Source organism: Lithobates pipiens, unplaced genomic scaffold, assembly GCF_037356315.1.
Source record: "Lithobates pipiens isolate NorthernLeopardFrog02 unplaced genomic scaffold, aLitPip1_a1.2 Scaffold_35, whole genome shotgun sequence".
Taxonomy (NCBI): domain Eukaryota; kingdom Metazoa; phylum Chordata; class Amphibia; order Anura; family Ranidae; genus Lithobates; species Lithobates pipiens.
In genome coordinates, this window is record NW_027507811.1 from 27,204,568 (window position 1) to 27,781,283 (window position 576,716).

The 576,716-nt window shown below is 46.8% G+C and overlaps 9 protein-coding genes and 2 long non-coding RNA genes across 14 annotated transcripts; 6 read left to right on the forward strand and 5 right to left on the reverse strand.

The window, feature by feature from the left end:
* Nucleotides 1–126,884: 126,884 nt before the first annotated feature.
* LOC143955253 (uncharacterized) lies at nucleotides 126,885–140,152 on the reverse strand. Its single transcript, XR_013269793.1, has 4 exons — nucleotides 139,510–140,152; nucleotides 138,126–138,181; nucleotides 135,066–135,146; nucleotides 126,885–127,114 (listed from the first exon to the last, which is right to left on the reverse strand). It is a non-coding gene; the product is annotated as an uncharacterized LOC143955253 (long non-coding RNA).
* A 250-nt stretch (nucleotides 140,153–140,402) lies between these two features.
* LOC143955255 (brevinin-2HS2A-like) lies at nucleotides 140,403–418,941 on the forward strand. Of its 4 annotated transcripts, XR_013269795.1 has the most exons (5): nucleotides 140,403–140,532; nucleotides 148,487–149,046; nucleotides 409,392–409,468; nucleotides 411,360–411,453; nucleotides 418,701–418,941. XR_013269795.1 is itself a non-coding variant. In XM_077465336.1 (4 exons), exons 1-4 carry the CDS (start codon nucleotides 148,517–148,519, stop codon nucleotides 418,867–418,869), a joined length of 378 nt encoding a protein of 125 aa, XP_077321462.1. In that variant the 5' UTR covers nucleotides 148,502–148,516; the 3' UTR covers nucleotides 418,870–418,941. The 4 variants fall into 4 exon arrangements, 1 of the variants encoding a protein (XP_077321462.1); XR_013269796.1 differs by lacking the exon at nucleotides 148,487–149,046 and having other exon boundaries at nucleotides 140,518–140,532; XM_077465336.1 differs by lacking the exon at nucleotides 140,403–140,532 and having other exon boundaries at nucleotides 148,502–148,554.
* LOC143955254 (uncharacterized) lies at nucleotides 246,141–251,906 on the forward strand. Its single transcript, XR_013269794.1, has 3 exons — nucleotides 246,141–246,400; nucleotides 248,976–249,068; nucleotides 250,057–251,906. It is a non-coding gene; the product is annotated as an uncharacterized LOC143955254 (long non-coding RNA).
* A 46,364-nt stretch (nucleotides 418,942–465,305) lies between the features above and the next one.
* On the reverse strand, nucleotides 465,306–466,802 carry LOC143955258 (histone H2A.J). Its single transcript, XM_077465339.1, has one exon. The coding sequence runs from the start codon at nucleotides 466,690–466,692 to the stop codon at nucleotides 466,297–466,299; it is 396 nt and encodes a 131-aa protein (XP_077321465.1). The 5' UTR covers nucleotides 466,693–466,802; the 3' UTR covers nucleotides 465,306–466,296.
* A 156-nt stretch (nucleotides 466,803–466,958) lies between these two features.
* Nucleotides 466,959–467,607, forward strand: LOC143955260 (histone H2B 1.1). Its single transcript, XM_077465340.1, has one exon. The coding sequence runs from the start codon at nucleotides 467,014–467,016 to the stop codon at nucleotides 467,392–467,394; it is 381 nt and encodes a 126-aa protein (XP_077321466.1). The 5' UTR covers nucleotides 466,959–467,013; the 3' UTR covers nucleotides 467,395–467,607.
* Nucleotides 467,608–469,405: 1,798 nt separating this feature from the next.
* On the forward strand, nucleotides 469,406–470,200 carry LOC143955257 (histone H3). The gene has a single exon (XM_077465338.1). The coding sequence runs from the start codon at nucleotides 469,456–469,458 to the stop codon at nucleotides 469,864–469,866; it is 411 nt and encodes a 136-aa protein (XP_077321464.1). The 5' UTR covers nucleotides 469,406–469,455; the 3' UTR covers nucleotides 469,867–470,200.
* Nucleotides 470,201–470,631: 431 nt separating this feature from the next.
* Nucleotides 470,632–471,716, reverse strand: LOC143955256 (uncharacterized). The gene has a single exon (XM_077465337.1). It carries the CDS (start codon nucleotides 471,676–471,678, stop codon nucleotides 471,019–471,021), a length of 660 nt encoding a protein of 219 aa, XP_077321463.1. The 5' UTR covers nucleotides 471,679–471,716; the 3' UTR covers nucleotides 470,632–471,018.
* Nucleotides 471,717–553,050: 81,334 nt separating this feature from the next.
* On the reverse strand, nucleotides 553,051–553,624 carry LOC143955263 (histone H2A.J). The gene has a single exon (XM_077465343.1). The coding sequence runs from the start codon at nucleotides 553,515–553,517 to the stop codon at nucleotides 553,122–553,124; it is 396 nt and encodes a 131-aa protein (XP_077321469.1). The 5' UTR covers nucleotides 553,518–553,624; the 3' UTR covers nucleotides 553,051–553,121.
* A 159-nt stretch (nucleotides 553,625–553,783) lies between these two features.
* LOC143955264 (histone H2B 1.1) lies at nucleotides 553,784–554,284 on the forward strand. The gene has a single exon (XM_077465344.1). It carries the CDS (start codon nucleotides 553,839–553,841, stop codon nucleotides 554,217–554,219), a length of 381 nt encoding a protein of 126 aa, XP_077321470.1. The 5' UTR covers nucleotides 553,784–553,838; the 3' UTR covers nucleotides 554,220–554,284.
* Nucleotides 554,285–556,249: 1,965 nt separating this feature from the next.
* Nucleotides 556,250–558,548, forward strand: LOC143955262 (histone H3). The gene has a single exon (XM_077465342.1). The coding sequence runs from the start codon at nucleotides 556,250–556,252 to the stop codon at nucleotides 556,658–556,660; it is 411 nt and encodes a 136-aa protein (XP_077321468.1). The 3' UTR covers nucleotides 556,661–558,548.
* Nucleotides 558,007–558,740, reverse strand: LOC143955261 (uncharacterized). Its single transcript, XM_077465341.1, has one exon. It carries the CDS (start codon nucleotides 558,714–558,716, stop codon nucleotides 558,057–558,059), a length of 660 nt encoding a protein of 219 aa, XP_077321467.1. The 5' UTR covers nucleotides 558,717–558,740; the 3' UTR covers nucleotides 558,007–558,056.
* Between the last annotated feature and the right edge of the window lie 17,976 nt (nucleotides 558,741–576,716).

Sequence of the window (576,716 nt, forward strand, 5' to 3'; positions counted from 1 at the left end):
TCTTTTTTGAGGCTGAAAGTGCCCCCCTCGGCTTATACTCGAGTCATCGCTGTCTGCCCGCTCGATCAGCGTGTCGAGCAGACAGACAGCGGCCATTCTATCATTCAAAAGCCGCGCCTCCGGCTCCGCCTTCGCCTGTGATAGGCGGAACATTGAATTTCCCAGCAGCCTGTGTTCCGCCTATCACGGACATCGTATCATCCTCGTACTACGGACGAGGATGATACGATGTCCGTGATAGGTGGAACACAGGCTGCTGGGAAATTCAGTGTTCCGCCTATCACAGGCGAAGGCGGAGGCTTTTGAATTTTACAATGGCCGCCGAGGCGCCGACGAAGAGGGCACGGGACGGAGGCAAGGCAAGGCACGGCACGGGACGGGATGGGACGGAGGCAAGGCAAGGCACGACACGGGACGGAGGCAAGGCACGGCGGCAAGGCACGGGACGGAGGCAAGGAGGCAAGGCACGGGACGGAGGCTCGGGACAAAGGCTCGGGACACAGGTAGGCTGGACACACACACACACACACACACACACACACACGGATGGATGGATGGAGACACACACACACAGGGATGGATGGAGACACACACACACAGGGATGGATGGATGGAGACACACACACACAGGGATGGATGGATGGATGGATGGAGACACACACACACAGGGATGGATGGATGGATGGACACACACACACACAGGGATGGATGGACGGACACACAGGGATGGACGGACACACAGGGATGGACGGACACACAGGGATGGACGGACACACACACAGGGATGGACAGGCATGTCTCACCCTCGGCTTATACACGAGTCAATAAGTTTGCCAGTTTTTTTGGGGGTAAATTGGGGGCCTCGGCTTATATTCGGGTCGGCCTATACTCGAGTATATACGGTATGTGTGTGTGTGTGTGTGTGTGTGTGTGTATATATATATGAGTTGTGAGGTATTAGGCTGGATTCACACTTATGCATTTTTAGTACATTTTGCAGATTTGCACTACAGAACGTGTTCTATAGGGAACCATGTTAAATGGACTGTGGTGCAAATCTGCAAATTGCACCAAAACTGCACAGGTGTGAATCCAGCCTTGGAGGGCGGTGACCTTCAAATCCGCATTCATTGGGTGCTCCTTCCTTCCTTCCTTCCTTCCTGACTAGTTCTTCAACACCTTGTGGTAAGTCTGTGTTGAATTTGATTGCTCTCAATACCCTGCAAACTTGCATCTCCACAATAATAAATTATAAATAATAATAATTTTGAAGCTGTAGTATATTGAGCCCGCCTTCATTTCCTGTCTAACTTTAAAGAGGAACTGCAGTCTGCTCACATAATTTGTAATAAAACCATCTTTGCCATTCTGAAGCTTCCCTCCAACCACTTTGCATATTATTTTATATATACTATACTGTGATTCTGTATTTGCCAGATATGCTGCAGAAATCTCCCTCCAGTGAGTCTGGCTGCAACCATTTTAACTGTGGGCAGCCGAAGCTGCTGCCTGTTCACTTCCTGGATTTACAGAGGCACACCTCCAGCTTTGCAGCTCTTATTGGCCCTCTTATGACTCATTCCCCTCCCTTCTTGGCAAATTCATGAGAACGAGAGCGAAAGCTGTGCATGATGTCATAAGCCTAGGCGTTTTTACCAGACAAGAAAGAGGAAGTGGGCTGTATAAGGTATTTACTGGCAGAAAAAAAAAGTTTTACTACCCAAAGTTAAAACAAGAAAGGCAGAAGATTTAATAGATGGAAAGATGAAAAAATGACTGAAGTTCCACTTTAAACACCATTCAGTTTTACGTCCCTGAAGTTCCGGTCCTCGCAGAAATTAGTTAATGGTGGACAGTGCAGTCTCCAGCCAGTCTGCTAGCTGAGAGACGGGAGGGTAGGAAGAAAAGAGAGAAGCTGAGGAGTGCCTTGCCATCCCAGGCTATTGTGTTTCTATTGTTGCACACAGTGTAGGGGAACACAACCCTAGTCCCTCTATGCCCCTGGAGTCCCACCTGCAGCCCTTTGGTATGTGATGTGTGGCCCTTGGACCTCAGCACTCTGTAGTTGGAACATTGATTAGACTAACAGCATTGATCTGCAATACTAATCTTTCTCCAACCCCCCCAAAGAGGTACTCTGATACTCCTAACTAAAATCTAGTGGATCCAATTGCCTTCGGAAGTCACTTAATTTAGTAAATAGAGTCCGCCTGTGTGTAATATAATCTCAGTATAAATACAGCTGTTCTACGAAGACCTCAAAGGTTTGTTAGAGAACCTTTGTATTCAGCCTCCATGAGTCTGTACTTTGTACAACCACCTTTCGCTGCAAGTCTTTTTGGGGGATGTTTCTACCAGATTTGCACATCTAGAAACATTTTTGCCCATTCTTTGCAAAATAGCTCAAGCTCTGTCAGATTGGATGGAGAACGTCCTTGAACAGCAATTTTCAAGTCTTGCCACAGATTCTCAATTGGATTTAGGTCTGGGCCATACTAATACATGAATATGCTTTGATCTAAACGATTCCCATTGTAGCTCTGGCTGTATGTTTAGGGTCGTTGTCCTGCTGGAAGGTGAACCTCGACCCCAGTCTCAAGTTTTTTTGCAGACTCCAAAAGGTTTTCTTCTAAGATTGCCCTGTATTTGGCTCCATCCATCTTCCAATGAACTCTGACCAGCTTCACTGTCCTCGCTGAACAAAAGAATCCACACAACATGATGCTGCCACCACCATGTTTCACGGTGGGGATGGTGTATGCAGTGTTAGTTTTCTGCCACATGTAGCGTTTTGCTTTTAGGTCACAAAGTTCAATTTTGGTCTCATCTGACCAGAGCACCTTCTTCCACATGTTTGCTGTGTCCTCCACATGTCTTCTCGCAAACTGCAAACATGACTTCTTATGACTTTCTTTCAACAATGGCTTTCTTTTTGCCCCTCTTCCATAAAGGCCAGATTTGTGGAGAGCACGACTAATAGTTATCCTGTGGACAGATTCTCCCACCTGAGCTGTGGATCTCTGCAGCTCATAGTTACATAGGTTGAAAAAAAGAGACAAGTCCATCTAGTTCAACCAAAAAAATAAATACAATCCCATATACACAATCCATCACCCACAGTTGATCCAAAACAAGTCGAAAAACCCCAGCATAGCAATTTGCTACAGCAGGGGAAAAAATTCCTTCCTGATCCCCCGAGAGGCAATCGGATTTTCCCCCGGATGCACTTTACCTATAAATGTCAGGACCCAGTTATATTATGTACATTTAGGAAAGAATTCAGGCCTTTATTAATGCAATCTACTGAGCTGGCCAGATACACCTCTGGAGGGAGTCTATTCCACATTTTCACAGCTCTTACTGTGAAGAAAGAAACCTTTCCGTATTTGGAGATGAAATCTTTTTCCTCTAGACTTAGAGTGCCCCCTTGTCCTCTGTGATGACCTTTTAAAGTGAATAACTCAGCACCAAGTTCACTACATGGACCACTTATTTATTTGTACATGTTGATCATATCCCCCCTTGATCTCCTCTTAAGTGGGAATACATTCAGTTCCTCTAATCTTTCCTCATAGCTGAGTTCCTCCATGCCTCTTATCAGTTTGGTTGCCCTTCTCTGCACTTTCTCCAGTTCCTGATATCCCTTTTGAGAACTGGTTCCCAAAACTAAACTGCATATTCCAGATGAGGTCTTACTAATGATTTGTACGGGGGGCAAAATTATCTCTCTCTCTCTGGAGTCCATATTTTTCTCTTAATACAAGAAAGGACTTTGCTCGCTTTGGAAACGGCAGCTTGGCATTGCAAGTTATTATTGAGCTTATGATCTACCAAAACCCACAGATCCTTCTCCACCATTTATTACTCCAGTTGTACTCCCCCTAGTATGTATGATGCATGCATATTTTTAGCCCCCAAGTGCAGAACTTTACATTTATCAATATTAAACCACATTTTCCACATAGTCGCCCAATTAGACATGCATTGAAGTCGGCTTGTAAATTGGAGACATCCTGTAAGGACGTTACTGCGCTGCATAGCTTAGTGTCATCCACAACAACAGAAATGTTAACTCCCCCAGAGTTACTTGGCTGCTTCTCTGATTAATGCTCTCTTTACTTGGCCTGTCAGTTTAGGTGGACGGCCATGTCTTGGTAGGTTTGCAGTTGTGCCATACTCTTTCCATTTTCGGATGATGGATTGAGCAATGCTCATCAGATGGCCAAAGCTTGGATATTTTTTTTATAACCTAAACTTCTCCATAACTTTTATCCCTGACCTGTCTGGTCGTCTGTTCCTTGGCCTTCATTATGCTATTTGTTTACTAAGTTTCTCTAACAGACCTCTGAGGTCTTCAAAGAACAGCTGAATTTATACTGAGATTAAATTACACACATGTGGACTCTATTTACAAATTGGGTGACTTCTGAAGGCAATTGCTTCCACTAGAGTTTAGTTAGGGGTATCAGAGTAAAGGGGGCTGAATACATATGCACGCCACACTTTTCACATATTTATTTGTAAAAAAAAAAAAAATTGAAACCATTTATCATTTTCCTTCCACTTCACAATTCTGTGCCACTTTGTGTTGGTCTATCACATAAAATCCCAATAAAATACATAATTATATTTTTGGCTGCAACATGACAAAATGTGGAAAATTTCAAGGGGGATGAATACTTTTTCAATGTATGATATATATATTAGCAGAAAGGACAGATGGAGCAAAACCAACATATTAGAGCAGTGATTCTCAACCAGGGTTCCTCCAGAGCTTGCTAGGGGTTCCTTCAGCATTGGGCAATTTCTGCCTCTCAGATAAGTTCCAACTGACACCATTGATCTTTTTAGCTATCTGTAAGGAAATAATTCTTCCCAATGACCACAAGTGTGAGAACCATTCCTCTCACTGACCATCACACTAATGTATCATGACTTGTAGATTTTAAATTTTTAGCAGGGGTTCCTCAAGACCGGAGAACTATTTCAAGGGTTCCTCTGTGTTGAAAAGGTTGAGAAAGGCTGTATTAGAGCATCTCCAGTAATAATTGTGGCAATCCTCATCAATAGTACTGGCCAAAATCATCCCATAAAATGGGCAAAGAAATTCAGATAGACACGAGAAACGCAAAAATGTATACAGACGTTCAACCAGACCCACCACCTGTATAACAAGCATAAGAGAGTCTCTCACATTACATGCTGCATGGTGTCCAATATACAAGATTTTTTGGTTTCTCTGTCCCTCTGGATTTCTGTGGCCATTGTATGGTGTTTTATGGGATAGTATTGGACTGTACTATTAATAAAGACTACCAGGATTTTGTATACTTCCAACCCTATTACCGGAGAAGCTCTAACATGTTGGTTTCGCTCCGTTTGCCCTTTCTCCTATATTTGATTGAGCCATATCTTAGGTTTGTAGGAGAGCATAGGTCCTGAGGAAGCAAGGTCCTGAGGAAGCAAAAACATGAAACAAATCAGTCTAATGCCATTTGGAATCGAAAATACTTGAGTATACTGCATGAGATATGGCACCCGTAAAAATTGTTTTGTACGCTTGTATCTTCTTAGGATGTTGACCACTTGTAGGACGTTATGTGACGTCCTCAATTTGCAGTGGCTATAGTTGGATGATCCCTGCAGCTACAGGCATCATCTCGGTATTAAAATTTGAAGCCAGAGATTCCCTGCCACGCAGAAGTGATATGAGTGGCTGAATAACGATCACTTCCATGGGCATTGGGGCTCCCTCCTCTTAGTTGGAAGGTCTGTTTGGCTGCTATAATCATATGCTTGCCCCAGTGAGAGGAACATTGCACCCCCTTCTGTGACATTCCTCCATCTCTGCTGCACCCTTGACTGGTAGATGAAATATTACCTGCAGTCAACAAGACGGGATGCCAGAGATTTCCTTTTAACCTCTGTGACTGCTTCCAGGAGAAGCAGTAAACTAGATACATGAACAGGGGTATGAGAATTTCAGTAAGACCCGACCGCAAAGGTGTACCCCTAAATGAGACGTGATTTTTTTAAAATTTTTTGCCAGTTCTAAAAATTCATCATGGTTGTAGATTTTAATAGGTCATTTTTATTATGAGTTTACCAATTGACTTGCTTGACAATTGTGTACAGTAGCTTAAAAATAAGATTATAACGTCCAACTTCGAGTGCCTATACAGGTAGCAGAGCCCACTTACGTAATAAGACGGTTACCCCGTGTACATATAAATTATAGAGAGTTTTTTAAAAATCTTAATCAACGTTGACCTTCATTACGACAAGCTGAACACAATCAGGTATGTCTACAAATACCAAATAAGGCGATGGATTTCTTTTATGGGAAAATGCGAAATCTTTTGGTGCCAAATGAATTTGTATTCTGTTTCAAGAATTTGCGTTTACACGATTTTCGGATGTAAATAAAGCATGTCTTGACACAAAAACCGAAACGTGTTTTGGCTTCTTTGTATGATGATGCAATAACCTTGTTTGAAGGACCACTCTGTCTACCTTCTGCTTATGTTGGAAGTTGTAGGTCTGCCTTTTGAAGTCTAACTTTTCTGAGGGACCAGAATAACGTGTAATGAGTGGGAGTTATGAGGCTCCTGTTCCAGGGGTGAGGATCCATGCTATTGTGTGATGAGGTTCCTTTGGGGAGATGTCCCCTGATTTCCTGTTCAGCAGCTAGTAAGGAGGTACCTCCTGTTGGCATGTGAAGATCACACAGACCCAGTACTGTATCTTTAAAGAGGAAGTAAACCCTGATGAGTTTACTTCCTCTTTCATTCCCTGCAAAGGCAAAGCATAATGGACTACTATGCATCGCATAGTAGTCCATTATGTGTCACTTACCTGACACAGGAGCCAGCAAAGTCACCGCTGTCCCCTGTAGTCCGGCGCATCCATCTTCTTGGTGGGGTCTCGCAGCTCCGCCGCTGTCATTCGGCGAAGCCACGATGACGTCACTCCCGCGCATGCGTGCGGGAGCCGACGCGCACGGCAGCTCCGTCGTTGAGAATGCCGCGCTCAGTGCGCCTGCACGCTGCTGTCTACGGCGCATGCGCCATAGACAGCGGTGCCTGTCTTCGGGCAAATATCTAAACCGTATAGGTTTAGGAGATATTTCTTGGACCTACAGGTAAGCCTTAATCTAGGCTTACTTGTAGGTCAAAGTGTGTTGTAAGGGTTTACAACCACTTTAAGAGAGAAAACAAAAAGCTGCCAACCCAGTAATTGGCTGAAGATGATCCGCAACTCCATAAAATATCTAAATGTATTCATGCTCCATAAAAGAGAAAAAGGTACAGCAAAGTTTAACGCATTTCACCCATAATGGCCTTGTTCACCTAATAATGAACATGGCCATTAGTGCTAATAAAAAAAAAAAAAAAAAAACTGGTGTACTGTTTTTATTTTTGACAATTTTTTTTTGGTGAATGAGTAGGAGTACAATGTACCCCATACTCATTCACATGGGGGGTAATCTGGAACCCCCTTGTTAAAGGGGGCTTTCAGATTCTGATAAGCCCCCTACCCGCAGATCCCCACCACCCAGGGTTGCCCCCATCAACATGGGGAAAAGGTGCTTGGGGGGGGGGGGGGGGAGACGCAGAGCTTGTTGCCGTCTTTTCCTGGCCTGCCAGGCTGCCTGCTGGGATAAGGGTCTGGTATGGATTTTGGGGGGGACCCCACGCCAGTTTAAAGAAAAAAAATTGGTATTGAGTTCCCCTTAAAATCCATACCAGACCTAAAGGGCCTGGTATGGATTCGGGGGACCCCCACGCCAGTTTTTTTACATTTTCTATTGCAGGCAATGCTTTTCTTTTTTCATTCAGCTGTAACAGGTAAGCCCGCTGACAGCTGATGACTCGTCCATTGTTAAGGACATGGCAACCAGCTTCCCGCCCCCGCTCCTTTACAACCTATTGACTGTGCGCTTAGCAGGATATCTAGTTTGCTGATCCTCTTCTCTCTTCAGTCCCCGCTCACCTCCAGCTATATTGCTCCCATGCTGCTCACCATGTGACACATCTACTAGTTTATCCTGCTCCGGTCCCCCAGCTCTGCTGATCCTCTGCCGCTCCGCCCTCTCTGATTCCCGCTCACATTTTGCTATAGTGTTCCCATGTTGCAGTCCACATGTGCCATCTGCTAGTGGCTCTGCTCCACTCTGGACACCGCTCACCTTCCTGCTGCTCCACGCTGCACACCAGATGTGACGTCTGCACCAGAAACTTCCAGAATATATACACCTGAACCGGAAGTGACTGCTGACCATGTCTTTTAGGTTTGCTTGTTGGTTTCCCAGTGCATCTTGGGATATCTCATAACTGCAATACCTCCAAAATAAAGCGAAGCTAACGCTGAATTAAAAGCCTCTCAAAATCTTTAGCTGCTGTTAGCGAGCTTTGTCATAGACTTCTATGGAGGCTTTGGAGACACTTTGAAGCACCAAGAAAGCGACATGTTATTTCTGACGCAAAGCAAATACGTGTGATCAGGACTGTATGGTTACATAGTTGGTACGGTTGAATAAAGACAACAGTCCATTCAGTTCAACCTGTGTAAGTGTGTGTAGAAAAATCATTTCCTATATCCCTGTATATTGTTTTTGCTAAGATGCATGTCGAAGAGTCTTTTAAAACTACCCGTACTGCCTGCCGACACCACCGATTGTGGAAGAGAGTTCCACATCCTAGCCGTCCTGAAAGTGAAAAACCCCCTATCCATTTTGTTTAGTGACAGGAGCTTTGATTGCCATTCAGAGTGCTTTAACCCCTTCAATACCGTGCACTTTCACCCCCTTCCTGTCCAGGGCAGTTTCAGCACTGTCACATTTTGACAATTGCGCGGTCATACAACACTGTACCCAAAGTAATGTTTTATCATTTAAATAATAAACACAAATAGAGCTTTCTTTTGGTGGTATTTAATCATCACTGTTTTTTTTTTGCTAAATAAACTAAAAAAAAAAAAACAGAAAATTTAGAAAATGTTTCTGTTTCTGTTATAGAGATACAGGAGAGGGTGGGGACAAGGGGACAGTGGCTGATGCTGACCCCATAAAATTCCCATCCTAAGAAAAGCAGAACTATCTCAGTACTGATAAAAACAACATACATGTTTTGTAGAAAAGGGGGTTTATTACATATAGAAAAATATATAGTATACATTTTACCCCTTTCTTGACTAGAGCACTTTTTGCGATTTGGCACTGCGACGCTTTAACTGACAATTTTGCGGTCGTGCGACGTGGCTCCCAAAGAAAACTGACGTCCTTTTTTTCCCACAAATAGAGCTTTCTTTTGGAGGTATTTGATCACCTGCAGTTTTTTATTTTTTGCACTATAAACAAAAAAATAATGTGTTTTTTTCAAAATTGTCACTCTATTTTTTACTTTTTGCTATAATAAATGTCCCCAAAAAATATATAAAATTTTTTTTTCCCCTCAGTTTAGGCTGATATGTATTCTACTACATATTTTTGGTAAATAAATCGCAATAAGCGTTTATTGATTGGTTTGTGCAAAAGTTATAGCGTGTACAAAATAGGGGATAGTTTTATGGCATTGTTATTGATAATTTTTTTTTTTTACTGGTAATGGCGGTGATTTTTATCCTGACTGCAACATTATGGCGGACACATCGGACAATTTTGACACATTTTTGGGACCATTGGCATTAATACAGCGATCGATGCTAAAAAATTGCATTGATTACTGTAAAAATGTCACTGGCAGTGAAGGGGTTAACCACAAGGTGGTGCTGTAAGTGTGTCCTAGGGAGTGATTCTAACTGGGGAGGAGGGGCTGTGTGTGACACGTCAGTGATCAGTGCTCCCGATTACAGGGAGAGCTGATCAGTGACAGTGTCATTAGGCAGAACGGGGAGATGCTTGTTTACATTGGCTTCTCCCTGTTCTTCCTCACTGTGAGACAATGGCGGGTATCCCCATGGACATCAAGTCCTCAGGACCCGCGATCATGGCCACGGAGCTTCCAGCAGACAAGGGGGGTTGTGCGGAGATCTCTAAATGAAAGGCATTATACAGGTGAGTGACCTAATAAGTTGGCTAGTTTTAAGATAAGGAGAAGAATGCGAATCACGTAATAAAAGGGCAGAAGAAAGAGGGGCAGAAAGGAAGAAAAAGGGAGGGGGTGGGAAGAGAAGGGCAAAAGGGGAGAATGAAAGGAGAGGAAGAGAGAGGGAAGGGGAAAGGAAGGTATAGGGGAGAAGAAAAAAGGTGGGGGAAGAGGGGAAAGAAGACGAGGGAGGTAGGTTAGGGGGAAGAGGAGGGGAAAAGGGGGTGGAAAGGAGTCGGGCGGCAAAGGAGAGGGATTCCTGATTCCTTTTCACCCCCTTTACCTCTCCTCTTCCCCCTAACCTACTTCCTTTGTTGTTTTTCCCCTCTCTCCCCCCTTTTCCCTTGCCCCTATCCCTTCTTCTTCCACCCTCCCTTCCCTCCCATTCCTTCCCTTGCCTCCCATTCCCTCCCTTCCTCTTCTCCTCCCCCCTTACCTCTTTTTTCCTCTCCTTTCATTCCCCCCTTTTCCCCTTGTCTTCCCTTACCCCTTTCTTCATTTCTACCCCCTTTCTTTTGCCTTATTACGTGATTCACATTCTTCTCCTTATCTTGAAACTAGCCAACTTATTAGGCCCCTCACCTGTATATGCCTTTCATTTAGAGATCTCTGCACAACCCCCCTTGTCAGCCACGGGGGGTGACGACTTGGGCGCCTGGATGCCGCACATGACCACCTATTCATTGGCTAAGCTATTTCATCATTATTATTATCTTTTCATATTCACTGTTATTACGATCATTGAACCTTATTATGTTTGTGTTTTATTGTATTATTTGTTTCATAGATTGATCCTCCTGAGGAAGAGGTAATACCGCGAAACTTGTCAAGACCCAGACCATTCTATATCTTGTAACAACAGATATCCCTTGGGGGAATCATGAGTTTCTGTTTTTTTTTCAATTTTAAAATGTATACTATATATTTTTCTATATGTAATAACCTCCCCTTTTTCTACAAAACATGTATGTTGTTTTTTATCAGTACTGAGATAGTCCAGCTTTTCTTAGGATGGGTATTTTATGGGGTCAGCATCAGCCACTGTCCCCACCCTCTCCTGTTTCTCTATACTAATTTGGATGATGGTACTAAGGCTAGTTATCCTTGATCACGTGAGGCTATACTAGAAATATTTGTTTCTGTTATAAAAGTTTGCAAATAAATAATCTTTCTTCATAAATTTAGGCCAAAATTTGTTCTGCTACAGTGCCTTGCGAAAGTATACGGCCCCCTTGAACTTTTCAACCTTTTGCCGCATTTCAGGCTTCAAACATAAAGATATAAAATTTTAATTTTTTGTGAAGAATCACCAACAAGTGGGACACAATTGTGAAGTGGAACGAAATCTATTGGATATTTTAAACTTTTTTAGAAAATAAAAAACTGAAAAGTGGTGCGTGCAAAATTATGCGGCCCCTTTACTTTCAGTGCAACAAACTCACTCCAGAAGTTCAGCGAGGATCTCTGAATGATCCAATGTTGTCCTAAATGACTGATGGTGATAAATAGAATCCACCTGTGTGTAATCAAGTCTCTGTATAAATGCACCTGCTCTGTGATAGTCTCAGGGTTCTGTTGAAAGCGCAGAGAGCATCATGAAGACCAAGGAACACACCAGGCAGGTCCGTAATACTGTTGTGGAGAAGTTTAAAGCTGGATTTGGATACAAAAAGATTTCATGAGCTTTAAACATCCCAAGGAGCACAGACAAACGATCATTTTGAAATGGAAGGAGTATCAGACCACTGCAAATCTACCAAGACCTGGCCGTCCCTCTAAACTTTCAGCTCAGACAAGGAGAAGACTGATCAGAGATGCAGCCAAGAGGCCCATGATCACTCTGGATGAACTGCAGAGAACTACAGCTGAGGTGGGAGAGTCTGTCCATAGGACAACAATCAGTCGTACACTGCACAAATCTGGCCTTTATGGAAGAGTGGCAAGAAGAAAGCCATTTCTCAAAGATATCCATAAAAAGTCTTGTCTAAAGTTTGCCACAAGCCACCTGGGAGACACACCAAACATGTGGAAGAAGGTGCTCTGGTCAGATGAAACCAAAATCCAACTTTTTGCCCACAATGCAAAACGATATGTTTGGCGTAAAAGCAACACAGCTCATCACCCTCAACACACCATCCCCACTGTCAAACATGGTGGTGGCAGCATCATGGTTTGGGCCTGCTTTTCTTCAGCAGGGACAGGGAAGATGGTTAAAATTGAGGGGAAGATGGATGCAGCCAAATACAGGACCATTCTGAATGAAAACCTGTTGGAGTCTGCAAAAGACCTGAAACTGGGACGGAGATTTATCTTCCAAGAAGACAATGATCCCAAACATACAGCAAAATCTACAAAGGAATGGTTCACAAATAAACGTATCCAGGTGTTAGAATGGCCAAGTCAAAGTCCAGACCTGAATCCAATCGAGAATCTGTGGAAAGAGCTGAAAACTGCTGTTCACAAACGCTCTCCATCCAACCTCACTGAGCTCGATCTGTTTTGCAAGGAAGAATGGGCAAGAATTTCAGTCTCTCGATGTGCAAAACTGATAGACATACCCCAAGCGACTTGCAGCTGTAATCGCAGCAAAAGGTGACTCTACAAAGTATTAACGCAAGGGGGCCGAATAATTTTGCACGCCCCACTTTTCATTTTTTTATTAGTTAAAAAAGTTTCAAAAATCCAATAGATTTCGTTCCACTTCACAATTGTGTCCCACTTGTTCAAAAAAAATAAAAATTTTATATCTTTATGTTTGAAGCCTGAAATGTGGCAAAAGGTTGAAAAGTTCAAGGGGGCCGAATACTTTCGCAAGGCACTGTACATTCCTTTGGTGAAAATAACCCAAATCAGTGTATATTATTTAGTCTCTAATTTTTAGATTCCACAAACTATGGTATATGTCTGAAAATGTATCATTCCTGATGTACTGATGGATCTCATTACTTGTTGCCCAAATAATGTCACAACATTAGTAATATCCCCCAAATGACCCCGTTTTGGAAAGCAGACAATCCATGGTATTTAGTAAGAGGAATGGCAAGTTTTTTGAAGTTGTAATTTTTTGTCATAATTTTTTTGAAAAATGAAGAAAAAAATAAATATTCTTACATATTGTCATCAGTGCAGTACAGCTCTCTCATATAACGGGTGTGGCGGTGATCAGGGACACTGGTGACAGTACAAAAAAAAAAGTTTACATTTTTATTATATTTTTTCTTTTCTTTCGTTTTTTTTCTTTTTAAAAAAACAAAACAAAAACAATTTGACATGAGCAATATAATGGCACCATAGTAATATTGTACTACTCTGGGGAAGAGATCGGTTTTTATTTATTTTTGCACATTATGTTTGCGTATAGCAATGAATTTCATTGCTATTTGCAAGCATTTCATTGAATGAAATTGATTCATCCAGTTTGTTTAGTTGGGATTAGATGTGATTGGCCACAGCTGATCACATGGCACAGATGGGCTGAGATTGGCCCAGTCTGTACCATGTGATCACTGTGACCAATCATAGCTAGCAACACAATTGTACACAAAAGGAAGCCATCCATTGCTTACAACTGCCATGTGACCTGCTGTGATTGGTTAAAGTGGTCACATGATACCAGCTGATCAGTTATCGGCTGTGTCCAGTGGATGCAGTCGGTGACAGATAACGGCGCTGAGCAGCCCCATCCAGGAGGACATCATATGACGTCCATCCGGGTTAGGGTTGCCACCTCATCCCTTTAAAACCGAACACATATTAATTGCACAGTTACTGTAGCTGATTAAGGTGATAATTAAACTCACTTGGGGCCTTATCTGCATGAAATTAGACTCAGAACCTGTGTAATTCATATGTGTTCGGGTTTAAAGGGATGAGGTGGCAACTCTAATCCGGATTAACAATGGGCTGGCCCCCAAGTGTAAACGAGTCCTAAGTGTAGTTTCAGTCTAGAACAGGGGTCTCCATACTTTCTAAACAAAGGACCAGTTTACCACTCTTCAGGCTTTAGGGGGGCCAGATTGTGCTCATTGGGAGAAGCAATTGTCCTAGCATCAGTGGAAGTATACAGTGCATCTTTGGTGTCAGTGGGAGGAATAATGCCCATCACTAGTATCAGTGGCAGGAATAATGCCCCATGGTGTCTATGGAAGGAATAATACCCCATCAATGGTGTCAGTGGAAGGAATAGTGCTCCATCATTGGTATCAGTGGAAGGAATAGTGCTCCATCATCGGTATCAGAAGCAGGAATAGTGCCCATCACTGGTGTCAGTGGAAGGAATAGTGACCCATCTTTGTTATCAGTGGGAGGAATAGTGCCCCATCATTGTTATCAGTGGAAGAAATAGTGCCACATTATCGTCATCAGTGGGAGGAATAGTGCCCCATCATTGGTATCAGTGGGAGAAATAGTGCCCCATCATTGTTATCAGCGGGAAAAATAGTGCTCCATCATTGGTGTCAGTGGAAGGAATAGTGCCTATCATTGGTGTCAGTGGAAGGAATAGTGCCTATCATTGGTGTCAGTGGAAGGAATAGTGTCCCATCATAGGTACCATTGGCAGGAATAGTGCTCCATCATTGGTGTCAGTGTAAGGAATAGTGCCTATCATTGGTGTCAGTGGAAGGAATAGTGTCCCATCATAGGTACCATTGGCAGGAATAGTGCTCCATCATTGCTGTCAGTTGGATAAAATAGTGTCCCATCATTGGTGTCAGTGGGAGAAATAGTTCTCCATTGTTGTCACTAGCAGGAATTATTCCCCATTGTTGGTGTCAGTGGAAGGAATAGTGCCTATCATTGGTGTCAGTGGAAGGAATAGTGTCCCATCATAGGTACCATTGGCAGGAATAGTGCTCCATCATTGGTGTCAGTGTAAGGAATAGTGCCTATCATTGGTGTCAGTGGAAGGAATAGTGTCCCATCATAGGTACCATTGGCAGGAATAGTGCTCCATCATTGCTGTCAGTTGGATAAAATAGTGTCCCATCATTGGTGTCAGTGGGAGAAATAGTTCTCCATTGTTGTCACTAGCAGGAATTATTCCCCATTGTTGGTGTCGGTGGGAGGAATAGTGCCTTGTATCAGTGGGAAGAATAGTGCTCCAAGGCCCGGGTAAAGGTGAGCAAAGGGCCACATCTGGCCCTGAGCCACAGTTTGGAGGCCACTGGTAGAACGTCAGTTGCAAAGGAGACTTTAGGATGTGGCTAAAGTCACAGTTTGGAGATCACTGGTCTAGAACGTTAGTTGCAATGGAGGAGACTTTAGGATTTGGCGCAAGTCACAGATCCTCCTTTCTATTTGTGTGTAGCAAACAGGATTTGTTCTGACCTAACTTTACCCACCCTCCCTCTCCACAGATGCTCACTTACCTTAATCTAATGACAGTGGCACCCAGTGTTTGCTTACATCCATTGGCATCACCTGCATGCTACAGCCCCATAGACTCCTAGAAATCGATGGGGCTTCAATGCACAGGCATGGCCAGGACAGTAAGACTTGTGCTACTGGATGTAAACAAATGTCAGAGGTCATTGGATTGAGGTAAGGGAGGGAGAGGGTTAGGTTAGGCCAGGGCAAAGGGGGAAGAAAAGGAAAAGGACACTTCCAGATACTACTGAGTTTTTCATGGGGAGGATCCACCAATATTTTGCTGTGGGACCTTATGACTTGTAGTTCCATCCTGGTGGCCTGCCTCAACAACCTGCTCAATCTGCATTCAATCAGGCAGACTCTTTACCTACATAGTTTGTAGATCTATGGACAATGTCTAATCACAATGTGATAGGTAAGGTCAAACATGGTGGCCTCACATTCAGCGTTGTGTTTTTGCTCAAAGGTCAAAGCTGAGATGTAAAGACCATCTATAGTAGTTCTGTAACTTTGGTCAAGCCCCTTTGTTTGCAAAACTGACTTTTAGCTCCTGTTCCACAATCCAGCACCCCCATCCTCCTTACAAAAGACAACCAATAAAAAGAAACCAACAACTTGGTCATTCGAGTTAAACACTTTCCCCATCAGTATTGTCATCTGGACTCATTTCTTCATGTGTATTCAGATTAATCTCCTGCCGACCACTCACAGTAACTATACTGCGAGTGGACAGCAGGTGTAGGCTCTGAAACAATCATGTACGTCACCGGCTTACTTCTGGGTTCGTGCCCCCTGTTGACCTGTACTGTGATTGGACAAAGCAGGAGGTTGGCAGCAGATTTCAGCCAATGATTTCCGCTGAAACCTGCTGATCAACTGTGTCCAATTACACACAGAGCTCTGTGTTTACAAACACACAGAACTCCGTGTGCAGAGAACAACGATCTGGCTGTTTCTTCTCCCTGAAAAGCAGGAAGAAAAAAACAGATAGATCAGTAAGAAAAAGCAGCACACATTACACATTGTTAGGCACATGTTTAATGCCTTGATTGCCCCTAGATGTTAACCCCTTCCCTGCCAGTGTCATTAGTAAATTGTCAGTGTACAGTATTATCACTGATCACTGTATTAGTATCTCAAGCGATGTCAGTGTCAGTTAGTGACCCTCCCAGCCAGTGTCTGTTAGCGTCAGATTGGCTGCCACACTATCCCAGTCCCACTATAAGTCGCTGGTCACCAGTACAGTATAACATCTATAGCTGGTTAAATTCCAGTGTGCATACCATAGTTTGTAGATGATAAAAAAACTTTCACACAAAACCAATTAACGACTTGCCCACCAGGCTTTTTTCTGGCAATTTTTGTTTACAAGTTTAAATTTGTATTTTTTTGCTAGAAAATTGCTTATAACCCCAAAACATTATACATTTTTTTTTTTAGCAGAGACCCTAGGGAATAAAATGGCGATCGTTGCAATTTTTTATTTCACACGCTATTTGGGCAGCAGTTTTTGCATTTTCTTTTGGAAAAAATACACTTTATGGAATTCAAAAATATATATATATTTACCCCAATTTTTAATGTGAAAGATGTTACGCCGAGTAAATAGATAACCAACATGTCACGCTTTAAAATTACGCCCACTCATAGAAAACAGCGACACTTAAAACTCTCCATAGACGATGTTTTAAAATGTGTTATAGATTATCAGTTTAGAGTTACAGAGGAGGTCTAGCAATAGAATTATTGCTCTCATTCTAATGTTCACGGCCATACCTCACATGTGTGGTTAAAATACTGTTGATATATGCGTGTGCCACTTGCCTATGCGTTTGCTTCTGTGCATGAGCACGGAGGATGGGGGCACTTTAAAATATTATTATTATTTATTTTATTTCTTTTTTTTTTACACTGTCTCTTTTGATCTTTTGGTTTTTTTTATCACTTTTATTCCTATTACAAGGTATGCAAACATCCCTTGTAATAGAAATAAGGATCACAGGTCCTCTTTATGGAGAGATCTTGGGTCAAAAAAGACCCTAAAACTCTTCTTTACCTTAACCTCTAGAGATCCGCGCTATAGCCGAATGATGGCTACAGCGTGGACCTGCTTTGCCGTCTATTGACCTCGTCCTGTGCACGAGCGGCCTGCCCGCCCCCTGAGGGGCACACGCGGCGCGCTCTGTGATCAGCGATTCTATGAGACTCGCCTGATCACAGATCGGAGCAAGGGGTCGATCCCGACCCCTTACCCCATGATCAGCTGTCAGCCAATGACAGTTGATCATGTGATCACAACAGAGCTGGTAATCGGCTACTTTTCCTCCTCACGCTGACAGCGCGAGGAGAAAAAAAAAGCCGATCACAGCCAGCTCATCAGTGCCCACCTGCCCCCTGCCAGTGCCACCTAAATATGGAAAAAAGTGCCACCCATTAGTGCCACCCATTAGTGCCCATAGTGCCACCCATCAGTGCCCACAGTGCCACCTATCAGTGCCCACAATCTGCCTCAATAACAGTGCTGCACCTCAGTACCACATATCCGTGCCCATCAGTGTCACCTACCAGTGCCCATCAGTCCCATCTATCAGTGGTACCTATCAGTGCCCATTGGTGCCACCCATCCGTGCCACTCATCAGTGCCATCTTATCTGTGCCCATCTTTGCCCATCAGTCCCGCCTTATCTGTGCCCATCAGTACTGCCTTATCGGTGCCACCTTATCTGTGCCTATTAGTGCCGCCTTAACTGTGCCTATCAGTGCAGCCTATCAGTGCCCACCAGTGCCGCCTCATCAGCGCATTTCAATGAAGGAGAAAAATTACCTGTTTGCAAAATTTTATAACAAACTATTAAACATGATTTATTTATTTTTATTTTGCATTTTTTTTTGTTTGTTTAACAAAAAGTAAAACTCCCAGCTGTAATTAAATACCACCAAAAGAAAGCTCTATTTGTGGGAAAAAAATGATAAAAATGTCATTTGGGTACGGTGTTGTATGACTGCGCAATTGTCATTCAAAGTGCATCAGCGCTGAAAGCTGAAAATTGGTCTAGGCAGGAGGGGGGTTTAAGTGCCCAGTAAGCAAGTGGTTAAAGTGTAACTAAAGGCAAAACTTTTTTTTTTAGTTTTGGATGGAGTGGCGATGGATTAGAACCCCCTGTCAGTTTTTATTGCAGTCTGTGTCCCCCGTTAAGGAGATTCCCCTCTCTATTTGTCCTGTATACATACCATTATCATTGAAAGTCAAAGTAAAAGAAAATCCCAAATTTTGGGTTGTCCCCAGAAAAGTAATAGAGGGGAAATCTTCCAATGGGGACACTAGTTCTGGTGACCTGGGGTCCCCAAGGAATTCCCTTAATTTGCAGTGATTTCCACTCACTTTCTGTTTGGCTATGGGACAGGAAGTGAAGGGAAATCTCTGCAATGGGACACAGATGGCGAAAAAAAAAAAATCTGACGGGGTTATAAGCCTCCCCTTACTTTATCCTATACTTTAAAAGCAAAATAAAAAATCTTTCACTTAAAAAATAAATAAAATTCTTCCAACCTGGTCTGGAAGTGATGTCATGACGTGGCTCCGGTCCTCCAAGGCCATAGAGGCGATCAAAAAGTGTTAACACTCTGGTCGCCTATGGGAGCAGACGGCTGCACCGCCGGATCGTTTCTCGGGTGGACCGGCGGAAACTCATGAGCCGCTCGGACCAGTTTCATGAGAATCCCGGTGTTCTGTCAAAAGAAACAACCCATCAAAATTTCCAATTACGTCACTTCTAGTGGCTCTTCAGCCGCAGTAATGGGAGATTTCGGCGACTTGGCTATTTTCACAGAACACCGGCAGCGTATACACTACGGTACACGACGAGTTGGCTGTTTTTACAGAACACTGGTTAAGGAGAAAAAACAGTTGTCGCCGCCTTGGAGGCGGCCATGTTCTTGGTTACTAGCGGGCGGAGTAACAATGTCCACTTATATTGTGTACTGTAGAGTATACGCTGCTGGTAATGGGGTTATGGCTGATATCTTCAGCCATAATCCAGGTAAACCACTTGCAAACGGCAACATACATACAGTTGTGCTCATAAGTTTACATACCCTGGCAGAATTTATGATTTTTTGGCCATTTTTCAGAGAATATGAATGATAACACAAAAACTTCTCTTTCTTTCATGGTTAGTGTTTGGCTGAAGCCATTTATTATCAGTCAACTGTGTTTACTCTTTTTAAATCATAATCACAACAAAAACTACCCAAATGCCCCCTTTAACATCAATGACTGCTTTGAGTCTTTTGTGGATGAGGCTCTTTATCTTCTCAGATGGTAAAGCTGGCAAAAAGCCTCCAGTTTCTGTAAATTCTTGGGCTGTTTTGCATGAACTGCACATTTGAGATCTCCCCAGAGTGGCTCAATGATATTGAGGTCAGGAGACTGAGATGGCCACTCCAGAACCTTCACTTTATTCTGCTGTAGCCAATGACAGGTCGACTTGGCCTTGTGTTTTGGATCATTGTCATGTTGGAATGTCCAAATACGTCCCATGCGCAGCTTCCTGGCTGATGAATGCAAATGTTCCTCCAGTATTTATTGATAACATACTGCATTCATCTTACCAACAATTTTGACCAAATTCCCTGTGCCTTTGTAGCTCATACATCCCCAAAACATCAGCGATCCACCTCCGTGTTTCTCAGTAGGAATGGTGTACCTTTCATCATAGGCCTTGTTGACTCCTCTCCAAATGCAGCGTTTATGGTTGTTGCTAAAAAGCTCAATTTTGGTCTCATCACTCCAAGTGACTTTGTGCCAGAAGGTTTGAGGCTTGTCTCTGTGCTGTTTGGCGTTTTGTAAGCGGAATACTTTGTGGCATTTGCGTAGTAATGGCTTTCTTCTTGGGACTCGACCATGCAGCTCATCTTTCTTCCAGTGCCTCCTTATTGTGCATCTTGAAACCCACACCACATGTTTTCAGAGAGTCCTGTATTTTGCCTGAAGTTATTTGTGGGTTTTTCTTTGCATCCCGAACAATTTTACTGGCAGTTGTGGTTGAAATTTTTGTTGGTTTACCTGACCGTGGTTTGGTTTCAACAGAACCCCTCATTTTCCACTTCTTGATTAGAGTTTGAACACTGCTGATTGGAATTCTCAATTCCTTGGATATCCTTTTATATCTCTTTCCTGTTTTATAAAGTTCAACTACCTTTTCCTGCAGATCCCTTTCCCATGACTCAGAATCCAGAAACGTCAGTGCAGCACTGGATGAAAGATGCAAAGTGCCGGCCAAGATTCCAGAAACTCATTGACTTTTTATAGACACGCACTAATTACAAGCAAACAGATTGCAGGTGAGGATGGTTACCTTTAATAGCCATTCAAACCCCTTTGTGTGAACTTCTGTGCATGTTATCAGGCCAAAATCACCAGGGTATGTAAACTTTTTATCGGGGTCATTTGGGTAGTTTCTGTTATTATGATTTAAAAAGAGTAAACACAGTTGATTCATAATAAATGGCTTCAGCCAAACACTAACCATGAGTGAAAGAAAAGTTTTTGTGTTATCATTCATATTCTCTGAAAAATATAAAAATAAATTCTGCCAGGGTATGTAAACTTATGAGCACAACTGTATATACGCATTGCGGTTGGCAAGTGGTTAATATATACATATTGGGATTTTTTTTTACCTACCGTGAGGGAAAAGAATATTTGATCCCCTGCTGATTTTGTACGTTTGCCCACTGACAACGAAATGATCAGTCTAAAATTTTAATGGTAGGTTTATTTCAACAGTGAGAGACAGAACAACAACAAAATATCCAGAAAAATGCATTTCAAAAAAGTTATAAATTGATTTGCATTATAATGAGTGAAATAAATATTTGATCCCCTATCAATCAGCAAGATTTCTGGCTCCCAGGTTTTTTTCTATACAGGTTACGAGCTGAGATTAGGAGCACTCTCCTAAAAGGAGTGCTACCTTGTTACCTATAAAAGACACCTATTCACAGATGCAATCAATCTATCAGATTCCAATCTCTCCACCATGGCCAAGACCAAAGAGCTGTCCAAGGATATCGGGGACAAGATTTTAGACCTACACAAGGCTGGAATGGGCTACAAGACCATCGCCAAACAGCTTGGTGAGAGGGTGACAACAGATGGTGCGATTATTCGTAAAATGGAAGAAACACAAAATAACCGTCAATCAAGCTCGGTCTGAGGCTCTATGCAAGATCTCACCTTGTGGTGTTTCAATGATAATGACAACGGTGAGGAATCAGCCCAGAACTACACGGGAGAATCTTTTCAATGATCTTAAGGCAGCTGGGGTCACTAAGAAAACAATTGGTAACACAATACGCCACGAAGGACCGAAATCCTGCAGTGCCCGCAAGGTCTCCCTGCTCAAGAAAGCACATGTACAGACCCGTATGAAGTTTGCTAATGAACATCTGAATGATTCAGAGGAAAACTGTGTGAAAGTGTTGTGGTCAGATGAGACCAAAATTGAGCTCTTTGGTATCAACTCAACTTGCCGTGTTTGGAGGAGGAGGAGGAATGCTGCCTATGACCCCAAGAACATCATCCCCACCATCAAACATGGAGGTGGAGACATTATGCTTTGGGAGTGTTTTTCTGCTAAGGGGACAGGACAAATTCACCGCATCAAAGAGACGATGGACGGGGCCATGTACCATCAAATCTCCTTCCCTTAGCCAGGGCATTGAAAATGGGTGGTGAATGGATATTCCAGCATGGCAATAACCCCAAAAAACACACGGCCAAGGCAACAAAGGAGTGGCGCAAGAAGAAGCGCATTAAGGTCCTAGGCCTAGCCATGGACATTTTTAACCACTTCAGCCCCGGACCAATTAACAGCCTAAGGACCAGAGGTCTTTTTACAATTTCGCACTGCACTGCTTTAACTGGTAATTGTGCGGTCATGCAATGTTGTACCCAAACGAAATTTGCGTCCTTTTCTTCCCACAAATAGAGCTTTTTTTTAATGGTATTTTATTGCCTCTGCGATTTTTATTTTTTGCGATATAAATGGAAAAAGACCGAAAATTTGGAGAAAAAAAATGATATTTTCTACTTTTTGTTATAAGAAAAATCAAATAAACTCAATTTTAGTCATACATTTAGGGCAAAATTTATTCAGCCACATGTCTTTAAAAATGTCAATAAGCGTATATTTATTGGTTTGCGCAAAAGTTATAGCGTCTACAAACTAGAGTACATTTTCTGGAATTTACACAGCTTTTAATTTACGACTGCCTATCTCATTTCTTGAGGTGCTAAAATGGCAGGGCAGTACAAACCCCCCCCAAATGACCCCATTTTGGAAAGTAGACACCCCAAGGAAGTTGTGGAGAGGCATGTTGAGCCCATTGAATATTTTTTCTTTTTTTTGTCCCAAGTGATTGAATAATGACACAAAAAAAAAAAAAAAAAAAAAAAAAAAAGTTTACAAAAAGTTGTCACTAAATGATATATTGCTCACACATGCCATAGTTATATGTGGAATTGCACCCCAAAATATATTCTGCTGCTTCTCCTGAGTACGGGGATATCACATATGTGGGACTTTTTGGGAGTCTAGCTGTGTACAGCACCCCGAAAACCAATCACTGCCTTCAGGATTTCTAAGGGTGCAAATTTTTGATTTCACTCCTCACTACCTATCACAGTTTCGAAGGCCATAAAATACCAAAATAGCACAAAACCCCCCCAAATTACCCCATTTTTGAAAGTAGACACCCCAAGCTATTTACTGAGAGGCATGTTGAGTCCATGAAATATTTTATATTTTGCCACAAGTTGCAGGAATTTTACAATTTTTTTTTTTTTTGCACAAAGTTGTCACTAAATGATATATTGCTCACACATGCTATGGGCATAAGTCAAATTACACCCCAAAATAAATTCTGCTGCTTCTCCCGAGTACGGGGATTCCACATCTGGGGGACTTTTTGGGAGCCTAGCCACGTACGGGACCGGGAAATCCAAGCACTGCCTTCCGGATTTAAATATAAAATGCTACCAAAAAAAACTGTTAGCGATCGCAGGGATCAGGCCTGACTCTGCGATCGCTGCAGTTATGTGTTTAGTGTTTTGTAAGTGACAGTGATCAATCGATACTGCACTTGGGTGGGCTGGGCAGAGGGGCAAAACGCAGGTGCCAGCAGGTATCTGGGCTGATCCCGCTAACAATGTGTTTTTTTGGAACCCTAAACTGCTGGGGATGCTTGTATAGATCAGATCAGATATTGATCTGTTCAGATTCTATACCACTACGGGAGGTTTATGCTTTGCGTGTGGGTGTTAGCGGTACTGGCACTAACCTAGCGCTGCCTGGTTAATTGATATCACCCGCCGGGTGATCAGGGGGTTAAACCTTTATTGGGTAATAAATGGCGGGTGCCCTGATGCTATAAAAAGCAAACTAACCAGAGTCACCCGTAACACTTATACGGTGATCACTGGTGAAAGGGTTAACTAGGGGCAATCAGGGGGTTCAAATTTTTATTAGGTAGTATATGGGGGTCCCTGGCGCTATATAAAAACCTGACGGGGAACCTAAATAACTAACTGGCTAACCAGCGTCACCAGTGACGCTTATACTGTGATCGCTGGTGAAAGGGTTAACTAGGGGCAATCAGGGGGTTAAAACCATTATTGGGTAGTATATCGGGGTACCTAGCGCTATAAAAACCTGGCGGTGAACCTAAAAAAATAACTAGCTACCTAGCGAAACTAGTGACACTAATGCAGCAATCAGAAAAATGATCGCTTAGTGACACTGGCAAAAGGGGGTGAAAGGGTTAACTAGGGGCAATCAGGGGGTTAAAACCATTATTGGGTAGTATATCGGGGTACCTAGCGCTACAAAAACCTGGCGGTGAACCTAAAAAAATAACTAGCTACCTAGCGACACTAGCGACACTAATGCAGCGATCAGAAAAATGATCGCTTAGTGACACTGTTAAAAGGGGGTGAAAGGGTTAACTCTAGGGGCAATCAGGGGGTTAAACCTTTATTGGGGGGTGGTAGGGGGCTACCCTGGACCTAACACTAACTGCCCTGACAGTTTTTACTTTTACAACTGACACTGAATGCAGTGATCAGTAAATAAATGATCACTGCAATCAGTGACACTGACTGGGGGGGATCGGGGGGAGATCGGGGGGGGGGGGGGTGTGCCTGTGTGTGCCTACATGTCAGTGTAGTGTTGGTGCACACTTACTTTGTGTCTTCTCCTCATAGTCCAGTCAAAAAGACCGCCCGAGGAGAATGACATCACTTCCTCCCTGCCTGTGTATACAATACACAGTGGGAGGAAGCTTCTCATTCGCCAGGAGCGATCGAGAGGGGATGGCCAGAAACCAACGGCCATCCCCTCATCCCGGATCGCTCCTGAAGCGAACTGGACCGCCGTATCCAGCGGGAGGGGGTCCGATCTGACCCCCCACCCGCTGGAAGGCAGGCACATACATGCTTGTGCCTGCCGGTGCCATTGCGATGACGTACAATGGCAATACGGCAGTCCTTAAGTGGTTAAGTAACGTAGTTTGTCGCAATTCCATGAGCATGTGCAATTTTAAGGCATGACATGTTGGGTATCTATTTACTGAGCGTAATATCATCTTTCACATTTTACAAACCGAATTGGGGTATATATTGTGTTTTGTTTTTTCTTAATTGATTTAGGCCACATATGCTGCGGCCTCGGTTCACAGCATGGGGTCTGGTGCATTCTTTTTCCCTGATTCAGTTGTGAATCAGGTCTGAATTTTGTCCTGAATTAGCGCCTGAATCGGAAACGAAAGATGCATAGGTCCCTTTTTATATGAAGGCTGCGGCCACCCTGGGGCTATGCAGACCGGCTAGATTCAGAGCCGATCACATTCTCCTGTCATGTGAATTTAAATGTGGGGAAACCCTCATCCAATTCATATATGTATGAACCTGACCTAAAGTGTCTTGTTCCCCAAAAAAATTACTTTTGCAAAACCACTGCACAAATACTGCGTGACATAAAAAATTACAATGATCGCCATTTTATTCCCTAGAATCTCTGTTATATAAATAAATATAATGTATGTATGTGTGTAGCGCCTATGCGCTATGTGTTTTTGTCATTTAATATTCCTGGAACCACAGTTTGGTTTTGGGTTCAATTACACCAAATTTTGGTCTTAGTACCAGTCTGGCTGGATTGCATTGTGTTCTGCTTGACCATAGGTGGCGCTGTCATCCCTGGCAGGTGCTAGAACGCAGTCCAGTTAGGTGCATTAAGTGCCAATTCTTTCTCGGAAACAGCCCAGTGGGAGTGTCCTCTTGCTGTGCATTCTGTGAGAGGGTATTTAAGGTGCTGACGTCACGTGCTTCGGGGTTTCCGGTCCAGAGGTGCTTTCTGTCTGTTTGGTCCTGGTCCTCCTGACCAGCCCCCAGAGCTCCCATGGCCTGGGGTGTGGACCCACCCAATTCTGAGTCTCGGGGCTGGCTAGCCCGAGGCAAAGTAACTAAAAGGAGGATTCGGAGGTGGTCCGGTGCCGTCTCGGTTTGTGGAGAGGCCCAGCAACTGGAGGACTCTTCGGGAGAAGGCCACGCAAAGGCAGAGACTTTGTTCAAGTGTTCTACAACAAGTCTGTGGCAGAGACTTTGTTCAAGGGTCCTATAGCAAGTCTGTGGCAGAGACTTTGCTTTGCTTGAGCACTCTATCGGCTGCTAGGCCTGGTGAGAGAAGGACTATCCGATAAGGGTGAGGATCCAGTTGGGAATGGCTATTCTCTGGATTTTCTAATGTGAGGTCGCGTACACACGCGGGGACTGTTCGCTCAACTTTGTTTGTCAAACAGTTTCAGCGGACAGTCCGCTCAAACTTAGCATGGACGGACTTGCCCACACACGATGAACGAACAGTCCGCTGAAACCGTGCGCGATGACGTGAACGGCACATACGACGGGACTAGAAAACGACGTCCTATACACTGCAATGCAACCTTCGGCGTGTAAATCCTTTCTGAGCATGCGCGGAACTTAGTTTGACGAACAAGCCTACACACGAGGGGACTGTTCGCTGAAACAAAGTTTCAGCGGACAGTTTTTCGGAAATTCCGAAAAACTTTGTTCAGCAGACTGTTCGCTGAAACTGTCCGCTGAAAGCCCACACACGGGCGGACTGTCCGCTGAAACACTGTTCAGCGGACAAAGTTGAGCGAACAGTCCCCGCGTGTGTACGCGGCCTGAGAGACTTTTTTCTACTTGACTAAGTTCCAAGAGTACCTGGACTTTCTACCTAAACCCTACTTTGAGAAACTGTGTTACGTTTATTTTTCTATGCAAATAAAAATCCCTAGAATGGATCTGGTGTCAGTCTCTGCAGTTCTTGGGCCATCTACCTCGGGAAACCCCTAGACATACATGAGGTCAAGAAGGTAACGGTAAGCCCAATCAAATCAGCCGCTCCTTCGGGAGTCAGTGCTATTATATATATATATATATATATATATAGTGAAGTTTGGGGATACTAGCTCCACGGGATTAAGTGCATAAACCGTTGTCAGGTGAAACCAAAATATATTTATAATTAAATCAAAAATAAAGCTTTTCTTCAGCATATAAAACCCGTAAATTAAAGTCCACTTATCTTCAGCACAAAATAATACAAAAAGAAAAGCACCTACAGTTCTGTAGACAGGTCTTCACCAAAAAGAGTCCTTGCAGAGATCTTTTTGCAACCTCCAAAACAGCAAACAGCAAACAGCAAACAGCAAACAGCAAACAGCAAACAGCAAACAGCAAACAGCAAACAGCAAACAGCAAACAGCAAACAGCAAACAGCAAACAGCAAATACATCAACACAGCCAGACAGCTCCTCAGACAGGTGTTCATCTCCTTCTCCTCCTCACCACCACCACTCTATTACTTCCTGTCTTATAGGCTGTCTGTCTTCCTGGAGGCCGTTAACCCCCTGTGGTCAGGGAGGGAGGCTCTTTCCCACCCAAATGTCACTTTAGAGCCTCCCAAATTCCGGGTCCCAACTATCTCTCTTAAAATATAGAGAGGACTGCGAATCAGTCTTCTCCCGAAAACTATCCCCGGAATCTGTCACCCATTTTTGGGTGACCCCCTTGAGGCCTACCATGATTCCCTTAAAGGGACCACATCCCGAATATAGGCGCCACATAGTACCTGTCCAGGACCCAACCTTGGCGTCCTGTACAATATATATATATATATATATATATATATATATATATATATATATGTTAGAAGGCTGGCTGTAGGCCAGCCTGTATTTGTGGGAGGAGTCGGAGACTATATAACCCTCCTCCTCTGTCAGGGCCAGGGTTGGGGTTTTCTAGGTGGAGGCAGCCGGCGTCCATGAGGGGAAGCCGGTCAAGCTATCCTTCACTACGCGCCTCTCTTCGTCCCTGCCGGCTTCCAGGGTGTGGGTGATCCTGCGCGGCGTTTTTTCCGGTATGGGAGGAGGGGAGAGTGTGATCGGCTACCCCCAGCGCCTCTCTCTCCCCATGTGCATCGCTCCGTCAGCCTGTCCGCCGTTCCTCCTGGCGTGGGGGAGAGGGGGGTGATCGGCCAGCTCCTCTCTCACTCATGGGCATTGTGCTGTCCGCCCACATTCTTGCTTCTTTCTCTCCCCGCCCACCCTCTCCACAGGTAAAGGGCTCCTCGTGGCTTTCTCCCATTGGGGGTGAGGTGGGTCGGCTGGCTCCGGCTGCTCTCTCCCAATCTGTGCCTTTTGCTCCACCCGCCGATTCTCCTGGGGAGGAGAGGTGGAGGTAGCCGGCCGCCGCCGGCTCCCCTTCTCCTCTCGCAGGTACGGAGCGCTCGCTGTTTCTCCTCGTGGGGGGGGGGGGGAGATGATCGGCTGCCGCCGCCGCCCCCCCCCCCCCACACACACACATGCAGTGCACTCGCCGATTCTCCTGGGGAGGGGGAGGTAATCGGCCGCCGCCGGTTTGCGCCCCCCCCCCCCTCCCCTTGCATGAGCATTTTCGTTCCTAAGTACTCCTTGCTTTACAACAAAGCTGCATCTTTTTCTTATCTTTGTGGAGACTGTTGCAGAATGAATACTATAGGCATCCTACGTACAGTATCCCCCCTCACGTAAAAAATGACAATGATGATGATGATCGGCCGATTCTGGGGGGGGGGGGGGGGTATTCGGCCCCTCACATATGCCGGGGGGAGGGGGGTTGATCGGCCGTCCTTCGCCCACATTCTCCCCTCCCTCAGCTCTCCTGCGTGCAGTCCGCCCTTCCCACCGGTTTTTCCCGTGGGGGGGGGGAGGTAATTGTAGCTTCCATCAGCAATTTTCTGTCATAGCATTCTGTTATAGTGTTTTGCCAGCGGTTTCTGTCATAGCGTTCTGCCAGCGTTTTCCGTCATATCGTTCTGCCAGCGTTTTCTGTCATAGCGTTCTGCCAGCGTTTTCTGTCATAGCGTTCTGCCGGCGTTTTCTGTCATAGCGTTCTGCCAGCGTTTTCTGTCATAGCGTTCTGCCAGCGTTTCTGTCATAGTGTTCTGCCAGCGTTTTCTGTCATAGCGTTCTGCCAGCGTTTTCTGTCATAGCGTTCTGCCAGCGTTTTCTGTCATAGCGTTCTGCCAGCGTTTTCTGTCATAGCGTTCTGCCAGCGTTTTTTCTGTCACAGCGTTCTGCCAGCGTTTTTCTGTCACAGCGTTCTGCCTGCGATTTTCTGTCACAGCGTTCTGCCTGCGATTTTCTGTCACAGCGTTCTGCCTGCGATTTTCTGTCACAGCGGGCTATCCAGCATTTCTGTCACAACGTTCTGTCACAGCGTTCTGCCCTGCATTTTCTGTCACAGCGTTCTGCCCAGCTTTTTTCTGTCACAGCGTTCTGCCCAGCATTTTTCTGTCACAGCGTTCTGCCCAGCATTTTTCTGTCACAGCGTTCTGCCCAGCATTTTTCTGTCACAGCGTTCTGCCCAGCATTTTCTGTCACAGCGTTCTGCCCAGCATTTTCTGTCACAGCGTTCTGCCCAGCATTTTCTGTCACAGCGTTCTGCCCAGCATTTTCTGTCACAGCGTTCTGCCCAGCATTTTCTGTCACAGCGTTCGGCCCAGCATTTTCTGTCATAACGTTCGGCCCAGCTTTCCTGTCATAGCGTTCTGTCAAGCATTTCGGTCACAGCGTTCTGTCCAGGTTTCGGTCATAGCATTCAGTCCAGGTTTTGTCACAGCATTCTGTTCAGCATTTTCTGTCATAGCGTTCGGCCCAGCATTTCTGTCATAGCGTTCCGTCTAGCTTTCCTGTCATAGCGTTCTGTCCAGCATTTCTGTCACAGCGTTCTGTCCAGGTTTCGGTCATAGCATTCAGTCCAGTTTTTGTCACAGCGTTCTGTTCAGCATTTTCTGTCATAGCGTTCGGCCTAGCATTTCTGTCATAAGCGTTTCATCTAGCTTTCCTGTCACAGCGTTCTGTCCAGGTTTCGGTCAGCATTCAGTCCAGTTTTTCTGTCACAGCGTTCTGTTCAGCATTTTCTGTCATAGTGTTCGGTCCAGCATTTCTGTCACAGCGTTCGGTCCAGCATTTCTGTCACAGCGTTCGGTCCAGCATTTCTGTCACAGCGTTCGGTCCAGCATTTCTGTCACAGCGTTCGGTCCAGCATTTCTGTCACAGCATTCGATCTAGCTTTCCTGTCATAGCGTTCTGTCCAGGTTTTGGTTATAGCATTAGTCCAGTTTTCTGTCACAGCGTTCTGTTCAGCATTTTCTGTCATTACGTTCGGCTCAGCATTTTTTGTCATTACGTTCGGCCCAGCATTTTCTGTCATTACGTTCGGCCCAGCATTTTCTGTCATTACGTTCGGCCCAGCTTTTTCTGTCATACGTTCGGCCCAGCTTTTTCTGTCATACGTTCGGCCCAGCATTTTCTGTTATACGTTCGGCCCAGCATTTTCTGTCATACGTTCGGCCCAGCATTTTCTGTCATACGTTCGGCCCAGCATTTTCTGTCATAAGGTTCGGCCCAGCAATTCTGTCATAGCGATTGGTCCAGCATTCTCGGTCATAGCATTCTTTCTAGCTTTCCTGTCATAGCGTTCTGTCCAGGTTCGGTCACAGCATTTAGTCCAGTATTCCCGTCATAGCGTTCGGTCCAGTATTTCCGTCATAGCGTTCGGTCCAGTATTTCCGTCATAGCGCTCTGTCCAGCATGGCGGTCATAGTGGTTTGCCCCTGGGTTCCTGTCATATCATTCTGCCCGGCATGTCTGTCATAGTGTTCCGCCCCAGGTTATCTGTCAGTGTTCTGCCCCTGGAGTTCTGTCATAGTGTCCTGCCAGCATGTCTGTCATAGCGTTCTGCCCCGGGATTTCAGTCATTGTTCTACCTAGGTTAACTTTTAGCATTTCTGTCATGGTATTGTCGTGACATTTTTCTGTCAGTATTTCTGTCAGAGTGTTTCTGTTCAGTGGTTCTGTCATGGTGTTTCAACCTCTGTGTTTGGCTTCAGAGTTCGCAGAAGGGCGTTCACTTATGACATATTCTGGTTAGGTTTGTCTGCATTCATTGTCATGTCTTATCGTATCTGTGTTCATGTTTGTACCGGGGTCAGTTAGCTAGGGCTCGCACATCGGGATCTGTCACGTCTACAGATCCATACGGGCTGAGGTTTCGTTATTAATGATTGTTGACCACAATCTTCTCGCCTGTATACCATACGTCATACGATGCATGTTCATTCACCACACCTGTACGTCTACCCACCACGGTCTGTGGGTACTCTAGGCCTGAGTTTCTGTTAATTACCTGTCTCTGCGCTGCAGGTTACTCGGGTTAACTCACCATTTCTCAACTCACACACGGGGGGGGGGGGGGGTTCACCATTAGGTTCATTCATGCGCTGTGGTCTTGACTTTTCTGCCATGTTCTCATTCTTAGGTAGGCAGAGGGGCGTTGTTGTTGTTCTCATGTCTGGTTGTCTGTCTTTCCTTCTAGTTACGTTTTCAGGTTGGGCCGTCTTGGCATCCATACCAATATCAACCATGCCTGCACTCACGTACAGATGTCTTTTCGCCACTGGGCGCACCCTCAGGTTGGAAGCAGACAACAATTTTCTTTAGTGGACATCCTGTTGCATAGAGGCCCTGGTTACCGCCCTGGGATTCATACTCTCAGGGTGTGTCCAAGGGTGTGTCCAAGCCACGGTCCTTAGGTGGTAGGTTGGGCGACGTCGTCACCATTCTGGATTCCACTCTCAGCTCCGATCTCTTGTCTAGGAGGTTGCCTGGAGTACTGCTCAGGGACGTCGGTCCAGTCATCTTTGCTCCTCCCCGGTTTGTTCCAGGTGGGGAGGGGGGTGCTTTAGTCACCTTGGGCATGGCTGGTTCATGCTGTGGGACTTATTCCCCTGGGTTGGAGTTCTCCTTCCTCGGTTCAGGATTCGGTCTCGGTTGGGAGGTCTCGGGCAGTAGCATGACCTGCTCACATCCGGTGGGACCAGTTTGTCTTGGTGTCGCCATGTTGATGATGCTTGCCATGGCATCTACTCCATCACATCCATCAGGCAGCCAGGTTTCCTCTCCTATCACTGGTATTTTTGCCACTCACCCTCTCACATCCTCTTACCAGGTATGGGAAGGGGTGTTTTCACGGTGCTTCTTCTGGTGTGTGTTGTAGGGGTTCTTCGGGTCAGCCCTTGCTCTCTTTTCCCTACGTATCCTCTCATTCATAGCAGTTCATTCTCATGTCCGGGTCACCTTGGGCATCAGGCTCATCCTATCCTTCACGGGACGTTCAATTGGGTTTGCGTAGCTTGCAGGCTCTAAGGAGGTTCCTTCTCATCTCCAGGTCTGGAGTCGATGGGTTCTACTCTCACAGCGGATACTTACCGGTTACTTACGGTTGGCGTTTGGGCATACGTCATTTTAGGGATGGGATCTCTACCTTCCCTCTCCCACCTAAACTGGTGTCTTTTTGCCCTCTTTTCAGGCATACTGACCATCCAGGCCATGGCACACCTCAGGCCTTGTTTCTTATGTAATATTGCATTTCCCACTTGAAGACTCCGATTACAAGTTAGAAGGCTGGCTGTAGGCCAGCCTGTATTTGTGGGAGGAGTCGGAGACTATATAACCCTCCTCCTCTGTCAGGGCCAGGGTTGGGGTTTTCTAGGTGCCCACCCACCCGTTTCCCCCAGGTTATTCACTCATACTCATAGTATTTTTCTTATTCTTACATTCAGGGTATGCCCTCTGGCATACTGACCATCCAGGCCATGGCACACCTCAGGCCTTGTTTCTTATGTAATATTGCATTTCCCACTTGAAGACTCCGATTACAAATATATATATATGTATATGTTTAGGGGTTAGAAGTAACTATCTAGCAAAAACTAGTGATTTAAACTTGTAAAAAAAGGTCCAGAAAAAGCCTGGTCTTCTTGTTGGATCAGGGTTGGAATCTAGGTTGGAAAAAAGGTTTCATATTTAGTGTCGGTGTCTTTAGGTTGGAGTTGGATAAAAAATACAAACTGTGCACTATTGTTTCTGGGCCGTACTACAGGTACAAACAGCAAATAATGTACTCTGTATGCTTTTATATTGACTGGAGAAAGTGAAGGATCTATCCTGAGCAGTGGGGCGGGTGGATTCCAACTGAAAGTTGATAAGTGATTACATTCCCTGGAAAGTTATCTAAGGACTATATTTTACCCAAACTAAAGTACCGTATTTATCGGCGTATAACACGCACTTTTTCCCCCCTTAAAATCGGGGGAAAGTCGTGGGTGCGTGTTATACGCCGATCCTCACTGTCTGCGAGTCCAAAATACCGAGCGCGGCCAAAAAATACCGAGCGCTGCCGAAAAATACAGAGTGTCGCCGAAAAATACCGAGCCGACTTGCTCGGCTCCGCTCGTAGTCCCACCTCCCTGCTGTTTCTCTAGCGATCGCTGCCGAAAAAGACCGAGCCGTCTGTACTGTGTATTCGGCTGGGCTCCGCTCGCAGTCCCGCCCAGTATGGGCGGGACTGCAAGCCGAGCCGAGTCGAGTACACAGTACAGACGGCTCGGTCTTTTTCAGCAGCGATCGCTAGAGAAACAGCAGGGAGGCGGGACTATGAGCGGAGCCGAGCAAGTCGGCTCGGTCTTTTTCGGCGGCGCTCGCTCGGTCTGTCTCGGCGGCGGGAAATTTAAACATGGCCAAGCTGCAAATGACACTGCAAAGCTGCAAATGACACTGCAAAGCTGCAAACAGCGTGGGGCAAGCTGCAAATGACACTGATCATTCTGCAATGATGGACAAGGCTGCAGATGCACACTGATAAGGCTGCATTGACGGGCATTTAAATGTAAGTTTTTTTTTTTCCTTAAACTTTCCTCCTAAAACTTTTTTCCTTAAAATGCCCTCCTAAACTTGGGGTGCGTGTTATACGCCGGTGCGTGTTATACCCCGTTAAATACGGTAAGTTCATCATATAATAATAATAAAGAAGAAAATAGTGTCTGTGACATATATATATATATTTCTATGAAACATTTTACATTTAGCTAAATGATATCCCACATCAGATAACTTCCAAATCACTTTCTACATCCTCCAGTAACTTTACATTTTATGGTATCTATCACAGTCCCTGCCACATTGGTAGCCAAATTCTTGACCGTAGAAAGGAAACCTCTTTTTACTTCTTGCTGTACTTCCCCTTGGTCGTCATCGGCTTCCCTCCTGAGAAAAGACACAGTTACCATAATTACACAAAAACTGTATTTCATGGGGACTAAAAATGTGTATTTTTAGGACACATTAACTACTATCAGTGGCGACCCATCCATAGGGGGCGCCTGGGCGCAGCCCCCCCTCCAGGCAGTCGTAAAGAAAAAAAAAATGTAAAAAAAAATTTTTTTTTTTTAAAGCTGGCCCTTTTAAAATAAATCCAAAAAAAGGCCCTTAAGTGCACTGTGTTCGGACGCCGGACACAGTGCACCTATGGGAAGCGCCACGTCTATGCAATCATGAGATTGCAGATGTGGCGCAGACGTGGTGCTTTATTTGCGTTTAGCCTGCCTTGCGGCGCTTTCTGAGGTGCCGAGTAGCTTCGCCCATTTGTAGTATATATTACTACGGCCGGGCGGTTTGATTGACATCTGAGTTTGATGTCACTTCCTGTTTTCTCTCTCCAATTGCGCCCAGGAGAGAGGAAACAGGAAGTATGAGAGGACGGACCTCTCCACAGAAGACACTGCTGGAGAGGACAACACGCAGCAAGGTAAGTAACAGGGGAGGGGGGTTTGATGGGACACAGGTAGGCTGCTGCAATTTGGTGGGACACATACTGCTGCAATTTGGTGGGACACATGCTGCTGCAATTTGGTGGCACACATGCTGCTGCAATTTGGTGGCACACATGCTGCTGCAATTTGGTGGTGGCACATGCTGCTGCAATTTGGTGGGATACATGCTGCTGCAATTGATGGTGACACATGGTGCTGCAATTTGGTGGTGACACATGCTGCTGCAATTTGGTGGTGACACATGCTGCTGCAATTTGGTGGTGACACATGCTGCTGCAATTTGGTGGTGACACATGCTGCTGCAATTTGGTGGGATACATGCTGCTGCAATTGATGGTGACACATGGTGCTGCAATTTGGTGGGACACATGCTGCTGCAATTTGGTGGTGACACATGCTGCTGCAATTGATGGGGACACATGCTGCTGCAATTTATGGTGACACATGCTGCTGCAATTGATGGTGACATAGGCTGCTGCATTTGGTGGGACACAGGCTACATTTTATGTGATGCAGGCTGCCTGTAAGGAGGGACTCCGCTGGGGGCACCCGATGTAAGGACGGACTCCACTGGGGACACCTGATGGCATCTGGTGGCAGGCAACGTGGCTAGTGACACGCTCAGGGCTCCCACTGATTCTGCATTATGGTGAGTTGAATGATTTCATTTTATATTACAATGTTATAAGAAATAATGTGCTTCAATCATCCTGACACCATAACAACCATGGTGCCAGGATGATTGAAGTGCTAACACCAGGTGTTTGGAATATCTGCTGATTGTTAAACTTTCTAGAATACACATATTTCTATTGTTGTGTAGGATCTGGGCCTGCTGTCCCTCCATCCCTCTCTCCCTCTCCCTCTGTCCCTCGTTCATCTCAGACACTAACCACACCACCTTAGAGCCACGCCCACTATTTCACTGAAGGGTCAAAACGGAAGGGTGGGGTCTGTAGCCTCCCCATCCTAAAACTTCACCAGCTGCCACTGACTACTATTCTATGACCACAATAACATGCTAAAGCAGGGATATGCAATTAGCGGACCTCCAGCTGTTGAAAAACTACAAGTCCCATCATGCCTCTGCCTCTGGGTGTCATGCTTGTGGCTGTCAGTCTTGCTATGCCTCATGGGAATTGTAGTTCTGCAACAGCTGGAGGTCTGCTAATTGCATATCCCTGTGCTAAAGGAATATCACATAGTGGGATGCTGAAAATTTGAATCCATTATTGAATAGCCACCAGGAACATTCTGATGTGTTTCATGCTATGGCATGGAGCTTTCTCATCAGTAAGTGGATACAGATAAAGCTGCCCATACACCAGTACAATTTTATTCATTCCCAAAAATCTTTCACCAGAGCATTCCATCTTGCCATCATTGAATCAACTAATATTTTTCATAAGCCCTTCAAATTTCACCCAAAAATCATAAAGTGCTGTGCTAAATAAACATCAAGATGATCATACATGTATGCATATGTCATAATCCAAGTGAAAACAAACTGAAGAAAGGGAACAAAAGTAAATATCTATAAATATCCTAAGAACCTAATGTGAAAAAGTTCATAAAATAAAAGTCCACAGAGGGCCACCAATGATGTACCCATATAGATTCAAAATTCACAAGGGTGTTGGAAATGATGATCCAATGACAATGACGGCCACCAGCGTGACAATCCCACCACCATGGATAATGACGGTACGCTTACCAGAGGTTGTGGACTCAAACACCTTATGTTAGTGAGTCACTCAAGCAGGGGTAAATAGACATCAACCAGGGAAGTCAGATTGCTCAGGTGGCTTAAGAGGGAAGGTGTAGATCACGCTGGACTGACTCGATCAGTCACTGCTGTATGGTATGCAAAGATGTGGGCAGATAGGACGGGTTTTTCCCAAAGGTTGGTGCCTGGTTTGAGGAAAAGGTGGTGGTGGGCTCTGTTAGGGCCTGGGCTGCTACCTCGGGGTATGGCCTTGTGGTCGATTCCACGTATGCTTGAGAAGAAGTGAAAGTAAAGGAGCATGTGCACCAGACCCCATGTGCGGAATAGGAATTATGAGATCTATGATGAGATCTCTTAAATATATACATGACTTATCTTTAACTCTCTATATCTTTGCAGACACTTGTTTCTGATTTAGGCAAAACATTGCCTGGCCTCATTTATAGGCTTTCTTAATTGGGACACTTGCCATAGCTAGGTGGGTGTTTTCCTTCATTAGCTGATTTATCAATGTCCTTAACACTCAATATACCTATAATGATTGACCATGCGCTTAGAGGTTTTCTATACCTTTTCTTCTTAGATCTTGCCCCGTCTTCCATGGTTTGGAGAACCTTCTGTATTTTTTTGATACATTTTTGTAATATCCTAGGGCTGAGAGATTACCTTGATGGTAAACTCCATTCATAAATACTATTCCACTCTTTATAAATTTTATGAATGGATAGGTAATACTGCATATACTTTCAGGTGTTCCGCTCCTTGATGGCTGACCTGTTACCTTATGATACTATACCCCTATTTTTGGCATGGATCCTTACTTTATTACTCTGTTGCCCATATGCCTAATATATACCAGGTAAGAATTATCTTATTATTGGTATGATTTATGGGGACTTGATGTATATACATGGTTTTTCCTCTCCTGTCCTGGAGATTATGCTTACATAGATATTTATCCTTTTATAGGTATACGTGTGACAGTGCTCTTCCTCATAGTGGTATACAACTGTTTATTTACCAGCTTGTATGCAACAGCTAAACTTATACTTATGTACATGCATCGATCTGATACACATATACATCAGATTCGAGGTTCATTTTGATTGTCTGTCTAGTCTCGTGGCATGTTCCTATATATCTGTATACAGGTCCACCAGGCAAACATACACGTTTTCCTTGTATATGTTTTTATGTATTTGTATGTCCTTATATACTTCTGGATATGTTTGAAATTATTACTTTTGTGCATATACAGATGTTTACTGAATGAAATATTTATATACGTTTTTCTGTTTTGTTTTTAATCATATCAGCACCTAACCAGTACGGTCCTGAGGAAGCCATTATTTAGCGAAACGCGTCGACAAGCAAGTGTGGAGGCGATGTGGGATCAAACCTTTTTTATTAGATATTTACATACCTATGGGTATTAACTCTTAAGCCTTGTACACACGGTCGGAGAATCCGTCGGAATGCGTCTTATCGGACCGTGTCGTCAGATAATCCAACTGTGTGTGGTATGCATCGGACTGATTCCGTCCGAATCTCCGTCGGACCCAATTTTCCAACATGTTGGAAATATTTTCCGACCAACTGGTTTGATTGGACATACTCCGATCATGTGTAGAGAATTTTGATCGGACCAAGTGCCACGCATGCTCAGATCAAATTCCTACATCAAAGCTATTGGCTACTAGTCCCATCGTAACGAAATTACGTCATCACGTTCTGAATGATTTGATTTTTCGACAACTTAGTCCGACCGTGTGTATGCAACAGTTTCGGACAAGATCCGACGGGCAAAATCCGACGGACAAAATCCGACGGATTTGGTTGGCAGAATGTCCGACCGTGTGCACAGGGGCTTATACCTAAGATCCAACCTCTATGTTTGCATTATTGGGTAATTGGTAACCGTGTCCATATAGGGTGTTGCTTGTATGTGTCATGGATCCACATTAATGTTTGTCAGCTTACCTCTCCATGTGTTCAGCTTGAGAGACCAGCCGCCCTTCACTTAGCTGCTTAAGTAATCTCTCCTCAAAGCATGGCTCCACCCCAGGCCCTATCAGAGAACTCTATAGTAACCTGTGCACTGCAAGCCAGCCCTGCTGATCACAGACATCCCAAGTCTTCCGCTAGGTGCGGGAGCCTCCCGCATTTAGGGGGTGGCTCCCTGACACCTGCAAGTGCTGCTCAGTATCCCGGCTGCTGGGCTGATCCTGGATGGTCCCCTGGTTCACAGCTGGGGATGACCGGTGCAGCGGGAGGGACAGCTGTGATCACCGATCTTCCTGTATAGCTGACAGCCGCTTCTCCTTCTCTCCCTCCCGCAGCTGTTGGCAAAAAGGCTATACAGGGAGATCGTGTTCACAGCTGTCCCTCCTGCTGCACCGATCATCCCCGACTGTTCCTCCAGATCCCCTCCGTGTCCTTCTCCCTCCATTCTTCTATGGCTCCCTTCTGTGTCCTACACCCCCTTCTTCTCTGGCTCCTTGTCGTCCTCCTCCTCGTCCCCCACAGCCGGATTCCCTCCTCTCCTCTCCTGCCGGTTGTGGGAATCTGTCAGGGTGGAGAGCGGAGGAAGAAACTGGTCATTTACCAGCCCCCTCCTTTTCTGATCTGGACACAGTGAGCGTGATCGCTCCTGTATCCTGTGAAAACTGAGCAGAGTAACCTGTATGTTTACTCTGCTCAGTTTATGAATGGACAGGAGCCCCTGTCTTCTGTCCATTCATCTTCAATGCTGAGAAAGGGACTGGGGAATCAATGTCCTCAGTCCCTTTTCCTGTCTCAAAGAGATGTCAGGGGTCTGTTTAGACCCCTGATATCTCCCCAAAGCCCCCCCCCCCCCCCCGCCCAACAGGGTTGATTTAAAAAAAAATGCAAAAAATATTAAAAAAAATGAAATTTTAAATAAAAATGATAAATAATTAAATTATTTAAAAAAAAACTACTGACACCACCCCCCTGCCCTACCAACACTGTCCACTGCCCCAACCCGCTCCCCCCACAAAGCGTTGTGAATTAAAAAAAAAAAAAAAATTGTAAAAAAACAATATGTAAAAATAAAAACTAAAAATAAAAACTGACACCGTCTACTGCCCTACTGACCCCATCCTGCACATACTACTCATCGCACATATTACCCACTGCACTGTATATTCCCTATTTAACATTACTACATTCTGCACTATGTAAGTCATCTCAGACTCTATTAAACCACACCCCATTTAAGCCACGCCCAATATGTAGCATGGCTTAAGCCACGCCTACCTCCCTGAAATGAGTTTTTGCAGGTTGGGATGTCTGAGATCAATATTGTGTCTTTGGCTTCCATATGCTCCTTGCTGTGTGTTCTACGTCTGATTCTAGTTACCAATCTTGGCTTGTTCTTGACTGTCCTTGTCTGCTTCATATCCTGACCTTGGCGTGTTCCTTGACTATGCTTACCTGCTTGTTGCCCCAACCTTGGCGTGTTCCTTGACTATGCTTACCCTTACCTACTTGTTGCTCCGACCTAGGCGTGTTCCTTGACTATACTTAACTGCTTGTTGCCCTGACCTTGGCTATGCTCACCTGCTTGTTGCCCCGACCTTGGCGTGTTCCTTGACTGTGCTTACCTCGCTTGTTGCCCCGACCTTGGCATGTTCCTTGACTATGCTTAACTGCTTGTTGCCCCAACCTTGGAGTGTTCCTTGACTATGCTTACCTGCTGGTTGCCTCGACCTTGGCGTGTTCCTTGACTATCCTTACCTGCTTGTTGCCCTGACCTTGGTGTTTTCCTTGACTATCCTTACCTGCTTGTTGTCCTGACCTTTGGCTATCTCCTGACTATCCTTTGTTGTCGCAGTCTGCTGCATCCCCTCTACCATCCTGTACTCTACCATGAGAGTGAGCTGGGGGGCCCTGGGGGTCGCCCTCTGGAGCCAGACTGCCAGACTGCAGTCTAAATACTCCACATAAGCCCCTGCTGGTCTTCTCATGCCCTTGCCCATTCCAGTAAGATAAATTTGTTTTCAAAGTAATACTAAAGTCTCGTCTTTTTTTGTTATGTTACATTATGTATTTCACCTTTATGTTTAGTAGGTTGCCCAGAATTAAAGTTTAGTAGTCTATACCTTTATTTAAAAAAAAAAAACCTCTTATACATACTTACTGACAGAGCGATAAGGAGATGGTCCCAAGAAAGAAGAGGAGTAACAGGGATTTCTTCAAGGTGAACATCTTTGGGCTCTGTGGATCATTTGGATTCATGAAAAGAAAAAGAAGATGAAATAAAAAATATGTCTTGAAACATGAGGCCCCCTAATATTAGGCACCCATAAAATGTTTATTTCAATACAATAAAGGATCCAATGTTTGCTATAAACCATGACTTCTTAATTGGAGTTCCATGTTGATCTACCTGTCAGTCACAGGCAGCTGATGGGTAGACGGCATCCCCTCTGCTGACTTACACACAGCAGCTCTGCTCTCCATCCGCCCCTTCTCCTCTCCTGTCCATCCCGGGTGCTTGTATGTGACATCTCTAGCAGGGACATGAAGGGAGAATTAGAGGCGGGGCCAGTGGGAAACAGCACAGCAGAAGAGGACTCCTCAGAGCCGCTTCACTGCTTAGCTCTGCAAATTAAATAAAAGCTGCCCTGCCATTTGCCCTGAGCTCATGTAAGGTACTCTGACCCCATGTGCCCCGATCCCATGTGCTCTGATCCCATGTGCCCTGATTTGTAAGGTACTCTGATCCCATGTGCCCTGATTCCATATGCTCCAATCCTATGTGCTCTGATCCCATGTGCACTGATCCCATGTGCCCCAATCCCATGTGCTCTGATCCCATGTGCTCCGATTCCATGTGCCCTGATCCCATATGCTTTGATCCCATGTGCTCTGATCCCATGTGCCCTGATCCCATATGCCCTGATCCCATGTGCCCCAATCCCATGTGCTCTGATCCCATGTGCCCTGATCTCATGTGTTTTGATCCATCTGCCCTGATCCCCTGTGCTCGGATCCCATGTGTTCTGATGCCATGTGCTTTGAACCCATGTGCCCTGATCTCATGCGCTTTGATCCATGTGCCCTGATCCAATGTACTCTGATACCATGTGCCTTGACTTGTGCTCTGATCCCATGTGCCCTGGTCCTATGTGCTTTGATCCATGTGCTCTTATCCCATGTGCTTTGAACCCACGTGCCATGATCTCATGTGCTTTGATCCATGTGCCCTGATTCCATGTACTCTGATCCCATGTGCCTTGACTTGTGCTCTGATCCCACATGCCCTGATCCCATGTGCTCTATTCCTATGTGCTCTGATCTCATGTGCCCCGATCCCATGTGCTCTGACCCATGTGCCCTTACCTCACGTGCTCTGATTCCATGTGCTCTGACCCATGTGCCCTGATCCCATGTGCTCTGATTCCATGTGCCTTGATCCAGGTGCCCTGATTCATGTGCCCCGATCCCATGTCCTCTGATCCTATGTGCTCTGATCCCATGTGCCCTGATTCCATGTGCTCTGATGTCATGTGACCTGATTCCATGTGCTTTGAACCCATGTGCCTGATCCCATGTACTTTGACTCGTGCTCTGATCCCATGTACCCTGATCCCTGATTCCATGTGCTCTGACCCATGTGCCTGGATCCTATGTGCTATGATTCCATGTACTTTGATCCAGGTGCCCTGATCCTATGTGCTCTGATCCTATGTGCCCTTATCCTGTGTGCCCTGATCCCATGTGCCTCGATCCCATGTGCTCTGACCCATGTGCCCTTATCTCATGTGCTCTGATTCCATGTGCCCTGATCCCATGTGCCCTGATCCCATGTGCTCTGATTCTATGTGCCTTGATCCAGGTGCCCTGATTTATGTGCCCTGATCCCATGTCCTCTGATCCTATGTGATCTTATCGCATGTGCCCTGATTCCATGTGCTCTGATGTCATGTGCTCTGTTCCCATGTGCTCTGTTCCCACGTGCCCTGATTCCATGTGCTCTAAACCCATGTGCCCTGATTCCATGTGCTCTGATGTCATGTGCCCTGATTCCCTGTGCTTTGAACCCATGTGCCCTGATCCCATGTACTTTGACTCGTGCTCTGATCCCATGTGCCCTGATCCCTGATCCCATGTGTTCTGACCCATGTGCCTTGATCCTATGTGCTATGATTCCATGCACTTTGATCCAGGTGTCCTGATCCTATGTGCCCCGATCCCATGTTCTCTGACCCATGTGCCCTTATCTCATGTGCTCTGACCCATGTGCCCTGATCCCATGTGCTCTGATTCCATGTGCTTTGATTCAGGTGCCCTGATTCATGTGCCCTGATCCCATGTCCTCTGATCCTAAGTGCTCTGATCCCATGTGCTCTGATGTCATGTTCCCTGATTCCATGTGCTCTAATCCATGTGCCCTTGTCCCGTGTGCTTTGTTCCCATGTGCCCTGATCCCAGGTGCTCTAATCCATGTGCCCTGATCCCATGTGCTCTGACTAATGTACCCTGATCTCATCTGCCTGATCCCATGTGTCCTGACTCATGTGCTCTGATCCATGTGATCTGGTCCTGATCCTGCCCCGGCTCATCCTTACTCGCCAGCATTGAGAATCAAAATAAAACAGAGAAGTTATGTAAACTTTACCTGAAAGCTGAACACCAAGGATTCTTTCCTTATAAATAATTATAATACGATTAATAATAATGATATTCCAGCATATACTTACCGGGTAGTTCAGTGCTGAGAATGTAGACAGCTGGAAGAGTTCAATGGAGGTCTACCCTACAGAGAACGGGGTTAGCTTATATAATAAAATACAAACAAGTTGAGTACACAGAAATTTTCATTTAAGTTTACAGTAAAAGTCACATCTTTCTCAGGAACACAAAACTGACACCATTTGAATTTATTAAAATATTTACCTGCTAGCTTTCAGGTGGGACAAATAGCACCTAGTAAGCATTCTAAATATCTCCTGATCTGCTATTTAGACAGTTTTATTCTAAGTGGAACTCCAGCCCAAATGTTCATTTAATTTTTATAAATACATTTTATAATATTATATGAGAGGAGAGAACAGAATTGGGACTTTAAATGAAGCACACATCAGTAAGAGAATAAGTCAAGTGACTGCAATAAATATTTATTTTGTATAGTCCATGATATGTCATACAAACATTTTGGGCATCAACCTCTAAAATGCTCTGGGCATACAGCCTCCATGCAATGAATCATGGACTAATATTTCATAATAATTTACAATCCAAAAAACATTCTCATAAAACACAAAAAACAGTATGCATGTATATACGTTATTTTGCTGTGGTTGAACCCAAAATGGCCAAGATAACCATGGTAACTAAAAAATAAATAGATCGGTTAAAAATGCCTAAATAATAATATATAAATCAGAAAGGATCATATGAATCTTGATTTTCCATGATTGGGATAGAGGATAATGGCTAAAAGCTCTACGCGTTTCGCGGTATTCCAACCGCTCATCAGGAGCATACATCATGGCATAATTCTACAAAATGTATGAAAATAATTTTTTTTTAAATGTAATATATAAATTAGGTAAAAATTAACAAAATAATTTAATGGTTATAATTAATTTGAAGGCTAGGCGTCCAACTCACGTCTGCATCAGCGGGCCAGTAAAACAGCATCAGGGTCCGCAGAAAGAGCCGCAGTGCATAGCCTCCAAGCACCGGGGCAGCCTGCAGAACAGGTAACCACCAACATGAGCACTCCCAGGGTGGGTAGAGGGTGCAAGGTCTGTGAAATGAATGAAGATATCTATGTGAGAGATCTATGAGAAACAGACCACATATGGATCTGTGTATGTGTTGTGTATAGGATATGTGTGTTAGAAATAAATGTGGTGAAGTGACAAGGGGGCAAAAAGGGAAAACTTGATGAAACTATCAAACTAACTAAGAACAATGACCACCATAACAAGAGAAAAAAAGGGGGAAAAAGGAATAGGGAGTGAGAACTAAGGGGAAACCTAATGTGATTAGGTAAGTGAAGTCAGTGTCAAAGTGTTATGTGAATGTGCTGGGAAGGGGAGGGAAAGGTGTATAGCCCAACCTGTGAAGTGCCCACAATGGAGAACCATCCTGGTTCCACACGGGCGTCACGCTGGCGACCATACTACTGGAGAGTAGGACCGCCTTCACCTGGGCGGCTCAGCCGTCTGGCGATTAGCGCCGGTCCATCTCCCCAGTGTATTCGCTAAGGGGTGGCAATCCGACGGCACCAGCGCGCCACGAGGACGCCTAGTGCCCAGCACATATAGCATGACGTCCATGAAAAGAAACCAAGTATCTGCCCCCTCCACGTGACCAACAGGCGGGGAGAGGGGAAGAAATCCACAAAGCATACCTCCGCACATGGAGGCCGGCAATGGCGGACAGGTCTGCGAGACCCGAATCACCGCCAAGGGCCCACGGATGCAGTCCAAGCGGGACGCATTTGCCTAGATATAACTAAATAAATAGTAACAATAGGACCATTTATCACAACAGCCCATACATACTAGTAAAAATTATATGCAAACTACTGATGTGTGCTTCCATCCCGAGTATTTGATAATCATTAAAGGAAAATAGAAGGAGGATTTTCGGGACTTTGAATGAGGCTGGCACTAAAGGAATGCCTGCCTCCATCCCTATTAATATTATATATATATTTTTTTATAATATATTTTATAATATTATAACATTTCGGGCTGTTATTATTACTGTTTTTTGCTGTTAGGTTTTCAGTTAGCTTAAATTAAAATAGATGGACCAGATATCTTAGGTATCCAATGACAGAGCCTGTTTTCAGGGGGCTGTCTTTGGATAAAAAGTGTCCCCATTTCTGTCCCCAGCAGGGGCGGTGCTCAGGACACCATTCAGAAATCTATTAACCTCAACTGAAGTCACTCAAAGCAAATATTCCGGTAGACTTGTGCAGAAAGAAAAAAAAATGTTTTGTTTCGATTCGTTATTTACATACAGTTGTTTAGTTAAATTAGTTAATTTAATTACTTTTCAAAATGTATTTTGTTAATTGGTTTCTATTTCAAATTCGAATCTTGGATGGCTATATTCTTTCTATTCCATTCTATTCTATTGTTTTTTTCTATTCTATTTTTTTTTATTTTCTATTATATTCTATTATTTTCTATTCTATTCAAATTCAAATTTATTCTATTCAAAATTTGAATTTTGGAAAACAGTTATATTGTTATATTCTCTATTTATTTCTATTATTTTCTATTGTTTATTCTATTCTATTTTTTTCTATTCTATTTTTTTTTCTATTCTATTCTTTTCTATTCTATACTATTCTTTTCTATTATATTCAAATTTATTCTATTCGAAATTTGAATTTCAGAAGATGGTTATATTGTCTCTATTTTATTCTATTGAATTCTATTATATTCTATTTTTTACTCTTTTCTATTCTATTCCTTTATTTTCTATTAAATTTTATTTTAATCTGTTCTTTTATTTTATATTGTAGTTTGTTCTGTTTTACTATTCTTTTATTTTCTGTTTTGTCCTTTTTTTTTTTTTCTATTCTATTTTTTTTTATTGTTTTAACATGCGCACAAGTAGACACAAAGGGCTTTGAATGGCTATTAAATGTAACCATCCTCACCTGTGATCTGTTTGCTTGTAATTAGTGTGTTTGTATATGAGTTTCTGTACTCCTGACATACCCTTGCATCTTTTATCCAGTGCTGCACTGATGTTTCTGGATTGTGAGTCATGGGGAAAGCGAATTGTCAAAGGATCGGTGGGAAAAGGTAGTTGAACTGTATAAAACAGGAAAATTATATAAAAAAGATATCCAAGGAATTGTGAATGCCAATCAGCAGTGTTCAAACTCTAATCAAGAAGTGGAAAATGAGGGATTCTGTTGAAAGTGAATCTCGGTCAGTAGTGATGGCCGAACGGTTCGCCCGGCGGTCGTTTCGCGGCGAATTTCCGACTTTCGCCGTCCGCGGGTTCGAACGCCTTTTTCCGTCGTTCGCCCCGGCGGACTTACGTGTTTAATGTATACAAGAACTTTAACCTTTCGTGACACGTTTATCATGTGTTACAGGACAACCAATTGAGACATGACAGCTCATGGACACTTGGACATTCCCCCTAACCTATAAATACACCCGATCCGGTGGCCATTTTACATTCTTTCTTCTGTCACTGTAGGGAAAGGATCCTGTGTGGAGTAGGGACAGAGAAAACGCTAGCTATTTGGTACACAAAAGTTCTTTTCAGGACTGGTATAGGTGTTAGGTCAGCAGCCTGAGTTTCTTTTGTCAGTTTAGATAAAGGGACAGAGCGCTGTATGCTGCTATTTTAGGGACAGCTCAGCCAGATTAGTCTTTCTTCATCATCATCATCATCATCATCATTAGCTGTTACTATCAGGTCCACAAAAGAGCTGTTCCAGCTAATCGTTCCAGCCTACTCTTTTTTGCCAATTTGTATAGGGACAGGCAGGAAGCAGTGTGTCAGGCAGTGAGGATAATTTTAAAGACTTGCTGTTACTATTAGTTCCACAAAGGTTCTTTTCAGGACTGGTATCAGTGGTACGGTAATAGGCTTGTACACGTATAATATTCTTTCTTCCAAATATAGAAAGAATATTATACTTGACTGCTGCCCTTCTGCTGCAGTCTGCTAATCATTCACAACTCACTTGTTCCACAAAGCTCTTTATCAGGACTGGTAACTTGGTCTGTCTAGGGTGCTACGGTACATAGGCTTGGGTGCGGTACAGTCTGCTGTTCTGTAAGGACCGCTATCGGTCCACAATACATAGGGTTGCCGTGCACTACTGCTGACCGCTGCCCTATACTGCAGCAGTCCTTCAGCGGTATAGGGACTGACGCACAGTCTGCTAAACACTAATACACAACCTGCTTGGTCCACAAAAGTTCTTATAAGGACTGGTAACTTGGTATAGGGTGCTACGGTACATAGGCCTGAGTGCAGTACAGTCTGCTGTTCTGTAAGGACCGCTATCGGTCCACAATACATAGGGTTGCCGTGCACTACTGCTGACCGCTGCCCTATACTGCAGCAGTCCTTCATTGGTATAGGGACTGACGTACAGTCTGCTAATCACTAACACACAACCTGCTTGGTCCACAAAAGTTCTTATAAGGACTGGTAACTTGGTATAGGGTGCTACGGTACATAGGCCTGAGTGCAGTACAGTCTGCTGTTCTGTAAGGACCGCTATCGGTCCACAATACATAGGGTTGCCGTGCACTACTGCTGACCGCTGCCCTATACTGCAGCAGTCCTTCATTGGTATAGGGACTGACGTACAGTCTGCTAATCACTAACACACAACCTGCTTGGTCCACAAAAGTTCTTATAAGGACTGGTAACTTGGTATAGGGTGCTACGGTACATAGGCCTGAGTGCGTTACAGTCTGCTGTTCTGTAAGGACCGCTATCGGTCCACAATACATAGGGTTGCCGTGCACTACTGCTGACCGCTGCCCTATACTGCAGCAGTCCTTCAGCGGTATAGGGACTGACGCACAGTCTGCTAAACACTAACACACAACCTGCTTGGTCCACAAAAGTTTTTATAAGGACTGGTAACTTGGTATAGGGTGCTACGGTACATAGGCCTGAGTGCAGTACAGTCTGCTGTTCTGTAAGGACCGCTATCGGTCCACAATACATAGGGTTGCCGTGCACTACTGCTGACCGCTGCCCTATACTGCAGCAGTCCTTCATTGGTATAGGGACTGACGTACAGTCTGCTAATCACTAACACACAACCTGCTTGGTCCACAAAAGTTCTTATAAGGACTGGTAACTTGGTATAGGGTGCTACGGTACATAGGCCTGAGTGCGTTACAGTCTGCTGTTCTGTAAGGACCGCTATCGGTCCACAATACATAGGGTTGCCGTGCACTACTGCTGACCGCTGCCCTATACTGCAGCAGTCCTTCATTGGTATAGGGACTGACGTACAGTCTGCTAATCACTAACACACAACCTGCTTGTTCCACAAAAGTTCTTATAAGGACTGGTAACTTGGTATAGGGTGCTACGGTACATAGGCTTGAGTGCGGTACAGTCTGCTGTTCTGTAAGGACCGCTATCGGTCCACAATAGATAGGGTTGACGTGCACCACTGCTGACCGCTGCCCTATACTGCAGCAGTCCTTCAGCGGTATAGGGACTGACGTACAGTCTGCTAAACACTAATACACAACCTGCTTGGTCCACAAAAGTTCTTATAAGGACTGGTAACTTGGTATAGGGTGCTACGGTACATAGGCTTGAGTGCGGTACAGTCTGCTGTTCTGTAAGGACCGCTATCGGTCCACAATAGATAGGGTTGACGTGCACCACTGCTGACCGCTGCCCTATACTGCAGCAGTCCTTCAGCGGTATAGGGACTGACGTACAGTCTGCTAAACACTAATACACAACCTGCTTGGTCCACAAAAGTTCTTATAAGGACTGGTAACTTGGTATAGGGTGCTACGGTACATAGGCTTGAGTGCGGTACAGTCTGCTGTTCTGTAAGGACCGCTATCGGTCCACAATAGATAGGGTTGACGTGCACCACTGCTGACCGCTGCCCTATACTGCAGCAGTCCTTCAGCGGTATAGGGACTGACGTACAGTCTGCTAAACACTAATACACAACCTGCTTGGTCCACAAAAGTTCTTATAAGGACTGGTAACTTGGTATAGGGTGCTACGGTACATAGGCTTGAGTGCGGTACAGTCTGCTGTTCTGTAAGGACCGCTATCGGTCCACAATAGATAGGGTTGACGTGCACCACTGCTGACCGCTCACCTATACTGCAGCAGTCCTTCAGCGGTATAGGGACTGACGTACAGTCTGCTAATCACTAACACACAACCTGCTTGTTCCACAAAAGTTCTTATAAGGACTGGTAACTTGGTATAGGGTGCTACGGTACATAGGCTTGAGTGCGGTACAGTCTGCTGTTCTGTAAGGACCGCTATCGGTCCACAATAGATAGGGTTGACGTGCACCACTGCTGACCGCTGCCCTATACTGCAGCAGTCCTTCAGCGGTATAGGGACTGACGTACAGTCTGCTAAACACTAATACACAACCTGCTTGGTCCACAAAAGTTCTTATAAGGACTGGTAACTTGGTATAGGGTGCTACGGTACATAGGCTTGAGTGCGGTACAGTCTGCTGTTCTGTAAGGACCGCTATCGGTCCACAATAGATAGGGTTGACGTGCACCACTGCTGACCGCTGCCCTATACTGCAGCAGTCCTTCAGCGGTATAGGGACTGACGTACAGTCTGCTAAACACTAATACACAACCTGCTTGGTCCACAAAAGTTCTTATAAGGACTGGTAACTTGGTATAGGGTGCTACGGTACATAGGCTTGAGTGCGGTACAGTCTGCTGTTCTGTAAGGACCGCTATCGGTCCACAATAGATAGGGTTGACGTGCACCACTGCTGACCGCTCACCTATACTGCAGCAGTCCTTCAGCGGTATAGGGACTAAGAGTTTTGTCACAGGGTCATTTAAAAAATGACATGCAGAGGAAGAGGCAGGCCCTTCCGCAGGGGTGGTAGGGGTAGGGCAGGAGCAACAGGCTTGAGCCAAAGTGGGAAGTTGCAGAAGGTGCGTTCAATTACTTTAAAGGATGCACCAGACTTGGTTGAGTGGCTCGCTCAGCCTTACTCTTCTGCACCCTCCTCATCCTCTCGATCTGCACCCTCTTCTTCACTCTCTGCTATGTGCACCCCCAAAGACACTACCACCAACAACACGACCACCACCACCACCACCACATACCTTCCGCTTGAGTCACTGGAATTATTTTCCGATCCATATCAAGAGGACATTTCTGATGCGCAGCCACTCTTGGTATTGGATCAGGAAGAGGAGGTAGCAACAAGCGCTACTCAGCAGTCTGACGCCAGTACCCAGATCAGCCCAAGGAGGAGGTTGGTCCCCGGTGTTGCTGCCTACTCTACTTATAGCGGTGGGGAAGGTGACGTTGATGATGACGTGTCTAGTGATGTCACGTGGGTGCCCACAAGAGAGGAAGAGGAGGGGAGTTCAGAGGGAGATATGGACCAGCAGATAGGGAGGAGAAGCAGCAATGACTTACATTGCACAGCAGGGACAAAGCAGACTGCAAATGTATCAGGAGCGAGTCATCGACCATGTACGGTCACATCTGGCGCTCCCAGGACACCGGCACATGGCTCCGCAGTGTGGGCTTTTTTTAACGTGTCCGCTGCTGACAATAGCGTTGCCATCTGCAATCTTTGCAGTCAACGCGTTAGTCGCGGTAAGCCCAATACTCACCTAGGGACGACCGCCTTAAGAAGGCACATGAGCAGCCATCACCGAGCCCAGTGGGAGCAACGGAACACACAAAGCCACACTGCAGGCTCTCACCGTCCAGCCTCGTCTTCTACTTCTCCTTCTCCTCTCTCCTCACAATTGTCCTCCACTCCACCTTCCATCACGCCAAGCTCACATTTTTCTGCAAAAAGGCAGGCTTCCGTGGGCCTAATGTTTGAGCGTAAAAAAATGATGACGCCGGATAACCCTCTTGCCCAACGGTTGGCGGCTGGCTTGTCAGAACTCATAGCCCGCCAACTACTGCCATATAAACTGGTGGACTCGGAGGCCTTTCGCAAATTTGTGGCCATTGGAACACCACAATGGAAGGTCCCAGGAAGGAAGTATTTCTCAGAGAAGGGCATCCCAGAGCTATATGGCCATGTTCAGCGGCAAGTGAATGTATCTCTGGCACACAGTGTCGGTGCCAAGATACATCTGACCACAGACACGTGGTCTAGCAAACACGGGCAGGGAAGGTATATCAGTTTTACTGCCCACTGGGTGAACCTTCTGACGGCCGTCAAGCATGTAACCCGTGGCACCCGTGTAGATTTGGTTTTACCGCCACGGATTGCATGCAGGCCTGACTCTTCTTCTCCTCCTCCTACTCCATCCTCCTCCCTCTCCTCCTCAGCTGCCTCCTCCTTTTCCGCTGCTAGCGTCTCTTCCACTGCACCGCCCAAGCTCCCCAGAACCTATTCCACATGCCAGGTGAGACGTTGCCATGCCGTGCTGCGTCTGTTGTGCCTGGAAGCAAAGAGCCACACTGGCCCGGCACTCCTTTCAGCTTTGCGTTCACAGGCAGATGAGTGGCTAACACCGCTCAATTTGACAGTTGGTAAAGTGGTGTGTGACAACGGTGCCAATCTGCTTAGCGCATTGAAACAGGGCAAAATCACGCACGTGCCGTGCATGGCACACGTCTTAAACTTGGTCGTGCAGCGATTCCTTGTCAAATACCCTGGGGTCCAGGACATCTTGCGGCAGGCAAGGAAAATCTCGGCCCATTTCAGAAGATCTTACACGGCCATGGCTCGCCTTGCTGACATTCAGCGGCGACACCATCTGCCGGTCAGACGTCTTATTTGCGATTGCCCGACGCGATGGAACTCAACCTTCTATATGCTTGATAGGCTGCTCCAGCAGAAACGTGCAGTTAACGTCTACCTGTATGAACTCTGCGAAAGAAACGGTTCTGGGGAGCTGGGTTTTTTTTCACCGCGCCAGTGGCTGCTCATGCGCGACACATGCAGACTTCTGCGGCCATTTGAGGAGATCACCAAACTGGTCAGTCGCAGCCATGGCGCCATCAGTGACATGGTACCTTATGCCTTCTTTCTGGAGCGTGCATTGCGTCGTGTCATTGATCAGGCTGTGGAGGAGCAGGAGCGGGAAGATGAGGAAGTCGCAATGCTGGATGAATTCCCAGGGGGGGCTACTCTATCTGAGACAAGTCAACAACAGGAGTCTGATGAGGAGTCAGAGGAGGATGGTGCCGGGGCGGATGAGCAGGAGCAAGAAGAGCATGCTTTAAACCTTTCTGGGATCCCTGTTGTGCGAGGATGGGGAGAGGAGAATGAAGAGGACGACATTATCCTGGATGATGAGCAGGAGCCAGGCCACCACACCGCTTCCACTTTAGTGCAAATGGGGGCCTTCATGCTCCAGTGTTTTAATAGGGACCCCCGTATAAAAAGCATGAGGGTCAAGGACCAGTACTGGGTGGCAACGTACTTAGACCCCCGGTACAAACACAAAATGGCGGAAATGTTACCGCCGTCGCAGAGGGCTGTCAGAATGCAGCACTTCCAGGCCTTGCTTCGAGAAATGCTGCATTCTGCTTTTGCGTGCGCTGGCAGAGGAGCAATTCCCACTCCCAGAGAAGGATTTGCGGGTACCAATCCAACAGCGCCTGCAAGAAGAGGCCGGTTTGAAGATGTGTTGGTGACTTCGGATATGAGGTCATTCTTTCAGCCGACCCATCGACAGGTGTCATCCGGATCCAGCATCAGGGAACGCCTAGACCGTCAGGTGTCCGACTACATTGGGTTAACGGCCGATGTGGACGCTCTGAGGAGTGATGAACCCCTAGACTACTGGGTGGGCAGGCTTGACCTCTGGCCAGAGCTTGCCCAATTTGCAATCGAACTGTTGGCTTGCCCCTCATCCAGTGTCCTGTCCGAAAGGACGTTCAGCGCAGCAGGGGGGATTGTGACCGATAAGCGTACTCGCCTAGCTCACCACAGTGTTAACTACCTCACATTTCTAAAAATGAATGAGGCATGGATCTCGGAGGAATTCAACACATGTGATCAGTAGACCATGTATATGTCTATAAACAATTTTTGGAATCAAGCACACAGACCTTCTTAATTCATTTGGCTCACTTCCCTGACCCAAAAAAGCACACCGTACTATATGCCCCTACCCTCCTCTTTGAAGAGGTTGAGCGGTGTCATATTTCTACTGGGGCTGCTTATTATGAGGGGTTCCCACCATCCCTGTGCTGTGCTGACTTCCTCCTGGGTGTTCTTATTATGAGGGGCTCCCACCATCCCTGTGCTGTGCTGACTTCCTCCTGGGGGTTCTTATTATGAGGGGATCACACCATCCCTGTGCTGTGCTGACTTCCTCCTGGGGCTGCTTACGGTGCTGCTGTCAGCGCTGTATGTCACGGAGCTGCTGTCAGCGCTGTATGTCACGGAGCTGCTGTCAGCGCTGTATGTCACGGAGCTGCTGTCAGCGCTGTATGTCACGGAGCTGCTGTCAGCGCTGTATGTCACGGAGCTGCTGTCAGCGCTGTATGTCACGGAGCTGCTGTCAGCGCTGTATGTCACGGAGCTGCTGTCAGCGCTGTATGTCACGGAGCTGCTGTCAGCGCTGTATGTCACGGAGCTGCTGTCAGCGCTGTATGTCACGGAGCTGCTGTCAGCGCTGTATGTCACGGTGCTGCTGTCAGCGCTGTATGTCACGGAGCTGCTGTCAGCGCTGTATGTCACGGAGCTGCTGTCAGTGCTGTATGTCACGGAGCTGCTGTCAGCGCTGTATGTCACGGAGCTGCTGTCAGCGCTGTATGTCACGGAGCTGCTGTCAGCGCTGTATGTCACGGTGCTGCTGTCAGCGCTGTATGTCACGGAGCTGCTGTCAGCGCTGTATGTCACGGAGCTGCTGTCAGCGCTGTATGTCACGGAGCTGCTGTCAGCGCTGTATGTCACGGAGCTGCTGTCAGCGCTGTATGTCACGGAGCTGCTGTCAGCGCTGTATGTCACGGTGCTGATGTCAGTGCTCTGTATTACGGTGCTGCTGTCAGTGCTCTGTATCTCCTGCACCCTCTTGTTTGCCTACCCTGGTCCCTGACCTTCCCTCTCCTCCATTGCCTTCATTAGCTCCATAGTCCTGAATTGTCAGAACAATTTCCCAAATAAAAAAAAAATGCTTGTAGTTATCGATCCCAAATTCACCTCATACATGTATTATGCTATTGTCCAGGTGGTGGGACTACGTGCTACCCCCTAATAATTACCCCGTGGCCGCAAATTCGACCTAAAGGTTTGCGAAATTCGCCTCCCATTGAAGTCAATGGAGCCCGCGGCGAACGGTCGTTTTCGCGAACGTTTGTGTCCGTTCGCGTTTCGCGTTCGCGAAACGTCCCGTCGGAAGTTCGTCCATCACTATCGGTCAGGTAAACCAACTAAAATTTCAGCCATCACTGCAAGTAAAATTTTTTGGGATGCAAAGAAAAACCCACAAATAAGTTCAGGTGAAATACAGGCCTCTCTGAAAACATGTGGTGTGGCTGTTTCAAGATGCACAATAAGGAGACACTTGAAGAAAGATGGGCTGCATGGTCAAATCACCAGAAGAAAGCCATTAATACGCAAATGCCACAAAGTATCCCGCTTACTATACACCAAACAGCACAGAGACAAGCCTCAAAACTTGTTGCACAAAGTCCTTTGGAGTGATGAGACCAAAATTTAGCTTTTTGGCCACAACCATAAGCTCTACACTGAGGAGTCAACAAGGCCTATGATGAAAGGTACACCATTCCTACTGTGAAACACGGGGGTGGATCGCTGATGTTTTGGGGATATGGGAGCTACAAAGGGACAGGAAATTTAGTCAAAATTGATGGCAAGATGAATGCAGGATGTTACCAAACAATAACAAACCAAAAGGTCCCTGCCCCCACCTATAACTGGCCTTCACAGCAAAGAGCCCATGGAAGGGCAGACACATGAAAAACAAAGACAGGACATATCATAGCTCAACTCAACAACCAGTCTGCTAACTGACCAAATGAACCTGCCCAACAGTCTGCATTAAAAACAGGGGTTTAGTTAGCACACATTTGCAAACACATGCATAAGCTGCAAGGCCTTTTCACGGTACCCTGTGTATGCTTGCAGTCCTAACGTTAATGAATTAATGTTTATAAGCGTCTCCACAATGGAAACATATGCTGGGTGTCCAGTGTTCTCCTGGTCCTTTAAGGGGGATTGGGCTTCCTCCAGGTCCACCTGCCCCTCATCTATCCATTCAAGCATGTGCTTCCATTGTAGAGACTAGGGATGAGCTCAGTGTTCGAGTTGAATGCATGTTCCACTCGAACACCGGCTGTTTGCTTGTTCGTCGAAAGCCAGAACTCTGTGGGCCATTCACGCCATATTCGCGTGGCGCTTACGGCCCACAATGCACTGCGCCATTGCAGTGCATTGCTGGCTAATGATTGGCCAAGCATGCACTGTGACCCCGCATGCATGGCCAATCACAGCACCGGCAGCGAGGTGAGCCATAATTGGCCACAGGCAGGATGCCTCTGTGGCCAATTATAGCTCAGGCGGTTAAGTACACTCCCCAGAGCAGCGGCCTTGTGTAGTGTGTTGCGGCGGTCAGGGAAAGAGCAGGATAGGCAGGGAAGTGTCTTTGTGGCTTTAAAACCTAGCCCTGTTAAAGTGGGTGTTGTGTGCCTCAAACACAGTATACACCTGAAGCTACCCTTTATTGCTGGTGTTCTGTTTCTGTAATACAGGCATCTGCAGCAGTTAAAGTGGGTGTTGTTTTCCTCCAGCACAGTATACACCTGAAGATACCCCTTATTGCTGGTGTTCTGTTTCTGTAATACAGGCATCTGCAGCAGTTAAAGTGGGTGTTGTGTGCCTCCAGCACAGTATACACCTGAAGATACCCCTTATTGCTGGGGTTCTGTAATACAGGCATCTTCAGCAGTTAAAGTAGGTGTTGTGTGCCTCCAGCACAGTATACACCTGAAGATACCCCTTATTGCTGATGTTCTGTAATGCAGGCATCTGCAGCAGTTAAAGTGGGTGTTGTGTGCCTCCAGCACAGTATACACCTGAAGATACCCCTTATTGCTGGTGTTGTTCTGTTTCTGTAACAGGCAGGCAGCAGCAGTAATTACAGTGTGTGTACTGTGTCATCTGCTCAGTGTGCACCTAAAGCTAGTAGTTGCTGGTTTTCCCATCTCCCTGCAGGCCACTACTATGTCTGGAAGGCCAAAAAGAAGAGGCAGACAGTCACGAGCCAACAGTGCTGGTCGTCTAGAGACAACAGTGCTGGTCGTGGACGTGGTGCAACGTCATCAGCACGTGGCCATGGGACATGCTTGTCCTTATTTTCGGCAGCTGGACGTGTTGAGCCACATCATGCCGAAGACTTGGTAGAGTGGATGACCAAGCCCTCCTCATCCTCCTCATCCTCTCTCACCCAGTTTCAGGGTACTAGCAAAGCAGCTGCCAACGCGTCCTCTTCCCTCGTCTCAATGTCATCAGTCACTCTTTACTTAGACCCACCATGTCCTCCTGAGGAATCCCCCGAACTGTTTAATTACAGTGTTGGGTACATGCTCCAGGAGGATGCCCAGCATTTTCAAGGCTCTGATGATGATACACAGCTAGAGGAAGGCAGTAGCATGAGCGCAGAGAGAGGGGATGCTCAAGAAGGAAAGCAATCTGGCAGTCATGTTCCATCAGCTGCAGCATACTGCCAGGTTTGCTCCAGTGATGAAGAGGGAGGGGATGATGAGGTCACTGACTCCACATGGGTGCCTGATAGGAGAGAGGAGGAGGAGGCACATCTCCAACAAGGCAGGATGCCCTCTGGGGGCCAGCTTAGGGCTAGCACACCGACTGAATCACACCGCAGAGCTCCGCCTGTGCAGGGCGCTGACTCTGCGCGTTATTCCAAAAGTTCTTTGGTGTGGGCCTTTTTTGAGATGAGTGCATCAGATCGCACTGCTGCTATCTGCAACATATGTCTCAAGCGTATCTCGCGTGGCCAAAATATCAGCCGCTTGGGCACCACATGCTTGACCAGACATATGTTGACCTGCCATGCAGCTCGTTGGCAAGCGTACCTCAAAGACACACACCAAAGAACAAAGCGGACCTCTCCTTGCTCCTCATCAGCTGGGATCACCAACCCCACTAGACCTTCATTCCTCTCTAAAACCTGCACTGAGAGGAATGAAGGTGTAGAATTAGGTGTGTCACAGCCAAGTACTTGCGGGCACTCTGCTAGCAGTACACCGACATCCGATTGTACCAGCCAAATTTCCCTGCCCCAGCTCCTGGACCGTCGAAAGAAGTTCACTCCCAGCCATCCACATGCCCAGTGGTTCAATGCTAGCTCGCTAAATTGCTAGCACTTCAACTACTGCCTTTTCAGTTGGTAGACTTGGCCCCCTTCCATAAGTTTGTGCAATGTGCGGTTCCTCAGTGGCAGGTCCCCAAACGCCACTTTTACTCATGGAAGGCAATTCTGGCTCTCTACCGGCGGAAGGCAATGTCCATGCCTCGATGGACAGGGCGGTCAGCGGTAAGGTGCATATTACCACTGACTCATGGTCTAGCAGGCATGGACAGGGACATTACCTATCTTTTACGGCCCATTGGATGACTCTTCTGGCAGCTGGGAAGGATGCAGGACAAGGTGCAGTAGTGTTGGAGGCTGTTCCGCCACCAAGCCTCCAAAATGCTACTACTGGTTGTGACACACCTTTCTCCTCCACCCCCTCCTCTTCTTCCTCCATGGCCTCTTCCAGTGCTTTGTCCTCGGAACCAGCGGTGCTCCGTAGGCCTTCAAGGGGCTACGCAAGTACACAGGCAAAAATATGCCATGCCGTGCTTGCGCTGGTTTGTTTGGGGGACAGGAGCCACACTGGGGCAGATATTTTATCAGCTCTGCAGGGGCAGGCCTAGAGGTGGTTGACGCCATGCCAGCTTAAGCCAGGAATGGTGGTTTGCAACAATGGCAACGTTGGCCATGCTGCAGCGGCTGCACATGCAGCAGAGGGCCATCAATGAGTACCTGTGCGACTACGGCACCAGGACAGGGTCAGGGGAGCTCGGTTTTTTCTCACCACGCCAGTGGGGCATGATCAGGGATGCATGCACTGTCCTGTCACCATTTGAGGAGGCCACAAGGATGGTGAGCAGTGACAGTGCATGCATCAGTGACACTGTACCTCTTGTCCACCTCTTGGAGCATAACTGCGTGGAATAATGGACAGGGCACTTGAGGCAGAACAGAGGCAGGAAGAGGAGGACTTCCTTGCCTCTCAAGGCCCCCTTTATCCAGACAGTGTTCCTGCTGTGCCACCCATCACACAGGAAGAGGAGGGGGAGGGGGATTGTGTCAGCATGGAGGTGGAGCCTGGAACTCAGCATCAGCAGCAGCAGTCTTTTAGGGATTATTTACAGTCCCAAGAAACCAGTGGACTTGTACGTGGCTGGGAGGAGGTGGCTGCGGATCATGTTGTCCTTAGTGACCCAGAGGACTTCGGACTGAATGCCTCAGCTAACCTACGCTGCATGGCCTCCCTGATCCTGCAAAGCCTGCAGAAGGATCCTCGTATTCTTCGGATCAAGGAGAGGGGCCATTACTGGCAGGCCACTCTCCTTGATCCACGGTACAAGGGTAAGGTTGCGGACCTTATCTTGCCGTCACAGAAGGAGCAGAGGATGAGATATCTCCGGGAGGCCTTGCAGAAAGGTCTGTGTAACGTGTTCCCAGAGACTGGGAGGTTAAAAACTCCTGGTCCTGCATAACATGTTGCTGAGGCTTCGTTCAGTCACAGAAGGAGCGGTGGAGAAGGTGGCCGTCTGACCGATGCGTTCAGACAATTTTTTAGTCCGCAGCCCCAAGGTATGATTGGTTCCAGCAACCAGCATCTGATTTACATGGTGCAGGAATACCTAGGGGCAAGGTCAGACTTGGACACCTTTCCCACCGAAAATCCTCTGGCTTACTGGGTCTTGAGGATGGATCACTGGCCAGAGCTTTCACAGTATGTAATTAAGCTACTGGCCTGTCCTGCATCCAGCGTTCTTTTGGAATGCACTTTCAGTGCTGCTGGAGGCTTTGTAACAAATCACAGGGTGCGCCTGTCCAGCGACTTGGTTGATCGACTGTCCTTCATAAAGATGAATCAGTCTTGGATCACCACCAGCTACCAAGCACCTGAAGCTGATGTAACCGAATATTTTTTTTTTAAATGTCACATCCCTTCAAGACTATGCTGATGCTGAGTAACTGTCCTGCTATGTTGACTGACTATCCTCTTCCTCCTCAATGATCCTGCTGATAGCTTGGAAGAACATTTTTGGTTCGGGGTGATGCCACCAGTGGCTAAGTTCCAATTTGTTGGCCCCTGTTTAACAATTTTTGATGCAATGCTTTTCAGCAGGGCTCATTCCTGCACTCCAACTAGAGTATATGGGAGTGGTTGCAGTGTCGGGGCACCAGCACCAGTGCCTAAGGCCCAATTTTTCAGCCCCTGTTTAACAGGGGTGTGTAATTACAATTTTTGATGCAATGCTTTGCAGTAGGGCTCATTCCTGCACTCCAACTAGAGTATATGGGAGAGGTTGCAGTGTCATGGCATCAGTGCCTAAGGCCCAATTTTTAAGCCCCTGTTTAATAGGGGCATGTAATACAATTTTGATGCAATGCTTTGCAGTAGGGCTCATGCCTGCACTCCAACTAGAGTATCTGGGAGAGGTTGCAGTGTAGTGGCACCAGCACCAGTGCCTAAGGCACAATTTTTACGCCTCTGTTTAACAGGGGCATGTAATTACAATTCTTGATATAATATTTCACAGCAGGGCCCGTTCCTGCGCCCACCGAGAGTAACTGTGAGGACTTATAGTGTTGTGGCACCAGCACCACCACCACAATCACCAAAAGCCCAATTTTTCTACCACTGTTCAACAATGGCATGTAATTACAATTATTGATATAATCGTTCACAGCAGGGCGCTCCAGCGCCCACCAAGAGTCACTTTGAGAGCGTACAGTGTTGTGGCAACACCAACACCTTAGGCCCACATTTCTGCAGAGCATATAGGGCAGGCCCCTACTTTCAAGCATCCAACTTACAAATGTCTCCTACTTGCAAACAGAAGGAGACAACAGGAAGGGAGATGAAAAATGACGGACGGACAAAAAAATTATATTGAGGTGATAACCCTTCCCTAAGTTTTCCAAAAAGCTGAAAAATTTTTTTTTTGACTGGAGCTACACTTTAAAAATGTACCAGTTGAAAATTACAAACAGATTCTACTTAACACAACAAACCTACACAGTCCCTGTCTTGTTTGCACCGCCTGTATACTGCTGTTCTGAGTATATAGGGCCTGGAACCAGACATGACATTAAAACCGCAAGCAGTTTTAAATTACTTTTTTTCCGTTAAATGTCATTTTGTGCAAGGACTGTTCTAAACACAGTTAACACATGCCACTTCACAGCATACTATAGACACCCCCCAGGCACGATATTTAAAGGAATATTTCACTTTTTTGTTTCCACTTTAATCGTCATTAAAATCAGTGCTCCTAAAAAAAAAGGGCGTTTAAAAAATTTTTTTGGCCATTGATCCATGTCCCCTGGGGCAGGAGCCAGGTCACCAAACCCTTTTTAGGACAATATCTTGCATATTAGCCATTAAAATAAGAACTTTTTATTTCAAATGTTCCTCCTAGTATGTGCATCTCAAATGTGTTTCATGTTTCCTAATTGAAACCGTTGGTCTGTAACTGATATACCACCTTGGTGCCACTCCCTCACCCTGTTCAGGTTGAGAACCATGTATGAGGTACAGGTATGAGGTACAATCCATTGTTGACTCCCGTAGGTTCCGTGGGCGCATTCAATACCTGGTGCATTGGAAGGGGTACGGTCCAGAGGAACGCTCCTGGGTTTCATCCTCAGACGTACATGCCCCTGTCCTCCTCCGTGAGTTCCATAGACGCTTCCCCTCAAGCCCGGTGGCCCTCCGAGGGAGAGGGGTCATTGAGGAGGGGGTACTGTCAGAGCTGGCTTAGCCCTTCCTTCTCTGGGCTGGCTGCTCAGCTGTTGGCTAATTGCCAGCTCTCATCTCTCTCCACAGTTACCAGCTGTTCCTGATCATGTTCGTCTGACCTGCCTACTTTAAGCTGTCCAGATCACTTCACCTCTGCCTTCGCCTTGGTCACATCACAAGAAACCATCTCCTGCGGTTCTGTTTAAAGACTGGCTTGCTGACATCCCTTCTGGCTCTTTATCCTACTTGATGTTGCTCTACTTCATCCCTGACTTTTGGCCTGGCTGATTACCTGATCTGGTTATTGTACTCTGGCCTGGCTGACTACTCTATCCGGTCACTGGACTCGGGCTATGCTTTGACTACGCTTTTTCTATTTACCTTTTTATTTTTATTTAATAAACAAGTGTGATTTAATTGTACTTCTGTCTTGGTCTGATTCATGGTTTCTGACAACAATACACCCACTGTAACTGTTGCAGATGCCTGTGGCATAGAAACAGACCAACACCAGCAATTGGGGGTAGCTTCAGGTGTATACAGTGCAAGAGGCCCAATACACCCACGGTAACTGCTGCAGCTGCCTGTGGTATAGGAACAGAACAATGCTAGCAATTGGGGGTAACTTCAGGTGTATACTGTGCAGGAGGCACAATACACCAACTCTAACTGCTGCTGCTGCCTGTGGTATAGGAACAGAACAACACTAGCAATTGGGGGTAGCTTCAGGTGTATACTGTGCAGGAGGCACTATACACCCACTGTAACTGCTGAAGATGCCTGTGGTATAGGAACAGAACAACACCAGCAATTGGGGGTAGCTTCAGGTGTATATGGTGCAGGAGGCCCAATACACCCACTGTAACTGCTGCAGCTGCCTGTGGTATAGGAACAGAACAATGCTAGCAATTGGGGGTAACTTCAGGTGTATACTGTGCAGGAGGCACAATACACCAACTCTAACTGCTGCTGCTGCCTGTGGTATAGGAACAGAACAACACTAGCAATTGGGGGTAGCTTCAGGTGTATACTGTGCAGGAGGCACTATACACCCACTGTAACTGCTGAAGATGCCTGTGGTATAGGAACAGAACAACACCAGCAATTGGGGGTAGCTTCAGGTGTATATGGTGCAGGAGGCCCAATACACCCACTGTAACTGCTGCAGCTGCCTATGGTATAGAAACAGAACAACACCAGCAGTTGGGGGTAGCTTCAGGTGTATACTGTGCAGGAGGCACAATACACCCACTGTAACTGTGCTAGATTCACAAGAAAAGAACACACTGTCCCTGCCTATCCTGCTCTCTCCCTGAACACCGCAACACACTATACAAGGCTGCCGCGCCGGTGGCCTTATATAGTTTGGGGCGTGTACTAAATCCCCTGAGCCCTAAGGGGGTATAAGGCAGGATGCCTGTGGCCAATGCCTGTGGCCAATTATGGCTCTCCTCGCTGCCGGCACTGTGATTGGCCAAGCATGCGGGGTCACAGTGCATGCTTGGTAATTCATCAGCCAGCAATGCACTGCGATGGCGCAGTGTATTACGGGCCATAAGCACCACACGAACTTGGCGCGAACGGCCCACAAAGTTCTGTATTCACTAAACGGGCGAACAGCTGGTGTTCGTGTCAAGTTCATCCCTAATCACCACCATAGCGGTACAATGCCACTATGTCACAAGGTCAGTTCCCTTTCACTGTATTTGCTCTGGTGACAGCGTTAAAATAATTTTTTACATACTGCCACCAGATCAAGTGCAGTGTCACAAAATTGTACTGCTATGGCAGTGATTAGCAGTGGAATCTTCAGCTTTCATACTTAGGGGGGGCACATGGGGGGACAGAGACAAAAGTAGGGGGGCAAACTATAAAACACAATTTTATATATATATATATATATATATATATACAGGTATATAACTTTATATATCCTGACAATGGGTATAAAATATAAACAATGGCCCAATACATACAATAAAAAACAAAGGAGAAAGTTACCTGCACACTATCCCAAATCCCTCTGCTATTTACATAAATGGATGTTTTTTTTAGTATCGCTCCAGTGGCCATTAAAGTGTAAGCTCACCTGCCCCTCTGTTCCTGTCCGTCTTCCTCTGCGGCATTGTGTCCACCATGCAGCCTTGTGCCCAGTGCCCACCATTGCAGCCTTGTGCCTAGTGTCCACCAATGCAGCCTTGTGCCCAGTGTCCACCAATTCAGCCTTGTGCCCACCAATGCAGCCTTGTGCCCAGTGCCAACCAATGCAGCCTTGTGCCCACCAATGCAGCATTGTGCCCAGTCCCCACCAATTCAGCCTTGTGCCCAGTCCCCACCAATGCTGCCTTCTGCTCACCAATACAGCCTTGTGCCCACCAATGCAGCCTTGTGCTCACCAATGCAGTTTTGTGTCCATCATGCAGCCTTGTGCCCAGTGCCCACATGCAGCCTTGTGCCCACCATTGCAGATTTGTGCCCACCAATGCAGTCTTGTGTCCACCATGCAGCCCAGTGCCCACTGATGCAGCCTTGTGTCTACCATGCAGCCTACCTGTGCAGGTGAGGAGAGGAACAGGAGAGCCACCCAGGTGTTCAGAGTGCAGCACAGGGAACACAGCGATAACAGCTTTCATTTCAATTGCCGTGTTCCCACCGTGCAACGTCATATACAGCCCCTTCCCCTGGCCGGGGAAATTTGACAGATCACCCATCACTAGGATTGGATGGGTGATCTGTTAATGTCCCGGGACCAGCAGGCGGGGCTGTATCTGATAGTGAGCGGCGAGGAACACGGCAATTTAAATTAAAGCTGTTATCACTGTGTTCCCCGCGTTGCGCTCTGAACACCTGGGCGGCTCTCTCTCTCAGATTGCAGAGTGTCAGCATGGATGGAGAGTGAGGGAGTGAAGGGGGGATCTCCTGCAGATGTGACAGAACGCTCTCCTCAGGAGAACTTGTGTTATTCTGACGGCGACCCGAGCAAGATGCAGGCCGGAGGGCACCTGCAACAAAAGGCATTTTAATTGGGCACATAAGGGGACACAGCATAATGTTGGGGGGTCAGGGCCCACTCTGGCCCCACGTTAGTGATGCCACTGGTGATTAGCGACAATGGCTGGCTGCACTGACATAGAGGGGTAGATTTACTAAAGCTGGAGAGTGCAAAATCTGGTGCAGCTCTGCATAAAAACCAATCAGCTTCCATTTTTTGTCAAAGTTCTTTGAACAAGCTGAAGTTAGAAGCTAATTGGATACCCTGTACAGGTGCACCCGATTCTGAGTGCTTCTATCATGTACCTGGTAAGAGACTGAAATGATGAGGTCGGCCTCTCTTGTATCTCCAGCCCAGGCCTCACTGAGAGATGAACAGATGGTGCCAAGTGACAGGAAGAACATGAGTACCTGTAAGTGTTGATAGCAGAGCTTGTGGCTGGAGTTGCAGGCTTGGTGAGTCAAGCAGAAAATCAGGTCAGGAACCAGCCTTTGTTTACATGTGTGTGATAGCTGTGATTGGTCTCAGGGATCACATGGTACAGGACCAATACTACTGTATGCCCAACAGAATTGACTCTTGTCCCATCTGGCTGTTTCAGTCCAATGATAAGTGGTTAATAAAGGTGTATTGGTAGGAATTCAGTTTCATCAAAAAACTTTTAGATGCTGATTACCTGTCAGAACACATGGCTTTAAGCAAATTTACAAATAAAAGCAGCTTACTCTGTGTCAGACTGAAATCACATGCGTTCTTAAGAAAGGAATGACTTCAGATACAAATAATATGTGAGAATAATAAACCACCGGAATAAATTTAAAGTCTTTTTTCTTCTAAATTACAGCTCCGCTATGTACCAATATAGAATTCATGTACTTTTTTTGCAAAAATATCAAAGCTTTCCAAAAAAATCTACAGACACGTACTTTACTGTCCTTAATCCATGTTTCCAGACCTATCTATTGCATCTGTCTTTCTTCCTTACAGACTGTAGGTAATGACAAAGGAAGGCGTTGACCAGCTGACCTCATTAGCACACACCCTGCATCGTCTACCCGTCCACTCCCAGCTGCACATTTTTTTGTGAACAGAGCTTGACAGCTAAGTGTTTCTGTCCACTTACTCCTATGTACTTGTATAAAGATGACCATACACTATGCATTCTGATTGTATATTGTGTATTCAGTGAGAAGGGTGATCACTGATTGATTGCATCTCATTTAAAAAACATGCAGCTGGGAATGGGAGGGTAGATGATGCAGGGTTTGTGCTAATGAGGTCAGCTGGTAAACTCCTTCCTGTGTTATGACCTACAGTCTCTAAGGAAGTAAGACAACAATAGATACGTTGGTAAACATGGATTAAGTAGAGTAAGTCTTACGTTTCTGTAGATTTTATGAAAAGCTTTGATATTTTTGCAAAAAAAGTACATGAATGCTATATTGATACATAGGGGAGCTGGAATTTAGAAGAAAAAAAAAGGAGAACAAAGGTGAACTTATCCTTTAAAGAAGTCCTGTGCTGTATAATGTAGGGGTTATTGTTGACAGACCATTAGCATGGGGACAAGGTGCTATGGGAGTGGGCACCCTCATACCCCAAAGCTCCCCCCATGTTGAGGGCATGTGGCCTGGTATGGTTCAGGAGGGGGGGGGCACTTGCTTGCCCTCCCCATTTCCTGGCATGCCGGGCTGCCTGTTTGGATCTGGATATGGATTTTGGGGGGGACTCCACGCCGAAGGGCCTGGTATGGATAGGGGGAGGACCCTCATGTCGTGAGTCATGTGAGTCATCAGTTGTTAAGGGCTCAGCGGCCAACTTCCTTGCTTGCTCTTTAACAACCCGCTATTTTTTACACAGCATTCGAATCTGTCGATCATTTTTTTAAAGAGCAGCTATAGTAATCCTATATCACTACTCATACTGGGCTGGCCTGGGGTTAGGGCACTGGAATATTTGTTTTGAATGATATCAGTTGAAGCTGGCTTTCTCTATTCTTTGTCTATTCATGCTATTCTTGTGTTGAAAGAGTGGGATCCGTATTCAGATGAGATTGCTGTTGTGATGTGGAGAACATTCACCTCCCAGGCTCTCCCATTTCTGCCCTCCATGGGTTTCTATATATTAGAGTTCCTTTGTTCATTATTTGAATTTGATAAAGTAGCTTTTTGCTTTGAAATGCGTTATCCATCAGGTTGCCTTTTTTGGGTCTTCTCAGCCACCATCTACACCCTGGTCCCATGGACGTCACATGAAGGCCGAGTGGTGACATTACTTCTGGTCACGGACATCGTGGCCCTGGAGAGCTGCCATACCGTTGGCCACCTGTCGGTCACCTTGCGTACAGCATCTGCATACAAAAGTGGCTTTGACTGGAGAACCCTGCTGGTCGAGTACTAGCACCACCTTGTTGCTCAGTCTGGGACCACCGAGTAGGAAGTCTACAACCACACCGTGTTCTCCACATCCCACCAGGAGATATTACATTGGGTCCGGTGAGAAAGTATTGATATACCCATGAGCATACACCACCACATATCGTTTTTTTTTACACACTTTGTAACTATTAAAAACGTACTTTTATTCTTCTTTTTATCCTCTTCTTGGACTCGATTTTCCTACATCATTGGCTACTAACGATTACTCAATTTCAGTGCGCTGTTTTCATTTTTGTTGCATTTCAGGCAAAACTGGTTGAATACTTAAACAAGGGTAAGAAACTGCCCAAAATGCCTCCATGTCTCCTCCTATATAAAACAAAATAAAAATTTGGGCTGGAGTTCCACTTAAATTGATTTTTTTTTTTTGTAAAATCTTTTTTATTTAATTTTTTGATGGCATACAAAATTGCCCACGCAGGGGCCAAACATTTCCCACACAGGTGCAAACTTCCAAAAGTGGCAACAGGCCACAAAAGGACACATTACATACAGGGCAAATCAACACAAACATAACCTTATCTATCTATACCCCACTGTGGGGAGAGGATATTGTAGGATAATTCGTGCTAAGTGTTAAAATGACCGGATAAGGCGTCATAAGAGCAGGTGGGTCAGCCTATAACCGTACTACATCTATAACGATGAACTATGGGTTATTCACTACATCCGTTGCCGTAGTGTTATCATCCAACCAGCAGTTCCACACCTTCTCAAATTTCTGTGGGCAACCCCTGCTCGAGTAGGTGGCCCTATAGAGGGGCAAGCTAGCGTTCACCAGGTTTTTCCAGAATTTGATAGAGGGGGGAGACGATTGTTTCCAGGTCATGGTGATGGCCTTGCGTGCATAGTAGAGTAACAGGGATATGAGTGTTTTCCTAGCCCTGAGGATCAACATTTGCTCCACTAGCCCCAGCAGACAATATTTAGGATCGTAAGGAATACTAATCTCAGTGGTCTTAACTATCACCAGGAGAACCTCTTTCCAAAAGCATACAATCGCTGGACAAGCCCAGAAAATGTGAATGAAGTCTCCCGGCTGATAGGAGCAGCGCCGGGGAGTGCGTCGGCGACATCTGGTGCAGTCTGTGGGGCGTGTAGTGGGCTCTGTGTACAATTTTGTATTGGACCAATTTGTCCCTGGCTGAAACCAAAGGGGAGAAAGGAAAATCCCAGATCTCCCTCCATCATCCAGCCCCGGTATGTCCACCACCCATTTCCTGCGGAGGGAGGACAGCTCGGGGACGGCCGCAACCAGTAGGGACCCGTAAATCTGAGACATGGGTTTCTCCAAGTCTTTTACCCGAAGGACAGATTTGAGCTCAGAGTATTCCAGTACGACCGGTTGTCCCAAAAATTGACAGCGATAAGCATGCGCCATTTGAAGATAGCGGAAATGGGCCCATGTAGGTACATTAAATTTATCATGCAGGATATGAAAGGGAGTGAGTTCCCCGTTGGTAACAACATGCTTGAGCGTCAGTATTTTATACTTGGCCCAGGCCTGAGGGTCCGGGATGGTATTAAACTGTGGAAGGCTAGGATTCAGCCACAGGGGGGTGTGAGGAGACCAGGAGTTCGGCAGGGACGCCCCCAGTGCCTCTCCCACCCTCCACGCCCTTAAAGTGGTGCGCATAGAAGGGGTGAGGCAGTGAGGTGTTTTCGGCCCCATGAATACCAACCCCCTTAAGGCCTCCAAAGACCCCACTATAGCTGCCTCCAGGACCGTTGCAGCATTGGTCAAGTCCGGCCGCAGCCACCAGTGGACGGTTACAAGCTGAGTGGCTAGGAAATATTTGTGACAGCCAGGAAGAGCTAACCCTCCACTACCCACAGGCCTGGTGAGCGTGGTGTATTTGAATCTAGGGGACTTGGATCCCCAGATGAAGGAGAGGAAAAGTTGTTTCAGAGAGTTAAAGAAGGTTTTAGTCAGCCACTGTGGGGAGTTCCTAAATATGTACGTAAGTTTGGGAAGGACCTTCATTTTAAGAAGGTTTATGCGGCCAATAAGAGAGAGGGGGAGATTGCCCCACGCCTTTAATTTGGACTTGATTTCTATCAGAACAGGTTCAAGATTGAGCTGGACAAAGTCCTTGTTCTCTCTTGAAATGACAATACCCAAATAGGTAAACCTATCCACCCATTGAAGCGTGGTGGAGGATGGTGAGGTCTTGGCCCCCTCGTCCACCGGAAAGAGCTGAGATTTATGCCAATTCACCTTCAACCCGGTGAAGGCAGAGAAGGCATCCATGATTCCAAGTGCGCCCCGCAGAGAGTCACCAGGATCATTTAAAAAAAGCAGAAGATCATCCGCATAGAGGGCCACTCTCTCCCCCAGCCAGCCCACCCGAAGACCACGGACCTCGGCCGAACAAGGCCGGGGAGAGAGGGCACCCCTGCCTGGTGCCCCTCTGCAGGGGGAACGAGGGCGACAGGGAACCATTCAGTTTAATGCATGCCATGGGACCGGTGTATAGTGTGCGTATCCAGGCAATAAACCGCAGTGGAAAACCCATTCTTCTAAGGACCTCCCACAGATACACCCATTCCACTGTATCAAATGCTTTCTCCATATCAAGGGTGGCAACGGTCCTAGTGCCTTGATTATCATGGGGGGCATGAATGTTAGAAAACAATCTACGGATATTGATGTCAGTCGACCTACCTGGCATAAAGCCTGTTTGATCGGAGTCAATCAGAGATTTGATTACTGTATTGAGCCTAGTGGCCAGAATTTTGGTCAATATTTTTAAATCACAATTCAGGAGTGCTATTGGCCTGTAAGAGGCGCACTGCTTGTGATCCTTATTAGGTTTCAGAATGAGAACAATATGGGCCTCTCTCATAGAGGCCGGCAGGGAGCCCTGTTGAAGACTGGCTCGGTACATCTGAGCCAGCCTGGGGGCAAGCAGCTCCGCGTGGGCTCTATAATACTCAATGGGTAGTCCATCCGGCCCCGGGGTCTTCCCTGCTGGGAAAGACCCGATGGCCGTCATGACCTCTTCTGGTGTGAGCTCCGAGACAAGGAGTAGTCGCTCCGTGTCAGAGAGCCATCCCAGTGCCAGCGTATCTAACAACGAGGTCATTGGTGTGGGGTCAAAGCTTTCAGGGAGTGAGGAGACATACAGAGAGGAGTAAAACCTGGCGAAGGCAGTCAAAATATCCTCCGGAGAGCTAACCAGTATCCCTTCTGCCACGAGTATTTCTGGTATAACCGCTAAAGGCCTGTCCTGCTGCGCCAGCATAGCTAGCAGTTTGCTGTTCTTATCACCATATATAAAGTATTTCTGTCTGCTGTCTTGTAGACCTGGTAGTGTCTGAGACATGGAGGTGTAATACTCGCCTAAGTGATGAAAGGCGCTCGAAGTTGGGGACCGTTGCCGAGGCCGAGTACTGATTCAGAGCCTCCTCAACTTTGTGCTGCAAATCAGACACTTTGTCCCCAAGTTCTGCTCTAACAGCCGCCACTGCAGAGATATACTGCCCCCTACCATAAGCTTTGGAGGCATCCCATGTAACCCCCAAGGAGGCTGACCCTGCATTGCTCACCCAGTAGTCCTACAAGGAGGGAGAATCTCTATCATGGACTGCTGTGTTGTTGATCCAATGGGGCTGTAGCCTCCAGAGGGCTTTATTCTTAGTCTTGGTGGCCCTAACAATCAATTTAAGGGGGTGGTGATCCGATAAGCCAGGAGGAGGTCATTAGCAAAAGCCAGATCAATATGGGAGTATGTTTTAAACGTGGATGAAAAACAGGAGTAGGTTCTATCCTGGGGATGAAGCCATCTCCACACCTCCCGAAAGTCCGTTGCCTGGGCCCACACACTAAGATCAGGATTAAATGTCGATTGTGGGGAGGGCCTATCTGGATCACGGGACAATGTGGCGTTGAAGTCTCCCATAAACAGGACACACGCCGGGCAATGCGGAGCCAACCTCTCCTATAAGCTATACAGGACGTGGATCTGGCTCGGAGGAGGCAGATAGATGTTAACAATGACATATTTCTTATTATAAATGCTCAGTACCACCATGGCAAATTTCCCCTGGGGGTCCAGATGAACCTCATGGAGCACGCAAGGCACTCGCTTAATAATCAGTACTGATACCCCTCGAGAGTACAAGGAGTAGGTCGCATGCAGCGCCCTTTGCACCCAGGGTTTTTTCAGAGCTAGAACCTTGCTGCCAGTTAAGTGTGTTTCCTGCAGCAGGACTATGTGAGGGTTATGTAGTTTTAAATATTGAAATAACAGAGACCGCTTGTATTTGGAGTTGAGTCCCCTGACGTTCCATGATATAATAGTCAGTGACTCGGTATCTGAGGGAGCCATCATGGAACCTCAGGGGGGAACAAAATCAGGATGATCTTAGATAACCAGTAGGTGCAGGCCAACCCAAATTCAGTACACATATTCATCCATATTCGAGCAGCACTAAATGCAAACTTAGCTTTTGAGTAAGAAAACCCCTCCCGACAAAACATATAAAACCCTACCCCAACATCATACGAACCAAGGTCAATGACCAAAACATTAGGCCATCAAGCCATACAAACCGATGCAGGGTTTCTTCCCAAAACTTCAGAATCTTCAGATTAGTGATGGACGAACTTCCGACGGGACGTTTCGCGAACGCGAAATGCGAACGGACCCAAACGTTCGCGAAACAGAACGTTCGCCGCGGGCCCCATTGACTTCAATGGGAGGCGAACTTTGCAAACCTTCATGTCGAATTTGCGGCCACGTGGTAATTATTAGGGGGTAAAACGTAGTCCCACCATCTGGACAATGACATAATACATGTATGAGGTGAATTTGGGATCGATAACTACAAGCATTTTTATTTTATTTGGGAAATTGTTCTAACAATTCAGGACTATGGAGCTAATGAAGGCAATGGAGGAGAGGGAAGGTCAGGGACCAGGGTAGGCAAAGAAGAGGGTGCAGGAGATGATCACCAGCAGCGTGACATACCGGAATGACACATGCACCGTGATAGAGGCATCTGACAGCAGCACCGTAATACAGAGCACTGACAGCAGCACCGTGACATACAGCGCTGACAGCAGCACCGTGACATACAGCGCTGACAGCAGCACCGTGACATACAGCGCTGACAGCAGCACCGTGACATACAGCGCTGACAGCAGCACCGTGACATACAGCGCTGACAGCAGCACCGTGACATACAGCGCTGACAGCAGCACCGTGACATACAGCGCTGACAGCAGCACCGTGACATACAGCGCTGACAGCAGCACCGTGACATACAGCGCTGACAGCAGCACCGTGACATACAGCGCTGACAGCAGCACCGTGACATACAGCACTGACAGCAGCACCGTAAGCAGCCCCAGGAGGAAGTCAGCACAGCACAGGGATGGTGTGATCCCCTCATAATAAGAACCCCCAGGAGGAAGTCAGCACAGCACAGGGATAGTGTGATCCCTTCATAATAAGAACCCCCAGGAGGAAGTCAGCACAGCACAGGGATATCATAAGCAGCCCCAGTAGAAATATGACACCGCTCAACCTCTTCAAAGAGGAGGGTAGGGGCATATAGTACGGTGTGCTTTTTTGGGTCAAGGAAGTGAGCCAAATGAATTAAGAAGGTCTGTGTGCTTGATTAAAAAAATAGTTTATAGACATATACATGGTCTACTGGTCACATGTGTTGAATTCCTCCGAGATCCATGCCTCATTCATTTTTAGAAATGTGAGGTAGTTAACACTGTGGTGAGCTAGGCGAGTACGCTTATCGGTCACAATCCCCCCTGCTGCGCTGAACGTCCTTTCGGACAGGACACTGGATGAGGGGCAAGCCAACAGTTCGATTGCAAATTGGGCAAGCTCTGGCCAGAGGTCAAGCCTGCCCACCCAGTAGTCTAGGGGTTCATCACTCCTCAGAGCGTCCACATCGGCCGTTAACCCAATGTAGTCGGACACCTGACGGTCTAGGCGTTCCCTGATGCTGGATCCGGATGACACCTGTCGATGGGTCGGCTGAAAGAATGACCTCATATCCGAAGTCACCAACACATCTTCAAACCGGCCTCTTCTTGCAGGCGCTGTTGGATTGGTACCCGCAAATCCTTCTCTGGGAGTGGGAATTGCTCCTCTGCCAGCGCACGCAAAAGCAGAATGCAGCATTTCTCGAAGCAAGGCCTGGAAGTGCTGCATTCTGACAGCCCTCTGCGACGGCGGTAACATTTCCGCCATTTTGTGTTTGTACCGGGGGTCTAAGTACGTTGCCACCCAGTACTGGTCCTTGACCCTCATGCTTTTTATACGGGGGTCCCTATTAAAACACTGGAGCATGAAGGCCCCCATTTGCACTAAAGTGGAAGCGGTGTGGTGGCCTGGCTCCTGCTCATCATCCAGGATAATGTCGTCCTCTTCATTCTCCTCTCCCCATCCACGCACAACAGGGATCCCAGAAAGGTTTAAAGCATGCTCTTCTTGCTCCTGCTCATCCGCCCCGGCACCATCCTCCTCTGACTCCTCATCAGACTCCTGTTGTTGACTTGTCTCAGATAGAGTAGCCCCCCCTGGGAATTCATCCAGCATTGCGACTTCCTCATCTTCCCGCTCCTGCTCCTCCACAGCCTGATCAATGACACGACGCAATGCACGCTCCAGAAAGAAGGCATAAGGTACCATGTCACTGATGGCGCCATGGCTGCGACTGACCAGTTTGGTGATCTCCTCAAATGGCCGCAGAAGTCTGCATGTGTCGCGCATGAGCAGCCACTGGCGCGGTGAAAAAAAACCCAGCTCCCCAGAACCGTTTCTTTCGCAGAGTTCATACAGGTAGACGTTAACTGCACGTTTCTGCTGGAGCAGCCTATCAAGCATATAGAAGGTTGAGTTCCATCGCGTCGGGCAATCGCAAATAAGACGTCTGACCGGCAGATGGTGTCGCCGCTGAATGTCAGCAAGGCGAGCCATGGCCGTGTAAGATCTTCTGAAATGGGCCGAGATTTTCCTTGCCTGCCGCAAGATGTCCTGGACCCCAGGGTATTTGACAAGGAATCGCTGCACGACCAAGTTTAAGACGTGTGCCATGCACGGCACGTGCGTGATTTTGCCCTGTTTCAATGCGCTAAGCAGATTGGCACCGTTGTCACACACCACTTTACCAACTGTCAAATTGAGCGGTGTTAGCCACTCATCTGCCTGTGAACGCAAAGCTGAAAGGAGTGCCGGGCCAGTGTGGCTCTTTGCTTCCAGGCACAACAGACGCAGCACGGCATGGCAACGTCTCACCTGGCATGTGGAATAGGTTCTGGGGAGCTTGGGCGGTGCAGTGGAAGAGACGCTAGCAGCGGAAAAGGAGGAGGCAGCTGAGGAGGAGAGGGAGGAGGATGGAGTAGGAGGAGGAGAAGAAGAGTCAGGCCTGCATGCAATCCGTGGCGGTAAAACCAAATCTACACGGGTGCCACGGGTTACATGCTTGACGGCCGTCAGAAGGTTCACCCAGTGGGCAGTAAAACTGATATACCTTCCCTGCCCGTGTTTGCTAGACCACGTGTCTGTGGTCAGATGTATCTTGGCACCGACACTGTGTGCCAGAGATACATTCACTTGCCGCTGAACATGGCCATATAGCTCTGGGATGCCCTTCTCTGAGAAATACTTCCTTCCTGGGACCTTCCATTGTGGTGTTCCAATGGCCACAAATTTGCGAAAGGCCTCCGAGTCCACCAGTTTATATGGCAGTAGTTGGCGGGCTATGAGTTCTGACAAGCCAGCCGCCAACCGTTGGGCAAGAGGGTTATCCGGCATCATCATTTTTTTACGCTCAAACATTAGGCCCACGGAAGCCTGCCTTTTTGCAGAAAAATGTGAGCTTGGCGTGATGGAAGGTGGAGTGGAGGACAATTGTGAGGAGAGAGGAGAAGGAGAAGTAGAAGACGAGGCTGGACGGTGAGAGCCTGCAGTGTGGCTTTGTGTGTTCCGTTGCTCCCACTGGGCTCGGTGATGGCTGCTCATGTGCCTTCTTAAGGCGGTCGTCCCTAGGTGAGTATTGGGCTTACCGCGACTAACGCGTTGACTGCAAAGATTGCAGATGGCAACGCTATTGTCAGCAGCGGACACGTTAAAAAAAGCCCACACTGCGGAGCCATGTGCCGGTGTCCTGGGAGCGCCAGATGTGACCGTACATGGTCGATGACTCGCTCCTGATACATTTGCAGTCTGCTTTGTCCCTGCTGTGCAATGTAAGTCATTGCTGCTTCTCCTCCCTATCTGCTGGTCCATATCTCCCTCTGAACTCCCCTCCTCTTCCTCTCTTGTGGGCACCCACGTGACATCACTAGACACGTCATCATCAACGTCACCTTCCCCACCGCTATAAGTAGAGATCTCGGAGTAGGCAGCAACACCGGGGACCAACCTCCTCCTTGGGCTGATCTGGGTACTGGCGTCAGACTGCTGAGTAGCGCTTGTTGCTACCTCCTCTTCCTGATCCAATACCAAGAGTGGCTGCGCATCAGAAATGTCCTCTTGATATGGATCGGAAAATAATTCCAGTGACTCAAGCGGAAGGTATGTGGTGGTGGTGGTGGTGGTCGTGTTGTTGGTGGTAGTGTCTTTGGGGGTGCACATAGCAGAGAGTGAAGAAGAGGGTGCAGATCGAGAGGATGAGGAGGGTGCAGAAGAGTAAGGCTGAGCGAGCCACTCAACCAAGTCTGGTGCATCCTTTAAAGTAATTGAACGCACCTTCTGCAACTTCCCACTTTGGCTCAAGCCTGTTGCTCCTGCCCTACCCCTACCACCCCTGCGGAAGGGCCTGCCTCTTCCTCTGCATGTCATTTTTTAAATGACCCTGTGACAAAACTCTTAGTCCCTATACCGCTGAAGGACTGCTGCAGTATAGGTGAGCGGTCAGCAGTGGTGCACGTCAACCCTATCTATTGTGGACCTATAGCGGTCCTTACAGAACAGCAGACTGTACCGCACTCAAGCCTATGTACCGTAGCACCCTATACCAAGTTACCAGTCCTTATAAGAACTTTTGTGGAACAAGCAGGTTGTGTGTTAGTGATTAGCAGACTGTACGTCAGTCCCTATACCGCTGAAGGACTGCTGCAGTATAGGGCAGCGGTCAGCAGTGGTGCACGTCAACCCTATCTATTGTGGACCGATAGCGGTCCTTACAGAACAGCAGACTGTACCGCACTCAAGCCTATGTACCGTAGCACCCTATACCAAGTTACCAGTCCTTATAAGAACTTTTGTGGAACAAGCAGGTTGTGTGTTAGTGATTAGCAGACTGTACGTCAGTCCCTATACCGCTGAAGGACTGCTGCAGTATAGGGCAGCGGTCAGCAGTGGTGCACGTCAACCCTATCTATTGTGGACCGATAGCGGTCCTTACAGAACAGCAGACTGTACCGCACTCAAGCCTATGTACCGTAGCACCCTATACCAAGTTACCAGTCCTTATAAGAACTTTTGTGGAACAAGCAGGTTGTGTGTTAGTGATTAGCAGACTGTACGTCAGTCCCTATACCGCTGAAGGACTGCTGCAGTATAGGTGAGCGGTCAGCAGTGGTGCACGTCAACCCTATCTATTGTGGACCTATAGCGGTCCTTACAGAACAGCAGACTGTACCGCACTCAAGCCTATGTACCGTAGCACCCTATACCAAGTTACCAGTCCTTATAAGAACTTTTGTGGACCAAGCAGGTTGTGTATTAGTGTTTAGCAGACTGTACGTCAGTCCCTATACCGCTGAAGGACTGCTGCAGTATAGGGCAGCGGTCAGCAGTGGTGCACGTCAACCCTATCTATTGTGGACCGATAGCGGTCCTTACAGAACAGCAGACTGTACCGCACTCAAGCCTATGTACCGTAGCACCCTATACCAAGTTACCAGTCCTTATAAGAACTTTTGTGGAACAAGCAGGTTGTGTGTTAGTGATTAGCAGACTGTACGTCAGTCCCTATACCGCTGAAGGACTGCTGCAGTATAGGGCAGCGGTCAGCAGTGGTGCACGTCAACCCTATCTATTGTGGACCGATAGCGGTCCTTACAGAACAGCAGACTGTACCGCACTCAAGCCTATGTACCGTAGCACCCTATACCAAGTTACCAGTCCTTATAAGAACTTTTGTGGAACAAGCAGGTTGTGTGTTAGTGATTAGCAGACTGTACGTCAGTCCCTATACCGCTGAAGGACTGCTGCAGTATAGGGCAGCGGTCAGCAGTGGTGCACGTCAACCCTATCTATTGTGGACCGATAGCGGTCCTTACAGAACAGCAGACTGTACCGCACTCAAGCCTATGTACCGTAGCACCCTATACCAAGTTACCAGTCCTTATAAGAACTTTTGTGGAACAAGCAGGTTATGTGTTAGTGATTAGCAGACTGTACGTCAGTCCCTATACCGCTGAAGGACTGCTGCAGTATAGGTGAGCGGTCAGCAGTGGTGCACGTCAACCCTATCTATTGTGGACCGATAGCGGTCCTTACAGAACAGCAGACTGTACCGCACTCAAGCCTATGTACCGTAGCACCCTATACCAAGTTACCAGTCCTTATAAGAACTTTTGTGGACCAAGCAGGTTGTGTATTAGTGTTTAGCAGACTGTACGTCAGTCCCTATACCGCTGAAGGACTGCTGCAGTATAGGGCAGCGGTCAGCAGTGGTGCACGTCAACCCTATCTATTGTGGACCGATAGCGGTCCTTACAGAACAGCAGACTGTACCGCACTCAAGCCTATGTACCGTAGCACCCTATACCAAGTTACCAGTCCTTATAAGAACTTTTGTGGACCAAGCAGGTTGTGTATTAGTGTTTAGCAGACTGTACGTCAGTCCCTATACCGCTGAAGGACTGCTGCAGTATAGGGCAGCGGTCAGCAGTGGTGCACGTCAACCCTATCTATTGTGGACCGATAGCGGTCCTTACAGAACAGCAGACTGTACCGCACTCAAGCCTATGTACCGTAGCACCCTATACCAAGTTACCAGTCCTTATAAGAACTTTTGTGGAACAAGCAGGTTGTGTGTTAGTGATTAGCAGACTGTACGTCAGTCCCTATACCGCTGAAGGACTGCTGCAGTATAGGGCAGCGGTCAGCAGTGGTGCACGTCAACCCTATCTATTGTGGACCGATAGCGGTCCTTACAGAACAGCAGACTGTACCGCACTCAAGCCTATGTACCGTAGCACCCTATACCAAGTTACCAGTCCTTATAAGAACTTTTGTGGAACAAGTGAGTTGTGAATGTTTAGCAGACTGCAGCAGAAGGGCAGCAGTCAAGTATAATATCCTTTCTATATTTGGAAGAAAGAATATTATACATGTACAAGCCTATTACTGTACCACTGATACCAGTCCTGAAAAGAACCTTTGTGGAACTAATAATAACAGCAAGTCTTTAAAATTACCCTCACTGCCTGACAACACTGCTTCCTTCCTGTCCCTATACAAATTGGCAAAAAAAGAGAACGATTAGTGGTTACTGGAACAGCTCTTTTGTGGACCTTGATAGTAACAGCTAATGATGATGATGATGATGATGATGATGAAAGACTAATCTGGCTGTCCCTGTAGCATACACCGTCCTTTCCCTTTCTCTAAACTAACAAAAGACACTCAGGCTGCTGCAAGAATCAGCAGCACAGCAAACCTATCAACACCTAACACCTATACCAGTCCTGAAAAGAACTTTTGTGTACCAAATAGCTAGTGGTTTATCTCTCCCTACTCCACACAGGAACCTGTCCCTATCGTAACAGAAGAAAGAATGTAAAATGGCCACCGGATCGGGTGTATTTATAGGTTAGGGGGAATGTACAAGTGTCCATGTGCTGTCATGTCTCAATTGGCTGTCCTGTATCACATGATAAACGTGTCACCAAAGGTTAAAGTTCTTGTATACATTAAACACGTAAGTCCGCCGCGGCGAACGACGGAAAAAGGCGTTCGAACGTGCGGACCGCGAATGTCGGAAATTCGCCGCGAAACGACCGCCGGGCGAACCGTTCGGCCATCACTACTTCAGATCACTGAGACCCCTGTATGGTGGGCCACAGAAGAGTACGGTCCTTCCCGGTAGAGTCCATATCAGTTCCGGAAGGGGGAATCCAATCGTGGGGGGGGGGGAACTGAGGGGGGGGAGTAAACAGGGGGTGCGTCTAACCAAAAAGTGGGATAAGTCAGTGGCCTGCAGCGGAGCTCCTCAGGCAGGAGTAACAGCAGATTATCCCGCAATGCAAGACAAATGGGTAATCAGTAAGGGCAAAGTAGGACCCAATGGGGAGGAAATGGCTGGGGACAAAGAGCAAATGATGCCAGGGGTCCACGCGGGTCAATTTTGTAATGAAGAAGAGGAAGATTTGGCTACCTCCCGTCGATCAGACTCAGCTACTCCATCCTCCCGACCACACATGGTCAACGGGCATCCAGCCACGCCACTGCAGCCTCCGGAGTGTCAAAAAAGCGGGTGTTATCACCATCAGAGATTCGTAACCTGCTGGGATACAGAAGACCAAAACGAATTCCTCTTTCTCTGAGCCGGCGTCTCACATCAGTGAAGGACTTGCGTCTTTGCTGTATTTTCTGAGAGAAATATGGTGTTCTCATATTTGATTTCGGGCATGGTACGAGCCGCCGCCAGGATGCGGTCCCTGTCATGGTAATTTAACAGCCGTAGCAGAAAGGGAAGCGGAGGTGCCCCAGGCCTCGGAGGGAGTGGTGGAACCCTGTGAGCTCTCTCCACCACAAAGGTGGGCGGCATCTCCCCCAGGTTGAACAGGGTGGACAGGAGTCTCTCAGCAAACTCAGCGGGTCTAGGGCCCTCAGCCCTTTCAGGCAGTCCAAGTATGCGGATAATATTTCGCCGGAGGCGATTTTCAGTATCTATCGCACGGTCTTGTAGCTCTTTCACTTTTGATCTGCAAGGCCTTTACCTCTCTGGAATCTGAGCGGACTGTATACTCCACCGCGGAGAGCCTATCCTCCACCTCAGGTACACGCGAGAGGACCTTTTCCATGTCCTGGCGGAGGAGACCAACATCTACACTCAAGAGGTCGATCTTTGCTGTCAGAGTTTCTTTACAGGACGTTATGGCTGCTAGGATCTCTGCACCTGTGGGGGCCCCCATCTCCCCCGAGTCCGCGACCACCTGCGAGCCGGACGCCATCACCGCGGTGGACCGCCTTGAAGATGAGACAGTAGTCGGCGGGGGGGGGGGCACGAGGGGAGCTGGAGCCGGACTTGGAGCAGCGGGTCTTAGGGCGGCCCATCCGAGGCTCACCCCAAGATGCAAGAGGGTCCTGGTGAGTCTTCAAGCCGAAAGCTGAGAGCCTGCACCACAGCAACAAAGTGGGGGCTGTAGTGGTGGTGGTGGGCCGGGTCAGGAGCAATGGCTCTCCACCAAGGGGCAGCAGTCCAGTGCCCGGACGCCAGTCTCAGGGTAGCTTACAGAGGGGTAGTCCACTTCCCACACCGGAATGGGGTCTTCAGCAAAGCACAGCCTTAATGGGGGGGACACAGGGAGGGAGAGGGGTATTTTCAGGGCACAGGATGATACTCAGGAGGACACAACAGTATCTCAGCCCTGATCCTGAGGGTGGATGATGAAACCGGGGGAGCAGGCCTCAAGATGGCACCTGTGAACAGTTACAATAAGTCCCCCCAGTCCCAGACCAACCTTGTCCCAGGGTCCCCCGACAGAGGTACAGTAATCCGATGCCTCGTCACCCACAGATGGGAGCTCCGGAGCTCAAGGATGGGGAAGACAGAGCAGGCCTCAAGATGGTGGTAGGCCCTGGAAGTGTAGATCTGGCCGTGACCCCGACTTAAATTGATTTTACATGAAAACTGTTTAAACAGCAGATCAGGAGATATTTGGAATGCTTATTGGGTGCTGATAATTGTTCCACCTAGGGGCTAGCAGGTAAATATTTTATTAAATTCATGTGGTACCATTTATGTGCTCCTAAGAAAGATGTGACTTTTACCTTAAACTTTAATTAAAACGTCTGTGTAGTCCATTTGTTTACCTTCCATTATATAAGCCAACTCCGGACTTTGTAGTATAGAACTCCACTCAAGTCTGCTAGCTGACTACATTCTCAGCACCAACTTTACTATCTGGTAAGTATGTGCTGGAATATCGTAATTATATTATTAACTATATTATAATTATTTATAAGGAAAAAATCCTTGGTATTCAGCTATCGGGTAAAGTTGAGCCTCATACACACGATCTGACTTTGTACAAACTTTCCCGTTGACTTTTGTACAGAGGGCGTTGGCCGTAAATTTGTATTGCATACACACGATCAGACTTTTTAGGCAACAAACACGAACGTAGTGACGTTTCAACGTACTGACGACACTTCAAAAGAGGACGTTCAATTACTCCGGCACCACCCTTTAGCCAACTTCTGTATTGTTGTCTGATCTTTTGCAGTGGTTCTGAGCTTGCGTGTTTGTACTTTGTACAAAAGTCCGATGGTTTTGTGTACACACGATCGGACTTTGCTCCATCGGACTTATGTTGTCAAAAAGTTTGTCTGTTGGCACAGCCAACAAAAGTCAGATGAAAACTGAAAAAGTTTGTCCGATGGAGCGTACACATGGTTGGATGTTGCCTTAAAACAGCTAATTTGCATGTTTGTTGTCAAAAAATCAGATCGTGTGTACGGGCTCCTATGTTTTATTTTGATTTTAAATGCTGGCAAGGTTCCTCATAGTATTTTTCTCATAAATGGTTTATTTTGCACAATTAACGTGGAAATTCAAATTAATTCACACAATTCAATGCAGAAAATACTAACATTGTGTAACCTAGAATTAAACCAGCTATTGTACATGATTCACAATATTATTTGTACACTTATTAAAAACATTATAATGCGGATCACATAGTTTTATTTTTGTGTCCTGAATGGGAGTTTTTTGCTTTTTACAATTTAGATGAAACATTTGTGTAGCACTGACCCCCGAAGGATCTGCTGGTTTTGATGGGCTTACCGTTACCCTCTTGACCTTGTGCGTGTCTAGGGATTTCCCGTGGTAGATGGCCCAAAGAATTGTAGAAATTGACACTGGATCTGCTTTTGAGATTTTAAAAAATATTATCAAGTTTATTAAAAAACCTTTTAATAATATTTTAATCTACTACACTATGGTGGACTCTATCTATTCCTTGAGTGTATATGCTGATAGTATCCACGGAGGAATTTGATGGATCACGGTGACGCTAGAGAAGTGTAAAGCTCCCCCTGTCTATCTCCTGAATTCAAGTGTCCCCCATTAGAGGCTATTCTGCTGTATACCTTACAGCAGTAAGGTAATTACCTGGTGTGGCCAGTACTAACACGTGGAGATCACCCAAACGGAGAGAGTTGGCTTGGCACTGTGAACACACAACTGCACTATTTTACTTGGTTGTGATATTTCACTATACTATTCACGATTGGACTATCTATGGGTCACTTTGATTAAACCCAATTGGTTTCGAAGCTGTTTTGCTACATGCACTTTATTACTTTATATTATATGTTTTACCACAGCACTATTGCCGTTGATATATGAATTACTCGTTTATTATCTTTAGGTCTAATTTCAATATTTAGACATGTTATGCACATACGCACTTTGCTTTATTTGCTCCTGACCTCAGTATTTCAGATATATTATGCACGTTTGCACTTTGTTTTTTTTTTCTTAGTTTTTATTGACACCATTATTTATACTATTATATTTACGATACCTACTTTTAAGATATAGGTTGGGTATTTAGTAGTTGCTTAGTTCTATTTAGGAGCGCAACACCATTTTTTACTTATTCCTATCTAGATGAGAGCCAACTCATAAAGTGTTTGCTGCACCTATTGGATAGAATTTTGCTTTCCATTCTCTATATACAGCGCAGGAGCCCTTATATATACAGCCTTATGCATGGCCTTCTCCCGAAGAGTCCTCCCCTGGTTGCTTCTCCAGTTTCTGGGCCTCTCCACAGATGAGAAGGCACCGGACCACCTTTGAATCCTCCTCTCAGTTACGTTGCCTCGGGCTAGCCAGCCCAGAGACTTGAAATTGAATGGATCCGAACCCCAGGCGATGAGGGCCACGGGGGCTGGTCAGGAGGACTAGGACCAAGCAGACAGGAAAATCTTCTGGACCAGAACGCAGAAGCACGTGATGTCAGTACCTTAAGTACCCTCTCCCAAAATGCACAGCAAGATGACACTCCCACTGGGCTGGTTCTGAGAAAGAATGGCACTCAATACGCTTAGCTAAACTGCATTCTCACTCTTGCCAGTGGTGACAGCGACACCTCTGGCCAAGCAGAACCCAGTGCAATCCAGCTAGACTGGTACCAAAACCATAATTTGGTATAATTAACCCTAAAACCCAACTGTGGTTTTAAGAACGTTAAAAAGAAAAAAACACATAGTGCGTGCTCTTCAGGAGCCAGCACTACATTTGTAAAGCTCTAATTCCTATATATCTTGCCATTATTAAGAAATATTACAGTAGAAATCTAGCATTCATGAATTAGATTCCTTATAAAGATTAATTATTTTCTCAGTAGCCTCATTCTCCTTCTCTTCAAACCTGGAACAAATGACAGATTCAGAATTCAGATACAGAATGTTTTATTAATCCCAATGGGAAATGAATGAATTCCAGAGACCATTATCTGGGGACTCTTCTCTTTTATACAAGAAAACTCTCTAGAAACCATTAATTCAGTTAGAAAAGCAGATAAGTCTAAACTGATTTTCAATCTAAAGCCCGCCAGACTGTCGGTCGGACTTTCCGAACGGGCTACTTGTCCACACACGGCACTTTTTCAGCGGACTAATACGGCGCACTAAGTCCGCCGTACTATCCGGCCTACTTTTGAAATGAACGGACTCGCCCACACACGCGGAGGAAAGTCCGCTCATTTCGAGCGCGTCTCCAGGTAGGCGGGGCCCACGAAGGATATGTCCCTGGCCCCGCCGCCTGGTATGGACTTAAAGGGGAACCCCAACGCCGAAAAAAATCGGCATGGGGGTCCCCCCAGGCCCACATCAGACCCTTGTCCAAGCACGCTACCCTGCCGGCCAGGAAAGGGGGGGACGAGCGAGCGCCCCCCCTCCTGAGCCATACCAGGCCGCGTGCCCTCAACATGGGGAGTGCCTTGGGGAAGGGGGGGCCGCGGCCGCGGTGCCTGGATGTCCACCCTGAATCAGAAGTCATCTGATGCGGAATATCACTTGGCTAAATCTTTAATGTCTTATTAAAAAATAAAAATATCACATACACTGCGTTTTCTTCTTTTTTTTTTTATATTCTGTATATATTTTTATGTGATGATCCTATTGTAGTTGGAGGAAATATAGTCCTTAGAGAACTTCCCAGGGAATGTAATCACTTCTCATCTTTCGGTTGGATCCAACAGCCCCACCGATCCAGATAGAGCCTCCACTTTATCCAATCAAGATAAAAGCATACAGAATACACAATGTTATCAAAAGTATTGGGACACCTGCCTTTACACGTACATGAAGTTTAATGGCATCCTAGTCTTAGCCCTTGTACACACGGTCGGACATTTCGACAACCAAATCCGTCGGATTTTGTCCGTCGGATTCTGTCCGTCGGATCTTGTACGAAACTGTTGCATACACACGGTCGGACAAAGTTGTCAAAAAATCCGATCTTTCAGATTGTGATGACGTAATTTCGTTACGATGGGACTACATTCAGGCTAGTAGCCAATAGCTTTGATGTAGGAATTTGATCTGAGCATGCGTGGCACTTTGTCCGATCGAAATTCTCTACACATGATCGGAGTATGTCCTATCGGACCAGTTGGTCGGAAAATATTTCCAACATGTTGTAAAATTTGGTCCGACGGATATTCCGATGGAAACAGTCCGATGCATACCACACACAGTCGGATTATCCGACAACACGGTGCGATAGGACACATTCCGACGGATTCTCCGACCGTATGTACAAGGGCTAAATCTGTAGGGTTCAATATTGAATTGGCCCACCCTTTGCAACTACAACAGCTTCAACTCTTCTGGGAAGATTTAGGAATTTTAGGAATGTTTGACCATTCCTCAAGAAGCGCATTTCTGAGGTCAAGCACTGATGTTGGACGACAAGGTCTGGCTCGCAGTCTCCGTTCAAATTCATCCCAGGCCAGTCAAGTTCCTCCATCGCAAACTTGCTCATACACACTATATTGACAAAAATTTTGGGCCACCCCTTCAAATCATTTGCCGGAGGGGGGATTGTGGTAGGGTTGCCCCCCCACTGACCGCTGAATATAAAAACAAAATTGCCAGAAAAAAAAGGGAAATAAATGGCGTGGGGACAAAGAAGGCCTGGCTCGCAGTCTCCACTTTAAATTATCCCAAAGGTGAATTCCTCCACACCAAACTCACTCATCCATGTCTTTATGGACCTTGCTTTGTGCACTGCTGCACAGTCATGTTGGAACAGGAAGGGCCATCCCCAAACTGTTTCCACAAAGGAAGGAGCATGAAAGTGTCCAAAATCTCTTAGTATGCTGACACCTTAAGAGTTCTCTTCACTGGAACTAAGGGTCCAATCCCAACCCCTGAAAAACAACCCCACACCATTATCCCCCCTCCACCAAATCATTTGGACCAGTGCACAAATCAAGGTCCATAAAGACATGGATGAGCGAGTTTGGGGTGGAGGAACTTGATTGGCCTGCACAGAGTCATAACCTCAACTTGTAAAATACCTTTGGGATGAATTAGAGCTGAGACTGCAAGCCAGGGTTACTGATCCACATCCCCCCAATTCTGAGACATACAAAAAAATAGCAAAATCAGTTTACTGCAACAGATCACGCAGCAATTGGAATTGTTTGCCAGAGGTTACAGCCTATCCTTACCGCTCACTGGCTGGTTGCTAGAGGTTACAACACATAATTTATGCTCGACGATTGGTTGCTAGAGGGTACTGCACATTATTAGCGTTCACTGATTGGTTACTATAGGTTAATGCCCATTATTACCAATCCCAAGTGGAGCAATCCCAAATAATTGAGCAAGTAAAGCGGCAAATTAATACACATACTACAGGAGAGGGTCAGGGAATGCAGACATACTGCAGGAGATTACCAGAGACTGTGGATATACTGCCCGAGATTATAAGAGACTGCGGACATACTGCACAAGATTACAAGAGACTACGGATATACTGCATGAGATTACCTGTGATTTGGGGCCCCGATGACGGCTTTGCAGAGTGCACTGCACAGAGGACACAGGAGGCTGTATTGACACGCTACCTAGCAGAGAGGGGGCGGGGCCGGAAGCTCCACTCGGAACAGAGCGACTGTACTTAGAGCAGTGATCAGAGTGGGCGTGTCAGTGGAGCTTCTGGCCCCACCCCCGGGTCTCTGTATTCCCCAGCCAAAATAGAGGGGGCAGAGCCGGGAGCTCCGCTGATGCGCCATCTCCGATCCCTGCTCTAACTACGGCCATTCTTTTCTCAGCATACAGGCTACATGGGGTGTAGTCAGTGCGTCAGTGGAGCTTCTGCCCCCGCCCCCTCACTTCTGGCTAGATCAGGAATACAGCCTCCCATGTCCTCTGTGCACTCTGCAAAACCGTCATCATGGCCCCAATTCACGTGTAGCATGAGCCGCCCCGGCACCACTGCCACCCCGAGGCCTGGCCTTGGTGGCTTTGTGGGAAATCCGGCCCTGTTCCTCCCCCGCAGCAAATTACATTTCTCAAGGAAAAAAATCAACTCTATCTCCATCCTTTCATGTCTGTCTTCTTGGGGAGGCTGACCAGCAAGTAGCACTGGGTGCCAGCCTGCCTTTTTCTTCTTTCATGACTCTCTGGCTAGATTCTTTTGTTTGTTCAAATGTGGTGGGCTAGTGGTAGTAGAATAGATGGGGTACTGGGGGGTTCAGTCATGCCAGTCCCAATTAGTTGAAGCAGTGAAATGAGAGGCAGAGCAGCTATACTAATCCTATGTCACTACTCATACTGGGCTGGCCTGGGGTTAGGGCACTGGAATATTTGTTTTGAATGATATCAGTTGAAGCTGACTTTCTCTATTCTCTGTCTATTCATGCTATTCTCGTGTTGAAAGAGTGGGATCGGTGTTCAGGTGAGATCGCTGGTGTGATGTGGAGAACAGTCACCTCCCAGGCTCTCCCATTTCTGCCCTCCATGGGTTTCTATATATTAGACTTCCTTTGTTCATTATTTGAATTTGATAAAGTAGCTTTTTGCTTTGAAACGCATTATCCATCAGGTTGGCTTTTTTGGGTCTTCTCAGCCGCCATCTACACCCTGGTCCCATGGACGTCACATGTAGGCCGAATGGTGACATTACTTCCGGTCACGGACATCATGGCCCTGGAGAGCTGCCATACTGTTGGCCACCTGTCGGTCAACTTGCATACAACATCCGCATACAACAGTGGCTTTGACTGGAGAACCCTGCTGGTTGAGTACTAGCACCACCTTGTTGCTCAGTCTGGGACCACCGAGCAGGAAGTCTACAACCACACCGTGTTCTCCACATCCCACCAGGAGATATTACCTTGGGTCTGGTAAGAAAGTATTGATATACCCATGAACCTACACCACCACATATCGTTTTTTTTTATATATTGTTACACACTTTGTAACTATTAAAAACTTACTTTTATTCTTCTTTTTATCCTCTTCTTGGACACGATTTTCCTACATCTTTGGCTACTATTACTCAATTTCAGTGCACTGTTTTCATTTTTGTTCCATTTCAGCCAAAACTGGTTGAATACTTAAACAGGAGTAAGTAACTACCCAAAATGCCTCCATGCCTCCTCCTATATAAAACAAAATAAAAATTTGGGCTGGAATTCCACTTAAATAGATTTTTACATTAAACTGTATAACAGCAGATCAGGAGATATTTGGAATGGTTATTGGGTGCTGATATTTGTTCAACCTGGAGGCTAGCAGGTAAATATTTTAATAATTTCATAATTTCATGTGGTACCAGTTATGTGCTCCTAAGAAAGATGTGACTTTTACCTTAAACTTTAATTAAAACGTCTGTGTACTCCATTTGTTTACCTTTTATTATATAAGCCGACTCAGGACTTTGTAGTATAGAACTCCACTCAAGTCTGCTAGCTGACTACATTCTCAGCACCAACTGAACTATCTGGTAAGTATGTGCTGGAATATCGTAATTATATTATTAATAATATTATAATTATTTATAAGGAAAAAATCCTTGGTATTCAGCTTTCAGGTAAAGTTGAAATGACTCCTTTTGTTTTATTTTAATTTTAAATGCTGGCAAGGTTCCTCGTATTATTTTTCTCATAAATGGTTTATTTTGCACAATTAATGTGAAAATTCAAATGAATGCACAAAATCCAATGCAGAAAATACTAACATTGCCTAACCTAAACTTAAACCAGCGATTGTACATGATTTACAATATTATTTGTATGCTTATTAAAAACATTAAGATGCGGATCACATACAGGTTTATTTTTGTGTCCTGAATGGGAGTTTTTTTTTACAATTTTGATGAAACATTTGTAAAGCTCTAATTCCTACATATCTACCATGTCAACCTGTGGTCCTCCAGCTGTTGCAGAACTACAACTCCCATTATGGCTCTGCCTTTGGGAGTCATGCTTGAAACTGTCAGCAGCTTGCAATGCCTCATGGGACTTGTAGTTCTGCAGCAGCTGTAGGTCCTCAGGTTGAGCACCCATGCCATAGACAATGGGGATCAGAACTTCATTTCTTGTGATCCAGCTCCTATGGCATCTAAGAACCTGCTGTGGTCTTCCTTTTGTTGGATTGAGGAACAAGATAGATGAAGACCCCTTAAAGAGGAAGTAAACAGTGGTGGGTTTTACTTCCTCTTTATTTCCTTGAAAAGGTAAAGCATAATGGGCCACTATGCATTGCATAGTAGTCCATTATGTGTCACTTACCTGAAACCAAAACCCGCAATGTCCCTGTTGTCCCCAATAGCAGGGAGCATCCATCTTCGCCCCTCTTCCTTCCAGGGGCCGCGAAGTCCAGCTTTGTGACTGGCCAGAGTCATGTGACATCACTCCCGGGCTTGCGTGCGGGAGCCACCAGTAACGGCATGACCAATATTAGAAACGGCATGATGTTCCCTTTCTAAACTGCCCATGCGCAGTACTCATTAGTGCTCATCTTTTTCATAAATATCTCCTAAACCGTGGAGGTTTATGAGATATTTCAAGCACCTACAGATAAGCCTTAATATGGGCTTTCATGTAGATAAAAATGGTTATACAAGGTGCACAACCACTTTAATCATTGTTTTATTCATCTCTCGGATTTATATTTACGTTTAAGATTTCTGACTTGCTTGGGTTAATTTTAAAGTTAGATAATTCCCCGTATTCCTGTAAAGCCTTTAACAAGTTTGGCATGGAGATTCGTGGGCTAGATACATAGAACAGAATATCATCCGCAAATGCGGCTGTCTTATGTATTCCCCCCTCTATCTCAACCCCCTTTATATCTGGGTTTCTCCTTATCGTCTCCAGGAGTGGCTCCAATGCCAGAACGAACAATAGGGGGGACAGCGGACACCCCTGTCTAGTCCCATTGTTCATTCTGAAGGCTGTTGATAGTACCCCATTAACTCTTACCACTGCCTTGGGGCTGTTATATAGTGCCTTTATCCACTTCAAAATTTTGGGTCCAAACCCCATTCCCCTTAGGGTGCCCATCATGAATCCCCAGTCTACTCGATCAAAAGCTTTCTCAGCATCTATTGATAGGAGTAGACTGGGGATTCTACTCTCCTTCATCCTCTGAAGCAGTAATATTGACCTTACTCCATTATCTTTTCCTTCTCGCCCCTCGATGAATCCCACCTGATCTGCGTGGACTAAGCTAGGCATTAACTTCTTTATTCTAGCGGCCAATATTTTTGCGAACAATTTAACGTCCGTATTGAGTAGTGAGATCGGTCTATAGTTTGAGCATATTGTATTCTCTTTTCCCTCTTTCAATATCGTGGAGATTGTCGCAGTGGAGGCCTCCTCGCTCAGTCCATATTTTGTACCTAGTCCATTATAATATGCACATAAAATTGGGGCTAGTATGTCTCCAAACTTTTTTAGATATTCTATTATATAGCCATCAGGCCCTGGGCTCTTTCCTCCTTTGGTCTCTTTTATTGCCTGTATTACTTCTTGGACTGAGATTGGATTCTCCAGTTCCAGCGCCAATTCCCCCGGTATTTTAGGGATATTTGCTTGAAGTATATAGTCTTTAATTTTTCCCCTTCTCTTCATCTCTTGTTTTCCTGTCTCTTTTTTTCTCACGGAATATAACTGCTCATAATATTCTCTAAAAACTTCTGCTATTTCCTTAGTTTTATAGACCGGCTCTCCCTCCTTATTTAGTATTTTCTCTATATAATTCTTCGATCTTTTTTTCCTCAATATCTTTGCTAAGATCTTACTATTTTTAATGCCGCTATAATATCTCTCTTTAGTAATCCTATTATATGTTGTCCTTATTTCCTGTTCCATTAATTCCCCGAGTTCCTCTCTTTTCATAGCCAGTTTATGTAATAGGTCCACTACCTGTCCACTTTCCCTGCCATTTGCCTTTTTATGTTCTTGCTCTAATCCGTGGATTTCCTCCCTCAACCCCCTACTCTTTTTAATACCTTCTCTCTTCCTATTTGTACCTAATGAAATATATATCCCTCTTATATAAGCTTTATGTGTCTCCCAAATAATATTTTCCATATTCTCTTCATTTAAATTAATGGTAAAAAAAAACTCCAATTCTTTTCTAATTATTTCCTCTCCCTTCTCGTCCAGCAGTTCCCTATTCAATTTCCAGGAAAAAGGAGATTTCTGAAATCCTGGGATTTTGATCTTCAGGCATATTGGAGAATGATCAGACAATGTTCTAATTCCTATATCTGTGGATATCACCTCGTCCAGAACCCTATGTTCCACTAACCAGTAGTCGATCCTTGTGTACGTCCCGTGTACAGGGGAATAGAACAAGTAGTCTCGTGTCCTTGGGTGCATAGTTCTCCACGCATCCATAAGCTGATACTGATATAGCCTGTGTTTTAGTATTCTCCTCTGCTCTTTCCCAATCCCCTGCACACGGGACGAACTATCCATTTGTGGATTCATACAAAAGTTCATATCTCCAGCTATAATTACTCTTCCTCTTTTAAAATCCCATAATTTCTCCAATATTCCTTTCAGAAAAACCGTTGGACTTCTATTTGGGCAGTATATGTTAGCGAGGGTATAGTCTACTCCCCATAGTTTCCCCTTCAGAAAGAGGAATCTACCCTCCGGGTCGACTAATCTTTCTTCTATTTTATAATATACCTCCCGTCCTATACCGATAGCTACCCCTTTTGAGTTCCTTGATTAAGAATCTCCATAAAACCACACCGGGAACCTAGGGGAATATATTCTAATCTTGCTTTCGTATGATAGATGGGTTTCCTGTAAGAACACTATACCCGCTTCATATTGTTCTATTTCTTTCAAAATTTTAAACCGCTTTGCTGATTCATTTAGCCCCCTAAAGTTATATGACAAACAATTAACTATAGACATAGATTTTAGTCAGGCTGGTTTTTTCTCTTTTCTCACTTAACAAGGTTTTCTGCTGTCGGGTCTTCTTTCTCCCCCCGCCCCTCCCACCCCCCCTCCCAACCTCCTCCCAACCTTCCCAGACCCCTCTTTGGTCATTGTACCTATATCCAGAATATATCCCCATCCTGGAATATGTACCTCACCCCTTGGGGTGAAGCTCCAAGCCCGGCATTCCGTGTCCCTCCACTCCCCCCCGGCCATGAAGGCCCAGTAGTCATAGGGGGGGAGAGGAGGGAGCAGATAGTCCAGGGAGGCTCTTCCCGTTTCCACCCATACCCGCATTAACTTTTATTTACTTTACCTCTCCCATCTCGTTTCTTTTGTAATAAATTACACCAGCCCCCCCTCCCCCCTCTCCCCCTACCCCCCCCCCCCACATGAAGCTCTCTGCCCTATTCCCTCTTCAATTAGTCTTTCTTCTCTTTCCGTTCGCTTAGGTATACTAATGGTTGGAATCTGTAACTCTGTACAGAAGTCCTGTACTTCTTCCGGAAATTTCAATCTAACCGTCTTTCCGTCCCTATATACTATCAAAGCTGCAGGGAACCCCCAACTATATTTAATATTAGCTTGTCTTAAATGTTCTAGTAATGGTTTTAGTTGTCTTCTTCTGGATAATGTTTCACTTGACAAGTCCGCAAATACTTGCAAAGTTGTTTGCTCGTATTGCAGCGGGTGTCTCTCTCTGAGGTTCCTCCATATTTCCTCCTTCATTCCTAGAGGCTTTCTAATTCTATGTACTCTATCGATCTTTAACTCCTTGTCCTCTTCTCGTCCTAGTAGGGGGTTAAATATTTTCCTTATTTTTTCCTCCAGTCTCTCTCCGTTTTGCTCTGGGAGGGCTCTTATCCTTAGATTTTGGCGTCTATTTTGGTTTTCCTATGCTTCCATTTTATAAAAGGTATTTCTTTGGTTTATTTGCAGTGCTTTCACTTGCGATTTAAATTCTGCGATTTCTTGTGTTTGTTTCTCAGTTCTCTCCTCAGCCTCTTCTACTCTCCGCAGCAAATGGCCCAGATCCATCCGGACATTTGTAATCTCACTCTTGATTAATCTTTCCATCCTTTCAAACATTGCCATCATCTCGATCTTTGTGGGCATTTGAGCTATACTTCGCTGTTCTTCCCCTTCCCCCTCGTAAGTTTCCATCACTCTCTCTGTTTGTGTTTCTTCTCTTGTTTTATCTCCTTGGGCTCCTTTTAACTTAGCCGTTTCCTTTTTTGCGTTTTTGGTTGGCAAGGATGTTTTTTTTTTTACATCTGGGCTTTTTTGGTTACCCTCTTTAGTTGTCAAATATTTTTGTATTGAACTAGCGGTTACACTAGTATTTAAACTCTCCCTCTGGGTTTTAGGTTCTGTTGTTTTATGTGATCTTCCCCTCATCATGTATCTTGTTCACTTATCTTGTTTGACAAAATAGTTGTCCTGTATGGAGGGGAGTACCTCTCGGTTCCAATCTTTGCTTTTATTAATTTGAAAGGAAGGGTAAGGGGAGAGAAGAATATCCTGCCTTTTCACCTCTCAGGCTCCCAGTTTAGATGAAATACTTCTCTTCACTTTTGCTTTAAGAATTGAAAATTCTGCGACTTGATGGATTTTTTATTTTTTTTCCTTTACTTATTTTATTAGGGCACCTGTAAAGATCCTGTACAGGGCCTATAAAAAGCGTACCCTTCGTCCCTTTTTTCCGATCTCTATATATAGCGTAAGCGGGGCGAGAGGACACGTAGAGAGAGAGAGGAAGAGAAAAAAAAAAAAACGCATAAGGGAAAAAAAAAAAAAAAGGGGAATGTCCTTATACTTTTGCAGCTCTATTTCAGCTTGACCCAATTGTCTAATCAGCTGCTATCCACCACAGAGTGGAAAGTTGCTCTCCAGTAGATATCGCTTCGAGCTTATCGCATAGTTGAATCGCAGAGTTCATCACTTAATTCCCAGCATTAGTTCGTAACATAGTTCATAACCTTTCAAATCAGTACTACGCTGTATCAATACATAGTCCTTAAGTAAACTAAGAACTCAATACTAGTTTCAGCTATCAGTTTAGTAATTCCAGCGTTTAATCAATTGAGCCGCTCCTAGGGTTATTAGGTAGTCATTTCAATAGGTCTTCTCGTTAATACAGTTCATGCAAAATTCCATAGATCTCATGGGTTCATAGTTTTCAGACAAAATCATTACTCCATTAAGACCTCTCTTATGTCTCCAGTCACTTAACCCTCTCAGGCCCCCTAGTTTAGATGGAATTGAAAATTCTGCGACTTGATGGATTTTTTTTTTTTTTTGTATTTTATTTTGCTGGAGCACCTATGAAAAACGTACCATTCATCCCTCTTTCCCGGTCTCTATATAGCGTAAGAGAGGCGGGAGGAAAGAAAAAGAAAACCACTTGACATTAAGAGAGAATTCCCATTTCTATGGCAAAAAGAAATTAAATATTTAGGGATTAAACTGACTGCATCAATAGAAAAAATATACCAAATAAACTATATCCCCCTTCTAGAAGAATTGAGAGAAGAAATAAGGAGAATGAGAACAAAGCCCCTGTCATGGTTAGGAAGAATTAATGCCTTAAAAATGATTATTCAACCTAAAATCCTTTATAAATTTCAGCTATTACCAATATATATCCCCCCCTATATTTTAAAATGATAAATTCTTTAATTTCTAAATTTATCTGGAACAACAAGAAACCTAGAATTCCACTGAAGACTTTGCAAAAGGGAAAAGATGAGGGGGGTCTGAATGTCCCAGACTTTAGAAAATATTACGAAGCAGCAGTGTTAACACGGGTGGTGGAATGGGCAAAATTAGAAAGTAAAAAAAGATGGGGAAAAATAGAACACAGTTTATCAGGCACAAATCTAGGTAGAGAAATCTGGACTCCTTTAAAATATAGATCACTAGGGAAGACAACACCTTTGGTCACAAAAAATGTGTTTAGAGTATGGGAGGGAATACACAAACATAACAAGTGGAAATATAATTCCCCTTTAATTTATCTAAAAGATAATGATTTTTTTGCACCTGGTAAAAGTACAATAGGAGGGAAATGGATAAAACAAGATAATATGCAATTACGACACATAATTAAAGAGGGGAAATTGAAAACACTAGCAATATTACAGAAAGAAAATGACTGGATGGAGTTGAATGAGTGGCGATACCTGCAGCTTAGACATTTCGTCTCAAGACTACCACAACCGCTTAGAGATGGAGAAAATTTGACTGCCTTGGAGCGGATATGTGAGGGGAAATCCCCAAGGGCAGGTATTGCCCAGTTTTATAAGGTCTTGAGACGGGAACATGCAGCGGAGGTACCAATCTTCATTAAAAAATGGGAAGAAGAGATAGGAGCACGGGGTGAAAACCAAAATATAGAAAAAATATTGAAGATGGTGCACAGATCCACAGAAAATTGTAAGACGATAGAAACAAATTATAAAATTTTAGTAAGATGGTATAGGACCCCAGATATAATGGCAAAGTACCAGGAGGGACAATCTGGGAAATGTTGGAGGAATTGTGGACAAACGGGAAGTTTGGCCCATATATGGTGGGATTGTCCCAAGATTAAAGAATATTGGAGAGAAATAATAAGATATATAGAAGTAATAGCTAAAATACAGCTACCTGAGAACCCATGGGTATGCCTATTCCATGCAGTAGATACCCCAATTAAGGAGTATAGGAATTCCCTTACAAGCTCATTAATAAACGCGGCAAAAAGTCTGATTCCGAAAAAATGGAAAGAAATAGAAGCACCCAAAGTAAAGGAATGGTTAGGAAAAGTTGAGGAAATGTACAGCATTGAAGGGCTGGGAATGAAGGAAGAAAGAGAAAGAAAGAGATTCCATGTGAAATGGAAATACTGGAAAATCTTTAGACAATCTATGATCTTCAACGAGGTAATGGGTCGGTAGGGGTGGGAAGAGGGGTGGGAGGGAGATATTTTAGAAGAACTCGAGAAGTAAAGAAAGAAAACCAGGATAATGTGAAAAATTGAAAGGCATGAATGTATATTGGTTCTATGGTTTTCTTTTAATACCTGATTATGTTTTGTACGCAACTTAAATGAAAAATTTAAATAAAGAATAAAAAAAAATAAAAAATCATTGTTTTATTCATGGGTAACCAGATCCAGTAAGGTCTGGAATGAATCAAGCAAATCCGTGTCATTAAAAACACTCATCCTAACTATAATGGGTTCCTGGTGTTCAGGATCTTTTGTGATGGTTTTGCAGGGGGTCTCCAAACTACGGCCCTTCAGTTGTTCAGGAACTACAATTCCCATCATGCCTAGTCTTGTTTGTGAATGTCAAAATTTCACAATGTCTCATGGGACATGTAGTACCGCAACAGCTGGCGGGCCGTAGTTTGGAGATCCTTGGTTTAGAGCAGGCATATGCAATTAGCGGACCTTCAGCTGTTGCAGAACTACAAGTCCCATGAGGCATAGCAAGAGTCTGACAGCCACAAGCATGACACCCAGAGGCAGAGGCATGATGGGACTTGTAGTCTTGCAACAGCTGGAGGTCCACTAATTGCATATCTCTGGTTTAGGGAAAACAAACATTTGACCTTTTATTATGTTAGAACAACCATTTTATATGTTAAATGAATGCAAAAAGTGAAGCGCAACACTTCTCAAAAATGATCCACCTCCAAATGTGTACTTACAGTATAAAACCATCTAGAACATCAAAGAAATATATAAGTCCATACAAAATAGCATCAAATGATTTGCAGTGTTCATCAAGTGTATTCATCTATTGGTCGATGGTGGGGTGAAATCAATGCTTTGTGCCAGAGCTCGCAACACAATTTTGAGTTACTTATAAGTCATTTATAATTTTGAGCTTTTTTATTTAGTAGTTAATAATTGCGCTTATTGCTTTACAAACTGTTCAAACCATTTTACGTGTGCCTAACATTAGGGGGCCTCTTATTATTTCTGAGTTATTTTTTCAATTTTGTCTTCTTTTTCCTTTGATGAATTCAAATTATCCACAGAGCCTAAAAATGTTCACCTTGAAAAAAACCCTGTTACTCCTTTTCTTTCTTGGGACCATCTCCTTATCTCTCTGTGAGCAAGAGTAAGTATATATAAGACGTTTTTTGTATAGACTTTTAAGGCTTCATGCACACTAGAAAGTTAAAAATTGCCTTAAAAAGTTGGATAAAAAATGCTGTTTTAGCGTTTTTTCGTCGGCGTTGAGCACAGTGTGTAAGTTTTTAGTCGTTTTAGTAGTGTTACTGTTGAGGAACGGTGCAGCTGGCATCTTTAAAGCGGAGTTCCAGATGTTTTTGTGTTTATTAAGGATCAGCAGCTACAAAAAGTGTATGATGACTTTTAATAAACACACACTCACCTGTCCCAGACCCAGCGATGTGGCCCCATGAACCCTCGGTTCTCTCCCTCTCCTCTCCCCGGCATTACAAGTGTGGGCACCGGACTTTGACAGCTGCACCTCCTCAATGGTCACGCAATCTTTTGGGACCTGGGACGTGCCCCAGAAGATTGCAGGGAAGGAGGGGGAGAGGAGAACTTCTGCTTAGATTGTCTGGGCGGCCCGACCGGAAGTGGAGCTCCGCTTTAACAACCAAAGAATAGCTGGTTGTTAGGCAGAGGATGAGTAGTCAGCTGTCAGGGGGCTTCCCCGCTGACAGCTGAATGAAAAAAAACCATTGCTGGCAATAAAAAAGTGTGTATTTGTAAATTTGAATATTTGAACATTCGTAAATTTGTAAATTCGAAAATCTGAAAACCCGAAAATCTGAAATAATAACAAACTAATAATAACCTAACTATTACTAACTATTCAATTATAAGTATTGGAATTTCCTTTCAAATTTAGCTGTTAGTGAACGTAACAAATATGAATTTATCCGAAGTTACGAATTATCTGAAATAATGAATGCCGTATCTTAAAGAGGGATTTCACTGGGAAAAATATTAAAATACTACAGCTGCTGACTTTTAATAAATGGACACTCACCTGTCTCAGGGTCCAGCGATGTCGGCAGCCGAGGTCAATCGATCGCTCGGCTCTCGGCTGCTGCCGCCGCCATTCTAGGTGAGGGAATCAGGAAGTGAAGCGTTGCAGCTTCACTTCCCGTCCCCTACTGTGCATGCGTGAGTCATGCAGCGCAATAGGAATGATCCGCGCTGGCTCTGGGACCCGTGTTTGTCCTAGCAGACAGTGCGCCGGGGCAGGAAGAGGCATAGACTCCCCTGGGAGTCTATGCCCGTAAGTGGGTGCAAATACCTGTCTTGGACAGGTATTTGCACCCCCTCCCACCTGATAGGTGCAAACTGTGACACCGGGGGGGGGGGGGTTCCGATGAGCGCAAGTTTCATCTTAGGGTGGAACCCCGCTTTAAGGAATGTAATGTAATGAATTATTATTAATAAATAACAATAATAATAATAAAAACTTTGTATCATTGATATTATTTTTATTAATTATCAATTTGTTCCATTTCATTTGTTTATTCGTTATTTTGGATAATTTGTAACTTTGGATAAATTTGTGTTTATTGCGTTCACTTACCGCCAAATTTGAAAGGAAATTTCAATACCTATAATTTATTAGTTAGTTAATCTTTCGAATTTTCAGATTTTCTTAGCTTTTTTTTGGATTTGCAAATTTTTTACGAATTGCGAATGACCCAAAAAAAAATAAAAACAAAAAGAAACAAAAAAACAAAGAGGAACACATTTTTCGGCAGTGAACAATGTCTAGTGTCCACTTACTGATGAGAATGTTCTGTTCCAAAGCATGAAACACATCAGAATGCTTCCGCTGGATATTCTATAAGTGATTCAACTTCGTGGCCCCCAGTTGTGCGATTTTCCTACAGCATGTTATTGTGGTCATAGAATAATAGTCACTGTGTCCTAAAAATACACATTTTTGTTACCAGTCAAATACAGTTTTTGTGTAATAATCAATGTTTTTTATGTAACGATAACCGTGTCTTCTCCCAGGAGAGATGCTAATGAATATGAAGGGGAAGTTGTAGAAGAAGTAAAAAGACAAAGAGGTCGCTTTGATAGATCCCTGGTTAGCGATATCCAGGATAGATGGGGGCCGATTGCTCTGAATAGATAAAGAAACATGTAAAATGCCTGGATGTCCACCCTGAATCAGAAGTCATCTGATGCGGAATATCACTTGGCTAAATCTTTAATGTCTTATTAAAAAATAAAAATATCACATACACTGTGTTTTCTTCTTTTTTATATATATATACTGTATATATTTTTATGTGATGATCCTATTGTAGTTGGAGGAAATATAGTCCTTAGAGAACTTCCCAGGGAATGTAATCACTTCTCAGCTTTCAGTTGGATCCATCAGCCCCACAGATCCAGATAGATCCTCCACTTTATCCAATCAAGATAAAAGCATACAGAATACACTGTATTACCAAAAGTATTGGGACACCTGCCTTTACATGTACATGAAGTTTAATGGCTTCCCAGTCTTCGTCTGTAGGCTTTAATATTGAGTTGACCCACCCTTTGCAAGTACAACAGCTTCAACTCTTCTGGGAAGGCTATCCAGAAGGTTTAGGAGTTTTGGGAATGTTTGACCATTCCTCAAGAAGCGCAGTTCTGACAAGGCCTGGCTCGCAGTCTCCGTTTAAATTCATCCCAGGCCAGTCAAGTTTCTCCACCCCAAACTTGCTCATACACACTATATTGACCAAAAATTTGGGCCAACCCTTCAAAATCATTTGCTGGAGGGGGGATTGGGGTGTAGGGTTGTCCCCCCACTGACAGCTGAATTTAAAAACAAAATTAAAAGGAAAAAAAAAGGGAAAAAAATGGCATGGGGACAAGAAGGCATGGCTCTCAGTCTCCACTTTAAATGATCCCAAAGGTGTTCTATCAGGTTGAGGTCAGGCCAGTCAAATTCCTCCACCCCAAACTCGCTCATCTTTATTGAACTTGCTTTGTGCACTGCTGCACAGTCAAGTTGGAACAGGAACGGGCCGTCCCCAAACTTTTCCTACAAAGGAAGGAGCATGAAATTGTCCAAAATCTCTTAGTATGCTGACACCTTAAGAGTTAATTTCACTGGAACTATGGGTCCAATCCCAACCCTTGAAAAACAACCCCACACCATAATCCCCTCTCCACCAAATGGTTTGGATCAGTACACAAAGCAAGGTCCATAAATACATGGATGAGCGAGTTTAGGGTGGAGGCACTTGACTGGCCTGCACAGAGTCCTGACCTCAACCCATAAAACACCTTTGGGGTGAATTAGAGCTGAGACTGCGAGCCAAGCTTTCTGATCCACATCAGTGCCTGACCTCACAAATGTGCTTCTGGAAGAATGGTCAAACATTCCTATAGACACATTCCTAAACCTTGTAGACAGCCTTCCCAGAAGAGTTGAAGCCACCTTTGCCATGCGGTCCTCAACAAAATGGGTACAACACTAATCTGTCACTACCAGCCTATTTAACCACTTGACCACTGGGCACTTAAACCCCCTTAATAACCAGACCAATTTTCAGCTTTCGGTGCGCTCACATTTTGAATGACAATTACTCAGTCATGCAACACTGTACCCATTTGAAAATGTTGTCCTTTTTTCACACAAATAGAGCTTTCTTTTGGTGGTATTTAATCACCGCTCGTTTTTTTATTTTTTGTGCTATAAAGGAAAAAATACAGAAAATTCTGTAAAAAAATGATTTTTTCTTTGTTTCTGTTATAAAATTTAGCAGATTAGTAATTTTTTCTTCATAAATTTTAGCCAAAATGTATACTACTACATATCTTTGGTAAAAATAAGTACAAATTGGTGGATATTATTTGGTCTTTGTGAAAGTTATAGAGTCCACAAGCTATGGGGCCAATATCTGAAAATTGATCACACCTGAAGTACTGATGGCCTATCTTATTTCTTGAGACCCTAACATGCCATAAAAGTACAAATACCCCCCAAATGACCCCTTTTTGAAAAGAAGACATTCCAATGTATTTAGTAAGAGGCATGGTGAGTTTTTTTGAAGTTGTCATTTTTTCCCACAATTCTTTGCAAAATCAAGATCTTTTTTTCCTTTTTTTTTCACAAAATTGTCATATTAGCAGGTTATTTCTCACATACGGCATATGCATACCACAAATTACAACCCAAAACACATTCTGCTATTACTCCCGAGTATGTCGATACCACATGTGTGAGACTTTTACACAGTGTGGCCACATACAGAGGCCCAACATGCAGGGAGCACCATCAGGCGTTCTGGAGCACCAAGGACAATTCTGACATTTCTCTCCTACATGTAAAAATCATCATTTATTTGCTAGAAAATTACATAGAACCCCAAAACATTATATATTTTTTTTTAACAAAGACCCTAGAGAATATAATGGTGATCGTTGCAACTTTTTATCTCGCACAGTATTTGCGCAGCAATTTTTCTAACGCTTTTTTGGGGGAAAAAACAAAACAGTAAAGTTAGCCCAATGTTTTTGCATAATGTGAAAGATGAAGTTACGGAGAGTAAATAGATACCTAACATGTCACCCTTCAAAATTGCACACACCCGTGGAATGGCGCCAAACGTCGCTACTTACAAATCCCCATAGGCTACGCTTACATTTTTTTTTTACTGGTTACAAGTTACAGAGAAGGTCTAGAGCCAAAATGATTGCTCTTGCTCTAACGTTCGCAGCGATAACTCACATATGTGGTTTGAACACCGTTTTCATATGTTGGCGGGACTTACGTATGCGTTTGCTTCTGCATGCGAGCACATGGGGACAGGGGCGCTTCAAAAAAATATATTTTTTTATTGTTCATTTTACTTTATTTATTTTTGGTTTGACACTTTTTTCCCCAAAAATAAATTTTTTAATCACTTTTATTCCTATTACAAGGAATGTAAACATCCCTTGTAATAGGAAAATGGCATGACAGGTCCTCTTTACAGTGAGATATGGGGTCAATAAGACCCCACATCTCACCTCTAGGCTGGGAAGCCTGAAATAAAAAAATAAAAAAAACGATTCTGGCTTTTGGCGAGTCGGTAGAAGCAGCTCCTGTAAGAATGATCAAGCAGCGGAACAGCCGCTATGATCATTCTTATGCTGTAGGGAATCGCCAGCTGAAAAAGCTGATATCTGAATGATGCCTGTAGCTACAGGCATCATTCAGATATTCCCACACAAATTCAAGGACGTCATATGATGGCCGGCGGGCGGGAAGTGGTTAAAATGCATTTTTTTTTAACACAAAGTTGTCCATTTATACAATATTTCTAACACATAGCATGTACATACCAAAAATGTCACCCCAAAGTAAATTCTCCTACTCCTCCTGAGTATGGCTACGTGTGTGAGACTTCCACAGCCTGGCAACATACAGAGGCTGAGTACAACCACGCATGGTCGAGCATGGCTGGGTATTGCAGGGTATCTTGAGTATGGCTGACCATGGTCGAGTATGGCTGGGTATTGGAGAGTATCACCGGGTATGGCTGGGTATTGCAGGGCATCACCAACTATGGCTGGGTATTGCTGGATATGGCAATTTATGGCAGAGTATTGGCAGGGTATTGCATGACTAGTGTAGTCTAGATATCCCCAACCTTCTTTTACTGTCTTTGGACCACACATACTACCCCAATCCCCTTTTCTTTTACCCCTATCAAATGATGAGACCACACAGGAGTTTGGAGTATAAATGGCCATAGCAGCCTTTTTATTAACCAAATATTAAATATTTTACAATTTTACCATATAACCTTTGTAACGACAACTTTTTAAATCACAGTCTGTTGGTCTATGATGGCACCCCGAATTTAACACTTTCCACCACTACACTGCGGGACCTTTTTCACCATACCAGGCCTCCAGCCGTATCATCAGCTCGGAGACAACCCCCTTCCCGCAGTGCAACTATTACCGTATTCCAGCAGACACCGTTCCACTGGAATACGCCAGAGGGGCACATACCACCGATGAGCCCCCCACCACTTCCATCACGTATGATTTTGCCACCATCAAAGACCAAAGCTGTGTAAAGGCTGTTACACAGCTGTTATGACGACCCAAGTCCATGGTTCCTGAAATAAAAGAAAACAGACAACACACAACAAAAAAACACAGGGAGGGTGGGTGGGAAAACAGCCTCCTTCTGTCTCTCTCACCGACTGTTCCCGGAAGTCCCCGCCTCCCCTTTAAATAAACTCTCTTCCCACTCAGATTCCTTTATTTCCTAAATCCTCCCCCTAAGACCTCTCACACTTTTAACCCCATGTTGTCTCGCTTTCCACATAGTCATGCCCGGCCCTGCACTATTTTGTTTCTCTTTTTTCCGTTCCGGGCCTCACTGGCTATTGCAGAGTATTGCTGGGTATTGCAGAGTATTGGCAGGGCATTGCTGGATATTGCAGAGTATTGGCAGGGCATTGCTGGGTTTTTCTGGGCATTGCAGAGTATTGGCAGGGCATTGCATGGAATTGCAGGGTTAATTGTTGGTGAGCAGCGCTGTGGGCCACGTCATTTGACAGAGCGATCACGTGGTAAACGGCCACGATGAGCAACCGTGATCCGTGATCCACAGGACCCGGCGATCACGGATGCTCTTGCGTGCATGCCCTAGGGGGCACGTGTGAGCGGAATTCTGGGAGGAAGTACTATAAAGTCCTCCCAGATTTAAGCAACTGCTCTGTAGCTGTCATTCAGCTATGGGCCGATTTTTAAGTGGTTAAAGGGGTTGTAAAGGTAAATGTTTTTTCACCTTAATGCATTCTATGCATTAAGGTGAAAAAACATCTCACACTGCCGGCACCCCCAGTCCCCCGTTTTACTTACCTGACCCCTCGAAAGTCCCGCGCTCACCCCCGCCGTCCTCTTCGCCGCTCAGCCTGGCCGCTGATTGGCTGGAGTGGATGGATTGAAAGCAGCGCACCTTTGGCTCGCACTGAAGTCAATCACATCCAATGACGCGGTGCAACAGGGGCCATGTGATACAGCAAGCGGCTATAGCCGCCGGCTGTATGACGGGAGCACGCATGCAAGGGAGCTCGCATGAACTTGAGAAGTACCTGCGGGAGGAAGCAGAGACAGCCGCCGAGGGAACCCAGAAGAGCAGGTTCAGGGCCACTCTGTGCAAAACAAGCTGCAAAGTGGAGGTAAGTATAACATGTTTGTTATTTAAGAAAAACATTTTTTTACTTTACAATCCCTTTAAGGACACTTCACTTGTTAGCATATACCCCCTGATGAAGTCACGTGACCCGTGAAGATACGCTTTGGGATTGGCTGACAAACGCAACCGGAAGTGACACTGGTGACAAGCTCGGCACTCGTGGAGTTTTTACTTGCCTTACTACAAACAAATGTGACTGTTACCTTTACTGTGTTTTTATGAAATAAAACTTTTTACAAGATATACTACATCATCTGGGTATTCCTCTCCCACAGCAAAATGACATTTCTAAAGGAAAAAATGTCATTTAAAATTGATTGTGGCTGTAATGTATTGCTGGATTCCGGCAATATACATAAAAAATCATTGAAAAAAATGCGTGGGTTTATTCCCCCAGTCCAAAAAATTCAAATGTAACTGAGTGACTCCGTCCCCTTCTGACATCATGTTATGTCAGAGGGGGTGGGCCACCCATTTACCGCACCGGGTGGCCCTGCCCTCGACTATAAAAGAGCTGTCAAAGCAAAAAGACAGCAGTGGCGGGATGCCTCCCATGGAGGCGGAATTTTTCCGTATTTTATTTTGGGACTGTCGGCGCTGTGATTGAAAATGGATGGAAATCGCAGGACACTTTTTTTTATAAAGGAATTTTTTTTTTACACCTTGCTTGGTGAGGGTAGGGGTACAATGTACCCCATACTCATTCACATGGGGGGGATCTTGGGGCACCCTTGTTAAAGGTTCCCAAATGCCACTTTTTCGCATGGAAGATGATTCCGGCTCTCTACCGACATGTGGAAGGCAAAGTCTTGGTATCGCTGAACAGGGCGGTCAGCGGTAAGGTGCATATTACCGCTGACTCATGCTCCAGCAGGCATGGACAGGTACGTTACCTATCTTTCACGGTGCATTGGGTGACTCTGCTGGCAGCTGGGAAGGATGCAGGACAAGGTGCAGTAGTGTTGGAGGTTGTTCTGCCACCACGCCTCAAAAAATGCTATTACTGGTGATTGTGACACACCTCTCTCCTCCACTCCCTCCTCTTCTTCTTCCTCCATGGCCTCTTCCTGTGCTTTGTCCTCGGAACCAGCGGTGCTCCATAGGCGTTCAAGGGGCTACGCAAGTACGCAGGCAAAAAGATGCCATGCGGTGCTTGCACTGGTGTGCTTGTGGGACAGGAGCCACACTGGGGCAAATATTCTGTTAGCTCTGCAGGGGCAGGCTGAGAGGTGGTTGACGCCACTCCAGCTTAAGCCAGAAATGGTGGTTTGTGACAATGGCACCAACTTCCTCTCCGCCCTCCGACAGGGACAACTGACCCATGTGCCCTGTTTGGCTCACGTCCTTAACTTGGTGGTGCAGCGGGTCTTGGGCAGGTACCCGGGCTTACAGGATGTCCTGAGGCATGCCAGGAAAGTCTATGTGCATTTCTACTGGTCATATAATGCCAGTGCTTGGCTAGCTGACCACCGAAAATAATTTAACGTGCCCAAGAACCGCCTAATCTGCGACATGCCCACCAGGTGGAACTCAACGTTGGCCATGCTGCAGTGGCTGCACACACAGCAGAGGGCTATTAATGAGTACCTGTGCAACTATGGCACCAGGACAGGGTCAGGGGAGCTTGTTTTTTTCCCCCACGCCAGTGGGCCATGATCAGGGATGCATGCACTGTCCTGTCACCATTTGAAGAGGCCACGAGGGTGGTGAGCAGTGACAGTGCATGAATCAGTGACACTGTCCCTCTTGTCCGCCTGTTGGAGCGCACACTGCGTGGAATAATGGACAGGGCACTTGAGGCAGAACAGAGGCAGGAAGAGGAGGACTTCCTTACCTTTAAAAGCCCCCTTTATCCAGACAGTGTTCCTGCTGGCCCAAGGATCACACAGGAAGAGGAGGAGGAGGAGGAGGAGGATTGTGTCAGCATGGTGGTGGAGCCTGGCACTCAGCATCAGCAGCTGTCTTTTAGGGATAATTTACAGTCCCAAGAAACCAGTGGACTTGTACGTAGCTGGGAGGAGGTGGCTGCGGATCATGTCGTCCTTAGTGACCCAGAGGACTTCGGACTGAATGCCTCAGCTAACCTATGCTGCATGGCCTTCCTGATCCTGCAAGCCTGCAGAAGGATCATCGTATTCGTCGGATCAAGGAGAGGGATCATTACTGGCTAGCAACCCTCCAGGATCCACATTACAGGGGTAAGGTTGCGGACCTTATCTTGCCATCACAGAGGGAGCAGAGTATGAAACATCTTTGAGGGGCCTTGCAGAAAGGTCTGTGCGTTCCCAGAGACTGGGAGGTTACAAATTCCTGGTCCTTGACAACGTGTTCCTGAGACTTCAGTCAGTCACAGAAGGAGGGGTGGGGAAGGTGGCTGTCTGACCGATGTGTTCAGACAATTTTTTAGTCCGCGGCCCCAAGGTATGATCGGTTCCAGCAACCATCGCCAGCGTCTGATTTACATGCAGGAATGCAGGAATACCTAGGGGCAAGATCAAACTTGGACACCTTTCCCACCGAAAAACCTCTGGGTTACTGGCTCTTGAGGATGGATCACTGGCCAGAGCTTCTACAGTATGCAATTGAGCTACCGGCCTGTCCTGTCCTTTCGGAACGCACATTCAGTGCTGCTGGAGGCTTTGTAACTGATCACAGGGTGCGCCTGTCCACCGAGTCGGTTGATCGACTGACCTTCATAAAAATGAATCAGTCTTGGATCACCACCAGCTACCAAGCACCTGAAGCTGATGTAACCAAATAATTTTTTTTGAAATGTCAGATCCCTTCAAGACTGCCTATGCTGATGCTGAGTGACTATCCTGTTATGCTGAGTGACTATCCTCTTCCTCCTCAATGATCATGCTGATAGCTTGTAAGAACATTTTTGGTTCTGGGCGCCGCCACCAGTGGCTAAGGCCCAATTTTTTCATTTTTTTGATGCAATATTTTGCAGGAGGGTTCATTGCTGCGCTCAACTACAATATCTGTGAGTGATTGCAGTGTTGTGGCTCCAGCACCAGTGCCTAAGGCCCAATTTGTGAGCCCCTGTTTAACAGGGGTGTGTAATTACAATGTTTGATGCAATACTCTGCAGCAGGGCTAATTCCTGCGCTCCAACTAGAGTTTCTGTGAGTGGTTGTTGTGCTGTGGCACCAGCACCAGTGCCTAAGGCCCAATTTTTCAGCCCCTGTTTAACAGGGGAGTGTAATTACAATTTTTGATGCAATACTTTGCAGCAGGGCTCATTCTTGCGCTCAAACTAGAGTATCTGTGAGGGGTTGTAGTGTTGTGGCACCAGTGCCTAAAGCTCAATTTTTCTGCCCCGTTCAACAGGGACATGTATTTACACTTCTTGATATAATAGTTCACAGCAGGGCGTTCCAGCGCCCACCAAGAGTAATTGTGAGGGCTTACAGTGTTGTGGCAACACCAACACCTTAGGCCCAAATTTCTGCAGAGCATATAGGGCAGGCCCCTACTTTCAAACATCCAACTTACAAACAACTCCTACTTGCAAACGGAAGAAGGAGACAATAGGAAGTGAGATGAAATCTACCCCAGGAAGGGAAATTCTCTCCTGTAAGAGTTGATATGGGAAAAACGTGTCTCTTCTCCACTGATGCTTTATCACCAATCCTTGTTTCACTAAAAAACCCACATTTTTAAAAAACCTTTGTCATTGGGACAGAAAGTGAGGTGAAATCTTCTGAAGAGGTGCACAGACAGCAAAAAATGTTACAGGGATTATAACCCTTCCCTATGTTTTCCAAAAAGCTTAAAAATAGATTTTTGGACTGGAGCTACAATTTAAAAATGTACCAGTTCAAGATTACAAACAGATTCTACTTAACAACAAACCTACACAGTCCCTGTCTTGTTTGCACCGCCTGTATACTGCTGTTCAGCGTTTATAGGGCCTGGGGGCCCCACGCCTTTCCTTTTTTTTATTTGGGTGCAGGGTTCCCCTTAATATCCATACAAGACCCAAAGGGCCTGGTAATGGACTGGGGGGACGGCACCCGTGACGTTTGTCTCACTGATTTTCATCCATATTGCCAGGACCAGACATTACATTAAAGCTGCAAGCAGTTTTAAATGACTTTTATTCCTTTAAAAATGTAATTTTGTGCAGGGACTGTTCTAAGCATGGGAAACACGTGCCACTTTATAGGCATACTATAGACACCCCCCAAGTATGATATTTAAAGGAATATTTCACTTTTTTTTCACTTTAAGCTTCATTAAAATCAGTTCCCCCGAAAAACTTTTTTTTGCATTGATACATGTCCCCTGCAGCAGGACCCGAGTCCCCAAACCCTTTTTAGGACAATAACTTGCATATTAGCCTTTAAAATTAGCACTTTTGATTTTGAACGTTCGAGTCCCATAGACTTTAACAGGGTTCTAAAGTTCGTCCAAATTTTCGGTCCATTCCCAGGTTCTGGTGCGAACCGAACCGAGGGTATTCAGCTCATCCCTAATTGTCACTGTCCCAGCCCTTACAGCCCTTTCCATCTGTGCAATGAGCTGAGTCTCCACCTCCTCACTAACACTGGGATGTCTATACTAAACTCCAATGATAACCTTTGTAGTACGCACACCCATGCACAGTTCCACCCATAAAGCTTCAGACTCATCACACTCTTTCTCAACTAGGTCCTCTTTCACACTAGTTTTGAGATCACTTCTCACATAGAGACAGACACCACCACCCCTCCATTTTCCACTCTCTTTCCGAAAGAGCATAGCCAGGAATATTAATAGCCTAGTCATAAGAACAACGAAGCCAAGATTCAGTAATACCAATACCAACTCACCTATTTTGCTTGGCAGTCTTCTGGCATTGGTGAACAAATTTGCCTTTCCATGATTTGCCTTTTCATGATAATTAATACTTTATTAATTAATATTTTAATAATAATTAATACTTTGTCTGGCTTTCAGAGGTGACCGGTGACAGTGTGGCTCTGCAGTGTGAGACAGATTCAGCAGCAGATATCCAGTGGCAGCTGTTTTTTTTGGGGGGTGCGGCAAACAACCACCCACCACCCCCGTTGTTTGATGGTCGGTCCAGCACTTTCCCCATCATAGCGGGTGTCAGGCAGTGTGGTGCAGCGGCTTGGCTCCGAGTTCTCTCCTCCATGGCAGCTTCCAGCTCTTCCCCCCCTCCTCCTAGGCATCCAATATAATCGCCTGTCCTTTCAGCCAATCAGGTGACCAGTGTCAAAACCCGCTTCCTGATTGGCCAGGAGGAGGATCAGTGTTACAACAGCTAATATTCATTCGCTGTTGTAACACACCTGGGTGGGCTCGGAGTGTACTCTCTGCCATCTTGAAAAAGAAGAACACGATCAGAGAAATAAAAAACAGAAAAAATATAATGGAGACATCAATGATTATAAAACAAATTCTGCTTTTAATTGGCAGAAGAAAGTGTCCCCTCCTACAGATATGGGAGGTACAGTCTCCTCCATGGATGTTTCTGAGCCATTAACACAGAATGCAGACAGGAGATTTGTTTATGAACCAAATTGATTTGAAAACCCCAGACCCCCTGGAAGTGCTGATAATGTCTACACCCCTAGACGAGGGTCCTATGCGGTACCCCATCAAGGTGACCCAAACCATGGGAGACATTTCTCCAACTCCAAAGTTAGAGGTCCTAAAACTAGGTATAGAGGACCGCAGTATGGAGGTACTAGAGACCAATACCATGGAGATTTATATGAAAGTTCACCAAGGAATTGGCACAATAGATCTGGATACAGCAGAGAGAATGATTATCCCCAAAGTACCCCGATTCATACATATAATCGTTTTGCATCCTTACATGATGATGGGTAGGGATGAGCCGAACACCCCCCGGTTCGGTTCGCACCAGAACTTTCGAACGGACCCCAAATTCGAACGAACTTTAGGACCCCATTGAAGTCTATGGGACTCGAACGTTCGAAATTAAAAGTGCTAATTTTAACGGCTAATATGCAAGATACTGTCCTAAAAAGGGTTTGGGGACCTGGCTCCTGCCCCAGGGGACATGGGTCAATGCCTAAAATGTTTTTAAAAATGGCCGTTTTGGCGGGAGCACTGATTTTAATGACGATTAAAGTGAAAAAAAAAGTGAAATATTCCTTTAAATATGGTGCCTGGGGGGTGTCTGTAGTATGCCTGTGAAGTGCCACAAAATGACATTAAACGGAAATAACACCATTTAAAACTGCTTGCGGTTTTAATGTTATATCTGGTTCCTGCAATATGGTTGAAAATCATTGAGAAAAATGGCATGGGTAGCTCTCCCTGCCCATTACCAGCCTATTTGGGTCTTGTACGCATATTAAGGGGAACCCTGTACCCATATTAAAAAAAGGAAATGCGGGTGGCCCCCAGGCCCTATATACTCAGAACAGCAGTATACAGGCGGTGCAAACAAGACAGGGACTGTGTAGGTTTGTTGTGTTAAGTTGAATCTGTTTGTAATTTTCAACTGGTACATTTTTAAAGTGTAGCTCCAGTCAAAAAAACTATTTTTAAGCTTTTTGGAAAACATAGGGAAGGGTTATCACCCCTGTATAATTTGTTTTGTCGTCCATCTTTTTTCATCTCACTTGCTGTTGTCTCCTTCTGTTTGCAAGTAGGAGATGTTTGTAAATTGGATGTTTGAAAGTAGGGGCCTGCCCTATATGCTCTGCAGAAATGGCGGAACAAGGTGTTGGTTTTGCCACAACATTGTAAGCCCTCAAAGTGACTCTTGGTGGGCGCTGGAGCGCCCTGCTGTGAACGATTATATCAAGAATTGTAATTACATGCCATTGTTGAACAGTGGTAGAAAAATTGACCTTTGGTGGTTGTGGTGCTGGTGCCACAACACTATAAGTCCTCACCGTTACTCTGGGTGGGCACAGGAAGAGGCCCTCCTGTGAAATATTATATCAAGAATTGTAATTACATGTCCCTGTTAAACAGGGGCAGAAAAATTTGGCCTTAGGCACTGCTGCTGGTGCCACCACACTGCAACCTCTGCCATATACTCTAGTTTTATTGCAGGAATTAGCCCTGCTGCAAAGCATTGCATCAAAAATTGTACTTAAACGCCCCTGTTAAACAGGGGCAGAAAAATTGGGCCTTAGGCACTGGTGCCGGTGCCACCACACTGCAACCTCTGCCATATACTCTAGTTTTATTGCAGGAATTAGCCCTGCTGCAAAGCATTGCATCAAAAATTGTACTTAAACGCCCCTGTTAAACAAGGGCAGAAAAATTGGGCCTTAGGCACTGGTGCTGGTGCCACCACACTGCAACCTCTTCCATATACTCTAGTTTTATTGCAGGAATTAGCCCTGCTGCAAAGCATTGCATCAAAAATTGTAATTAAACGCCCCTGTTAAACAGGGGCAGAAAAATTGGGCTGATGGCATCACCCAGAACCAGAAATGTTCTTCCAACATATCAGCGGAGGAGGAAGAGGATAGACAATCAACATAACAGGACAGTCACTCAGCATCAGCATAGGCAGTCTTGAAGGGATGTGATATTTCAAAAAAAATTATTCTGTTACATCAGCTTCAGGTGCTTGGTAGCTGTGGGTGATCCAAGACTGATTCATCTTGATGAAGGTCAGTCGATCAACTGATTCGGTGGACAGGCGCACCCTGTGATCGGTAACAAAGCCACCAGCAGCACTGAAGGTGCGTTCCGAAAGAACGCTGGATGCAGGACAGGCCAGTAGCTCAATTGCATACTGTGCAAGCTCTGGCCAGTGATCCATCCTCAAGACCCAGTAAGCTAGAGGATTTTCGGTGGGAAAGGTGTCCAAGTCTGACCTTGCCCCTAGGTATTTCTGCAGCATGTAAATCAGACGCTGGTGATGGGTGCTGGAACCGATCATACCTTGGGGCTGCGGACTAAAAAGTTGTCTGAAAGCATCAGTCAGACGGCCACCTTATCCACCGCTCCTTCTGACCGATGCCTCAGCAACGCGTTGTCCAGGACCAGGAGTTTTTAACCTCCCAGTCTCTGGGAACGCGTTGCACAGACCTTTCTGCAAGGCCTCCCGGAGATGTCTCATCCTCTGCTCCCTCTGCGATGGCAAGATAAGGTCGGCAACCTTACCCTTGTACCGTGGATCAAGGAGAGTGGCCAGCCAGTAATGGTCCCTCTCCTTGACCTGAAGAATACGAGGATCCTTCCGCAGGCTTTGCAGGATCAGGGAGGCCATGCAGCGTAGGTTAGCTGAGGCATTCGGTCCGGAGTCCTGTGGGTCACTAAGGACAACATGATCCGCAGCTACCTCCTCCCAGACACGTGCAAGTCCACGTGTTTCTTGGGACTGTAAATCATCCCTACAAGACTGCTGCTGCTGCTGATGCTGAGTGCCAGCCTCCACCTCCATGCTGACACAATCATCCTCCTCCTCCTCTTCCTCCTCCTCATCTTCTTCCTGTGTGATGGGTGGCACAGCAGGAACACTGTCTGGATAAAGGGGGCCTTAAGAGGCAAGGAAGTCCTCCTCTTCCTGCCTCTGTTCTGCCTCAAGTGCCCTGTCCATTATTCCACGCAGCGTATGCTCCAAGAGGTGGACAAGAGGTACAGTGTCACTGATGCATGCACTGTCACTGCTCACCATCCTTGTGGCCTCCTCAAACGGTGACAGGACAGTGCATGCATCCCTGATCATGCCCCACTGGCGTGGTGAGAAAAAATCGAGCTCCCCTGACCCTGTCCTGGTGCCGTAGTCGCACAGGTACTCATTGATGGCCCTCTGCTGCGTGTGCAGCCGCTGCAGCATGCCCAACGTTGAGTTCCATCTGGTGGGCATGTCACATATAAGGCGGTTCTTGGGCAGGTTCAACTCATTTTGGAGCTCAGCCAGCCGAGCACAGGCATTAAATGATCGGCGGAAATGCACACAGACCTTCCTGGCCTGCTTCAGGACATCCTGTAAGCCGGGGTACCTGCCCAAGAACCGCTGCACCACCAGGTTAAGGACGTGAGCTACACAGGGCACATGGGTCAGTTGTCCCTGTCGGAGGGCGGAGAGGAGGTTGGTGCCATTGTCACAAACCACCATTCCTGGCTTAAGCTGGCATGGCGTCAACCACCTCTCGGCCTGCCCCTGCAGAGCTGATAAAACATCTGCCCCAATGTGGCTCCTGTCCCCCAAACAAACCAGCGCAAGCACGGCATGGCATCGTTTTGCCTGCGTACTTGCGTAGCCCCTGGAACGCCTACGAAGCACCGCTGGTTCTGAGGACAGAGCACTGGAAGAGGCCATGGAGGAAGAAGAAGAGGAGGGGGTGGAGGAGAGAGGTGTGTCACAACCAATAGTAGCATTTTGGAGGCGTGGTGGCGGAACAACCTCCAACACTACTGCACCTTGTCCTGCATCCTTCCCAGCTGCCAGAAGAGTGACCCAATGGGCCGTGAAAGACAGGTAACGTCCCTGTCCATGCCTGCTGGACCATGAGTCAGCGGTAATATGCACCTTACCGCTGACCGCCCTGTCCAGCGAGGCAAGGACATTGCCTTCCATGTGCCGGTAGAGAGCCGGAATCGCCTTCCGTGAGAAAAAGTGGCGTTTGGGGACCTGCCACTGAGGAACCGCACATTGTACAAACTCACGGAAGGGGGCCGAGTCTACCAACTGAAAAGGCAGCAGTTGAAGTGCTAGCAATTTAGCCAAGCTAGCATTCAACCGCTGGGCATGTGGATGGCTGGGAGTGAACTTCTTTCGCCGGTCCAGCAGCTGGGGCAGGGACATTTGCCTGCTATAATTGGACGTGGGTGTACCGCTAGCAGAGTTCCCGGAAGCACTTGGCTGTGACACACCTAATTCTACACCTTCATTCCTCTCAGAGCAGGTTTCAGAGAGGACTGAAGGTCTAGTGGGGTTGGAGATGCCAGCTGATGAGGAGCAGGGAGAGGTCCGCTTTGTTCTTTGGTGTGGGTCTTTGAGGTACGCTTGCCAACGAGCTGCATGGCAGGTCAACATATGTCTGGTCAAGCATGTGGTGCCCAAGCGGCTGATGTTTTGGCCACGCGAGATACGCTTGAGACATATGTTGCAAATAGCAGCGGTGCGATCTGATGCACTCGTCTCAAAAAAGGCCCACACCAAAGAACTTTTAGAATAACGCGCAGAGGCAGCGCCCTGCACAGGCGGAGCTCTGCGGTTTGATTCAGTCGGTGTGCTGTCCCTAAGCTGGCCCCCAGAGGGCATCCTGCCTCGTTGGACATGTGCCTCCTCCTCCTCCTCTCTCCTTCCAGGCACCCACGTGGAGTCAGTGCCCTCATCATCCCCTCCCTCTTCATCGCTGTAGCAAACCTGGTAGTATGCTGCAGCTTGTGGAACATGACTGCCAGATTGCTGTCCTTCTTGAGCATCCCCTCTCTCTGCGCTCACGTTACTGCCTTCCTCTAGCTGAGTGTCATCATCAGAGCCCACAAAACACTGGGCATCCTCCTGGAGCATGTACCCAACACTGTGCTCAAAGAATTCAGGAGACTCCTCAGGAGGACGTGGTGGGTCTAGGGAAGGAGTCACTGATGATGACATTGAGAGGAGGGAAGACAATGCGTTGGCAGCTGCTTTGCTAGTACCCTGAGACTGGGTGAGAGAGGATGAGGAGGATGAAGAGGGCTTGGTCATCCACTCTACCAAGTCGTTGGCATGTTGCAGCTCAACATGTCCAGCTGCTGAAAAGAAGGACAAGCTTGTCCCATGGCCACATACTGATGACAATGCACCGTGTCCACGACCAGCACTGTTGTCTCTAGACACAGAGCCTGCTTGCCCTCTTTTATCGGCTCACGCCTGTCTGCCTCTCCTTGCTGGCCTTCCAGACATGGTAATGGCCTGAAGGGAGTTGGGTAAAAAAGCAGTTGGGTAGTGTATATTGTGCTAGAGGCACACAACACCCACTAACTCCTGCAGATGCCTTTATTATAAAACACCAGAGATAAAGGGGTATATACAGATGTATACTGTGCTGTGCTGGAGGCACACACAACTTCCAATAACTCCTGCAGATGGCAAGTGGTCTCAAATAGAGAAGAGCTATGTAGGTGGATATAGCGGTATGTACTGGGTACAGAGCACGCAGACAGCACGCACAAGCTCCTAACACTACTGACTGCAAGCTCTATTATAAAAGATATATCACTAGCTATATAGGTGAGGTGAATATAGCGGTGTATACTGCAGTCAGGGCACGCAGACAACAACCACTACACAACAGCAAGATCGAAAATCGTCCGAAAACGATCGGTGTGTACTGTGTTGAAGGTACACAGAACACCCACTAACTCCTGCAGATGCCTTTATTATAGAACACCAGAGATAAAGGGGTATATACAGATGTATACTGTGCTGTGCTGGAGGCACACACAACTTCCAATAACTCCTGCAGATGGCAAGTGGTCTCAAATAGAGAAGAGCTATGTAGGTGGATATAGCGGTATGTACTGGGTACAGAGCACTCAGACAGCACGCACAAGCTCCTAACACTACTGACTGCAAGCTCTATTATAAAAGATAGATCACTAGCTATATAGGTGAGGTGAATATAGCGGTGTATACTGCGGTCAGGGCACGCAGACAACAACCACTACACAACAGCAAGATCGAAAATCGGGCGAAAACGATCGGTGTGTACTGTGTTGAAGGTACACAGAACACCCACTGCTTCAGACGCCAACACACTACACAAGGCCGCCGTGCTGGCGGCCTTATATAGTGTGGGGCGTGCACTACACAGCCTGAGCTATGATTGGCCACAGGCATCCTGCCTGTGGCCAATCATGGCTCTCCTCGCTGCTGGCACTGCGATTGGCCAAGCATGCGGGGTCACAGTGCATGCTTGGCCAATCATGAGCCAGCAATGTACTGCGACATCGCAGTGCATTGTTGGCCGTGAGCGCCACACGAATTTGGTACGAACGGACCAAAATGTTCGGACTTCGCCGAACGGACGAACAGCCGATGTTCGAGTTGAACGTATGTTCGACTCGAACACGAAGCTCATCCCTAATGATGGGTCACGGGACATGCATCAAAATCCATATCCATATATGAATAGGGAGAATGAGGAATTTTATAGATCTCCTTATAGTTATAATCAAAATCATTCTGGCCTACCCCAGTATATGGGTTTTCACAGAACCACTGGGAACCATCCCAGAAGTCCAAAACCAAGCGAGGTTGCAGAGGGGGGTGGCGCCTACAAAGAAAAAAATAAAAAGAACCCAATAGGTGCAGGAATTTTTAATTTAAGTAAATTGTAACTTACCAATGCAGAAAAATCTGTACTTGATAAGGGACTTAAATATGTCCCTCCTAGAAAATTGAACAAATGTTCTACTTTTATAGACATCCAGAAGTACATTCGCAGGTTAAGTGTACAAAAGATTTTTTCCTTTCACAACCACCTATAACCTTAAGAGTAACACACAAGATAGCAATCTTCATTCGGGTTTGTCTAACCTCTCTTTATTTAATCCCCCTGGCAACCTGGCTCCAATTTTGAATGTGTTTCGAAGTCTGGTCCTCAAGGACCTAGACCCATTACCTAACAAAAAAGTTCATACCAATCCTACCATCACCAGTGGATCAAAATCACTGTGTGAAATGAAAAATGTGATTATTCGCCTTGCCGATAAAGGCGCAGGTATTGTTGTATTAGATATCCAAACTTAGACTATATGAGAGCCCTGGTAGAACTAATCGACAAAGGTTCAGCTCTGGGTATTCTGGATAAAAAAGAAAAGGAATTCTTAGTACCTCTCGCCCCCAGAATCCCAGTGAAATATTACCTTCCCAAGGTACATAAAAATGCAGCCAATCCCCGTGGACTTCCCCTCGTCAGTGGGATTGACTTTGTTACATCCAGAATTGGACGATACATAGATTTCCATTTGCAACCGTTGGTATAACTGATCCCCTCATACATCAAGAACACTAGAGATACTATTAGACTTCTAGAATCAACAGAATACCATACCAATATGATTCTGGTGATAGCAGACGTTGCGGCTTTGTATACCTGTATACCTCAGGATTTGGGGCTAGCGGCAGTTGAATATTTTCTATCTGGGGATTCAACTCTTCCCATCTTACAGCAAAATAATATCATGGAACTACTTAGGTTCGCCACTCGGCACAATGACTTTTGGTTTCAGTCAATTTTATATACAGAAGTGCGGTGTGGTCATAAGTGGAAAATGAGGGGTTCTGTTAACTAACTAAAATTTCAGCCACAACTGCCAGGAAAATTGATTGGGATGCAAAGAAAAACCCACAAATAACTTCAGGTGAAATACAGGACTCTCTTAAAACATGTGGTGTGGCTGTTTTAAGATGCACAATAAGGAGGCACTTGAAGAAAAATGGTCTGCATGGTCGAATCACCACAAGAAAGCCATTAAAGAGGAAGTAAACTCTCCCACTCTGATGCTTCTTTTCATTTAGTCCATTATAATAAGTAATTATCAAACTATAGCCACTGTAATCCAGCCCAAATTGAAAATTACTTACTGTTTAAAGAAACTTTAAAAAAATAGTTTCCAGGGGTTAGGCAGCGCCATCTTAAGTATTGTTTTCTGAGTCCGCAGTAGAGTGTATTTCTGTGCTTACATTGAGCACTTTCTGTACTGTTATCCAACGTTCCTATGGCAACCCTGCTTCCCTGCTCATAGCTGACTTGTTTTATTTCATAGTATTTACTTGTGCCGATTATCTAGTGTTTGCTTATGTCATTCTTATCAGCTGATAAGACTACAGCAATGCTGTCCAATGCCTTTTTTCCCCCTCCATGTGATGTCACATGGTCACATGGAGTATAGGAGGAAGCTCTGAGTGATTATGCAGTCTCGTGGCATTGTGCCATAAGAAGTCCTGATAATAGAGAGACAAGTACACAGAGTGTGCCGTAAATCAGGGGAGATCTGAACGTGCTCAGTGACATCATTCTAAAGAACAAAAAGGATTACAACAATACTATGCAAGTAAGGAGATATCTGCAAGCCGTGTTCATTAGGGGTTTTTTATGCTGATTCACATGGGACAAAGTTGTGGGGGAGAGTTTACAACCACTTTAATATGCAAATGCAACAAAGTATCCCGATTACAATATGCCAAACAGCACAGAGACAAGCCTCAAACCTTCTGGCACAAAGTCATTTGGAGTGTTGAGACCAAAATTGAGCTTTTTGGCCTCAACTATAAACGCTACATTTGTAGAGGAGTCAACAAGGCCTATGATACATCATTCCTACTGTGAAACACGGAGGTGGATCGCTGATGTATGTGTAAGCTACAAAGGCACAGGAAATGTTGTCAAAATTATTGGCAAGATGAATGCAGTATGTTATCAAACAATACTCGAGGAACATTTGCATTCATCAGCCAGGAAGCTGGGACGTACTTGGACATTCCAACATGACAATGATCCAAAACACAAGGCCAAGTCGACCTGTCATTGGCTACAGCAGAATAAAGTGAAGGTTCTGAAGTGGCCATCTCAGTCTCCTGATCTCAATATCATTGAGCCACTGTGGGGAAAACGTGCAGTTCATGCAACACAGCCCAAGAATTTACAGGAACTGGAGACTTTTTGCCAAGAGAAATGGGCAGCTTTACCACCTGAGAAGATAAAGAGCCTCATCCACAAATACCACAAAAGACTTCAAGCTGTCATTGATGTTAAAGGGGGCAATACACGGTATTAAGAACTGGAGTATGTAAAATTTTGATCAGGGTCATTTGGGTAGTTTCTGTGGTCATTATGATTTAAAAAGAGTAAACACAATTGATTGATAATAAACACTAACCATGAACAATATAATGTGAACACAATATGATCCTCGTATTGCCTTTTTTTTTTATTGTGATCACATTTTATTGTTCATTGTTTTTTTATGGAAATAAAAAACCCATTGTTTTTTACCTGCACTATTGGAATTGCTTTCCTTCTTTTTTTGCATACATATGTCCATTTTTTCTGCTTGACTGCTCTACCCCAGTCTCCCTGGTCTGCGTGCCGTCTCTGCCAACATGATTCCATCCAGAGTTCCCTGGCTTCTGAAGGCTGCTGAAGACCCCCTGGAACATCCTTGTTGAACCGCTCATCCATGCCTGTGTGACCTGGTGCCGCTGGCACTCAGGTCCCTGGGATCTGGAAAGAGTAACCATTTCTACTATTCTTGGATATTATCAGTCTACGGATGTCAAATTGTTTCAGTTGTCATCGCATTTCCAGGTTGGGTAGAACCCCCACTTGGTTGGACTGATCTTTTCAGGAATTTTATCCACTGTCTTCACATTTATTTTGTTGGGACTTGTTCACTTAACTGTTTACATTTTCACACAGTTTATTCTCATTTGATATCTTTTAGTGCTACATTTTTTACTCACTGTTTATATGAATGTTTGTCACATTTGAGTGTAGCAGCTTTTTTCTTTTTCATGGACTAGCGTAATATTTCTTCACATAATATCTTCATACTTAGTATGAACACACAATCTGTCTCCTCTCCTCTGTTTACACACACAGATCCCGGTTCTTGGACTGTCATAAGCGATCGCGGGAGCCCAGCGGTCATCGCACCAGCTGGGCACTAGCATTAGCTCCGGGCACATGCTGCAGGCACCCACGCGCCTTTGTCTCCAGTGGCACGCCCCTAGTGGCCGAAGAGCGAAGCGACGTAAGGCAACGTAGTTTCACCCAGCTGTGCCATTCTGCCGCAGTAAAACTGTGGTGGCTGGTCGGTAAGCGGTTAAAGAAAACAACAAACCTTTAATGTCACTTTAAGGACACTGTTACTGGCTGCATTTTTCTGGTGACATTGTACTGCTGTGGCAGTGATCAGAGACAATGGCTGGCTGCTCTGATGACTCTGTAAGTCAGTGTAGCAGCCAGCCATTGTCTCTGTTCACCACCATAGGTGTACAATGCCACTATGTCACAAGGTCAGTTCCCTCTCATTGTACTTGCTCTGGTGACAGTATGTTAAAATAATTCTTTACATACTGCCACCAGATCAAGTGCAGTGTCACAATATTGTACTGCTATGGCGGTGATTAGCAGTGGCTTCTCTAGCTTTTTAATATTTAGGGGGGCACATGGGGGGACAGGGACAAAAGTAGGGGGGGGCAACTATAAAACGCAATTTTATATATATATATATATATATATATATATATATATATATATATATATATATATATATAATAAAACTTTATATATCCTGACAATGGGTATAAAATACATACAAATATACAATATTAAGCCCTGTACTCCTGCAACAATGCCCCGATACATAAAAAAACAAGGAGAAAGTTACCTGCACACTATCCCAAATCCCTCTGCCTAGTTAAATAAATGGATGTTTTTTTTAGTAACGCTCCAGTGGCCATTAAAGTGTAAGCTCACCTGCCCCTCTCGTCCTGTCCATCTTCCTCTGTGGCTTTGTGTCCACCATGCATGCCTTGTGCCCAGTGCCCACCAATGCAGCCTTGTGCCCACCAATGCAGCCTTGTGCCTAGTGTCCACCAATGCAGCCTTGTGCCCAGTGCCCACCAATGCAGCCTTGTGCCCACCAATGCAGCCTTGTTTCCACCATGCTGCCTCATGTCCACCAATGCAGCCTCGTGCCTAGTGCCCACCATGCAGCCTTGTGCTCATCAACACAAACTTGTGCCCACCAATGTAGCCTTGTGCCCACCATGCAGTCTTGTGCCCACCAATACAGCCTTGTGCCCACCAATGCAGCCTTGTGCCGAAGGTCCACCAATGCAGCCTTGTGCCCAGTGCCCGCCAATGCAGCACTGTGCCCACCAATGCAGCCTTGTGCCCACCAATGCAACCTTGTGTCGAGTGCCCACCAATGCAGCCTTGTGTCCAGTGCCAGCCAATGCAGCTTTGTGTCCATCATGCAGCTTTGTGCCCAGTTCCCACATGCAAGTGAAAACAACAAGAAATAGTGAATATAGAAACATAAAAAACTTATATATTGAAAAAGGGATATAGAAGACTCAATACTGTGTATTCCTAAAGCTATGAATTTTTGTGAAACATGACCCCAAATATGAGGATATAAACTTCAAAAGAGAAATATATAAACATATATGATGACAATAAAGTCCATATTTTGTAAAAATAAATGTGTCTAGACGTGAGTCCCAACAAATATTGGTGAAAAACAAGGATCCCAATCTGATGTGACCATAAGAAATTCCACCGCGGTGTAACTCCCACCACCTTAAGAAGCGCAGGTTTACCGGATGAAAATGACCCGAATAGACATATATCTAAGGGGTCGGCAATAGCTTATGGTTCCAATTACTGAGGCACTGGTTCAGCGTTTCATGGTTGTGTGGATCCCAGGACAAGTGGTTCTTTCAATATAATAGACTGTATATAGTCACCGCTTTTAGAGAGACAACTCCGGCATCAACCCAGACATAAAATGGAAGGATAGAGCCAAGATGGTGTAATAACGTTTAAAATAAAAACATTTTTAATAAAAATAAAGTATCAAACTCACATTCCCACAGTTGCTAACAAGCATATCAGAAACAATAGGCAGTGGTAGAGTCTTCCCAATCTTTGGAGAAACAAAAATCTGACGGGGTTATAACCCCCCCCCCCCCCCCCCCCTTACTGTATCCTATACTTTAAAAGCAAAAATAAATGAAAATCTTTCACTTAAAAAAATTCTTCCAACCTGGTCTGGAAGTGATGTCATGACGTGGCTCCGGTCCTCCAAGGCCATAGAGGCGATCAAAAAGTGTTAACTCTCTGATCACCTATGGGAGCAGCCGGCTGCACCGCCGGATCGCTTCTCGGGTGGACCGGCGGAACCCGTTCCAGTGGCTCTTCATCAGCAGTAATTGGAGATTTCGGCGACTTGGCTATTTTCACAGAACACCGGCAGCGTATACACTACGGTACACGACGAGTTGGCTGTTTTTACGGAACACCGACTAAGGAGAAAAAACAGTTGTCGCCACCATGTTCTTGGTTACTAGCAGGCGGACTAACAATGTCCACTTATATTGTGTACTGTAGTGTATACGCTGCTGGTACTGGGGTTATGGCTGATATTTTCAGCCATAATCCAGGTAAACCACTTGCAAACGGCAACATACATACAGTTGTGCTCATAAGTTTACATTCCCTGGCAGAATTTATGATTTCTTGGGCATTTTTCAGAGAATATGAATGATAACACAAAAACTTTTCTCTTTCTTTCATGGTTAGTGTTTGGCTGAAGCCATTTATTATCAGTCAACTGTGTTTACTCTTTTTAAATCATAATCACAACAAAAACTACCCAAATGCCCCCTTTAACATCAATGACTTCTTCGAGTCTTTTGTGGATGAGGCTCTTTATCTTCTCAGATGGTAAAGCTGGCAAAAAAACTCTTGGGCTGTCTTGCATGAACTGCACATTTGAGATCTTCTCAGAGTGGATCAATGATATTGAGGTCAGGAGACTGAGATGGCCACTCCAGAACCTTCACTTTATTCTGCTGTAGCCAAGGTCGACTTGGCCTTGTGTTTTGGATCATTGTTATGTTGGAATGTCCAAATACGTCCCATGCGCAGCTTCCTGGCTGATGAATGCAAATGTTCCTCCAGTATTTTTTGATAACATACTGCATTCATCTTACCAACAATTTTGACCAAATTTCCTGTGCCTTTGTAGCTCACACATCCCCAAAACATCAGCGATCCACCTCCGTGTTTCATAGTAGGATTGGTGTACCTTTCATCATAGGCCTTGTTGACTCCTCTCCAAATCCAGCGTTTATGGTTGTTGCTAAAAAGCTCAATTTTGGTCTCATCACTCCAAGTGACTTTGTGCCAGAAGGTTTGAGGCTTGTCTCTGTGCTGTTTGGCGTATTGTAAGCGGAATACTTTGTGGCATTTGCGTAGTAATGGCTTTCTTCTTGGGACTCGACCATGCAGCTCATCTTTCTTCCAGTGCCTCCTTATTGTGCATCTTGAAACCCACACCACTTGAAGCCACACCACATGTTTTCAGAGAGTCCTGAATTTTGCCTGAAGTTATTTGTGGGTTTTTCTTTGCATCCCAAACAATTTTACTGGCAGTTGTGGTTGAAATTTTAGTTGGTTTACCTGACCGTGGTTTGGTTTCAACAGAACCCTTCATTTTCCACTTCTTGATTAGAGTTTGAACACTGCTGATTGGAATTCTCAATTCCTTGGATATCCTTTTATATCCCTTTCCTGTTTTATAAAGTTCAACTACCTTTTCCTGCAAATCCCTTTCCCATGACTCAGAATCCAGAAACGTCAGTGCAGCACTGGATGAAAGATGCAAAGTGCCGGCCAAGATTCCAGAAACTCATTGACTTTTTATAGACACACACTAATTACAAGCAAACAGATCGCAGGTGAGGATGGTTACCTTTAATAGCCATTCAAACCCCTTTGTGTGAACTTCTGTGCATGTTATCAGGCCAAAATCACCAGGGTATGTAAACTTTTTATCGGGGTCGTTTGGGTAGTTTCTGTTATTATGATTTAAAAAGAGTAAACACAATTGATTGATAATAAACACTAACCATGAACAATATGATGTGAACACAATATGATCCTCGTGTTGCCTTTTTTTTTATTGTGATCACATTTTATTGTTCATTGGTTTTTATGGAAATAAAAAACCCATTGTTTTTTACCTGCACTATTGGAAGTGCTTTCCTTCTTTTTTTGCATACATACCGTATGTCCATTTTTTCTGCTTGACTGCTCTACCCCGGTCTCCCTGGTCTGTGTGCCGTCCCTGCCAACATGATTCCATCCAGAGTTCCCTGGCTTCTGAAGGCTGCTGAAGGCCCCCTGGAACATCCTTGTTGAACCGCTGATCCATGCCTGTGTGACCTGGTGCCGCTGGCACTCAGGTCCCTGGGATCTGGAAAGAGTAACCATTTCTACTATTCTTGGATATTATCAGTCTACGGATTGATAATAAATGGCTTCAGCCAAACACTAACCATGAGTGAAAGAAAAGTTTTTGTGTTATCGTTCATATTATCTGAAAAAAAAAAAAAAAATTCTGCCAGGGTATGTAAACTTATGAGCACAACTGTATATACGCATTGCAGTTGGCAAGTGGTTAATATATACATATTGAGATTTTTTTTAGCTTGAGGGGAAAAAATATTTGATCCCCTGCTGATTTTGTACGTTTGCCCACTGAAACCGAAATGATCAGTCTAAAATTTTAATTGTAGGTTTATTTCAACAGTGAGAGACAGAATAACAACAAAATATCCAGAAAAATGCATTTCAAAAAGTTATAAATTGATTTGCATTATAATGAGTGAAATAAGTATTTGATCCCCTATCAATCAGCAAGATTTCTGGCTCCCAGGTTTTTTCTATACAGGTTACGAGCTGAGATTAGGAGCACTCTCCTAAAGGGAATAATCGCATAAAAGACACCTATCCACAGAAGCAATCAATCTATCAGATTCCAATCTCTCCACCATGGCCAAGACCAAAGAGCTGTCCAAGGATATCGGGGACAAGATTTTAGACCTACACAAGGCTGGAATAGGCTACAAGACCATTGCCAAACAGCTTGGTGAGAGGGTGACAACAGTTAGTGCGATTATTCGTAAAATGGAAGAAACACAAAATAACCGTCAATCAAGCTCGGTCTGGGGCTCTATGCAAGATCTCACCTTGTGGCGTTTCAATGATAATGACAACGGTGAGGAATCAGCCCAGAACTACACAGGAGAATCTTGTCAATGATCTCAAGGCAGCTGGGACCATAGTCACCAAAAAAACTATTGGTAACACAATACGCCATGATGGACCGAAATCCTGCAGCACCCGCAAGGTCTCCCTGCTCAAGAAAGCACATGTACAGACCCATATGAAGTTTGCTAATGAACTTCTGAATGATTCAGAGGAGAACTGTGTGAAAGTGTTGTGGTCAGATGAGACCAAAATTGAGCTCTTTGGTATCAACTCAACTTGCCGTGTTTGGAGAAGGAGGAATGCTGCCTATGACCCCAAGAACATCATCCCCACCATCAAACATGGAGGTGGAGACATTATGCTTTGGGAGTGTTTTTCTGCTAAGGGGACAGGACAACTTCACCGCATCAAAGGGGCGATAGACAGGACCATGTACCATCAAATCTTGGGTGAGAACCTCCTTCCCTCAGCCAGGGCATTGAAAATGGGTCGTGAATGGATATTTCAGCATGACAATGACCCAATAAAACACACGGCCAAGGCAACAAAGGAGTGGCTCAAGAAGAAGCACATTAAGGTCCTAGGCCTAGCCATGGACATTTTTAAGTACCATAGTTTGTCGCAATTCCATGAGCATATGCAATTTTAAGGCATGACATGTTGGGTATCTATTTACTGAGCGTAATATCATCTTTCACATTTTACAAACCGAATTGGGGTATATATTGTGTTTTGTTTTTTCTTAATTGATTTAGGCCACATATGCTGCAGCCTCGGTTCACAGCATGGGGTCTGGTGCATTCTTTTTCCCTGATTCAGTTGTGAATCAGGTCCGAATTTTGTCCTGAATTAGCGCCTGAATCGGAAACGAAAGATGCACAGGTCCCTTTTTATATCAGGGCTGCGGCCACCCTGGGGCTATGCAGACCGGCTAGATTTAGAGCCGATCACACTCTCCTGTCATGCAAATTTAAATGTGGGGAAACCCTCATCCAATTCATATATGTATGAACCTGGCCTAACGTGTCTTGTTCCCCCAAAAAATTACTTTTGCAAAACCACTGCACAAATACTGCGTGACATAAAAATGACAATGATCGCCATTTTATTCCCTAGCATCTCTGTTATATACATAAATATAATAAATATAATATATGTATGTGTGTAGCGCCTATGCGCTATGTGTTTTTGTCATTTAATATTCCTGGAACCACAGTTTGGTTTTGGGTCAATTACACTACATTTTGGTCTAAGTACCAGTCTGGCTGGATTGCATTGTGTTCTGCTTGACCATAGGTGGCAGTGTCATCCCTGGCAGGTGCTAGAACGCAGTCCAGTTAGGTGCATTAAGTGCCAATACTTTCTCGGAAACAGCCCAGTGGGAGTGTCCTCTTGCTGTGCATTCTGTGAGAGGGTACTTAAGGTGCTGATGTCACGTGCTTCGGGGTTCCAGTCCAGAGGTGCTTTCTGTCTGTTTGGTCCTGGTCCTCCTGACCAGCCCCCAGAGCTCCCATGGCCTGGGGTGTGGATCCACCCAATTCTGAGTCTCGGGCTGGCTGGCCCGAGGCAAAGTAACTGAAAGGAGGATTCAGAGGTGGTGCGGTGCTGTCTCGGTTTGTGGAGAGGCCTAGCAACTGGAGAAACATCCAGGGGAGAACTCTTTGGGAGAAGGCCACGCAAAGGCTGGCTTCTCAGAAGGAGCCTGGAGGGTTGGTTGAAAGCCCCCATGCGAATCTGATCTTGCATGGTATCGCCGGACCGGCTGAAAGATACTGGTGCCGTACGAGGGTTCTCTAAGTTTGTCTACATCTTTCAGTTATTCAAGTGTTCTACAACAAGTCTGTGGCAGAGACTTTATTCAAGTGTTCTACAACAAGTCTGTGGCTGAGACTTTATTCAAGTGTCCTATAGCAAGTCTGTGGGAGAGACTTTGCTTTGCTTGAGCACTCTATCGGCTGCTAGGCCTGGTGAGAGAAGGACTATCCGATAAGGGGGAGGATCCAGTTGGGAATGGCTATTCTCTGGATTTTCTAATGTGAGAGACTTTTTGCTACTTGACTAAGTTCCGAGAGTACCTGGACTTTCTACCTAAACCCTCTAACCCTATATGAGAGACTGTTTCTTTTATTCTTCTATCCAAATAAAAATCCCTAGAATGGATCTGGTGTCAGTCTCCGCAGTTCTTGGGCCATCTACCTCGGAAAACCCCTAGACATACACGAGGTCAAGAAGGTAACGGTAAGCCCAACCAAATCAGCCGCTCCTTCGGGAGTCAGTGCTATATATATATATATATATATATATATATGTATATATGTTTAGGGGTTAGAAGTAACTATCTAACAAAAACTAGTGATTTAAACTTGTAAAAAAAAAAGGTCCAGAAAAAGCCTGGTCTTCTTGTTGGATCAGGGTTGGAATCTAGGTTGGAAAAAAGGTTTCATGTTTAGTGTCGGTGTCTTTAGGTTGGAGTTGGATAAAAAATACAAACTGTGCACTATTGTTTCTGGGCCGTACTACAGGTACAAACAGCAAATAATGTACTCTATATGCTTTTATATTGACTGGAGAAAGTGGAGGATCTATCTTAAGCAGTGGGATGGGTGGATTCCAACTGAAAGTTGATAAGTGATTACATTCCCTTGAAAGTTATCTAAGGACTATATTTTACCCCAACTAAAGTTCATCATAAAATAATAGTAAAGAAGAAAATAGTGTCTGAGACATATATATATTTATATATATATATTCTATGAAACATTTTACATTTAAATGATATCCCACATCAGATAACTTCCAATTCACGTTCTACATCCTCCAGTAACTTTACATTTTATGGTATCTATCACAGTCCCTGCCAGTGCTGCCAGATTGGTAACCAACTTCTTGACTGTAGTAAGGAAACTTCTTTTTACTTCTTGCTGTACTTCCCCTTGGTCGTCATCGGCTTCTCTCCTGAGAAAAGACACAGTTACCATTACATAAAGCAACATAATTACACAAAAACTGTATTTCATGGGGACTAAAAATGTGTATTTTTAGGACACATTGACTACTATCAGTGGCGGCCCATCCATAGGGGGCGCCTTGGTGTGGCCCCCCCTCCAGGCAGTCGTAAAGAAAAAAAAAAGTAAAAAAAAAAACACATTTTTTTAAAGCTGGCCCTTTTAAAAAAAAATACAAAAAAAGGCCCTTAAGTGCACTGTGTTCGGACGCCGGACACAGTCCGACGCCGGACACAGTGCACCTATGGGAAGCACCATGTCTATGCAATCACGAGATTGCAGACGTGCCACTTTATTTGTGGGCGTTTAGCCTGCCATGTGGCCAGGGCAGGACTTACCATTGGGCTTGACTGGGCTCAAGCCCATGGGCCCCACCCAATTGGGGACCCCGCCAAGATACATAGCCGAGTGTACCCGTCTGGGCTCCGCTCACAGTTATGCCCAGTCCCGCCCTATGATGGACATAACACAGGGACTGGGCGTGACTGTCAGCCGAGCCGAGTACTCTCGGCTCCGCTCGGGACTGCGAGAGGGCCCAAGAGCCGCCGAGATACACAGGAATCTGTATCTCGGCGGCGCCATTTTTAAACTTCAAGACTGCAATGACAAGCCTGCAAATGACACTGGACAAGGCTGCAGATGGATGGGCAAGGCTGCAGATGGACACTGATAAGGCTGCATTGATGGGCATTTAAATGTAAGTTTTTTTCCTTAAACTTCCCTCCTAAAAGTTTTTTTTACTTAAAATTCCCTCCTAAACTTCGGGTGCGTGTTATACACCGATAAATATGGTAATGTATAGAAGGTAGGGCCCGAAAGTGACTCAAGCCCAGGGGCCCTCACCACCCTAAGTCCTGCCCTGCATGTGGCGCTTTCTGAGGCGCCGAGTAGCTTCCGCCCGTTTGTAGTATATATTACTACGGCCGGGCGGTTTGATTGACATCTGAGTTTGATGTCACTTCCTGTTTTCTCTCTCCAATTGTGCCCAGGAAAGAGGAAACAGGAAGTATGAGAGGATGGACCTCTCCACAGGAGACACTGCTGGAGAGGACAACACACAGCAAGGTAAGTAACGGGGGAGGGGTTTTGATGGGACACAAGCAGGCTGTTGCAATTTGGTGGGACACATGCTGCTGCAATTTGGTGGGACACATGCTGCTGCAATTTGATGGTGACACATGCTGCTGCAATTGATGGTGACACATGCTGCTGCAATTGATGGTGACACATGCTGCTGCAATTTGGTGGGACACATACTGCTTTAATTTGGTGGTTATACATGCTGCTGCAATTTGGCGGTGACACATGCTGCTGCAATTGATGGTGACACATGCTGCAATTTGGTGGGACACATGCTGCTGCAATTTGGTGGGACACATGCTGCTGCAATTTGGTGGTGACACATGCTGCTGCAATTGATGGTGACACATGCTGCAATTTGGTGGGACACATGCTGCAATTTGGTGGGACACATGCTGCTGCAATTTGGTGGGACACATGCTGCTGCAATTGATGGTGATACATGCTGCTGCAATTTGGTGGGACACATGCTGCTGCAATTTGGTGGGACACATGCTGCTGCAATTTGGTGTGACACACACTTCTGCAATTTGGTGGTTATACATGCTGCTGCAATTTGATGGTGACACATAATGCTGCAATTTCATGGGATACATGCTACTGCAATTTGATGGGACACATGCTGCTACAATCTGGTGGTGACACATGCTGCTGCAATTGATGGTAACACATGCTGCGGCAATTGATAATGACATAGGCTGCTGCATTTGGTGGGACACAGGCTACATTTTATGTGACACAGGCTGCATGTAAGGAGGGACTCCGCTGGGGGCACCCGATGTAAGGACAGACTCCACTGGGGACACCTGATGGCATCTGGTGGCAGGCCTCGGGGCTAGTGACACACTCAGGGCTCCCACTGATTCTGCATTATGGTGAGTTGAATGATTTAATTTTATATTACAATGTTATAATAGAAATAATGCGCTTCAATCATCCTGACACCATAACAATCATGGTGCCAGGATGATTGAAGTGCTAACACCAGGTGTTTGGAATATCTTTATCTGCTGATTGTTCAACTTTCTAGAATATTTCTATTGTTGTGTAGGATCTGGGCCTGCTGTCCCTCCATCCCTCTCTCCCTCTCCCTCCGTCCCTCATTCATCTCAGACACTAACCACACCACCTTAGAGCCACGCCCACTATTTCACTGAAGGGTCAAAAAGGAAGGGCGGGGTCTGGCGCCCCCCCATCCTAAAACTTCACCAGCCACCACTGACTACTATTCTATGACCACAATAACATGCTAAAGCAGGGATATGCAATTAGCGGACCTCCAGCTGTTGAAAAACTACAAGTCCCATCATGCCTCTGCCTCTGGGTGTCATGCTTGTGGCTGTCAGTCTTGCTATGCCTCATGGGAATTGTAGTTCTGCAACAGCTGGAGGTCCGCTAATTGCATATCCCTGTGCTAAAGGAATATCACATAAGGGGATGCCAAAAAGTTGAATCCATTATTGAATAGCCACCAGGAACATTCTGATGTGTTTCATGCTATGGCATGGAGCTTTCTCATCAGTGAGTGGATACAGCTAAAGCTGCCCATACACCAGTACAATTTTATTCATTCCGAAAAATCTTTCACCAGAGCATTCCATCTTGCCATCATTGAATCAACTAATTGATTCATAAGCCCTTCAAATTTCACCCAAAAATCATAAAGTGTTGTGCTAAATAAACATTAAGATGATCATACATGTATGCATATGTCATAATTTAAGTGAAAACAAACTGAAGAAAGGGAACAAAAGTAAATATCTATAAATATCCTAAGAACCTAATGTGAAAAAGTTCATAAAATAAAAGTCCACGGAGGGCCACCAATGATGTATCCATATAGATTCAAAGTCCTGGAAATGATGATCCAATGACAATGACGGCCACCAGCGTGACAATCCCACCACCATGGATAATGACGGTACGCTTACCAGAGGTTGTGGACTCAAACACCTTATGTTAGTGAGTCACTCAAGCAGGGGTAAATAGTAGACATGTGCATTCATTTTCGTCCGAATTTCAGCTATTTTCGTTTGACAAACGATAACAAAAGCACAGAATCCGAAAAACTAAAGATCCGACATAAATAAATGCTTTATTTTCATTTTAGTTGTTACAACAGCTCGATATAGAATAGGAGATTCGACGTGACTCTGACAATAACGATCTGTGTCTATAGAACCTGTGGTCGAATGTGCCTAACCTTACCTCTATTAGTCCAAGATTATATAGAGAAAATATTCAACAGAGAAAAAAGATTTGACAGAGAGAAAAGATTATGCAAGTTATTGTCCTAAAAAGTGTTTGGGGACCCGGGTCCTGCCCCAGGGCACATGGATCAATGCAAAAAAAAAGTTTTAAAAACTGACGTTTTTTCGGGAGCAGTGATTTTAATAATGATTAAAGTGAAACAATAAAAGTGTAATATTCCTTTAAATTTCGTAGGGGGGGTGTCTATAGTACAGTGCCTTGCGAAAGTATTCGGCCCCCTTGAACTTTTCAACCTTTTGCCACATTTCAGGCTTCAAAAATAAAGATATAAAATTTTAATTTTTTGTGAAGAATCACCAACAAGTGGGACACAATTGTGAAGTGGAACGAAATCTATTGGATATTTTAAACTTTTTTAGCAAATAAAAAACTGAAAAGTGGTGCGTGAAAAATTATTCGGCCCCTTTACTTTCAGTGCAGCAAACTCACTCCAGAAGTTCAGCGAGGATCTCTGAATGATCCAATGTTGTCCTAAATGACTGATGGTGATAAATAGAATCCACCTGTGTGTAATCAAGTCTCTGTATAAATGCACCTGCTCTGTGATAGTCTCAGGGTTCTGTTGAAAGCGCAGAGAGCATCATGAAGACCAAGGAACACACCAGGCAGGTCCGTAATACTGTTGTGGAGAAGTTTAAAGCCGGATTTGGATACAAAAAGATTTCCCAAGCTTTAAACATCCCAAGGAGCACTGTGCAAGCGATCATTTTGAAATGGAAGGAGTATCAGACCACTGCAAATCTACCAAGACCTGGCCGCCCCTCTAAACTTTCAGCTCAGACAAGGAGAAGACTGATCAGAGATGCAGCCAAGAGGCCCATAATCACTCTGGATGAACTGCAGAGAACTACAGCTGAGGTGGGAGAGTCTGTCCATAGGACAACAATCAGTCGTACACTGCACAAATCTCGCCTTTATGGAAGAGTGGCAAGAAGAAAGCCATTTCTCAAAGATATCCATAAAAAGTCTCGTCTAAAGTTTGCCACAAGCCACCTGGGAGACACACCAAACATGTGGAAGAAGGTGCTCTGGTCAGATGAAACCAAAATCCAACTTTTTGCCCACAAAACGATATGTTTGGCGTAAAAGCAACACAGCTCATCACCCTCAACACACCATCCCCACTGTCAAACATGGTGGTGGCAGCATCATGGTTTGGGCCTGCTTTTCTTCAGCAGGGACAGGGAAGATGGTTAAAATTGAGGGGAAGATGGATGCAGCCAAATACAGGACCATTCTGGATGAAAACATGTTGGAGTCTGCAAAAGACCTGAAACTGGGACAGAGATTTATCTTCCAACAAGACAATGATCCCAAGCATACAGCAAAATCTACAAAGGAATGGTTCACAAATAAACGTATCCAGGTGTTAGAATGGCCAAGTCAAAGTCCAGACCTGAATCCAATCGAGAATCTGTGGTAAGAGCTGAAAACTGCTGTTCACAAATGCTCTCCATCCAACCTCACTGAGCTCAAGCTGTTTTGCAAGGAAGAATGGGCAAGAATTTCAGTCTCTCGATGTGCAAAACTGATAGAGACATACCCCAAGCGACTTGCAGCTGTAATCGCAGCAAAAGGTGACTCTACAAAGTATTAACGCAAGGGGGCCGAATAATTTTGCACGCCCCACTTTTCATTTTTTTATTAGTTAAAAAAGTTTCAAAAATCCAATAGATTTCGTTCCACTTCACAATTGTGTCCCACTTGTTGGTGATTCTTCACAAAAAATTAAAATTTTATATCTTTATGTTTGAAGACTGAAATGTGGCAAAAGGTTGAAAAATTCAAGGGGGCCGAATACTTTCGCAAGGCACTGTATGCCTGTGAAGGGGCGCATGTTTCTGGTGCTTAGAGCTGTCCCTGCACAAAGTGTCATTTATGCAGGAAAAAAAGTCCTTTAAAATCACTTGCAACTATTATGAATTGTCGGCTCCGTAATACAGAGAACACTTATTGAAAGTCATTGATAAAATAAAGAAATAAATAAATAAAAAACGTGGGAGTCCCCCAAATTCAATTACCAGGCCCTTCAGGTCTGGTATGGATATTAAGGGGAATCCTGCGTCAAATTTAAAAAAAAAATTGACGTGGGGTTCCCCCTAAATATCCATACCAGACCCTTTATCCGAGCACGCAACCTGGCAGGCCGCAGGAAAAGAGGGGGGGGACGAGAGAGCGGCCCCCCTCCCTCCTGAACCGTACCAGGCCACATGCCCTCAACATTGGGAGGATGCTTTGGGGGTCTTCGACCCCTCAAAGCACCTTGTCCCCATGTTGATGTGGACAAGGGCCTCATCCCCACAACCGTGGCCGGTGGTTGTAGGGGTCTGCAGGCGGGGGGCTTATCAGAATCTGGAAGCCCCCTTTAACAAGGGGACCCCCAGATCCCAGCCCCCCCATTTGAAATGGTAAGGGGGTACAAAAGTACCCCTACCCAGGCCCCATCAGAGAACTCTATAGAACCTGTGCACTGCAAGCCAGCCCTGCTGATCACAGACACTCCAAATCTCGGGCGAGGTGCGGGAGCCTCCTGCATTTAGGGGGCGGCTTCCGGACACCTGCAAGTGCTGCACTATATCCCGGCTGCGGGGCTGATCCTGGATGGTCCCCTGGTTCACAGCTGGGGATGATCGGTGCAGCGGGAGGGACAGCTGTGATCACCGATCTTCCTGTATAGCTGACAGACGCTTCTCCTTCTCTACCTCTTGCAGCTGTTGGCAAAAAGGCTATACAGGGAGATCGTGTTCACAGCTGTCCCTCCTGCTGCACCGATCATCCCCGACTGTTCCCTGTATCCTCCTCCTCCAGATCCCCTCCGTGTCCTTCTCCCCCCATTCTTCTATGGCTCCCTTCTGTGTCCTACACCCCCTTCTTCTTCGGCTCCTTGTCGTCTTCCTCTTCGTCCCCCACAGCCGGCTTCCCTCCTCTCCTCTCCTGCCGGTTGTGGGAATCTGTCAGGGTGGAGAGCGGAGGAAGAAACTGGTCATTTACCGGCCCCCTCCTTTTCTGATCTGGACACAGTGAGCGCGATCGCTCCTGTATCCAGTGAAAACTGAGCAGAGTAACCTGTATGTTTACTCTGCTCAGTTTATGAATGGACAGGAGCCCCTGTCTTCTGTCCATTCATCTTCAATGCTGAAAAAGGGACTGGGGAATCAATGTCCTCAGTCCCTTTTCCTGTCTCAAAGAGATGTCAGGGGTCTGTTTAGACCTCTGATATCTCCCCAAAGCCCCCCCTCCCCCCCCGCCCAACAGGGTTGATTTAGAAAAAAATTCAAAAAATATTTGAAAAAAACAAAAATTGTAAACAAAAATGATAAATAATTAAATTATAAAATAAAAAACTACTGACACCACCCCCCTGCCCTACCAACACTGTCCACTGCCCCAACCCGCTCCCCCCACAAAGCGCTGTGAATTAAAAAAATAAAAATAAATTGTAAAAAAACAATATGTAAAAATAAAAACTAAAACTAAAAACTGACAACGTTTACTGCCCTACTGACCCCATCCTGCACATACTACTCATCGCACATATTACCCACTGCACTGTATATTCCCTATTTAACATTACTACATTCTGCACTATGTAAGTCATCTCAGACTCTATTAAACCACACCCCATTTAAGCCACGCCCAATATGTAGCATGGCTTAAGCCACGCCTACCTCCCTGAAATGAGTTTTTGCAGGTTGGGATGTCTGAGATCAATATTGTGTCTTTGGCTTCCATATGCTCCTTGCTGTGTGTTCTACGTCTGATTCTGGTTACCAATCTTGGCTTGTTCTTGACTGTCCTTGTCTGCTTCATATCCTGACCTTGGCGTGTTCCTTGACTATGCTTACCTGCTTGTTGCCCCAACCTTGGCGTGTTCCTTGACTATGCTTACCCTTACCTGCTTGTTGCCCCGACCTAGGCGTGTTCCTTGACTATACTTAACTGCTTGTTGCCCTGACCTTGGCTATGCTCACCTGCTTGTTGCCCCGACCTTGGCGTGTTCCTTGACTGTGCTTACCTCGCTTGTTTCCCCCGACCTTGGCATGTTCCTTGACTATGCTTAACTGCTTGTTGCCCCAACCTTGGAGTGTTCCTTGACTATGCTTACCTGCTTGTTGCCTCGACCTTGGCGTTTTCCTTGACTATCCTTACCTGCTTGTTGCCCCAACCTTGGTGTTTTCCTTGACTATCCTTACCTGCTTGTTGTCCTGACCTTTGGCTATCTCCTGACTATCCTTTGTTGTCACAGTCTGCTGCATCCTCTCTACCATCCTGTACTCTACCATGAGAGTGAGCTGGGGGGCCCTGGGGGTCGCCCCCTGGAGCCAGACTGCCAGACTGCAGTCTAAATACTCCACATAAGCCCATGCTTGTCTTCTCATGCCCTTGCCCATTCCAGTAAGATAAATTTGTTTTCAAAGTAATACTAAAGTCTCGTCTTTTTTTTGTTATGTTACATTATGTATTTCACCTTTATGTTTAGTAGGTTGCCCAGAATTAAACTTTAGTAGTCTATACCTTTATTTAAAAAAAAAAAAAACTCTTATACATACTTACTGACAGAGAGATAAGGAGATGGTCCCAAGAAAGAAGAGGAGTAACAGGGATTTCTTCAAGGTGAACATCTTTGGGCTCTGTGGATCATTTGGATTCATGAAAAGAAAAAGAAGATGAAATAAAAAATATGTCTTGAAACATGAGGCCCCCTAATATTAGGCACCCATAAAATGTTTATTTCAATACAATAAAGGATCCAATGTTTGCTATAAATCATGACTTCTTAATTGTTCCATGTTGATCTATCTGTCAGTCACAGGCAGCTGATGGGTAGACGGCATCCCCTCTGCTGACTTACACACAGCAGCTCTGCTCTCCATCCGCCCCTTCTCCTCTCCTGTCCATCCCGGGTGCTTGTATGTGACATCTCTAGCAGGGACATGAAGGGAGAATTAGAGGCGGGGCCAGTGGGAAACAGCACAGCAGAAAAGGACTCCTCAGAGCCGCTTCACTGCTTAGCTCTGTAAATTAAATAAAAGCTGCCCTGCCATTTGCCCTGAGCTCATGTAAGGTACTCTGACCCCATGTGCCCCGATCCCATGTGCTCTGATCCCATGTGCCCTGATTCATAAGGTACTCTGATCCCATGTGCCCTGATCCCATGTGCTCTGATCCCATGTGCCCTGATTTCATGTGCTCCAATCCTATGTGCTCTGATCCCATGTGCATTGATCCCATGTGCCCCAATCCCATGTGCCCCGATCCCATGTGCTCTGATCCCATGTGCTCTGATTCCATGTGCCCTGATCCCATATGCTCTGATCCCATGTGCTCTGATCCCATGTGCCCTGATCCCAAACGCACTGATCCCATGTGCCCCAATCCCATGTGCTGTGATCCCATGTGCCCTGATCTCATGTGTTTTGATCCATCTGCCCTGATCCCATGTGCTCGGATCCCATGTGCTCTGATTACATGTGCCCTGATCCCATGTGCTCCTATCCTATGTGCTCTGATCCCATGTGCCCTGATCCCATGTACTCTGATCACGTGTCCCAATCCCATGTGCTCTGATCCCATGTGCTCCGATTCCATGTGCCCTGATCCCATATGCTCTGATCCCATGTGCTCTGATCCCATGTGCCCTGATCCCAAACGCACTGATCCCATGTGCCCCAATCTCATGTGCTGTGATCCCATGTGCCCTGATCTCATGTGTTTTGATCCATCTGCCCTGATCCCATGTGCTCGGATCCCACGTGCTCTGATTACATGTGCCCTGATCCCATGTGCTCCTATCCTATGTGCTCTGATCCCATGTGCCCTGATCCCATGTACTCTGATCACGTGTCCCAATCCCATGTGCTCTGATCCCATGTGCCCTGATTTAATGTGTTTTGATCCATCTGTCCTGATCCCATGTGCTCTTATCCCATGTGCCCTGATCCCATGTGCCCTGATCTCATGCGCTTTGATCCATGTGCCCTGATCCAATGTACTCTGATACCATGTGCCTTGACTTGTGCTCTGATCCCATGTGCCCTGGCCCTATGTGCTTTGATCCATGTGCTCTTATCCCATATGCTTTGAACCCACGTGCATGATCTCATGTGCTTTGATCCATGTGCCCTGATTCCATGTACTCTGAATCCCATGTGCCTTGACTCGTGCTCTGATCCCACGTGCCCTGATCCCATGTGCTCTATTCCTATGTGCTCTGATCTCATGTGCCCTGATTCCATGTGTTTTGATCCAGGTGCTATTATCCTGTGTGCCCTAATCCCATGTGCCCCGATCCCATGTGCTCTGACCCATGTGCCCTTACCTCATGTGCTCTGATTCCATGTGCTCTGACCCATGTGCCCTGATTCCATGTGCTCTGATTCCATGTGCCTTGATCCAGGTGCTCTGATTCATGTGCCCCGATCCCATGTCCTCTGATCCTATGTGCTCTGATCCCATGTGCCCTGATTCCATGTGCTCTGATGTCGTGTGCCCTGATTTCATGTGCTCTGATGTCGTGTGCCCTGATTCCATGTGCTTTGAACTCATGTGCCCTGATTCCATGTGCTCTGATGTCATGTGCCCTGATTCCATGTGCCCTGATCCCATGTACTTTGACTCGTGCTCTGATCCCATGGGCCCCGATCCCTGATTCCATGTGCTCTGACCCATGTGCCTGGATCCTATGTGCTATGATTCCATGTGCTTTGATCCAGGTGCCCTGATCCTATGTGCTCTGATCCCATGTGCCCTTATCCTGTGTGCCCTGATCCCATGTGCTCTGACCCATGTGCCCTTATCTCATGTGCTCTGATTCCATTTGCCCTGATCCCATGTGCCCTGATCCCATGTGCTCTGATTCCATGTGCTCTGATGTCATGTGCCCTGATTCCCTGTGTTTTGAACCCATGTGCCCTGATTCCATGTGCTCTGATCCCATGTGCCCTGATTCCATGTGCTCTGATGTCATGTGCCCTGATTCCCTGTGTTTTGAACCCATGTGCCCTGATCCCATGTACTTTGACTCGTGCTCTGATCCCATGTGCCCTGATCCCTGATCCCATGTGTTCTGACCCATGTGCCTTGATCCTATGTGCTATGATTCCATGCACTTTGATCCAGGTACCCTAATCCTATGTGCCCCGATACCATGTGCCCTTATCTGATGTGCTCTGACCCATGTTCCCTGATCCCATGTGCTTTGATTCAGGTGCCCTGATTCATGTGCCCTTATCCCATGTGCTCTGATGTCATGTTCCCTGATTCCATGTGCTCTAATCCATGTGCCCTGGTCCCGTGTGCTTTGATCCCATGTGCCCTGATCCCAGGTGCTCTGACTAATGTACCCTGATCTCATGTGTCTGATCCCATGTGTCCTGACTCATGTACTCTGATCCCATGTGCTCTGATTCATGTGATCTGATCCCATGTGCTCTGATTCCGTGTGCCCTGGTCCTGATCCTGCCCCGTCTCATCCTTACTTGCCAGCATTGAGAATAAAAATAAAACAGAGAAGTTATGTAAACTTTACCTGAAAGATGAATACCAAGGATTCTTTCCTTATAAATAATTATAATACGATTAATAATAATGATATTCCAGCATATACTTACCGGGTAGTTCAGTGCTGAGAATGTAGACAGCTGGAAGACTTCAATGGAGGTCTACCCTACAGAGAACAGGGTTAGCTTATATAATAAAATACAAACAAGTTGAGTACACAGAAATTTTCATTTAAGTTTACAGTAAAAGTCACATCTTTCTCAGGAACACAAACCTGACACCACTTGAATTTATTAAAATATTTACCTGCTAGCTTTCAGGTGGGACAAATAGCACCTAGTAAGCATTCTAAATATCTCCTGATCTGCTATTTAGACAGTTTTATTCTAAGTGGAACTCCAGCCCAAATGTTCATTTAATTTTTATAAATACATTTTATAATATATTTTATAATATTATATATTATTTATTTCGGGCTGTTATTATTACTGTTATATATTATTTCGGGCTGTTATTATTACTGTTATATATTATTTCGGGCTGTTATTATTACTGTTTTTTGCTGTTAGGTTTTCAGTTAGCTTCACTTAAAATAGAGGGACCAGGTATCTTAGGTATCCAGTGACAGAGCCTGTTTTCAGGGGGCTGTCTTTGGATAAAAAGTGCCCCCATTTCTGTCCCCAGCAGGGGCGGTGCTCAGGACACCATTCAGAAATCTATTAACCTCAACTGAAGTCACTCAAAGCAAATATTCCGGTAGACTTGTGCAGAAAAAAAAAAAAATGTTTTGTTTCGATTCATTATTTACATACAATTGTTTAGTTAAATTAGTTCATTTAATTAGTTTTCAAAATGTATTTTGTTAATTTGTTTCTATTTCAAATTCGAATCTTGGATGGTTATATTCTTTCTATACAAAAGAGGGGAAGGCGCACTGACCTAGTGCATTACCATAGAAGAGCTTTATTTAAAAACAAATCAAATAGCAAAATGGCTACTCACAAACGAGTATTGATCAAAGGCAAAATCAATACAAATAAATCCATCGCACCGAACGTTGGCAGACGTCAGTGGAAATCCAGATCAGATGTCAGTGGAATTGGTAAATACCTCAACGAAAATGGCTAACGTGTTTCGGGAGTGACCCCCTTTCTTCAGAGCCAAAATGGGCAATGGTCTCTCGCTGGAGGCTACCGGATATATATATATATATATATATATATATATATATATATATATATATATATGGAAGTTTCTAAACACATGTGGTCGGAAGGGTCATGAAGCTCCACCCACAAAAAAAAAAAAATAATAATAATTTTTTTTTAAATAAAATTCTATAAAATAATATACTATAAAATAATTGACTACCCATTCACATATAGGGAAACATTTTCTAGTAAACACCTCCATGTAAAAAAGGACGACCGCTCTATTTTACTTATTTTACTCCTATCTGTATACTCATGTGGGAAAGGGGGACTAGGATTTTACCTTAGATTTACGCCAGTGACCACTCCGGCATTCTATTAGTTGATTCAATATATTGGTACATGAAAACCGCACCTGTACATGCACCTGTACGTGCAGGGAGGAAGTACTCGGTGATCACTCTCATGTACGCTCCACAAGTTGGCTGGAGCACACCTAGTCCCATATAACAGGAAGTGCGGGTGGATGTGCGTTCCACCCGCAACTTCCGGCCGCCCCAGCATGGACACTTCCGCTCAGGCGCACATCGAGGACGCCCGAGCACAGGCATCCGTCCGCCTATCGTGCTCCACTTCTGCTCCTGCGTGTAACCAGACCGCTGGAGCGCAAGCTGGAGCCAGGACCCGGAAGCGCGGGTGGAGAGAAACCCGCCCATACGTGCACCAGCCTAGTCCCTGGGCCTGGGGGCAGCAAAGTTAATTAATTCAATTAATTAATTAATTCAATTAATCCTCTAAAGAAATTTTGAATTATGATCTTCGGTTCTTTCGTATAGATTGTCTGCCCATTCACGTGCTTTCCATTTTTCCACTATTTAGATGGAATGCCGCCCCCTTTCCCCTACACTTTAGCATAGTTTATAGTGTCACTTTGCTGCCCCCAGGCCCAGGGACTAGGCTGGTGCACGTATGGGCGGTTGGTTCGGGTCTGGTAGCCTAAAGTTGTGGGCGGGTTTCTCTCCGCCCGCGCTTCCGGGCCCTGGCTCCAGCTTGCGCTCCAGCGGTCTGGTTACACGCAGGAGCGGAAGTGGAGCACGATAGGCGGACGGACGCCTGTGCTCGGGCGTCCTCGATGTGCGCCTGAGCGGAAGTGTCCATGCTGGGGCGGCCGGAAGTTTGCGGGTGGAACGCACATCCACCCGCACTTCCTGTTATACGGGACTAGGTGCTCTCCAGCCAACTTGTGGAGTGCACATGAGAGTGATCACCGAGTACTTCCTCCCTGCACGTACAGGTGCGGTTTTCATGTACCAATATATTGAATCAACTAATAGAATGCCGGAGTGGTCACTGGCGTAAATCTAAGGTAAAAGCCTAGTCCCCCTTTCCCACATGAGTATACAGATAGGAGTAAAATAAGTAAAATAGAGCGATCTATGTGTGTATGTACACCCATATATGTGTGTGTGTATGTGCACACGCGTGTGTTTTTGGGTATCTATGGGTGTACACATGGATATGTTTAGTCGTCCTTTTTTACATGGAGGTGTTTACTAGAAAATGTTTCCCTATATGTGAATGGGTAGTCAATTATTTTATAGTATATTATTTTATAGAATTTTATTTAAAAAAAAATTTTTTTTTTTTTTTTTTTTTTTGTGGGTGGCCCTTCCGACCACATGTGTTTAGAAACTTACATATATATATATATATATATATATATATATATATATATATATATATACCGGTAGCCTCCAGCGAGAGACCATTGCCCATTTTGGCTCTGAAGAAAGGGGGTCACTCCCGAAACGCGTTAGCCATTTTCGTTGAGGTATTTACCAATTCCACTGATATCTGATCTGGATTCGCCAACGTTCGGTGCAATGGATTTATTTGTATTGATTGTATTGATTTTGCCTTTGATCAATACTCGTTTGTTAGTAGCCATTTTGCTATTTGATTTGTTTTTATATAAAGCTCTTCTATGGTAATGCACTAGGTCAGTGCGCCTTCCCCTCTTTTGTATTGTTTTTCTCTAGTATCTGAACGAATGTTCTAAAGGAGGGCTGCAAGTAGGGATGAGCCGAACACCCCTCGGTTCGGTTCGCGCCAGAACTTTCGAACGGACCCCAAATTCGAACGAACTTTAGAACCCCATTGAAGTCTATGGGACTCGAACGTTCGAAATGAAAAGTGCTAATTTTAACGGCTAATATGCAAGATACTGTCCTAAAAAGGGTTTGGGGACCTGGCTCCTGCCCCAGGGGACATGGGTCAATGCCTAAAATGTTTTTAAAAATGGCCGTTTTGGCGGGAGCACTGATTTTAATGACGATTAAAGTGAAAAAAAAAGTGAAATATTCCTTTAAATATGGTGCCTGGGGGGTGTCTGTAGTATGCCTGTGAAGTGCCACGTGTTTCCCGTGTTTAGAACAGTCCCTGCACAAAATGACATTAAACGGAAATAACACCATTTAAAACTGTTTGCGGTTTTAATGTTATATCTGGTTCCTGCAATATGGTTGAAAATCATTGAGAAAAATGCCATGGGTATCCCTCCCTGCCCATTATCAGCCCCTTTAGGTCTTGTACGCATATTAAGGGGAACCCCGTACCCATATTAAAAAAAGGAAATGCGTGTGGCCCCCAGGCCCTATATACTCAGAACAGCAGTATACAGGCGGTGCAAACAAGACAGGGACTGTGTAGGTTTGTTGTGTTAAGTTGAATCTGTTTGTAATTTTCAACTGGTACATTTTTAAAGTGTAGCTCCAGTCAAAAAAATTATTTTTAAGCTTTTTGGAAAACATAGGGAAGGGTTATCACCCCTGTATAATTTGTTTTGTCATCCATCTTTTTTCATCTCACTTGCTGTTGTCTCCTTACGTTTGCGAGTAGGAGATGTTTGTAAGTTGGATGTTTGAAAGTAGGGGCCTGCCCTATATGCTCTGCAGAAATGGCGGAACAAGGTGCTGGTTTTGCCACAACATTGTAAGCCCTCAAAGTGACTCTTGGTGGGCGCTGGAGCGCCCTGCTGTGAACGATTATATCAAGAATTGTAATTACATGCCATTGTTGAACAGTGGTAGAAAAATTGACCTTTGGTGGTTGTGGTGCTGGTGCCACAACACTATAAGTCCTCACCGTTACTCTGGGTGGGCACAGGAAGGGGCCCTCCTGTGAAATATTATATCAAGAATTGTAATTACATGTCCCTGTTAAACAGGGGCAGAAAAATTGGGCCTTAGGCACTGCTGCTGGTGCCACCACACTGCAACCTCTCCCATATACTCTAGTTTTATTGCAGGAATTAGCCCTGCTGCAAAGCATTGCATCAAAAATTATAATTAAATGCCCCTGTTAAACAGGGGCAGAAAAATTGGGCCTTAGGCACTGGTGCTGGTGCCACCACACTGCAACCTCTGCCATATACTCTAGTTTTATTGCAGGAATTAGCCCTGCTGCAAAGCATTGCATCAAAAATTGTAATTAAACGCCCCTGTTAAACAGGGGCAGAAAAATTGGGCCTTAGGCACTGGTGCTGGTGCCACCACACTGCAACCTCTGCCATATACTCTAGTTTTATTGCAGGAATTAGCCCTGCTGCAAAGCATTGCATCAAAAATTGTAATTAAACGCCCCTGTTAAACAGGGGCAGAAAAATTGGGCCTTAGGCACTGGTGCTGGTGCCACCACACTGCAACCTCTGCCATATACTCTAGTTTTATTGCAGGAATTAGCCCTGCTGCAAAGCATTGCATCAAAAATTGTAATTAAACGCCCCTGTTAAACAGGGGCAGAAAAATTGGGCCTTAGGCACTGGTGCTGGTGCCACCACACTGCAACCTCTCCCATATACTCATGTTTGATTGCAGGAATTGGCCCTGCTGCAAAGCATTGCATCAAAAATTGTATTTAAACGCCCCTGTTAAACAGGGGCAGAAAAATTGGGCTGATGGCATCAACCAGAACCAGAAATGTTCTTCCAACATATCAGCGGAGAAGGAAGAGGATACACAATCAACATAACAGGACAGTCACTCAGCATCAGCATAGGCAGTCTTGAAGGGATGTGATATTTCAAAAAAAAATTATTCTGTTACATCAGCTTCAGGTGCTTGGTAGCTGTGGGTGATCCAAGACTGATTCATCTTGATGAAGGTCAGTCGATCAACTGATTCGGTGGACAGGCGCACCCTGTGATTGGTAACAAAGCCACCAGCAGCACTGAAGGTGCGTTCCGAAAGAACGCTGGATGCAGGACAGGCCAGTAGCTCAATTGCATACTGTGCAAGCTCTGGCCAGTGATCCATCCTCAAGACCCGGTAAGCCAGAGGATTTTCGGTGGGAAAGGTGTCCAAGTCTGACCTTGCCCCTAGGTATTCCTGCACCATGTAAATCAGACGCTGGCGATGGGTGCTGGAACCGATCATACCTTGGGGCTGCGGACTAAAAAATTGTCTGAAAGCATCAGTCAGACGGCCACCTTCTCCACCGCTCCTTCTGACCGATGCCTCAGCAACACGTTGTCCAGGACCAGGAGTTTGTAACCTCCCAGTCTCTGGGAACGCGTTGCACAGACCTTTCTGCAAGGACTCCCGGAGATGTCTCATCCTCTGCTCCCTCTACGATGGCAAGATAAGGTCGGCAACCTTACCCTTGTACCGTGGATCAAGGAGAGTGGCCAGCCAGTAATGGTCCCTCTCCTTGATCCGAAGAATACGTGGATCCTTCCGCAGGCTTTGCAGGATCAGGGAGGCCATGCAGCATAGGTTAGCTGAGGCATTTGGTCCGGAGTCCTCTGGGTCACTAAGGACAACCTCCTCCCAGCCACGTACAAGTCCACGTGTTTCTTGGGACTGTAAATCATCCCTACAAGACTGCTGCTGCTGCTGATGCTGATGCTGAGTGCCAGCCTCCACCTCCATGCTGACACAATCATCCTCCTCCTCCTCTTCCTCCTCCTCATCCTCTTCCTGTGTGATGGGTGGCACAGCAGGAACACTGTCTGGATAAAGGGGGCCTTGAGAGGCAAGGAAGTCCTCCTCTTCCTGCCTCTGTTCTGCCTCAAGTGCCCTGTCCATTATTCCACGCAGCGTATGCTCCAAGAGGTGGACAAGAGGTACAGTGTCACTGATGCATGCACTGTCACTGCTCACCATCCTTGTGGCCTCCTCAAACGGTGACAGGACAGTGCATGCATCCCTGATCATGCCCCACTGGCGTGGTGAGAAAAAACCAAGCTCCCCTGACCCTGTCCTGGTGCCGTAGTCGCACAGGTACTCATTGATGGCCCTCTGCTGCGTGTGCAGCCGCTGCAGCATGGCCAATGTTGAGTTCCATCTGGTGGGCATGTCACATATAAGGCGGTTCTTGGGCAGGTTCAACTCCTTTTGGAGCTCAGCCAGCCGAGCACAGGCATTAAATGATCGGCGGAAATGCACACAGACTTTCCTGGCCTGGTTCAGGACATCCTGTAAGCCGGGGTACCTGCCCAAGAACCGCTGCACCACCAGGTTAAGGACGTGAGCTACACAGGGCACATGGGTCAGTTGTCCCTGTCGGAGGGCGGAGAGGAGGTTGGTGCCATTGTCGCAAACCACCATTCCTGGCTTAAGCTGGCGTGGCGTCAACCACCTCTCGGCCTGCCCCTGCAGAGCTGACAAAACATCCGCCCCAGTGTGGCTCCTGTCCCCCAAACAAACCAGCGCAAGTACGGCATGGCATTGTTTTGCCTGCGTACTTGCGTAGCCCCTGGAACGCCTACGGAGCACCGCTGGTTCTGAGGACAGAGCACTGGAAGAGGCCATGGAGGAAGAAGAAGAGGAGGGGGTGGAGGAGAGAGGTGTCTGACAACCAATAGTAGCATTTTGGAGGCGTGGTGGCGGAACAACCTCCAAAACTACTGCACCTTGTCCTGCATCCTTCCCAGCTGCCAGAAGAGTGACCCAATGGGCCGTGAAAGACAGGTAACGTCCCTGTCCATGCCTGCTGGACCATGAGTCAGCGGTAATATGCACCTTACCGCTGACCGCCCTGTCCAGCGAGGCAAGGACATTGCCTTCCACATGCCGGTAGAGAGCCGGAATCGCCTTCCGTTAAAGAAAAAGTGGCGTTTGGGGACCTGCCACTGAGGAACTGCACATTGTACAAACTCACGGAAGGGAGCCGAGTCTACCAACTGAAAAGGCAGCAGTTGAAGTGCTAGCAATTTAGCCAAGCTAGCATTCAACCGCTGGGCATGTGAATGGCTGGGAGTGAACTTCTTTCGCCGGTCCAGCAGCTGGGGCAGGGACATTTGCCTGCTATAATCGGACGTGGGTGTACCGCTAGCAGAGTTCCCGGAAGCACTTGGCTGTGACACACCTAATTCTACACCTTCATTCCTCTCAGAGCAGGTTTCAGAGAGGACTGAAGGTCTAGTGGGGTTGGAGATGCCAGCTGATGAGGAGCAAGGAGAGGTCCGCTTTGTTCTTTGGTGTGGGTCTTTGAGGTACGCTTGCCAACGAGCTGCATGGCAGGTCAACATATGTCTGGTCAAGCATGTGGTGCCCAAGCGGCTGATGTTTTGGCCACGTGAGATACGCTTGAGACATATGTTGCAAATAGCATCGGTGCAATCTGATGCACTCATCTCAAAAAAGGCCCACACCAAAGAACTTTTAGAATAACGTGCAGAGGCAGCGCTCTGCACAGGCGGAGCTCTGCGGTGTGATTCAGTCGGTGTGCTGCCCCTAAGCTGGCCCCCGGAGGGCATCCTGCCTCGTTGGACATGTGCCTCCTCCTCCTCCTCCTCCTCCTCTCTCCTTCCAGGCACCCACGTGGAGTCAGTGCCCTCATCATCCCCTCCCTCTTCATCGCTGTAGCAAACCTGGCAGTATGCTGCAGCTTGTGGAACATGACTGCCAGATTGCTGTCCTTCTTGAGCATCCCCTCTCTCTGCGCTCATGCTACTGCCTTCCTCTAGCTGAGTGTCATCATCAGAGCCCACAAAACACTGGGCATCCTCCTGGAGCATGTACCCAACACTGTGCTCAAAGAGTTCAGGAGACTCCTCAGGAGGACGTGGTGGGTCTAGGGAAGGAGTCACTGAGGATGACATTGACAGGAGGGAAGACGATGCGTTGGCAGCTGCTTTGCTAGTACCCTGAGCCTGGGTGAGAGAGGATGAGGAGGATGAAGAGGGCTTGGTCATCCACTCTACCAAGTCGTTGGCATGTTGCGGCTCAACATGTCCAGCTGCCGAAAAGAAGGACAAGCGTGTCCCATGGCCACGTGCTGATGACAATGCACCGCGTCCACGACCAGCACTGTTGTCTCTAGACACAGAGCCTGCTTGCCCTCTTTTATCGGCTCGCGCCTGTCTGCCACTCCTTGCTGGCCTTCCAGACATGGCAATGGCCTGAAGGGAGTTGGGTAAAAAAGCAGTTGGGTAGTGTATATTGTGCTAGAGGCACACAACACCCACTAACTCCTGCAGATGCCTTTATTATAGAACACCAGAGATAAAGGGGTATATACAGATGTATACTGTGCTGTGCTGGAGGCACACACAACTTCCAATAACTCCTGCAGATGGCAAGTGGTCTCAAATAGAGAAGAGCTATGTAGGTGGATATAGCGGTATGTACTGGGTACAGAGCGCGCAGACTGCACGCACTAGCTCCTAACACTACTGACTGCAAGCTCTATTATAAAAGATAGATCACTAGCTATATAGGTGAGGTGAATATAGCGGTGTATACTGCGGTCAGGGCACTCAGACAACAACCACTACACAACAGCAAGATCGAAAATCGTCCGAAAACGATCGGTGTGTACTGTGTTGAAGGTACACAGAACACCCACTAACTCCTGCAGATGCCTTTATTATAGAACACCAGAGATAAAGGGGTATATACAGATGTATACTGTGCTGTGCTGGAGGCACACACAACTTCCAATAACTCCTGCAGATGGCAAGTGGGCTCAAATAGAGAAGAGCTATGTAGGTGGATATAGCGGTATGTACTGGGTACAGAGCACGCAGACAGCACGCACTATCTCCTAACACTACTGACTGCAAGCTCTATTATAAAAGATAGATCACTAGCTATATAGGTGAGGTGAATATAGCGGTGTATACTGCGGTCAGGGCACGCAGACAATAACCACTACACAACAGCAAGATCGAAAATCGGGCGAAAACGATCGGTGTGTACTGTGTTGAAGGTACACAGAACACCCACTGCTTCAGACGCCAACACACTACACAAGGCCGCCGCGCTGGCGGCCTTATATAATGTGGGGCCTGCACTACACAGCCTGAGCTATGATTGGCCACAGGCATCCTGCCTGTGGCCAATCATGGCTCTCCTCGCTGCTGGCGCTGCGATTGGCCAAGCATGCGGGGTCACAGTGCATGCTTGGCCAATCATGAGCCAGCAATGAACTGCGCCATCGCAGTGCATTGTGGGCCGTGAGCGCCACATGAATTTGGCGCGAACGGACCAAAATGTTCGGACTTCGCCGAACGGACGAACAGCCGATGTTCGAGTCGAACGTATGTTCGACTCGAACACGAAGCTCATCCCTAGCTGCAAGACCTTTTGACAAAACCATCTTAAACTATCTATATCACATTTCAAAGACCGAGACACCAGAGCGCAGGAGAATTTGTTGTTTTTGTATATTCTTTCTATTCCATTCTATTCTATTGTTTTTTTCTATTCTATTTTTTTTATTTTCTATTCTGTTCTTTTATTTTCTATTATATTCTATTATTTTCTATACTATTCAAATTCAAATTTATTCTATTCAAAATTAGAATTTTGGAAAACAGTTATATTGTTATATTCTCTATTTTATTCTATTATTTTCTATTGTTTATTCTATTCTATTCTTTTCTATTCTATTCTTTTTTCTATTCTATTATTTTCTATTCTATACTATTCTTTTCCATTATATTCAAATTTATTCTATTCGAAATTTGAATTTCAGAAGATGGTTATATTGTCCCTATTTTATTCTATTGAATTCTATTATATTCTATTTTTTACTCTTTTCTATTCTATTCCTTTATTTTCTATTAAATTTTGTTTTAATCTGTTCTTTTATTTTATATTGTAATTTGTTCTGTTTTACTATTCTTTTATTTTCTGTTTTGTCCTTTTTTTTCGATTCTATTGTTTCTATTCTTTTAACATGCACACAAGTTGACACAAAGGGCTTTGAATGGCTATTAAATGTAACCATCCTCACCTCAGATCTGTTTGCTTGTAATTAGTGTGTGTGTATATGAGTTTCTGTACTCCTGACTTACCCTTGCATCTTTTATCCAGTGCTGCACTGATGTTTCTGGATTCTGAGTCATGGGGAAAGCGAATTGTCAAAGGATCTGCGGGAAAAGGTAGTTGAACTGTATAAAACAGGAAAATTATATAAAAAAAGATAGCCAAGGAATTGTGACGGCCAATCAGCAGTGTTCAAACTCTAATCAAGAAGTGAAAAACAAGGGATTCTGTTGAAAGCGAATCTCGGTCAGGTAAACCAACTAAAATTTCAGCCATCACTGTCAGTAAAATTTTTCAGGATGCAAAGAAAAACCCACAAATAACTTCAGGTGAAATACAGGCCTCTCTGAAAACATGTGGTGTGGCTGTTTCAAGATGCACAATAAGGAGACACTTGAAGAAAGATGGGCTGCATGGTCAAATCACCAGAAGAAATTAATTAATATGCAAATGCCACAAAGTATCCCGCTTACTATACACCACATAGCACAGAGACAAGCCTCAAAACTTCTGGCACAAAGTCATTTGGAGTGATGAGACCAAAATTTTGCTGTTTGGCCACAACCATAAACTCTACACTGAGGAGTCAACAAGGCCTATGATGAAAGGTACACCATTCCTACTGTGAAACACGGGGGTGGATTGCTGATGTTTTGGGGATATGGGAGCTACAAAGGCACAGGAAATTTAGTCAAAATTGATGGCAAGATGAATGCAGTATGTTATCAAACAATAACAAACCAAAAGTTCCCTGCCCCCACCTATAACTTGCCTTCACAGCAAGGAGCACATGGAAGGGCAGACACATGAAAAACAAAGTATATGAAAAACAAACAAACTCTGGACAGCCGCACTCCGGATTAGATGAAAAATGAGTGAAAAAACTCCATATCACACGAATCACCACAGCAAAGGGAAAAAACATAAACCAAATAACTGACGCGTTTCACGCTAAAACCAGCGCTTACTCATAGCTAGCTTACGGCGCCATCGCAGTGCATTGCTGGCTAATGATTGGCCAAGCATGCACTGTGACCTCGCATGCATGGCCAATCACAGCACCGACAGCGAGGAGAGCCATAATTGGCCACAGGCAGAATGCCTCTGTGGCCAATTATAGCTCAGGGGGTTAAGTACACTCCCCACACTATATAAGGCCGCCAGCGCGGCGGCCTTGTGTAGTGTGTTGCGGCGGTCAGGGAAAGAGCAGGATAGGCAGGGAAGTGTCTTTGTGGCTTTAAAACTTAGCGCTGTTAAAGTGGGTGTTGTGTGCCTCAAGCACAGTATACACCTGAAGCTACCCTTTATTGCTGGTGTTCTGTTTCTGTAATACATTCATCTGCAGCAGTTAAAGTGGGTGTTGTGTGCCACCAGCACAGTATACACCTGAAGATACCCCTTATTGCTGGTGTTCTGTAATACAGGCATCTGCAGTAGGGATGAGCTTCGTGTTCGAGTCGAACGCATGTTCGACTCGAACATCGGTCGTTCGTGCGTTCGCCGAATTCCGAACGTTTGGGCCGTTCGCGGCAAAATTCGTGTGGCCCACAATGCACTGCGATGGCGCAATGCATTGCTGTCTCACGATTGGCCAAGCATGCACTGTGACCCTGCATGCTTGGCCAATCGCAGCGCCAGTAGCGGGAAGAGCAATGGTTGGCCACAGGCATCCTGCCTGTGGCCAATCATAGCTCAGACTGTGTAGTGCACGCCCCACACTATATAAAGCTGCCTTTCAGGCGGCCTCGTGTAGTGTTTGTTAGCATCTGAAGCAGTGGGTGTTCTGTGTACCTTCAACACAGTTACACACCAATCGTTTTTGGCTGATTTACTATTTTGCTCTTGTGTAGTGGTTACTGTCTGTGCCCTGACCGCAGTATACACCGCTATATTCACCTCACCTATATAGCTAGTGATCTAGCTTTAATAATAGAGCTTGCAGTCAGTAGTGTTAGTGCGTGCTGTGTGCCTGCTCTGTACCCAGTACATACCACTATATACACCTACATAGCTGTTCTCTATTTGAGCCCGATTGTCATTTGCTGGAGTTATTGGAAGTTGTGTGTGCCTCCAGCACAGCACAGTATACATCTGTATATACCCCTTTAACTCTGCTGTTTTCTTGTTATTGTCTGCGTTAGTGATGGACGAACTTCCGACGGGACGTTTCGCGAACGCGAAACGCGAACGGACACAAACGTTCGCGAAAACGACCGTTCGCCGCGGGCTCCATTGACTTCAATGGGAGGCGAATTTCGCAAACCTTTAGGTCGAATTTGCGGCCACGGGGTAATTATTAGGGGGTAGCACGTAGTCCCACCACCTGGACAATAGCATAATACATGTATGAGGTGAATTTGGGATCGATAACTACAAGCATTTTTTTTTTATTTGGGAAATTGTTCTGACAATTCAGGACTATGGAGCTAATGAAGGCAATGGAGGAGAGGGAAGGTCAGGGACCAGGGTAGGCAAACAAGAGGGTGCAGGAGATACAGAGCACTGACAGCAGCACCGTAATACAGAGCACTGACATCAGCACCGTGACATACAGCGCTGACAGCAGCTCCGTGACATACAGCGCTGACAGCAGCTCCGTGACATACAGCGCTGACAGCAGCTCCGTGACATACAGCGCTGACAGCAGCTCCGTGACATACAGCGCTGACAGCAGCTCCGTGACATACAGCGCTGACAGCAGCTCCGTGACATACAGCGCTGACAGCAGCACCGTGACATACAGCGCTGACAGCAGCTCCGTGACATACAGCGCTGACAGCAGCTCCGTGACATACAGCGCTGACAGCAGCTCCGTGACATACAGCGCTGACAGCAGCTCCGTGACATACAGCGCTGACAGCAGCACCGTGACATACAGCGCTGACAGCAGCTCCGTGACATACAGCGCTGACAGCAGCTCCGTGACATACAGCGCTGACAGCAGCTCCGTGACATACAGCGCTGACAGCAGCTCCGTGACATACAGCGCTGACAGCAGCTCCGTGACATACAGCGCTGACAGCAGCTCCGTGACATACAGCGCTGACAGCAGCTCCGTGACATACAGCGCTGACAGCAGCACCGTAAGCAGCCCCAGGAGGAAGTCAGCACAGCACAGGGATGGTGTGATCCCCTCATAATAAGAACCCCCAGGAGGAAGTCAGCACAGCACAGGGATGGTGGGAGCCCCTCATAATAAGAACACCCAGGAGGAAGTCAGCACAGCACAGGGATGGTGGGAACCCCTCATAATAAGCAGCCCCAGTAGAAATATGACACCGCTCAACCTCTTCAAAGAGGAGGGTAGGGGCATATAGTACGGTGTGCTTTTTTGGGTCAGGGAAGTGAGCCAAATGAATTAAGAAGGTCTGTGTGCTTGATTCCAAAAATTGTTTATAGACATATACATGGTCTACTGATCACATGTGTTGAATTCCTCCGAGATCCATGCCTCATTCATTTTTAGAAATGTGAGGTAGTTAACACTGTCGTGAGCTAGGCGAGTACGCTTATCGGTCACAATCCCCCCTGCTGCGCTGAACGTCCTTTCGGACAGGACACTGGATGAGGGGCAAGCCAACAGTTCGATTGCAAATTGGGCAAGCTCTGGCCAGAGGTCAAGCCTGCCCACCCAGTAGTCTAGGGGTTCATCACTCCTCAGAGCGTCCACATCGGCCGTTAACCCAATGTAGTCGGACACCTGACGGTCTAGGCGTTCCCTGATGCTGGATCCGGATGACACCTGTCGATGGGTCGGCTGAAAGAATGACCTCATATCCGAAGTCACCAACACATCTTCAAACCGGCCTCTTCTTGCAGGCGCTGTTGGATTGGTACCCGCAAATCCTTCTCTGGGAGTGGGAATTGCTCCTCTGCCAGCGCACGCAAAAGCAGAATGCAGCATTTCTCGAAGCAAGGCCTGGAAGTGCTGCATTCTGACAGCCCTCTGCGACGGCGGTAACATTTCCGCCATTTTGTGTTTGTACCGGGGATCTAAGTACGTTGCCACCCAGTACTGGTCCTTGACCCTCATGCTTTTTATACGGGGGTCCCTATTAAAACACTGGAGCATGAAGGCCCCCATTTGCACTCAAGCGGAAGGTATGTGGTGGTGGTGGTGTTGTTGGTGGTAGTGTCTTTGGGGGTGCACATAGCAGAGAGTGAAGAAGAGGGTGCAGATCGAGAGGATGAGGAGGGTGCAGAAGAATAAGGCTGAGTGAGCCACTCAACCAAGTCTGGTGCGTCCTTTAAAGTAATTGAACGCACCTTCTGCAACTTCCCACTTTGGCTCAAGGCTGTTGCTCCTGCCCTACCCCTACCACCCCTGCGGAAGGGCCTGCCTCTTCCTCTGCCTGTCATTTTTTAAATCACCCTGTGACAAAACTCTTAGTCCCTATACCGCTGAAGGACTGCTGCAGTATAGGGCAGCGGTCAGCAGTAGTGCACGTCAACCCTATGTATTGTGGACCGATAGCGGTCCTTACAGAACAGCAGACTGTACTGCACTCAGGCCTATGTACCGTAGCACCCTATACCAAGTTACCAGTCCTTATAAAAACTTTTGTGGACCAAGCAGGTTGTGTGTTAGTGTTTAGCAGACTGTGCGTCAGTCCCTATACCGCTGAAGGACTGCTGCAGTATAGGGCAGCGGTCAGCAGTAGTGCACGGCAACCCTATGTATTGTGGACCGATAGCGGTCCTTACAGAACAGCAGACTGTAACGCACTCAGGCCTATGTACCGTAGCACCCTATACCAAGTTACCAGTCCTTATAAGAACTTTTGTGGACCAAGCAGGTTGTGTGTTAGTGATTAGCAGACTGTACGTCAGTCCCTATACCAATGAAGGACTGCTGCAGTATAGGGCAGCGGTCAGCAGTAGTGCACGGCAACCCTATGTATTGTGGACCGATAGCGGTCCTTACAGAACAGCAGACTGTACTGCACTCAGGCCTATGTACCGTAGCACCCTATACCAAGTTACCAGTCCTTATAAAAACTTTTGTGGACCAAGCAGGTTGTGTGTTAGTGTTTAGCAGACTGTGCGTCAGTCCCTATACCGCTGAAGGACTGCTGCAGTATAGGGCAGCGGTCAGCAGTAGTGCACGGCAACCCTATGTATTGTGGACCGATAGCGGTCCTTACAGAACAGCAGACTGTAACGCACTCAGGCCTATGTACCGTAGCACCCTATACCAAGTTACCAGTCCTTATAAGAACTTTTGTGGACCAAGCAGGTTGTGTATTAGTGTTTAGCAGACTGTGCGTCAGTCCCTATACCGCTGAAGGACTGCTGCAGTATAGGGCAGCGGTCAGCAGTAGTGCACGGCAACCCTATGTATTGTGGACCGATAGCAGTCCTTACAGAACAGCAGACTGTACTGCACTCAGGCCTATGTACCGTAGCACCCTATACCAAGTTACCAGTCCTTATAAGAACTTTTGTGGACCAAGCAGGTTGTGTGTTAGTGTTTAGCAGACTGTGCGTCAGTCCCTATACCGCTGAAGGACTGCTGCAGTATAGGGCAGCGGTCAGCAGTAGTGCACGTCAACCCTATGTATTGTGGACCGATAGCGGTCCTTACAGAACAGCAGACTGTAACGCACTCAGGCCTATGTACCGTAGCACCCTATACCAAGTTACCAGTCCTTATAAGAACTTTTGTGGACCAAGCAGGTTGTGTATTAGTGTTTAGCAGACTGTGCGTCAGTCCCTATACCGCTGAAGGACTGCTGCAGTATAGGGCAGCGGTCAGCAGTAGTGCACGGCAACCCTATGTATTGTGGACCGATAGCGGTCCTTACAGAACAGCAGACTGTACCGCACCCAAGCCTATGTACCGTAGCACCCTAGACAGACCAAGTTACCAGTCCTGATAAAGAGCTTTGTGGAACAAGTGAGTTGTGAATGATTAGCAGACTGCAGCAGAAGGGCAGCAGTCAAGTATAATATTCTTTCTATATTTGGAAGAAAGAATATTATACGTGTACAAGCCTATTACCGTACCACTGATACCAGTCCTGAAAAGAACCTTTGTGGAACTAATAGTAACAGCAAGTCTTTAAAATTATCCTCACTGCCTGACACACTGCTTCCTGCCTGTCCCTATACAAATTGGCAAAAAAGAGTAGGCTGGAACGATTAGCTGGAACAGCTCTTTTGTGGACCTGATAGTAACAGCTAATGATGATGATGATGATGATGATGAAGAAAGACTAATCTGGCTGAGCTGTCCCTAAAATAGCAGCATACAGCGCTCTGTCCCTTTATCTAAACTGACAAAAGAAACTCAGGCTGCTGACCTAACACCTATACCAGTCCTGAAAAGAACTTTTGTGTACCAAATAGCTAGCGTTTTCTCTGTCCCTACTCCACACAGGATCCTTTCCCTACAGTGACAGAAGAAAGAATGTAAAATGGCCACCGGATCGGGTGTATTTATAGGTTAGGGGGAATGTCCAAGTGTCCATGAGCTGTCATGTCTCAATTGGTTGTCCTGTAACACATGATAAACGTGTCACGAAAGGTTAAAGTTCTTGTATACATTAAACACGTAAGTCCGCCGGGGCGAACGACGGAAAAAGGCGTTCGAACCCGCGGACGGCGAAAGTCGGAAATTCGCCGCGAAACGACCGCCGGGCGAAACGTTCGTCCATCACTAGTCTGCGTGCCCTGACCGCAGTATACACCGTGATATTCACCTCACCTATATAGCTAGTGGTCCATCTTTAACAATAGAGCTTGCAGTCAGCAGTGTCACTCAGGAGATAGTGCGTGCTGTGTGCCTGCTCTGTACCCAGTACATACCGCTATTATCCACCTACATAGCTGTTCTCTATTTGGGCCCGATTGGCATCTGCTGGAGTTATTGGAAGTTGTGTGTGCTTCCAGCACAGCACAGTATACATCTGTATATACCCCTTTAACTCTGCTGTTTTCTGGTTATTGTCTGCGTGCCCTGACCGCAGTATACACCGTGATATTCACCTCACCTATATAGCTAGTGGTCCATCTTTAACAATAGAGCTTGCAGTCAGCAGTGTCACTCAGGAGATAGTGCGTGCTGTGTGCCTGCTCTGTACCCAGTACATACCGCTATTATCCACCTACATAGCTGTTCTCTATTTGGGCCCGATTGACATCTGCTGGAGTTATTGGAAGTTGTGTGTGCTTCCAGCACAGCACAGTATACATCTGTATATACCCCTTTAACTCTGCTGTTTTCTGGTTATTGTCTGCGTGCCCTGACCGCAGTATACACCGTGATATTCACCTCACCTATATAGCTAGTGGTCCATCTTTAACAATAGAGCTTGCAGTCAGCAGTGTCACTCAGGAGATAGTGCGTGCTGTGTGCCTGCTCTGTACCCAGTACATACCGCTATTATCCACCTACATAGCTGTTCTCTATTTGGGCCCGATTGACATCTGCTGGAGTTATTGGAAGTTGTGTGTGCTTCCAGCACAGCACAGTATACATCTGTATATACCCCTTTAACTCTGCTGTTTTCTGGTTATTGTCTGCGTGCCCTGACCGCAGTATACACCGTGATATTCACCTCACCTATATAGCTAGTGGTCCATCTTTAACAATAGAGCTTGCAGTCAGCAGTGTCACTCAGGAGATAGTGCGTGCTGTGTGCCTGCTCTGTACCCAGTACATACCGCTATTATCCACCTACATAGCTGTTCTCTATTTGGGCCCGATTGACATCTGCTGGAGTTATTGGAAGTTGTGTGTGCTTCCAGCACAGCACAGTATACATCTGTATATACCCCTTTAACTCTGCTGTTTTCTGGTTATTGTCTGCGTGCCCTGACCGCAGTATACACCGTGATATTCACCTCACCTATATAGCTAGTGGTCCATCTTTAACAATAGAGCTTGCAGTCAGCAGTGTCACTCAGGAGATAGTGCGTGCTGTGTGCCTGCTCTGTACCCAGTACATACCGCTATTATCCACCTACATAGCTGTTCTCTATTTGGGCCCGATTGACATCTGCTGGAGTTATTGGAAGTTGTGTGTGCTTCCAGCACAGCACAGTATACATCTGTATATACCCCTTTAACTCTGCTGTTTTCTGGTTATTGTCTGCGTGCCCTGACCGCAGTATACACCGTGATATTCACCTCACCTATATAGCTAGTGGTCCATCTTTAACAATAGAGCTTGCAGTCAGCAGTGTCACTCAGGAGATAGTGCGTGCTGTGTGCCTGCTCTGTACCCAGTACATACCGCTATTATCCACCTACATAGCTGTTCTCTATTTGGGCCCGATTGACATCTGCTGGAGTTATTGGAAGTTGTGTGTGCTTCCAGCACAGCACAGTATACATCTGTATATACCCCTTTAACTCTGCTGTTTTCTGGTTATTGTCTGCGTGCCCTGACCGCAGTATACACCGTGATATTCACCTCACCTATATAGCTAGTGGTCCATCTTTAACAATAGAGCTTGCAGTCAGCAGTGTCACTCAGGAGATAGTGCGTGCTGTGTGCCTGCTCTGTACCCAGTACATACCGCTATTATCCACCTACATAGCTGTTCTCTATTTGGGCCCGATTGACATCTGCTGGAGTTATTGGAAGTTGTGTGTGCTTCCAGCACAGCACAGTATACATCTGTATATACCCCTTTAACTCTGCTGTTCTATAAAAAAGGCATCTGCAGGAGTTAGTGGGTGTTGTGTGCCTCCAGCACAATATAAACTACCCAACTACTGTTTTACCCAACTCCCTTCAGGCCATTACCATGTCTGGAAGGCCAGCAAGGAGAGGCAGACAGGCGCGAGCCGATAAAAGAGGGCAAGCAGGCTCTGTGTCTAGAGACAACAGTGCTGGTCGGGGACGCGGTGCATTGTCATCAGCACGTGGCCATGGGACATGCTTGTCCTTCTTTTCTGCAGCTGGACATGTTGAACCGCAACATGCCAACGACTTGGTAGAGTGGATGACCAAGCCCTCTTCATCCTCCTCATCCTCTCTCACCCAGTCTCAGGGTAGTAGAAAAGCAGCTGCTAACACATCGTCGTCCCTCCTCTCAATGTCATCATCAGTGACTCCTTCCCTAGACCCACCACGTCCTCCTGAGGAGTCTCCTGAACTCTTTGAGCACAGTGTTGGGTACATGCTCCAGGAGGATGCCCAGTGTTTGGTGGGCTCTGATGATGACACTCAGCTAGAGGAAGGCAGTAGCGTGAGCACAGAGAGAGGGGATGCTCAAGAAGGACAGCAATCTGGCAGTCATGTTCCACAAGCTGCAGCATACTGCCAGGTTTGCTACAGCGATGAAGAGGGAGGGGATGATGAGGGCACTGACTCCACGTGGGTGCCTGGAAGGAGGGAGGAGGAGGAGGAGGAGGAGGAGGCACATGTCCAACGAGGCAGGATGCCCTCCGGGGGCCAGCTTAGGGGCAGCACACCGACTGAATCACACCGCAGAGCTCCGCCTGCGCAGAGCGCTTCCTCTGCGCGTTATTCTAAAAGTTCTTTGGTGTGGGCCTTTTTTGAGACGAGTGCATCAGATCGCACCGCTGCTATTTGCAACATATGTCTCAAGCGTATCTCACGTGGCCAAAACATCAGCCGCTTGGGCACCACATGCTTGACCAGACATATGTTGACCTGCCATGCAGCTCGTTGGCAAGCATACCTCAAAGACCCACACCAAAGAACAAAGCGGACCTCTCCTTGCTCCTCATCAGCTGGCATCTCCAACCCCACTAGACCTTCAGTCCTCTCTGAAACCTGCTCTGAGAGGAATGAAGGTGTAGAATTAGGTGTGTCACAGCCAAGTGCTTCCGGGAACTCTGCTAGTGGTACATCCACGTCCGATTATAGCAGACAAATGTCCCTGCCCCAGCTGCTGGACCGGCGGAAGAAATTTACTCCCAGCCATCCACATGCCCAGCGGTTGAATGCTAGCTTGGCTAAATTGCTAGCACTTCAACTGCTGCCTTTTCAGTTGGTAGACTCGGCCCCCTTCCGTGAGTTTGTACAATGTGCGGTTCCTCAGTGGCAGGTCCCCAAACGCCACTTTTTCTCACGGAAGGCAATTCCGGCTCTCTACCGGCATGTGGAAGGCAATGTCCTTGCCTCGCTGGACAGGGCGGTCAGCGGTAAGGTGCATATTACCACTGACTCATGGTCCAGCAGGCATGGACAGGGACGTTACCTGTCTTTCACGGCCCATTGGGTCACTCTTCTGGCTGCTGGGAAGGATGCAGGACAAGGTGCAGTAGTATTGGAGGTTGTTCCGCCACCACGCCTCCAAAATGCTACTATTGGTTGTGACACACCTCTCTCCTCCACCCCCTCCTCTTCTTCTTCCTCCATGGCCTCTTCCAGTGCTCTGTCCTCAGAACCAGCGGTGCTCCGTAGGCGTTGCAGGGGCTACGCAAGTACGCAGGCAAAACGATGCCATGCCGTGCTTGCGCTGGTTTGTTTGGGGGACAGGAGCCACACTGGGGCGGATGTTTTGTCAGCTCTGCAGGGGCAGGCCGAGAGGTGGTTGACGCCACGCCAGCTTAAGCCAGGAATGGTGGTTTGCGACAATGGCACCAACCTCCTCTCCGCCCTCCGACAGGGACAACTGACCCATGTGCCCTGTGTAGCTCACGTCCTTAACCTGGTGGTGCAGCGGTTCTTGGGCAGGTACCCCGGCTTACAGGATGTCCTGAAACAGGCCAGGAGAGTCTGTGTGCATTTTCGCCGATCATTTAATGCCTGTGCTCGGCTGGCTGAGCTCCAAAAGGAGTTGAACCTGCCCAAGAACCGCCTTATATGTGACATGCCCACCAGATGGAACTCAACATTGGCCATGCTGCAGCGGCTGCACACGCAGCAGAGGGCCATCAATGAGTACCTGTGCGACTACGGCACCAGGACAGGGTCAGGAGAGCTTGGTTTTTTCTCACCACGCCAGTGGGGCATGATCAGGGATGCATGCACTGTCCTGTCACCGTTTGAGGAGGCCACAAGGATGGTGAGCAGTGACAGTGCATGCATCAGTGACACTATACCTCTTGTCCACCTCTTGGAGCATACGCTGCGTGGAATAATGGACAGGGCACTTGAGGCAGAACAGAGGCAGGAAGAGGAGGACTTCCTTGCCTCTCAAGGCCCCCTTTATCCAGACAGTGTTCCTGCTGTGCCACCCATCACACAGGAAGAGGGTGAGGAGGAGGAAGAGGAGGAGGAGGATGATTGTGTCAGCATGGAGGTGGAGGCTGGCACTCAGCATCAGCAGCAGCAGTCTTATAGGGATGATTTACAGTCCCAAGAAACACGTGGACTTGTACGTGGCTGGGAGGAGGTAGCTGCGGATCATGTTGTCCTTAGTGACCCAGAGGACTCCGGACCGAATGCCTCAGCTAACCTACGCTGCATGGCCTCCCTGATCCTGCAAAGCCTGCGGAAGGATCCTCGTATTCTTCGGATCAAGGAGAGGGACCATTACTGGCTGGCCACTCTCCTTGATCCACGGTACAAGGGTAAGGTTGCCGACCTTATCTTGCCATCGCAGAGGGAGCAGAGGATGAGACATCTCCGGGAGGCCTTGCAGAAAGCTCTGTGCAACGCGTTCCCAGAGACTGGGAGGTCACAAACTCCTGGTCCTGGACAACGTGTTGCTGAGGCATCAGTCAGAAGGAGCGGTGGAGAAGGTGGCCGTCTGACTGATGCTTTCAGACAATTTTTTAGTCCGCAGCCCCAAGGTATGATTGGTTCCAGCACCCATCGCCAGCGTCTAATTTACATGGTGCAGGAATACCTAGGGGCAAGGTCAGACTTGGACACCTTTCCCACTGAAAATCCTCTGGCTTACTGGGTCTTGAGGATGGATCACTGGCCAGAGCTTGCACAGTATGCAATTGAGCTACTGGCCTGTCCTGCATCCAGCGTTCTTTCGGAACGCACCTTCAGTGCTGCTGGTGGCTTCGTTACCGATCACAGGGTGCGCCTGTCCACCGAATCAGTTGATCGACTGACCTTCATCAAGATGAATCAGTCTTGGATCACCCACAGCTACCAAGCACCTGAAGCTGATGTAACCGAATAATTTTTTTTGAAATACCACATCCCTTCAAGACTGCCTATGCTGATGCTGAGTGACTGTCCTGTTATGTTGATTGTCTATCCTCTTCCTCCTCCGCTGATATGTTGGAAGAACATTTTTGGTTCTGGGTGATGCCAGCAGCCCAATTTTTCTGCCCCTGTTTAACAGGGGCGTTTAAGTACAATTTTTGATGCAATGCTTTGCAGCAGGGCTAATTCCTGCAAAAAAACTAGAGTATATGGCAGAGGTTGCAGTGTGATGGCACCAGTGCCTAAGGCCCAATTTTTCTGCCCCTGTTTAACAGGGGCGTTTAAGTAAAATTTTTGATGCAATGCTTTGCAGCAGGGCTAATTCCTGCAATAAAACTAGAGTGTATGGCAGAGGTTGCAGTGTGATGGCACCAGTGCCTAAGGCCCAATTTTTCTGCCCCTGTTTAACAGGGGCGTTTAAGTAAAATTTTTGATGCAATGCTTTGCAGCAGGGCTAATTCCTGCAAAAAAACTAGAGTGTATGGCAGAGGTTGCAGTGTGATGGCACCAGTGCCTAAGGCCCAATTTTTCTGCCCCTGTTTAACAGGGGCGTTTAAGTAAAATTTTTGATGCAATGCTTTGCAGCAGGGCTAATTCCTGCAAAAAAACTAGAGTGTATGGCAGAGGTTGCAGTGTGATGGCACCAGTGCCTAAGGCCCAATTTTTCTGCCCCTGTTTAACAGGGACATGTAATTACAATTCTTGATATAATATTTCACAGGAGGGCCCCTTCCTGTGCCCACCCAGAGTAACTGTGAGGACTTATAGTGTTGTGGCACCAGCACCACAACCACCAAAGGTAAATTTTTCTACCACTGTTCAACAATGGCATGTAATTACAATTCTTGATATAATCGTTCACAGCAGGGCGCTCCAGCGGCCACTAAGAGTCACTTTGAGGGCTTACAATGTTGTTGCAAAACCAACACCTTGTTCCGCCATTTCTGCAGAGCATATAGGGCAGGCCCCTACTTTCAAACATCCAATTTACAAACATCTCCTACTTGCAAACGGAAGGAGACAACAGCAAGTGAGATGAAAAAAGATGGACGACAAAACAAATTATACAGGGGTGATAACCCTTCCCTATGTTTTCCAAAAAGCTTAAAGATATTTTTTTTGACTGGAGCTACACTTTAAAAATGTACCGGTTGAAAATGACAAACAGATTCAACTTAACACAACAAACCTACACAGTCCCTGTCTTGTTTGCACTGCCTGTATACTGGTGTTCTGAGTATATAGGGCCTGGGGGCCACACGCATTTCCTTTTTTTTAATATGGGTACAGGGTTCCCCTTAATGTGCGTACAAGACCCAAATAGGCTGGTAATGGGCAGGGAGGGCTACCCATGCCATTTTTCTGAATGATTTTCAACCATATTGCAGGAACCAGATATAACATTAAAACCGCAAGCAGTTTTAAATGGTGTTATTTCCGTTTAATGTCATTTTGTGCAGGGACTGTTCTAAACACGGGAAACACGTGGCACTTCACAGGCATACTATATAGACACCCCCCAGGCACCATATTTAAAGGAATATTTCACTTTTTTTTTTCACTTTAATCGTCATTAAAATCAGTGCTCCCGCCAAAACGGTAGTTTTTAAAACTTTTTTTTGCAGTGACCCATGTCCCCTGAGGCAGGAGGCAGATCGCCAAACCCTTTTTAGCATACTATCTTGCATATTAGCCATTAAAATTAGCACTTTCCAATTCGAACGTTCGAGTCCCATAGACTTCAATGGGGTTCTAACGTTCGTGCCGAACGCGGGGGTCGTTCGCAAGTTCTGGTGCGAACCGAACCGGGGGGTGTTCGGCTCATCCCTAATCTGCAGCAGTTAAAGTAGGCGTTGTGTGCCTCCAGCACAGTATACACCTGAAGATACCCCTTATTGCTGATGTTCTGTAATGCAGGCATCTGCAGCAGTTAAAGTGGGTGTTGTGTGCCTCCAGCACAGTATACACCTGAAGATACCCCTTATTACTGGTGTTGTTCTGTTTCTGTAACACAGGCAGGCAGCAGCAGTAATTGCAGTGTGTGTACTGTGTCATCTGCTCAGTGTGCACCAAAAGCTAGTAGTTGCTGGTTTTCCCATCTCCCTTCAGGCCACTACTATGTCTGGAAGGCCAACAAGGAGAGGCAGACAGTCACGAGCCAATAAAAGAGGGCAAGCAGGCTCTGTGTCTAGAGACAACAGTGCTGGTCGTGGACGTGGTGCATCGTCATCAGCACGTGGCCATGGGGCATGCTTGTCCTTATTTTCGGCAGCTGGACATGTTGAGCCGCATCATGCCGAAGACTTGGTAGAGTGGATGACCAAGCCCTCCTCATCCTCTCTCACCCAGGCGCAGGGTACTAGCAAAGCAGCTGCCAACGGGTCCTCTTCCCTCGTCTCAATGTCATCAGTCACTCTTTCCTTAGACCCACCATGTCCTCCTGAGGAATCCCCGAACTGTTTGATTACAGTGTTGGGTACATACTCCAGGAGGATGCCCAGCATTTTCAAGGCTCTGATGATGATACACAGCTAGAGGAAGGCAGTAGCATGAGCGCAGAGAGAGGGGATGCTCAAGAAGGACAGCAATCTGGCAGTCATGTTCCATCAGCTGCAGCATACTGCCAGGTTTGCTCCAGTGAATGAAGAGGGAGGGGATGATGAGGTCACTGACTCCACGTGGGTGCCTGATAGGAGAGAGGAGGAAGAGGCACATCTCCAACAAGGCAGGATGCCCTCCGGGGGCCAGTTTAGGGGCAGCACACCGACTGAATCACACCGCAGAGCTCCGCCTGTGCAGGGTGCTGACTCTGCACGTTATTCCAAAAGTTCTTTGGTGTGGGCCTTTTTTGAGATGAGTGCATCAGATCGCACTGCTGCTATCTGCAACATATGTCTCAAGCGTATCTCACGTGGCCAAAACATCAGCCGCTTGGGCACCACATGCTTGACCAGACATATGTCGACCTGCCATGCAGCTCGTTGGCAAGCGTACCTTAAAGACCCACACCAAAGAACAAAGCGGACCTCTCCTTGCTCCTCATCAGCTGGGATCTTCAACCCCACTAGACCTTCAGTCCTCTCTAAAACCTGCACTGAGAGGAATGAAGGTGTAGAATTAGGTGTGTCACAGCCAAGTACTTGCGGGCACTCTGCTAGCAGTACACCGACATCCGATTGTACCAGGCAAATTTCCCTGCCCCAGCTCCTGGACCATCGAAAGAAGTTCACTCCCAGCCATCCACATGCCCAGTGGTTGAATGCTAGCTTGCTAAATTGCTTGCACTTCAACTACTGCCTTTTCTGTTGGTAGACTCGGCCCCCTTCCGTGAGTTTATGCAATGTGCGGTTCCTCAGTGGCAGGTCCCCAAACGCCACTTTTACTCACGGAAGGCGATTCTGGCTCTCTACCGGCATGTGGAAGGCAATGTTCATGCCTTGATGGACAGGACGGTCAGCGGTAAGGTGTATATCACCACTGACTCATGGTCTAGCAGGCATGGACAGGGACATTACCTATCTTTCATGGCCCATTGGGTGACTCTTCTGGCAGCTGGGAAGGATGCAGGACAAGGTGCAGTAGTGTTGGAGGCTGTTCCACCACCAAGCCTCCAAAATGCTACTACTGGTTGTGACACACCTTTCTCCTCCACCCCCTCCTCTTCTTCCTCCATGGCCTCTTCCAGTGCTTTGTCCTCGGAACCAGCGGTGCTCCGTAGGCCTTCAAGGGGCTACGCAAGTACGCAGGAAAAAATATGCCATACCGTGCTTGCGCTGGTTTGTTTGAGGGACAAGAGTCACACTGGGGCAGATATTTTGTCAGCTTTGAAGGGGCAGGCCTAGAGGTGGTTGACGCCATGCCGGCTTAAGCTAGGAATGGTGGTTTGCGACAATGGCACCAACCTCCTCTCCACCCTCCGACAGGGACAACTGACCCATGTGCCCTTTGTGGCTCACGTCCTTAACCTGGTGGTGCAGCGGTTCTTGGGCAGGTACCCAGGCTTACAGGATGATCTGAAGCAGGCCAGGAACGTCGGTGTGCATTTCCGCCGATCATTTAATGCCAGTGCTCGGCTGGCTGAACTCCAAAAGGAGTTGAACCTGCCCAAGAACCGCCTTATATGTGACATGCTCACCAGGTGGAACTCAACGTTGGTCATGCTGCAGCAGCTGCACAGGCAGCAGAGGGCCATCAATGAGTACCTGTGTGACTACGGCACCAGGACAGGGTCAGGGGAGCTTGGTTTTTTTTCGCCACGCCAGTGGAGCATGATCAGGGATGCATGCACTGTCCTGTCACTATTTGAGGAGGCCACGAGGATGGTGAGCAGTGACAGTGCATGCATCAGTGACACTGTACCTCTTGTCCACCTGTTGGAGCATACGCTGCGTGGAATAATGGACAGGGCACTTGAGGCAGAACAGAGGCAGGAAGAGGAGGACTTCCTTGCTACTCAAGGCCCCCTTTATCCAGACAGTGTTCCTGCTGTCCCACTCATCACACAGGAAGAGGAGGAGGAGGGGGAGGAGGATTGTGTCAGCATGGAGGTGGAGCCTGGCACTCAGCATCAGCAGCAGCAGTCTTTTAGGGATTATTTACAGTCCCAAGAAACCAGTGGACTTGTACGTGGCTGGGGGGAGGTGGCTGCGGATCATGTTGTCCTTAGTGACCCAGAGGACTCCGGACTGAATGCCTCAGCTAACCTACGCTGCATGGCCTCCCTGATCCTGCAAAGCCTGCGGAAGGATCCTCATATTCTTTGGATCAAGGAGAGGGACCATTACTGACAGGCCACTCTCCTTGATCCACGGTACAAGGGTAAGGTTGCGGACTTTATCTTGCCATCACAGAAGGAGCAGAGGATTAGACATCTCCGGGAGGCCTTGCAGAAAGGTCTGTGTAACGTGTTCCCAGAGACTGGGAGGTTAAAAACTCCTGGTCCTGGACAACATGTTGCTGAGGCTTCGTTCAGTCACAGAAGGAGCAGTGGAGAAGGTGGCCGTCTGACCGATGCGTTCAGACAATTTTTTAGTCCGCAGCCCCAAGGTATGATCGGTTCCTGCAACCAGCATCTGATTTACATGGTGCAGGAATACCTAGGGGCAAGGTCAGACTTGGACACCTTTCCCACCGAAAATCCTCTGGCTTACTGGGTCTTGAGGATGGATCACTGGCCAGAGCTTGCACAGTATGCAATTGAGCTACTGGCCTGTCCTACATCCAGCGTTCTTTTGGAACGCACCTTCAGTGCTGCTGGAGGCTTTGTAACAAATCACAGGGTGCGCCTGTCCACCGACTTAGTTGATCGACTGTCCTTCATAAAGATGAATCAGTCTTGGATCACCACCAGCTACCAAGCACCTGAAGCTGATGTAACCGAATAATTTTTTTTAAAATGTCACATCCCTTCAAGACTGCCTATGCTGATGCTGAGTAACTGTCCTGCTATGTTGACTGACTATCCTCTTCCTCCGCAATGATCCTGCTGATAGCTTGGAAGAACATTTTTGGTTCGGGGTGACAAGTCCCAATTTGTTGGCCCCTGTTTAACACATAATTACAATTTTTGATGCAATGTTTTGCAGCAGGGCTCATTCCTGCACTCCAACTAGAGTATATGGGAGTGGTTGCAGTGTCGGGGCACCAGCACCAGTGCCTAAGGCCCAATTTTAAAAGCCCCTGTTTAACAGGGGCATGTAATACAATTTTTGATGCAATGCTTTGCAGTACGGCTCATTCCTGCACTCCAACTAGAGTATCTGGGAGAGATTGCAGTGTAGTGGCACCAGCACCAGTGCCTAAGGCCCAATTTTTACGCCCCTGTTTAACAGGGGCATGTAATTACAATTCTTGATATAATTTTTCACAGCAGGGCCCGTTCCTGCGCCCACCGAGAGTAACTGTGAGGACTTATAGTGTTGTGGCACCAACACCACCACCACAACCACCAAAGGCCCAATTTTTCTACCACTGTTCAACAATGGCATGTAATTACAATTATTGATATAATCGTTCACAGCAGGGCGCTCCAGCGCCCACCAAGAGTCACTTTGAGAGCGTACAGTGTTGTGGCAACACCAACACCTTAGGCCCACATTTCTGCAGAGCATATAGGGCAGGCCCCTACTTTCAAGCATCCAACTTACAAACGTCTCCTACTTGCAAACAGAAGGAGACAACAGGAAGGGAGATGAAAAAAGATGGACGGCCAAAAAAATTATATTGAGGTTAAAAACCTTCCCTAAGTTTTCCAAAAAGCTGAAAAATTGATTTTTTGACTGGAGCTACACTTTAAAAATGTACCAGTTCAAAATTACAAACAGATTCTACTTAACACAACAAGCCTACACAGTCCCTGTCTTGTTTGCACCGCCTGTATACTGCTGTTCTGAGTATATAGGGCCTGGAACCAGACATGACATTAAAACCGCAAGCAGTTTTAAATTACCTTTTTTCTGTTAAATGTCATTTTGTGCAAGGACTGTTCTAAACACAGTTAACACATGCCACTTCACAGGCATACTATAGACACCCCCCAGGCACGATATTTAAAGGAATATTTCACTTTTTTGTTTTCACTTTAATCGTCATTAAAATCAGTGCTCCCGAAAAAATGGCCGTTTTAAAAAAAAAATGTTGCCATTGATCCAATGCCCCCGGGGCATGAGCCAGGTCACCAAACCCTTTTTAGGACAATATCTTGCATATTAGCCATTAAAATAAGCACTTTTTATTTCAAACGTTCCTCCTAGTATGTGCATCTCAAATGTGTTTCATGTTTCCTTATTGAAACCGTTGGTCTGTAACTGATTTACCACCTTGGTGCCACGCCCTCACCCTGTTCAGGTTGAGAACCATGTATGAGGTACAGGTATGAGGTACAATCCATTGTTGACTCCCGTAGGTTCCGTGGGCGCATTCAGTACCTGGTGCATTGGAAGGGGTATGGTCCAGAGGAATGCTCCTGGGTTTCATCCTCAGACGTACATGCCCCTGTCCTCCTCCGCGAGTTCCATAGACGCTTTCCCCTCAAGCCCGGTGGCCCTCTGAGGGAGAGTGGTCATTGAGGAGGGGGTACTGTCAGAGCTGGCTTAGCCCTTCCTTCTCTGGGCTGGCTGCTCAGCTGTCGGCTAATTGCCAGCTCTCATCTCTCTCCACAGTTACCAGCTGTTCCTGATCATGTTCGTCTGACCTGCCTACTTTAAGCTGTCCAGATCACTTCACATCTGCCTTCGCCTTGGTCACATCACAAGAAATCATCTCCTGCGGTTCTGTTTAAAGACTGGCTTGCTGACATCCCTTCTGGCTCTTTATCCTACTTGATGTTGCTCTACTTCATCCCTGACTTTTGGCCTGGCTGATTACCTGATCTGGTTATTGTACTCTGGCCTGGCTGACTACTCTATCCGGTTACTGGACTCGGGCTATGCTTTGACTACGCTTTTTCTATTTAGCGTTTTATTTTTATTTAATAAACAAGTGTGATTTAATTGTACTTCTGTCTTGGTCTGATTCATAGTTTCTGACAACAATACACCCACTGTAACTGTTGCAGATGCCTGTGGCATAGAAACAAACCAGCAATTGGGGGTAACTTCAGGTGTATACTGTGCAGGAGGCACAATACACCAACTCTAACTGCTGCAGCTGCCTGTGGTATAGGAACAGAACAATGCTAGCAATTGGGGGTAACTTCAGGTGTATACTGTGCAGGAGGCACAATACACCAACTCTAACTGCTGCTGCTGCCTGTGGTATAGGAACAGAACAACACTAGCAATTGGGGGTAGCTTCAGGTGTATACTGTGCAGGAGGCACTATACACCCACTGTAACTGCTGCAGCTGCCTATGGTATAGAAACAGAACAACACCAGCAGTTGGGGGTAGCTTCAGGTGTATACTGTGCAGGAGGCACAATACACCCACTGTAACTGTGCTAGATTCACAAGAAAAGAACACACTGTCCCTGCCTATCCTGCTCTCTCCCTGAACACCGCAACACACTATACAAGGCTGCCGCGCCGGTGGCCTTATATAGTTTGGGGCGTGTACTAAATCCCCTGAGCCCTAAGGGGGTATAAGGCAGGATGCCTGTGGCCAATGCCTGTGGCCAATTATGGCTCTCCTCGCTGCCGGAACTGTGATTGGCCAAGCATGCGGGGTCACAGTGCATGCTTGGCCATTCATCAGCCAGCAATGCACTGCGATGGCGCAGTGTATTACGGGCCATAAGCGCCACACGAACTTGGCGCGAACGCCCCACAAAGTTCTGTATTTACTAAACGGGCGAACAGCTGGTGTTCGTGTCAAGCTCATCCCTAATCACCACCATAGCGGTACAATGCCACTATGTCATAAGGTCAGTTCCCTTTCACTGTATTTGCTCTGGTGACAGCGTTAAAATCATTTTTTACATACTGTCACCAGATTAAGTGCAGTGTCACAAAATTGTACTGCTATGGCAGTGATTAGCAGTGGCGTCTTCAGCTTTCATACTTAGGGGGGGCACATGGGGGGACAGAGACAAAAGTAGGGGGGCAAACTATAAAACACAATTTATATATATATATATATATATATATATATATTTATAATTTTATATATATTGTGAGGGGTTAGCTCGGCAGCGGGTGTGTGTGACCCCCTGGATGGGTTCACAACACAAAATCAGGCACAGCAGACAGCGTTGGAGGGGCAAAAAACAAAAGATGCGGTTTATTTATGCTACATGCAGTGATACATATAACAGCCAAACAAAAATAAAACATGAAAATAAATCCTGGTCAGCTTGACCTCTAACTACACACTTAGATTCCCTGTCTAACAACTGAGTGCAGCCTTGTGCTGCACCAGTCCCTGTCTCTGTTGTAGAGGTTTGCCACACAGGCGTTAACTCACCGCACAGAACAGATATCACACTCCCCAGTCTATACAACACAAAACTGGTTCCAGGATGGAGCATCTCCCTAAGCATGCTGGGGTTTTTTTGTAGAGGTCTTAATGAGCCCACTTACTTCAGCTGGGCTCATTAACTCTTCCCCTCTAGTTGTACAAGTCTGCATAAAGCCTGAATCTAGGGCACACATATTTCCCATCCTGGATACAACCAGGTGACTTTACCTGCGTGCTGCCACAATATATATATATATATATATATATATATATATATATATATATATATATATATATATATATATATATACAGGTATATAACTTTATATATCCTGACAATGGGTATAAAATATAAACAATGGCCCAATATATACAATAAAAAACAAAGGAGAAAGTTACCTGCACACTATCCCAAATCCCTCTGCTATTTACATAAATGGATGTTTTTTTAGTATCGCTCCAGTGGACATTAAAGTGTAAGCTCACCTGCCCCTCTGTTCCTGTCCGTCTTCCTCTGCGGCATTGTGTCCACCATGCAGCCTTGTGCCCAGTGCCCACCAATGCAGCCTTGTGCCTAGTGTCCACCAATGCAGCCTTGTGCCCAGTGTCCACCAATTCAGCCTTGTGCCCACCAATGCAGCCTTGTGCCCAGTGCCAACCAATGCAGCCTTGTGCCCACCAATGCAGCATTGTGCCCAGTCCCCACCAATGCAGCCTTGTGCCCAGTCCCCACCAATGCTGCCTTCTGCTCACCAATACAGCCTTGTGCCCACCAATGCAGCCTTGTGCTCACCAATGCAGTTTTGTGTCCATCATGCAGCCTTGTGCCCAGTGCCCACATGCAGCCTTGTGCCGACCATTGCAGATTTGTGCCCACCAATGCAGTCTTGTGTCCACCATGCAGCCCAGTGCCCACTGATGCAGCCTTGTGTCCACCATGCAGCCTACCTGTGCAGGTGAGGAGAGGAACAGGAGAGCCACCCAGGTGTTCAGAGTGCAGCACAGGGAACACAGCGATAACAGCTTTCATTTCAATTGCCGTGTTCCCACCGTGCAACGTCATATACAGCCCCTTCCCCTGGCCGGGGAAATTTGACAGATCACCCATCACTAGGATTGGATGGGTGATCTGTTAATGTCCCGGGACCAGCAGGAGGGGCTGTATCTGATAGTGAGCAGCGAGGAACACGGCAATTTAAATTAAAGCTGTTATCACTGTGTTCCCCGCGTTGCGCTCTGAACACCTGGGCGGCTCTCTCTCTCAGATTGCAGAGTGTCAGCATGGATGGAGAGGGAGGGAGTGAAGGGGGGATCTCCTGCAGATGTGACAGAACGCTCTCCTCAGGAGAACCTGTGTTATTCTGACGGCGACCCGAGCAAGATGCAGGCCGGAGGGCACCTGCAACAAAAGGCATTTTAATTGGGCACATAAGGGGACACAGCATAATGTTGGGGGGTCAGGGCCCACTCTGGCCCCACGTTAGTGATGCCACTGGTGATTAGCGACAATGGCTGGCTGCACTGACATAGAGGGGTAGATTTACTAAAGCTGGAGAGTGCAAAATCTGGTGCAGCTCTGCATAAAAACCAATCAGCTTCCATTTTTTGTCAAAGTTCTTTGAACAAGCTGAAGTTAGAAGCTAATTGGATACCCTGTACAGGTGCACCCGATTCTGAGTGCTTCTATCATGTACCTGGTAGGAGACTGAAATGATGAGGTCGGCCTCTCTTGTATCTCCAGCCCAGGCCTCACTGAGAGATGAACAGATGGTGCCAAGTGACAGGAAGAACATGAGTACCTGTAAGTGTTGATAGCAGAGCTTGTGGCTGGAGTTGCAGGCTTGGTGAGTCAAACAGAAAATCAGGTCAGGAACCAGCCTTTGTTTACATGTGTGTGATAGCTGTGATTGGTCTCAGGGATCACATTGTACAGGACCAATACTACTGTATGCCCAACAGAATTGACTCTTGTCCCGTCTGGCTGTTTCAGTCCAATGATAAGTGGTTAATAAAGGTGTATTGGTAGGAATTCAGTTTCATCAAAAAACTTTTAGATGCTGATTACCTGTCAGAACACATGGCTTTAAGCAAATTTACAAATAAAAGCAGCTTACTCTGTGTCAGACTGAAATCACATGCGTTCTTAAGAAAGGAATGACTTCAGATACAAATAATATGTGAGAATAATAAACCATCGGAATAAATTTAAAGTCTAAGGTCACCATTTTTTTCTTCTAAATTACAGCTCCGCTATGTATCAATATAGAATTCATGTACTTTTTTTGCAAAAATATCAAAGCTTTCCATAAAATCTACAGACACGTACCTTACTATCCTTAATCCATGTTTCCAGACCTATCTATTGCATCTGTCTTTCTTCCTTACAGACTGTAGGTAATGACAAAGGAAGGCGTTGACCAGCTGACCTCATTAGCACACACCCTGCATCGTCTACCCGCCCCCCAACTCCCAGCTGCACATTTTTTTGTGAACAGGGCTTGACAGCTAAGTGTTTCTGTCCACTTACTCCTTATGTACTTGTATAAAGATGACCATACACTATGCAATCTGATTGTATATTGTGTATTCAGTGAGAAGGGTGATCACTGATCGATTGCATCTCATTTAAAAAACATGCAGCTGGGAATGGAAGGGTAGATGATGCAAGGTTTGTGCTAATGAGGTCAGCTGGTAAACTCCTTCCTGTGTTATGACCTACAGTCTCTAAGGAAGTAAGACAACAATAGATACGTTGGTAAACATGGATTAAGGAGAGTAACTCTTACGTGTCTGTAGATTTTATGGAAAGCTTTGATATTTTTGCCAAAAAAGTACATGAATGCTATATTGGTACATAGGGGAGCTGGAATTTAGAAGAAAAAAAAAGGAGAACAAAGGTGAACTTATCCTTTAAAGAAGTCCTGTGCTGTATAATGTAGGGGTTATTGTTGACAGACGATTAGCATGGGGACAAGGTGCTATGGGAGTGGGCACCCTCATACCCCAAAGCTCCCCCCATGTTGAGGGCATGTGGCCTGGTATGGTTCAGGAGGGGGGGGGCGCTTGCTTGCTCTCCCCATTTCCTGGCATGCCAGGCTGCCTGTTTGGATCTGGATATGGATTTTGGGGGGGGGGGGGGGGGGGACTCCATGCCGAAGGGTCTGGTATGGATAGGGGGAGGACCCTCATGTTGTTCTTCTTTTTTTAATTTTTATTTGCCTGCAACTCTGTTTACATTTAGCTGTCAGCCAGGAAACCCGCTGACAGCTGATGAGTCATCGGTTGTTAAGGGCTCAGCGGCCAACTTCCTTGCTTGCTCTTTAACAACCCGCTATTTTTTACACAGCATTCAAATCTGTCGATCATTTTTTAAAGAGCAGCTATAGTAATCCTATATCACTACTCATACTTGGGCTGGCCTGGGGTTAGGGCACTGGAATATTTGTTTTGAATGATATCAGTTGAAGCTGACATTCTCTATTCTCTGTCTATTCATGCTATTCTTGTGTTGAAAGAGTGGGATCCGTGTTCAGATGAGATTGCTGTTGTGATGTGGAGAGCATTCACCTCCCAGGCTCTCCCATTTCTGCCCTCCATGGGTTTCTATATATTAGAGTTCCTTTGTTCATTATTTGAATTTGAGTAGCTTTTTGCTTTGAAACGCGTTATCCATCAGGTTGCCTTTTTTGGGTCTTCTCAGCCGCCATCTACACCCTGGTCCCATGGACGTCACATGAAGGCCGAGTGGTGATATTACTTCCGGTCACGGACATCGTGGCCAATGGAGTGCTGCCATACTGTTGGCCATCTGTCGGTCACCTTGTGTACAGCATCCGCATACAAAAGTGGCTTTGACTGGAGAACCCTGCTGGTCAAAGGACTAGCACCACCTTGTTGCTCAGTCTGGAACCACCGAGTAGGAAGTCTACAACCACACCGTGTTCTCCACATCCCACCAGGAGATATTACATTGGGTCCGGTGAGAAAGTATTGATATACCCATGAGCATACACCAACACATATCGTTTTTTTAATATATTGTTACACCTCTTCTTGGACTCGATTTTCCTACATCATTGGCTACTAACGATTACTCAATTTCAGTGTGCTGTTTTCATTTTTGTTCCATTTCAGGCAAAACTGGTTGAATACTTAAACAAGGGTAAGAAACTGCCCAAAATGCCTCCATGTCTCCTCCTATATAAAACAAAATAAAAATTTGGGCTGGAGTTCCACTTAAATTGTTTTTTTTTTTTGTAAAATCTTTTTTATTGAATTTTTTGATGGCATACAAAATTGCCCAGGCAGGGGCCAAACATTTCCCACACAGGGGCAAACTTCCAAATGTGGCAACAGGCCACAAAAGGACACATTACATAACATACATTCTGCCTCTGATGCAGCAACCGACCACAACAGGGCAAATCAACACAAACATAACCTTATCTATCTATACCCCACTGTGGGGAGAGAATATTGTAGGATAATTCGTGCTAAGTGTTAAAATGACCGGATAAGGCGTCATAAGAGCAGGTGGGTCAGCCTATAACCGTACTACATCTATAACGATGAACTATGGGTTATTCACAACATCCGTTGCCGTAGTGTTATCATCCAACCAGCAGTTCCACACCTTCTCAAATTTCTGTGGGCAACCCCTGCTCGAGTAGGTGGCCCTATAGAGGGGCAAGCTAGCGTTCACCAGGTTTTTCCAGAATTTGATAGAGGGGGGAGACGATTGTTTCCAGGTCATGGTGATGGCCTTGCGTGCATAGTAGAGTAACATGGATATGAGTGTTTTCCTAGCCCTGAGGATCGACATTTGCTCCACTAGCCCCAGCAGGCAATATTTAGGATCGTAAGGAATACTAATCTCAGTGGTCTTAACTATCACCAGGAGAACCTCTTTCCAAAAGCATACAATCGCTGGACAAGCCCAGAAAATGTGAATGAAGTCTCCCGGCTGATAGGAGCAGCGGCAGCACGCTGGGGAGTGCGTCGGCGACATCTGGTGCAGTCTGTGGGGCGTGTAGTGGGCTCTGTGTACAATTTTGTATTGGACCAATTTGTCCCTGGCTGAAACCAAAGGGGAGAACGGAAAATCCCAGATCTCCCTCCAGTCATCATCATCCAGCCCCGGTATGTCCACCACCCATTTCCTGCGGAGGGAGGACAGCTCAGGGATGGCCGCAACCGGTAGGGACCCGTAAATCTGAGACATGGGTTTCTCCAAGTCTTTTACCCGAAGGACGGATTCAAGCTCAGAGTATTCCAGTACGACCGGTTGTCCCAAAAATTGACAGCGATAAGCATGTGCGATTTGAAGATAGCGGAAATGGGCCCATGTAGGTACATTAAATTTATCACACAGGATATGAAAGGGAGTGAGTTCCCTGTTGGTAACAACATGTTCGAGCGTCAGTATTTTACACTTGGCCCAGGCCTGAGGGTCCGGGATGGTATTAAACTGCGGAAGGCTAGGATTCAGCCACAGGGGGGTGTGAGGAGACCAGGAGTTTGTCAGGGACGCCCTCAGTGCCTCTCCCACCCTCCACGCCCTTAAAGTGGTGCGCATAGAAGGGGTGAGGCAGTGAGGTATTTTCGGCCCCCTGAATACCAACCCCCTTAAGGCCTCCAGAGACCCCACTATAGCTGCCTTCAGGACCGTTGCAGCATTGGTCAAGTGCGGCCGCAGCCACCAGCGGATGGTTACAAGCTGAGTGGCTAGGAAATATTTGTGACAGTCAGGAAGAGCTAACCCTCCACTACCCACAGGCCTGGTGAGCGTGGTGTATTTGAATCTAGGGGACTTGGGTCCCCAGATGAAGGAGAGGAAAAGTTGTTTCAAAGAGTTAAAGAAGGTTTTAGTCAGCCACTGTGGGGAGTTCCTAAATATGTACGTAAGTTTGGGAAGGACCTTCATTTTAAGAAGGTTTATGCGGCCAATAAGAGAGAGGGGGAGATTGCCCCATGCCTTTAATTTGGACTTGATTTCTATCAGAACAGGTTCAAGATTGAGCTGGACAAAGTCCTTGTTCTCTCTTGAAATGACAATACCCAAATAGGTAAACCTATCCACCCATTGAAGCGTGGTGGAGGATGGTGAGGTCTTGGCCCCCTCGTCCACCGGAAAGAGCTGAGATTTATGCCAATTCACCTTCAACCCGGTGAAGGCAGAGAAGGCATCCATGATTCCAAGTGCGCCCCGCAGAGAGTCAGCAGGATCATTTAAAAAAAGCAGAAGATCATCCGCATAGAGGGCCACTTTCTCCTCCAGCCAGTCCACCCGAAGACCACGGACCTCGGCCGAACTCCGAAGAGCCTCAGCAATAGGTTCCATGGCTAGGGCGAACAAGGCCGGGGAGAGAGGGCACCCCTGCCTGGTGCCCCTCTGCAGGGGGAACGAGGGCGACAGGGAGCCATTCAGTTTAATGCATGCCATGGGACCGGTGTATAGTGTGCATATCCAGGCAATAAACCGCAGTGGAAAACCCATTCTTCTAAGGACCTCCCACAGATACACCCATTCCACTGTATCAAATGCTTTCTCCATATCAAGGGTGGCAATGGTCCTAGTGCCTTGATTATCATGGGGGGCATGAATGTTAGAAAACAATCTACGGATATTGATGTCAGTGGACCTACCTGGCATAAAGCCTGTTTGATTGGAGTCAATCAGAGATTTGATTACTGTATTGAGCTTAGTGGCCAGAATTTTGGTCAATATTTTTTAAATCACAATTCAGGAGTGCTATTGGCCTGTAAGAGGCGCACTGCTTGGGATCCTTATTAGGTTTCGGAATGAGAACAATATGGGCCCCTCTCATAGAGGCCGGCAGAGAGCCCTGTTGAAGACAGGCTCGGTACATCTGAGCCAGCCTGGGGGCAAGCAGCTCCGCGTGGGCTCTATAATACTCAATGGGTAGTCCATCCGGCACCAGGGTCTTCCCTGCTGGGAAAGACCCGATGGCCCTCATGACCTCTTCTGGTGTGATCTCCGAGACAAGGAGTAGTCGCTCCGTGTCAGAGAGCCATCCCAGTGCCAGCGTATCTAACAACGAGGTCATTGGTGTGGGGTCAAAGCTTTCAGGGAGTGAGGAGACATACAGAGAGGAGTAAAACCTGATGAAGGCAGTCAAAATATCCTCCGGATAGGTAACCAGTGTCCCTTCTGCCGCGAGTATTTCTGGTATAACCGCTAAAGGCCTGTCCTGCTGCGCCAGCATAGCTAGCAGTTTGCTGTTCTTATCACCATATTCAAAGTATTTCTGTCTGCTGTCTTGTAGACCAAGCCTGGTAGTGTCTGAGACATGGAGGTGTAATTCCCGCCTAAGTAATGAAAGGCGCTCGAAGTTAGGGACCGTTGCCGAGGCCGAGTACTGATTCAGAGCCTCCTCAACTTTGTGCTGCAAATCAGACACTTTGTCCCCAAGTTCTGCTCTAACAGCCGCCACTGCAGAGATATACTGCCCCCTACCATAAGCTTTGGAGGCATCCCATGTAACCCCCAAGGAGGCTGACCCCGCATTGCGCATCCAGTAGTCCTGCAAGGAGGGAGAATCTCTATCATGGACTGCTGTGTTGTTGATCCAATGGGGCTGTAGCCTCCAGAGGGCTTTATTCTTAGGCCGCGTACACACGGGCGGATTGTCTGCCCAACTAAGTTCGTCAGACAATCCGACAGACAGTCCGTCCAAATTTTGAATGAACGGACTTGACCACACACGATGAACAGACAGTCCGTTGAAAACTTGCGCGATGACGTGTACAGCACGTACGACGGGACTAGAAAAACGACGTCCAATACACTGCAATGCAACCTTCGGCCGTGTAAATCCTTTCTGAGCATGCACCATACTTAGTCCGTCCAACTTGCCTACACACGAGCGGACTGTCCGCTGAAACCAAGTTTGGACGGACAAAACCAAGTTTGGACGGACAAAATTACGGAAATTCCGAAAGACAAAGTCCGTCAGACTGTCAGCTGAAAAAGTCCGCTGAAGCCCACACACGAGCGGATTGTCCGCTGAAACACGGTTCAGCGGACTAAGTTGGGCAGACAATCCGCCCGTGTGTACGCGGCCTTAGTCTTGGTGTTCCTAACAATCAATTTAAGGGGGTGGTGATCCGATAAGCCGGAGGGAAGGTAGCTAGCCTCCTGGACGTTAGCCAGGAGGAGGTCATTAGCAAATGCCAGATCAATACGGGAGGATGTTTTAAACGTGGATGAAAAACAGGAGTGGGTTCTATCCTGGGGATGAAGCCATCTCCACACCTCCCGAAAGTCCATTGCCTGGGCCCACACACTAAGATCAGGATTAAAAGTCGATTGTGGGGAGGGCCTATCTGGATCATGGGACAATGTGGCGTTGAAGTCTCCCATAAACAGGACACACGCCGGGCAATGCGGAGCCAACCTCTCATATAAGCTATACAGGACGTGGATCTGGCTCGGAGGAGGCAGATAGACATTAACAATGACATATTTCTTATTATAAATGCTCAGTACCACCATGGCAAATTTCCCTTGGGGGTCCAGATGAACCTCATGGAGCACGCAAGGCACTCGCTTACTATTCAGTACTGATACCCCTCGAGAGTACGAGGAGTAGGTCGCATGCAGCGCCCTTTGCACCCAGGGTTTTTTCAGAGTTAGAACCTTGCTGCCGGTTAAGTGTGTTTCCTGCAGCAGGACTATGTGAGGGTTATGTAGTTTTAAATATTGAAATAACAGAGACCGCTTGTATTTGGAGTTGAGTCCCCTGACGTTCCATGATATAATAGTCAGTGACTCGGTATCTGAGGGAGCCATCATGGAACCTCAGGGGGGAACAAAATCAGGATGATCTTAGATAACCAGTAGGTGCAGGCCAACCCAAATTCAGTACACATATTCATCCATATTCGAGCAGCACTAAATGCAAACTTAGCTTTTAAGTAAGAAAACCCCTCCCCACAAAACATATAAAACCCTACCCCAACATCATACGAACTAAGGTCAATGACCAAAACATTAGGCCATCGAGCCATACAAACCGATGCGGGTTTTTTCCCAAAACTTCAGAATCTTCAGATCACTGAGACCCCTGTATGGTGGGCCACAGAAGAGTACAGTCCTTCCCGGTAGAGTCCGTATCAGTTCCGGAAGAGGGAATCCAATCGTGGGGGGGGAGTGAACAGGGGGTGCGTCTAACCAAAAAGTGGGATAAGTCAGTGGCCTGTAGCGGAGCTCCTCAGGCAGGAGTAACAGCAGATTATCCCACAATGCAAGACAAATGGGTGATCAGTAAGGGCAAAGTAGGACCCAATGGGGAGGAAATGGCTGGGGACAAAGAGCAAATGATGCCAGGGGTCCACTCGGATCAATTTTGTAATGAAGAAGAGGAAGATTTGGCTACCTCCCGTCGATCACGCTCAGCTACTCCATCCTCCCGACCACACATGGTCAACGGGCATCCAGCCACGCCGCTGCAGCCTCCGGAGTGTCAAAAAAGCGGGTGTTATCACCATCAGAGATTCGTAACCTGCTGGGATACAGAAGACCAAAACGAATTCCTCTTTCTCTGAGCCGGCGTTTCACATCAGTGAAGGACTTGCGTCTTTGCTGTATTTCTTGAGAGAAATCCAGAAAAAGAGAGGTTTGGTGTTCTCATATTTGATTTCAGGCATGGTACGAGCCGCCGCCAGGATGCGGTCCCTATCACGGTAATTTAACAGCCGTAGCAGAAAGGGGCGCGGAGGTGCCCCAGGCCTCGGAGGGAGTGGTGGAACCCTGTGAGCTCTCTCCACCACAAAGGTGGGCGGCATCTCCCCCAGGTTAAACAGGGTGGACAGGAGTCTCTCAGCAAACTCAGCGGGTCTAGGGCCCTCAGCCCTTTCAGGCATTCCAATATGCGGATATTATTTCGCCGGAGGCGATTTTCAGTATCTATCACACGGTCTTGTAGCGCTTTCACTTGGATCTGCAAGGCCTTTACCTCTCTGGAATCTGAGCGGACTGTATCCTCCACTGCGGAGAGCCTATCCTCCACCTCAGCGACACGCGAGAGGAACTTATCCATGTCCTGGCGGAGGAGACCAACATCTACACTCAAGAAGTCGATCTTTGCTGTCAGAGTTTCTTTACAGGACATTATGGCTGCTAGGATCTCTGCACCCATCTCCCCTGAGTCCACGACCACCCACGAGCCGGACGCCATCAACGCGGTAGACCGCCTTGAAGATGAGACAGTAGTCGGCGGGGGGGGCACGAGGGGAGCTGGAGCCGGACTTGGAGCAGCGGGTCTTAGGGCGGCCCATCCAAGGCTCACCCCGAGATGCAAGAGGGTCCTTGTGAGTCTTCAAGCCGAGAGCTGAGAGCCTGCACCACAGCAACAAAGTGGGGGCTGTAGTGGGGGTGGTGGGCCGGGTCAGGAGCAATGGCTCTCCACCAAGGGGCAGCAGTCCAGTGCCCGGGCGCCAGTCTTGGGGTAGCTTACAGAGGGGTAGTCCACTTCCCACACCGGAATGGGGTCTTCAGCAAAGCACAGCCTTAATGGGGGGGACACAGGGAGGGAGAGGGGTATTTTCAGGGCACAGGATGATACTCAGGAGGACACAACAGTATCTCAGAGGGTGGATGATGAAACCGGGGGAGCAGGCCTCAAGATGGCACCTGTGAACAGTTACAATAAGGCCGCGTACACACGGGCGGACTGTTCGCCCAACTTTGTCCGCTGAACAGTGTTTCAGCGGACAGTCCGCTCGTGTGTGGGCTTCAGCGGACAGTTTCAGCGGACTGTCTGACGAACAAAGTCTTACGGAATTTCCGTAAAACTGTCCGCTGAAACTTGGTTTGAGCGGACAGTCCGCCCGTGTGTGGGCCAGTCCGCTGTACTTTCGAAATGAGCGAACTGTTCCCGCCCGGAGAAAAGTCCACTCATTTCGAGCGCGTCTCCAGGTAGGCGGGGCCCGCAAAGGAGACTTAGTGGGCCCCGCCGCCTGGTATGGACTTAAAGGGGAACCCCAACGCCGGCCAGGAAAGGGGGGCGAGCGAGCGCCCCCCCCCCCCTCCTTAGCCGTACCACCCCAAAGCACCCAAAGCACCACCCCAGAGCGGCCCCCCCACCCCAATGCACCTTGTCCCCATGTTGATGAGGACAAGGGCCTCTTCCCGACAACCCTGGCCGTTGGTTGTCGGGGTCTGCGGGCGGCTCAGGACGCGCTCGCTCGCCCCCCTTTCCTGGCCGGCCGGGTAGCGTGCTCGGACAAGGCTCTGTTGTGGACTTTGGGGGGGACCCCCACGCCGATTTTTTTTCGGCGTTGGGGTTCCCCTTTAAGTACATTCCAGGCGGCGGAGCCCGCTACGTCTCCGTCGCGGGCCCCGCCTACCTTGACACGCGCTCGAAATGAGCGGACTGTCCTCCGCGTGTGTGGGCGAGTCCGTTCATTTCAAAAGTTGCGCGGACTTAGTACGACGAACTTAGTTTGCCGTATTAGTCCGCTCAAAAAGTGCCGTGTGTGGGCAAGTTCGTTCATTCAAAAGTTTGAGCGGACTGTTTGACGAACTTAGTTTGGGCAGACAGTCCGCCCGTGTGTACGCCGCCTAAGTCCCCCCAGTCCCAGACCAACCTTGTCCCAGGGTCCCCCGACAGAGGTACAGGAATCCGATGCCTCGTCACCCACAGATGGGAGCTCTGGAGCTCAAGGATGGGGAAGACAGAGCAGGCCTCAAGATGGTGGTAGGCCCCGGAAGTGTAGATCCGGCCGCGACCCCGACTTAAATTGATTTTACATGAAAACTGTTTAAACAACAGATCAGGAGATATTTGGAATGCTTATTGGGTGCTGATAATTGTTCCACCTGGGGGCTAGCAGGTAAATATTTGATTAAATTCATGTGGTACCATTTATGTGCTCCTAAGAAAGATGTGACTTTTACCTTAAACTTTAATTAAAACATCTGTGTACTCCATTTGTTTACCTTCCATTATATAAGCCAACTCCGGACTTTGTAGTATAGAACTCCACTCAAGTCGGCTAGCTGACTACATTCTCAGCACCAACTTTACTATCTGGTAAGTATGTGCTGGAATATCGTAATTATATTATTAACTATATTATAATTATTTATAAGGAAAAAATCCTTGGTATTCAGCTATCGGGTAAAGTTGAGCCTCATACACACGATCTGACTTTGTACAAACTTTCCCGTGGACTTTTGTACAGAGGGCGTTGGCCGTAAATTTGTATTGCATACACACGATCAGACTTTTTAGGCAACAAACACGAACGTAGTGACGTTTCAACGTACTGACGACACTTCAAAAGAGGACGTTCAATTACTCCGGCACCACCCTTTGGCCAACTTCTGTATTGTTGTCTGATCTTTTGCAGTGGTTCTGAGCTTGCGTGTTTGTACTTTGTACAAAAGACCGATGATTTTGTGTACACACGATCGGACTTTGCTCCATCGGACTTATGTTGTCAAAAAGTTTGTCTGTTGGCACAGCCAACAAAAGTCAGATGAAAACTGAAAAAGTTTGTCCGATGGAGCGTACACATGGTTGGATGTTGCCTTAAAACAGCTAATTTGCATGTTTGTTGTCAAAAAATCAGATCGTGTGTACGGGCTCCTATGTTTTATTTTGATTTTAAATGCTGGCAAGGTTCCTCATAGTATTTTTCTCATAAATGGTTTATTTTGCACAATTAACGTGGAAATTCAAATTAATTCACACAATTCAATGCAGAAAATACTAACATTGTGTAACCTAGAATTAAACCAGCTATTGTACATGATTCACAATATTATTTGTACACTTATTAAAAACATTATAATGCGGATCACATAGTTTTATTTTTGTGTCCTGAATGGGAGTTTTTTGCTTTTTACAATTTTGATGAAACATTTGTGTAGCACTGACCCCCGAAGGATCTGCTGGTTTTGATGGGCTTACCGTTACCCTCTTGACCTTGAGCGTGTCTAGGGGTTTCCCGTGGTAGATGGCCCACAGAATTGTAGAAATTTACACTGGATCTGCTTTTGAGATATTAAAAAATATTATCAAGTTTATTAAAAAACCTTTTAATAATATTTTAATCTACTACACTATGGTGGACTCTATCTATTCCTTGAGTGTATATGCTGATAGTATCCACGGAAAGGAATTTGATGGATGACGGTGAGGCTAGAGAAGTGTGAAGCTCCCCCTGTCTATCTCCTGAATTCAAGTGTCCCCCATTAGAGGCTATTCTGCTGTATACCTTACAGCAGTAAGGTAATTACCTGGTGTGGCCAGTACTAACACGTGGAGATCACCCAAACGGAGAGAGTTGGCTTGGCACTGTGAACACACAACTGCACTATTTTACTTGGTTGTGATATTTCACTATACTATTCACGATTGGACTATCTATGGGTCACTTTGATTAAACCCAATTGGTTTCGAAGCTGTTTTGCTACATGCACTTTATCACTTTATATTATATGTTTTACCACAGCACTATTGCCTTTGATATATGAATTACTCGTTTATTATCTTTAGGTCTAATTTCAATATTTAGACATGTTATGCACATATGCACTTTGCTTTATTTGCTCCTGACCTCAGTATTTCAGATATATTATGCACGTTTGCACTTTGTTTTTTTGTTCTTAGTTTTTGACACCATTATTTATACTATTATATTTACGATACCTACTTTTAAGATATAGGTTGGGTATTTAGTAGTTGCTTAGTTCTATTTAGGAGCGCAACACCATTTTTTACTTATTCCTATCTAGATGAGAGCCAACTCATAAAGTGTTTGCTGCACCTATTGGATAGAATTTTGCTTTCCATTCTCTATATACAGCGCAGGAGCCCTTATATATACAGCCTTATGCATGGCCTTCTCCCGAAGAGTCCTCCCCTGGTTGCTTCTCCAGTTTCTGGGCCTCTCCACAGATGAGAAGGCACCGGACCACCTTTAAATCCTCCTCTCAGTTACGTTGCCTCGGGCTAGCCAGCCCAGAGACTTGAAATTGAATGGATCCGAACACCAGGCCATGAGGGCCACGGGGGCTGGTCAGGAGGACTAGGACCAGGCAAAAAGGAAAATCTTCTGGACCGGAACCCAGAAGCACGTGATGTCAGTACCTTAAGTACCCTCTCCCAAAATGCACAGCAAGATGACACTCCCACTGGGCTGGTTCTGAGAAAGAATGGCACTCAATACGCTTAGCTAAACTGCATTCTCACTCTTGCCAGTGGTGACAGCGACACCTCTGGCCAAGCAGAACCCAGTGCAATCCAGCTAGACTGGTACCAAAACCATAATTTGGTATAATTAACCCTAAAACCCAACTGTGGTTTTAAGAACGTTAAAAAGAAAAAAACACATAGTGCGTGCTCTTCAGGAGCCAGCACTACATTTGTAAAGCTTTAATTCCTATATATCTTGCCATTATTAAGAAATATTACAGTAGAAATCTAGCATTCATGAATTAGATTCCTTATAAAGATGAATTATTTTCTCAGTAGCCTCATTCTCCTTCTCTTCAAACCTGGAACAAATGACAGATTCAGAATTCAGATACAGAATGTTTTATTAATCCCAATGGGAAATGAATGAATTCCAGAGACCATTATCTGGGGACTCTTCTCTTTTATACAAGAAAATTCTCTAGAAACCATTAATTCAGTTAGAAAAGCAGATAAGTCTAAACTGATTTTCAATCTAAAGCCGCGTACACACGTAGCCGTCTGTCCGACGGACTTAGTCTGGCGGACTTCCCGCCAGACTGTCCGTCGGACTTTCCGAACGGGCTACTTGCCCACACACGGCATCCGCCCTACTTTTGAAATGAACGGACTCGCCCACACACGCGGAGGAAAGTCCACTCATTTAGAGCGCGTCTTCAGGTAGGCGGGGCCCGCGAAGGATATGTCGCTGGCCCCGCCGCCTGGTATGGACTTAAAGGGGAACCCCAACGCCGAAAAAAATCGGCGTGGGGGTCCCCCCAGGTCCACATCAGACCCTTGTCCAATCACGCTACCCTGCCGGCCAGGAAAGGGGGGGACGAGCGAGCGCCCCCCTCCTGAGCCGTACCAGGCCGCGTGCCCTCAACATGGGGGGTGCCTTGGGAAAGGGGGGACCGCGGGCCCCCACACCCCAAAGCACCTTGTCCCCATGTTGATGAGGACAAGGGCCTCTTCCCGACAACCCTGGCCGTTGGTTGTCGGGGTCTGCGGGCGGGGGGCTTATCGGAATCCGGGAGCCCCCTTTAATAAGGGGGCCCCCGGATACCGGCCCCCCACCCTATGTGAATGAGTATGGGGTACAATGTACCCCTACCCATTCACCTGTAAAATAAAGCACAAAAAAAAAACACAACACACAAGATAAAATAGTTTATTGCACAGCTCCGGGGGTCTTCCGTCTTCGGGGGTCTTCTCGCCGGACTCCTCCGCTATCTTCTTGTAGCTCTTTTGCTAGCGGAGGAGCCCGGCTTTCTTCCTCGCCGCCGGCCTCTTCTTCCGACTTTGGGGGTCTTGTCCCCCTCTTCGGTTCTTCTGCTGGGCCACCGCGCCTTCTTCTAGCTCTTTTACAGGCGGTGGCCCGGTCTTCTGTCGCCGCCGCCGCCACCTTCTGTTCTTCTGTTTTCTTCTTCTTCAGATGTTGCCTCGCCGAGTCCTCCGCTCACAATGACGGGGACCGGGCGCGCGGCGACTTATATAGGGACAAGGGGCGGGGTCTTCGGTTGATGTCACATGGGTTGATGTCACATAGGTTGATGTCACATGGCGACAGTCCCAGCATCCTTCGGGACTGTGACATCGTAAGGGGGCGGGGTCACCATGTGACATCAACCCATGTGACATCAACCGAAGACCCTGCCCCTTGTCCCTATATAAGTCGCCGCGTGCCCGGTCCCCGTCATTGTGAGCGGAGGACTCGGCGAGGCAACATCTGAAGAAGAAGAAAACAGAAGAACAGAAGGCGGCGGCGGCGGTGGCGACAGAAGACCGGGCCACCGCCTGTAAAAGAACTAGAAGATGGCGCGGTGGCCCGGCAGAAAACTATTTTATCTTGTGTGTTGTGTTTTTTTTGTACTTTATTTTACAGGTGAATGGGTAGGGGTACATTGTACCCCATACTCATTCACATAGGGTGGGGGGCCCTATTAAAGGGGGCTCCCGGATTCCGATAAGTCCCCCGCCCGCAGACCCCGACAACCAACGGCCAGGGTTGTCAGGAAGAGGCCCTTGTCCTCATCAACATGGGGACAAGGTGCTTTGGGGTGGGGGGGCCGTGCGGCCCCCCCTTCCCCAAGGCACCCCCCCATGCTGAGGGCACGCGGCCTGGTACGGCTCAGGAGGGGGGGCACTCGCTCGCCCCTCCTTTCCTGGCCGGCCGGGTAGCGTGCTCGAACAAGGGTCTGTTGTGGACTTAGGGGGGACCCCCACGCCGATTTTTTTTTTTCGTGGGCCTCACCTACCTGGAGACGCGCTCGAAATGAGCGGACTTTCCTCCGCGTGTGTGGGCGAGTCCGTTCATTTCAAAAGTAGGGCGGATAGTACGGCGGACTTAGTGCGCCGTATTAGTCCACTGAAAAAGTGCCGTGTGTGGGCAAGTAGCCTGTTCGGAAAGTCCAACGGACAGTCTGGCAGGAAGTCCACCAGTCTAAGACCGTCGGATAGTCGGCTACGTGTGTACGCGGCATTACTGATGAGAATGTTCTGTTCTGTAGCATGAAACACATCAGAAAGCTTCCGCTGGATATTCTATAAGTGATTCAACTTTGTGGCCCCCTGTTGTGCGATTTTCCTATAGCATGTTATTGTGGTCATGGGACAATAGTCATTGTCCCCTATAAATACACATTTTTGTTACCAGTCAAATACAGTTTTTGTGTAATAATCAATGTTTTTTTATGTAACGATAACCGTGTCTTCTCCCAGGAGAGATGTCAATGAAGATGAAGGGGAAGTTGTAGAAGAAGTAAAAAGAGGTCTATAGCGAAGAGAATATAGCGAAGCAGGCTGCTCTGAAAGGATAAGGTAACATTTAAATGCCTGGATGTCCACCCTGAATCAGAAGTCATCTGATGCGGAATATCACTTGGCTAAATCTTTAATGTCTTATTAAAAAATAAAAATATCACATACACTGCGTTTTCTTCTTTTTTTTTATATTCTGTATATATTTTTATGTGATGATCCTATTGTAGTTGGAGGAAATATAGTCCTTAGAGAACTTCCCAGGGAATGTAATCACTTCTCATCTTTCGGTTGGATCCAACAGCCCCACCGATCCAGATAGAGCCTCCACTTTATCCAATCAAGATAAAAGCATACAGAATACACAATGTTATCAAAAGTATTGGGACACCTGCCTTTACACGTACATGAAGTTTAATGGCATCCTAGTCTTAGCCCTTGTACACACGGTCGGACATTTCGACAACCAAATCCATCGGATTTTGTCCGTCGGATTCTGTCCGTCGGATCTTGTACGAAACTGTTGCATACACACGGTCGGACAAAGTTGTCAAAAAATCCGATCTTTCAGAACGTGATGACGTAATTTCGTTACGATGGGACTACATTCAGGCTAGTAGCCAATAGCTTTGATGTAGTAATTTGATCTGAGCATGCGTGGCACTTTGTCCGATCGAAATTCTCTACACATGATCGGAGTATGTCCTATCGGACCAGTTGGTCGGAAAATATTTCCAACATGTTGTAAAATTTGGTCCGACGGATATTCCGATGGAAACAGTCCGATGCATACCACACACAGTCGGATTATCCGACAACACGGTCCGATAGGACACATTCCGATGGATTCTCCGACCGTGTGTACAAGGGCTAAATCTGTAGGGTTCAATATTGAGTTGGCCCACCCTTTGCAACTACAACAGCTTCAACTCTTCTGAGAAGGTTTAGGAATTTTAGGAATGTTTGACCATTCCTCAAGAAGCGCATTTCTGAGGTCAAGCACTGATGTTGGACGACAAGGCCTGGCTCGCAGTCTCCGTTCAAATTCATCCCAGGCCAGTCAAGTTCCTCCATCGCAAACTTGCTCATACACACTATATTGACAAAAATTTTGGGCCACCCCTTCAAATCATTTGCCGGAGGGGGGATTGTGGTAGGGTTGCCCCCCCACTGACCGCTGAATATTAAAACAAAATTGCCAGAAAAAAAAGGGAAATAAATGGCGTGGGGACAAAGAAGGCCTGGCTCGCAGTCTCCACTTTAAATTATCCCAAAGGTGAATTCCTCCACACAAAACTCACTCATCCATGTCTTTATGGACCTTGCTTTGTGCACTGCTGCACAGTCATGTTGGAACAGGAAGGGCCATCCCCAAACTGTTTCCACAAAGGAAGGAGCATGAAAGTGTCCAAAATCTCTTAGTGTGCTGACACCTTAAGAGTTCTCTTCACTGGAACTAAGGGTCCAATCCCAACCCCTGAAAAACAACCCCACACCATTATCCCCCCTCCACCAAATCATTTGGACCAGTGCACAAATAAAGGTCCATAAAGACATGGATGAGCGAGTTTGGGGTGGAGGAACTTGATTGGCCTGCACAGAGTCATGACCTCAACTTGTAAAATACCTTTGGGATGAATTAGAGCTGAGACTGCAAGCCAGGGTTACTGATCCACATCCCCCCAATTCTGAGACATACAAAAAAATAGCAGATAGACTCAAAATCAGTTTACTGCAACAGATCACGCAGCAATTGGAATTGTTTGCCAGAGGTTACAGCCTATCCTTACCGCTCACTGGCTGGTTGCTAGAGGTTACAACACATAATTTATGCTCGACGATTGGTTGCTAGAGGGTACTGCACATTATTAGCACTTACTGATTGGTTACTATAGGTTAATGCCCATTATTACCAATCCCAAGTGGAGCAATCCCAAATAATTGAGCAAGTAAAGCGGCACATTAATACACATACTACAGGAGAGGGTCAGGGAATGCAGACATACTGCAGGAGATTACCAGAGACTGTGGATATACTGCCCGAGATTATAAGAGACTGCGGACATACTGCACAAGATTACAAGAGACTACGGATATACTGCATGAGATTACCTGTGAATTGGGGCCCCGATGACGGCTTTGCAGAGTGCACTGCACAGAGGACACAGGAGGCTGTATTCACATGCTACCTAGCAGAGAGGGGGCGGGGCCGGAAGCTCCACTCGGAACAGAGCGACTGTACTTAGAGCAGTGATCAGAGTGGGCGTGTCAGTGGAGCTTCTGGCCCCACCCCCGGGCCTCTGTATTCCCCAGCCAAAATAGAGGGGGCAGAGCCGGGAGCTCCGTTGATGCGCCCACTCCGATCACTGCTCTAACTACGGCCATTCTTTTCTCAGCATACAGGCTACATGGGGCGTAGTCAGTGTGTCAGTGGAGCTTCTGCCCCCGCCCCCTCACTTCTGGCTAGATCGGGAATACAGCCTCCCATGTCCTCTGTGCACTCTGCAAAACCGTCATCATGGCCCCAATTCACGTGTAGCATGAGCCGCCCCGGCACCACTGCCACCCCGAGGCCTGGCCTTGGTGGCTTTGTGGGAAATCCGGCCCTGTTCCTCCCCCGCAGCAAATTACATTTCTAAAGGAAAAAAATCAACTCTATCTCCATCCTTTCATGTCTGTCTTCTTGGGGAGGCTGACCAGCAAGTAGCACTGGGTGCCAGCCTGCCTTTTTCTTCTTTCATGACTCTCTGGCTAGATTCTTTTGTTTGTTCAAATGTGGTGGGCTAGTGGTAGTAGAATAGATGGGGTACTGGGGGGTTCAGTCATGCCAGTCCCAATTAGTTGAAGCAGTGAAATGAGAGGCAGAGCAGCTATACTAATCCTATGTCACTACTCATACTGGGCTGGCCTGGGGTTAGGGCATTGGAATATTTGTTTTGAGTGATATCAGTTGAAGCTGACTTTCTCTATTCTCTGTCTATTCATGCTATTCTCGTGTTGAAAGAGTGGGATCGGTGTTCAGGTGAGATCGCTGGTGTGATGTGGAGAACAGTCACCTCCCAGGCTCTCCCATTTCTGCCCTCCATGGGTTTCTATATATTAGACTTCCTTTGTTCATTATTTGAATTTGATAAAGTAGCTTTTTGCTTTGAAACGCATTATCCATCAGGTTGGCTTTTTTGGGTCTTCTCAGCCGCCATCTACACCCTGGTCCCATGGACGTCACATGTAGGCCGAATGGTGACATTACTTCCGGTCACGGACATCGTGGCCCTGGAGAGCTGCCATACTGTTGGCCACCTGTCGGTCAACTTGCGTACAACATCCGCATACAACAGTGGCTTTGACTGGAGAACCCTGCTGGTTGAGTACTAGCACCACCTTGTTGCTCAGTCTGGGACCACCGAGCAGGAAGTCTACAACCACACCGTGTTCTCCACATCCCACCAGGAGATATTACCTTGGGTCTGGTGAGAAAGTATTGATATACCCATGAACCTACACCACCACATATCGTTTTTTTAAATATATTGTTACACACTTTGTAACTATTAAAAACGTACTTTTATTCTTCTTTTTATCCTCTTCTTGGACACGATTTTCCTACATCTTTGGCTACTATTACTCAATTTCAGTGCGCTGTTTTCATTTTTGTTCCATTTCAGCCAAAACTGGTTGAATACTTAAACAGGAGTAAGTAACTACCCAAAATGCCTCCATGCCTCCTCCTATATAAAACAAAATAAAAATTTGGGCTGGAATTCCACTTAAATTGATTTTTACATTAAACTGTATAACAGCAGATCAGGAGATATTTGGAATGGTTATTGGGTGCTGATATTTGTTCAACCTGGAGGCTAGCAGGTAAATATTTTAATAATTTCATAATTTCATGTGGTACCAGTTATGTGCTCCTAAGAAAGATGTGACTTTTACCTTAAACTTTAATTAAAACGTCTGTGTACTCCATTTGTTTACCTTTTATTATATAAGCCGACTCCGGACTTTGTAGTATAGAACTCCACTCAAGTCTGCTAGCTGACTACATTCTCAGCACCAACTGAACTATCTGGTAAGTATGTGCTGGAATATCGTTATTATATTATTAATAATATTATAATTATTTATAAGGAAAAAATCCTTGGTATTCAGCTTTCAGGTAAAGTTGAAATGACTCCTTTTGTTTTATTTTAATTTTAAATGCTGGCAAGGTTCCTCGTATTATTTTTCTCATAAATGGTTTATTTTGCACAATTAATGTGAAAATTCAAATGAATGCACAAAATCCAATGCAGAAAATACTAACATTGCCTAACCTAAACTTAAACCAGCGATTGTACATGATTTACAATATTATTTGTATGCTTATTAAAAACATTAAGATGCGGATCACATACAGGTTTATTTTTGTGTCCTGAATGGGAGTTTTTTTTTACAATTTTGATGAAACATTTGTAAAGCTCTAATTCCTACATATCTACCATGTCAACCTGTGGTCCTCCAGCTGTTGCAGAACTACAACTCCCATTATGGCTCTGCCTTTGGGAGTCATGCTTGAAACTGTCAGCAGCTTGCAATGCCTCATGGGACTTGTAGTTCTGCAGCAGCTGTAGGTCCACAGGTTGAGCACCCATGCCATAGACAATGGGGATCAGAACTTAATTTCTTGTGATCCAGCTCCTATGGCATCTAAGAACCTGCTGTGGTCTTCCTTTTGTTGGATTGAGGAACAAGATAGATGAAGACCAGTGGCGGAACTACCACCATAGCGACACACGCGGCCGCTATGGGGCCCGCAGCTGAGAGGGGCCCGCGCCCGTGGGAAGGATGAGGAATGCATATTGCGGGGGGGGGGGGGCGAGCACCGCCCGCACGGTACCCCAGACAGCGGAAGTGAGGAGAGGAAGAGGCAAGCTGTCTGTACGAGCAGAGAGCTGTAATAGCTTTCATTTGAATGTCCTGTGTTCCCGGGGCTCACCGTCACATAGCCCCACCTCTTGGCCCGGAGCCTTTGATAGACAGAACACCGGTCCAATGCGGGACATGTGATGTCATCAAAGGCTCCGGGCCAAGAGGTGGGGCTATGTGACGGTGAGCCCCGGGAACACAGGACATTCAAATGAAAGCTATTACAGCTCTCTGCTCGTACAGACAGCTTGCCTCTTCCTCTCCTCACTTCCCCTGGCTGGGGGACCGTGCGGGCGGTGCTCGCCCCCCCACTCTGAGGCAGTCCCACGCTTGCCAGCAGCCATTTGAGGGCTCCAGTATGCATTCCTCATCCTCTGCACAGGTGAGTTTGCATTGTGACTGCACATTCATTCAGCATTTCTCTAGTTGTTAAATTCTAACATTAGTCATTGGTTACATAAAGGAAAATTACCAGATCATTTAGATCTTTACAAATGCTGATCTTTTAATTCGTGCTATATGGTAATTTTTTGAATTGGCAAAGAAACCAATGTTTGAAAAAAATGTTATATCTAAAGAACATGTAATGTACAGTGCATTTTTGCATGTAGGAATTATCTTCACTACATATTTCTGATTGTTAGGTTGCTCGTCTTCTTAATAATACCAGTTACAGTGGTGTGAAAAAGTGTTTGCCCCCTTCCTCATTTCCTGTTCCTTTGCATGTTTGTCACACTTAAGTGTTTCGGAACATCAAACCAATTTAAACAATAGTCAAGGACAACACAAGTAAACACAAAATGCAATTTGTAAATGAAGGTGTTTATTATTAAAGGTGAAAAAAAAATCCAAACCATCATGGCCCTGTGTGAAAAAGTGATTGCCCCCCTTGTTAAAACATACTATAACTGTGGTTGTCCACACCTGAGTTCAATTTCTCTAGCCACACCCAGGCCTGATTATTGCCACACCTGTTCACAATCAAGGCATCACTTAAATAGGAGCTGCTTGACACAGTAAGGTCCACCAGAAGATCCTTAAAAGCTACACATCATGCCGAGATCCAATTCAGGAACAATTGAGAAAGAAAGTAATTGAGATCTATCAGTCTGGAAAGGGTTATAAAGCCATTTCCAAAGCTTTGGGAATCCAGCGAAACACAGTGAGAGCCATTATCCACAAATGGCGAAGACATGGAACAGTGGTGAACCTTCCCAGGAGTGGCCGGCCGCCCAAAATTACCCCAAGAGCGCAGCGACGACTCATCCAAGAGGTCACAAAAGACCCCACAACAACGTCCAAGGAACTGCAGGCCTCACTTGCCTCAGTTAAGGTCAGCGTTCATGCCTCCACCATCAGGAAAAGACTGGGCAAAAATGGCCTGCATGGCAGAGTTCCAAGGAGTAGTGATGGCCGAACGGTTCGCCCGGCGGTCGTTTCGCGGCGAATTTCCGACTTTCGCCGTCCGCGGGTTCGAACGCCTTTTTCCGTCGTTCGCCCCGGCGGACTTACGTGTTTAATGTATACAAGAACTTTAACCTTTCGTGACACGTTTATCATGTGTTACAGGACAACCAATTGAGACATGACAGCTCATGGACACTTGGACATTCCCCCTAACCTATAAATACACCCGATCCGGTGGCCATTTTACATTCTTTCTTCTGTCACTGTAGGGAAAGGATCCTGTGTGGAGTAGGGACAGAGAAAACGCTAGCTATTTGGTACACAAAAGTTCTTTTCAGGACTGGTATAGGTGTTAGGTCAGCAGCCTGAGTTTCTTTTGTCAGTTTAGATAAAGGGACAGAGCGCTGTATGCTGCTATTTTAGGGACAGCTCAGCCAGATTAGTCTTTCTTCATCATCATCATCATCATCATCATTAGCTGTTACTATCAGGTCCACAAAAGAGCTGTTCCAGCTAATCGTTCCAGCCTACTCTTTTTTGCCAATTTGTATAGGGACAGGCAGGAAGCAGTGTTGTCAGGCAGTGAGGATAATTTTAAAGACTTGCTGTTACTATTAGTTCCACAAAGGTTCTTTTCAGGACTGGTATCAGTGGTACGGTAATAGGCTTGTACACGTATAATATTCTTTCTTCCAAATATAGAAAGAATATTATACTTGACTGCTGCCCTTCTGCTGCAGTCTGCTAATCATTCACAACTCACTTGTTCCACAAAGCTCTTTATCAGGACTGGTAACTTGGTCTGTCTAGGGTGCTACGGTACATAGGCTTGGGTGCGGTACAGTCTGCTGTTCTGTAAGGACCGCTATCGGTCCACAATACATAGGGTTGCCGTGCACTACTGCTGACCGCTGCCCTATACTGCAGCAGTCCTTCATTGGTATAGGGACTGACGTACAGTCTGCTAATCACTAACACACAACCTGCTTGGTCCACAAAAGTTCTTATAAGGACTGGTAACTTGGTATAGGGTGCTACGGTACATAGGCCTGAGTGCAGTACAGTCTGCTGTTCTGTAAGGACCGCTATCGGTCCACAATACATAGGGTTGCCGTGCACTACTGCTGACCGCTGCCCTATACTGCAGCAGTCCTTCAGCGGTATAGGGACTGACGCACAGTCTGCTAAACACTAACACACAACCTGCTTGGTCCACAAAAGTTCTTATAAGGACTGGTAACTTGGTATAGGGTGCTACGGTACATAGGCCTGAGTGCAGTACAGTCTGCTGTTCTGTAAGGACCGCTATCGGTCCACAATACATAGGGTTGACGTGCACTACTGCTGACCGCTGCCCTATACTGCAGCAGTCCTTCAGCGGTATAGGGACTGACGCACAGTCTGCTAAACACTAACACACAACCTGCTTGGTCCACAAAAGTTCTTATAAGGACTGGTAACTTGGTATAGGGTGCTACGGTACATAGGCCTGAGTGCAGTACAGTCTGCTGTTCTGTAAGGACCGCTATCGGTCCACAATACATAGGGTTGCCGTGCACTACTGCTGACCGCTGCCCTATACTGCAGCAGTCCTTCATTGGTATAGGGACTGACGTACAGTCTGCTAATCACTAACACACAACCTGCTTGGTCCACAAAAGTTCTTATAAGGACTGGTAACTTGGTATAGGGTGCTACGGTACATAGGCCTGAGTGCGTTACAGTCTGCTGTTCTGTAAGGACCGCTATCGGTCCACAATACACAGGGTTGCCGTGCACTACTGCTGACCGCTGCCCTATACTGCAGCAGTCCTTCATTGGTATAGGGACTGACGTACAGTCTGCTAATCACTAACACACAACCTGCTTGGTCCACAAAAGTTCTTATAAGGACTGGTAACTTGGTATAGGGTGCTACGGTACATAGGCCTGAGTGCGTTACAGTCTGCTGTTCTGTAAGGACCGCTATCGGTCCACAATACATAGGGTTGCCGTGCACTACTGCTGACCGCTGCCCTATACTGCAGCAGTCCTTCATTGGTATAGGGACTGACGTACAGTCTGCTAATCACTAACACACAACCTGCTTGGTCCACAAAAGTTCTTATAAGGACTGGTAACTTGGTATAGGGTGCTACGGTACATAGGCCTGAGTGCAGTACAGTCTGCTGTTCTGTAAGGACCGCTATCGGTCCACAATACATAGGGTTGCCGTGCACTACTGCTGACCGCTGCCCTATACTGCAGCAGTCCTTCAGCGGTATAGGGACTGACGCACAGTCTGCTAAACACTAACACACAACCTGCTTGGTCCACAAAAGTTCTTATAAGGACTGGTAACTTGGTATAGGGTGCTACGGTACATAGGCCTGAGTGCAGTACAGTCTGCTGTTCTGTAAGGACCGCTATCGGTCCACAATACATAGGGTTGACGTGCACTACTGCTGACCGCTGCCCTATACTGCAGCAGTCCTTCAGCGGTATAGGGACTGACGCACAGTCTGCTAAACACTAACACACAACCTGCTTGGTCCACAAAAGTTCTTATAAGGACTGGTAACTTGGTATAGGGTGCTACGGTACATAGGCCTGAGTGCAGTACAGTCTGCTGTTCTGTAAGGACCGCTATCGGTCCACAATACATAGGGTTGCCGTGCACTACTGCTGACCGCTGCCCTATACTGCAGCAGTCCTTCATTGGTATAGGGACTGACGTACAGTCTGCTAATCACTAACACACAACCTGCTTGGTCCACAAAAGTTCTTATAAGGACTGGTAACTTGGTATAGGGTGCTACGGTACATAGGCCTGAGTGCGTTACAGTCTGCTGTTCTGTAAGGACCGCTATCGGTCCACAATACATAGGGTTGCCGTGCACTACTGCTGACCGCTGCCCTATACTGCAGCAGTCCTTCATTGGTATAGGGACTGACGTACAGTCTGCTAATCACTAACACACAACCTGCTTGGTCCACAAAAGTTCTTATAAGGACTGGTAACTTGGTATAGGGTGCTACGGTACATAGGCCTGAGTGCGTTACAGTCTGCTGTTCTGTAAGGACCGCTATCGGTCCACAATACATAGGGTTGCCGTGCACTACTGCTGACCGCTGCCCTATACTGCAGCAGTCCTTCATTGGTATAGGGACTGACGTACAGTCTGCTAATCACTAACACACAACCTGCTTGGTCCACAAAAGTTCTTATAAGGACTGGTAACTTGGTATAGGGTGCTACGGTACATAGGCCTGAGTGCAGTACAGTCTGCTGTTCTGTAAGGACCGCTATCGGTCCACAATACATAGGGTTGCCGTGCACTACTGCTGACCGCTGCCCTATACTGCAGCAGTCCTTCAGCGGTATAGGGACTGACGCACAGTCTGCTAAACACTAACACACAACCTGCTTGGTCCACAAAAGTTCTTATAAGGACTGGTAACTTGGTATAGGGTGCTACGGTACATAGGCCTGAGTGCAGTACAGTCTGCTGTTCTGTAAGGACCGCTATCGGTCCACAATACATAGGGTTGCCGTGCACTACTGCTGACCGCTGCCCTATACTGCAGCAGTCCTTCAGCGGTATAGGGACTGACGCACAGTCTGCTAAACACTAACACACAACCTGCTTGGTCCACAAAAGTTCTTATAAGGACTGGTAACTTGGTATAGGGTGCTACGGTACATAGGCCTGAGTGCAGTACAGTCTGCTGTTCTGTAAGGACCGCTATCGGTCCACAATACATAGGGTTGCCGTGCACTACTGCTGACCGCTGCCCTATACTGCAGCAGTCCTTCATTGGTATAGGGACTGACGTACAGTCTGCTAATCACTAACACACAACCTGCTTGGTCCACAAAAGTTCTTATAAGGACTGGTAACTTGGTATAGGGTGCTACGGTACATAGGCCTGAGTGCAGTACAGTCTGCTGTTCTGTAAGGACCGCTATCGGTCCACAATACATAGGGTTGCCGTGCACTACTGCTGACCGCTGCCCTATACTGCAGCAGTCCTTCAGCGGTATAGGGACTGACGCACAGTCTGCTAAACACTAACACACAACCTGCTTGGTCCACAAAAGTTCTTATAAGGACTGGTAACTTGGTATAGGGTGCTACGGTACATAGGCCTGAGTGCAGTACAGTCTGCTGTTCTGTAAGGACCGCTATCGGTCCACAATACATAGGGTTGCCGTGCACTACTGCTGACCGCTGCCCTATACTGCAGCAGTCCTTCATTGGTATAGGGACTGACGTACAGTCTGCTAATCACTAACACACAACCTGCTTGGTCCACAAAAGTTCTTATAAGGACTGGTAACTTGGTATAGGGTGCTACGGTACATAGGCCTGAGTGCGTTACAGTCTGCTGTTCTGTAAGGACCGCTATCGGTCCACAATACATAGGGTTGCCGTGCACTACTGCTGACCGCTGCCCTATACTGCAGCAGTCCTTCATTGGTATAGGGACTGACGTACAGTCTGCTAATCACTAACACACAACCTGCTTGGTCCACAAAAGTTCTTATAAGGACTGGTAACTTGGTATAGGGTGCTACGGTACATAGGCCTGAGTGCAGTACAGTCTGCTGTTCTGTAAGGACCGCTATCGGTCCACAATACATAGGGTTGACGTGCACTACTGCTGACCGCTGCCCTATACTGCAGCAGTCCTTCAGCGGTATAGGGACTGACGCACAGTCTGCTAAACACTAACACACAACCTGCTTGGTCCACAAAAGTTCTTATAAGGACTGGTAACTTGGTATAGGGTGCTACGGTACATAGGCCTGAGTGCAGTACAGTCTGCTGTTCTGTAAGGACCGCTATCGGTCCACAATACATAGGGTTGCCGTGCACTACTGCTGACCGCTGCCCTATACTGCAGCAGTCCTTCAGCGGTATAGGGACTGACGCACAGTCTGCTAAACACTAACACACAACCTGCTTGGTCCACAAAAGTTCTTATAAGGACTGGTAACTTGGTATAGGGTGCTACGGTACATAGGCCTGAGTGCAGTACAGTCTGCTGTTCTGTAAGGACCGCTATCGGTCCACAATACATAGGGTTGCCGTGCACTACTGCTGACCGCTGCCCTATACTGCAGCAGTCCTTCATTGGTATAGGGACTGACGTACAGTCTGCTAATCACTAACACACAACCTGCTTGGTCCACAAAAGTTCTTATAAGGACTGGTAACTTGGTATAGGGTGCTACGGTACATAGGCCTGAGTGCAGTACAGTCTGCTGTTCTGTAAGGACCGCTATCGGTCCACAATACATAGGGTTGCCGTGCACTACTGCTGACCGCTGCCCTATACTGCAGCAGTCCTTCAGCGGTATAGGGACTGACGCACAGTCTGCTAAACACTAACACACAACCTGCTTGGTCCACAAAAGTTCTTATAAGGACTGGTAACTTGGTATAGGGTGCTACGGTACATAGGCCTGAGTGCAGTACAGTCTGCTGTTCTGTAAGGACCGCTATCGGTCCACAATACATAGGGTTGCCGTGCACTACTGCTGACCGCTGCCCTATACTGCAGCAGTCCTTCATTGGTATAGGGACTGACGTACAGTCTGCTAATCACTAACACACAACCTGCTTGGTCCACAAAAGTTCTTATAAGGACTGGTAACTTGGTATAGGGTGCTACGGTACATAGGCCTGAGTGCGTTACAGTCTGCTGTTCTGTAAGGACCGCTATCGGTCCACAATACATAGGGTTGCCGTGCACTACTGCTGACCGCTGCCCTATACTGCAGCAGTCCTTCATTGGTATAGGGACTGACGTACAGTCTGCTAATCACTAACACACAACCTGCTTGGTCCACAAAAGTTCTTATAAGGACTGGTAACTTGGTATAGGGTGCTACGGTACATAGGCCTGAGTGCAGTACAGTCTGCTGTTCTGTAAGGACCGCTATCGGTCCACAATACATAGGGTTGACGTGCACTACTGCTGACCGCTGCCCTATACTGCAGCAGTCCTTCAGCGGTATAGGGACTGACGCACAGTCTGCTAAACACTAACACACAACCTGCTTGGTCCACAAAAGTTCTTATAAGGACTGGTAACTTGGTATAGGGTGCTACGGTACATAGGCCTGAGTGCAGTACAGTCTGCTGTTCTGTAAGGACCGCTATCGGTCCACAATACATAGGGTTGCCGTGCACTACTGCTGACCGCTGCCCTATACTGCAGCAGTCCTTCATTGGTATAGGGACTGACGTACAGTCTGCTAATCACTAACACACAACCTGCTTGGTCCACAAAAGTTTTTATAAGGACTGGTAACTTGGTATAGGGTGCTACGGTACATAGGCCTGAGTGCAGTACAGTCTGCTGTTCTGTAAGGACCGCTATCGGTCCACAATACATAGGGTTGCCGTGCACTACTGCTGACCGCTGCCCTATACTGCAGCAGTCCTTCATTGGTATAGGGACTGACGTACAGTCTGCTAATCACTAACACACAACCTGCTTGGTCCACAAAAGTTTTTATAAGGACTGGTAACTTGGTATAGGGTGCTACGGTACATAGGCCTGAGTGCAGTACAGTCTGCTGTTCTGTAAGGACCGCTATCGGTCCACAATACATAGGGTTGCCGTGCACTACTGCTGACCGCTGCCCTATACTGCAGCAGTCCTTCATTGGTATAGGGACTGACGTACAGTCTGCTAATCACTAACACACAACCTGCTTGGTCCACAAAAGTTTTTATAAGGACTGGTAACTTGGTATAGGGTGCTACGGTACATAGGCCTGAGTGCAGTACAGTCTGCTGTTCTGTAAGGACCGCTATCGGTCCACAATACATAGGGTTGCCGTGCACTACTGCTGACCGCTGCCCTATACTGCAGCAGTCCTTCATTGGTATAGGGACTGACGTACAGTCTGCTAATCACTAACACACAACCTGCTTGGTCCACAAAAGTTTTTATAAGGACTGGTAACTTGGTATAGGGTGCTACGGTACATAGGCCTGAGTGCAGTACAGTCTGCTGTTCTGTAAGGACCGCTATCGGTCCACAATACATAGGGTTGACGTGCACTACTGCTGACCGCTGCCCTATACTGCAGCAGTCCTTCAGCGGTATAGGGACTAAGAGTTTTGTCACAGGGTGATTTAAAAAATGACAGGCAGAGGAAGAGGCAGGCCCTTCCGCAGGGGTGGTAGGGGTAGGGCAGGAGCAACAGCCTTGAGCCAAAGTGGGAAGTTGCAGAAGGTGCGTTCAATTACTTTAAAGGACGCACCAGACTTGGTTGAGTGGCTCACTCAGCCTTATTCTTCTGCACCCTCCTCATCCTCTCGATCTGCACCCTCTTCTTCACTCTCTGCTATGTGCACCCCCAAAGACACTACCACCAACAACACGACCACCACCACCACCACCACATACCTTCCGCTTGAGTCACTGGAATTATTTTCCGATCCATATCAAGAGGACATTTCTGATGCGCAGCCACTCTTGGTATTGGATCAGGAAGAGGAGGTAGCAACAAGCGCTACTCAGCAGTCTGACGCCAGTACCCAGATCAGCCCAAGGAGGAGGTTGGTCCCCGGTGTTGCTGCCTACTCTACTTATAGCGGTGGGGAAGGTGACGTTGATGATGACGTGTCTAGTGATGTCACGTGGGTGCCCACAAGAGAGGAAGAGGAGGGGAGTTCAGAGGGAGATATGGACCAGCAGATAGGGAGGAGAAGCAGCAATGACTTACATTGCACAGCAGGGACAAAGCAGACTGCAAATGTATCAGGAGCGAGTCATCGACCATGTACGGTCACATCTGGCGCTCCCAGGACACCGGCACATGGCTCCGCAGTGTGGGCTTTTTTTAACGTGTCCGCTGCTGACAATAGCGTTGCCATCTGCAATCTTTGCAGTCAACGCGTTAGTCGCGGTAAGCCCAATACTCACCTAGGGACGACCGCCTTAAGAAGGCACATGAGCAGCCATCACCGAGCCCAGTGGGAGCAACGGAACACACAAAGCCACACTGCAGGCTCTCACCGTCCAGCCTCGTCTTCTACTTCTCCTTCTCCTCTCTCCTCACAATTGTCCTCCACTCCACCTTCCATCACGCCAAGCTCACATTTTTCTGCAAAAAGGCAGGCTTCCGTGGGCCTAATGTTTGAGCGTAAAAAAATGATGACGCCGGATAACCCTCTTGCCCAACGGTTGGCGGCTGGCTTGTCAGAACTCATAGCCCGCCAACTACTGCCATATAAACTGGTGGACTCGGAGGCCTTTCGCAAATTTGTGGCCATTGGAACACCACAATGGAAGGTCCCAGGAAGGAAGTATTTCTCAGAGAAGGGCATCCCAGAGCTATATGGCCATGTTCAGCGGCAAGTGAATGTATCTCTGGCACACAGTGTCGGTGCCAAGATACATCTGACCACAGACACGTGGTCTAGCAAACACGGGCAGGGAAGGTATATCAGTTTTACTGCCCACTGGGTGAACCTTCTGACGGCCGTCAAGCATGTAACCCGTGGCACCCGTGTAGATTTGGTTTTACCGCCACGGATTGCATGCAGGCCTGACTCTTCTTCTCCTCCTCCTACTCCATCCTCCTCCCTCTCCTCCTCAGCTGCCTCCTCCTTTTCCGCTGCTAGCGTCTCTTCCACTGCACCGCCCAAGCTCCCCAGAACCTATTCCACATGCCAGGTGAGACGTTGCCATGCCGTGCTGCGTCTGTTGTGCCTGGAAGCAAAGAGCCACACTGGCCCGGCACTCCTTTCAGCTTTGCGTTCACAGGCAGATGAGTGGCTAACACCGCTCAATTTGACAGTTGGTAAAGTGGTGTGTGACAACGGTGCCAATCTGCTTAGCGCATTGAAACAGGGCAAAATCACGCACGTGCCGTGCATGGCACACGTCTTAAACTTGGTCGTGCAGCGATTCCTTGTCAAATACCCTGGGGTCCAGGACATCTTGCGGCAGGCAAGGAAAATCTCGGCCCATTTCAGAAGATCTTACACGGCCATGGCTCGCCTTGCTGACATTCAGCGGCGACACCATCTGCCGGTCAGACGTCTTATTTGCGATTGCCCGACGCGATGGAACTCAACCTTCTATATGCTTGATAGGCTGCTCCAGCAGAAACGTGCAGTTAACGTCTACCTGTATGAACTCTGCGAAAGAAACGGTTCTGGGGAGCTGGGTTTTTTTTCACCGCGCCAGTGGCTGCTCATGCGCGACACATGCAGACTTCTGCGGCCATTTGAGGAGATCACCAAACTGGTCAGTCGCAGCCATGGCGCCATCAGTGACATGGTACCTTATGCCTTCTTTCTGGAGCGTGCATTGCGTCGTGTCATTGATCAGGCTGTGGAGGAGCAGGAGCGGGAAGATGAGGAAGTCGCAATGCTGGATGAATTCCCAGGGGGGGCTACTCTATCTGAGACAAGTCAACAACAGGAGTCTGATGAGGAGTCAGAGGAGGATGGTGCCGGGGCGGATGAGCAGGAGCAAGAAGAGCATGCTTTAAACCTTTCTGGGATCCCTGTTGTGCGAGGATGGGGAGAGGAGAATGAAGAGGACGACATTATCCTGGATGATGAGCAGGAGCCAGGCCACCACACCGCTTCCACTTTAGTGCAAATGGGGGCCTTCATGCTCCAGTGTTTTAATAGGGACCCCCGTATAAAAAGCATGAGGGTCAAGGACCAGTACTGGGTGGCAACGTACTTAGACCCCCGGTACAAACACAAAATGGCGGAAATGTTACCGCCGTCGCAGAGGGCTGTCAGAATGCAGCACTTCCAGGCCTTGCTTCGAGAAATGCTGCATTCTGCTTTTGCGTGCGCTGGCAGAGGAGCAATTCCCACTCCCAGAGAAGGATTTGCGGGTACCAATCCAACAGCGCCTGCAAGAAGAGGCCGGTTTGAAGATGTGTTGGTGACTTCGGATATGAGGTCATTCTTTCAGCCGACCCATCGACAGGTGTCATCCGGATCCAGCATCAGGGAACGCCTAGACCGTCAGGTGTCCGACTACATTGGGTTAACGGCCGATGTGGACGCTCTGAGGAGTGATGAACCCCTAGACTACTGGGTGGGCAGGCTTGACCTCTGGCCAGAGCTTGCCCAATTTGCAATCGAACTGTTGGCTTGCCCCTCATCCAGTGTCCTGTCCGAAAGGACGTTCAGCGCAGCAGGGGGGATTGTGACCGATAAGCGTACTCGCCTAGCTCACCACAGTGTTAACTACCTCACATTTCTAAAAATGAATGAGGCATGGATCTCGGAGGAATTCAACACATGTGATCAGTAGACCATGTATATGTCTATAAACAATTTTTGGAATCAAGCACACAGACCTTCTTAATTCATTTGGCTCACTTCCCTGACCCAAAAAAGCACACCGTACTATATGCCCCTACCCTCCTCTTTGAAGAGGTTGAGCGGTGTCATATTTCTACTGGGGCTGCTTATTATGAGGGGTTCCCACCATCCCTGTGCTGTGCTGACTTCCTCCTGGGTGTTCTTATTATGAGGGGCTCCCACCATCCCTGTGCTGTGCTGACTTCCTCCTGGGGGTTCTTATTATGAGGGGATCACACCATCCCTGTGCTGTGCTGACTTCCTCCTGGGGGTTCTTATTATGAGGGGATCACACCATCCCTGTGCTGTGCTGACTTCCTCCTGGGGGTTCTTATTATGAGGGGATCACACCATCCCTGTGCTGTGCTGACTTCCTCCTGGGGCTGCTTACGGTGCTGCTGTCAGCGCTGTATGTCACGGAGCTGCTGTCAGCGCTGTATGTCACGGAGCTGCTGTCAGCGCTGTATGTCACGGAGCTGCTGTCAGCGCTGTATGTCACGGAGCTGCTGTCAGCGCTGTATGTCACGGAGCTGCTGTCAGCGCTGTATGTCACGGAGCTGCTGTCAGCGCTGTATGTCACGGAGCTGCTGTCAGCGCTGTATGTCACGGTGCTGCTGTCAGCGCTGTATGTCACGGAGCTGCTGTCAGCGCTGTATGTCACGGAGCTGCTGTCAGCGCTGTATGTCACGGAGCTGCTGTCAGCGCTGTATGTCACGGAGCTGCTGTCAGCGCTGTATGTCACGGAGCTGCTGTCAGCGCTGTATGTCACGGTGCTGCTGTCAGCGCTGTATGTCACGGAGCTGCTGTCAGCGCTGTATGTCACGGAGCTGCTGTCAGCGCTGTATGTCACGGTGCTGCTGTCAGCGCTGTATGTCACGGAGCTGCTGTCAGCGCTGTATGTCACGGTGCTGCTGTCAGCGCTGTATGTCACGGAGCTGCTGTCAGCGCTGTATGTCACGGAGCTGCTGTCAGTGCTGTATGTCACGGAGCTGCTGTCAGCGCTGTATGTCACGGAGCTGCTGTCAGCGCTGTATGTCACGGAGCTGCTGTCAGCGCTGTATGTCACGGTGCTGCTGTCAGCGCTGTATGTCACGGAGCTGCTGTCAGCGCTGTATGTCACGGAGCTGCTGTCAGTGCTGTATGTCACGGAGCTGCTGTCAGCGCTGTATGTCACGGAGCTGCTGTCAGCGCTGTATGTCACGGAGCTGCTGTCAGCGCTGTATGTCACGGTGCTGCTGTCAGCGCTGTATGTCACGGAGCTGCTGTCAGCGCTGTATGTCACGGAGCTGCTGTCAGCGCTGTATGTCACGGAGCTGCTGTCAGCGCTGTATGTCACGGAGCTGCTGTCAGCGCTGTATGTCACGGAGCTGCTGTCAGCGCTGTATGTCACGGTGCTGATGTCAGTGCTCTGTATTACGGTGCTGCTGTCAGTGCTCTGTATCTCCTGCACCCTCTTGTTTGCCTACCCTGGTCCCTGACCTTCCCTCTCCTCCATTGCCTTCATTAGCTCCATAGTCCTGAATTGTCAGAACAATTTCCCAAATAAAAAAAAAATGCTTGTAGTTATCGATCCCAAATTCACCTCATACATGTATTATGCTATTGTCCAGGTGGTGGGACTACGTGCTACCCCCTAATAATTACCCCGTGGCCGCAAATTCGACCTAAAGGTTTGCGAAATTCGCCTCCCATTGAAGTCAATGGAGCCCGCGGCGAACGGTCGTTTTCGCGAACGTTTGTGCCCGTTCGCGTTTCGCGTTCGCGAAACGTCCCGTCGGAAGTTCGTCCATCACTACCAAGGAGAAAACCACTGCTGAGCAAAAAGAACATCAAAGCTCGTCTCAATTTCTCCACAACACATCTTGATGATCCCCAAGACTTTTGGGACAACATTCTGTGGACCGATGAGACAAAAGTGGAACTCTTTGGAAGGTGTGTGTCCAAGTATATCTGGCGTAGAAGGAACACTGCATTTCATAAAAAGAACATTATACCAACAGTAAAATATGGTGGTGGTAGTGTGATGGTCTGGGGCTGTTTTGCTGCTTCAGGACCTGGAAGACTTGCCGTGATAAAAGGAACTATGAATTCTGCTGTCTACCAAGAGATCCTGAAGGAGAATGTCCGACCATCTGTTCGTGTACTCAAGCTGAAACGAACTTGGGTTCTGCAGCAGGACAATGATCCTAAACACACCAGCAAGTCCACCACCGAATGGCTGAAGAAAAACAAAATGAAGACTTTGGAGTGGCCTAGCCAAAGTCCTGACCTGAATCCTATTGAGATGTTGTGGTATGACCTTAAAAAGGCTGTTCATGCTCGAAAACCCTCTAATGTAACTGAATTAGGACAATTCTGCAAAGATGAGTGGGCCAAAATTCCTCCAGGACGCTGTAAAAGCCTCATTGCACGTTATCGCAAACGCTTGGTTGCAGTTGTTGCTGCTAAGGGTGGCCCAACCAGTTATTAGGTTTAGGGGGCAATCACTTTTTCACACAGGGCCATGATGGTTTGGATTTTTTTTCACCTTTAATAATAAACACCTTCATTTACAAATTGCATTTTGTGTTTACTTGTGTTGTCCTTGACTATTGTTTAAATTGGTTTGATGTTCCGAAACACTTAAGTGTGACAAACATGCAAAGGAACAGGAAATGAGGAAGGGGGCAAACACTTTTTCACACCACTGTACCCCTGGTTGCCTAGGCTAGGATGGAGGAGCGGAGGTCCCGATCACCGGTGGACAGACACCACACATACTCGATTTGTACGTGAATAATGACTGCGAGGTTTATTAACTCACACATAGCCTTTTATGCAGTAGGAGAAAAAGACCCTGCCCCTTAGAAGTCATTACACATAAACATACGTCAGCATTATACTTCCTCAAACAATAGTCCTTGTTAATAAATATAGACCAAAGGTTAGTTAGCTCGTTACGCTTTGCACATCAGTGTCTGCTGACTGACCCCAAATATGTCAAGAGTTCAGCAAAACCATTCTCAACCAGCATTACCTCACCATGCAGTTGGTATCACAAGTTGAAACAGACAATTGATGCTTGTATAGAAACTTGAGACTGACCTTCTGGTCAGACTTGAGTAATCATCTTCTTTTTGTCACGCTACTAATTATCACGTTATCAGTAGTTTGTTACGTACACATAACACAGGCTTTATAAAATAAAAGTAAAGCATAAATAGAAAAGGTACCTTATACCTTATAATCCTCCCTTTGGCCATTCTGTACTATACAGAATGGTCAAAACCTAATCAAGGTTCATGTTCCTGATTCTCATACCAAATATTTGAACTATTGGGAATGGCGGTTAACTTTAGGGTCTCCTGATTTGATACAGTCCCCTTAGCAGAACAAAGACATCCTACAATTCTATAGCAAGCGTATAAAAATAAAATAAAAAACAATATGATCACAATAGTCATGGCTGTGTTTTTTAACCAAGAGGTTATATTTCCAAGACTAAAATTGGCTAGAGGGTCCCATGTTATTGCAATATTCCTAGCCTCGTCTTGGAGTTTATTTACTTCTTTTCTGTGTTGTGCAATTATATTATAGTAATCAGGTATTTCAATGCTAGTATTATGAATCCAGGTACAGCACTCATAGTCTTCCGTAACTTCACAAAGCCCTGTGAGTGCTGCACTCATACTTTCTATGGCCAGTTCATGTAGTTCTAGCTGTTTCCTTATTGCCCTAGTTTCTATGTTTAATTTAGTGATATCGTCGGAATTCTTTTCCAAGATCTCATCAATAATTCCAGTATAATTATTCAGTCTCTTCATTAAATCTATTCCCCATCCTGTCCAGGATGGGAACCAGGCCCATGCCATATCTTTTTCTAGGAATATCTTTCTCTTATTACGATGTTTAAGGGGATATCTGGGATGAACACTGGCTTCAAGAAGGTGACTCCCTTCTTTATCCCCCAACACACCCATAATGGGGGCTAGTGCTGCGAGATAACACCATCCCTGGGGTTTTGTGGGGATCCAAGGGTGACAAAGCTTCCCACAACAGATATAAGTATTATTCCCCAAGGCTATGGGGCGTTTGAGGAACACTTTATACAATTTGTCAGAATAGCCAGAAAATGTAAGAGTTGATAAGAGTTGAGCCATAGGGGAAGTGGTGCTGGTATTTAAGAATTGGTATAATGTGGTGTTTAAGGTGGTGTCTTGAGTTCTATAAAAGGTCTCGTTTAATGCTGTCATTGAAATATTAAGCTTTGATTGCTTACAAATTTCGGCTCCCTTGGTAGTATTTCCCAACCTAAAACACCAATCTGGATAATGGCTTCTACCTATGATCTGAAAAGTGAGGGTTTTGTTAGAAGCTTTTCTTGTAACATCGGTAAGAACTATTGGGGGTGTGCCTTTAAGGAGAAGGGTGAAATTTAAAGGTATGGCCATCAAAGGAATCCTAGCAGTACTAGGGTGAAGCTTACTACATATCCAGCATTTATCAAAACCTGATTTTTGGGCATAACTGTATTTAAATTTTAATAACAACATTTTATCAGTGAACTCTTGGGGAGGTTCACTTCTTTTGTGTCTAACAGCGGGTGTGTTATTTGTCTTGGGGGAGGGAGTCCCACAAATCCCTTTTAATGGTCCCAAATCTTCTGGGTGGTATATACAATTAGCTATCAACCAGGTTGGTAAAAACACTACTAGGGTAATACAGCATAAGAGGCACAAGGCCTTCCCTGACACTGATGGAGAAAGCATCTTTGTTTTTTAAAGTTCTGATTATTTGTTATCTAAGAGTTCTGTTCTTCTTCTTCGTTTCTCATCCCGGCAGTTGTTGGCTCTGTTTTGTCCTTCTGAGGGGGTGTGGGATCTTCCAGGGAAATTTGTTCTATGCCTCTCTGAACTTCTTGTAGATCTTGTTCTTGGGAGTTGCTGCTCTCTGTCACTGCCAGGGGCTCTGGAGTCGAGGGAAGCTGGGGACACTTCTTAAGACGGCTGGCGTGGATCCAGGTGTTTCCTAGGTCTGTTAACACTGCGGTCCTGGATACCTTTTCCACCTTCCATGGTCCTGAGAAAGCCGGTCCGACACTCTTTCTTTGTGCTAATTGTTTGATCAGCACTTTATCCCCAGGGATGAAGGGATGCGTTGGTTCTGTGGGAAGAGGGAAAAAGGTGACAGAAACTTGTTCGTTCATTTCATGAAGCATACTTACCAGGTTTTTCACGTACATTTCCTGTTGGGAATAAATGTCAATATCAGTGTCTTGGTCTAATGGGGGTAATTCTATGTTTGCGGGGATTCCCATGAGGACCTCAAAGGGTGATAATTTTGTTCTTGCATGTGGTGTGGTCCTAATTTGGAACAATACAGCAGGCAGATGGTCAAGCCATCCTTTCAACGTGCCTCCTGTGGCCTTTTTTAGTTTATCTTTGATATTCCTATTCATTCTTTCCACTACTCCTGCACTTTGTGGGTGATAGGGGATGTGCAATTTCCATTGCAACCCCAAAAGTTTGGCTACAGTCTGGGTCACAGAGGAACTGAATGCGGGTCCTCTGTCTGACCAAATGGATGTAGGTATGCCGAACCTACAAATCCAGTGATTGAGCAAACACTTTGCTGCTATGTTGGCCGTCTCACCTGTACAGGGGATCGCCTCAACCCATCCTGACCATTTATCCACGATAACGCAGAGGCATTTCAGATTGCCTTTCTGCTTGGGCATGTGAGTGAAATCTATTTGCAAATCCGTCAGGGGGCCCAAGGGTGGGGGTAGGTGACCATGCAAACCATGTCTCTTCCCCTGGACATTGTTTTGGGCACAGGTTAGACAACTCCTAGTCAGGAGCTTGACCTGTTTGTTCAGATTATTTGTACAAAAGGATTTATTATACAGGTTGGTTAAAGGGGCAGCTCCTATGTGTCCTGGGCCATGGAGATATGAGAGTATAAGTACACAGTTTGTTTCGGGTATGCCCAGGATCTTCCCCTCTTTTGACCAAAGACCTTCAGGGTCTTTGGTCAATCCTTCCTGTGTCCAAAAATGGACATCATCTTCTGTGGCCATTGATTGCATCTGTGCTATGACAGTTTTAAAGTTAGGTGCTGCGAAGTGTTCCTTGAAAAACATTGTTGTGGGGGCAGGTGGGTTAGGGGAAAAGGCAGCAGCTCTTTTAGCTTCTCTGTCAGCAAGAGCATTCCCTTTTGAAACACGACTGCTGTCAGAGGAGTGTGCCTTTACTTTAATTATGGCTACCTTTTTTGGAAGAAGAATGGCTTGGAGGAGAGCACTAATCTGTGTGGAGTTGGCAATTATTTTGTTGTCTGCTGTTTTAAAACCTCTATTGGCCCATATCACACCAAAATCATGCACCACTCCAAAAGCATATCTACTGTCTGTGTAGACGTTCACCTCTTTACCGGTGAATAGAATGCAGGCCCTAGTGAGGGCTTCTAACTCTGCTACCTGGGCTGAAGAAGGAGGTAATGATTTTGCCTCTAGTACGATGTCTGGTAGTTGAACAACTGCATAACCGGTTAAAAAGGTGGAGTCAGAGGGACGTGAGCAGCTACCGTCAACGAAAACATCCTCTGCACCTGAGATAGGGGTGTCAGTGAGATCCGGTCTGGGACTGGTAATAGCAGCAACCTTTTTCGAACAGTCATGTATAATGTCTGGGTCATGTGGTAAACGCAACATGGAATGCAAAAGGCGCACAGCGGGGTTGCTGGCAGGCACATATTTGAGTGTGAGGTTATCAGTGTTCATCAGTGTTATCTCATAACCACTAAGTCTTTGCGAGGTCATATGTTGGGTATTCATGTTCTGAATAAGATGCGTGACTGAATGAGTGGTATAGAGAGTCAATGGGTGACCTAGCACTAATTTGTTTGCATCTTGTACAGCCATTGCACAGGCAGCAAGATTTTGGAGACAGGATGGCATTCCCTGTACTTGGATGGGGAGTTTTTTTGATAGATATGAGACAGGGCGATACCCTGATCCATGTTGTTGTGTTAGCACGGCGGCAAAAGAGCTTCCTGAAACTACACAGTAAAGTTGAAAAGGTTTACCGTAGTTCCCCAACCCTAGGGCGGGGGTACTTGACAGGCTGTATAGTAAAGCTTTAAAAGCTTTCAGTCTGTCTTCTGTCCAATCTATCAATTTGGGGGCGTTTGACCCAGTAGCCTCTCGTAGGATGCTATCATAGTGAGAACAGTCGGGGATCCACTGGCGACAATATACAATTGCGCCCAAAAATGAGAGTAGGGCGGCCTTGTCTTTTGGCGGACTGAGAGCTTGTAGGGCTGCGGCACGTTTAGGTGACACCAGCCTTGTTCCTTCTCTAAGGATACAACCTAAGTATTCAACCTGGGATTGGCACCATTGCACCTTCTTCCTGGAGGCGAGGTGTCCAGCTCGGGCTAGGTGTCCCAACAGTGATGTTGAATCGACCGCACAATCTTCAGCAGTTCGACTGCACAGGAGCAAGTCGTCCACATACTGTATCAGTACCGACCCTCGCTCAGATGTCCAAGACTTGACAGTCTCATTGAGCACCATTGAGAAGGCGGCTGGGCTGTCTACATACCCTTGCGGTAAACGCGTCCAGGTTAGTTGGCCCCCGGCCCAGGAGAAGGCGTAGATTGGTTGCGCCTCCTCAGCAATAGGAACGCTAAAGAAAGCATTCGCTAGATCAATTACCGTATAACAGAGGGAGCCTGCCGGTATGCGTGAGAAAATAAATGTGATATCTGACACTAAGGGCGGGAGTGGAACCACTTGTTTGTTTACTGCTCTGAGGTCTTGGACTAATCTCCACTCGCCACTGGCCTTCTTTACAGGGTAAATGGGTGTGTTCCAGGGGCTAATAATTGGTTTTAGGATACCTTTAGATATGTAATCATTGATCTGGGGGGAAATGCCTTGGGTTTTTTCGGGGGGCAAGGGGTATTGTTTGTGATATTGTGTCTCTGCATCAGGGCGCATCTGTGGGGAGTAAGGTGTACAGTTGATGAAACCCACGCTCTCCCCTTATTTTCTGCCCAGATGGCATGTGTTTCAAGGGGGGCGGGTAAGATCATGAAGAAGCCTCTGTGTGTATGTCGTTTCGGGGCATGCAAGTCACAAAGTGGGGAGCTGGCTGTGAGGGAACCTTTCTTGTCAAATTTTATCGTAATGTTAAGTTTGGACAGTAGATCCCTGCCCATGAGAGACACGGGACAGGAGGGCAAGATTGCAAAACTCTGGGTGCATAGTTCTTGTCCTTCTGGAGTGGCTACAGATAACGGTGGTGTGATGGGGTGGGTGACAGATGTCCCATTTATACCAATAGAGTTTCCCTCAGTACATTGTGGTGTGTCAAAAATAACATCCTTCACTGAACTGAATGTGGCCCCGGAATCCAGTAGAAAACACACTAGGTGATTGTCTACTCGCAATACAACTTGAGGAAGGCTTTTCCATGAGGGGTTGTAACACACTAGGCTGAGGGAAGGGACATACTCTAGGCATCCCTATTGGGGTGATTGTTGTTGGCGAGATGGCCATTGCATGGGAATTCGAGGGGGAGGTCTGTTAGAGGTTGGGGTGTAGGGTGGCTGTGCAAGCGCATGGTTTTGAGATGGTGTTTGGGGAGGTGGCGGATATTGGGGGTACCTTGTAGTGTGAGGGGGGGGCGATTAGCAGCATTGTACCCCCTTCCCCTGCCCCTTGGATAGCTCGCCCTCTGTCTATATGGGCACTGCGATTTCCAATGTCCCTGTTCCCCACAATTAAAACATCCTTGGTCAGGTGGGTAGGGCTGCATGGTCATGAGGTGCGGTGGTGAGGATGAGGTTTCAGGTGTGACTAGGGTTTGTGTTTGTGTCAAGGAGGGGAAAATTCCCCCTTTTTGTTCAAAGACTCCTGAAGTCTCTCTGGACCTAGCGTCCTTCATGAATTCATCTGGTGCTTGCTCTGCCCATTTGGGGTTTGTGAATTTGAGCAAGTGCGTCACTTTGGGATCGCCTCCCGACATGATGGTAGTAGTAAATAATTGTGGTGTGTCCCCATCTACAGCTTTCCATAGGGAGTATACTCTGGTACAGTAATCATAGAATTTCTCTTTAGGTCCCTGCTTGGCTAGGATCAGTTCTTGGAGTGCAGATGATCCTTTGTATAATTTGGACCAATGACCTCCCATGCTTTTCCAAAAGGATATCCAATCCTTATCGGTCTGGATATGGGCTGTCCATAGGTCGTCTACAGGGGCTACTTCTGGGCTGTCTGGGTCTACAATGCTAAGAATACTTTTTATGTCATCTTTGTCAAGCCCTGTGCCTGCACTATATTTTGCCAGAAAGGTACCTGCATCTCGTGGATACTTCTTGGGATTGGGACATAGTTCTTTTATTTTGGAGAGTGTACCCAAAGGTAATGGTATATGCACCTCGGTGTTCCCCATGGTCATCAAAGGTGCTTTGAGTGAAGCCCCTACTGCTTCTCTCTCAGTTTCCTCTTCTATGGATAATGTCCCTGTTTTACTAATTGGGCCTGACTCCTCAGTTTTGGGAATAGGTGTCTCTTTTGTATGGCTTCTTGTAGTGGTGGGGGGCAGCGCTATAATCCTATCCTGCGCTTCTTTCAACATTTCCTCCTTCTTCCCTAATTGCTTTCTTAACTTTTCTAGTTCCTTTTGTAAGTCCTCCATCCTATGTACCTCTCTCTCTTTTCCCTCCTGAAATTCCTTCTCCCTTTCTTCCAAGTTTTTCTGATACATTTCTAACTCTATTTTCTTATCCACTTGTACCTTTTCTGCCTCATTGAGGACTATTTCTTTTTGTTTTAGGTCTTCCATAAGTGTTTCTAACTCAGTTCTCCTTTTCCCTATTCTCTCTTCTTCCTCCGTTTTCCTCTCTTCAAACTCTTTTATTTTTGCCTCTAATTCCTGCATTTCGGGACTACCCACTTCTTCTTGTCCTGTAACTTCTTCCTGTCTCCCCTCTTCCTCTCTGCCCCTACTTATTTGTTCCCATTGGGCCACTTGTTGTGGTGTTGCTGTGGTGTGTGCTATGGCGGCTAGGACTACAGGATCCAGTGTAGGATATAATTGAAGGTATGGACCTAGCGTCCCATCCTCGTTTTTTACCATAACATAAGGTGGGGGTGGACATTGAGGCGGGGGAGGGGGAGGTGAAGGGGGTGCAGGGGCTTCAGCCATAGCACTGGGTCCTATATTTGGAGTAAGCTTTGTAGTTTTATTAATATGCTTCTTTTTATATTTGTGTAGACATTTATCCCATGCATGGTAACAATCTTTTATATATTGAATATTTTCCCACTTCCCTGGAGGGTACGAATTTTTGTGGATTTGGCATATTTTACTTACTTCCTGCCAGTCTTCCTCAGTACAAGGACCATATGGCCCTGGGTCATGTATCCCCAATTGCTGACACCTTTCTCGGATTTGTGTCCAAAATGGTTCTACCTGGGGGCCAGGGATCATATTACTGAGAAATTCATAGGGTGATGGGGTGGCCATGGCTTGGGTTGCTGCAGAATTCCCCCTCTAGTAGTCTGGGCAGTGCGTGTCTAGTGGCAGGACACAGGTGATAACACCCGGTTTGTCCAACAATCCGGTCTCTGGTCTGGGAGTAGGATCCCTGATCTTTTTTGGGCAGATGGACTTATATAAAACTATGAAGATTTACCCTTAATATACGATGAAGGGTAAATCTTTCCTGGTGGCGGGATATACCCCTCTTACACCAAGTCTGCAAGAGAACCCCCCTGGTCTGGTGGTCAGTAAAATCCACTTGTCATCTATTCTTAGGAAGAGTAGACCTAACGTGCAATGGGGGCAGGCGGATGCTATGTCACTACAAGAGGGCTCCTCATACTCTGCACTCATTTAAACAACAACAATTATTTTCCTTATACTCTATATTAAAACTTATACTCTATATACTTACACACGTACCTAGAGAGAAACAGACATATTCTTAATATACTTTAAGACATGAAATAACCGTATTGCAATACATTTATCAATTTATAGTGCACTTTTTAAAAAAAAATATTTTTTTTTTTTCAAATGGGCGTCCACTCCACCAATCCCTTTGTCACGGGCGTAATCTACTACTTCCCGTGTTAAAAATACTATCACCAATAGTTTTAAGTCAGACCAACCTAGTCGGACTCCCCTAAACCTATAAATTCCTTGCGAGCCCTTTTAACCTCCCGAGGGACCAGCCTAGTCCGCCGCGAAGGCACAGTTACTTCTTTTAAATTTAAACTAAGTTCGTAGCGGCCGCCCGGACAGAGTAAGTGTTTACACCATTCACCAATCAGGTAAAAAGAGTAAAGTGACTTACCTGTCGCAAGACGAACCCCACTCCTGGTACCAAAACTGTTAGGTTGCTCGTCTTCTTAATAATACCAGTTACCCCTGGTTGCCTAGGCTAGGATGGAGGAGCGGAGGTCCCGATCACCGGTGGACAGACACCACACATACTCGATTTGTACGTGAATAATGACTGCGAGGTTTATTAACTCACACATAGCCTTTTATGCAGTAGGAGAAAAAGACCCTGCCCCTTAGAAGTCATTACACATAAACATACGTCAGCATTATACTTCCTCAAACAATAGTCCTTGTTAATAAATATAGACCAAAGGTTAGTTAGCTCGTTACGCTTTGCACATCAGTGTCTGCTGACTGACCCCAAATATGTCAAGAGTTCAGCAAAACCATTCTCAACCAGCATTACCTCACCATGCAGTTGGTATCACAAGTTGAAACAGACAATTGATGCTTGTATAGAAACTTGAGACTGACCTTCTGGTCAGACTTGAGTAATCATCTTCTTTTTGTCACGCTACTAATTATCACGTTATCAGTAGTTTGTTACGTACACATAACACAGGCTTTATAAAATAAAAGTAAAGCATAAATAGAAAAGGTACCTTATACCTTATACTGATTATTTTTTTTTACAGCTATAAAGGTAGCAGTATTAGCGTTTGCGTTTTTAAACGATAACTTAAAGCGGGAGTCCACCGTTTTTTTTTTGTTTTTTTTTTAAAAGCCAGCAGCTACAAATACTGCAGCTGCTGACTTTTAAAATAATGACACTTACCCGCCCAGCACGCCTGCGATGTCGGCACCCGAAGCCGATCTCTCGATCGTCTCTTGGGTGCTGCCGCCGCCATCTTGGGTATGGGAATCAGGAAGTGGAGCCTTGCGGCTTCATTTCCCGGTTCCCTACTGCGCATGCGCGAGTCACGCTGCGCAATAAGGATGGTCCCCGCTGTCTCTGGGATCCATGTGTTTCTCAGCAGGCAGCGGGGGACCTTCGGAAAGGGGCGTAGATTCTGCAGAAAGGGGCGTTGCTTCTGCAGAATCTACGCCGGAAGTGGGTGCAGATACCTGTACTGTACCTGCACCCCCCTCCCCCCTGAAAGGTGCCAATTGTGGCGCCGGTGGGGGGGAGGGTTCCAATGAGCGGAAGCTCCACTTTAGGGTGGAGCTCCGCTCTAATTTTTCACTTAGAATGAAAATGAGGGAAAGAAAAAAATCGCTAGGTTGATTGGTTAAAAAGGGATAGTTGGTAGATTCAACCCTATAATGAAAAATCTCACTTTTATTCTATCCAAGTAAAGGTATAAACCTCTGCCAAATGCAATGGGGCTGATTTACTAAATGAGTAGAGAATGTTTACTCTCAAAAGTGGTTATGCTAAGCCAGCCTTTCTCAGCCTTTTCAACACAAAGGAACCCCTTAAATAACTTTTCAGTTTCAGAGAACCCCTGCTAAAAAAGGACTATATCTACAACTCATGATATACTAGTATGATGGTCAGTGGGAAGAACGCTCCTTACACTTGTGGTCATTGGGAAGAATTCCCACCTTACAGATAGCTAAAAAGATCAATGGTGTCAGTGGGAACTTATCTGAGACAGAAATTAATCAAGGAACCCATAGCAACCTCTGGAGAAACCCTAGTTGATAAACCCTGTGCTAGGCTACGGTTTAGTAATTCCTTTATTAATATTATAGTGTAGCACCCTCTACCTTAGGTAGGCACGTGCTAGGTGTAGGTTTTGTGTAAGCTGCCAGCGCAGGTAAATTTAAGAAGGCCTATGCTGTGAGCTAGGTCTGTTTGTTTTGATCTGGGGGCAGGGGAGGGGTTTAGTATAGCAGCAGGTGACTGATATGTGCCTCAGTTCTTGGGTGCCTTCTCTGTTTCCAGGGAGAAGGTTATGGAAAAGGGGCATGGCAGAGAGCTGGAGTGCCATGAGGTGCATGTGGGAGCTCCGACCAATCCCCAACTAGGACTCCTTCATATACCCATGGTCAACCTGCTGAGGGAGGAGTTGTCGGCTGGATAAACTGGATGATGGAGTGTTAGACTGTTGTGTCTGAGGGAACCCCCTTTCTTGGGGGGGGGGGGGGTGTACCTCAGGCAGGGTGCTCGGGGCTGGGAGGGAGCCTCTCCTTACACGGTTATGGAGAGGTGTCTGGGAACAGGAGCCAGAAAGGACAGCTGGTCAGCACGTCCTGAGTAAAGTCATTCAGGAGGGATCCAGGCCAGGTATCGGTGAGTGGAAATCACAGTGGAAAGCTCTGGAAGAGACATGCCAGAAGTTGGATGTAGAGCCAGAGCCCCCCACTCTGAGGCAGTCCCACGCTTGCCAGCAGCCATTTGAGGGCTCCAGTATGCATTCCTCATCCTCCCCGGTAGTTCCGCCACTGGCTCGCCTCTTCCTCTGCACAGGTGAGGCTGCATTGTGCACCGGTCACGCTGCATTGGGCACAGGTGAGGCTGCATTGGGCACAGGTGGGCACAAGTGAGACTGCATTGGGCACAGATGAGGCTGCAATGGGCACAGGTGAGGCTGTATTGGGCATGGATCACGATGCATTGGGCACAGGTGGGCACAGGTGAGGCTGTATTGGGCACAGGTGAGATCACATTGGGCACAGGTGAGGCTGCATTGGGCATGGGACATTCTGCATTGGGCACAGACAGGTCATGCTGCATTGGGCACAGGTGAGGCCGCATTGGGCACAGGTCACATTACAATGGGCACAGGTGATGCTGCATTGGGCACAAGCCACACTGCATTGGGCACAGGTGAGGCTGTATTGGGCACTGGACACGCTGCATTGGGCACAAGTGGGCACAGGTGAGGCAGTATTGGGCACGGGCAGGCCACGCTGCATTGGGAACAGGCAGGCCACATTGGGTACAGGTGAGGATTATTGAAGCGCTAACACCAGCTGTTTGGAGTATCTTTATCTGTTGATTGTTAAACTTTCTGGAATACGTATATTGCTATTGTGGTGTAGGATCTGGGCCTGTTGTCCCTCCATCCCTTTTCTTTGCTTCCTTCCTTCCTTCCTCATTCATCTCAGACTCGAACCACACCCCCTTTTAGCCACGCATTTTAAACCACGCCCACTATTTAATTTAAGCCCCGCCATTTTTTGTGGGGGGGGGGGGGGGCCCATACAACATTTTGCTATGGGGCCCTGTGATTTCTAGTTATGCCCCTGATGAAGACCCCTTAAAGAGGAAGTAAACAGTGGTGGGTTACTTCCTCTTTATTTCCTTGAAAAGGTAAAGCATAATGGGCCACTATGCATTGCATAGTAGTCCATTATGTGTCACTTACCTGAAACCAAAACCCGCAATGTCCCTGTTGTCCCCAATAGCAGGGAGCATCCATCTTCGCCCCTCTTCCTTCCAGGGGCCGCAAAGTCCAGCTTTGTGACTGGCCAGAGTCATGTGACATCACTCCCGGGCTTGCGTGCGGGAGCCACCAGTAACGGCATGACCAATATTAGAAACGGCATGATGTTCCCTTTCTAAACTGCCCATGCGCAGTACTCATTAGTGCTCATCTTTTTCGTAAATATCTCCTAAACCGTGGAGGTTTATGAGATATTTCAAGCACCTACAGATAAGCCTTAATATGGGCTTTCATGTAGATAAAAATGGTTATACAGGGTGCACAACCACTTTAATCATTGTTTTATTCATGGGTAACCAGATCCAGTAAGGTCTGGAATGCATCAAGCAAATCCGTGTCATTAAAAACACTCATCCTAACTATAATGGGTTCCTGGTGTTCAGGATCTTTTGTGATGGTTTTGCAGGGGGTCTCCAAACTACGGCCCTTCAGTTGTTCAGGAACTACAATTCCCATCATGCCTAGTCTTGTTTGTGAATGGCAAAATTTCACAATGTCTCATGGGACATGTAGTACCGCAACAGCTGGAGGGTCTTAGTTTGGAGATCCTTGGTTTAGAGCAGGCATATGCAATTAGCGGACCTTCAGCTGTTGCAGAACTACAAGTCCCATGAGGCATAGCAAGAGTCTGACAGTCACAAGCATGACACCCAGAGGCAGAGGCATGATGGGACTTGTAGTCTTGCAACAGCTGGAGGTCCACTAATTGCATATCCCTGGTTTAGGGAAAACAAACATTTGACCTTTTATTATGTTAGAACAACCATTTTATATGTTAAATGAATGCAAAAAGTGAAGCGCAACACTTCTCAAAAATGATCCACCTCCACATGTGTACTTACAGTATAAAACCATCTAGAACATCAAAGAAATATATAAGTCCATACAAAATAGCATCAAATGATTTGTAGTGTTCATCAAGTGTATTCACCTATTGGTCGATGGTGGGGTGAAATCACTGCTTTGTGCCAGAGCTCGCAACACAATTTTGAGTTACTTATAAGTCATTTATAATTTTGAGCTTTTTTATTTAGTAGTTAATAATTGCGCTTATTGCTTTACAAACCGTTCAAACCATTTTACGTGTGCCTAACATTAGGGGGCCTCTTATTATTTCTGAGTTATCTTTTCAATTTTGTCTTCTTTTTCCTTTGATGAATTCAAATTATCCACAGAGCCTAAAAATGTTCACCTTGAAGAAATCCCTGTTACTCCTTTTCTTTCTTGGGACTAGGGATGAGCTTCGTGTTCGAGTCGAACATACGTTCGACTCGAACATCGGCTGTTCGCCCGTTCGGCGAATTCCGAACGTTATGGGCCGTTCGCGTCACATCCGTGTGGCGCTCACGGCCCACAATGCACTGCGTCATCGCAGTGCATTCCTGGCTCATGATTGGCCAAGCATGCACTGTGACCCCGCATGCTTGGCCAATCACAGCTCCAGCAGCGAGGAGAGCCATGATTGGCCACAGGCAGGATGCCTGTGACCAATCATAGCTCAGGCTGTGTAGTACACGCCCCACACTATATAAGGCCGCCAGCGCGGCGGCCTAGTGTAGTGTGTTGGCGTCTGAAGCAGTTAGTGGGTGTTCTGTGTACCTTCAACACAGTACACACCGATCGTTTTCGGCCGATTTTCGATCTTGCTGTTGTGTAGTGGTTGTTGTCTGTGTGCCCTGACCGCAGTATACACCGCTATATTCACCTCACCTATATAGCTAGTGATCTATCTTTTATAATAGAGCTTGCAGTCAGTAGTGTTAGGAGCTTGTGCGTGCTGTCTGCGTGCTCTGTACCCAGTACACACCGCTATATCCACCTACATAGCTCTTATCTATTTGAGCCCACTTGCCATCTGCAGGAGTTATTGGAAGTTGTGTGTGCCTCAAGCACAGCACAGTATACATCTGTATATACCCCTTTATCTCTGGTGTTCTATAAAAAAGGCATCTGCAGGAGTTAGTGGGTTTTTTGTGCCTCCAGCACAATATACACCTGTATCTACCCTTTATTGCTGTTCTCTAATAAAGCCATCTGCAGGGCTTACTGGGTGTTGTGTGACTCAATTACAGTATACCCCTTTATCTCTGGTGTTCTATAATAAAGGCATCTGCAGGAGTTAGTGGGTGTTGTGTGACTCCAGCACAATATACACCTGTATCTACCGTTTATTGCTGCTCTCTAATAGAGCCATCTGCAGGGCTCAGTGGGTGTTGTGTGACTCCATTACACTGCTGTTTTACCCAACTCCCTTCAGGCCATTACCATGTCTGGAAAGCCAGAAAGGAGAGGCAGACAGGCGCGAGCCGATAAAAGAGGGCAAGCAGGCTCTGTGTCTAGAGACAACAGTGCTGGTCGTGGACGCGGTGCATCGTCATCAGCACGTGGCCATGGGACACGCTTGTCCTTCTTTTCGGCAGCTGGACATGTTGAACCGCAACATGCCAACGACTTGGTAGAGTGGATGACCAAGCCCTCTTCATCCTCCTCATCCTCTCTCACCCAGTCTCAGGGTACTAGCAAAGCAGCTGCCAACGCATCGTCTTCCCTCCTCTCAATGTCATCATCAGTGACTCCTTCCCTAGACCCACCACGTCCTCCTGAGGAGTCTCCTGAACTCTTTGAGCACAGTGTTGGGTACATGCTCCAGGAGGATGCCCAGTGTTTTGTGGGCTCTGATGATGACACTCAGCTAGAGGAAGGCAGTAGCGTGAGTGCAGAGAGAGGGGATGCTCAAGAAGGACAGCAATCTGGCAGTCATGTTCCACAAGCTGCAGCATACTGCCAGGTTTGCTACAGCGATGAAGAGGGAGGGGATGATGAGGGCACTGACTCCACGTGGATGCCTGGAAGGAGAGAGGAGGAGGAGGAGGAGGCACATGTCCAATGAGGCAGGATGCCCTCCGGGGGCCAGCTTAGGGGCAGCACACCGACTGAATCACACCGCAGAGCTCCGCCTGTGCAGGGCGCTGCCTCTGCGCGTTATTCTAAAAGTTCTTTGGTGTGGGCCTTTTTTGAGACGAGTGCATCAGATCGCACCGCTGCTATTTGCAACATATGTCTCAAGCGTATCTCGCGTGGCCAAAACATCAGCCGCTTGGGCACCACATGCTTGACCAGACATATGTTGACCTGCCATGCAGCTCGTTGGCAAGCGTACCTCAAAGACTCACACCAAAGAACAAAGCGGACCTCTCCTTGCTCCTCATCAGCTGGCATCTCCAACCCCACTAGACCTTCAGTCCTCTCTGAAACCTGCTCTGAGAGGAATGAAGGTGTAGAATTAGGCGTGTCACAGCCAAGTGCTTCCGGGAACTCTGCTAGCGGTACACCCACGTCCGATTATAGCAGGCAAATGTCCCTGCCCCAGCTGCTGGACCGGCGAAAGAAGTTCACTCCCAGCCATCCACATGCCCAGTGGTTGAATGCTAGCTTGGCTAAATTGCTAGCACTTCAACTGCTGCCTTTTCAGTTGGTAGACTCGGCCCCCTTCCGTGAGTTTGTACAATGTGCGGTTCCTCAGTGGCAGGTCCCCAAACGCCACTTTTTCTCACGGAAGGCGATTCCGGCTCTCTACCGGCATGTGGAAGGCAATGTCCTTGCCTCGCTGGACAGAGCGGTCAGCGGTAAGGTGCATATTACCGCTGACTCATGGTCCAGCAGGCATGGACAGGGACGTTACCTGTCTTTCACGGCCCATTGGGTCACTCTCCTGGCAGCTGGGAAGGATGCAGGACAAGGTGCAGTAGTGTTGGAGGTTGTTCCGCCACCACTCCTCCAAAATGCTACTATTGGTTGTGACACACCTCTCTCCTCCACCCCCTCCTCTTCTTCTTCCTCCATGGCCTCTTCCAGTGCTCTGTCCTCAGAACCAGCGGTGCTTCGTAGGCGTTCCAGGGGCTACGCAAGTACGCAGGCAAAACGATGCCATGCCGTGCTTGCGCTGGTTTGTTTGGGGGACAGGAGCCACACTGGGGCGGATGTTTTGTCAGCTCTGCAGGGGCAGGCCGAGAGGTGGTTGACGCCACGCCAGCTTAAGCCAGGAATGGTGGTTTGTGACAATGGCACCAACCTCCTCTCCGCCCTCCGACAGGGACAACTGACCCATGTGCCCTGTGTAGCTCACGTCCTTAACCTGGTGGTGCAGCGGTTCTTGGGCAGGTACCCCGGCTTACAGGATGTCCTGAAGCAGGCCAGGAAAGTCTGTGTGCATTTCCGTCGATCATTTAATGCCTGTGCTCGGCTGGCTGAGCTCCAAAAGGAGTTGAACCTGCCCAAGAACTGCCTTATATGTGACATGCCCACCAGGTGGAACTCAACGTTGGCCATGCTGCAGCGGCTGCACACGCAGCAGAGGGCCATCAATGAGTACCTGTGCGACTACGGCACCAGGACAGGGTCAGGGGAGCTCGGTTTTTTCTCACCACGCCAGTGGGGCATGATCAGGGATGCATGCACTGTCCTGTCACCGTTTGAGGAGGCCACAAGGATGGTGAGCAGTGACAGTGCATGCATCAGTGACACTGTACCTCTTGTCCACCTCTTGGAGCATACGCTGCGTGGAATAATGGACAGGGCACTTGAGGCAGAACAGAGGCAAGAAGAGGAGGACTTCCTTGCCTCTCAAGGCCCCCTTTATCCAGACAGTGTTCCTGCTGTGCCACCCATCACACAGGAAGAGGATGAGGAGGAGGAAGAGGAGGAGGAGGATGATTGCGTCAGCATGGAGGTGGAGGCTGGCACTCAGCATCAGCAGCAGCAGCAGCAGCAGCAGCAGCAGCAGCAGTCTTGTAGGGATGATTTACAGTCCCAAGAAACACGTGGACTTGTACATGGCTGGGAGGAGGTAGCTGGGGATCATGTTGCCCTTAGTGACCCAGAGGACTCCGGACCGAATGCCTTAGCTAACCTACGCTGCATGGCCTCCCTGATCCTGCAAAGCCTGCAGAAGGATCCTCGTATTCTTCGGATCAAGGAGAGGGACCATTACTGGCTCTCCACTCTCCTTGATCCACGGTACAAGGGTAAGGTTGCCGACCTTATCTTGCAATCGCAGAGGGAGCAGAGGATGAGACATCTCCGGGAGGCCTTGCAGAAAGGTCTGTGCAACGCGTTCCCAGAGACTGGGAGGTTACAAACTCCTGGTCCTGGACAACGTGTTGCTGAGGCATTGGTCAGAAGGAGCGGTGGAGAAGGTGGCCGTCTGACTGATGCTTTCAGACAATTTTTTAGTCCGCAGCCCCAAGGTATGATCGGTTCCAGCACCCATCGCCAGCGTCTGATTTACATGGTGCAGGAATACCTAGGGGCAAGGTCAGACTTGGACACCTTTCCCACCGAAAATCCTCTGGCTTACTGGGTCTTGAGGATGGATCACTGGCCAGAGCTTGCACAGTATGCAATTGAGCTACTGGCCTGTCCTGCATCCAGCGTTCTTTCGGAACGCACCTTCAGTGCTGCTGGTGGCTTTGTTACTGATCACAGGGTGCGCCTGTCCACCGAATCAGTTGATCGACTGACCTTCATCAAGATGAATCAGTCTTGGATCATCCACAGCTACCAAGCACCTGAAGCTGATGTAACAGAATAATTTTTTTTTAAATATCACATCCCTTCAAGACTGCCTATGCTGATGCTGAGTGACTGTCCTGTTATGTTGATTGTCTATCCTCTTCCTCCTCCGCTGATATGTTGGAAGAACATTTCTGGTTCTGGGTGATGCCTAAGGCCCAATTTTTCTGCCCCTGTTTAACAGGGGCGTTTAAGTACAATTTTTGATGCAATGCTTTGCAGCAGGGCTAATTCCTGCAATAAAACAAGAGTATATGGCAGAGGTTGCAGTGTGGTGGCACCAGCACCAGTGCCTAAGGCCCAATTTTTCTGCCCCTGTTTAACAGGGGCGTTTAATTACAATTTTTGATGCAATGCTTTGCAGCAGGGCTAATTCCTGCAATAAAACTAGAGTATATGGAAGAGGTTGCAATGTAGTGGCACCAGCACCAGTGCCTAAGGCCCAATTTTTATGCCCCTGTTTAACAGGGGCGTTTAATTACAATTTTTGATGCAATGCTTTGCAGCAGGGCTAATTCCTGCAATACAACTAGAGTATATGGCAGAGGTTGCAGTGTGGTGGCACCAGCACCAGTGCCTAAGGCCCAATTTTTCTGCCCCTGTTTAACAGGGCGTTTAATTACAATTTTTGATGCAATGCTTTGCTGCAGGGCTAATTCCTGCAATAAAACTAGAGTATATGGCAGAGGTTGCAGTGTGGTGGCACCAGCAGCAGTGCCTAAGGCCAAATTTTTCTGCCCCTGTTTAACAGGGACATGTAATTACAATTCTTGATATAATATTTCACAGGAGGGCCCCTTCCTGTGCCCACCCAGAGTAACGGTGAGGACTTATAGTGTTGTGGCACCAGCACCACAACCACCAAAGGTCAATTTTTCTACCACTGTTCAACAATGTCATGTAATTACAATTCTTTTTTTTTTTTTTAAGTTTAAAAGAGTTTTATTGAAATATTGAGGTCATAACAGAGTTGAAACTCCCACGCAGGGGAGATCTTAAAAATGAAAACATAACACGCTGTACATAAGACAAAGAGATGTTCCGTGCCAAAGCATCTAATAAAAATCTTTAGAAGTAACAGCAAGGAGATCCTAGTACCTGAGAGGATCAGGAGTATGGTTTAACATAAACATCTAGGATTAAAATTTAACTCCTGAAGAAAATCAGAGTGGAGAAAAAAGGAAAGGAGTACTAGGGGAACCATGAAGGAGAGACAGAGTATAAAATAATAAGCATAAATGAACCCTCTCTCCCGGCGGCCTAAAGCCCCGACACCCCGACAGGGAACTTACTGTGTCGGAGCCCCGTGGCCCACCCGGATCCGAGGACCAGCTGATTTCAAATCACATAATACCCTGCTTAGCGTATTCTGAGAACGAAACTATCTAAAAAAAAACAAAACTAAAAGGTAGAGCCTGGCAGAGACCCCAGGGGGTCCTAAACAAAGGCTTGGCTCCCAGCTAGACGTGGGGACTAGCCCCTGGGAAGGTGTAGCAAACAATAGATATTGCGAATAGTTCAGGCCTAGAAGCACCTAAGGAGCCAAAGCCTGTTCAGAAAAACGTCAGCCGCCCTCCCTCAGCCTGTGCCGGGGGGAGGAAGGGAGGAGACAAGAGGGGGAAAGTGAGAAGAAGAAAAGAAAGGGTGGAAGAAGAGGGGGGAGGACAGTACGGAGCGGAAGGTGCCTGGGCCAAGGAGAGTGGGAGGTAGTCAGGGGAGAGTTCAGCTCCCGGGGCGGAGCAAACGAGGAACCCGAGTACTAAAGAGAGACTAAAGGCTAAAGGAGGGTCCCAATGTGACTAGCCCAGGGTTCCCACACCCTTTTAAATTTGTCCATTTTGTCAAGAATGGCATAGGAAGTTTTTTCTTGAAACATAATCCAGGTGATTTTTTGTTTCAGGTTCGGGAAGGAAACCCTAGGGGATTTCCAGGACCTGGCTATAGTCAACTTAGCACCCAGTAGAATAAAGTGAATCAAAAATTGAGTGTGTTTGGGGATGTGGGGGATTCTATCATTTAGGAGGGCAAATGCTGGGGATTGAGGGGCTGCATGGCCAGTGACCTTGCGGATCAGAGCAAAAGTCTTATTCCAGAAGTTTCTGATCCTGGGACATTCCCATAAAATGTGAATGAGCGATCCTAGGTGCCCACACCCTCTAAAGCATAAGGGAGAGGACTGAGGGTAAAATTTAGCAAGGCGGGTGGGGACCAGGTACCAGCGGGTAAGGACTTTGACATCCGCCTCCACTAAGGATGTGCTAAGGATCCCCTTGAAGGCAGTATTGAAATGGGTGTGCCAGGAGTCCAGGTCCCACTCAAGTCCTAGGTCATGTTCCCAGCTCAGCATGTATTGCGCTTTATCCATTGGCTCGGCAAGCGCGGAATAGATCAGAGAAATCCCTCCCCTCATGTCTATGGCTGAAGAACACCAGAGTTCGTAAGATGAAACTGTGAGGGGGAGGGGGTGTTGGGAAGTTAGCTTGTGCAAAAAATTGGATATTTGATGGAACCGGAACCTTTCTGTGGGAGGCATCTCCAGCTTAGAGATGCATTGACTCAGCTTGAGTGGCCCTGCTGGGTTGAGAAAATGTCCTATTCTGTAAAGGCCTTTGTCTATCCACCATTGGAATGCTCTGATATTCTGCCCCCGCTGAAATGAAGGGTTGTTGAAAATATGTGCGAGAGGTTGCCACTTGGAAGTAAGGGTGTTGGACTTATATATCTTATCACAAAGAGCGAGGGAGTGAGAAAGGGTAGGGGACATGACCGGGGGTCTAGATTTTGGGGGGCGCCATAGAAGAAAATAGATGGTGTGTTTAGGGATAGCCTGTCTTTCCATCTCTATCCAATCGGGTTTAGGTCCTCTCGAATAAACATTAGATATCTGGCAGAGTTGTGCTGCCTGATAGTACCACCAGAGATTGGGCAGACCTAGACCGCCTTTCCGTCTGGGTCTGAATAGTGTTTTCTTGGGGGGTCTATGGTTGGATTTGCCCCAGGTAAATTTAATAATTGCCGACTGAAGGTTCTGTACGAGAGACTTAGGGACCGGAATTGGTAGAGAGCGGAAGAGATACAGTAACCTAGGGAGAAGGGTCATTTTAACAGCATTAATCTTCCCTATCCAGGACATCTTGTGGAGGGACCATTGTTCGAGATCATTTTTAAGTTTTTTAAACATGGGTGGGTAATTGTGATGGAATAATCGACCAAAATTGGATGTAAGGTGGACCCCTAAATAGGGGATGGAGGAGGAGCTCCAGGCGAAAGGGAAGTGCTCTTTTAGCCTATTTACTAGGTCGGGGAAACGTTGAGGGCTGTTGACTTGGCCATATTAACTTGGAGTCCCGAGATTTGTCCAAATTTTTGGAGGAGTTGAAGGACATGAGGGGTCGAGATTAGGGGGGAAGTGATAAAGAGAAGGACGTCATCCGCGAACAGAGCGCATTTATGGGTCGTGTCGCCACATTTCACTCCCGGAATGTCTGGGTGATTCCTGATGGAAATAGCTAATGTTTCGATACCAATGGCAAAGAGAAGGGGGGAGAGTGGGCAGCCCTGTCTGGTTCCTTTACTAATTAAGAAGGGGTCTGAGAGGTGGCCCTGGAGTCTAACCTGTGCTCGGGGGTGGGAGTAAAGGGCTTCAAGGAGGTGGATGAAGTGGGGACCAAAGCCCCACTTTCCTAGGACGCCAAATAAGTAGGGCCAAGTGATAGTGTCGAATGCTTTCTGCAAATCTATGGAGAGGAGGAAGCCCTCCTGAGGAGGCCCTCCGTCCCACCCCGAGTTAAGAAGGGAAATAATATCCACCGCTCTCCTTATCTGGTCCGGTCCCTGTCTTCCAGGGATGAAGCCCACTTGGTCCTTGTGGATATAAGTGCCAATGAAAGATCCCAGTCGGTTAGAGAGAATTTTGGTCATTATTTTCAGGTCATTGTTGATTAATGAGATAGGCCTGTAGTTGCTAACTAGACTCTGATCTTTCCCCGGTTTAGGAATGACCGAGATATATGCCAAATTGGCTGCATAGTCAAGGGGTGAGGCTTGGGACAAGGAGTTGAAAAATTGGGCCAGATAAGGAGACAGAATGTCAGAGAAGGTCTTATAGTAGTGTGTCGGAAACCCGTCCGGGCCCGGAGCAGACCCTTTCCTAAGGTCCTTAATAACTGCTCTGACTTCTGCTTCTGAAATGGGGGCATCCATGATTGAACGATGAGAGTCCGATATCTTGGGGAGGGGAACGCTGTCGAGGTAGGTTTCGGTAGACTGAGAGCTGGTAGGGTTCGGGCTAGAGTAAAGCTTAGCATAGAATTCGTGGAAGGCATTCAGGATATGTTTGGGGTTTTGTGTAAGGGTACCAGAAGATGATTTGATTTTTGGAAGTTAAGTTAAGTTAAGATAAAGATAAAGATAAAATCTACCACTCACCCATTGGGTATATTTTTCGGCACTGGAGGTGAGGGCGGTGTTAAGAGCGATCTTGGCTGCATCAAGGCGAGCAAGAGAGGAAGCAGAGGGGTGCTTTTTATGCACTTTGCATAAGATCCGGAAATTTTTCTCCAATTTGATGATGTCTGCTTGTTTTTCCCGTTTAAGGCGGGAGGAGAGCTGGATGAGCTTGCCCCTCATAACTGCCTTATGAGCCCCCCACAGTACACTGGGAGAAATGTCCTCAGTGTCATTATTATGGAAATATTCCTTAAGGTCATTTTCAAGGCTAGTGCGATGTGCCGGGTGGGAAAGTAGACTCTTTCAGCCGCCATTGTGGTGGAGTTGTTCGGTTTAGGCAGCCGGAAATTTTCAGGGAGACTAGTGCGTGGTCAGACCAAGGGACTTGGCGGCGTGGGAGGCTAGAGGAATGTCAGTGGAATTAATGAAAATGTGGTCTATGCGGGCGTAGGTCCTGTGGGGTGCAGAGAAGTGTGTATAGTCCTGGGCTGAGGGATTAAGTTCCCTCCAGGAGTCTATCATACCCAAGGCGTGAAAGAGCCGTGCAATGCGAAGACTCTGCTTGGGAGGTCTTTTCAGGAGAGACTTTTTTGGAGAAGACTTGTCTAACACGTGATCAAAGGCGACGTTAGAGTCGCCGCCCATGATCACCTTACCCTCCAAATGAGGGGAAAGGGAGGTTAGCATGGAAGAAAAGAACCGAGTTTGGCCTTTGTTGGGGGCGTAAAATGAGATGAGGGAGAAGAGTGACCCATTTATATGTCCCTTGACAAGAATGTAACGGCCTTCCCCATCCCTAATAGTTTGAGACAGGGTAAAAGATGTGCGTTTGGAAATGAGGACTGCGACCCCTCTTTTCTTATCATCGGCACTGGCAAGGTAAAAGGTAGGGTAGTGACGGTGAAGGAAGGAGGGATTAAAGCTTTTCGGGAAGTGTGTTTCTTGTAGAAGAACAATGTCAAAATTCTTAGAGTGGTAGCTATGTAGGGCCTTGCGCCTTTTGATGGGGGAGTTTAGGCCTTGGGTGTTATGGGATGCTACTTTGAGAGATTGTACTTGGGATGTGTCGTCAGCCATAGACATGAGGTGTGGGGTGCGAGCATGTGCCGGCTTTGATTACCTGTCCCGAGCGGGCCCTGGTCTCGAGGTTGAGGATGCGTTGTGTTCCCAGGAACCGGGATGGCTTATGACGACCCACTCTCCTTGGAGGCACCTGAAGGGGAGAAGACATGTGAGTAGAGAGAAGAAGGGAAGACCAGAAAAGGAGAGAAAAGAGAGGAGAAAAGGGGGGAGGACCCAGGAGGAAGAGAAACCTGGGTTCCCCAGGGTATGGGGTGGCAGGGTGGAGCCTGCTCCGAGTCCCTTTGGATTGCAGGGATCGGTTGAAGAGCAACCCGTTAAGGGGTTGCATTCCTGGTGCTACCATGGGGAAATGAATCCCCAGGGTCACAACAGGTGGAGTGGCAAGCAGACCCGCTCCGGTCGAGCGGCACTCCGCAACAATTAGATAACACCTAAACAAGATAACATTAGAAATTTGTTAACCAAAACTTCAATTAACGTATAAAAACCAAAACGCCCACAGGGGGAGGCACCTGGGAAACAGAACGTGACACGTTGAAGAAACACGGCTCTTAGGCTGTGTGTGCTTGACTCTGATAGGAGGTCAGCTAGCGGGGAAAAAAAAAGAAAAATAAAAAAAAAATAAAAAAAAAATAAAAAAAAGGGGGGAAAAGAGGGAGAGAAAAAAAAAGGGGGGGGGGGAGAGGGGAAAAAATTAATAATTAAAGGGGGTGATGGATGAATGTTCCGGGAGGACTCAGTGGTCGAGGAAAACAGTCCTGCGCCCCAAAAAGATCTGGCGAGGGCGAAGAATTAGGGTCAGACCCCAGGGGGTCGGGAAGGGAAGGTGTTCATCTTGGTGGGACGGTGTCCCTCTGTCTCTTTGGTTGCTGCTTAACCCATAGGGGGGTCAGAGGGCTAGTCGCGGTGGCCTCTTGGCGGAGCTCGGGCGGGTCTCCATTTGTTGGGGGGAAAGTTCCTGAGAGATGACCCCCAGGTGAAGGAGTAAATGTTCGCCATTCTGGAAATTCGTGATGTTATACGATTTCTCTTTGTAGTTGAACTTCAGGCGGAAAGGGAAGGCCCATCTATATTTGATCATCTTCTGTGAAAGGATATCCAGTAAGGGTTTGAGGGCTCTCCGTTTTTGGATTGTAGTAGGAGATATGTCCGCAAAGATTTGAATCTTGGCGCCGTTGAGGGAGATGTCTTCCCTGTTACGGGATCTTTTCATTATTTCCTCTTTGACGCTGTAAAAGTGCGGCTTGACCACGATGTCCCGAGGAAGGCCATCTTGGCGAGGGGGTTGTAAAACTCTGTGGGCTCTGTCCAACTCAAGCCTGTTATCAGGGATGTCAGGAATAAGATCCTTAATCAGAGCTCGGACAATCGCCTGTGTATCTGCTTGCGATTCTGGAATGCCTCTGATGCGAAAGTTGTATCGTCTGCTCCTGTTCTCTAAATCGTCGATTTTAGAGAGGGCAGTATCAAGCTGGTCCTGTAGGGTCTGAAAACAGGCCGTGTTCTGGTTCGTGCGGGCAGCTGCGTCATCCACTGTCTGTTCAATGGCATCCATTCTGGCTCCCAGACTCTGGATGTCAGCTTTAATAGCAGAGGTAATCTGTGCAGCGTTTTGGGCTAGACCGACAGCTAGCATATCAGAAAAGCTGCTCAGAAGCTGGGTCATGTCAGGGGGGTGATCAGGCTGAATGGGGGAGGTTAGCAGAGAGTCATCAACACTGTTAGGTGTGCCAGACAGTGGGGAGAATGGATTCTCAGTTTGCATTCTGCCCAAAAGTGATTCTGTGGAAGCTGGAGAAGGGAAGGGGTTCTGCTGGTTGATCACAGGCGTAGATGCGATCATAGCATAGGTAGCTGTGTTAGTCATAGTCACGTTCTCACCGCATGTAGAGATGGCGGCCGCCATCTTGGGAGGCTGTGGGGCCTTCAGGCCGAAGTCCAGCTGACGGTTAACGTCCTTCTTTGCGGTCTTTGCCGGCATATGGGCTGGTGCCCGGGGTCTTCTGCTGTACGGGGGGGGTCTCCCCAGAGGTGTCCGCTAGTGATAGCTCGTGTGAGGTGCCGCGGATGACCGGAGCGGTGCGGAGCTCCCGGCTAGTGCGTCGTTCCGGAAGTCCCGCACATGCGCACCTCCGTAATTACAATTCTTGATATAATCGTTCACAGCAGGGCGCTCCAGCGCCCACCAAGAGTCACTTTGAGGGCTTACAATGTTGTGGCAAAACCAACACCTTGTTCCGCCATTTCTGCAGAGCATATAGGGCAGGCCCCTACTTTCAAACATCCAATTTACAAACATCTCCTACTTGCAAACGGAAGGAGACAACAGCAAGTGAGATGAAAAAAGATGGACGACAAAACAAATTATACAGGGGTGATAACCCTTCCCTATGTTTCCCAAAAAGCTTAAAAATAGTTTTTTTGACTGGAGCTACACTTTAAAAATGTACCAGTTGAAAATTACAAACAGATTCAACTTAACACAACAAACCTACACAGTCCCTGACTTGTTTGCACCGCCTGTATACTGCTGTTCTGAGTATATAGGGCCTGGGGGCCACACGCATTTCCTTTTTTTAATATGGGTACAGGATTCCCCTTAATATGTGTACAAGACCCAAATAGGCTGGTAATGGGCAGGGAGGGCTACCCATGCCATTTTTCTCAATGATTTTCAACCATATTGCAGGAACCAGATATAACATTAAAACCGCAAGCAGTTTTAAATAGTGTTATTTCCATTTAATGTCATTTTGTGCAGGGACTGTTCTAAACACGGGAAACACATGGCACTTCACAGGCATACTACAGACACCCCCCAGGCACCATATTTAAAGGAATATTTCACTTTTTTTTTCACTTTAATCGTCATTAAAATCAGTGCTCCCGCCAAAACGGCCATTTTTAAAAACATTTTATGCATTGACCCATGTCCCCTGGGGCAGGAGCCAGGTCCCCAAACCCTTTTTAGGACAGTATCTTGCATATTAGCCGTTAAAATTAGCACTTTTAATTTCGAACGTTCGAGTCCCATAGACTTCAATGGGGTTCTAAAGTTTGTTCGAATTTGGGGTCCGTTCAAAAGTTCTGGTGCGAACCGAACCGGGGGGTGTTCGTCTCATCCCTTCTTGGGACCATCTCCTTATCTCTCTGTGAGCAAGAGTAAGTATATCTAAGACTTTTTTTGTATAGACTTTTAAGGCTTCATGCACACTAGAAAGTTAAAAATTGCCTTAAAACGTTGGATAAAAAATGCTGTTTTAGCGTTTTTTGTCGGCGTTGAGCACAGTGTGTACGTTTTTAGTTGTTTTAGTAGTGTTACTGTTGAGGAACGGTGCAGCTGGCATCTTTAAAGCGGAGTTCCAGATGTTTTTGTGTTTATTAAGGATCAGCAGCTACAAAAAGTGTATGATGACTTTTAATAAACACACACTCACCTGTCCCAGGACCCAGCGATGTGGCCCCATGAACCCTCGGTTCTCTCCCTCTCCTCTCCCCGGCATTACAAGTGTGGGCACTGGACTTTGACAGCTGCACCTCCTCAATGGTCACGCAATCTTTTGGGACCTGGGACGTGCCCCAGAAGATTGCAGGGAGGGAGGGAGGGGGAGAAGAGAACTTCTGCTCAGATTGCCTGGACGGCCTGACCGGTAGTGTAAACGGGTACCTGTCAAACCTTTTCAGTGGAGCTCCGCTTTAACAACCAAAGAATAGCTGGTTGTTAGGCAGAGGATGAGTAGTCAACTGTCAGGGGGCTTCCCCGCTGACAGCTGAATGAAAAAAACCCATTGCCGGCAATAAAAAAGTGTGTATTTGTAAATTTGAATATTTGAACATTCGTAAATTTGTAAATTCGAAAATCTGAAAACCCGAAAATCTGAAATAATAACAAACGAATGATAACCTAACTATTACTAACTATTCAATTATAAGTATTGGAATTTCCTTTCAAATTTAGCTGTTAGTGAACTTAACAAATATGAATTTATCCGAAGTTATGAATTATCTGAAATAATGAATGCCGTTTCTTAAAGAGGGATTTCACTGGGAAAAATATTAAAAGCCAGCAGCTATAAATACTACAGCTGCTGACTTTTAATAAATGGACACTCACCTGTCCCAGGGTCCAGCGATGTCAGCAGCTGAGACTGATCGATCGCTCGGCTCTCGACTGCTGCCGCCGCCATTCTAGGTGGGGGAATCAGGAAGTGAAGCGTTGCAGCTTCACTTCCCGTCCCCTACTGCGCACGCGTGAGTCATGCAGCACAATAGGAATGATCCGTGCTGTCTCTGGGACCCGTGTTTGTCCTAGCAGACAGCGCGCCGGGACAGGAAGAGGCCTAGACTCCCGTGGGAGTCTATGCCCGTAAGTGGGTGCAAATACCTGTGACACCGGAGGGGGGGGGGTTCCGATGAGCGCAAGTTCCATCTTAGGGTGGAACCCCCGCTTTAAAGAATGGAATGTAATGAATTATTATTAATAAATAACAATAATAATAATAAAAACTTTTTATCATTGATATTATTTTTATTAATTATCAATTTGTTCCATTCCATTTGTTTATTTGTTATTTTGGATAATTTGTAACTGAATAAATTTGTGTTTATTGCGTTCACTTACCGCCAAATTTGAAAGGAAATTTCAATACCTATAATTTAATAGTTAATTAATCTTTTGAATTTTCAGATTTTCCTTTGCTTTTTTTTGAATTTCCAAATTTTTTACAAATTGCGAATGACCCAAAAAAAAAAGAGGAACACATTTTTCGGCAGTGAACATGTCTAGTGTCCACTTACTGATGAGAATGTTCTGTTCCAAAGCATGAAACACATCAGAATGCTTCCGCTGGATATTCTATAAGTGATTCAACTTCGTGGCCCCCAGTTGTGCGATTTTCCTACAGCATGTTATTGTGGTCATAGAATAATAGTCACTGTGTCCTAAAAATACACATTTTTGTTACCAGTCAAATACAGTTTTTGTATAATAATCAATGTTTTTTATGTAACGATAACCGTGTCTTCTCCCAGGAGAGATGCTAATGAATATGAAGGGGAAGTTGTAGAAGAAGTAAAAAGACAAAGAGGTCGCTTTGATAGATCCCTGGTTAGCGATATCCAGGATAGATGGGGGCCGATTGCTCTGAATAGATAAAGAAACATGTAAAATGCCTGGATGTCCACCCTGAATCAGAAGTCATCTGATGCGGAATATCACTTGGCTAAATCTTTAATGTCTTATTAAAAAATAAAAATATCACATACACTGTGTTTTCTTCTTTTTTATATATATATACTGTATATATTTTTATGTGATGATCCTATTGTAGTTGGAGGAAATATAGTCCTTAGAGAACTTCCCAGGGAATGTAATCACTTCTCAGCTTTCAGTTGGATCCATCAGCCCCACAGATCCAGATAGATCCTCCACTTTATCCAATCAAGATAAAAGCATACAGAATACACTGTATTACCAAAAGTATTGGGACACCTGCCTTTACATGTATATGAAGTTTAATGGCTTCCCAGTCTTCGTCTGTAGGCTTTAATATTGAGTTGGCCCACCCTTTGCAACTACAACAGCTTCAACTCTTCCGGGAAGGCTTTCCAGAAGGTTTAGGAGGTTTGGGAATGTTTGACCATTCCTCAAGAAGCGCATTTGTGAGGTCAGGCACTGATGTTGGATGACAAGGCCTGGCTCGCAGTCTCCGTTCAAATTCATCCCAGGCCAATCAAGTTCCTCTACCCCAAACTTGCTCATACACTATATTGACAAAAATTTTGGGCCACCCCTTCAAATCATTTGCTGGAGGGGGGATTGGGGTGTAGGGTTGTCCCCCCCACTGACAGCTGAATGTAAAAACAAAATTGCCGGGCAAAAAAAAAAGGGAAATAAATGGCATGGGCACTAGAAGGTCTGGCTTTCAGTCTCCACTTTAAATTATCCCAAAGGTGTTTTATCGGGTTGAGGTCAGGCCAGTCAAATTCCTCCACCCCAAACTAGCTCATTCATGTCTTTATGGAACTTGCTTTGTGCACTGCTGCACAGTCATGTTGCAACAGGAAGGGGCCGTCCCCAAACTTTTCCTACAAAGGAAGGAGCATGCAATTGTCCAAAATCTCTTCGTATACTGACACCTTAAGAGTTAATTTCACTGGAACTAAGGGTCCAATCCCAACCCCTGAAAAACAACCCCACACCATAATCCCCCCACCACCAAATGGTTTGAACCAGTACACAAAGCAAGGTCCATAAATACATGGATGAGCGAGTTTGGGGTGGAGGAACCTGACTGGCCTGCACAGAGTCCTGATCTCAACTCATAAAACACCTTTGGGATGAATTAGAGCTGAGACTGCGAGCCAGACTTTCTGATCCACATCAGTGCCTGACCTAACAAATGCGCTTGTGGAAGAATGGTCAAACATTCCTATAGACACATTCCTAAACCTTGTGGACAGCCTTCCCAGAAGAGTTGAAGCCACTTTTGCCATGCGGTCCTCAACAAAATGGCCGCAACACTAATCTGTCACTACTAGCCTATTTAAGGACACCTCACTTGTTAGCCTATATCCCCTGATGAAGTCACATGACCCATGACGATGCGCTTTGGGATTGGCTGACCCTGGTGACAAGCTCGGCGCTCGTAGTGTTTTTACTTGTCTTACTACAAACAAATGTGAGTGTTACCTTGTGTGTTTTTATGAAATAAAACTTTTTGCAAGATATACTACACTATCTGGGCATTCCTCCCCCGCAGCAAAATTAAATTTCTAAAGGAAAAAATGTCATTCAAAATTAATTGTGGCTGTAATATACTGCGGGATCCTGGCAATATACATAAAAAATCCTTGAAAAATCATTGAAAAATCGGCGCCGTGATTGAAAGTGGATGGAAATCGTGGGCCATTTCTTTTTATAAAGGAATTTCTTTGGACACTTTGTTTGGTGAATGGGTAGGGGTACAATGTACCCCATACCCATTCACATGGGGGGAGCGGGATCCTCCAGATTCTGATAAGCCCCTGCCTGCAGACCCCCACAACCACCAGGCAAGGGTTGTGGGGATGAGTCCCTTTTCCCCATCAACATGGGGACAAGGAGTGTTTGGGGGGACCATGTGGCCTAGTATGGTTCAGGAGGGGGGCACTCTCTCATCCCCCTCCTTTTCCTGCTGCCTGCTCAGATAAGGGTCTGGTATGGATTTTGGGGGGACTCCCACGCCATTTTTTTTTTACATTTTGGTGCAGGGTTCCCCTTAAAATCCATACCAAACCTGAAGGGCCTTTTTTTTTTAATTTTGGCCCGAGATTCACTTAAAAATCCATACCAGACAAATTGGCACAGGGTTCCCCTTAACCACTTCAATACACTATATTATATTTATTACACTGCCTGAATATAGATTCTACACTGAATATTTAATCTACACCAAATGCAGAGTATATACTAAGCTGTATATATATATATATATATATATATATATATATATATATATATATATATATATACTAGAATGTATCTATCTTCATTTATTACACGTTATGCACACCTCCACCTTTTTGATGGGAATGAGGGAAATCTATCAGCAAAAGTATGCAGGCATAGAACACACCCCTATCAATGCCCCCCCCCCCCCTTAAAGGAGAATTGTATAAAAAAAAAACAAGATTGGTTAAACCCACAAGTGCTTTTTATACCACTACTATTCCTTTATATTGGCTTTTAGAATTTACAAATGCAGCAATTTAAAAATCCGATGAAAGGTTCAGCACCGGGAAACACTTTTTGATAGATAAAAAGTGCATTTTATATACATCTATATGGATCAGACCAAAATGAGGGACAAATGAGGGGGAATGAGGTACAGAGGGACATTGCTCCAAATCAGGGACAGTCCCTCCAAATCAGGGACAGTTGGGAGCTATGACGTTATGGCCGCCATGTAAGCAGCAGCCTTATATAGTGTGGGGTGTGGACTTAGCCCCCTGAGCCATGATTGACCAAAGGAACCCAAAGGAACCCTGCCTTTGGCCAATTATGGGTCTCTCAGTAGAGCACACCGTGTTTGGCCAAAGCATGCAGGTCAGGTGCATGCTTTGGCCAATCAGTATACAGCAATACACTGCGATCTTGCAGTGCATTATGGGGCGTTCTGTGGTACTCAAATTTGCCGCAGACGCCACATATGTTGCTTTGGAATAAATGAACACGCAATGTTTGAGTTGAACTTAGGATCGACTCGATCCATGGGCTCATCCCTTTGGAACAACAACAGCATCATGGTCTTTGGGACAGCAGCACTACTCACATAAGTATATGGCTCTTTCCTCTGGTTGCTGCAGCCAGCAGCTCTTAGCACAGAAGCAGCCTGATCCCTGCATACAGCTCAGCAGACACATGGTCTTTCCTGTAGCATCATCTGTCTGGGCTCTTGGTACATGCTGGGCAGCTCAGCATTCCACATATCACAGTTCGGGTTATTCTAAACCTGGGCCAAATGCCGTCGACAACCAGTCCAACAGAAGCCAGCCATTTGGCAGTTTTGTCAGATGAGCATGCTGGAAAACCAGCAGCCGACTGGCTCCCTCTATCATTTATAAAGATATTAAAAAGTAAGGGTCCCAGCACTGAACCTTGGGGTACACCACTGATAACCTCAGACCATTCAGAGTAAGAGTCATTAACCACTACCCTTTTAGCCAGTTTTCTATCCATTTACAAACTGATATTTCCAAGCCTGTAGACTTTACCTCACACATGAGCCGTGTGTGGGGAACTGTATCCAATGCTTTTGCAAAATCCAAGTATACCACGTCCACAGCCACCCCTCTGTCCAAGGTTTTACTTACCTCCTCATAAAAAGAAATTAGATTTGTTTGACAACTTTCATGAATCCATGCTGTCTGTTGCTTAAAATATTTTTTTCCAGAAGAACTCATCTATGTGGTCTTTTATTAAACTCTCCAGTATCTTCCCGACTATAGAAGTTACACTAACAGGTCTATAGTTACTTGGTAAAGACTTTGATCCCCTTTTAAATATGGGCACTACATTGGCCCAGCGCCATTCCAGTGGTACCATTCCTGTCATTAATGAGTCCCTAAATATTAGAAAACATTACTTTGAAATAACAGAGCTCAATTCTTTTAGAATCCGTGGGTGGACACCAGCTGGTCCCAGGTGCTTTATCCACCTTTATTCTATCTAAATATTTCTGGACCATATCACTTTTGAGCCACTGTGGATCGTTTGGAGCTGTGTCAATACCACCCCCATTATGGACATGAGCTCCCTCATGTTCCTTTGTGTACACAGAGTTGAAGAATGCATTTAATAAATTGACCTTCTTTTTGTCCTCAGTCACTCACTCTAGATTATTTTGTAAAGAGCCTACATGCTCAGGCCTGACCTTTTTACTATTAATATATTTGAAGAATTGTATAGGGTTTGTCCTACTATCTTTTGCAATCCGTCGTTCGTTTTGAATTTTTGCGTTCTTGATTTCCCTTTTACATATTCTGTTATATATTTTGCAACACTTAAATGATGATAGTGTTCCTTCGTTTTTATATTTTTAAAAGCTCTTTTTTCATTATTTATAGTCATTTTAACTTTGGCCATGAGCCACATAGGTTTAATTTCTAACCTCCTAAACCTATTTCCCATGGGAATATACTTTGCAGTGAGTTTACATAAAGTCCCTTTGAAAAAGCGTCCATTGATGCCAATATTCCTTCCCAGTCTAATTCCTATAGAGCAGCCCTCATCCTTGGAAAATTTGCTCTGTTAAAGTTAAGTGTTTTTATCTTACCTGTATGTGTTTGTTGCTTACAGCTAACATTAACCACTTGAACCCCCGGAAGAATTTGCCCCCTTCCTGACCAGGCCATTTTTTGCTATACGGCACTGTGTCGCTTTAACTGACAATTGCGCGGTTGTGCAAAATTGTACCCAAACTAAATTTGTGTTTTTTTCCCACAAATAGAGCTTTCTTTCGGTGATATTTGATCACCTCTTCGGTTTTTATTTTTTGAGATATAAACAAAAAAAGACAGACAATTTTGATAAAAACACTATATATATATATATATATATATATATATATATATATATATATATATATATATATATATATATAGAGAGAGAGAGAGAGAGAGAGAGAGATATATAATTTATTTTCTTTCCCCTATGTGTATAACTAATATTGATCATTATACATGAAACTACATTAAGGTGTTACATTTAAAATATTGCTACACCAGAAAGGTATTGCTCATACATTTGGCAATTACCAGATCACCTAAAACTATATATTTTAGATACTATTGTGTGGTCACACTTGTTTTAGTGGGATATTAATCAATCCGATAACAGATTATTTTAGATGTTTTTAATTGAGAGTAGACACTCCTTGTCCCAGAGTGCTACCCAATGGCCGAGGGTGGTAATGCTTAAATAAACATATAGTTGTTGATTATCCTGTCCACCAATGAAAATGAAAATTACACTTTCTGGGTGGGATTTTTTTAATGTATTGTTCGAAACTGAATATATGTCAGGTTGGGTAGATAGATCAGAGGTCACAGCATCTGAGCAATATCTGAACACGAGGGAGAAACATCTACGTACATCATCTGACACCTCAGTGGCACCAGAACACAGCCCCAGCACGGCTAGACACAATTTTTGGAAGCTCAACTCCACCCATTAACTGACAGCCATCTTTGGGTCTGATTATCAGTTATCTAAAAGGTTACCTGATACTTGGAGGGTAACAATGGTATATCATCTGTTGATCTGCTTGCTTAGATTATTAAGCCAACTGACATATTTATTTTGAGTAACCTAATCGCTCTCCCCACGATAACAACCATTCAAATACATTTTTATATTTTTTATTTAGTACTTTTCTGTTTTTGGGCCATAATGGAGTAAAGATTTGCATAATACAGAATACTTTATTAATCCCAAAGGGAAATTGGGAAATTATAGTTGGACACTTATTCCTTTCTGCAGGGGAATAATGATTGAATTCTGTAAAATGCAGGCTGTTGCCTGATAGTTAGGGAGAAAGATAGTTTGGGGAGAAATTAATTATATAAAATTAATCTGCTCTATACATTGTGGAGAGTCAGCCTGGGGCAGGGTTAAGAAGGGGTCAATTGAAGAGGGCAGGTACTTCCCCTTCAGACCTGCTTATTGCCAGCTGAGTTGAAAATGTCAAAGAGGAGAAATGTGTTTGGAGAGAGATGGCTGTTGAGCTATCAGAGCTGAGAGGAGCTTGAAGCTCGAAAGACCCCTGTTACCTATGTATGACTTGATCCTGCTGGTTGAGAGTTCCTGAACTGGGACTTTGCTATGTTATATGCTGTGGCTGGGATGCTGAGCATTATTTAAAAGAACTGCCTTATACGGCTAAGAGTTTTTGTGTTGCTTGAACTGTCTATAAAGACAAAGCTTGTCAATTTACTGTTGCTTTTTGCTAAATGAAGCCTTTTAAGTTGACTGAACTGCTTGAACTGGCTTGTCGCCCCCTGATCCCTTACAACTTAGATATCTGATCATAGATATACTTTTGAACTATGGTGTTGGAGAAGACTCTTGAAAGTCCTTTGTACAGAAAGTCAAACCAGTCAATCCTGAAGGAAATCGACCCCCAATATTCACTGGAAGGACAGATCCTGAAGCTGAAACTCAAATACTTTGGCCATCTAATGCGAAGGGAGGACTTATTGGAAAATACCCTGATGCTGGGGAACATGGAAGGAAAAAGGGGAAGAGGACAACAGAAAACAAGTTGGATGGATAGCATCATCGAAACAATGAACATGAAGTTAAGCAAGCTCTGGGAGGCAGTAGAGAACAGAAAAGCCAGACGTCCCTATGGTCCATAAGGTGTGGTCACAAAGAGTTGGACACGACTAAACTACTGAACAACAACAATACATAGATATATGCGTGTATATATATATATATATTTTGTTTGGGAGCCACGTCGCACGACCACGCAATTGTCAGTTAAAGCGACACAGTGCCGAATCGCAAAAAGGGGCCTGGTCCTTTGGCTGCAAATTGGTCCAGGGCTTAGGTGGTTAAAGGGCAATGTACAGGTACGTTAATATGCCTGTACGTGCCCTACTGCCGAAGTATATATCGGCGTTAGCCGGTCGGCAAGTGGTCAAAAGGCATATCTGGCATAGACTGGACTCACTGGTGAGTGCTACATTTCAGCTAAATAAGCCCCATATTTCAGAGTTTTTCCCTTCAGTATTGTCATCTGGACTCATTTCTTCGTGTGTGTGTGAAGGTTTATTGGTAGGCATTCAATTTTATAAAAATGTTTACAGGCCTTGATTACATGTCAACACACTGCTTTATGCAAATAATTGAACTAATAAAGGCATCTTGTTATGCGTCAGGCTGAAATCACATGAAGAAAGGCACATCTTCAACAAAAATAAATGGTGAGAATAATAAACATCACCGGTGTAACATTAACCACTTCAGCCCCGGAAGGATTTACCCCGTTCCTGACCAGAGCATTTTTTGCGATTCTGTATTGCGTCGCTTTAGCTGACAATTGTGCGGTCGTGCGATGTTGTACCTAATGGACATGTGCAGAGTAAAATATTTCGTTTCGGAATTTAGTTTTCATCCGAAAAATTAATTTATTTAGTTACTCCCGAAAATTAGTTTTTATTTATTTTGTTTTTCGTTCAAAAATTGCATTCGCCTGAAAATCCACATGAATTACGGTCGAATCTGTCTTTGAAGGCTTATGGTGTCTGTCGAATGTATAAAGAAGATTCGACGGAGCTAGTATGTAGCATACTTCATGTGAACTTTAGAACCCTATTAAAGTCTATGGGACTCCAACGTTCAAAATCTAAAGTGCTCATTTTAAAGGCTAATATGCAAGTTACTGTCCTAAAAAGTGTTTGGGGACCTGGGTCCTGTCCCAGGGGACATGTATCAATGCAAAAAAAAGTTTTGAAAACGGCCGTTTTTTCGGGAGCAGTGATTTTAATATTTTAATTTTAATAATGATTAAAGTGAAACAATAAAAGTGTAATATTCCTTTCAATTTCGTAGGGGGGGGGGGGGTGCCTATAGTATGCCTGTGAAGAGGCGCATGTTTCTGGTGCTTAGAACTGTCCCTGCACAAAGTGTCATTTATGCAGGAAAAAAAGTCCTTTAAAGTCACTCGCAGCTATTATGAATTGACGGCTCCGTAATACAGAAAAAACTAATTGAAAGTCATTGATAAAAAAAAAAAAAAAATAATAAATAAAAAAAAAAGCGTGGGGGTCCCCCAAATTCAATTACCAGGCCCTTCAGGTCTGGTGTGGATATTAAGGGGAACCCCGCTTCAAATTAAAAAAAAATTGACGTGGGGGTACCCCTAAAAATCCATACCAGACCCTTTATCCGAGCATGCAACCTGACAGGCCGCAGGAAAAGAGGGGGGGATGAGAGATCGGCCCCCCTCCCTCCTGAACCGTACCAGGCCACATGCCCTCAACATTGGGAGGATGCTTTGGGGGTCTGTGACCCCTCAAAGCACCTTGTCCCCATGTTGATGTGGAGAAGGGCTTCATCCCCACAATCCTGGCCGGTGGTTGTGGGGGTCTGCGGGCGGGGGGCTTATCAGAATCTGGAAGCCCCCTTTAACAAGGGGACCCCCAGATCCCAGCCCCCCCTGTTTGAAATGGTAAGGGGGTACAAAAGTACCCCTACCATTTCACAAAGAAAGTGTAAAAATGGTTAAATAAGACAAACACGCTTTTGAAAAATTCCTTTATTAAAAATAAAAAAAATTTAAAAAAGATTCCAGCGGTGGTAATCCACTCTTGCTATCAAGCGATTGATGATCATTTGTCCGGGGTACACCGATGGCTGATCTGATCCAGCGACGGGTGATTTTCAGTCCAGCGCTGTTCATACATGCATCCATCTTCTGTCTCCACTGCGGAGACACTGCGGGCATCCCAGCGCTGACGTTTCTTATATTAGGAGGGAGGGACCACCTGTCACCTGACCCCGCCCCCTCTGACGTTAGTGGTGAAATGGATATTTTGATGATAGGCAACTCCTATCCTCATATTGATTAGTGGTTCCAAATTAATAACTACTGCAGTAGGGAACAGACACAAAAGATACGCTCAGCATCTTTCCAAATAACCGTTCTCCTTTATTATGACGCATTTGAAGGCTTTTATACACATGATTACGTAGGTATCACATTAATATTACAATTGTACGTTTATGGTAACAAGGGGCGTTACATAGGCAGGCTTATTCTAATCAGAACTCGAAAGAATGCAAAACATGTACTGAAAACATTATTAGTGCCGTGTGCACAGTGAGGGCATTGTGCAATACATATAAAATAGAATACAATTATATACAGAACCTACAAATTTCCATTACAGTCTCCTCTCTTTTGATCAATATTTTGATCACTAACCATACCTGCTATCACCTTTAACCTGGAACCTCCACACGCTTAGGTGGAGGTAGTCCTGGCCAAAGAGGCAAAAACTCCATTGTGGAGAAAATAATAGCTGAGCAGCTTTTTTCATTACAAAACGACTTTTCACTGTGAAAAACAAATGATTGATAAGACATATTTACAGAATACTGGCTGTACACTCCTGTGGCCAGAATGGCCTTCTAGCTTAATTGCTGGTATGCTGACTTATCAGCACATGTAAACACAGACAATTCTACATAAAATGGAAGAGGTACAAAAGACAAATATGACTTCAACATGGCTAAACTACTTTTCAAATATATGTATCCCTTACAATTAAAGTAATTGAATCAAAAATTGCCCTAGACTGTGATCGCAAGAAGGAAACAAAGCAAACACAGAGATTTCTTTCATTTAGTCATATTACAGTGTCTGGTGTGGATTTGGGTGACTTTTCCTTCAAGTTTTGCAAAACTGTACATAAAATAGATGCTGTATTGAGTCTCCAAACATTTCCTTATATATAAATGTCTCTTAACCCACAAGTCAACTGGCTTTAGTTTTAGATCCTTCCAAACTTTTAGGATCTGGAATTGGGGAGAAAACACATAAATAAGTTTGTCAAAAACCTTAAAAGATCAGCAACATTCTCTCTGTGAGATCCAATATGGAGGACTTCAGCTGCTGAGACAAAATATAAGCAAGTGAGCAACACACTCCCAACCCAAATCTCATAGGGAGAGAGTCCAACATCCCCCTATGGGCTTGATAAAATATAATAAAACATTCAGGCAAAAGTTTTCTAGTTTCTTACTCTACATTGTCCGCTACATTGTAGACAGTAGGGGGTGTAAAAATAAAACCTCAAAACTTCTAGTAAGGACTCTCCTATAAAAATTATTTCCTCTGTTACTCTCTGTAGATTCTGCACTCTGCACTTAAAAACTACTTCTGAGAACACCTTTTTTTACTGTGGCCTTTGCAGTAGCATTTGCCACTGGACATCCAGAAAACATGTCCATACAAACAAAATATATACTAAGATCCTGACTTGGGCATCTGGATATATCTTTTTGTTATCTCTGGAAGGGATGTTCAGCTTTTGGTAACACCTTTGGTAACAGGTAAAACAAGAAGTGGTATGTTATAAAAACAACTGTGGAGAACCCTGGCTCTATCCCACGCTCATTTACTAAGGCAGCCATAACTGCTTGTGATTGATGACACGGTCCACGTGTCAAGCTGGAGGGAAAAGAGTGTCTGGCAGACATAAATGATCACCTTTTCCAAAGTCCTGTTTTGTAAGAAGTTGCCCTCTGTGGACCACTTGTGCTTCTCGTTCTGGGGTCCTTAAAGTTGAATTATTAATCCCAGATATACTGGGCCAGAACTAGGGTGGAATCTGTGAGTTGCACAGACCCAGCAAGTGTCCGGGGCTGTAAATGTAGCATCCTTAGAGTCACCTGGTCTGCTTCCATATGTGAGTTTTACTGTTAGTATGGCTACCTCAGCAAGAACCTGGAAGGCTGAAAACAGCCGATCAAATTAACTTGGAATGCTTGATTGGTTTACCTGCCGAAGTAAAAACAAACTTCTGGCCCTTCAAATGGAACCAAAAGCTCTCTATATCTTGACTATCTATATAAATATATACTCTTTTTATAGCTCACAGGCTTTTCTAAAACATGGAGCTCTGCTTCTTGAGCTGGGGAAAAAGGATCCAATGACTCTGAATACAGAGTATCCTTCTGGGTGATAAACTTCATCCTCGGTATAAAACCAGGAATAACACTACAAAAAAGTAAATACTCGGGTCTTCTGGGAGTGTGTCCTGCATTGGGCTCACAGCAGATGATTCCTATGTCATCAATTTAACACATGTGTTTTTTCTTTGTCTCCAGCCTCCTCCAATAGAGGCAATAAGGTGGCTGGATTCAAATGTACAAATTTTTTCATTGTTAGATTTGTACATAAACACACAAAACAAATTCATATTTTGAACCTTTCATTAGACAAACACTTAGCTATATATTTGCTGTGCAGAATGTCGGACTATTAAAAAAGAGAAGCACGGATTAAGAATGCAATGATATAAGGAGTGCTGGACATGACAGTGTGGATGAGGGACACAGAGGGTTAAGCTTTATGGGTGGAGTTCAGGAAAAGGTTTGCAGGAAACAAGTTCAGTGTAGGGGAGGGGTCACATAAAAGGGAGAGGTGTGGCTTTAAGGAATCATTCGGAGCCCAGTGTGACACAGAGGAGGCAGTTTTTCGCTGCTCCTCTGCTATGGCGGACCTCGAGGGACTCTTCGCACGGCTGCGACGGGCGGCGGAGGTGCACGGTGCGGACTGGCTGCGGGAACGTGTGGGTGACCTGACGGACGGCGATGTGGACGGCGGCGGGACAGGTGAGGTTCCACTGCGCGCGCGGAGGTCTCGGCCTCCGGCGCGTTTTTCTCCTGGGCCTACTCCTCGGCCGCCTCGTGACTCCCGGAGCCCGGGGGTGGACCGATCGGTCCCCCCGGCAAAACGGCAGGTTATCGGCTCCCCCCGTTCCGGGCGGTCGTTGCGCCGCCGAACGGAGGGGGGCGGGGCTTCACGGCCGCATGGAAGTGGCGCCGGGACCGCACGGGGCCCGGTGGAGGTGGGGGGGAGTGTGGATGGCTCTGGGTCGGCAGGCCAAGGGGGGGGGGGGGTGCACGTGGCGGGGGATCTGCGGCAGGCTGGGTCTGGGGCCAGCATCCGCGCGGTGGGGGGGAGGGGGGCGCTCCGGGGGGGTCGCATGCCGGAGGGGGGGGAGGGAGGGTCGCAGAAGGCTGCCAAGGTGCCTGGCAGGGCTGGTTTTAGACGCCGGCATGCCGGGGGCGGCGGGGGGAGGAGGACATTGCCTGCAGTCCCGGATCGCAGGGACCGGATGGACCGCGCGGAGCACAGGGGGATTGCCGCGTCCCCGGTGCGCGCTGGAGAGGTCGGTTCGGAGAGCGAGCTGTCCCAGGAGGAGGAGGGGTCCTTTTCTACACCCGGACCGGTACCGGTCGCCGAGGCCCCTGGGGGCCCGGGTAAGTTGCGGGAGTCTACATTGCTGGCGGATGCCTTGCGGGATCTGATGGGGGTGGCGCAGGGGGGTGCGGTACCCACGGGATCCCGGGACGTATTGGGGGGGGTTGCGGCAGGTTCAGCGCAGGGGGCGGGGCCTGTGGCCCCGGGGGGGCCGTCAGGTCAGTTGCAGGAGCTGTTGGGGGGGCTGCAGGCCCTGGTTGGTAAGTTTGCTGGGGGCTCCGGGTCGCCTCAGGTGGCCCCCTGGATGGGTACTGTGGGGGGGGCCGGGGGGGCGGTGGTCATTCCTGCGCGGGATGCACCGCCTGCTGCGGTGTCGGGGAGCACGGATGCGGGGGCTGTGGGCTCGGGGGTCCCCCCGGTGCCCGCGGACCCGGGGGCGCGGTCTGACCTGGTTAGGATCGCGGATGCTGCCCGGTGCGAAGTCTATGTTTGTTTCGAAGGCCCATTGGGGGCGCATTTGAAGCAGGAGGTGCGGGACAAGATCGGCAAGGGTGAGTATGTGGAGATTTTCTCCTTGCTCCCCCTCGAGAAATTTAATTTGGACAGGGTTAAGCCGGACAGTTCCAAGAAGGACGACGAGGAAAAACGTAGGTATCGGCTGATCCCGCGCACATTTGCAAATTGGCTTCAGGCGTTCGCTATATTGGCTAGCGTGATAGGGGAAAAGAACCCCGAGCATTGCTCGGCGTTATTTTGTTACCTGGACGCGATTGGGGAGGCTCACCGAGTGTATGGAGGGCTGGCTTGGCTGCGCTATGATGAGCAGTTTCGTCAGCGTAAGGCAGTGCGGGCTGACCTGCGGTGGGATCACAAGGACATAAGCCTCTGGATGAGGCTTATGTCTGCTCCGCGGGCGCCCACTCCGTTTCTTCAGGGGGGGGCCGGGAGTGCGTCTTCCTCGGGACTGCCGGCCGGAAAGAAGTGGGGGGTGTGCTGGCCCTTTAATGAAGGGGCTTGTAAATTCGGAGGCGCGTGCCGCTTCAAGCATGAGTGCTCCGGGTGCGGCGGCACCCACCCCCTGTCTCGCTGTTTCAAAAAAGGTCAGCGTGCCAGTGCCGCCGGTCACAAAAGGGATGACGCCGGTGAACCTGGGAAGGATGCTTCCTTTCCTAAATAGGTATCCGGATGGTGCGGCGGCGCGTGGGTTAATGCTGGGTTTTCGGGACGGTTTTAGGATTCCCTGTACTTTGGGAGGGGTGCCGCCGTTGGCCAGGAATTTGCGATCGGCTTTAGATCACCCGGGGGTTGTGGATGACAAATTGGGTAAAGAGGTGGCGCTGGGCCGGATGGGTGGTCCTTTCGAAGTGCAGCCGTGGGGGGACCTGGTGGTCTCCCCGTTGGGTGTAGTTCCTAAGAAGGAGCCGGGGAAGTTTCGCTTGATTCATCACCTGTCTTTTCCGAAAGGGGGGTCGGTCAATGATTTCATTGACCCGGAGGCGTGTACGGTTTCCTACACGTCTTTTGACGCGGCGGTACGGTGGGTCAGGCGGTATGGTCGTGGGGCTCTCATGGCCAAGGCGGATGTGGAATCGGCGTTTCGCCTTCTGCCGGTCCACCCGGACAGCTTCCGGCTGTTGGGATGCCATTGGCGGGGCAAGTTTTATGTGGACTTGTGCCTGCCCATGGGTTGTTCCATTTCATGCGCCTATTTTGAAGCTTTTAGTTCATTTTTGGAATGGGTGGTGAGAGATGTTTCGGGCCTGGAGTCGGTCATCCACTATTTGGATGACTTTCTGTGCGTGGGCCCGCCTGCCTCCAATGTGTGTGCGATTTTTCCTTACCACGTTGCAGCACATTGCGGGCAGGTTTGGGGTGCCGTTGGCGGGGGATAAGACGGAAGGCCCGGTGACGGAATTGAGTTTTTTGGGAATCGTGATTGATTCTATGGCAATGGAGTGTCGCTTGCCAGAGAATAAATTACGGGATCTGCAGGCGGAGTTGGCAGGCATGCAGGGCCGGCCGAAGGTTCAGCTTCGGGCCCTGCAGTCCCTGTTGGGCAAGCTGAATTTCGCTTGCCGGATCATCCCTATGGGCCGTGTGTTCTGCCGACGGCTGTCGGGGGCCACTGCCGGGGTAACCGCCCCTACCCACTTTGTGCGTTTGCGAAGGGAACACCGGGAGGACCTGCGGGCTTGGCATGAATTTTTGGAGTCGTATAATGGGCGGGCTATGTGGATGTCGGGGCCAGTGAGCAACTTCGATGTGGAGTTGGTTACTGACGCGGCTGGCTCAACGGGTTATGGGGCATTTTTCCGGGGTCGGTGGAGTGCGGAACCTTGGCCACGCTCATGGGAGGTTGCGGGGTTGTTGGGCAATTTGGTTTTGCTAGAATTGTTCCCGATAGTGGTGGCATTGGAGCTGTGGGGGGCGGAGTTTCGTAATTTGAAGTTGCGCATCAATTGCGATAACATGGGGGTGGTCCAGGTCCTCAATCGGATGACTGCTTCCTCCCCCCCGGTCATCCGGCTGCTGCGACACCTGGTCTTTCGCTGTTTGCGGCTCAATGTTTACGTTTATGCTGTGCACATACCTGGGGTGGAGAATTCTTTGGCTGACTCGCTCTCTCGTTTTCAGTGGGACAAGTTCCGGCAGCTGGCGCCGGGAGCGGAGGAGTCGGGGGCGCCATGCCCCGGGTGGATGTGGGAACTTCCCTTGGAATCGCCGCAGGTTGGTTAAAAAGGTCGTTGAGTGAGGCTACATGGTCCGCTTATTCTAGAGTGTGGGCGGAATGGTGGGCGTTCCTGCGGGAGGTTGGAGTGGCTGGTCGGGGCTCCGACCGGCGCTGGGTGGTATTGTACTGGGTTGCCCGGAACATTGAGACGGGCCTGTCTCCCGCGTCTATTGAGCGGAAGCTGGCGGGGTTGGCCTTTTTGTTCAAACTGTGGGGGGAGCCGGACGGGACGAAGGATTTTTGGGTGAGGCAAACGTTGAAGGGGTACAGGAGGGATTGGAAGGGTAGGGATGCGCGCCGGCCGGTGTCATTTGACAATTTGGTGGCAATTTGTTCTCGGCTGGTGGACGTTTGCTCGTCTGCTTACGAGACCGTTCTGTTTACGGCAGCGTTTTCGTTGGCGTTTTATGGGGCTTTTAGGATTGGGGAGTTGGTGTGTCGCTCAAAACGGGTGGCTGGGGGTCTGTTGGATCAGGATGTGCAGGTGGTTGCGGATCGGGTGAGTATACGGTTGCGTAGGTCTAAGACTGATCAACGGGGCAGGGGAGTGGCGATTACGCTGCTCGCCCTGCCGGGCTCGGTAGTGTGCCCGGTGGCGGCGGTACGGGCTTTCCGGGCGGTACGGCCTGTGGGGGCGGGCCCCTTTTTGGTGCACGAGGAGGGCTCTTTTCTATCCCGTTTTCAATTTGTGTCGGTCTTTCGGCAATGCCTGAGGGCGGTGGGTTTGGATGAGCGGGACTACGCGTCCCACTCTTTTCGGATTGGGGCGGCCACGGAAGCGGCTCGATGTGGGCTGGAGGAGGCGGTGGTGCGCCGGATTGGTAGATGGGAGTCCCGGAGGTTCCGGTCCTATGTCCGGCCGCAGTTGCTACTGGGGTAAGGAGGGTGCGGCTGGGGGTTGTTTGCTGTGGGATTTATGGGGGGGAGGACTGTGCTTGTAACATTCCTTTGGTTGTTGTGTTATTTCTCTTGTTTTCATTCCAGATGGAGGTTCTCAACGCCTCGTTTGGATCCTGGGGCATTCGTACGTCTGCTGGGGGGCCAGGAGAGGTGATTCTCTACCAGCAGGCAGGCAATTGGGTATCCCCAGGGAGGTAGCTAGGGTGATGTGGTTGGGTTTCCCGGGCATGAGGTGGGAGCGTGTCATGAGGGAGGTGGAGCGCTTCGCTTTGAGGGATAGGCCCCCGGATGTGCTGGTTGTTCATGCGGGGGGCAATGACCTGGGAGTTCGGAAAGTGAAGGACATTTTGGCGGATATCAAGGCTGATGTGTTGCGCATGCGAGTCCTGTTCCCGGGCACCATTTTGGTGTGGTCGGACATTGTGGCCAGAACGGTGTGGCGGGGGGCCAGGTCTTTAGCCAGCCTCGAGAAAACTAGGATTAGGGTTAATAAGGTTGTTGGGCGGTTTGTAGTGCAGAACGGGGGCATTGTGGTAAGACACAGGGAATTGGAGGTGAATGTAGGGCTTTATCTTAGGCGGGATGGCGTTCATCTATCGGATGTGGGGACTGACCTCTGGTCCTTTGGCTTACAGGAGGGCATACAGAAAGCTCTTCGGGTGTGGGGCGGCCCTCAAGGTTGAGGGGGTCACCCTTTCGGGCTGTGGCGGTGTGTTTTCTGGTGGTTTCTGACGGTAGACAGGTACTCAGAAGGGATCTGAGGGTGTGGGGGGCTCATCTAACGATCGGCCCCTCTGGGTATTCCTGAACGTTGGAGGGAATACGGTTATGTTCACTGGCGGAAGTTGTCTCCGACCGGTCACAGGTGGAGGCCTTTGGGAAGTTGGTCAGGTGTACCGCAGTGATTGGGTATTGGTTTAAGTGTGGTCACCGTCAGAGATCACCAGAATGGGCAGTTAATGTTAATTAAAATGTGGTTTAATGTTAATAAAGTTATTTATATTTATATTTATATATTTATATATATTTATATATTTTCATATTTACAAGTTATTGGAGTAATTTTGAGTTATGTTTAATAAAGGCTGTTGTGGCCAGTTTACTCCAACCTATGGTGTGGTCTCGTTTCTAATAGATAAGGAATAGTATAAGGGGAACATTCAGACTACACTAGTCAAGAGAAGCACGGATTAAGAATGCAATGATATAAGGAGTGCTGGACATGACAGTGTGGATGAGGGACACAGAGGGTTAAGCTTTATGGGTGGAGTTCAGGAAAAGGTTTGCAGGAAACAAGTTCAGTGTAGGGGAGGGGTCACATAAAAGGGAGAGGTGTGGCTTTAAGGAATCATTCGGAGCCCAGTGTGACACAGAGGAGGCAGTTTTTCCCACCCTCCCGCCCTATTGTTATGTGTTTGTTTTGTGGTGTTTTGTTGCTGGTCTTTTTCTTCTTTTTCAGGTTCATCGGTTGTCACGGCAGCTGAAAGTTTTTCGTGTTGGCGGTGTGTTTTCTGGTGGTTTCTGACGGTAGACAGGTACTCAGAAGGGATCTGAGGGTGTGGGGGGCTCATCTAACGATCGGCCCCTCTGGGTATTCCTGAACGTTGGAGGGAATACGGTTATGTTCACTGGCGGAAGTTGTCTCCGACCGGTCACAGGTGGAGGCCTTTGGGAAGTTGGTCAGGTGTACCGCAGTGATTGGGTATTGGTTTAAGTGTGGTCACCGTCAGAGATCACCAGAATGGGCAGTTAATGTTAATTAAAATGTGGTTTAATGTTAATAAAGTTATTTATATTTATATTTATATATTTATATATATTTATATATTTATATATTTTCATATTTACAAGTTATTGGAGTAATTTTGAGTTATGTTTAATAAAGGCTGTTGTGGCCAGTTTACTCCAACCTATGGTGTGGTCTCGTTTCTAATAGATAAGGAATAGTATAAGGGGAACATTCAGACTACACTAGTCATGAAATATTCAACCAAAATAATATCTGTAACTTTGTCTAATAGCAACTTTGCATAAAGCTACAGCTCTGATACATCGGAGTGAACCCTTCATTACTGGGTCCAGCTTGCATAAATATAACAATGGCTTTTTCCTATCATGCTGTTTGTGTAAGAACTCCTGTTTCATGTTTCAAAAAGACAACTTTTTCCTAGCAATATTATAATAAATGATAAGAATACCCTGCAGTCATGCAGAGATGTCCACAAATCCAAAATATTCTTCTACTTATACCCACTGCACTTACAAGGAAAAGGGGCACATCATTTCACAATCCACACATTCTGCTTTGGATTTCAAAAATAAAAATACATAAAAACAAAAGGACCAACCATATGTATGACGGACCAGAAAGCACTCGGCCATCAAAAACTATAAACCAACTGGCTGCAGGCAGCATCTATCCTAACAGGATGTATGGACTTGATGTGATGGGTCTGTTATATTTAAATTTTATTATTACTCTCACATCATGGACCGCACATTAAGTTATTATCAGACTTTAAGATTTAATTTCTGTAGAAAAACTTCCTTATGTATCCCATCCATCTTGGCTTTGTTAAACATTATTGCAGCTGTATTCAAATTAACAACCTCATCTTAATTTTTTCTCTTTCCACTCAATAAATATAAAATCTTAATCTTAATCTAAACTAATTCCATTTTTACCAATTTCCCCATTAACCTGGATTTCATTTCCAACCAAAGGTTGTCTAAACCAGTTTCAATATATCTATATTTATTAATAAAATTGTTAAACTCATATTAGAAATTAATACTCATATGATAATTTCAATATCACACACTAATATATATGCACAGATAAATGTCCTTAAAGGGGGACATATTACTTAATTTTACTCAATTTCTCTCTTTTTTTTTTTTTAATGCACTGTTTCCACTATCACAGGATATTCAATTAGTGTAAGACATGGTTAATTTGTAACCTTCAATTTACCATGTTTGGAAAACAGATTCAAAAATAATTGTGATCACATTGTTTATCATTAGATTCGTTAACCCGGCACATTTTGTTATAAATGTTTTGTCTAAAAAACTGAAATTGGTATGGTGTCCTTGCAGCTTATCACCAATCTCTCATGTCAGCCACATTCTTTCAGGAGAGCACAAAGGAGGGGGTCAAATCTGCGTACATGACACAAGCGATAGAACTACAGGTTCCAGCATTCACAAACATACACAAGTATCGCTCTAAAATCGCTTACATTATTCCCATTTGTACACAACACATGCATTTCATTCTCTCTTTATTTTAACGCTTTTTAAATACTTCCTTGCTTAAATTTCTGCTTTCTTTATTTTGTTCTGATATCCTTTGCATCCAATGTATTGTAATTCCATACTTCACATGCTGTACCTTCTATGATCAGACGGGCAGCCATAGTGCTCATCCCATCTTCCCTCTCTGACAACATAAAAAGCATTCTGTTTTAACTCTCATTACTGTTTCTTGACTTTACTAGTTGTAGTGCCTGACCCCAAATTCAGCCCACAACTTAACATCAAATAAGTCCCTTTCCGTCTAGTGTTAATGTCACTCTTGATCCATCCTGCTCACATAAATAGCTGTTTCTCTAGCTGTATACTCTGCATGATTCTTTGTCCCTGTGGACTTTGGTGGTAACCCAGTTACCCATTGTGGATCCCTGTCCACTTTAACCATTAATCTAGGGGCTCAGTATAGGCGGAACCGCACCTTCGGTTCATATATAGCGCTCCTCTTGCGCTGGACATTTTTGAGGGTCTCTTACCCTTCATTCCCTTACTTAATTTAATGCCCATAATGACTGGCCAGTCTTCTCTACGTGTGCCTATACCCTTTTGCCTCTAAACTACTTTATCTAGCAGATGTACTACATTATACTCTGTGAACAGCACTATTCTTCTCTTTCTCTATAACACTCCGATGGACAGTAGACAGTGACAACATAACATATAACCACTAATCAATACAGTTCGATTAAGGGGAGTAAAATAGGTACCCTTTGTCCCGAAAATGCCTTACCGATCAAGGAAGTCTGATAACTCAAAATGTAAGCAAAAGGCTTACCTCAGCCGGCTGATTATCAGAAATTCCCGGATCGTCTCAAGCTCCTCGTTTCGGATACTCAGGGTCACCTGATAACCCCTGCTGGGCTGGCTTCGCCACCTGAAATGGATATTTTGATGATAGGCAACTCCTATCCTCATATTGATTAGTGGTTCCAAATTAATAACTACTGCAGTAGGGAACAGACACAAAAGATACGCTCAGCATCTTTCCAAATAACCGTTCTCCTTTATTATGACGCATTTGAAGGCTTTTATACACATGATTACGTAGGTATCACATTAATATTACAATTGTACGTTTATGGTAACAAGGGGCGTTACATAGGCAGGCTTATTCTAATCAGAACTCGAAAGAATGCAAAACATGTACTGAAAACATTATTAGTGCCGTGTGCACAGTGAGGGCATTGTGCAATACATATAAAATAGAATACAATTATATACAGAACCTACAAATTTCCATTACAGTGGTGAGGGAAGCCATGGGGTTCCCCAGTGACGTATGGGTGACCCCGCCCCCTCTGATGTAACGCACCTGTGTTACATCAGAGGGGGGCGGGGTCACCCATACGTCACTGGGGAACCCCATGGCTTCCCTCGCCAGTGTCAGAGGGGGCGGGGTCAGGTGACGGGTCAGGAGGGGGGGGGGCGTTCTCTCGCCCCCTCTCTTTTCCTGCGGCCTGCCAGGTTGCGTGCTCGGATAAAAGGTCTGGTATGGATTTTAACATCTGGTATGGATTTTTAAAATTTGACACGGGGTTCCCCTTAATATCCATACCAGACCTGAAGGGCCTGGCAATTGAATTTAGGGGAAAAAATTTTTTTTTATCAATGAATGAATTGTTGGCTAATACAGAGAACACTCATTGAGTTTTCTCTGTATTACGGGAGCCGACAATGTAAAGTGATTTTAAAAGACTTTTTTTCCTTGCGAAATGACACTTTGTGCAGGGACAGTTCTAAGCACGGGAAACATGCGCCCCTTCACAGGCATACTATAGACACCTCCCCAGGTACGAAATTTAAAGGAATATTACACTTTTATTGTTTCACTTTAATCATTATTAAAATCGCTGATCCTGAAAAAACGACCGTTTTTAAAACTTTTTTTTGCATTCATCCATGTCCCCTGGGGCAGGACCCAGGTCCCCAAACACTTTTTAGGACAGTAACTTGCGTATTAGCCTTTAAAATGAGCACTTTAGATTTCTCCCATAGACTTGTACAGGGTGTTCTGGCTTTTCGAATTTGCCACGAACAGCCCAAATTGTTCACTGTTCGCTGAACAGGCGAACAGGCAATGTTCGAGTCGAACATGAGTTAGACTCAAACTCGAAGCTCATCCCTACTATAGACACCCCCCAGGTATGAAATTTAAAGGAATATTACACTTTTATTGTTTCACTTTAATCATTATTAAAATCACTGCTCCTGAAAAAACTGCAGTTTTTAAAACTTTTTTTTGCATTGATACATGTCCCCTGGGGCAGGACCCAGGTCCTCAGACACTTTTTAGGACAGTAACTTGCATATTAGCCTTTAAAATGAGCACTTTAGATTTTGATCGTTTGAGTCCAATATACTTTAATAGGGTTCTAAAGTTCACACGAAGTTTAGGTATGTTCGCAGGTTCTGGTGCAAACCGAACAGGGGAGTGTTCGGCTCATCCTTATCTGTGATAATGTGACTAGCTCTACTATTTGAGGTGATCATTGTTTGTCATTAGGGATGGCCGAACGGTTCGCCCGGCGGTCGTTTCGTGGCGAATTTCGGCTGTTCGCGGTCCGCCCGATCGGCGGACTATTGCCGCTGTTCGCCCGGCGGACTTCCGTGTTTACTGTGTAAAAGAACTTTGACCTATGATGACACATCCATCATGGGGTACAGGACAGCCAATTGAGACATTACAGCACATGGACACTTGGACATTCCCCCTAACTTATAAATAGACGCGATCCGGCGGCCATTTTACATTCTTTCTACTGTCACTATAGGGAGAGGTTGCTGTGTGGAGCAGGGAGAGACTGCAGTGACCCAAATCGCTAGCTATTAGGTCCACAAAAGTTTGTTTAAGGACTGGTATGGTATAGGTGTTAGGTGTAGTTCAGGATACAGGTTTGAGGCACTGCTGTGCTAGTGATTGTTGCAGCAGCCTGTCCTTTGTCAGTGTAGAGAGAGGGACAGGACACTGTGTGCAGCAGGGACAGTCAGTTTAATCATTAGCTGTTACTATTAGGTCCACAAAAGTCCGTTTCAGGACTGGTATGGTAAAGTAGTACAGGATATAGTTTTGAGTGCTATTCAAGTTATTGTTGCAGCAGCCTGTGTTTTGTCAGTTTAAATAGGGACAGGCAGGAAGCTGTGTGTGGCAGTGAGGGACAGTCAGTTTAATCAGTAGCTGTTACTATTAGGTCCACAAAGGTTCTTTTCAGGACTGGTATGGTAATAGGCTTGTACACGTATAATATTCTTTCTTCCAAATATAGAAAGAATTATATACTTGACTGCTGCCCTTCTGCTGCAGTAGTCCTTTATGAGTATAGAGACTGAGGTACAGTCTGCTAATCCCAACCTACTAGTTCCACAAAGGTCCTTATAAGGACTGGTAAGGTATAGCGTACTACAGTACATAGGGTTGAGTGAGGTACAGTCTGCTATTCCTCAAGGACTGGTATAGGTCCACAATATATAGGGTTGAGGTGCACTACTGCTGACTGCTGCCCTATACTGCAGCAGTCCTTTATCAGTATAGGGACTGAGGTACAGTCTGCTAATCATTCACAACCTACTAGTTCCACAAAGGTCCTTCTAAGGACTGGTAAGGTATAGTGTACTACAGTACATAGGGTTGAGTGAGGTACAGTCTGCTATTCCTTAAGGACTGGTATAGGTCCACAATATATAGGGTTGAGGTGCACTACTGCTGACTGCTGCCCTATACTGCAGCAGTCCTTTATCAGTATAGGGACTGAGATACAGTCTGCTAATCACAACCTACTAGTTCCACAAAGGTCCCTCTAAGGACTGGTAAGGTATAGTGTACTACAGTACATAGGGTTGAGTGAGGTACAGTCTTCTATTCCTTAAGGACTGGTATAGGTCCACAATATATAGGGTTGATGTGCACTACTGCTGTGTGCTGCCCTATTCTGCAGCAGTCCTTTATCAGTATAGGGACTGAGAGTTTTGTCACAGGGTCATTTAAAAAATGACAGGCAGAGGAAGAGGCAGGCCCTTCCGCAGGGGTGGTAGGGGTAGGGCAGGAGCAACAGGCTTGAGCCAAAGTGGGAAGTTGCAGAAGGTGCGTTCAATTACTTTAAAGGACGCACCAGACTTGGTTGAGTGGCTCACTCAGCCTTACTCTTCTGCACCCTCCTCATCCTCTCGATCTGCACCCTCTTCTTCACTCTCTGCTATGTGCACCCCCAAAGACACTACCACCAACAACACCACCACCACCACATACCTTCCGCTTGAGTCACAGGAATTATTTTCCAATCCATATCAAGACATTTCTGATGCGCAGCCACTCTTGGCATTGGATCAGGAAGAGGAGGTAGCAACAACCGCCACTCAGCAGTCTGACGACAGTACCCAGATCAGCCCAAGGAGGAGGTTAGTCCCCAGTGTTGCTGCCTACTCCGAGATCTCTACTTATAGCGGTGGGGAAGGTGACGTCGATGATGACGTGTCTAGTGATGTCACGTGGGTGCCCACAAGAGAGGAAGAGGAGGGGAGTTCAGAGGGAGATATGGACCAGCAGATAGGGAGGAGAAGCAGGAATAACTTACATTGCACAGGAGGGACAAAGCAGACTGCTAATGTATCAGGAGCGAGTCATCAACCATGCACGGTCACATCTGGCGCTCCCAGGACGCCAGCACATGGCTCCGCAGTGTGGGCTTTTTTTAACGTGTCCGCTGCTGACAATAGTGTTGACATCTGCAATCTTTGCAGTCAACGCATTCGTCGCGGTAAGCCCAACACTCACCTAGGGATGACCGCCTTAAGAAGGCACCTGAGCAGCCATCACCGAGCCCAGTGGGAGCAACGGAACACACAAAGCCCCACTCCAGGCTCTCACCATCCAGCCTCGTCTTCTACTTTTCCTTCTCCTCTCTCCTCACAATTGTCCTCCACTCCACCTTCCATCACGCCAAGCTCGCGTTTTTCTGCAAAAAGGCAGGCTTCCGTGGGCCTAATGTTCGAGCGTAAAAAAATGATGACGCCGGATAACCCTCTTGCCCAACGGTTGACGGCTGGCTTGTCAGAACTGATAGCCCGCCAACTACTGCTATATAAACTGGTGGACTCGGAGGCCTTTCGAAAATTTGTGGCCATTGGAACACCACAATGGAAGGTCCCAGGAAGGAAGTATTTCTCACAGAAGGGCATCCCAGAGCTATATGGCCATGTTCAGTGGCAAGTGAATGTATCTCTGGCACACAGTGTCGGTGCCAAGATACATCTGACCACAGACACGTGGTCTAGCAAACATGGGCAGGGAAGGTATATCACTTTTACTGCCCACTGGGTGAACCTTCTGACGGCCGTCAAGCATGTAACCCGTGGCACCCGTGTAGATTTGGTTTTACCGCCACGGATTGCATGCAGACTGCCTCTTCTTCTCCTCCTCTTCCTCCTACTCCATCCTCCTCCCTCTCCTCCTCGGCTGACTCCTCCTTTTCCGCTGCTAGCGTCTCTTCCGCTGCACCGCCCAAGCTCCCCAGAACCTATTCGACATGCCAGGTGAGACGTTGCCATGCCGTTGCTGCATCTGTTGTGCCTGGAAGCCAAGAGCCACGCTGGCCCGGCACTCCTTTCAGCTTTGCGTTCACAGGCAGATCAGTGGCTAACACCGCTCAATTTGACAGTTGGTAATATGGTGTGTGACAACGGTGCCAATCTGCTTAGCGCATTGAAACAGGGCAAAATCACGCACGTGCCATGCATGGCACACGTCTTAAACTTGGTCGTGCAGCGATTCGTTGTCAAATACCCTGGGGTCCAGGACATCTTGGGGCAGGCAAGGAAAATCTTGGCCCATTTCAGAAGATCTTACACGGCCATGGCTCGCCTTACTGACATTCAGCGGCGACACAATCTGCTGGTCAGATGTCTTATTTGCGATTGCCCGATGCAATGGAACTCAACCTTCTATATGCTTGATATGCTGCTCCAGCAGAAACGTGCAGTTAACGTCTACCTGTATGAACTCTGCGGCAGAACAGGTTCTGGGGAGCTGTGTTTTTTTCACCGCGCCAGTGGCTGCTCATGCGCGATGCATGCAGACTTCTGCGGCCATTTGAGGAGATCACCAAACTGGTCAGTGGCAGCCATGGCACCATCAGTGACATGGTACCTTATGCCTTCTTTATAGAGCGTGCATTGCGTCGTGTCATTGATCAAGCTGTGGAGGAGCAGGAGCGGGAAGATGAGGAATTCGCAATGCTGGATGAATTCCCAGGGGGGGGCTACTCTATCTGAGACAAGTGAACAACAGGAGTCTGAAGAGGAGTCAGAGGAGGATGGTGCCGGGGCGGATGAGGAGGAGCAAGAAGAGCATGCTTTAAACCTTTCTGGGATCCCTGTTGTTGTGCGTGGATGGGGAGAGGAGAATGAAGAGGATGACATTATCCTGGATGATGAGCAGGAGCCAGGCCACCACACCGCTTCCAGTTTAGTGCAAATGGGGGCCTTCATGCTCCAGTGTTTTAATAGGGACCCCCGTATAAAAAGCATAAGGGTCAAGGACAAGTACTGGGTGGCAACGTACTTAGACCCCCGGTACAAACACAAAATGGCGGAAATGTTACCGCCGTCACAGAGGGCTGTCAGAATGGAGCACTTCCAGGCCTTGCTTCGAGGAAATGCTGCATTCTGCTTTTGCGTGCGCTGGCAGAGGAGCAATTCCCACTCCCAGAGAAGGAGTTGCGGGTACCAATCCAACAGCGCCTGCAAGAAGAGGGCGGTTTGAAGATGTGTTGGTGACTTCTGATATGAGGTCATTCTTTCAGCCGACCCATCGACAGGTGTCATCCGGATCCAGCATCAGGGAACGCCTAGACCGTCAGGTGTCCGACTACATCGGGTTAACGGCCGATGTGGACGCTCTGAGGAGTGATGAACCCCTGGACTACTGGGTGGGCAGGCTTGACCTCTGGCCAGAGCTTGCCCAATTTGCAATCGAACTGTTGGCTTGCCCTTCGTCCAGTGTCCTGTCTGAAAGGACGTTCAGCGCAGCAGGGGGGATCGTGACCGATAAGCGTACTCACCTAGCTCACGACAGTGTTAACTACCTCACATTTCTAAAAATGAATGAGGCATGGATCTCGGAGGAATTCAACACATGTGACCAGTAGACCATGTATATGTCTATAAACGATTTTTTTAATCGAGCACACAGACCTTCTTTCTTCATTTGACTCACTTCCTTGTCCAAAAAAAGCACACCGTACTATATGCCCGTACCCTCCTGTTTGAAGAGGTTGAGCGGTGTCATATTTCTACTGGGGCTGCTTATTATGAGGGGCTCCCACCATCCCTGTGGTGTGCTGACTTCCTCCTGGGGCTGTACCTCTGCTGTGCATATTATGAGGGGCTCCCACCATCCCTGTGCTATGCTCATTATGAGGGGCTCCCACCATCCCTGTGCTGTGCTGACTTCCTCCTGGGGCTGCTTATTATGAGGGGCTCCCACCATCCCTGTGCTATGCTGACATCCTCCTGGGGCTGCTTATTATGAGGGGCTCCCACTATCCCTGTGCTGTGCTGACTTCCTCCTGGGGCTGTACCTCTGCTGTGCATATTATGAGGGGCTCCCACCATCCCTGTGCTATGCTCATTATGAGGGGCTCCCACCATCCCTGTGCTGACTTCCTCCTGGGGCTGCTTATTATGAGGGGCTCCCATCATCCCTGTGCTATGCTGACATCCTCCTGGGGCTGCTTATTATGAGGGGCTCCCACTATCCCTGTGCTGTGCTGACTTCCTCCTGGGGCTGTACCTCTGCTGTGCATATTATGAGGGGCTCCCACCATCCCTGTGCTATGCTGACTTCCTCCTGGGGCTACTTACGGTGCAGGTATCAGTGCTGTATATCACGGGGCTGGTGTCAGTGCTGTATATCACGGTGCTGGTGTCAGTGCTTTATGTCACGCTGCTGATGTCAGTGCTCTCTATCACGGTGCTGGTGTCAGATCACTCTATCACGGTGCAGGTGTCATTGCTATATGTCACGCTGCTGATGTCAGTGCTGTATATCACAGTGCTGGTGTCAGTGCTGTATATCACGGTGCTGGTGTCAGTGCTTTATGTCACGCTGCTGATGTCAGTGCTCTCTATCACGGTGCTGGTGTCAGTGCTGTATGTCACGCTGCTGATGTCAGTGCTCTCTATCATGGTGCTGGTGTCAGATCACTCTATCACGGTGCAGGTGTCATTTCTGTATGTGACCTTCCCTCTCCTCTATTGCCTTCATGCGCTCCACAGTCCTGAATTGTCACAATTTCACATATAAAAAAAGAATGCTTGTAGTTGTCGATCCCAGATTCACCTCATACATGTGTTATGTCATTGGCCATGTGATGGGACTATGTTTGCACAGCTAGTAATTATTTTGTGGCTGCAAATTTGACCTGTAGATTTGCAAAGTTCGCCTCCCATTGAAGTCAATGGGGCCTGCCACAAACGTTACGGTTCGCGAAACGTCCCGTCGGAAGTTCGTCCATCACTATCTGTCATATTGGCATTAGCTCTACTGCCTGAGGGGCTCCGCTGCCTCCGCCCCAAAGCACCTTGCCCTCATGTTGATGGGAACAAGGGCTGGTGGTTTTTGAGGTCTGCGGGCGGGGGGCTTATTGGAATCTGGAAGCCCCCTTTAATAAAAAAAAAAGCCGGCAGCTGGCAGCCTAATGCAGGCTAAGCCATCTTGCTATGTCACCTGGTAGCACTGCCCCTTCTGACGTCACTTACCCAGCATGCACAGTGACATCAGAAGTTGGGGCGGTGTCACCAGGTGGCCCTGCCCTTACCTATATAAGACATGTCAAACAGCTTAGCCTGCGGTAGGTGGCCAGCCTCCATCATGTCGGCAAGAGCTTTTTTTTTTTTTTTTGGCGGGCGGCGAAGATAGATTTACATTAGGGGACACTGTATTTATTTATTTATTTTAAATTAATTTGTCAAAAAACGGTATGTTTTTTTATTACTTGACACTTTTTTGGTGAATGGATAGGGGCACATGGAGGGGGCTGTTTAAAGGGGGCTTCCAGATTCCGATGAGCCCCCCTGCCCACAGACCACCACAACCACTGGCCATGATTGCTGGGATAAGGCCCTTATCCCCATCAACATGATTGATGATTTTTGTTCTTTAGAAATGTCATTCTCTATGCATGCTTCAGATGCGCCACTTTAAAGGCAGACTGAGGGCATCCCAGGCACTATATTTAAAAGGTAACTCCACTTTCATGGGGAATAAAAATAGCTGTGATGTGAGTCTCTTTGAGCAGGGGAACCCAGAATCCCTTGCGGAGGTTGGAAAACCCTTGCTTCAGCTCACCATGCACCTCTTATATCTAAGTTACCCTGTGTCTATTAGGGTCACAGGTTGACCAAGAACATGTGGCTTGGATTACTTAAAATAAAACAGTAATAATTGATCCACCATATCTCCCAGGAAATTTACAAAGACTATTCCTGGTTTATTTGATTCTTAACTATACATGTTAATCGAAAGAGCTGATCGCAGCTGATCACATTGGCCTCTGTACAATGTAGGAGTGTTTTATATGTTCTTTATTACGGGTTTCTTACTTGTTTACTTGATTATATGTTATTTGATGGTATATTCGTGACATGTATGAACCATTATGTAACACTTGAATGTTTATCACTTTGCATTCTGGAATGTCTAATGTATGACTTCATTTTATACCAATAAAAATGTATTGAAGTTAAAACATGCAACCTGTAGAATTGTTTAAATGTCGCCTATGGAGATTTTTAAGGGTAAAAGTTTGTCGTCATTCCACTAGGGGGCGCAATTTTGAAGCGTGACATGTTGGGTATGAATTTACTCGGCGTAACTTTATATTTCCCAATATTAAAAAAAATGGGCTAACTTTACTGCTGTCTTACTTTTTAATTCCAAAAATTAAATTTGTTCCTAAAAAAGTGCGCTTGTAAGACCTCTGCGCAAATATGGTGTGACAGAAAGTATTGCAACGACCGCCATTTTATTATCTTGGGTGTTATAATGTTTGGGGGTTCTAAGTAGTTTTCTAGCAAAAAAAAAAGCCTGTTTTTAAATTGTAAACAACAAATCTCAGAAAGAGGCTCGGTCCTTAAGTGGTTAAATAATTTAAAAAAAATGAAAAAACATGCAGTTTGATGTGGCACAATTTAAAAAAAAAATTCGGGAACTTTTTTCCCTGCGTTTCTAACAGGTACAGCAGCATTTTGAAATGAATGGGTTGCTGTACGGGTGACACATGGAAACGCATGAAAAACACAGTTCTGCACACGCTAGACTGCCCTGTACTGGTGTAAACCTGGCCTGAGAGTAATCATTGGCTGATATATTCTGTATGCTTTTATCTTCATTGGATGAAGTGGAGGATCTATCCGGATTGGTGGGGCTGATGGATCCAGCTGAAAGTTGTTAAGTGATTACATTCCCTGGAAAGTTCTCTAATGACTATTCCCCCCCCCCCCCCCCCAACTTCATTATATAAAAAAGAATAACAAAGAAGAAAACACCATGCGGGTGATATTTTTATTTTTTATCAGACATTTAGCATTTAGCCAAATGATATTCCACATCAGATGACTTCCAATTCATGTTTTATCCTCTTACAAAACAAGGCTTTGGTGGATAACTCTTGGTCCAGCACCCTCTGACTAATCTTTTTACAACTTGTTCTGTAACTTCCCCTTGATCTTCATCATCGGAATCTCTCCTGGGAGAAGACACAGTTATTTTTAAATAAAGAGACATTGATTATTACATTAAAAACTTTATTTCACTGGTAGGCAGCGGTTGCCCATCCATACGGGGCGCAGCAGCGCTGCCCCCCCAATCCATGTGCCCGGCCCTAATTTACATGCAGGGCGCCAGACGCATGGATTCCAATCGTATTTTTTTTTTTTTTTTAGAAGCACATGATTAGAGCCTGGGGCTCGAATTGGCTTAAAAAAAGGGTGGGCCTGGGGCGTAGAGCACTGCCCTCCAAAAAATATACCACCACCCGCCACTGCTGGTAGGTGACAAAAATGTGTATTTTTAGGACACAGGGACTATTGTTCAAGATATCTTTATCTTTACTGATTTAAGCAGGGCTTTTTTTTCTCAAACAATAGGTGCTGGAACTCAACCACGACCCCCCAAAACCCCTACCCACACGCTCCAAATCACATCAAATAGTGGGTGTGGTCAAATTTCACGAACAGTAGGAGGGTCCTAAAGGGGCATTAAATACCAGGAGTGCATTACATACAGAGTGCAGAGTTCGGGGGGGGGGTTACACACAGAGTGCAGAGCTGTCGCTTGTAAACACAGAAATTGGACTTCTGTGTTTACAAGTGATTGTGGTGAGCAGGCCCCCCCAAGGGTCTGAGCCAGAGGTGGTGGGACTGAGTTCCACCAAGTTCCCCCTGGAAAAAAAGCCCTAGATTTAGGTGTATGTCGATTAAATGGAGGCAATCTCATTTCAGTTCTCAGCATAGGGCTGCTGTTAGGCTACATTCATACCTGAGCGTAGCGTCTTCGATCGTTTTTACAGTATTTTTTTTCTCCCCCTGTTTGTCCTGAAAATCTTGCTAGAGCCCACACACAATCGGATTTTCCACCAACATCATCCTATCAGACTTTTCCCGTCTGAATTTCTGACCGTGTGTACAAGGCATAAGAAAAGTGCATTAAAAAGAAAAACAATTTTTTTATTATTATTATTATTATTGTTTTTAAATTTTTTAATTTTTACTTTTTTTTTACATACTATCATCAGAGTAGTTCAGTGACACTATAGTAACACTGTACTATCCTGGAGGTGTGATAAGGGATTTTTTTTACACTTTTTTTGCTGTTACAATGAAGATTCAATTGTCATTCATGACAGCTGTGATCACTAGTGATCTATGATTGGCTACAACTAATCACATGAATGAATGAATGAATGAAATACTTGTATAGCGCACAATGCGAACTGAATCGCCTCTAGGCGCTGTGGCGAGCTTTGATCATCTGCTAAAAGAGGAAGGTCTTGAGTTTTTTCCTAAAAGCCAGGTGATTTTCTTCCAGGCGGATGTTGATTGGTAGAGCATTCCATAGCCGAGGCCCTTAGACAGCGAATCTCCGATCACCCTTGGATTTATACCGGGCTTTGGGCACGAGGAGGAGGTTTTTGTTGGCTGATCGAAGACTGCGGTTTGGTGTGTAATGATTTATTTTCTCCATTAGGTATTGCGGAGCTTCTCTATGCACGCATTTTTGGGTGAGGCACAGGGTCTTGAACGTGATCCGATTTTTTACGGTTAGCCAATGTAAGCTCCTCAGTGAAGGAGAGATGGATTCCCAGGGTTTTTTTCCTGTTATCAGCCTTGCCTCCGTGTTTTGGATCAGTTGTAATCGCGCAAGTTGATATTGTGGTAATCCTATGTAAAGCGAGTTTGCGTAGTCCAGTCGTGAATTAATGATTGTTCCAACTACAACTACCAATCAGGGTGCTGTGATTGGTCCAGGTACCACGTGATAGCTGTGGGTCAATCACGACATAGGAAACAGCTGTTATGAATCAATTAATTTTTGCTGACATTGCGATTACATGATCACCGGGCCCCGGCCCCCGAGTACTGGGATCAGCAATCCCATATATATTTATATTAATACACCACCTGAAGTGTATTAGAAACAGTACACCACGGAATGCACTGTAGATACAGTATAGGTTACACTGAATGCAGAGTATATATATTAATACACTGCCTGCACTGAATATAGAGTAAACACTGAATATATAGTCTATGCTAAATGCAAAGTATATATATATATATATATATATATATATAGATGTACACACTAGACTGACTATATAGTAAATACACTGCCACTAACTGAATAACCTGCCTGTTTAATCTAAATTAAACTATATCTCTGTCTGCACCAACAACACTACACGTGGCCACCGCGTAAGCAGTCTTATATAGTGTGGGGCGTCCCCCTGAGCCATGATTGGCCAAAGGCAGGGTGCCAATTATGGCTCTCTTAGCAAAGGGCGCTGTGATTGACCAAAGCATGCAGTTCAGGTGCATGCTTTGGCCAATCATCATACAGCAATGCGGAATTATGGGGCATTCTGTGGCACTCAAATTTGCCACGAACGCCCATAATGGTTGCTCTTCAGCGAACGGGCGACCACCTGATGTTCGAGTTGAATTTATGTTCAACCCGAACATCAAGCTCATCCCTAATCACCAATAAGACACATTGCAACACAGTGCCTAAAAATGTAGTCCACCCTTACCCCCAGCAAATTCAGGCCAAATTCTGAACCTCATTACCATTTACATGAATCCCTCCAAACATCTCCCCTAACCCACCAGTTCACCTTCCTACATTCATCTTCCTCCTCATTAGTCTCGACACTAACTTCTCCCCTTGGACTGATGCTAGCCAATACACTCCTGTCTCATCTGCACCCACTAAAGGATTGGAGATCTCTCCATCCCTGGAATTTTGGGTCAGACTGACTTTGGTCTCCCCATTGACAGCCTTTAAACTCCAGAACAACATACTTAAAGAGACAGTGAGAATTTTCAAACTTGTGCATGCAGATAAAGGAAAACTTCAAACAAGCTCAATAAATCTGGTGGGGCGGCTCTTAAAGAGACCCAACAGTAGCTCCCACCATTAAAATACAGAAAGGAGCATTAGACCAACAACAGATGAAAGAGTCCAAGAAAAATGTAATTGTTAGTAAATAAGTCATACAAAATATCCAACATGCTTCGGAACAAAACCACCTTCCATTCATCTGGGCTATAGACAGAATAAACCTTGGATGGACTCAAAGAAAATAGTGACTCCAAAGATCTCAATCAGAACCAATATTAGACTCTCCTCATGAAGTATCAATGTGCTCAGCAACAGTTATTCTAAAGTCCATCCAATTTTGAGGTCCATCCAAGGTTTATCCTTTGTTGAACCCTGATGAAAGTGGAGTGGTGTTGCCCTAAAACATGTTGGCTATTTTTATGTGACCTATTTATCAACAATTAAAATTGTCTGGACTTTTTTCTCTGGTTTTGGTCTTACACCCTTCCTTGCATTTCTTGGTTCAGAAACTCAGGTTTTTATTGTTGTCCCAGTCAAAGAGATCCCCCCTCACTTACTGTCCCAGTAAAAGAAATGATAAAGATTAAAATCAACGTCATTGATGAGATTGCCACAAGGCCTATGCTGTGTGGTATAGCCAAGAAAAAGACACAAAAAATATTTGGTAGATAAAACAATGTTCATATAAGTATTCAACTTATGTACTGTATATATTTATTGGGTTGCCCAGATTTAGGGTCTTTAAGTCGTTAGTTAAGATATAAGTTTATTCTTTTATTTAGTTTTATACATACTTACTCTTGCTCACAGAGAGATGAGGAGATGGTCCCAAGAAAGAAAAGAAGTAACAGGGATTTCTTCAAGGTGAACATCTTTGGGCTCTGTGGATAATTTGGATTCATGGGAAGAAAAAGGACAACATTTAAAATATGACTTAAAAATAACATGAGGCCCCCTAATGTTAGGCACGCGTAAAATGGTTGTTCCAATACAATAAAAGGCCCAATATTTGTTTGCGCTAAACCGGTGATCTCCAAACTGTAGCCCGTGGGCTAGATGTGACCTTTTGCTTGCCTTTATTCAGCCCTCAGGACACCATGCCATCCAGTGACACCAATGATAGGGCACTATTTCTCCCACAGACACCAATAAAGGGGCACTGTTCCTCCCACAGACACCAATAAAGAGGCACTATTCCTCCTACAGACACCAATCATGGTGTACCATTCCTCCCATAGACACCAATCATGGGGCACCATTCCTACCTTGAATACCAACAATAGGGCACCATTCCTTCCACTGATACCAAAAATAAGGCACTATTCCTTTCACTAAAACCAATGATGGGGCACTGTTTGCTCTCACCAACACCATGGTGTTTTCTGCTCCCACTGCCCACAGTTAAGCCCCTCTAAAGCCTCAAGGACAGTAAACTTGCTCTTTGTTCAGAAAGATTGGAAACCTCTGCTCTAAACCATCACAAAAGATCACGTACACCTGAAACCCATTATGGGAAGGTTGAGTGTTTTTTAATGACATGGATTTACTTGAGGCTTTCCAGACCTTACGGGATCTGGTTACCCATAGATAAAACATTAAGGGGCCTTTATCTATCTTGTTCCTCAATCCTACAAAAGGAAGACCACAGCAGGTTCTTAGATGTCATTGGAGCTGGCTCACGAGAACTGAAGTTCCAATCTCCATTGTCTACAGGGATTTCTATCCTAAATGGGGATGCCCTTTTGCCTCACCTGGACTACCCAATCAAATTCTCACTGAATCAGAATGTAAGGACTTTAGATTGAAAATCAATTTATAGTTATCTGCTTTACTAACTGAACTAATCGTTTCTAGAGGGTTTTTCTTGTATGAAAGAGAAGAGTGCCCAGATAATGGTCTCTGTGATTTAATTTATTTCAGGTTTAGAGAGAAGGCGAACGAGACAGCTGAGATTATGTCAAAATATTGGATCACTATAAGGAATATTATTTATGAATGTTAACTTTCTATTGTACTACTTCCTAATAAAGGCAAGATACTTAGGAATTAGAGTTTAATAAAAGTTTCAAAATTGTGAAAAAAAACAAGAAAATACTATTCAGGACACAAAAATAAAACTTTTTTCTAATCCGCATCTAAATGTTTTTATAAATTTAGATTAAGATTGTGAAATATCTACAATAGCTGGTTTAATTCTACGTTAGCCAATTTTGGTATTTTCTGTTTTGAATTTTGTGAATCAGTTTGAATTTTTATATTTATTGTGCAAAATAAACCATTTTGAGAAAAATGATATGAGGAACTTTGCTATCATTTAAAATAAAAATATAAAGTATAAAGTAATTTCAACTTTAATTTAATTTAAACTTAAACTTTAAACTTAATTTAAACTTTAGCTGAAAGCCAAATACCAATGTTTCTTTCCTTAAAAATAATTATAATAAGATTAATAATATAATAACAATATTCCAGCATATGCTTACCGGGTAATTCAGTTGGTGCTGAGAATGGAGACAACTGGAAGACTTCAGGAGGTCTACCCTACAAAGAACGGGGTTGGCTTATATACTATTAAAGGAAAAGAGTTGATTACACAGAAATGTAATTAAAGTTTAAAGTAAAAGTCTCATCTTTCTTGGGAACGCATAACTGAAAGCACGTGTATTTAGTGAAATATTTACCTGGTAGCCTCCAGGTGGAACAAACATCAGCAATGTTTGTAAAGCATTCCAAATATCTCCTGATCTGCTATTTAGAACGTTTTCGTCTACAATAGATTCAAGTTGACCCAGCTTAAAGTTTTATTTCATTTTATATAACATTTTGGGCAGTTATAACTCCTGTCAAAGTGTTCGGTAAGTTTTGCTTAAATTAGAGTGACAAGACGTCCTAGGTATCCAAGGTTGGACCCCACTTTCAGCAGACTGTTTCTGGGTAAAAAGTCTCCCCGATTCTGTCCCCAGCAGTGGTGGTGCTCAAGATACCATTCAGACTTTTGTCAGGCTCACCTGATCTCACTCAAAATAAATATTCTAGTCATTCCAACCCCAGGTCAGCCCAACATGTGGAGTGACATAGAATTACTAGAGCTGTATTCCTCCTATCCAACTGCTTCATCCAATGGAGATTGGTATGACTGATAGGGATGAGCTTCGTGTTCGAGTCGAACATACGTTCGACTCGAACATCGGCTGTTCGCCCGTTCGGCGAATTCCAAACATTATGGGCCGTTCGCGCCAAATTCGTGTGCCGCTCACCGCCCACAATGCACTGCGTCATCGCAGTGCATTGCTGGCTCATGATTGGCCAAGCATGCACTGTGAACCCGCATGCTTGGCCAATCACAGCGCCAGCAGCGAGGAGAGCCATGATTGGCCACAGGCAGGATAGCTCAGGCTGTGTAGAACACGCCCCACACTATATAAGGCCGCCAGCCTTGTGTAGTGTGTTGGCGTCTGAAGCAGTTAGTGGGTGTTCTGTGTACCTTCAACACAGTACACACCGATCGTTATCGGCCGATTTTCGATCTTGCTCTTCTGTAGTGGTTGTTGTCTGCTTGCCCTGACCGCAGTATACACCGCTATATTCACCTCACCTATTTAGCTAGTGATCTATCTTTTATAATAGAGCTTGCAGTCAGTAGTGTTAGGAGCTTGTGCGTGCTGTCTGCGTGCTCTGTACCCAGTACACACCGCTATATCCACCTACATAGCTCTTCTCTATTTGAGCCCACTTGCCATCTGCAGGAGTTATTGGAAGTTGTGTGTGCCTCCAGCACAGCACAGTATACATCTGTATATACCCCTTTATCTCTGGTGTTCTATAATAAAGGCATCTGCAGGAGTTAGTGGGTTTTTTGTGCCTCCAGCACAATATACACCTGTATCTACCCTTTATTGCTGTTCTCTAATAGAGCCATCTGCAGGGCTTAGTGGGTGTTGTGTGACTCAATTACAGTATACCCCGGCAGCTGGACATGTTAAACCGCAACATGCCAACAACTTGGTAGAGTGGATGACCAAGCCCTCTTCATCCTCCTCATCCTCTCTCACCCAGTCTCAGGGTACTAGCAAAGCAGCTGCCAACGCATCGTCTTCCCTCCTCTCAATGTCATCATCAGTGACTCCTTCCCTAGACCCACCACGTCCTCCTGAGGAGTCTCCTGAACTCTTTGAGCACAGTGTTGGGTACATGCTCCAGGAGGATGCCCAGTGTTTTGTAGGCTCTGATGATGACACTCAGCTAGAGGAAGGCAGTAGCGTGAATGCAGAGAGAGCGGATGCTCAAGAAGCACAGCAATCTGGCAGTCATGTTCCACAAGCTGCAGCATACTGCCAGGTTTGCTACAGCGATGAAGAGGGAGGGGATGATGAGGGCACTGACTCCACGTGGGTGCCTGGTAGAAGAGAGGAGGAGGAGGCACATGTCCAACGAGGCAGGATGCCCTCCGGGGGCCAGCTTAGGGGCAGCACACCGACTGAATCACACCGCAGAGCTCCGCCTGTGCAGGGCGCTGCCTCTGCGCGTTATTCTAAAAGTTCTTTGGTGTGGGCCTTTTTTGAGACGAGTGCATCAGATCGCTCCGCTACTATTTGCAACATACGTCTCAAGCGTATCTCGCGTGGCCAAAACATCAGCCGCTTGGGCACCACATGCTTGACCAGACATATGTTGACCTGCCATGCAGCTCGTTGGCAAGCGTACCTCAAAGACCCACACCAAAGAACAAAGCGGACCTCTCCTTGCTCCTCATCAGCTAAGATCTCCAACCCCACTAGACCTTCAGTCCTCTCTGAAACCTGCTCTGAGAGGAATGAAGGTGTAGAATTAGGTGTGTCACAGCCAAGTGCTTCCGGGCACTCTGCTAGCAGTACACCCACGTCCGATTATAGCAGGCAAATGTCCCTGCCCCAGCTGCTGGACCGGCGAAAGAAGTTCACTCCCAGCCATCCACATGCCCAGCGGTTGAATGCTAGCTTGGCTAAATTGCTAGCACTTCAACTGCTGCCTTTTCAGTTGGTAGACTCGGCCCCCTTCCGTGAGTTTGTACAATGTGCGGTTCCTCAGTGGCAGGTCCCCAAACGCCACTTTTTCTCACGGAAGGCGATTCCGGCTCTCTACCGGCATGTGGAAGGCAATGTCCTTGCCTCACTGGACAGGGCGGTCAGCGGTAAGGTGCATATTACCGCTGACTCATGGTCCAGCAGGCATGGACAGGGACGTTACCTGTCTTTCACGGCCCATTGGGTCACTCTTCTGGCAGCTGGGAAGGATGCAGGACAAGGTGCAGTAGTGTTGGAGGTTGTTCCGCCACCACGCCTCCAAAATGCTACTATTGGTTGTGACACACCTCTCTCCTCCACCCCCTCCTCTTCTTCTTCCTCCATGGCCTCTTCCAGTGCTCTGTCCTCAGAACCAGCGGTGCTCCGTAGGCGTTCCAGGGGCTACGCAAGTACGCAGGCAAAACGATGCCATGCCGTGCTTGCGCTGGTTTGTTTGGGGGACAGGAGCCACACTGGGGCGGATGTTTTGTCAGCTCTGCAGGGGCAGGCCGAGAGGTGGTTGACGCCACGCCAGCTTAAGCCAGGAATGGTGGTTTGTGACAATGGCACCAACCTCCTCTCCGCCCTCCGACAGGGACAACTGACCCATGTGCCCTGTGTAGCTCACGTCCTTAACCTGGTGGTGCAGCGGTTCTTGGGCAGGTACCCCGGCTTACAGGATGTCCTGAAGCAGGCCAGGAAAGTCTGTGTGCATTTCCGCCGATCATTTAATGCCTGTGCTCGGCTGGCTGAGCTCCAAAATGAGTTGAACCTGCCCAAGAACCGCCTTATATGTGACATGCCCACCACGTGGAACTCAACGTTGGCCATGCTGCAGCGGCTGCACATGCAGCAGTGGGCCATCAATGAGTACCTGTGCGACTACGGCACCAGGACAGGGTCAGGGGAGTTCGGTTTTTTCTCACCACGCCAGTGGGGCATGATCAGGGATGCATGCACTGTCCTGTCACCGTTTGAGGAGGCCACAAGGATGGTGAGCAGTGACAGTGCATGCATCAGTGACACTGTACCTCTTGTCCACCTCTTGCAGCATACGCTGCGTGGAATAATGGACAGGGCACTTGAGGCAGAACAGAGGCAGGAAGAGGAGGACTTCCTTGCCTCTCAAGGCCCCCTTTATCCAGACAGTGTTCCTGCTGTGCCACCCATCACACAGGAAGAGGATGAGGAGGAGGAAGAGGAGGAGGAGGATGATTGTGTCAGCATGGAGGTGGAGGCTGGCACTCAGCATCAGCAGCAGCAGCAGCAGCAGCAGCAGCAGCAGTCTTGTAGGGATGATTTACAGTCCCAAGAAACACGTGGACTTGTACGTGGCTGGGAGGAGGTAGCTGCGGATCATGTTGTCCTTAGTGACCCAGAGGACTCCGGACCGAATGCCTCAGCTAACCTACGCTGCATGGCCTCCCTGATCCTGCAAAGCCTGCGGAAGGATCCTCGTATTCTTCGGATCAAGAAGAGGGACCATTACTGGCTGGCCACTCTCCTTGATCCACGGTACAAGGGTAAGGTTGCCAACCTTATCTTGCCATCGCAGAGGGAGCAGAGGATGAGACATCTCCGGGAGGCCTTGCAGAAAGGTCTGTGCAATGCGTTCCCAGAGACTGGGAGGTTACAAACTCCTGGTCCTGGACAACGTGTTGCTGAGGCATCGGTCAGAAGGAGCGGTGGAGAAGGTGGCCGTATGACTGATGCTTTCAGACAATTTTTTAGTCTGCAGCCCCAAGGTATGATCGGTTCCAGCAACCATCGCCAGCGTCTGATTTACATGGTACAGGAATACCTAGGGGCAAGGTCAGACTTGGACACCTTTCCTACCGAAAATCCTCTGGCTTACTGGGTCTTGAGGATGGATCACTGGTCAGAGCTTGCACAGTATGCAATTGAGCTACTGGCCTGTCCTGCATCCAGCGTTCTTTCGGAACACACCTTCAGTGCTGCTGGTGGCTTTGTTACCGATCACAGGGTGCGCCTGTCCACCGAATCAGTTGATCGACTGACCTTCATCAAGATGAATCAGTCTTGGATCACCCACAGCTACCAAGCACCTGAAGCTGATGTAACCGAATAATTTTTTTGGAAATATCACATCCCTTCAAGACTGCCTATGCTGAGGCTGAGTGACTGTCCTGTTATTTTGATTGTCTATCCTCTTCCTCCTCCGCTGATATGTTGGAAGAACATTTCTGGTTCTGGGTGATGCCATCAGCCCAATTTTTCTGCCCCTGTTTAACAAGGGCGTTTAATTACAATTTTTGATGCAATGCTTTGCAGCAGGGCTAATTCCTGCAATAAAACTAGAGTATATGGGAGAGGTTGCAGTGTGGTGGCACCAGCACCAGTGCCTAAAGCCCAATTTTTCTGCCCCTGTTTAACAGGGGCGTTTAATTACAATTTTTGATGCAATGCTTTGCAGCAGGGCTAATTCCTGCAATAAAACTAGAGTATATGGGAGAGGTTGCAGTGTGGTGGCACCAGCACCAGTGCCTAAGGCCCAATTTTTCTGCCCCTGTTTAACAGGGGCGTTTAAGTACAATTTTTGATGCAATGCTTTGCAGCAGGGCTAATTCCTGCAATAAAACTAGAGTATATGGGAGAGGTTGCAGTGTCGTGGCACCAACACCAGTGCCTAAGGCCCAATTTTTCTGCCCCTGTTTAACAGGGGCGTTTAATTAAAATTTTTGATGCAATGCTTTGCAGCAGGGCTAATTCCTGCAATAAAACTAGAGTATATGGGAGAGGTTGCAGTGTGGTGGCACCAGCACCAGTGCCTAAAGCCCAATTTTTCTGCCCCTGTTTAACAGGGACATGTAATTACAATTCTTGATATAATATTTTACAGGAGGGCCCGTTCCTGTGCCCACCCAGAGTAACTGTGAGGACTTATAGTGTTGTGGCACCAGCACCACAACCACCAAAGGTCAATTTTTCTACCACTGTTCAACAATGGCATGTAATTACAATTCTTGATATAATCGTTCACAGCAGGGCGCTCCAGCGCCCACCAAGAGTCACTTTCAGGGCTTACAATGTTGTGGCAAAACCAACACCTTGTTCCGCCATTTCTGCAGAGCATATAGGCCAGGCCCCTACTTTCAAACATCCAACTTACAAACATCTCCTACTTGCAAACGGAAGGAGACAACAGCAAGTGAGATGAAAAAAGATGGACGACAAAACAAATTATACAGGGGTGATAACCCTTCCCTATGTTTTCCAAAAAGCTTAAAAATAGTTTTTTTGACTGGAGCTACACTTTAAAAATGTACCAGTTGAAAATTACAAACAGATTCAACTTAACACAACAAACCTACACAGTCCCTGTCTTGTTTGCACCGCCTGTATACTGCTGTTCTGAGTATATAGGGCCTGGGGGCCACACGCATTTCCTTTTTTTAATATGGGTAAGGGGTTCCCCTTAATATGAGTACAAGACCCAAAGGGGCTGGTAATGGGCAGGGAGGGCTACCCATGCCATTTTTCTCAATGGTTTTCAACCATATTGCAGGAACCAGATATAACATTAAAACCGCAAGCAGTTTTCAATGATGTTATTTCTGTTTAATGTCATTTTGTGCAGGGACTGTTCTAAACACGGGAAACACGTGGCACTTCACAGGCATACTACAGACACCCCCCAGGCACCATATTTAAAGGAATATTTCACTTTTTTTTCACTTTAATCGTCATTTAAATCAGTGCTCCCGCCAAAACAGCCATTTTTAAAAACATTTTAGGCATTGACCCATGTCCCCTGGGGCAGGAGCCAGGACCCCAAACCCTTTTTAGGACAGTATCTTGCATATTAGCCGTTAAAATTAGCACTTTTAATTTCGAACGTTCGAGTCCCATAGACTTCAATGGGGTTCTAAAGTTCGTACGAATTTGGGGTCTGTTCGAAAGTTCTGGTGCGAACCGAACCGGGGGGTGTTCGGCTCATCCCTAATGATTGACCCCATCTATTCTCCTACCATTAGATAAGAACAGAAGAGGGTGCAGTCTGGGTGTACCACATTTACATATTTGGTTATTATGGAGGCTGAAAGCTACAGTATCTAAAAAAAGTGAGTCCACACCTCAAATTTTTGTAAATATTTTATTCGATCTTTTCATGTGACAACACTGAAAAAATTACACTTTGCTACAATGTAAAGTAGTGAGTGTACAGCTTGTATAACAGTGTAAATTTGCCATCCCCTCAAAATAACTCAACACACAGCTACTAATGTCTAAATCACTGGCAACAAAAATGAATACACTCCTAAGTGAAAATGTCCAAATTGGGTCCAAAGTGTCAATAATTTGTGTGGCCACCATTATTTTCCAGCACTGCCTTAACCCTCTAGGGCATGGAGTTCACCAGAGCTTCACAGGTTGCCACTGGAGTCCTCTTCCACTCCTCCATGATGAAAGCCATGCAGGTCAATTTGATACAGTGTTCGGCGTATGGTCTGAGAACTGATAGGGTGACCCCCCCAACCCTTCTACCTCTGCAGCAATGCTGGCAGAACAAATTAGTCTATTTGCCAAAGGCAACCTCTGGATATGATGCTGAACATGTACACTCAACTTCTTTGGTCGACCATGGCGAGGCTTGTTCTGAATGGAACATGTCTTGTTAAACCTCTTTATAGTCTTGGCCACCATTCTGCAGCTCAGTTTCAGGATCTTAGCAATCTTCTTATAGCCTAGGCCATCTTTATGTAGAGCAACAACTTTTTTTTTTCAGATCCTCAGACAGTTCTTTGCGATGAGGTGCCATGTTGAACTTGCAGTGACCAGTATGAGAGAGTGAGAGCGATTACACCAAATTTAACACACCTGATCCCCATTCACACCTGAGACCTTGTAACACTAACGAGTCACATGACACCGGGGAGGGAAAATGGCTAATTGGGCCCAATTTGGATATTTTCACTTAGGGCTGTACTCACTTTTGTTGCCAGCGGTTTAGACATCAATGGCTGTGTGTTGAGTTATTTGGAGGGGACGGAAAATTTACATTGTTATACAAGCTGTAAACTCACTACTTTACATTGTAGTAAGGTGTAATTTCTTCAGTGTTGTCACATGAAAAGAAAATATTTTCAAAAATGTGAGGGGTGTACTCACTTTTGTGAGATACTGTACATACAGCTGGCATAATTTGGGTAAACTTCTGAAAGCTGAAAAAAATACACTAACATGGAAAAGCTGCCAGAATGAAAAAAAAGAAACCTCTTGCAGAATCTCAGGATCCTGCTGTGCAATTATGTCTTCTCAGTTACATAGTTAGTAAGGTTGAAAGAAGACGCACGTTTATCTAGTTCAACCAAAAAAATAATAAAAAAATAATAATAAAAACACATATACACAATCCTATACCCACAGTTGATCCAGAAGAAGGCGAAAAACCCCAGCAGAGTATGATCCAATTTGCTACAGCAGGGGAAAAAATTCCTTCCTGATCCCCCAAGAGGCAATCAGATTTTCCCTGGATCATCTTTTACCTATAAATGTCAGGACCCAGTTATATTATGTACATTTAGGAAAGAATCCAGGCCTTTCTTAAAGCATTCTACTGGGTTGGCCAGAACCACCTCTGGGGGGAGTCATTCACTTTAAAGGTCATCACAGAGGACAAGGAGGTATGCTTTGCAATGTCTAGAAGAAAAATTATTTCATCTCCAGAGAGGTTTCTTCACAGTAAGAGCTGTAAAAATGTGGAAATGTTTACAGCTCTTAGCCCTTGTACACACGGTCGGACATTCCGATGGAAAATATCCAACCGACAATGTTTTAGAGCTGGGCTAGAAAACTTTCCGACAACATGATCCGATCGGACCTTGTCTGATCATGTGTAGAGAATTCTGATTGGACAAAGTGCCACGCATGCTCAGATCAAATTCCTAGACCAAAGCGTAACGAAATAACGTCATCACGTTCTGAACGATCGGATTTTCCAACAACTTTGTCCGACCATGTGTATGCAACAGTTTCGGACAAAATACGTCGGATTTTGTCCGACAGATTTTGCCCGACGGATTTTGTCTAAAACTGTTGCATATACACGGTCGGACAAAATCCGTCGGACAAAATCCAACGGATTTGGTTGTCGGAATGTCCGACCGTGTGTACAAGGGCTTACTGTGAAGAAACCTCTCCAGAGATGAAATAATTTTTCTTCTAGATATAAAGTGTACCCCCTTGTCCTCTGGGATGACCTTTAAAGTAAACGACTCAACACCAAGTTCACTATATGGACCACTTATGCATTTGTACATGTTGATCATATCCCCCTTAATCTCCTCTTCTCAAGAGAGAATAAATTCATTTCCTCTAATCTTTCCTCAAAGCTGAGCTCCTCCATTCCTCTTATCAGTTTGGTTGCCCTTCTCTGCACTTTCTCCAGTTCCCTGATATCCTTTTGAGAACTGGTGCCTAAAAACTGAACTGCATATTCCAGATGAGGTCTTACTAATGATTTGAACAGAAGCAAAATGATATCTCTCTCTCTGTAGTCCATACATCTCTTAATACAAGAAAGGACTTTGCTCGCTTTGGAAACTGCAGCTTGGCATTGCATGTTATTATTGAGCTTATGATCTACCAAAACCCCCAGATCCTTCTCCACTACGGATTCCCCCAGTTGTACTCCACCTAGCATGTACTGTATGATGCGTACATATTCTTAGCCCCAAGTGCAGAACTTTACATTTATCATTAAACCTCATCTGCCACATAGTCACCTAATTAGACTGAGCATTGAGGTTGGCTTGTAAATTGGAGACATCCTGTAAGGACGTTATTCCACTGCATAGCTTGGTGCCATCTTCAAAGACAGAAATGTTACTTTTAATCCCAAACCCAATATCATTTATAAAGATATTAAATAGTAAAGGTCCCAGCACTGAACCTTGGGGTACACCACTGATAACCTTAGACCATTCAGAGTATGATTCATTAACCACGACTCTCTGAATTCTGTCTTTTAGACTATCCATTTACGAACTGATATTTTGAAGCCTGTAGACTTTACCTTACACATTAGTCACGTGTGGGAAACTGTATCGAACGTTTTTGCAAAATCCAAGTATACCACGTCTACCGCCACTCCTCTGTCCAAGTATATCACGTCCACAGCCACCCCTCTGTCCAAGTATTCCACGTCCACAGCCCCCCTCTGTCCAAGTATACCACGTCCACAGCCACCCCTCTGTCCAAGGTTTTACTTACCTCCTCATAAAAAGAAATCAGGTTTGTCTGACAACTTCTGTCTTTCATGAATTCATGCTGTTTGTTGCTTAAAATATTTTATATGTCTAGACAAAGATGGAAATGAAGAAAATAATGTGGAGGCAAAAAATGGAGGACATAAAAAGAGCAAAAGCCTGGGGAATTCCACAACCTTGGCTGCAACCAATTATCCCTATTCGGATAAGACCACCTTGTGGAAATGATAAAACTTGAATTGGAAGTCATCTGAAGTGGAATATTATTTAGCTTAATGATAAATGTCTGATAAATAAATAAACATAGCCCGGCTTCCCCAATGACGTGCGGGTGACCCCGCCCCCCTCTGATGTAACGGAAACTCTGTCAGAGTCTATAAGACACAGTAAAGAGGTCAGGGGTGTTCATTGCAAAGAGTGCAAGGGTCAGGAGTATGTATCATGCTGCAGTCAGTGCCGGCTTTAGGAATAAATAAACACTAGTGCAGCACAAAAAAATTATTGTTTTTTAAAAACCGAAAACAATATAAATCACTGGTTCAGGGGTATAATTCCCAATACCCCAAATTATAATGCGAGTCAAACCACATACCTGTGAAATGTACTGGATAGGGATGGACGAACTGTTCGCCCGGCGGTCGGTTCGCGGCGAATTTCGGCTGTTCGCGGTCCGCCTGATCGGCGGACTATTGCCGCTGTTCGCCCAGCGGACTTACGTGTTTACTGTGTAAAAGAACTTTGACCTATGATGACACATCCATCATGGGGTACAGGACAGCCAATTGAGACATTACAGCACATGGACACTTGGACATTCCCCCTTACTTATAAACAGACCCGATCCGGCGGCCATTTTACATTCTTTCTACTGTCACTATAGGGAGAGGTTGCTGTGTGGAGCAGGGAGAGACTGCAGTGACACAAATCGCTAGCTATTAGGTCCACAAAAGTCCTTTTAAGGACTGATATGGTATAGGAGTTGTACAGTATATAGGTTTGAGTGAACTGCTGTGCTTGTAAATCCAGCAGCCTGTCTTTAGTGAGTGCAGGGAGGGACAGGACGCTGTGTGTAGCAGGGACAGTCAGTTTAATCATTAACTGTTACTATTAGGTTCACAAAAGTCCTTTTCAGGACTGGTATGGTGTAGTAATACAGGATATAGTTTTGAGTGCAGTGCTATTCAAGTTATTGTTGCCGCAGCCTGTGTTTTGTCAGTTTAAATAGGGACAGACAGGAAGCTGTGTGTAGCAGTGAGGGACAGTCAGTTTAATCATTAGCTGTTACTATTAGGTCCACAAAGGTCCTTTTCAGGACTGGTATGGTAATAGGGTTGTACACGTATAATATTCTTTCTTCCAAATATAGAAAGAATATTATACTTGACTGCTGCCCTTCTGCTGCAGTATTCCTTTATGAGTATAGGGACTGAGGTACAGTCTGCTAATCACAACCTACTAGTTCCACAAAGGTCCTTCTAAGGACTGGTAAGGTATAGTGTACTACAGTATATAGGGTTGAGTGAGGTACAGTCTGCTAATCCTTAAGGACTGGTATAGGTCCACAATATATAGGGTTGAGGTGCATTACTGCTGACTGCTGCCCTTCTGCTGCAGTAGTCCTTTATGAGTATAGGGACTGAGGTACAGTCTGCTAATCACAACCTACTAGTTCCACAAAGGTCCTTATAAGGACTGGTAACGTATAGTGTACTACAGTATATAGGGTTGAGTGAGGTACAGTCTGCTAATCACAACCTACTAGTTCCACAAAGGTCCTTCTAAGGACTGGTAAGGTATAGCGTACTACAGTATATAGGGTTGAGTGAGGTACAGTCTGCTAATCCTTAAGGACTGGTATAGGTCCACAATATATAGGGTTGAGGTGCACTACTGCTGACTGCTGCCCTTCTGCTGCAGTAGTCCTTTACGAGTATAGGGACTGAGGTACAGTCTGCTAATCACAACCTACTAGTTCCACAAAGGTCCTTCTAAGGACTGGTAAGGTATAGCGTACTACAGTATATAGGGTTGAGTGAGGTACAGTCTGCTAATCCTTAAGGACTGGTATAGGTCCACAATATATAGGGTTGAGGTGCACTACTGCTGACTGCTGCCCTAATCTGCAGCAGTCCTTTATCAGTATAGGGACTGAGGTACAGTCTGCTAATCACAACCTACTAGTTCCACAAAGGTCCTTATAAGGACTGGTAACGTATAGTGTACTACAGTATATAGGGTTGAGTGAGGTACAGTCTGCTAATCACAACCTACTAGTTCCACAAAGATCCTTCTAAGGACTGGTAAGGTATAGCGTACTACAGTATATAGGGTTGAGTGAGGTACAGTCTGCTAAGCACAACCTACTAGTTCCACAAAGGTCCTTCTAAGGACTGGTATGGTATAGCTCTAGTACAGTATATAGGGTTGAGTGAGGTACAGTCTGCTAATCCCAACCTACCAGTTCCACAAAGGTCTTTCTAAGGACTGGTAAGGTATAGTGTACTACAGTATATAGGGTTGAGTGAGGTACAGTCTGCTAATCACAACCTACTAGTTCCTCAAAGGTCCTTCTAAGGACTGGTAAGGTATAGCGTACTAAAGTATATAGGGTTGAGTGAGGTACAGTCTGCTAATCACAACCTACTAGTTCCATAAAGGTCCTTCTAAGGACTGGTATGGTATAGCTCTAGTACAGTATATAGGGTTGAGTGAGGTACAGTCTGCTAATCCCTAGCTACTAGCTCCACAAGAGTCCTTAAAGCGGTTCTTCACCCTAAAGGGGAAGTTCCGCTATTCTGATCCCTCCCCCCTCCGGTGCCACAATCGGCACCTTTCAGGGGGGAGGGGGGTGCAGTTACCTGGATAATCCAGGTAACTGCACACACTTCCGGCCAGACCGCCGCAGAACCCCCGCAGACGCCCCGCCCCCCCCCGTTGTGTTCTGGGAAACACACAGTTCCCAGAGACACAGCGGGGGACCATAAGAGACGCGCAGCGCGACTCGCGCATGCGCAGTAGGGAACCGGGCAGTGAAGCCGTCATGCTTCACTTCCCGATTCCCTGACAGAGGATGGCGGCGGTGGCAGCAGCGAGACGAGCGATCGCTCGTCATCTGCCGCCGACATCGCTTGAACCTGGGACAGGTAAGTGTGATTTTATTAAAAGTCAGCAGCTGCAATATTAGTAGCTGCTGGCTTTTAATATTTTTTTTTTAGGTGCAGCTCCTCTTTAAGGACTGGTATAGGTGTACTATTTGGTGTGCAGTATATAGTTGTGTAATACATGTATAAAATACTTGCACATATAGAAAGCATAGTATAGTGCGTTTCCACAGTGCAGCATTGTGACTGCTGAGCAGTTCTGCAGCGATACTACAAAGAGTGACAAACGCAATCCAAAAAAAAAGTATTGTAACAAAACCAAAAACAACAGATTGAACCGGGGTGTTATATACCTTCTTCCACATACATACTGCACTTCTCTAGAGACTTTTGTCACAGGGTCATTTAAAAAATGACAGGCAGAGGAAGAGGCAGGCCTTTCCGCAGGGGTGGTAGGGGTAGGGCAGGAGCAACAGGCTTGAGCCAAAGTGGGAAATTGCAGAAGGTGCGTGCGATTACGTCAAAGGAAGCACCACACTTGGTTGAGTGGCTCACTCAGCCTTACTCTTCTGCACCCTCCTCATCCTCTCGATCTGCACCCTCTTCTTCACTCTCTGCTATGTGCACCCCCAAAGACACTACTACCAACACCACCACCACCACCACATACCTTCCGCTTGAGTCACAGGAATTATTTTCCGATCCATATCAAGACATTTCTGATGCGCAGCCACTCTTGGCATTGGATCAGGAAGAGGAGGTAGCAACAACCGCCAATTGTGGCCAAAATTTATGAAGAAAAATTAATAATTTGCAAAATTTTATCACAGACACTTGTTTTTATTTCAAAATTTTCGGTCTTTTTTTAAAACCCAGAGGTGATCAAATGCCCCCAAAAGAAGTCTCAGATCAGCCCAAGGAGGAGGTTGGTCCCTGGTGTTGCTGCCTACTCCGAGATCTCTAATTATAGCGGTGGGGAAGGTGACGTCGATGATGACGTGTCTAGTGATGTCACGTGGGTGCCCACAAGAGAGGAAGAGGAGGGGAGATCAGAGGGAGATATGGACCAGCAGATAGGGAGGAGAAGCAGGAATAACTTACATTGGTCAGGAGGGACAAAGCAGACTGCTAATGTATCAGGAGCGAGGCATTGACCATGTACGGTCACATCTGGCGCTCCCAGGACGCCGGCACATGGCTCCGCAGTGTGGGCTTTTTTTAACGTGTCCGCTGCTGACAATAGTGTTGCCATCTGTAATCTTTGCAGTCAACGCATTAGTCGCGGTAAGCCCAACACTCACCTAGGGACGACCGCCTTAAGAAGGCACATGAGCTGCCATCACTGAGCCCAGTGGGAGCAACGGAACACACAAAGCCACACTCCAGGCTCTCACCGTCCAGCCTCGTCTTCTACTTCTTCTCCTCTCTCCTCACAATTGTCCTCCACTCCACCTTCCATGACGCCAAGCTCACGTTTTTCTGCAAAAAGGCAGGCTTCCGTGGGCCAAATGTTCGAGCGAAAAAAAATGATGACGCCGGATAACCCTCTTGCCCAACGGTTGACGGCTGGCTTGTCAGAACTGATAGCCCGCCAACTACTACCATATAAACTGGTGGACTCGGAGGCCTTTCGAAAATTTGTGGCCATTGGAACATCACAATGGAAGGTCCCAGGAAGGAAGTATTTCTCACAGAAGGGCATCCCAGAGCTATATGGCCATGTTCAGCGGCAAGTGAATGTATCTCTGGCACACAGTGTTGGTGCCAAGATACATCTGACCACAGACACGTGGTCTAGCAAACACAGGCAGGGAAGGTATATCACTTTTACTGCCCACTGGGTGAATCTTCTGACGGCCGTCAAGCATGTAACCCGTGGCACCCGTGTAGATTTTTTTTTACCGCCACGGATTGCATGCAGGCCTGGCTCTTCTTCTCCTCCTACTCCATCCTCCTCCCTCTCCTCCTCGGCTGACTTCTCCTTTTCCGCTGCTGGCCCGGCACTCCTTTCAGCTTTGCGTTCACAGGCAGATCAGTGGCTAACACCGCTCAATTTGAAAAATTTGTTGGTAAAGTGGTGTGTGACAACGGTGCCAATCTGCTTAGCGCATTGAAACAGGGAAAAATTACACACGTGCCATGCATGGCACACGTCTTAAACTTGGTTGTGCAGCGATTCGTTGTCAAATACCCTGGGGTCCAGGACATCTTGCGGCAGGCAAGGAAAATCTCGGCCCATTTCAGAAGATCTTACACGGCCATGGCTCGCCTTGCTGACATTCAGCGGCGACACAATCTGCCGGTCCGACGTCTTATTTGCGATTGCCTGACGCGATGGAACTCAACCTTCTATATGCTTGATAGGCTGATCCAGCAGAAACGTGCAGTTAACGTCTACCTGTATGAGCTCTGCAGCAGAACAGGTTCTGGGGAGCTGGGTTTTTTTTCACCGCGCCAGTGGCTGCTCATGCGCGACACATGCAGACTTCTGCGGCCATTTGAGGAGATCACCAAACTGGTCAGTCGCAGCCATGGCGCCATCAGTGACATGGTACCTTATGCCTTCTTTATGGAGCGTGCATTGCGTTGTGTCATTGATCAAGCTGTGGAGGAGCAGGAGCGGGAAGATGAGCAAGTCACAATGCTGGATGAATTCCCAGGGGGGACTACTCTATCTGAGACAAGTCAACAACAGGAGTCTGACGAGGAGTCAGAGGAGGATGGTGCCGGGGCGGATGAGGAGGAGCAAGAAGAGCATGCTTTAATCCTTTCTGGGATCCCTGTTGCTGTGCGTGGATGGGGAAAGGAGAACGAAGAGGACGACATTATCCTGGATGATGAGTAGGAGCCAGGCCACCACACCGCTTCCAGTTTAGTGCAAATGGGGGCCTTCATGCTCCAGTGTTTTAACAGGGACCCCCATATAAAAAGCATAAGGGCCAAGGACCAGTACTGGGTGGCAACGTACTTAGACCCCCGGTACAAACACAAAATGGCGGAAATGTTACCGCCATCACAGAGGGCTGTCAGAATGGAGCATTCCAGGCCTTGCTTCGAGAAATGCTGCATTCTGCTTTTGCGTGCGCTGGCAGAGGAGCAATTCCCACTCCCAGAGAAGGAGTTGCGGGTACCAATCCAACAGCGTATGCAAGAAAAGGCCGGTTTGAAGATGTGTTGGTGACTTCTGATATGAGGTCATTCTTTCAGCCGACCCATCGACAGGTGTCATCCGGATCCAGCATCAGGGAACGCCTAGACCGACAGGTGTCCGACTACATCGGGTTAACGGCCGATGTGGACGCTCTGAGGAGTGATGAACCCCTGGACTACTGGGTGGGCAGGCTTGACCTCTGGCCAGAGCTTGCCCAATTTGCAATCGAACTGTTGGCTTGCCCTTTGTCCAGTGTCCTGTCCGAAAGCACGTTCAGCGCAGCAGGGGGGATCGTGACCGATAAGCGTACTCGCCTAGCTCACGACAGTGTTAACTACCTCACATTTCTAAAAATGAATGAGGCACGGATCTTGGAGGAATTCAACACATGTGACCAGTAGACCATGTATATCTCTATAAACAATTTTTTTAATCGAGCATACAGACCTTCTTTCTACATTTGGCTCACTTCCTTGTCCAAAAAAAGCACACCGTACTATATGCCCGTAGCCTCCTGTTTGAAGAGGTTGAGCAGTGTCATATTTTTGGGGCCCAGCAGCAAGTTGCTGGTATCAGTGCTGCTGTTAGTGCTCTCTATCTCGGTGCTGGTGTCAGTGCACTCTATCACGGTGCTGGTGTCAGTGCTCTATATCACGGTGCTGGTGTCAGTGCTCTATATCACGGTGCTGGTGTCAGTGCTTTATGTCACGGTGCTGATGTCAGTTCTCTCTATCACGGTGCTGGTGTCAGAGCACTCTATCACGGTGCAGGTGTCAGTGCTCTATATCACGGTGCTGGTGTCAGTGCTTTATGTCACGGTGCTGATGTCAGTGCTCTCTATCACGGTGCTGATGTCAGTGCTCTCTATCTCGGTGCTGGTGTCAGTGCACTCTATCACGGTGCTGGTGTCAGTGCACTCTATCACGGTGCTGATGTCAGTGCTCTCTATCTCGGTGCTGGTGTCAGTGCACTCTATCACGGTGCTGGTGTCAGTGCTCTATATCACGGTGCTGGTGTCAGTGCTTTATGTCATGGTGCTGATGTCAGTTCTCTCTATCATGGTGCTGGTGTCAGTGCACTCTATGACGGTGCAGGTGTCAGTGCTCTATATCACGGTGCTGGTGTCAGTGCTTTATGTCACGGTGCTGATGTCAGTGCTCTCTATCACGGTGCTGATGTCAGTGCTCTCTATCACGGTGCTGGTGTCAGTGCACTCTATCATGGTGCTGGTGTCAGAGCACTCTATCACGGTGCAGGTGTCAGTGCTCTATATCACGGTGCTGGTGTCAGTGCTTTATGTCACGGTGCTGATGTCAGTGCTCTCTATCACGGTGCTGATGTCAGTGCTCTCTATCTCGGTGCTGGTGTCAGTGCACTCTATCACGGTGCTGGTGTCAGTGCACTCTATCACGGTGCTGATGTCAGTGCTCTCTATCTCGGTGCTGGTGTCAGTGCACTCTATCACGGTGCTGGTGTCAGTGCTCTATATCACGGTGCTGGTGTCAGTGCTTTATGTCATGGTGCTGATGTCAGTTCTCTCTATCATGGTGCTGGTGTCAGTGCACTCTATGACGGTGCAGGTGTCAGTGCTCTATATCACGGTGCTGGTGTCAGTGCTTTATGTCACGGTGCTGATGTCAGTGCTCTCTATCACGGTGCTGATGTCAGTGCTCTCTATCACGGTGCTGGTGTCAGTGCACTCTATCATGGTGCTGGTGTCAGTGCACTCTATCACGGTGCTGGTGTCAGTGCTCTATATCACGGTGCTGGTGTCAGTGCTTTATGTCACGGTGCTGATGTCAGTGCTCTCTATCACGGTGCTGATGTCAGTTCTCTCTATCACGGTGCTGGTGTTAGTGCACTCTATCACGGTGCTGGTGTCAGTGCTCTATATCACGGTGCTGGTGTCAGTGCTTTATGTCACGGTGCTGATGTCAGTGCTCTCTATCACGGTGCTGATGTCAGTTCTCTCTATCACGGTGCTGGTGTTAGTGCACTCTATCACGGTGCTGGTGTCAGTGCTCTATATCACGGTGCTGGTGTCAGTGCTTTATGTCACGGTGCTGATGTCAGTTCTCTCTATCACGGTGCTGGTGTCAGTGCACTCTATGACGGTGCAGGTGTCAGTGCTCTATATCACGGTGCTGGTGTCAGTGCTTTATGTCACGGTGCTGATGTCAGTGCTCTCTATCACGGTGCTGATGTCAGTGCACTCTATCACGGTGCTGGTGTCAGTGCTCTATATCACGGTGCTGGTGTCAGTGCTTTATGTCACGCTGCTGATGTCAGTGCTCTCTATCACGGTGCTGATGTCAGTTCTCTCTATCACGGTGCTGGTGTCAGTGCACTCTATCCCGGTGCAGGTGTCAGTGCTCTATATCACGGTGCTGGTGTCAGTGCTTTATGTCACAGTGCTGATATCAGTGCTCTCTATCACGGTGATAATGTCAGTGCTCTCTATCACGGTGCTGGTGTCAGATCACTCTATAATGGTGCTGGTGTCCGTGCTCTATATCACGGTGCAGGTGATCATCTCCTGCACCCTCTTCTTAGCCTACCCTGACCTTCCCTCTCCTCCATTGCCTTAATGCGCTCCTGAGTCATGAATTGTCAGAATTTCACATATAAAAAAAGAATGCTTGTAGTTGTTGATCCCAGATTCACTTCCTACATGTGTTATGTCTGTGGCCATGTGGTGGGACTATGTGTGCACAGCTAGTAATTATTTTGTGGCTGGAAATATGACCTGTAAGTTTGTAAAGTTCGCCTGCCATTGAAGTCAATGGGGCCCGCTGCGAACTTTGCGGTTCGCGAACTTTCGGCCGCGTTCGCGAAACGTCCCGGCGGAAGTTCGTCCATCACTAACAAAGAGTTGGACACGACTAAACTACTGAACAACAGCAATACATAGATATATGCGTGTGTGTATATATATATATATATATATATATATATATATATATATATTGTAATTTATTGTTAAAAACAAAATTGGTATTGTTTTAAATTATCTTGGTGTCTATGTACATCATAAATAAACTATTTATGGTATGTATGTGACTTGTTGAATAAATATAAATGTATTGTCTAGAGCCCAGTCCATATTCACATTGATTTTCTTTATGTTCTTAACTGCTTCAGCCCCGTAAAATTTTACCCCCTTCCTGACCGGAGCACTTTTTGCGATTCGGCACTGCGTCACCTTAACTGACAATTGCGCGGTCCTGTGACATTGCACCCAAACAGAATTGACAATGTTTTTTCCCCAGAAATAGAGCTTTCTTTTGGTGGTTATTTGATCACCTCTGTGGCTTTTATTTTTTGCATTATAAACAAAAAAATAGCGACAATTTAAAAAAAGAAGTGCATTATTTTTTACTTTTTGCTATAATAAATATCCCCAAAAATATATATAAAAAACTTTTTTTTCCTCAGTTTAGGCCAATATGTTATCTTCTATATATTTTTGGTAAAAAAAATCTCAATAAGCGATTATTGATTGGTTTGCGCAAAAGTTATAGCGTCTACAAAATAGGGCATAGTTTTAATACATTTTTGTTATTATTATTTTTACTAGTAATGGCAGCGATCTGCTATTTTTATCAGGTCTGCAACATTATGGCGGACACGTCGGACAATTTTGACACATTTTTGGGACCATTCACATTTATACAGCGATCAGTGCAGTTAAAAATGCATTGATTACTGTGTAAATGTGACTGGCAGTGAAGGGGTTAACCACTAGGTGGCACTGTAGGGGTTAAGTGTGTCCTAGGGAGTGATTCTAACGCCTCATACACACGATAGAACTTTGTACAAACTTTCAGCAAATCATGTGGTTTTTCTGCTCTTTACCGCCACCTTTGGTCAACTTCTGTATTGTTGTCTGATCTTTTGCATTGGTTCTGAGCATGCCTGTTTGTACTTTGTACAAAAGTCCTATGGTTTTCTGTACACACGATCAGACTTTGCTCCATTGGACTTTTGTTGCCAGAAAGTTTGTCCATTCGCACAGCCAACAAAAGTCCAATGAAAACCCCAAAAGTTTGTCCGATGGAGCGTACACACGGTTGGATGTTGCTCCAAAACAGCTAATTTGCATGTTTGTTGTCAAAAAGTCTGATCGTGTGTATGGGCCTTAACTGTGGCGGGATCCTTTGCTTTCATGGCCAGGTGCTCGTTATTTAAAGATGAGTATGAACAAATTTAGGGAGCTGTGGTCAGTGTCCTGTCACTAGGCAGAATGGGGAAATGCTTGTTTGCGTTAGCATTTTCCCGTTCTCCCTCTCCGTGAGACGATTGTGGGTATCCCCGCAGACATCGAGTCCGCGTGACCCACGATCACACTCGCGGAGGTCGGGGCGGTGGCGCCCGCAAACTGCTTCTTAACCGCTTAAGGACCGCCTCCTGCACGTTTACGTCGGCAGAATGGCACAAACATGTACAGGTATGTTGCCCTTTAAGTGCCCAGCCGTGGGTTGCGCGCGCCGCCGGGGGCACGCTCGTGACCTGGTCCTGAGCTCCTTGACCGTGGCTGCAGGACCCGATCGCCGCTGGTGTCCAGCGATTGGGTCACAGAGCTGAAGAATGAGGAGAGATCTGTGTAAACAAACCTCTCCCCGTGCTTCCTAGTGTGGCTGTCACCGGTCGTCTGTTCCCTGTTATAGGGAAAGACGATCAGTGACATCACATGCCAAGCCACACCCCCCAACAGTAAAAAAACACACCCACTTTACACTTAACCCCTCCCCGTCCCCTAGTGGTTAACTCCTTCACTACCAGTGTCATTTACACAGGAATCATTGCGTTTAAATAGCACTGATTGCTGTATAAATGACAATGGTCAAAAATGCCCGACGTGTCTGCCATAATGTAGCAGTCACAATAAAAATCGCTGATCACCGCCATTACTAGTAAAAAAAAATCATAATAAAAATGCTATAAAACTATGCCCTATTTTGTAAACGCTATAACTTTTTTCTCAAACCAATCAATAATCGCTAATTGTGTTTTTTTTAATCAAAAATATGTAGAAGCATACGTATCGGCTTAAACTGAGGAAAAAAATGTTTTTTTCTATATTTTTTGGGTATATTTATTATAGCAAAAAGTAAAAAATATTGAATTTTTTTCAAAATTGTAGCTCTATTTTTGTTTATAGCGCAAAAAATAAAAACTGCAGAGGCAATCAAATACCGCCAAAAGAAAGCTCTATTTGTGGGAAAAAAAGGACGCCAATTTTGTTTGGGAGCCACATCGCATGACCGCGCAATTGTCATTTAAAGCTACACAGTGCCGAATCGCAAAAAGGGGCCTGGTCCTTTGGCTGCAAATTGGTCTGGGGCTTAAGTGGTTAAAGGGCAACGTACAGGTACGTTAATGTGCCTGTACGAGCCCTCCTGCCGACGTATATATCTGCATTAGCCGGTCGGCAAGTGGTCAAAAGGCATATCTGGCATAGACTGGACTCACTGGTGAGTGCTACATTTTAGCTAAATAAGCCCCATATTTCAGAGTTTTTCCCTTCAGTATTGTCATCTGGACTCATTTCTTCGTGTGTGTGTGTGTGTGTGTGTGTGTGTGTGTGTGTGTGTGTGTGTGTGTGTGTGTGTGTGTGTGTGTGTGTGTGTGTGTGTGTGTGTGTGTGTGTGTGTGTGTGTGTGTGTGTGTGTGTGTGTGTGTGTGTGTGTGAAGGTTAATTAAGGTTTATTGGTAAGCATTCAATTTTATAAAAATGTTTACAGGCCTTGATTACATGTCACCACACTGCTTTATGCAAATAATTGAACTAATAAAAGCATCTTGTTATGCGTCAGGCTGAAATCACATGAAGAAAGGCACATCTTCAACAAAAATAAATGGTGAGAATAATAAACATCAACGGTGTAACATTAACCACTTCAGCCCCAGAAGGATTTACCCCGTTCCTGACCAGAGCATTTTTTGCGATTCTGTACTGTGTCGCTTTAGCTGACAATTGCGCGGCCGTGCGATGTTGTACCCAAACAAAATTGAAGTCCTTTTTTTTCCCCCACAAATAGAGATTTCTTTTGGTGGTATTTGATCACCTCTGTGGTTTTTATTTTTTGTGCTATAAACAAAAAAAGAGCGACAATTTTTACTTTTTGCTATAAATATCCCCAAAAATTATATAAAAAAACAAATTTATTACATGATTTAGACAGATATATATTCTTCTACATATTTTTGATTTAAAAAAAAATCACAATAAGGGCATATTGATTGGTTTGCGCATCTACAAAATAGAGCATAGATTTATGGCATTTTTATTCTTTTTTTTTTTTTTTTACTAGTAATGGCGGCGATCTGCGATTTTTATCAGGACTGCAACATTATAGCAGACACATTGGAATGCTTTTGACACTATTTTGGGACCATTGCCATTTATACAGCGATCAGAGCTACAAATAGCTACAAATAGCCACTGATTACTGTATAAATGACACTGGCAGGGAAGGGGTTAAACACTAGGGGGGTGATCAAAGGGTTAAGTGTGTCCTAAGGAGTGATTATAACAGTGGGGGGGGGGGGGGGGTGGACTCACTACAACATGACAGAGATCACGGCTCCCAATGACAGGGAGCAGTAGATCCCTGTCATGTTGCTAGGTAGAACAGGGGAATGCCTTGTTTACATCTCCCAATTCTGCCTCTCCTCGCTGCAATTGCAGGCCGCAGGAGAACATTGAGTTTGCGGGACCCGATATTACGATCCCGCGTGAGCTGGATAAGCGGCAAGTTCTAAGGGATGTATAGGTACACCCATTTGCCTGCCTGTGCCATTCTGCCGACATATATGTGTGTGCGGCGGTCGGCAAGTGGTTAAAATGGTTGTAAACTTCAGACGTGGTCATGGACTTGGGGCTGCAGGAGAATCATTGCCTGAATAACTCTGTGTTTTACTGTGTTTTCAAATTATCCAGAAACAGCTGGTCACTGACTTTTGGCTTCCTATGTATGATGTATTCCTGGGGGAGGGGGCCAGATTGTCTGTTATTAGGGATGAGCTTCGAGTTCGAGTCAAACTCATGTTCGACTCGAACATTGCCTGTTCGCCTGTTCAGCGAGCAGTGAACAATTTAGGGTGTTTGCGGCAAATTCGAAAAGCAGCGGAACAACCTGTACAAGTCAATGGGAGAAATCTAAAGTGCTAATTTTAAAGGCTAATATGCAAGTTACTGTCCTAAAAAGTGTTTGGGGACCCGGGTCCTGCCCCAGGGGACATGTATCAATGCAAAAAAAGTTTTAAAAACGGCCGTTTTTTCGGGAGCAGTGATTTTAATAATGATTAAAGTGAAACAATAAAAGTGTAATATTCCTTTAAATTTCGTACCTGGAGGTGTGTATAGTATGCCTGTGAAGGGGCGCATGTTTCCCATGCTTAGAACTGTCCCTGCACAAAGTGTCATTTCTAAAGGAAAAAAAATCATTTAAAATCACTCGCGGCTATAATGAATTGTCGGCTCCCGTAATACAGAGAACACTCATTGAAAGTAATTGATAAAAAAAAAAAAAAGCGTGGGGGTTCCCCTGAATTCAATTACCAGGCCCTTCAGGTCTGGTATGGATATTAAGGGGAACCCCGCGAGCACGCAACCTGGCAGGCCACAGGAAAAGAGGGGGGACAAGAGAGCGCCCCCCCTGAACCATACCAGGCTACATGCCCTCAACATTGGGAGGATGCTTTGGGGGTCTGTGACCCCTCAAAGCACCATGTCCCCATGTTGATGGGGACAAGGGCCTCATCCCCACAACCCTGGCCACTGGTTGTGGGGGTCTGCGGGCGGGGGGCTTATCAGAATCTGAAAACCCCCTTTAACAAGGGGACCCCCAGATCCCACCCCCCCCTGTTTGAAATGGTAAGGGGGTACAAAAGTACCCCTACCTTTTCACAAAGAAAGTGTAAAAAATAGTTAAATAAGACAAACACACTTTTGAAAAATTCCTTTATTAAAAATAAAAAAAAATAGAAAAAAGATTCCAGCGGTGGTAATCCACTCTTGCTATCCAGTAACGGATGATCATCTCTCTGGGGTCCAGCGATGGCTGATCTGATCTAGCGCAGCGCATCCATCCAGCTTCTGTCTCCACGGAGGAGACACTGCGGGGATCCCGGCAGCCTGACGTTTGTTATATGCGGAGGGCGGGGCCACCCGTCACCTGACCCTGCCCACTCTGACGCTAGTGGGGGAAGCCAGGCTTCCCCAATGACATATGGGTGACCCCGCCCCCTCTGATGTAACGCAGGTTTCCGTTACATCAGAGGGGGGCGGGGCCACCCACACGTCATTGGGGAAGCCCCCCCAATCACGTTAGAGGGGGCGGGGCCAGGTGACGGGTGGCCCCGCCCTCCTCATAAAACAAACGTCAGGCCGCTGGGAAAAAATAATGCAGGCTAAGCCATCTGGCTATGTCACCTGGCAGCACTGCCCCTTCTGACGTCACTTACCCAGCATGCACGTGACATCAGAAGGTGGGGCGGTGTCACTAAGTGGCCCCGCCCCCTTACCTATATAAGACATGTCAAACAGCTTAGCCTGCAGTAGGTGGCCAGCCTCCATCATGTCGGCAAGAGCTTTTTTTTTTTTTTTTTTTTTTTTTAGGCGGGCGGCGAAGATAGATTTACATTAGGGGACACTGTATTTATTTATTTTTTATTAATTTGTCAAAAAACTGTATGTTTTTTTTATTACTTGGCACTTTTTTGGTGAATGGATAGGGGCACATGGAGGGGGCTTTTTAAAGGGGGCTTCCAGATTCCGATGAGCCCCCCTGCCCACAGACCATCACAACCACTGGCCATGGTTGCTGGGATGAGGCCCTTGTCCCCATCAACATGATTGATAATTTTTGTTCTTTAGAATTGTCATTCTCTATGCATGCTTCAGATGCGCCACTTTAAAGGCAGACTGAGGGTATCCCAGGCACTATATTTAAAAGGTAACTCCACTTTCATGGGGAAAAAAAATAGCTGTGATGTGAGTCTCTTTGAGCGGGGGAACCCAGAATCCCTTGCGGAGGTTGGAAAACCCTTGCTTCAGCTCGCCATGCCCCTCTTATATCTAAGTTACCCTGTGTCTATTAGGGGCACAGGTTGACCAAGAACATGTGGCTTGGATTACTTAAAATAAAACAGCAATAATGTATCCACCATATCTCCCAGGAAATTTACAAAGACTATTCCTGGTTTATTTGATTCTGAACTATACATGTTAATCGAAAGAGCTGATCGCAACTGATCACATTGGCCTCTGTACAATGTAGGAGTGTTTTATATGTTTATTACGGGTTTCTTACTTGTTTACTTGATTATATGTTATTTGATGGTATATTCGTGACATGTGTGAACCATTTTGTAACACTTGAATGTTTATCACTTTGCATTCTGGAATGTCTAATGTATGACTTCATTTTATACCAATAAAAATGTATTGAAGTTAAAACATGCAACCTGTAGAATTGTTTAAATGTCGCCTATGGAGATTTTTAAGGGTAAAAGTTTGTCGTCATTCCACGAGGGGGCACAATTTTGAAGCGTGACATGTTGGGTATGAATTTACTCGGTGTAACATTATATTTACCAATATAAAAAAAATGGGCTAACTTTACTGCTGTCTTATTTTTTAATTCAAAAAATTTAATTTTTTTCAAAAAAAGTGCGTTTGTAAGACCTCTGCGCAAATATGGTGTGACAGAAAGTATTGCAACGACCACCATTTTATTCTCTTGGGTGTTATATTGTTTGGGGGTTCTAAGTAATTTTCTAGCAAAAAAGCCTGTTTTTAACTTGTAAACAACAAATCTCAGAAAGAGGCTCGGTCCTTAAGTTGTTAAATAATTAAAAATATAAAAAAACATGCAGTTTGATGTGGCACAATTTCAAAAAAATTTCAGGAACTTTTTTCCTTGCGTTTCTCACAGGTACAGCAGCCCTTTGAAATGAATGGGTTGCTGTACGGGTGACACATGGAAACGCATGAAAAACACAGTTCTGCACACGCTAGACTGCCCTGTACTGGTGTAAACCTGGCCTGAGAGTAATCATTGGCTGATATATTCTGTATGCTTTTATCTTGATTGGATGAAGTGGGGGATCTCTCCAGATCGGTGGGGCTGATGGATCCAACTGAAAGTTGTTAAGTGATCACATTCCCTGGAAAGTTTTCTAATGACTATCCCCCCCCTCCAACTTCAGTATATAAAAAAGAAGAAAAAAAGAAGAAAACACAATGCGGGTGATATATTTTTTTTTTATCAGACATTTAGCATTTAGCCAAATGATATTCCACATCAGATGAATTCCAACTCATGTTTTACCGAGCACAAACCGTTCCTAGATTACCCATTTTCCAGCACCTTAGTAATCTTTTTACAACTTGTTCTGTAACTTCCCCTCCATCTTCATCATCGGAATCTCTCCTAGGAGAAGACACAGTTATTATTAAATAAAGCGACATTGATTATTACATTAAAAACTGTATTTCACTGGGCAGGCAGCGGCGGCCTGTCCATACGGGGCGCGGCGGCGCCGCCCCCCCTAATCTATGTGCCCGGGCCAGGGCGTCAGACGCATGGATTACAATCGTTTTTTATTGTATTTATTTTTTAGAAGCACATGATTAGAGCCTGGGGCTTGAATTGGCTTTAAAAAAGGGTGGGCCTGGGGCGCAGAGCACTGCCCTCCAAAAAATATACCGCCACTGCTGGTAGGTGACAAAAATGTGTATTTTTAGGACACAGTGACTATTGTGCTATGACCACATTAACATCTTTATTTTTACTGATTTAGGCAGGGCTTTTTTTTCTCAAACAATAGGTGCTGGAACTCAACCATGACCCCCCAAAACCCCTCCCCCAACCCACACGCTCCAAATCACATCAAATAGTGGGTGTGGTCAAATTTCACGAACAGTAGGAGGGTCCTAAAGGGGCATTAAATACCAGGAGTGCATTACATACAGAGTGCAGTGTTCGGGGGGGGGGGGGGGGGGTAAACACAGAAATTGGACTTCTGTGTTTACAAATGATTGTGGTGAGCAGGCCCCCCCAAGGGTCTGAGCCAGAGGTGGTGGAACTGAGTTCCACCAAGTTCCCCCTGAAAAAAAGCCCTGGATTAGGTGTATATCAATTAAATGGAGGCGATCTCATTTCAGTTCTCAGCATAGGGCTGCTGTTAGGCTACATTCATACCTGAGCGTAGCGTCTTCGATTGTTTTTACAGTGTTTTTTCTCCCCCTGTTTGTCCTGAAATTCCGACGGAAAAAGCCCGCTAGAGCCCACACACAATCGGAATTTCCGACAACATAATCCAATCTGACTTTTCCCGTCTGAATTTCTGACCATGTGTACAAGGCATAAGAAAAGTGTATTAAAGAAAAACAATTTTTTTATGATTTAGCAAAAAAAAAAAAAAAGCAGTGATTAAATACCATCAAAAGAGAGCTCTAATTGTGTGAAACAACATGACAGAAATTTCATATGGGTACAGTGTTGCATGACTTAGTAATTGTCATTCAAAGTGTGACAGCACTCAAAGCTAAAAACATGGCCTAGGTGGGAAGGGTATGAAAATAAGCACTGAGCACTAGCGATTTTTGTAACGCATATTTTGGAATGTTCTTTAAATGTGTATTTCATTCCTTTTTTTTTTTTTTGGGCAAAACTTTTTGGGTATTTTTATGTGCATTTTGGTGATTTTATTAGCACACATTTTGGTGCTTTAACACACATTTTGGCACAGGTTATTTTTTTTTTTCAAATAGTTTTTATTAGAATTTTAACAGAAATATGATTACAACAAACGTATGGATACAGAGTATACAATGATCACATACTGAAAGAAGTCGAATAGTAAGCAATTCAACACATTGTACACAAGAAGAACAATAACAAAGTACCGATCGTGTACTGTAAGAGTAAGAAAATTTAGCTTACAATGTGCAATTCCATGAGATCAGCAAGGGCAGGGGGAAAGGGAAAAAGAAAAGAAGGGTGGAAAAGAGGAGAGAGGAGATAAGAGATGGCAAGAGATGGAGGAGAACAGTAATGTAGAGTTAATAAGCTAGAATTTGGATAAGCAGGGAAGGGACCCATGAATAATAGCATACCTATATTCGTTATAATTAGAAACTAATAAGATTGAAAATATTTGCAATCAGGAAAAAGAACAACAAAGAGAGGGAAAGGATCTGTCTCTTAATCAGTTCAGAGTAGACCAATCCACCCACGCCTTCCACTGGTTGTCAAAGCTTATTCTAGACCCATTCTTATCAGCTAATAAAGATTCTAGTTTGTAATTTTGTCTGATGATATCGAGAGCTTCTGAGGTGTTGGGAGAGCGGTCGGACTTCCAGTTTCTGGTGATCACTAACCTGGCCGCTAGTAGTAGGTGTGTGATCACTGTACGACACTGAGGGGGGAAGTTTCCAATACCTAGATTCAAAACCGCTAGTTCAGGACTCATTGGTGTTAAGATACCCGAGATGTGCGATATACACCGGAATATGCTCCCCCAAAAACTGGAGAGATGTTTGCAAAACCAAAACATATGTGAGATGTTGGCAATCTCGCCACATCCCCGCCAACACAGGGGAGAGTTAGATGGCGAGATTTTTGCCATAAGATACGGCGTCAAGTACCAACGTAAAGCTATTTTCTGTGAGAGCTCCCAGTGGTTCACGCACCTCGTGGATCTATAAATAGCCTGAAATGCTTTGTGCCACTCAGAAGGGGCTAAAACTTTGTTAAAATCAGATGCCCATTTAATATAAGGGCAGGAATTAGTAAACGTAAGTTTATCCTGAAATGCTGAGTAAAAAAGGGAAATCCGTTTAGTGTTAGGGGAGGGTAGAACATAATATTTCCATAGCTTGTCAGGGATATAATTATGAACATGTGAAGGTTCTAGTGATTTGAGAAAATGGGTTGCTTGCAAATGACCATAGTGATCCTTAGAAAGCAACGCATACTCATCTCGCAGTACTGCGAAAGTTTTAAGGTGATCATCCTGGTATAGATCAGAGATGTAGGAAATACCCCTAGCTTTCCACTTCATATAGTTTGTATTAGGGATCATTTGGGATAGAATTTCTATGGGTACAGGGACCTTAGTAGTGCCGGAGGATGTATCAGACAGTTTGTGTAAGTCCCTCCACGCCAACAGCGAGGCCTGTAGGGTAAGTGGAAGATGGTGTAAAGAGAAAGGCCTCCATATGTCTGATAATAGGAACAATCGCAAATCCTTTGTCGGGCTAAGGGCTTGCTCTATGCTGCACCAGAGGATATCTGGTGAAGGAGAGAGCCAGTGTTTAAGTGAGGTAAGTATGGTCGCCCTATGGTAGTCCTTGAGGTCAATCAGTCCCATTCCTCCCGCTGATCTATGCTTAATCAATAAATGTCTGGAACATCTGGGACGTTTGGCCCCCCAAATATATTTTCTAAGTATGGCATCAAGCGCTTTTAAGTGGGCATGTTTGAGTGGAATGGGTAACGTGCGGAATATATATAGTATCTGAGGGAGAAGCAGCATTTTGAAAGATGCCAGTCTTCCCGACCAAGTAAGCTCCGTTTTAGCAAGTCTATGTATTTCTTTTTCTAATTTAGCAATTAAAGGTGTATAATTAGCGTCCGCTAATTTGAGTGGGTCATCCGTAATTTGTAGCCCTAAGTAGGGGAGACTAGACTTCGCCCATGAGTAGGGAAATTTGTTTTGTAAGCTCAGCTTAAGTTGAGGGGTAAGGTTTAAGCCTAAAATAAGGGATTTTGTAAAATTAACCTTATAGTAAGATATGCGACTAAAATGGTTGAGTATAGAGTGGGCCTGTGGGAGGGAGGATTGAGGGGAGGACAGAAAAAGGATGATGTCATCTGCAAAAAGACTTATGTTATGGGATTTGTCTGCAAATAGGAAGCCCGGTATGTCAGGATGGGTTCTGATTTTTTCTGCAAGGGGTTCTATAAGAAGGTTGAAAATGGAGGGAGAAAGGGGGCACCCCTGTCTAGTCCCATTGGAAATATGAAAGGGGGAAGAAAGCATATTGGACGTGTACACCTGGGCACAGGGGGAGGAGTATAGGGCTAGAACCGCAGACAAAATAGGTCCCGAGAACCCAAATCTACCAAGTGTGTGGGACATATAACCCCAGTGTATCCTGTCGAATGCTTCTCCGCATCCAAAGATAACAGCAGAGAAGGCATCCGACAAGACCCGGCAAACTGTAAAACATTCACAACCCTCCTAGTGGCATCGGACGCTTGCCGTCCCTTCGTAAAGCCCGTCTGTTCCGGTCCAATCAGGGACGGGAGGATAGGGAGAAGCCTAGAAGACAAAATCTTGGCATATAATTTCACATCAGTGTTTAGTAATGAGATAGGCCGGAAATTGGCCGGGGTAGAGGGTTCCTTTCCAGGTTTTGGAATAGTCACTATATATGCTTTGAGCATCTCCGAAGGGAACGAGGCAGGGGACACTGCTGCAGAGTAAACCTCTTTCAAGGCTGGGGATAAAATTTGAGAAAAAACTTTGTAATAACAATTTGGCAGACCATCAGGGCCAGGGGATTTCCCATTCGGGAGGGTCTTAATGACCCGTCGGATCTCAGGTTCGGTGATAGGAGAGTTGAGGATATCTAATTGATCTTGCGTTAAGGTAGGAAGGGAAAGATCAGTAAAAAATTTTTGAATGTCAGGTTCGGTGGGTTGTGGGGTGGTCGGGTCGTTTTTAAGGTTGTATAGGGAGGAGTAGTAATCCGCAAAGGAATTTGCAATGTCTAGGGGGTTATATAATTTACTGTTATCACTCTGTCGGATTAAGAAGGGGATATTAGATTTAGTTTTGTGCTCTTTTAGCCTCCGAGCTAACAGTTTACCAGCCCTGTTGCCGGATGAATAGTGTGACAATTTCAGGTATTGGACATGTTTGTCGTATTGTTCTAGTAGTAGGAGCCTGAGATCCGAACAAAGTTTAGTTAATGAATTCATCGTTTTAAGGTTTTTGTTCGTTTTGTTTTGGGCCTCTAGACGTTTGATATCGGATAAAAGGGAATCTATCTTCAGTGTCCTCTGCCTTCTAACCCGTGAGTTCAATTGTATAAGAATACCCCTCATATAAGCCTTATGGGCACACCACATAGTAAAGGGATCAGATATTGTGTTGTTATTAAAGGTAAAATACTCTTGCAAATGCTTTGACAAATAAGACACATGCTGTGGTTGCTGAAGAAGAGAGGGGTTGGCACGCCAAACATTTGCGCATACCGAAGAGCGCTTCTCTTCTACTGTGATGGACACTGGGGCGTGATCTGACCAAGTAATGTCATGAATGAGCGATGATGAGAGTCGTTGCAGAAGTAGTTTGTCCGTTAATATTAAATCAATTCTTGAGTACGAGTTATGCCTAGAGGAGTGGTAGGAATAGTCCCTTTCAGTTGAATGTTGGCAGCGCCAGACATCATACAATTCCTCCGTATGGAGTAGAGGTTGTAGAGTAGGCAGGGATCTTTTCGAGGATGAAGTGGTGTCCAATGTGTAATCGGGTGTGATATTGAAATCTCCACAAACTATCAATTCGCCTTTCTTAAGCAGGTCAACCTTACGAAGGTTTTTTTTCAAAAAACGCAATTGGTGCGTGTTGGGAGCATAAACGTTGACTAAGGTATCGACCATCTGGGTCAGCGTACGTCTCTTGCAACGAGAAAGTTACAGAGTCTTTGATGGCAATTAAGACTCCCTTTTTTTTTGCGGAAAAAGAGGCTCGGAAGATATGAGGGAATCTACAGTGTTTAAAAGTGGGTTCACAAGAAGATGCCCAATGTGTCTCCTGTACACACAATACATCGGAGCCTAATCTTAGAGCTTCTTTCCACAGCGAGGCCCGTTTGGCTGGGTGGTTTAGGCCCCGGACATTAAAAGATGTTAGTGTGAACGACATTGGTCAGGAAAAAGAAAAAATGATAAACAAAGATCCTTAAAGAGTCCATACCTGCTCCAGGCAATCCAAGATGTATTGAGAAGAAGCGTTGATAAACGGTTGTTCTTGGTCTCGGATAGACCGTCCTCATCCATCTCCGTGGGGAAAGGGGGGGGAAACACAGAAAATAAACAAGAGAAAACAAAAGTCAAAAGAAGGCCAACAATCAAATGGCAAAGAAATAAAAAGGTAGACTCCGTCCCGAATCCGGTGGCAGATGGACTGCACATATTGATAAAGGGAGGCTCATAGGCTGAGAGCTCCAAGGCAAAGGGATCTCGTTGATCAAATTGCTAGGTTAAGCAAACGGTATATTCAAGGCAGTTATTTGTCATTTTTTTTGCTATGTCTCTTGCGAGATACCACTTGCCAATCCTCACTAGTGTTCAACTCGGAGGCGGCTGGGGTGTTATCTTGTACTGGGAGAATGTCCCACATGCGGAGCAGTTCCAGACCTTCAGCTAAGGTGGAGATTACAGATGTTTTGCCCTCTCTTGTGATGATAAGTTTGGTTGGGTACCCCCATCTGTACAAGATGTTGTGATTTCTGAGTGCTTTGGTGACTGATAAGAGGGACTTACGTTTTTGCATGGTGAGCTGCGAAAGGTCCGCGTATAGCTGTATAGCGGAATATTGCGGTGGGGGGCTAGGATTTTTGCGGTAAGCCGCCATGAGTCTCTCCTTCACATGGAAAAAATGTATCCTCATTAGGACATCTCTTGGGGTATTGTCTGGGAGATGAGATGGCTTAGGCAGGCGGTGGATCCGGTCTATGACCAGTTCGGTCTCTGGCGTTGAGGGTAAGAACGCTAACATGAGGTCTCTAGCGTATTGGTGTAGATGAGCCGGTAGGACATTTTCAGGTATGCCCCGTAGTTTAACATTGTTCCTGCGAGACCTGTCCTCAAGGTCGGCAATCTTAACTTTAAGCCAGGTCACCTCATCTGCTTGCTCATTATGGGAGTCTACTAGGGTGTTATAGGAGGACGCATATTCCCCCATTTTTTTTTCTACGTGGTCAATCCTGCCCCCCAGTTCATTCATATTTGATTTAAAGTTCCTCATGCACTCCATTAGGTCTGAGTGTAGTGAACCACGTAGGGAGATCAACATGTCCTTTAAAGTAGTGTCAGAGATGGGCTGGTTCGTGGTAGGGAAGGAGTTGATGGTGTCAGCTAGTTCCCTCGTGTCATCAAGGGAGCTCTGATGTACACTGACCTTGTCTTCCAGTGGAACAGCCTCTAAACGAGGTCTCGACTTCGCCGGGCTCCCGGAGAGAGGAGTTGAGGCAGCCGGAGAGCGCCGCATCGGGCCTACGTCTGAGCCCGGGCTCGGCGTCTGTGAAGGGGATCCGCTCGCGGGAGACGGGGATTCGCCGCCGGCGCCATCTTGGGCCTCCGGCCCGCGGTGGTAAAGAAGAAATCCCGGAGTTTCCTCGGCTGAGAAGCGTTATTCCGCTTGCGGGTCATCTCCGGAGGTCGAGCAGTGATTCAGCTATACTTTGCTGTGGGTCAGGGTGTTGTACGCCGCCTCGAAGTGTGCTTTCCCTCTATGCTGGAGTGGAGCTCTCGAGTCAGGCGTCCATTCCGCTGCGCGCCGGCCACGCCCCCGGCACAGGTTATTTTAACACACATTTTGGTGTGGTTTATAGTTTTGGTGCTTCTTTTATCATGCATTTTAGCGCTTTTTTAACATGCATTTTGGTGTGGTTTTTATGCACATTTTGACCAAACGCACATCTGCTAACCGCTTTTGGGGTGTCATTAACAATTAATGCCACGCAAGCGTGACACAAATTTTGCATACGTTTCCAGAACGTAAACAAAAATGCAGGTTAAAAAACAAGACACATTTAAAGTACCAGAATGCACATTAGAAATGCAATAAAATGCATTTTAATAAAACATGCCAAAATGCAAAAATGAAACTTATAGCATCTGCAAACTATGATATATACCGTATTTATCGGCGTATAACACAAACATTTTTTCCCCTTAAAATCAGGGGAAAATCGCGGGTGCATGTTATACGCCGATCCCCCACCATTTTGGTGCCTCTGGGTGGCTTTTAGCCGCCTTCGGCCCTTCTCGGCGGCTTTCGGCTGCTTTCAGCCCCTCTCGGCGGATTGCAGCCGAAAACCAAGGAGAACGGCCGAAGGCGGTCGAGAACTACCAAGCGCCGCCGAGATGTCCTAAAAATAAAACAGACAAGGCTGAAAATGACACAGACAAGGGGACAAGGCTGCATTGATGGACAAGGCTGCAATAGTGGACAAGGCTGCATGACAAAGCTGCATATGACACTGACAAGGTTGCAATGATGGACAAGGCTGCAAATGACACTGACAAGGCTTCAGATGGACACTGATAAGGCTACATTGATGGGCATTTAAATGTAATGTTTTTTTCCTTAAACTTCCCTCGTGGCTAGGTCTGGGCGGTGTGGCATTCTTTAGGCATCTGCATGGTCTATCTGTGACAGCTACTTAGCTTTAAAAGATTAATTTTGTATTTAAATGGATGTTATCAGGGCTCGAGTGCTGCGGGAACGCATGGGAACGGCGTTCCCGTACTATTTTCACAGCGGGAACGCCGTTCCCATTAGCTATCTGAGCCGGGCCGGCTGAGGCTATGCAGTGCGTAGTCCGCGCCGCTCCTCAGCCGCCGAGTGACTGTGCGTGCCCACGCCGAAGTCATGTGACCGGTTGCTAGATGCGGAGCGGCCCCTGCCTAGCAACCGGTCACATGACTTCGGCGTGGGCACGCACTGGCACGAGACCGTCAGTGTGACACACGCGCGCCGGACTGTCCTCCCGCTCCGGCTCCCCTCTACCCAGTGCCTCCTGTGGAAACAGCCGCTGCACTTTGAGTTTACCAGGAGGTCAGTCACTAGTAGTGTTTAAGTAAGTTGCATTCTGCAATACTCATCCATACTGCCAATACTCATCCATACTGCCAATACTCATCAATACTCTGCAATACCCTGCCAATACTCATCAATACTCTGCAATACCCCACCAATACTCATCAATACTCTGCAATACCCCGCCAATACTCATCAATACTCTGCAATACCCCGCCAATACTCTGCAGTACCCTATCAATACTCTGCAATACCCCGCCAATACTCTGCAATACCCCGCCAATACTCTGCAATACCCCGCCAATACTCTGCAATACCCGCCAATACTCTGCAATACCCCGCCAATACTCTGCAATACCCCGCCAATACTCTGCAATACATACCCTGCCATAACTCTGCAGTACCCTATCAATACTCTGCAATACCCCGCCAATACTCTGCAATACCCCGCCAATACTCTGCAATACCCGCCAATACTCTGCAATACCCGCCAATACTCTGCAATACCCGCCAATACTCATCAATACTCTGCAATACCCTGCCAATACTCATCAATACTCTGCAATACTCTGCAATACCCCGCCAATACTCTGCAATACATACCCTGCCATAACTCTGCAGTACCCTATCAATACTCTGCAATACCCCGCCAATACTCTGCAATACCCCGCCAATACTCTGCAATACCCCGCCAATACTCTGCAATACCCGCCAATACTCATCAATACTCTGCAATACCCTGCCAATACTCATCAATACTCTGCAATACCCCGCCAATACTCTGCAATACCCCGCCAATACTCTGCAATACATACCCTGCCATAACTCTGCAGTACCCTATCAATACTCTGCACTACCCTATCAATACTCTGCAATACTCCGCCAATACTCTGCAATACCCCGCCAATACTCTGCAATACCCCACCAATACTCTGCAATACCCGCCAATACTCTGCAATACATACCCTGCCAATACTCTGCAGTACCCTATCAATACTCTGCAATACCCTATCAATACTCTGCAATACCCTGCCAATACTCTGCAATACCCTATCAATACTCTGCAATACCCTGCCAATACTCTGCAATACCCTGTCAATACTCTGCCAATACTCTGCAATACATACCCTGCCAATACTCTGCAATACCCTGCCAATACTCTGCCAATACACACCCTGCAATACCCTATCAATACTCTTCAATATTCTGCCAATACTCTTCAATATCCTGTCAATACTCTGCAATACTCTGCAATACATACCCTGCCAATACTCTGCAATACCCTGCCAATACTCTGCCAATACACACCCTGCAATACCCTATCAATACTCTTCAATATTCTGCCAATACTCTTCAATATCCTGTCAATACTCTGCAATACTCTGCAATACATACCCTGACAATACTCTGCAATACCCTGCCAATACTCTGCCAATAAATACCCTGCCAATACTCTGCAATACCCTGTCAATACTCCACAATACGCTGCCAATACTCTGCCAATACATACCCTGCCAATACTCTGCAATACTCTTCAATACTCTGCCAATACTCTTCAATACTCTGCCAATACTCTGCCAATACTCTGCCAATACTCTTCAATACTCTGCCAATACTCTGCCAATACTCTGCCAATACTCTTCAATACCCTGCCAATACTCTGCAATACCCTGCCAATACTCTGCCAATACTCTTCAATACCCTGCCAATACTCTGCAATACCCTGCCAATACTCTGCAATACCCTGCCAATACTCTGCAATACCCCATCAATACTCTGCAATACTGTGCCAATACTCTGCAATACCCTGCCAATACTCACCCTGCAATACCCTATCAATACTCTTCAATATTCTGCCAATACTCTTCAATATCCTGTCAATACTCTGCAATACTCTGCAATACATACCCTGACAATACTCTGCAATACCCTGCCAATACTCTGCCAATAAATACCCTGCCAATACTCTGCAATACCCTGTCAATACTCCACAATACTCTGCCAATACTCTGCCAATACATACCCTGCCAATACTCTGCAATACCCTGCCAATACTCTGCCAATACACACCCTGCAATACCCTATCAATACTCTTCAATATCCTGCCAATACTCTTCAATATCCTGCCAATACTCTGCAACACCCTGCCAATACCCTGCAATACTCTGCCAATACTCTGCAATACTCTGCCAATACTCTGCAATACCCTGCCAATACTCTGCCAATAAATACCCTGCCAATACTCTGCAATACCCTATCAATACTCTGCAATACTGTGCCAATACTCTGCAATACTCTTCCAATACTCTGCAATACCCCGCCAATACTCTGCAATACATACCCTGCCATAACTCTGCAGTACCCTATCAATACTCTGCAATACCCCGCCAATACTCTGCAATACCCCGCCAATACTCTGCAATACCCGCCAATACTCTGCAATACCCGCCAATACTCTGCAATACCCGCCAATACTCATCAATACTCTGCAATACCCTGCCAATACTCATCAATACTCTGCAATACTCTGCAATACCCCGCCAATACTCTGCAATACATACCCTGCCATAACTCTGCAGTACCCTATCAATACTCTGCAATACCCCGCCAATACTCTGCAATACCCCGCCAATACTCTGCAATACCCCGCCAATACTCTGCAATACCCGCCAATACTCATCAATACTCTGCAATACCCTGCCAATACTCATCAATACTCTGCAATACCCCGCCAATACTCTGCAATACCCCGCCAATACTCTGCAATACATACCCTGCCATAACTCTGCAGTACCCTATCAATACTCTGCACTACCCTATCAATACTCTGCAATACTCCGCCAATACTCTGCAATACCCCGCCAATACTCTGCAATACCCCACCAATACTCTGCAATACCCGCCAATACTCTGCAATACATACCCTGCCAATACTCTGCAGTACCCTATCAATACTCTGCAATACCCTATCAATACTCTGCAATACCCTGCCAATACTCTGCAATACCCTATCAATACTCTGCAATACCCTGCCAATACTCTGCAATACCCTGTCAATACTCTGCCAATACTCTGCAATACATACCCTGCCAATACTCTGCAATACCCTGCCAATACTCTGCCAATACACACCCTGCAATACCCTATCAATACTCTTCAATATTCTGCCAATACTCTTCAATATCCTGTCAATACTCTGCAATACTCTGCAATACATACCCTGCCAATACTCTGCAATACCCTGCCAATACTCTGCCAATACACACCCTGCAATACCCTATCAATACTCTTCAATATTCTGCCAATACTCTTCAATATCCTGTCAATACTCTGCAATACTCTGCAATACATACCCTGACAATACTCTGCAATACCCTGCCAATACTCTGCCAATAAATACCCTGCCAATACTCTGCAATACCCTGTCAATACTCCACAATACGCTGCCAATACTCTGCCAATACATACCCTGCCAATACTCTGCAATACTCTTCAATACTCTGCCAATACTCTTCAATACTCTGCCAATACTCTGCCAATACTCTGCCAATACTCTTCAATACTCTGCCAATACTCTGCCAATACTCTGCCAATACTCTTCAATACCCTGCCAATACTCTGCAATACCCTGCCAATACTCTGCCAATACTCTTCAATACCCTGCCAATACTCTGCAATACCCTGCCAATACTCTGCAATACCCTGCCAATACTCTGCAATACCCCATCAATACTCTGCAATACTGTGCCAATACTCTGCAATACCCTGCCAATACTCACCCTGCAATACCCTATCAATACTCTTCAATATTCTGCCAATACTCTTCAATATCCTGTCAATACTCTGCAATACTCTGCAATACATACCCTGACAATACTCTGCAATACCCTGCCAATACTCTGCCAATAAATACCCTGCCAATACTCTGCAATACCCTGTCAATACTCCACAATACTCTGCCAATACTCTGCCAATACATACCCTGCCAATACTCTGCAATACCCTGCCAATACTCTGCCAATACACACCCTGCAATACCCTATCAATACTCTTCAATATCCTGCCAATACTCTTCAATATCCTGCCAATACTCTGCAACACCCTGCCAATACCCTGCAATACTCTGCCAATACTCTGCAATACTCTGCCAATACTCTGCAATACCCTGCCAATACTCTGCCAATAAATACCCTGCCAATACTCTGCAATACCCTATCAATACTCTGCAATACTGTGCCAATACTCTGCAATACTCTTCCAATACTCTGCAATACCCTGCCAATACTCTGCCAATAAATACCCTGCCAATACTCTGCAATACTCTGCCAATACCCTGCAATACTCTGCCAATACTCTGCAATACTCTGCAATACTCTGCCATACTCTGCCAATACTCTGCCAATACTCTGCCAATACTCTGCCAATACTCTGCAATACATACCCTGCCAATACTCTGCAATACTCTGCCAATACCCCACCGCTACTCTGCAATACATACCCTGCCAATACTCTGCAATACATACCCTGCCAATACTCTGCAATACCTACCCTGCCAATATTCTGCAATACCCTGCCAATGCTTACCCTGCCAATACTTACCCTGCCAATACCCAGACATACCCATCCATGCTCAGCCAATATTACAGTGGGGGAGATGTATATTGCAGTGGGTACTATATGGTGGTGGCATTTTCACAGGTTTTTGCAAATTCAATAATTATTTGCTGATTCGAAAAATGATCCGATCCATGACTCTGATCCGAGGAATGATCCGATCCATGAGTTTTTTGATCCGTTGCACCCCTACCAGTTTTCCTCCGTGTCCCCCTCCGTTCTGCTGTCCCCTCCGTTCTGCTAATGTCCCCTCTGTTCTGCTACTGTCCCCCTCCAGTTTTCCTCTCTGCCCCCCTCCAGTTTTCCTCTGTGTCCCCCTCCATTCTGCTACTTCCCCCCTCCGTGAAAACACCTGCTTCTCTGATGAGGGCACTGTTATGGGGACACTCTGATGGGGGGGCTGTCTGAAGGGAACCCCTGCTCTCTGATGGGGGCACTGACAAAGCTCCATTTGATGGGCACTGATCAGGCTGCATTGATGGGAACAGATGAGTGAGTGGCCTGGGGCCTGAGCTCCACTTTGCAGAAACAATACAGGCAGACTGAGAAGAGGAGCTCCAGGCCGGCACACTCAGCATGCCCGACCTCCCTCCCCTGCACAGACCAACACATGTGTGGACATCTTGCGGCAGAAGGGGCCCCACATATCGTAGCTTGCATAGAGACATAGTGCAGAAGGGGCCCCCAGTCATTGCAATCCCCTGCGAGGGAACTGTTTTCACACATTTGTGGTGGTTTTTTATTAGTATAGCATACAGCTTAAATTATTTTGTTACATCTGTTCTAGATTTATTTAAGGCATGTGAATTTTGGAGGTGTCCTTGTAAACTGGTACTATAAATGTTGCAGTTTATTTGTTAAAGGAGTATGATTATATATATATATATATATATATATATATATATATATATATATACACACACACACTTTTTTTGTATTTTTGAAGTGGGGAATCTTGGGTGAGTGCCAGGCCAGCACCCTGAGACCAGCCATGCCAGCACCATGAGACCAGCCATGCCAGCACCATGAGACCAGCCAGGCCAGCACCCTGAGACCAGCTAGGGAACTACCGAGTACCCTGAGGCCAGCCAACCAGCACCCTGAGACCAGCTAGGCCAGCCAGCACCCTGAGACCAGCCAGCACCCTGAGACCAGCCAGCCAGCACCCTGAGACCAGCCAGCCAGCACCCTGAGACCAGCCAGCCAGCACCCTGAGACCAGCCAGGCCAGCACCCTGAGACCAGCTAGGGAACTACCGAGTACCCTGAGGCCAGCCAACCAGCACCCTGAGACCAGCTAGGCCAGCCAGCACCCTGAGACCAGCCAGCACCCTGAGACCAGCCAGCACCCTGAGACCAGCCAGCCAGCACCCTGAGACCAGCCAGCCAGCACCCTGAGACCATCCAGGCCAGCACCCTGAGACCAGCCAGCACCCTGAGACCAGCCAGCCAGCACCCTGAGACCAGCCAGGCCAGCACCCTGAGGCCAGCCAGGCTGCTTATTTTACACCATTATTGTATTCATTGTTACAGAAATGAGCAAACGAAAAAGCAGCATTACAGATTTCTTCATGAAGGCATCCAGTAAGAAATCTCATGCTGATTCTGCAAGTTGCTCAACTCAGGCTGAGCCTTTGCTTCAGCAAGCGGTGTCCGCTGCAGAAACTACACCAGTCAGTGAATCGGTTGTTGACTTCATTACCGATGTGGCTGAAGATACCGCTGCCAATGCCAGTGATATCATTGTTCTTCCGGAATGTTGGGACCAGAATCAGTGGATAGAATTTAATAAAAAGAACCCTTGGCTGTTTGTAGAAAATGGTCTTTTAGGGTGCAAATTGTGTCGTGAAATTAAACACCTTGGAGTGTCTGTTTCACAGGGTGTATCCATTTCCAAAGAATGGAGCACTGGTACAATTACTCCATATGGCAAAACCAAAAAAGATATGTTGACCTCACTGCGTAAAAAAATCCACATACATCGGATTTCAGAAGCACATGTAAAGGCAGGAAATATCCAAGCAGTATCCAGAAAGGAGATACTGCAATCCAATATTGCAGAACAGCAGAAGCATAAGTTTGTGTCCACCACTAAAGTCTTTCGCACTGCCTACTTTTGTGCGAAAAAAAATCGCCCTTTCACAGACTTCCCAGATCTTATCAGCTTGCAAGTTGCAAATGGAGCTGACTTAGGAAGTATTCTCCATAGTGAGTACACAGCAGCACAAATAATAGATTGCATTGCTAGTGAAATGAGGAAAAAGCTTTGCAAAGCAGTTGTTGAGCAGGCTTCAAAAATTTCTGTTTATATTGATGAGTCTACAACAGTTTCTACACATTCAGTGTTAATCGTTTATATTCGTGCCTCTGTTAACGGAAAAGACCCAGTTACTTTTTTTCTTGATTTGCTTGATTTGCCTAAAGCAGATGCACAGTCTATTGAAGCCACTCTTCTAGCTTGCCTTTCTAAATTTGGATTCAGTGATGACTTTCTTGCCAAAAACTGGATTGGTGCTTGCAGTGATGGTGCAAGTGTAATGCTTGGAAGAAAGTCAGGTGTTTTGGAGCGACTCAGCCAAAAATATCCACAGCTTGTGAAATGGCACTGCTTGTGTCATAGGCTTGAATTGTGCATTTCAGATACAATTCATTCTATTCCTGGTCTTCACCATCTCACATCATTTTTTGAGAAGTTGTATGCTGTGTATCATCAGTCACCGAAAAAACTGGCAGAGCTCTCTGAATGTGCAAAAGAATTAGAAGTACAAATTCTTAAAATTGGAAAAGTTTTTTCAGTTCGATGGGTTGCTTCAAGCCAGAGAGCTATACGAGCAGTTTGGGAGTCGTATCCTGCACTACACAGTCATTTCTTGAAAGCAAGTTTGAGCTCAGCTCATAACAGTCAACAGAAATCTCTATTTAGTGGCCTTAACAAGGTCTTGACATCAGAAGATTATTTGTTAAACCTTGCAGGGGTTGCGGATGCTGTTCAGGAAATGGGACTGCTATCTGAAGCTCTACAAAGAGATGACATCACACTTCCACGAGCCTATCAGCTGATTAATCGTTCAATTCGTGCAGTTGAAAAAATGAAAGACATGCCTGGTAAACATCTGAAAGAAGTCATGGAATCGCTAGAGAAAGGGAATTTCAAAGGTGTGACCATGAATACAGAGAGTTCAAAAGGCCAAGTGAAGATAAACCTCCCTCAGTTTTACCAATGTTTGGTGGATAATTTGCGCTCCAGACTCTTTGCTTTAACTGCAAGCAACAGACCTGCCACTTCATCACAGTCAGGTGAATTTGAAAGTCTTGTTTCTGAAATTGACATCCTGAATGCACAACGCTGGCCAATCAATGTGGACAGTCCATGGTTTGAAGGTGAAGTGAAGCTGGAGCAGCTGTGCAAAAGATTCCGTCTCAGCTATTATCCATCCATCTGTGAAGGTTTCAGAGACTACATTGATAATGGTGGTGAAGAGATTCCTGAAAAGCTGAAACCAGTGGTGACAGCAGTTAACAGTCTTCCAGTGACATCCGGTGATTGTGAAAGGGGCTTCAGTACAATGAATTTGGTGATGTCACCCATTAGGAGTGGGCTTGGCATTGAACGGCTATCTTCTCTATTGTTTATTAGTCTCATTGGCCCCCCTGTGCATTTATGGGATCCTTTGCCATATGTCACAAAATGGCTGACCACACATCGCAGCGCAGATGATAATAAATTTTGGAAAGTTGATAATCTTAAACGCCAAGTACAACGTTATTCCTGTTTGTGGGATATTTTCTAATGGGCTGTGTAACAGAATTTGGAACAGGGTGTATTTGTGGTAGAAATTCCCTGTGAGGGAAAGATCATCACCCATTGTGTTGATTGTTTTGTTTGACACGTTAGTTTGTTTTTGTAAACTTGCACTTTACAATAAATGTTGTACTGTATTTTCTTTGAAGTATATATGCATATGAGCGTACTTTTTTTTTTTTTGGTGGGGGAATGGATCTTGGGTGGGAGTTCCCACACTTTTTTTCCCAGGACTTGACCCCTGGATGTTATGTTATAATATGTTTGATCTGTATATGTGCATATATTTTTTAGTGTGAATTTCTCCTGAAGAAGCGCTATTTGAGCGCGGAACATGTCGAGCTACTTTGCTAGATAGAAATTTGGACCCCTACGCCTGACACCACTCCTTGGATCTTGACTATATCTCCTTCACAGAATGCCAAATTAATAGCTTTGTATTATCTGTTATTGTAGTACTATATGCTGTGTTATAAGCCTTATTGGAGAATGTTAATGTTCAGGCAGTATGGGCCATATTAATATTATTTTTTTATGAAAATAACTTTTGTACTATATACACGTTATTGTCTAATCTTTGTTAATCTGTGTAAAATAAATAAAAAATTCTTATTATCTTTTAGATAGAGTACTCATGTGCTTTATAAAATCCATACAATATTAGTTTCTTTTTATCGCTATCATCAGAGTAGTTCAGTGACACTATAGTAACACTGTACTATCCTGGAGGGGTGATAAGGGATTTTCTTTTTACACTTTTTTTGCTGTTACAATGAAGATTCAATTGTCATGAATGAGTTACATTCATGACAGCTGTGATCTCTAGTGATCTATGATTGGCTACAGCTAATCACATGGTACAGGGTGCTGTGATTGATCCAGGTACCATGTGATAGCTGTGGGTCAATCACAACATAGGAAACAGCTGTTATGAATGAATTCATTTTTGTTGATATTGTGATTACACGATCACCGGGCCCCCGAGTACTGGGATCCGCAATCCCATATATATTTATATTAATACACCGCCTGAAGTGTATTAAAAACAGTACACCAAGGAATGCACTGTAGATACAGTATCGGTTACACTGAATGCAGAGTATATATATTAATACACTGCCTGCACTGAATATAGAGTAAACACTGAATATATAGTCTATGCTACATGCAAAGTATATATATATATATATATATATATATATATATATATATATATACACACACTAGACTGACTATATATTAAATACACTAACTGAATAACCTGCCTGTTTAATCTAAATTAAGCTATCTCTCTGTCTGCACCAACAACACTACACATGGCCACCGTGTAAGCAGTCTTATATAGTGTGGGGCGTCCCCCTGAGCCATGATTGGCCAAAGGCAGGGTGCCAATTATGGCTCTCTTAGCAGAGGGCGCTGTGATTGACCAAAGCATGCAGTTCAGGTGCATGCTTTGGCCAATCATCATACAGCAATGCGGAATTATGGGGCATTCTGTGGCACTCAAATTTGCCACCAACGCCCATAATGGTTGCTCTTCAGCGAACGGGCGAACACCTGATGTTCGAGTTGAATTTATGTTCAACCCGAACATCAAGCTCATCCCTAATCACCAATAAGACACATTGCAACACAGTGCCTAAAAATGTAGTCCACCCTTACCCCCAGCAAATTCAGGCCAAATTCTGAAACTCATTACCATTTACATGAATCCCTCCAAACATATCCCCTAACCCACCAGTTCACCTCCCTACATTCATCTTCCCCCTCATTAGTCTTGACACTTACTTCTCCGCTTGGACTGATGCTAGCCAATACACTCCTGTCTCATCTGCACCCACTAAAGGATTGGAGATCTCTCCATCCCTGGAATTTTGGGTCAGACTGACTTTGGTCTCTCCATTGACACCCTTTAAACTCCAGAACAACATACTTAAAGAGACAGTGAGAATTTTCAAACTTGTGCATGCAGATAAAGGAAAACTTCAAACAAGCTCAATAAATCTGGTGGGGCGGCTCTCAAAGAGAGCCAACAGTAGCTCCCACCATTAAAATACAGAAAGGAGCATTAGACCAACAACAGATGAAAGAGTCCAAGAAAAATGTAATTGTTAGTAAATAAGTCATACAAAATATCCAACATGTTTCGGAACAAAACCACCTTCCTCCATTCATCTGGGCTATAGACAGAATAAACCTTGGATGGACTCAAAGAAAATAGTGATTCCAAATATCTTAATCAGAACCAATATTAGACTCTCCTCATGAAGTATCAATGTGCTCAGCAACAGTTATACTAAAGTCCATCCAATTTTGAGGTCCATCCAAGGTTTATCCTTTGTTGAACCCTGATGAAAGTGGAGTGGGGTTGCCCTAAAACATGTTCGCTATTTTTATGTGACCTATTTATCAACAATTAAAATTGTCTGGACTTTTTTCTCTGGTTTTGCTCTTACACCCTTTCTTGCATTTCTTGGTTTAGAAACTCTGTCAGGTTTTTATTGTTGTCCCAGTCAAAGAGATCCCCCCTCACTTACTGTGCCAGTAAAAGAAATGATAAAGATTAAAATCAACGTCATTGATGAGATTGCCACAAGGCCTATGCTGTGTGGTATAGCCGAGAAAAAGACACAAAATATATTTGGTAGATAAAACAATGTTCATATAAGTATTCAACTTATGTACTGTATATATTTATTGGGTTGCCCAGATTTAGGGTCTTTAAGTCGTTAAGATTTAAGTTTATTCTTTTATTTAGTCTTATACATACTTAATCTTGCTCACAGAGAGATAAGGAGATGGTCCCAAGAAAGAAAAGAAGTAACAGGGATTTCTTCAAGGTGAACATCTTTGGGCTCTGTGGATAATTTGGATTCATGGGAAGAAAAAGAAGACAACATTTAAAATATGACTTAAAAATAACATGAGGCCCCCTAATGTTAGGCATGCGTAAAATGGTTGTTCCAATACAATAAAAGGCCCAATATTTGTTTGCGCTAAACCGGTGATCTTCAAACTGTAGCCTGTGGGCTAGATGTGACCTTTTGCTTGCCTTTATTCAGCCCTCGGGACACCATGCCATCCAGTGACACCAATGATGGGGCACTATTTCTCCCACAGACACCAATAAAGGGGCACTATTCCTCCCACAGACACCAATAAAGAGGCACTATTCCTCCTACAGACACCAATCATGGTGTACCATTCCTACCTTGAATACCAACAATAGGGCACCATTCCTTCCACTGATACCAAAAATAAGGCACTATTCCTTTCACTAAAACCAATGATGGGGCACTGTTTGCTCTCACCAACACCATGGTGTTTTCTGCTCCCACTGCCCACAGTTAAGCCCCTCTAAAGCCTCAAGGACAGTAAACTTGCTCTTTGTTCAGAAAGATTGGAAACCTCTGCTCTAAACCATCACAAAAGATCACGTACACCTGAAACCCATTATGGGAAGGTTGAGTGTTTTTTAATGACATGGATTTACTTGAGGCTTTCAGACCTTACGGGATCTGGTTACCCATAGATAAAACATTAAGGGGCCTTTATCTATCTTGTTCCTCAATCCTACAAAAGGAAGACCACAGCAGGTTCTTAGATGTCATTGGAGCTGGCTCACGAGAACTGAAGTTCCAATCTCCATTGTCTACAGGGATTTCTATCCTAAATGGGGATGCCCTTTTGCCTCACCTGGACTACCCAATCAAATCCTCACTGAATCAGAATGTAAGGACTTTAGATTGAAAATCAATGTATAGTTATCTGCTATACTAACTGAACTAATGGTTTCTAGAGGGTTTTTCTTGTATGAAAGAGAAGAGTCCCCAGATAATGGTCTCTGTGATTTAATTTATTTCAGGTTTAGAGAGAAGGCGAACAAGACAGCTGAGATTATGTCAAAATATTTGATCACTATAAGGAATATTATTTATGAATGTTAACTTTCTATTGTACTATTTCCTAATAAAGGCAAGATATTTAGGAATTAGAGTTCAATAAAGGTTTCAAAATTGTGAAAAAAACTAAAAAATCCCATTCAGGACACAAAAATAAAAAAAATTTCTAATCCGCATCTAAATGTTTTTTTATAAGTTTAGAATTAAAATTGTGAAATATCTACAATAGCTGGTTTAATTCTAAGTTAGCCAATTTTGGTATTTTCTGTTTTCAATTTTGTGAATCAGTTTGAATTTTTATATTTATTGTGCAAAATAAACCATTTTGAGAAAAATGATATGAGGAACTTTGCTATCATTTAAAATAAAAATATAAAGTATAAAGTAATTTCAACTTTAATTTAATTTAAACTTAAATTTTAAACTTAATTTAAACTTTAGCTGAAAGCCAAATACCAATGTTTCTTTCCTTAAAAATAATTTTAATACGATTAATAATATAATAACAATATTCCAGCATATGCTTACCGGGTAATTCAGTTGGTGCTGAGAATGTAGACAACTGGAAGACTTCAGGAGGTCTACCCTACAAAGAACGGGGTTGGCTTATATAGTATAAAAGGAAAAGAGTTGATTACACAGAAATGTAATTAAAGTTTAAAGTAAAAGTCTCATCTTTCTTGGGAACGCATAACTGAAAGCACGTGCATTTAGTGAAATATTTACCCGATAGCCTCCAGGTGGAGGCACCCAGCACCCAGTAAAGCATTCCAAATATCTCCTGATCTGCTATTTAGAACGTTTTCGTCTACAATAGATTCAAGTTGACCCAGCTTAATGTTTTATTTCATTTTATATAACATTTTGGGCAGTTATTACTCCTGTCAAAGTGTTCGGTAAGTTTTGCTTAAATTAGAGTGACAAGACGTCCTAGGTATCCAAGGTTGGACCCCCCTTTCAGCAGACTGTTTCTGGGTAAAAAGTCTCCCCAATTCTGTCCCCAGCAGTGGTGGTGCTCAGGACACCATTCAGTCTTTTGTCAGGCTCACCTGATCTCACTCAAAATAAATATTCTAGTGCCTCCAACCCCAGGTCAGCCCAGCATGAGGAGTGACATAGAATTACTAGAGCTGTAGTCCTCCTATCCAACTGCTTCATCCAATGGAGATTGGTATGACTGACCCCATCTATTCTCCTACCATTAGATAAGAACATAAGAGGGTGCAGTCTGGGTGTACCACATTTACATATTTGGTTATTATGGAGGCTGAAAGATACAGCATCTAAAAAAAGTGAGTCCACACCTCAAATTTTTGTAAATATTTTATTCGATCTTTTCATGTGACAACACCTCTTTCCCAGCCTGGGTCTCAGACAACCCCCCCTGGGGTGAGGGACCTCTCCAGGGAGGAAAAGTTGTTCCTGGTCACACAGTCTGAGCTAATGGACTGGACCTGGGCTGGGAGAGGGCCCAAGCAAGCTCCAGAAGAGGAGAGAGAGGGTAAAAACCCTAATACAGAAGGCCACGGCAGCTTATGTACAGCGCTCGGAGCGACTGGCCGACCTACGAAATCGCAGGGACCACTCAGCCAGCAGCAAGCGTGGTGAATATAGGGAGACCATAGATGGCCTGAAGCATGAATGCAGGGACCTCTGATGGCTGCTGGGGGGTCTCTGCAAACGTGGAAAGGGTGAGAGAAGGTTTTTGACAGAGGTGAAGAAAGAACTTCTAAAGGCCAGCCAGGAAGGAACCCAGGTGGTGAGACGAGGAAGTACCCCCCTGAAGTCCCCCCTGAAACTCTCACCTGATGCAACAGTGCCACAGACCCCAGTGGAAGCAGCGTTTTCCGGTGACAACTAATCCATGGCCTGTCAGGAAAGTATGACCCCCGGAGCTGTCAGTGCGGAGGGTCCCCGGATTCCTGTGTTAACATCTGCTATGCCTATGGCCGCAGTCCAGGAGGATCCGGGTAGGGTACCCGATGAAGCACGTAAAAGCTCCGGTGGAATTGCAAGTCACAGTCAGCGGAACAAAAAACTGATGGTGGTCCTCACCAGAGAGCCGTCGGAGGGGCCAGTGAAGGCCAATGGTCAGAGGTCCCCAGTGGATAGTGCAGTCCGACCCCCCTCCGGGGCCCCCCCGGTGACCTTGATGACTCCCGCCAGACCCATAGCGGTGCGAGGAAAACCGGCCATAATGGCGGCCCCCGCCGTGGCCGCATGGAGAGAGGGGGAGGTGCTGATGGGAACGGACACATGTGCGGTCTCGGATAGACAATGTGGACAAGCATCTTCTGCTGACACTGCGAGGAGTGGTGGGATGGGGCGGGTGCGTCACTTCCTGTTCCGGGTGACGAGACAGGAAGTGACCTAATCTACTTCCAGGAAGTGATGTCAGCAGTGACCCCGGAAGTCCCGGGAGGGCCTAAAACGGAAATGGGGACACCTGGGGTTCAACTAGAGGGGCCGTTGGTGTCGCTCGTTGGGGGAGGGGAGGAGGTGGTGTCGGAGACCTCCCTGGAGATGACAGCTTTAGCGTCCTCTGGGTTTTTTTTTTCCAGCAGGACAAGTATGCTGGGGTGAGTCCCCGATGGGGGATTTGGGGAGCGAGTGCTCGGCCCTGAATTTCATACGGGTTTGGAGGGGTCACAGGAGCGGGGTTCTGAAGAAATGGAGGTGGCTCCCCCCCAGGATCATATTGCTATAGGGGGTACTGCTCCTTCCCCCGTGGTAAGGAGTGAGATGCCGGTTGGTGGGGATGCGGTGGGTAGTGGAACTGAGCCAGGGAGTCTGGTCTGTCAGGGGTCTGGCCCTTCCCCCACAGACCCAGTTTTCATCTTGGGCACACAGGAGGAGGCAAACCTCTTAGGTGCCCTGAAGGCTGGGTGCTCGTTTGCACAGGTGGCAGGTTCCTCTGTCCCCCTGGGTCCCCTGTACGGCCAGTTTGGCGCCCAGAATTTCCGGGCTCCCCCTGGGGATCAGCCCCAGGGTGCGCAGGCCTGGACGAGGGGTACGGGGGCCCTGAGAGGCGCAGACGGAATGTGGTGCAGCTCAGGTGGGAAGGGACGTCTGCATGTCCCAGCAGGGGTCAGGTCATCGACTATCTGCTGGGGCTGCGCTTTAAAGTTTCGGACTTATTTGCAGTCATACATCCCACAAACTCGAAGGAGTTTGATGTAAGTTTCGTCTCCTTGGTCTCCATGGAGCTTTTCCTGACACTGTACGAGTTAGTCAGGAAGTTAGATCCATGGAAAAGTTTCCGGGTGATACCTCTTTCGAGGCAGGAGGAGGTAAAGAATGTGACTGTACTGGTCAGGAATGAGTCCCTCCCACCTGAGGACATCGAGACCTGGCTGGCGCGGTACGGGTAGCTCCAGACAGGGCTGAGGAAAAGTTTGGATGAGCGCGGGGTCTGGACAGGTGCGTGGTTGGTCAGGATCCGGCTCAAGCGCCACAACAATACCGTGGCGCATGTACCTGGCAGCGCCTTCATAGGTAGAGACCGGATCCTGGTCTTCTACCCTGGACAGCCCCGTCGCTGTTTCAAATGCGGCAGTCCCGCGCACCTCAGCGCGGACTGCACAATGCCCCGCTGTGTGAGGTGTAATGGCTTCGGCCACTCACCTGAGGGTTGCAGGCTCATTGTCTGCAACCTCTGTGGGGAAATGGGACACCCCTTTAGTCGGTGCCCCAAGGCGTTCAGGGGGTACCAGGCTGAGGGGGGTGCCCCAGGCCCGGAGGGTGAGGGGGTCCCTAGACGAAGTGGGGATCCCAACCCCTCAGGGCCACAGAGGGAGGGTTCCCCCCTCCCTCAAAGGGTCAGACCCCCCAGGCGCGGATCAAGGACAGGAACTGGCGTAGTGAGGGAGCCTGCGAGTTCTGACCCTGTGTCAGATGGGGCAACGGCAACAAAAACACCTGGGAAGCCGGCCAAGGCGAAAAAGCCCTTGCCCAAAAATCACCCTCCCCCCCTCCCCCTGTTTCCCCCCCGTCCTCCTCCCTTTCCCCTGCCCCCCCCTTCCCCTCTTCCCCCCTGGTCTCTCCCCTCCCAGCTTCCCCTTCTTCTCCTTTGCCCCCTTCCCCCCCCTCCCTTCAGTAATTAAATCTGTGGGTAAACCGCACCCACCCCTGGATCAGGCGGCTATACTAATGCCCCCTCCGGCCTCTTCGGTGGTCGTGAGTGGTCGGCAGGCTGGTGCAGGAGGGGTGACCCCGATGGACATCTCAGGGGCCGGTAAGGGGGTTAATAAGAGAATTAAGGAGATCTCCAGTGGGAGGTCCGATGAAGAGAGTGGGAGGGAACCTCCCAAAGTGGAATGGGAGAAGAAAACCAAAAAGAAGAGGAAGAGGAAGGTTTCGGGGAAGGAGGGTGGTGAGGACCCCCAGCCCAGTACGAGTTCAGGGGCAGGGGGGGGCTCCTCACTGGCCCTATGGAACAGATACGGGATCTTTTCCTCCTCGGACTCCAAGGAGGATTGATTCTTTTAGAAATGTAAAATAGAGAGGAACGTAAAATTCAATCACTAAGGATGGCGGTACCCGCTCCAATACGCCTTGCGACCATTAATGTCGCAAGTGTGCGTTCTGCGGCGGCTAGATTTTCAGCCTTTGATTTTCTCGGCCGGGTTGAAGCCGACATTTTGTTTTTGCAAGAGACCTGGCTGGCATCTGTGGCAGAGATGCACCTAGCAAAGAGGGAGTGGAGACATGGGCCCTCCCTCTGGTCTCTTGCGGCTGAGCCCTGCAGTGGTGTTGCGGTCCTTTTTAAGACTGGTTCGGTGGCTTGTCGACGAGTGATTGAATTAGAAATCGGTAGGTGTTTGATTGTGGACGCAGTCGTGAGAGGGGAATCCCTCCGCCTTATCAATTTTTATGGACCTCAGTCCCAGAGGGGGAGGAAGGACCTTCTCACGCTGCTGAAACCATACCTGTTTACATCCCAGCAGGTGGTCTTTGGTGGTGACTTTAACATGGTCACCAGGTCAAAGGACCGGGCAGGCACCTCAGGCCCTCTGGGATATGATAGTATCTTTTTGAATAGAATAGTGAGGGAAGCTGGATTGGTGGATGTGCACGTTCGCCACTTCCCCAACCTCACTGGTTTCACATATTCCAGAGGTAGTTGTAGGAGTAGGTTAGATAGGTTTTTTTTGAAGGGGGACTCGCGGTTGAGTTCTCTGATCACCGTATAGTGTCGGTCACTCTGAATGTGGCGGACACCCCTCAGAAAGGAAGGGGCCTGTGGCGACTAAACGGGTCGCTACTTGAGGACCCTGAAATCAGATCGGCCTATGAGGACTTCTTTTTAGAACAAGCCTCGCTCCTTGAGAGCGGCTGCTCCCGCCAGGAATGGTGGGAAGTGGTGAAGAAGAGGTCGGAGGGCTTCTTCCGGGAAGTCTCGGGCCGTCGGGCAGCATCCCGGTATCAGGCCTACCAGAAGTTACGCAGGCAGCTAGACCGCTTGGTTTCTGATGGTGGCCCTCAGGACCAGATCTCGGATCTGAAGCTCCAGATGAGGAAGTGTCAGTATGACCGTCTCGCCTCCCTGATGCTGGAGAGGGATTACGGGAAGTTCACCAACCCGGATCCCTACAAAAGCTGTGGGGACGCGGTGAGTGGGAAGGATACATGGACTGAGAGATCCCTCGGGTTCCCTGGTAAGGTCCAAGCCAGGCATCCTGGGGATCATCAGAGCCCATTTTTCAGACATCCTTCGGAAGAAGCCGTTGGATCTGAGGAGAGCCAAGGAATTTCTTGACGGGACTCCACTTGAGGTGGGGTCTGACCCCCTAGACTCCTTGGTGGAAGAGATCTCAGTGGCCGAAATTGAGCAGGCTATTGACTCGTTGTCTCTAAAGAAGTCGCCGGGGCCTGATGGGTTCACGGCAGAATTTTATAAAGCCTTTAAGAGCCTTTTGGCTCCTCGTCTGAGGGAGGTGTTCAGCGAGTGTTTGGCATCTGGCCTGCTCCCTCCCTCGATGAGAAGGTCGGCCTTGATCCTTCTGTCCAAGGGGAAGGATCCGTCCGTGGTTGAGAATTGGCGTCCTATCGCCCTTCTCTCCACGGATAGAAAGATTCTGGCAAAGATTTTGTTTTTTACGCGTATGTCTGCTGTTGCAGGCAAGCTGCTGTCTGCCTCCCAGCACTGCACAGTTCCCGGCCGTAGCACCTTTAGTGCAGTCCTTAACGTCCGGGAGGCTGTGGAGAGGTGCAGGGAAACAGGTGATGGGCGGTATCTGCTGGCATTAAATCAGGCGAAAGCTTTTGATCGGGTAGACCACAAGTACCTCTGGCTTCTCCTGGGTAGATACGGCCTGCCTGATCGATTTATTGATTGGCTCAGGATTTTGTACAGAGGGGCCGAGAGCTTCCCTCTGGTCAATGGTTGGGTGGGTCCTACCTTTCCGGTGGACTCTGGTGTTAGGCAGGGCTGTCCGCTGAGTCCCCTGCTCTATGTCTTTGCAGTCGACCCCTTCGTAAGAAGGCCAGACTGTGGGCAGCTGAGGGGGGTCCTGATGGAGCCCGGCAGTGGCCCGGATAAAGCGGTGAAGGTGGTGGCCTACGCGGACGACATCTCGGTGGTAGTGGCTAGCCGAGAGGAGGCCCAGTTTGTGGAAACACAGATTGGAGGCTACTCTGAGGCGTCTGGTTCGTTGGTCAACTGGGACAAGAGTGAAGCTCTCTGGTTGGGAAGGGAGGGTGAGCAGTTCGACCTCCCGGACGTTTTTCCCCTGCCCCGACCAGAGGTTAAAATCTTAGGCATTTATTTCGGCCAGGGTGATTATCCCAAGCTAAATTGGGAGCGCAGGCTGGTAAGTGCCACCCAGAAAGTTAACGCCTGGAAAGGCTGGAAGCTGTTGTTGAGGGAAAGGGTGAGCCTGGTTAAAACCTATTTGCTTCCCGAGTTCCTCTATGTCAGCTACGCATGTCTGTTGCCAGAATCACTCTATGCGCGGGTCTGCGGTCTGTTTTTTCTACTTTTGTGGGGAAACAGACTGAACCTGATAAAAAGGGAGGTCACGTATCGGCGGAGAGGGGAGGGCGGTTTGGACATGATCAACCCCACGGTTTTTTTACTGTGGTGTTCCTGAAGTTCAATCTGCAATCTATTTTTGTGGACGAACACTCTCTGTGGGAACGTTCGTGCAAGAATTGGTTCCTAGTGTTCCTGAGCAGGTGGGAGGGGGGCGGTCGCCCGGGTGACCTTCGGAGGTCCCACGGGTACCTCCCCGCCTATGTCCCAACCGCCCTGAAGGTACTAAGGCGGTGGAGGATAACGGCCTTAGAGGTAGGCTCCCTGGGCCGGCGTGAGCTGTACCAGAGGGTCATGGCCTCGGACGTTTTGAGACCACTGGCCTTAAGGGACTGTCTAGACAGGGTTCTCAGGGAGGGACTAGCCCTCCTGAATTCCAAGAGAATTCCTGCCAGGTTCTGGGATCTCGCATGGAGGGCGTTCCACGGACGACTCTATGTGAGATCGAACTTGAAGTACCGGAGCCCAGAGGACAGAGGCTGTCCTCGCCCTGAGTGTGGTGGGGTGTTAGAGACCATGGACCACTTTTTGGTCGAGTGCCCCTTCAACTTGGGGGTTCTGGGGGAGGTTGGAGATGCCATTGGCTATCCCCGTCTCCGGGCCCTTGCCTATCCTGAGAGGGTGTACGGTGACTTCAGAGCCCGGAGGGGTTTTGTGTTATCATCACTGTATTTAGTTAGTGTCATATGCCTTTACTACACTTGGCACGCTCGGTGTTTAGTGTCCACTAGGGGCAAGTTCCTGCCCATGCATGAGGTGGCGGGTGATATCATTCGGGAATTGGGTAAGGTGAGGTTTCTTGAGGGGGAAAGAATGGGTAGGGAAAAGGTGTGCTAGGTTGTGGAGAGGGTTCTCTTTCCGGCCACCTTGATGATCTCCCCCTTCTTTTCCTTAGGTGGAGGTCTGTCTGTCCTTTCACCCCCCTTTTTTTTAGCTTTTGGGCAACTTAATTTTAAAAACATGGTATGCACCGTCAGTTTCGTTACGTTCCTGCCTATAGGGGGTATGTAATATAAATGTATATAGTTAGGATAATGGTTGGAATAGGTTTTTTTTTTTTTGTCCAGATGATCATGGGACTAGGGGTCATCCGATATGGGCGTTATGGGCAGTTTGAATAGATCCTGTCTATCTAAAAGCATTTGTACAAGTTGTTCTTTTGTTCTTTTTTTGCTCAAGTATGAGTCTTTCTTAAGTTCTTGATTATGTAAATCAGTAGCAGTTTTATTTTAATAAAAATTTCCACCTATATAGCTAACTATCTTGCTCTTTTTAAATAGAGCTTGCAGTCAGTTGTAGGAGATTGTGCGTGCTGTCTGCGTGCTCTGAACCCAGTATACACCGCTATATCCACCTATATAGCTAACTATCTTGCTCTTTTTAAATAGAGCTTGCAGTCAGTTGTAGGAGATTGTGCGTGCTGTCTGCGTGCTCTGAACCCAGTATACACCGCTATATCCATCTATATAGCTAGCTATCTTGCACTTTTTAAATAGAGCTTGCAGTCAGTTGCACGACATTGTGTGTGCTGTCTGCGTGCTCTGAACCCAGTATACACCGCTATATCCACCTATATAGCTAACTATCTTGCTCTTTTTAAATAGAGCTTGCAGTCAGTTGTAGGAGATTGTGCATGCTGTCTGCATGCCCTGAACCCAGTATACACCGTTATATCCACCTACATAGCTCTTCTCTAATTGAGCCATCTGCCATCTGCAGGAGTTAGTGGATGTTGTGTGTGCCTCCAGCACAATATACACTACCCAATTTCTGGTTTTCCCAATTCCCTTCAGGCCATTACCATGTCCGGAAGGCCAGCAAGGAGAGGCAGACAGGCGCGAGCCGATAAAAGAGGGCAAGCAGGCTCTGTGTCTAGAGACAACAGTGCTGGTCGTGGACGCGGTGCATCGTCATCATCAGCATGTGGCCATGGGACACGCTTGTCCTTCTTTTCGGCAGCTGGACATGTTGAGCCGCAACATGCCAACGACTTGGTAGAGTGGATGACCAAGCCCTCTTCATCCTCCTCATCCTCTCTCACCCAGGCTCAGGGTACTAGCAAAGCAGCTGCCAACGCATCGTCTTCCCTCCTCTCAATGTCATCATCAGTGACTCCTTCCCTAGACCCACCACATCCTCCTGAGGAGTCTCCTGAACTCTTTGAGCACAGTGTTGGGTACCTGCTCCAGGAGAATGCCCAGTGTTTTGTAGGCTCTGATGATGATACTCAGCTAGAGGAAGGCAGTAGCGTGAATGCAGAGAGAGGGGATGCTCAAGAAGGACAGCAATCTGGCAGTCATGTTCCACAAGCTGCAGCATACTGCCAGGTTTGCTCCAGCGATGAAGAGGGAGGGGATGATGAGGGCACTGACTCCACGTGGGTGCCTGGTAGGAGAGAGGAGGAGGAGGAGGCACATGTCCAATGAGGCAGGATGCCCTCCGGGGGCCAGCTTAGGGGCAGCACACCGACTGAATCACACCGCAGAGCTCCGCCTGTGCAGGGCGCTGCCTCTGCGCGTTATTCTAAAAGTTCTTTGGTGTGGGCCTTTTTTGAGACGAGTGCATCAGATCACACCGCTGCTATTTGCAACATATGTCTCAAGAATATCTTGCGTGGCCAATACATCGGCCGTTTGGGCACCACATGCTTGACCAAACATATGTTGACCTGCCATGCAGCTCGTTGGCAAGCGTACCTCAAAGACCCACACCAAAGAACAAAGCGGACCTCTCCTTGCTCCTCATCAGCTGGGATCTCCAACCCCACCAGACCTTCAGTCCTCTCTGAAACCTGCTGTGAGAGGAATGAAGGTGTAGAATTAGGTGTGTCACAGCCAAGTGCTTCTGGGTACTCTGCTAGCAGTACACCCACGTCCGATTATAGCAGGCAAATGTCCCTGCCCCAGCTGCTGGACCGGCGAAAGAAGTTCATTCCCAGCCATCCAAATGCCCAACAGTTGAATGCTAGCTTGGCTAAATTGCTAGCACTTCAACTGCTGCCTTTTCAGTTGGTAGACTCGACCCCTTTCCGTGAGTTTGTACAATGTGCGGTTCCTCAGTGGCAGGTCCCCAAACGCCACTTTTTCTCATGGAAGGCGATTCCGGCTCTCTACAGGCATGTGGAAGGCAATGTCCTTGCCTCGCTGGACAGGGTGGTCAGCGGTAAGGTGCATATTACCGCTGACTCATGGTCCAGCAGGCATGGACAGGGACGTTACCTGTCTGTCACGGCCCATTGGGTCACTCTTCTGGCAGCTGGGAAGGATGCAGGACAAGGTGCAGTAGTGTTGGAGGTTGCTCCGCCACCACGCCTCCAAAATGCTACTATTGGTTGTGACACATCTCTCTCCTCCACCCCCTCCTCTTCTTCTTCCTCCATGGCCTCTTCCAGTGCTCTGTCCTCAGAACCAGCGGTGCTCCGTAGGCGTTCCAGGGGCTACGCAAGTACGCAGGCAAAACTATGCCATGCCGTGCTTGCGCTGGTTTGTTTGGGGGACAGGAGCCACACTGGGGTGGATGTTTTGTCTGCTCTGCAGGGGCAGGCCGAGAGGTGGTTGACGCCACGCCAGCTTAAGCCAGGAAGGTGGTTTGTGACAATGGCACCAACCTCCTCTCGGCCCTCCGACAGGGACAACTGACCCATGTGCCCTGTGTGGCTCACGTCCTTAACCTGGTGGTGCAGCAGTTCTTGGGCAGGTACCCGGGCTTACAGGATGTCCTGAAGCAGGCCAGGAAAGTCTGTGTGAATTTCCGCCAATCATTTAATGCCTGTGCTTGGCTGGCTGAGCTCCAAAAGGAGTTGAACCTGCCCAAGAACCGCCTTATATGTGACATGCCCACCAGGTGGAACTCAACGTTGGCCATGCTGCAGTAGCTGCACACGCAGTAGAGGGCCATCAATGAGTACTTGTGCGACTACGGCACCAGGACAGGGTCAGGGGAGCTTGGTTTTTTCTCACCACGCCAGTGGGGCATGATCAGGGATGCATGCACTGTCCTGTCACCGTTTGAGGAGGCCACAGGGATGGTGAGCAGTGACAGTGCATGCATCAGAGACACTGTACCTCTTGTCCACCTTTTGGAGCATACACTGCGTGGAATAATGGACAGGGCACTTGAGGCAGAACAGAGGCAGGAAGAGGAGGACTTCCTTGCCTCTCAAGGCCCCCTTTATCCAGACAGTGTTCCTGCTGTGCCACCCATCACACAGGAAGAGGATGAGGAGGAGGAGGAGGATGATTGTGTCAGCATGGAGGTGGAGGCTGGCACTCAGCATCAGCAGCAGCAGCAGTCTTGTAGGGATGATTTACAGTCCCAAGAAACCCGTGGACTTGTACGTGGCTGGGAGGAGGTAGCTGCTGATCATGTTGTCCTTAGTAGTGATGGCCGAATGGGTCGCCCGGTGGTCGTTTCGCTGCGAATTTCAGATGTTCGCGATTCGCCCGATCGGCGGACTATTGCCGCCGTTCGCCCGGCGGACTTCCGTGTTTACTGTGTAAAAGAACTTTGACCTATGATGACACATCCATCAGCCAATTGAGACATTACAGCACATGGACACTTGGACATTCCCCCTAACTTATAAATACACCCGATCCAGCGGCCATTTTACATTCTTTCTTCTGTCACTATAGGGAGAGGTTGCTGTGTGGAGCAGGGAGAGATTGCAGTGACCCAAATCGCTAGCTATTTGGTACACAAAAGTTCTTTTCAGGACTGGTATAGGTGTTAGGTGTATATAGGTTTGCTGTGCTACTGATTGTTGCAGCAGCCTAAGCGTCTTTTGTCAGTTTAGAGAAAGGGACAGGACGGTGTGTGCTGCTGTAGGGACAGTCAGTTTAGTCATTAGCTGTTACTATCAGGTCCACAAAAGTGCTATTCCAGTTATTGTTCCAGTAGCCTCTGTTTTGTCAGTTTATATAGGGACAGGCAGGAAGCAGTGTGTGAGGCAGTGAGGGTCAGTTTAATCAGTAGCTGTTACTATTAGTTCCACAAAGGTTCTTTTCAGGACTGGTATGGTAATAGGCTTGTACACGTATAATATTCTTTCTTCCAAATATAGAAAGAATATTATACTTGACTGCTGCCCTTCTGCTGCAGTCTGCTAATCATTCACAACCTACTTGTTCCACAAAGGTCCTTTATAAGGACTGGTAATAACCTGGTGTAGGGTGCTATAGTACATAGGGTTGAGTGAGGTACAGTCTGCTATTCTATAAGGACTGGTATAGGTCCACAATACATTGGGTTGAGGTGTACTACTGCTGACCGCTACCCTATACTGCAGCAGTCCTTCATCGGTATAGGGACTGACGTACAGTCTGCTAATCAGTCACACACAACCTACTTGTTCCACAAAGGTCCTTATAAGGACTGGTAAGGTATAGGGTACTACAGTACATAGGGTTGAGTGAGGTACAGTCTGCCATTCTATAAGGACTGGTATAGGTCCACAATACATAGGGTTGAGGTGCACTACTGCTGACCGCTGCCCTATACTGCAGCAGTCCTTCATCTGTATAGGGACTTACGTACAGTCTGCTAATCAGTCACAACCTACTTGTTCCACAAAGGTCCTTATAAGGACTGGTAACTTGGTCTGTCTAGGGTACTACAGTACATAGGGTTGAGTGAGGTACAGTCTGCCATTCTATAAGGACTGGTATAGGTCCACAATACATAGGGTTGAGGTGCACTACTGCTGACCGCTGCCCTATACTGCAGCAGTCCTTCATCGGTATAGGGACTTACGTACAGTCTGCTAATCAGTCATAACCTACTTGTTCCACAAAGGTCCTTATAAGGACTGGTAACTTGGTCTGTCTAGGGTTCTACAGTACATAGGGTTGAGTGAGGTACAGTCTGCCATTCTATAAGGACTGGTATAGGTCCACAATACATAGGGTTGAGGTGCACTACTGCTGACCGCTGCCATATACTGCAGCAGTCCTTCATCGGTATAGGGACTGACGTACAGTCTGCTAATCAGTCACAACCTACTTGTTGCACAAAGGTCCTTATAAGGACTGGTAAGGTATAGGGTACTACAGTACATAGGGTTGAGTGAGGTACAGCCTGCTATTCTATAAGGACTGGTATAGGTTCACAATACATAGGGTTGAGGTGCACTACTGCTGACCGCTGCCCTATACTGCAGCAGTCCTTCATCGGTATAGGGACTGACGTACAGTCTGCTAATCAGTCACACACAACCTACTTGTTCCACAAAGGTCCTTATAAGGACTGGTAAGGTATAGGGTACTACAGTACATAGGGTTGAGTGAGGTACAGTCTGCTATTCTATAAGGACTGGTATAGGTCCACAATACATAGGGTTGAGGTGCACTACTGCTGACTGCTGCCCTATACTGCAGCAGTCCTTCATCGGTATAGGGACTTACGTACAGTCTGCTAATCAGTCACAACCTACTTGTTCCACAAAGGTCCTTATAAGAACTGGTAACTTGGTCTGTCTAGGGTTATACAGTACATAGGGTTGAGTGAGGTACAGTCTGCCATTCTATAAGGACTGGTATAGGTCCACAATACATAGGGTTGAGGTGCACTACTGCTGACCGCTGCCCTATACTGCAGCAGTCCTTCATCGGTATAGGGACTGACGTACAGTCTGCTAATCAGTCACAACCTACTAGTTCCACAAAGGTCCTTATAAGGACTGGTAAGGTATAGGGTACTACAGTACATAGGGTTGAGTGAGGTACAGTCTGCTATTTCTTAAGGACTGGCATAGGTCCACAATATATAGGGTTGAGGTGGACTACTGCTGACTGCGGCCCTATACTGCAGCAGTCCTTTATGAGTATAGGGACTGAGGTACAGTCTGCTAATCATTCACAACCTACTAGTTCCACAAAGGTCCTTATAAGGACTGGTAAGGTATAGCATACTACAGTATATAGGGTTGAGTGAGGTACAGTCTGCTAATCCTTAAGGACTGGTATAGGTCCACAATATATAGGCTTGACCTCTGGCCAGAGCTTGCCCAATTTGCAATCGAACTGTTGGCTTGCCCCTCGTCCAGTGTCCTGTCCGAAAGGACGTTCAGCGCAGCAGGGGGGATCGTGACGGATAAGCGTACTCGTCTAGATCACGACAGTGTTAACTACCTCACATTTCTAAAAATGAATGAGGCATGGATCTCGGAGGAATTTAACACATGTGACCAGTAGACCATGTATATGTCTATAAACAATTTTTTTAATCGAGCACAGAGACCTTCTTTCTTCATTTGGCTCACTTCCTTGTCCAAAAAAAGCACACCGTACTTTAATGCCCATAACCTCCTCTTTGAAGAGGTTGAGCGGTGTCATATTTCTACTGGGGCTGCTTATTATGAGGGGCTGCCACCATCTCTGTGCTGTGCTGACATCCTCCTGGGGCTGTACCTCTGCTGTGCATATTATGAGGGGCTCCCACCATCCCTGTGCTATGCTCATTATGAGGGGCTCCCACCATCCCTGTGCTGTGCTGACTTCCTCCTGGGGCTGCTTATTGTGAGGGGCTCACACCATCCCTGTGCTATGCTCATTATGAGGGGCTCCCACCATCCTTGTGCTATGCTCATTATGAGGGGCTCCCACCATGCCTGTGCTATGCTGACTTCCTCCTGGGGCTGCTTACGGTGCAGGTGTCAGTGATGTATATCACGGTGCTGATGTCAGTACTCTCTATCACGGTGCTGCTGTCAGTGCTGTATATCACGGTGCTGGTATTAGTGCTTTATGTCACGCTGTTGATGTCAGTGCTCTCTATCACAGTGCTGCTGTCAGTGCTGCATTTGACGGTGCTGGTGTTAGTGCTTTATGTCACGCTGCTGATGTCAGTGCTCTCTATCACGATGCTGCTGTCAGTGCTGTATATCACGGTGCTGGTGTTAGTGCTTAATGTCATGCTGCTGATGTCAGTGCTCTCTATCACAGTGCTGTTGTCAGATCACTCTATCACGGTGCAGGTGTCATTGCTGTATGTCACGCTGCTGATGTCAGTGCTCTCTATCACGGTGCTGGTGTCAGATGACTCTATCACGGTGCAGGTGTCATTGCTGTATGTCACGCTGCTGGTGATCATCTCCTGCACCCTCTTCTTTGCCTACCCTGGTCCCTGACCTTCCCTCTCCTCCATTGCCTTCATGCGCTCCACAGTTCTGAATTGTCACAACAATTTCCCATATAAAAAAAGAATGCTTGTAGTTGTCGATCCCAGATTCACCTCATACATGTGTTATGTCATTGGCCATGTGGTGGGACTATGTTTGCACAGCTATTAATTATTTTGTGGCTGAAAATTTGACCTGTAGGTTCGCGAAGTTCACCTCCCATTGAAGTCAATGGGGCCCGCCGCAAACGTTCCGGTTCGCAAACTATCGGCCGCGTTCGCGGTCCGCGTTCGCGGTCCGCGTTCGCGAAACGTCCCGTCGGAAGTTCGTCCATCACTAGTCCTTGCGGCTGCACACGCAGCAGAGGGCCATCAATGATTACCTGTGCGACTACGGCACCAGGACAGGGTCAGGGGAGCTCGGTTTTTTCTCACCACCCCAGTGGGGCATGATCAGGGATGCATGCACTGTCTTGTCACCATTTGAGAAGGCCACAAGGATGGTGAGCAGTGACAGTGCATGCATCAGTGACACTGTACCTCTTGTCCACCTCTTGGAGCATACGCTGCGTGGAATAATGGACAGGGCACTTGAGGCAGAACAGAGGCAGGAAGAGGAGGACTTCCTTGCCTCTCAAGGCCCCCTTTATCCAGACAGTGTTCCTGCTGTGCCACCCATCACACAGGAAGAGGATGAGGAGGAGGAAGAGGAGGAGGAGGATGATTGTGTCAGCATGGAGGTGGAGGCTGGCACTCAGCATCAGCAGCAGCAGCAGCAGTCTTGTAGGGATGATTTACAGTTCCCAAAAAACACGTGGACTTGTACGTGGCTGGGAGGAGGTAGCTTCGGATCATGTTGTCCTTAGTGACCCAGAGGACTCCGGACCGAATGCCTCAGCTAACCTACGCTGCATGGCCTCCCTGATCCTGCAAAGCCTGCGGAAGGATCCTTGTATTCTTCGGATCAAGGAGAGGGACCATTACTGGCTGGCCACTCTCCTTGATCCACCGTACAAGGGTAAGGTTGCCGACCTTATCTTGCCATCGCAGAGGGAGCAGAGGATGAGACGTCTCCGGGAGGCCTTGCAGAAAGGTCTGTGCAACGCGTTCCCAGAGACTGGGAGGTTACAAGCTCCTGGTCCTGGACAACGTGTTGCTGAGGCATCGGTTAGAAGGAGCGGTGGAGAAGGTGGCCGTCTGACTGATGCTTTCAGACAATTTTTTAGTCCGCAGCCCCAAGGTATGATCGGTTCCAGCACCCATCGCCAGCGTCTGATTTACATGGTGCAGGAATACCTAGGGGCAAGGTCAGACTTGGACACCTTTCCCACTGAAAATCCTCTGGCTTACTGGGTCTTGAGGATGGATCACTGGCCAGAGCTTGCACAGTATGCAATTGAGCTACTGGCCTGTCCTGCATCCAGCGTTCTTTCGGAACGCACCTTCAGTGCTGCTGGTGGCTTTGTTACCGATCACAGGGTGCGCCTGTCCACCAAATCAGTTGATCGACTGACCTTCATCAAGATGAATCAGTCTTGGATCACCCACAGCTACCAAGCACCTGAAGCTGATGTAACAGAATAATTTTTTTTGAAATATCACATCCCTTCAAGACTGCCTATGCGGATGCTGAGTGACTGTCCTGTTATGTTGATTGTCTATCCTCTTCCTCCTCCGCTGATATGTTGGAAGAACATTTCTGGTTCTGGTTGATGCCATCAGCCTAATTTTTCTGCCCCTGTTTAACAGGGGCGTTTAAGTACAATTTTTGATGCAATGCTTTGCAGCAGGGCTAATTCCTGCAATCAAACAAGAGTATATGGGAGAGGTTGCAGTGTGGTGGCACCAGCACCAGTGCCTAAGGCCCAATTTTTCTGCCCCTGTTTAACAGGGGCGTTTAATTACAATTTTTGATGCAATGCTTTGCAGCAGGGCTAATTCCTGCAATAAAACTAGAGTATATGGAAGAGGTTGCAGTGTGATGGCACCAGCACCAGTGCCTAAGGCCCAATTTTTATGCCCCTGTTTAACAGGGGCGTTCAAGTACAATTTTTGATGCAATGCTTTGCAGCAGGGCTAATTCCTGCAATAAAAGTAGAGTATATGGGAGAGGTTGCAGTGTGGTGGCACCAGCACTAGACATGTGCATTCGTTTTCGTCCGAATGCATTTTCGTCCGAATTTCAGCTATTTTCGTTTTCGTTTTGACAAACGATAACGAAAGCACAAAATCCGAAAAATGAAAGATCCGACATAAATAAATGCTTTATTTTCGTTTTCGTTGTTACAACAGTTCGATATAGAATAGGAGATTCGACATGACTCTGACAACGTGTCTATAGAACCTGTGGTCGAATGTGCCTAACCTTACCTCTATTAGTCCAAGATTATATAGAGAAAATATTCGACAGAGAAAAGATTTGACGGAGAGAAAAGATTCTGCAAGTTACTGTCCTAAAAAGTGTTTGGGGACCCGGGTCCTGCCCCAGGGGACATGTATCAATGCAAAAAAAAGTTTTAAAAACGGCCGTTTTTTCGGGAGCAGTGATTTTAATAATGATTAAAGTGAAACAATAAAAGTGTAATATTCCTTTAAATTTCGTAGGGGGGGGGGGGTTGTCTATAGTATGCCTGTGAAGGGGCTCATGTTTTTGGGGCTTAGAATTGTCCCTGCACAAAGTGTCATTTATGCAGGAAAAAAAGTCCTTTAAAATCACTCGCAGCTATTATGAATTGTCGGCTCCGTAATACAGAGAACACTCATTGAAAGTCATTGATAAAAAAATAAATAAATAAATAAATAAAAAAGCGTGGGGGTCCCCCAAATTCAATTACCAGGCCCTTCAGGTCTGGTATGGATATTAAGGGGAACCCTGCCTCAAATTTAAGAAAAAATTTGACGTGGGGTTCCCCCTAAATATCCATAACCAGACCCTTCAGGTCTGGTATGGATATTAAGGGGAACCCCGCGTCAAATTTAAAAAAAAATTGACGTGGGGTTCCCCCTAAAAATCCATACCAGACCCTTTATCCGAGCACGCAACCTGGCAGGCCGCAGGAAAAGAGGGGGGGACGAGAGAGCGGCCCCCCCCTCCCTCCTGAACCGTACCAGGCCACATGCCCTCAACATTGGGAGGATGCTTTGGGGGTCTGTGACCCCTCAAAGCACCTTGTCCCCATGTTGATGAGGACAAGGGCCTCATCTCCACAACCCTGGCCGGTGGTTGTGGAGGTCTGCGGGCGGGGGGCTTATCAGAATCTGGAAGCCCCCTTTAACAAGGGGACCCCCAGATCCTGGCCCCCCCCCTGTTTGAAATGGTAAGGGGGTACAAAAGTACCCCTACCATTTCACAAAGAAAGTGTAAAAAAATGGTTAAATAAAACAAACACACTTTTGAAAAATTCCTTTATTAAAAATAAAAAAATAAAAAAAAGATTCCAGCGGCGGTAATCCACTCTTCCTATCCAGCGACGGACGGTCATCTCTCCAGCGGTCTCATCTCTCCAGCGCAGCGAATCCTCCATCCTTCTTCTGTCTCCGCAGAGGAGACAATGCAAGGATTCCGGCTGCCTGACGTTTCTTATATACGGAGGGCGGGGCCACCCGTCACCTGACCCCGCCCCCCTCTGACGCAAGGGGAAACCCGGGGTTCCCTGTGACGTATGGGTGACCCCGCACCCCTCTGATGTAACACAGGCAGGTTTCCGTTACATCAGAGGGGGGCGGGGTCACCCATACGTCACGGGGAACCCCGGGTTTCCTCTTGCGTCAGAGGGGGGCGGGGTCAGGTGACGGGTGGCCCCGCCCACCGTATATAAGAAACGTCAGGGAGCCGGAATCCTTGCATTGTCTCCTCTGCGGAGACAGAAGAACGAAGGATTCGCTGCGCTGGATGAGATGAGACATCGCTGGAGAGATGACCGTCCGTCGCTGGATAGGAAGAGTGGATTACCGCCGCTGGAATCTTTTTTTTATTTTTTTATTTTTAATAAAAGAATTTTTCAAAAGTGTGTTTGTTTCATTTAACCATTTTTTACACTTTCTTTGTGAAATGGTAGGGGTACTTTTGTACCCCCTTACCATTTCAAACAGGGGGGGGGGCCGGGATCTGGGGGTCCCCTTGTTAAAGGGGGCTTCCAGATTCTGATAAGCCCCCCGCCCGCAGACCTCCACAACCACCGGCCAGGGTTGTGGAGATGAGGCCCTTGTCCTCATCAACATGGGGACATGGTGCTTTGAGGGGTCACAGACCCCCAAAGCATCCTCCCAATGTTGAGGGCATGTGGCCTGGTACGGTTCAGGAGGGAGGGGGGGCCGCTCTCTCGTCCCCCCCTCTTTTCCTGCGGCCTGCCAGGTTGCGTGCTCGGATAAAGGGTCTGGTATGGATTTTTAGGGGGAACCCCACGTCAATTTTTTTTTAAATTTGACGCGGGGTTCCCCTTAATATCCATACCAGACCTGAAGGGTCTGGTTATGGATATTTAGGGGGAACCCCACGTCAAATTTTTTCTTAAATTTGAGGCAGGGTTCCCCTTAATATCCATACCAGACCTGAAGGGCCTGTTAATTGAATTTGGGGGACCCCCACGCTTTTTTATTTATTTATTTATTTATTTTTTTATCAATGACTTTCAATGAGTGTTCTCTGTATTACGGGAGCCGACAATTCATAATAGCTGCGAGTGATTTTAAAGGACTTTTTTTCCTGCATAAATGACACTTTGTGCAGCGACAGTTCTAAGCCCCAGAAACATGAGCCCCTTCACAGGCATACTATAGACAACCCCCCCCCCCCTACGAAATTTAAAGGAATATTACACTTTTATTGTTTCACTTTAATCATTATTAAAATCACTGCTCCCGAAAAAACGACCGTTTTTAAAACTTTTTTTTGCATTGATACATGTCCCCTGGGGCAGGACCCGGGTCCCCAAACACTTTTTAGGACAGTAACTTGCAAATTAGCCTTTAAAATTAGCACTTTAGATTTTGAACGTTAGAGTCCCATAGACTTTAATAGGGTTCTAAAGTATGCTATATACTAGCTCCGTCGAATCTTCTTTATACATTCGACAGACACCATAAGCCTTCAAAGACAGATTCGACCGTAATTCATGTGGATTTTCGGACGAATGCAATTTTTGAACGAAAAACGAAATAAATAAAAACGAATTTCGGGAGTAACTAAATAAATTACGTTTTCGGACGAAAACGAAATTCCGAAACGAAATATTTTACTCTGCACATGTCTAACCAGCACCAGTGCCTAAGGCCCAATTTTTCTGCCCCTGTTTAACAGGGGCGTTTAATTACAATTTTTGATGCAATGCTTTGCAGCAGGGCTAATTCCTGCAATAAAACTAGAGTATATGGGAGAGGTTGCAGTGTGGTGGCACCAGCAGCAGTGCCTAAGGCCAAATTTTTCTGCCCCTGTTTAACAGGGACATGTAATTACAATTCTTGATATAATATTTCACAGGAGGGCCCCTTCCTGTGCCCACCCAGAGTAACGACGAGGACTTTTAGTGTTGTGGCACCAGCACCACAACCACCAAAGGTGATTTTTTCTACCACTGTTCAACAATGGCATGTAATTACAATTCTTGATATAATCGTTCACAGCAGGGCGCTCCAGCGCCCACCAAGAGTCACTTTGAGGGCTTACAATGTTGTGGCAAAACCAACACCTTGTTCCGCCATTTCTGCAGAGCATATAGGGCAGGCCCCTACTTTCAAACATCCAATTTACAAACATCTCCTACTTGCAAACGGAAGGAGACAACAGCAAGTGAGATGAAAAAAGATGGACGACAAAACAAATTATACAGGGGTGATAACCCTTCCCTATGTTTTCCAAAAAGCTTAAAAATAGTTTTTTTTGACTGGAGCTACACTTTAAAAATGTACCAGTTGAAAATTACAAACTTGTTTGCACCGCCTGTATACTGCTGTTCTGAGTATATAGGGCCTGGGGGCCACACGCATTTCCTTTTTTTAATATGGGTACAGGGTTCCCCTTAACCAGTTCCCGACCAGCGCACGATGATATACGTCGACAGAATGGCACGGGCAGGCATATTGGCGTACAGGTACGTCCAATATTCGATGCCGCCCTGCCATCGGGAGCGCGCCGCCGGCGGCGCACTCCCGCGCTGGTCGGGACCCCCGTGAGTCCGGTCGCGGGACCCGCGGACTCGATCGCCGCGGGCATCCCCGCGATCGTCTCACGGAGCGGCCGAATGGAGGAAATGCTGTGTAAACAACATTTTTCCATTCTGCCTAGCAACTAGTGACGCTGATCTCTGCTCCATGTGATTGGAGCAGAGATCAGTGTACACTAAATGAAAGCCCAACCCCCCCACAGTTAGTAACACACCCCTAGGAACACTTAACCCCTACACTGCCACCCACTGGTTAACCCTTTCACTGCCAGTGTCATTTACACAGGAATCACTGCATTTATATAGCAGTGATTACTGTATAAATGACAATGGTCCCAAAAATGTGTCAAAAATGTCCGATGGGTCCCCGACAATGTCGCAGTCACAATAAAAATCGCAGATCGCCGCCATTACTAGTAAAAAAAAAAATAATAAAAAATTATTAATAAAAATTCTATAAAACTATCCCTATTTTGTAAACGCTATAACTTTTGCGCAAACCAATCAATAATCGCTTATTGCGATTTTTTTTATCAAAAATATGTTGAAGTAAAAAATAATGCGTTTTTTTCAAAATTGTCGCTCTATTTTTGTTTATAGCGCAAAAAATAAAAACCGCAGGGGTGATCAAATACCACCAAAAGAAAGCTCTATTTGTGGGAAAAAAAGGACGTCAATTTTGTTTGGGAGCCACATCGCACGACTGCGCAATTGTCAGTTAAAGCGACGTAGTGCCGAATCGCAAAAAGTGGTCTGGTCTTTGACCAGCAAATTGGTCCGGTCTGAAAGTGGTTAATATGCGTACAAGACCCAAATAGGCTGGTAATGGGCAGGGAGGGCTACCCATGCCATTTTTCTCAATGATTTTCAACCATATTGCAGGAACCAGATATAACATTAAAACCGCAAGCAGTTTTAAATGGTGTTATTTCCGTTTAATGTCATTTTGTGCAGGGACTGTTCTAAACACGGGAAACACGTGGCACTTCACAGGCATACTACAGATACCCCCCAGGCACCATATTTAAAGGAATATTTCACTTTTTTTTCACTTTAATCGTCATTAAAATCAGTGCTCCCGCCAAAACGGCCATTTTTAAAAACATTTTAGGCATTGACCCATGTCCCCTGGGGCAGGAGCCAGGTCCCCAAACCCTTTTTAGGACAGTATCTTGCATATTAGCCGTTAAAATTAGCACTTTTAATTTCGAGCGTTCGAGTCCCATAGACTTCAATGGGGTTCTAAAGTTCGTTCGAATTTGGGGTCCGTTCGAAAGTTCTGGTGCGAACCGAACCGGGGGGTGTTCGGCTCATCCCTAGTCACTACAGTCTGTCCCTGCTCCAAGGTGACTACCCCTCTAGGATTTTCCCCTGTGCCTTGGGAGAATGGGAAGGGGGTGTCACTGAATCATTCCACATCCACAGAGGAAGGAAAGTGGGGGGATTCCAGGAGAGAGGGAGAGAGGGGAGGGAAGGAGAGTGGGGAAGAGGGAGGGGAGAGAGAGAGAGGGAGCGAGATCCCTGTCCCTGTCTGCAGCCCCTCCTGTTCCCTACTTTATGTCCCAGTCTGCGGGAAGCTGTGCTTGATGCTTGGTACCTTCCATGCCAGCAGGATGTTCATGACAGCCAGCAGCAGGCAGGGTCCGTTCTCATTCTGGGTGGGGACAGTGTCCTGCTCCTTCCAGAGGATCTGCTTGCTGTGAGATGGAGTGTTCCCTGGTCACCTGTATCTTCCACCCGTCCGTGTTTTCCAGCCCCAGTCAACCTGTCCTCCAGTCCTGAGAGGTCTTTCGAACTTGTTTACCTCCAGAACTATCAATCCTTGCCAGCCTTGCTGCTCACCTTGCCCGCCAGGTGCAGATTGGGACAACAAATAGACTGAGCGGTCCCTTCTCCAGCCTGAGAGACTCCCCACAGCAGCCAGAGGGAAAGGAGTGGGGAACCTAGCAGAGCTGACGGGGTGAGGGGGCCAGAAAAAAGAACAGGGGTGATGGAGAGCACAGGAGTGAAGCTGAGAGCTGCAGGAGGGGGAAGTGGAGAGCACTAGGGGAGCGCACTAGCGGGAGCGGAGAGCCTGGCTGGGACAGAGAGCATGGGGGGTGGTGGAGAGCACAGGGGCCAGAGAGTACTGGGGAAGGGGCAGAAGAACACAGGGGGTGGGGGGAGTTGGAAAACACTGTGCGGATAGCGTGGTGGGGTGGAGAGCATGGGGGGCAGGGAGAAAAGTGGGGGCTGGAAAGCACAAGGAGGCAGAGAGCATGGGGGGAGCTGTAGAGCACTGTGGGGGCTGGAGAGCACTGTAAGGAGAGCTGGAGAGCACGGGTGGAGTAGAAAGCACATGGGGAGCCAGGGAGAATGGGGGGCATAAAGCACTGGGGGGAACTGGACATCACAGGGGGCAGAGAGCACTGGGTGGAAGGTAGAATTAGGAGGGGCTAGGGAGCACAGGAGTAGCAGAGAGCTCTGGGGGGCTGGAGAGCACTGTTGGGGGAGCCAGGGAGCATGGGGTCGGAGAGCACTGGGGGAGCCAGGAAGGACCAGAGAGCACTGTGGGGGGAGAGCACTGTGGGGGAGCCATGGAGCACAGAGCACTGAGAGGGAACTGGGGAGCAGTGAGGGGGGCCTGGGGGGAGCCAGGAATCACAGAGGGGACCAGAGATCATTGGGGGGAGCCATGGAGCAAGGGGTAGGGTGGGCAGGGAGACCTGGGAGGAACCAGGGAGTACGGGGCAGTAAAAGAGGTTGGATAGGAGAAGCGGTGGGGACAGCTGCATATGGAGGAATTTATCTTTCCATATTCTTTCTGCAGCCAATGAATGCCTGAAGAAGAAGCAGGCATTCAGCGACTGCAGAAGGAATATGGAAAGATAAATTCTTCCATATGCAGCTGTCCCCGCCACTTCTCCTATCCAGACACACAGGAGGGCTGCACAGCCGGGCACTCACTTACTCTCTGGGCGGTCGGCCAGGCTGCATCAAGCGTTGGGATGGGATCCATCCACTGGAGCTCTTTCTTCTCCTTCACAGACAGTCATAGGGCAGCTAGATATTTTCCACCACCTGGCCCGAATAGGCAGCTGGCCAGACACGGAGAGGCCAGGTGAGCGGCATGGGCTGAAGGATGTTATGGCTGCCCGCACACCTTTTACAGATAGCACCTGGAGCCAGTTGGTCAGTCTGCATTAGTGATTGCGCACAGATAAATTAGGCGGCCGCGGGGCCCCTGTCAGTGTGAGGCCTTGGGCGGCCGCATAATTTGCCTGATTAGAGAGCCGTCTCTGTAAACCTTATACAGTACTTTCACTTTCTTCTTACTAATGCTTTATTGGATTTTTTTCCCTTCCTCCGGATGTGGGTATTATATAGTGTACTGTATATGGAGGTTTTCTGTTTGTGTGTCTATTTGTCTTTCTTGACACTAAATATAAAAAAAAATGTTTACCTACACAATACACACTGATACTATCAATAACATAGTTTAACCCATTTTAACTTTTTTTTCCTTTTTTAAACACACTTTTCCAGTGGGGTGGAAAACATGGCTTTCAGAGTGATCTCATTACCATGAGATTGGTAGCTATCTAGTACATATTTAAGGTTGAATAAAGACACAGGTCGTACTAGTTCACCCTATTTTTGTATGCATATGTGAGTGTGTACTTGTCACTATGGATTCTCATATAACTGTATATTGTGGTCACTGAGAAACTCATCTAAGAGTTTTCTGAAGTTTGGGGGTGTGGCCTGGAGCGGCGTGTACTAGGACGCTGGTGAGCTGAGCTCCGCTGGCCTGATATCCTTACCGACATTTTCGGCCTCCTGAACTTCCAGAGAGCATGTCCAAACAAAAAAAAAAAAATGCTGAAGCAGCGGTCAAGCTGGACAAATATCGCCAGACAGATCAGGACCCCCCGGAGCAAGATGGCAGGGAGAGGGGACTGCTGCAGGAGCTGACACAGTGAGAGTGCTCAATGCTACCAGCTTGACCACAAGGATTGAGGAAGTGAAGGTGGACATCTGCTTGGTGAGGCAGGACTTCCAGAAGATAAGGGACAGAGTTAAGGACACAGAAACTTTGCTGAGCACTGTGGAGGATTCCCTCCCCCCTCCAGATCGCTACAGAGAGCATGCAGCTACAAGTGAACCAATTGCTTCAAAAGCAGGACAAAATGGAAAACAGGCTCAGAAGGAGCAACCTGAGATTCATTGTTCTGCCTAAAGGAGAAGAGGAAGCAGACCCATCCTGGATCAACTCCTGTGTAACACGTATGGGAAGGAGGCCCATTCCCCTACATTTATTGTTGAACGGGCTCACCGCATGTCCGGGAGACCACCCCTGGTTGGGGCCCCACCTTGCGCATTCATTGCAAAATTCCTTAACTATATAGACCGGGATACAATATTGCGTTTAAGCAGAGAGAAGGGAAATATTCTGTATGGCAATAAGATGCTCACGGTTTTCCCAGATTTGTCTGTAGAAGTGCTGCGCAGACACAAAATCTTTACTGAAGCTAAAAGGCGCTTCCGTATTAAGCACACTAAATATGCCATGCTTTTCCCTGCCCTCCTCTGGGTGGAGGGCGACGACAGAGTGCACTTTTTTGATGATCCAGAGGTAGCCATCTCCTGGCTTGAGCACAGGGAAACCCACAGCTAATTATGTCTTCTGCTCTTCTTAGTATTCTTCCTAAATCCCCATCTGACTAACTCTTGTAATCTATAGTGTCTGGAACCCTGGCTTTATTATAATTATTATTATTATTATTATACAGGTTTTATATAGCGTCAACAGTTTGCAAGACGCTTAACAAAATAAAGGCAGACACATTACAGTTACATTACAATTTGGTACAAGAGGAATCAGAGGGCCCTGCTCATTAGAGCTTACAATCTAAAAAGGGAGGGTCAATTGATACTAAGGTAATAGCTGTGGGGGATGAGCTGATGAAGGAAGTAAAACAGTGTTAGTTAGAAGCAGGATAGGCTTCTTTAAAGAGAAGGGTTTTCAGGGATCGTTTAAAGATGGATAGATTAGGGGACTGTCAGACAGATTGGGGTAGGGAGTTCCAAAGGATGGGAGAAGCTCTGGAGAAATCCTGGAAGCGAGCATGGGAGGAGGTGACAAGGGAGCTAGAGAGCAGGAGGTCTTGGGAGGACCGAAGAGAGCGGCTTGGTTGGTATTTTGGAACAAGGTTAGTGATGTAGCTGGGGGCAGAGTTGTGGATGGCTTTGTAAACTATTGTTAGTACTTTGAATTTATTTGTTGGGTGAATGGAAGCCAGTGGAGAGATTGGCAGAGAGGGGTGGAGGACACTGAATGGTTGTTAAGGTGGAAGAGTCTGGCAGCAGCATTCATTATGGACTGAAGGGGGATTGTCTATGTAAAGGTAATCCAATAAGGAGGGAGTTGCAGTAGTAAAGGCGAGAGATGACCAGGGAGTGAATTAGAAGCTTGGTGGTGTCATTAGTTAAAAAGGGGAGTATTCTGGAAATGAACAACTGGATGAATGAACTAATGAACATATGTGCCATTGCTTCAGTTTGCGTCTGTGTGCATGTGCCGATGACGTTGGCACATGCAAATACAGGGGATATCTCCTAAACCATTTAAGAGATATCCTGGATAGCTCCAGGTAAACCTTATTATAGGCTTACCTGTAGCGAAAAGTGGTCTGTAAGGGTTTACAACCACTTTAAGCACAAGACCCAGATATGAGCCAGATTGCCGTTAGGGGTTATGGGGCACATGAACCTTGTCAAAATGGTGCTGCTGCCCAAGATCTTGTATGTGCTTTGGCACTCCCCGGTGTACCTGGTGCTTCGGTATTTCAAAGCAATGGAGGTCATACTCAAAACATTAGGAGTAGACACAAACTTCCCTGGAGCAAATTGAAGAACGCCACAGACCTGGGTGGGACAGCTCTAGCTGACCTCAACATGTACTGCATAGCAGCACAATTGTCACAGCTGTTTCATATAGACAAGACTGAGGGCTAGATTTTTGACCTTCTTATGTCCCGGGTGGTCACACTCAACTGGGGATCCCTAAGTGGCTATCACGGGGAGAGCGTGGATCATAGAGCAGGCGGGGGATAGAACATCATTACTTCACCACTACAGACACATATGGGACCTAGCGACAGCCAAGCTTCAGCTACCCCTCTTGCACGAGCATACCTCACTGTGAAACAATGCTGCCCTGCCGGAGTTTTATTTCATCCCAGACTCTGAGCTATGGAGATCCAAGGGAGTATTTTACCTATCCCATCTAACCTCTAAAGGAGAACTGAAGGTGTTTGACAGACTGCGGGCCAAATAAGGTTTATCAACCCGCATGTTTTTCAAATATTTGCAAATTTGATATGCCTTTAGAGCACAATTCCCAACTGGCACCCCTCAATTGGACGTTAACCCCTTTATGGAGGTAATAAGAAGCTCAGACCCCAAAAAATTTATATTTACCTACTATGGCATGCTGCTACTGTCCCCATCTTCTAGGTATGCACTGAAAACTAGATGGAAGGATGGGAATACTGTATTATCAACATATATCTTCCCAACGTCAAACCAATTTCCTTGCTGAGAAAAATCTGGAAGATCCAACCTTTGTGCCAAGGGCACATCATTCTGTGTGGAGACTACAATACAGTACCTAACCAGCACCTGGACACCACCAATCCTTCTTCACACCGCTCCCACAGGGCAACATTGTCACATTTCATAGAAGTGATGGGCCTGTTTGATGTATGGCGCTGCCATCATGCAACAGAAAAATACTGTATGTTCTTCTGTCATGCATATAATACCTATTCTCATATAGACTTATTCTTGACTGACAAGTTTTTACTTCAAAATGTGCTTAAATCATATATTGGTAATATAACCTGGTCAGACCATGCCCCAGTAAGGTTTACAGTGGGGAAGGGAGGTTTAGGGGTAAGAGAAAACCACTGCCACAATGACATTTTGACCATGTCACCAGAACATAAAAACTTTACACAAAATTCTTTGAAATTATTTTTTGAACTTAATGCCTCATGCCTAATGATGCAATTAAGCTCAATGGTGAGTTAGCGAAAGATGCAGCAGCTGAACGACGTCCGGCAAAAAGTCAAACAATTGGAGAAAACACACAAACAAAGACCCGCAAACCATATACTAGAACAATTAAATCGAGCGAGACTTGACCTGAGACCACTACTACTAGCCCAATGCCTTAACCAAACTAAATCCATGAAAGCCAAATTCTACCACCACAGTAATAAAGCTGGTAAGTTACCAGCCCAACAACTGAAAGACAAAGTCATTAAACAAAATGATCTCACCTATTGCCCCCAAAACGGGAGAGAAACAAATGATCTCCCAGGATATGGCAGACACCTTTAGTGTCTATTATGACTCACTAAATAATTTGAGTCAGGATCAGGGCACTCCACAGTCCACTCCCGAATTGATCGAGGCATTCTTAAACTCTGTTTCTCTGCACAGGCTATCTCTTGATAATTTTTCAACCCTCAACCAATCCTTTAACCACATAAAGCGGTTGTATAGTCTTTTTTTTTTAACTTTTACCTACAGGTAAGCCTATAATAAGGCTTACCTGTAGGTAAAATGAATATCTCCTAAACCTGTATGGCGACGTATCGCGGCTTCGGTCACTCACAGCACCGGAGCCACGATACCCGGAAGACAAGCTGAGGCAATATATCAGCTCCCTCTGTGTGGATCGGGCAAGATACCGGTGCCTCGTTCTAAGGTGAGTATTTCATAATGAGCTAGTATGCGCTGTATACTAGCTCATTATGCCTTTGCCCGCTTTAAGGACCAAGCCTCTTTTTGAGATGTGTTGTTTACAAGTTAAAAACTGTTTTTGCTAGAAAATTACTTAGAACCCCCAAACATTATACATTTTTTTCTAACACCCTAGAGAATAAAATGGCAGTTGTTCCAATACTTTCTGTCACACTGTATTTGAGAAGCGGTCTTACATATTGTGAAATATAATGTTACTGTGAGTAAATTGATACCAAACATGTCACGCTTCAAAATTGTGTTTTACCCTTAAAAAAATCTCCATAGGCGACTATGGAAAGATTCTACAGGTTGCATGTTTTAAGTTACAGAGGAGGTCTAGGGCTAGAGTTATTGTTCTCGCTCTACCGATTGCGGTGATAGCTCACATTGATGCTGTACCCTGAGCTAGGTCGAGAAGGCCCAGGCCTAAGGCAGCACTTTGCAGGGGGGCAGCATGGAAAAAGTCCCTGCCAGCTTGTAGGGTGGACTGGGCTGAGAGTCAAATTATTCTAGCACCCCTATAAAGCTGCCACACTGCTTCCGGTATGTGGGTGACAGGCATTCCACAACTGTGGGGGGGGGGGGGTGCTTCTAATTTTAACTGTCCTTTCATTCTGGACCACAAACCTTCCTCACTGTGCTATATGTTTTCTGCTGCACCATTGGAATGGTTATATCTTCTTAGTCCTCTCCATAAAATTATCAGAAATTTGTGCTTAAAGTAGAACTATAGGCAACATTTTTTTTTCCATTTTGGATAGAGTAAGGGAGGGTTATAGCCCCTGTCAGTGTCAGGAAAGGTTCCCTCTGCTGGTAATATCGATCTTTTGGCGTGCAGTACTGAGATCCACCAGCAGGTGTCTTCTGGCAGTTTGGAGCTGTCAGAAGAGCTTTTCCCTGCTGGAATTATGTCATCTTTGGGCCGCAGTACTGGCGTTCACCAACGGAGGGATCCTGGCAGTGTGGAGCAGGTATTACCTTCTGCAATCAGGAGTCACATGACTGATAGCAGCCATAGTATAAATACCCGGCAAGTGCACACACACCTTGCCCTGGTATTGTCCTTGTGCCCTGACCTGCAGCCTGTTTATCTGTTACCTGTTAGCCTGATCCTGAACCTTGATTCCTGCATTCTGCATCCTGCCTCCTGAACCTGTTGTACCTGATCCTGTCTATTCCTGCATCCCTGGAACCTTGTCCTGCAACCTGATCCCTTTCTCCTTGTCCCCCCATCTGCTGACCTCGTGTTTAGGACCCTGGCCTGGCTTGACTACAATTCTGGTACTCCCTTTTGCTACATATGCTGGTTAGTTTGTTTATCATCACTGTTTGGTTGTTTGGTTTGTTCACTCAGTTTGTATTAGTGGTGTGTTCACATTTATATGCTTTAATAAACTTACTTTCACCTATTTATGTCTGGTTCACTCTGTCGCAGTCACACAGTTCTGGTCACATCTAGTTTATGACACCTTGTTCAAGAATCTTGTCCCATTGTTCTAAGGTTATTGGCCCTATATATCTCATAGACATGTGCAAAAGGAAAAAAATTTGTTAAATTCATTTTCGGATTTCGTTTAGTTTTCTACTGAATTAGAAAAATCGGTCGCTTTTGAAAATATTTCAACCAAATTCGAAACTATTTCTACTGGATTCGAAATGATTTCAACATGATTCAAAATTATTTCAACCGCATTTGAAACTATTTCAACCGGATTCGAAAATATTTTGTGACCCGAATTTGGGGCCACGTATCTTGGGGTCACTTAGTGCTAGAAACCCCAAATTTGGAGATGTTGTAGTGCTTGGTCTACTGTGTTTGCATGCCTAATTTGGGTTTTCTAGCTATAAGTGGCCCCAAGATACGTGGCCCCAAATTCAGGTCGCAAAATGTCATTCTCTGCTGCAGAAAAGTACTTGGCATATTGCCCATATCTGGGGTCACTTGGTGGCAGGTGATGTTGCAAGTGGACAATCCACAACTTGGCCACGTGGCACTCGTGACCGGTCACATGGCACTCGTGTCAGGCCATGTGGCACTCGTGGCAGGTGTCGTGGCGGGTGTCGTGGCAAGTGGACAATACACAACTTGTGGCAGGTGACGTGGCAAGTGGACAATACACAACTTGTGGCAGGTGACGTGGCAAGTGAACAAATATAATACACAACTTGTGGCAAGTGGACAATGACATACAGCATATGCCCTTGCCTTGCGATCAACATCCGTGACTTCTTCAATCAGGCATGCTGACAAATTCATTGATAACATAAATATAAATGAAATAAGATGTGTGTGTTTTTTTTTTTTTCACTGGTACACTGCAAGTATGAAAAGTTGATGTGACAGATATATATAAGTAAGTAACTAACCATCTTCCAAAAAAGATTAGAACAGAATAGAAAAAAAATATAATTTAATAGAATAAAATAGAAAGAATATACAACCATCTTCTGAAATTCGAATTTGAAATAGAATAAATTTGAATTTCGAATAGTTTGAATTCAAATTTTTTTAATTAATTAATTTTAAATTTGGATAGAAAAGATTATAATAAAATAGAAAATAGACTAGAAAAACGATAGAACAGAATAGAATATATTATATTTTATTCTGTTCTATTGTTTTTCTAGTCTATTGTTTTATATTCTATTAAAATCTTTTCTATTAAAATCGAAATCATATACTAAATTTGAATTTCGGAAGAAGGTTTTATATATATATTTATTTCCGACATTCGAATTTCGTATAGAATGAATTCGAATTTGAATAGATAAGATTAGAATAGAAATAAAGAATAGACTAGAACAATAGAACGGAATAGAATATAGATACTATCTATTTAATTTTAAATTTTTTTGCAGATTACCATTTGTTTTAATAAGATCTCCTGCAGACTGTTAGCATCTATTTAATTTTTTTGCAAATCTCCTGCAGACTAATAGTATGTATTTCATTTTTTCACCAGATCTCGTGCAGACTATTAGCATCTATTTTGTTTTTGCAGATCTCCTGCAGACTATTAGTATCTATTTTGTTTTCTCACCAGATCTCCTGCAGACTATTAGCATCTATTTCTTTTTTAGCAGATCTCCTGTAGACTATTAACAGCCATTTCACTTATTTTTTTTGCAGATCTCCTGCAGACTGTTAGAATCAATTTCATTTTTCTTTTTTGCAGATTACTATTTATTTCCATCAGATCTCCTGATTCTAACAGTCTGCAGGAGATCTGAAAAAAAAGAAGTGAAATGGCTGTTAATAGTCCACAGGAGATCTGCTAAAAAAAAAAAAAAGAAATAGATGCTAATAGTCTGCAGGAGATCTGGTGAGAAAACTAAATAGATACTAATAGTCAGCAGGAGATCTGCAACAAAATTAAATAGATGCTAATAGTCTGCAGGAGATCTTATGGAAACAAATAGTAATCTGCAAAAGAAATTAAAAATGAATATTCTGTTCTATTGCTTTTCTAGTCTATTCTCTATTTCTCATTTAGTATATAAGGATTTCGACTTTAATAGAAAAGATTTTAATAGAATATAAAAGAATAGACTAGAAAAACAATAGAACAGAATAGAATAAAATATAATATATTCTATTCTGTTCTATTGTTTTTCTAGTCTATTCTCTATTTCTATTCTAATCTTTTCTATTCAAATTCGAATTCATTCTGTACGAAATTCGAATGTTGGAAAGAAATATATATATATATATATATATATATATATATATATATATATATATATTATAAAACCACCATCTTCCGAGATTAGAATTTAGTATATAATGATTTTGATTTTAATAGAAAAGATTTTAATAGAATATGAAAGAATAGACTAGAAAAACAATAGAACAGAACAGAATAAAATATAATATATTCTATTCTGTTCTATAGTGTATCTAGTCCATTTTCTATTTTATTATAATCTTTTCTATCCAAATTAAAAATTAATTAATTAAAAAATTTGAATTCATACTATTCGAAATTCAAATTTATTCTATTTTAAATTTGAATTTCAGAAGATGGTTGTATATTCTTTCTATTTTATTCTATTAAATTATATTTTTTTCTAATGTTTTCTATTTGAATTAGAAATTTTGGAAGATGGTTAGTTACTTACTTATATACATCTGTCACATCAACTTCTCATACTTGCAGTGTACCAGTGCAAAAAAACACACACATCTTATTTCATTTATGTTTATCACATCAATGAAGTTGTCAGCATGGCTGATTGAAGAAGGCATGGATGTCGATCGCAAGGCAAGTACATATGCTGTATGTCATTGTCCACTTGCCATGTCACCTGCCACAAGTTATGTATTGTCCACTTGCCATGACACCTGCCACGAGTGCCACGTGACCTGCCACGAGTGCCACATGACCAAGTTGTGGATTGTCCACTTGCCACGTCACCTGTCACAAGTTGTGGGGTTCCTAGCACCAATTGACCCCGATATATGGACAATATGTCAAGTACTTTTCTGCAGAAGAGAATGACCTTTTTGCGACCCGACTTTGGGGCCACGTATCTCGGGGCCACTTGTAGCTAAAAAAAAACAAATTTGGTATGCAAACACAGTAGAACTAGCACTGCAAAATCACCAAATTTGGGGTTATTTCAACCAAATTTGGAAATATTTCTACCGGATTCTAAATGATTTCAACATGATTCTAAATTATTTCATCCACATTCTAAACTATTTCAACCGGATTCAAAAATATTTTGCGACCCGACTTTAGGGCCATATATCTCGGGGTCACTTGGTGCTAGAAACCCCAAATTTGGAGATGTAGTGCTAGTTCTACTGTGTTTGCATAACAAATTTCGGGTTTCTAGCTACAAGTGGCCACGAGATACGTGGTCCCAAATTCGGGTCACAAAATTTAATTTTTCAAATTTGATTTGAATTTCGTTTGAATTCGTTAGCATTGTAATTCGGTCATTCAGATGCATCTGAATGTCCGAATAATGAAAATTCGTCCGAATTTCGATTCGGAACGAAACAAAATCCACATGTCTAATATCTCACTCACCCCATTCTGCTCTTATAAGGTCCCTTTCCACTCATAATTCTATCCCCCAGACTAGCATATAACTTGGAAATTAAACCTTTCATTGAACCAAGTTTAATTATTTTTTGAAGTAAAGGAGTCTTTACTAGGGATGAGCTAGGTGTTCGAGTCGAACACATGTTCGACTCGAACACCGGATATTCACCCGTTCGGCGAAGCCAGAACTTTGTGGGCCGTTCTCGCCATATTCGTGTGGCGTTCACGGCCCACAATGTACTGCGTCATTGCAGTGCATTGCTGGCTGATGATTGGCCAAGCATGCACTGTGACCCGCATGCTTGGCCAATCACAGTGCCGGCAGCGAGGAGAGCCATAATTGGCCACAGGCAGGATGCAGCGTGGGATTTAGCATGGATCAGTGAAACATCAGGATTTCAATGAAATTCCGTGACAGTCCAGCCTATTGTGGAACAGTTGGACGGTAAGGGGTAAAAGAAAGATTAGCGTTGTTCCTGGCTCGGGGTGTCAGGCTGGAAAGAGAAGGCAGAAGCCACTATCTACACATGCAGATGGGCCGGCAATGTTATAGGTATCTAGAGAGACAGCCCACTATAAAGCATCATTGGTTTCTAGGGCAATGCCATCATAATTGGGGACTTCAACTATCCAGATTAGGGATGAGCTGAACACCCCCCTGTTCGGTTCGCACCAGAACCTGCGAACAGACTTAAACTTCGTGTGAACTTTAGAACCCTATTAAAGTCTATGGGACTCGAACGTTCACAATCTAAAGTGCTCATTTTAAAGGGTAATATGCAAGTTACTGTCCTAAAAAGTGTTTGGGGACCCGGGTCCTGCCCCAGGGGACATGGATCAATGCAAAAAAAAGTTTTAAAAACGGCCGTTTTTTCAGGAGCAGTGATTTTAATAATGATTAAAGTGAAACAATAAAAGTGTAATATTCCTTTAAATTTCGTAGCTGGGGGGTATCTATAGTATGCCTGTGAAGGGGCGCATGTTTCTGGTGCTTAGAACTGTCCCTGCACAAAGTGTCATTTGTGCAGGAAAAAAAGTCTTTTAAAATCACTTGCGGCTATTGTCGGGTCCCGTAATACAGAGAACACTCAATGAGTGTTCTCTGTATTAGCCGACAATTCATTCATTCATTGATAAAAAAAAAAAGCGTGGGGGTTCCCCTAAATTCAATTACCAGGCCCTTCAGGTCTGACATGGATATTAAGGGGAACCCCGTGTCAAATAAAAAAAAAAATTGACGTGGGGGTCCCCCTAAATATCCATAACCAGACCCTTCAGGTCTGATATGGATATTAAGGGGAACCCCGCATCAAATTAAAAAAAATTGACGTGGGGGGTCGCCCTAAAAATCCATATCAGACCCTTTATCCGAGCACGCAATCTGGCAGGCCGCAGGAAAAGAGGGGGGGACGAGAGAGCGGCCCCCCTCCCTCCTGAACCGTACCAGGCCACATACCCTCAACATTGGGAGGATGCTTTGGGGGTCTGTGACCCCTCAAAGCACCTTGTCCCCATGTTGATGAGGACAAGGACCTCATCCTCACAACCCTGGCCGTTGGTTGTGAGGGTCTGCGGGCGGGGGGCTTATCAGAATCTGGAAGCCCCCTTTAACAAGGGGACCCCAGATCCCGCCCCCCCCTGTTTGAAATGGTAAGGGGGTACAAAAGTACCCCTACCATTTCACAAAGAAAGTGTCAAAATGGTTAAATAAGACAAACACACTTTTGAAAAATTCCTTTATTAAAAATAAAAAAAATAAAAAAAAGATTCCAGCGGTGCTAATCCACTCTTGCTATCCAGCGACGGGTCTCCGGGGTCCAGCGATGGATGATCATATCCAGCGACGGGGGATCTCTCAGTCCAGCGCTGTCCATACATCCTTCTTCTGTCTCCACTCCGGAGACACTGCAGAGAGCCCAGCGCTGACGTTTCTTATATTAGGAGGGCGGGGCCACCCGTCACCTGACCCCGCCCCTCTGACGCTGGAGAGGGAAGCCAGGGGTTCCCCAGTGACGTGTGAGTGACCCCGCCCCCTCTGATGTAACGCAGGTTTCCGTTACATCAGAGGGGGCGGGGTCACCCACACGTCACTGGGGAACCCCTGGCTTCCCTCTCCAGCGTCAGAGGGGCGGGGTCAGGTGACGGGTGGCCCCGCCCTCCTAATATAAGAAACGTCAGCGCTGGGCTCTCTGCAGTGTCTCCGGAGTGGAGACAGAAGAAGGATGTATGGACAGCGCTGGACTGAGAGATCCCCCGTCGCTGGATATGATCATCCATCGCTGGACCCCGGAGACCCGTCGCTGGATAGCAAGAGTGGATTAGCACCGCTGGAATCTTTTTTTTATTTTTAATAAAGGAATTTTTCAAAAGTGTGTTTGTCTTATTTAACCATTTTGACACTTTCTTTGTGAAATGGTAGGGGTACTTTTGTACCCCCTAACCATTTCAAACAGGGGGGGGCGGGATCTGGGGGTCCCCTTGTTAAAGGGGGCTTCCAGATTCTGATAAGCCCCCCGCCCGCAGACCCTCACAACCAACGGCCAGGGTTGTGAGGATGAGGTCCTTGTCCTCATCAACATGGGGACAAGGTGCTTTGAGGGGTCACAGACCCCCAAAGCATCCTCCCAATGTTGAGGGTATGTGGCCTGGTATGGTTCAGGAGGGAGGGGGGGCCGCTCTCTCGTCCCCCCTCTTTTCCTGCGGCCTGCCAGATTGCGTGCTCGGATAAAGGGTCTGATATGGATTTTTAGGGCGACCCCCCACGTCAATTTTTTTTTAATTTGATGCGGGGTTCCCCTTAATATCCATATCAGACCTGAAGGGTCTGGTTATGGATATTTAGGGGGACCCCCACGTCAATTTTTTTTTTTAATTTGACACGGGGTTCCCCTTAATATCCATGTCAGACCTGAAGGGCCTGGTAATTGAATTTAGGGGAACCCCCACGCTTTTTTTTTTTATCAATGAATGAATGAATTGTCGGCTAATACAGAGAACACTCATTGAGTGTTCTCTGTATTACGGGACCCGACAATAGCCGCAAGTGATTTTAAAAGACTTTTTTTCCTGCACAAATGACACTTTGTGCAGGGACAGTTCTAAGCACCAGAAACATGCGCCCCTTCACAGGCATACTATAGATACCCCCCAGCTACGAAATTTAAAGGAATATTACACTTTTATTGTTTCACTTTAATCATTATTAAAATCACTGCTCCTGAAAAAACGGACGTTTTTAAAACTTTTTTTTGCATTGATCCATGTCCCCTGGGGCAGGACCCGGGTCCCCAAACACTTTTTAGGACAGTAACCTGCATATTACCCTTTAAAATTAGCACTTTCGATTTCTCCCATAGACTTGTATAGGGTGTTCCGGCTTTTCGAATTTGCTGCGAACAGCCCAAATTGTTCACTGTTCGCTGAACAGGCGAACAGGCAATGTTCGAGTAGAACATGAGTTCGACTCGAACTCGAAGCTCATCCCTAATCCAGATATTGACTGGGCAGAAAAGACAGCTCACTCATTAAAGGCCCATAATTTCCTAAATGTCTTACATGACAACTTCATGTCACATCCCAACTAGAGAGAATGCATTGCTCAATCTATTAATTACAAACGACTCAGATCTGATTGCAGATTTGAAAATACGGGACAAATTGGGATCTAGCGATTACATTCAGCATAAATCATAGGAAAAGGAGCAACGAGGATAGTACAAGAACACTAAATAACAAACAAGCCAACTTTGCTAAACTTCACTCAATACTACAAGACATTAAATGGGACCAAACCCTAGAAACATGGAACACAGAAGAAAAGTGAGAGTGCTTTAGGAACATATTAAATAAAAGGTATTTCCCAGTGCATTCCAATGGGCAATAAATATAGAAGATCAAATGTTAACTAGGGTGGCTAAACAGTAATGTAAAAAGTCATACTAAAGAGAAATAAGTGGCCCTTAAAAAGTATAAAACGGAGGGGTCATTGTCAGAATTCCAAAACTACAAGGAATGCAATAAGGACAGATCTGAGACTTGTCACTTTTTTGGGGCTATCAGCGATCAGTGTTATAAAAACGCACTGATTACTGTGTAAATGCCACTGGCAGGGAAGGGGTTAACACTTGGGAGTGATCAAGGGGTTAAAGGTGTTCTAACTGTGTGGGGATGGGAGTGACTAGGAGAGAAACCATGTTTTTTTCCTACTTATTAGAAAGAAACAATATGGCTCCTCTTCTGACAGCACAGGGATTTGTGTGTTTACACACACTCAACCCCAAGCGATTGCGTGTGGCCGGCGGCGATTGTGCCCACCGGCCACGCGATTTGGGTCCCCCATCGAGCAGAGTGCCCTCTGGTGGCTGAAAATGGGTAGGACATACCCATAAGGGATCTTGCCCAGGAGAGCCATTGTGCCACAGTATATCTGCATGACATCTACCATCATCTGCCATCTGCGTTGCAATTGCACGGTCATTCTACATTGTACCCTAATAAAATGCATAGAATTTTTTTCATGAAAATCAAGCTTTCTTTTGGTGGCATTTGATCAGCACTGGGTTTATTATTTTTATTATATAAATTATTTTTTTTTTAATTTTTTTATGTTTTTATTGGATATGTTTCCTAACAGATAAATATTTTTTTTTTAGAAAACATATTTTAGACTTTCTATTATAAAGCATATCCAATAAAAAAATAACACAAAATCAAATTCCTTCAAAAATGTAGGCCAAATTGTATTTTGCTATTTGTCTTTGGTAAAAAAATAAAAAAATAATAATAAGTTAGTTAATTGGGCAAAAATGATAGCGTCTACAAACTGGTATATATATACGGGAATTTACACAGCTATAGCCACTTTACTTTAATGGCGGTGATGAGAGACTTATAGTGGGACTGTGATAGGGTGGCAGGCAATCTGGTGCTAAAAGACACTGGCTGAGAGGGTCACTAACTGACACTGACATCACTAGAAACACTAATACAGTGATCAGTGATAATACTATACGCTGACACTGTACTAATGATGCTGGATGGGAAGGGGTTAACATCTAGGAGTAATCATGGGGTTAACTGTGTCCCTAACAATGTGTAATGTGTGTTGCTTTTACTTTCTGATCTGGCTGTTTTTTTCCCTACTTTTCAGAGAGAAGAAACAGCCAGATTGCTGTTCCCTGTACACAGAGTTCTGTTTTTTTTGGCTTCTTCCCCCGCTTTTTCTTCTTCTTCTTCCTCTGCCACCTCTCCCACCACCAACCCACTGAAGATCCAAAAAAATGACCCTCCTCTGATGCTGTGGCCCGCTGATCTGTCCGCTTCCATGGCGTACATATCATATATAACTATAGGATGGCATACTCTGGAGACCCTGCCCCCTTGTGATATCCCAAACACATCATGCCCCGGGTGGTGAAGTCACAAGGGGTGGGGTCTCTGAATGACGCCATCCGCCGCCCCATTGCATGATCGGAAGAGGATAATTTTTTAAGCTTTAGCGGATCGGCGTCCGAAGCGGAGACAGAGGAAGAAGAAGAAGACCAGAGGAAGAAGAAGCAGGGGAAGGAGAAGCAGGAGGAAGACCAGAGGAAGAAGCGGGGGGAAAAGAGGACCTTTTTAATAAAGGACTTGTCCAAAATTGGCTATTGTCTTTTGTCACATTACACAACTTTTTTGGTGAATGGGTAGGGGTACGATATACCCCATACTCATTCACAAAGGGGGGCGGGATCTGAAGCCCCCTTCTTAGAGGGGGCTTCCAGATTCTGATAAGCCCCCCACCCCCAGACCTCCACAACCAATGGCCAGGGTTGTCGGGAAGAGGCTCTTGTCCCCATCAACATGGGGACAAGGTACTTTTGGGGGGACTCCAAAGCACCCTCCCCATGTTGAGGACATGTGGCCTGGTACAGTTCAGGAGGGGGGGTGCCCTAAGGGCCTGGTATGGACTGGGGGAGGGGACCACATGCCATTTTTTTAATTTTTTTATCTATATTGCCGGGAGCCAGCAATACATTACAGCCACGAGCAAGTTTAACCACTTAAGGATGGAGCCTCTTCAGAGATTTGGTGTTTACAAGTTTTACAGGATTTTTTGCTAGAAAATTACTTAGAACCCCCAAACATTATATATTTTTTTCTAACACCCTAGAGAATTAAATGGCGGTTGTTGCAATACTTTCTGTCACACCGTATTTGCACAGCAGTCTTCCAAGCGCACTTTTTTGGGAAAAAATACACTTTTTGAATTAAAAAATAAGACAACAGTAAAGTTAGCCCAATTCTTTTATATTGTGAAAGATAATGTTACGCTGAGTAAATTGATACCCAACATGTCACACTTCAAAATTGCGCCTGCTCGTGGAATGGCGATAAACTTTTACCCTTAAAAATCTCCATAGGCGAGGTTGCATGTTTTGAGTTACAGAGGAGGTCTAGGGCTAGAATTATTGCTCTTGTTTCATATGCGGGCGCTGCACATGTATGCGTTCGCTTCTGCACTCAAGCTTTTTTTTACACTGTTCTTTAAAAAAAAAAAATTGTGTTACTTTTATTCCTATTACAAGGAATGTAAACATCCCTTGTAATAGAAAAAAAGCACAACAGAATATGAGATCTGGGGTCAAAAAGACCTCAGATCTCATATTTACACTAAAATGCAATAAACAATAAAATAAAAATTAAATGTAATTTGAAAAAAAAAGGCTCTTTAAGAGCACTGGGCAGAAGTGATGTTTTGAGGTCGCTTCCGCCCTGCAATGATATAGAGACGGGTGAGGGCCATCTTCCCCTCACTCATCTCCATACCAAGCCAGCAAGAGGACGCAATGGCCTCCGCTGCTACCGACAGCTCTAGTAAGCAGCGGAGGGCACCGGAGGGCAGATGGAGGGGGCTCCTCTCCCGTCACCGATAAAAATGATCTTGCAGCGAATCCGCCACAGAGACCACTTTTATCTGAAAGCGGAGCGCCCCCTGAAGAAGAGGATACCGGGGTTATGGTAGATAGCTGCTACCATAACAACGGTATTCCTCTTCATAGTACCGATGTAAAATGACGGCGGGTGGTCCGGAAGTGGTTCAATTACATTTTTCTCTTTAGAAATGTCATTGTTGCTATGGCATGTTCTAGACATTGCACAGATGCGCCACTTTACAGGCTGACTAAGGGGACCCCCCAGGCACGATATTTAAAGTGGAAGTAAACTCCCCTATAGTTTTCAGCCAAGGAAGCTGCCATCTTTGCCTCTGTTTATTCTTCAACTGCTATGGTGCTGCACATGTGATTCGTTATGACACCAGCCATTGGATGGTTTGATAGTTTGGCTGAGAGCACAGCCAATGTGCAGTTAGCATTCCCGGCATGCCTTTTTTTTAACTGTTTAAATTGATGGGTTTACTTCCACTTTAAAGGAATATTTCATTTTTATTGTTTTACTTTAAGCATTATTAAAATCACTGCTCCTGAAAAAACATTTGTTCTAAAAACTTTTTTTGCATTGATACAAGTCCCCCAGGGCAGTACCCAGGTCCCCATACACTTTTTATGGCAAATAACTTGCATACAAGCCTTCAATGGGGATTTTGCAGGTTCAAGCCCCATTGACTTCAGCTATTCCTGCTTATGCCGATTTGACAGGCATGTTCGCGGGCAATATCGCAATTTACCGTTTGCATGCCCGCCCAGTTCAAGTCTTAATTGGCTAAATTGGGCGCTATTTTTATGTACCGTGGGATCATATATGCACTGTCACTATACTAATGACATTGGCTGGGAAGATGTTAACATCTAGGGCAATCAAAGCGTTAACTGTGTGCCTAGGAAGTGTTAATGTGGTGTACAGTGTGGTGATTTTTCTAATGGATCTTGTTGTTTTTTTCCTTGTTTAGCAGGAATGAAAAAGCAACAAGATCACCTATCACAATACAGAGCTCTGTGATGTTCATCAGGCACATTCCGTTCTGCTGTATGGGCATTTAGGCAGCAAAAAACAAAGCAATTATCCCTTAAAGAAGGAATGTATCATATTCTGAAACATGCCTATAGGGTAATTGCCTGTGGTTTGGCCTCCTACCACGAGACCAACTGTATGCTTCACTTTTTAGCTCTGTATAATATATTGTATATATGGCTACTTGTTAGTTTTTTTAAATCAAATCATCTTTTTATTAATTTTATATACAGACAACAAGAAAAATAATGCACAACAAAAAACGACAAATGACATACATCCCCAGCCCCTATTAAGAGGGGAGGAAAACAAAAAAGACGAAAAAAAAAAAAAAAAAAAACACTTTTGGCCCCCATGCTCCCGCTCCTCCTACCCCCCCCCCCCCCCCACTACTCATACATTGATCCTCTCCTCTCTTGTCATACCTCCAAGATATCAAACCACCTTCTCCATATTTTTTCAAATTTTCCTAAACAGTCTCTATGTAAGAAAGTATACTTTTCCTTAATTAAAGTTTGACTTAATTGGAATAGACTTCTATTTATTGAGACAATATATTCCCTCGGAATTCTTGATTCATCCAGTATACCTAGAAGGCATCCCCCAGGCTCCATAGGCATCCCACTCTCAAATACCTTATTGATCATAGATACCACCCCAGACAAATAGCGATGGAGTTTGGGACATCTCCATAGCAAGTGTATTAAATTGGCTGCTCTCCCTTTACATCTAGGATATTGGTCTGTATCTCTGCATTTCCATCTGAATAATTTCTCTGGTGTATAATGTGCCCTGTGTAAGATGAATAGTTGTGTTAAATTTTGTGTTGGAGATAAAGAGGCCTGAGGTATTGCCAATAGTGCCCGTGCCCACTGTTCATCTGAAATTGGCCCTATATCGCCCGACCAGGCTAATCTTGATGGTATATCCACGGTGCCTTTAAATTTATCAAATAATATATCATACAATTGTGATATCAATCCCTTTTTCCTATCTTATCCAACAAGGCTATTACCACTGACTTATTAAACTTCAATTCATGCGATTGACCCTATATTTTTAATGCATGCCTGAGCTGTAGAAATTGAAAAAATCTTTGATTTGGAATATTATATTCTTGACTTAGTTCACTAAAGGTTTTCATCACATCTTCCTGAAATAGCTGTTCTATATACTTTAGTCCCTTCTGCCTCCAAATCTCAAACCCTTCTATTTTCATCAATTCCTCATAGCTGCTATTATTCCAGATTTGAGTATATGACGTATATCCATTTATCTCAGGAATTTTCCTAATTTCTTGCCATACCTTGTGAAACAATTTACCCGTAGGGAATCCTTTATCGCACAGTTGATTTCTAGACTCCAATAAAGAAACCAATGGATATACTTCATAAACTATTAGTAGCAGACTCTGTATAGGGTCAGAGTCCATCCACTAAAGCAGTCTTTATTGTAAGGAGATTCCATAATACATTGCATTATTGATTGTTGATTCTGATTATTGCTTTTACCCTGAAGATATATTGCTTATATCAATACGATACAAATCAATACAAGATTGCTTATCTGCTTAAGTGATTTAAAGAAACTTTACTTGATACAATTTAGAAAATCTATCTCATGACAGTATTGCTTAATACTGAATTATCTCATGGTCATGTCTATCTATTTCTATCTATTTCTGTTAAAATGTCTTCATTTCAGGAAGCATCTGTTTGTGGTTTTCCTCTCAGTACACTGTTACTGGGTATGAAAGGGCTAGATTTGGTTTTTAGGAAGTTGTGGCCGGTCAGCAGACGGTGACAGAGAGTAAGGAATTATTGAACTGGAATAAGCTTTGAAATACAGAGGTTAAGGTTAAGGTCACAAGACATTACAGAATAATGAGCTAATGAACAATGTGAGCTAATGTGTATAATGTGAGCTAATGTGTATAATTTTGATTGGTCCCCAAAATTGGGGCAGAGTCTTGTAAAAATAGTATAAAACGGCAAAACCAGAATTAAAGATTGTAACCATTTCAGCATACCAATCGTGTCTGTATGAGTTATGAGTTACCCGCCGGCGAGGACCTCCACTGAGCCATCTCTAAGAGCCTAGGCCATAAGGAGAAGACGGGCGACCTAACAGTTTTGGTACCAGGAGAGTGGGGTCTTGCGTTTGTTTGAACAGGTAAGACACATTCTGCTCCTTTTTACCTATTTTTGGTGAACTGGTGTTGGTGCTTGCCTTGTTCAAATAACCTTGTATATCCACCCACTTACATAACTGTGCCTTCGCAACGGGCTAGGCTGGCCCCTTGGAAGGTTAGAGGGGCTCGCAGGTATTTTGGGTTTTTTGAGTAGTCTGACTAGGCTGGTCTGACTGTATTGAGCAGGTATATATATAAGTGTGTTTAAAACTCGGGAAGTATAGGATACGCCCGCAGTATAAGGAGTGGCTGAGTGGACGCCCAATCTTTTTGGGGGAAATATAGTGCACTTATAATAACATGTTGATATAATGTAAATTTGTTTGGCCATTGTATATATATATATAAGATTTTTTTGCTTGTTTTTCTTTTAGGTACCACCGTAAGTATTTAGGGTGTATAGAGAATTAGAGATAAGTGTATGGTATATATATGTATGACAACTGAATGTAAAGTATTGTATTGATTTGAAGGGTTTTATTAAGGCATTACACATATATGCACTAAATGAACAACATAAATCAGGAACCCGATTGTAGTGAGATAGCGCCCGCCTGCCCACGTTGCACCTTTGGTTTACTGTTCCTTAGTGTTGACAGGACGTGGATCCTGCTAACTACTAGACCAACTGGGTTCTCATACCGACTTGGTGCAAGGGGAGTATATCCTACCACGAGGAGGGGTTTCCTATACCGAGTACTGAGGGTTAACCTTCATAGCTATATCAGCCCCACAGCAATAACAGACGAGGGGACATATTCACAAGTCAGGGAACAGATTATAGCACAAACAGGTTGCTTTCATCTCTGTCCCTGTACTAGACACACCCTACCAAGGTTATTGGATGGGGAATTCTGCAGCAACCCAGACCACGGCCAACCCATCCCCCTATGAGTATGTTAAAAACACACTACCGGGGCCACAGGTAGAACCTTTTTGGACACAGGTCAGAGAACGGTGCCAACAGCTGGGAATACATGACCCAGGACCACTAGGTCCCTGTTCAGAGGATGAATGGAAAGAGGTGAGCAAGGTGTGTCAGGTGCACAAGCACTCTTATCCACCTGGGAAATGGGAAGACACCCAGTACATGAAAGATTGTTACAAAACATGGAATAAATGCTTAGCCAAGTACAAAACAAAGTATGTAACTAAAGTCCCCACAGTAAAGCCTGTAAACTCACCCGCCCTATCTCAGCAACCTGAGGCACCACCACCCCCCCCTTATGTGATGGTTAAACAGGAAGATGGAACATTGGGTCCATGTCTTCAGCTGTATCCATCTTTAGACCCAGCAGTGTTGGCCACCATAGTGTATGGGGCAGCTGATCAGGCACAAGTTACACGATGGGAAAACGAAAGTAGAAGCAGGAAAGAGGAAGTCCGGGCAGAAGGTATACAAAGTAGGGAAGAAGAGAGGATTAGAAAAATGGAAAGGGAATTAGAAGAGAGGTTAAAAGAGCTTAGAGAAAGAAAGGAGGAAATAGAGCAGAAAATGTCTAGGAGGGAGGAAGAGCTAGAAGAGTACAAAAGAGAGCTGGATAAGAGGGAAGGTGAGATGAGAGAATATTCTGCGATAACTAAGGGAGAAAGGGATGGAAAGACCCTGAAAGAGGGGGAAGAGGAAGGAGTCGGGAAGTTGAGCCCCAGGGAAAAGGAATGGGAGGAGAAACAGAAAGAATTTAATAAGAGACAGCAGGAAGAGGAAGAAAGAATACAGAGGAAAAGGGAAGATTTAGAGGCATACGAAAGGATACTAGATCACGAGAAACATCAGGGGTATTTGAGCAGAAGGGTGGCATTTTTCCCTCCCTGACACCAACCCAGACTCCGCCCACCCACATAATGACAATGCAACCTTATCCACCAATGCAATCTTATCCCCCAGATCAGGCTTACCCACCAGACAAGGGATGCTTTAACTGTGGGGAACTGGGACACTGGAAGTCCCAATGTCCCTACAGAATTGGAACAAACGCTCAGAGAGGAAGAGGTAGGAATCTAAACACCACCCCACATCGCCTTCAGGATATCAGGTATCCTCACCCACCACAACCCCAATACCAGCCTCAGCCTCATAGACCACCCCCACGCATCCCGATGCAGTGGCCATCCGCTCGGCGGACCCCACAATAGGGATGCCAAGAGAATGTCCCGTCCCTCAGCCTTGTGTGTTATAATCCATCGTGGAAAAGTCTTCCGCAGGTACTATTGCGGGTAGACAATCACCTGATATGTCTATTATTAGATTCAGGGGCTACATTCAGTAGTTTGAATGATGCCATATATGACACACCGCACTGTACTGAGGGAAACTCTATTGGTATAAATGGGACATCAATTACCCACCCCATCACTCCACCATTGCCCGTGGCTACTCCAGAAGGGCAGGAACTATGTACCCAGAGTTTTGCTGTCCTTGTGGATTGTCCAGTATCTTTAATGGGGAGGGACCTACTCTCAAAACTGAATATCACCATTAAATTTGACAGAGGGGGCTCCCTCACTGCCAGCTCACCATTTTGCGATTTACATGCTCCAAAGAGACACACTTACAGGGGACTCTTTGCATCATTACCACCCACTCTAGAAACACATGCCATATGGGCAGAAAACAAAGGGAGTGTGGGTTTTATTAACTGTACACCTTACACACCACAAATGCGACCAGACGCCAAAGTACAATATCATAAGCAATACCCCCTGCCACTCGAAAAAATTGAAGGCATCACACCATTAATCGATGATTACATAGCAAAAGGGATTCTGAAACACATTATAAGCCCCTGGAATACACCAATCTACCCTGTGAAAAAGGCAAATGGGGAGTGGAGGCTTGTACAGGACCTAAGGGCCGTCAACAAGCAGGCTATACCTCTGCCACCTTTGGTGGCAGATATTTCTTTCATCTTTTTGAAAATACCTGCTGATTCCCTTTGCTACACAGTAGTGGACCTGGCAAATGCATTTTTTAGCATCCCGATCGATGAAGGGGTATTGCCCATGTTCTCATTTTCATGGGGGAAAAAGCAGTTGACCTGGTCAAGATTACCGCAGGGGTATGTGGACAGTCCGGCAGCCTTCTCCATGGTCCTTAATGAGACAGTTAAGTCATGGACTGCTGAGCGCGGGTCGGTACTAATACAGTATGTGGACGACTTGCTCCTGTGCAGTCGATCTGCTGAAGATTGTGCGGTCGATTCCACATCTCTGTTACATCACCTGGCCAGGTCTGGCCACCTAGCATCGCGGAAGAAGATACAATGGTGTCAAAGTCAGGTAGAATACCTGGGATGCATTTTGAAGGAGGGAACCAGGCTAGTATCCCCCAAACGTGCCGCAGCCCTGCAGGCTCTCAGTCCTCCGAGAGACAAAGCAACCTTGCTGTCATTCTTGGGCGCAATCGTATATTGCCGCCAATGGATCCCAGATTGTTCATATTATGATGGCATTCTGAGGGAGGCTACCTTGTCCACCGCCCCAAAGACAGTAGATTGGACAACAGAAAGGCTCCATGCTTTTCAGGCCTTGTTAAAAAGTCTGACTCAGGCCCCCGCCCTGGGATTGGTAGAATATGGCAAACCTTTTCAATTATACTGTGTGGTGTCGAGAAATTCTTTTGCTGCGGTTTTGACACAGCAACATGGAACCGGGTACCGACCAGTCTCCTATCTCTCAAAAAAGTTGCCTACCCAAGTACAAGGGATGCCATCTTGTTTACAAAACCTTGCTGCTTGTGCAATGGCAGTTCAAGAAGCTAACAAATCAGTATTAGGCCATGAGCTGACTCTCTACACTACTCATTCAGTGACTCACCTCCTGCAAAACATGAACACGCAGCATATGACAGCACAAAGGCTTAGTGGGTATGAGATCACACTTCTGAATACTGATAACCTCACCCTCAAACACGCACCACCAAGTAATCCCGCTGTCCGCCTTTTGCATTCTTTGCTCAGACTGCCACGAGACCCTGATCAGAAACACAATTGTGTTGAACAGGTTGCAGCAATAACCAGCCCTCGCCCAGATCTCACTGATATTCCCCTGCCAGGAGTACAGGACGTCTTCATAGACGGCAGCTGCTCCCGCCCCTCTGATGCAACATTCCTGACAGGGTACGCCATTGTCCAACTCCCTGATGTGGTGTTGGAAGCAAAAGCTTTACCACCCTCCTCGGCACAGGTAGCAGAATTGGAGGCGCTCACAAGAGCTTGCATACTTTTCTCAGATCAGGAGGTAAACATCTACACAGATAGTAGATACGCTTTTGGGGTCACGCATGACTATGGCGTAATATGGGCAAATAGAGGATTTAAAACTGCTGACAACAAGCCAATTGCTAACTCTACGCAAATTAAAGCACTCTTGCAAGCGATTCTTCTCCCAAAGCGGATAGCGGTCATCAAGGTAAAGGCACATTCATCAAATAACAGCAGAATTTCCAAAGGAAACGCGCTGGCAGACAGAGAAGCAAAAAAGGCCGCTGCCCTATACATTGGTCAGCCAGCCCCCACAACAATGTTCTTCAAAGAACATTTTACATCACCCAACTTTAAAACCATTGTGGCACAAATACAGGGATTAGCTACAAAGGAGGATGTTTCTTTTTGGGTCAAGGATGGCTTGACCAAGGACCAAGAAGGTCTTTGGTCAAAAGAGGGGAAGATATTGGGCATACCAGAAGCAAGCAGTGTTCTCATACTTTCCTATCTCCATGGTCCAGGACATATAGGTACCACCGCCCTTTGAGATTTTGATGGGAGTTCCTGCAAACATAGAGCTGCCCCTCTTAGATCAAAACACTGACATTAACATCTATTCCCAACAGGAAATGTACGTGAAAAATCTGGTAAGTATGCTACAGGAAATGAACGAACATGTCTCTGTCACTTTTTCTCCTCTTTCCACAGAGCCGACACACCCCTTCATCCCAGGAGATCAAGTGCTAGTCAAGCAACTGGCCCACAAAAAGAGGATCGGACCAATCTACTCTGGACCTTGGAAGATAGAGAAGGTTTCCAGAACTGCTGTACTGACCGATCTAGGAAACACCTGGATCCACGCCAGCCGGCTAAAGAAGTGTCCACAGCAACCCCAGACCCCGGACCCGCCTCCAGCACCCCAGGACTCCTCTGACCAGGAACAGCAACCAGATTTGAAGGACGTTCAAGAAGGCATAAAGCAAATCTCTCTGAACAACGAGACAAATCCCTCACCCACAGGAAGAAACGAGTAGCAGAACTTTGTACACAATACCTGACAAAAATGATTTCCACTTTTGTGTCAGGAAAAACATTATGCTTCTGGACATGTCTGATTCTGATAGTATTCATACCTGTTTGGTTAATAGCAAGTTGTGTGTACCATCCAGAAGATTCAGGGCTACTAGAAGGCATATGTGGGAAAGCACAGACAGCCAATGCACCACCTAGTTTAAAATATAAAAGAAGTATACACCCCACTGAACCCCCTTCAGGTTTCACCGACAGGATGTTGTTGTTAAAGTTTAAGTACAGTTATGCACAAAAGTCTGGTTTTGAGAAATGTTGGATATGCAGCAAACTCCACCCTAGTACAGCCAGAATCCCATTAATGGCCATTCCCTTAAACATCACTCCTTTCCTGAATGGAACACCCCCTATTGTTCTTGTATGCATGCTTCATGTTACTCAAATGCCTCTGCAGGAAGGGTAGCGAAGCACGTTCCGAAACCATGAAGCTGACTTCCATTTCCAGAGATCCCACTGTATGGTACGAGAGTCAGGAACATGAGGCCGGAGGATATGAATCCATGAGGCCTAACGAAAAGGGTAGAGAATGACCATTTCGATAATATCGAATGGTCAAAGGGAGGATTGTAAGGAGATTCCATAATACATTGCATTATTGATTGTTGATTCTGATTATTGCTTTTACCCTGAAGATATATTGCTTATATCAATACGATACAAATCAATACAAGATTGCTTATCTGCTTAAGTGATTTAAAGAAACTTTACTTGATACAATTTAGAAAATCTATCTCATGACAGTATTGCTTAATACTGAATTATCTCATGGTCATGTCTATCTATTTCTATCTATTTCTGTTAAAATGTCTTCATTTCAGGAAGCATCTGTTTGTGGTTTTCCTCTCAGTACACTGTTACTGGGTATGAAAGGGCTAGATTTGGTTTTTAGGAAGTTGTGGCCGGTCAGCAGACGGTGACAGAGAGTAAGGAATTATTGAACTGGAATAAGCTTTGAAATACAGAGGTTAAGGTTAAGGTCACAAGACATTACAGAATAATGAGCTAATGAACAATGTGAGCTAATGTGTATAATGTGAGCTAATGTGTATAATTTTGATTGGTCCCCAAAATTGGGGCAGAGTCTTGTAAAAATAGTATAAAACGGCAAAACCAGAATTAAAGATTGTAACCATTTCAGCATACCAATCGTGTCTGTATGAGTTATGAGTTACCCGCCGGCGAGGACCTCCACTGAGCCATCTCTAAGAGCCTAGGCCATAAGGAGAAGACGGGCGACCTAACAGTTTATCAACCCTTTCAGCACAGAGGAACGCTTGAAATAACTTTCTGGTCTCAGGGAACCCCTACTAAAAGTCCTGTATCTACATCTCATGATACATTAATGTGATGATCAGTGGGAAGAATTCTTCTTACACTTGTGGTCGCTGGGAAGAATTGCCCCCTTCTGGACAGCTAAAAAGATCAACGGTGTCAGTAGTAACTTATTTGAGAGGCAGAACTTGTTCATTGCTCAAGGAACCCCTAGCAACCTCTGGAGGAACCCTAGGGTACCATGGAACCCTGGTTGAGAAACCCTGCGCTAAAGTGTTGTAATTGTGAGGCTAAAAATAATTTTTGGGATGGGGATTACCAAACCTCCCTCTTCTTTGGTTAGCATTAATGTTGTTAACTTTATACATGATTATTTTTTCCTCCAGATCAAGTCTCTGAAAAGAGACTCTATTTTTCTAAACCATAATACTGAGATTCATATGGGTGAGTTATTAAACATGTAAAGTAATTATTAATAATTTTGATAAGATTTGCTCTTCCTATCACTGTCAGAGGTAACTTGCACCAACTTTGGCATTTATCCTTAAATGTTGCTAATAGAGGTTTCAAATTTAAATTAATATAGTCTTTTACATCCCGAGATATCTCACTGTATCCTTAATTAGAATTTTAGAGGCTTGATTTAATAAGGGGATTTTTAACTCACCTAGTGGTAATAATATGGATTTATCCCAGTTAATCTGGAAACTAGAAAATAGCCCAAACATGGAGATAAGGCTCATAAGTTCTGCTAATGAATTTGAGGTATCCCCCAGGAAAATAAGAGCATCATCTACATACAGGGCCACTTTATCCTCTATGACTGCCCGTCGAAACCCAACTATTTTTGTTGATTGTCTAATGGCAAGGGCAAGAGGCTCCACTGCTATAGCGAACAATAATGGCGACAGGGGGCAGCCATGCCTTGTCCCTCTAGATAAGGTAAATGGGCTGGATAATATATTAATTATTAACCCTTAACTTGTTTGTTCTTAACCTTGTTCTGTGATGACCACTATCACTAGGGGGGCATTTATTCCTCTTTTCTAACAATGTGTAGAATGCCCGGTCTCACCCAGCAACAACACACTGGAACAGCAAGAATATGGAATAACAGGATACTGGAACAACAGCAGTCTCTGGAACAGCAGCACTACTCACATCAGCACATGGCTCCCTCTCCACTGGTAACTGTAGCCAGCTGCTCTCAGCACAGCAGAAGCCTTCTCCCTCCACGCAGCTCAGGAGACACATGGTCTTTCTTGTAGCAGCTCCTACCTGGGCTCTTGGTACACGCTGGGCAGCTCAGCACACCACAGCTTACAATTTCATTCTAACCAGCAACACTCTCCCAGGGCTCACAGCAGATTCAACCCCAGGGTACTCCTTCCAGGCTTCTGATAGATCAACAGCAGCAGTGGGGCTTAAGCAAAGGTCCCTACATGTGTGGGCAGCTAATGACAGCCTTCACTGCAACCTCTCTCTCTTTGTGCCTGTCCATCAAGTACAGAGAAGAAAGCTCTGTACATCTGGTGACAACAAACTCTCAGGCAACCCAAAGGAGTCCATCTCCACATATACTGTATCTAAATGTCCCGACTGAGATGATTTGTTCTGTTGTAAAACTTTAACACAACCTCTGCAGGAAACACGTCTTAAACACGCTGAATTTTTGAAAGCTCAGTTTGCAGATTTTTGATATTCCACAGATTAGAGTGAAATAAAAGATTTTAAACCTTGTTGCTGGGTTATATCTTCTCTGTTGAAATGACAACCAACAACCACTACTTGTATATGATGCTGGGTTGGCACCGCCCTTTAGCAGCACAGTAGATTGTTTCTTCCAGAACTGCGTTGCTCTATTCCCTGCAAATATGGAAAGTGCAATGTGAAAGGGGAGAACATTTTTTTATTCTGAATGACTGCTTCTGCAGTCTGGACTGTGCCCATACCAATCAACTACACTGATGAAGATTGCCCACCAAGGCCTGGGAAGTTAGGCCCCACACACCAGACCCAATAGAAGGGAGACACAAGACTGCTGTAGGTCAAGGGAGAAAGGGCTTGGGGCAGCTGTGTGTACTGCTGTGAGCCTGGGGAGACAGGGCTCAGGACTGACAAAACAGTTTTTTTTAACCAGCTATGCAGCAAAAAACAAAACAACCACATTAATTATAAATGACACTTTGTTGAATCTCAAGTGACAGATCTTTCAGAGGTCAATGAAGGCCTTATTTGCATGTGAGAAACAAGTCAAAACTTGGTGGGAAATCTCCACCTTGCAAATGTATCTGGAAGAAGGAATTTTTAGCCGAAGTCTGAGATGGGAGGTAGCTCATCAGGATGGTCCCAATGATCAAGAATAAATGAGTGAATGATTAGCATTTTTAACCAAGCAGGTAGAGATTTACAGTCTTCGATTTTAAAAAGGAAACCGAAAAAAATGGAAATATTAAAAAATAAGATTAGGGTTTTACAAAACAAATTACAACCCATTCAGAGTCAAACAGAAATGAAAGAATTGTCATTAAAGAAACAAATTGATAAAATAGATGAAGAAACACAAACAAATAAAGTAAGACAGTTTAAGAGAGATTTAGATGAGATTAGGACTAACAAGGCATATATATGATAATCAAATCTCTTGAATAAGATGTCTGGGACTGAGGATAGCTCTACCAGTGACTCTGAGGTCCCCCCCAGAAATACCTCTGGTACCACTCCTCCCCATAAAAGAGGGGTGTACAATACAGTACTAGAGATGGGCGAATGGTTTGAGCTGAGCAAAAGTTTGTCCCAAACATTGCCTGTTTGCCTGTTTGGTGAACACCCAAATTTGCGAGGCACTCAGCGGGATGTTTGCCCGCCCGGTGCCCCACAATGCACTGCACGCTGCACAATGCATTCAAAGCTTTGTGCAAACAGAGCATAGTGAAGACCTGGTTATTAAGGGGTGGTCTGGGAAGCCGGCTGCCGTATCCTTAACAACGGATGAGTCATCAGCTATCAACGGGCTTCCTCGCTGACAGCTGAATGGTAAAAAAAAAAATTGCCAGCAATAGAAAAAAGTGAACAAAAAAATGGCGTGAGGGTCCCCCCAATCCATACCAGGACGTTTGGGTCTGGTATGAATTTTAAGGGGAACTCCACATGACAATTAAATAAAAATGGTGTGGGGTTCCCCCTAAAATTCATACTAGACCCTTTCCTGAGCATGCACATGTAGAAGTGCTGAGGATTTTATTGATCCAGTGATGACCAATCAGTCTGGCCATTAGAAGAATAGTTCAGTCTACTCAGCATTGGGGTCCTTTAATTACTTACTCTCAACTGGGGGTAGTTCATAATAGCAAACCACAGATCTCCTATCACAATTTGGATTAGCAGCAAGGATGGGAAGTGTTATCATAATGGGGGATTTTAATTATTCAGACTTATACTGGGCGGAGGGAACCACTTATTCATCTAAGGCTCGCCAGTTTCCTAAATGTCTTGCAGGACAATTTTATGGGTCAGATGGTAGACACACCAACTAGAAATAAAGCGTTACTGGATCTACTAATTACTAACAATACAGACCTGATCACAGATATGGAAAAATGGGGCAATTAAGGTAACAGCGATCACAGGTCAATTGGCTTCAGTATAAATCACACAAATAGGAAACATAAGGGGAATACAAAAGCACTGAATTTCAAAAAAGCCAACTTCCCTAAACTACGAACCTTGCTAGAAGACATAAATTGTGATACAATCTTAGGAACAAATAACACGGAGGAGAGATGGGTTTTCTTTAAGAGCATATTAAATAAGGGCATTAGCCAATGCATCCCATTGGGTAATACATTTAAAAGAGAGAACAAATGTCCTGGATGGCTTAACTCCAATGTAAAAATGCATATAATAGCAAAGGAGAAAGCCTTCAAAAAATACAAGGTTGAGGGATCATCATTAGCATTCAGACTTTATAAAGAATATAACAAGAAATGTAAGGGTGCAATTAAGGCGGCTAAGATAGAACATGAAAGACTCATAGTAGAGGAGAGCAAAAAAAAAAAAATCCCAAGAAATTCTTTAAGTATGTAAACAGTAAAAAAAAGGGAGGACAGACCATATTGGTCCCATAAAGAATGAGGAAGGACATCTGGTTACAAAGCATGGGGAGATGGTGAAGGTATTGAATTTATTTATCCTCAGTCTTCACAAAGGAATCGGGGGGGGAGGGGGGGGGCTTCAGTAACCAAAACAGCAGTGTCTATCCTCATGACACATCACAGGAAGAACCTCCATGCTTAACAGAGGGCAGAATTAAAATTAGACTTGGGAAACGTAACATTAATAAATCACCGGGACCAGATGGCTTGCACCCAAGGGTACTTAGGGTACTCAGTCAAGTAATTGCCAGACCATTGTTCCTAATTTTTACTGACCGTCTACTGACTGGAATGGTACCAGATGATTGGAGAAAAGCCAATGTTGCACCAATATTTGAAAAGGGCCCAAAATACATTCCTGGAAATTACAGACCAGTTAGCCTAACATCAATAGTATGTAAGCTCTTGGAGGGGATGATAAGGGACTATATACAAGATTTTAGTAATGAGAACATTATCATTAGCAGTTATCAGCATGGATTCACGAAGAATCGTTCTTGCCAAACCAATCTATTAACCTTCTATGAGGAGGTGAGTTGCCATCTAGATAAAGGAAGGCCCGTAGACGTGGTGTATCTGGATTTTGCAAAAGCCTTTGATTCAGTTCCCCATAAACGTTTTCTGTACAAAATAAGGTCGGTTGGCATGGACCATAGGGTGAGTATATGGATTGAAAACTGGCTACAAGAGCGAGTTCAGAGGGTGGTGATAAATGGGGAGTACTCGGAATTGGTCAGGGGTGGGTAGTGGGGTCCCCCAGGGTTCTGTGCTGGGACCAATCCTGTTTAATTTGTTCATAAACGACCTGGAGGATGGGGTAAGCAGTTCAATCTCTGTATTTGCAGACAATACTAAGCCAAGCAGGGCAATAACTTCTCCGCAGGATGTGGAAACCTTGCAAAAAGATCTGAACAAATGAATGGGGTGGGCAATTACATGGAAAATAAGGTTAAATGTAGAAAAATATAAAATAATGCATTTGGGTGGCAAAAATGCAAATGCACACTATACCTCTGGGGGAATCTAGGATGGAAAAGCACCTGGGGGTCCTAGTAGATGATAGGCTCAGCCATGGCATGCAATGCCAAGCTGCTGCTAACAAAGCAAACAGAATATTGGCATGCATTAAAAAGGGTATTAACTCCAGAGATAAAGTGGTAATTCTCCTGCTCTAGAAGACTCTGGTCCAGCCGCACCTACAGTATGCTGTCCAGTTCTGGGCACCAGTCCTCAGGAAGGATGTACTGGAAATGGAGTACAAAGAAGGGCAACAAAGCTAATAAAGGGTCTGGAGGACAATAGTTATGGGGAAAGGTTGCGAGCACTGAACTTATTCTCTCTGGAGAAGAGACACTTGAGAAGGGATATGATTTCAATTTACGACTACCATACTGGTGAATGAATGAATGAATGAAATACTTATATAGCGCACAATGCGAACTGAATCGCCTCTAGGCGCTGACCCCACAATGGGGATAAAACTTTTTTGCAGAAGGGAGTTTAACAAGACATGTGGCCACTCATTAAAATTAGAAGAAAAAAGGTTTAACCTTAAACTACGCAGAGGGTTCTTTACTGTAAGAGTGACAAGGATGTGGAATTCCCTTCCATGGGTGGTGGTCTTAGCGGGGGGGGGGGGGGTCAATGGTCTCAAGAAACTATTAGATAAGCACCTGAATGACCACAACATACAGGTATATACAATGTAATACTGACATATAATCACACGTGCCCCAGACGACGTCAAGATTTGTCGAAACTTACGTAGGGAGGAGTTGACGTGCCGACGTTGTTACGTACGAACATCTAAGTGGACCGGCTATTCTGCTGTTTTTTAACTGATACACTGTAAGTTTTATTCTTTATACGATTAAACATAGTCTCAACGATATTATGCTATGGTGAGTCTTTTTCTTCTGGGTACATCTGACCATCTCTTTGGAACTGTCCCGATTGGAGTGTTTGATCCGCTTCAGTCCTGGGACACTTTGAGGCTTCGGATTGCCACGGGATAAAGATCCGGACGTGAGTACCATCGTTTTCACCTGAGATATAGGCACCGATCGGGTACTGGCTACAAGTCCATCTGGCTTATTACTGGAATCTAGATATCCAAAGTCTTCTGTTTGTCCTGGGACAAAGATCTTTGCTGGGAGTACCGTTGTTCCAATCTGGATAAAGGCCCCGACCGGGTAATTGGTCACAAGCCTATTTGGCTTGCCACGCGGTAAGCGCACACTTCGTGCGGTGTTCCCGTATTCTTTTTGTGATATTCCTTTTGACTGTTGGTTTACATTTATCGTTTGGAGTCACAATTGAGGAGTTTATGTTTCATCACAGACTTTAACATTATTCACTTTGGATTTTCTTATTAATATACTTAAAGAGGAAGTAAACCCTGATGGGTTTACTTCCTCTTTGATTCCCTGCAAAGGTGAAGCATAATGGACTACTATGCATCGCATAGTAGTCAATTATGTGTTACTTACCTGACACAGGAGCCAGCGATGTCACCGCTGTCCCCTGTAGTCCGGAGCATCCATCTTCCGCCGCTGTCATTCGACGAAGCCGCGATAACGTCACTCCCACGCATGCGCACGGGAGCCGCCACTCGCGGCATTTCGCCGTTGACAGCGGCGCGCTCAGTGCGCCTGCGCGCCGCTGTCTACGGCGTGTGCGCCGCAGACAGCGGTGCCTGTATTTTGGCAAATATCTCCTAAACCGTGTAGGTATACACCTGTATCTACCCTTTTTTGCTGGTGTTCTCTAATACAGCCATCTGCAGGAGTTAGTGGGCGTTGTGTGCCTCCAGCACAGTATACACCTGTATCTACCCTTTATTTCTGGTGTTCTAATTTCTAATACAGGCATCTGCAGGAGTTACAGTGGGTGTTGTGTGCCTCCAGCACAGTATACACCTGTATCTACCCTTTATTTCTGGTGTTCTAATCTCTAATACAGGCATCTGCAGGAGTTACAGTGGGTGTTGTGTGCCTCCAGCACAGTATACACCTGAAGATACCCCTTATTGCTGGTGTTGTCTGTTGCATATCTTGCATATTAGCCTTTAAAATTAGCACTTTTGATTTTGAACATTCGAGTCCCATAGACTTTAATAGGGTTCTAAAGTTCGTATGAATTTTTGGTCCGTTCGAAGGTTCTGGTGTGAACCGAACCGGGGGGTGTTTGGCTCATCCCTAGTCCCTACTAAGGATGGGCGAATGGTTCTGCCCGAGTATGAGTTTGAGCCGAACATTGGATGTTCGCACCTTTGCTGAATGACCGCAATACACTGCGCTGCAGCACAGTGCATTGAAAGCCATGATTGGCTGAAGTGTGAATGTAGGGATAGTTCAGTCAGTGTGACTGTAGTGACCGTTTAACATAGTATATTTTATTGTGTTACTGCAAGTTTAACGTTGTATATTTCAGTGCGTTACATGCACTGAAGTTGAGTTATTTGAACACAGGGTTAGCCCCTTGCTCTTTGATGATGCACAACCATTACTTGATTCAGAGGCTGGTTCTGAAGTTGAGGAAGGCAGGAACAGGCCTACAGAGAGGTGAGAACACAGGTACGCAAATTAGCAGTAATGTTCCCCCATCTGCAGCATATTGCCAAGTTGTCTCCAGTGGTAATGAGGATGGAGGTGATGATGAGGAGGTCCCTGACGTGACTTGGGTGCCAGATAGAGCAGGGGAGGAAAGTGAGGGTGAGGCACAACCCCAATGAGGCAGCCATCATGGAAGAGTAGAGAGGAAAAAATAGTAAAATGTACCCCAGGGATGGTATGGGTGGAGGTTAATAGGTATAGAAGGAATATGAAAGTATTGAAAAATAACAAAATTGTATTCAAAATACATAAAATATAAGATTTTTAAACCAGTACATAGAACAGTTCATACAGTTACTCTCCTGAGACATGGTAGAAAAGACTCCAATGAAAGAGAACATAATCAAGCATGGCAATCAAAGTACCCAACATGTTTCGGAATTTTGCTTGTATAGTTCCTTCTTCAGGGGTTTTGAAAATATACTGTATCATCTAGCATAAAGCATAAGAATACATAAGTGTAAGTTACTCAAGAGGTATAAATGGTAATTATAAATACTACAAGAGCTGCAAGAAAATGGAGACAACAACACAGAACATAACATATAATGACAGGCAAAGGCTTAGGGGACTTACTAAAACATGTTCATATAAGACGATTATGCCATTGGAAGAATATAGCAAGCTCAACTTGACAGATAACACTTCACGGTCTGGTCTCTGTCAGATGTTGGAAATCAAAGCTTGACTACTAAAATGTTGGAAAATTATATAACCAACCCCTGAGAGGAGAATGAAAACTGGGAGTCAAAAGGTATAAAGATAATCTCCCAATAGTAAATGGCCAGCCAAAAAGTATATCCAACAGGCATTGGGCATGCGCGGTAGGCTGAAGAGTCCATGAGGAGTGACAGCTATCAGTCCCAGACCCTTAAACATAAATATATAGTATGATATGAATGTAATGGATGTATGAATGTAAAGGAAAAATAGTAATCAATAGTGTTCTATTCTGATTCTATTGTCAGTATAGAATATCAGTTTAGTGTGCATCTAGGCATAGCTCAGTGTAAGTGTAGTGTGACCATTAGTCTTTACATTAGTGTGAATGTAAGGATAGTTCAGTCAATGTGAGTTTAGTGCGACCATTGATCTTTACATTAGTGTGAATGTAGGGATAGTGTCAGTGTGAGTGTAGTGACCCTTTCACACAGTATATTTATTTGTGTTACTGCAAGTTTAACGCCGTATATTTCAGTGCGCTATCTGCCATTTACCGCAGTTTATTTCAGTGAGTTACTGCAAATTTAACACCGTATATTTCAGTGCGTTATGTGCTGTTTAATAGTGATGGACGAACTTCCGACGGGACGTTTCGCGAACGCGAAACGCGAACGGACACAAACGTTCGCGAAAACGACCGTTCGCCGCGGGCTCCATTGACTTCAATGGGAGGCGAATTTCGCAAACCTTTAGGTCGAATTTGCGGCCACGGGGTAATTATTAGGGGGTAGCACGTAGTCCCACCACCTGGACAATAGCATAATACATGTATGAGGTGAATTTGGGATCGATAACTACAAGCATTTTTTTTTTATTTGGGAAATTGTTCTGACAATTCAGGACTATGGAGCTAATGAAGGCAATGGAGGAGAGGGAAGGTCAGGGACCAGGGTAGGCAAACAAGAGGGTGCAGGAGATACAGAGCACTGACAGCAGCACCGTAATACAGAGCACTGACATCAGCACCGTGACATACAGCGCTGACAGCAGCTCCGTGACATACAGCGCTGACAGCAGCTCCGTGACATACAGCGCTGACAGCAGCTCCGTGACATACAGCGCTGACAGCAGCTCCGTGACATACAGCGCTGACAGCAGCTCCGTGACATACAGCGCTGACAGCAGCACCGTGACATACAGCGCTGACAGCAGCTCCGTGACATACAGCGCTGACAGCAGCTCCGTGACATACAGCGCTGACAGCAGCTCCGTGACATACAGCACTGACAGCAGCTCCGTGACATACAGCGCTGACAGCAGCTCCGTGACATACAGCGCTGACAGCAGCACCGTGACATACAGCGCTGACAGCAGCTCCGTGACATACAGCGCTGACAGCAGCTCCGTGACATACAGCGCTGACAGCAGCTCCGTGACATACAGCGCTGACAGCAGCTCCGTGACATACAGCGCTGACAGCAGCTCCGTGACATACAGCGCTGACAGCAGCACCGTGACATACAGCGCTGACAGCAGCTCCGTGACATACAGCGCTGACAGCAGCTCCGTGACATACAGCGCTGACAGCAGCTCCGTGACATACAGCACTGACAGCAGCTCCGTGACATACAGCGCTGACAGCAGCTCCGTGACATACAGCGCTGACAGCAGCACCGTGACATACAGCGCTGACAGCAGCTCCGTGACATACAGCGCTGACAGCAGCTCCGTGACATACAGCGCTGACAGCAGCTCCGTGACATACAGCGCTGACAGCAGCTCCGTGACATACAGCGCTGACAGCAGCTCCGTGACATACAGCGCTGACAGCAGCTCCGTGACATACAGCGCTGACAGCAGCTCCGTGACATACAGCGCTGACAGCAGCACCGTGACATACAGCGCTGACAGCAGCTCCGTGACATACAGCGCTGACAGCAGCTCCGTGACATACAGCGCTGACAGCAGCTCCGTGACATACAGCGCTGACAGCAGCTCCGTGACATACAGCGCTGACAGCAGCTCCGTGACATACAGCGCTGACAGCAGCTCCGTGACATACAGCGCTGACAGCAGCTCCGTGACATACAGCGCTGACATCAGCACCGTGACATACAGCGCTGACAGCAGCTCCGTGACATACAGCGCTGACAGCAGCTCCGTGACATACAGCGCTGACAGCAGCTCCGTGACATACAGCGCTGACAGCAGCTCCGTGACATACAGCGCTGACAGCAGCTCCGTGACATACAGCGCTGACAGCAGCTCCGTGACATACAGCGCTGACAGCAGCACCGTAAGCAGCCCCAGGAGGAAGTCAGCACAGCACAGGGATGGTGTGATCCCCTCATAATAAGAACCCCCAGGAGGAAGTCAGCACAGCACAGGGATGGTGGGAGCCCCTCATAATAAGAACACCCAGGAGGAAGTCAGCACAGCACAGGGATGGTGGGAACCCCTCATAATAAGCAGCCCCAGTAGAAATATGACACCGCTCAACCTCTTCAAAGAGGAGGGTAGGGGCATATAGTACGGTGTGCTTTTTTGGGTCAGGGAAGTGAGCCAAATGAATTAAGAAGGTCTGTGTGCTTGATTCCAAAAATTGTTTATAGACATATACATGGTCTACTGATCACATGTGTTGAATTCCTCCGAGATCCATGCCTCATTCATTTTTAGAAATGTGAGGTAGTTAACACTGTGGTGAGCTAGGCGAGTACGCTTATCGGTCACAATCCCCCCTGCTGCGCTGAACGTCCTTTCGGACAGGACACTGGATGAGGGGCAAGCCAACAGTTCGATTGCAAATTGGGCAAGCTCTGGCCAGAGGTCAAGCCTGCCCACCCAGTAGTCTAGGGGTTCATCACTCCTCAGAGCGTCCACATCGGCCGTTAACCCAATGTAGTCGGACACCTGACGGTCTAGGCGTTCCCTGATGCTGGATCCGGATGACACCTGTCGATGGGTCGGCTGAAAGAATGACCTCATATCCGAAGTCACCAACACATCTTCAAACCGGCCTCTTCTTGCAGGCGCTGTTGGATTGGTACCCGCAAATCCTTCTCTGGGAGTGGGAATTGCTCCTCTGCCAGCGCACGCAAAAGCAGAATGCAGCATTTCTCGAAGCAAGGCCTGGAAGTGCTGCATTCTGACAGCCCTCTGCGACGGCGGTAACATTTCCGCCATTTTGTGTTTGTACCGGGGGTCTAAGTACGTTGCCACCCAGTACTGGTCCTTGACCCTCATGCTTTTTATACGGGGGTCCCTATTAAAACACTGGAGCATGAAGGCCCCCATTTGCACTAAAGTGGAAGCGGTGTGGTGGCCTGGCTCCTGCTCATCATCCAGGATAATGTCGTCCTCTTCATTCTCCTCTCCCCATCCTCGCACAACAGGGATCCCAGAAAGGTTTAAAGCATGCTCTTCTTGCTCCTGCTCATCCGCCCCGGCACCATCCTCCTCTGACTCCTCATCAGACTCCTGTTGTTGACTTGTCTCAGATAGAGTAGCCCCCCCTGGGAATTCATCCAGCATTGCGACTTCCTCATCTTCCCGCTCCTGCTCCTCCACAGCCTGATCAATGACACGACGCAATGCACGCTCCAGAAAGAAGGCATAAGGTACCATGTCACTGATGGCGCCATGGCTGCGACTGACCAGTTTGGTGATCTCCTCAAATGGCCGCAGAAGTCTGCATGTGTCGCGCATGAGCAGCCACTGGCGCGGTGAAAAAAAACCCAGCTCCCCAGAACCGTTTCTTTCGCAGAGTTCATACAGGTAGACGTTAACTGCACGTTTCTGCTGGAGCAGCCTATCAAGCATATAGAAGGTTGAGTTCCATCGCGTCGGGCAATCGCAAATAAGACGTCTGACCGGCAGATGGTGTCGCCGCTGAATGTCAGCAAGGCGAGCCATGGCCGTGTAAGATCTTCTGAAATGGGCCGAGATTTTCCTTGCCTGCCGCAAGATGTCCTGGACCCCAGGGTATTTGACAAGGAATCGCTGCACGACCAAGTTTAAGACGTGTGCCATGCACGGCACGTGCGTGATTTTGCCCTGTTTCAATGCGCTAAGCAGATTGGCACCGTTGTCACACACCACTTTACCAACTGTCAAATTGAGCGGTGTTAGCCACTCATCTGCCTGTGAACGCAAAGCTGAAAGGAGTGCCGGGCCAGTGTGGCTCTTTGCTTCCAGGCACAACAGACGCAGCACGGCATGGCAACGTCTCACCTGGCATGTGGAATAGGTTCTGGGGAGCTTGGGCGGTGCAGTGGAAGAGACGCTAGCAGCGGAAAAGGAGGAGGCAGCTGAGGAGGAGAGGGAGGAGGATGGAGTAGGAGGAGGAGAAGAAGAGTCAGGCCTGCATGCAATCCGTGGCGGTAAAACCAAATCTACACGGGTGCCACGGGTTACATGCTTGACGGCCGTCAGAAGGTTCACCCAGTGGGCAGTAAAACTGATATACCTTCCCTGCCCGTGTTTGCTAGACCACGTGTCTGTGGTCAGATGTATCTTGGCACCGACACTGTGTGCCAGAGATACATTCACTTGCCGCTGAACATGGCCATATAGCTCTGGGATGCCCTTCTCTGAGAAATACTTCCTTCCTGGGACCTTCCATTGTGGTGTTCCAATGGCCACAAATTTGCGAAAGGCCTCCGAGTCCACCAGTTTATATGGCAGTAGTTGGCGGGCTATGAGTTCTGACAAGCCAGCCGCCAACCGTTGGGCAAGAGGGTTATCCGGCGTCATCATTTTTTTACGCTCAAACATTAGGCCCACGGAAGCCTGCCTTTTTGCAGAAAAATGTGAGCTTGGCGTGATGGAAGGTGGAGTGGAGGACAATTGTGAGGAGAGAGGAGAAGGAGAAGTAGAAGACGAGGCTGGACGGTGAGAGCCTGCAGTGTGGCTTTGTGTGTTCCGTTGCTCCCACTGGGCTCGGTGATGGCTGCTCATGTGCCTTCTTAAGGCGGTCGTCCCTAGGTGAGTATTGGGCTTACCGCGACTAACGCGTTGACTGCAAAGATTGCAGATGGCAACGCTATTGTCAGCAGCGGACACGTTAAAAAAAGCCCACACTGCGGAGCCATGTGCCGGTGTCCTGGGAGCGCCAGATGTGACCGTACATGGTCGATGACTCGCTCCTGATACATTTGCAGTCTGCTTTGTCCCTGCTGTGCAATGTAAGTCATTGCTGCTTCTCCTCCCTATCTGCTGGTCCATATCTCCCTCTGAACTCCCCTCCTCTTCCTCTCTTGTGGGCACCCACGTGACATCACTAGACACGTCATCATCAACGTCACCTTCCCCACCGCTATAAGTAGAGTAGGCAGCAACACCGGGGACCAACCTCCTCCTTGGGCTGATCTGGGTACTGGCGTCAGACTGCTGAGTAGCGCTTGTTGCTACCTCCTCTTCCTGATCCAATACCAAGAGTGGCTGCGCATCAGAAATGTCCTCTTGATATGGATCGGAAAATAATTCCAGTGACTCAAGCGGAAGGTATGTGGTGGTGGTGGTGGTGGTCGTGTTGTTGGTGGTAGTGTCTTTGGGGGTGCACATAGCAGAGAGTGAAGAAGAGGGTGCAGATCGAGAGGATGAGGAGGGTGCAGAAGAGTAAGGCTGAGCGAGCCACTCAACCAAGTCTGGTGCATCCTTTAAAGTAATTGAACGCACCTTCTGCAACTTCCCACTTTGGCTCAAGCCTGTTGCTCCTGCCCTACCCCTACCACCCCTGCGGAAGGGCCTGCCTCTTCCTCTGCATGTCATTTTTTAAATGACCCTGTGACAAAACTCTTAGTCCCTATACCGCTGAAGGACTGCTGCAGTATAGGTGAGCGGTCAGCAGTGGTGCACGTCAACCCTATCTATTGTGGACCTATAGCGGTCCTTACAGAACAGCAGACTGTACCGCACTCAAGCCTATGTACCGTAGCACCCTATACCAAGTTACCAGTCCTTATAAGAACTTTTGTGGACCAAGCAGGTTGTGTATTAGTGTTTAGCAGACTGTACGTCAGTCCCTATACCGCTGAAGGACTGCTGCAGTATAGGGCAGCGGTCAGCAGTGGTGCACGTCAACCCTATCTATTGTGGACCGATAGCGGTCCTTACAGAACAGCAGACTGTACCGCACTCAAGCCTATGTACCGTAGCACCCTATACCAAGTTACCAGTCCTTATAAGAACTTTTGTGGACCAAGCAGGTTGTGTATTAGTGTTTAGCAGACTGTACGTCAGTCCCTATACCGCTGAAGGACTGCTGCAGTATAGGGCAGCGGTCAGCAGTGGTGCACGTCAACCCTATCTATTGTGGACCGATAGCGGTCCTTACAGAACAGCAGACTGTACCGCACTCAAGCCTATGTACCGTAGCACCCTATACCAAGTTACCAGTCCTTATAAGAACTTTTGTGGAACAAGCAGGTTGTGTGTTAGTGATTAGCAGACTGTACGTCAGTCCCTATACCAATGAAGGACTGCTGCAGTATAGGGCAGCGGTCAGCAGTAGTGCACGGCAACCCTATGTATTGTGGACCGATAGCGGTCCTTACAGAACAGCAGACTGTACTGCACTCAGGCCTATGTACCGTAGCACCCTATACCAAGTTACCAGTCCTTATAAGAACTTTTGTGGACCAAGCAGGTTGTGTGTTAGTGTTTAGCAGACTGTGCGTCAGTCCCTATACCGCTGAAGGACTGCTGCAGTATAGGGCAGCGGTCAGCAGTAGTGCACGGCAACCCTATGTATTGTGGACCGATAGCGGTCCTTACAGAACAGCAGACTGTAACGCACTCAGGCCTATGTACCGTAGCACCCTATACCAAGTTACCAGTCCTTATAAGAACTTTTGTGGACCAAGCAGGTTGTGTGTTAGTGATTAGCAGACTGTACGTCAGTCCCTATACCAATGAAGGACTGCTGCAGTATAGGGCAGCGGTCAGCAGTAGTGCACGGCAACCCTATGTATTGTGGACCGATAGCGGTCCTTACAGAACAGCAGACTGTAACGCACTCAGGCCTATGTACCGTAGCACCCTATACCAAGTTACCAGTCCTTATAAAAACTTTTGTGGACCAAGCAGGTTGTGTGTTAGTGTTTAGCAGACTGTGCGTCAGTCCCTATACCGCTGAAGGACTGCTGCAGTATAGGGCAGCGGTCAGCAGTGGTGCACGTCAACCCTATCTATTGTGGACCGATAGCGGTCCTTACAGAACAGCAGACTGTACCGCACTCAAGCCTATGTACCGTAGCACCCTATACCAAGTTACCAGTCCTTATAAGAACTTTTGTGGACCAAGCAGGTTGTGTATTAGTGTTTAGCAGACTGTACGTCAGTCCCTATACCGCTGAAGGACTGCTGCAGTATAGGGCAGCGGTCAGCAGTGGTGCACGTCAACCCTATGTATTGTGGACCGATAGCGGTCCTTACAGAACAGCAGACTGTAACGCACTCAGGCCTATGTACCGTAGCACCCTATACCAAGTTACCAGTCCTTATAAGAACTTTTGTGGACCAAGCAGGTTGTGTGTTAGTGATTAGCAGACTGTACGTCAGTCCCTATACCAATGAAGGACTGCTGCAGTATAGGGCAGCGGTCAGCAGTAGTGCACGGCAACCCTATGTATTGTGGACCGATAGCGGTCCTTACAGAACAGCAGACTGTACTGCACTCAGGCCTATGTACCGTAGCACCCTATACCAAGTTACCAGTCCTTATAAAAACTTTTGTGGACCAAGCAGGTTGTGTGTTAGTGTTTAGCAGACTGTGCGTCAGTCCCTATACCGCTGAAGGACTGCTGCAGTATAGGGCAGCGGTCAGCAGTAGTGCACGGCAACCCTATGTATTGTGGACCGATAGCGGTCCTTACAGAACAGCAGACTGTAACGCACTCAGGCCTATGTACCGTAGCACCCTATACCAAGTTACCAGTCCTTATAAGAACTTTTGTGGACCAAGCAGGTTGTGTGTTAGTGATTAGCAGACTGTACGTCAGTCCCTATACCAATGAAGGACTGCTGCAGTATAGGGCAGCGGTCAGCAGTAGTGCACGGCAACCCTATGTATTGTGGACCGATAGCGGTCCTTACAGAACAGCAGACTGTACCGCACCCAAGCCTATGTACCGTAGCACCCTAGACAGACCAAGTTACCAGTCCTGATAAAGAGCTTTGTGGAACAAGTGAGTTGTGAATGATTAGCAGACTGCAGCAGAAGGGCAGCAGTCAAGTATAATATTCTTTCTATATTTGGAAGAAAGAATATTATACGTGTACAAGCCTATTACCGTACCACTGATACCAGTCCTGAAAAGAACCTTTGTGGAACTAATAGTAACAGCAAGTCTTTAAAATTATCCTCACTGCCTGACACACTGCTTCCTGCCTGTCCCTATACAAATTGGCAAAAAAGAGTAGGCTGGAACGATTAGCTGGAACAGCTCTTTTGTGGACCTGATAGTAACAGCTAATGATGATGATGATGATGATGATGAAGAAAGACTAATCTGGCTGAGCTGTCCCTAAAATAGCAGCATACAGCGCTCTGTCCCTTTATCTAAACTGACAAAAGAAACTCAGGCTGCTGACCTAACACCTATACCAGTCCTGAAAAGAACTTTTGTGTACCAAATAGCTAGCGTTTTCTCTGTCCCTACTCCACACAGGATCCTTTCCCTACAGTGACAGAAGAAAGAATGTAAAATGGCCACCGGATCGGGTGTATTTATAGGTTAGGGGGAATGTCCAAGTGTCCATGAGCTGTCATGTCTCAATTGGTTGTCCTGTAACACATGATAAACGTGTCACGAAAGGTTAAAGTTCTTGTATACATTAAACACGTAAGTCCGCCGGGGCGAACGACGGAAAAAGGCGTTCGAACCCGCGGACGGCGAAAGTCGGAAATTCGCCGCGAAACGACCGCCGGGCGAACCGTTCGGCCATCACTACTGTTTAACGCAGTACATTTCTGGGCGTTAGTCCATGCTTAACACAGTATATTTCCAGTTGCGTTACTGCAAGTTTAACGCTGTATATTTCAGTGCATTACATGCTGAAGCTGAGTTTTTGAACACAGCTTCAGCCACTTGCTCTTTCATGATAGACAGCCATTACTTGATTCAGATGTTGGTTCTTTAATTTTGAGGAAGGCAAGACCATGAGCCTACAGAAAGGGGAGAACACTGGTATGCAAATTGGCAGTCATGAATGACTGTTTCTGCAGCCTGGATTGTGCCACCAAGGCCTGGAAAGTTAGGCCCCACACACCAGACCCAATAGAAGGGAGACACAAGGCTGCTGGATAGTGATGGCCGAACGGTTCGCCCGGCGGTCGTTTCGCGGCGAATTTCCGACTTTCGCCGTCCGCGGGTTCGAACGCCTTTTTCCGTCGTTCGCCCCGGCGGACTTACGTGTTTAATGTATACAAGAACTTTAACCTTTCGTGACACGTTTATCATGTGTTACAGGACAACCAATTGAGACATGACAGCTCATGGACACTTGGACATTCCCCCTAACCTATAAATACACCCGATCCGGTGGCCATTTTACATTCTTTCTTCTGTCACTGTAGGGAAAGGATCCTGTGTGGAGTAGGGACAGAGAAAACGCTAGCTATTTGGTACACAAAAGTTCTTTTCAGGACTGGTATAGGTGTTAGGTCAGCAGCCTGAGTTTCTTTTGTCAGTTTAGATAAAGGGACAGAGCGCTGTATGCTGCTATTTTAGGGACAGCTCAGCCAGATTAGTCTTTCTTCATCATCATCATCATCATCATCATTAGCTGTTACTATCAGGTCCACAAAAGAGCTGTTCCAGCTAATCGTTCCAGCCTACTCTTTTTTGCCAATTTGTATAGGGACAGGCAGGAAGCAGTGTGTCAGGCAGTGAGGATAATTTTAAAGACTTGCTGTTACTATTAGTTCCACAAAGGTTCTTTTCAGGACTGGTATCAGTGGTACGGTAATAGGCTTGTACACGTATAATATTCTTTCTTCCAAATATAGAAAGAATATTATACTTGACTGCTGCCCTTCTGCTGCAGTCTGCTAATCATTCACAACTCACTTGTTCCACAAAAGTTCTTATAAGGACTGGTAACTTGGTCTGTCTAGGGTGCTACGGTACATAGGCTTGGGTGCGGTACAGTCTGCTGTTCTGTAAGGACCGCTATCGGTCCACAATAGATAGGGTTGCCGTGCACTACTGCTGACCGCTGCCCTATACTGCAGCAGTCCTTCAGCGGTATAGGGACTGACGCACAGTCTGCTAAACACTAATACACAACCTGCTTGGTCCACAAAAGTTCTTATAAGGACTGGTAACTTGGTATAGGGTGCTACGGTACATAGGCCTGAGTGCGTTACAGTCTGCTGTTCTGTAAGGACCGCTATCGGTCCACAATACATAGGGTTGACGTGCACTACTGCTGACCGCTGCCCTATACTGCAGCAGTCCTTCAGCGGTATAGGGACTGACGCACAGTCTGCTAAACACTAACACACAACCTGCTTGGTCCACAAAAGTTCTTATAAGGACTGGTAACTTGGTATAGGGTGCTACGGTACATAGGCCTGAGTGCAGTACAGTCTGCTGTTCTGTAAGGACTGCTATCGGTCCACAATACATAGGGTTGCCGTGCACTACTGCTGACCGCTGCCCTATACTGCAGCAGTCCTTCAGCGGTATAGGGACTGACGCACAGTCTGCTAAACACTAATACACAACCTGCTTGGTCCACAAAAGTTCTTATAAGGACTGGTAACTTGGTATAGGGTGCTACGGTACATAGGCCTGAGTGCGTTACAGTCTGCTGTTCTGTAAGGACCGCTATCGGTCCACAATACATAGGGTTGCCGTGCACTACTGCTGACCGCTGCCCTATACTGCAGCAGTCCTTCATTGGTATAGGGACTGACGTACAGTCTGCTAATCACTAACACACAACCTGCTTGGTCCACAAAAGTTCTTATAAGGACTGGTAACTTGGTATAGGGTGCTACGGTACATAGGCCTGAGTGCGTTACAGTCTGCTGTTCTGTAAGGACCGCTATCGGTCCACAATAGATAGGGTTGCCGTGCACTACTGCTGACCGCTGCCCTATACTGCAGCAGTCCTTCAGCGGTATAGGGACTGACGCACAGTCTGCTAAACACTAATACACAACCTGCTTGGTCCACAAAAGTTCTTATAAGGACTGGTAACTTGGTATAGGGTGCTACGGTACATAGGCCTGAGTGCGTTACAGTCTGCTGTTCTGTAAGGACCGCTATCGGTCCACAATACATAGGGTTGACGTGCACTACTGCTGACCGCTGCCCTATACTGCAGCAGTCCTTCAGCGGTATAGGGACTGACGCACAGTCTGCTAAACACTAACACACAACCTGCTTGGTCCACAAAAGTTCTTATAAGGACTGGTAACTTGGTATAGGGTGCTACGGTACATAGGCCTGAGTGCAGTACAGTCTGCTGTTCTGTAAGGACTGCTATCGGTCCACAATACATAGGGTTGCCGTGCACTACTGCTGACCGCTGCCCTATACTGCAGCAGTCCTTCAGCGGTATAGGGACTGACGCACAGTCTGCTAAACACTAATACACAACCTGCTTGGTCCACAAAAGTTCTTATAAGGACTGGTAACTTGGTATAGGGTGCTACGGTACATAGGCCTGAGTGCGTTACAGTCTGCTGTTCTGTAAGGACCGCTATCGGTCCACAATACATAGGGTTGCCGTGCACTACTGCTGACCGCTGCCCTATACTGCAGCAGTCCTTCATTGGTATAGGGACTGACGTACAGTCTGCTAATCACTAACACACAACCTGCTTGGTCCACAAAAGTTCTTATAAGGACTGGTAACTTGGTATAGGGTGCTACGGTACATAGGCCTGAGTGCGTTACAGTCTGCTGTTCTGTAAGGACCGCTATCGGTCCACAATACATAGGGTTGCCGTGCACTACTGCTGACCGCTGCCCTATACTGCAGCAGTCCTTCATTGGTATAGGGACTGACGTACAGTCTGCTAATCACTAACACACAACCTGCTTGGTCCACAAAAGTTCTTATAAGGACTGGTAACTTGGTATAGGGTGCTACGGTACATAGGCCTGAGTGCGTTACAGTCTGCTGTTCTGTAAGGACCGCTATCGGTCCACAATACATAGGGTTGCCGTGCACTACTGCTGACCGCTGCCCTATACTGCAGCAGTCCTTCATTGGTATAGGGACTGACGTACAGTCTGCTAATCACTAACACACAACCTGCTTGGTCCACAAAAGTTCTTATAAGGACTGGTAACTTGGTATAGGGTGCTACGGTACATAGGCCTGAGTGCGTTACAGTCTGCTGTTCTGTAAGGACCGCTATCGGTCCACAATACATAGGGTTGCCGTGCACTACTGCTGACCGCTGCCCTATACTGCAGCAGTCCTTCAGCGGTATAGGGACTGACGCACAGTCTGCTAAACACTAACACACAACCTGCTTGGTCCACAAAAGTTCTTATAAGGACTGGTAACTTGGTATAGGGTGCTACGGTACATAGGCCTGAGTGCGTTACAGTCTGCTGTTCTGTAAGGACCGCTATCGGTCCACAATACATAGGGTTGCCGTGCACTACTGCTGACCGCTGCCCTATACTGCAGCAGTCCTTCATTGGTATAGGGACTGACGTACAGTCTGCTAATCACTAACACACAACCTGCTTGGTCCACAAAAGTTCTTATAAGGACTGGTAACTTGGTATAGGGTGCTACGGTACATAGGCCTGAGTGCGTTACAGTCTGCTGTTCTGTAAGGACCGCTATCGGTCCACAATACATAGGGTTGCCGTGCACTACTGCTGACCGCTGCCCTATACTGCAGCAGTCCTTCATTGGTATAGGGACTGACGTACAGTCTGCTAATCACTAACACACAACCTGCTTGGTCCACAAAAGTTCTTATAAGGACTGGTAACTTGGTATAGGGTGCTACGGTACATAGGCCTGAGTGCGTTACAGTCTGCTGTTCTGTAAGGACCGCTATCGGTCCACAATACATAGGGTTGCCGTGCACTACTGCTGACCGCTGCCCTATACTGCAGCAGTCCTTCAGCGGTATAGGGACTGACGCACAGTCTGCTAAACACTAACACACAACCTGCTTGGTCCACAAAAGTTCTTATAAGGACTGGTAACTTGGTATAGGGTGCTACGGTACATAGGCCTGAGTGCGTTACAGTCTGCTGTTCTGTAAGGACCGCTATCGGTCCACAATACATAGGGTTGCCGTGCACTACTGCTGACCGCTGCCCTATACTGCAGCAGTCCTTCATTGGTATAGGGACTGACGTACAGTCTGCTAATCACTAACACACAACCTGCTTGGTCCACAAAAGTTTTTATAAGGACTGGTAACTTGGTATAGGGTGCTACGGTACATAGGCCTGAGTGCAGTACAGTCTGCTGTTCTGTAAGGACCGCTATCGGTCCACAATACATAGGGTTGACGTGCACTACTGCTGACCGCTGCCCTATACTGCAGCAGTCCTTCATTGGTATAGGGACTGACGTACAGTCTGCTAATCACTAACACACAACCTGCTTGGTCCACAAAAGTTTTTATAAGGACTGGTAACTTGGTATAGGGTGCTACGGTACATAGGCCTGAGTGCAGTACAGTCTGCTGTTCTGTAAGGACCGCTATCGGTCCACAATACATAGGGTTGACGTGCACTACTGCTGACCGCTGCCCTATACTGCAGCAGTCCTTCATTGGTATAGGGACTGACGTACAGTCTGCTAATCACTAACACACAACCTGCTTGGTCCACAAAAGTTCTTATAAGGACTGGTAACTTGGTATAGGGTGCTACGGTACATAGGCCTGAGTGCGTTACAGTCTGCTGTTCTGTAAGGACCGCTATCGGTCCACAATACATAGGGTTGCCGTGCACTACTGCTGACCGCTGCCCTATACTGCAGCAGTCCTTCAGCGGTATAGGGACTGACGCACAGTCTGCTAAACACTAACACACAACCTGCTTGGTCCACAAAAGTTCTTATAAGGACTGGTAACTTGGTATAGGGTGCTACGGTACATAGGCCTGAGTGCGTTACAGTCTGCTGTTCTGTAAGGACCGCTATCGGTCCACAATACATAGGGTTGCCGTGCACTACTGCTGACCGCTGCCCTATACTGCAGCAGTCCTTCATTGGTATAGGGACTGACGTACAGTCTGCTAATCACTAACACACAACCTGCTTGGTCCACAAAAGTTCTTATAAGGACTGGTAACTTGGTATAGGGTGCTACGGTACATAGGCCTGAGTGCAGTACAGTCTGCTGTTCTGTAAGGACCGCTATCGGTCCACAATACATAGGGTTGACGTGCACTACTGCTGACCGCTGCCCTATACTGCAGCAGTCCTTCAGCGGTATAGGGACTAAGAGTTTTGTCACAGGGTGATTTAAAAAATGACAGGCAGAGGAAGAGGCAGGCCCTTCCGCAGGGGTGGTAGGGGTAGGGCAGGAGCAACAGCCTTGAGCCAAAGTGGGAAGTTGCAGAAGGTGCGTTCAATTACTTTAAAGGACGCACCAGACTTGGTTGAGTGGCTCACTCAGCCTTATTCTTCTGCACCCTCCTCATCCTCTCGATCTGCACCCTCTTCTTCACTCTCTGCTATGTGCACCCCCAAAGACACTACCACCAACAACACCACCACCACCACATACCTTCCGCTTGAGTGCAAATGGGGGCCTTCATGCTCCAGTGTTTTAATAGGGACCCCCGTATAAAAAGCATGAGGGTCAAGGACCAGTACTGGGTGGCAACGTACTTAGATCCCCGGTACAAACACAAAATGGCGGAAATGTTACCGCCGTCGCAGAGGGCTGTCAGAATGCAGCACTTCCAGGCCTTGCTTCGAGAAATGCTGCATTCTGCTTTTGCGTGCGCTGGCAGAGGAGCAATTCCCACTCCCAGAGAAGGATTTGCGGGTACCAATCCAACAGCGCCTGCAAGAAGAGGCCGGTTTGAAGATGTGTTGGTGACTTCGGATATGAGGTCATTCTTTCAGCCGACCCATCGACAGGTGTCATCCGGATCCAGCATCAGGGAACGCCTAGACCGTCAGGTGTCCGACTACATTGGGTTAACGGCCGATGTGGACGCTCTGAGGAGTGATGAACCCCTAGACTACTGGGTGGGCAGGCTTGACCTCTGGCCAGAGCTTGCCCAATTTGCAATCGAACTGTTGGCTTGCCCCTCATCCAGTGTCCTGTCCGAAAGGACGTTCAGCGCAGCAGGGGGGATTGTGACCGATAAGCGTACTCGCCTAGCTCACGACAGTGTTAACTACCTCACATTTCTAAAAATGAATGAGGCATGGATCTCGGAGGAATTCAACACATGTGATCAGTAGACCATGTATATGTCTATAAACAATTTTTGGAATCAAGCACACAGACCTTCTTAATTCATTTGGCTCACTTCCCTGACCCAAAAAAGCACACCGTACTATATGCCCCTACCCTCCTCTTTGAAGAGGTTGAGCGGTGTCATATTTCTACTGGGGCTGCTTATTATGAGGGGTTCCCACCATCCCTGTGCTGTGCTGACTTCCTCCTGGGTGTTCTTATTATGAGGGGCTCCCACCATCCCTGTGCTGTGCTGACTTCCTCCTGGGGGTTCTTATTATGAGGGGCTCCCACCATCCCTGTGCTGTGCTGACTTCCTCCTGGGGGTTCTTATTATGAGGGGATCACACCATCCCTGTGCTGTGCTGACTTCCTCCTGGGGCTGCTTACGGTGCTGCTGTCAGCGCTGTATGTCACGGAGCTGCTGTCAGCGCTGTATGTCACGGAGCTGCTGTCAGCGCTGTATGTCACGGAGCTGCTGTCAGCGCTGTATGTCACGGAGCTGCTGTCAGCGCTGTATGTCACGGAGCTGCTGTCAGCGCTGTATGTCACGGAGCTGCTGTCAGCGCTGTATGTCACGGAGCTGCTGTCAGCGCTGTATGTCACGGTGCTGCTGTCAGCGCTGTATGTCACGGAGCTGCTGTCAGCGCTGTATGTCACGGAGCTGCTGTCAGTGCTGTATGTCACGGAGCTGCTGTCAGCGCTGTATGTCACGGAGCTGCTGTCAGCGCTGTATGTCACGGAGCTGCTGTCAGCGCTGTATGTCACGGTGCTGCTGTCAGCGCTGTATGTCACGGAGCTGCTGTCAGCGCTGTATGTCACGGAGCTGCTGTCAGTGCTGTATGTCACGGAGCTGCTGTCAGCGCTGTATGTCACGGAGCTGCTGTCAGCGCTGTATGTCACGGAGCTGCTGTCAGCGCTGTATGTCACGGTGCTGCTGTCAGCGCTGTATGTCACGGAGCTGCTGTCAGCGCTGTATGTCACGGAGCTGCTGTCAGCGCTGTATGTCACGGAGCTGCTGTCAGCGCTGTATGTCACGGAGCTGCTGTCAGCGCTGTATGTCACGGAGCTGCTGTCAGCGCTGTATGTCACGGTGCTGATGTCAGTGCTCTGTATTACGGTGCTGCTGTCAGTGCTCTGTATCTCCTGCACCCTCTTGTTTGCCTACCCTGGTCCCTGACCTTCCCTCTCCTCCATTGCCTTCATTAGCTCCATAGTCCTGAATTGTCAGAACAATTTCCCAAATAAAAAAAAAATGCTTGTAGTTATCGATCCCAAATTCACCTCATACATGTATTATGCTATTGTCCAGGTGGTGGGACTGCGTGCTACCCCCTAATAATTACCCCGTGGCCGCAAATTCGACCTAAAGGTTTGCGAAATTCGCCTCCCATTGAAGTCAATGGAGCCCGCGGCGAACGGTCGTTTTCGCGAACGTTTGTGCCCGTTCGCGTTTCGCGTTCGCGAAACGTCCCGTCGGAAGTTCGTCCATCACTACTGCTGGAGATCAAAGGAGAAAGGGCTCGGGGCAGCTATGTGTACTACTGTGAGCCTGGGGAGACAGGGCTCAGGACTGACAAAACAGGTATTTTTAACCGACTAGGCAGTAAAAAAACAAAACAATTACATTAATAATAAATTACACTTTGCTGGATCTCAAACATCTCAAGTGACAGAATATCATTCAGGTCAATGAAGGCTTTATCTTTTGCACTTTAGAAACAAGTCAAACTTGTTGGGACATCTCCACTTTGGAAATGTATCTGAAAGAAGGTATTCTTAGCAGAAGTCTGAGATGGGAGGTAGCCCCTCAGAACATTCCCAATGATCAAGAATCAATGAGTGAATGGTTGGCATTTTTTAACAAAGCAGGTAGAGATTTACAGTTCGGGGATTTTTTCTCAGAAAATAGGTACAGGAACTCACCCTCCCTGCCCAAATCGCCACCCCCGACCATGCCCAAACCCACCCCAAACCATGGCTAAACCCCACCTCCAGACACACCTTCCTTAGAGGAGAGAAGTACAGCAGTGCCAAATAATTGTAATAAGTAGGGATGAGCCGAACACCCCCCCCGGTTCGGTTCACACCAGAACTTTCGAACGGACCCCAAATTCGAACGAACTTTAGAACCCCATTGAAGTCTATGGGACTCGAACGTTCGAATTAAAAGTGCTAATTTTAACGGCTAATATGCAAGATACTGTCCTAAAAAGGGTTTGGGGACATGGGTCAATGCCTAAAATGTTTTTAAAAATGGGCGTTTTGGCAGGAGCACTGATTTTAATGATGATTAAAGTGAAAAAAAAAAAGGTGAAATATCCCTTTAAATATGGTGCCTGGGGGGTGTCTGTAGTATGCCTGTGAAGTGCCACGTGTTTCCCGTGTTTAGAACAGTCCCTGCACAAAATGACATTAAACAGAAATAACATCATTGAAAACTGCTTGTGGTTTTAATGTTATATCTGGTTCCTGCAATATGGTTGAAAATCATTGAGAAAAATGGCATGGGTAGCCCTCCCTGCCCATTACCAGCCCCTTTGGGTCTTGTACGCATATTAAGGGGAACCCCGTACCCATATTAAAAAAAGGAAATGCGTGTGGCCCCCAGGCCCTGTATACTCAGAACAGCAGTATACAGGCGGTACAAACAAGACAGGGACTGTGTAGGTTTGTTGTGTTAAGTTGAATCTGTTTGTAATTTTCAACTGGTACATTTTTATGCTCTGCAGAAATGGCGGAACAAGGTGTTGGTTTTGCCACAACATTGTAAGCCCTCAAAGTGACTCTTGCTGGGCGCTGGAGCGCCCTGCTGTGAACGATTATATCAAGAATTGTAATTACATGCCATTGTTGAACAGTGGTAGAAAAATTGACCTTTGGTGGTTGTGGTGCTGGTGCCACAACACTATAAGTCCTCACAGTTACTCTGGGTGGGCACAGGAACGGGCCCTCCTGTGAAATATTATATCAAGAATTGTAATTACATGTCCCTGTTAAACAGGGGCAGAAAAATTGGGCCTTAGGCACTGGTGCCACGACACTGCAACCTCTCCCATATACTCTAGTTTTATTGCAGGAATTAGCCCTGCTGCAAAGCATTGCATCAAAAATTGTAATTAAACGCCCCTGTTAAACAGGGGCAGAAAAATTGGGCTGATGGCATCACCCAGAACCAGAAATGTTCTTCCAACATATCAGCGGAGGAGGAAGAGGATAGACAATCAACATAACAGGACAGTCACTCAGCATCAGCATAGGCAGTCTTGAAGGGATGTGATATTTCAAAAAAAATTATTCTGTTACATCAGCTTCAGGTGTTTGGAAGCTGTGGGTGATCCAAGACTGATTCATCTTGATGAAGGTCAGTCGATCAACTGATTCGGTGGACAGGCGCACCCTGTGATCGGTAACAAAGCCACCAGCAGCACTGAAGGTGCGTTCCGAAAGAACGCTGGATGCAGGACAGGCCAGTAGCTCAATTGCATACTGTGCAAGCTCTGGCCAGTGATCCATCCTCAAGACCCAGTAAGCCAGAGGATTTTCGGTGGGAAAGTTGTCCAAGTCTGACCTTGCCCCTAGGTATTCCTGCACCATGTAAATCAGACGCTGGCGATGGTTGCTGGAACCGATCATACCTTGGGGCTGCGGACTAAAAAATTGTCCAAAAGCATCAAACGGCCACCTTCTCCACCGCTCCTTCTGACCGATGCCTCAGCAACATGTTGTCCAGGACCAGGAGTTTGTAACCTCCCAGTCTCTGGGAACGCGTTGCACAGACCTTTCTGCAAGGCCTCCCGGAGATGTCTCATCCTCTGCTCCCTCTGCGATGGCAAGATAAGGTCGGCAACCTTACCCTTGTACCGTGGATCAAGGAGAGTGGCCAGCCAGTAATGGTCCCTCTCCTTGATCCGAAGAATACCAGGATCCTTCCGCAGGCTTTGCAGGATCAGGGAGGCCATGCAGCGTAGGTTAGCTGAGGCATTTGGTCCGGAGACCTCTGGGTCACTAAGGGCAACATGATCCGCAGCTACCTGCTCCCAGCCATGTACAAGTCCACGTGTTTCCTGGGACTGTAAATCATCACTACAAGACTGCTGCTGCTGATGCTGAGTGCCAGCCTCCACCTCCATGCTGACACAATCATCCTCCTCCTCCTCCTCTTCCTCCTCCTCATCCTCTTCCTGTGTGATGGGTGGCACAGCAGGAACACTGTCTGGATAAAGGGGGCCTTGAGAGGCAAGGAAGTCCTCCTATTCCTGCCTCTGTTCTGCCTCAAGTGCCCTGTCCATTATTCCACGCAGCGTATGCTCCAAGAGGTGGACAAGAGGTACAGTGTCACTGATGCATGCACTGTCACTGCTCACCATCCTTGTGCATGCATCCCTGATCATGCCCCACTGGTGTGGTGATAAAAAACCGAGCTCCCTGACCCTGTCCTGGTGCCGTAGTCGCACAGGTACTCATTGATGGCCCTCTGCTGTGTGTGCAGCCGCTGCAGCATGGCCAACGTTGAGTTCCACCTGGTGGGCATGTCACATATAAGGCAGTTCTTGGGCAGGTTCAACTCCTTTTGGAGCTCAGCCAGCCGAGCACAGGCATTAAATGATCGGCGGAAATGCACACAGACTTTCCTGGCCTGCTTCAGGACATCCTGTAAGCCGGGATACCTGCCCAAGAACCGCTGCACCACCAGGTTAAGGACGTGAGCTACACAGGGCACATAGGTCAGTTGTCCCTGTCGGAGGGCGGAGAGGAGGTTGGTGCCATTGTCACAAACCACCATTCCTGGCTTAAGCTGGCGTGGCGTCAACCACCTCTCGGCCTGCCCCTGCAGAGCTGACAAAACATCCGCCCCAGTGTGGCTCCTGTCCCCCAAACAAATCAGCGCAAGCATGGCATGGCATCGTTTTGCCTGCGTTCTTGCGTAGCCCCTGGAACGCCTACGGAGCACCGCTGGTTCTGAGGACAGAGCACTGGAAGAGGCCATGGAGGAAGAAGAAGAGGAGGGGGTGGAGGAGAGAGGTGTGTCACAACCAATAGTAGCATTTTGGAGGCGTGGTGGCGGAAAAACAACCTCCAACACTACTGCACCTTGTCCTGCATCCTTCCCAGCTGCCAGAAGAGTGACCCAATGGGCCGTGAAAGACAGGTAACGTCCCTGTCCATGCCTGCTGGACCATGAGTCAGCGGTAATATGCACCTTACCGCTGACCGCCCTGTCCAGCGAGGCAAGGACATTGCCTTCCACATGCCGGTATAGAGCCGGAATCGCCTTCCGTGAGAAAAAGTGGCATTTGGGGACCTGCCACTGAGGAACCGCACAATGTACAAACTCACGGAAGGAGGGCGAGTCTACCAACTGAAAAGGCAGCAGTTGAAGTGCTAGCAATTTAGCCAAGCTAGCATTCAACCGCTGGGCATGTGGATGGCTGGGAGTGAACTTCTTTCGCCGGTCCAGCAGCTGGGGCAGGGACATTTGCCTGCTGTAATCGGACGTGGGTGTACTGCTAGCAGAGTGCCCGGAAGCACTTGGCTGTGACACACCTTATTCTACAACCTCATTCCTCTTAGAGCAGGTTTCAGAGAGGACTGAAGGTCTAGTGGGGTTGGAGATGCCAGCTGATGAGGAGCAAGGAGAGGTCAGCTTTGTTCTTTGGTGTGGGTCTTTGAGGTACACTTGCCAACGAGCTGCATGGCAGGTCAACATATGTCTGGTCAAGCATGTGGTGCCCAAGCGGCTGATGTTTTGGCCACGCGAGATACGCTTGAGACATATGTTGCAAATAGCAGCGGTGCGATCTGATGCACTCGTCTCAAAAAAGGCCCACACCAAGGAACTTTTAGAATAACGCGCAGAGGCAGCGCCCTGCACAGGCGGAGCTCTGCGGTGTGATTCAGTCGGTGTGCTGCCCCTAAGCTGGCCCCCGGAGGGCATCCTGCCTCGTTGGTCATGTGCCTCCTCCTCCTCCTCTCTCCTACCAGGCACCCACATGGAGTCAGTGCCCTCATCATCCCCTCCCTCTTCATCGCTGTAGCAAACCTGGCAGTATGCTGCAGCTTATGGAACATGACTGCCAGATTGCTGTCCTTCTTGGGCATCCCCTCTCTCTGCGCTCACGCTGAGTGTCATCATCAGAGCCTACAAAATACTGGGCATCCTCCTGGAGCATGTACCCAACACTGTGCTCAAAGAGTTCAGGAGACTCCTCAGGAGGACGTGGTGGGTCTAGGGAAGGAGTCACTGATGATGACATTGAGACGAGGGAAGACGATGCGTTGGCAGCTGCTTTGCTAGTACCCTGAGACTGGGTGAGAGAGGATGAGGAGGATGAAGAGGGCTTGGTCCTCCACTCTACCAAGTCGTTGGCATGTTGCGGTTCAACATGTCCAGCTGCCGAAAAGAAGGACAAGCGTGTCCCATGGCCACGTTCTGATATCAATGCACCGCGTCCACGACCAGCACTGTTGTCTCTAGACACAGAGCCTGCTTGCCCTCTTTTATCGGCTCGCGCCTGTCTGGCTCTCCTTGCTGGCCTTCCAGACATGGTAATGGCCTGAAGGGAGTTGGTAAAAACAGCAGTGTAATGGAGTCACACAACACCCACTAAGCCCTGCAGATGGCTCTATTAGAGAACAGCAATAAACGGTAGATACAGGTGTATATTGTGCTGGAGTCACACAACACCCACTAACTCCTGCAGATGCCTTTATTATAGAACACCAGAGATAAAGGGGTATATACAGATGTATACTGTGCTGTGCTGGAGGCACACACAACTTCCAATAACTCCTGCAGATGGCAAGTGGGCTCAAATAGAGAAGAGCTATGTAGGTGGATATAGCGGTGTGTACTGGGTACAGAGCACGCAGACAGCACGCACAAGCTCCTAACACTACTGACTGCAAGCTCTATTATAAAAGATAGATCACTAGCTATATAGGTGAGGTGAATATAGCGGTGTATACTGCGGTCAGGGCAAGCAGACAACAACCACTACAGAAGAGCAAGATCGAAAATCAGCCGATAGCGATCGGTGTGTACTGTGTTGAAGGTACACAGAACACCCACTAACTGCTTCAGACGCCAACACACTACACAAGGCCGCCACGCTGGCGGCCTTATATAGTGTGGGGCGTGTACTACACAGCCTGAGCTATGATTGGCCACAGGCATCCTGCCTGTGGCCAATCATGGCTCTCCTCGCTGCTGGCGCTGTGATTGGCCAAGCATGCGGGGTCACAGTGCATGCTTGGCCAATCATGAGCCAGCAATGCACTGCGATGACGCAGTGCATTGTGGGCCGTAAGCAGCACACGAATTTGGCGCGAAGGGCCCATAACGTTCGGAATTCGCCGAACGGGCGAACAGCCGATGTTCGAGTCGAACGTATGTTCGACTCGAACACGAAGCTCATCCCTAGTAATAAGTAAAGGCTTAGAACTGTTTATCACACAAGCCACATGGTCCAGGAAGGTGTAACACACAAAGTACAGGACTCCGGACTTCATAACACACAGGGTTCAGGAGTGTGTATTGTGCAGTTGTGAGCAGCAGCATATCACACAAGGTGCAGAAAAAAAAAGCCAACAGGATAGTACTTACATTCAATGCGTCCCTTGTTCTCAGAAATATGGTGCATATAGATCAGTGTACGGAGGGCAGGGGTCAGAAATATACAACATACAGCCCAGCACAAAGAGAACAGTGGTAAAGCATATGTCATATGCAGTCCAGCATACAAAGTGCAGGAGTATGTAACGCAAAACCCATTGTACAGCGTTCAGCATTAATAAGAATTACCATACATTACATACCCTTATGCCACGTACACATGATCGGAATTTCGGCCAGCAAAAGACAGATGAGAGCTTTACATCAGAAAATGCGACCATGTGTAGGCTCCATCGGAATTTTCCTGATCAAATTCCTGCCAGCAAAAATTTGAGAGCATGTTCTCAATTTTTCAGACAGAAAAGGTTTCTATCGGAAATTCCGATCGTCTGTAGCAATTCCGATGCGCAAAATTCCTACGCATTCTCGGAAACAATTCGACGCATGCTCGGAAGCATTAAACTTAATTTTTTCTCGGCTCGTCGTAGTGTTGTATGTCACTGCGTTCTTGACAGTCGGAATTTGGTGTGACCGTGTGTAGGCAAAACAGTTTGAGCGGAATTCTGTTTCCCAATTCCATTGGGAAAACCATTAGAGCTTTTTCCGACGAGAATTCCGATCGCGTGTACGTGACATTGGTTATTAACTCTGTATGCTTTACTGTCCCCCTCATGTATCCCCCCAAAAGTAACCATGAAATATTCACTTCTGCTTAACTCTTTGCTTACGTCTGTGTCCCCCACCCACACCTAACCTCTGCAACCCTCATCCACAGCTCACCTCTTCTTTCCCATGTCCACAGCTCTACTCTGCACTCCCATCCACATTATTTCTGCTCCCCTTCTGCACACCCATCTAAAGCTTACCCCAATCGACAGCTCTCACCTTTGCTACCTGTCATGTTTCACCTCTGCGCCTCCAGCTTCCTCTACAGCTCTCACCTCTGCACAGCCTGTCCAATTCTCCATAGCTCTCATTTTGCACAACCTGCCTTCTACCCTCTGCAGCCCCTACCTCTGTACAAAGCTCCCAGTTCTTCTCACTGGACTAATTCCCACCCCCTCCACTTTTCCAGCTCCCGCTCTGCACAAATCCCCCCCACTCTCCTCTCCAAACAAATCCCCCCACCACTTTCCCAGGCCTTCTCTCCACACAACCCCCCCCCCCCCCGCTTTCCCAGCCCTACATCTCTGCACAAATCATCCCCACTTTCCCAGCCCTCCTCTCCGCACAAATCACCCCCACTTTTCCACCCCTTCTCTCTGCACAAATCCCCCCTACTTTCCTAACCCACCACTCTGCACAAATCACCCCCACTTTCCCAGCCCTCCTCTCCACACAAATCCCCCCCATTTTCCCAGCCCTTCCCTTCACACAAATCACCCCCACTTTCCCAGCCCTCCTCTCCACACAAATCCCCCCCATTTTCCCAGCCCTTCCCTTCACACAAATCCCCCCCACTTTCCCAGCCCTCCTCTCTGCACAAATCACTCCCACTTTCCCAGACCTTTTCTCTGCCCCTCCACACATAAGTTTTCCCAGTTCTTCTCCATGCTCAAATCTTCCCACACACTTTAACAGTTCAGTCTCTGTGGAGCGCTCTCTCTCTCCGTCCCCCGTTTCTCATTCCCAGCTCCCTTACCTCTTCCACCGCTAGTGCCCCAGACCATATGGTATGCTCAGGCTTTTTTTGCAGGTGATCGAGGAGCTGTAGCTGGGGAGTTTCAGGGTTACTCCGTGCTACATTGTGAGTAGAGGTGGGGACGGAAGATGCGTCCTGCATCAACACAGGCAGCTGTAAGTTGCCATGCTGGGACCCGATGACTGTGAGGGCTGCACATCACTAGTGTGTCATGACAGGTTGGAGCAGAGAGGGCCTTCCTAGGTGGCGGAACGGTGTTCTGCCGCGTTTCGGCAGAAAAAAAAAGCCCTGACATTTTTTCATTTAAAAAAGGAAACAGCATAAAATAGAAATATTAAATAATAAGATTAGGAGTTTACAAAGGAAATTGTAAACCCATTCAGAGCCAGAGTCATTGAAGAAAAAATTAGATGAAGTAGAAAATAAAAGTAAAAAAGTTTAAGAGAGGTTTAGATGAAATATGAATTACAATGCATATATTTGGTAATCTAATCTCTTGAATACCCCCCCCCCCCCCCCCCCCAGGTTCGGTTCGCACCAGAACTTGCGAACAGGCAAAAAATTTGTTTGAACACCATTAAATCTATGGGACACGAACATGAAAAGCCAAAAGTACTAATTTTAAAGGCTTAGATGCATGGTATTGTCATGAAAAGTGTTTGGGGACCCGGGTACTCCCCCAGGGGACATGTATCAATGCAAAAAAAGTTTTAAAAATGGCTATTTTTTTCTGGAGCAGTGATTTTAATAATGCTTAAAGTGAAACAATAAAAGTGAAATATTCCTTTAAATTTCGTGCCTGGGATGTGTCTATAGTATGCCTGTAAAGTGGCACATTTTCCCAGTGTTTAGAACAGTCCCGCAGCAAAATGACATTTCTAAAGGAAAAAAAGTAATTTAAAACTACTCATGGCTATAATGAATTGCCAGGTCTCAGCAATACAGATAAAATGTATTGAAAAAAATGGCATGAGTTCCCCCCCAGTCCATTACCAGGCCCTTTGGGTCTGGCATGAATATTAAGGGGAACCCCAAACCAAAATTAAAAAAAAAAAAATTGTGAGGGTCCCCCAAATTCCATACCAGGCCCTTCAGGTCTGGTATGGCTATTAAGGGGAACCCTGTGCCAATAAAAAAAAAAAAAAAAATGCGTAGGGGTCCCCTTCAAAATCCATACCAGACCTGAAATGGTATGGATTTTAAGGGAAACCCTGTGCCAAAATAAAAAAAATGGCTTAGGGGTCCCCCCAAAAATCTATACCAGACCCTTATCCGAGCACGCAACATGGGGTCAGACCCCAAAGCATCCTCCCCATGTTGAAGGCATGTGGCCTGGTTCGGGGTGGGTGCTCTCTCATCCCCCGCTCTTTTCCTGCGGCCTGCCAAGTTGCATGCTCGGATAAGGGTCTGGTATGGGTTTTTGGGGGGACCTCAGTGCCATTTTTTTAAAAATTTGGCTCAGGGTTCCCCTTAAAATCCATACCTGACCTGAAGGGTCTGGTGTGGATTTTGAAAGGGGCCCCTGTGCAATTTTCTTTTGTTATTGGGCACAGGGTTCCCCTTAATATCCATACCAAACCTGAAGGGCCTGGTTCGGGGTTCCACTTAATATTAATACCAGACCCAAACGGCCTGGTAATGGACTGGGGGGAACCCATGCGTTTTTTTCAATGAGTTTTATCTGTATTGCCGAGACTCGACAATTCATTACAGCTTTGATCAGTTTTAAATGACTTTTTTTCCCTTTAGAAATGTCATTTTGCTGTGGGACTGTTCAAAACATGGGATAAATGCGCCACTTTCCAGGCATACTATGGACACCCCCCAGACACGAAATTTAAAGGAATAGTTCACTTTTATAGTTTCACTTTAAGCATTATTAAAATCACTGTTCCCGAAAAAACAGCCGTTTTTAAAACTTTCTTTTGCATTGATACATGTTCCCTGGGGCAGGACCTAGGTCCCCAAAAACTTTTTTTTGACAACACCATGCAGCCTTTAAAATTAGCACTTTTGTTTTTTCATGTTAATCTCCTTTAGACTTTTAAACGGTATTCCACGGCTTTCGGATTTGCTGTGAACACCGCATAATGATTGCTATTCGGCGAACAGGCGAACTTCTGAAGCCTGGACTGTGCCCATACCAATAAACTGTACTGGTAAAGATTGGCCACCAAGGCCTGGGAAGTTCAACCCCACACACCAGACCCAATAGAAGGGAGACACAAGGCTGCTGGAGATCAAGGGAGAAAGGGCTCGGGGCAGCTATGTATACTACTGTGAGCCTGGGGAGACAGGGCTCAGGACTGACAAAACAGTTTTTTTTTTAACCGGCTAGGCAACAAAAAACAAAACAATTACATTAATAATAAATTCCACTTTGCTGGATCTCAAACATCTCAAGTGACAGACTGAGACAACTCATGAGAAAACACAGAAAAAAATGTACATATGAAGTATGTATAAAAAATAGATGTGTATAATGTAAACATCCCTTGTAATAGAAAAAAGCATGATAGGACCTCTGAAATATGAGATCTGGGGTCAAACAGACCTCAGATCTCATATTTACACTAAAATGCAATAAAAAATAAAAATAAATTCTCATTTAAAAAAAAAAAAAAACAAAAAAAAAACGGCCCTTTAAGAACTATGGGCAGAAGCAGTGATTCTCAACCAGGGTTCCTCTAGAGCAGGGGTCGGGAATCTATGGCTCGCAAGCCAGATGTGGCTCTTTTGATAGCTACATCTGGCTCTCGGCTCTCAATCCGCGGATCGCGTGGTGTGCCGATCCATGGATTGAGCCCATAGCAAAGGCCGTGGCTTCAGCCTAGCTCCGGAGCCGCGGGCATCTTGGTACACCCGGCGGCGGCCTAGGTGAGAGACACGCTGATATCATCGTCACCGCCCACCTCATCTGCTCCTGGATCTACATATTACAGTGGGGGAGATGTGCATGTTACAGTGGGGGAGACGTGGATATTACAGTGGGGGGAGACGTGGATATTACAAGGGGGGGGACGTGGATATTACAATGGGGGGAGACGACGTGGATATTACAGTGAGGGAGATGACGTGGATATTACAGTGAGGGAGATGACGTGGATATTACAGTGAGAGAGATGACATGGATATTACAGTGAGGGAGATGACGTGGATATTAGAGTGGGGGAGATGTGGATATTACAGTGAGGAAGATGACGTGGATATTACAGTGAGGGTGATGTGGACATTACAGTGGGGGAGATGATGTGGACATTACAGTGGGGGAGATGATGTGGATATTACAGTGGGGAGATGATGTGGATATTACAGTGGGGAGATGACAACATTACAGTTATAATTAATCGAAATTAGACGATTAATCGATTAAAAAAAAGAACATTAAGACCAACCTACGATCACGTTTAAAGAATGGAAGTCTCAATGCCTGCATGAAGCTTAACCGCACCACGTAGCAACAGGCAACAAAGCCATCAGCAAAACCATGCAGCAATAGAAGTCGCATTAACGGTAAGAAGTACTTTATTCATCATTGGTTAGCAACAGCATAACAACGTTATTAAAAGAATTCAGAGGTCATGTCATGTTCGGCAACTTTGCCGTATTTCTTTTTTTCTGTGATTTATCTCTTAATAAAGAACACCTGATGGTTTAATTCAGAGACTTATTGTACTTTAAAAGTGTTGGTCTTACATAAAATGCACACATTTACTTGTATTTAGTTTTAAACATATTGTATGGCTCTCACGAAATTAGATTTTAAAATATGTGGCGTCCATGGCTCTCTCAGCCAAAAAGGTTCCCTACCCCTGCTCCAGAGGTTACTAGGGGTTCCATCAGCATTGGGCCATTTCTGCCTCCCAGATAAGTTCCCATCAACACCATTGATCTTTTTATCTATCTCTAAAGGAGGTAATTCTTCCCAATGACCACAAATGTAAGGACCATTCTTCCAACTGACCATCACACTAATCTATCATGAGTTGTAGACTTCTAATTTTTAGCAGGGGTTCCCCGAGACCGGAGAACTATTTAAAGGGTTCCTCTGTGTTGAAAAGGTTAAGAAAGGCTGGGCAGAAGTGACGTGCAATGATATGGAGACGGGTGGGGGCCATCTTCCCCTCACTCGTCTCCATACCTAGGCAGGGACAGATGCGATTACCTCTGCCGCTGCCGATGGCTCCAGTAAGCGGTTGAGGGCCCTCTCCCGCCGCCGTCTCTGCAGAGACCACTTTTATTTTGTAGTGGACCGCCCGCTGAAGAAGAGGATACCGGGGTTATGGCAGCTAGCTGCTGCCATAACAATTATATCCTCCTTCAAAGACATGACGTAAAATGACAGTGGGAGGTCCGGAAGTGGTTAACGTGCTTGGCTACATTTGTATTCAGATTTTTTGTCACACTATATAGATGTTCATTGAAGAGATCACGAAGACGCCTGGCTGTTCTACCCACATATTGAATGTGACAAATGTCGCATGTCAGTAGGTATATGACATAATTGGTGTTGCAGTTGTAGAAATTTGTTATTTCATAGTTCTTGTGTGTGACTGTTGAACAAAACTGATTTCCACTGGCTGCAGCAAGGACACCCATTTGTGCCACACTTGACGTTTCCCTTGAAATGCAGCCATGTTAAAGATTTAATAGTTCTTCTTTTAAAGAAACTAGGGGACAGCGACTGAGCCAGAGTGGGAGCTCTGCATGGTACTACATTGATTCCTCCCCGCAGAATACTTGCACGGGAAGATGGAATACAGGAAGATGTCTATTCAGGGGTAGCAGTTCCATTTACTAACCTACAGCTATTTGTGTGGGACCGCCTATAACTTCTTTTTCAGTACCAACAGTGCCCACCAATGCTGCCAGTAATGCCACGTACACACGATCAGACTATCCGGCGGACTTGGTCCGGTGCACCAGAGTCCGCGGGCTAATGGAGAAGACCGTGGGTGACATGAAACTAATCGAGGTGTTGTTGTACTTAGACGACATCATCGTTTATGGCAAAACCCTGGAAGAGAACAAAGAGTGTCTGCAGGAGGTCCTGAAGAAACTCCATGATGAGGGGGTTGAAGCTGTCCAGTTTTATCAACCCTCAGTCAACTACTTTGGCCACATTGTGTCTGCTGACGAAGTGGCCACCGACCCCCAGAAGCTGGAAGCTGTCACCTCCTGGCCGAGGCCTACCAACATGACTGAACTTAGGTCATTTCTGGGATTCTGCTCTTATTACAGACGATTTGTCCAGGGATTCGCTAAGACGCTGACCATGATCTGGCGAAGCCTGTCAGACCAGCTGCAGGGCCCAGAAAACCCAGAGAATTCATTCAGGAACAATGGACTCCGAAGTGTGAAGAGGTTTTAGGCAGCTGAAGTGAAGCCTAACAACCGCTCTAGTCGTGGCCTATGCAGATCCAACCAAGCCATACGAGCTACACTTTGACGCCAGTCGAGATGGGTTAGGTGAGGTGCTATATCAAGAGCATGAATGCCATCTACGGCCTATTGCCTACGCAAACTTGACCCTGCCGAGAAGAACTACCCCATGCACAAACTTGAGTTCCTGGCCTTGAATTGGGCGGTGGTGGATAAGCTGAGGGATTACCTGTATGGAGCGGAGTTCGTGATCAAGATCGACAACAATCCTCTCACCTACATCCTCACTACCACCAAGTTGGACGCCATGGGTCACAGATGGTTGGTTGCGCTATTAGGGTTTATTTTCAGCTTGAAGTATCGACCGGGCCCCATTGTTCCAGAGACCCTCCAGAAGAATATGACACCTGAAGGGGTACGAGCCTTATGTCAAGAAACAGAACATCAACCTGGAGTAGGATCCAGGATCAAAGAGGTTGGAGTGTCAGCCGCTGGTGTCCCCAGATGTTATTGCAATGTCATCCAAGTCTGGGATGAAGGTCTGCCCAAGCTGTCAAAGAAAGACCTGCGGAGGGACCAGTTGGAGGACCCTCCCTGTAGCTTTACATTGAAGGCCTTGGAGAGCCAACACCCTGACTTGCTCCTCATTGACTCCCCGAAGGAAACCCATCTGCTGCACGGATAGTGGGATCGGTTTCAGGTGCTCAGAGGGTTGGTCTACCGAAGGGGCCCCTCTGATGATTCTGAAGAAAAATGTCAGCTATTACTACCTGAAAAACATAGGGAGACAGTATTAACTGCCCTACATGACAACCATGGCCACCTAGGGCCCAAGAGGACTTTTCACCTGGTGAGGGACCGGTTCTACTGGCCCTGCATGTGGGCTGTTGCCACTCCTGCATCAGATGTATCCAAAGGATGACTTTGACTCACCTAGCTGCCCCAATGGCATATTCAGAGTCAGAACCTATGGAGCTGGTGTTCATTGACATTCTGTGCTTGCAGCCTGATCTGAGCAAACAGGGAAATATCCTGGACCTGGTAGTGACTGACCATTTCACTCAGTATGCCCAGGCGTTTTCCACGAGGAACCAACAAGCATCCACGGTGGCCAAGATCTTCGCAGAGAAATTCTTTGTGCACTATGGTCTGTCCCAACACATCCACTCTGAACAAGGGAGAGATTTCGAGAGTAGTCTCATCAAGAGACTTTTAGACCTGTTGGGCATTAGAAAGTCTAAAACCACTCCGTATCATCCTCACAGAGATTCTCAACCAGAGAGATTCAACCAAACCCTCCTGGATATGCTCAGAACTCTAAATTCAGAAAAAAAGCAGCACTGGAGAAAGCATGTAGTGGCTATTGTGCATGCTTATAACAGCACCGACAATGATGCCGGAGGTTACTCTCCCTAAAGTTTGATGCTCGGACCGTAGGCCTGGCTGCCAGTAAACTTGGCCTTCGGCACATCCCTTGACCATACTTCAGCAACTTCCCACAGAGGGTATGTGGATCGCCTGCAGAGACATCTGAAAACTGCCTATAAGTCTCAAGCTGCCTCATATGCCCGAGGACAGAGAAACAAAATAAACTTTGACCTCAGGGTACGAGTGCAGGACCTACAACCGGATGACAAGGTACTGCTGAGAAACCTGGGTGTCCCTGGAAAGCACAAGTTGGTTGACTGCTGGAAGTCATAGCCCTAGGTCGTTTGCAAGCATCTGCCAGTACACCCAGTATATCAAATCTGGCCAGAGGGAAGTACAGGCCTGCTGAAGACTTGGCATCACAATCATCTGTTGCCTCTGTTAGAAACAGTTCATGTGCCACCACAGCCAGATTTACAGTCCAGACCCATGGCCTCTCAAAGATCCCGGCCAGTGACTAGATCTTACTCTGTACCCCTTGCTGAAGATGAAAACAGCGAGGATGAAGAGAAAGATTGTCTGTGGCCGACTCAAATGCCAGGGCCTGAGACCCCCCCTTTTCTTCTCCTCTCAAGGTGACTCTCAGGCCAGAGCCTCCTGAGTTTGTTCCTCAAAGTCCACCTTTTGAAGAGTTGGAAGACCCTCAATCTTCCCTGCTGACAACAGACCCCTAAGACTTTCCATCCTTCATTGAGGAAGCTGACATACAGGAAGAAGCTGAGACCAGTGTGCCTGTAACCCCAGAACATAAAGAACAATGAGAATGAAGGGTTATTCACCCACCCAAAAGACTAACATATGGTACTTTGGGTGAAAGCTCTGAGGAGGTCGTTCTCATTACAAAAAGGACTCTTAAAGCAACTGACCCTTCCACCACAGATTTGGCGGTGGACAATCCCAACTCACTGTCAGGGCTGGGCTCAGCCCTTCCTTCTCTGAGCTGGCCGCTCAGCTGTTGGCTAATTGCCTGCTCCTATCTCTCCACAGTTACTCAGCTGTTGATGATATCCTGCTTGTCAGTCCTGCCTACTTAAGCCATCCAGTAAAGGATCTCTGCCTTCGCCTTGGTCAACATCACAGAAACAATCTCCTGCGATCCTGTTCAAGACTTGCTTTGCTGACATCCCTTCTGGCTCCAGATCCTGCTTGCTGTTCCACTACATTGATCCCTGACTTCTGGCTTGACTGACTATCTGTTCTGGTTACTGAACTTTGGCTATGTTTTGGCTACATTTGTTACTGTACTTCTGTTTCTGCCCGATTGATCATACCGGATCTAACGAATATCTATTAGTCTAAATAATTTTTGGCCAGAAAATTTGATATGGGGGGGTCAACCCGTCCTTATGTACCACCTAATATCTCTATTTTTATGTGGAATATCACTGAAATTATGTGAGATCTAACGTTAAAACCACTTGATATTACCGGATCTAACAAATATCTATTAGCCTGAATGATTTTTGGTCAGAAAATCGCATGTGGGGGGCTAACCTGTCCTTATGTACCATCTAATATCTCTATTTTTATGTGGAATATCTCTGAAATTATGTGAGATCTAACATTAAAACCACTTGATCATACCGGATCTAACGAATTTCTACTAGTCTAGTTGATTTTTGGCCAGAAAATTGCATGTGGGGGGCTAACCCGCCCTTATGTACCACCTAATATTTCAATTTTCAAGTCTCTTTAAAGAATAATGGGATTTTAATTACCAGTGATTTGAGACAGTGTCTATTCTGGAAATGTTCAATCATCAATATTTATAGTTATCTATTAGCCTGAATGATTTTTGACAAGAAAAACAAAGATCTAACAAACTGCATAAGATTTTTTCAAAAATGTTGATATGGGGGGGGCTAACCCGGCAGAGGTGATCAGGAGATATGTGGAATGCTTACTGGGTGCAGTTAATTGTCCTACCTGGAGGCTAGCAGGTAAATATTGTACTTTATTTTCACGTGTTCCTGAGAAAAAAAATGACTTTTAAAATAATTACTGCAATTATCTTGTCTTTCTTCTACTATATAAGCCAACCCCGTTCACTGTACAGTAGACCTCTTGAAGACTTCCAGCTGTCCACACTCTCAGCACCACCTGAACTATCCGGTAAGCATATGCAGCAATATTGCTACTATATTATTAATCCAATTGTAATTGTTTATAAGGAAAGAATCCTTGGTATATGGCTCGCAGGTAAAGTTTAAACAACTCCCCTGTTTTATTTTGATTCTAAATGCTGGCAAGGTTTCTCATTAATGAAAGGAAAATCTGGATGGTTGCACACCAAACTGAGATCCAAATGCCTTTAGTCCCCTAAAACCATGAAGAACATGAAGAGCAATACATGTACAAGCAAGGGAAAAATGGCTTACATGTTTCACACACGAATTGTGCTTTGTGCTCTTTATGTTCTTCATGGTTTTATATAAAAAAAGGCATTTGGATCTCATTTTGGTGTGCAGCCATCCAGATTTTCCTTTCATTATTGCTTCCGCTGTGACTGGGCAAGTACACTGCAGTGAGGAGATCATGCCATTGGAGCCAGCTCACCTGTGAGCAGTATGGATCTTTTGAAGGTTAAATGCTCATTAGTGATGAGCCGAACACCCCCCCCCCCCCCCCCTGTTTTGTTCACACCAAAACTCCAGAACATGGAAAAAGTTTGGACCTGAGGCGGGAACCCTATTAAAGTCTATGGGATCCAAATTTGAAAAAACAAAAGTCCCTATTTTGAAGGCTTAGATGCAAGTTATTGGCCATAAAAAGGGTATAGGGGGCTGGGTACTGCCCCGGGGGACATGTATCAATGCAAAATTTTTAAAGGAGCAGTGATTTTAATGTTAAAGTAAAACATTAAAAAAATGTAATTCACACTTTTTTCTCTTGCTGGCAATGTTTTTTGTTTTAATTTAGCTGTCATCAGGAAAGCCCGTTGACAGCTGATGACTCATTCGTTGTTAAGGATGCTGCAGCTGGCTTCCTGACCCGCTCCATGACAACCAGCTATTTACTGTGCCCTGATTGGGCAAAGCTTTGCCCAATAAGGGCTTAAAATGCACTGTGTAGCTCGCATTGCATTGTGGGGCACTTGGCAGGGTGAACGTTCTGTGGAGAGACCTGCAAATTCGGCTGTTCGCAGGTGATATTCGGGCCAAACTTTTGCTCAGCCCGAACTGTTTGCCCATCTCTACTATTCACTGCACCCTGATTGGGTAAAGCTCTGGCCAGGTGCATTGCTTCAGCCAATCAGGGCTTAGAATTCACTGTGCCGCACACAGTGCATTATGGGGGCTCAGTGGGCAAGTGACTGTAAATATGGGTGTTCGCTAAATGGGTGAACGTGCAATGTTTGGGCTGAACTTACGCTTGGTCCAAAGTGGGTAAAGCAGATAACTATAAATTGATTTTCATTCTAAAATCCTTTAATTTTAATTGAGTACTAGGGTGGGAAGCCCAGGTGAGGCAAAAGGCATCCCCATTTAGAATAGAAAGCCCTGCAAACCATAGATAATGGCGATTGGAACTTTGGTTCTTGTGAATCAGCTCCAATGGCAAATAACCTGCTGTGCTCTTCCTTTTATAAGAATGAGGAACAAGATCGTTTGAGAACCCTTCATCATTGTTTTATCCATGGGTAACCAGATCCAGTAAGGTCTGGAAAGCATCAAGTGAATCCATGTTATTAAAAATACTCAACCTTCCCATAATGGGTGCCGAGTGTACAGGATCTTTTGTGATGGGTTATTCAAACTACGGCCCTCCAGCTGTTGTGGAACTACACGTCCCATGAGGCATTGTAAAGCTGACATTCACAGGCATGATGAGGCATAATGGGAATTGTATTTCCTGAACAACTGGAGGGCCAAAGTTTGGAGACCCCTGGTTTAGAGCAAACAAACATTGGACCTTTTATTGTATGTGTGCCTAACATTGGGGGCCTTGTAATTTTTTGAGTCTTATTTTCAGTTCTGTTTTCTTTTTCTTTCCATGGAGCCAGACTATTTACAGAGCCCAAAGATGTTCACCTTGAAGAAAACCATGTTACTCCTTTTCTTTGTTGGGATCATCTCCTATTCTCTCTGTGACCAAGAGTAAGTATGTATAAGACTTTTTTTTAATTAAAATATAGACTTTTAAAACTTAAATCTAGGAAAACAGCTAAACATATATGTGAAATACGTATAGGAGTGTTGTTTTATCTACCAAATCATTTTAATGTCTGTCTATTCCGTCCTGGTATTTGCATAACTCTGCCACAAAGGACAGGCCTCGTGGCCATCTCATCAATGACTTTCATTTAAAAAATACATTTATATTACTGGGACAGTAAGTGAGGGTGGGATCTCTTTGACTGGGAAAAAAACCTGACAAAGTTTCTAGCCATAGAAATACAAAAAGGATAAAAAGTCCTAGACAATTTTAACTGTTGATAAATAGGTCATATTAGAAAACAGCCAACATGTTTTGGGCAACACCACTCTTCCTTCATTAGAGTTCAGCAATGTTATCAGACTTCATCAGAGTTCAGCAATGCTAATAGACATGCACTGCTGAATTTTTTTTTTTTTTTAGATTTATTCATTTTTCTTTTTTGTTTTTCAGGTCATTTGTTATGATCAAGTAAAATAAATCAATAGATGGTGTTGCTCTCATAGGTAAATAAAATTGTGTTTAGATACAGAAACTTCAAATGCATAATATAATAGCTTCAAAGTGCATAAATTATCATAATAGAACCAGTAAAGTGCAAATTGACATAAATAAAATGATAAAGTGCAAGTGTGCTAAGCAGGTGACTAAAGTGGACAATATAAATAATATCTAAAATGATATAAAAGACTTTCCGCTATGCATAGGTAAGTATATATAAAATATATTAAATAAGTCCATGTAACAGAAGTGCGAATGGTGCTGATGAATCACAGAAATGAACTCTTCTGGATCCAAAGTGCAAAGTGCAATGTGGAGGTGTTCTATATTATCATCAAGTAGCACTGTGTCTTCAGTGGTAAGTGGATCTTCGGTTTGTGTAACACCTTTGAGTGTACTAAATTATTACCTTACTGCTGTAAGGTAAACAGCATTTATAGAGAGGGGGAAGAGAGAGTTGATCACTCAGGATGGAATGTTTCCTGCGCGTTCCTTCTTTCCTATGGGTCCCACTGCGTGCAGAGCTTTAATAGGTATTTCCTTTCACTCCAGTAAGATGGATAGCAAGGACCGCTCACATGCATAGAGACCGGACATATATGGGATAGAATATAGAGCCTCTATAGTGTAGAATGTTTATAAATGGATGTTTATTAATGAGAATAGCAAAAAACATACTCACATTTAGTAAAAGAATAAAGTACAATGTAAAAACGAGTGCCAAGCTCGAAACCTAAACGTCACTTCCGGAGTCCTACGCATTATGTCACTGTCATATGACTTCAACGGGGATAGGCTATGGTCAGCAGAAGTGTCCTTAAATAGGTTACATAAGATGTAATTGCCGGTCGGCTATTTTCCCGAAGCCCTTGTATTTGTAAATTTAGAGCAGCCATTTTCCTAAAGATCGCTCTAAAGGCTATGTCCGTGGCCATCTTGCTGAAGCTCAAAAAACTGAATGGTAACGACATAACTGCATAACGACATAACTGCAGCGCTAAGGGTCAGCAATGAATGATACCATAGCTGAATATATGATCGCTTTGTATTCATTTATTTTATTAGTATGTGTCAGCAGCAAGCATATGCATACAGACCAGGAGACTTTGTTGATATAAAAACGATACTGAATGGCAATCATAATAATTCGCCCATAATCATCGGAGATCGCTTTAGAGAGGTGGAGATATAGATATTACATTTTTTTATTATTAGACTACATCGCTAAATAGATGCATTCAAAAATTGATTAAAAGGGAAAGTGGCAATCATTAAAATAAAAGATTAAAATAAGTAATGATTTAAAAGTCAGACTCCGGAAATGATGTCTAGGTGGCAAAAAATGGATGAGCAGAGCGTAAACGATCATAAATAAAATCTAAATAGAATATTAAAAAAATGCATAAATAATCTCAATATTACAGTAAAGTCTGACTAGTAAAATATATGTATGGTCTAAAACATGCTGAAATGCAGTCAGAAGTCACTAATAAATCAATTTAAGTGAAATTCTATATTTAAGCCCCGAGGGATAAAAGTATCGAGAATAAAAATCCATTTGGATTCAAGTTGACTCAAGGTCCTGACCTTACGTCCCCCCGCCAATATTTTTTGTATGGTTCGATGCCCCAAAACTTGAGACATGTGGGGTCATGCTTATGATGTGTAGCAAAGTGTTAAGGTTTCTATCCGTCTAAATGGTGCTTTGCCTGCACCAAGACTAAAAGACCAGCTGAAAAGGTGTTTAAATTGACACGAACTAGCACTAGGAACACAACAACTTCATCTTTTGCAACACAGAAGGCGCAGTATATGCACTTGAATGTAGCTCCACCCTACAGTACATTGGATGCACAAAAAGACCCTTAAAAGTGAGGATCAAGGAACATGTACAAAACATTATTAAGGGGTTTGATAAACATAGTGTTTCTAAACACTTTGCTACACATCATAAGCAAGACCCCACACATGTTGGGGCATCGAACCCTACAAAAAACATTGGCGGGGGACATACTTGAATCAACTTGAATCCAAATGGATTTTTATTCTCGTTACTTTTACCCCTCGGGGCTTAAATATAGAATTTGACTTGAATTGTTTTATTAGTGACTTCTGACTGCATTTCAGCGTGTTTTAGACCATACGTATATTTACTATTTAGACTTTACTGTAATATTGAGATTATATTTGCATTTTTTAATATTCTATTTAGATTTTATTTATTATTGTTTACTCTCTACTCATCCATTTTTTGCCACCTAGACATCATTTCCAGAGTCTGACTTTTAAATCATTACTTATTTTAATCTTTTATTTTAAGGATTGCCACTTTCCTTTTTAATCATTTTTTAATGCATCTATTTAGCGATGTAGTCTAATAATACATTTTTTTAATATATATATCTCCACCTCTCTTAAGAGTTCCCCGATGATTATTGGCAAATTATTATGATTTCCCTCCAGTATTGTTTTTATATCAACAAAGTCTCCCGGTCTGTATGTATATGCTTGCTGCTGACACATACCGTTAATACAAACTGATCATTTATTTTCTCCACATATTCAGCTATGGTATCATTCTTTGCTGACACTTAGCGCTGCAGCTATGTTGCTGTGCATGTCATTACCATTCTGTTTTTTGAGCTTCAGCAAGATGGCCACGGTCGTAGCCTTTAGAACGTTCTTTTGGAAAATGGCTGCTCTAATATTACAACTATAAAGGCTTCGGGAAAATGGCCGACTGGCAATTACATGTAACCTATTTAAGGACACTTCTGCTGACCTTAGCTTTTCCCTGTTGAACTCACATGACAGTGACGTAACGCGTAGGACTCAGGCAGATGGACATCGGAAGTGACGTATAGGTTTCGAGCTCTGCACTCACTTTTACATTGTACTTTATTCTTTTACTAAATGTGAGTATGTTTCTTGCTATTCTCATTAATAAACATCCAATTATAAACATTCTACACTATAGAGGTTCTATATCCTTTCCCATATATGTCCGGTCTCTATGCATGTGAGCGGTCCTTGCTATCCATCTTACTGGAGTGAAAGGAAATACACATTAAAGCTCTGCACACACTGGGACCCATAGGAAAGGAGGAACGCTCAGAAAACATTCCATCCTGAGTAATCAACTCTCTCTTCCCCCTCTCTATAAATGCTGTTTACCTTACAGCAGTAAGGTAATAATTTGTGTTACACACACCGAAGATCCACTTACCACTGAAGTCACAGTGTTACCTGATGATACTATAGAACACCTCCATATTGCACTTTGCATTTGGATCCAGAAGAGTTCATTTCTGTGATTCATTAGCACCATTTGCACTTCTGTTACATAGACTTATTTAATATATTTTAAATATACTTACCTATGCATAGCAGAACGTCTTTTATATCAATTCAGATATTATTTATATTGTCCACTTTAGTCACCTGCATAGCACACTTGCATTTTATCATTTTATTTATGTCAATTTTCACTTTACTGGTCCTGTTATGTTAATAGATGCACTTTGAAGCTATTATACTATGCATTTGAAGTTTCTGTATCTAAACACAATTATTTACCTAGGAGCGCAACACCATCTATTGATTTATTTTACTTGTATTTGGGTAGTGTTTGACCCTTACAGTGTTTTCAGCACCTTGACTTTTCAATTTTATTTCCTAGGTAGCACAGGAGTATTTACTTTACATTTGTTATGGACGCAATTAGTAAATTCAGAAATTAGAAAATTCATAAATTCATAAAATTCGAAAAAAAGAAAGAAAATCAGAAAATTCAAAATAATAACTAACTAACTAACTAATAATATCTATTAAATTATAGGTATTGGAATTTCCTTTTAAATTTGGCTGTTAGTGAACGTAACAAATACAAATTTATCCGAAGTTACAAATTATCCCACATAAAGAATGCCACATCTAAACGAATAGAACAGAACAAATTAATAATAAAAATACATTTTTTTTATCATTATTATTTATTATTATTATTATTATTTTTTTTTTTTGATAAATCTTTTTATTTATTTCCCTCTGTTATTTATTATTATTGATTTGTTACATTCCACTCATTTAGATACGGCATTTGTTATTTCGGATAATTCGTAACTTTGGATAAATTCCTATTCGTTACGTTCACTAACAGCCAAATTTGAAAGGAAATTCCAATGCCTATAATTAAATATTTAGTATTAGTTAAGTTATTATTTATTAGTTATTTCAAATTTTAGAATTTTGGGGTTTTTCGATTTTCTGCATTTTCTAAATTACGAATTTTCAAATTTACTAATTTTGTTAAACAGGTTTTCGTTAATAGTATAGAGTGGTATAGTGGCAGGTTGGGGTGATATGGGGTAGATTGAATTGGTATATTGGCAGTTTGGGGGTGGTACAGGGCAGTTTGGGGTGGTACAGAGCAGTGTCGGGGTGGTACAGGGCAGGTTGGAGTGGTACAGGGCAGTTTGGGGTGGAACAGGGCAGGTTGGGGGTGGTACAAGGCAGGTAGGGGTGCTACAGGGCAGGTGGGTATAGTATGCCTGTAAAGGGGCGCATGTTTCCCGTGCTTAGAACTGTCCCTGCATGAAGTGTAATTTCTGCAGAAAAAAAAGTCATTTAAAATCACTCGCGGCTATAATGAATTGTCGGCTCCCTGTAATACAGAGAACAGTCATTGAAAGTCTTTGATAAAAAAAAAGCGTGGGGTTCCCCCTAAATATCCATACCAGACCCTTCAGGAGATGGCTGATCTGATCCAGCGATGGGTGATCTTCTTTTTTCAGCGCAGCGCAGTCCATCCGTCCTCTGTCTCCACTGGCTGAGACACTGCGGGGATCGCCGCAACCAGACATTTCTTATATGAGGAGGGCGGGGTCACCGGTCACCTGACCCCGTCCCCCTCTGACGCAAGTGAGGAAGCCGGGCTTCCCCAATGACGTGTAGGTGACCCCGCCCCCCTCTGATGTAATGGAAACCTGCCTAAAACATGTAAAAACACGGCCCAAAAACAAGGCCCCAAAACACGTAAGAGTACAAATAACCCCAAATGACCCCTTTTTGGAAAGCAGACAGTCCAAGGTATTTATTTAGTAAGAAGCATTTTGAAGTTGTAATTTTTTGTCACAATTTTTTTGAAAATTAAAAAATTTAAAAGTACGTTTTTGTACATACTGTCATCAGTGCAATACAGCGTCATCAACTGGTGTGCTGGTAATCAGGGACACTGACTGCTGACAGTATATAAAAAAAAATATATATATATATATATATATATATATATATATATATATATATATATATATATATATATATATATATATATATATATATATATATAATTATAATTTTACATTTTTTTTTTTTTTTTTTATTACTATTACTATTACTATTATTACTTTTTTTAACAACTTTTTTTTAGTGCGACCGGCAGACCAGTACAGTGATCAGTCATCAGCTGTGGCTGTCGGATACAGCCAGTGACAGATTGTACCGCTGCGTGGCCCCCGTGAGACAGACCTTCTAGGAGGACATTATATAACGTCCTCCCAGAAAAACAGTGCTCCCACCCTGGCCGTCATTGTACCATAGGCCAAAGGTGTTAATAACCCCCAAAAGCAGTTAGCAGATATGTGTTTTGCTAATTTACGCATAAAAACCACACCAAGTACTAAAATGTGCATTATAAACCTCACCAAAATGCGTGTAAAAATAATCTGTTCCAAAATGTGTTATTAGAAAAGCGCCAAAATGCTCATTAAAATGACTCACATCAAAATACGTGTTAAAAAAATGTGCATTTAAAAAAGTACCAAAATGCGGAAATAAAAGACCAAAATACACATTTAACTACTTGCCTACTGAGCACTTTCACCCCCTCCTGCCCAGGCCAATTTTCAGCTTTCAGCGCTGTCTCACTTTGAATGAATGAATGTAGCGGTCATGCTACACTGTACTCATATGAACTTTTTATCATTTTTTTTTCCACAAGTAGAGCTTTCTTTTGGTGTTTTTTTTTCTTGCTTAAGAAACAAAAAAAGACAACCAATTTGGAAAAACAAAAAACAAAAAATTTTTTTTATAGTTTGTAATAAAATTGAGCAAAAAAAGGTAATTTTTCTCCTTCACTGATGAGACGGCATTGATGGACACTGAGTGTCTATGGCGCAGGCAGTGCTTCCCTCCAGGTGACGGGCGGCAGCTTCTCTTACATCACTGCGGCTGTGCTCCTCCTCCCTCCTCCATGGCCAATAGGATCACTTCTCCTTATGAGCAATTAGGAAACGGGACCCGCTTCCTAATTGGCCCGGGAGGAGAATTAGCGTGACGATAGCGAATATTCATTCGCTATTGTCACACAAATGGGTGGGCTCGCTCCCCGCCCTCTAATAAGCTTTTTTGAAGCGTATTAGAGCCTCTGGCTCCAATGACGTGCTAAAAACAGAAACTCCCATTGGAATACATGCGTCCGGCGCCCCGTATGTAGATTAGGGGCTGGGGGCATGGATGGGGGGGAAGGGTGGCCCTAATGGACGGGTTGCCTCTGCCTTTAGCATGTTAATGTGGTCATAGAATAGTAGCCAATGTGTCCTAAAAATACACATTATTGTTACCAGTGAAATACAGTTTTTATGTATTAATCAATGTCGCTTTATTTAATAATAACCGTGTCTTCTTCCAGGAGAGATGCTGATGAAGAGGAAAATGGAGGGGAAGTTCCAAAGAAAGGAGTAAAAAGAGATATCGGAAGTGTTATAGCAGCTTTGGCTGAAAAAATAAAGGCGTGCAAGGCCAATAATTTTCAAGGATCGAGTTGTGAACGGCTTAAAAGCCTAACAAAACCACGCTAAGAATTATTCTGATGTGAAATATCATTTGGCTAAATGCTAAATATCTGATAAAAAATAAAAATATCACCCGCATTGTGTTTTCTTCTTCTTTATTATTTTTATATGATGATCCTATTGTAGTCGGAGGAAATATAGTCCTTAGAGAACTTCCCAGGGAATGTAATCACTTCTCAGCTTTCAGTTGGATCCATCAGCCCCACTGATCCAGATAGATCCTCCACTTTATCTAATCAACATAAAATCATACAGAATATATCAGCCAATGATTACTCTCAGGTCAGGATTACACCACTACAGGGCAGCCTAGCGTGTGCAGTTCTGCGTGTTCTTCACGTGTCACCTTTATGGTGCTGTGGAATCATGCGGTTCGGCATGTGAAGAGTCCTGTGCTTATTGACGTCTATAGAATTGTTGGCACCCCACGCATTCTCTAAAAAGCAACGCGTTTCTGTGCCTTTTGGGAAAACTTGTGATTTTGTGCATTCCTGACAGAAATCCCCAGTGGCCAGTGGAACGGAGTTAAAAGTGCCTGTAAATCATAAAATGCACTGCATTACAGCCCTATGCAATGTACAGCGTACCTTCCTACAGCGGCTTCCTCAGCGCTTCCGTGACCCGCCGGATCAGTCTTCCATGCTCCGAGCACTGCAGAGGGAGGGGTGCCTGAGATCCACGCTGACAGCTGGCAGAAGTTGAGCAGCGGGGAATCAGCTGAGCAGCGCCACAATGAAGGTATTCACCACAGAAACATACACAGTCTAGACCACACAACACAACCCTTCCCAACTAGAGCTTATTTTCGGGGTAGGTCTTATTTTTGGGGAAACATGGTGGAACCCGCAAATATTATATATATATTTTTAGCAGAGGCCCTGTGTTTAGAACAATCCCTGCACAAAATGACATTTAACGGGAAAAAAGTCCAGCAATACGGATGAAAATCATGGAGAAAAATGGCATGGGTAGCCCCCATGTCCATTACCAGCCCATGTGGGTCTTGTATGGATATTAAGGGCAAATAAAAAAAAGGAAACATGTGGGGCTGCCAGGCCCTATATACTCAGAACAGAAGTATACAGGTGGTGCAAAAAAGACAGGGACTGTTTGTAATTTTGAACTGATAAATTTTTAAAGTGTAGCTCCAGTCAAAAAATCTATTTTTAAGCTTTTTGGAAAACATAGGGAAGGGTTATCACCCCTGTATAATTTTTTTTCCCGTCTGTCTTTTTTCATCTCACTTCCTGTTATCTCCTTCCGTTTGCAAGTAGGAGACGTTTGTAAGTTGGATGTTTGAAAGTAGGGGCCTGTCCTATATGCTCTACAGAAATGTGGCCCTAAGGTGTTGGCACAAGTTAACACTGTAAGTCCTCAAAGTGACTCTTGGTGGGGGCGCTGGAACGCCCTGCTGTGAACTATTATATCAAGAATTGTAATTACATGCCATTGTTGAACAGAGGTAGAAAAATTGGGCCTTTGGTGGTCGTGGTGGTGCCACAACACTGTAAGTCCTCACAGTTACTCTCGGTGGGCGCAGGAACGGGCCCTGCTGTGAAATATTATATCAAAAATTGTAATTGCATGCCCCTGGTAAACAGGAGCTGAAAAATTGGGCCTTAGGCACTACTTGCTGGTGCCACGACACTGCAACCTCTCCCAGATTCTCTAGATGGAGTGCAGGCATGAGCCCTGTTGCAAAGCATTGCATCAAAAATTGTGCCCCTGTTAAACAGGGGCTGACAAATTGGGCCTTAGGCACTGGTGCTGGTGCCACAACACTGCAACCTCTCCCATATACTCTAGTTGGAGTGCAGGAATGAGCCCTGCTGCAAAGCATTGCACTCTAATTGCATAAAAAAATGTAACTACAGGCTCCTGTTAAACAGGGGATGAAAATTGGGCTGGTGGTGTCATCCAGAACCAAAAATGTTCTTCCAAGCTATCAGCAGGAGGAAGAGGATAGTCAGTCAACATAACAGGACAGTCACTCAGCATCAGCATAGGCTGTCTTGAAGGGGTGTGACATTTTGACATTTCAAAAAATAAAATAAAAAAATTCAGTTACATCAGCTTCAGGTGCTTGGTAACAGATGGTGATCCAAGACTGATTCATCTTTATGAAGGTCAGTCGATCAACTTAGTCGGTGGACACCCTGTGATGGGTTACAAAGCCTCCAGCAGCACAGAAGGTGCGTTCCCGAAAGAACGCTGGATGCAGGACAGGCCAGTAGCTCAATTGCATACTATGCAAGCTCTGGCCAGTGATCCATCCTCAAGACCCAGTAAGACAGAGGATTTTTTTTAGGAAAGGTGTCCAAGTCTGACCTTGCCCCTAGGTATTCCTGCACCATGTAAATCAGATGCTGGTGATGGTTGCTGGAATTGATCATACCTTGGGGCTGCAAACTAAAAAATTGTCAGGCGGCCACCTTCTCCAGCGCTCCTTCTGTGACTGACCGAAGCCTCAGCAACACATTGTCCAGGACCAGGAGTTTGTAACCTTCCAATCTCTGGGAACCTGTTGCACAGACCATTCTGCAAGGCCTCCCAGAGATATCTCATCCTCTGCTCCCTCTGCGACAGCAAGATAAGGTCCGCAACCTTACCCTTGTACCGTGGATCAAGGAGAGTGGCCAGCCAGTAATGGTCCCTCTCCTTGATCCGAAGAATACGAGGATCCTTCCGCAGGCTTTGCAGGATCAGGGAGGCGACACAGCGTTGGTTAGCTAAGGCATTCGGTCCGGAGTCCTCTGGGTCACTAAGGACAACATGATCCACAGCCACCTCCTCCCAGCCACGTACAAGTCCACGGCTTTCTTGGGACTGTAAATCATCCCTACAGGACTGCTGCTGCTGATGCTGAGTGCTAGGCTCCACCCCCATGCTGGCACAAGCCTCCTCCTCCTCCTCCTCTTCCTGTGGGATGGGTGGGACAGCAGGAACACTGTCTGGATAAAGGGGGCCTTGAGAGGCAAGGAAGTCCTCCTCTTCCTGTCTCTGTTCTGCCTCAGGTGTCCTGTCCATTATTCCATGCAGCGTGTGCTCCAACAGGTGGACACGAGGTACAGTGTCACTGAAGAATGCACTGTGACTGCTCACCATCCTCGTGGCCTCCTCAAATGGTGACAGGACAGTACATGCATCCCTGATCATGCCCCAGTGGCGTGATGGAAAAAAAAAACAAGCTCCCCTGACCCTGTCCTGGTGCGTATTCGCACAGGTACTCATTGATGGCACTCTGCTGCATGTGCAGTCGCTGCAGCATGGCCAACGTTGAGTTCCACCTGGTGGTCATGCCACATATAAGGAGGTTCTTGGGCAGGTTCAACTCCTTTTGGAGCTCAGCCAGCTGAGCACTGACATTAAATGATCAGTGGAAATGCACACAGACTTTCCTGGCCTTCCTCAGGACATCCTGTAAGTCCAGGTACCTGCCCAAGAACCGCTGCACCACCAGGTTAAGGACGTGAGCCACATAGGGCACATGGGTCAGTTGTCCCTGTCGGGGGGTGGAGAGGAGGTTGGTGCCATTGTCACAAACCACCATTCCTGGCTTAAGCTGGCATGGCGTCAACCACCTCTCGGCCTGCCCCTGCAGAGCTGACAAAATATCTGCCCCGATGTGGATCCTGTCCCCCAAACAAACCAGTGCAATCACGGCATGGCATATTTTTGCCTGCGTACTTGCGTAGCCCCTTGAACGCCTACGGAGCACCGCTGGTTCCGAGGACAAAGCACTGGAAGAGGTCATGGAGGACGAAGAAGAGGAGGGGGTGGAGGAGAGATGTGTGTCACAACCAGTAGTATCATTTTGGGGGCGTGGTGGCAGAACAACCTCCAACACTACTGCACCTTGTCCTGCATCCTTCCCAGCTGCCAGAAGAGTGACCCAATGGGGCGAGAAGGATAGGTAATGTCCCTGTCCATGCCTGCTGGACCATGAGTCAGTGGTAATATGCACCTTACCCCAGACCGCCCTGTCTAGCGAGGCATGGACATTGCCTTACACATGCCGGTAGAGAGCCGGAATCGCTTTCCGTGAGAAAAAGTGGTGTTTGGGGACCTGCCACTGAGGAACCGCACATTGCACAATGTCACAGAAGGGGGCCGAGTCTACCAACTGAAAAGGCAGCAGTTGAAGTGCTAGCGATTTAGCCAAGCTAGCATTCAACCACTGGGCATGTGGATGGCTGGGAGTGAACTTCTTTCTACAGTCCAGCAGCTGGGGCAGGGAAATTTGCCTGCTACATTCGGACGTGGGTGTCCTGCTAGCAGAGTGCCTGCAAGTACTTGGCTGTGACACACCTAATTCTACACCTTCATTCCTCTCAGTGCAGGTTTCAGAGAGGACTGAAGGTCTAGTGGGGTTGGAGATCCCAGCTGATGAGGAGCAAGGAGAGGTCCGCTTTGTTCTTTGGTGTGGGTCTTTAAGGCACGCTTGCCAACGAGATGCATGGCAGGCCAACATATGTCTGGTCAAGCATGTGTTGCCTAAGCGGCTGATGTTTTGGCCACACAAGATACGCTTGAGACATATGTTGCAAATAGCAGCGGTGCAATCTGATGCACCCGTCTCAAAAAAGCCCTCACCAAAGAACTTTTGGAATAATGTACAGAGGCAGCTCCCTGAACAGGTGAAGCTCTGCGGTGTGATTCAGTCGGTCTGCTGCCCTAAATCTGGCCCCTGGAGGGCATCCTGCCTCGTTGGAGATGTGCCTCCTTCTCCTCTCACCTATCAGGCACCCACGTGGAGTCAGTGACCTCATCAGTCCCTCCCTCTTCATCACTGGAGCAAACCTGGCAGTATGCTGCAGCTGGTGGAACATGACTGCCAGATTGCTGTCCTTTTTGAGCATCCCCTCTCTCTGCACTAGTGCTACTGCTTTTCTCTAGCTGGGTATCATCATCAGAGCCTTCAAAACACTGGGCATCCTCCTGGAGCATGTACCCAACACTGTGCTCAAACAGCTTGGGGGACTCCTCTGGAGGACATGGTGGGTCTAGGGAAGGAGTGACTGATGACATTGAGACGAGGGAAGAGGACGCGTTGGCAGCTGCTTTGCTAGTACCCTGAGCCTGGGTGAGAGAGGATGAGGAGGATGAGGAGAGCTTGGTCATCCACTGTACCAAGTCTTTGGCATGTTGTGGCTCAACATGTCCAGCTGCCAAAAATAACGACAAGCGTGTCCCAATGCCACGTGCTGAGGACGATGCACCACGTCCATGACCAGCACTGTTGTCTCTAAACAACAGGAGCAATAAGGGCTATCTTCAGGTGCATACTGTGCAGGAGGCACACAACACCCACTCTAACTTCTGCAGTAGGGATGGCCGAACGGTTCGCCCGGCGGTCGTTTTGCGGCGAATTTCGGCTGTTCGCGGTCCGCACGATCGGCGGACTATTGCCGCCGTTCGCCCAGCGGACTTCCGTGTTTACTGTGTAAAAGAACTTTGACCTATGATGACACATCCATCATGGGGTACAGGACAGCCAATTGAGACATTACAGCACATGGACACTTGGACATTCCCCCTAACTTATAAATACACCCGATCTGGCGGCCATTTTACATTCTTTCTTCTGTCACTATAGGGAGAGGTTGCTGTGTGGAGCAGGGAGAGATTGCAGTGACCCAAATCGCTAGCTATTTGGTACACAAAAGTTCTTTTCAGGACTTGTATAGGTGTTAGGTGTAGTTCAGGATATAGGTTTGAGGCAGTGCTGTGCTAGTGATTGTTGCAGCAGCCTGAGTGTCTTTTGTCAGTTTAGAGAAAGGGACAGGACGGTATGTGCTGCAGGGACAGGCAGTTTAATCATTAGCTGTTACTATCAGGTCCACAAAAGTGCTATTCCAGTTATTGTTCCAGTAGCCTCTGTTTTGTCAGTTTATATAGGGACAGGCAGGAAGCTGTGTGTGAGGCAGTGAGGGTCAGTTTAATCAGTAGCTGTTACTATATTAGGTCCACAAAGGTTCTTTTCAGGACTGGTATCAGTGGTATGGTAATAGGCTTGTACACGTATAATATTCTTTCTTCCAAATATAGAAAGAATATTATACTTGACTGCTGCCCTTCTGCTGCAGTCTGCTAATCAGTCAGCCCTATACTGCAGCAGTCCTTCATCGGTATAGGGACTGACGTACAGTCTGCTAATCAGTCACACACAACCTACTTGTTCCACAAAGGTCCTTATAAGGACTGATAAGGTATAGGGTGCTACAGTACATAGGGTTGAGTGAGGTACAGTCTGCTACTCTATAAGGACTGGTATAGGTCCACAATACATAGGGTTGAGGTGCACTACTGCTGACCGCTGCCCTATACTGCAGCAGTCCTTCATCGGTATAGGGACTGACGTACAGTCTGCTAATCAGTCACACACAACCTACTTCTTCCACAAAGGTCCTTATAAGGACTGGCAAGGTCTAGGGTGCTACAGTACATAGGGTTGAGTGAGGTACAGTCTGCTACTCTATAAGGACTGGTATAGGTCCACAATACATAGGGTTGAGGTGCACTACTGCTGACCGCTGCCCTATACTGCAGCAGCCCTTCATCGGTATAGGGACTGACATATAGTCTGCTAATCAGTCACACACAACCTACTTCTTCCACAAAGGTCCTTATAAGGACTGGTAGGGTATAGGGTGCTACAGTACATAGGGTTGAGTGAGGTACAGTCTGCTACTCTATAACGACTGGTATAGGTCCACAATACATAGGGTTGAGGTGCACTACTGCTGACCGCTGCCCTATACTGCAGCAGTCCTTCATCGGTATAGGGACTGACGTACAGTCTGCTAATGTCACGTACCTTAAGGCAGAGCCCGGAATGTAGGGAGTGGCCTCCCGTAGACCTCTGACTCGGGAGGCCCTGGTAGAGATGACAGGGGCTCGGGAGCACAGAGGAGCACAAGTGCCTGACTGGATGGTTGATGTAGGAAGCAGCAGACCGTTGGTAATGGGAGGTGTCCTGTAGTCCAGCAGTGGAGTGCAGGTGATGGCAAGGTACAGCAGACAGCGGGAGGAGTCCTGTAGTCCGAAAGCAGAGTGCAAGTGGCTGCAGGATACAGCGGACAACGGGAGGAGTTCTGTAGTCCAACAGCGGAGTGCAGGTGCAAACAGGATATAGCGGGAAGTGGAAGGAGTCCTGTAGTCCGCAGCAAGAGATAAGAGGCAACAGGTCACAGTGGAAGACAACAGCCGGGTACGGTGGCGGACTGGGAGGTGTTCTGTAGTCCAGCAGCGGTAAATGGGAAACTGGCAGGTAACAGAGTAGTACAACGGTCCAGGTCAGGCACAGGCGAGCAGATCAGGTACAGAAACGAAATCCAGAAGAGTAGTCAGGTAGGAAGCCAAAAGTCGGGGGCAGGCAGCAAACAGCGAAGTCAGGAACAGGCCGGGTTCAATACGGATCAGGATACGGATCAGATACAGGATACCAGAGTACACGGGAACGCTGTTGATCGGGCAGCAAGGCAGTAAAGCAAGGATCCACTTTAAATTGCGCTATTGGCGCCAATTGCGTCAAACGGCCGCACGCGATCGCACCGCCAACCGCGATGACGCTCTTCTTACCGCACAGATGATCTTCTGCGTCTTACGCCGCTCGGATGCCGGTGAGAAGGATCTTCCTGACATTGCCCCCCTCCAATGGGCAGCCTCCGGATGCCCAACTGGGACATCTTACCCGGGTGAGATCTCTTGAAGGCCAGAATCAACCTCTTGGCGTAGATACCAGTCTCTGGTTCCCAGGAGTTCTCTTCTGGCCCATACCCCTTCCACTTCACCAGATATTGGACTTGGTTGCGTCTCGTTCTGCAATCTAAAATCGCTTCAACCTCAAATTCTTCCTCACCGTTAATAAGCACAGGTTCAGGGGGACCAACGTTCCGATTGGTGAAGGGATCCTGGATTGAGGGTTTTAGGAGGGCCACATGGAACACTGGGTGGATACGAAACGACTCCAGTAGTTTCAGTTCATAGGCCACGTTATTAATTTTCCTGGTTACTGGGAAGGGACCCACAAATTTTTGGCCCAGTTTTCTGGATGGGCATGCCAATTTCAAATTCAGGGTAGACAGCCAGACTAAATCCCCGGGTTTTAAATCGAGCTCCCCTCTCCTCTTTTCATCAAAAGCCGCCTTGTTGCGTTCTTGGGTCCTTGCCATCGTCTCTTGAAGCAGCTTGTTATTGGTGCAGAAAAAGTTCAAGGTTTCCTGAGCCGCTGGGACTGTACATTCTGGAATGTTGTTTGATAAGAACAGAGTGTGAAAACCATAATTCGCAAAAAAGGGAGACTGATTCGTTGCAGAATGAACGGAGTTGTTGTAGGCGAACTCAACAAGTGGTAAAAGAGGGATACCCAATCATCTTGCGAAAAGGAAGAATAGCACCGCAAATATTGGTCGATGGTCTGGTTTGTTTGTTCGGTCTGGCCATTGGTCTGGGGGTGGTAGGCAGAGGAGAACGAAAGGTCAATCTTCAGGGACTCACACAAAGCTCTCCAAAATTTAGACGTAAATTGCACCCCAAGATCGGAAACAATGTTTGCAGGTATACCGTGGAGTCTTACTATTTCCTTAATGAAGATCCTTGCAGTCTCAGGGGCAGAAGGTGTACCCTTCATGGGCAGAAAATGAGCCATCTTGGAGAATCTGTCAACTACCACAAAGATAGTGGTGTAGCCTTCTGACGGTGGTAATTCAACAATAAAGTCCATGGAAATCATTTTCCATGGCCTTTCCGGAATAGGGAGTGGTTTCAGCAACCCCCAGGCTTTGGTCTTGCTACCCTTGTTCTGGGTACAGGTGGTGCATGATTCAACATAAAGCTTGCAATCTCTTAGCAGCTGAGGCCACCAGAAGGTGCGTTGAAGGAGTTTGGCGGTCTTGTGTACCCCAAAATGGCCGGCCAGTTTGTGGTCATGGCAGGATTTAAGAACAGCAACCCGTAATTGTTGAGGCACGTAGATCTTATTTTCATGCCACAATAAGTCATTGCTGAAATGTAGGGTGGTGTTTGATGGGTGCGAAGCCGATGATGAGGCCTGCTTGAGATGGGACAATAGGTCTTCCTGGAGCATAAGGAAGTTTCCGGGTGCAAGGATGGTATCTGTTGGTTGAAAGGTTTCGGGTTAACTGAACATCCGAGACAGCGCGTCGGGTTTGGTGTTTTTTGACCCTATAGGTAATGTGGAATGAAAATCTCGTAAAAAAGAGTGCCCATCTGGCCTGACGCGGCTTCAGCCTCTTAGCAGTCTTCAAGTATTCTAAGTTTTTGTGGTCAGTGTATACCAGAATGGGATGAGCTGCTCCCTCCAGAAGATAGCGCCATTCTTCAAGTGCAGCTTTGATAGCGAGTAGCTCCCTGTCCCCGATGTCATAATTCCTCTCCGCTTCAGACAATTTGCACGAGAAGAAAGCCACCGGATGCCATAAGGCCTTGGGACCCTGTCCCTGGGAGAGTACTGCCCCCACTGCAATCTCGGATGTATCCACCCCTAGGATATAGGGTAGCGCAGAATTAGGGTGCTTCAAGACAGATTCTGACACAAATTGTTCTTTAAGGGAGGTGAAAGCAGCCTGAGCTTCCGGAGTCCACTGGAACTTGATACCCTGTCTGGTCAATCTTGTGATCGGGACGATGATAGTAGAGAAACCCTTGATGAACTTGCGATAAAAATTTGCGAACCCCACAAAACGTTGGATTCCTCTCTTATCTGTAGGAGCTGGCCAATCCAGGATGGCAGAAACTTTTTGTGGATCCATCTTGATTCCATCCACCGAAATAATCAGTCCCAGAAACTGGATGCTGCGACGTTCAAACTCGCACTTCTCAGGTTTCGCATACAAGCCGTGTTGACGAAGCCGAGTTAGAACCTTTCTAATGTGTTCTCTGTGAACGGGCAGAGAGGGGGAGAAGATCAAGATGTCGTCCAAATATACTATGACAAACAGGTCGAGATAGTCTCTGAAAATATCATTCACAAAATGCTGGAAGGTCGCAGGAGCGTTGCATAGCCCAAAGGGCATTACGAGATATTCAAAGTGTCCGAAGCGGGTCTCTCTAGGGCAGGGGTCTCCCAACTTTCTACACAAAGGTCTGGTTTACTATTCTGCATTATTATTATTACTATTATTGGGGGGGGGGGATAGCACCCCATAATTTCTATCAGTGGGATGAATAGTGCCCCATCATTGGTTTCATTGGGAGCAATAGTACCCTATTATTGGGGGTCACTGTAACTAGTAGTGTCCCATCATTTGTGTCATTGGAAATAATAGTGTCCTATCATTGGTTTCATGAATAGTGTGCAGTCATTGGTGGCAGTGGGAGGAATAGTGCCCCATCCAGGGAAGTCATTTAGGCCTGGACCACCAACATTCCCCATTGCCCACTCACTGTCTGTCCCACCAAATGCACCCACTGGCCATCCCACAAAGACCCATTCCATGTGCTCCTCCTTCTCCATCCCATGTCCTCCTCATCCTCCTGCAATCCCATGCACATTCTCAAGTCCCATCTCCTCCATCCCACACCCTCCTCCTCCAGTCCCATCTCTCCCCCCCCCCCCCCCCCCAGTTGAATTTCCTCCATTCCCTGTCCTCCTCCTCCATTCCATTCTTCCTGCAGTCCCATCTCCTTCATCCCATTCTCCCTCCAGTCCCATCTCCTCTATCCCATTCTTCCTTGAGTCCCATTTTCTCCATCCCATATATTCCTACTTCAGTCGCATCTCCTCCATCTTCTCCATCGAACATCCTCCTCCTCTTTCTACAGTCCCATCCCCTCTACCCCATGTCCTCCTTCTCCTGCAATCCCATCTCCGTCATAACATGTACTCCTACTCCAGTCCCATCTCCTTCATCCCACATCATCCTCCTCCTTCACCAGTCCATCTCTTCTATGCCATGTCCTCCTGTCCATTCCTCCCTTTCCTCCTCCAGTCCCATCTCATCCATCTCATGTCCTCCTCCTCCAGTCCCATCTCTTTCTACCACAGGAGGGGGGAAGTGGGATGGGGGGGGGGGGTAGGGCGTGTGAGACAGTTAAGGGGGCAGTAATTTATCAGGGGGCAGGGAGACAGGAGGGTGGAATAACAAAGCAGAAGAGCAGTGTGACAGGAGGGGGGCAGCCATATAAAAGTGTGCAGTGGGATAGGCTGGGGCAGCAGAAATTGAGGGGGAAGTGTCATGGGAGGAGGTCAGCTGGACAGGTGGGGGGCTGTAGGACATGGAAGAGGGGTAGCATCACAGGTGGGGTGAGGGCAGCAGGAAAGGAGGGGAACATTAGAACAGGTAAAGGGGTAGTTGGGGGCAGTGTCACAGGTGAGAGGCAGTGGGACAGGTGTGAGGCAGTGACGCACACACACACACACCTAGGGAAGTGCAAGTCCTCCCAGCTCTCACCTGTCCAGCAGTACCAGGAGGGGTATATGAGCCTGTGTTCCATCTCCACCAGGGGCAGTGGAGGCAGCTGCAAGAAAGAGTGGAGTGACTCCTCCATCCTGACCTCCTCCTTCATTAGGCTCTCCGTTGGCACAAAATGGCCTCAACCCCCCCCCCCCCCACACACACACACACACAGCCCGGCACTCACTGTACTACCGGAGAAGAGCCGGCCTGACAACGGGCCTTGACATGCATGAGTGACATGAGTGAGGGAGGGCTCCTCCAACTTGATTTCCTCCTCCTCCATGGGGCTCTCAGCTGGCACCAACTAGCTGGCCCACACCGTAGTACCGAAGCATACCTTGCCTGATAATGGTCCCAAACCCACACACATGTGGGGTCCGCCCATTTCTCCGCCCTCCTCTGCATCCTGGCAGATTGTCCACTCTGACGGAAACTGCCATGTGTTAAAGGTGGCCCGGGTTATGACCCATGCTCCAGGCCCCTTGGACACCCAGACCCCTTACTTGTATACTGGTTGTGACCCCTGATGGTGGTTGGGTACAGCCCATCATATGTGTCAGTGGGAAAATAGTGCCCCATCATTGGTGTCAGTGAGATGAATAGTGCCCCATCATTGGTGTCAGTGGGAGGAATAGTGCTCCCTTATTGGTATCAGTGTGAGGAATAGTGTTACATTATTTGTATCAATTGGAGGAATAGTACTCCATTATTGGTATCAGTGAGAGTAGGGATGAGCTTGGTGTTCGATTTGAGTGTATGTTCGACCCGAAAATCGACTGTTTGCAGGCTCGGCGAATACCGAACGTTATGGGCCATTCAAATTCATGTGCAGCTCACGGCCCACAATGCACTGTGCCATCGCAGGGCATTGCTGGCTCATGATTGGCCAAGCATGCTCTGTGACCCTGCATGCTTGGCCAATCACAGCGCCGGCAGCAAAGAGAGCCATAATTGGGCAGAGGCAGGATGCCTGTGGCCAATTATAGCTGAGGGGGTTAGTATACGCCCAATACTATATAAGGCCGCCAGCGTAGTGTGTTCCGGCGTGCAGGGAAAGAGCTAGATAGGCAGGGACAGTGTGTTCTTTTCTCAGGCATCTGCAGGAGTTAAAGTGGTGCTGTGTGCCTCCAGCACAGTATAAACCTGTATCTACCCTTTATTGCTGGTGCTCTCTAATACAGGCATCTGCAGGAGTTAGTGGGTGATGTGTGCCTACAGCACAGCACAGTATACACCTGTATCTACACTTTATTGCTGGTGTTCTCTCATACAGGCATCTGCAGGAGTTAATGGGTATTGTGTGCCTCCAGCACAGCACAGTATACACCTGTATCTACCCTTTATTGCTGGTGTTCTCTAATGCAGGCATCTGCAGGTGTTAGTGGGTGTTGTGTGCCTCCAGCATAGTATACACCCTTTATCTACCCTTTATTGCTGGTGTTCTCTCATACAGACATCTGCAAGAGTTAGTGGGTGTCGTGTGCCTACAGCACAGCACAGTATACACCTGTATCTACACTTTATTGCTGGCGTTCTCTCATAAAGGCATCTGCAGGAGTTAGTGGGTGTTGTGTGCCTCAATTGCTGGTTTTCCCATCTCCTTGCAGGCCATTACCATGTCTGGAAGGCCAACAAGGAGAGGCAGACAGTCACGAGCCAATAAAAGAGTGCAAGCAGGCTCTGTGTCCAGAGGCAACAGTGCTGGTCATGGACACGATGCATTGTCATCAGCACGTCACGCTTGTCCTTATTTTCGGCAGCTGAACGTGTTGAGCCTCATCATGCCAAAGACTTGGTAGAGTGGATGACCAAGCCCTCTTCATCCTCCTCATCCTCTCTCACCCAGGCTCAGGGTACTAGCAAAGCAGCTGCCAATGTGTCCTCTTCCCTCGTCTCAATGTCATCATCAGTCACTCCTTCCCTAGACCCACCATGTCCTCCTGAGGAGTCCCCGAACTGTTTGAGCACAGTGTTGGATACATGCTCCAGGAGGATGCCCATCGTTTTGAAGGCTCTGATGATGATACCCAGCTAGAGGAAGGCAGTAGCGTGAGCGCAGAGAGAGAGTTGCTCAAAAAGGACAGCAATCTGGCAGTCATGTTCCATCAGCTGAAGCATACTGCCAGGTTTGCTTCAGTGATGAAGAGGGAGGGGATGATGAGGTCACTGACTCCAGATGGGTTCCTGATAAGAGAGAGGAGGAGGAGGAGGCACATCCGCAATGAGGCAGGATGCCCTCTGCGGGCCAGCTTAGGGGCAGCACATCCAATTGAATGACGCCGCAGAGCTCCGCCTGAGCAGGGCGCTGCCACTGCGCGTTATTCCAAAAGTTCTTTGGTGTGGGCCTTTTTTGAGATGAGTGCATCAGATTGGACCACTGCTATTTGCAACATATGTCTCAAGCATATCTCGGGTGGACAAAACATCAGACACTTGGGCACCACATGATTGACCAGACATATGTTTACCTGCCATGCAGCTCGTTGGCAAGCGTACCTTAAAGACCCACACCAAAGAACAAAGCGGACCTCTCCTTGCTCCTCATCAGCTAAGATCTCCAACCCCACCAGACCTTCAGTCCTCTCTGAAACCTGCACTGAGAGGGATGAAGGTGTAGAATTAGGTGTGTAACAGCCAAGTACTTGTGGGCACTCTGCTAGCAGTACACCCACGTCCGATTGTAGCAGACAAATTTCCCTGCCCAAGCTGCTGGACCATCAAAAGAAGTTCACTCCAAGCCATCCACATGCCCAGCGGTTGGATGCTAGCTTGGCTAAATTGCTAGCACTCAACTGCTACCTTTTCAGTTGGTAGACTCTGCCCCCTTCCGTGAGTTTGTACAATGTGTGGTTCCTCAGTGGCAGATCCCCAAATGCCACTTTTTCTCACGGAAGGCGATTCCGGCTCTCTACCAGCATGTGAAAGGCAATGTCCTTGTCTCGCTGGACAGGGCAGTCAGCGGTAAGGTGCATATTACCACTGACTCATGGTCCAGCAGGCATGGACAGGGACGTTACTTATCTTTCACGGCCCATTGGGTCACTCTTCTGGCAGCTGGGAAGGATGCAGGACAAGGTGCAGTAGTGTTGGAGGTTGTTCCGCCACCACGCCTCAAAAATGCTACTACTGGTTGTGACACATCTCTCTCCCCCACCCCCTCCTCTTCTTCTTCCTCCATGGCCTCTTCCAGTGCTTTGTCCTCGGAACCAGCGGTGCTCCATAGGCGTTCAAGGGGCTATGCAAGTACGCAGGCAAAAAGATGCCATGCCGTGCTTGCTTTAGTTTGTTTGGGGGACAGGAGCCATGCCGGGGCAGATATTTTGTCAGCTCTGCAGGGGCAGGCCGAGAGGTGGTTGACGCCATGCCAGCTTAAGCCAGGAATGGTGGTTTGTGACAATGGCACCAACCTCCTCTCTGCCCTTCGACAGGGACAACTGCCCCATGTGCCCTATGTTGCTCACATCCTTAACCTGGTGGTGCAGCGGTTCTTGGTCAGGTACCCAGGCTTACAGGATGTCCCGAGGCAGGCCAAGAAAGTCTGTGTGCATTTCCGCTGATCATTTAATGCTAGTGCTCGGCTGGCTGAGCTCCAAAAGGAGTTGAACCTGCCCAAGAACCGCCTTATATGTGACATGCCCACAAGGTGGAACTCAATGTTGGCCATGCTGCAGTGGCAGCACATGCAGCAGAGTGCTATTAATGAGTACCTGTTAACTACGGCACCAGGGCAGGGTAAGGGGGGCCCTTTTTTTTCACCAAACCAGTGGGGCATGATCAGGGATGCATGCACTCTCCTGTCACCATTTGAGGAGGCCATGAGGATGGTGAGCAGTGACAGTGCATGCATCAGTGACATTGTACCTCTTGTCCATCTGTTGGAGCACACACTGTGTGGGATAATGGACAGGGCACTTGAGGCAGAACAGAGGCAGAAAGAGTAGGACTTCCTTGCCTCTCAAGGCCCCCTTTATCCAGACAGTGTTCCTGCTGCCCCACCCATCACACATAAAGAGGAGGAGGAGGAGGCTTATGTCAGCATGGAGGTGGAGCCTGGCACTTAGCAGCAGCAGCAGTCTTTTAGGGATGATTTACAGTCCCAAGAAACCCGTGGACTTGTACGTGGCTGGGAGGAGGTGGCTGCAGATCATGTTGTCCTTAGTAACCCAGAGAACTCCGGACCGAATGCCTCAGCTAACTTACGCTGCATGGCCTCCCTGATCCTGCAAAGCCTGCGGAAGGATCCTCGTATTCTTCGGATCAAGGAGAGGGACCATTACTGGCTAGCCACTCATTGATCCACAGTACAAGGGTAAGGCCGCGTACACACGGGCGGATTGTCTGCCCAACTAAGTTCGTCAGACAATCCGACAGACAGTCCGTTCAAAATTTGCATGAACGGACTTGACCACACACGATGAGCAGACAGTCCGCTGAAAGCGTGCGCGATGACGTGTACAGCACGTACGACGGGACTAGAAAAACGACGTCCTATACACTGCAATGCAACCTTCGGCCGTGTAAATCCTTTCTGAGCATGCGCCATACTTAGTTCGTCCAACTTGCCTACACACGAGCGGACTGTCCACTGAAACCAAGTTTGGACGGACAAAACCAAGTTTGAACGGACAAAATTTCGGAAATTCCGTAAGACTTTGTTCGTCAGACAGTCCGCTGAAAAAGTCCGCTGAAGCCCACACACGAGCGGATTGTCCGCTGAAACACGGTTCAGCGGACTAAGTTGGACAGACAATCCGCCTGTGTGTACGCGGCCTCAGGTTGCAGACCTTATCTTGCCTTCGCAGAGGGAGCAGATGATGAGACATCTCCGGAAGGCCTTGCAGAAAGGTCTGTGCAACGCGTTCCCAAGAGACTGGGAGATTACAAACTCCTGGTCCTGGACAACGTTTTGCTGAGGCTTCGGTCAGTCACAGAAGGAGCGGTGGAGAAGGTGGCCATCTGACCGATGCGTTCAGACAATTTTTTTTAGTCTGCAGCCCCAAAGTATGATCAGTTCCAGCAACCATCGCCTGCGTCTGATTTACGTGGTGCAGGAATACCTAGGGGCAAGGTCAGACTTGGACATCTTTCCCACCGGAAATCCTCTGGCTTACTGAGTCTTGAGGATGGATCACTGGCCAGAGCTTGCACAGTATGCAATTGAGCTAATGACCTGTCCTGCATCCCGCGTTCTTTCGGAACGCACCTTCAGTGCTACTGGTGGCTTTGTAACTAATCACAGGGTGCACCTGTCTAACGACTCGGTTGATCGACTGCCCTTCATAATGATGAATCAGTCTTGGATCACCACCAGCTACCAAGCACCTGAAGCTGATGTAATAATTTTTTTTTTTTTTAAATGTCACATCCCTTCAAGACTGCCTATGCTGATGCTGAGTGACTGCCCTGTTATATTGACTGACTATTCTCTTCCTCCTCAATGATCCTTCTGATATCTTGGAAGAACATTTTTGGTTCTGGGTGATGCCATTGTAGGGATGATTTACAGTCCCAAGAAGCCCATGGACTTGTACGTGGCTGGGAGGAGGTAGCTGCGGATCATGTTGTCCTTAGTGACCCAGAGGACTCCGAACCGAATGCCTCAGTTAACCTACGGTGCATGGCCTCCCTGATCCCGCAAAGCCTGCGGAAGGACCCTCGTATTCTTCAGATCAAGGAGAGGGACCATTACTGGCTGGCCACTCACCTTGATCCACGGTACAAGGGTAAGGTTGTGGACTTTATCTTGCCATCGCAGAGGGAGCAGAGGATAAGACATCTCCGGGAGGCCTTGCAGAAAGGTCTGTGCAACGCGTTCCCAGAGACTGGGAGCTTACAAACTCCTGGTCCTGGACAACTTGTTGCTGAGGCATCGGTCAGAAGGAGCGATGGAGAAGGTGGTCATCTAAACGATGCATTCAGACAATTTTTTAGTCCGCAGCCCCAAGGTATGATCAGTTCCAGCAACCATCACCAGCGTCTGATTTACATGGTGCAGGAATACCTAGGGGCGAGTGATGAGTGCGCATGCACGGAGTTTCCAAGATGGCCGCTTGAGCCGGAGCTCCGCCGAGTCTAGCGCCAACGGCACCCACAGCGCACCGCACTTAGCTCACCCAGGAGCGATAACGGGCGATCCGGCACCCATACAACATGGGGAAGCCCACCGCATGCCCGGAAAAACGGTCCGCAGAGACTTGGTGCCACAATTTGACGGGACGTCGCCACCAGGGTGTACCAAGATGGCCGCCGCGGCCCAGCAACACGACTCAGGGAGAGAGACTCATCCAGAGCTATGGCAGGTAATCGCTCCAGCCTCTCTCACCTATACCCCACCTCATCAAAGTGGATCTGTACAACACCACACTCCATCTCCAGCCTCTACTGAATCTCTGCTCAGCAGAAACTTTGGTGATCCTCTATACTCCCCAGCAGGTCCGAACCTTAACCCACCACCAGGGGGATCCTCTCCATCTTTCTCCCTCTCTGAGTCTGGCACCCATACAGATGACCTTCTCTTGAAGATGTCAGCTCTCTTGGAAAGGGGCTTAGCATCTACTGCAGCTAAAATAACAGGGGACATAAAAACTGATTTCCAAAACCTGGGTGCCAGGATGGAAGCTATAGAACACAAACTTGACATGAGAGTCTCTGTAACCAATCAAAATTCAGAACACATCCAGACTTTGCAAGATAGGCTGGATACCGCCATACTCAGAATTGATGAACTTGAAAACAGATCCAGATGCTATAATTTCCGGATCAGAGGACTACCAGAATCCATTTCTGATGTGTCACAAGCTACCCAAGACATCATTAAATCCTTGATCCCAAACATACCACAACATCGCTTGGAACTAGATAGGTTCCACAGGGCCTTAGGACCCCCTAGAAAAGACGGATCGAGAGACATCATTGCCAAGCCGCACTTTTACCTGGTCAAGGAGGAGATCATGAAACAGTCCAGAGCGACGAAAGGACTCTCTTATCAAGGCCATCCTATCCAGGTCTTCGCCGACCTCTCTCCCTCCACGATTCAAAGAAGAAGAGCCCTAAAACCCCTTCTGCTGGTGCTCGCACAAAAAGAAATAAAATACTGGTGGGCATTCCCTTTTGCTGTCAAATTCCAACATAAGGGCAAACTTTATTCCTTCTCCAGTTTCCAAGATGGAGAAAAGATCCTTCTATCCCTGAGGCTCATCACAACGGAAGCGGACATGGACACATCAAACCCGAATTACAACCCAGCTAAGCGCCCTAACTAGCCCGCTTACACCCCTGTGGAACAAGCAACTGTCAAAGAGAACAAAGGACCACACCCAGACCTGAGGCTCAGTCCCTCCCACGTTTTCTTGCCACTCTAACCCAACTTCTACTCCAGGATGGAGTGTAACCGGGGAGCCCCCCCCCCACCTGATGGGAGCTCTGGCTCCACTGACCTTCCTTGAAGGTTCTTTCCACGGACGGTGTGATCCATCTCTAGTCCCCCCTCTGGCTGACCTACTCACCAGATGGACATTTCATGCCTAAAGGCAGGGGGCACGGACTGGACTTCACCAAGTTTCTGGTCTTCACAAGGTTTTTGTTTTCACCAGGCCGCACAGGACCTTTCCACAAGCCACACCTGTTCCACAATGGATTTTTTTTTTTCTATTACAGCTGCCTGATCTCCAGCCCCCTCCCAGATTGCTGTTCCTCCCTCCCCCCTACACCCCAAACCCCCACCACCCCCCCCCCCCTTTCCCCCCCCCTTTTTTTGGGGGGGAAGGAAACTCATAAAAGCCTTTCCTAAGCAGATCTGTAACGATCCATGACCTACCTAGAGGTCCGCAGTGTGGCACTGGTCTCTCTAAAGTTTTTTTTTTTTCTTTTTAAATGTTTTTCCACAGTCTTGTTCTTTTTTTTTTTCTTTTTTTTTATTCAGCTTAGAAGACTGTTAGACTCTATAATTCGCTTCAACTGTACCCTAATGCGCTTGGTGCTTGTTATATAAATGTAATTTGTTTTACAGAAGTGCCGGGGCGCTGAACTCGGTACATGCGCCTCCACCGATCCCACAGACCTCCAATTGTCAGGGAATTATTAGACCAGACTGTGTGGACTGCACAGAGGAAACCCAGAACGAATATGCGTGAAAATAACAAGTGTTTATTATAAATAAAAGGAAAGTGAAAACATACAGTGCACAACCAACCACAACAGCAAGAAATATATATACAATAAATAGGAACTACCGGAGACGTTAATGAAAGCCAGGCCGAGGTCATACACCGGGGAATCAGTCGATGGGTAAGGACGGATGGATGGGCTCAGGATTGGAAAGGGACAGGTCAGGTAGATACAGGGTACAGGGTACAAGGTACAAGGTACAAGGTACAGGGTTCAGGTTCCAGCAGTCAGGGCACTTGCAGAGAGAGATACCAAGGCAAAGCATGTTAGCGCTTGCCGGGTATATATAAGACTGATGATTACCCTCACGTAACAGCTGATCGGAGCAGATGCTGTCTGCTCCACACTGCCGGAGTACACCCGCTGGTGAGCGCCGGTACTACAGTCCAGTGATCAAATAGTGCCACCAAGAGGTAGGTCCTCTTATTACAGGCCCTGGGTGTTAGAAGACACCCGCTGGTGGACACTGGTACTGCAATCCAAAAGATAAACAGCGCCACCAACGGGTGGACCTTTTCATGACACCAATGTTCAGTGGGCTATGATGTCTGCCCTTAGAGGAGCAGGCGTTTCAAGTAGGGGTAACTTCCGGGGGACGGCATGGTCTCCGGGAAATTCCCCCGAAACACCCAAGGATGTCTTATAAGGCCTCCTCCACTTCCCCCCTCAAAGGAGCGGCCTCCGGACGCTCCAACCAGGTGTAATTGTCCCAGGTTAATGGCATCAAACCACACCATGGATGAGGGCATGTCAAGCTGGGTACCGGGCACTTCAAATCGGACAGCGGGCACGTCAGGGCAGACAGCGGGCACGTCAGGGCAGACAGCGGGCACGTCAGACTGGGAGGCAGAGACATCAGGCTGGCAAGCAGAAACATCAGGCTGGCAAGCAAAGACATCAGGCTGGGAAGCTGGAACATCAGGCTAGGAAGCTGGAACATCAGGCTGGGAAGCTGGAACATCAGGCTGGGAAGCTGGAACATCAGGCTGGGAAGCTGGAACATTAGGCTGGGAAACTGGAACATCAGGCTGGAAAGCTGGAACATCAGGCTGGAAAGCTGGAACATCAGGCTGGCAAGCAGAAACATCAGGCTGGCAAGCAGAAACATCAGGCTGGCAAGCAAAGACATCAGGCTGGCAAGCTGGAACATCAGGCTGGGAAGCAAAGACATCAGGCTGGAAAGCTGGAACATCAGGCTGGAAAGCTGGAACATCAGGCTGGAAAGCTGGAACATCAGGCTGGCAAGCAGGAACATCAGGCTGGCAAGCAGGAACATCAGGCTGGCAAGCAGGAACATCAGGCTGGCAAGCAGGAACATCAGGCTGGCAAGCAGAAACATCAGGCTGGCAAGCAAAGACATCAGGCTGGCAAGCTGGAACATCAGGCTGGGAAGCAAAGACATCAGGCTGGAAAGCTGGAACATCAGGCTGGAAAGCTGGAACATCAGGCTGGAAAGCTGGAACATCAGGCTGGAAAGCTGGAACATCAGGCTGGAAAGCAGGAACATCAGGCTGGCAAGCAGGAACATCAGGCTGGCAAGCAAGGACATCAGGCTGGCAAGCTGGAACATCAGGCTGGGAAGCAAAGACATCAGGCTGGCAAGCTGGAGCATCAGGCTGGCAAGCTGGAGCATCAGGCTGGGAAGCAAAGACATCAGGCTGGAAAGCTGGAACATCAGGCTGGAAAGCTGGAACATCAGGCTGGAAAGCAGGAACATCAGGCTGGAAAGCAGGAACATCAGGCTGGCAAGCAGGAACATCAGGCTGGCAAGCAAGGACATCAGGCTGGCAAGCTGGAACATCAGGCTGGGAAGCAAAGACATCAGGCTGGCAAGCTGGAGCATCAGGCTGGCAAGCTGGAACATCAGGCTGGCAAGCTGGAACATCAGGCTGGCAAGCTGGAACATCAGACTGGAAGGCATCAGACTGGAAGGCCGGGACATCAGACTGGAAGGCCGGGACATCAGACTGGAAGGCATCAGACTGGAAGGCCGGGACATCAGACTGCAAGGCATCAGACTGGAAGGCCGGGACATCAGACTGCAAGGCATCAGACTGGAAGGCCGGGACATCAGACTGCAAGGCATCAGACTGGAAGGCCGGGACATCAGACTGCAAGACATCAGACTGGAAGGCTGGGACATCAGACTGCAAGACATCAGACTGGAAGGCCGGGACATCAGACTGCAAAGCATCAGACTGGAAGGCCGAGACATCAGACTGCAAGACATCAGACTGGAAGGCCGGGACATCAGACTGCAAGACATTAGACTGCAAGACATCAGACTGCAAGACATCAGACTGCAAGGCCGGGACATCAGACTGCAAGGCGTCAGGCTGGAAGGCCGGACATCAGGCTGCAAGGCCGGGACATCAGGCTGGAAGGACAGGACATCAGACTGCAAGGCATCAGACTGGAAGACCGGGACATCAGACTGCAAGACATCAGACTGGAAGGCCGGGACATCAGACTGCAAAGCATCAGACTGGAAGGCCGGGACATCAGACTGCAAGACATCAGACTGGAAGGCCGGGACATCAGGCTGCAAGACATCAGGCTGCAAGACATCAGGCTGCAAGGCCGGGACATCAGACTGCAAGGCCGGGACATCAGACTGCAAGACGTCAGGCTGGAAGGCCGGGACATCAGACTGCAAGACATCAGACTGGAAGGCCGGGACATCAGGCTGCAAGGCATCAGGCTGCAAGGCCGGGACATCAGGCTGCAAGGCATCAGGCTGCAAGGCCGGGACATCAGGCTGCAAGGCATCAGGCTGCAAGGCCGGGACATCAGGCTGCAAGGCATCAGGCTGCAAGGCCGGGACATCAGGCTGCAAGGCATCAGGCTGCAAGGCCGGGACATCAGGCTGCAAGGCATCAGGCTGCAAGGCCGGGACATCAGGCTGCAAGGCATCAGGCTGCAAGGCCGGGACATCAGGCTGCAAGGCATCAGGCTGCAAGGCCGGGACATCAGGCTGCAAGGCATCAGGCTGCAAGGCCGGGACATTAGGCTGCAAGGCATCAGGCTGCAAGGCCGGGACATCAGGCTGCAAGGCATCAGGCTGCAAGGCCGGGACATCAGGCTGCAAGGCATCAGGCTGCAAGGCCGGGACATCAGGCTGCAAGGCATCAGGCTGCAAGGCCGGGACATCAGGCTGCAAGGCCGGGACATCAGGCTGCAAGGTAGGGACATCAGGCTGGAAGGCGTCAGGCTGGAAGGCGTCAGGCTGGAAGGCCGGGACATCAGGCTGGAAGGCGTCAGGCTGGAAGGCCGGGACATCAGGCTGGAAGGCGTCAGGCTGGAAGGCCGGGACATCAGGCTGGAAGGCGTCAGGCTGGAAGGCCGGGACATCAGGCTGGAAGGCGTCAGGCTGGAAGGCCGGGACATCAGGCTGGAAGGCCGGGACATCAGGCTGGAAGGCGTCAGGCTGGAAGGCCGGGACATCAGGCTGGAAGGCGTCAGGCTGGAAGGCCGGGACATCAGGCTGGAAGGCGTCAGGCTGGAAGGCCGGGACATCAGGCTGGAAGGCGTCAGGCTGGAAGGCCGGGACATCAGGCTGGAAAGCGTAAGGCTGGAAGGCCGGGACATCAGGCTGGAAAGCGTAAGGCTGGAAGGCCGGGACATCAGGCTGGAAAGCGTCAGGCTGGAAGGCCGGGACATCAGGCTGGAAGGCGTCAGGCTGGAAGGCCGGGACATCAGGCTGGAAGGCGTCAGGCTGGAAGGCCGGGACATCAGGCTGGAAGGCGTCAGGCTGGAAGGCCGGGACATCAGGCTGGAAGGCGTCAGGCTGGAAGGCCGGGACATCAGGCTGGAGGGCGTCAGGCTGGAAGGCCGGGACATCAGGCTGGAGGGCGTCAGGCTGGAAGGCCAGGACATCAGGCTGGAGGGCGTCAGGCTGGAAGGCCGGGACATCAGGCTGGAAGGCAGGTGGCACAACATCAGACTGAAAGGCAGGTGGCAAAACATCAGACTGAAAGGCAGGTGGCACGACATCAGACTGAAAGGCAGGTGGCACGACATCAGACTGGAAGGCAGGCGGCACGACATCAGACTGGAAGGCAGGTGGCACAACATCAGACTGGAAGGCAGGCGGCACAACATCAGACTGGAAGGCAGGCGGCACAGCATCAGACTGGAAGGCAGGCAGCACAACATCAGACTGGAAGGCTGTCACGTTGGACTGGAAGGTAGGCAGCAGGACGTCAGGCTGGGTAGCCGGGACGTCAGGCTGGGTAGCAGAAACTGGGACGTCAGGCTGGGTAGCAGAAACTGGGACGTCAGGCTGGGTGGCTGGGACTGGGTTGGTTGGTGCGGAGGTAGGTTGGGTTACTGGCAGGATTGTGCGGGTCGGAAAGAACTTTTGTTTCTTTTTTGACTTAGCCACTGCAGCTTTGTAGGTAGGTGCAGGGCTGTAAGAAAAGAAAGTATCTGGGCAAAAGGAAGACCAAGGAACAGTGGCAGGAGGAGGGTTCTGTGGGATTGTTACAGGTGGAGGAGAAGAGGCAGGTGGATTGAAGGCAGGATAGGTGCAACACTTGGTGACAGGTTAATAGTATTTGGTAGGAAGTGGAGTAGACTGGGCTGTAGCTGAGGTTGCCGTAGGCAATGGGGAGATAGTTACTTGGGAAGGCAGGTGGTTAATGACAGGGCTGGAAGGTTGTGGCTTGGCTAAACGCAGGAGATCTGACCATGCTTGTAGTACAGGTTGAACAAACACTGATTCACACACAGCCTGACTAACCAGAGATTGCACTGAATTTATGCAATCAGACAACACCTGCCATGGACAAGAGGAATAACATTCCATGAAATAGGCTGGATCATCCTCTAACAACCATACCAGAGATTCAACTTGGCCCAAATTGAAGGGGGGAGAAAAATCATCACTTCCTTCTGGGTTACATGACAGGGCTGGCTTTGCACATAACTGGATCAAGGGCTGTACATCCTCAAATGACATGTAGCCCTGATCCACCAGGGAATGAGCTGATCGGATGGTTTCCATCAGCTGGTCACTAGTCCACCCTTTTAGAAGCTGGAGACAATATTCACCATCCTCTTCTGCCAGCAGAGAATAATACGAGATTTCATTGAAATCCATATTGGCCGACTAACAGGTCGGGATGGTTCCTCAATGCAGCCACGTCTGGTCAGGGATGGCCTTGGTATACTGTCAGGGAATTATTAGACCAGACTGTGTGGACTGCACAGAGGAAACCCAGAACGAATGTGCGTGAAAATAACAAGTGTTTATTATAAATAAAAGGAAAGTGAAAACATACAGTGCACAACCAACCACAACAGCAAGAAATATATATACAATAAATAGGAACTACCGGAGACGTTAATGAAAGCCAGGCCGAGGTCATACACTGGGGAATCAGTCGATGGGTAAGGACGGATGGATGGGCTCAGGATTGGAAAGGGACAGGTCAGGTAGATACAGGGTACAAGGTACAGGGTTCGGGTTCGGGTTCGGGTTCGGGTTCGGGTTCGGGTTCGGGTTCGGGTTCGGGTTCGGGTTCGGGTTCGGGTTCGGGTTCGGGTTCGGGTTCGGGTTCGGGTTCGGGTTCAGGTTCAGGTTCAGGTTCAGGTTCAGGTTCAGGTTCAGGTTCAGGTTCAGGTTCAGGTTCAGGTTCCAGCAGTCAGGGCACTTGCAGAGAGAGATACCAAGGCAAAGCATGTTAGCGCTTGCCGGGTATATATAAGACTGATGATTACCCTCACGTAACAGCTGATCGGAGCAGATGCTGTCTGCTCCACACTGCCGGAGTACACCCGCTGGTGAGCGCCGGTACTACAGTCCAGGGATCAAATAGTGCCACCAAGAGGTAGGTCCTCTTATTACAGGCCCTGGGTGTTAGAAGACACCCGCTGGTGGACACTGGTACTGCAATCCAAAAGATCAACAGCGCCACCAACGGGTGGACCTTTTCATGACATTAATGTTCAGTGGGCTATGATGTCTGCCCTTAGAGGAGCAGGCGTTTCAAGTAGGGGTAACTTCCGGGGGACGGCATGGTCTCTGGGAAATTCCCCCGAAACACCCGAGGATGTCTTCTAAGGCCTCCTCCACTTCTTCTCTCTCTTCTTTCTTCCTTTCCTCCACCTTTGATCTTTTTGCTATCTCTCTTGCTCTAACTCAAAGGTTCTCAGTGGTCACTCTCTATTTTCTCTCCCCCCAGGTCCACAAAGTTGTTTCTTCTAGCACAATGTTCCCGCTTGACGGCTCCCATCACAAGACGACAGGCCCCCTGGGACTCTCTAGAGGTATGTGAAGCGGGACTGGAAAGCATCCCCTCTCTTTGTTATCATGGCTGACCACCCAGGCTCCACACTCAGAATAGCTTTGCATAACGCTCAAGGCCTAAACTCCCCTGTCAAAAGGAGAAAGCTTTTTAACAGTTACAAATCCCTAAAATTGGACGTGGTCCTGATTCAAGAAACCCACTTTCCTAATTGGTACAGCCCTAATTTCTTGCATCACCACTTCCCCCAGTTTTACCTAGCAAAAACCGAGAACAAAACCAAAGGAGTGGCAATCCTATTCACTAAATCTTGCAATTTTGTTTGGCAAGCAGACTACAAAGACCCAAAAGGGAGATTCATCCTTGTTAAAGGGACAATAGATGGCCAAGTATACTCCTTTGTGTCATATTATGCCCCTAATAAGGGACAGCACAAAATTCTTCCAGTCCATGATGGCCACTCTCGATCCCCTCCTGGAGGGGAGCTCAGTCCTGGGGGGAGATTCTAACGTTGCTCTAGACCAAGGACTTGATAAATCAAACCCAGCCAAAAGCAGAGTAGTTCCTGATGGTTACCGGAAATAGTAGCAGTCAAAGGAAGCGTCTCTTGTGTCACTGGCCCGGATTTGATAGCCGATCCGTCGGCAAGGTGTACAGTCAATCCCTTCGCCCTGGGCCGTAGGGGGACTCGGAATTTTCGGGCAAAAGACAAGTCCATGAACCCACTGCACGCTCCTGAATCAATTATCGCAGTGACTTGAGTATTCCGTCCTGGAAGCTGAAGAGAAACGGGAATAGCCAGGTGAGTGGTATTACTAAGCACAGCAGGTAAAACAGTAGTAGACAAAGAAGAGTGCTTACGGAGTTTGGCGGGACAGGATCTCACGTAGTGTCCGGACTCCCCACAGTATAGACACAGATTGTTGAGCTGCCGGAGTTGTCATTCTTCGGTAGTGAGAGTAGGTCTAAGTAAGCCCAGTTGCATGGGCTCAGGAGTAGGGATGAGCTTCGTGTTCGAGTCGAACATATGTTCGACTCGAACATTGGCTGTTCGTCCGTTTGGCGAAGTCCAAACATTTTGGTCCGTTCGCGTCAAATTCGTGTGGCGCTCACGCCCCACAATGCACTGCGATGGTGCAGTGCATTGCTGGCTCATGATTGGCCAAGCATGCACTGTGACCCCGCATGCTTGGCCAATCGCAGCGCCAGCAGCGAGGAGAGCCATGATTGGCCACAGGCAGGATGCCTGTGGCCAATCATAGCTCAGGCTCTGTAGTGCACGCCCCACACTATATAAGGCCGCCAGCGCGGCGGCCTCGTGTAGTGTGTTGGCGTCTGAAGCAGTGGGTGTTCTGTGTACCTTCAACACAGTACACACCGATCGTTTTCGGCCGATTTTCGATCTTGCTGTTGTGTAGTGGTTATTGTCTGTGTGCCCTGACCGCAGTATACACCGCTATATTCACCTCACCTATATAGCTAGTGATCTATCTTTTATAATAGAGCTTGCAGTCAGTAGTGTTAGGAGATAGTGCGTGCTGTCTGCGTGCTCTGTACCCAGTACATACCGCTATATCCACCTACATAGCTGTTCTCTATTTGAGCCCACTTGCCATCTGCAGGAGTTATTGGAAGTTGTGTGTGCTTCCAGCACAGCACAGTATACATCTGTATATAACCCTTTATCTCTGGTGTTCTATAATAAAGGCATCTGCAGGAGTTAGTGGGTGTTCTGTGTACCTTCAACACAGTACACACCGATCGTTTTCGGACGATTTTTGATCTTGCTGTTGTGTAGTGGTTGTTGTCTGCGTGCCCTGACCACAGTATACACCGCTATATTCACCTCACCTATATAGCTAGTGATCTATCTTTTATAATAGAGCTTGCAGACAGTAGTGTTAGGAGATAGTGCGTGCTGTCTGCGTGCTCTGTACCCAGTACATACCGCTATATCCACCTACATAGCTCTTCTCTATTTGAGACCACTTGCCATCTGCAGGAGTTATTGGAAGTTGTGTGTGCCTCCAGCACAGCACAGTATACATCTGTATATACCCCTTTATCTCTGGTGTTCTATAATAAAGGCATCTGCAGGAGTTAGTGGGTGTTGTGTGCCTCTAGCACAATATACACTACCCAACTGCTTTTTTACCCAACTCCCTTCAGGCCATTACCATGTCTGGAAGGCCAGCAAGGAGAGGCAGACAGGCGCGAGCCGATTAAAGAGGGCAAGCAGGCTCTGTGTCTAGAGACAACAGTGCTGGTCGTGGACGCGGTGCATTGTCATCAGCACGTGGCCATGGGACACGCTTGTCCTTCTTTTCGGCAGCTGGACATGTTGAACCGCAACATGCCAACGACTTGGTAGAGTGGATGACCAAGCCCTCTTCATCCTACTCATCCTCTCTCACCCAGTCTCAGGGTACTAGCAAAGCAGCTGCCAACGCATCGTCTTCCCTCCTCTCAATGTCATCATCAGTGACTCCTTCCCTAGACCCACCACGTCCTCCTGAGGAATCTCCTGAACTCTTTGAGCACAGTGTTGGGTACATGCTCCAGGAGGATGCCCAGTGTTTTGTGGGCTCTGATGATGACACTCAGCTAGAGGAAGGCAGTAGCGTGAGCGCAGAGAGAGGGGATGCTCAAGAAGGACAGCAATCTGGCAGTCATGTTCCACAAGCTGCAGCATACTGCCAGGTTTGCTACAGCGATGAAGAGGGAGGGGATGATGAGGGCACTGACTCCACGTGGGTGCCTGGAAGGAGAGAGGAGGAGGAGGAGGAGGCACATGTCCAACGAGGCAGGATGCCCTCCGGGGGCCAGCTTAGGGGCAGCACACCGACTGAATCACACCGCAGAGCTCCGCCTGTGCAGAGCGCTGCCTCTGCGCGTTATTCTAAAAGTTCTTTGGTGTGGGCCTTTTTTGAGACGAGTGCATCAGATCGCACCGCTGCTATTTGCAACATATGTCTCAAGCGTATCTCACGTGGCCAAAACATCAGCCGCTTGGGCACCACATGCTTGACCAGACATATGTTGACCTGCCATGCAGCTCGTTGGCAAGCGTACCTCAAAGACCCACACCAAAGAACAAAGCGGACCTCTCCTTGCTCCTCATCAGCTGGCATCTCCAACCCCACTAGACCTTCAGTCCTCTCTGAAACCTGCTCTGAGAGGAATGAAGGTGTAGAATTAGGTGTGTCACAGCCAAGTGCTTCCGGGAACTCTGCTAGCGGTACACCCACGTCCGATTATAGCAGGCAAATGTCCCTGCCCCAGCTGCTGGACCGGCGAAAGAAGTTCCCTCCCAGCCATCCACATGCCCAGCGGTTGAATGCTAGCTTGGCTAAATTGCTAGCACTTAAATCTGCTGCCTTTTCAGTTGGTAGACTCGGCCCCCTTCCGTGAGTTTGTACAATGTGCAGTTCCTTAGTGGCAGGTCCCCAAACGCCACTTTTTCTCACGGAAGGCGATTCCGGCTCTCTACTGGCATGTGGAAGGCAATGTCCTTGCCTCGCTGGACAGGGCGGTCAGCGGTAAGGTGCATATTACCGCTGACTCATGGTCCAGCAGGCATGGACAGGGACGTTACCTGTCTTTCACGGCCCATTGGGTCACTCTTCTGGCAGCTGGGAAGGATGCAGGACAAGGTGCAGTAGTGTTGGAGGTTGTTCCGCCACCACGCCTCCAAAATGCTACTATTGGTTGTGACACACCTCTCTCCTCCACCCCCTCCTCTTCTTCTTCCTCCATGGCCTCTTCCAGTGCTCTGTCCTCAGAACCAGCGGTGCTCCGTAGGCGTTCCAGGGGCTACGCAAGTACGCAGGCAAAACGATGCCATGCTGTGCTTGCACTGGTTTGTTTGGGGGACAGGAGCCACACTGGGGCGGATGTTTTGTCAGCTCTGCAGGGGCAGGCCGAGAGGTGGTTGATGCCACGCCAGCTTAAGCCAGGAATGGTGGTTTGCGACAATGGCACCAACCTCCTCTCCGCCCTCCGACAGGGACAACTGACCCATGTGCCCTGTGTAGCTCACGTCCTTAACCTGGTGGTGCAGCGGTTCTTGGGCAGGTACCCCGGCTTACAGGATGTCCTGAAGCAGGCCAGGAAAGTCTGTGTGCATTTCCGCCGATCATTTAATGCCTGTGCTCGGCTGGCTGAGCTTCAAAAGGAGTTGAACCTGCCCAAGAACTGCCTTATATGTGACATGCCCACCAGATGGAACTCAACATTGGCCATGCTGCAGCGGCTGCACATGCAGCAGAGGGCCATCAATGAGTACCTGTGCGACTACGGCACCAGGACAGGGTCAGGGGAGCTCGGTTTTTTCTCACCACGCCAGTGGGGCATGATCAGGGATGCATGCACTGTCCTGTCACCGTTTGAGGAGGCCACAAGGATGGTGAGCAGTGACAGTGCATGCATCAGTGACACTGTACCTCTTGTCCACCTCTTGGAGCATACGCTGCGTGGAATAATAGACAGGGCACTTGAGGCAGAAAAGAGGCAGGAAGAGGAGGACTTCCTTGCCTCTCAAGGCCCCCTTTATCCAGACAGTGTTCCTGCTGTGCCACCCATCACACAGGAAGAGGATGAGGAGGAGGAAGAGGAGGAGGAGGATGATTGTGTCAGCATGGAGGTGGAGGCTGGCACTCAGCATCAGCAGCAGCAGCAGCAGCAGTCTTGTAGGGATGATTTACAGTCCCAAGAAACACGTGGACTTGTACGTGGCTGGGAGGAGGTAGCTGCGGATCATGTTGTCCTTAGTGACCCAGAGGACTCCGGACCGAATGCCTCAGCTAACCTACGCTGCATGGCCTCCCTGATCCTGCAAAGCCTGCGGAAGGATCCTCGTATTCTTCGGATCAAGGAGAGGGACCATTACTGGCTGGCCACTCTCCTTAATCCACGGTACAAGGGTAAGGTTGCCGACCTTATCTTGCCATCGCAGAGGGAGCAGAGGATGAGACATCTCCGGGAGGCCTTGCAGAAAGGTCTGTGCAACGCGTTCCCAGAGACTGGGAGGTTACAAACTCCTGGTCCTGGACAACGTGTTGCTGAGGCATCGGTCAGAAGGAGCGGTGGAGAAGGTGGCCGTCTGACTGATGCTTTCAGACAATTTTTTAGTCCGCAGCCCCAAGGTATGATCGGTTCCAGCACCCATCGCCAGCGTCTGATTTACATGGTGCAGGAATACCTAGGGGCAAGGTCAGACTTGGACACCTTTCCCACCGAAAATCCTCTGGCTTACTGGGTCTTGAGGATGGATCACTGGCCAGAGCTTGCACAGTATGCAATTGAGCTACTGGCCTGTCCTGCATCCAGCGTTCTTTCGGAACGCACCTTCAGTGCTGCTGGTGGCTTTGTTACCGATCACAGGGTGCGCCTGTCCACCAAATCAGTTGATCGACTGACCTTCATCAAGATGAATCAGTCTTGGATCACCCACAGCTACCAAGCACCTGAAGCTGATGCGCAGAATCATTTTTTTTTAAATATCACATCCCTTCAAGACTGCCTATGCTGATGCTGAGTGACTGTCCTGTTATGTTGATTGTCTATCCTCTTCCTCCTCCGCTGATATGTTGGAAGAACATTTCTGGTTCTGGTTGATGCCATCAGCCCAATTTTTCTGCCCCTGTTTAACAGGGGCGTTTAAGTACAATTTTTGATGCAATGCTTTGTAGAAGGGCTAATTCCTGCAATCAAACAAGAGTATATGGGAGAGGTTGCAGTGTGGTGGCACCAGCACCAGTGCCTAAGGCCCAATTTTTCTGCCCCTGTTTAACAGGGGCGTTTAATTACAATTTTTGATGCAATGCTTTGCAGCAGGGCTAATTCCTGCATTAAAACTAGAGTATATGGCAGAGGTTGCAGTGTGGTGGCACCAGCAGCAGTGCCTAAGGCCAAATTTTTCTGCCCCTGTTTAACAGGGGCGTTTAAGTACAATTTTTGATGCAATGCTTTGCAGCAGGGCTAATTCCTGCAATAAAACTAGAGTATATGGCAGAGGTTGCAGTGTGGTGGCACCAGCACCAGTGCCTAAGGCCCAATTTTTCTGCCCCTGTTTAACAGGGGCGTTTAATTACAATTTTTGATGCAATGCTTTGCAGCAGGGCTAATTCCTGCAATAAAACTAGAGTATATGGAAGAGGTTGCAGTGTGGTGGCACCAGCAGCAGTGCCTAAGGCCAAATTTTTCTGCCCCTGTTTAACAGGGGCGTTTAATTACAATTTTTGATGCAATGCTTTGCAGCAGGGCTAATTCCTGCAATCAAACAAGAGTATATGGGAGAGGTTGCAGTGTGGTGGCACCAGCAGCAGTGCCTAAGGCCACATTTTTCTGCCCCTGTTTAACAGGGGCGTTTAATTACAATTTTTGATGCAATGCTTTGCAGCAGGGCTAATTCCTGCAATCAAACTAGAGTATATGGCAGAGGTTGCAGTGTGGTGGCACCAACAGCAGTGCCTAAGGCCAAATTTTTCTGCCCCTGTTTAACAGGGGCGTTTAAGTACAATTTTTGATGCAATGCTTTGCAGCAGGGCTAATTCCTGCAATAAAACTAGAGTATATGGAAGAGGTTGCAGTGTGGTGGCACCAGCAGCAGTGCCTAAGGCCAAATTTTTCTGCCCCTGTTTAACAGGGGCGTTTAAGTACAATTTTTGATGCAATGCTTTGCAGCAGGGCTAATTCCTGCAATAAAACTAGAGTATATGGCAGAGGTTGCAGTGTGGTGGCACCAGCACCAGTGCCTAAGGCCCAATTTTTCTGCCCCTGTTTAACAGGGGCGTTTAATTACAATTTTTGATGCAATGCTTTGCAGCAGGGCTAATTCCTGCAATAAAACTAGAGTATATGGAAGAGGTTGCAGTGTGGTGGCACCAGCAGCAGTGCCTAAGGCCAAATTTTTCTGCCCCTGTTTAACAGGGGCGTTTAAGTACAATTTTTGATGCAATGCTTTGCAGCAGGGCTAATTCCTGCAATAAAACTAGAGTATATGGCAGAGGTTGCAGTGTGGTGGCACCAGCACCAGTGCCTAAGGCCCAATTTTTCTGCCCCTGTTTAACAGGGGCGTTTAAGTACAATTTTTGATGCAATGCTTTGCAGCAGGGCTAATTCCTGCAATAAAAGTAGAGTATATGGGAGAGGTTGCAGTGTGGTGGCACCAGCAGCAGTGCCTAAGGCCAAATTTTTCTGCCCCTGTTTAACAGGGACATGTAATTACAATTCTTGATATAAAATTTCACAGGAGGGCCCCTTCCTGTGCCCACCCAGAGTAACGGTGAGGACTTATAGTGTTGTGGCACCAGCACCACAACCACCAAAGGTCAATTTTTCTACCACTGTTCAACAATGGCATGTAATTACAATTCTTGATATAATCGTTCACAGCAGGGCGCTCCAGCGCCCACCAAGAGTCACTTTGAGGGCTTACAATGTTGTGGCAAAACCAACACCTTGTTCCGCCATTTCTGCAGAGCTTATAGGGCAGGCCCCTACTTTCAAACATCCAACTTACAAACATCAGACAGCAGCAAGTGAGATGAAAAAAGATGGACGACAAAACAAATTATACAGGGGTGATAACCCTTCCCTATGTTTTCCAAAAAGCTTACACTTTAAAAATGTACCAGTTGAAAATTACAAACAGATTCAACTTAACACAACAAACCTACACAGTCCCTGTCTTGTTTGCACCGCCTGTATACTGCTGTTCTGAGTATATAGGGCCTGGGGGCCACACGCATTTCCTTTTTTTAATATGGGTACAGGGTTCCCCTTAATATGCGTACAAGACCCAAATAGGCTGGTAATGGGCAGGGAGGGCTACCCATGCCATTTTTCTCAATGATTTTCAACCATATTGCAGGAACCAGATATAACATTAAAACCGCAAGCAGTTTTAAATGGTGTTATTTCCGTTTAATGTCATTTTGTGCAGGGACTGTTCTAAACACGGGAAACACGTGACACTTCACAGGCATACTACAGACACCCCCCAGGCACCATATTTAAAGGAATATTTCACTTTTTTTTCACTTTAATCGTCATTAAAATCAGTGCTCCCGCCAAAACGGCCATTTTTAAAAACATTTTAGGCATTGACCCATGTCCCCTGGGGCAGGAGCCAGGTCCCCAAACCCTTTTTAGGACAGTATCTTGCATATTAGCCGTTAAAATTAGCACTTTTCATTTCGAACGTTCGAGTCCCATAGACTTCAATGGGGTCCTAAAGTTCGTTTGAATTTGGGGTCCGTTCGAAAGTTGTGCAGGAGGGTTGGGAACCCGGGGTAACATCCAGACTGGTCGGGAAGGACCGGTAGTGCGTTCTGCTCTCCATTCTCTCAGGCGTCTGTCAATCTGGATGGACAGGTTAATAAGGGCTTCAAGCGTTGCTGGGATACCAACCCAGGCCAATTCATCCTTTAAGGGTTCAGAGAGTCCCATGCGAAACTGATAACGTAGAGCGGCATTGTTCCAGGTAGTATCAGAACTCCAGCGCCGGAATTCAGACGCATAGTCCTCTGCCGCTCTACGGCCTTGCTGAAGTGAATATAATGCTGCTTCCGCAGTAGCCGCGTGTTGTGGATCCTCATAGAGCAAACCCATCGCTTGGAAGAAGGTACTCAGGTTGTTAAGGCATGTGTCCTTTTGCTCCAAGAGGCGGTGGGCCCAAGCCTGGGGCTCACCCAGTAGGAGAGAGATAACAAAACCCACCTTAGTGGATTCAAGGGAAAAAGTTCTGGTTTGGAGTGCAAAAAATAGTTCAGAGGCATTGCGTAAAGCCCTATACTTGCTGCGATTTCCCGAAAACCTCTCCGAAGTTGGGACCTTAGGCTCAGGGGGCATCATAACCACTGATGGTGCAGAAGAAGTTCCTGGCATGGTAAGGCCTGTGGTAGATAAGACCTGGACACGCTCTTCCAACCGGGAATAGCCCTCTTGTAGGGATTTAACGGCCTGGGTAAGTCCAGCAAGATGACGGCATAAATCATCCATAGCAGAATCTCCGTGCGTGGGCTCAGACATGGCTGCCCGATACTGTCACGTACCTTAAGGCAGAGCCCGGAATGCAGGGAGCGGCCTCTCGTAGACCTCTGACTCGGGAGGCCCTGGTAGAGATGACAGGGGCTCGGGAGCACAGAGGAGCACAAGTGCCTGACTGGATGGTTGATGTAGGAAGCAGCAGACCGTTGGTAATGGGAGGTGTCCTGTAGTCCAGCAGTGGAGTGCAGGTGATGGCAAGGTACAGCAGACAGCGGGAGGAGTCCTGTAGTCCGACAGCAGTGTGCAAGTGGCTGCAGGGTACAGCGGACAACGGGAGGAGTTCTGTAGTCCAACAGCGGAGTGCAGGTGCAAACAGGATATAGCGGGAAGTGGAAGGAGTCCTGTAGTCCGCAGAAAGAGATAAGAGGCAACAGGTCACAGTGGAAGACAACAGCCGGGTACGGTGGCGGACTGGGAGGTGTTCTGTAGTCCAGCAGCGGTAAACGGGAAACTGGCAGGTAACAGAGTAGTACAACGGTCCAGGTCAGGCACAGGCGAGCAGATCAGGTACAGAAACGAAATCCAGAAGAGTAGTCGGGTAGGAAGCCAAAAGTCGGGGGCAGGCAGCAAACAGCGAAGTCAGGAACAGGCCGGGTTCAATACGGATCAGGATACGGATCAGTTGAATTCAGATACAGGATACCAGAGTACACGGGAACGCTGTTGATCGGGCAGCAAGGCAGTAAAGCAAGGATCCACTTTAAATAGCGCTATTGGCGCCAATTGCGTCAAACGGCCGCGCACGCTCCCGCACGCACCGCCGACCACGATGACGCTCTTCTTACCGCACAGATGATCTTCTGCGTCTTACGCCGCTCGGATGCCGGTGAGAAGGATCTTCCTGACAGCTAATCAGTCACACACAACCTACTTCTTCCACAAAGGTCCTTATAAGGACTGGTAAGGTCTAGGGTGCTACAGTACATAGGGTTGAGTGAGGTACAGTCTGCTATTCTATAAGGACTGGTATAGGTCTTCAATACATAGGGTTGAGGTGCACTACTGCTGACCGCTGCCCTATACTGCAGCAGTCCTTCATCGGTATAGGGACTGACGTACAGTCTGCTAATCAGTCACACACAACCTACTTCTTCCACAAAGGTCCTTATAAGGACTGATAACTTGGTCTGTCTAGGGTGCTACAGTACATAGGGTTGAGTGAGGTACAGTCTGCCATTCTATAAGGACTGGTATAGGTCCACAATACATAGGGTTGAGGTGCACTACTGCTGACCGCTGCCCTATACTGCAGCAGTCCTTCATCGGTATAGGGACTGAGAGTTTTGTCACAGGGTCATTTAAAAAATGACAGGCAGAGGAAGAGGTAGGCCCTTCCGCAGGGGTGGTAGGGGTAGGGCAGGAGCAACAGGCTTGAGCCAAAGTGGGAAGTTGCAGAAGGTGCGTTCAATTACTTTAAAGGACGCACCAGACTTGGTTGAGTGGCTCACTCAGCCTTACTCTTCTGCGCCCTCCTCATCCTCTCGATCTGCACCCTCTTCTTCACTCTCTGCTATGTGCACCCCCAAAGACACTAACAGCAACAACACCACCACCACCACCACCACCACATACTTTCCGCTTGAGTCACAGGAATTATTTTCCGATCCATATCAAGACATTTCTGATGCGCAGCCACTCTTGGTATTGGATCAGGAAGAGGAGGTAGCAACAACCGCCACTCAGCAGTCTGACGACAGTACCCAGATCAGCCCAAGGAGGAGGTTGGTCCCCGGTGTTGCTGCCTACTCCGAGATCTCTACTTATAGCGGTGGGGAAGGTGACGTAGATGATGACGTGTCTAGTGATGTCACGTGGGTGCCCACAAGAGAGGAATAGGAGGGGAGTTCAGAGGGAGATATGGACCAGCAGATAGGGAGGAGAAGCAGGAATAACTTACATTGTACAGGAGGGACAAAGCAGACTGTAAATGTATCAGGAGCGAGTCATCGACCATGTACGGTCACATCTGGCGCTCCCAGGACACCGGCACATGGCTCCGCAGTGTGGGCTTTTTTTAACGTGTCCGCTGCTGACAATAGCGTTGCCATCTGCAATCTTTGCAGTCAACGCATTAGTCGCGGTAAGCCCAACACTCACCTAGGGACGACCGCCTTAAGAAGGCACATGAGCAGCCATCACCGAGCCCAGTGGGAGCAACGGAACACACAAAGCCACACTCCAGGCTCTCACCGTCCAGCCTTGTCTTCTACTTCCCCTTCTCCTCTCTCCTCACAATTGTCCTCCACTCCACCTTCCATCACGCCAAGCTCACGTTTTTCTGCAAAAAGGCAGGCTTCTGTGGGCCTAATGTTCGAGTGTAAAAAAATGATGATGCCGGATAACCCTCTTGCCCAACGGTTGACGGCTGGCTTGTCAGAACTCATAGCCCGCCAACTACTGCCATATAAACTGGTGGACTCGGAGGCCTTTTGCAAATTTGTGGCCATTGGAACACCACAATGGAAGGTCCCAGGAAGGAAGTATTTCTCAGAGAAGGGCATCCCAGAGATATATGGCCATGTTCAGCGGCAAGTGAATGTATCTCTGGCACACAGTGTCGGTGCCAAGATACATCTGACCACAGACACGTGGTCTAGCAAACACAGGCAGGGAAGGTATATCACTTTTACTGCCCACTGGGTGAACCTTCTGACGGTCGTCAAGCATGTAACCCGTGGCACCCGTGTAGATTTGGTTTTACCGCCACGGATTGCATGCAGGCCTGACTCTTCTTCTCCTCCTCCTCCTACTCCATCCTCCTCCCTCTCCTCCTTGGCTGACTCCTCCTTTTCCGCTGCTAGCGTCTCTTCCGCTGCGCCGCCCAAGCTCCCCAGAACCTATTCCACATGCCAAGTGAGACGTTGCCATGCCGTGCTGCGTCTGTTGTACCTGGAAGCCAAGAGGCACACTGGCCCGGCACTCCTTTCAGCTTTGCGTTCACAGGCAGATCAGTGGCTAACACCGCTCAATTTGACAGTTGGTAAAGTGGTGTGTGACAATGGTGCCAATCTGCTTAGCGCATTGAAACAGGGCAAAATCACGCACGTGCCATGCATGGCACACATCTTAAACTTGATCGTGCAGCGATTCGTTGTCAAATACCCTGGGGTCCAGGACATCTTGCGGCAGGCAAGGAAAATCTCGGCCCATTTCAGAAGATCTTACACGGCCATGGCTCGCCTTGCTGACATTCAGTGGCGACACAATCTGCCAGTCAGATGTCTTATTTGCGATTGCCCGACGCGATGGAACTCAACCTTCTATATGCTTGATAGGCTGTTCCAGCAGAAACGTGCAGTTAACGTCTACCTGTATGAACTCTGCGGCAGAACAGGTTCTGGGGAGCTGGGGGTTTTTTCACCGCGCCAGTGGCTGCTCATGCGCGACGCATGCAGACTTCTGCGGCCATTTGAGGAGACCACCAAACTGGTCAGTCACAGCCAGTGCGCCATCAGTGACATGGTACCTTATGCCTTCTTTATGGAGCGTGCATTGCGTCGTGTCATTGATCAAGCTGTGGAGGAGCAGGAGCGGGAAGATGAGGAAGTCGCAATGCTGGATGAATTCCCAGGGGGGGCTACTCTATCTGAGACAAGTGAACAACAGGAGTCTGAAGAGGAGTCAGAGGAGGATGGTGCCGGGGCGGATGAGGAGGAGCAAGAAGAGCATGCTTTAAACCTTTCTGGGATACCTGTTGTGCGTGGATGGGGAGAGGAGAATGAAGAGGACAACATTATCCTGGATGATGAGCAGGAGCCAGGCCACCACACCGCTTCCACTTTAGTGCAAATGGGGGCCTTCATGCTCCAGTGTTTTAATAGGGACCTCCGTATAAAAATCATAAGGGTCAAGGACCAGTACTGGTGGCAACGTACTTAGACCCCCGGTACAAACACAAAATGGAGGAAATGTTACCGCCGTCACAGAGGGCTGGCAGAATGTAACACTTCAAGGCCTTGCTTCGAGAAATGCTGCATTCTGCTTTTGCGTGCACTGGCAGAGGAGCAATTCCCACTCCCAGAGAAGGAGTTGCGGGTACCAATCCAACAGCGCCTGTAAGAAGAGGCCGGTTTGAAGATGTGTTGGTGACTTCGGATATGAGGTCATTCTTTCAGCCGACCCATCGACAGGTGTCATCCGGATCCAGCATCAGGGAACGCCTAGACGTCAGGTGTCCGACTACATCGGGTTAACGGCCGATGTGGACGCTCTGAGGAGTGATGAACCCCTGGACTACTGGGTGTGCAGGCTTGACCTCTGGCCAAAGCTTGCCCAATTTGCAATCAAACTGTTGGCTTGCCCCCCGTCCAGTGTCCTGTCCGAAAGGACGTTCAGCGCAGCAGGGGGGATCGTGACCGATAAGCGTACTCGCCTAGCTCACGACAGTGTTAACTACCTCACATTTCTAAAAATGAATGAGGCATGGATCTCGGAGGAATTCAACACATGTGACCAGTAGACCATGTATATGTCGATAAACAATTTTTTTAATCGAGCACACAGACCTTCTTTCTTCATTTGGCTCACTTCCTTGTCCAAAAAAAGCACACCGTACTATATGCCCGTACCCTCCTCTTTGAAGAGGTTGAGCGGTGTCAGATTTCTACTGGGGCTGCTTATTATGAGGGGCTCCCACCATCCCTGTGCTGTGCTGACTTCCTCCTGGGCCTGCTTATTATGAGGGGCTCCCACCATCCCTGTGCTGTGCTGACTTCCTCCTGGGGCTGTACCTCTGCTGTGCATATTATGAGGGGCTCCCACCATCCCTGTGCTATGCTCATTATGAGGGGCTCCCACCATCCCTGTGCTGTGCTGACTTCCTCCTGGGGCTGCTTATTATGAGGGGTTCCCACCATCCCTGTGCTGTGCTGACTTCTTCCTGGAGCTGCTTATTATGAGGGGCTCCCACCATCCCTGTGCTATGCTGACATCCTCCTGGGGCTGTACCTCTGCTGTGCATATTATGAGGGGCTCCCACCATCCCTGTGCTATGCTCATTATGAGGGGCTCCCACCATCCCTGTGCTATGCTCATTATGAGGGGCTCCCACCATCCCTGTGCTGTGCTGACTTCCTCCTGGGGATGCTTATTATGAGGGGCTCCCACCATCCCTGTGCTGTGCTGACTTACTCCTGGGGCTGTACCTCTGCTGTGCATATTATGAGGGGCTCCCACCATCCCTGTGCTATGCTAATTATGAGGGGCTCCCACAATCCCTGTGCTATGCTCATTATGAGGGGCTCCCACCATCCCTGTGCTATGTTCATTATGAGGGGCTCCCACCATCCCTGTGCTATGCTGACTTCCTCCTGGGGCTGCTTACGGTGCAGGTGTCAGTGCTGTATATCACGGTGCTGATGTCAGTACTCTCTATCACGGTGCTGCTGTCAGTGCTGTATATCACGGTGCTGGTGTTAGTGCTTTATGTCACGCTGCTGATGTCAGTGCTCTCTATCACTGTGCTGTTGTCAGATGACTCTATCACGGTGCAGGTGTCATTGCTGCATGTCACACTGCTGATGTCAGTGCTCTCTATCACGGTGCTGCTGTCAGTGCTGTATATCACGGTGCTGGTGTTAGTGCTTTATGTCACGCTGCTGATGTCAGTGCTCTCTATCACGTTCCGGTTCGCGTACTATTGGCCGCGCTCGCGGTCCACGTTCGCGAAACATCCCGTCGGAAGTTCGTCCATCACTATTCTGCAGATACCTGTATTACAGAAACAGAGCACCAGTAATAAAGGGTAGCTTCAGGTGTATACTGTGCAGGAGGCAGACAACACCCACTGCAACTGCTGCAGATGCCTGTATTACAGAAACAGAACAACACCAGCAATAGGGGGTAGCTTCAGGTGTATACTGTGCAGGAGGCAGACAACACCCACTGCAACTGCTGCAGATGCCTGTATTACAGAAACAGAGCACCAGTAATAAAAGGTAGCTTCAGGTGTGTACTGTGCAGGAGGCAGACAACACCCACTGTAACTGCTGCAGATGCCTGTATTACAGAAACAGAACAACACCAGCAATAGGGGGTAGCTTCGGGTGTATACTGCGCAGGAGGCACACAACACCCACTGCAACTGCTGCAGATGCCTGTATTACAGAAACAGAGCACCATTAATAAAGGGTAGCTTCAGGTTTATACTGTGCAGGAGGCATACAACACCCACTCTAACTTCTGCAGATGCCTGTATTACAGAAACAGAACACCAGTAATAAGGGGTAGCTTCGGGTGTATACGGTGCAGGAGGCACACAACACCCACTGAACAATCGCTAGGTTCCCAAGCAAAAAAAGACACTGTCCCTGTCTATCATGCTCTTTCCCTGACCACCGCAACACACTACACAAGGCTGGCAGCCTTATATAGTGTGGGGCGTGTACTAAACCCCCCTGAGCTATAATTGGCCACAGGCATCCTGCCTGTGGCCAATTATGGCTCTCCTCGCTGCCGGCACTGTGATTGGCCAAGCATGTGGGGTCACAGTGCATGCTTGGCCAATCATGAGCCAGCAATGCACTGCGATGGCGCAGTGCATTGTGGGTCATGAGCGCCACACGAATATGGTACAAACGGCCCACAAAGTTCTGGATTTGCCGAACAGATGAACAGCCGGTGTTCTAGTCAAACGTGCGTTTGACTCGAATACCAAGCTCATCTCTATTCAAGAGATTAGACTACCAAATATATGCCGTGTAATTCATAATTTCATCTAAACCTCTCTTAAACTTTTTTACTTTCTTTTTTTTGCGTTTCTTTATATACTTCATCTAATTTTTTCTTCAATGTCTCTGGCTCTGAATGAGCTCATCCCTACTCTATATTTGCCATGTCATGTTGCTGTATGGTATATAGTCCTTTTAAAAAATGCATTGAACTCAGTATAAAAAACAAAAACAAAACAAAAAAAAAACTTTCAGACACTGGGGAGTGGGGAATGGTGATGAGAATAAATGGTGTCCAGGTTTGGAGAGCATGTGAACGTTCATTATGGTGCTAAATATGTCCATGTTAGACCCCTTTCACACTGGGGCGTTTTTCAGGCGCTTTAGCGTTAAAGAAAAGTGCCTGTAAAGCGCTTGAAAGAATCCTCAACTGCAATCCCAATGTAAAAGCCCCAGTGCTTTCACACTAAGGCGCTGCGCTGGCAGGGCGTCAAAAAAAGTCCTGCAAGCAGCTTCTTTGTAGCGCTTTTGGAGCGGTGAATACACCGCTCCTAAAGCACCCCTTCCCATTGAAATCAATGGGAAGCGCCTGGAAAACGCCTTAAAAGCACCTGAAAAATGGTTTTGGCAGCAGTGTTTTGTGGGCGCTTTTAACCCTTTATTTGGCCACTAGCAGGGGTTAAAAGTGCTCCAACAGCGCTTGAAAAACGCTGGTAAAGCGCTTTTTAAGGGGCGCTTTACGATCGTTTTTTGAACGCTGGCATTGTGAAAGGGCTCTTAAAGCACTTGGGCTTTCACATTGGGATTGCAGATGAGGCTTCTTTCAAGCGCTTCACATGCGCTTTTTTTTAACGCTAAAGCACTTGAAAAACGCCCCAGTGTGAAAGCGGTCTTAGGAAACATTTTCTCACTTCTATAAAGGACTGTGTGCTTCCCGAGGTGATATTGTGATCAGATTTGTATGTAGATGATACTTTGTATATATTTGTGATGTTTATTATCATTGCTAATTAGAACTATAAGTACACAGAATGAGGTCAACCCCCACCCTGTGTGTACATTGATCTGCTGTTGATTGAAATAGATTCAAATAGACAAAGATGTGTCTGGGCTGATTGAGTAGATACAATGTTTCGTTTTTCTTGCTTCTTTCCTCCATTGTGTTGTGGTTTATGAACGCCGCGATCTTCTCTTCTTGTGATTTCAGATAAAGTAACAATGTAAGGCGGGAGATTGTGGAGGATCTTTTATTGTAACAATGTTTGAGTGCGGCATACGTGTTTATTCAGCTCTGCCACCTTGTGGTCATTCCTGGTAGAACACTGGTGTGTGTGTGTGCAATACAAGGAGGTGAATAGGGAATGTATACAGCTAGAAAGTGGAGATGATCTCCGCAATAAATCTAGAATTAGGATGGGAATAGAAGGGAGGTTTATTCACCCCCTCCCACTCTGACCGATCAGTATTATTATTATTTCAGCATTGCCTCACAAACATGCTCTACATAGCGCCGGACATTCCTGGTTTCTATTCCTATTCTCCAATTAAGTTCTATATTATTAATACTGTCAGGTAAAGTTCCCTGTAAAGACAAAGCCTTTGTCTTCTTATCACACTCAGACTTGTAATAGAGGTGAGGAGTAATGACAGGAAATGTGATCACAGTACATCTTTCTCTCACCTCTTTTCATTCCAATCTTTCTATGCTGATCGTCTACTCACCGCTAAACCCTCCAACCAAAACCATCCACCCCTCCATACCCGTCCGTCCTGACAGCAATTCAGAGCTTCTATGATTTGTATCATTTATTAGAACGTATTTCATGTGAAGGAACGATGTGATCTCCTTACAGGGACTGCTTTTTATTGTCCTCCATCCTTTAATTCTGCTGAATAAACATCCCCCAGCTGAAAGGAACACAGATCTCAGATCCTCCTTCACACTCCTTGGAAGGAAAATACGTTTTATTGTCTGAAGAAATCGCCCAGATCTGTGATTGGTGCAAATATGAAATTCATTCATACAAATTTCCCGCCGGAATTCTATGGAACGTTCCAATGATCTCAGATAGAGACATCCGACACTAAAATCTGATATCTCTTCCTCCGGGAACATCGATCAACGCTCCTCTGAATTGTCGGGCAGTTTATCCAACCAAGAATAATACATCCGTTAGAAATATGAATGTCACATTTCTTCTCGTCTTTTCATTTTCTCCACCATACAGAACCCGGCCTGCTAGAGAATGTTTTCTATAGAGATCAATGAAAAGTCTACAGAACAAATATATTCTGGACTGAAACGGAGAAAGAGCTCAGAATATATTTCTTTTAAAATTATGAAAAGAAAGACATTACTGGCTGATGAAGGAAACGCCCACAGCTCTGATTGGCTCCGATTTCAAATTGCTACTTTCATATTTGCCCGCCTGAATAGCGAAGAACTTTACAGAGAAATAATCAGCCCAATTATACCGCCAAATCCGACACTGAGATCATCAGATGAGACATTTATCCCAGAGATATCATCAATGCTTTATTTCCATCGATTAATCCGGAATAAATAGAAATGGATTCTGAAGATTACTGAATAAAAAAATGTAAAACATTTCCATATGTTCTCTTTTATTCCAAGTCGGAATGTAGCATCCCCTCTACAACATGATAGTGAGATGCGCTTCTGATGAATCACATCCGTTTCCATTCAGCAAAATATCTAAAAGCTTCTAAATGAATGAAATTCTCTGCAGTGTAATAAAAGACCCCGCCCCTTATCGGCATGTTTCCCATCAGGTCCGCTCTGCCTTACACCCAGGAAGGTGAGATGTCATAAAACAATGTGTTTCTTTGTTTCCTTTTCAAAATGATATTTTATAAATATGAAATTAATATGAACAAATTGAAACCGGTGATTTTGTTTCTGTTATGAAGTGTTAAAGATTCGAGTTCTCCTTTTAATCTCCAGGTATAAATAGAAAATCATTGAGAAGAAGGAATAAATTAATCTTGTGGAGATGTATTGCTGTTGGATTAATATATCTGAATATATAGAAGCCTTATAAATGAATGAAATTCTCTCTCTTTCTCTTAATAATGAATGGGTGTGACTCCGCCTCTTTCCCCGGAAGGTTTCCATCAGGTCCGCCCAGGCTGTATATAAGGAGGGCAGGCAGACAGCGGAGCTCAGTTTCTGTTTGAGCAGAAAATCCTTCGTCATGTCTGGTCGCGGTAAAGGAGGGAAGGGTCTGGGGAAAGGAGGCGCCAAGCGGCACAGGAAGGTGCTCCGGGACAACATCCAGGGCATCACCAAACCCGCCATCCGACGTTTGGCCCGCAGAGGGGGTGTCAAGCGCATCTCCGGACTCATCTATGAGGAGACCCGCGGAGTGCTGAAGGTTTTCCTGGAGAATGTCATCCGCGATGCCGTCACCTACACCGAGCACGCCAAGAGGAAGACCGTCACCGCCATGGATGTCGTCTATGCTCTCAAACGCCAGGGGCGCACTCTCTACGGATTCGGAGGCTAAACCCTCATAGACACCTACCTACTTCATCTACACAAAGGCCCTTCTCAGGGCCACCCACCTTCTCATACAAAGAACTACATACCGCTATTTGTTATCAGTAGAAGTAAACGTGGAAAATGAATGACGCGTTGTACACATTTCTGTAGCGGGGGGTTTGTTCTCGGGATTGGACACGTGACATTCACCCTATGTAGGCGATCTAAGTGTGATCACACTGTATGAGGGGCGATTGATTCTAAACTTTAATGGGCCAATTAAAAACAGTAGTTTGGGTTTGTCAGGAAACGTCCAGAACTGGGATCGGATCAGCTTTATTTGAACATTTCTCTACTAGGTCTAAAGCCCCATATAACCCACTTTTCGATTTTCTGCAGATTTTTCAAAAACCATGTAGTGTAAGGGTCTGCCTGATTGTATTCACTGAAACTCTTAAGGTCTGACCTCCTATTATACGGCTTTGGTAACAAAATCGAATCACGTGTATGGGATCTTATGAACATTCCATCCAGAGAAGCAGATCTAGTGTAGCGCCAAATCTCAGCAGGGAATGGATGGAGGATTTCCGTACAATTATCGGATTCCTTCATTTGTTACTGGTGGAAGAAGTAAAGTTTTTATATTTCATCCTCCTGAGTGCAGATTGTAAAATTTTATAGATCAACTCTCTACCCAATTAGATACAACATTGGAGAAATCATTTTGTTGTGTTCTTAAGTCGCTTTAGTAAAGCAGATCGAACAGTGTATGGTCAGTTAGATATCACAAAGAACACACATCTTTAACACTTCATAACACAAACATCAGTTTCAATTTTTCATATTTATAAAGATTATTTTGAAAAGGAAACAAAGAAATGCATTTTTTTCCTACATCTCACCTTCCTGTGTAAAGATGAGCGGACCTGATGAGAAGGGGCGGGGTCTATTCATGTATTACACTGCAGAAAATGTCATTTATTTAGAAACGTTTAAATATTTTGCTGAATGGAAACGGAAGTAATTCGTCAGAATCGCAATATTTTCTTTATTGATTCATAGTACATATTTGTATCTTTTCTTTTTCCAGTTAGTTACATAATTCTAGGCAGATCTGATTATGTGTTTTATTGTACACACCGTTATGTATCTGGCAGTGTCATGATTTCTACCAGTCCATTCACGTATTTATTTATTAATATTCTAGTTGTAATATGGAGGAAATCCGTAACTGATAGAGGCCAGTCCCAGGATCCTATACAGATCTGATGACAAACCTCTTCTTCCAGTTCTTTTTCGGAGATTACACAAATCACCAGTTACTATTGTTAATAACAATTCCATATTTATAAAAGATGACTAAAGAAGGGGAGAAAAAAAAATCGCATTTATGTTTCTAAGATAAAACCATTTAATACTCCTTTCACTTTTTATAAATCTAATAACAGAGAACATATTTCACATTATTCAACAATCTTTTGAATCGATTTCTATTCCGGATGAATCCGTTTCAAAATAAATCGCTGATATCTCTCGGATAAATGTCTCAGTGTCGGATTTGGCGGTATAATAGGGCTGATAATTTCTCTGTAACGTTCTAAAGAATTCTGGCGGGCAAATTGGAAAGTGGCAATTTGAAATATGAGCCAATTAGACCTGTGGGCGTTCCCTTCATGAGCCAATAATGTTTTTGATGAGGAATCCAAAGAAATGTCTTCTGAGATCTTATTCCGTTTTCAGCCCAGTAAATACTCGTTCTGTAGACTTTCCATTGATCTCTATAGAAAACATTCTCTATGATTCTGTATACAAACCCCTTGATATAATATTTTAGCGCGTTTATAAAGTGCCTGGAACGTTCCCCGGAAGAACTGAAACTTTGTATCATTACATTTCTGTCAGATTAGCCGATCTGAGGTGATTGGGAAGGTTCCATGATAAATGAAGCCAATCCGTTCCATACCCCGCCCGCCATAATAGGGACATTCTGAGATCTGTGCTGCTGATCAGTCGGGGGTGATTGTTTTATTATATAATGAAGGATTTCTGATCTGTAATAAATTCAACAGAACTAAAGTCTGAAGGACAATGACGATCAGTCCCTGTAAAATGACCGGATCCCCCAATAATGATTTCCAGGCTCTTTATATGTAGTCATTGTCCTCCCTGTACAGATCTCCTGTACTAGAAGTGTGAATAAATAAGAATGTATTTCCCGTGTAAAGCTATGCAGACAATTGAGGGCTGATTCCATGCGATGTGGTAGACACAATGAGGGGTGTGTGGGGGGCTCTTTGTAGAGAGATGTGGGTGGCTCTGAGAAGAGCCTTTGTGTTGTAGAAATGAAAGGATTTGGGAGTAGAAAGGAGTTGTCGGGATTACTTGGATTTGGCGGCGGCCTTGTGGCTCTCGGTCTTCTTGGGCAGCAGCACGGCCTGGATGTTGGGCAGGACTCCTCCCTGGGCGATGGTGACGCCGCCCAGCAGCTTGTTGAGCTCCTCGTCGTTGCGGACGGCCAGCTGGAGGTGTCGGGGGATGATGCGGGTCTTCTTGTTGTCGCGGGCGGCGTTGCCGGCCAGCTCGAGGATCTCAGCCGTGAGATACTCGAGGACGGCGGCCAGATAGACGGGAGCTCCGGCCCCGACCCGCTCCGCATAGTTGCCCTTCCTGAGCAGACGGTGAACACGGCCGACTGGGAACTGCAGACCAGCCCGGGATGATCGGGTCTTGGCCTTAGCCCGAACCTTGCCTCCTTGCTTTCCACGGCCAGACATTTTGAGATTCCTGTGTCGTTACACTGACAAAGATAACCACCTTCTAGGGTCTCCTTATATTTATACAGTCAATGCTGTGACATCAAACACTTTGATTGGCTACTTTTCAAGCTAGCCAATAGTGTTCTGAATTGTTTCTACACCAATCAGTAAACGAAGAAGGAAAGCAAAACACTCCTCCCCATCACATGACTGAATCCTCCAATAGAAGAGTGAGGAGGGGAGGAGACTCATTTGCATAGGACGCCTATAAAAGCAGCACATGAGGGCGGCTCCAGCACACATTTGCTTCAAACAGCAGAGATCACATTAACCCTTATCATGCCTGAACCAGCCAAGTCCGCCCCGGCGCCCAAGAAGGGCTCCAAGAAAGCCGTGACCAAGAGCCAGAAGAAGGACGGCAAGAAGCGGAGGAAGAGCAGGAAGGAGAGTTATGCCATCTACGTGTACAAGGTGCTCAAGCAGGTCCACCCCGACACCGGCATCTCGTCCAAGGCCATGGGCATCATGAACTCCTTCGTCAATGACATCTTCGAGCGCATCGCCGGCGAAGCTTCCCGCCTGGCTCATTACAACAAGCGCCGCACCATCACCTCCCGGGAGATCCAGACCGCCGTCCGCCTCCTCCTGCCCGGAGAGCTGGCCAAGCACGCCGTCTCCGAGGGCACCAAGGCCGTCACCAAGTACACCAGCGCCAAGTAATCCCCCATCCCCCCCATCATCATCCCAACACAAGACACAAAGGCTCTTCTAAGAGCCACCCACCATTTCCATCAATGAGCTCTCATCACATTTTGTCGCAATTAGAGATTCTAAATACATTCAATGAAGAATTAACCGATTATAACAATTGTACAATCTGATGAAGTTGGACATGTGAAGCTGTATTATAGTAAGAAATCCCTCCCAATACAAGCTGGTGTTGCAGATTCCCTTTATTTCGAATTTCCTGACATTTTATTTCCATCCAATCACATTGTATATCTTTCCAAATCTCCGTATAGAAGACCTGGATTTCATAACCACTAGGTGTCAGTGTTGCTCCACCTTAGAGAACACATGGGACCTTATTTTCCCGTAAATTGAAAGCGGATATTTATGTATATAAGGATAACACTTCTATAATATAGTATATATCGTTTTCACCTACACGTTTACTTTCTGCTTTATGGCTTATGTAAGACTAATGTCTGCAGAGACACATATACAAGGGGATTCTTAATTTTACTAAATCGTTTAGGGATCATCTGCTTAGAAATATTACTTACACATCACATTGTGTTTGATTCAAATGTGTCATATAGCATCTATTTTCTTCATGGGAATCCAACTATTATACATAATCATATTCTCACCTTAGATGGGGGATTTAGATCATCAGCTGGGCACACGTTGGCTTTCCTGGTCTGTATCCCTCTATATATAAGTGTGTGTGTCTTTTCTCTAATTAAAAACAAAACAATATATATATATTTGGTAAATATCAGATGCCTCCGATTGCAATACATAGATTGGAAAGTGGGGGTTACAGGGAACATTTAACCCTCTGCCATCTAATTTGCTGAGATATGGGAAACATAATCCAATCTCAATGTTTCTAATTCTTACACTGAGAAGGAGGATTTCTAATCCTTCATTATAAAAACATTTCTTTGCATTGTAAACTCCATTAGCAGGGTCCTCATATTGCTTGTGTATTGAAATATATTGTGATTGTACTGTCGCCATTTTTATTGTAAAGAGTTGTGTAAACGGCACAATATATATATATATATTCTGTATTTTATTAATGTTATAATAATTAGTATCAAAGTCGAACACGCCAGCGCCAAGTAAATCCCCGACACCCCCCATCATCCCAGCAGGACACAAAGGCTCTTGTAGAAGCCACTCACATACACCATATCAGAGCTGCGATTTCATTGTAAAGTAAACATGATGAAGATATCGTGAGAAATATGGTTCTAATAATGTTTTTAGTGAATTTTCTGACAAAACCTTAATGCAAATTCATCAGATTAATTATGCAATCTAGAAGTCGCCCTGTGTTCATTCCCAAAGATTACGTTGTAATCACCTATTTTTCTTAGAAATTAGATTCGGAAAGAAAACAATGAAATCTGATTGTAGCACGTCCTAGATCCCCGCACAGAAGTCATTTCTCTTGTCACCAGCAGGTGTCAGTGTTGCTCCTCCATAGAGGATACATTGTAGCAGTTTAGTTGAATTGTATCCACATGGATCTGATAGAAACCAATGAGAACACCGACCGATCCCAGATGTGGCCGGAGCAGGGAGGACAATGCTGGCTGGCTGGGACACGATTCATTGTCTGCTCAGCGATCTGTCCCTCCATGTTAGTACAGAATTGTGCTGGATGGAACAAGCTGTACAAGTCACCTTTCTACTTGTTATTCACTAAAAACGGAATAATCCGATCAGTGAGATCGGAGGAGGATTTTCTGTCATCTCATTTATTATGGAGACAAGCAGTCCAATGTGAGAGCTCCTAATCCTTACACATTGTGTGATGTGGAGGAACTCCCCTCCCCCACCCCACAAAGAAGAGAACTCTACTAACACAGAGAACGGGCAGATCTTGGCGGGCATTTTAAAAATGCCGCTTTTTTTAAGCAAACCAATCATGAAAAGGGGTGTGTTTTAGCTGTCCAATCAGAAGGCAGTGATGTGTATAAATAGACGCCGCACAGCCCGAGTTCTCACACTTGTATTCCTTGTGGAGATTGGAAGCATTGATCAGCCATGGCAAGAACCAAGCAGACCGCTCGTAAGTCCACCGGAGGGAAAGCTCCCCGCAAGCAGCTGGCCACCAAAGCCGCCCGCAAGAGCGCCCCGGCCACCGGCGGAGTGAAGAAGCCTCACCGCTACAGGCCCGGCACCGTGGCTCTCCGAGAGATCCGCCGCTACCAGAAATCCACCGAGCTGCTCATCCGCAAGCTGCCCTTCCAGCGCCTCGTCCGAGAGATCGCCCAGGACTTCAAGACCGACCTGCGCTTCCAGAGCTCCGCCGTCATGGCTCTGCAGGAAGCCTCCGAGGCTTATCTCGTAGGACTCTTCGAGGACACCAACCTCTGCGCCATCCATGCCAAGAGGGTCACCATCATGCCCAAAGACATCCAGCTGGCACGCCGCATCCGCGGAGAGAGGGCCTAAGAAACCCCCCACCGACCTCCTCATCGCCACCCCCCACAACAACAAAGGCTCTTCTCAGAGCCACCACATCCTCCTCAGAGAGCTCCATACTATCTCATCTCCACTACATCATACAAATCCTTCCCACCACATCACTTCTTTCTTCTCATCCTTCTCTGCACTCGGAAGCTCCGTCTGTAAGCAAATCTGATCTGTAACATCATTTCCAATACAATCCCAGAGTAACAACACCTGCTCTATGTACCCAACACAATACAATGGGACGTTATAGAGTAAAATGAACATTCCTGTCAACAGATTTTACAATCTTTGTCTATTTGGACTCTTCACATTCTCTCACACAAGACACATCATTGCATTTTCTAGAAACCCGACAATTTCTTATTCCAGGCAACAAGAGTATTTTTGTCAAGTCATTAGAGATCTGAAGATAAATCCGATTAGAACATATAATGGGAGGGGGTAAACCTTACACAGCCCACGTGGAGATGTCACTATGGGGGGGGTCAGGGGTGTCCTCTACTACCTCATCCCATACTACAACCCTCATCATCGGAGATCAAACATCTCTGCTGGGGCGGCACACATTACAGGGAGGAATACATCCGCAATGGAGATCAGAAAAACAAATCTGGAAATTCATTATTCATTCATTATCGCCCACCTGGGGATTTACTGTTGCTGCAAAAATGTTATGTTGGCGGCCAATTTATAAATCCAAATGAGCCGCTTTATCGAAGAGCCTTTAGAGGATCACACTATTAGTTACTGAGCCGTTAATACAGGTTTATTTTTATACACATATGATGAATGTAACTTATGTTTAGAAAACACTCCATTCTCCTCATAACACAGGAGTCTTGTTGCCGATCATTCTAACATGAGCGGAGGATGATGTGTCTCCCGATCATTAGAATGATTCTCCGCATAAATGTCATTATAGAATGAAATATTAATCAGCCGTTCTGCAGCCAATCAGCGCTCATATGTGATTTGTGTCTCCTCTATTGGAGATGACATGCGGAGCACTGTGTGTGCTATTAGCGATGTGGGTGTAGGTAGATATGTGTAGGTAGATAGGTGTAGCTCGGATAGGAGGAGGTGGGTGGCTCTGAGAAGAGCCTTTGGGGGGTGGAGATGAGGGAGGTATTCTTATTTCTTCTTCGGAGCGGCCTTCTTGGGCTTGGCTGCTGTCTTGGCTTTAGCCGCCTTCTTAGCCGGACTCTTGGCGGCTTTTTTCGGCTTGGCTGCAGCTTTGGGCTTCTTGGGGCTCTTTGTCGCCTTCTTGGCGGGAGCAGCTGCAGCCTTTGCCGGTTTCTTGGCGGCCTTCTTGGGGCTCTTGGCTGCTTTGCTGGGGGCTTTCTTCTTGGGGGACTTGGCTGGCTTCTTGGCGGCCGCAGGTTTCTTGGGCTTGGCCGCAGCCGATGGCTTCTTCTTGATGGTGACTTTCTTGGCCTTGTCGCCCTCTTGCTGCTTCTTGTTGATCTTGAAGGATCCGGAGGCTCCATGTCCTTTGACCTGGACGAGGCTCCCCTTAGTCACCAGCGCCCTGATGGCGATCTTCAGGCGGCTGTTGTTCTTGTCCACATCGTATCCTCCGGCGGCCAGGAGCTTCTTGAGGGCGGCCAGGGAGACCCCGCTGCGCTCCTTGGAAGCGGCCACGGCTGTGACGATGAGGTCGGACACGCTGGGACCGGACGGCTTCTTGCTGCCTTTCTTGGCTCCTCCGGCTGCCGCCTTCTTAGTCGCCTTCTTCTTGGCGGCGGGCTCCGCTGGAGGAGCGGCGGCTGGGGCGCTCTCAGTTTCAGTCATGATTCTCAACGAGGTTTGGAAAATAGATCAATATTGTGTATGTGTGGTGCTCTGCCTTATATAGAGACGTTCTGCACTTCTATTGGTTGATATAGAACTTGCCTTCTGCACTGCTATTGGTTACACGCTAGACACGCCCACTCACTGTCACTCCAGTGTTGGGGAATCTTCTCTCTCTTGTTGTGTTTCCCTGGCAGAGAGAAAAACGATTATAATAAGAAATAGAAGGATGTCCAATCTTTATCGGGGACCCGATCTGCTCACTGGACTGTCACTTACCGATCTGTCACTTACCGCTCTCATGATCTGCTCAGGAGGCTGAACACAGAGGCTGCAAACACATCCATCCTCCTGAGTGTGTGTCCCATTCTTCCTTCTACCTGCTTTTCTACACACATTCTCATCAGAAAACAATCTTCTCACATCTCCCACTACAATCATCTTCACATTAGATGAGTGAAGAGTGAAGATCAGGAAACATTCCCCTCTAATACAGAACTCTGCTCATCTATAGCTGAGTAGAAGGAGCCGGGAACAAAAACATCAGCCGGTGCCATGAGATCCTTGTGTGATGTGATGGGGGAGATTGTGAAGCCTCATATAACACTCTATCAGATTTTCTGCTGATTTTTTGTCTTCAGCTTTACAAAAACAATGTAGTACACGGGCCTGCCTGATTGTATACTAATTGAAACCCCTAAGGTTTGGCCTCCTATTATATGGTTTTGGTAAATCTCAAGGAAAAAAAATCAGTAGAAAATCTGATAGTGTGTATGGGGTTTTAGAGATACAAAGGTGTCAGCTGATGAGAACATGTCATATTTCATGTACTATGTATCATTCTTTGCTCATTATGACAACTGTAAGATTGTAGCCACTGCACACAGCAGACTAGTAAGTAGTTTATTCTGGTGGTAATGTATCATTATTTGCTAATCAATCATCATGATAAATATATTGTCATTCAAATATGCCAAGTAAGTTTATTGCCTTATTTTACTACACAGCTATATAGCCTACTTAGAAAATATACTGTATAAAGAAGAGAGAGAATAAATAAATAAATAAATAAATAAATAAATTATTAATATAAATAAGGTACTAATGCGCACAACCCCAACTAATCAAACCTAAACTAAACTAAACTAATAATAATAAAAAAAAAAAAAAATATATATATATATATATATATATATATATATATATATATATATATATATATATATTTAAAAAAAATATATTATTAAGGGAAGCTGCTAACATAAATAATGCTCTCCACGCTATCTAATAAGATGTAAAAAAAAAGGTATGTACCACTGGCTTTTAAAATAGACCACCTATTAAGTGACACAAATCAATAACTCTACATATATATGTACATAAATATGCAAATATAAAAACACTCAAACCCCCCCCCCCCCTTTTTCTTTCTTCTCCCCCCTCCTCTTTCCCCTTTTCTCTCTCACTCCCCATCCCCTCGCCCCCCCCCCCTCTCCCTTCTAACCATTCCCCATCCTGACCCCATCCCCCACTCTGTAGACTCACTCTATACAATTAAATATCAGCAGTACAGAACCCCGGAAACACAATCCACTGATGTGGTCCACCGACTTTCAACATGGGCCCCCCAAAACAAAAACGGCCTGGTAGGCACGATCTCATGAACAAGCCTACAGAGGCTGCAAGCGCTCACCCAGGCTCAAATAGCCTTATCCTCAAATGAACCCCGCACATCTTCACCCCCAGACTGAATTGGCTTTAAGTTTGAGGACAGAGATCTTTTACAACCCCACAACATACCAATTTGTTTTGATCTTCTTTTTCTTTCTTTTCTGTTTTCGGCTCCCTCGCCTTCTACCTTGTGAGAGCTACTCCGAAATCACTTATCTCTGATAAGTTGTGACCCAAGGTAGTCAAGCTACCCTACGACAGTTTGTATGTTCAAATGCTCAGTGCTTGATTTTGTTTCTGCCAAGAACTCTGATTGTGTTTAGGTAATGTTTTTTTTTTTTTCCAGCATGTTGTAATTTTCTGTACATCTATGCATTTTCCTCAATAAAAACTATCTTAAAAAAAAAAAAAAAAAAAAAAAAAAAAATGTGCAAATATCGCAGAAAATATGTGGCTACATCACAATGCAAAAATAGCTTAAAAAAATAAAAAATAATAAAAAAAAAATAAAAGGTCCATATGCAATACAAGTGTTCAAAAAAGTTCCAGTGCTATTCAGTAGCTCAATATCCAAAAGTGACAGTTTATCTAATGGTCATGCAGTGTTGTCACATATGCAGACATGCTTCACAAAAAGATAGACGCTCCACCTTCAGTGCTCCACCAGTGCACCCCCTGTTTCCCCCAGCCTCTCACCTCAATACGAGACCCCTCAGGGTCAAACACACTTGTGGGGGAAATTGCTGGCTTAGCTTCTTATAGATGATTCGTTCAGCCTCACATTCAAATCACAATACCACCGATCATGGGGGAAAGAAAGGGGACTCTCATGTGTAGAATTGTAAATAGTGATGGACGAACTTCCGACGTGACATTTCGCAAACGCGAACGCGGCCGATAGTTCGCGGACCATAACGTCCGCGGCGGGCCCCATTGACATCAATGGGAGGTGAACTTTCCAAACCTACAGGTCATATTTGCAGCCACAAAATAATTACTAGCTAGTAGCTGTGCACACATAGTCCCACCACATGGCCAATGACATAGCACATGTATGAATGAATCTGGGATCGACAACTACAAGCTTTCTTTTTTTATATGTGAAATTCTGACAATTCAGGACTCATGAGGCAATGGAGGTAAGGAAAGGTCAGGGTAGGCAAAGACGAGGGTGCAGGAGATGACCCCCAGCACCGTGATATAGAGCACTGACACCTGCACCATGATAGAGAGCACTGACATCAGCAGCGTGACATAAAGCACTGACATCAGCACCGTGATATACAGCACTGACACCAGCACCGTGATATACAGCACTGACACCTGCACCGTAAGCAGCCCCAGGAGGAAGTCAGCACAGCACAGGGATGGTGGGAGCCCCTCATAATATGCACAGCAGAGGTAAAGCCCCAGGAGGAAGTCAGCACAGCACAGGGATGGTGGGAGCCCCTCATAATAAGCAGCCCTAGGAGGAAGTCAGCATAGCACAGGAATGGTGGGAGCCCCTCATAATAAGCAGCCCCAGGAGGAAGTCAGCACAGCACAGGGATGGTGGGAGCCCCTCATAATAAGCAGCCCCAGGAGGAAGTCAGCACAGCACAGGGATGACAAACTTTACAAACCTACAGGTCATATTTGCAGCCACAAAATAATTACTAGCTGTGCACACATAGTCCCACCACATGGCCAATGACATAACACATGTATGAGGTGAATCTGGGATCGACAACTACAAGCATTCTTTTTTTATATGTGAAATTCTGAAAATTCAGGACTCATGAGGCAATGGAGGCGAGGGAAGGTCAGGGTAGGCAAAGAAAAGGGTGCAGGAGATGATCACCAGCACCGTGATATAGAACACTGACACCTGCACCGTGATAGAGTGATCTGACACCAGCACCGTGATAGAGAGCACTGACATCAGCAGCATGACATAAAGCACGGACACCAACACTGTGATATACAGCACTGACACCTGCACCGTAAGCAGCCCCAGGAGGAAGTCAGCACAGCACAGGGATGGTGGGAGCCCCTCATAATGAGCATAGCACAGGGATGGTGGGAGCCCCTCATTATAAGCAGCCCCAGGAGGATGTCAGCATAGCACAGGGATGGTGGGAGCCCCTCATCATAAGCAGCCCCAGGAGGAAGTCAGCACAGCACAGGGATGGCAAACTTTACAAACCTACAGGTCATATTTGCAGCCACAAAATAATTACTAGCTGTGCACACATAGTCCCACCACATGGCCAATGACATAACACATGTATGAGGTGAATCTGGGATCGACAACTACAAGCATTCTTTTTTATATGTGGAATTCTGACAATTCAGGACTCATGAGGCAATGGAGGCGAGGGAAGGTCAGGGTAGGCAAAGAAAAGGGTGCAGGAGATGATCACCAGCACCGTGATATAGAACACTGACACCTGCACCGTGATAGAGTGATCTGACACCAGCACCGTGATAGAGAGCACTGACATCAGCAGCGTGACATAAAGCACTGACACCAGCACTGTGATATACAGCACTGACACCTGCACCGTAAGCAGCCCCAGGAGGATGTCAGCATAGCACAGGGATGGTGGGAGCCCCTCATCATAAGCAGCCCCAGGAGGAAGTCAGTACAGCACAGGGATGGCAAACTTTACAAACCTACAGGTCATATTTGCAGCCACAAAATAATTACTAGCTGTGCACACATAGTCCCACCACATGGCCAACGACATAACACATGTATGAGGTGAATCTGGGATCGACAACTACAAGCATTCTTTTTTATATGTGAAATTCTGACAATTCAGGACTCATGAGGCAATGGAGGCGAGGGAAGGTCAGGGTAGGCAAAGAAAAGGGTGCAGGAGATCATCACCAGCACCGTGATATAGAACACTGACACCTGCACCGTGATAGAGTGATCTGACACCAGCACCGTGATAGAGAGCACTGACATCAGCAGCGTGACATAAAGCACTGACACCAGCACTGTGATATACAGCACTGACACCTGCACCGTAAGCAGCCCCAGGAGGAAGTCAGCACAGCACAGGGATGGTGGGAGCCCCTCATAATGAGCATAGCACAGGGATGGTGGGAGCCCCTCATAATAAGCAGCCCCAGGAGGATGTCAGCATAGCACAGGGATGGTGGGAGCCCCTCATCATAAGCAGCTCCAGGAGGAAGTCAGCACAGCACAGGGATGGCAAACTTTACAAACCTACAGGTCATATTTGCAGCCACAAAATAATACTAGCTGTGCACACATAGTCCCACCACATGGCCAATGACATAACACATGTATGAGGTGAATCTGGGATCGACAACTACAAGCATTCTTTTTTATATGTGAAATTCTGACAATTCAGGACTCATGAGGCAATGGAGGCGAGGGAAGGTCAGGGTAGGCAAAGAAAAGGGTGCAGGAGATCATCACCAGCACCGTGATATAGAACACTGACACCTGCACCGTGATAGAGTGATCTGACACCAGCACCGTGATAGAGAGCACTGACATCAGCAGCGTGACATAAAGCACTGACACCAGCACTGTGATATACAGCACTGACACCTGCACCGTAAGCAGCACCAGGAGGAAGTCAGCACAGCGCAGGGATGGTGGGAGCCCCTCATAATGAGCATAGCACAGGGATGGTGGGAGCCCCTCATAATAAGCAGCCCCAGGAGGATGTCAGCATAGCACAGGGATGGTGGGAGCCCCTCATAATAAGCAGCCCCAGGAGGATGTCAGCATAGCACAGGGATGGTGGGAGCCCCTCATAATAAGCAGCCCCAGGAGGATGTCAGCATAGCACAGGGATGGTGGGAGCCCCTCATAATAAGCAGCCCCAGGAGGAAGTCAGCACAGCACAGGGATGGCAAACTTTACAAACCTACAGGTCATATTTGCAGCCACAAAATAATTACTAGCTGTGCACACATAGTCCCACCACATGGCCAATGACATAACACATGTATGAGGTGAATCTGGGATCGACAACTACAAGCATTCTTTTTTTATATGTGAAATTCTGAAAATTCAGGACTCATGAGGCAATGGAGGCGAGGGAAGGTCAGGGTAGGCAAAGAAAAGGGTGCAGGAGATGATCACCAGCACCGTGATATAGAACACTGACACCTGCACCGTGATAGAGTGATCTGACACCAGCACCGTGATAGAGAGCACTGACATCAGCAGCGTGACATAAAGCACTGACACCAGCACTGTGATATACAGCACTGACACCTGCACCGTAAGCAGCCCCAGGAGGAAGTCAGCACAGCACAGGGATGGCAAACTTTACAAACCTACAGGTCATATTTGCAGCCACAAAATAATTACTAGCTGTGCACACATAGTCCCACCACATGGCCAATGACATAACACATGTATGAGGTGAATCTGGGATCGACAACTACAAGCATTCTTTTTTATATGTGAAATTCTGACAATTCAGGACTCATGAGGCAATGGAGGCGAGGGAAGGTCAGGGTAGGCAAAGAAAAGGGTGCAGGAGATGATCACCAGCACCGTGATATAGAACACTGACACCTGCACCGTGATAGAGTGATCTGACACCAGCACCGTGATAGAGAGCACTGACATCAGCAGCGTGACATAAAGCACTGACACCAGCACTGTGATATACAGCACTGACACCTGCACCGTAAGCAGCCCCAGGAGGAAGTCAGCACAGCACAGGGATGGTGGGAGCCCCTCATAATGAGCATAGCACAGGGATGGTGGGAGCCCCTCATTATAAGCAGCCCCAGGAGGATGTCAGCATAGCACAGGGATGGTGGGAGCCCCTCATCATAAGCAGCCCCAGGAGGAAGTCAGCACAGCACAGGGATGGCAAACTTTACAAACCTACAGGTCATATTTGCAGCCACAAAATAATTACTAGCTGTGCACACATAGTCCCACCACATGGCCAATGACATAACACATGTATGAGGTGAATCTGGGATCGACAACTACAAGCATTCTTTTTTATATGTGAAATTCTGACAATTCAGGACTCATGAGGCAATGGAGGCGAGGGAAGGTCAGGGTAGGCAAAGAAAAGGGTGCAGGAGATGATCACCAGCACCGTGATATAGAACACTGACACCTGCACCGTGATAGAGTGATCTGACACCAGCACCGTGATAGAGAGCACTGACATCAGCAGCGTGACATAAAGCACTGACACCAGCACTGTGATATACAGCACTGACACCTGCACCGTAAGCAGCCCCAGGAGGAAGTCAGCACAGCACAGGGATGGTGGGAGCCCCTCATAATGAGCATAGCACAGGGATGGTGGGAGCCCCTCATAATAAGCAGCCCCAGGAGGATGTCAGCATAGCACAGGGATGGTGGGAGCCCCTCATCATAAGCAGCCCCAGGAGGAAGTCAGCACAGCACAGGGATGGCAAACTTTACAAACCTACAGGTCATATTTGCAGCCACAAAATAATTACTAGCTGTGCACACATAGCCCCACCACATGGCCAATGACATAACACATGTATGAGGTGAATCTGGGATCGACAACTACAAGCATTCTTTTTTATATGTGAAATTCTGACAATTCAGGACTCATGAGGCAATGGAGGCGAGGGAAGGTCAGGGTAGGCAAAGAAAAGGGTGCAGGAGATCATCACCAGCACCGTGATATAGAACACTGACACCTGCACCGTGATAGAGTGATCTGACACCAGCACCGTGATAGAGAGCACTGACATCAGCAGTGTGACTGTCACGTACCTGATGGTCGAGCCTGGAGTGCAGGGAGCGGCCCCTCGTATCCCCTGGCTATTGAACCCCTGAAGGTGGAGACAGGTATTCAACAGTCCAGAGGGCACAAGTGCCTGGTAGACGGTATTAGTCCGGGAGGTCAGCTGGGCACAGATAACAGGCTGGTATAGCGGATGGTGCTTGACTGTCGCTGGCAGGCACAAGTGCGGGAACTGGCTGGTGAGCAGATGTTCCGTAATGCAGGAACTCAGGTAGGTAGCAGGAACAGCGGAATCAGATACAGGCCGGGTCAGCAGGAGACGATCAGCAAGGTACAAAGGGATGAGGCAGAAGACGTGGTCAAACAGGCAGAGGTCGTAGGCAGGCAGCAATCGATCAGAGTCAAGGAACAAGCCGGATGTCAGGAATCAGATAACAGGTTCGGATACAAACAGCACGGATCACGGACACGCTGTAGACTGGACAGCACAGATGGAAGGGAGCCAATGACTAAAGAAGGCTTCAGGGCGCCAAGCGAACGTACGACGGGTCAGCGCGCCCTCGCACGTAGACGTGCACCCGTTCGTGACCTACGTGTGCGCGTGTGCGCGTTCGTGTCGACGCGAGTGCGTTCGTTAGCTTTGACGCGCGTTGACGGGAAACGACGGACTCTCCACGACAGGTTCCGACGGGTAAGGTTTCTATGTCTAGTCGAGGCGTTAGGGCGATCGTGACATTGCCCCCCCCCAAGGGGCAGCCCCCGGATGCCCAACCGAGCCCACTTGTTCGGGTGAGAATTCTTGAAGGCGCGGATAAGTCTCTTGGCATGAATATTAGCCTCTGGCTCCCAGGAATTCTCCTCGGGTCCGTAGCCCTTCCATTTAACTAAGAATTGGACCTGGTTTCCTCTTTTCCTACAGTCCATGATGGCCTCAACTTCGAACTCGATCTCTCCATCGACCAACACCGGTTCCGGAGGGCAGGAAGTCCTGTCAGAGAAAGGATCCTCAACTGCAGGCTTGAGGAGCGAAACGTGGAACACCGGGTGAATTCGGAAAGACTCAGGGAGTTCCAACTCAAATGCCACGTCATTTAGCTTCCTTTTGATCGGGAAGGGACCCAGGAATTTTGGACCCAATTTCTTGGAGGGACAGGATAACTTGAGATTTAAAGTGGACAGCCAGACCCTATCCCCGGTCTTGAGATCCAGCTCCCCTCTTCTTCTTCTGTCGAAGACTTTCTTATTATGTTCCTGCGACTTAGTCAAGGTTTCCTGTAAAAGTTTATTATTCTCTTCAAAGAAAGCAACTCTCTTCTGAAGGGCTGGTACCGGACATTCAGGAAGATCGCCAGACAAGAACAACGGATGGTACCCGAAATTTGCATAAAAAGGAGACTGTTTGGTGGCTGAATGGACTGAATTATTGTAGGCGAACTCGGCCATAGGTAGCAGGGAGACCCAATCGTCTTGTGAGAAGGACGAGAAGCAACGCAGGTACTGCTCTAAGGTCTGATTCGTCCTCTCGGTCTGACCGTTGGTCTGCGGATGGTAGGCTGAGGACATGCAGAGGTCGATCTTCAGAGTTGCACAGAGTGCCTTCCAAAATCTAGATGTGAACTGCACCCCCCTGTCAGACGTGATATTGGCGGGGATGCCGTGAAGTCTTATAACTTCCTTTATGAAGACGTTAGCTGTCTCCGCGGCAGAGGGAGTGCCCTTCATGGGCAAGAAATGAGCCATCTTCGTGAACCTGTCGACGGCGACGAAGATCGCTGTATGGTTCTCCGAAGGGGGGAGTTCGACGATAAAATCCATGGAGATCATTCTCCATGGTCTATCAGGGACAGGTAGAGGTCTTAGTAAGCCCCAGGCTCTGGACTTGTCGCCCTTACTCCGAATGCAGGTCGTGCAGGCCTGTACGTAACTCTTGCAGTCGCTCTTCATCTGCGGCCACCAGAAGTTACGCCTGAGTAATTCTAAGGTTTTGAACGTTCCAAAGTGGCCAGCCATGGGATGGTCATGACAGGAAGCCAGAACCAAGGTCCGAACTGTCTGGGGGACGAAGATCCTGTTCCCATGCCACATAAGATCATCGCTGGAGGACAGCGGGATACCGGGTGGAGGTGAGGCGCCTCTGGAAGCCTGTTTAACTTGAGAGACCACATCTCCTTGGAGTAAGAGGAAGTTTCCAGCAGAAAGGATGGTGTCACTGAGAGGTGGATCTTCCGGCTGGCTAAACATACGGGATAAAGCATCTGGCTTCGTGTTCTTGGATCCGGGGCGGAAGGTTATGTGGAATACGAACCGTGAGAAAAAGAGTGCCCACCTGGCTTGACGAGGCTTCAACCTTTTAGCTGTCTTCAGATATTCGAGGTTTTTGTGATCTGTATAAATCAGGATTGGGTGGATAGCCCCTTCTAACAGATAGCGCCACTCCTCCAGCGCCGACTTAATTGCCAGTAGCTCACGGTCGCCCACGTCGTAGTTTCTCTCGGCTTCGGATAGTTTGCGGGAGAAGAACGCAACTGGGTGGAGTACGGACTTAGGTCCCTGCCTCTGGGACAGCACAGCTCCGACTGCCACCTCCGAAGCGTCAACCTCAAGGGTGTATGGCAGGGTAGGATCAGGATGTTTCAGAATCGAAGCTGAAACGAATAGCTTTTTCAGGGCTTCGAAGGCCTCTTGTGCCTCAGGCGTCCAGCGGAACTTGGTGCCCAGCTTGGTTAGCCCGGTAATGGGGGCGATGATGGAGGAGAATCCCTTTATAAATTTGCGATAGAAATTCGCGAAGCCCACAAACCGCTGAACTCCTTTTCTATCGGATGGGGCAGGCCAGTCCTGGATTGCAGTTATCTTCTGGGGATCCATCTCGACCCCTCGAATCGAGATAATCAGACCAAGGAACTGGATACTCTCCTTCTCGAAAACGCATTTTTCAGGCTTGGCATACAGGCCGTGAGAGCGGAGGCGAGTCAGGACCTTCTTGACATGTTCTCTGTGGGTGACTAAAGTGGAGGAAAAGATTAGTATATCATCCAAATAAATGATAACAAACAAATCTAAATAGTCTCTGAAGATGTCGTTCACAAAATGCTGGAACGTAGCCGGGGCGTTACATAACCCGAAAGGCATCACTAAATATTCATAGTGTCCGAAGCGGGTACGAAAAGCTGTTTTCCACTCATCGCCTTTTCTGATACGGACGAGGTTGTAAGCCCCCCGAAGATCCAGCTTTGTAAATAGTTTAGCGGAACCCAGTCTCTGGAAAAGTTCAGGTACTAATGGCAGAGGGTAGCGATTTTTAACTGTAATTTTATTTAGTGCCCGATAGTCCACACACGGACGTAAGGATTGGTCCTTCTTCTCTACAAAGAAGATCCCAGCGCCAGCTGGGGAGGTGGAAGGTCGGATGAACCCTTTTCTAAGATTATCGTCCAGGTAGGTCTTTAGAGTACTCAATTCGGATTCGGACAGTGGGAAGATCCTTCCGAACGGAATTTCTGCCCCCGGGAGCAGTTCAATAGGGCAATCATAAGGCCTATGAGGAGGGAGAGTCTCTGCGCCCTTTTTGCTGAAAACATCGAGAAACGCATGGTATTGCTCAGGTACAGCTTGTCGGGTTTCTTCATCCGCATCCAGACAGAGAAGGACTGATGAGTCCCCATTGGGAGTCGGACAACAATGCTGGTGGCAGTAGTCAGAGGGGAACTTGATTACTCCGGTGGCCCAGTTGATGTGTGGATTGTGTGCCCTCAGCCAAGGCATGCCTAGGATGATGGGGAACAGGGGAGACTGGATGACATCCAGGCAAAGGAGTTCTTGGTGAGACCCGGCGATGATGGCGGGTAGAGGACTGGTCTCCTGAATTACTGGTCCTGATTCCAAGGTAGACCCATCAGCCAGGTATACCGAGAGCCCCTTCTCTCGTGGTCTAAGAGGGATCCTGTTCATTCGGGCGAAAGACGAATCAATAAAGCCACTGCATGCCCCGGAATCAATTACTGCGTGGGTTGAGATAGTCCTTCCTGGGAGCTGCAAGAGAACAGGAACAGCTAGATGGGAGATGTTATCTGGCAACATAGGAGACGAGACAGGTGGAACACGGAGGCACTTACGCATCTTCGCCGGGCAGGAACGAACAAAGTGCCCTGGTTCCCCGCAGTATAAGCATAGGTTATTGACCCGACGACGCTGGCGTTCTTCCGGGGTCAGGGACGGGCGTAGTAGCCCCAGCTGCATAGGCTCCGGAGCGTCCGATGTGGATGCAACTGGAACAGGCGGAGGTGGGTGACTAGGCACCCGTGGTAACATCCAAACCGGACGGGGAGTCGAGGTGGATCGTTCTTGGCGGCGCTCCCTCAAACGCCTGTCAATCTGGATAGCAATGTCAATCAGGGCCTCCAGGGTCTCAGGAACACCCACTCGTGCCAGCTCGTCTTTCAGGGCCTCGGAAAGCCCCTGGTACCGCAGGGCCGCATTGTTCCAGTCCGTGTCTGCACTCCAACGTCGGAATTCAGAGACGTAGTCTTCTACGGGTCTGCGTCCTTGTTGTAGGGCATGTAGGGCTGCTTCGGCAGTGGCGGCTAGCTGGGGATCCTCATAGAGCCTGGACATTGCCCGGAAGAAAGTGTCCATGGAGTCTAGGGACGGATCCTTCTGTTCCAACAGTCGGTGTGCCCAGGCCTGGGGTTCATTGCTTAACAGGGAGATGACGAACCCCACCTTCGTTGCCTCAAGGGAGAAAGTTCTAGGCTGTAGGGCGAAGTAGAGTTCGCAGGAGTTGCGGAATGCCCTGAACTTGCTCCGGTCCCCTGTGAACCGTTCCGGGGTTGGGACCCTGGGTTCCGGTGGCAGCATCACGACTGACGGCGGGGCATGGGCCCCAGGAGCCGCTGGTGCAGAGGCGGATAGCGCCTGGATTTGTTCCTCCAGTCTGCCGTAGCCCTCTTGTAGGTTTTTAACTGCCTGTGTAAGGCCGGCCAGATGGTGGCAGAGTTCGTCCATGGGGGAGGCTCCCTGCGCAGGCTCGGACATGGCTGTCCAGTACTGTCACGTACCTGATGGTCGAGCCTGGAGTGCAGGGAGCGGCCCCTCGTATCCCCTGGCTATTGAACCCCTGAAGGTGGAGACAGGTATTCAACAGTCCAGAGGGCACAAGTGCCTGGTAGACGGTATTAGTCCGCGAGGTGAGCTGGGCACAGATAACAGGCTGGTATAGCGGATGGTGCTTGACTGTCGCTGGCAGGCACAAGTGCGGGAACTGGCTGGTGAGCAGATGTTCCGTAATGCAGGAACTCAGGTAGGTAGCAGGAACAGCGGAATCAGATACAGGCCGGGTCAGCAGGAGACGATCAACAAGGTACAAAGGGATGAGGCAGAAGACGTGGTCAAACAGGCAGAGGTCGTAGGCAGGCAGCAATCGATCAGAGTCAAGGAACAAGCCGGATGTCAGGAATCAGATAACAGGTTCGGATACAAACAGCACGGATCACGGACACGCTGTAGACTGGACAGCACAGATGGAAGGGAGCCAATGACTAAAGAAGGCTTCAGGGCGCCAAGCGAACGTACGACGGGTCAGCGCGCCCTCGCACGTAGACGTGCACCCGTTCGTGACCTACGTGTGCGCGTGTGCGCGTTCGTGTCGACGCGAGTGCGTTCGTTAGCTTTGACGCGCGTTGACGGGAAACAACGGACTCTCCACGACAGGTTCCGACGGGTAAGGTTTCTATGTCTAGTCGAGGCGTTAGGGCGATCGTGACAGTGACATAAAGCACTGACACCAGCACTGTGATATACAGCACTGACACCTGCACCGTAAGCAGCCCCAGGAGGAAGTCAGCACAGCACAGGGATGGTGGGAGCCCCTCATAATGAGCATAGCACAGGGATGGTGGGAGCCCCTCATAATAAGCAGCCCCAGGAGGATGTCAGCATAGCACAGGGATGGTGGGAGCCCCTCATCATAAGCAGCCCCAGGAGGAAGTCAGCACAGCACAGGGATGGCAAACTTTACAAACCTACAGGTCATATTTGCAGCCACAAAATAATTACTAGCTGTGCACACATAGTCCCACCACATGGCCAATGACATAACACATGTATGAGGTAAATCTGGGATCGACAACTACAAGCATTCTTTTTTATATGTGAAATTCTGACAATTCAGGACTCATGAGGCAATGGAGGCGAGGGAAGGTCAGGGTAGGCAAAGAAAAGGGTGCAGGAGATCATCACCAGCACCGTGATATAGAACACTGACACCTGCACCGTGATAGAGTGATCTGACACCAGCACCGTGATAGAGAGCACTGACATCAGCAGCGTGACATAAAGCACTGACACCAGCACTGTGATATACAGCACTGACACCTGCACCGTAAGCAGCCCCAGGAGGAAGTCAGCACAGCGCAGGGATGGTGGGAGCCCCTCATAATGAGCATAGCACAGGGATGGTGGGAGCCCCTCATAATAAGCAGCCCCAGGAGGATGTCAGCATAGCACAGGGATGGTGGGAGCCCCTCATAATAAGCAGCCCCAGGAGGATGTCAGCATAACACAGGGATGGTGGGAGCCCCTCATCATAAGCAGCCCCAGGAGGAAGTCAGCACAGCACAGGGATGGCAAACTTTACAAACCTACAGGTCATATTTGCAGCCACAAAATAATTACTAGCTGTGCACACATAGTCCCACCACATGGCCAATGACATAACACATGTATGAGGTGAATCTGGGATCGACAACTACAAGCATTCTTTTTTATATGTGAAATTCTGACAATTCAGGACTCATGAGGCAATGGAGGCGAGGGAAGGTCAGGGTAGGCAAAGAAAAGGGTGCAGGAGATCATCACCAGCACCGTGATATAGAACACTGACACCTGCACCGTGATAGAGTGATCTGACACCAGCACCATGATAGAGAGCACTGACATCAGCAGCGTGACATAAAGCACTGACACCAGCAGTGTGACATAAAGCACTGACACCAGCACCATGATATACAGCACTGACACCTGCACCGTAAGCAGCCCCAGGAGGAAGTCAGCACAGCACAGGGATGGTGGGAGCCCCTCATAATAAGCAGCCCCAGGAGGAAGTCAGCACAGCACAGGGATGGTGGGAGCCCCTCATAATATGCACAGCAGAGGTACAGCCCCAGGAGAATCTGAGGTGAATCTGAGATCGACAACTACAAGTAGGGATCAGCCGAACACCCCCCGGTTCGGTTCGCACCAGAACTTTCGAACGGACCCCAAATTCATACGAACTTTAGAACCCCATTGAAGTCTATGGGACTCGAACGTTCGAAATTAAAAGTGCTAATTTTAACAGCTAATATGCAAGATACTGTCCTAAAAAGGGTTTGGGGACCTGGCTCCTGCCCCAGGGGACATGGGTCAATGCCTAAAATGTTTTTAAAAATGTCCGTTTTGGCGGGAGCACTGATTTTAATGACGATTAAAGTGAAAAAAAAAGTGAAATATTTCTTTTAAATATGGTGCCTGGGGGGTGTCTGTAGTATGCCTGTGAAGTGCCACGTGTTTCCCGTGTTTAGAACAGTCCCTGCACAAAATGACATTAAACGGAAATAACATCATTGAAAACTGCTTGCGGTTTTAATGTTATATCTGGTTCCTGCAATATGGTTGAAAATTATTGAGAAAAATGGCATGGGTATCCCTCCCTGCCTATTACCAGCCCCTTTGGGTCTTGTACGCATATTAAGGGGAACCCCGTACCCATATTAAAAAAAGGAAATGCGTGTGGCCCCCAGGCCCTATATACTCAGAACAGCAGTATATAGGCGGTGAAAACAAGACAGGGACTGTGTAGGTTTGTTGTGTTAAGTTGAATCTGTTTGTAATTTTCAACTGGTACATTTTTAAAGTGTAGCTCCAGTCAAAAAAACTATTTTTAAGCTTTTTGGAAAACATAGGGAAGGGTTATCACCCCTGTATAATTTGTTTTGTCGTCCATCTTTTTTCATCTCACTTGCTGTTGTCTCCTTCCGTTTGCAAGTAGGAGATGTTTGTAAGTTGGATGTTTGAAAGTAGGGGCCTGCCCTATATGCTCTGCAGAAATGGCGGAACAAGGTGTTGGTTTTGCCACAACATTGTAAGCCCTCAAAGTGACTCTTGGTGGGCACTGGAGCGCCCTGCTGTGGACAGTTATATCAAGAATTGTAATTACATGCCATTGTTGAACAGTGGTAGAAAAATTTACCTTTGGTGGTTGTGGTGCTGGTGCCACAACACTATAAGTCCTCACAGTTACTCTGGGTGGGCACAGGAACGGGCCCTCCTGTGAAATATTATATCAAGAATTGTAATTACATGTCCCTGTTAAACAGGGGCAGAAAAATGCAACCTCTCCCATATACTCTAGTTTTATTGCAGGAATTTGCCCTGCTGCAAAGCATTGCATCAAAAATTGTAATTAAACGCCCCTGTTAAACAGGGGCAGAAAAATTGGGCTTTAGGCACTGGTGCTGGTGCCACCACACTGCAACCTCTCCCATATACTCTAGTTTTATTGCAGGAATTAGCCCTGCTGCAAAGCATTGCATCAAAAATTGTAATTAAACGCCCCTGTTAACCACTACAGATCCGCGCTATTGCCAAATGACGGCATTAGCGCGGACCTACATTTCCGGGACTACGTCTATTGACGTCGTCCCGGATACGAGCGGCCTGCGCACCCCCTGAGGGGCGCGCGCGGCGCGCTCTGTGATCGGCGAGTCCGTGAGACTCGCCTGATCACCGATCCGTGCAAGGGGTCGATCCCGACCCCTTATCACGTGAACAGCTGTCAGCCAATGACAGCTGATCATGTGATAGAACGGAGCCGGTAATCGGCTATTATTCCTCCTCGCGCTGACAGCGCGAGGAGAGAAAAAAAAAGCCGATCACCGGCGGCCGTGATCGGGACATCAGTCCCGATCACGGCCAGCAATACAGCTGACCACCTGCCCCCTGCCAGTGCCCACCTGCCCACCGCCGTGCCATCCTGAATAAAAGTAAGTGCCCCCCATCAGTGCCCCCCATCAGTGCCCATAGTGCCCACAGTGCCACCTACAGTGCCACCCACAATGCCACCCACAGTGCCATCCAGCAGTGCCACCAACAGTGCCACCCACAGTGCCCACAATCTGCCTCAAAGGTGCTGCGACCCAGTGCCGCCCATCAGTGCCCAGCAGTGCCGCCCATCAGTGCCCAGCAGTGCCGCCCATCAGTGCCCAGCAGTGCCACCTATCAGAGCCACCTATCAGTGCCACCTATCAGTGCCCATCAGTCCCATCTATCAGTGGTACCTATCAGTGCCCATCCATGCCACCCATCCGTGCCACTTATCCGTGCCACCCATCCATGCCATCTTATCTGTGCCCATCTTTGCCCATCAGTGCCGCCTTATCTGTGCCCATCGGTGCCGCCTTATCTGTGCCTATTAGTGCCGCCTTAACTATGCCTATCAGTGCCCACCAGTGCAGCCTATCAGTGCCCACCAATGCAGCCCATCAGTGCCCACCAATGCAGCCCATCAGTGCCCACCAATGCAGCCATCAGTGCCGCCTAATCAGCGCACTTCAATGAAGGAGAAAAATGACCCGTTTGCAAAATTTTATAACAAACTATTAAAACATGATTTATTTATTTTTATTTTTTTGCATCTTTTTTTGTTTGTTTAGCAAAAAATAAAACTCCGAGCTGTAACTAAATACCACCAAAAGAAAGCTCTATTTGTGGGAAAAAAAATGATAAAAATTTCATTTGGGTACAGTGTTGTATGCCCGCGCAATTGTCATTCAAAGTGCATCAGCGCTGAAAGCTGAAAATTGGTCTGGGACTGAGGGGGGTTTAAGTGCCCAGTAAGCAAGTGGTTAAACAGGGGCAGAAAAATTGGGCTGATGGCATCACCCAGAACCAGAAATGTTCTTCCAACATATCAGCGGAGGAGGAAGAGGATAGACAATCAACATAACAGGACAGTCACTCAGCATCGGCATAGGCAGTCTTGAAGGGATGTGATATTTCAAAAAAAATTATTCGGTTAAATCAGCTTCAGGTGCTTGGTAGCTGTGGGTGATCCAAGACTGATTCATCTTGATGAAGGTCAGTCGATCAACTGATTTGGTGGACAGGCGCACCCTGTGATCGGTAACAAAGCCACCAGCAGCACTGAAGGTGCGTTCCGAAAGAACGCTGGATGCAAGACAGGCCAGTAGCTCAATTGCATACTGTGCAAGCTCTGGCCAGTGATCCATCCTCAAGACCCAGTAAGCCAGAGGATTGTCGGTGGGAAAGGTGTCCAAGTCTGACCTTGCCCCTAGGTATTCCTGCACCCTGTAAATCAGACGCTGGCGATGGTTGCTGGAACCGATCATACCTTGGGGCTGCGGACTAAAAAATTGTCTGAAAGCATCAGTCAGACGGCCACCTTCTCCACCGCTCCTTCTGATCGATGCCTCAGCAACACGTTGTCCAGGACCAGGAGTTTGTAACCTCCCAGTCTCTGGGAACGCGTTGCACAGACCTTTCTGCAAGGCCTACCGGAGATGTCCCATCCTCTGCTCCCTCTGCGATGGCAAGATAAGGTCGGCAACCTTACCCTTGTACCGTGGATCAAGGAGAGTGGCCAGACAGTAATGGTCCCTCTCCTTGATCCGAAGAATACGAGGATCCTTCCGCAGGCTTTGCAGGATCAGGGAGGCCATGCAGCGTAGGTTAGCTGAGGCATTCAGTCCGGAGTCCTCTGGGTCACTAAGAGCAACATGATCCGCAGCTACCTCCTCCCAGCCAAGTACAAGTCCACGTGTTTCTTGGGACTGTAAATCATCCCTACAAGACTGCTGCTGCTGATGCTGAGTGCCAGCCTCCACCTGCATGCTGACACAATCATCCTCCTCCTCCCCTTCCTCCTCCTCATCCTCTTCCTGTGTGATGGGTGGCACAGCAGGAACACTGTCTGGATAAAGGGGGCCTTGAGAGGCAAGGAAGTCCTCCTCTTCCTGCCTCTGTTCTGCCTCAAGTGCCCTGTCCATTATTCCACGCAGCGTATGCTCCAAGAGGTGGACAAGAGGTACAGTGTCACTGATGCATGCACTGTCACTGCTCACCATCCTTGTGGCCTCCTCAAACGGTGACAGGACAGTGCATGCATCCCTGATCATGCCCCACTGGCGTGGTGAGAAAAAACCGAGCTCCCCTGACCCTGTCCTGGTGCCGTAGTCGCACAGGTACTCATTGATGGCCCTCTGCTGCGTGTGCAGCCGCTGCAGCATGGCCAACGTTGAGTTCCACCTGGTGGGCATGTCACATATAAGGCCGTTCTTGGGCAGGTTCAACTCCTTTTGGAGCTCAGCCAGCCGAGCACAGGCATTAAATGATCAGTGGAAATGCACACAGACTTTCCTGGCCTGCTTCAGGACATCCTATAAGCTGGGGTACCTGCCCAAGAACCGCTGCACCACCAGGTTAAGGATGTGAGCTACACAGGGCACATGGGTCAGTTGTCCCTGTCGGAGGGCGGAGAGGAGGTTGGTGCCATTGTCACAAACCACCATGACTGGCTTAAGCTGGCGTGGCGTCAACCACCTCTCGGCCTGCCCCTGCAGAGCTGACAAAACATCCACCCCAGTGTGGCTTCTGTCCCCCAAACAAACCAGTGCAAGCACGACATGGCATCGTTTTGCCTGCGTACTTGCGTAGCCCCTGGAACGCCTACGGAGCACCGCTGGTTCTGAGGACAGAGCACTGGAAGAGGCCATGGAGGAAGAAGAAGAGGAGGGGGTGGAGGAGAGAGGTGTGTCACAACCAATAGTAGCATTTTGGAGGTGTGGTGGCGGAACAACCTCCAACACTACTACACCTTGTCCTGCATCCTTCCCAGCTGCCAGAAGAGTGACCCAATGGGCCGTGAAAGACAGGTAACGTCCCTGTCCATGCCTGCTGGACCATGAGTCAGCGGTAATATGCACCTTACCGCTGACCGCCCTGTCCAGCGAGGCAAGGACATTGCCTTCCACATGCCGGTAGAGAGCCGGAATCGCCTTCCGTGAGAAAAAGTGGCGTTTGGGGACCTGCCACTGAGGAACCGCACATTGTACAAACTCACGGAAGGGGGCCGAGTCTACCAACTGAAAAGGCAGCAGTTGAAGTGCTAGCAATTTAGCCAAGCTAGCATTCAACCGCTGGGCATGTGGATGGCTGGGAGTGAACTTCTTTCGCCGGTCCAGCAGCTGGGGCAGGGACATTTGCCTGCTATAATCGGACGTAAGTGTACTGCTAGCAGAGTGCCCGGAAGCACTTGGCTGTGACACACCTAATTCTACACCTTCATTCCTCTCAGAGCAGGTTTCAGAGAGGACTGAAGGTCTAGTGGGGTTGGAGATGCCAGCTGATGAGGAGCAAGGAGAGGTCCGCTTTGTTCTTTGGTGTGGGTCTTTGAGGTATGCTTGCCAACAAGCTGCATGGCAGGTCAACATATGTCTGGTCAAGCATGTGGTGCCCAAGCGGCTGATGTTTTGGCCACGCGAGATACGCTTGAGACATATGTTGCAAATAGCAGCGGTGCGATCTGATGCACTCGTCTCAAAAAAGGCCCACACCAAAGAACTTTTAGAATAACGCGCAGAGACAGCGCCCTGCACAGGCGGAGCTCTGCGGTGTGATTCAGTCGGTGTGCTGCCCCTAAGCTGGCCCCCGGAGGGCATCCTGCCTCGTTAGACATGTGCCTCCTCCTCCTCCTCCTCCTCCTCCTCTCTCCTACCAGGCACCCACGTGGAGTCAGTGCCCTCATCATCCCCTCCCTCTTCAGCGCTGTAGCAAACCTGGCAGTATGCTGCAGCTTGTGGAACATGACTGCCAGATTGCTGTCCTTCTTGAGCATCCCCTCTCTCTGCGCTCACACTACTGCCTTCCTCTAGCTGAGTGTCATCGTCAGAGCCTACAAAACACTGGGCATCCTCCTGGAGCATGTACCCAACACTGTGCTCAAAGAGTTCAGGAGACTCCTCAGGAGGACGTGGTGGGTCTAGGGAAGGAGTCACTGATGATGACATTGAGAGGAGGGAAGACGATGCGTTGGCAGCTGCTTTGCTAGTACCCTGAGACTGGGTGAGAGAGGATGAGGAGGATGAAGAGGGCTTGGTCATCCACTCTACCAAGTCGTTGGCATGTTGCATGTTGGCATGTTGCGGTTCAACATGTCCAGCTGCCGAAAAGAAGGACAAGCGTGTCCCATGGCCACGTGCTGATGACAATGCACCGCGTCCACGACCAGCACTGTTGTCTCTTTCATCGGCTCGCGCCTGTCTGCCTCTCCTTGCTGGCCTTCCAGACATGGTAATGGCCTGAAGGGAGTTGGGTAAAACAGCAGTTGGGTAGTGTATATTGTGCTGGAGGCACACAACACCCACTAACTCCTGCAGATGCCTTTATTATAGAACACCAGAGATAAAGGGGTATACTGTAATGGAGTCACAAAACACCCACTAAGCCCTGCAGATGGCTCTATTAGAGAACAGCAATAAACGGTAGATACAGGTGTATATTGTGCTGGAGGCACACAACACCCACTAACTCCTGCAGATGCCTTTAATATAGAACACCAGAGATAAAGGGGTATACTGTAATGGAGTCATACAACACCCACTAAGCCCTGCAGATGGCTCTATTAGAGAACAGCAATAGAGGGTAGATACAGGTGTATATTGTGCTGGAGGCACAAAAAACCCACTAACTCCTGCAGATGCCTTTTTTATAGAACACCAGAGATAAAGGGTTATATACAGATGTATACTGTGCTGTGCTGGAGGCACACACAACTTCCAATAACTCCTGCAGATGGCAAGTGGGCTCAAATAGAGAAGAGCTATGTAGGTGGATATAGTGGTGTGTACTGGGTACAGAGCACACAGACAGCACGCACAAGCTCCTAACACTACTGACTGCAAGCTCTATATTGGCCGCCGCGGCCCAGCAACACGCCTCGGGGAGAGAGACTCACCCAGAGCTACGGCAGATAATCCCTCCAGCCTCTCTCACCTATACCCCACCTCATCAAAGTGGATGTGTACAACACCACACTCCATCTCCAGCCTCCACTGAATCTCTGCTCGGCAGAAACTTTAGTGATCCTCTATACTCCCCAGCAGGTCCAAACCTTAACCCATCACCAGGGGGATCCTCTCCATCTTTCTCCCTCTCTGAATCTGGCACCCATACAGATGACCTCTTGAAGATGTCAGCTCTCTTGGAAAGGGGCTTAGCATCTACTGCAGCTAAAATAACAGGGGACATAAAAACAGATTTCCAAAACCTGGATGCCAGGATGGAAGCTATAGAACACAAACTCGACATGACAGTCTCCGTAACAATCAAAATTCAGAACACATCCAGACTTGGATACCGCCAAGTGGATACCGCCATACTCAGAATTGATGAACTTGAAAACAGATCCAGACGCTATAATTTCCGGATTAGAGGACTACCAGAATCTATTTCTGATGTGTCACAAGCTACCCAAGACATCAATAAATCCTTGATCCCAAACATACCACAATATCGCTTGGAACTAGATAGGGTCCACGGGGACCTAGGACCCCTAGAAAAGACGGATCCCCCAGAGACATCATTGCCAAGCCACACTTTTACCTGGTCAAGGAGGAGATCATGAAACAGTCCAGAGTGACAAAACAACTCTCTTATCAAGGCCATCCTATCCAGGTCTTGGCTCTCTCTCTCCCTCCACGATTCAAAGAAGAAGAGCCCTAAAACCCCTTCTGCTGGTGCTCGCACAAAAAGAAATAAAATACTGGTGGACATTCCCTTTTGCCGTCAAATTCCAACATAAGGGCAAACTTTATTCCTTCTCCAGTTTCCAAGATGGAGAAAAGATCCTTCTATCCCTGAGGCTCATCACAACGGAAGCGGACATGGACACATCAAACCCGAATTACAACCCAGCTAAGCGTCCACCCCCAACTAGCCCGCTTACACCCCTGTGGAACAAGCAACTGTCAAAGAGAACAAAGGACCACACCCAGACCTGAGGCTCAGTCCCTCCTACGTTTTCTTGCCACTCTAACCCAACTTCTACTCCAGGATGGAGTGTAACCGGGGAGCTCCCCCCCACCTGATGGGAGCTCTGGCTCCACTGACCTTCCTTGAAGGTTCTTTCCACGGACTGTGTGATCCATCTCTAGTCCCCCCTCTGGCTAACCTACTCACCCGATGGACATTTCATGCCTAAAGGCAGGGGGCACGGACTGGACTTCACCAAGTTCCTGGTCTTCACAAGGTTTTTGTTTTCACCAGGCCGCACAGAACCTTTCCACAAGCCACATCTGTTCCACAATGGATTTTTTTTTTCTATTACAGCTGCCTGATCTCCAGCCCCCTCCCACCAGATTGCTGTTCCTCCCCCCCCTCCCCCCCACCTTTTTTTTTTTTTGGGAAGGAAACTCATCAAAGCCTTTCCTAAGCAGATCTGTAACAATCCATGATCTACCTAGAGGTCAGCAGTGGGGCACTGGTCTCTCTAAAGTTTTTGTATTTTTTTTAAATGTTTTTCCACAGTCTTGTTCTTTTTTTAATTTTTGTTTATTCAGCTTCCGCTCTATGTGCAGTGTGATCCCGAGAGGGGCGCAGGGATAGGAGCTCCTCCTGTAGACGGCCTAGGTTGGGCCCAACCTGGGAATTTGAGACTCTACAGCTATGTTAAAGTGCATTTACACCTCAGTCTTGGCGGATTTTCCGGGTCACACCCCCCTCCTTATGATGAAGGGATGCTAGCTCATTTCCTTTAGAGCTGTTTCATTTCACATTTTTTTTTTTTTACAAGTTCTCTTCGCACTCCAGGTGACAAGAAGGTTGACATTACTTCTACCATGACTTTTACCATCATATTGTTATTACTCAAGTACTACTTGTCAAGCATGTTGTTTCGGTTTCTCTGTATTCTGTTTCATGAAAATAAAATACTTTGAAAGAATACCTAGGGGCAAGGTTAGACTTGGACACCTTTCCCACCGAAAATCCTCTGGCTTTCTGGGTCTTTAGGATGGATCACCGGCCAGAGCTTGCACAGTATGCAATTGAGCTACTGGCCTGTCCTGCATCCAGCATTCTTTCGGAACGCACCTTAAGTGCTGCTGGTGGCTTTTTAACCGATCACAGGGTGTGCCTGTCCACCGACTTGGTTGATCGACTGACCTTCATAAAGATGAATCAGTCTTGGATCACCACCAGCTACCAAGCACCGGAAGCTGACTGCCCTGTTATGTTGACTGTCTATCCTCTTCCTCCTCCGCTGATATCTTGGAAGAACATTTTTGGTTCTGGGTGATGCCACCAGCCCAATTGTTCAGCCCATGTTTGACAGGGGCGTGTAATTACAGTGCAATGCTTTGCAGCAGGGCTCATTCCTGCACTCCAACTAGAGTATATGGGAGAGGTTGCAGTGTCGTGGCACCAGCAAGCAGTGCCTAATGCCCAATTTTCAGCCCCTGTTTAACAGGGGCATGTAATTACAATTCTTGATATAATTTTTCACAGCAGGGCCCATTCCTGCACCTACCGAGAGTAACTGTGAGGACGTATAGTATTGTGGCACCAGCACCACCACCACAACCACCAAAGGCCCATTTTTTCTACCACTGTTCAACAATGGCATATAATTACAATTCTTTTTGTATTGAGAAATAAAAAAAAAAAAAAAAAAATACAATTGCAATAGATACAGGCACGATATCGTAGGACCATCATCACAGATGAGGTACATAGAAGAAGAGATCGTACAAATACAATAAGCAGGAATTGATTATACCAAAACAGGGTAAGCTGAATGTTCAAGTTGGATAGACAGCAGTACCGTTGACAGAAAGAAAACAGTGTGATGTGCACAACGGAGTAATCTAAAAAATTACTAACTGGGTGGATCATGTAATAGGAGTTAGTTGCAATAGCAATATTTACATGGATATCAATATTTCCCGGGATTTATTGGATAACATATTATTAGATAGCAATAGCTGAAGGTGAAAAAAGGGAGGGGGGGGGAGTGAGTCCTTAGAAAACAGTCCCTGAGAGAGGAAGGTCCAAGAAGGCGGTCCTTATAACCAGTAGGTTGCTGGTGGCAGGTCAGTCCATAGATGGGGTGTTGGAGGCCCCTAGGTCCGATTGGTGCGCACCGTGGTATAGGAAGGTGAAATGACCAATATGGGTTATGTCTTCCGGAGGAAGAGTGGAAGACATGAAGGGAAGCCACATCGCATAAAAGCGAGATTTCGATCTTTCGTCACAAAAGTTCGCATTGCAACGGTCCTTGTATAAGAGAGATAGGAGCTCTCTTTGAATTTGGGCGACAGTGGGGCAAAGAGATGAAGTCCAATTCTTTAGGATGGTTCTCCTGGCAATAAGTAAGCAATAGCAAAGACCATTCCGAGTGTGTAGGTCGGGCTTTCGGGTAGTTAGTGGGCACGGGGCTCGTGTTATGGGACCACGGAAGCAGTAGAGGGTCCCAATATCCAAAAATAAGGAGGAGGGGGTCCTTTGGTAGTTTTAGCAAAGTTATTTTGAAAATGTAGGATAGGAAATGGTCCCAAAATGTGGAGATATAGGAGCATGACCAAAAACGGTGGGTCAAGGAGGGTCTGTGTTGGAGACAATGGGGGCATTTGGCACTGTCCTGATCGGTGTTGGATGGTAGGAAGGGTAGATATGCCCTGTGGGCGATATTCAATTGTGTTTCTCTCCATACCTCATTTGGGGTTAGGCGTTGCACCTTGTTGAGACCTTGCAGAATCTTGTCAACTATGTCCGCATCAGGAAAGTCTTTACCCCAGTTAGCGACTGATGAGGATGTTAGTGGGGAGGAGGTTTTCTGGAGCAGAGGCTTGTAAATGTCCGAAATTTTGTATGAGTCATCCTTGAGTAGTTGATCTAGGAAGTTTGGAGTGAAGTGTTTATGTTCATCTCTACAGATGTCCCTTAAGTAGCTGATGCATTGTCTGTGATGGAAAGCGTGTGCTGGCGGAAGGGAGAACCTTTCTGCTATGATTGGGAAGGGCTGCAGGTGGCCTGATTCCAGATCGCAGATTGTGGCAAAACTTGTAATTCCTTTCCCTTTCCAGACAGAGAATGGCTTGTGGAGTAGGCCAGGAGGAAAGTTGGGGTTTCCTTGAATCGGGAGGTGTCTGGAGATGAAAGGGGGAAGCTTACGGCATTTCCTAGTTTCCCTCCATGCGATGGCAGTATCCCTCAGTAGGAGGTTGTGTTGGTACAGAGGCGGGGTCGATTTCCATCTACAGTGGAGGAGTGCTACCAGTGATAGTGGGGAAACCATGGCGGCTTCCATAGAGTAGTTTGAGTATGTTGAGGATTGGGAAATCCAGTCTAGGCTGGTTCTCAATAAACATGACAGGTTATAGATTATAACATTAGGGAGACTGATACCCCCCTCGCGTCTGGGAAGATATCATTTCTTCAAGGCTATACGTGAGCGTTTGCCCTGCCATAGGAAGGATGAGTTGGCGGATTCCAGAATTTTAACATCCTTATGATGAAGGAGCAAGGGGATGGTTTGTAGGGGGTATAATAATCTGGCAAAAGCTAACCATTTTCACCAAGTGGCATCTTCCCAGGAGCGAGAGGGGAAGATCCATCCAGTTTACCTGGCCAATGTGGATGCCATGTAAAGGGGCTTTTTGGATTAGATATCTGGAAAGGGGTTCTAGGGTGATGTTGAAGAGAAGCGGGTAAAGTGGGCAGCCCAGGCGGGTACCTTTATGTAAGCGAAAGTCTTCTGAGAGAAGGCCTGCTGCTACTAATTTAGCTTCCGGGGATGTGTACATAGCGTTGATAAGATGACAGAAGTGCCCCGAGAAACCCATTTTGGACATAGTCATGGAAAGCCACTCGAAGCTGACATTATCAAAGGCTTTCTCCGCGTCTAATGTTATGATGGCAAAATCACCCTCCGCGTTGTTTTTAGCATGTTCCAAAGCAAGCATGACCTTGCGGATATTCAAGGTGGCAGTTCTGCCTTTCACAAAGCCAGATTGGGCAGGGTGAATTAGGCAGGGGATAATAGCAGCTAGCCTTGTGGCAATGATTTTAGACAAAATTTTGGGTTGAGCAGGGAAATGGGTCTATAGGAGCCTGGGTCAAGAGGGTCTTTCCCTTTCTTGGAAAGTAGCTTTATAATGGCCTGGTTGCCGGAAGGCAGATATGGGCCACCAGACCAGATGCCATTATATACCTTGTGGAGAGTGGGTTTTGTGATGGAAGAGAGGGTTTTGTAAAATTCGCTTGTGAAACCGTCTGGGCCTGGGGCTTTGGACGGGGTTAATTTGTGTATGGTGGTGGAGATTTAAATAAGAGAAATGGGAGCATTGAGGGCTTCTAATTGTGCGGGGGTGAATCTAGGCCTGACCACGTCAGCTAGAAATGAATGGGCAGATGCGTTATCTATGGGGTCCGGGGCATAAAGTGCTGTATAGTATTTAAGCATCACCTTGTTAATCGCTTGCGGGGTGTTATGCATTTTACCTTCCGTGTTCCTGAGGGAAGTGATGCGTGTCGGGTGGAAGGGACCTTTGCAGAGTCTTGCTAAAAGTTTGCCCGCCTTATTTCCAAACTTGTGAAGCGTTGCGTCGAAGTGGGATCTTTTAGTTTGTTCAAGTGTGTCCGCCCACATGTCAAATGCTTTCATTATCAGAGAGGGATCTTTGGGCTAGATGTGGCCGCGCACTGGCCCGTTTATAATGAGACAAGGTGTTTCTTTTAAAAGAGGTGGCATAGGAGATGATTTGTCCTCTGTGGAACGCTTTTCCAGTATCCCAGAAGAGGTTTGGTGGAATCAGAGTGGGGGGAATTTGCCTCAGAGTATTCTAGCCAGGATTCTCCCATAAAGTGTTGGAAGTCAGGGTTATTGTGGAGGTATGAAGGGAAGCACCACCGTTTAGGGTGGGGGGGGTTAGGTCAAGATTGTCAAGTCGTAATGATATCGGTGCGTAGTCGGAAATGGCTATGTCTAGTATGTCTGCTTCAGACATCATGGGAATGAGGTTGTCAGAGCCAAAAAAGTTGTCGATTCTCAAAAACACATTGTAGGGATGAGAGTAAAAAGTGAATTCCCTGTCCGCAGGGTGTGTAAGGTGCCAGAGATCGCGGAGGTGGAGAGTATCCATGGTGGAGGCAAAGTGGGTGGGAGCGAGGGGAACGCATCCTGACCTGTTGCGCCGTGTGGAAGATCTGTCGTCTGTGTGGGGTGTAGGATGTCATTGAAATCACCGCCAACTAAATGAGGGGCCTGGGTATGTTGAAGTAGCCATGAGGTCAGGTCTCCATAGAAAGATTTGCTAGGGCTGTTAGGAGCATAAACGTTCGTGATCACTAATTCTTTGGAGCCCAAACGGACATGCACCGAGAGGAGCCGGCCCTGGGAGTCTGAGTGCATGGACATTACCTCGCATGGGAGGTTCTTGTGGATCAGCAGGAGGACACCCGCTTTATGACCAATGGCGTCCGATCCTAATACTTTGCCAACCCATAGTGGTCAGATGAGTTTCCTGTAGAAGGGTGATATCTGTTTTTAGTCTTTTAAGATGCCGGATGACCTTCATTCTCTTGTTAGGAGACCTAAGGCCTTTTAAATTCCATGAGATTATTCTCATGTTAGGGGGGTCGGTAAAAGGAAGTGGGCCGGTTTTATAAATTTGTCGCCATATGGTGGGCTATGTGAAAGGGACTGTAGATCGAGTTGTAAGGACCTGGTGGAGCTGCGGGACAAAGTTAACATGGTAGCTAGTGAGGGGACAGTATCCCCGATAAGGGGAAGGGGGCGGGGGGGGCAGGGGGGAGGAGAGGGAACCTGAAACAAGAACAGGAACATAAACAATCGAGCAAACTTCACTTTTTTCCCCATGAAGTCACTGTGTAGGCCAGCCCCCAGTACACGACCCTGTGATAAGATACATAGGCGCCCGGGCGGGAAGTATCAATATGGGTTCGCCTGAGTGGATCATGTGCCAGGGTATAGCTACAGTTGTACACAGTGAGTCTAGGGGGGAGCAGAATAAAGTCAGATATGCAATATAATAACATAGGCAGATGTACAATGAAAACATTAAAAAAGAGACCCATTGAAGTAGAACATTTAACATAGCCGGAATACGACGAGTTGCTCCTAGCCGAGGCCAGGGGGCAGAGCAGGGGAATGGGAATAAACGAAAACAATAATGTGTCTGCCAGGGAGGAGCAGACTAGGAGTTCGACCGAGGCAAGGAATGCCTGGGTGATCAACAAATATAACCGAAAAGAATCAACATAGAGTAAAACTCACAGATCAGTGCCAGACTTGCAGCCCTGGTAGGAGAGGCGTGCGGTGGGCCCTTTCAACTGTGCAGGGACCTGGGAGGCCCAGAGCTTCTGGGATATGCACAGTACACAAGTCAGTCAACGCGGAGGTTTGTAGCGATTTGGGGATACCTACGAATCACAGGTTGCTCCGTCTTGCTCTATTTTCCAAATCGTTGAGTTTCTGTAAGATGTACTGATTTGTCCTATCTTGAGATTGCTCCGTGGCTCGAGCCTGATAGAGCTCTTCTTCCATATTTGATAAGCAGTCATTCAGTCGGGTAGTATTTTCCCCTATTTGGGCCTTAAGTTGTTTCATGCCTGCATTCACAGCCTTTTCCACAGATGCAGTTATCATAGGTGACAAGAGAGCAGCCACAGCCTGCGCTATACGTTCCGTAGTGTTGTCCCCAGCTGGCTGTGTGGAGGCAGTGATCTGTGTTGATGAGGCATGGTGTGAGGCTAAGGGTTGTGGAGGGAGAGGGGAGGCAGAGTCACTGCTTACCGCCATGGCCGCCGCATTCGGTTCTGAGAAGGGAGCCGAGTAGGCCGAAGCCGGGGCCTCAATTTGCGGCTGGGCCGCGGACGGAGCCGTGTGCGTACAAGGTACGGTTTTCTCCACAAACCGGTCCATGGCCAGGGCGGATGTCTCCCAGAGGAGTTTGTTCAGTGGCCCGGCCGCTCAGCGGGATTTATAAGCCGATATGTGGTCGTGCTGCGGGAGCTGAAGTGCGGTGCAGTCACTCCATGCGGCGCCAGAACCAGAAGTGTAAATTACAATTCTTCATATAATCGTTCACAGCAGGGCGCTCCAGCAAGAGTCACTTTCAGGGCTTACAATGTTGTGGCAACATCAACACCTTAGGCCCCCATTTCTTCAGAGCATATAGGGCAGGCCCATGCTTTCAAACTTCCAACTTACAAATGTCTCCTACTTGCAAATGGAAGGAGACAACAGGAATAGGCTTGTGCAATTCGTTTCGTAACGAATCGAAATTCGGCCGAATTTTGCATCTTTCGGACATTCGGATGCATCCGAATGTCCGAATAAAAAAATAACAAATTACAACGAATACGAAAGAAATATAACGAATGAATTCGAATGAATTCAACATGATTCGAAATGATTTCAACCGCATTTGAAATTATTTCAACATGATTCGACATTATTTCAACTGCATTCGAAATGATTTCAACATGATTCGACATTATTTCAACCGCATTCGAAAATATTTTGTGACCCGACTTTAGGGCCATGTATCTCGGGGTCACTTGGTGCTAGACACTTCAAATTTGGATATGTTGTATTGCTAATATTATTATGTTTGCATACCAAATTTGGGGTTTCTAGCTATAAGTGACCCCGAGATATGTGGCCCCAAATTCGGGTCGCAAAATGTCATTCTCTGCTCTATTAACTAATAACATTGTGCGACCCGATTTTGGGGCCACATATCTCGGGGTCACTTATAGCTAGAAACCCCAAATTTTGTATGCAAACACAATAGTACTAGCATTACAACATATCCAAATTTGGAGTTTCTAGCACCAAGTGACCCCGAGATACATGGCCCTAAAGTCGGGTCACAAAATATATTCGAATGTGGTTGAAATAATGTCGAATCATGTTGAAATCATTTCGAATCCGGTAGAAATAGTTTCGAATTTCGTTGAAATATTTTCGAATGTGGCCGATTTTTCGAATTCGGTAGAAAACTAAACGAAATCCGAAAACGAATTTAAGGAATGAATATAACTAAACGAAATTAATGAATTAACGAATTAAAACGAAACAAAACTAAACTAATTTTTTCCTTTTGCACATGTCTAAACAGGAAGTGAGATGAAAAAAAGATGGACGGCAAATAAAAAAAAAAAAGGAAAGCCGTGGGGCCCCCAGGCCCTACATACTCAGAACAGCAGTATACAGGCGGTGCAAACAAGACAGGAACTGTTTAGGTTTGTTGTGTTAAATATAACCTGTTTGTAATTTTGAACTGGTACATTTTTAAAGTGTAGCTCCAGTCAAAAAATCTATTCTTAAGCTTTTTGGAAAACATAGGGAAGGGTTATCACCCCTGTATCATTTTTTTGTCTGTCCATCTTTTTCATCTCATTTCCTGTTGTCTCCTTCCGTTTGCAAGTAGGAGACATTTGTAAGTTGGATGTTTGAAAGTAAGGGCCTGCTCTATATGCTCTGCAGAAATGTGGGTCTAAGGTGTTGGTGTTGCCACAACACTGTAAGCCCTCAAAGTGACTTTTGGTGGGCGCTGGAGTGCCCTGCTGTGAACGATTATATCAAGAATTGTAATTGCATGCCATTGTTGAACAGTGGTAGAAAAACTGGGCCGTTGGTGGTTGTGGTGGTGGTGCTGGTGCCACAACAATATAAATCCTCACAGTTACTCTCGGTGGGCACAGGAACAGGCCCTGCTGTGAAATATTATATCAAGAATTGTAATTACATGCCCCTGTTAAACAGGGGCTGAAAAATTGGGCCTTAGGCACTGCTTGCTGGTGCCACGACACTGCAATCTCTCCCAGATACTCTAGTTGGAGTGCAGGAATGAGCCCTGCTGCAAAGCATTGCATCGGAAATTGTATTACATGCCCCTGTTGAACAGGGGCTGGAAAATTGGGCCTTAGGCACTGGTGCTTGGACACTGCAACCTCTCTCAGATACTCTAGTTGGAGTGCATGAATGAGTCCTGCTGCAAAGCATTGCATCAAAAATTGTAATTGCATGCCCCTGTTATACAGGGGCTGAAAAATTGGGCCTTAGGCGCTGGTTCTGGTGCCACGACACTGCAACCTCTCCCATATACTCTTGTTAGAGTGCAGGAATGAGCCCTGCTGCAAAGCATTGCACTCTAATTACATGCCCCTGTTAAACAGGGGCTGACATATTGGGCTGGTGGCATCGCCCAGAACCAAAAATGTTCTTCCAAGATAACATTGCATAAAAAAAAAATGTAATTACATGCTCCTGTTAAACAGGGGCTGAAAAATTGGGCTGGTGGTGTCACCCAGAACCAAAAATGTTGTTCCAAGCTTTCAGCAGGATCATTGAGAAGGAAGAGGATAGTCAGTCAACATAACAGGACAGTCACTGGGCATAAACATTGCAGTCTTGAAGGGGTGTGACATTTTGACATAAAAAATAAATAAAAAAATAAAATAAAATCAGTTACATTAGCTTCAGGTGCTTGGTAGCTGGTGGTGATCCAAGAGTGATTCATCTTTATGAAGGTCAGTTGATCAACTGAGTCGTGGACAGGTGCACCCTGTGATCGGTTACAAATCCTCCAGCAGCACTGAAGGTGCGTTCCGAAAGAACGCTGGATGCAGGAAAGGCCAGTAGATCAATTGCATACTGTGCAAGCTCTGGCCAGTGATCCATCCTCAAGACCCAGTAAGCCAGAGGATTTTCGGTAGGAAAGGTGTCCAAGTCTGACCTTGCCCCTAGGTATTCCTGCACCATGTAAATCAGACACTGGCGATGATTGCTGGAACCAATCATACCTTGGGGGTGCAAACAAAAAAATTGTCTGAACGCATCGGTCAGACGGCCACCTTCTCCACCGCTCCTTCTCTGACTGACCGAAGCCTCAGCAACACGTTGTCCAGGACCAGGAGTTTGTAACCTCCCAGTCTCTGGGAATGCATCGCACAGACCTTTCTGCAAGGCCTCATCCTCTGCTCCCTCTGCGATGGCAATATAAGGTCTGCAACCTTACCCTTGTACCCTGGATCAAAGAGAGTGGCCAGCCAGTAATGGTCCCTCTCCTTGATCCAAAGAATATGGGGATCCTTCCGCAGGCTTTGCAGGATCAGGGAGCCAATACAGCGTAGGTTAGCTGAGGCATTCGGTCCGGAGTCCTCTGGGTCACTAAGGACAACATGATCCGCAGCCACCTCCTCCCAGCCACGTACAAGTCCACAGGTTTCTTGGGACTGTAAATCATCCATGAAAGACTGTTGCTGCTACTGATGCTGAGTGCCAGTCTCCACCCCCATGCTGACACAAGCCTCCTCCACCTCCTCCTCCTCGTCCTTTTCCTGTGTGATGGGTGGGACAGCAGGAACACTGTCTGGATAAAGGGGGCCTTGAGAGGCAAGGAAGTCCTCCTCTTCCTGCCTCTGTTCTGCCTCAAGTGCCCTGTCCATTATTCCATGCAGTGTGTGCTCCAACAGGTGGACAAGAGGTACAGTGTCACTGATGCATGCACTGTGACTGCGCACCATCCTCATGACCTCCTCAAATGGTGACAGGACAGTGCATGCATCCCTGAAAAAAAATAAAAAATGAGCTTCCCTGACCCTTTCCTGGTGCCGTAGTCTCACAGGTACTCATTGATAGCCATTTTGCAGCGGCAGCACATGCAGCAGAGTGATAACGTTGAGTTCCACCTGGTTAGCATGGCACATATAAGGAGGTTCTTGGGTAGGTTCAACTCCTTTTGGAGCTCAGCCAGCCGAGAACTGGCATTAAATGATCGGTGGAAGCGCACACAGACTTTCCTGGCCTTCCTCAGGACATCCTGTAAGCCCGGTTACCTGCCCAAGAACCTCTGCACCACCAGATTAAGGACGTGAGCCACATAGGGCATATGGGTCAGTTGTCCCTGTCGGAGGGTGGAGAGGAGGTTGGTGCAAACCACCATTCCTAGCTTAAACTGGCGTAGGGTCAACCACCTCTCGGCCTGCCCCTGCAGAGCTGACAAAATACCTGCCCCAATGTGGCTCCTGTCCCTCAAACAAACCAGCGCAAGCACAGCATGGCATATTTTTGCCTGCATACTTGCGTAGCCCCTTGAACGCTTACGGAGCACCGCTGGTTCAGAAGACAAAGCACTGGAAGAGGCCATGGAGGAAGAAGAAGAGGAGGGGTGGAGGAGAGAGGTGTGTCACAACCAGTAGTAGCATTTTGGAGGCGTGGTGGCGGAACAACCTCCAACACTACTGCACCTTGTCCTGCATCCTTCCCAGCTGCCAGAAGAGTGACCCAATGGGCCGTGACAGATAAGTAACGTCCCTGTCTATGCCTGCTGGACCATGTCCTGATCGGTGTTGGATGATAGGAAGGGTAGATATGCCCTGTGGGCGATTTTCAATTGCGTTTCTCTCCATACCTCATTTGGGGTTAGGCGTTGCACCTTGTTGAGACCTTGCAGAATCTTGTCAACTATGTCCGCATCAGGAAAGTCTTTACCCCAGTTAGCGACTAATGAGGATGTTAGTGGGGAGGAGGTTTTCTGGAGCAGAGGCTTGTAAATGTCCGAAATTTTGTATGAGTCATCCTTGAGTAGTTGATCTAGGAAGTTTGGAGTGAAGTGTTTATGTTCATCTCTACAGATGTCCCTTAAGTAGCTGATGCATTGTCTGTGATGGAAAGCGTGTGCTGGCGGAAGGGAGAACCTTTCTGCTATGATTGGGAAGGGCTGCAGGTGGCCTGATTCCATATCGCAGATTGTGGCAAAACTTGTAATTCCTTTCCCTTTCCAGACAGAGAATGGCTTGTGGAGTAGGCCAGGAGGAAAGTTGGGGTTTCCTTGAATCGGGAGGTGTCTGGAGATGAAAGGGGGAAGCTTAAGGCATTTCCTAGTTTCCCTCCATGCGATGGCAGTATCCCTCAGTAGGAGGTTGTGTTGGTACAGAGGCGGGGTCGATTTCCATCTACAGTGGAGGAGTGCTACCAGTGATAGTGGGGAAACCATGGTGGCTTCCATAGAGTAGTTTGAGTATGTTGAGGATTGGGAAATCCAGTCTAGGCTGGTTCTCAATAAACATGACAGGTTATAGATTCTAACATTAGGGAGACTGATACCCCCCTCGCGTCTGGGAAGATATCATTTCTTCAAGTCTATACGTGGCCGTTTGCCCTGCCATAGGAAGGATGAGTTGGCGGATTCCAGAATTTTAACATCCTTATGATGAAGGAGCAAGGGGATGGTTTGTAGGGGGTATAATAATCTGGCAAAGCTAACCATTTTCACCAAGTGGCATCTTCCCAGGAGCGAGAGGGGCAGATCCATCCAGTTTACCTGGCCAATGTGGATGCCATGTAAAGGGGCTTTTTGGATTAGATATCTGGAAAGGGGTTCTAGGGCGATGTTGAAGAGAAGCGGGGAAAGTGGGCAGCCCTGGCGGGTACCTTTATGTAAGCGAAAGTCTTCTGAGAGAAGGCCTGCTGCTACTAATTTAGCTTCCGGGGACGTGTACATAGCGTTGATAAGATGACAGAAGTGCCCCGAGAAAACCCATTTTGGACATAGTCATGGAAAGCCACTCAAAGCTGACATTATCAAAGGCTTTCTCCGCGTCTAATGTTATGATGGCAAAATCACCCTCCGCGTTGTTTTTAGCATGTTCCAAAGCAAGCATGACCTTGCGGATATTCAAGGTGGCAGTTCTGCCTTTCACAAAGCCAGATTGGGCAGGGTGAATTAGGGAGGGGATAATAGCAGCTAGCCTTGTAGCAATGATTTTAGACAAAATTTTGACGTCCAGGTTGAGCAGGGAAATGGGTCTATAGGAGCCTGGGTCAAGAGGGTCTTTCCCTTTCTTGGAAAGTAGCTTTATAATGGCCTGGTTGCTGGAAGGCAGATATGGGCCACCAGACCAGATGCCATTATATACCTTGTGGAGAGTGGGTTTTGTGATGGAAGAGAGGGTTTTGTAAAATTCGCTTGTGAAACCGTCTGGGCCTGGGGCTTTGGGCGGGGTTAATTTGCGTATGGTGGTGGAGACTTAAATAAGAGAAATGAGAGCATTGAGGGCTTCTAATTGTTCGGGGGTGACTCTAGGCCTGACCACGTCAGCTAGAAATGAATGGGCAGATGTGTTATCTATGTATGGGGTCCGGGGCATAAAGTGCTGTATAGTATTTAAGCATAACCTTGTTAATCGCTTGCGGGGTGTTATGCATTTTACCTTCCGTGTTCCTGAGGGAAGGGACCTTTGCAGAGTCTTGCTAAAAGTTTGCCCGCCTTATTTCCAAACTTGTGAAGCGTTGCATCGAAGTGGGATCTTTTAGTTAGTTCAAGTGTGTCCGCCCACGTGTTAAATGCTTTCATTATCAGAGAGGGATCTTTGGGCTAGATGTAGCCGCGCACTGGCCCGTTTATAATGTGACAAGGCGTTTCTTTTAAAAGAGGTGGCATAGGAGATGATTTGTCCTCTGTGGAACGCTTTTCCAGTATCCCAGAAGAGGTTTGGGGAATCAGAGTGGGGGGAATTTGCCTCAGAGTATTCTAGCCAGGATTCTCCCATAAAGTGTTGGAAGTCAGGGTTATTGTGGAGGTATGAAGGGAAGCACCACAGTTTAGGGTGGGGGGGGGTTAGGTCAAGATTGTCAAATCGTAATGATATCGGGACGTAGTCGGAAATGGCTATGTCTAGTATGTCTGCTTCAGACATCATGGGAATGAGGTTGTCAGAGCCAAAAAAAGTTGTTGATTCTCAAAAACACATTGTGGGGATAAGAGTAAAAAGTGAATTCCCTGTCCGCAGGGTGTGTAAGGTGCCAGAGATCGTGGAGGTGGAGAGTATCCATGGTGGAGGCAAAGTGGGTGGGAGCGAGGGGAACGCATCCTGACCTGTTGCACCGTGTGGAAGATCTGTCGTCTGTGGGGTGTAGGATGTCATTGAAATCACCGCCAACTAAACCTGAAACAAGAACAGGAACATAAACAATCGAGCGAAATTCACTTTTTTCCCCATGGAGTCACTGTGTAGGCCAGCCCCCAGTACACGACCCTGTGATAAGATACATAGGCGCCCGGGTGGGAAGTATCAATATGGGTTCGCCTGAGTGGATCATGTGCCAGGGTATAGCTACAGTTGTACACAGTGAGTCTAGGGGGAGCAGAATAAAGTCAGATATGCAATATAATAACACAGGCAGATGTACAATGAAAACATTAAAAAAGAGACCCATTGAAGTAGAACATTTAACATAGCCGGAATATGGTGAGTTGCTCCTAGCCGAGGCCAGGGGGCAGAGCAGGGGAATGGGAATAAACGAAAACAATAATGTGTCTGCCGGGAGGAGCAGACTAGGAGTTCGACCGAGGCAAGGAATGCCTGGGTGATCAACAAATATAACCGAAAAGAATCAACATAGAGTAAAACTCACAGATCAGTGCCAGACTTGCAGCCCTGGTAGGAGAGGAGTGCGGTGGGCCCTTTCAACTGTGCAGGGACCTGGGAGGCCCAGAGCTTCTGGGATACGCACAGCACACAAGTCAGTCAACGCGGAGGTTTGTAGCGATTCGGGGATACCTACGAATCGCAGGTTGCTCCGTCTGGCTCTATTTTCCAAATCGTTGAGTTTCTGTAAGATGTACTGATTTGTCCTATCTTGAGATTGCTCCGTGGCTCGAGCCTGATAGAGCTCTTCTTCCATATTTGATAAGCGGTGCTCCGAGTCATTCAGTCGGGTAGTATGTTCCCCTATTTGGGCCTTAAGTTGTTTCATGCCTGCATTCACAGCCTTTTCCACAGATGCAGTTATCATGGGTGACAAGAGAGCAGCCACAGCCTGCGCTATACGTTCCGTAGTGTTGTCCCCAGCTGGCTGTGTGGAGGCAGTGATCTGTGTTGATGAGGCATTGTGTGAGGCTAAGGGTTGTGGAGGGAGAGGGGAGGCAGAGTCACTGCTTACCTCAATGGCCGCCGCATTCGGTTCTGAGAAGGGAGCCGAGTAGGCCGAAGCCGGGGCCTCAATTTGCAGCTGGGCCGCGGACGGAGCCGTGTGCGCATGAGCTCCGGTTTTCTCCACAAACCGGTCCATGGCCAGGGCGGATGTCTCCCAGAAGAGTTTGTTCAGTGGCCCGGCCGCTCAGCGGGATTTATAAGCCGATATGTGGTTGTGCTGCTGGAGCTGAAGTGCGGAGCAGTCACTCCATGCGGCACCAGAACCGGAAGTGTAATTACAATTCTTCATATAATCGTTCACAGCAGGGCGCTCCAGCAAGAGTCACTTTCAGGGCTTACAGTGTTGTGGCAACATCAACACCTTAGGCCCCCATTTCTGCAGAGCATATAAGGCAGGCCCATACTTTCAAACTTCCAACTTGCAAATGTCTCCTACTTGCAAACGGAGAGAGACAACAGGAAGTGAGATGAAAAAAAGATGGACAGCAAATTTAAAAAAAAAATTGGGCCTTAGGCACTGGTGCTGGTGCCAGGACACTGCAACTTCTCCCAGATACTCTAGTTGGAGTGCAGAAATGAGCCCTGCTGCAAAGCATTGCAACACAAATTATATTACTTGTGCCTGATAAACAGGGGCTGAAAAATTGGGCCTTAGGCACTGGTGCTGGTGCCAGGACACTGCAACCTCTCTCAGATACTCTAGTTGGAGTGCAGGAAGGAGTCCTGCTGCAAAGCATTGCAACAAAAATTCGATTACTTGCGCCTGATAAACAGGGGCTGAAAAGTTGGGCCTTAGGCACTGGTGCTGGTGCCAGGACACTGCAACCTCTCCCATATACTCTAGTTGGAGTGCAGGAATGAAACCTGCTGCAAAGCATTGCAACACAAATTGTATTACATGCCACTGTTAAACAGGGGCTGAAAAACTGGGCTTTAGGCACTGGTGCTGGTGCCACAACACTGCAACCTCTCCTATATACTCTAGTTGGAGTGCAGGAATGAGCCCTGCTGCAAAGCATTGCATCGGAAATTGTATTTCATGCCCCTGTTAAACGGGGATGGAAAATTGGGCCTTAGGCACTGGTGCTAGGACACTGCAACCTCTCTCAGATACTCTAGTTGGAGTGCAGGAATGAGTCCTGCTGCAAAGCATTGCATCAAAAATTGTAATTGGGGGGGCATACCGGAAGTTTAAGTGGACGGACGTGCCTGTGCTGAGCTCCGCCGAGGCCTCTCAGCATCTCCGTCCATCCTCGTCCACCGGGCGTTTTTTCGCCCCGCCGGATCCTCCATCCAGCCGGGGGAACATCTAAGCTCCGGATGGAGCCATTATTTTCGGCCGTTCCGATGCCGAAATCGAACCCGGGGCCGCGGGCGGCGAGACAGGCCGGTCTCCGCCGCCATCTTGCTGCCTACTCCGCACCTCGGGACCTACGGATGGCGGCTTTCGGGACGCATCCCGAGCCGGATCCAAGGACGCCACTCACCACTGGGCCCACAGGACTCCCCCGCCTGGGACAGGGGGCTGATTATCGCCCGTCGGAAGGCCTGGAGAGGAACCAGTGCTACAGCCTGAGAGGTGAGACCCGGCGGCCATCTTGGTACACCTGAGGCCTACTGCAGTATACCTGCACGCTTCCTCTGGCAGCTGACTCGCAAATTCCTTCAGCGAGGACATTGACCCCAGTCTCAGCACAGCCTGTCTCCCCCTGGATAGTTGCCCGCCCGGACCAAACGCCTCTCTAAGTCCTGCACATGCTCTAGGCCCCACCAGCGGCCATCTTGGTGCACCAGGTTCCTCCTTCCACCCTCCTGAGGCCCACATCTGCCCAATCTACACCCTGATTTGTGCCTGGACTCTCCCTGTAACACAGTGGTGCAGTGTTTCTTGGACTCCCTCCCCCCCTTGCTCTCTAACCTGCAACATCCTATTTCGGGGGTCACACCCCAGGTCCCCCTGCTTGACAGACATGTGATCACTCTTTACGAGTCCTAGCCGCCTTCCAATGCTCCCCTACCACTTACAGTCGCTACTTCCACATAGGGAGCTCCACGTGTAACTGAATATATGCCTAGTCCCAACGCCTCATGGTGAAATACGGACCGAAACACCTCCCTCAGTCTCTGTCTCCTGATCTGCGGCCCTCACAGACTCTAGATCGCTTTCTAAGCAGACCGGCCTCCCTTGTTCCAACTCCAGGTTCTTCCACATATGCACAAGTGGCCTCCCAATTGTCCGTACAAGATAACCCAAGCCCTTTGTCAAGGGGCCACTTAGACAAAATATCCGCCCCTGTTACAGTTGAAGTACTTGATGATAAACTGCGAGTTCTCCTGCAAGACTTGACCAGCAATGTCTCTAAAGAAATGGGTAAACTCGCCCATGAATTGCGGGGGGGAGCTTGCTCAGATTGGGGAACGGACTGACGTCCTGGAAACCAAATTTGACAATTTACTGCAATATGTACACGTCTTGGAAGAAGACAATGCCGGTCTGAAGCAATCCGTCTCTCAGCTCCAGTCCCAACAGGAGGACCTGGAGAACAGGGAACGCCGCCAAAACTTACGCATCAGAGGAGTCCCTGAGACCGTTAGTGAGGGGGAGATTAAACCATACCTACTCAGCTTCTTCAATGTTGTCGCCCCTAAAGTCCCGGACATAGATTGGAGATTGGATAGGGCCCACAGATCTTTAGCCCCAAAGCCCCCGGCTGGGGCTAACCCTAGAGACATTATTGTACGCTTCCACTACTACGACAGCAAAGAAGCTCTGACCATGGCCACCCGTAACAAGTCTCGCCTGGAATTTAAAGGGGCCAAGATACAAATTTTCAGTGACTTATCCCCCATTACCTTGGCTAAACGTCGCAGCTTTCGCCCTGTAACTACCCATCTGCAGAATCACCAGTTCCCGTATCGCTGGGGCTTCCCCTTTCGTCTCTCGGCTACTAAAGATGGGACTCAATACTCCATGAGGGACCTTCAGGAAAGTGAAGCTTTCATACGCAATTTGGGTTTACCACCGCTGCCAGATGAAGACCCCGTCCCGCTTCCAACGACGCCCAGACCCACGCCCATCCCAGCACGGATTTGGACTCCAGCCCGCCAGAAATCGCAGAAGTCCTTCTCTACTCCCCAGCGTAATTTGCATCCCAGGCTGCCTCCTTGAAGAGAACTCTTAATTGCTGTGTTTGGTTGGACTCGGCCTCGGCCCCTATTTCACCATGTTTTTCCCCCCTTGACAGGGGGTGTTCGCACCCTTAGTTATGGGTTGTGACTTTTCTTCTCTCCCCATTTTTGGTTGATTGGGACTATAGTATATTGTTCTTACTGCCTGTAGCTTTTGCTGGAAGGTGGCGGGGTCCCTCCAGATGAGCTGGAACCCCTGATGTGCCTCCTTTTGTTCCGCAGCTGCGGCTGCGGACTCCTGGGTGGTCTTTACCCCCCAGGCCTTTTTTCTACTACTTATGGTTTATTTTTCTATTTTTTAGGCCTTTTTTTGGCCTTTTTATTCATTTTTTGCTCATTTTGGATGCTCTCTTTCTCACTCTTTAGATGCATTGTTGTTATTATATGTTTTCACCCGCTTTTCATTCCTAGGATACACCACGGTTCCCAGTATTTCCTTGGTTTGTACAGGTATATTTGTTTATTGTATGTTTATTATGGGTACTTTAAGCTCCAACTACTTGGTGCACAATGGCTTTGAGGGTACTTACTTACAATGTTAAGGGCCTGAACTCTATTCATAAGCGTTGGTTGGCTCTGAAGGGGTTCAAGTCCTCCAACGCAGACGTGGTCCTAGTCCAGGAGACTCATTTCCGCCCAGGGGGCTCTCTTAAATTTGCTGCCAAACATTTTCCGGTTTCTTTTAAAACCTGGCCTAGGACGTGCACCTTACACTGCTATTCAAGCAGTAACGCCGGCGGAGTATATTTCACAGCGATCTATCTTTTTTGGAATTTGTGAGTAAAACTGTTTTTAATAAACATAGTACGTTTTTACAACAATATTGCACCATGGTTGTACTTCTGTTTCCCTTCATGTACAAACGCTAAACGGACCATTCACGGAAGGAAGAGTGTAAAATATCCCCACAGCACAGCGGTGGCAGAGCCTCGAGAGAGCTGCACAGTGGCTCATACTGTGACTGCTTGGTTAACCCATTGAGGGTTTAATGTCTGGTGAGCGCATATATACATTTTTTCTCTAACACAGAGTGGCGCACCGGAGGGGAATTTAACCCTTGTTTTCACCAGTCACCTTGCTTCACCTTCCTATCTGATAAAAGTCTTATGCGTTTTTTCAGCAACTAGATGATGCGACTTTGAACAAATATTGTTATATTTTTTTTTTTTTTTTTTTTTTTTTGGACATTATAACACATTTTGGATTGGACATTATATGATTTTTTTGATTTTTTTGATGTTTTCACTTGGTATTTTCACAATGTCCTTTTGATTGTCACTTTTTAGAATATAAGTATTGGCTCATTTACGTGAGCTAAAGCACTTTTTGTCAAAGCACCTACATTTTTAGTTGTGATAGATTAGTTGTAATTTTTATCATATCATTTACCACACTTGTGCATAGTCATTATTTTTTACCACACTTGTGCATAGTTACTATGTAGGATAACGGATACACATTTCCATTTACATATAGCTTTAATATCACGTATACAGTGTATTGGTGAAATTCCCACATTGGGCTTCATTTTATGTAATTTGCAGATTATTAGCATTTTGAGTACACCATTTAGGTTTTAGCGCCAAAGCTTATTTTACTTTTCACATTTCTAATCTATTCCCATCTAGAGGGATAGGTTTCAAGCACAGGCAGCTTTAACCCTTCACAGTTCACTTTATTATAATCATTTTAACATTTACTTATTTAAACTTGTCTAGCAAACGGGTAAATTTGTCCATAGCGCAATCTTATCTTTTCTTTTTGCGATTAAAAAAACCTGTCCGTTACGGGTAAAGTCCTCATTCCTTGACCCGCAGGGTAGATATATTCTCCTGGACTGTGACTACTTATCCCGCTCTCTTACTATAATTAATATTTACGCCCCCAATTCGGGTCAGGTTCAATTCCTCACTGAGGTCTTGGATACACTGGGCACATATGCCCAGCCGTTCATGATCATCGGCGGGGACTTTAACATGACTATGTCCGCTAGGAGAGACAGACAAACCCTATTCTCAGGTAACCCCTCCTCTAAAACTGAACGTCAATCCACTGCGTTTCGCAAACTTATTAGGTCCCATAACCTTCTAGACATTTGGAGGATTAAACACCCTACGCACCGGCAATTTTCTTTCTATTCCCCCCCCCCCCCCCATAAGATGTACTCTAGATTGGATTATATCTTTGTAACGGCGCCTCTACTGACGTCGGCAGTAGCCTCGGAGTTGAACCCCATGACATGGTCGGATCATGCCTCGGTCCAGCTCGACCTCACCCTCTCTTCCTCTACACCCAGGACCTGCCACTGGAGACTTAATGATTTCCTTCTCCGTGATCCGGTCACTGAGGCTCATTTATCCCAAAGTTTAACTGACTTTTTTCAACTTAACGTAGGATCTGTGCGGGACGTGTCCACCCTTTGGGAGGCTCACAAGGCCTTCTTCAGAGGAATATGTATTTCAGCCGGCTCCCGCCTTAAGCGGGACTCGGCTACGCAGAGGCTAGACATTCTTTCACAATTGCAAAAAGCTGAGGCTCTGCTCTTGTCCTCCCCTTCGGTGTCCCGTCTTCGCACAGTGACCTCCTTACGCGAAAGGTTAAAATCTTTAGATATGCATAAATGCTCTAAAGCCCTACTCTGGGCAAAACAGAAATTTTATGAGTTCGCCAACAAGCCTCATAGGATGTTGGTGAATAAGCTCAAACCCCGCCCATTTCACTCCTATCCTGATCTTCTTATTCAGTCAGATGGCACTCCAACTTACTGCCCCTTAACAATGACTAAAGTTTTTGGTGCTTTTTACAAAAAATTATATAACTGCCTAACTTCCGATCCCAATCACGTTTTTTCTCAAGATAGCTTTAATGACTTCTGTACCTCTTTGAAATTTCCAGTGTTGTCCTCTTCTCAGGTGGATACCCTGAACGCTGCCGTCACGCCAGAGGAATTGGCAGCGGTAGTAAAAGCACTCCCGTCCCATAAATCAATCCCCAGGCCCAGACGGACTTCCTTATATTTATTATAAATCTTTCCTCCCGACTCTGAGCCCCCATTTGCTAAATCTTTTTTCCTCTTTACAGAAAGGTACAGTGCCTCATTCCCAGTTCCTACATGCGCACATAACAGTTATCCCGAAGCCGGGTAAATCCCCTACCCTACCGGACAATTACAGACCCATAGCTTTACTTAACTCCGATTATAAGATCTTCACCAAAATTTTAGCTAATAGACTTTCCTTGATGATTCCCGCCCTGGTCCATAGTGATCAGGTGGGATTTGTCCTGGGTAGACGAGCCGGTGACAACACTAGACGTACCATCGACCTCATAGACCTGCTCGACAAGACATCCCGCCCTGCCATTATTTTAAGTTTAGACGCACAAAAAGCTTTCGACAGGCTGGGATGGCCGTACATGTTTGCCACGCTCCAGCGTTTTGGTTTTTCTGGTTCTTTCCTGTCAGCCCTGCAGGCCTTGTACTCGCTTCCCAGGTCCCAGGTCCAATTGGCATCTTATAGATCCCCACTCTTTACGCATAGTAATGGTACTAGACAGGGATGTCCCCTCTCCCCCCTGCTGTTTATATTATGCCTTGAGCCCTTGGCCGCAGCTATAAGGGAAGACCCGATATAAGCAGAATCTCCCTCAGACTGAAGGAATACAAGTTGTCTCTGTTTGCCGATGACATCCTCCTCACCTTGACGAAACCTCCTGTCTCCCTTCCCAAACTTCATACACTCCTGGATACATTCAGTAGACTCTCGGGATATAGGGTTAACACGACTAAAACTGAAGCGCTCCCCATTCACATTCCTCCCCCACTTCTAGCTTCTTTAAAAAATGAATTCCCCTACCATTGGTGCCCTGTCATCCCTCAAGTACCTTGGCATTAATTTAACCTCTACATATAATTCCTTATACGAAGCTAACTTTGTTTCTCTGATTGCGGAAACGCATAGCCTGCTTCGAGGCTGGTCAACATACCCTTTATCCCTCATGGGTAGGATTAATGTATTAAAAATGGCCATACTCCGGGGGGGCGTGGCTAGCCGCGGAGCAAGATGGAAGCTTGATCACAGAGCTCCGCTCCACAGCAGGCTTCCGCAGCTACACCAGCGCAACTGACCGACTCTCTCTCGCACAACAGAGCGGGGAAGTCGTGGGACACTCGGCGGCATGCCCGGACGCCGCCATCCTCCGCCGCAACCGCGCCGAATGACCGAATTCTTCGGCCGCATGGAGAACGGAGGGAGCTAAGATGGCGCCGACCAGGCCGCTCTGCACACGGCCCTCGCGCCGCACAACTCGCAGCCGCTCGATCCACAGAGAGACCGGCCTGGCACAGACAGGGATGACAGAGGAGATCATGAGGAGATGGACAGCCTCCCCCATACACCGCTATACGAAGGGGACACACCGCAAGAGAGAGGTAAGAGACTGGCCTCTTCCCCCTGTAATTCTCCTCACAAAGCACCCACTGCTAAGAAGCACCATGGCCCTGACTCTGGACCTACTCATGCCACCTCAACCCCTCTGTCTACCTTGGCTACCATACCAGTGACTGACAACCCTGTGTCTGAAAGCATGTTAAAATCTATGCTGCTCACTCTGCAGAAAGACCTCCACAGGGAGCTGCAGCTCTCCCTATCTCAAGCACATGACAGGCTAGACTGCCTGGAAGACAGAGCAGACATAATGGAAGATCACCTTTCAGACATGGGCAAAGCGCACAATGAACTCCTCAACGCACACGACCACCACACGGATGAGATACAAAAGATAAAGCTGAAGCTCGCAGACCTCGAGGACAGGTCCAGACGCAACAATATAAAATTTAGAGGTATCCCTGAAACCGTATTGCCTAACGAGCTGCCAAAGTACTTGCACCATCTTTTCCTCACTCTCCTTCCTGACCTTACACCTCATGATATGACCATCGACCGAGCGCATAGAATTGCGAAACCGGACCATCTCCCAGATGATACACCCCGAGATGTTCTAGCAAGAATCCACTTTTATCAAGTCAAGGAACAACTCCTTCGTGCGGCCAGGAACTTGAGACCCCTTCCAGCTCCTTACAGCAAAGTATCGCTTTTCGCGGACCTGTCCCCCGCAACCATGGAGTTCCGCAGAGCGTTCTCACCGGTCACGTCCCTACTCCAAGAGCATAATATTGTTTATCGTTGGGGATTCCCCACCAAGCTCCTAGTCACCTACCAACAAAAAGTGGTTCCTATCCTGTCACCCAAGGACGGGTACAAGAAGCTAACTAACTGGGGCCTACTTCCTCTCCGACCGAAGTCACACAATTCAACAAATCACTCGAAGGACTCCCCACCTCCCTCTCGGCGATCATTAAACAAGTCCAACAAAACCTGATGCCCTCTACGTCAAGCACTGTCCCAGCTACATGAAGCCTGCATGGGCGTCTTCTTCAGTTTCACCCCCCCCGCTGAATTACAGTGTGCCACGCACACTCTGTTTAGGTGCCTTCCTAAACCTTTGTTTCCTTGAAGGTAACCTGCTCTGTTATTACTTTTGGATATTTTTTCTGACTTACCAGTTTTTTTCCCTTTTTTTTTTTTTGCTTTTGTTTTCTTATTGTTTTGGGTCCCATTTTTCCCCCCGACCCCTGTTTCACCACTTTGTTATCTACTGGTGCCCAACGACTCTTGTAAGTTCTACCAGTCCCTGATGCCGTCCGCTTCTTCAACATACCGACATCGCTAAACCCATTTGAACTGTCTCTTTTATTGTAATCTTCATGCTCATAGTTTTTACAAGATGTAAGTCATAACTATCATCATAGATTATTGTACTGTATAGGTTTATAATACACTGTCTTATTCTACCTGTGGTCGCGCTCACCATCTGTGCAACTCTATTTCATAATTGACCGCCATGCCAATTAAAATAGTTTCCCTCAACGCCAAAGGTCTTAATTCCCCCTTCAAAAGAAACCTCCTCTGGAAGGAAGCGTGTAAACAAAAAGCTGACATAGTATGTGTGCAAGAAACGCACTTTACGCAACATAATCCACCCAAATGTACACATAAAAATTATTCACACTACTTTTTCTCTAACCACACTAAAAAGAAATGTGGGGTAATGATAGCTGTTAGCTCCGACATTTCTTTCAACCCACATCACATTGACACGGATGAGGAGGGAAGGTTTATCGTTCTAACTGCAACAATTGATAACCAAGTCTTAACATTAGTAAATGTATACGCGCCCAACACCTCTCAAAAGAAGTTTTTCAAACGTCTCAGGTCCAAATTACAGCTGGTTCAGCATGACTCCCTAATCATATGCGGAGACTTTAATGACATTCCTGACCCTTTGCTAGACACAACCAATCCAAGCAGGAAGGACTCCTCCGCCCTTTCCACGTTTATGACCAACGAAAATCTATACGACCCGTGGAGGTGCACACACGATGTTAAGCGTGATTACACTTTTTACTCCTACCCAGGCAACTCCTACTCTCGGATCGACCTCTTTCTCACAAACAAAAAAGCTTTATTGTCCACTTCAGAAGCCCATATTGGCACGATTACATGGTCAGATCACGCACCAATCTCGTTGACCCTGTTCCCGCCCCAATGCCACACTAACCACTCGGTGTGGCGAATGAATGCATCCCTATTAACCAATATTACTTACGAAAAGGAAATAGAATCCGAGATTAGGAGTTACTTCGAGTACAACTGTGCATCGGTAGACAACCAAGCTACAATTTGGTTAGCGCACAAAGCCTCATTACGAGGGCTTTTTATGAAACTGGGAGCCAGAGAACGCAAAAGACGAAACGCAGAGGTAGACCAGTTATTACATCGCATTAAATCCCTGGAACTGGCCCATAAAGCCAATCCCACCACTACACTGCTAGATTCCCTTCGTGACTATAGAAAACAACTTACTGAATTATTGAACCACAAATTTGACTACTACATCAAACGACTAAAATTGAACTCATATGCCTTCAGCAACAAATCTGGTGCCTTTTTAGCTAAACAAATAAAAAAACAACAACGCAAGGCCAAAATCCCATACCTCCTAAACTCCAAAGGTGCACGTATGACCAATCCCCTGGATATAGCCAACACATTTGCAGCTTTCTACTCGGACTTATACAACCTCCAAACGACGATGTCAGACCCCCCGATAACTATCGACTCTATTAACGCTTTCCTTTCTTCAGTTCAACTACCAGCACTAACACCGACTCAACTGAAAGACCTATCCACCCCCTTTTCGCTCACCGAAGTACAAGCAGCTATTAAATCGCTCCCACTACATAAAGCACCAGGCCCCGACGGCTTTGTTAACGAATATTATAAGCATTACAATGACATCCTCTCCCCTCATCTCTGTAACGCATTTAATCAATATGCCTCCTCTGGCACAATGCCTACGGAGTGTCTGAATGCCCTTATAGTAACCCTACCCAAACCGGGTAAACCATCGGATACTCCGGGAAACTTTAGACCTATTTCACTCTTAAATACAGACACCAAATTGTACGCTAAACTGCTGGCTCTTAGACTCTCCACGGTGATGACTCAACTGATCCATATAGATCAGGTGGGCTTCATCCCTGGAAGGCAAACCTCGGACGGCACTCGTCGCTTTATTGACATTATTCAGTGGACAGAGCATACCAAAACGCCTTCTCTGCTCCTTTCCTTGGATGCAGAGAAGGCGTTTGACAGAGTTCATTGGCTATATCTAGAAGCTGTCCTACGTAAATTTGGCATATCCGACAAACTACTACAAGCCATCTTATGCCTTTATTCGTCCCCTAGTGCACGGGTATGGACATCTGGAGTCATCTCGGATCCCTTTTCTATTACTAATGGTACCCGTCAGGGATGCCCCCTTTCCCCTCTAATTTTCGCTATGATCATGGAACCACTAGCCCAGCACATTCGCTCCAACACAGCCGTCAAAGGTGTCACAATAGGACAAGTAGAACATAAAATAGGACTATACGCAGACGATGTAATAATCTCGCTCTCCGATCCACAACAGTCCTTGGGAGTAGTTCAACAAATACTAGGTCAATTTAGTGCTATCTCGCTTTATAAGGTGAACCACAGCAAATCTTTGATGCTAGCCCTAGGCCTTGACAAATCGACGGTCCAACATATATCCACAATCTCACCCTTCTCCTGGTCTACTTCTGCGTCTCTGACATATTTGGGAATCAAATTAACTTCCTCCAGTACACAACTTCTACGATCTAATTACTCGGCCCTCACAGAGAAGCTCCATCAATTATCGCGTGAGATGAACCACCCGTTTGTCTCATGGGCTGGCAGGATTGCGCTAGCTAAGATGTTTCTGCTCCCCCACATCTTATACATCTTCCGCACTCTCCCGATACCATTCCTACCGGTGCACTTGAGATCTCTTCAAGCCATTCTCCATGCCTTTATCTGGCAAGGTAAAAAACCCAGGATTAATAGGAAAATCCTCACAACTCCCATCTGTAAAGGAGGTATGGGAGTTCCCAATGTCACTTTATACTACAAAGCGGTTGTTCTAGAACAACTTAAGGTTTGGTGGAATACACCTAGCCCATCTAACTGGGCACAGATAGAAGCAGAAATACTACCTACCAAACCCAAACTACTTTTATCTGCCTATGTTCTTGCTCCTGGAATTCGACATTACGCATTAGACACTGTATCTGCCTCCATCAGAGTATGGTCATCCCTTTCACAAATGTCGACAGGCATACCACATTCTTTATTGCCCCTTATTCCTACTCAATCGCTGACCCTCCTGCTACCTGACCTTCCCATACAACCCTGGATTGAAGCGGGCATCTCGGATCTAGGGAAATTATTTTCCGCCTCACGGCTAAAATCTTTTGCAGAGCTCCAATCTACTCATCTAATCTCTCACAAGTCCTTCTATATATATTTAAGGGTTAGGTCCTTACTTAACAAAATTAAATGGACTCACCACCGCGGAATATTGCATGCCACGGTAGCATATTTCACCTCGAACGATCTTACATGCAAGGGCATATCGTACTTTTACAAAGAGCTTTCCCGATCCTCAGATGACCCGCTACAAGCCAGTATTTTAAAGTGGTGCAAACACGTTCCAAGCAGCCCACCTAACCATGTATGGCTCCAAGCTCTCTCCCTTCCTGCTAAGCTCTCTCGCTGTACAACACACTGGGAAACATTACAAAAAATATTCCATCACTGGTATTACACGCCCGACAGACTTGCACGGTTCTTTCCAGATGTATCCCCTCTGTGCTGGAGGGGATGCGGATCCATAGGAACGCCTTTCCATATCTGGTGGGATTGCCCATCACTTAAAGATTTTTGGTCCCATGTTCGAAACGCTCTCCAAACACTTAACGGTGCTACCTCTAATCTGACACCCTTAGATATCCTTCTAGGTCTAACGATACCATCTTGGCCCAAAAAACTACAAACGATAGCCACCCACATGTTAATAGCCGCAAGATTGGCTATCGCTCGTAAGTGGAAATCCATACAACCTCCGGAATTCCGAGAAGTGTTCTCCATTCTAAACTCCAATTTCGAACTGGAACACAATTTCTCCAAAGCTCACCTCTCAAAGAATAAATTCCTCAGGGACTGGGAACCTTGGATCACTGATCCGAGAAGTACTCGACTGACATAACCCTTGGCACCAAACCTGTTCAACGTATAATTCTGATTTGTGTTAATACTCTAACTAACTGTTTTACTATACGATAAAATCGATTAATCACAATCCTTATAACTGTTTTACATAACGTATGTATCTTGTGTTATACCCAAATGAGTTGGCCACTAGGCCTACCAAGAGCAGTTGTATCTCTGTTATCTTATGTTTACTTGATATATTAGTACTGTTGCTGTTAGACATACTATCAATCGCTATTAACGAAAACGATGATGTATCCAAACTCTTCTCCTCTGTTTTTTCTTTTTCTCTTTTACACGAAGATTTGCAACTACACCCTCTTTCTTGTAAGGCATGTATACAACTCTGTATTATGAAAAATGTCAATAAAATTCTGAGTTTAAAAATGGCCATACTCCCTAAGTTTTTGTATCTCTTTGAAACGTTACCAATTGCTATTTCCATGCCTCAGCTTTGGAATATTCAACGGGCCTTCACTAAATTTATATGGGGAAATAAAATGCACAGAATCGCCCAGACTGTGGTCTTTGCTCCACGGTCCCATGGGGGGTTGGGAGCTCCTGATATAGTGAAGTATTTTTATGCTACTCACCTTCTGCCGGCTATCTCCTGGTCGTCGTATTTCGCTACCAGTAGATGGTCGGAACTAGAGATGAGTGTTGTCAGTCCTGTTCACCCTTGCTCTATGCTGTGGTCAGATCTGCCCTCCTCTATGGCTCAGCTTCGGCACATACTCCTTGGGCCGATGCTATTTACTCTATCCATATGGAAAAAATGTCATAGGAAGTTCTCTCTCTTTTCTCCATGCTCACCCCTGTTGAATGTCATTTTCAACCCAGACTTACCAGATAGCCTCTCCCTGAAGAATATGCTCCCTTGGTTCAGTTCGGGTATCTTCCAACTTCGCCACCTGGTGCACCCGATATCTCGTAAATTCCTATCCTTTCTAGAGCTTCAGAATAAATATGATATCCCGAACCAACTCCTTTTTTCATACCTCCAATTTAAACACTATTTTCATTCCAGATCCCCTGACCTGGCTTTGGTCAACCCTAGTGCCTTTGAAACCTTATGCTCCCAGGGTCCTTGCCAGAAGGGCCTAATATCCTCTATATACAGCATACTTCATAATTCAACCGTCCCTACCGCGGAAGCTCACCTCTATATGAGGAGATGGGCCACTATTTTACAGACTCCCTTAACTCTCTCTCAATGGCAGGACGTCTGGATGTCTACCTCCAAAGTCTCTAGGTGTGTGGAGCAGAGAGAGACAGCTTATAAGATACTGATGTTTTGGTACAAAACTCCTGAAATGTTACACAAATATGACCCCTCTATATCTAAGCTGTGTTGGAGGTGCCTATGACATGAGGGCACTCATTTTCATATTTTTTGGAGTTGCCCTTTGATTGTACCTTTTTGGTCTATGGTCCAATCCCTACTCCACACTGTGTTGGGGATTGATATCCCTTTGGACCCTAGGCATTATTTACTGGGCCTGCCTGTTGCAACGCTATCTAAATGCGCTAAGAAGCTAACAGCATATATCCTCCTAGCTGCCAAGAGAGTGATCCCTGTTCTTTGGCTGTCCTCCTCCCCCCCCCACTCACTCACAGTTAATTTCCGCTATTGCAAACATACGCAGGATGGAACATATGACTGCTTTGGTACAGGACTCCCTACCTAAATTCTCTAAAATATGGGACAGATGGGACAACTCCATATTTAACCCTGAGGCAACACTCTGATGTGTAGATATGAGCTCTCAGGAAAGTCCCCCCACGGCTTATTCCCGGGATCCTATCCCTACGTCCCCTATATAAATTACGGCATTTGGTTTAACTATGCATCTTTGTTTGCGAATCTGTGGTGTATCCTTTTCCTTTCCCCCCTATGTGATATATCAAGATACCAACATTTAATATCCCGCCTGCGACGGTTTTTGCTGTTACATTTGCAATGTTAATTTTGATTGTATGTATCGGAAGCATAAATACTTTGTTCTGCAAAAGAAAACTTTTTCTCAATAAATATACATAAAAAAAAAAAAAAAAAAAAAAAAATTGTAATTGCATGCCCCTGTTAAACAGGGGCTGAAAAATTGGGCCTTAGGCGCTGGTTCTGGTACCACGACACTGCAACCTCTCCCATATACTCTAGTTGGAGTGCAGGAATGAGCCCTGCTGCAAAGCATTGCACTCTAATTACACGCCCCTGGTAAACAGGGGCTGACATATTGGGCTGGTGGCATCGCCCAGAATCCAAAAATGTTCTTCCAAGATAACATTGCATAAAAAAAAAATGTAAGGGGGGGCGTGGCCAAGCGCATGGAGGAGTAGGACACGTGAGAGCTCAGCTCCCGCTCCACCGTTCCCATCGGCACACAGCGCCGCTACCTCGGGCTTCCCCGGACATCCCCATGAGCAGGAGAGGAGCCCCACACACCCCCCACACCTCGGGGACCCAAAAACCGGGGGACATCGACAGCTTTTTCCCCGCGAGGGGACCGAACAACAAGGCCGCGCCAGAATCCAAGATGGCGGCGACCCGCTCGGCGGCAGCACAGGCAGCTCACACTGCCTCTAAGGTACAGGCCTCCCGGCCCCCTTCACCTCCGTCCTCCCCAGGGTGCCCCGAGCCGCGGGATGGGAGCCCAGAGAGCCCTACACCCTCCAGAAGCCCTTCTCCAGCCACAGGCAAGCAGAGCAGAGGATGGGACATGGAGAGCTATATTAAAGCTCTCCCCACTAAAGGTGACATTGAAGCCTATATAACCAGACTAGAGAGGTCCTATAGAAGGGAACTTAAGGATCTGCGCCAAGACATTGGTCAGCGTTTTGAGGACATTGAGCTCCATGCTGAGGAGTCTGCGAATAGACTCAAGGAACATGATCATATTTTACAGCAACATACTAACCAGATTCAGCACTTATTCTATGGCGTTGATGACCAGGAAAACAGAAGCCGCCGAAACAATATCCGCATTCGCGGTATACCTGAAAAGATTGAAAACAAGGATCTGTTATCGGCTGCCACCACTATGTTTAACCAATTGCTGAATAAACCTAAGGAGTCGCCGATTGAAATCGATAGGATTCATAGATCTCTTGGTCCTCGCAATCCTAGCCCTGATCACCCCAGAGACGTTATCTGCCGCGTCCATTTCTTTAATATTAAAGCTGAAATAATGCAAGCCGCGCGTGCACAGGACTCCATCTTGTTCAACGGCACACCGGTTATGCTCCTGACGGATCTCTCTAAGCAGACACTGCTGATGCGGAAGGCCCTGAGGCCAGTCACCGACGCTTTGCATGCCAAACAGATCAAGTATCGATGGGGATTCCCTTTTCACCTTTTCGCCTCCCATGAGGGTAAATCTGCTACATTCCGCACGCTAGGGGACTTGCCCAACTTCCTTGGCACTTTTGAACTGCCCCAAACCAGGATCCCGGATTGGCCCCTTACTGCCTTTACCCCTGGCCTGCCCAGCACCTCTGCATGGGAGAAGCAGACCAAGAAGAAGAGGTCCCGCTCCCGTACCACCAGATCTCCTCCAGGATGAACGTTCTCAGCCCCACTTGACAGTGGGTGACTACCTCTCCGTTCTCTACGGCTGCCTTATTGGACTCCTGGTACCCGGGTCGTCCCTTTACAACCTCTGACCTGAAAGTCAAACATCTGATCCCTTGTTTTTCTTTTTTTTCCTCTCTTTTTTATCTTTTTTCAGGTTGACTGTTCGGTTCATATGTTTTTTATACTAAGCCTACTAACTTTGCTCCCCTGGCTTGATGTCATGTGCCCTTCAAACGTTAGTGGACGGTTGCCCGTCCTGTAGTTTTGCTATCTGATTTCGGTAACGCACATCATCTATCACTTATATTTTCAGGCGCTGTGTGCTGTTTGTCTGTTTAGCATTTAGTACAGTTTATTGTAGGTGGGGCGGAGCCCCTGAGTTAACCTCACCCACGTTCCCCCACGATAGGGTGTACAGAGTCTTTAGTGACTTTGTTTCTGTTTTATTCTTTAGTCTCTTTTGTTGTAGTGTCTATCACTTTTACCCTCATATAGACACTAGAGGGAGCATTCTCCCTACAATTTTACATCTTCTGCTATTAAGCGACCATCAACTCATGCTGTTCCTGGACCATTGTTCACACTTTTACCTGCACTACATGTCCCTAGCCTTCCTAGGGCCTCACATTTCCTCTGTCCTTCTTCAGTGCTCTGACCTTCTTCACCTCTCTCCTTCCTGGCTCTTCTTCGTTTTTCCTCTCTTCCTCACCCCTGCTGCACAGCTCTTTTCCACACTCTTCTGCTTAGCCGCACTTGCTGAACCCAATTATCATGCCGCCTACATCCGTACGATATGTCTGCTGGGATAGATCTTAAGTTCTCGGGGGCGTGGCTTGGCACGCGACGGAGATGGCCGCTTGAAAGAGGAGCTCCGTGCAGCCTGAAGCCCTAAGCACCTCTCTGCCCAGCACCCAGCGAGGATGAACAAGCAATTCCGCGGATCACAGCACTCACGATCCCGCCGATCAACCGCAGTGTCTGCTAGCAGGAATATCTCCGACATATTCCAGAAACAGGCGATGGCGCAGCGGGCCCCGGAGCGAGGCAAGATGGCGCAGGTCCCCACAGACGGCGATCTCAGCGAGGACTCCCAATCCGCTACGGAGGATAACGGTAGGAGACTGGCTCGACCTGACCATCCCCTCACATATGCAGATATGTCAGGTTTCGCTGCTGACATCAAGGCATCATTTTCAGCGGCCATTACAGACCTGAAAACTAACCTGCTTGTACTCACTGAAAAGATGGCCACCGCTGAAACAGCAGGGAAGCTGAGAGACAAAGCAATACTCCGCTTAGATAATATCACCTCCACCCATGCTCAGCACTTCATTGAATTGAACAGGCACATGGAGGACCTTGACAACAGAGGGAGGAGGAACAATATAAGAGTCAGGGGGTCCCGGAGTCAGTGACCGCCGAACAAATAGTACCAGCTCTCCAAAGGGTCTTTAATAGTGTTCTGGAAAGACCGGAAGATTCTGCTATTGAATTTGTTCGGGCCCACAGGGCTCTCCGAGCTAGAGGCCCCGATACCTTGCCTCCGCGTGATATAATATGCTGTTTGCAGAACTTTTCCCTAAAGGAGGAAATCATGCTTAAAGCTCGTAGAAACGACTTGATTGTGTTTAATGGCGAAAACATTAAACTATTCCAAGATCTCTCGCAAATAACACTCAAAAATCGCAGAGCCCTGCACCCTTTGCTGGAGATACTGCGGGCCAGAGACCTACGTTACACATGGCGCTTCCCCTTTGCCCTTCTGGTGTCTCACAATGGCAAGCAATACACGCTCCGCACGCCGAACGATCTCCCAGACTTCTGCAATGCTCTGCACCTAGATCCTGTGGACTTACCGGACTGGTACCAGGAGTTTGCACTGCCACCCAGAGAGAGGAGTCCACCCCATTCCCCCGTGTCGACGCCCGACAAGCGGCATCCCAAAAAGCAATGTCAGGCCTGGCAAGAGAGCCCTGGGGTGAGCACGCTTCGAAGAAGAGCACATTCCTCACGGTCCCAGCCTGAAGACTAAAGTTCGCCATGTTGGATCCCTATGTACAGGTTCCTGGCTTTTGTGGTCCGCCCTCACCACTTCTTTCCTGGGCAAACAATTGCTAATATTTCTGCACTATTAGTATTGTTGTGGTTGCTCTAAGACATATTTGACCTCAGCGACTACTGCCTTTTACTAGTTTGATCTGCAGTGATGTCCCGCCATTTGACCTCCCGATGTTCTGGGTCTTTGAGGCACGGTGGGGGTCGCGGCGGTCTATTGCCCTATAACCGCAGGACCCTGCAAACATTTTTATTGCTTGAACAGATACGGGACCTAAGATGGTTTGGGGTGGGATGTGGGATATTTCACAGTGTACCTAGGCAGGAGACATTGATCGGGGGGAGTGTGTGATGATGGGGGGGGAGGGGTTTTCCCCGTTTCCTCTATCCGCACCTCTACTGACGGTGGTCTCTGATGCCGGCTTTAATGTTTCGCAGATTTAGTTCTCAGTTTCTATGCCCGGGTCTAGTTTAGTATGTTCACCCATTCTGCAGTTATGTTTTATTCATCTCCTCTTTGGCAGAGAGGATTTTATAGTTAGTTGTGTACGCTACAAGGGCTGGGGCTCGGCTCCCTCTGGTTTATTGTTTTTTGTTTTTCTTTGCTGGTATACCCTTTGTGTTTTGGCATTTGCAACTCTTTGTTTGTGCCATCGCGCACAGGGTAGTGACCACAGCTCCGTTTGGGTGCCTCCCTTGTCCCCACAAACAGCTGAGGGTCTGGGCGGTACTTTTGTTGCCGCCCGGGCTCCAGATTTTTGTCCTGCTTGGAAGACTTAGTAGTCCGAGTAGGTTGTTACCTCTACCTCCTCCTCTACATCTGACTTTCTTTTGCTTTCTTTCTCTTTTTTTTTTTTTTCTCTTTCTTTTTGTTTCCTTTTTCCATACCCTATTTGCCTTTCCTGGTCTCCTTTCCGGTGGAATCGGTGGGGGTGTATTAATCTATAAGTTTGTATTTTTTGCTCTCCATAGGTGGGGCTTTCGATCACGGCTCTCCATCTCTCTCTGACCTGGACCGATGGCTTACTCGGCACTGGGCGCAGCGGCTACGCTGATCTCCCACAATGTGAAAGGGTTAAACATCCCTGAGAAGCGCTCAACCTTGTTGCGGGAGTTGAAAAAAGGTAGGCCAAAGATCGTCTTCCTACAAGAGACTCATTTCAGAACAGGCCAGGTCCCTAGGCTCACCGACTCCTACTTCACAGAGGCACACCACTCCACTAATGCTGTCTCTAAGTCAAGGGGTGTTTCTGTCCTCCTGAGTAAAGGGGCAAACTTTGAGCTCTCTGACAAGCTAGTAGACCCAAACGGGAGATTTGACTTTTTAAAGGGGACCTTGGCGGGAAGGCCGACTACGTTGGCAAATGTATATTTCCCTAATACCTCCCATCTAGCTTTCTGTAGGGCGATGATAAAAGAACTTGAGAGCTTTGGGTCGGGATGCTTGATCCTGGGTGGGGATTTTAATATCCCACTCAACCCCTTACTGGACACTTCTACTGGGAAGACCCTCGTCTCCTTCCAGACCCTGAAAACAATAAAAACACTTCTCCACACTTTAGACTTAATCGACGCGTGGCGTTACCTACACCCAGCTGATAAAGATTTTTCGTTTTACTCTATCCCCCACGACAGACACTCGCGGATCGATTACCTATTTGTTTCCCAAAGGGATTTACACTTAGTACAAGCGGCCCATATAGGAATTCAAACTATTTCTGACCATGCTCCGGTGTCGCTCGGTCTCGACTTGGGGTATAACACTAAAACGTCCCCCATGTGGAGATTGAACTCCTCACTCCTGACAGACCCCTCACTGTTCCCAAAAATAGATACGGCCATAAAATAATTTTTTGAGCATAACGCGACCCCTGATATTGACCCTTTAGTGCTCTGGGAAGCCCATAAATGTACCATTAGGGGGACACTGATGGCAATGGGAGCTCAGAAGAAGAGGGAAAGGGAGGACGAAATTCGCCGGCTGACTCACACCATTCGTCGTCTAGAAACCCTCCATAAGCAGTCTTTGTCCGAACGCTCAGCTACAACATTACTAGAGACGCGGCTGACCCTTAAACAGCTCTTTGACTCAAAAACCAAGCGCCTTCTGTTCCTTCGGAAAAAGATGTATTATGAACAGGGAGATAAGGCAGGACGCTTGCTCGCTAGGGCCCTGAGGAACCTTACACACAACACCAACATACCAGGTATCCGTAATAGAGACGGCCACATTGACAGGACGACTGACAAAATAGCCCAACACTTTCACGATTTTTATACTAAGCTCTATAACCTCCCACCACAACACAAACCCCCAGACATACGAAGTGATAGAACACAAGCGATACGGGAATACTTGCATGCCTCGGGACTTCCCACACTTACACAGGAAGACTCTAATGTTCTTGACGCCCCCATAACCCAAGCAGAACTCAGTCTGGCAATAAAGGAACTTAAGACAGGCAAAAGCCCGGGCCCGGACGGATATACAGCTATTTACTACAAGACTTTCCGAGACATGTTGACCCCTCACCTTCTTGCCGCTTTGAATTCTTTGACGGAGGGAGGGCGGGTTCCACCTGACTTTCTGTCTGCTCACATTGCAGTCATTTTAAAACCGGACAAGGACCCAGTAAACTGCGCTAGTTATAGGCCAATCTCGTTGTTAAATCTAGATGTCAAACTGCTAGCGAAGATTGTAGCTACGAGACTGGTACCTTTTCTTCCCAAACTGATAGGCCCGAGTCAGGCGGGCTTTATGCCTGGAAAAGAGGCCAGAGATAATGTTACTAAGGCCTTGGACCTGATACATGCGGCCCATGAGCGAAAGATCGAGGGCCTTCTCCTGTCAACCGACGCGGAGAAGGCCTTCGATAGAGTAGCCTGGGATTACATGTTTGAGACTTGTAGACATGTGGGACTGGGACCCGGAATCCTGAACCTGATAGCATCTCTGTACCAGGATCCCTCAGCTAGGCTAAAGGTTAACGGCGTGCTGTCTAACAGGGTAAGCATAAGGAATGGCACCCGACAGGGTTGTCCCTTGTCCCCTTTATTATTCATCCTTACGCTTGAACCTTTTATTAGAAAGATCACGACCAACAAGTCGGTGAGAGGTTTCGAGGTCGGGGAGAGGGAGTTTAAGGTGGCCGGATACGCCGATGATCTCCTATTTTTTGTCACCGAACCACACATAACAGTACCATCCCTTTTAAAAGAATTCACGACGTATGGCTACATCTCTAACCTTAAAATAAACTACTCTAAGTCGGAAGCGATGAACGTTTCATTGCCGGCACAGAAATTGCAACAACTCATGGACAATAGTTCCTTCAGATGGGTCACGCAGGCCATTAAATATCTGGGGGTTTGGTTAACTCCCAAGGTTGAATCTATCTTCACCCATAACTTTGTGCCCCTCCTCCGGTCAATTGAGAAGGATTTGCAAAATTGGCATGCCAAACTCTTCTCATGGTTTGGTAGGGCTGCTATTTGTAAAATGAATGTCCTGCCTAGGGTACTATATCTAATTTGCGCCCTCCCTATCAAAATTCCCCAAAGTTTCTTTAGGTCCATGCAGGCATTACTGCTGAAGTTTGTGTGGGCGCAAAAAACGCCTCGTATTAGGTTCGCTCTATTAATGAGACCCAAGCACCTGGGAGGGTTGGGGGTGCCGAACTTCAAGACCTACTACCATGCCTCCCACATAGCCCGCATTATTGACTGGCACTGTCATGCCGACACAAAGGAGTGGGTGGTGCTGGAAAAGGAGTCTGCTCCAATTCCTCTGCTCTTTTCCCCCTGGATCTCGAGATCCGTATATCCTTCGCAACTAAAAACACATCCCTTGATAGGGACCACACTGGACATTTTCCACTTATTATCCAAGCAAGACAGATTTACCACACCCTTGGGTCCCCTCACGCCCTTACAAAACAATCCAGAATTTACCCCAGGAATGGGGAACCAATTGTTACGACCCAATAACAAACAACTCCCCCTCCTTGCACTTCACTGCTTTAATGGGGGAGCCATAAAGGACTTTTCGGACCTGAAAACTGACAACGATATACCCGACCTGCCCCTGTGGACATATTTTCAAATACGCTCTTTTGTTAATCAACGGACTAGTAGGCACCTTTTTGTTAGGGACCTCACGGAGTTGGAGTCGGTGTGCCTCAAGGGGGACAGGGTTCTAAAAACAACCTCTACAGCTTACGAGTGGTTACAGCACCTTAATGCAGTGACAAGCGACCGGTTCAGAGAGAGATGGTCGGAGGACCTGAACGTAAACATTTCTAACGATCAATGGGAGAGGGCCTGCTCACTGGCTCATAAGTGTTCCATCAGTACACGGATACAGGAGACAGCTTACAAGGTACTTACCCGTTGGTATGCTACACCCGACAGAATACACAATTGGTATCCTCTGTCAAGTGACTTATGTTGGCGCTGTCATAAGGATAAGGGGACTATATTACATATTTGGTGGACGTGTGAAAAGATAAGGTCCTACTGGGATGAAGTGATTGGGCTGGTGCGTCGAATCACGGAGACCAGGCTTACTTTGGATGCTGCGTGCTGCCTACTCAACATCACCAACTTCTCTATGAAGAAATACAAAAACTCCTTATCTAGGCACTTGATCAATGCGGCTCGGTCACTTGTTCCCCTTCACTGGAAGACCACTCGCTCTCCATCCTTGAAAGAATGGTTACTCAAAATTTCTTCCATCTGTGAAATGGAAGACACTAAAGCACAATCGGAGGAAAGCATTGAACGCTACCATAAGACCTGGTCTCCCTGGTTCGAGTACCGGCTCTCGCCAGAATTCAAAACTTTGGTCCTGTGACCTGGAATTTGGGCTGGCAGAAATGCAAAATAACCACTGGCTAGTTGGATGACCCTCCATTGGGTTACTTATTACATGCTGTATACAGTGTCCTGAGTTCACCGAATCCCTCACCGTCACTCCTGCTGCTTCTACTTTCTCTTTCCTTTTTGTCCCCCTTTGTTTTCTCTGTTCCTTTTTACTCTTCTTTATCTCACGAAGTATGGATATTCTACGCTGTTTATTGTTGGCCACAATATATGTGACCAATTAGCTATATTGGCAACACTGGTTCACGGTCCTGCTCAGATTTGAGCTGGTAGATATTTTGTGTTTTGGACATAACCTGATACACTTGTTGCCCAGTAATGTGTTTTCTTATGACTTATTTTTGTATGCTTCAACTCTGAGTCTGTACTTTTCTCTTGTACTTTTATCACCTTTCAATAAACATATTTCTTGAATGTAAAAAAAAAAAAAAAAAGATCTTAAGTTCTCCTCTCTTAATTGTAGAGGATTTAACACTCCTGAAAAGCGTAGACAGATTTTACGTCACTTTCATAAAGCTGGTTCGAAAGTTCTATTATTACAGGAGACTCACTTTAGAACTGATAAAGTACCCTCTATCCCAGATAGACATTACACCACCTGGTTTCACAGCACGAACCCTCTTGCTTGCTCCAAGGGGGTCTCGATTGCATTTCATAGTTCTTTTACACCACAAGTGCTTGAGAGCGACATAGACCCTCATGGCAGGTTTTTATTTTTAAAATTGCAGTGTTTTGAAAATGTATTGACTATTGCCAATGTTTATCTCCCCAATCAGAATCAACTCCAGTTCCTGTGCTCTGTGACCGCTCGCCTCAAATCTTTCGGAACCACTAATCTGATCCTAGGGGGCGATCTGAATGTTCCTCTTGTGCCGAGACTCGACTCTTCCACTGGTAAGTCCCACCTGTCACCCACCTCGTTGACCAAGCTCAGAGCCACTTTAGCAGACATGACACTAGTAGACGCCTGGAGGCTATTACACCCATCTGACAGGGACTACACTTATTACTCCCCGGCACATAACACTTATAGTAGGATTGATTACATTCTCCTCAGCCAAAACCTTTTGGACTTTGCCCCTCAATGTGAGATCGGGTTGCGGCTGTGGTCGGATCACGCTCCGGTACACTTGACCCTCGGGAACCTTCCTCGCTGCCTCCGTCGAGGCGCATGGAGGCTGAACGACAATTTGCTGACAGATACCTTATGTATCTCTGAGGTGTCCCAAGTCATCACGGACTTTACTACTGATCATGCCCATGATGAGACTAGCAACATGACCAAATGGGAGGCCCTGAAATGCGTCATCCGTGGTGTTTTTATAAAGCACGGCTCCAGGTTGAAGCGAGCTCGCACTGACGATATACGCCAACTTTTCTCCCTGATAGCTTCCCTGGAAGCCTCGCATAAACGCACTCTAGAACCGCGCACTCTCACGGAACTCTCGAATGCTCTTCGGGATCTACTTCAGATTTTCTCAGCCAAGTCATTGAACGCGTTCCACAAGGGCCGTCACATTCACTACTCGCAGGCGAACAAGTGCGGAAGGCATCTCGCGCGCATTCTCAGTCCCAGACTGCGGAGGCAACACATCCCCTACCTCTCTTCCTCTGCCCAACAGAAGAGGTTCCGGAACTCTGAGATTGTTTCGGAGTTCCGAGACTTCTATTCCTCACTTTACAATCTCCCCTCCCAGAGTACTCCCTCCCCCTCCGTCTCTCCACCCGATTTATCGCAATATATTCGGGACACGGCCTTACCTGCCATTTCCTCTGCTGATAGTTCTAATCTAGAACTGCCCCTGACTACGAATGACTTCCTTATAGCAATAAAAGGTCTGAAGAATGGTAAAAGCCCTGTGCCCGACGGATACTCTCCGCTCTTTTATAAGAAATTTGCCCCCCAACTCGCCCCGCTTATGGCCAAGACGTTCGAGGAAATAGATGACACGCATCCCCTTTCCCCGCAGATTCTCCAAGCCCAAATAGTGGTCATACCCAAACCAGGGAAGGATCACACACAATGTGGAAATTATAGGCCTATATCCCTATTAAACGTGGACCTCAAACTCTATTCCAAAATCCTGGCGACACGCCTAGCCCCCCTGCTCCCCTCGATCATTCATGGAGACCAAGTAGGATTTGTCCCAGGCCGTGAAGCCAGGGACAACACCACTAAAACCCTACACCTTATCTCGTACGCCAAATCACACAATATCCCCACTTGTCTCTTAGCTTGTGATGCCGAAAAGGCGTTAGATCGGGTGAACTGGAAGTTTCTCCAGGCCTCCCTATTGCAAATAGGTTTGGGTCCACGCATGCTCTCCAAAATTATGGCTCTATACGAGAATCCATCTGCCAGGGTCCTAGCTAATGGGGAAACGTCGGAAGCCTTTGGAATCCGGAACGGTACCAGACAGGGGTGCCCCTTATCGCCTCTTTTGTTTGCGATAACGGTCGAACATCTGGCTCAAGCCATCAGGAATAATAGTTCTATTCATGGGATCGACACCCCTTCGGCTCCCTGTAAGCTATCTCTCTATGCAGATGATTTACTATTGTATGTCACTCGACCCCGCATTAGCCTTCCTGCCATACTCGAGGAGCTTGATCGGTTTGGTGCTCATAGTAATTTTAAACTGAATCTACACAAAACGGAAGCTTTAAATGTATCTCTATCCCAGACCGACCTAAAATTTGTCCAGCAACGCTTCTCCTTCAAATGGCAATCTCGTTCGATCAAATATCTCGGTACGGAGATTCCTGCTAACCTTAACGACGTGTACGCGCTAAACTTTAGCCCTTTGTTGACTTCCATTAAGCGCTCTCTTGAAAAATGGCACACTCGCAAGCTCTCCTGGTGGGGGAGAATGAGTGTTATTAAAATGGATGTCCTCCCGAAGGCGTTATATTTGTTCCAGACCCTTCCCATCCTTCTACCGACATCCTTTTTTCTGGCCTTGCGAGCAATGGTGGGTAGGTTTTGTGGCAACACCACCCCTCTAGACTCAAACATAAGGTTTTAAATGCCCCCAAACTCAGAGGGGGAGCAGGCCTCCCTGACTTCCGACTGTACCACACATCCGCGATACTATCCCGACTCTTGGACTGGTTTCCGAGATCTCGCCTTAAACCTTCCACCTTTATTGAACAAGATATGGCCCCAGTGGATCTACGGGCCCTTATGTGGGGACATCACGCCAGGTTCCGGATGATGCAGGGGATTTCCCCTCTAACAAGGGCAGCTCTCACAATGTGGTATGCTAAAGCTGTCCCTTATGCCCTATCCACGGACCCTGGCCCGTTGACCCCCCTGTTCGACAACCCGGCCCTCCCGGCCCTTGCTGCTAAGCAACACTGCGGGAACTATACCCGTGAGCACTGGCCCACAGCCAATCAATTTGTTCATCCTACTACCGGTCATTTCCGCCCTCCTCCACATCCCCAGTCCATTGTAAAGACGGACTGGCTCACAACTATCTCGCTGACTCAGATTTGCAGAGATCTCCATCTTTCCGGAAAAACGCATAGACCGCTCACACCATTTGAGGATCTCTGCAACCTGACTCAAACCCCAAGACATACCCTTTTCGTACATCTATAAAGACATCCAAACCCGATTGTATGCTACTCTCCCTGCATTCACGGACCACTGGTCTAGGGACCTGCACTTAGAGATCTCCCCCGCACAATGGTCCACCTCCTTTACTCATACGCATCAATCCTCCAGGTCAGGGTTTACACAGGAGAAAAATTATAAACTACTCTCGAGGTGGTACAGGGCCCCGGTCTCGGTACACAGGATGTTTCCGTCCACCTCTGATGTGTGTTGGCGCTGTCACGGAGCACAGGAATCATATGTTCATATCTGGTGGGAATGTGATGGAATACGCCCTTTTTGGGGTAAGATTTTTACGATTTACAATGACATGTATCAGACCTCTTTGCCTCCATTGCCTTTGTCTGCACTTTTATCCATTCTCCCTGGGTCGATACGGTCGCAGAAATGCAATCTCCTGAACTTTTTTCTCTCCGCGGCTCGTCACGCCATCTCTCTCTACTGGAAAAAAGATTCCACCCCCCCTGTTTCGGCGTGGGTGGCTATCCTTAATGACACAATGCTCATGGAGGAATTGCAGGCGAAGGCGGATGACGCTTATGAAAGGTTTACCATGTTATGGTCCATTTGGCGACACCACTCGCAGACGGAATCATTCCTTAACAACCTTACGATCTCATGAGCAGGCTGTTTGCCGGGTTTGGTTGGTGGAAGATGTCATTCTTATGACCATCTGTGGCCTAGCGGCCAAACCTTTACAACTTGATTACTGCCATCTTTTGTACTGAACATTTTTGTTGTAAAGTGAGTGCATAACAATAAGGTGTATTTTGCACAGGTTTGCTTCTATTAATACGAATGCTGTGCTTCTCCTTGTTCTTCCCCATCCTACTCTTCTCCCTTTCAGCTCTTACTGTCTATCTCTACCTCCCCCCCTGCCCCTTCTCTCCTTCTCCCTGGTATACCCGCTTCCTCTGCTTCCCCCCCCCCCCCCTTTTTTTTTTCTTTTCTCTCTTCATTCTGTTTATATTGCAATGCCTTATTCGGTGTCCAGGCTACGTATATGATGCAATTGCCTGTTTGTAACTGTGTTATTTTTCTCTGTTTGGCACGCAATAAAAATATATTCAACCAAAAAAAAATGTAATTACACGCTCCTGTTAAACAGGGGCTGAAAAATTTGGCTGGTGGTGTCACCCAGAACCAAAAATGTTGTTCCAAGCTTTCAGCAGGATCATTGAGAAGGAAGAGGATAGTCAGTCAACATAACAGGACAGTCACTGAGCATCAACATTGCAGTCTTGAAGGGGTGTGACATTTTGACATAAAAAAAAGAAAAAAGAAAAAATAAAAAAATCAGTTAGGCCGCGTACACACGCGCGGACTGTTCGCCCAACTTTGTCCGCTGAACAGTGTTTGGGCGGACAGTCCGCTCGTGTGTGGGCTTTCAGCGGACAGTTTCAGCGGACAGTTTGACGGACAAGGTTTTTCGGAAATTCCGTAAAACTGTCCGCTGAAACCTTGTTTCAGCGAACAGTCCGCTCGTGTGTAGGCTTGTTCGTCAAACAAAGTTGCGCGCATGCTCAGAAAGGATTTTCACGCCGAAAGCTATAATGCAGTGTATAGGACGTCGTATTTTTCGTCCCGTCGTACGTGCCGTTCACGTCATCGCGCACGGTTTCAGCAAACTGTTCGTCCGTCGTGTGTGGCCATGTCCGTCCATGCTAAGTTTGAGCGGACTGTTTGCCGAAACTGTTGGACGGACAAAGTTGGGCGAACAGTCCGCGCGTGTGTACGCGGCCTTACATCAGCTTCAGGTGCTTGGTAGCTGGTGGTGATCCAAGAGTGATTCATCTTTATGAAGGTCAGCTGATCAACTGAGTCGTGGACAGGGGCACCCTGTGATCGGTTACAAATCCTCCAGCAGCACTGAAGGTGCGTTCCGAAAGAACGCTGGATGCAGGACAGGCCAGTAGATCAATTGCATACTGTGCAAGCTCTGGCCAGTGATCCATCCTCAAGACCCAGTAAGCCAGAGGATTTTCGGTAGGAAAGGTGTCCAAGTCTGACCTTGCCCCTAGGTATTCCTGCACCATGTAAATCAGACACTGGCGATGGTTGCTGGAACCAATGATACCTTCGGGGTGCAAACTAAAAAATTGTCTGAACGCATCGGTCAGACGGCCACCTTCTCCACCGCTCCTTCTCTGACTGACCGAAGCCTCAGCAACACGTTGTCCAGGACCAGGAGTTTGTAACCTCCCAGTCTCTGGGAATGCATCGCACAGACCTTTCTGCAAGGCCTCATCTTCTACTCCCTCTGCGATGGCAATATAAGGTCTGCAACCTTACCCTTGTACCCTGGATCAAAGAGAGTGGCCAGCCAGTAATGGTCCCTCTCCTTGATCCGAAGAATATGGGGATCCTTCCGCAGGCTTTGCAGGATCAGGGAGCCAATACAGCGTAGGTTAGCTGAGGCATTAAGTCCGGAGTCCTCTGGGTCACTAAGGACAACATGATCCGCAGCCACCTCCTCCCAGCCATGTACAAGTCCACAGGTTTCTTGGGACTGTAAATCATCCCTGAAAGACTGCTGCTGCTACTGATGCTGAGTGCCAGTCTCCACCTCCATGCTGACACAAGCCTTCTCCACCTCCTCCTCCTCGTCCTTTTCCTGTGTGATGGGTGGGACAGCAGGAACACTGTCTGGATAAAGGGGGCCTTGAGAGGCAAGGAAGTCCTCCTCTTCCTGCCTCTGTTCTGCCTCAAGTGCCCTGTCCATTATTCCATGCAGTGTGTGCTCCAACAGGTGGACAAGAGGTACAGTGTCACTGATGCATGCACTGTGACTGCCCACCATCCTCATGACCTCCTCAAATGGTGACAGGACAGTGCATGCATCCCTGAAAAAACAAAACAAAAAAACAAATGAGCTTCCCTGACCCTTTCCTGGTGCCGTAGTCTCACAGGTACTCATTGATAGCCATTTTGCAGCGGCAGCACATGCAGCAGAGTGCTAACGTTGAGTTCCACCTGGTTAGCATGGCACATATAAGGAGGTTCTTGGGCAGGTTCAACTCCTATTGGAGCTCAGCCAGCCGAGAACTGGCATTAAATGATCGGTGGAAACGCACACAGACTTTCCTGGCCTTCCTCAGGACATCCTGTAAGCCCGGTTACCTGCCCAAGAACTGCTGCACCACCAGATTAAGGATGTGAGCCACATAGGGCACATGGGTCAGTTGTCCCTGTCGGAGGGCGGAGAGGAGGTTGGTGCCATTGTCGCAAACCACCATTCCTAGCTTAAGCTGGCGTGGGGTCAACCACCTCTCGGCCTGCCCCTGCAGAGCTGACAAAATACCTGCCCCAATGTGGCTCCTGTCCCCCAAACAAACCAGCGCAAGCACAGCATGGCATATTTTTGCCTGCATACTTGCGTAGCCCCTTGGACGCTTACGGAGCACCGCTGGTTCAGAAGACAAAGCACTGGAAGAGGCCATGGAGGAAGAAGAAGAGGAGGTGGTGGAGGAGAGAGTTGTGTCACAACCAGTAGTAGCATTTTGGAGGCGTGGTGGCGGAGCAACCTCCAACACTACTGCACCTTGTCCTGCATCCTTCCCAGCTGCCAGAAGAGTGACCCAATGGGCTGTGACAGATAAGTAACGTCCCTGTCTATGCCTGCTGGACCATGAGTCAGCGGTAATACGCACCTTACCACTGACTGCCCTGTCCAGCAAGGCATGGACATTGCCTTCTACATGCCGGTAGAGAGCCGGAATCACCACCTGTGAGAAAAAGTGGCGTTTGGGGACCTGCCACTGAGGAACCGCACATTGCACAAACTCACGGAAGGGGGCAGAGTCTACCAACTGAAAAGGCAGTAGTTGAAGTGCTAGCAATTTAGCCAAGCTAGCATTCAACCGCTGGGCATGGAGATGGCTGGGAGTGAACTTCTTTCTACGGTCCAGTATCTGGGGCAGGGCAATTTGCCTGCTACAATTGGACGTGGGTGTACTGCTAGCAGAGTGCCCACAAGTACTTGGCTGTGACACACCTAATTCTACACCTTCATTGCTCTCAGTGCAGGTTTCAAAGAGGACGGAAGGTCTAGTGGGGTTGGAGATCCCATCTGATGAAGAACTAGGAGAGGTCCACTTTGTTCTTTGGTGTGGGTCTGTAAGGTATGCTTGCCAACGAGCTGCATGTCAGGTCAATATATGTCTGGTCAAGCATGTGGTGCCCAAGCAGCTGATGTTTTGGCCAACGCGAGATACGTTTGAGACATATGTTGCAAATAGCAGCTCTGCGATTTGATGCACTGGTCTCAAAAAAGGCCCACACCAAAGAACTTTTGGAATAACGCACAGAGGCTGCTCCCTGCACAGGCTGAGCTCTGCAGTGTTATTCAGTCGGTGTGCTGCCCCTAAGCTGGCCCCCAGAGGTGCCTCATTGGAGATGTGCCTCCTCCTCCTTCTCCTCCTCCTCCTCCTCTCTCCTATCAGGCACCCACATGGAGTCAGTGACCTCATCATCCCCTCCCTCTTCATCACTGGAGCAAACCTGGCAGTATGCTGCAGCTGGTGGAACATGACTGCCAGATTGTTCTCCTTCTTGAGCATCCCCTCTGTCTGCACTAACGCTACTGCCTTCCTCTAGCTGGGTATCATCATCAGAGCCTTCAAAACACTGGGCATCCTCCTGGAGCATGTACCCAACACTGTGCTCAAACAGTTTGGGGGACTACTAGGAGGACATGGTGGGTCTAGGGAAGGAGTGACTGATGACTAGGGATGAGCCGAACACCCCCCGGTTCGGTTCGCACCAGAACTTGCGAACGACCCCCGCGTTCGGTACGAACGTTAGAACCCCATTGAAGTCTATGGGACTCGAACGTTCGAAATGGAAAGTGCTAATTTTAACGGCTAATATGCAAGATAGTGTCCTAAAAAGGGTTTGGGGACCTGCCTCCTGCCTCAGGGGACATGGGTCACTGCAAAAAAAAGTTTTAAAAACTGCCGTTTTGGCGGGAGCACTGATTTTAATGACGATTAAAGTGAAAAAAAAAAGTGAAATATTCCTTTAAATATGGTGCCTGGGGGGTGTCTGTAGTATGCCTGTGAAGTGCCACGTGTTTCCCGTGTTTAGAACAGTCCCTGCACAAAATGACATTAAACGGAAATAACACCATTTAAAACTGCTTGCGGTTTTAATGTTATATCTGGTTCCTGCAATATGGTTGAAAATCATTGAGAAACATGGCATGGGTAGCCCTCCCTGCCCATTACCAGCCTATTTGGGTCTTGTACGCATATTAAGGGGAACCCCGTACCCATATTAAAAAAAGGAAATGCGTGTGGCCCCCAGGCCCTATATACTCAGAACAGCAGTATACAGGCGGTGCAAACAAGACAGGGACTGTGTAGGTTTGTTGTGTTAAGTTGAATCTGTTTGTCATTTTCAACCGGTACATTTTTAAAGTGTAGCTCCAGTCAAAAAAACGATTTTTAAGCTTTTTGGAAAACATAGGGAAGGGTTATCACCCCTGTATAATTTGTTTTGTCGTCCATCTTTTTTCATCTCACTTGCTGCTGTCTCCTTGCGTTTGCAAGTAGGAGATGTTTGTAAGTTGGATGTTTGAAAGTAGGGGCCTGCCCTATATTATAGCGGTATGTACTGGGTACAGAGCACGCAGATAGCACGCACTATCTCCTAACACTACTGACTGCAAGCTCTATTATTAACCACTTGACCACTGGGCACTTAAACACCCTTAATAACCAGACCAATTTTCAGCTTTCGGTGCCCTCACATTTTGAATGACAATTACTCAGTCATGCAACACTGGACCTATAGGAAATGTTTGTCCTTTTTTCACACAAATAGAGCTTTCTTTTGGTGGTATTTCATCACTGCTGGGTTTTTTATTTTTTGTGCTATAAAAGTAAAAAAGACCGAAAATTCGGCGAAAAAAATAATTTTTCTTCGTTTCTGTTATAAAATTTAGCAGATTAGTCATTTTTTCTTCATAAATTTTGGCCAAAATTCATACTACTACATATCTTTGGTAAAAATAAGTACAAATTGGTGGATATTATTTGGTCTTTGTGAAAGTTATAGAGTCCACAAGCTATGGTGCCAATATCTGAAAATTGATCACACCTGAAGTACTGACGGCCTATTTCCTTTTTTTTTTTTTTTTCACAAAATTGTCATATTATCAGGTTATTTCACACACACAGCATATGCATACCACAAATTACACCCCAAAACACATTCTGCTATTACTCCCGAGTACGGCGATACCACATGTGTGAGACTTTTACACAGCGTGGCCACATACAGAGGCCCAACGTGCAGGGAGCGCCATCAGGCGTTCTGGAGCACCCAGGCCAATTCTGACATTTCTCTCCTACATGTAAAAATCATCATTTATTTGCTAGAAAATTACAGAGAACCCCAAAACATTATATATATATATATATATATATTTTTTTAGCAAAGACCCTGGAGAATACAATGGTGGTCGTTGCAAATTTTTATCTCACACGGTATTTGCACAGCAATTTTTCAAACGCGTTTTTTTGGGGGAAAAAACTGTTTTGTGCTTAAAAAACAAACAAAAAAAACAGTAAAGTTAGCCCAATGTTTGCATAAAGTGAAAGATGAAGTTATGCTGAGTAAATAGATATGAAACATGTCACTCTTCAAAATTGCACATGCCCGTGGAATGGCGCCAAACGTCGCTACTTAAAAAATCCCCATAGGCGCCGCTTTAAAATTTTTTTTACTGGTTACATGTTTTGAGTTGCAGAGGAGGTCTAGGACTAGAATTATTGCTCTCGCTTTAACATTCTCGGCGATACCTCACATGTGTGGCACATGCGAGCACATGGGGACATGGGCGCTTTAATTTTTATTTTATTTTTTTATTGTTCATTTTACTTTATTTATTTTAGTTTGACATTTTTTTCCCCAAAAATATATTTTTGATCACTTTTATTCCTATTACAAGAAATGTAAACATCCCTTGTAATAGGAATATGGGGTGACAGGTCCTCTTTACAGTGAAATCTGGGGGGTCAATATGACCCCACATCTCACCTCTAGGCTGGGAAGCCTGAAATAAAAAAATAAAAAAAAGATTCTGGCTTTGATCGTACTGGCGAGTTGGTAGAAGCACCGGAGGGCGGTGAGGGGTGGGGGGCGTCTATGGCTGGGTATTTCAGGGTATCACCGAGTATGGCTGGGTATCTCTGAGTATGGCTGGGTATGGCAATTTATGGCAGGGTATTACAGAGTATTGGCGGGGTATTGGCGGGGTACTACAGAGTAATAGCAGGGTACTGCAGAGTATTGGGGGGTACTACAGAGTAATGGCAGGGTACTGCAGAGTATTGGGGGTACTGCAGAGTAATGGCGGGTACTGCAGAGTAATGGCGGGTACTGCAGAGTATTGGGGGGTACTGCAGAGTAATGGGGGTTACTGCAGAGTAATGGGGGTTACTGCAGAGTATTGGGGGGTACTGCAGAGTAATGGGGGTTACTGCAGAGTAATGGGGGTTACTGCAGAGTAATGGGGGGTACTGCAGAGTAATGGCAGGGTACTGCAGAGTAATGGGGGGTACTGCACTGCAGAGTAATGGCAGGGTACTGCAGAGTAATGGCGGGGTACTGCACTGCAGAGTAATGGCAGGGTACTGCAGAGTAATGGCGGGGTACTGCAGAGTAATGGCAGGGTACTGCAGAGTATGCACTGGTATTGCAGAGTATTGGCAGGGAATTGAGGGGTTAAATTCGGTGAGCAGCGATGTGGGCACTGCAGATGCAGCCCACATCGCTGCTGACACCGATCTCTTTCCCCTCCGCTGTACCGATCGGTACAGAGAGGGGAGGGAGGAACCGGCGTCATAACATGACGCCGGTTTGTTTCCAAGTGATCACTCCGTCATTTGACGGAGCAATCACGTGGTAAACGGCCGCTATGAGCGGTCGTTTACCGTGATCCGTGATGCGGCCCGGCGGTCACGGATGCTCTCGAGTGCGCGCACCTCGGGGGCACGCGAGAGCAGAATTCTGGGAGGCCGTTAATTAACGGCCTCTCAGAGTTAAACAACCGCCCTGAAGCCGTTAATCGGCAATGGGCAGTTGTTAAGTGGTTAAAGCTAGATCACTAGCTATATAGGTGAGGTGAATATAGTGGTGTATACTACAGTCAGGGCACAGACAACAACCACTACACAGCAGCAAGATAGGAAATCAGCCAAAAACGATTGGTGTGTACTGTGTTGAAGGTACACAGAACACCCACTGCTTCAGATGCTAAGTAACACACTACACGAGGCCGCCTCAAAGGCGGCCTTATATAGTGTGGGGCGTGCACTACACAGCCTGATCTATGATTGACCACAGGCAGGATGCCTGTGGCCAATCATGGCTCTCCTCGCTGCCGGCGCTGCGATTGGCCAAGCATGCGGGGTCACAGTGCATGCTTGGCCAATCATGGGGCAGCAATGCACTGCGCCACCGCAGTGCATTGTGGTCCGCGCGCGCGTCACTCGAATTTTGACGCGAACGGCCCAAACGTTCGGAATTCGCCGAACGGCCGAACAGCCAATGTTCGAGTCGAACGTACGTTCGACTCGAACACGAAGCTCATCCCTACTGATGACATTGAGACAAGGGAAGAGGACACATTGTCAGCTTCTTTGTTTGTACCCTGAGACTGGGTGAGAGAGGATGAGGAGGTCTTGGTCATCCACTCTACCAAGTCTTCAGCATGATGCGGCTCAACATGTCCAGCTGCCAAAAATAAGGACAAGCATGTCCCATGGCCACGTGCTGATGACGATGCACCGCGTCCACGCCCAGCACTGTTGTCTCTAGACACAGAGCCTGCTTGCCCTCTTTTATTGGCTCGTGTCTGTTTGCTTCTCTTTGTTGGCCTTCCAGACATAGTAATGGCCTGCAGGGAGATGGGAAAACCAGCAACTGGGTAGCTTTAGGTGCACACTGAGCAGATGACACAGTGCACCGACTGTAATTACTGATGCTGCCTGTCTGTGTTAGAGAAACAGAACAACACCAGCATTAAGGGGTAACTTCAGGTGTATACTGTGCAGGAGGCACACAACACCCACTGCAAATGCTGCAGATACCTGTATTACAGAACACCAGCAATAAGAGGTATCTTCAGGTGTATACTGTGCTGGAGGCACACAACACCCACTTTAAAGAGGAAGTAAACCCTGCTGGGTTTACTTCCTCTTTCATTCCCTGCAAAGGTAAAGCATAATGGACTACTATGCATCGCATAGTAGTCCATTAGGTGTCACTTACCTGACATAGGAGCCAGCGAAGTCACTGCTGTCCCCTGTAGTCCAGCGCATCCATCTTCTCGGTGGGTCTTGCTGCTCCGCAGCTGTCATTCGGCGAAGCCGCAATGACATCACTCCCGCGCATGTGCACGGGAGCCACCACTCGCAGCACATCGCCGTTGACCGCGGCCTGCTCCTGTCTTTCAGCAAATATCTCCTAAACCGTGTAGGTTTAGGAGATATTTCTTGGACCTACAGGTAAGCCTTAATCTAGGCTTACTTGTAGGACAAAGCGTGTTGTAAGGGTTTACAACCACTTTAACTCCTGCAGATGCCTGTACTAGAGAACACCAGCAATAAAGGGTAGCTACAGGTGTATACTGTGCTGGAGGCACACAACACCCACTTTAACTGCTGCAGATTTACAGGAAAAGAACACACTGTCCCTGCCTATGCTGCTCTCTCACTGCATGCCGGAACACACTACACAAGGCCACCACGCTGGCAGCCTTATATAGTGTGGGGCATGTCCCAAACCCCCTGAGCTATATTTGGCCACAGGCATCCTGCCTGGGGCCAATTATGGCTCTCCTCGCTACCGGCGCTGTGATTGGCCAAGCATGCGGGGTCATAGTGCATGCTTGACCAATCATGAGACAGGAATGCACTGCAATGGCGTAGTGCATTGTGGGCCATTTGTGCCACACGAATATGGTGTGAATGGCCCACAATGTTCTGATTTTGCCGAACAGACGAACGGCCGATGTTCGAGTCGAACATGCGTTCGACTCAAACACCGAGCTCATCCCTACTGAATAACATGTCTGGCCTGCCTGCCTGAAAGTTTATTTGAATGCGTACACCAGGAATGGCCTGCAGTCAGATCTAGCTAAACTGGATACAGTGTATATGTAATGCCACTCTCTCTCCGCAAAGAACACACTACACAAGGCTGACGCAGGTGCCCTTATATAGTGTGAGGCATGGACTTAACCCCCTGAGCCATAATTGGCAAAAGGCACTCGATGTTTGAGTCAAACTTATGTTTTACCCGAACATTAAGCTCATCCCTAGCGTGCATACATCAACCAATCTCATCCCATCATCAAACTGTATCGACCCATATGTTATTCTTTAATAACACCCCCTGGATTAGAGATCCCGCCTACTCAGCAGTCAGATATTATAACCAGACTTGTATAGGTAGAGGTGTACCGCTGTATAGACTGATGGATCAGTCCTTCCACAGTGATCGTACATCCACATAAGATGTCACTTTCTATATATGTGCAGATAGTTTTGAACATTTATATGAATTTGCTATGAAAGGTTTGGTAGCGGTCCACTTATTATGGGGAATAGATTGAAAGGGGAATGTAAATACAACAATAGGTGATAAGATTGAATGCTGATCCACATGGAAAATCTAGAAATAATGATCACACCACTTCCAGGTCTGCCCGAAGCAGGGAGTGCAATGATGGGGGGACACAAAGGCAATCAGACAGACCTCTGTGGATTCCTGCTTCAGAATCCAACAAACCCAACAGAAAATATTACCCACCAATACCTCCCAACAATTATAGGGGGGCCACACTAGCCTGGTGAAAGTTCTTAGCCTACCATTTTAGGCAAACTCCCATAGTTCCACTAAACATACCCTTACCAGCCCATCAATTGTTGCTACCAGATGTATGTCTCTTTTGTCTTTTGTACTTATGTACAAAGGATGTTGGCCGTAAATGTGTATTGCATACACACAATCAGACTTTTTAGGCAACAAACACGAACGTAGTGACGTTTCAATGTACTGATGAGTGACGACACCTCAAAAGAGGACATTCAATTACTCAGGTGCCACCCTTTGGTCAACTTCTGTATTGTTGTCTGATGTTTTTCACAAAAGTCTGATGGTTTTGTGTACACTTGATCAGACTTTGCTACATCGTTCTTATGTTGTCAAAAAGTTTGTCTGTTCGCACAGCCAACAAAAGTCCAATGAAAACCAAAATAGTTTGTTCGATGGAACGTACACACAGTTGCATGCTGCCTTAAAACAGCTAATTTGCATGTTTGTTGTCAAAAAGTGTGATTGTGTGTACGAGCCTTAAGAGTCAATGCTGTCTCTACCAGTGAAGCATACATCCACTCCCAAAAAAAAAACATGGGTCCCATGCAGGGCGGACTAATCATTGGGCCACTTGGGCACTGCCCGAGGGGCCCTGAGTCACTAGTGGCCCCATCAGGTTTGCCAGCTTCAGTAAAACCAGGAACAGTATGTAAAAATCTGTTTTTTACATCTGTCTCTGAAATGTCCCTTACCGACATCCATTTGGTCTAAAAATCCTCAGATTATAGCTGCCCCACCTCTCCAGTACCTTCTCTCCAGTGTGTGTGTGTGTGTGTGTGCGTGTGTGCGTGCGTGCGTGCGTGCGTGCGTGCGTGCGTGCGTGCGTGCGTGTACTGTGTGGCCCCATAATCTCCTATTGCCTGGGGGCCCCATGAGTTGTCAGTCCACCCCTGGTCCCATGGGCAACCTGGTACACACACTAATGCCTTTCTCATACAATATTATTTTCCAAATGACTCCTCTTGGTGCAATTTTCCTCCTTGATTGACTGTATCCCTTGTATTTCCTTTTTCTTGCAATACTGTTATTCTAAGTATTTTTCAAGGCAAATTCAAGGTTTTACTTCATAGTATGCTCAATGTTAATTGCATATTATATGCTGGTACCAAATGTTTTATGTTGTGTGCTGATTGCACTGTTATAACACCATTACTCTGTATCTGCCATGTCATGTTACTGTATGGTATATGTTTCTTTAAAAAAATGCAATACAATGCATTGAACTTGGTATAAAAACAAAACAAACAAAAAAACATTCAGACGCTGCTAAATGATGATGGAAATTAAATTGTTTTCAGGTTTGGAGATCATGTGTAAGTTCATTATGGTGATAAACATTTCCATGTTAGAAAACATTTTCTCACTTCTATAAAGGACTGTGTGCTTCCCGAGGTGATATTGTGATCAGATTTGTATGTAGATGATACTTTGTATATATTTATGATGTTTATTATTATTGCTAATTAGAACTATAAGTACACAGAATGAGGTCAACCCCCACCCTGTGTGTACATTGATCTGCTGTTGATTGAAATAGATTCAAATAGACAAAGATGTGTCTGGGCTGATTGAGTAGATACAATGTTTCGTTTTTCTTGCTTCTTTCCTCCATTGTGTTGTGGTTTAAGAACGCCGCGATCTTCTCTTCTTGTGATTTCAGATAAAGTAACAATGTAAGGCGGGAGATTGTGGAGGATCTTTTATTGTAACAATGTTTGAGTGCGGCATAAGTGTTTATTCAGCTCTGCCACCTTGTGGTCATTCCTGGTAGAACACTGGTGTGTGTGTGTGCAATACAAGGAGGTGAATAGGGAATGTATACAGCTAGAAAGTGGAGATGATCTCCGCAATAAATCTAGAATTAGGATGGGAATAGAAGGGAGGTTTATTCACCCCCTCCCACTCTGACCGATCAGTATTATTATTATTTCAGCATTGCCTCACAAACATGCTCTACATAGCGCCGGACATTCCTGGTTTCTATTCCTATTCTCCAATTAAGTTCTATATTATTAATACTGTCAGGTAAAGTTTCCTGTAAAGACAAAGCCTTTGTCTTCTTATCACACTCAGACTTGTAATAGAGGTGAGGAGTAATGACAGGAAATGTGATCACAGTACATCATTCTCTCATCTCTTTTCATTCCAATCTTTCTATGCTGATCGTCTACTCACCGCTAAACCCTCCAACCAAAACCATCCACCCCTCCATACCCGTCCGTCCTGACAGCAATTCGGAGCTTCTATGATTTGTATCATTTATTAGAACGTATTTCATGTGAAGGAACGATGTGATCTCCTTACAGGGACTGCTTTTTATTGTCCTCCATCCTTTAATTCTGCTGAATAAACCTCCCCCAGCTGAAAGGAACACAGATCTCAGATCCTCCTTCACACTCCTTGGAAGGAAAATACGTTTTATTATCTGAAGAAATCGCCCAGATTTGTGATTGGTGCAAATATGAAATTCATTCATACAAATTTCCCGCCGGAATTCTATGGAACGTTCCAATGATCTCAGATAGAGACATCCGACACTAAAATCTGATATCTCTTCCTCCGGGAACATCGATCAACGCTCCTCTGAATTGTCGGGCAGTTTATCCAACCAAGAATAATACATCCGTTAGAAATATGAATGTCACATTTCTTCTCGTCTTTTCATTTTCTCCACCATACAGAACCCGCCCTGCTAGAGAATGTTTTCTATAGAGATCAATGAAAAGTCTACAGAACAAATATATTCTGGACTGAAACGGAGAAAGATCTCAGAATATATTTCTTTTAAAATTATGAAAAGAAAGACATTACTGGCTGATGAAGGAAACGCCCACAGCTCTGATTGGCTCCGATTTCAAATTGCTACTTTCATATTTGCCCGCCTGAATAGCGAAGAACGTTACAGAGAAATAATCAGCCCAATTATACCGCCAAATCCGACACTGAGATCATCAGATGAGACATTTATCCCAGAGATATCATCAATGCTTTATTTCCATCGATTAATCCGGAATAAATAGAAATGGATTCTGAAGATTACTGAATAAAAAAATGTAAAACATTTCCATATGTTCTCTTTTATTCCAAGTCGGAATGTAGCATCCCCCCTACAACATGATAGTGAGATGCGCTTCTGATGAATCACATCCGTTTCCATTCAGCAAAATATCTAAAAGCTTCTAAATGAATGAAATTCTCTGCAGTGTAATAAAAGACCCCGCCCCTTATCGGCATGTTTCCCATCAGGTCCGCTCTGCCTTACACCCAGGAAGGTGAGATGTCATAAAACAATGTGTTTCTTTGTTTCCTTTTCAATATAATGTTTTATAAATATGAAATGACTATGACTAATTGAAACTGCTGTTTGTTTTTCTGTTATGAAGTATTAAAGATTCATATTCTCCGTGTAATCTCCAGGTATAAATAGAAAATAAATAATTGAGAAGAAGGAATAAATGAATCTTCTGGACATGTAATTGCTGTTGCATCAATGTATCTGACTACAGGAATTACATTCTCTATTATTTTGTAATGGATGGGTGTGACTCCGCCTCTTTCCCCGGAAGGTTTCAATCAGGTCCGCCCAGGCTGTATATAAGGAGGGCAGGCAGACAGCGGAGCTCAGTTTCTGTTTGGGCAGAAAATCCTTCGTCATGTCTGGTCGCGGTAAAGGAGGGAAGGGTCTGGGGAAAGGAGGCGCCAAGCGGCACAGGAAGGTGCTCCGGGACAACATCCAGGGCATCACCAAACCCGCCATCCGACGTTTGGCCCGCAGAGGGGGTGTCAAGCGCATCTCCGGACTCATCTATGAGGAGACCCGCGGAGTGCTGAAGGTTTTCCTGGAGAATGTCATCCGCGATGCCGTCACCTACACCGAGCACGCCAAGAGGAAGACCGTCACCGCCATGGATGTCGTCTATGCTCTCAAACGCCAGGGGCGCACTCTCTACGGATTCGGAGGCTAAACCCTCATAGACACCTACCTACTTCATCTACACAAAGGTCCTTCTCAGGGCCACCCACCTTCTCATACAAAGAACTACATACCGCTATTTGTTATCAGTAGAAGTAAACGTGGAAAATGAATGACGCGTTGTACACATTTCTGTAGCGGGGGGTTTGTTCTCGGGATTGGACACGTGACATTCACCCTATGTAGGCGATCTAAGTGTGATCACACTGTATGAGGGGCGATTGATTCTAATCTTTAATGGGCCAATTAAAAACAGTAGTTTGGGTTTGTCAGGAAACGTCCAGAACTGGGATCGGATCAGCTTTATTTGAACATTTCTCTACTAGGTCTAAAGCCCCATATAACCCACTTTTCGATTTTCTGCAGATTTTTCAAAAACCATGTAGTGTAAGGGTCTGCCTGATTGTATTCACTGAAACTCTTAAGGTCTGACCTCCTATTATACGGCTTTGGTAACAAAATCGAATCACGTGTATGGGATCTTATGAACATTCCATCCAGAGAAGCAGATCTAGTGTAGCGCCAAATCTCAGCAGGGAATGGATGGAGGATTTCCGTACAATTATCGGATTCCTTCATTTGTTACTGGTGGAAGAAGTCAAGTTTTTATATTTCATCCTCCTGAGTGCAGATTGTAAAATTTTATAGATCAACTCTCTACCCAATTAGATACAACATTGGAGAAATCATTTTGTTGTGTTCTTAAGTCGCTTTAGTAAAGCAGATCGAACAGTGTATGGTCAGTTAGATATCACAAAGAACACACATCTTTAACACTTCATAACACAAACATCAGTTTCAATTTTTCATATTTATAAAGATTATTTTGAAAAGGAAACAAAGAAATGCATTTTTTTCCTACATCTCACCTTCCTGTGTAAAGATGAGCGGACCTGATGAGAAGGGGCGGGGTCTATTCATGTATTACACTGCAGAAAATGTCATTTATTTAGAAACGTTTAAATATTTTGCTGAATGGAAACGGATGTAATTCGTCAGAATCGCAATATTTTCTTTATTGATTCATAGTACATATTTGTATCTTTTTTTTTTTTTTCAGTTAGTTACATAATTCTAGGCAGATCTGATTATGTGTTTTATTGTACACACCGTTATGTATCTGGCAGTGTCATGATTTCTACCAGTCCATTCACGTATTTATTAATATTCTAGTTGTAATATGGAGGAAATCCGTAACTGATAGAGGCCAGTCCCAGGATCCTATACAGATCTGATGACAAACCTCTTCTTCCAGTTCTTTTTCGGAGATTACACAAATCACCAGTTACTATTGTTAATAACAATTCCATATTTATAAAAGATTACTAAAGAAGGGGAAAAAAAAATCGCATTTATGTTTCTAAGATAAAACCATTTAATACTCCTTTCACTTTTTATACATCTAATAACAGAGAACATCTTTCACATTATTCAACAATCTTTTGAATCGATTTCTATTTCGGATGAATCCGTTTCAAAATAAATCGCTGATATCTCTCGGATAAATGTCTCAGTGTCGGATTTGGCGGTATAATAGGGCTGATAATTTCTCTGTAACGTTCTATAGACTTTCCATTGATCTCTATAGAAAACATTCTCTATGATTCTGTATACAAACCCCTTGATATAATATTTTAGCGCGTTTATAAAGTGCCTGGAATGTTCCCCGGAAGAACTGAAACTTTGTATCATTACATTTCTGTCAGATTAGCCGATCTGAGGTGATTGGGAAGGTTCCATGATAAATGAAGCCAATCCGTTCCATACCCCGCCCGCCATAATAGGGACATTCTGAGATCTGTGCTGCTGATCAGTCGGGGGTGATTGTTTTATTATATAATGAATGATTTCTGATCTGTAATAAATTCAACAGAACTAAAGTCTGAAGGACAATGACGATCAGTCCCTGTAAAATGACCGGATCCCCCAATAATGATTTCCAGGCTCTTTATATGTAGTCATTGTCCTCCCTGTACAGATCTCCTGTACTAGAAGTGTGAATAAATAAGAATGTATTTCCCGTGTAAAGCTATGCAGACAATTGAGGGCTGATTGCATGCGATGTGGTAGACACAATGAGGGGTGTGTGGGGGGCTCTTTGTAGAGAGATGTGGGTGGCTCTGAGAAGAGCCTTTGTGTTGTAGAAATGAAAGGATTTGGGAGTAGAAAGGAGTTGTCGGGATTACTTGGATTTGGCGGCGGCCTTGTGGCTCTCGGTCTTCTTGGGCAGCAGCACGGCCTGGATGTTGGGCAGGACTCCTCCCTGGGCGATGGTGACGCCGCCCAGCAGCTTGTTGAGCTCCTCGTCGTTGCGGACGGCCAGCTGGAGGTGTCGGGGGATGATGCGGGTCTTCTTGTTGTCGCGGGCGGCGTTGCCGGCCAGCTCGAGGATCTCAGCCGTGAGATACTCGAGGACGGCGGCCAGATAGACGGGAGCTCCGGCCCCGACCCGCTCCGCATAGTTGCCCTTCCTGAGCAGACGGTGAACACGGCCGACTGGGAACTGCAGACCAGCCCGGGATGATCGGGTCTTGGCCTTAGCCCGAACCTTGCCTCCTTGCTTTCCACGGCCAGACATTTTGAGATTCCTGTGTCGTTACACTGACAAAGATAACCACCTTCTAGGGTCTCCTTATATTTATACAGTCAATGCTGTGACATCAAACACTTTGATTGGCTACTTTTCAAGCTAGCCAATAGTGTTCTGAATTGTTTCTACACCAATCAGTAAACGAAGAAGGAAAGCAAAACACTCCTCCCCATCACATGACTGAATCCTCCAATAGAAGAGTGAGGAGGGGAGGAGACTCATTTGCATAGGACGCCTATAAAAGCAGCACATGAGGGCGGCTCCAGCACACATTTGCTTCAAACAGCAGAGATCACATTAACCCTTATCATGCCTGAACCAGCCAAGTCCGCCCCGGCGCCCAAGAAGGGCTCCAAGAAAGCCGTGACCAAGAGCCAGAAGAAGGACGGCAAGAAGCGGAGGAAGAGCAGGAAGGAGAGTTATGCCATCTACGTGTACAAGGTGCTCAAGCAGGTCCACCCCGACACCGGCATCTCGTCCAAGGCCATGGGCATCATGAACTCCTTCGTCAATGACATCTTCGAGCGCATCGCCGGCGAAGCTTCCCGCCTGGCTCATTACAACAAGCGCCGCACCATCACCTCCCGGGAGATCCAGACCGCCGTCCGCCTCCTCCTGCCCGGAGAGCTGGCCAAGCACGCCGTCTCCGAGGGCACCAAGGCCGTCACCAAGTACACCAGCGCCAAGTAATCCCCCATCCCCCCCATCATCATCATCCCAACACAAGACACAAAGGCTCTTCTAAGAGCCACCCACCATTTCCATCAATGAGCTCTCATCACATTTTGTCGCAATTGGAGATTCTAAATACATTCAATGAAGAATTAACCGATTATAACAATTGTACAATCTAATGAAGTTGGACATGTGAAGCTGTATTATAGTAAGAAATCCCTCCCAATACAAGCTAGTGTTGCAGATTCCCTTTATTTCGAATTTCCTGACATTTTATTTCCATCCAATCACATTGTATATCTTTCCAAATCTCCGTATAGAAGACCTGGATTTCATAACCACTAGGTGTCAGTGTTGCTCCACCTTACAGAACACATGGGACCTTATTTTCCCGTAAATTGAAAGCGGATAGTTATGTATATAAGGATAACACTTCTATAATATAGTATATATCGTTTTCACCTACACGTTTACTTTCTGCTTTATGGCTTATGTAAGACTAATGTCTGCAGAGACACATATACAAGGGGATTCTTAATTTTACTAAATCGTTTAGGGATCATCTGCTTAGAAATATTACTTACACATCACATTGTGTTTGATTCAAATGTGTCATATAGCATCTATTTTCTTCATGGGAATCCAACTATTATACATAATCATCTACTCACCTTAGATGGGGGATTTAGATCATCAGCTGGGCACACGTTGGCTTTCCTGGTCTGTATCCCTCTATATATAAGTGTGTGTGTCTTTTCTCTAATTAAAAACAAAACAATATATATATATTTGGTAAATATCAGATGCCTCCGATTGCAATACATAGATTGGAAAGTGGGGGTTACAGGGAACATTTAACCCTCTGCCATCTAATTTGCTGAGATATGGGAAACATAATCCAATCTCAATGTTTCTAATTCTTACACTGAGAAGGAGGATTTCTAATCCTTCATTATAAAAACATTTCTTTGCATTGTAAACTCCATTAGCAGGGTCCTCATATTGCTTGTGTATTGAAATGTATTGTGATTGTACTGTCGCCATTTTTATTGTAAAGAGTTGTGTAAACGGCACAATATATATATTCTGTATTTTATTAATGTTATAATAATTAGTATCAAAGTCGAACACGCCAGCGCCAAGTAAATCCCCGACACCCCCCATCATCCCAGCAGGACACAAAGGCTCTTGTAGAAGCCACTCACATACACCATATCAGAGCTGCGATTTCATTGTAAAGTAAACATGATGAAGATATCGTGAGAAATATGGTTCAAATAATGTTTTTAGTGAATTTTCTGACAAAACCTTAATGCAAATTCATCAGATTAATTATGCAATCTAGAAGTCGCCCTGTGTTCATTCCCAAAGATTACGTTGTAATCACCTATTTTTCTTAGAAATTAGATTCGGAAAGAAAACAATGAAATCTGATTGTAGCACGTCCTAGATCCCCGCACAGAAGTCATTTCTCTTGTCACCAGCAGGTGTCAGTGTTGCTCCTCCATAGAGGATACATTGTAGCAGTTTAGTTGAATTGTATCCACATGGATCTGATAGAAACCAATGAGAACACCGACCGATCCCAGATGTGGCTGGGACACGATTCATTGTCTGCTCAGCGATCTGTCCCTCCATGTTAGTACAGAATTGTGCTGGATGGAACAAGCTGTACAAGTCACCTTTCTACTTGTTATTCACTAAGAACGGAATAATCCGATCAGTGAGATCGGAGGAGGATTTTCTGTCATCTCATTTATTATGGAGACAAGCAGTCCAATGTGAGAGCTCCTAATCCTTACACATTGTGTGATGTGGAGGCACTCCCCTCCCCCACCCCACAAAGAAGAGAACTCTACTAACACAGAGAACGGGCAGATCTTGGCGGGCATTTTAAAAATGCCGCTTTTTGTAAGCAAACCAATCATGAAAAGGGGTGTGTTTTTGCTGTCCAATCAGAAGGCAGTGATGTGTATAAATAGACGCCGCACAGCCCGAATTCTCACACTTGTATTCCTTGTGGAGATTGGAAGCATTGATCAGCCATGGCAAGAACCAAGCAGACCGCTCGTAAGTCCACCGGAGGGAAAGCTCCCCGCAAGCAGCTGGCCACCAAAGCCGCCCGCAAGAGCGCCCCGGCCACCGGCGGAGTGAAGAAGCCTCACCGCTACAGGCCCGGCACCGTGGCTCTCCGAGAGATCCGCCGCTACCAGAAATCCACCGAGCTGCTCATCCGCAAGCTGCCCTTCCAGCGCCTCGTCCGAGAGATCGCCCAGGACTTCAAGACCGACCTGCGCTTCCAGAGCTCCGCCGTTATGGCTCTGCAGGAAGCCTCCGAGGCTTATCTCGTAGGACTCTTCGAGGACACCAACCTCTGCGCCATCCATGCCAAGAGGGTCACCATCATGCCCAAAGACATCCAGCTGGCACGCCGCATCCGCGGAGAGAGGGCCTAATAAACCCCCCACCGACCTCATCGCCACCCCCCACACAACAACAAAGGCTCTTCTCAGAGCCACCACATCCTCCTCAGAGAGCTCCATACTATCTCATCTCCACTACATCATACAAATCCTTCCCACCACATCACTTCTTTCTTCTCATCCTTCTCTGCACTCGGATCTCTAACATTTCTAAGACGATTACAAAGTAACAATCCTCACTTCTCTAGGAAGAGCTTTTCTCCTGCCGATCTCTTCCCACCATAATACAATGTAATAATATATAGGAGAGGCAGACCAGTTCCTAGAAAGATTCTCTTCCTATCTCTGTGCTTCCCTCATTACAAGGAGATCGGGGAAAGGAAATGTGTTCAAGATGAGTAAGAACTCATCTCCCCTCCTGTACACAGATCCCGGGATCACCTCTTCCTCAGCTCCGGTGTATAAATAGTAAAACATCTCACACTCACTATTCATTCTTCTGTAGGAAGAAGACATTTCCTCTCCCCGATCTATCACAGGAATCTCTCCTCTGCTATTCTAAAACTTTCTCCAATCTCTCCCCCCTCACACACACACCGATCACATCGTTACACCTTCCCATCAGCACATCTTACACTCTCTTCTCATTCATTATCTACAGAAGACAATTATTGGCACCCTGCAGAGATTTGTACATTTCTCATTGCAAGCGTCAAATTATTGTATATGTCAGCCAATCAGCAGATAGTGGATGGTGTACCGTATAGATCCCTATCTGCTGAGACAAATTACATCTATTCCGATCAGCCAATAAGACCGTTTATATCCTCATACGGGGAACTTTCTAAAAGCGGAGCCGGGAGATCAATTTCTACACAAATGTCACACCGGAGCTGCTAATCCTCTTCATATTTTTGGGAGAAAAATGTGGAATTCTATGACAGTGGAGAGTCCATTCTCCGCATAACACAATGTTCTTGTTGCTGATCATTCTAACATTCCCGATCAGTACAATGATTTCCCTTCTACCGATCACATGACATATTGTAGTGTGAATGTTCCCCTCCCCCGGGGAGATCCCAGACAGTGTGCGGGAAAACCTCCAGGTCTCCTATCTTCACACGACAGATGTGGGTGGGATGGGGCCCCTGAAACGATCCTTTATAGCAGGAGGGATTTCCGATCTACAGGATCTCTAGTGATCATTTGTGGGATTTTCATAAAATGTAATCGGAGATTCCCTGCAAGGGACAAATGTACAATGTGTGATGGGAACATCTCATCTAGACGGTGTGTAAAGTCTATGAGGCCCCTGGTGCCTGTTAGGAGGTGGGTGTAGGTAGGTATGTGTAGGTAGGTGTAGCTCTGATAGGAGGAGGTGGGTGGCTCTGAGAAGAGCCTTTGGGGGGTGGAGATGAGGGAGGTATTCTTATTTCTTCTTCGGAGCGGCCTTCTTGGGCTTGGCTGCTGTCTTGGCTTTAGCCGCCTTCTTAGCCGGACTCTTGGCGGCTTTTTTCGGTTTGGCTGCAGCTTTGGGCTTCTTGGGGCTCTTTGTCGCCTTCTTGGCGGGAGCAGCTGCAGCCTTTGCCGGTTTCTTGGCGGCCTTCTTGGGGCTCTTGGCTGCTTTGCTGGGGGCTTTCTTCTTGGGGGACTTGGCTGGCTTCTTGGCGGCCGCAGGTTTCTTGGGCTTGGCCGCAGCCGATGGCTTCTTCTTGATGGTGACTTTCTTGGCCTTGTCGCCCTCTTGCTGCTTCTTGTTGATCTTGAAGGATCCGGAGGCTCCATGTCCTTTGACCTGGACGAGGCTCCCCTTAGTCACCAGCGCCCTGATGGCGATCTTCAGGCGGCTGTTGTTCTTGTCCACATCGTATCCTCCGGCGGCCAGGAGCTTCTTGAGGGCGGCCAGGGAGACCCCGCTGCGCTCCTTGGAAGCGGCCACGGCTGTGACGATGAGGTCGGACACGCTGGGACCGGACGGCTTCTTGCTGCCTTTCTTGGCTCCTCCGGCTGCCGCCTTCTTAGTCGCCTTCTTCTTGGCGGCGGGCTCCGCTGGAGGAGCGGCGGCTGGGGCGCTCTCAGTTTCAGTCATGATTCTCAACGAGGTTTGGAAAATAGATCAATATCGTGTATGTGTGGTGCTCTGCCTTATATAGAGACGTTCTGCACCTCTATTGGTTGATATAGAACTTGCCTTCTGCACTGCTATTGGTTACACGCTAGACACGCCCACTCACTGTCACTCCAGTGTTGGGGAATCTTCTCTCTCTTGTTGTGTTTCCCTGGCAGAGAGAAAAACGATTATAATAAGAAATAGAAGGATGTCCAATCTTTATCGGGGACCCGATCTGCTCACTGGACTGTCACTTACCGATCTGTCACTTACCGCTCTCATGATCTGCTCAGGAGGCTGAACACAGAGGCTGCAAACACATCCATCCTCCTGAGCGTGTGTCCCATTCTTCCTTCTACCTGCTTTTCTACACACATTCTCATCAGAAAACAATCTTCTCACATCTCCCACTACAATCATCTTCACATTAGATGAGTGAAGAGTGAAGATCAGGAAACATTCCCCTCTAATACAGAACTCTGCTCATCTATAGCTGAGTAGAAGGAGCCGGGAACAAAAACATCAGCCGGTGCCATGAGATCCTTGTGTGATGTGATGGGGGAGATTGTGAAGCCTCATATAACACTCTATCAGATTTTCTGCTGATTTTTTGTCTTCAGCTTTACAAAAACAATGTAGTACAAGGGCCTGCCTGATTGTATACTAATTGAAACCCCTAAGGTTTGGCCTCCTATTATATGGTTTTGGTAAATCTCAAGGAAAAAAAACAGTAGAAAATCTGATAGTGTGTATGGGGTTTTAGAGATACAAAGGTGTCAGCTGATGAGAACATGTCATATTTCATGTACTATGTATCATTCTTTGCTCATTATGACAACTGTAAGATTGTAGCCACTGCACACAGCAGACTAGTAAGTAGTTTATTCTGGTGGTAATGTATCATTATTTGCTAATCAATCATCATGATAAATATATTGTCATTCAAATATGCCAAGTAAGTTTATTGCCTTATTTTACTACACAGCTATATAGCCTACTTAGAAAATATACTGTATAAAGAAGAGAGAGAATAAATAAATAAATAAATAAATAAATAAATAAATAATTAATATAAATAAGGTACTAATGCGCACAACCCCAACTAATCAAACCTAAACTAAACTAAACTAATATAAAAAAAAAATATATATATATATATATATATATATATATATATATATATATATATATATATATATATATATATATATATATATATATATTAAAAAAATATATATATTATTAAGGGAAGCTGCTAACATAAATAATGCTCTCCACGCTATCTAATAAGATGTAAAAAAAAAAAAAAAGGTATGTACCACTGGCTTTTAAAATAGACCACCTATTAAGTGACACAAATCAATAACTCTACATATATATGTACATAAATGTGCAAATATAAAAACACTCAAACCCCCCTTTTTTTCTTCTCCCCCCTCCTCTTTCCCCTTTTCTCTCTCACTCCCCATCCCCTCGCCCCCCCCCCCCCCCCTCTCCCTTCTAATCATTCCCCATCCTGACCCCATCCCCCACTCTGTAGACTCACTCTATACAATTAAATATCAGCAGTACAGAACCCCGGAAACACAATCCACTGATGTGATCCACCGACTTTCAACATGGGCCCCCCAAAACAAAAACGGCCTGGTAGGCACAATCTCATGAACAAGCCTACAGAGGCTGCAGGCGCTCACCCAGGCTCAAATAGCCTTATCCTCAAATGAACCCCGCACATCTTCACCCCCAGACCGAATTGGCTTTAAGTTTGAGGACAGAGATCTTTTACAACCCAACAACATACCAATTTGTTTTGATCTTCTTTTTCTTTCTTTTCTGTTTTCGGCTCCCTCGCCTTCTACCTTGTGAGAGCTACTCCGAAATCACTTATCTCTGATAAGTTGTGACCCAAGGTAGTCAAGCTACCCTACGACAGTTTGTATGTTCAAATGATCAGTGCTTGATTTTGTTTCTGCCAAGAACTCTGATTGTGTTTAGGTAATGTTTTTTTTTTTCCAGCATGGTGTAATTTTCTGTACATCTATGCATTTTCCTCAATAAAAACTATCTTAAAAAAATAAAATAAAAAAAATGTGCAAATATCGCAGAAAATATGTGGCTACATCACAATGCAAAAATAGCTTAAAAAAAAAAAAAAAAAAAAAAAAAAGGTCCATGTGCAATACAAGTGTTCAAAAAAGTTCCAGTGCTATTCAGTAGCTCAATATCCAAAAGTGACAGTTTATCTAATGGTCATGCAGTGTTGTCACATATGCAGACATGCTTCACAAAAAGATAGACGCTCCACCTTCAGTGCTCCACCAGTGCACCCCCTGTTTCCCCCAGCCTCTCACCTCAATACGAGACCCCTCAGGGTCAAACACACTTGTGGGGGAAATTGCTGGCTTAGCTTCTTATAGATGATTCGTTCAGCCTCACATTCAAATCACAATACCACCGATCATGGGGGAAAGAAAGGGGACTCTCATGTGTAGAATTGTAAATAGTGATGGACGAACTTCCGACGTGACATTTCGCAAACGCGAAACGCGAACGCGGCCGATAGTTCGCGGACCATAACGTTCGCGGCGGGCCCCATTGACATCAATGGGAGGTGAACTTTCCAAACCTACAGGTCATATTTGCAGCCACAAAATAATTACTAGCTAGTAGCTGTGCACACATAGTCCCACCACATGGCCAATGACATAGCACATGTATGAATGAATCTGGGATCGACAACTACAAGTTTTCTTTTTTTATATGTGAAATTCTGACAATTCAGGACTCATGAGGCAATGGAGGTAAGGAAAGGTCAGGGTAGACAAAGACAAGGGTGCAGGAGATGACCCCCAGCACCGTGATATAGAGCACTGACACCTGCACCGTGATAGAGAGCACTGACATCAGCAGCGTGACATAAAGCACTGACATCAGCACCGTGATATACAGCACTGACACCAGCACCGTGATATACAGCACTGACACCTGCACCGTAAGCAGCCCCAGGAGGAAGTCAGCACAGCACAGGGATGGTGGGAGCCCCTCATAATATGCACAGCAGAGGTAAAGCCCCAGGAGGAAGTCAGCACAGCACAGGGATGGTGGGAGCCCCTCATAATAAGCAGCCCCAGGAGGAAGTCAGCATAGCACAGGAATGGTGGGATCCCCTCATAATAAGCAGCCCCAGGAGGAAGTCAGCACAGCACAGGGATGGTGGGAGCCCCTCATAATAAGCAGCCCCAGGAGGAAGTCAGCACAGCACAGGGATGGCAAACTTTACAAACCTACAGGTCATATTTGCAGCCACAAAATAATTACTAGCTGTGCACACATAGTCCCACCACATGGCCAATGACATAACCCATGTATGAGGTGAATCTGGGATCGACAACTACAAGCATTCTTTTTTTATATGTGAAATTCTGAAAATTCAGGACTCATGAGGCAATGGAGGCGAGGGAAGGTCAGGGTAGGCAAAGAAAAGGGTGCAGGAGATGATCACCAGCACCGTGATATAGAACACTGACACCTGCACCGTGATAGAGTGATCTGACACCAGCACCGTGATAGAGAGCACTGACATCAGCAGCGTGACATAAAGCACGGACACCAGCACTGTGATATACAGCACTGACACCTGCACCGTAAGCAGCCCCAGGAGGAAGTCAGCACAGCACAGGGATGGTGGGAGCCCCTCATAATGAGCATAGCACAGGGATGGTGGGAGCCCCTCATTATAAGCAGCCCCGTGAGGATGTCAGCATAGCACAGGGATGGTGGGAGCCCCTCATCATAAGCAGCCCCAGGAGGAAGTCAGCACAGCACAGGGATGGTGGGAGCCCCTCATAATAAGCAGCCCCAGGAGGATGTCAGCATAGCACAGGGATGGTGGGAGCCCCTCATCATAAGCAGCCCCAGGAAGAAGTCAGCACAGCACAGGGATGGTGGGAGCCCCTCATAATAAGCAGCCCCAGGAGGATGTCAGCATAGCACAGGGATGGTGGGAGCCCCTCATCATAAGCAGCCCCAGGAGGAAGTCAGCACAGCACAGGGATGGCAAACTTTACAAACCTACAGGTCATATTTGCAGCCACAAAATAATTACTAGCTGTGCACACATAGTCCCACCACATGGCCAATGACATAACACATGTATGAGGTGAATCTGGGATCGACAACTACAAGCATTCTTTTTTATATGTGAAATTCTGACAATTCAGGACTCATGAGGCAATGGAGGCGAGGGAAGGTCAGGGTAGGCAAAGAAAAGGGTGCAGGAGATGATCACCAGCACCGTGATATAGAACACTGACACCTGCACCGTGATAGAGTGATCTGACACCAGCACCGTGATAGAGAGCACTGACATCAGCGGCGTGACATAAAGCACTGACACCAGCACTGTGATATACAGCACTGACACCTGCACCGTAAGCAGCCCCAGGAGGAAGTCAGCACAGCACAGGGATGGTGGGAGCCCCTCATAATGAGCATAGCACAGGGATGGTGGGAGCCCCTCATAATAAGCAGCCCCAGGAGGATGTCAGCATAGCACAGGGATGGTGGGAGCCCCTCATCATAAGCAGCCCCAGGAGGAAGTCAGCACAGCACAGGGATGGCAAACTTTACAAACCTACAGGTCATATTTGCAGCCACAAAATAATTACTAGCTGTGCACACATAGTCCCACCACATGGCCAATGACATAACACATGTATGAGGTGAATCTGGGATCGACAACTACAAGCATTCTTTTTTATATGTGAAATTCTGACAATTCAGGACTCATGAGGCAATGGAGGCGAGGGAAGGTCAGGGTAGGCAAAGAAAAGGGTGCAGGAGATGATCACCAGCACCGTGATATAGAACACTGACACCTGCACCGTGATAGAGTGATCTGACACCAGCACCGTGATAGAGAGCACTGACATCAGCAGGGTGACATAAAGCACTGACACCAGCACTGTGATATACAGCACTGACACCTGCACCGTAAGCAGCCCCAGGAGGAAGTCAGCACAGCACAGGGATGGTGGGAGCCCCTCATAATGAGCATAGCACAGGGATGGTGGGAGCCCCTCATAATAAGCAGCCCCAGGAGGATGTCAGCATAGCACAGGGATGGTGGGAGCCCCTCATAATAAGCAGCCCCAGGAGGATGTCAGCATAGCACAGGGATGGTGGGAGCCCCTCATCATAAGCAGCCCCAGGAGGAAGTCAGGTCAGCACAGGGATGGCAAACTTTACAAACCTACAGGTCATATTTGCAGCCACAAAATAATTACTAGCTGTGCACACATAGTCCCACCACATGGCCAATGACATAACACATGTATGAGGTGAATCTGGGATCGACAACTACAAGCATTCTTTTTTATATGTGAAATTCTGACAATTCAGGACTCATGAGGCAATGGAGGCGAGGGAAGGTCAGGGTAGGCAAAGAAAAGGGTGCAGGAGATGATCACCAGCACCGTGATATAGAACACTGACACCTGCACCGTGATAGAGTGATCTGACACCAGCACCGTGATAGAGAGCACTGACATCAGCGGCGTGACATAAAGCACTGACACCAGCACTGTGATATACAGCACTGACACCTGCACCGTAAGCAGCCCCAGGAGGAAGTCAGCACAGCACAGGGATGGTGGGAGCCCCTCATAATGAGCATAGCACAGGGATGGTGGGAGCCCCTCATAATAAGCAGCCCCAGGAGGATGTCAGCATAGCACAGGGATGGTGGGAGCCCCTCATCATAAGCAGCCCCAGGAGGAAGTCAGCACAGCACAGGGATGGCAAACTTTACAAACCTACAGGTCATATTTGCAGCCACAAAATAATTACTAGCTGTGCACACATAGTCCCACCACATGGCCAATGACATAACACATGTATGAGGTGAATCTGGGATCGACAACTACAAGCATTCTTTTTTATATGTGAAATTCTGACAATTCAGGACTCATGAGGCAATGGAGGCGAGGGAAGGTCAGGGTAGGCAAAGAAAAGGGTGCAGGAGATGATCACCAGCACCGTGATATAGAACACTGACACCTGCACCGTGATAGAGTGATCTGACACCAGCACCGTGATAGAGAGCACTGACATCAGCAGGGTGACATAAAGCACTGACACCAGCACTGTGATATACAGCACTGACACCTGCACCGTAAGCAGCCCCAGGAGGAAGTCAGCACAGCACAGGGATGGTGGGAGCCCCTCATAATGAGCATAGCACAGGGATGGTGGGAGCCCCTCATAATAAGCAGCCCCAGGAGGATGTCAGCATAGCACAGGGATGGTGGGAGCCCCTCATAATAAGCAGCCCCAGGAGGATGTCAGCATAGCACAGGGATGGTGGGAGCCCCTCATCATAAGCAGCCCCAGGAGGAAGTCAGGTCAGCACAGGGATGGCAAACTTTACAAACCTACAGGTCATATTTGCAGCCACAAAATAATTACTAGCTGTGCACACATAGTCCCACCACATGGCCAATGACATAACACATGTATGAGGTGAATCTGGGATCGACAACTACAAGCATTCTTTTTTATATGTGAAATTCTGACAATTCAGGACTCATGAGGCAATGGAGGCGAGGGAAGGTCAGGGTAGGCAAAGAAAAGGGTGCAGGAGATGATCACCAGCACCGTGATAGAGTGATCTGACACCAGCACCATGATAGAGAGCACTGACATCAGCAGCGTGACATAAAGCACTGACACCAGCAGCGTGACATAAAGCACTGACACCAGCACCGTGATATACAGCACTGACACCTGCACCGTAAGCAGCCCCAGGAGGAAGTCAGCACAGCACAGGGATGGTGGGAGCCCCTCATAATAAGCAGCCCCAGGAGGAAGTCAGCACAGCACAGGGATGGTGGGAGGCCCTCATAATAAGCAGCCCCAGGAGGAAGTCAGGACAGCACAAGGATGGTGGGAGCCCCTCATAATGAGCATAGCACAGGGATGGTGGGAGCCCCTCATAATATGCACAGCAGAGGTACAGCCCCAGGAGAATCTGAGGTGAATCTGAGATCGACAACTACAAGTAGGGATGAGCCGAACACCCCCCGGTTCGGTTCGCACCAGAACTTTCGAACGACCCCAAATTCATATGAACTTTAGAACCCCATTGAAGTCTATGGGACTCGAACGTTCGAAATTAAAAGTGCTAATTTTAACGGCTAATATGCAAGATACTGTCCTAAAAAGGGTTTGGGGACCTGGCTCCTGCCCCAGGGGACATGGGTCAATGCCTAAAATGTTTTTAAAAATGTCCGTTTTGGCGGGAGCACTGATTTTAATGACGATTAAAGTGAAAAAAATGTGAAATATTCCTTTAAATATGGTGCCTGGGGGGTGTCTGTAGTATGCCTGTGAAGTGCCACGTGTTTCCCGTGTTTAGAACAGTCCCTGCACAAAATGACATTAAACGGAAATAACATAATTGAAAACTGCTTGCGGTTTTAATGTTATATCTGGTTCCTGCAATATGGTTGAAATATATTGAGAAAAATGGCATGGGTATCCCTCCCTGCCCATTACCAGCCCCTTTGGGTCTTGTACGCATATTAAGGGGAACCCCGTACCCATATTAAAAAAAGGAAATGCGTGTGGCCCCCAGGCCCTATATACTCAGAACCGCAGTATATAGGCAGTGAAAACAAGACAGGGACTGTGTAGGTTTGTTGTGTTAAGTTGAATCTGTTTGTAATTTTCAACTGGTACATTTTTAAAGTGTAGCTCCAGTCAAAAAAACTATTTTTAAGCTTTTTGGAAAACATAGGGAAGGGTTATCACCCCTGTATAATTTGTTTTGTCGTCCATCTTTTTTCATCTCACTTGCTGTTGTCTCCTTCCGTTTGCAAGTAGGAGATGTTTGTAAGTTGGATGTTTGAAAGTAGGGGCCTGCCCTATATGCTCTGCAGAAATGGCGGAACAAGGTGTTGGTTTTGCCACAACATTGTAAGCCCTCAAAGTGACTCTTGGTGGGCACTGGAGCGCCCTGCTGTGGACAGTTATATCAAGAATAGTGATGGACGAACTTCCGACGGGACGTTTCGCGAACGCGAAATGCGAACGGACCCAAACGTTCGCGAAACCGAACGTTCGCCGCGGGCCCCATTGACTTCAATGGGAGGCGAACTTTGCAAACCTTCATGTCGAATTTGCGGCCACGTGGTAATTATTAGGGGGTAAAACGTAGTCCCACCATCTGGACAATGACATAATACATGTATGAGGTGAATTTGGGATCGATAACTACAAGCATTTTTATTTTATTTGGGAAATTGTTCTAACAATTCAGGACTATGGAGCTAATGAAGGCAATGGAGGAGAGGGAAGGTCAGGGACCAGGGTAGGCAAAGAAGAGGGTGCAGGAGATGATCACCAGCAGCGTGACATACCGGAATGACACATGCACCGTGATAGAGGCATCTGACAGCAGCACCGTAATACAGAGCACTGACAGCAGCACCGTGACATACAGCGCTGACAGCAGCACCGTGACATACAGCGCTGACAGCAGCACCGTGACATACAGCGCTGACAGCAGCACTGTGACATACAGCGCTGACAGCAGCACCGTGACATACAGCGCTGACAGCAGCACCGTGACATACAGCGCTGACAGCAGCACCGTGACATACAGCGCTGACAGCAGCACCGTGACATACAGCGCTGACAGCAGCACCGTGACATACAGCGCTGACAGCAGCACCGTAAGCAGCCCCAGGAGGAAGTCAGCACAGCACAGGGATGGTGTGATCCCCTCATAATAAGAACCCCCAGGAGGAAGTCAGCACAGCACAGGGATAGTGTGATCCCTTCATAATAAGAACCCCCAGGAGGAAGTCAGCACAGCACAGGGATATCATAAGCAGCCCCAGTAGAAATATGACACCGCTCAACCTCTTCAAAGAGGAGGGTAGGGGCATATAGTACGGTGTGCTTTTTTGGGTCAAGGAAGTGAGCCAAATGAATTAAGAAGGTCTGTGTGCTTGATTAAAAAAATAGTTTATAGACATATACATGGTCTACTGGTCACATGTGTTGAATTCCTCCGAGATCCATGCCTCATTCATTTTTAGAAATGTGAGGTAGTTAACACTGTGGTGAGCTAGGCGAGTACGCTTATCGGTCACAATCCCCCCTGCTGCGCTGAACGTCCTTTCGGACAGGACACTGGATGAGGGGCAAGCCAACAGTTCGATTGCAAATTGGGCAAGCTCTGGCCAGAGGTCAAGCCTGCCCACCCAGTAGTCTAGGGGTTCATCACTCCTCAGAGCGTCCACATCGGCCGTTAACCCAATGTAGTCGGACACCTGACGGTCTAGGCGTTCCCTGATGCTGGATCCGGATGACACCTGTCGATGGGTCGGCTGAAAGAATGACCTCATATCCGAAGTCACCAACACATCTTCAAACCGGCCTCTTCTTGCAGGCGCTGTTGGATTGGTACCCGCAAATCCTTCTCTGGGAGTGGGAATTGCTCCTCTGCCAGCGCACGCAAAAGCAGAATGCAGCATTTCTCGAAGCAAGGCCTGGAAGTGCTGCATTCTGACAGCCCTCTGCGACGGCGGTAACATTTCCGCCATTTTGTGTTTGTACCGGGGGTCTAAGTACGTTGCCACCCAGTACTGGTCCTTGACCCTCATGCTTTTTATACGGGGGTCCCTATTAAAACACTGGAGCATGAAGGCCCCCATTTGCACTAAAGTGGAAGCGGTGTGGTGGCCTGGCTCCTGCTCATCATCCAGGATAATGTCGTCCTCTTCATTCTCCTCTCCCCATCCTCGCACAACAGGGATCCCAGAAAGGTTTAAAGCATGCTCTTCTTGCTCCTGCTCATCCGCCCCGGCACCATCCTCCTCTGACTCCTCATCAGACTCCTGTTGTTGACTTGTCTCAGATAGAGTAGCCCCCCCTGGGAATTCATCCAGCATTGCGACTTCCTCATCTTCCCGCTCCTGCTCCTCCACAGCCTGATCAATGACACGACGCAATGCACGCTCCAGAAAGAAGGCATAAGGTACCATGTCACTGATGGCGCCATGGCTGCGACTGACCAGTTTGGTGATCTCCTCAAATGGCCGCAGAAGTCTGCATGTGTCGCGCATGAGCAGCCACTGGCGCGGTGAAAAAAAACCCAGCTCCCCAGAACCGTTTCTTTCGCAGAGTTCATACAGGTAGACGTTAACTGCACGTTTCTGCTGGAGCAGCCTATCAAGCATATAGAAGGTTGAGTTCCATCGCGTCGGGCAATCGCAAATAAGACGTCTGACCGGCAGATGGTGTCGCCGCTGAATGTCAGCAAGGCGAGCCATGGCCGTGTAAGATCTTCTGAAATGGGCCGAGATTTTCCTTGCCTGCCGCAAGATGTCCTGGACCCCAGGGTATTTGACAAGGAATCGCTGCACGACCAAGTTTAAGACGTGTGCCATGCACGGCACGTGCGTGATTTTGCCCTGTTTCAATGCGCTAAGCAGATTGGCACCGTTGTCACACACCACTTTACCAACTGTCAAATTGAGCGGTGTTAGCCACTCATCTGCCTGTGAACGCAAAGCTGAAAGGAGTGCCGGGCCAGTGTGGCTCTTTGCTTCCAGGCACAACAGACGCAGCACGGCATGGCAACGTCTCACCTGGCATGTGGAATAGGTTCTGGGGAGCTTGGGCGGTGCAGTGGAAGAGACGCTAGCAGCGGAAAAGGAGGAGGCAGCTGAGGAGGAGAGGGAGGAGGATGGAGTAGGAGGAGGAGAAGAAGAGTCAGGCCTGCATGCAATCCGTGGCGGTAAAACCAAATCTACACGGGTGCCACGGGTTACATGCTTGACGGCCGTCAGAAGGTTCACCCAGTGGGCAGTAAAACTGATATACCTTCCCTGCCCGTGTTTGCTAGACCACGTGTCTGTGGTCAGATGTATCTTGGCACCGACACTGTGTGCCAGAGATACATTCACTTGCCGCTGAACATGGCCATATAGCTCTGGGATGCCCTTCTCTGAGAAATACTTCCTTCCTGGGACCTTCCATTGTGGTGTTCCAATGGCCACAAATTTGCGAAAGGCCTCCGAGTCCACCAGTTTATATGGCAGTAGTTGGCGGGCTATGAGTTCTGACAAGCCAGCCGCCAACCGTTGGGCAAGAGGGTTATCCGGCGTCATCATTTTTTTACGCTCAAACATTAGGCCCACGGAAGCCTGCCTTTTTGCAGAAAAATGTGAGCTTGGCGTGATGGAAGGTGGAGTGGAGGACAATTGTGAGGAGAGAGGAGAAGGAGAAGTAGAAGACGAGGCTGGACGGTGAGAGCCTGCAGTGTGGCTTTGTGTGTTCCGTTGCTCCCACTGGGCTCGGTGATGGCTGCTCATGTGCCTTCTTAAGGCGGTCGTCCCTAGGTGAGTATTGGGCTTACCGCGACTAACGCGTTGACTGCAAAGATTGCAGATGGCAACGCTATTGTCAGCAGCGGACACGTTAAAAAAAGCCCACACTGCGGAGCCATGTGCCGGTGTCCTGGGAGCGCCAGATGTGACCGTACATGGTCGATGACTCGCTCCTGATACATTTGCAGTCTGCTTTGTCCCTGCTGTGCAATGTAAGTCATTGCTGCTTCTCCTCCCTATCTGCTGGTCCATATCTCCCTCTGAACTCCCCTCCTCTTCCTCTCTTGTGGGCACCCACGTGACATCACTAGACACGTCATCATCAACGTCACCTTCCCCACCGCTATAAGTAGAGATCTCGGAGTAGGCAGCAACACCGGGGACCAACCTCCTCCTTGGGCTGATCTGGGTACTGGCGTCAGACTGCTGAGTAGCGCTTGTTGCTACCTCCTCTTCCTGATCCAATACCAAGAGTGGCTGCGCATCAGAAATGTCCTCTTGATATGGATCGGAAAATAATTCCAGTGACTCAAGCGGAAGGTATGTGGTGGTGGTGGTGGTGGTCGTGTTGTTGGTGGTAGTGTCTTTGGGGGTGCACATAGCAGAGAGTGAAGAAGAGGGTGCAGATCGAGAGGATGAGGAGGGTGCAGAAGAGTAAGGCTGAGCGAGCCACTCAACCAAGTCTGGTGCATCCTTTAAAGTAATTGAACGCACCTTCTGCAACTTCCCACTTTGGCTCAAGCCTGTTGCTCCTGCCCTACCCCTACCACCCCTGCGGAAGGGCCTGCCTCTTCCTCTGCCTGTCATTTTTTAAATGACCCTGTGACAAAACTCTTAGTCCCTATACCGATGAAGGACTGCTGCAGTATAGGGCAGCGGTCAGCAGTGGTGCACGTCAACCCTATCTATTGTGGACCGATAGCGGTCCTTACAGAACAGCAGACTGTACCGCACTCAAGCCTATGTACCGTAGCACCCTATACCAAGTTACCAGTCCTTATAAGAACTTTTGTGGAACAAGCAGGTTGTGTGTTAGTGATTAGCAGACTGTACGTCAGTCCCTATACCGCTGAAGGACTGCTGCAGTATAGGGCAGCGGTCAGCAGTGGTGCACGTCAACCCTATCTATTGTGGACCGATAGCGGTCCTTACAGAACAGCAGACTGTACCGCACTCAAGCCTATGTACCGTAGCACCCTATACCAAGTTACCAGTCCTTATAAGAACTTTTGTGGACCAAGCAGGTTGTGTATTAGTGTTTAGCAGACTGTACGTCAGTCCCTATACCGCTGAAGGACTGCTGCAGTATAGGGCAGCGGTCAGCAGTGGTGCACGTCAACCCTATCTATTGTGGACCGATAGCGGTCCTTACAGAACAGCAGACTGTACCGCACTCAAGCCTATGTACCGTAGCACCCTATACCAAGTTACCAGTCCTTATAAGAACTTTTGTGGAACAAGCAGGTTGTGTGTTAGTGATTAGCAGACTGTACGTCAGTCCCTATACCGCTGAAGGACTGCTGCAGTATAGGGCAGCGGTCAGCAGTGGTGCACGTCAACCCTATCTATTGTGGACCGATAGCGGTCCTTACAGAACAGCAGACTGTACCGCACTCAAGCCTATGTACCGTAGCACCCTATACCAAGTTACCAGTCCTTATAAGAACTTTTGTGGACCAAGCAGGTTGTGTATTAGTGTTTAGCAGACTGTACGTCAGTCCCTATACCGCTGAAGGACTGCTGCAGTATAGGGCAGCGGTCAGCAGTGGTGCACGTCAACCCTATCTATTGTGGACCGATAGCGGTCCTTACAGAACAGCAGACTGTACCGCACTCAAGCCTATGTACCGTAGCACCCTATACCAAGTTACCAGTCCTTATAAGAACTTTTGTGGAACAAGCAGGTTGTGTGTTAGTGATTAGCAGACTGTACGTCAGTCCCTATACCGCTGAAGGACTGCTGCAGTATAGGGCAGCGGTCAGCAGTGGTGCACGTCAACCCTATCTATTGTGGACCGATAGCGGTCCTTACAGAACAGCAGACTGTACCGCACTCAAGCCTATGTACCGTAGCACCCTATACCAAGTTACCAGTCCTTATAAGAACTTTTGTGGACCAAGCAGGTTGTGTATTAGTGTTTAGCAGACTGTACGTCAGTCCCTATACCGCTGAAGGACTGCTGCAGTATAGGGCAGCGGTCAGCAGTGGTGCACGTCAACCCTATCTATTGTGGACCGATAGCGGTCCTTACAGAACAGCAGACTGTACCGCACTCAAGCCTATGTACCGTAGCACCCTATACCAAGTTACCAGTCCTTATAAGAACTTTTGTGGAACAAGCAGGTTGTGTGTTAGTGATTAGCAGACTGTACGTCAGTCCCTATACCGCTGAAGGACTGCTGCAGTATAGGGCAGCGGTCAGCAGTGGTGCACGTCAACCCTATCTATTGTGGACCGATAGCGGTCCTTACAGAACAGCAGACTGTACCGCACTCAAGCCTATGTACCGTAGCACCCTATACCAAGTTACCAGTCCTTATAAGAACTTTTGTGGACCAAGCAGGTTGTGTATTAGTGTTTAGCAGACTGTACGTCAGTCCCTATACCGCTGAAGGACTGCTGCAGTATAGGGCAGCGGTCAGCAGTGGTGCACGTCAACCCTATCTATTGTGGACCGATAGCGGTCCTTACAGAACAGCAGACTGTACCGCACTCAAGCCTATGTACCGTAGCACCCTATACCAAGTTACCAGTCCTTATAAGAACTTTTGTGGAACAAGCAGGTTGTGTGTTAGTGATTAGCAGACTGTACGTCAGTCCCTATACCGCTGAAGGACTGCTGCAGTATAGGGCAGCGGTCAGCAGTGGTGCACGTCAACCCTATCTATTGTGGACCGATAGCGGTCCTTACAGAACAGCAGACTGTACCGCACTCAAGCCTATGTACCGTAGCACCCTATACCAAGTTACCAGTCCTTATAAGAACTTTTGTGGAACAAGTGAGTTGTGAATGTTTAGCAGACTGCAGCAGAAGGGCAGCAGTCAAGTATAATATCCTTTCTATATTTGGAAGAAAGAATATTATACATGTACAAGCCTATTACTGTACCACTGATACCAGTCCTGAAAAGAACCTTTGTGGAACTAATAATAACAGCAAGTCTTTAAAATTACCCTCACTGCCTGACAACACTGCTTCCTTCCTGTCCCTATACAAATTGGCAAAAAAAGAGAACGATTAGTGGTTACTGGAACAGCTCTTTTGTGGACCTTGATAGTAACAGCTAATGATGATGATGATGATGATGATGATGAAAGACTAATCTGGCTGTCCCTGTAGCATACACCGTCCTTTCCCTTTCTCTAAACTAACAAAAGACACTCAGGCTGCTGCAAGAATCAGCAGCACAGCAAACCTATCAACACCTAACACCTATACCAGTCCTGAAAAGAACTTTTGTGTACCAAATAGCTAGTGGTTTATCTCTCCCTACTCCACACAGGAACCTGTCCCTATCGTAACAGAAGAAAGAATGTAAAATGGCCACCGGATCGGGTGTATTTATAGGTTAGGGGGAATGTACAAGTGTCCATGTGCTGTCATGTCTCAATTGGCTGTCCTGTATCACATGATAAACGTGTCACCAAAGGTTAAAGTTCTTGTATACATTAAACACGTAAGTCCGCCGCGGCGAACGACGGAAAAAGGCGTTCGAACGTGCGGACCGCGAATGTCGGAAATTCGCCGCGAAACGACCGCCGGGCGAACCGTTCGGCCATCACTAATCAAGAATTGTAATTACATGCCATTGTTGAACAGTGGTAGAAAAATTTACCTTTGGTGGTTGTGGTGCTGGTGCCACAACACTATAAGTCCTCACAGTTACTCTGGGTGGGCACAGGAACGGGCCCTCCTGTGAAATATTATATCAAGAATTGTAATTACATGTCCCTGTTAAACAGGGGCAGAAAAATTGGGCCTTAGGCACTGGTGCTGGTGCCACCACACTGCAACCTCTCCCATATACTCTAGTTTTATTGCAGGAATTCGCCCTGCTGCAAAGCATTGCATCAAAAATTGTACTTAAACGCCCCTGTTAAACAGAGGCAGAAAATTTGGGCCTTAGGCACTGGTGCTGGTGCCACAACACTGCAACCTCTCCCATATACTCTATTTTTATTGCAGGAATTAGCCCTGCTGCAAAGCATTGCATCAAAAATTTTAATTAAACGCCCCTGTTAAACAGGGGCAGAAAAATTGGGCTGATGGCATCACCCAGAACCAGAAATGTTCTTCCAACATATCAGCGGAGGAGGAAGAGGATAGACAATCAACATAACAGTCACTCAGCATCGGCATAGGCAGTCTTGAAGGGATGTGATATTTCAAAAAAAAATTATTCGGTAAATCAGCTTCAGGTGCTTGGTAGCTGTGGGTGATCCAAGACTGATTCATCTTGATGAAGGTCAGTCGATCAACTGCTTTGGTGGACAGGCGCACCCTGTGATCGGTAACAAAGCCACCAGCAGCACTGAAGGTGCGTTCCGAAAGAACGCTGGATGCAAGACAGGCCAGTAGCTCAATTGCATACTGTGCAAGCTCTGGCCAGTGATCCATCCTCAAGACCCAGTAAGCCAGAGGATTGTCGGTGGGAAAGGTGTCCAAGTCTGACCTTGCCCCTAGGTATTCCTGCACCCTGTAAATCAGACGCTGGCGATGGTTGCTGGAACCGATCATACCTTGGGGCTGCGGACTAAAAAATTGTCTGAAAGCATCAGTCAGACGGCCACCTTCTCCACCGCTCCTTCTGATCGATGCCTCAGCAACACGTTGTCCAGGACCAGGAGTTTGTAACCTCCCAGTCTCTGGGAACGCGTTGCACAGACCTTTCTGCAAGGCCTACCGGAGATGTCTCATCCTCTGCTCCCTCTGCGATGGCAAGATAAGGTCGGCAACCTTACCCTTGTACCGTGGATCAAGGAGAGTGGCCAGACAGTAATGGTCCCTCTCCTTGATCCGAAGAATACGAGGATCCTTCCGCAGGCTTTGCAGGATCAGGGAGGCCATGCAGCGTAGGTTAGCTGAGGCATTCAGTCCGGAGTCCTCTGGGTCACTAAGGGCAACATGATCCGCAGCTACCTCCTCCCAGCCAAGTACAAGTCCACGTGTTTCTTGGGACTGTAAATCATCCCTACAAGACTGCTGCTGCTGATGCTGAGTGCCAGCCTCCACCTGCATGCTGACACAATCATCCTCCTCCTCCCCTTCCTCCTCCTCATCCTCTTCCTGTGTGATGGGTGGCACAGCAGGAACACTGTCTGGATAAAGGGGGCCTTGAGAGGCAAGGAAGTCCTCCTCTTCCTGCCTCTGTTCTGCCTCAAGTGCCCTGTCCATTATTCCACGCAGCGTATGCTCCAAGAGGTGGACAAGAGGTACAGTGTCACTGATGCATGCACTGTCACTGCTCACCATCCTTGTGGCCTCCTCAAACGGTGACAGGACAGTGCATGCATCCCTGATCATGCCCCACTGGCGTGGTGAGAAAAAACCGAGCTCCCCTGACCCTGTCCTGGTGCCGTAGTCACACAGGTACTCATTGATGGCCCTCTGCTGCGTGTGCAGCCGCTGCAGCATGGCCAACGTTGAGTTCCACCTGGTGGGCATGTCACATATAAGGCCGTTCTTGGGCAGGTTCAACTCCTTTTGGAGCTCAGCCAGCCGAGCACAGGCATTAAATGATCAGTGGAGGGGGCGTGACCGGAAGTCGAAGTGGACGGACGTGCCAGGGCTGAGCTCCGCCGAGGCCTCTCAGCATCCCCGTCCATCCTCGCTCGTCGGGCGTTTTTTCGCCCCACCGGATCCTCCATCTGACCGGGGGAACGTCCTAGCTCCGGACGGAGCCATTATTTTCAGCCGATTCACCGCCGAGCCTGTAAACAGGGCCGCAGATGACGTGACAGGCCGGTCTCCGCCGCCATCTTGCGGCCTACTCCGCATCGTGGAACCTACGAACGGCGCCTCGCGGGGCACATCCCGGGCCGGCATCCAGGACATCGCCCACCGCTGGGCTCATGGGACCCCCCCGCTGGGGACAGGGAGCTGCGGATCATTCGTTGGGGCCTGGAGGAGAACCAGCGCTGAGAGGTGAGACCCGGCGGCCATCTTGGTACACCTGAGGCCTACTACAGTTCACCTGCACCCGTCCTCCCAGCTGTCCTGCATAATCTTTCAACGAGGACAGTACCCCAGTTTATGCACAGCCTGTCCCCCCCCCCCCCCCCCCCTGGATGGCTGCCTGCCTGGATCATCCTTTTCTTTGAGTCCTTTGTATAGTCTAGGCCTTATTGGCGGCCATTTTGGTACACCCGGTCCCTTCTTCCATCCTCCTGAGGCCTACTTCTGCCCATTCTACAGCCTGTTTAGTGCCTGGACTCTCCCTGTACCTTAGTGTGGCGGTGTTTCTTGGACTCCCCCTCCCCCCACTAGCTCTCTAACCTGATACATTCCGCTTCGGGGTCACACTCCGGGTCCCTCTGCTTGACAGACATGTGATCACTTCTTGCGAGTCCTACCCGCCTTCC

Excerpts from the sequence above, each read along its gene's own strand:
- LOC143955255 (XM_077465336.1), top strand. The coding sequence starts at position 148,517 with ATGGGGAAAGCGAATTGTCAAAGGATCTGCGGGAAAAG. Across the intron at positions 148,555-409,391 it reads CAAAGGATCTGCGGGAAAAG|CCAACCCCGTTCACTGTACA; the intron begins GTAGTTGAACTG and ends CTACTATATAAG. Across the intron at positions 409,469-411,359 it reads AGCACCACCTGAACTATCCG|ACTATTTACAGAGCCCAAAG; the intron begins GTAAGCATATGC and ends CCATGGAGCCAG.
- LOC143955258 (XM_077465339.1), bottom strand. The coding sequence starts at position 466,692 with ATGTCTGGCCGTGGAAAGCAAGGAGGCAAGGTTCGGGCTAAGGCCAAG.
- LOC143955260 (XM_077465340.1), top strand. The coding sequence starts at position 467,014 with ATGCCTGAACCAGCCAAGTCCGCCCCGGCGCCCAAGAAGGGCTCCAAG.
- LOC143955257 (XM_077465338.1), top strand. The coding sequence starts at position 469,456 with ATGGCAAGAACCAAGCAGACCGCTCGTAAGTCCACCGGAGGGAAAGCT.
- LOC143955256 (XM_077465337.1), bottom strand. The coding sequence starts at position 471,678 with ATGACTGAAACTGAGAGCGCCCCAGCCGCCGCTCCTCCAGCGGAGCCC.
- LOC143955263 (XM_077465343.1), bottom strand. The coding sequence starts at position 553,517 with ATGTCTGGCCGTGGAAAGCAAGGAGGCAAGGTTCGGGCTAAGGCCAAG.
- LOC143955264 (XM_077465344.1), top strand. The coding sequence starts at position 553,839 with ATGCCTGAACCAGCCAAGTCCGCCCCGGCGCCCAAGAAGGGCTCCAAG.
- LOC143955262 (XM_077465342.1), top strand. The coding sequence starts at position 556,250 with ATGGCAAGAACCAAGCAGACCGCTCGTAAGTCCACCGGAGGGAAAGCT.
- LOC143955261 (XM_077465341.1), bottom strand. The coding sequence starts at position 558,716 with ATGACTGAAACTGAGAGCGCCCCAGCCGCCGCTCCTCCAGCGGAGCCC.